At 40.9% G+C, this 543,517-nt stretch overlaps 1 protein-coding gene and 1 long non-coding RNA gene across 21 annotated transcripts; one reads left to right on the top strand and one right to left on the bottom strand.

Annotated features, from left to right (window-relative positions):
- Nucleotides 1-40,749: 40,749 nt before the first annotated feature.
- On the bottom strand, nucleotides 40,750-44,244 carry LOC136793917 (uncharacterized). The gene is made up of 3 exons (XR_010840001.1): nucleotides 44,053-44,244; nucleotides 43,081-43,256; nucleotides 40,750-41,723 (listed from the first exon to the last, which is right to left on the bottom strand). It is a non-coding gene; the product is annotated as an uncharacterized lncRNA (long non-coding RNA).
- A 109,143-nt stretch (nucleotides 44,245-153,387) lies between these two features.
- On the top strand, nucleotides 153,388-542,501 carry SIPA1L1 (signal induced proliferation associated 1 like 1). 20 transcript variants are annotated; one of them, XM_067028218.1, is made up of 25 exons: nucleotides 153,388-153,475; nucleotides 154,028-154,087; nucleotides 241,670-241,736; nucleotides 340,104-340,165; nucleotides 395,771-397,571; nucleotides 417,050-417,180; nucleotides 422,574-422,762; nucleotides 436,721-436,895; nucleotides 446,174-446,277; nucleotides 449,115-449,272; nucleotides 459,990-460,563; nucleotides 461,167-461,441; nucleotides 471,164-471,433; nucleotides 485,823-485,972; nucleotides 490,212-490,336; nucleotides 492,682-492,744; nucleotides 493,184-493,302; nucleotides 496,442-496,884; nucleotides 511,233-511,472; nucleotides 512,267-512,432; nucleotides 517,741-517,987; nucleotides 528,712-528,858; nucleotides 536,886-537,000; nucleotides 539,733-539,817; nucleotides 540,488-542,501. In XM_067028218.1, exons 5-25 carry the CDS (start codon nucleotides 396,074-396,076, stop codon nucleotides 540,629-540,631), a joined length of 5,418 nt encoding a protein of 1,805 aa, XP_066884319.1. In that variant the 5' UTR covers nucleotides 153,388-153,475; nucleotides 154,028-154,087; nucleotides 241,670-241,736; nucleotides 340,104-340,165; nucleotides 395,771-396,073; the 3' UTR covers nucleotides 540,632-542,501. The 20 variants fall into 20 exon arrangements, with proteins under 20 accessions (XP_066884319.1, XP_066884324.1, XP_066884316.1 ...); XM_067028219.1 differs by lacking the exon at nucleotides 153,388-153,475 and adding an exon at nucleotides 189,880-189,975 and having other exon boundaries at nucleotides 154,038-154,087; XM_067028223.1 differs by lacking the exon at nucleotides 153,388-153,475 and having other exon boundaries at nucleotides 153,611-154,504; nucleotides 539,736-539,817.
- The last annotated feature ends 1,016 nt before the right edge of the window (nucleotides 542,502-543,517 follow it).

The raw sequence follows: 543,517 nt of genomic DNA, 5'->3' as shown, positions 1-543,517 counted from the left end.
ACACTTCCCTGTTAAACTATAATCTGTTTCCACTACCTTTTTTTCTCCTCTTGCAGTTCCACTTTTCCCGGAGGCCTGGGTGATTAGCCTAGATTGTTACCTACACCCACTGACAGCCAACCACATTGACACCTGAGGTATGACAGTTCTTTGCCTTGTACCATGTTTCGCAGTATCCCTGATCTCTACCCAGTAGGTGCCAACAGCACCAACCTACAAGTCCCTGGCTTTCCAAACAAAGTGTGAGAATTCCCTTGTGCAAAAGCTAGACCTTAAATTAAAAAGTGTGATCGAGTCATGAGGTGAGACCTGGTGCCTGGGCCTGGCTCCGTTCCAAACTCGCTCTGTGATTTTGCGCCGGGATACCTCGCCTCTTGGTGTCCTCAGCTGTGAAAGGAGGGTCCGACCAGATCAACCTAAGTTCCATTCAGCAACAAAATGTTCTGCTGCTGTGCTTCTTTCCCTCCCATGGGGAAATTCAGCCCGGGCTTTGACCTGTTTCTTGTTTCCTTAAGGCCTGAATTCCCGTCTGTCCGAATGACTTGGCCCCGGCTCTTCCCTTTCACAGAGTGAGGTCTGCAGGTCCCTGATGGCGGCTCTGCGTGGGGCACAGGTGGCTGCCGACAACCTGAGGAGGAGCTACCATGTGACTCTGGAGTTAACTGCAGTTAAGGAGTCTCGTGGGCTGAGAAATAGCACCCTCCCCCCGAGCCTTCCTTCCCTGAGAGCCCAGCCCAGAATGGTGCCTTTGCAGGCAAGGCAGGGGTGTGTGTGTGTGTGTAGAGGGGGGTAATGTGGGAACCCAGAGGGACCACCAGTGGACACCCAGGCAGGGATCGGAAGCCTGGCCTCGCTAACTGCACATTCCCTGTAGGGTCGATAGCCCTCACAGTCCAGCCTGCTCTGGGCTGAACACATTCCGGAGCCAGCGGTCACCAGCTGCTCACCCTTCCGGGGTTCTGTCCTTGGGAGAGAGGCGTCTATCCTTTTTTTTTTTTTTTTTTTAATTAATTAATTAATTTATTTATTTATTTTTACTGTTTTGGCTGCATCAGGTCTTAGCTGCGGCACGTGGGATCTTCGTTGAGGCATGAGGGATCTTTTGTTGCGGCGCGCAGGCTTCTCTCTAGTTGTGGCATGCAGGCTCCAGAGCACGTGAGCTCTGTAGTTTGCGGCACGCGGGCTCTCTCTAGCTGAGGCGCCCAAGCTCAGTAGTTGTGGCGCGTGGGCTTAGTTGCCCCACGGCATGTGGGATCTTAGTTCCTGGACCAGGGATTGAACCCAGGTCCCCTGCATTGGAAGGCGGATTCTTTACCACTGGACCACCAGGGAAGTCCCGTCTATCCTTTTCAAAGATAGAAAACCTGTGCTCAGCAGGCAAGAATAACATTGCGAGGAAATTCCATTCTCTAAGTAACACAACACAGAAAGTAGAAGGAATTAAAGTCCATTGCAGCAGTAACTTGTGCCACCTGTAATGAGGGTAATAAGGATGGTAACACTTATTAAGAACTTACTCGGTGTTCAGAACTAGGCTCAGCACTTTATTTATTTTTTTTGTTTTGTTTTTTTTGCGGTACGCGGGCCTCTCACTGTTGTGGCCTCTCCCGTTGCGGAGCACAGGCTCCAGACGCGCAGGCTCAGCGGCCATGGCTCACGGGCCCAGCCGCTCCGCGTCACGTGGGACCTTCCCGGACCGGGGCACGAACCCGGGTCCCCTGCATCAGCAGGCGAACTCTCAACCACTGCGCCACCAGGGAAGCCCTAGGCTCAGCACTCTAAGTGAAATATTTCATTTAATTCAGGAGATAGTTGTAATTTTTACCCCCATTTTACAGATTGGGACATTGAGGTTGTAGAGTTGGAACATCTTTCCCAAACGAATAAGCTGTCATGATTTCATCCTCCCAGGCCTGCCCACGCTCCCCGATAGACTCCCCCACCTCTTGGAGGGGAGCCCCTTCCTTCGGCGGCAGGCTCACTGCGGGAGCGTGAAGGTAGCTTTGTTCCCCTGAGTTGGGCCCTTGCACCCCCGTTCCTAGTTCCTCCTTTATCTAGAGACTAAGCTAGACCAGGCCCAGGTACGCAGATAAATCAGACACATCCCTGCCCTCGAGGAGCTCTCAGGGCTGGTGGTGGGGTTGGCAGGGGTCGGGAATACCTGCCATAGAGCTGGGAGTTGAGAAGACTTGGAGGAGGGTGGCCAGGAGAGGGTGACGCTGGATGCAGGCGGGCAGGGCAGGTGACAAGGACGTCCTCCACAGAGAGGAACACCTGGGACAGCCACTTACGGTGGTGACAGCCTGCCGAGCCTGGAGGAGACAAAGGAAGTTCCCCCAGCCTGCCGGGGTTCGAGGCCCGCCTCTGCTGCTCACCGCCTCTCGGGGGGGCTGCTCAGTAGCCCCTCTGAACTCAGACCCCCCCCCCCCACTGTACAGTGGGGAGCCTATGGCTTAGGGCTGTGATTATGAGATGAAGTCAGAGGACAGAACAGCGCTGGCCCAGAGTAAGCATTATGCTTGTGTTCCTAACGTTGTGAATGTTATTCCCTGGCATGTCCAAAGAGGCCAAGACTGGGCAACAAATATTAATATTTTCTGAATGAATGACTCTGTGAGGCTGGAAAATAGGATAAATATACCTGCGTATATGTCACAGGCTTGTGAGCTGCAAGGGTGTATGGGATGGAGTGGAACCCCAAAAATAAAAACATGGGTACAGTTTATGGAGTTTCTACTATATGCCAAGGATTTTACATTTATTATTTCTCCTCTCCTCTCTTTTACACACACCTCCCCAAAGATAAGAAGCTGTAATTATTCTCAACATAAAGACGAGGTACCTCTTCTATTGGTCAGGACGCTGTTCTCTTTGCCTAGACTATAGGGTACTAATGAAGATGATACAAAGTTTACTTGCAAAGACAATTATCTCCTCCAGGGTCAGACAAAATAAACAAAACCAAAGGAAAAAATTTTTCTTTTGAAGATGCTTATGAGACAGTCAGGCGTGGGTGCTCCAGAGGGCCCAGCTGGACCTGGCTGTGGAGGCTGGTTTGCCTATCTGGGCCCCTGAGTACTTGCTCAGTAAATATGCAGGTAGTGAGTGGGGAGGTGGAAGCTTCGTCAAGGCCAAAGGTATGATGCAGGAAAAAGTGTCCGGTTTCTTGTCTAGAGTGAGTCCAGCCTGAATTCAAGGCTGGCTCCATCACTTACCAGCCGTGCCATCTTGGACAAGTTGCTTAACATTTCAGAGGTAAACTAAATGGGGATAATGCTAACATGCCCTAGAATTCTGATAAAGATTGAAGACAATGTATAAAAAGGATAATGAACGTAGGCAAAGCCGACTTTCCATCATTGTTAAATTAATGCAGACTTCTGAATTATGAAGTTTATAAACTCATGGGCAAATATTTTAAGTTTGATAATGGACAGTGTTGGCAAGGGTGTGATAAAGCAGGCACCTTCACATACTGTTGGTAGGAGTATAATTAGTACAATAGCTGCGGAAGGCAATTTGGCGTTAAAAATCGGTTTTTTAATTTTAAATCAGTTTTTTATTAACATCTTTATTGGAGTATAATTGCTTTACAATGGTGTGTTAGTTTCTGCTTTATAACAAAGTGAATCACCTATACAGATACATATATATCCCTGTATCTCCTCCCTCTTATGTCTCCCTCCCTTCCTCCCTATCCCACCATCAGCTCGGTGATTTTTGGTCACAAAGCACCGAGCTGATCTCCCTGTGCTATGCAGCTGCTTCCCACTAGCTATCTATTTTACATTTGGTAGTATATATAAGTCCATGCCACTCTCTCACATCGTCCCAGCTTACCCTTCCCTCTCCCCGTGTCCTCAAGTCCATTCTGTACGTTGGCGTCTTTATTCTGTCCTGCCCCTAGGTTCTTCATAACCATTTTTTTTTAGATTCCATATATATGTGTTAGCATATGGTATTTGTTTTCCTCTTTCTGACTTACTTCACTCTGTATGAAAGACTCTAGGTCCATCCACCTCACTACAAATTACTCAATTTCGTTTCTTTTTATGGCTGAGGAATATTCCATTGTATATATGTGCCACGTCTTCTTTATCCGTTCATCTGTCTATGGACACTTAGGTTGCTTCCATGTCCTGGCTATTGTAAATAGAGCTGCAATGAACATTGTGGCACATGACTCTTTTTGAATTATGGTTTTCTCAGGGTATAGGCCCAGTATTGGGATTGCTGGTCGTATAGTAGTTCTATTTTTAGTTTTTTAAGGAACTTCCATACTGTTCTCCATAGTGGCTGTATCAATTTACATTCCCACCAACAGTGCAAGAGGGTTCCCTTTTTTCCACACCCTCGCCAGCATTTATTGTTTGTAGATTTTTTGATGATGGTCACCATCTGACCGGTGTGAGGTGATACCTCATTGTAGTTTTGATTTGCATTTCGCTAATGATTAGTGATGTTGAGCAACTTTTCATGTGTTTGTTGGCAATCTGTATATGTTCTTTGGAGAAATGTCTTTTTAGGTCTTCTGCCCACTTTTGGATTGGGTTGTTTGTTATTTTGATATTGAGCTGCATGAGCTTCTTGTAAATTTTGGAGATTACTCCTTTGTCAGTTGTTTCATTTGCAAATATTTTCTCCCATTCTGAGGGTTGTCTTTTCATCTTGTTTATGGTTTCCTTTGCTGTGCAAAAGCTTTTAAGTTTCATTAGGTCCCATTTGATTATTTTTGTTTTTATTTCCATTTCTCTAGGAGTTGGGTCAAAAAAGGATCTTTCTGTGATTTATGTCATAGAGTGTTCTGCCTATGTTTTCCTCTAAGGGTTTTATAGTGTCTGGCCTTGCATTTAGGTCTTTAATCCATTGTGAGTTTATTTTTGTGTACGGTGTTAGGGAGTGTTCTAATTTCATACTTTTACATGTACCTGTCCAGTTTCCTCAGCACCACTTATTGAAGAGACTGTCTTTTCTCCATTGTATATTCTTGCCTCCTTTGTCAAAAATAAGGTGACCATATGTGTGTGGGTTTATCTCTGGGCTTCCTATCCTTTTCCATTGATCTATATTTCTATTTTTGTGCCAGTACCATACTGTCTTGATTACTGTAGCTTTGTAGTATAGTCCGAAGTCAGGGAGCCTGATTCCTCCAGCTCAATTTTTCTTTCTCTTGATTGCTTTGGCTATTCAGGGTCTTTTGTGTTTCCATACAAATTGTGAAATTTTTTGTTCTAGTTCTGTGAAAAATGCCATTGGTAGTTTGATAGGGATTGCGTTGAATCTGTAGATTGCTTTGGGTAGTATAGTCATTTTCACAATGTTGATTCCTCCAATCCGAGAACATGGTATATCTCTCCATCTGTATCATCTTTAATTTCTTTCATCAGTGTTATAGTTTTCTACATATAGGTCTTTTGTCTCCTTTGATAGGGTTATTCCTAGGTATTTTATTCTTTTCGTTGCAATGGTATTGGGAGGGTTTCCTTAATTTCACTTTCAGATTTCTCATCATTATTGTATAGGAATGCCAGAGATTTCTGTGCATTAATTTTGTATCCTGCAACTTTACCAAATTCATTGATTAGCTCTAGTACTTTTCTGGTAGCATCTTTAGGATTCTCTATGTATTGTACCGTGTCATCTGCAAACAGTGACAGCTTTACTTCTTCATTTCCAATTTGGATTCCTTTTATTTCTTTTTCTTCTCTGACTGCTGTGGCTAAAACTTCCAAAACTATGTTGAATAATAGTGGTAACAGTGGGCAACCTTGTCTTGTTCCTGATCTTAGTGGAAATGGTTTCAGTTTTTCACCATTGAGAACAATGTTGGCTGTGGGTTTGTCATATATGGCCTTCATTATGTTGAGATAAGTTCCCTCTGTGCCTGCTTTCTGGAGGGTTTTTATCATAAATGGGTGTTGAATTTTGTCAAAAGCTTCTGCATCCAGTGAGATGATCATATGGTTTTTATTCTTCAGTTAGTTAATATGGTGTATCACATTGATTGATTTGCATATATTGAAGAATCCTTGCATTCCTGGGATAAACCCCACTTCATCATGGTGTATGATCCTTTTAATGTGCTGTTGGATTCTGTTTGCTAGTATTTTGTTGAGGATTTTTGCATCTATGTTCATCAGTGATATTGGCCTGTAGTTTTCTTTCTTTGTGACATCTTTGGTTTTCGTATCATGGTGATGGTGGCCTCGTAAAATGAGTTTGGGAGTGTTCCTCCCTCTGCTATACTTTGGAAGAGTTTGAGAAGGATAGGTCTTAACTCTTCTCTAAATGTTTGATAGAATTCACCTGTGAAGCCATCTGGTCCTGGGCTTTTGTTTGTTGGAAGATTTTTAATCACAGTTTCGATTTCAGTGCTTGTGATTGGTCTGTTTATATTTTCAATTTTTTCCTGGTTCAGTATTGGAAAGTTGTGCTTTTCTAAGAATTTGTCCATTTCTTCCAGGTTGTACATTTTGTGTGTGTGTGTGTGTGTGTGTGTGTGTGTGGTATGCGGGCCTCACTGTTGTGGCCTCTCCCGTTGCGGAGCACAGGCTCCGGATGCGCAGGCTCAGCGGCCATGGCTCATGGGCCCAGCCGCTCCGCGGCATGTGGGATCTTCCCGGACCGGGGCACGAACTCGTGTCCCCTGCATCGGCAGGCGGACTCTCAACCACTGTGCCACCAGGGAAGTCCCAGGTTGTCCATTTTATTGGCATATAGTTGCTTGTAGTAATCTCTCATGATCCTTTGTATTTCTTCAGTGTCAGTTGTTGCTTCTCCTTTTTCATTTCTAATTCTATTGATTTAAGTCTTCTCCCTTTTTTTCTTTCTTTTTTTTTTTTTTTTTTTTTTTTTTTGTTGTACGCGGGCCTGTCACTGTTGTGGCCTCTCCCATTGAGGAGCACAGGCTCCGGAGGTGCAGGCTCAGCGGCCATGGCTCACGGGCCCAGCCGCTCCGCGGCATGTGGGATCTTCCCGGATCGGGGCACGAACCCATGTCCCCTGCATCGGCAGGCGGATTCTCAACCACTGCGCCACCAGGGAAGCCCTCCCCCTTTTTTTCTTGATGAGTCTGGCTAATGGTTCATCAATTTTGTTTATGATCTCAAAGAACCAGTTTTTAGTTTTATTGATCTTTGTCACTGTTTCCTTCATTTCTTTTTCATTTATTTCTAATCTGATTTTTCTTTTTCTTTTTCTTTTTTTTTCGGTACGCAGGCCTCTCTCTGTTGTGGCCTCTCCCGTTGCGGAGCACAGGCTCCAGGAGCGCAGGCTCAGTGGCCATGGCTCACGGGCCCAGCTGCTCTGTGGCACATGGGATCCTCCCAGACTGGGGCACAAACCTGTGTCCCCTGAATCGGCAGGCAGACTCTCAACCACTGCACCACCAGGGAAGCCCTGATTTTTATTATTTCTTTCCTTCTGCTAAATTTGGGGTTTTTTTGTTCTTCTTTCTCTGACGGCTTTAGGTGTAAGGTTAGGTTGTTTATTTGAGATGTTTCTTGCTTTCTGAGGTAGTATTGCATTGCTATAAACTTCCCTCTTAGAACTGCTCTTGCTGCATCCCATGGGTTTTGGGTCATCATGTTTTCATTGTCATTTGTTTCTAGGTATTTTTTGATTTCCTCTTTGATTTCTTCAGTGATCTCTTGGTTATTAAGTACTGTATTGCTTAGCTTCCGTGTGTTTGTATTATTATTATTATTATTTTTTGCGGTACGCGGGCCTCTCACTGTTGTGGCCCCTCCCGTTGTGGAGCACAGGCTCTAGATGCGCAGGCCTAGCAGCCATGGCTCACAGGCCCAGCCGCTCCGCAGCACGTGGGATCCTCCCAGACCGGGGCACGAACCCATGTCCCCTGCATCGGCAGGTGGACTCTCAACCACTGCACCACCAGGGAAGCCCCGTGTGTTTGTATTTTTTACAGATTTTTTTCCTGTAATTGATATCTAGTCTCATAGCATTGTGGTCGGAAAAGATACTTGAAACAATTTCAGTTTTCTGAAATTTACCAAGGCTTGATTTGTGACCCAAGATATGATCTATTCTGGAGAATGTTCCATGAGCACTTGAGAAGAAAGTGTATTCTGTTGTTTTTGTATGGAATGTCCTATAAATATCAATTAAGTCCATCTTGTTTAATGTGTCATTTTAAGCTTGTGTTTCCTTATTTATTTTCATTTTGGATGATCTTTCCCTTGGTGAAAGTGGGGTATTAAAGTCCCCTACTATTATTGTGTTACTGTAGATTTCCCCTTTTATGGCTGTTAGCATTTGCCTTATGTATTGAAGTGCTTCTATGTTGGCTGCATAAATATTTACAATTGTTATATCTTCTTCTTGGATTGATCCCTTGATCATTATGTAGTATCCTTCTTTGTCTCTTGTAATAGTTTTTATTTTAAAGTCTATTTTGTCTGATATGAGAATTGCTACTCCAGCTTTCTTCTGATTTCCATTTGCATGGAATATCTTTTTCCATCCCCTCACTTTCAGTCTGTATATGTCCCTAGGTCTGAAGTGGGTCTCTTGTAGACAACATATGTACAGGTCTTGTTTTTGTATCCATTCAGCCAGTCTATGTCTTTTGGTTGGAGCATTTAATCCATTTACATTTAAGGTAATTATCAATATGTATGTTCCTATTACCATTTTCTTAATTGTTTTGGGTTTGTTATTGTCGGTCTTTTCCTTCTCTTGTGTTTCCTGCGTAGAGAAGTTCCTTTAGCATTTGTTGTAAAGCTGGTTTGGTGGTGCTGAATTCTCTTAGCTTTTGCTTGTCTGTAAAGGTTTTAATTTCTCTGTCGAATCTGCATGAGATCCTTGCTGGGTACAGTAATCTTGGTTGTAGGTCTTTTCTTTTCATCACTTTGATATGTCCTGTCACTCCCTTCTGGCTTGCAGAGTTTATGCTGAAAGATCAGCTGTTAACCTTATGGGGATTCCCTTATATGTTATTTGTTTTATTCCCTTGCTGCTTTTAATATTTTTTCTTTGTATTTAATTTTTGACAGTTTGATTAATATGTGTCTTGGCATGTTTCTCCTTGGATTTATCCCGTATGGGACTCTCTGTGCTTCCTGGACTTGATTGACTATTTCCTTTCCCATATTAGGGAAGTTTTCAACTATAGCCTCTTCAAATATTTTCTCAGTCCCTTTTTCTCCTCTTTTCTAGGACCCCTATTATTCGAATGTTGGTGTGTTTAATGTTGTCCCAGAGGTCTCTGAGACTGTCCTCAATTCTTTTCATTCTTTTTTCTTTATTCTACTCTGCAGTAGTTATTTCCACTATTTTATCTTCCAGGTCACTTATCTGTTCTTCTGCCTCAGTTATTCTGCTATTGATTCTTTCTAGAGAATTTTAAATTTCATTTATTGTGTTGTTCATTGTTTGTTTACTCTTTAGTTCTTCTAGGTCCTTGTTAAGTGTTTCTTGTATTTTCTCCATTCTATTTCCAAGATTTTGGATCATCTTTACTATCATTATTCTGAATTTTTTTTCAGGCAGACTGCCTGTTTCCCCTTCATTTGTTTGGTCTGGTGCGTTTGTTCTTTGCTCCTTCATCTGCTGTGTGTTTCTCTGTCTTCTCATTTTGCTTAACTTACTGTGTTTGGGGTCTCCTTTTCGCAGGCTGCAGGTTCGTAGTTCCCGTTGTTTTTGGTGTCTGCCCCCAGTGGCTAAGGTTGGTTTAGTGGGTTGTGTAGGCTTCCTGGAGGAGGGGACTAGTGCCTGTGTTCTGGTGGATGAGGCTGAATCTTGTCTTTCTGGGGCAGGTCCACATCCAATGGTGTGTTTTGGGGTGTCTGTGACCTTATTATGATTTTAGGCAGCCTCTCTGCTAATGGGTGGGGCTGTGTTCCTGTCTTGCTAGTTGTTTGGCATGGGGTGTCCAGCACTGTAGCTTGCTGGTTATTGATTGGAGCTGGGTCTTATTGTTGAGATCGAGATCTTTGGGAGAGCTTTCGCAGTTTGATATTACATGGAGCTGGGAGGTCTCTGGTGGACCAATGTCCTGAACTCAGCTCTCCCACCTCAGAGGCACAGGCCTGACTCCTGGCCAGAGCACCAAGACCCTGTCAGTGACACAGCTCAGAAGAAAAGGGAGAAAAAAAGAAAGAAAGAAGGAAAAAATAAATAAATAAAATAAAATAAAGTTACTAAAATAATAAATATTAAAAATTTTAAAGTAATAAAAAAGAAAGAAAGAAAGAAGAGAGCAACGAAACCAAAAAACAAATCCATCAATGATAACAAGTGCTAAAAACTATACTAGAAAAAAAAAGTAAAGAGAGACAGAGCCCTGGGACAATGGTAAAAGCAAAACTATACAGACAAAAATCACACACAAAAACATACACACTCACAAAAAGAGAAAAAGGAAAAAAAAAAAAAATATATATATATATATATATCGTTGCTCCCAATGTCCACCTCCTCAATTTGGGATGATTCATTGTCTATTCAGGTATCCCACAGATGCAGGGTACATCAAGTTGATTGTGGAGATTCAATCCGCTGCTCCTGAGGCTGCTGGGAGAGGTTTCCCTTTGTCTTCTTTGTTCACACATCTCCCGGGGTTCAGCTTTGGATGTGGCCCATCTCTGCGTGTAGGTCACCTGAGGGCGTCTGTTCTTCGCTCAGACAGGACGGGGTTAAAGGAGCAGCTGACTGGGGGGCTCTGACTCACTCAGGCTGGGGGGGAGGGAGGGGCACGGAGTGAAGGGCAAGCCTGCAGAGGCAGAGGCCAGCGTGACGTTGCACCAGCCTGAGGCGCGCCGCGCATTCTCCCGGGGCAGTTTTCCCTGGATCACGGGACCCTGGCAGTGGCGGGCTGCACAGGCTCCTGGGAGGGGAGGTGTGGAGAGTGACCTATGCTCGCACACAGGCTTCTTGGTGGCTGCAGTAGCAGCCCTAGCGTCTCATGCCTGTCTCTGGGGTCCACACTGATAGCCGAGGCTCGCACCCGTCTCTGGAGCTCGAGCTCATTTAGGTGGTGCTCTGAATCCCCTCTCCTCGCGCACCCCGAAACAATGGTCTCTTGCCTCTTCGGCAGCTCCAGACGTCTCCCGGACTCCCTCCCGGCTAGCCGTGGTGCACTAACCCCTTCAGGCTGTGTTCACGCCGCCAACCCCATTCCCCTCCCTGGGATCCTACCGAAGCCCGAGCCTCAGCTCCCAGCCCCCGCCCACCCCGGCGGGTGAGCAGACAAACCTCTCGGGCTGGTGAGTGCTGGTCGGTACCGATCCTCTGTGCGGGAAACTCTCCGCTTTGCCCTCCGCACCCTGTTACTGCGCTCTCCTCCGCGGCTCCGAAGCTTTGCCCGCCTCCGCCACCCACAGTCTCCACCCACGAAGGGGCTTCTAGTGTATGGAAACCTTTCCTCCTTCACAGCTCCCTCCCACTGGTGCAGGTCCCGTCCCTATTCTTTTGTCTCTGTTTATTCTTTTTTATTTTACCCTACCCAGGTATGTGGGGAGTTTCTTGCCTTTTGGGAAGTCTGAGGTCTTCTGCCAGCGTTCAGTAGGTGTTCTGTAGGAGTTGTTCCACTTGTAGATGTATTTCTGATGTATTTGTGGGAGGAAGGTGATCTCCACGTCTTACTCTTCCGCCAACTTGAAGGTCTCCTCAATGCATATACTTTTTTTTTTCTTTTTGCGGTACGCAGGGCTCTCACTGCTGTGGCCTCTCGCGTGGCGGAGCACAGGCTCCGGATGCGCAGGCTCAGCGGCCATGGCTCACGGGCCCAGCCACTCCACAGCATGTGGGATTTTTCCCAGACCGGGGCACGAACCCGCGTCCCCTGCATCGACAGGCGGACTCCCAACCACTGCGCCACCAGGGAAGCCCAATGCATATACTTTTTGATATAACAGTTCCACTGCTCTGAATTAATCTTATGAATATATTAATTTTAATTAGGATATTGGGTTGATTGCTTTAATACCCAAAATAACAGTGGCTTAAACAGAACAGAGATATATTTCTTTCTGGAAAATGACAGCTCAGCTTAATCAATCTAGGGCTGGGATGGTGTGTGTGTGTGTGGGGGGTGGTCATGATTCCATGGCATTGAGGGCCTAGGTTCCATATTTTTTGCTCTACTATCTTAGAGTGCTGCCCTCATCTGCATGGCAGAAGGCAGCTTCCCCACCACATGGAGAAAGGGATGGGGGGCACATCCTTTCCCTTTAAGGCCGCAATCCCAGAGTCGCACTCTTCTGCTATATTCCATTGACTAGAATTTAATCCTATATCCATACCTAACTGCAGGGACACTGGGAAATGTAGTCTTTATTTTGGGCAACCATGTGCCCTCAGAAATCCAGAGGCTATATGACTAAAGAAAGCAGAGGAGGTTGGTTAACAGAGACCACTGCACAATCTCCAATATAACACTTATATACATAGGCATAGATGTAGGCATAAGGGTGTTCATTGCAGCATTTTTTTTAATTGGAAAAACCCTAGTAACAATCTAAATGACATCTACAAGTCTGAGACTGACTAAATATAGAATGATACATTTATTCAGTGGAATATTACACAGCAGTTAAAAATGAAAGCAGCAGTTGTTTATCTGCTAATGAGGAAAGAGATCCCAATATATGAAGGGAGTTGCAAAACTATTAAGTAAAAAAATGTGAAAATACATATATGTGAATGAGGTGCTGGCAATTAATGAAAGTATAGACTTCAGAGCAAAATGAAATGGGCAGTCGGGAAATTTACATACCATTTCTCATCCTTCTGATTAAAGTTCTTACCATGTGCACCCACTGCTTTTCTAAAGATAACATGTTGTTTTTAAAGGCAGCATATTTATAAGTAGTGACCTGGGAGACTTTCAAAAACATATTAAGTAAAAAGCAACTTAGAAAAAAAGGTAGAATGTGAACCCATTTTTGTGTTTTAAAAAAAGTGTGAATATGTGTCTGTGTGGAAACTCAGAGTAGTTCCTGGTTCCTAGTAAGCACTTACCCACACTGTCTCATGTATCTGTGAACAGGCCTGGAAGCACACACACCTAACTGTCAACCGTGGGAGAAACACCATCTCTAAGGAGGAACAGGAAATTCTCCAGGAGAGGAGGATGGGACATGTCAAGGGTGATTTACCTTTTGTTCCACACACATTTGCACTGTTTGGATTTTTACAAGCTTGTATTCATGTATTGGTTTTAAATTTTAATGAAAAAACCCTGCAATGTATTTAAAGTTCATGATGCCTAACACATACTTTGCGCTCAGTGCATAGATACAGTCCAGGTTTCCGTAGTTGCCCTGTTCCCAGCCCTTAGGAGCCTCACATCCCTTAGAGAGTTAGATAAGGGTGATTCACACCTGCATTCCGGGGGCAGTTCCAGAAGCCCAGTGTTCTGCAGGCTTCTCTGAGGCTCCCTAGGGATTGTCTGAGTGTCTCTTGTCACCTCAGCACTGAATTGCAGGACCCGGCCTGTCCCATCACCCCCACCTAGCCCATCCACTCTCCTCTAGGCTACTTTTTCTCCACACCCCACTGTCCTTTCCCAGGGCTCGGTGAGCACAGAACTGACCAGCTTGCTGAATGAAGACTCGGGTGTGTGTGCAAAATGGGAATAATAATAATTATTATTATATATCCAAGGCTGTGTCAGGATTAGGGAGAACTAACTGTGTAACTGTTAGTTCTTACACAACCTTGAGATATATTATGCTGATGCTGCTGATGATTTATAACTGTTATGTGTAGCTGTTATGCTCTGTGTCTCCAGTGTGGAATATGCATAAGAACACATTCATTCCCTATTCAAAATAAATGGTTTAAGCACCCAGGTCACTATCATGGCATTAGCCTTCCTCTCCTGGGGGTCCCTCCCTGATAAATCCACTACTGCCAGGGACAGAATCAGTTTAAGCCGTCTGGTCTTGGTTGCAATGTCCTCGTAAAGAGGAGCTTGGCAGCCCTCACCAGGCTGTGCAGTAGGAATCTAGGCCACTGCTGCCACTCTGGGGGCACGGCTGGCCCAACAGCATCCTCTCCTCCCACCCGCAGACTTGCTGGGAACTAGGCACGCCCCCCGCAGCCCTGAAGCCGGGCCTCCGCTGGCTGTTGTAAGTCCCGTCCACCCTGGTCTCAGTCCCCTCGGGGACGGGGGGGGGGGGGGGGCATGACTGCAGGGTGTGCACATCTGCCCGTTTCACTGCCCTGCATCTGCAGGAGCTTGGCTGGGGGCCCTGCTCATAGGTAACATGTAACATGTAAATGGGATTATGATCCAGCGTGTTCTCTAATTACTTGGCAATTTGATCTCTTTATCATTCCTTTCCCCTCCCCACCCCTCCCCCATCTCTCTCTCTCTCACACACACACACACACACACACACACACCACGCTCCTCTTCTACAGCGCCAGTGAATAGGGGGTGTAAAAGCGTTTCTAACCTCAGCCACATGCAGAAACCCTCACCCTCTCCATTTCCTGATCCCTGGCCAGTGACCCTATGGCCCCACATACCCTCCATGGCGGCCACCTTGCTCTCAAAAGGCCCACCAGCTTCTCCGGAGGACCCACTCCTCTTCCAGGGGCAGGTCCATCTCCACCCCGTGCCGAGAGAGCGCCCCGATACTCTCCTGACACGTAATTGGGACTCACGCTCAATAAACAACAGTAACTTCGGTTGAGTCCCCGACTGCCTGACTGTCTGTGTCCTGAGGCCCCAAATCCCGGTCCCCAGTCTAGTCATTAGAATCCTTCTCATCCCCACAAGGGGGAGCGGGGGGCAGTAGAGATCTTATTGCTGATCACAGAGGCCACATGGTAGACACTGGGCCTCTGTGAGGATCCATCTGACAGGCTGCGTGTCCCTGGGATGCCAGCACAGTCATTAAACGGATTGAAAGCACCCCCGCACAATGAGGTAGGAAGGGGACCATTTTAATGAGCTCAAGGAAACAGTTCTGGAATGATTTAAATGTTCACCAGGGTGGTCCAGAGGGGAAGGGGGGGAAAGGAATGCGGGAGAAGACTGTACATTTTGGCGTGACCCATGCCATTGGACTGACCCCCTGCTCCCCCCGGAGACTCGCTGGGCGCGCAGACCTGTGGGCTGGAGGTGGCCCAGCTCTGCTTGCCCAGCCAGAAAGAGGCAGACGCACGGGAGATGGGGGCTCCCAAGGCCATCGGCCTTTCTCGGGGGCAGATCGAATGGCCCCAATCCTTTACCTTTCCCTGCATCCAGACCCTTACCACGGCCTTATCATAGGCAAGGCGCCTACCCCTTGACCTTGACTTTGGCCAGTGATGTGGATGGAAGGAATGGTGTGTGGTTCTGAGCCTAAGAGACCTCCTATGCTTCCGCTTGTTCTCTTGCGAAGGTAACGGCCACCTTCCGCCTGAGCCCGACTGAGTGCGGGGTGCAGCAGAGCAGCCCGCAGACCTGCAGTGAGGAACAGGTCCCGCCAGCTGAGCCCGGCCTGGCCTGATCCATGGCAACAAAGCATTGTTATTTTATGCTGGGGGTGTGGGCTGCTCTGCTAGGTGGCAAAGTGATACACAGCCCCATCCCGGTCTCCACGGTCCACCTCGTACATGGATCTGGGAGATGCTGGCGGCCATGTGTACCCTCTGAGGCCTTCCCTTCCCTCCCCAGAATGGGGGAGCTGGCAGTTCCTTCCATGCTTTCCCACAGCTCGGGAACGGACTTCTCTTCAGCTGTGGACTCTTATTAAAAGGCAATCTCTTACATAACCCCAAGTGTATATAAAGTGGTGTGACCAGTTTGGGGTACAGATAACTATAGTTTTTCATTTCCAATGTGTCATTCAGGTGCCCACCTGCTGGAAGCCCAACACCTTCTTCTTGAGGCGTTGAATTGTCCTTCGGACGTCAGGGGATTCAGTCCGAAGGGCTTGCCTCCTCCCCAATGTCAGGCAGAGACTGTGGCGGAGGTGTCTTCTCAGCCTGCAGCAGGGCCAAGGACTGGATTATTGTTGCTTCTGTTACTGCCGCGTGGCATCATGGTGAAAGCAGGTTCTGTACTGCCCCAGTGACCTGTCCCGGGCCCTGCTGGGCTGACATTCAGCCTGTCCAGGTCCCCAGACATGGAGGCCCCAAGGTTCCGGCCTTTGTATGATACACTCACGTATTTTGCTGTTGTTTCCTAAGCATGAGTGTTACGTCAAGGTTTGTAAGTCTGTGGGAACTTCTAGTGCAAGACACACGTGAGAGAAATGGTCCCAAACCTCACGTAGGAACATACTGATGTAGTCTATATCAGCTCTTCATTCTGATTAACTTCCCCTTGGGATCTGTGATTCCTTCTGTAATGACCATCGTAGCCCACCTGTGATTCCTTTTGTCCACAGGGGACCTGGGTAATGACCATCGTAGCCCATTAGAAAGTTCTAATACTATAGAGCATTATCAATTCACATGTTCTTGTCTCTCATAATACTTGGAGCCCTCCGTTTTTAGATGGGCAAGTATAACGTTCAAAAATTAAAAGCATGTCTTTCTTACAAATATGGAATGAACCCATGTCAAAAACTTTATTCAATTCATTCATTAAGGAGGGAAACAGCAGAACGGTCAGACTGGTTCTAAGAGCATTGGAGGCCTTGGGGTTTACATAATCGTACTAAAGAAAGAATATTGGCTACATAGGTTGGATACAAAACTCATTAATGTCCTCCTGGCAATTAGCCCTCACCTTTGAGCTTATCTTTTCTACTAGACAGGAGTCATTTGCATCTATACAACTCTACAAGACAACATTTAACTTCAGTCTGAGTCCTTAATTAATAGAAAATAGTGTAGTCAAACAATAGTACATTCTCCTAGGAGGTTGATAATCCTTGGGTGAGCCTGTGAAACAATACTTCAGCATGACTTTAAAAGGACACGCAGATAACCCCTTGGCCTTGTTTCCCGGTTCTGGGTAGTTTTTCCTAATTCTTGTCAGGTGACCCTTACAGTCACAGCAGCTGGTCAAGGGCACGGCCTCACCGCAGCGGGGTTCTGAACACATCAGGCTTTGTCAGGCAGGCTGCGGAGAAGTTGCTGAAAGCAGAGGCAGAACGCCAGTGGAAAAGGGCCAAACTTCCCAGTTCTGTGCTTTGACCAGAAGGCCATTCCTGGTTCATCGGACAGTCCACCTGTCGGTCTGCTCTCCAGGCTCCCAAAGTCCTCCCAGCGCAGGGCCCAGAGAAGTGTGTCCCTTGTCTGAACCCCTACATGGCTCTGGATTTTCCTCATGGCCCTTTCTGCCAGTGACTTCTCTATATCTGGAATGCACGAATGTGCTATCATGTAAGAGCATTTGCTTTTTTGTCATTTCCTGAGGCCCCTATAGCACGTAGTAAATGCTTAGTAGACACGATTAACCACACACCTCCGTGCCGCATCAGACACAGCAGATCCATTCTGCAGACGTGCTCTTCCCTCCACCTCCGCCTTTCCTCCCCTCCTGGACCGCCCATCCTTCTTCTTGGCTCTTCTCCGCGCACCACAACTCGACCCAGCCATTGCGACCCCATTCTGATGCCGCGTCCTCCAACGAAGTTTCTTCTCCCTGCTCACAACTGTACTCCTTTCCCCACAGTTTCTCTGTATTGGGGCCTCCTTCTCCCCCTGCGCTGTATCGCAGGTCATTCACACTTCACGCTAACTGCCCCAGGGTCCTGGGCTCCCGGAAACACGGGCCAGGTCTTAATCATCTCTGTGCTCGTTGGCAGTGCTTTTGCACCTAGTGACGCTGAACGAATGTTCCCTGATGACTGAGAGAACAGCCATGTGAGTTCAGCGGTGGCTGTTCCTACCTTTGGCAGCGAATTCTTCCTTGTTTGTTGTTGCCAGTGCTCCAGGGCCCATCCATCACCTGCTGGAGTCGGGCCTCTAAGGTGCTGAGGAGGGGACACATGGCGCCCGTCCTCTCCCAGGAGTCCGTGGCGAATGGCTGATCTTAGGTGGAGCAGGTCCCTTCCTGCTTAATCAGCAGCTCATCACTTTCTCTGTCGGTGGGGGAGGGGCGGGTAAAGCAGCTGCTGCCTTTGCCGTTGTCCCAGCCTGCAGCCTCTCTGGAGCCTCAACCTGGTGCTGAGGCAAGCATCCCCGGGTGCGCTCCCGGAGAGCCTGGTGGCTCCCATGAGCTTTTGCTCAAAAAAAGGCCGGCCTGCCCCTTCCCTTGGAGCTGGATTCTCCAGGAGAAGCAGCAGAGGCTTTGCAGCTCTGGCAGAGAAGCTCTAGGTGCAAGTTGCTCAGCGTGTGGTCCGTGGACCAGTAGCATGAGCATCGCCCAGAGCTGATGAGAGAAGCACAATCTAGGGCAATATCGGACATCCTGAATCAGAACGTGCACTGAGGGTAACACTGGGCTTGGGTGGTATTTTGATTGTTTTATGGCAAGAGACCGGAAATGCTCACATTCTTATTTTTTAAACACACAGAATAGGAATCAATACCCCACTTTATTAATAGCTGAGCCATAACTCAGTAACCTCTTTGCAGAACTGGGGTGAAAACTGGGGAGGAGCCCGTAGCCCTCATCCCACTCCTGAATCCCCGTCTCAGGATGCACAGAAAAACAAAGCTGAGGGCAGAGCTGAACGCCAGGAGGATTCGGATTCAGTGAGCCACGCCCCTCCCTCGGAGGAGTAGGGGAGGGTGTGGCAGAAACAACCGCGCTCACGCCTCTAACAGCAGTGGCCTCCGCGCCTGCTGGCACAGTGCTGAGTCCTTGGTGGGTGTCTTGTCTTTATCTGCTCAAGTGTCCATTAAAAAAACTGTCTTTTGGGATACTTTCATTTTCTGAAACTACTTTACTGAGGTCTAATTTACATACCATAAAATTCACCCGTTTTAAGTGTACAGTTCAGTGACTGTCAGTATCTTTGCAGAGCTGTGCACCATCCCATAATCTCATTTCAGAGCATCCTCACTACTCCAAAGAGGGGCGTGGTGCCCACTGAAGCCACGCCCCGTTTCCACCCCCAGCCCTGGCGCCACTAATTTCCCTTCTCTGTGTCTCTGTCTCTCCCTGTCTCTCTGCCTCTCTCTTCCTCCTTCCCTAAATGTCCACAGCAGCCTGGGTTCAGGCACTTTTCTCACCCAGATTTCCCAGTTCCCCCGACAGGGCTCAGCAACGGATGTTTTCTCCCGTCAGGGCAAGGAGTGATTTTAAAATGCCTGGAGTTTAGATTTCGAAAATGATTTAGAAGTGCTTGGCGCATAGTAGGCATGTGATACATATTTCAGAAGTAAAACAAAAGAGCTGCCGTTGAAGTGTATCTGCCTTTTGTAAGCGGAGGGAGCAGTGAGCTCAAAGGAACGAGCCCTTGAATGGGGGTATTTCAGACCCGGTGGCCCTCACAAACACCCACCCAGTGCGGTGCAGCTGGCGAGCTCCTTGCACACCAGGACGTGGTGGCTTCTAGAACCAGGTGCCTCCTGTCTACAAATCGTCAGAGCTAGACATATTCCACCGAGCTTCCAGTCGCTGACTCTGGGCCAGGGGAATAGAAGGAGCTCCTGCCTTGGCTGTGACTCCTGCTGTCATCAGACTCTCTCTTACTCAACAGTTGCCCTGTTCCCCAGTATTTCCACAACTGAGTTCCTGTCCTACTTCCCTAGCCTCCCTCCCGGGCCCTCTGCTGTGAATGTTTATTGCTCTGATTGCCTGGCATCTCCTTCAGACCTTTTTCAGAAGCCAGAAACCTCCTTCCTTTGGGGAGCACTTACCTCCCTGTGACACTTATTAAGTAATTGCCTTTCTGCTTCACACTCACGCTTTCCTATGATGCTTTGGGATTCCACACCTTCCCTGCTCGGCTCTGCAGAGAAGAGTCCTTAAAGGGGCTCTGAGAAGCAGGAGGAGGGTGAAGGGTTAAAACCTGCCTATGGTTTTCTGTCTACTTTCTTCCCCCCCAGCTTTATTGAGACATAACTGATGTATAACGTTCCATAAATTTAAGGTGTACAATGTGTTGATTTAATACACTTCTATCTTGCAAAATAATTACTACCATAGTGTTGGCTAGCAATGGGGTCATCCTTGCTTATTTTTTTTGAAGATTTTATAGAGGTATAGTTTACATGCCATAAAATTCACCTGTTTAAAGTGTGCCATTCAGTAACTGCTAGTATTATCGACAATTGTGCAACCATATCACAATCTTATCTTACAGCATTTCCATCAGCTCGTAAAGAAACCCAAGCCTGTGAGCAATCCCTCTCCACCCAAGGCAACCACTAGTCTCCTTTCTGTCTCTATGGATTTATCTTTTCTGGACATTCATAAAAACAGAAGCACACAACCTGTGTCCTCTTGTGTCTGGCGTCTTTCACTTAGCATAATATTGTTGATGTTGCTCCCTGTTATCAGCAGGCATGAGGACTTTGTTCCTTTGTGCTGTCGAATAGTACATACTCCATTGGGTGGATATACCACATTTGTTCATCCATCAGCAGCAACGCGGTCCTGTGCAGCAGCTGAATCCAGTTAGCAGTTTTTCCAGCCCGAGTTAAACCAGTTTTACTGCATCCCCCTCAGAGATACCCACCAGCTGGTGCCCCCTCTTCAGAAGTCTGGTTCCCAGCTCCCAGGGTCCCCATCTGTCAATTTCTACATTTAAATAATTCCAACATCTTCCCTTTCTTCCCCAGTCGAGGATTAGTAGCTGTTTCAGGCAGTTGCTAACTCTGTGATCCATTCGAATTCTCTTTTTACCTTCCTAGGTCCTCAGCTAACAACTTGACACATAATTAGAAACTCTGTCTAGAAATTCCTCTCTGTTCCAGGAACTGTCGGTTCCTGACCCGTCTAGAGGTGAGCGCAGCAGGCCAGGTGGACTAATTAGAGTCCTTCCCCATGCTTTCATTTAACTGAAACTTGCTCAGAGGAGAGAAGTGAGTGGTCCCCTCTGTTGGTGACGTGGGGTGACGGTGGGCCTGAGAGCTGACTCTGGACAAAGGAGGTCTGAAAGGACACAGCTGGCAACTGGAGGTGGGGTGCAGATCCGAGAAACCCACAGAAAATGCCTCCTCTCAGCCCTGGAATCCCGGTTCCAAAGGGTTATCCGTGGAGCAGCCCTGATTCTGCTTCTCAAGCCTGATTGTGTGAGCTAACCTCCTTCCCTCGTGCCCCTAACCTAGGTGAGTTGGGTTTCTATCACTTGCAACCCCAAGGATGCAAAATATACCCACTGGGTATTGGGTTTCTGGGTTTGTTCCTCCGTGTCCCGGATTTCTCCAATGCCATCAACTGCCCCCTGGAATCTTCATTGATCTTTCTGGTCTAAGTCTGGATAGCACCCCTTGGGGGAAAGGATTGAATCAAAGCTGTGGGGTCTTAGCCCCAGAGTGACCCATGTCACCTGGTAGGTGTAGATGGTCTCACCTCATGGCAGGTAGCTGGCACGAGGATGGTGGCTGGCATGAGGTATCTCATTGTTGGCTGATCCAAGGGATCAATTAGAGCACAAGATTCAGAGCCTCTGGCCAGGCTCCAAGTTTAATCACAGAGGCAGCGTGCAGCCCCGCAGGGGGAGCCGGTGCCAGCAACCGCTGAAAGCTCTGTAGGGGGACCTCCTTTCCCAGGGGGCGTCGACGTTCACACCTTAGCTCTGATTGGCTGTGTGCAAATCAGGCAGCCATCATCTGTTGTTCCTGGCTCTGATTAGTGCAGCGGCAGGTACTGCTACGCCATGCCCCATCCACTGAGCTATAGGTTTTTACAGCGATGCATATTAAGCAACCCTATTGTGCTGAGATAAGGTGTGACTGTCCTTTCCAGGAGGCCGGCAGCTCCCTGGAGTCGTTGATGAGGTGCTGTGACCACAGCTGGGCGTAGAGTCATAAGTCTTTTTTTAAAAAATTTATTTATTTATTTATTTTTGGCTGCTTTGGGTCTTTGTTGCTGTGAGCCGGCTTTCTCCAGTTGCGACGAGCAGGGGGCTACTCTGTTGCGGTGCGCGGGCTTCTCACTGCTGTGGCTTCTCTTGTTGCGGAGCACGGGCTCTAGGCGCGCGGGCTTCAGTAGTTGTGGCTCGCGGGCTCTAGAGCGCAGGCTCAGTAGTTGTGGCGCACGGGCTTAGTTGCTCCGCGGCATATGGGATCTTCCTCGACCAGGGCTTGAACCTGTGTCCCCTGCATTGGCAGGCAGATTCTTAACCACTGCACCACCAGGGAATTCCGAGTCATAAGTCTTGTATTCATATGCTCTCCAGTGTGTTTCTTCCTCTGCTTTCTGTCCTCTCTGGTACCTGATCATAACCGAGTTGCCATCTGTGGAACACTTACCGTCTACCAGGCACTGTGCTAAGCACTTTTCATGCTTTATCATAATCCTCACAACACTATGAGGCAGACAACAGTTTTTAAGTAAAGTTTTAGTTTTAGAACAGTTTTAGATTTACAGAAAAGTGGTGAAGATTGTTCAGAGAGTTCCCATATAACCCATTCCCAGTTTCCCCTGTTACTAACATTTTACATTAGTATGGTACATTTGTCACAGCTAATGATTCAACATTGATACATTATTATTCACTAAAGTCTGTGCTCGACTCAAATTTCATTTTTATAGAAGGTCCTTTTTCGGTTCAAGGATCTCATCTAGGATATTACATTACTTTTTGCTCCCTCTTGGCCATGATAGTTTCTCAGACTTGCCTTGTTTTTGATGACCTTGACAATTTTGAAGAGGAGGTATTTTGTAGAATAGCCCTCAGCTGTAATTTGATGTTTTTCTTGTCATTAGATCAGACTTCATGTGTTCTGGGAAGAAGAGCACAGAGGCAATGTGCCGTTTTCATCACATCCTATCAAGAGCACATGCTGATAACATGAGGTATCACTGTTGATGTTAATCTTGGTCACCTGGCTTGAGGGAGGCTTTGTCGGTTTCTCTGCTGTAGGCTTACTCTTTTTCCCTTTGCATACTGTCCTCTTTGGAAGGAGGTCACGAGGCACAACTCATGCCTCCTTGAAGGCAGAGCATCTATATAAATTATTTGGAATTCTTCTGCATGGAAGATTTGTCTCTTCCCACTGATTTATTTATGTTTCTAATCATTTCTTTTTTTTTTTTTGGTGTTACTTTGCAGTCTGTTTTTAAAAAGTTATTGAAGTGTAATTGATTTACAATGTTGTATTAGTTTCTGGTATACAGCAAAGTGATTCAGATACACACATTTTTTTTTTCAGATTCTTTTCCATTATGGTTTATCACAGGATATTGAGTCGAGTTCCCTGTGCTATACAGTAGGACCTTGTTGTATAATAGTTGTATAATAGTTTGCATCTGCTAGTCACAAACTACCAATCCATCCCTCCCCCCCACCCCTGCCCACCCCTTGGCAATCAGAGAACAAGTCTGTTCTCTGATCATTTCTTTGTATCAATGTGGGCTCATGGAAATGTATTTTGTACCTTGGGTTATAATATAACGCTATTTATTTCATTGTCAAGTTGTCCCAACTTTGGTCATTGAGAGTTCTTTCAGTTCCCTGCTGTGTCCCTTTCACAGAACTCCCCGTCCCCCACCCTGCCCCATCATTGTGAGTTGGGTAATTTTTTTTTGTTTTATTTGTTTTTTCAGTACTTCCTTATTTTCTGGCACTACAAGGTACGCCAGGCTTATCTTGGAAATTTCCTGCTCTAGTCCTAGAATCAGCCATTTCTCCCAGGAGCCCTGGTTCCTTTCATTGGAGACTAGTACTAGCAACCAAGCTCTGGGAGGCAGGTGTGCTCAGGTAGTTAACATTATCCTTATATTACAGAGAAAGAAAGTGCAGCTTGGAGAGGTTAAATAATTAGCTCAAAGTCCCATGGCTGCTTAACTCCTAATGCTGTGCTCATCTCATTAGAAAGCATCATCTGTCCGCCTCCCCTTCCTAATTATTCTTCTCAAACTCAGCGCATTGTGTCCGGCTGGGTTGCAGAAGAGAGACCCTACCCATGCTGTTTCTGCTCCTTGTAAACTGTAAAGTACTGCACTCATATGAGTTGTGGTTATTGTAATTCCTACCTCATATTGTTCTTTTATGAAAGAAAGTCTGTGTGTGTGCCTCCCAGGCACATGCCGTGTGCTATGAGCAGCTGACTCAAATGGGAATTTCTCCAGCCTCCCCCGCCTTCATCCCCAACTTGACCCAAGGCGCACAGGACTGCCCAGCACGAGGTTCTCGCGGTCTCCACCGGGCACCCAGTATCCCTGGAGTGACAGTGGATCAGCACTGCCACCTGCCATCTGGCCTCCCTCTTCCACCTGGGCTGCCATCAGCAGCCCCCTGCTGGGGCAGAAGGTGGGGCTAACGTCTGGAAATTGCCAGAAGGCTGAGCCCCATAATAAAGTGAGACAGGAGACTTGAGAAATGAGAGGCAAACCAGCCGGAGGAAGTGGGAGAGCTGCAGGCCCACAGGTAGGTCTGGGGTCTCTGCTCCCTGTCGCATGTCTGACGGCCACCCAGGGCAGGCTGCCTACTCAGGGCAGCTTGGACAAACCTAAGTGCAGCCTTGCAGTCCCTGAGCAAATCACTCCTCGCTGGGGCCCCCCATGGCTGGGCAGCCCTTCAGCCCCAGGCGTGACCCTCTCCCGGTAATTCACTCCCTTCCAGCCAGGGCCTTCCTTGGCTTCTGATGGTTTCCATGAAAGAATGGCTGTGGCTGAGCCCTGCAGCCCTTTGAGGGGCCCCCAGACTCGGACCAGCTCTACCCATCCACCCCAGCCATGGCCCTGCCCTTGGCTCAGAAGGTGGCCTGGGGATTGGATATGACAGTGGAGAGCCTGGGGGTGGCAGCAATGGTTCGCCTGCAGGCATTTGGAGCCCAGAGTCCTGGCCTGGCTGCCATGAGCAACGCGAAGACCAAACACAGAGGACGGGCGGGTGTTAGGATGGTAGCGCCATAGAGGTGTCCTTTCTCTATTCCTCAAACTTTCCGTAGTTTGGTACCATATTCCTCTTCATACTAAGGGGAAAACCCAACGAAAAGAGAGCCATGGACTCATCAGACATGGAGGAGACAGAGTAATTTTCAAGTGAAGTTTTGACAAGAAAAGGGGGAGCTGGAGGCTGATGGAAGCAGCAGCTGCAGAAGCCTCTCTGCAGAAGACCACGTGGAATAGTTCAGCCCCTCCCGGCAAGAGGCCCCGACCCCAGTCAGCTGCACATTTGGGCTCAGCGGGGTCTGTGAGGGTGTCCCAGATGCAAGTGGGGGAGGGCCCCAGGGCTCTAGCTGGAGGCAAAGCCCTCCTCCCCTCCCCCTTTGGGAGTGGAGCTGCCTCCTTGGCTGCTTTTCTCCTCTCCCTCAGGGCGGCCTGACGAGCATCTCCTGCAAGCCTGAGGTCAGGATGCAGAAACCACACTGGGATGCAGTCAGGGCACACACCTAGCCCGCCCTCCGGGTTCTCTCTCCTTCTCCAGGGAGGACCGAGCAGGACTTGTATTCTTTCATCCACGCGTTCCTTCGTTCGCCAACCGTTTGCCAAGAGCCTGCTGTGTGCCAGGCGCAAAGTTAGGTGCAAAGGCTTCTTCCTTTCCCAATTACATAGGAATGCAGTTTTCCACTAAAATCAGTGGTCCCCAGGGGTGCTTGGCACGGACTTCCCCATCTTTGAGTTTTGGCTTCTATGGTGGTCCCTGTCCCCCAGGCCTCATCTCGCTGCATCACTCCAAGGACTGACTTCTCAGGTCACAGGATGTAAGCAGCGGTAGAGGAGAGTCCAGATCACAGAGCCTTGCAGCTCTATTCTCGCACGCTGTGTGGTGCCAGTTGCCGCCTTCCAAGTGCCCTGTGTCAGCATGCCACCTGGATGCATCTGGGACAGGGAGGAGGTGTCTTGGGGATGGAGACTGGAATGAAATCCAAGCCAGAGGAGGAGTGGGTTAGGATGGAGGGAGGGATGTCGTCGGTTCCTCAGGTGTCAGGGTGGGAGCAGCCTTCCTGGGCACTGAGCACGGCAGCCTCACGAGCCAGGCCAGCTCCCCTGTCCTCTCAGAGCAGATCAGCAGTGCAGGTGGAACGGGGACCCGGCGAGGGCCTTCTTGGCAGGGGAAAGCTCACACATTCACACACCAGCACTGAGAGTAATACGCTGTCTGGAAGCCTCTACTGTCCACCCTGTTACCCCCGCCCCCCCGCCAAGTGTCACCGCCTTAGAGAAGGTGTCCTAGAGGTGTCATTCCCTTTGTCACACAACTTCAGAGATGGCTCTGTGTCCTTCTCCTCCATGGAACGACTCCGTTTTTAATTATAAACATTTAGTGTGATTATTTGATGGTATTTGACGGCAAGTGCCAAGAGAGCAGACTGTATCTGTGTTTGCTCATCCCTGCACGTAGCACATGGAATTTTTCGGCAGTTAATAAAAGTCAAGCTTCAGGACCCTCCCCTGCATGGCCCCTGTGAGGGCTGGGAGTTACAGAACATTCTAGTGTGGCAGGCTACAATGAGGGAAGCATTTCTATTCAAGCCTGGCACATCATTGCCCAAAGAAACCTCAGAATAAAGGAGCTGAATGTCCAAGACACTAATAATATGTTGTGATTTCCCTTCTCATTCTAAATATTCATTTTTGTACTTCATGTCTTACTGGTAATTTTTCTTACAGAGGGTTCCCAAATAAGTGTCTGGCCCTACAAAAGCTAGATCTGCCCTTGAGAGAGAATTCAATAACATTTTATTGAGTGAATAAAAGAGTGAATCAATCAATCACAAGTAATTAGAAGAAAATACTGGTGTAGGAAAAAACAGTGCCCATGCAAATATTCCCCTCCTATCCTCAGGGCTGCCTGGGCGTTCAAAGGTTAGCCTGACAGCTCAGCTGGAGGGGTCAGCCACCCTGCAGGATGCTCTGAGCTTTGGAATCTTTGGAACTTCAGTCCACGAGGTGCCCATGGATTGGAACCTGGCTCCCCGGCTTGCCCTGCCAGCCCTCTTGAAACACTGCTAGTTGTATGAGGTGGCTTGGAAGAGTGAGTGGAGAGGATCTTCGGACCCTGCAGGAACAGTAACTGACAGTATCCTGGGCAAGTCTCAGTTTTCCTGTCTCTGAAATGGGTCAAGAACCCCACTTTTTATGGGGCAATTATGAGGATCAGAGTCTCTCTCTGAAATCCCCTGCAGCTAATGTGTTGCAAATGCCAAGTAACATTCCCTCCTCTCCCAGTTTCCCTTGGAACCTCTCAATTACCACCTGATTAGAGGGGAAGTTTGATCCCATGGAACAAAAGAACTGGCTCAGCGTGGGGTCACTGCCCAAACTGGGTTACCACTCTGAGAAAACAGCCCTGTCTCCAGACCAGAACTCACTTGCCCACATCCCCGAGGTGAGTCAGTCCATCCACCCCACTCTCTGTCTCCTGCTTGAGATTAAATGATGGAGAAGGAGCTATGTTTCTCACCCAGGGAATTTGTAATAATTAGTGAACGCCACAGGGTTGCAAAAGCCCCAGTTTCTTTTGCTCGGCAAGTTACAGCACAGAGGAATTCTGCTGGTGTTGTTGGCAAGGGCTGGGCTTTTGTTGGAGGCTCATGGTGCTACTTCTGCAGTGCAAAGAACTTGGCCAGCCAGGGTCCTGAAGTGAGTGAAAAGAGAAGGCTGCAGGTCCAGGAGTTTTCTGGGCAGCAGAAGAGACCAAATGTGTTTTATGATATGCCACCGAGTAAAGGATGGATTTTCACTCTTGCAAAAGCATTTTAACGTTGCTGGCTATTTAGGCTGTTTCCAAAGTTTCCTTTTTGTAAATAATGCTGCCACCGATATTCTTATATGTAAATTTTGACTCTGACTGTATCATTGGACTATATTTCTAGAAGTGTCTTTCTGGTTCAAAAGATATGGAGCTTTTGGTAAGCATTGTTACTTCCACATTTTGGGGGCCCATCATGAAGAGAATACCCATTACAATGGCATGCTCACCAACAGGGTAAACCATTGTTTTCTGATCACTGACAGTTCGGTGGGTCCCAAATTCTTTTTTCCAAAATGCCATTTTAGTGAAAGCTTTTAGAATCAGCTTATACTTTCTGTTTTATTATTCCTAATAACATATCCTCAGAAGGCTCACTCCTTTGATTTTCCTGACACCCTGCTCATTTTTCCTGGAAACATACCCCCATTTGAGCTGGAATCCTGTGCTCAGAGATCGCTCCAACATGTTTGTCAGGAGCTAGTTTTTCTGAGAACAGCAATTCCAGCCAGCCAACATTTACTGCATACCCTCAGCCTGAGCAGGGCATCGCTACCCAGTGTTGAGTTGGGCCACGTCCAGGAGAGGCTGGGCATCCTGGCTCTCACAGGAGGCAGGTAGGTGCCCGTGATGGGGGCTAGGCAGGCCAAGACAAGCAGGGTCTGGGAGATGCTTGGTTGAATCGATGATGACAGAAACCAGGAAACTGAAGATCAAAGGCAGGAATATGGATATGAATGAAGTCAGGAAGCCACTTCCCAGAGCAATTAGGCTGTTGCAGAGAATGATGATAATAATGCAATAGCTATGATTTATTGAGTGTTTACCGTTTGCCAGGCATTTAATATGTATTTTAGATGCAATTATTTTCTTTAATTCTTTCAGCAGCTCCAGGGGATATATACTACAGATGGCCCCGACTTAAGATGGTTCGGCTTATGATTTTTCAACTTTACAGTGGTGCAAAAATGATACACATTCAGTAGAAACCATACTTTGAATTTCAGGTTTTGATCTTTTTCTGGTGTTACGTGGTACGATCCTCTCTCCTGATGCTGGGCAGGGCATTGAGCCGCATCTCCCAGGCAGACTTGCGATCACGAGGGTAAACGACGCATACACTTACCACCATTCTGGACCCAGATAACCATTCTCTTTTTCACTTTCAGTACTGTAGTCAGTAAATCACATGAGCTATTCAACACTTTATTATCACATCGGCTTTATGTTAGATGATTTTTGCCCAAGTGTAGGCTCATGTCAGTATTTCGAGCATGTTTAAGGTAGGCTGGGCTGAGCTATGATGTTTAGTATTTTCGTATTTTCAACTTACAATGGGCTTATTGGATGTAGCCCCATCGTTTAAGTAGAGGAAGATCTGTCTTTATATCCCCATTTGACAGAAAACGAGGCCCAGAGAGGTGAGATGATTCCTGACGTCACCCAGTGAGTAAGGGGCCGAGGTGGGGTCTGAGCTTATAGTGACACTCCAGCCCCTCCCGAAACAGGGGCCCTGGCCAGTGGTTGAATGAAGCTGCAGTCAGTGGCAAGAACAGAGGCCACCATTAGGGTCTCCCTGTGACAAGTGTATAGGTCAGAGCCATCCCACAAAACTCTTCAGGGTGGACCCTCTGCGGTTTACAAGGATCAGGTCCTGCTAATTAATGTCTGCCACGTTAAGACATGGCACCCCGTGCTGGGCTGGGTGACAAACATGGGGCCTTTCACTCCAAGGAGTTTGCTATCCAATAGAGGAGAAGAGGTGGCCGACAGACTACCTCGGGTTCAAGGCACGATGCATAAGTACTCTTGGAGATCTGCAAAGAAAGAGCTGAGAGTCAGGGAGGTCCTGGAGGTGGTGGCATTTGGGACCGTGGAGAAGAATGGGGGAGATTTTGACAGGCAGGAAAGGTGTCAAGGACATGCCTGTCTATTCATCTGTGGCCGGGGAAGAGTGAGGAAAGCCAGCAGCCCTTAACTGCTCTGTGGAAAGCCCCGAGGGGGCCTTTTCACCCAACTTCATCTGCAGCCTGGATCTGAACCGGTGACTAGTTAAGCTACCAGTCACGAAGCAGCTGGCACATAGCGTGGCCTGAAAGGCATTCCCAGTTGAGGCCCTTGTGAGCCCAGGGACACGGGCTTTACACAACCTCCCCTACCTGCAGGTCACCAGGCAGACTCTGCTCTCGCGCAACTGGTTCCTGGGAAAACGGTCCTCGCCAGATGGCCCTTTTATCAGGACTAATACTTCAACTGTCAGGCGGGGTTTTTTGTTTGCTTTTCTTTTTAATTTTTTTACTTTGTCGGCTGTGTCGGGTCTTAGTTGCAGCACGAGGGATCTTCCTTGTGGTGCGCGGGCTCTTTGTAGCCGCGCGCGGGCTTCTCTCTAGTTGTGGCGCATGGGGTCCAGGGCGCGCGGGCTCTGTAGTTTGAGGCACACGGGCTCTCTAGCTGAGGTTCGCGAGCTCAGTAGTTGTGGCGCGCTGGCTTAGTTGCACTGCAGCACGTGGGATCTTAGCTCCCCAACGAGGTAGTGAACCCGCCTCCCCTGCATTGGAAGGCGGATTTTTTTACCACTGGACCACCAGGGAAGTCCCAAGCTGGGTTTTTATTTTTTATTTTTTTTTATTTTTTATTTTTTGTGGTATGCGGGCCTCTCACTGTTGTGGCCTCTCCCGTTGCGGAGCACAGGCTCCGGACGCGCAGGCTCAGCGGCCATGGCTCACGGGCCCAGCCGCTCCGCGGCATGTGGGATCTTCCCAGACCGGGGCACGAACCCGTGTCCCCTGCATCGGCAGGCGGACTCTCAACCACTGCGCCACCAGGGAAGCCCCAAGCTGGGTTTTTAAAGTTTATTTTTATTAAAAGCTAGGTGAATCCGTCTGGGAGAGTGCTGTCCAGTAGAACTGTGGTGATGGAAATGTTCTCTAATCTGCTCTGCTCAGTGTGACAGCCACCAGCCCCCTGTAGCTATGGAGCTCCTGACATGTGACCAGTGTGACTGAGAAACTGAATTTTTAATTTCACTTAATTTTTACTTATTTAGATTTCAGTGTCTAGTGGCTACCATATTGAACAAATGGGGGATCTTGGTCAAAATGAAGAGGCTCACAAATTTGCAAACACAAAAACAGTGCCTGAGTCTTTTCTCATATTTACAGAGGACCCTGGTCATAGAGAACGGGAGAATCTTATGCAGTGTTTTGAAAGGGGACAAGCAAGCTAGTGTTCCCCTTTCCAATGAATAGGTGTGCTGTTCTGTAAACGTGTTAGTTATCAGATACGGGGATAACCGGTCAGCTTGAGTGTGGAAAGTATAGAGCAGAAAAAAAATGGAATACTTCTGAGACCCAAAAGTAAAAATTTCAAGATGTTTGCTTTTGATCATTTCTTGTTGTTGTCACCACCCAAAGAACAACCGCGTTTTCCCTTTGATCACAGATCATCACGTTTCATCTTCAATTCCTTTATTTTAGGAGTGGAAATTCCTTAAGTGCCTACTATGGGCCATGTTATCTTTAATCCTCATATCAACATCCTGATGTGGGCATTAGTAAGGCCATTTGCATTTAAGGAAACTGAAGCTAAGAGAAGTCAAGTGACCCTATGAGTGGTAGAGTTCCAAATTACATCTTCTTTGTGTTCTGAGCCCATCTTTTAGAATATAAGTGACACCCTAGACACCCGGGGGTTCAGAAAGGAGCTTGACGTGGACCCCACATGTGATGACAGGCTTGTCAATTATCCAAGCTGGAAGGGCACTCAGATATCCTCTTGTACAAATACCTATTTTACAGCTGTTCACCTGTTTGAGACTCTGAAACCAGTGTTAACGATTTGCCAGGCACTGACTAGCACCACTGCCTAGCAAGTTAGCACCAGGGGGGAGGAGTGGAGTGGGGGAGTTACTTGTAATAATTAGTGTTGAATCTATCATTTGGTTGAGTTCCAGAGTGGAGTCACAATCAACTGTGCAAGCAAAGTCATTCCAAAATCCTCATGACTTTACTTACATTTTTCTAACCCAATGACAAGGACTGTAGCCCCCAGCTCCTGTGCTCTCTCTTCAGAGACCTTGGGAAAACTCCTAACTACGTTCCTAATTGTATTCTCTTTCCCCTTCCTTCTGTCAGACTTTTATGAGGTATAGTGACACACTTTCTCAATAAAGTCTACCTTACTTCCCCCATCTAATTCACTCCTCTTTGCCCATTACAGAATAGTTTTCTTTGCCCAAGAAAATCATTTTGTCTGGGCGGGTTCTTTCTTTGGAGGGCTGGAGCCAGGAGCAGGGGAGGGAGTGAAAATGCACTGGCAGAACTAGAGTCCACTGGAATGCACGGGGGGGTTTGTGTACAGCCTGGGGACATTCACATCCCATCGCATTACAAAATGCAGACTTGACATGTGACAGGGAAATCTGCCCAAAGTCAGCTGCTGCATGCTGTGGCAGGCAGTTAGCAGCCAATCCAATATCCATTCCTTCACCCCTTTTCCTTGCAAATGCAGCCCTGATTTGATTTAACAAAGACACCAGATTCAGATGATAAAACGTGATTAGTCTAAGCCAGTCGTGACCTCCTGCTCCCTTTCACAGACTAATTGATTTACCAATCTCGCTTGCAATTGGTGGAAAGCCACGGGATCTGGTTTGGCCAAGGACGCTATGGTGGGAAGAATAACGACCTCAGAAAGATGTCCGCATCCTACTCCTTGGAAACTGAGACTATGTTACACAGTAAAGGGGACTTCAGGTTGTAGAGGGAATTAAGTTTACTAATCAGCTGACCTGACCTTTACATAGGGAGAATATCCTGGATTATCCAGGTGGGCCCAATACAACCACAAGTGTCCTTTAACAGGGAAGGAGGAAGCAGAAGAGTCAGTGTCAGTGTGATGCAGCATGAGAAAGGCTCAGCCAGGCGTTGCTGGATTTGGAGATGGAAGGGGACCATGAGCCAAGGAACGTGGGCAGCTTTTAGAAGCTGGAAAAGTCAAGGAAATAGATTCTCCCCTGGAGCCTGCAGAAGGAACGCAGTCCTGCTGACACCTTGATTTTAGCCCAGTGAAACCCCTTTCAAACTTCTGGTCTCCAGAACTGGAAGATAAGTAAATATATGTTGTTTTAAGCCACTAAATGTGTGGTAATTTAGTACAGCAGTGTTACGAAACTAATACAGACACATAAGAGAAACTCTACTGGGGGGTTGCTGCAAAAACTTTTGCTTTTCTGATTAAAAAACCAAAACACATGGCTGGTTCCACCCTTTACTCTTTCTGCCTTGAAAATAGACATGATAGCAAGGGGTGTGGCAGCCCTCTTGTGAATATTAGGTCACAGCAAGAGAATGAAAAGCCACATGTCAAGGATAGCTGAGAGAGAAAACAAACGTGGGATGTCGATTACACTGTTGAATTACCAAAATAATCCAAGAACTGTGCACTTCCACACTCCTTGTTATGTGAGAATGATATATCATTTAAGCCCTGTTAGTTGGGTCTTCTGTTACTTACACAGTCCATCAAAATTTTTATTGTAGCAGAAAATGGGCATGAATCAAAAAGAAAAAAGGAAGTACCATTTCCTGAGCACCTACTGTCTGTAAAGCATTATAGAAAGCATTTATTTGATCTCATGTGACTTAAGTGGAGGGGAGACAAGGGGGTGGAGGATATGGAGCCCATTCTCAGCCCCAAGGCTTTAGGAAAAGCTAATCAGGCCCCAGATCTCAGCCCCTCCTTGGACAGCCTGATCCCTACCTTTGGAGTTTGGAGAGGAAGTGCGGGCTTCTAGCAGCTCTCACACCTGAGGAAGCAGCCAGACTTCCCCGGGCAGGTGCTAAAACGTGGACTCCTGCCACCTGACCTCAGCTTGAGCTGTAGACTGATTTCTGAGGGACTCCCTGAACCCCCTGACAATTTAGAGAAGTGGAGCTAGCATGTCTCCCTGACCTTCTCCAAAGCCTGGGGAGCAGGGAGGGAGGGTCTTGTTCCCTCCAGGCTTGGCAGAGAGCTGCGGTTCAAGACAGGGTTATGATGATGGTGACATAGGGCTGCAGCTCCTAAGGCTGCTTCCTCAGATGTCGAGGGGAGCCCGTTCACACCTGTGTCCCTTCCTGGAGGGGGCAGGCAGCTCCCTGCAGTGAGACTGCCCCGGCATTAGCCGGCCAGGAACACCCTTGATGATAACAAAGCAGTCACTCTCCTTTGAGCCCCTGGCAGCTGTGGGTCACAACAAAGTACGTAAATAGAGCCCCAGTGCCCCTTCCTGCCGGGCGGGGTGGGGGCAGGACAGAGATCAGACAACAAACACAACATCCATTTATTTCATACTGTGCTGCTGTGATTTATAAGAAATGTATATTTGTTGTTCGTCCCCATTTCTGGCACAAAGCTCCTAAAACCCTTGGAATTTCCTGTGAAGAGAGAGATATGGGGTGACTTTGAACCCACACCCGTGGATGGCACTGGTTGCCGGAACTAATCACTTTCAGTCCTATCCCCCTGACCTCGGGGGAAGGGAGAGGGGCTAGAGGCTGAATCAGTTGACCTTGGCCAATGATTTCATCAATCATGCCTATGTAATGAAGCCTCCAAAGAAACCCAAAAGGATGGGGTTTGGGGAACTTCCCACTTAGTGAACACATGGAGATGCAGGGAGACTGTCCAGCTTGGAGGGCATGGAAGTTCTGTACCTGCCCCCATACCCTGCCCTATGCATCGCTTCTGTCTGACTGTTCCTGAGTTGTATCCTTTTACAACAAGCAGGTTATACAGTGAGTAAAATCTTCTCTGAGTTCTGTGAGCTGCTCTAGCAAATTAATTGAACCCAAAGAGGGGGTCATTGAAACCTGCAATCTATAGCCAGTCAGTCAGAAACACGGGTGACAACCTGGACTTGTGAAGTGGCGTCTGAAGCGTGTGTGTGGTGAGGTGGGGGGGACAGTCTTATAGGACTGAGCCTTTAACCTGTGGAATCTGACGCTATCGCTGGGTAGACGGTGTCAGAATTGAATTTGACCGTAGGACGCCCAGCTGGTGTGGGAGACTTGCTTGGATGTGTGGGAACACCCCCCTCCCCCCACCAACACACACATTGAAAATTGGTGGCTAGAATCTTTAGTTGGTAATCACAAGTGGGATCAGAGTCAGACCACTTTAAATGCTCTTGTTGAGGGCCTGCTGTGTGCCAAGTACTGAATTACAAAGAAGGATGAAAAAAGTCCTGGCCATGAGAACCGCACAGCCTTGTGGAGAAATGCTGGATGAGAACGACTCCAGCTGGGCAGAAGGTGCACAGCGCCACGAGGGAGGCACAAAGCTCATAAGATGACTTCCACTGAGAGGCCCTGGAGGGCTTCCTGGAGTAAGTGCTATGAAGAGGAGGCCACAGGGAAACCACTCCAGGTGGAAAGGATTGACATAAGGAGAGGAAACATGAAGTGTGGGAACAAAAGTGCAGCCTGACTGAGGCACAAGGCCCAGGTAGGGTGGTAGCTGATTGTTAGGCTGAGGAAATGGCTTGGAGCTGGATGAGTGTCTGGAACACTGTGTGACAAGCCATGGAGGGTCGTTAATAGGGAAATAACCTGACTGTGTTTGGGGGAATTGAACCTGGCTGAAGGAATTGAAGAGGGAGAGAGATCTGAGAGCCATTCCACGAGATAGGAACCCCTAGCAATATTCCAGGCAGGTAAGGAGAGTGCAAACAACAGTAGGGCAAAGGACAGGGCAGAAGATGAGGGCCGATGCCAGCCCTAAGGTGCCCACCCTGCACATCAGATTCTCTGGTCCCAAGTACAACCGAAAGAGCTCATTTTGCTGCACAGAAAAGCATACCTTTGTTCATCACCAAGCAGCACTTTCTTTGATAAAGCAAACCAAAGTTTAAAGTTCTTGAAAGTTAAAGCTAAAACTACATAAAATATAAACGAAAGAATTCTATCATTTAAAAAATAGATAATTTTGCTTTAAACAAACCTAGAATGATCTTCACTAGGATTGAGCATTGAATGCGGGGACAGGGGAGACATAGGGTCGTGTCCCCCCACCCCTCTCTGCTTCAAGCCCGGGGGTTCCTGAGCTCTCTCTTCAGAGAGAGACACCCCACACCAAGCTGGGGAGGTGTCCTTACCCCTGCCCCCGTGGGCATGGGCTCAGCTCTGACACAACCCCCCTCACAGGGCCATCAGTGGAAACACATCCTCTGACGAGGGGGCAGTGCTCTAGGGACCCTGAACAACACCGGGTTGGTGTCATCACCTCTGAGACACCTCCAGCAGGTGCTGTGGTGCATTCACACAGCCTTTGTGCCCTTGGAGGGTGAAGCTGAGCTTCTGCAGGCATCTTTTTTTTTTTTTTTTTTTGCGGTACGCGGGCCTCTCACCGTTGTGGCCTCTCCCTCTGCGGAGCACAGGCTCCGGATGTGCAGACCCAGCGGCCATGGCTCACCGGCCCAGCCGCTCCGCGGGCACGTGGGATCTTCCCGGACCGGGGCACGAACCCGCGTCCCCCACATCGGCAGGCGGGCTCCCAACCACTGCGCCACCAGGGAAGCCCTGCAGGCATCTCTTGTTGAGCTAAATGTCCCAGGGTTACCCAGCCCAAGCTCACACTGCTTGCCACACAACAGGCCAATAAACCGAGAGACGAGCTGTTGGGTCCTCAGAATAGCAACTTATTTGGAAAGCCAGCAGACTGAGAAGCTGGTGGACTAGTGTCCCAAAGAACCATCTTCCTCAAGTTAGAATTCAGGCTTCTTTTATACTAAAAGGGGAAAGGGGAAAGTCCTGGTTCTGGCCAGACTCGGAGGGGATGTGTTAATTTCTTCCTCCCTGCAGCCATTCACAGGTGGGCCTGGTCAGGATGTTTCCCTGTGAGCTAAACAAAGGTATTTTAACTTAATGCTCATTACCTGGGAGGCAGGGTTCCCAGAGATGAGCCATTATGTATAATTTAAGCTTACAGGCAACATCCCTTCCGTGATTAACTTGTACTAGAGTACAAAGTTTCTTCCCTGTTACACTCCCATTTAAAATGTACAACTAAATGGTTTTTAGTATATTCACAGATTTGCACAACCACTACCTCAATCAGCTTTAGAACATTTCATCACCCATATTGAAACTCTGTACCCACTAGCTGTACCCCCTGGCTGTACCCACTCTGTACCCATTCCTCCCTCCCTCCAACTATAGGCAACCAATCTACTTTCTGTCTCCGTAGGTCTATTCTGAACATTTCATATAAATGAAATGGCACAATATCTGGACTTTTGTGACTGGCTTCTTTCAGGTAACAATGTTCTCAAGGTGCATCCACGTTGTAGCACGTGTTGGTCCCCCAGGCCCCTCTATGCCTAATGATATTCCACTGTGTGGACTCATCACATCTTCTTTATCCACTCACCTGTTGATGGACACTTGGGTTGCTTCCACTTTTCAGCAATTGCGAACAGTGCTGCTGTGAACATTTGTGTACAAGTTTTTCAAGCAAAGATGTAAAGGAGATGAAGGAATTAACCACACACAACCGCGTAAAGGCCCTAAGTCGGGAGCCTGCATGGTGTGTGTGAGGAAAAGCGAGGAGGCCTCTGTGAGGCAGAGGCGAAGGGAGATGAGGGCTGAGAGAAATGGGTGGTGAGTCAAGCGAGGCATCAGGAGCCATTGTAAGGGTTTGAGTAACGTGAGGACCACTGCATGGTGTTGAGCAGGGAGACGCGTGAGCTGACATCTGACCCCGTTTTAGGTCAGCGTGTTCTCTGAGGTCATGGGGAGGATGAGAAGACACGGGATAGGGTGGAAGAGAGGGGGGGGGAAAGTGTGGAAAACCGCTAAGGAGCCAGGAACGCCTGGTGAGCAGAGGGGACAGGCCTCGACGCCCCAGGCCCAGGAGGTGCAGCCTGGTTGATGCTGGGAGGAGCTCAAGGCAAGACTGGGCAGGACCGAGTGGGCCAAGCTTCCACACTCCTGTCGTCCCCCCATGAACACTGATGCATCTTTATCCAGAGAGCTCCTCTGAGAAGCACATCCTCTGACATCCTGAGGAGGGCAGGTGACGGGAGGTGGGCAGCTACTGTCACTTGATCAGGAGTCCCACACCCTGTGACATCTGCTCTCCCTCCCCCGGCTGCCACCCCCATCCTCAGCTCTCAGTAACTTGGCTTTCACCCCAGGGACTCTACGGAAGTTCTGTTGATTACCAGAGCTCTTTGAAACGGCCCAAACGCTTCCTCTTTCAGTCCACCCTGTCTTACCCTGTAGAGCTTTTCTCCCAAAGGATGCAAGTACTCAGGCACCAACAGCATCGACCTCGACCAGGAGCAGGTTGGAAATGCAGAATTCCAGGCCTAGCCCCACGGAAGTAATCTGCCCCTTAGCGAGATGCCTGGATTTGAGAAGGACAGTTTTATCTGCCCATGTCGAGGGGGACAGCTCTTTCCTCCACTTTGCCAAATTAAGGAGTGAGGGCTGCTGTCCTTTTACAGGACTTCATCCCCCAGGGCTCAGTGACTGTCAAGCAATGGGCATAGTTAAAGTCAAAACCCTGGGTTTGCCCTCTCTGGTCAGCTTTTGCATCCCCAAGCGGCAGAGGGTAGAGCCTGGGTCTCTCTGTGCCTAAATGATTCGGTAGAATAAGTGCTGCCGTCCAAGGGAGAGAAAGTGAAGCCTAGAGTACCGAGTGCTAGTGCTGTTGCTGGATACTCAGCGGACACTGAATCAGGGCACTGTGCCTTTAAGAAAGATGAAAGCATATCTCGGGGGTGGAGCCTGGCCCAATTATCCAGGTCCTGGGAAGTTGCTAGGGCCTGCCTTTGCTGAGACCAGGCCTTGGCGGTTCTGGTTTGCAGTTCTGGCAGCCCCGGCCCTGCGTCCCTACTTCCTGCCACACGACTGAGCTTTGGCACCGGTGAGCATCCCTCCCACCCACCCACCCACGAGCTCTCTGTGCCGCCGTCTTTCCAAGCCTAGTGTTGACAGCTATCATTTTCAAACTCCTCTTCAGGCCTTTCTTCTTCCTTTCAAGTTCAGGCTCTCCCGTGGTTAAAATCATCTTCTCTACATTTTCCCTCTCCTACCTGTCAGCCTGTGCTGGGTGGGGAGCAGCCAATAAGGAAGAAGCCTGATTTTCTAGGCTGAACTTCAGAGGGTGAAGGTGAGGCCACCCAGTCTGCTGGCTGAGCAGGTGTTTTGAATTGAGTGTGAGTGTGTGTGTGTGTGTGTGTGTGTGTGTGTGTGTGTGTGTGTGTGTACGCGTGTGTACGCGTGTGCGTGCTGAAATCAATGACTCTCTGGGGAGAGGCTCCAGGGATCCCATGCCTCCAACCCTTACCTGGTATTCCAGGTACACACAGTAGGTACTCAACAATAATGGGCAAAGATTAAGAAGTGCAGAGTAATGGCAGGAGAACTGGTCTGGGAAATTCAGGCACTTGGATTGTATCTCCGATTCCACCTGTAGCTCTTTCAAAGCTCCTTAACCTCCCAGGCATGCACTTTCTATAAAAGAGGCCAATAATTCCATCCTCACCTCCTCTGGCTACTGTGAGACCGATTAGATGACTGAGGAGACATTTTCTTCCAAGGACCAGAGAACAGAACCAGGTGGGTGGAAGTCACAAGGGGGCAGATTTTAGGTCAAGATCAAGAAGAAATTTCCATTAACCAAAGTCCCTTCTATAGGCCACCTAATCAAGCAGAGAGCCTTCTGTTCTGGGAAGCACTCAAGACAGGTGGATCAGCTGACTGAAGTCCTGCATGAGGGGGGCTGAACCCTGGGCTGTAAGGTCCCTTTGAAATGCGAGCGGCTACATTTTGGTGGATATCAAAGGGCTCTGGGAAGAATCTATGTGAGGCTGTAAGTGTGTTGGCCGTTCTGAGCATTTCCCAGAAGCCAGGCCAGGTTCAGGGACGGGAGATGGGCCCCAAAAGCCAGGGGAGAGCCAACTGACCCCCTGAGCTCTGGCGTCACAGAGTGACCTTGCTGTTGCCGGCAGCACCTGGAGTCCAGGGCTTCTGTGTCTGGCTAGTGCACCGACAGAGAGCACAGGCGCTTTCAGCTCAGGCCCCCGCAGTGGGCTGACTCTAGCGGGAACCGGCTCTCAGGACCCGTAGAGCCCAGGCTCCTCTGGCTGGGCCGCACGCTCCCAAGGGAGGAGGCCGATGGTGAGACTGGCCCCTCAAGGAGATGCGAGCGCTCAGACAGGGAGGCCAGGTGTCCTCCACCGTGAAATCAGACCCTGCAAATCTGGTACAAGCGGGGCCTCCCCGGGAGACAAGCCCACCCTTCTTTCCTGGTGGTTCTTAGCTATAAACTCTGATCAAAGGAAAAGTTATCTTTCACATCTGTCAAAGCCTACCCGTTAACTCCAAGACTAAGAATCAGACCCTCTCCTTCCACTCCCTAAAGGTCCTTTTGGGAGGATTCTCTCCCATTCCACAAGAATTGACTCAGGGTGACTGAACAGACAACTCCTGCCATCAGCGCCCCTGCAGGAGCCTGGTCCTCTCCACCCCACCGTACGCACCCTCCGGTCTCTGCTGCCTACCCTCCATGCAAGGGAGACTTTCTTCTGTAACTTGGGGAGGATAAAATATTTTTGGTAGGGGAAAGGCCAGAGGAGATAAAGGGGTGATTTGACATCCCTCCTTTTGGCTGGTCCTGTGAGCTGGTGTATCGCCCAATTTGGCAGTGGGGGTTAGGTAGGGAGGACAAAGTTGGAGCTGAAGGAGACCGCTGAGGAAACCTTGAACACAAGTACGGCTGCTCTGGGGCTCAGGAGAAGATGTGCAGCTGAGGGTCGGGAGCCTCCCCCTACTCCCCTGCTTGAAGCCCAGCCCGCTCTGGCACCCCGGGGACTAGGCGTGTTGGGAACATCTGAGACAGCCCCAGGTGTTGATGTGCCCATGGTGGATGCCAGCCAGTGGGGGGAACCGAGCAGGGGAGGAAGCAGAGATGCCAGGCAGCACAGAGAGAAATTTGGACCCCTTGGGTGGTAAGAGAGGAGAGAGAAAAAGTGCTCTTCTGAGAAGAAGCTTTGCAGTTAGGGAAGGAGAGTAACCAGATTGGAACACATGTCTGGTTTAGCTGTTTTTATGTAGGAGAGACAGAAACGTGATTATAGACTGAGGAGGAGGAGCTCACAGAAAAGCCGAAGTTGAATCATTAGGAGAAAGATAATTAATAGAGCAAAGACACAGTGAGGGCACGGAAGGGATCCTCAAGGCAGAAGGGATTTTCCTTAAACAGGACAAGGGAGGAGGAAGGCAGGAAGGAGGTAGAGACCCACCGGGGAGCCTTCACCTCACCCCTGAAATGGAAGGGGAAGGTCCCTCACAGCACCCTCTGCAGGCGAGGGGCTCGAGGAAGCGGAAGGTCTGAAGTGGCTGCAGTGGGGCTGGGGAGATGCTGCACAGGACCTGGGGACCTCAGGGCTTGGAGATGTGCCAAAGCCACCACAGCCAGCTGTGAGCCTCGGCTGGGAATCCATAGAGGGGACAGCTAGGGAAATGGCCCAAGAGTCACCAGGAGGGACTGCTGAGTATAGACACTCACACCCCCCCCACCCCCCAGGGAGGTCTGCCCTGAAAACCCCAGGGGCCCACTTCTGGTTCTGTTCCCATGATGCCATAATGATGGGATATTGGGCGAACCTGGAGACTCTTGGGGTTTCCTCCGTCTGGTTGGCGGAGCCAGTGGAAACTCATCGCCTGGCTCAGGAGTTGATGAAGGTGGGGAAAGCTGACTAAAGACTCACTGTAGCTCTTGGGAAGAGCAGAGTACGTTATTAATGGCACCACCCACTGCCCCAGAGAGCAGATATTGAAGGCAAAGCAAATCCCGCAAGGCCCATCGAATTATTTCCTTGGGATGCGGTGTCTAGTGGCAAATGATGAAGGATTGGTGCTTAGGATATCGGGAGCCCAGCCTGACTGCCTCAGAAAACTGTGGGACTTTGCTTAGGTCATTGGCCTCTGTTTCCTCGTCTTCTTGGGGGTGTATTTGTGGTCACATCATCTGGTTTGGGAGCAACTTCATAGGAGTTGGGTCTTAGCAAATCTGAGAGCAGAAAGAGAGTCAAGAGTCAGTCAGGTTCGCATCTCTTCTCCCCCCACCCACCCCGAATCAGCGCAGACATCCCCCAGATTTAGGAACAGGATCTGCGTGAACTGGTCCATCCAGTGCACAAGGGCCCTCTGTCCCCCACCCCCCCACTCCCCAACCCTGCTGCCCTCATCAGACACAGGCAGCAGGGATGGGGAATCTGTCCACCCCTTGTCACATGCTCTAGTCGCTGCACCAGCTTCTTTGCTGCTGATCCTGACCTGGCTCTCCAGCCAGCTCCGTGAGCAGCACAGCTCGGGCTGTGCTCACCAATTTGGTGTCTGAACCCAGAACACCACCAGAGCAGCCCCAGCTCCCTGGCGGCAGGTGGCTTGTTCTCTGCCCCTGCAGGGATCTGAGATTGATTTAGCCTGTTTCCGTGGCAGCGCTGGTTGCAGTTGCAGCATCTGCTTCCCCACGAGGCTGGGTGAGTCACGGCCGCCCACGCTAACCTGCGGCACAGCACAATCCTGCCGGGAGCATGGATAAATCAGCAGGAGATTGCTAGAGTGCTTTGCTGTGCCTGGTGGCTTCCTGCCCTGGGTCTCAGGCCCAGTACAAATAGTGCAGTGGGCATAGGGCCATGGACTGGGCTTACCCACCCAGAAAACTGGCAGTCTCTGCCCACGAGAGCTGTTAGATCAGCTTTGACTGAATGCAGAGTGGTTTTGTCTTGGCTCTTGCCAGTAGCTGCAAGGCCTTATGGGAGAGAAATGCAGGTTTTCAGACTCCAAATCCAGTGCTCTTTTTCACTACCCAACGATCAGCTCTCAAACTTGCATTTCTCTGGCTACCTCAGCACCCAGGTTCCTTCTGGCTCTCATCCCAGGACCTTCCTTTGTGACACCCATCAGCCCTCCCCTCTGGAGTCCTGAAACTGGATTCTTTCCCAGGCCTTCTCCTCCCTGAAACTTATCTTTTCTTCAACATTTCCTCTCTACTGAACTGGGTAATCTGGAAAAAAAAAAAAAAAAGAGTTCCTTCTGTATCATTAAGGCTAATAGCAGGTTATAGGGCTACTCTCAAAGGTATTGCTTTTATCCTTGACTTTGAGAGGCAGAACATCCATCTAAGGCAATGGTTTCTCAAAACGTATTCCCTGGACCAGCATCAGCATCACTGGGGAGCTTGTTAGAAATGCAAGTTCTCAGGCCCCCCCCCAGGGCACTGCATCACAAACCCTGGGAATGAGGGTTGACAGTCTGTGTTTGAACAAGCGCTCCAGGTGATTCGAATACACTCCAGAGTTTGAGAACCCCTGGTCTGAGGAAGTGGGTCTGTGGCAGTGGAGATGGAGTGTTTTGGTCCTTACCTCTGGCTATGGTCACAGCACAGCTGCAAGTGTCTCTGTTTTGTGTGAGCCATACTGCGGGGCTTGGGTAGGCAAAGACCCCCAACTGCTCCAGCGCTGGGGTCCTGGAGTTTTCCTCAGTTACGTCCTTCCTCCAGATTGTTTGCATCAATGGAAAGAAGCTGGTGCGCTTTTTTCTATGTGGAAAAGGCAGCATTACCTTACCTACCACAGAGAGGGCCTTGGGGGTAAAAGGAAACCCACCTATTGGAAATGAACAATCCAGTCATTGTGTCCCGGGGCCTAGGGCCCACAGAGCACATTTCCTAAGAGCTGAGGAACTCCAGCAGAGGGAAAAGGCACTGATAATACTTATTAATCAATGTACATTCCTCTTCCACATCTCAGTTCTTTTTTTTTAACATTTACTGATCACCTCTGTGCTTGGTCCAATAAACGGCCCCATGACCCAGCTCACAGGAAAGTGAGAGCATTGGTCAGAATAGATCAGTCTATGCCAGGGTATCACAAGACCCCACAGTCTCAGTGGCTTAACATAACAAAGGCTTATTTTATAAATGCTTCTTAGCCAGTGAGGGACTGCTCTGCTCTGCTCCACAGAATCTCTCAGGGGCTCAGGGTGACAGAATCCATCATCTTATAGCTGCCTTGGTCACCGCAGCAGGAAAAGAAACAGCTGGAGGGGGTCAGGCACGGCCCACCCACCCCGCCCTGCCAGCCCAAACAGTGAATCCTGGGCACTTCTGCTGGCATTACACCGGGCAGATTTAGTCACAGAGGCCAGGAGGCGTGTGCAGAAAGAAAAATGGATACAGTCAGACATTAAAAGCCGTCACCACACTGCAGGAGACCCCTCATTTAATCCTCTTTTGCTCTTTAACAAGTCTTTACGGCATCAGGCATCAGGCCAGACCCTGGGAATGTGGTGACACCAGGGCTGCTGTCCTGCACAATCTGAGGAAAATCACTCACTGTGTTCTGTATGAATCCGCCCCCTGGAGTTGTGCGATGCAGGAGCTCTGCCTCTGTTTTTCTTGGTCTGTCCTATTTTATCATGAATATCCATTTTCCCCAGCAGAAGAAACACTCTCAAAGGGCAGGGATGGTACCTGAGTAGCTCAGCACTATCATCTTAGAGTTTAGCACAGTGCCCGGTGGACTCAGTCAAAGCTGGTTAAGAGGATGCTTGAAAATGAATAATTCTTGACTGCGTTTCCCACCAATCCCAGCCTTCAGGGAGCCTATAATCGGCCGAGTCAAGAGCTATACAAACAATTAACTGAAATATCCAAAAAATCTCATGCCAGAGAGAGCAAAATACATGTCACATAAAAATCTGGGCTACGTGGCTTGGAGCACAGAAAGGCACGGGGTCACTTTGACCCAGGTGGGCTCAAGGAAGCTATCCTTGTTCTGTCAGTAAAGCACTCAGGTCCAAAGAGGTTGATGGCCCTGTCTGACACGGGGTGAGCTGCAAAGTAGTGGAAGGACCCTGTTGTGTCTCTTGGTCTGGTGTCATTTTCTTCTCCCCACACTATTAACTAACAAATCGCTCTATTTGCAGAGCAGTTCACAGTTTTCTGACAGCTTTCCTGTGCAGCTAAGACCTAAAATACCCTCAGGCGCCCAGCCTGAGAATTTGGTTAGCTTTTGGTGCTGTGTTCACTTCCCGTAGGGGATGTGGGATGTGTCTTTTGTTGTGAGGCGGGAACGTTTAGTTCTCCCTGCCTGGCTCTACCTCACAGCACTTTCCCCCCACCTGCCCTACTCCCCAGCTACCCAGGACAGCCTCGCAGAGCAGGTAGCATTTCCAAAAGGCATCTGCAGAGAGGATGGGAAGGCTCCACTTCAGCAGTGATGGACAGAGAGGGGTGGAGGATGCCTACCTTCCCCCGCAGGCAGGAACGCGACCCATTATTTTGAGCTCGCAAGGGAACACAATGACATAAGCTTCCCATCTGGCTCCCCAAACACTTTTGAAACGATTCCATCTCAAGTCCATTAATTTTATGGGGACTCTAAAGACAGGGCAAAGTTAGCGTTTATCATCTGGAATCTCCATCATTCAGGCTTTGTCACTCTGTGTCCTTTTCTCTCTCACCTGCCTTCCTTCCCCTTCTGCAAACCTCTCCGTGACTCAGGCCCAGCTAGGGCTCCATTCAGTCTAACAAACATTTCTTGAGTGCCAGCTCTGTACAAGGCCCATGCTGGGTGGTGGAGATTCAAGGACGAGTAGGACAAAGTCAGAACCTCAGGGAGCTTTTTGCTGTCAGTGGGTTTGGCCCTATCGTGACACCTTCCTAAGATACCTGCTTTCATCCTGTTCCACCTTCTACCCTCTCCCTTTCACAGAACACGTGTCCTCCTTAGATTCTTCTGTGTGCCAAGCACTGAGCTAAGGGTTTGCATGCATTCTTTCATTTAAGTTTTCACATCAGGCAGAATTCTATTATGTCCATTTTCCAGATAAGGACATTAAAGCTTAAGAGGTTATATAAATAGTCTAAGCTCACACAGCTAAGAAAGGGCCCAGCTGGGATCCCTCCCAGATGGACTGCCTTCAAGACCCACCTTCTTCCTTCTTCCATTGTAGCCACCAAAACTCGGCAGATGGCTATCTACACTCAGAAGAAAAAGAACAAAGAAATATCTAGGGCTTTAGCATTCTCTCTACCACCCCCTCCTTTTGATATTTAGGGTTTTTTTTGTTGTTGTTGTTGTTGTTTTTAAGTCTAGTGATTCTTTCTAAGACCATGAACTTGGAGATCATTGTCTCGGATTCCTGGAGTTTTAAAAACTGGATGTTTTAAACATGTTTTCACCCTCAAGAGGGTAGGAGAAACCTTTTCTGACACCACCACTTGAGCACTGTGGTTTGGCCTCTGTCTCAGAAGTCATCTCCAGGAGTCCTGGAAACAGCATGGATGCTAGGCTGTCTTTTCACGTCCTCGGAGAGGGAGTTTCAATGGTCCAAGAAGTGGTTCACACTGTCAGTCTACTGAAAAGCTTCATTCATGACCCTCTTTCACCCTGTGATCCCCTTGGAAGAGCAGGAGATGGCACAGACCCCCATGGAGGTTTCTGAAGGGTTCCATCAGGAAAATGGACAGCACTGGAGGGCCGTCTGTTGCTTGTCATGTGATTTGCATGTTGCTTGTAGTTTTCAAGCATTCCCACAAACTAGCCAAATATCTATGGCAGGATCCACAGTATGATTTTGTTATTCTGGTGTTTGAAGCTGTCAAGTCTTGATTTTTTTAAAAATTGGGGTATAATTGTTTTACAATGTTGTGTTGGTTTCTACTGCACAGCAAAGTGAATCAGTCTTATGTATACATATATCCCCTCTTTTTTGAATTTCCTTCCCATTTAGGTCACTACAGAGCACTAAGTAATGTTTCCTGCGCTATACAGCAGGTTCTCATTAGTTATTTATTTTATACATTTATTTAGTGTATATATGTCAGTCCCAGTCTCCCAGTTCATCCCGCCCTCCCTTTCCCCCCTTGGTATCCATATGTTTGTTCTCTATGTCTGTGTCTCTATTTCTGCATTGGAAACAGGTTCATCTGTACCATTTTTCTAGATTCCACATGTATGCGTTAATATACGATATTTGTTTTTCTCTTTCTGACTTACTGCACTCTGTATAACAGCCTCTGGGTCCATCCACATCCCTACAAATGACCCAATAGCGTTTCTTTTTATGGCTGAGTAATATTCCATTGTATATATGTGCCACATCTTCTTTATCCATTCGTCTGTCGATGGACACGTAGGTTGCTTCCATGACCTGGCTATTGTAAACAGTGCTACAATGAACATCAGGGTGCATGTGTCTTTTTGAATTATGGTTTTCTCCGGGTATATGCCCAGTAGTGGAATTGCTGGGTCATATGGTAGTTCTATTTTTAGTTTTTCAAGGACCCTCCATACTGTTCTCCATAGTGGCTGTATGCCTTTACATTCCCACCAACAGTGCAAGAGGGTTCCCTTTCTTCCACACCCTCTCCACCAGCATTTATTGTTTGTAGATTTTTAAAATTATTATTAATTTATTTTATTTTTGGCTGTGTTGGGTCTTTGTTGCTGTGCGTGGGCTCTTCTCTAGTTGTGGAGAGCAGGGGCTACTCTTCATTGTAGTGTGTGGGCTTCTCATTGCGGTGGCTTCTCTTGTTGTGGAGCATGGGCTCTAGGCTTGCAGGCTTCAGTAGTTGTGGTACGTGGGCTCAGTAGTTGTGGCTCACGGGCTCTAGAGTGCAGGATCAGTAGTTATAGCACACGGGCTTAGTTGCTCCGCGGCATGTGGGATCTTCCCGGACCAGGGCTCGAACGCGTGTCCCCTGCATTGGCAGGCGGATTCTTAACCACTGTGCCACCAGGGAAGCCCTGTTTATAGATGTTTTGATGATGGCCATTCTGACTGGTGTGAGGTGATATGTCATTTGTATTTCTCTAGAAATTAGCGATGTTGAGCATCTTTTCATGTGCCCCTTGGCCATCTGTATGTCTTCTTTGGAGAAATGTCTATTTAGGTCTTCTGCTCAGTTTTTGATTGGGTTGCTTGTTTTTCTGATATCAAGCTATAAGAACTGTTTGTATATTTTGGAGTTTAATCCCTTGTCCGTTGCTTCATTTGCAAATATTTTCTCCCATTCTGAGGGTTGTCTTTTCGTCTTGTTTGCTGTGCAGAAGCTTTTAAGTTTCATTAGGTCCCATTTGTTTCCATTACTCTAGGAGGTGGGTCAAAAAAGATTTCTTTTTCGTACTACCCCTCACCCAGCCACTCCAGCCCATTCAAATTCCCTATGCCTCTGTATGAAGAGGCAAGGAAAGCAGGAAAAATGTAAGAACTTCCTCGATGGTCTTTCGGGGCCACCTGCCCTCCCCGACAGTTTTGGCGCCAAACGTCTCCAGGAACACTGACTCAGTCTCATATCGTGTCACCCCCACCAAAGCCTGCAAAGCCCTCACACTGAGCTCAGTCTTGAAAGCAGCCTTGGTTAGGTAGTGATCAAGACTCAGTTAACTGCAGCAGGAAGGGGGCAGACATGGAGCTGAAAGTATGGCTGCTGGGGATCCAGGAAAAGGCAAGAGGTCATGTGTTGACATAAGGAAAGTCTCTCAGCAGAAAGTGAAGCTGGGGTCATAGGTCCAGGTTCTGAATAAGGACCTCTGCCCCAAGAAGTCCAGTCCTAGAAAGACTGAGTTACTGGGGCAGGTTACAAAAGTGGGGACTCACATGGTGCAGGGTGAAGAAACATAATTAGTTTCAACAGTCTGGGTAGGGATTTGTTTTCTCCTCCTCACTCACTTTTTAGAACTGGGGCTTAATATCCGAGTCACAGAGCAACAAGAGTAACTCAGTGCTGAGTGGCAGGACGTTGAAGTTGAGCTACTGAAATCTCTCCAGCTAAAGGCAGGCATACTGAACACATGTTTTTGTCTGTCCTACTTCTCCCCAGCCCCACCCACCCTCTGATAGTACATGATCCACATCGTTACCTTCCCTGCATGGCTACTACAGAATCATCAGCTATTTTATGTGACATACCCCTCCCCCTATGGCCCCAGTTGACTGGTCCAAGGGCAACATCTGACCAGGGTGACTGACCAGGGCCCTTCCCAGAGATGTTTAAACTTGGGACCCAACTCACTGAGACACCTTCTCCGTGGTGACTCTCACCCGCCCTGCCAGTTCTCAGCATGTGTCCCCTCTTTCTTACTCTCTGTTCTGACTTCATATGACACATCTCCTGTAACGGATTCTCTATCCATTGACCAGCGCGTTCTCCAAATGGTTAACATGCCATTGGAAATCTGATGTTCCTGCTTCTTTTCCACATATGCCTTGCTCTAAAGCCAAAAATCAAGAATGATTTAGTTATTTTCTTCATTGGGTTTCACACAGCTTCTTTCAGGGCAGTCAAAAGATTCTGACTTCATTTTGAAGCCAAAGGATTCCTTTCAACACTACAGCTCTCTGTGCAACCTCCGGAATCTTTCCTGGTATTCAGAGCTTCTGAGTGGCCCTTTTTATACCAGATACCTGAGTCAAAACTTAGCTAATTTCAGTTAAACTCCTCAAGCTAGACTTAGGTGAACTTAGTAAGCTGTCTTTTTAAAGAAACAGACTGATTCTGATATAGAATCATATTTAGTTATTTTTGTGCTATGCACTTATTTCATCTAGTAGATTGTAAACTTTTGGAGGAGACTTAAGTGTTAAATACCTTTGTATCCCTTGGCTCACAACCATACACTTATTAAATATTCAATAAATACAAGTTTAATACATAAATGAATCATTCAATCACATTCCTTATGTTAAATATAAAATTAATGCTTTAAGTATCATTAATCAAATAGATAATCCCGCTAGGATACATTTTAAGGTATACTGTTAAATATTAGTGGTTTTATTTATTTATTTTTATTAAAGTATAGTTGATTTACAATGTTGTGTTTCTGGTGTACAGCAAAGCCATTCAGTTATACATACGCTTTTTCATATTATTTTCCATTATGATTTATTACAGGATATTGAATATAGTTCCCTGTGCTATACAGTAGGACCTTGTTGTTTATCTGTTTTATATATAGTACTTTGTATCTGCTGATCCTAAACTCCTAATTTATCCCTCTCTTACCCCCTTTCCCCTTTAGTAACCATAAGTTTGTTTTCTATGTCCGTGAGTCTGTTTCTATTTCGTACATAAGATCATTTGTGTCATATTTTAGATTCAACATGTAAGTGATATATGGTATTTGTCTTTTTCTTTCTGACTTACTTCACTTAGTATGATCATCTCTAGGTCCATTCGTGTTGCTGCAAATGGCATTATTTCATTATTTTTTATGGCTGAGTAATATTCCTTTGTATATGTTTACCACATCTTCTTTATCCATTTATCTGTCTATGGACACTTAGGTTGTCTCCATGTCTTGGCCATTGTAAATAGTGCTGCTATGAACATTGGAGTGCATGTATCTTTTTGAATTATAGTTTTCTCTGGATATATGCCCAGGAGTGGGATTGCTGAATCATATAGCTAACTAAACTAAAACTATTTTTAGTTTTTTGAGGAACCTCCGTCCTTTTTCCCACAGTGGCTGCACCAATTTATATTCTTACCAACAGTGTAGTAGAGTTCCCTTTTCTCCACACTGTCGCCAGCATTTGTTATTTGTAGACTTTTTAATTATGACCATTCGGATTGGTGTGAGGTAGTACCTCATTGTAGTTTTGATGTGCATTTTAGAGTGGTTTTATAATAGACCCTGATATTAATAAAATTGGGCTAAACTAACTGACACTTTGCTTTTGCATATGGCACACCCAAATGCTGAGAGACCAGTTTCCAAATATGTGTCCTATGTAAGGAAGATCTCCTGCCTTCCCCATCAAAAACTGTTTAGCCCTTTGATGGAACAGGAAAATCTCACTGGCAGAGCAGAAATGGAAGCTGTTCAAGGGAGTTGGGGAGGGATCACCTTGAACTGTCAGTGAGTATTTGTTCTGTCTGCCAGAGCTCAGTTAGAAGGAACTTATGAGAGCCCTCTCCCTGCCCCAATCCAGAAAGCAGGGGTCATGGCACCCCTGACAGATGCACAAGGAAATCCCATTAGAAGTGGGCACAGAAAGGTCCTACCAGGTGGCGGGTCTGATAGGTCATGAGTGGGGACAGAGCAACCCCGTGGAGAGAAGCAGTAGCTCCAGGGGCCCCCCAAAGCCTGGGACACAGGCTTACCCAAGCTTCTCCTTTTCTTGCTGCACCCAGACTCCCACACATGGCAGGCCAGGTCTCTGGTGTGAAGTCCTCAAGTGGCCCCAGATTTTCTGTGTATTGAGGGAAGGCAGTCCACTCTCAGAGGAGTACAGGTATAAGAGCACAGAAATTTCTACCACCTTGTAGCCAGGAGAGGAAATTAGAAGGCCCAGGGCAGAGCAGGCATGTGTTATAAATTTACACCTTGACTCTGCTTCTCGGCTGATGACCTGGGTGAAATGCACACACACATACAGATGAACATATAGGATTCTGGTGGCTCAGTGGAAGCACAGAGGTGGAGAGAGAACCCCTGCTCCCAACTGCCTCTCCAGGTCCCAGCTGTTCCCAAATATCCTGCATTAGAATAGGTCAGATGGCTGAGGACATCAGTTGTTCTGGCCTGCCCAGTGTCCATTCCACCCTGTTCTGAAAATAGCATCCTGATTTTCCTTTGGACATCCACCCTTCCCCTCCCCCGCCCCAGTCCTTGTGACCTCATACTCCTGCTCTAGAAGTGGACACCTGCTCCCATCCTGGCCAAACAGTGGGATCCATCCCCCTGGCCATGGTGATGATTTAGGAGAAGGGCATGAGACCCAAGCCCAACCAGTCAGCCCAGGGTAGATGGCTGGAATAGGAGAAAGAGGCACTGTTTTCCCATGGGGCAAGCCCAGGGATTCTGGGTGGGGTGGGGAGGAGAAGGGTGCTGTGTGGGGTGTTGGTGCCTGAGAATAGAACCAACATGGGGAGGTCAAAGGGAGCAGCACAACCCTTATTCAACAGATTCCCAAGCCAAGAAGTTCCCTATCCTTCAGCCAGATTGAGTCAGCTCTTAACGCAACCAAGAGCCCCTTTGGTGAACACAACTGCCAGTGGTCCCATCAATTAGAAAAGGGAACAAAGGGAGTGACCATCACTGAGGTGCCAACCTGGAGGGGCTCCACTTCTGGGCCTTTTCCATTTTCTCCCCTGAGAGGGGTTCCCACAGAGGCAATACTCCTTGAGAGGCCACCTGCAAATCCCAACACCCAGAGGGCCCTCGGCTCCCTCCCCACTTCCCTCCCTCTGTGTCATTGTTGAGGGAGGGGTGGGTTCCTTGTGTGTGCACTTTACCTGCAGAGCCATTTTTGGACCTTGTTTTCTATAGACCAGAAAACTGCTGAAATTAGGAGACATTTGAAGTGGCTCTTCATCAAGCCCAGAAGAGATTTCTGCAGTTGCTATATTTAAAAGCCCAGCAGCAGGTTGTTTGGGCTTATGTCGTGCTGTTATGTAATAAACATAATGTTAAGCTTTGGAAGACTTGAACACCGGTTGGGAAGGAGGAAAACAGTAGCCTCGCAATGATGTGTGCCCTGCAGATGCTTTGTAGAGGTTGGGGAGAAGATAATATAGTTTCTGCGTTAAATAGTGTTAAAATAACAATGTGTACATAGCAGATTTGAATTACTATGTAAATTTCCAAAGGAAACAGTAGGGGGAAAAAAGAAGAAGAAAGAAAGGAGGTTGTGTATTAATATAAGGGAAAATGTAATCAACAACCAAACAGAAGCTGGTTTTAGTAAGATAAAGGGACTTAAGAGATGTGGGCTGATCTCCTGTAGAAAGGAGATTGTATTGCTTTTCTAGGCTGTGTAACAAATTGCCATAAACTTAGTGGCTGAAAACATCATGAATTTATTATAACAGTGTTCTGTAGATCAGAGGTCCAGTCATGGTGTGGCTGGGTTCTCTGCTCACAGTTTCATGACATGAAATCAAGGTGTCAGCCAGGCTGGGGCCTCATCTGAAGTATGGGGTCCTCTTTCAAGCTCACACAGCTTTAGGCAGAATTTAGTTACTTTTGGTTGTAGGACTGAGGGTCCCCTTTACTTTTTGGCTGTCACTGGGAATTGCTCTCAGCTCTTAGAAGCCTCCTACGTTTCCTTACCATGTGATCCCCTCCATAGGCCCTCTTACAACATAGCTCTTAGCTCCTTCAAGGCCCCAGGAAAATCCCTCTCACATTTCCAATCTCTCTGACTTCTCCCATCTCTGACCGCTAGACCCTCTTTAAAGAGCTCACCTGTTTAAGTCAGGCTCACTCACCTCAAGGAAGGAGATTACATGAGTATACATGCTAGGGGGTGAGAATCTTGGGAGCCATCTTAGAATTCTGTCTACCTCAGTGATCAAACTTTCGTACAGAAGCAGGGATCCAAAATATGTAATCTTAATACACTACTGACATGGGCTAAATGTTTATATCCCACCAAAATTGATATGTTGAAGCCTTAACCCCCAGTGTGATGATGTTCAGAGGGGAAGCCTTCGGGAGGTGATTAGGTTTATTTGAGGTCATGAGGGTGGGGGTCTCACAATGGGATTGGTGTCCTTATAAGAAGAGGAAGAGAGACCAAAGCCCTCTGTCTCTGCCATGTGAGGATATAGTGAGAAGGCAGCTGTCTGCAAGCCAGGACGAGGCCCTCACTGGGACCTGAACTAGCTGGCACCTTCATCTTGACTTCCAGCCTCCAGGACTGTGAGAAATAGATGTCAGTCTGTGGTATTTTGTTATAGCAGCCCAAGCTGAGTAAGATGACTACGACACCAAAGGTCCCATTCACCTACCTTCACACGAGCCTTCTGGAAAACAGGGTGTTCAAAGGCTGTGAAAACATTCAGTATCTAGAGATTTCCAATGACTGTCCTTCTTCTCTACCTCATTTGTTTGTGCCTTTATTCATTCAATGACTGAGCTCCTATTCTCCCCTTGGCACTGTGCTTGACCCCAGGCCCATGTCTAGAGTGAGATTAGTGAGACACCTGGGGACAGGTAAGATGTAAGGGGTGCCCATTTGCACAACCCTGAGAATGACTGCCTCCTGAGATTTTTCACACTAGCTTCAGAAGGGCACAAAATTTCTCCTAAAAAACATAGTTGAGTAAAACTAAAAACTGACCCCTTCTGACCTTTGATGAGTCCATAAATAAAGGTGTAGAGTCACTTACAACATTATCAAGATAAAATCTGACCCTAGTATAAACTCGGTGCTCCATTTCATTGAATCATAACTCTGATGAAACCTCCGCCACCAGGTGCTCCACCAAAATGTTTGTGCAGTTTTCTCACATCCTGGGGAGAAACCCATGTGTCCCAGGAGCATCCTCATATCCTCTTCACCTCTTGCTCAAGTTTTCTCTCTTATTGGCCATTTCAGTGCCAGCTGGGTTGCCTGTTGGGAGATTTACATGAATTTCTTTCTTTCTCCTTACTTCCATTCACAATATGGAGCTGAGCCACTCATCAAAATCTGACTTGCCATCCTGTACGTTGCCCAGAATTTCTCTCATCTGACTGAGAAGCCCCTGGCTCTGTTCTGAGTGCCCTGGGGGCCTTGCCGGTCCTCGGGTACAAAGGCAGCTGAACCCTGTGACCTCAGCCCTGAAGCAGAGCCTGGGAAAGGAGACCACACCCAACGCCTCTTGCTCGGGAGCTTTCATGCTCTTTGGTGAAACATCCTCTACTCACTGTTCTCTGCTCCCCCGTTGGGTGAGAAAATGAGCCCCACATGGTTACAGTCTTGGGGCTGAGAGCCCTTCCACGTCCTTGTTTAGGTTAAATTTCCTTAAGAAACCAAGAAGAGCCCTGAGTTAGATTTCCTAGGGTATTTCTCTGTGCTGAGTGCTTCACCGGGAAGAAATTTAAACAGAGTACTGAGCTGATGGCAAATACATGGGACTGATTCCCCAACCTCAGCCATGGAAGGGACTTGAGGGGTTGCACCTTGGGGCTTCTCATGCTGCCACAACCCAGATTTGCATCTTCTAGAATTCTTTGCACAACAGCAAAGGACTGTTGCTATTGTGAGGACTTTCTTTACTCCCACCCTCATGCCCTGAGCAAGGCGGATGTTTACTTCCAGCACTAGAAGAAGGAGGGGGTGAAGGCAGAGATGGGAGGAATGCTAACCCTAGCTAACCTAAGTCAGATCACCAGGCTGGCCGCTAGCCAGGCTCTGCATCGCCCTCTGCAGATAACATAGGCAAAAAGCTGGGTCTTTGCACCCTGCTCTCTAGGTTAAAGTTCTGATTCAAGGCTCAGTCACTCCCCCTTTGATGCTATTATTAATCATCCCTTTGCAGAGGAGGTGACTTGTTTAGACAACAACAGGAACTTGAGATGGACCCTTACCTAGGGGTTCTCAGAACTGAAGGAGGTTCATTAATTTCTCTCCACCTCAGTTTCTTCATTCAAAAAAGTAGGCATAATTATATTTGGCATGCAGAATTTTTTTTTTAATTAGAAATAATATATACCTGGCACAATGCTTGGAAACTGCTACCCCCTTAAGAAAGGGTTGCTACTGCTATTACTGTTATCCTTGCCTCAGGGTATGTGTTATTGATCTGGGCTGTGAGTTTGAGAGCTAAGATTGTGTGCATGGCTGATGGCAATGACAGTGCCTGACACAGAGGAGGTGTGCAATCAATGAATAAGTCTGGAATTTGAGCATGGGACATCAGCCCCACCAGGAAATAAGAGTCTACATGCAATTAATTACCCGCTCTATTTCCTGGGTTGGTAGTTCTCAAATTCTTTGTGTTCTGGACACATCTGATGGGACTGATACATTCAGACAGCTGTGAGTCAGCAGTAATTGCCACTCAATCCCAGCTATGGAAGAACGATGTCTCCCAATAGCTATGAAAGCAACCACTGTGGTCCCACCATGTATTTGGATGCCCTTTGTCATTGTGCTTTGGGGGTAGAATGTTTACTGCCCTGACCTCCCCAACTAACGTACAGAAGAAGAATTCTCACATATCCACTTAACCACTGTATTTCTTGGCCACTGGTTTGATAAAACACACCTTTTCCCTTTTCCCAGCATTTCAGATTGTAGCCATAGTATGTTGGCCTGCAGGTCTCAGGCAGGCACTTCAATTGCCCTTGGAATTCCAGGATTTAGCTTTGCAGTCTCTATTTGTCAACAATCTCAAAGGTCCTTGACATATAGTCATTTGTAATTTTGCAAAGATGTCAATTTTTAGAAATTAGTTTATTATGGACTTCCCTGGTGGTGCAGTGGTTAAGAATCCACCTGCCAATGCAGGGGACACGGGTTCGAGCCCTGCTCTGGGCAGATCCCACATGCTGTGGAGCAACTAATTCTGTGCACCACAACTACAGAGCCTGCACTCTAGAGCCTGCGAGCCACAACTACTGAGCCCACGTGCCACAACTACTGAAGCCCACGCTCCTAGAGCCTGTGCTCCACAACAAGAGAAGCCACTGCAATGAGAAGCCCGTGCACCGCAACGAAGAGTAGCCCCTGCTCATCTCCAACTACAGAAAGCCCGCTCACAGCAACAAAAACCTAATGCAGCCAAAAATGAATAAATAAATAATGTTAAAATAATTAAACTATTAAAAATTAGTTTATTATACAAGTAATATATGAGTGTATATATATATTGCAAAATGCTTATATAGTTGAGAAGTACACAAAGAAAACGTGTAGAAGTCTTCCTTTATTTGTATCAGTCAGAGTAAGCCACATTATACTGCAGTAACAAACACCCCCAAAATCTCAGTGGCTTATAGCAACAAATGTTTATTTCTTGTTCACACTACATGTTTATCACAAGTTGGCTACAAGCTCTGCTTATTGCCTTTTTCACACCAGAACCAAAGCTGATGGAAAAACCTAGCCTCTATCTGGAACACTGTCAATCTAGCAGAAAGAAAAAGACAAGACAAATGAAGCCCTGACTTCTACAACTTAGCACAAAAGTGATCAACATCTCTTCTTTGGCCAAAGCAAGTCACATGGCCATTCCCAAGGTCAACAGTGTGGGGATATATCCTACAGAGAGGAGCGCAGCTGGGAAAGAAACTGGAAAGTTTGGTGAACAAGAAGACATCTCCCACTACCTCCTAGGACAACTTCCCTCCCAGAGGTAACTGCTCTCAGCACTTCGGTCCCCTTTCTTATGTATTTGCCTAAGTGTGTGTGTGTGTGTGTGTGTGTGTGTGTGTGTGTGAATATATATATGCACATAAATGTAGAATATTCACATGTTGTTCTGCAGCTTGCTCTGTTCATTTAATCTACCTCAGAGACCTTTTCATATCCGTACATATAAGCCTACTCCACTCCTGCTAACAACTGTATGGTATTTAATGCCATAATATATTTAAATTCTTGGTGTACTTTTGGATCTTTTCAAAATTTTTTTCTATTACAAATAATGTTGTGATATTTATCCTTATGCACATGTCTGTGCACATGTGTATTTCTGAATAATAGGTTTCTATAAATTGTTAAAGTAGAGCATGTGTGTATTACCATTTCTAATAGATACCACCAATTTGCCTGGAAAAATGCCTCATCAATGTACACAGACATCAGCAATATGCCTGATTTCCCAAATCCTCAGCAACTCTTAATATTATTAAACTTTTTCTTTTTGTTGATCTGATAAGTTTTTTAAATGGTTGTTCATTGTTTTAATGCATATAGTGCATTTTCTTGTTTGTTGTAGAGGTCGAGTGTCATTTGTATTTATTGGCTAATTTCAGTTTTTTCTTTTTTTTTTTTTTTTTTAATTTATTTATTTTTTGCGGTACGTGGGCCTCTCGCTGCTGTGGCCTCTCCCGCCGCGGAGCACAGGCTCCGGACGCGCAGGTCCAGCGGCCATGGCTCACGAGCCCAGCCGCTCCGCGGCATGCAGGATCCTCCCAGACCAGGGCACGAACCCGTGTCCCCTGCATCGGCAGGCGGGCTCTCAACCACTGCGCCACCAGGGAAGCCCCCACGGTTTTTTCTTTTGTGAGTTGTCTGTTTCCCTTCTTCACCCATTCTCTAGTGGTTGTTTATTCTTTCACATTTGAATATGTAGAATTATAGTTTTTCTCAATATTAATCCTTTGTACTACTGCTTGTGAATATGAGTGTCTTTCATTTACCATCAGGAACTTTCCTAAAAGCCAGACGCAGAGTGAAAATATTAACCAGTAGCCCCTTTTTTGCTAATCCATCACTACCAACCAGTTTCCTAAAACAAAGAGAAAGTCAGTAAACGTAACAAATTACTTAGTATGTCAGATGTAGAAAACATTGCTTCCTGTTGACCACACAGTGACTCTGACTTTTAACAGATATTTGCATGTGTGCAGCCGCTCGGCCTCTCAGCACCGTCAACATCTGACTCACATCCCTTTGTTGACATTCTGCCCTCTTCAAAACATCTGCATATGATTCTGAAATTCCTCCAGTTATATTTGGAAAGTAACTAAAGAATTCCTGCCGCCTCCACCATAAATATATTACTTTGTTTAAAATGTTATATTGAGTGTGGGATATGTACAAATAAAGTTTTCTATATAAATCTAGTCCCTAAACGTGTTACATTGGAGAGGTATGTATGCTTTATGAAATCTGAGTGTTGATAAAGAGGGATTCTACTGAGAAAAGATTGCTAGGGAGGCAGCTTGTGAGGTGTATCTCTATTTGCTTCCAGTTTGGCCATTTAGTTTTTAATTTTGTTTTTGGCTTTTTTCCCCCAACTTTATTGAGATATAATTAGCATATAACATTGTGTAGGTTTATGATGTACAATGTGATAATTCAATATGTAATATATTGAAAAATGTTCATCACAATCCTTCACCTCATGAAAATATGTGGTATGTGTGTGGTAAGAACATTTAAGATCTACTCTCTTAGCAGCTTTCAAGTGTACAATACAGTATTGTTACCTATAGTCACCAGGCTGTACATGAGGTCCACAGAACTTATTCCTCTTGTAACTGGAGTTTGTACCCTTTGATCAACATCTCCCCACATCCACATTTGCCCCTGGCAATCACCGTCCCACTGTTTCTATGAGTTTGGCTTTTTAAGATCCTACATATAAGTGAGATCATCCAGTATTTGTCTTTCTCTGTCTGACTTATTTCACTTAGCATAATGCCCTCAAGGTCCACCCATGTTTTCTCAAATGGCAGGATTTCCTTCTTTTTTTATGGCTGAAGAATATATATATATATATATATATATATATATATATATATATATATATATATATATATATATATATATATATACCATATTTTCTGTATGCATTCATCCCTCAAACAAACTTAGGTTATTTCCAAGTCTTAGCTCTTGTGAGTAATGCTGCAGTGACTATGGGAGTGTGGATATCTCTTGGAGATAGTAATTTCATTTCACTTAAATATATACCCAGAGGTGGAATTGCTGGATTATAGGATAGTTCTAGTTTTAATGTTTTGGGGAAACTTCATACTGTTTTCCACTGTGGCTGTGCCATTGTTTTTCATTTTGTTCATGGCATTTTTTTAGTCACACAGTTTGCCATTTTCATGTAATCAAATCTCAGTTATTTTTATTTAATATTTCTGGATTTGAAGTCTTGCTTTAAGAAGGCTTTTCCTAACTCAGAATTTCCTTTTGAAATTATCCTATATATACAGATATTTTTAAGTTGTTAGTTTTGTTTTTTGTTTAGCTCTTTAATCATAAGGAATTAATTATTGAATAAGATGTGAGGTGGGGTAGAGAAGGCTAGGCCACCTTTTCTCTGCCCTGAAGCAGGTAGCATATCAACTCAATACCATTTATTGGGTATTTCCTTCTTTCTCCAACTGGTTTGAAAGGTATCATGAATTAAATCCTCAGCATTAAAAAAAAAGGTATTCTGTATCTTAGGGCATCAGATTTTATGGTGGAGCTGGTGTACAGGTGTGCAAATCTCAGGGAACATGGGCTTAATTACAGCATCCATGGATCAACACAGGCACTCCCTGCACATTGTAATTATTCTCACAAACGTAAAAACTTTCTTATGTGTGACAAGCGATTCTGATAGCCAGACAACTGCTAATGATACATGTCAAGGTGTTATCGACTTGGGCCCTTGGACTCTTTAATCAATAGAAATTGATAACAGGCCAGACTAGGAATTCAGGCAAGGCTTTATTGGAAGTGAAAACAAGTAACAGGTTCCTTTGCTTGCTCTCCGAGGACGAGGACGGCAGGCTGGTTCCTTAAATGGGGTGAGGGTAGGGGTGGATCTGTGGGTCAAGCTGGAGGGGTGGCTTAAGTGATCTGCCCACCTCCTTGGTGGTGCTGTGTGCAGGGATCACGGGCAGTGCCCTGCTTTTGCTCCCCACACCTCAGAAAAATGCAGTTGGTTTGTGGCTTTTTTGTATCTTATTGCTCATAATTTGTCCCAACTGCACATGCATGCAGTTATTTTTAGTCCCTTAGAGTTTCTTTGTATTCTGTTGCTGCAGGAGACATTAGTCCAGGTGTAAGCACTCCGGTAGAGGGTCCCAGGTGCCAGGTCCCAGCCTATCTCAAAGGGATCTAAGAAAGTGAAAGACCATTACAAATAACTAGAGCCCTGTAGTAATAGAATTATTAAAGTTTTTAAGGCGTTGTTTTAATTTCTCAGTTAGCCTTTAATATGTTTTACGCAGGGCCTGTTTGGGTTTGATGGTGTTCAAGAATTCAAGGATTCAATAGTTCTGGGTTGAGTGCCTGGACACATTCAGGTTCTATTGTGCCATGAGCTTTCCTGGTTCTGGAGATTCTCCTGCAACTGGTACCACCTTGGGGGTGGGAGCGGGTGAGACTTTTCCAAGTGTTTCCGTCCCACACGTTGTGTGAGAGAGAAAGCTGTCTTCTGTGTGTCCATTTCTCACCACCAGTGGCTCCTCGTCCCATGGCAATCTGAGTGGCCCTTCTCCACACCTCAGAAGTGCCTCACGCTGGTCTAGTCAGAGGAGTTTAAAGGTGCTGGTGGGGGCGTACAGGAGTGCAGGTAGTATTCAGAGGATGGTTGACATCATACGGCAGATGCTTTGAGCCTACTGTGTCCCAGGGGGTGGACTTAGATAATTAGCAGATGAGTTGACAATTGCCTAAAGAAAGAGAACAGAGTGCAGTAGGAAAGGGGAGTGGGTCAGAGGTCCATCTCCTCTCTTTCTCTCCTCTGCCCCCGACCACATGCCCCACTGGCTCCTCTGTGTCCCAAGACAAACAGTTTCATCTAAACCCTGATGGAAGATTAGATGATAACTTAAAACAAGAGGGCCTTCCTGGGCTGAGGAGACAACACTGAAAGCTTCATGAAGAATTTGGAGAATGCCACAGTAGGTAAAAGAGTTGCTGGCTTTCAATCTGGGCCAGGGATCTCCTGGCCTTGGGCTGCCCCCCAGCCAGCCAGAACGTGTCTTCTCATGTCTTTAGAGGGCTTCACCCCTGGAGCCCAAGCCCACTGTGCCCCAGCCAGGGTTTCTCAAACTCTTCCTACTCAGCCACCCCTTGAGGCTGGAAGCCTCAACACAGAACTCAGGAGAGGACGAGGCATAGCCAGTCCCACTCCAGGCAAATGTGATTTCTCTGCCGTCTCCACCTTTATCTCTAACACTGAAGCAAGTTTGTATTCTACATCATGTATCTATGCTCTTTTTGATATAAAAGCTGTGTTTGCAATTTCACGCCTAACCTCTCCTCTCCCCTTTCCATCAGGTCCCAGTATAAAATCCAGTGCTGCTCTGTATTTCATGGGGTTCATTACAGTGGTACTTATGTTTGCCCATCATATATTTGCTGTCTTTCCCATTAGAGTGTAAGCTCCAGGAGGGTAGTGGCCATGCCTGTCTGGCTCAGTGCATTCTCAGTGGCTGGCCAGTGCCTGTCTGTGGCCTTTAGCCTTGGTAGTTAGAGCCTTCTTACAATTAGGCACCTGCAGGTCAAGAGTGTGTTTTTCCTTTCACCAGAAGAAAGGCCTGATATCTCACAGAGGGGTTATCGTTCTCAAAGGGTCCAGGTGAGAGGAGCCATCCGTCATTGCTGGGCTCCAGCCCTATCACAGTGCCTGGCCCCCTCCCAACGAAAGTGAGACAATGACATCATCTCAGAATATATACAAAGAACAGCCTTTCTGTAAATCTCTCTATGTAGAATTACTTTAAGCTCATTCCTACTGTATGAGGTGCATAATATCATAACTCAGAGTTTCCCAGATTTAGTTCAAGAGCATAGATGATTTGGTTAGGTATAAGATTTTTAGAAATTTTCTTGTCCAAGAAGAATTGGAAGCAAGTCTTGCTGATGGTAGGAAATCAACTCAATTTGGGAGAAGAGCTGATTTTTCAAATAAGTAATTATAAATCATACCAACCTCCCTCACCTGTGGGTCTAGTTCTCCCATCTCTTACATGGATTTTCTGTGACAACCCTTATCATTATCATTCTTGATATCCACAGAGCACTATTCAAAAGATTTATTGGTTAAAAATGCAAATTCCATAAAACAGCAAAGTGCTGGCTCTGAGTTTCATGTAAAGGTGTGCTTAAACAAATGAGTCCGCATTTGAAGACAATGCTAAAGAAAAGTAGTAAGAAATCTGAATTGCAGGATAGTGATTTTTACCATAATTCCTTCCATTTATTGAATTTATATTGTGTCAGATAACTAAACTGAGTTCTTTGCATGAATTGGCTTGTTTAATTCTCACAGAAACCATTTGATATAGGGAGAATTTTATTCCCATTTCATAGATGAGGAAACTGTTACTTGGGAGGGAGTACGTAACTTTCCCAAGATCAGGCCTAGTGGGGAACTGGGCCAGAGCTCTTGTGCTGATTTATACCATTCTGTGGTCCATTCTCTTACCACTGGATGTGAACAAGTGTTACCGAATCAGATCTGGCTGCTCGCCGCTCAAAAATCAATACCCAAGAAAGATATGTTTGTAGAAATGAAAGTTGCTTTTAATCAGAATGCTCGCAATCTGGGGAGATGGTGGACTCAGTGTCCTCGAAAAGCATCTCCGAAGATTCTGCTCGGCCATAAAAGTTTTTAAAGGGAAAAAGGGAAGTAATCTCCGTTAATCCTTGAGATAGGGGATCAGAGTCGTTGCCATTCCCCACTGCGTGCAGGCTCCTCGACTTCTTGTGATTTTTCTTTCTATGCTATCTTGTTCACAGTTTGTTCGCAGGATTTCTGAAGGGGAAACTAGGGAAGAGATCTGGTCATCTGATAATTACATATTCTTCATTTCTATTTCTTTGATCTACAGAAAGAGCCAACAAATTAGGCAAGGTATTGGGTGATCAAAAGATTTGAAAGGGGTGCTAGGGCCGGAGATGAGTGGAGCATGGGGGTGCCTGGTTTAAGGTTAGTGAACAAGACGAGGGGTGCCTCCTGCAAAGGGCTCTTTCCTGCCAAAAGCTGCTTACACAAGCAGTAGACATCTGTGAAAAAGAAAAAGAAAGAAACTTTCACCACTTTAAGTGCTGGTTAGCTTGTGTTGCTTAATCCAGGGCCTTACAGATTTGTTTCAATGAACAAATTCATAATGATCCTTTGTAAGTGGCTCATTGGTTCATTCATTTTTTTAGGTGATAGAAAATCTGTTAAACGTTGCCTGTCCCCTCCAACCTCATTACAATCTCACAAAAACAATTTTCATAAGTGAGTTTGGCCCATTTCTGAATTGCTTCAAGATCCAAATTTCCGTTTGACCAGCCATCAAACAGGAAGTCCTGACTAGTGGTGCACTTTGGAACAATGTGTTGACATTTAAAGTCCCTGTTTGAGTTCCTGCTCCAGGCATTATCTCATTGCATGCGTTATCTCATTTTATTCTTACAGTCACCCTCTTGGTCCCATTTTTCAGACAAGGAAGCTGAGGCTCAGAGTGGATGAGCCCCAGGTCACACAGCTAGTGGACTAAGGATCTAGCTTGATCGCAGGGCTGACATCACAGTCTGAGCTTTTAACCCCTATCCTTTAGTACCTTTTCAGCGAGTGCCAGGGAGTCTGGAGATAGAGGCTGTAGTAGTTCAGGAAGATTCCACAGAGGAAGTGGAAGATGAGTTGGAATTTGAGGATTGCATTGGAAATATGAGAATTGCATTGGGGAGGGAGTAAGTCAGAAAAACAAACAGAGCAGGCTCCCTTGCTTCTGTAGAGAAGGTGAATTAGACCATTTTGTGGTTGACATTGCCAGTTAATTTTCAATTCAACACCTGCCTTGCCATTTGAACTTAATCTTATTATAGCAGATCTCTTTGCATGCCTTTTGTTTGTGCAGATTTTACACACGGGGTTTTTTAAGTCAATCAATGCGCATCCGTGCTGAAAGGAATTATTTTTGTGTGCATAAAAATAATTGGCCCAATTCCTCTGTGAACCAACAAGTAAAACCTATCTAATTCCTGTCTTAGAGGTAAAGAGTGATGCAGTATAGGAAGAAAAGCCTTTACCTACCTACCTCTCTTCTGTTTCTAGTCCATTCCATGATTTCCAGGAAAATGAATTTATCCTGTTTGGAGGAAAGGCTGAGATCAGCAAAAGTAGCCTGAATTTAGCATACAGACAGTGTCCTTGACAGTCATGTTCAATGCGCATAAATGTGCAAGGTATTCCAATAGCAGAGAGGGAACCAGCCAAGAAAGAGATTTGAACTTTAATTTCCCACACATGACATCAAGATATACCGCTGTCCTTTTCTTAAATTCTGTTTTGTACCATCCCACCATGAGAGTGTCTCATATAAAATATTCTTTCTCAAATATCCGGACTTCGTTTCCAAGTCATTTAATTTTCCCCAGGTTGTTGACTCTGTGTCCTTGTCTTTAAATCATCTACTTCTTTCACCATTTCCATCTTTCTTATCTTTTTTGCAGAAAGTAATTTTTCCAAAGATATTTCAATGCATAGAAGGGGGAAATTACTTCACTTTTATTTAGCATCTCCCGAAACTTCCTTTGTTTCAGGGAAAGCTGGAATCAAGTTACTTTCTCCTCTGTATATCTGAGCAACGCAGTTTCTCCATCTCTGTATAAAGGTAAGCACCACTGGTGGCAGCCATCTACCCATTGTTGGGTGGGACCAAACCTACTCTCAGCTCCAGCTAATAGCCCTGATTGGTCTAGGCTACTGGAAATCCAATTGTCATGGTCACAGGGTTTGGTTCAGGGATGAGCCAGTCAGTGCAAAGCTTTGAGCTGCTGTTGGTTGATTGTGAGAGACAAACTCTTCTGTCACGTGAGAACAAGAGAGCGTGAAATCCTTCTACAATCACCAGGAAGTTAGCCCTAGGAGGCAACGAACATTGGGTATAAAAAAGAAGAGAGGTAGAAAGTGAGTCTTCACATCATTGTAGCCATCAGTACAGTCCATTTACCTCTATGCTCCCAGTTAGCTGATAAATCCCTTCTTGTTTGTGAATTCCAATTAGGTTTTCTGTTACTTGCAGCCAAAACCCTTTTATTTGATACACCGACTACCGGGCAGTGGAACTAAAACACAACATTATACCTCAAAATGCAGTTTATCCAGTCTAACCATCTAACAGTAGAGCCCTGGATAATTAAATTGCATTTGATGATGATATATTAGCCAGGACAGACTAGGCTGTTATAAATAGAAATGACAGTCACATAACAATTGGAAACAAGTGCTCCTGGTCAGCAGCTGGCTTTCTTCTGCATGGTTTCATTGGTTTTTCAGGAACCTAGGTTCCTTCCATCTTTTGGCTCCCCCGTCACTTAGGGCCTTGTCATCACCCTTATCAAGCTGGCGGAAGGGAAAGGAGGATGAGGTGGGCACCACTGCTTGAAAAGCCTTGGCCTAGAAATGGGACAAACTCTTTACACCCTCCCTTGGCAAAAACTAGTCACATGGGCACATCTAACTGCAAAGGAACCCAGGAAGAGGAAGTGGATTTTTGGTAACTAGTTCCTAGTCTTGGCCTAGATAGAATACTCGAGGAGACTGTTAAATACATGGGAAAATGCCAGCAGAGCATTGTGCATCGTATGAGCCCAGGTTTCCTAAGGTCCCAATCTCTACAGTTCTAAGGTCTCGCATAGCGTAAGTGATGCCTCTTTCTGTTCCCGCCCTGTGGCAAGGCTCTGCCCTTGCTCTTTTCCAGCCATGTTGGTACATTCATGATGTTCTCTATAGCAAACCCACCCCACCATCCCCTGATGAGCAATATGGATGTCACTGAAGTTCTTGGAGGAAGACAGAAATGTAATCAAATTCCTCCATGGATATCTGTTCTTTGCTCCAAAATTCTCTTCCCTCGTAGCACACTCACCTCACTTGTTCCTCTTCTCGGCCGCATGCTTCCCTTTCGCCATCTCCAGCCCCTAAAAGTGTCCTCATTGAGCAGTTGGCTCTTGCCCTTTGTTATATGTCCACTCAGCAAAACAAAAACTTGATATTAAGCCTAAAACCAAACAAGATATTTTTACCTCCAGCATACCCCTCAGGGAACTTAGCAGATCATTCACTGAAGAAAAAAGTTCTCTTCTTGGGGCAGGGCTGGGTGGGGAGTTGCTAAATAAGGAAATGAAGTTTAGCCATAAAAATTCATTTACATAGAAAGAAAGACTGGAAGGGTATTCTCAAAATGTTAACAGTGTTTATCTCTAGGTAACTGGATTGCAAGTGGTTTTTTTCCTCTTGTGTGTTCCAGTACTTTAATTTCTGTTTCCCTATCTTTCAAATTTTCTAAAGTACACGATGTAGTTCTTTAATCTGAAAGAAAAAAAGTAAAGAAAATTGTCTTTTGCTCAATTTTACTTATCAGTAGGGAAATGCAAATCAAAACCACAATGAGATACCCCTTCATACCCATTAGGAGGGCAATTACGGGGAAAAAAAAAGAACAGAAAATAACAAGTGTTGGCAAGGATGCAGAGAAATTAGAACCCTTGTGCATGTTGGTGGCAATGTAAAATGGTGCTGCCACTCTGGAAAACAGTATGGTGGTTTCTCAAAAAATTAAATATAGGATTATCATATGATCCAGCAATTCCACTTCTGGGTTTATACCCCAAAGAACTGAAAGCAGGGTCTTGAAGAGATAATTGTACAGCCATGTTCATAGCAGCATTATTTGCAATATCCAAGAGATGAAAGCAACCCACATGTCCATCAACGAATAAAAGAAATGCGGCATATACGTATGATGAAATATTCAACTTTAAAAGGAAGGAAATTCTGACACATGCACACGGATGAACCTTGAGGAATTATGCCACGAGAAATAAGGAGTCACAAAAAGACAAACATTGTATAATCCCACTTATATGAGTACGTAGAGTGGTCAAATTCACAGAGACAGAAAGTAAGATGGTGGTTGCCAGGGCTAGGGGAAGCAGGGACGGGGTGTTAGTGTTTAATGGGTATAGAGTTTTAGATGGGAAAGGTGAAAATGTTCTTGAGATGGATAGTGGTGATGGTTGTACAACAATGTAAATGTACTTAATGCCACTGAACTGTACACTTAAAAATGGTTAACATGGTAAATTTTATGTTATGTATATTTTTCATAATTTTTTTTAAAAAGAATGTATCTTTCCATAGGCAATTTTACAAGAATTTATGACTTGGATAGCTTGTGATCTCTTTTGAAAACCAGATATTTCCCTCGTTTGGGCTTTCCACCTACACAGTATGCCTTTTTATATGAATTTGTAAAAAAGAAGAAATACTCATTTTACCAGTATTACATAAGGCTCAGGGGTTTAATAAGATATGGCTTCTCTTCTCCAAGGATTTGCCATCTAATAAGTGGGAAAGACAGGTAAGCAATGAACTACAATCCACATGGAAATGCAATAGTGGCCAAGTGTAGAGATACAAGCTGTGAATTCTGCCTGGGTAGTTAAAGAGGCTTTTCAGAAAAAGAGGTGTTTAAACTGGACTTTGAAAAACCCTTACGAATTTACTAATGGAAAAGATGGGATGAACATGGGGGGCACACTGGAAAGTGACATAGAGACGGGGGACAGCACTGGGACAGGAGGAAATCAGTGACCCCAGTCTTAGGGCATCATAGGACCCTGAACACACCTGGCTGAATGCCAGCAGGGTGGCAAGCCCAGGCCTGGACGTGGCAGCGTTGTCTTTTCCTGGGGAGATGACCCAGGATGTGGGCTGAACTCAGAAAGCAAAGTCCAAGCCAGCCATGTGTCAGCACCAGAGCTGAGACCTTGGCTGGCTCGGTGGTGTGATTCTAGAGGGACATGGACCATGCTGGAGCTTCCTGTGCAAACAGGGGAATGGCTCCCTGCATGTTGGTGCCCGAGTGTGTGCAGCTGTTGGTTTTGCAGTCTGACAAGGAATGGAGTAGAAGGGCTTTTCGTTAACTGCAAAAGCTTATGTAATGTTTCTTGTCGGCATCTTGGACTTGGCCGTTCTGCAGCACGTCTCCCCCCAGTACCCACACATATGGACTTGCGTGGGACAATGGTGTGCAAATGGTGCACAGCTGTACAACCAGAGCCCTGGCCCCGGCGGGGGGAGGACAGAGTGTGCCGGTGAGCTGGAAATCCATGGGTGCTGTGTCAGTCATTCTGAATTGTGGGATTGGTTGGGGGGGGGGATCAGCTTGCGAGGAGGAGACAGAGGGCGTGTAGAATTACGCGTCTTGGACCTGGAAGATCATCAAGATCAACTCATTCACTAGTTTATTGTCGATTGGTGTGGGTCACTCTTGTCACTGCAGCTGTTTCTGCTGTTTGAATCTTCTGCCATGTGCTGGTCCCTGCCTCTGTTGGGCACTTCTATTTCCGGCAACCACAAAGATGGCCTCTATGGCTCCTCTCTGCATCCCCAGGCTCCCCTAAGAGGAACTTTAACCCTGCTCCCAAGGCCACAGAAGTGTCCAGGATCCCTGAGCATCCACAGCCAAATCTCATCTAGCCATGAGAAAGTATAGGGGACGGGCCATGTGGAGAATCCTACAAGTGTACCCTATCTCATTTTCCAAATTCCCAGGATTCTATCACCTACCTGGGGTCAGACCTTGACTCTCTTCCCCAAACAGCACATAAACCTCTACCCTGTTCCCTTCTTGGAAGCCTCCTTAATTCCCCAGGTGGGCCTGACTCACAAAGAGCTGGAAATTCCCTGCCTGGGGTCAGGATACCCAGGTCTGAGAACACAAAGCCCTGGCTGCCTTTCCTGGAAGGGAAAGGGGGAAATTATCTTTCCATTGTTTTTGCTGATAGGTCAGAATAGCACGAAAGATAAGCTATGATTAATTTCTCAATATCTCACCTCGTTGCACATGGATGGTCTCATTCACCTGAACACCTGGAGACAGGTGAGCTGGGCTCACTCATCTGATACCATAATATCAAGTGGAGCCGGTGGCCCCACCACCTGGTAGTCTGTTCATGGGTCTTTCTTGACTCCCCAAGATGTAACTCCTGGACACTTTTGGGTGGGCCACTGATTGCTCCTTCATTTCCTTTAATTTACATTCACAGCTGCTCCTAGGTGACACCTCCCATCTCATCCCAGCTCTGTCTCCTGTTCACTCCTAGACATTCTCCTTCATCCTTAGGCACAAAGCCCCAGGGAATCTGATCTGATTTTAGGGCAGAGTCCCACTGATCTAGCAGGACCTAACCCTAGCAAAAGCAGTGACAGAGGGTTGGGAATCTAAGGTATGAACCCTCCTTACTCTCATACAATTCTAAAACTACTTTGGAACTAGGAATCCTGGCACTTCTGACCCAGAGGAGTACTGCCATTTTTGACAAGCAGCTGTCCCCAGGCCCAGGTCAAGAAACCCTGGGATCAAATGGCCTGAACTCCGCTAAATGGACAAGACCCTTCTTTTCCGGAATTTGAAACGATTAAGTGGCTCAATGGAGGCACTTTTCTTTGTTCACTGAAGGAAGGGCCTTGTTGGTTGGCTTCTTCTAGAGTGTTCTTTAAGGAAATTTCCCACCTTCCAGATTCTATACATTTGATTTTCCACCTTCTCTGGGTTCCTAGGAAAGCTGAAGCCTTCCCTCTGATGTCCAAATGCAGGGAATTGACAAGCTCTTTACGCTGGAAGATTTGCTATCATCGGGGCCACTCCTTAGGCATCCTTTACCAGCCCCTCCCAACAATCTCTGAGCCTGAACTCCACTTCACGTCTGGTGTCTGGGATTGTATGTCAGCATGTTTAAAGCTTCTTCTGCATGTCAGCTCCTGCCCTCCTTTCCCAGGTCTGGAAACTACGTCCTTTTACCTCCTCATGGCTGTAGCCCCCAAAGAGTTGGAGGGCATGTCACCATGCCTGCTGCAGCAGCCAATGTGTACGAACAGATATAGCATCCAACGATCTGATTTATGTTTTCCAGATTTACCGCATCACTCGCATACCCAGGCCGGCTGATATTTTAGGAGCGTGAATCAGAGCGTCTGGCATGGCTCCCTCTACAGCCGAGCTCCGGCTGCAGGCATAATGAAGTTGGGAGGGGGGAAGAACTCTACTTATCGGGGAGGAAATGTGTGTCAGTAACAAGTCTGCCTGGCAACAGCACTAGGAGAGATCCCAGGCCCCAAGATCAGAGCCAGCATCTCCACACTGGTGGAGAAGCACCACGCTGCACAATTTTCCTCCTTGATGGGCTGACTACCCCCTTTAAAAAAAAAAAAAAAAAAAGGAAAATATGTGTTTTGTACATGCATTCTCCAAAAGATATCCCCTAACTTGCCATCAAATAGAGAGACTGCAATAAACTGAAATGTCACTGGGCTGGGTCTGTCCACGGAGATGTTATACATGAATAATAAGAGATGAGTTTCTGCAATGCAGTGAGAGGCAGGAAGATGAAGCTGAAAGAAGCAGAGCTAACTGACTCTCTGCGACTCAGTGTAGGACTCTGCTTAGGGAGTAGGGCTCAAGACTAGGGAGACAGGGAAATATTCCTCTATTTTTTCCTAAGCTTTTAGGCATGTGCTGCTAAATATAGAGTTTCCTATTTCTCAAGGAGTCTATTCAGAATGAGGGAGAAAGTGGAACAAGGACTGATCTAGACATCTGCACATGTGGGGCTACGTCAAGAGCAGTGGTTCTTTTTCACCTCTGGATCTCAATGCCTAGAGCAACAATAGACACCAGGTAGCAGCCTCATACCGGGGTGTTGAGCCAAACCTGGACCTGGCTCTGCTTGTACTTTGAGTGCCCTTGAGTGTATCTCTTTACCCTTCCAGGCATCTTTTTTACCATCTGGAGAATGAACCGATGATCTCTTAGGGATTGTCCCAGGTCCAACATTCTAGGGTCTCAAGGTCAAAAGTGGTCTTACAATTTTTAAAAAGGAGGGAATTAAAAATGTTCCCATAAATGTTTATATCACAAATGCCTGATCTTCAGGTTCTGCTTTATTATCACAGTGTGTGCACACAATTCTTCAGGCTTGAATGTTCCCATGAATACATCATTCAGTGGTATCTGGGATACATTTACATTTTTAGCGTCAGTGTAATTCTATTTGGTTTTATGCCACGGGAAGTTCAAGCCTGATTCAATTATGAGGTTTCACAAAATGAGTTTTTAAAAAGGAAAGACAATGCGTTGCACATGTTATACCATTGTACTTTGCATTGTTATCCAATCAGGCATGTTGGGGGTGGCTCGTGCTTCGGTCCAAGAATCTGTTAGCAATCCGTAAAGTTGAATATTTTACTATCTTATCTGGAAGCATGGAATTTAAGAGCTGGAACGGACCTTCGAGGTAGGCAGGCATCACCTACTAAAATAAGGGCAGGGAACTTTGCGTGCACTTTTGCATACCTCTCACCTCCTAATGTAGCTTTCATATTGTTGGCCTGAAAAACTGAACAGAAAAAGCCCTGGTTGCTAAACCTGGGAATGAGGAGGGGTTTGGGAGCATCTAACAGAACTGCATGCAATCTGAGAGCACTTCCCTTTCTATCAAAAACAGCCATAGCAAGATTGCAATTCCTGTCTGTCAGAGAAGGGGCAGAGGTAACCGTGCAGAACTGCACAGAGGGAGAATTCTTCCCAGGTAACAGCTGCAGCTGGCTTTTTCCATAAAGTACACACTGAAAAGAAGCAGCCCTCCGTGGAAATAGAGTTGAAGTCAACTCAGACTTAATGGGGGAAAATTGAGTCAGTTCAGCACGACTGAGGAGTTATAACAGTTGGATAAAACCTCTGGTCTGAGTAAGCAGACATGGTAGCTGTAGAACCCAGAAGGGAAATTCAAACCAAAAAGGATGAGAAGCAAAAGTCCTGAGATCACCCAAGTGAGGTATGAGATGAGAGGGGAAATCACAGGGACATTTTTCTAAGTCCTACTGAGGCCATGTAGTTGCAGGGAGAGTCTTAACCAGTGAGACGTGTAAGCTGTAATGGAGAAGGCAGGACTCACTCACTGTCAAGCCTGAGGACGAGGAGAAGTTGAATACTGGAGACTGAAAAAAGAAGTCAAAGGCAAGCTGGAAGGACCGAGGGAAGGGAAGGGTCAAAGCAGCAAATTCAGAACAAAGACAGTGAGTCTTAAATTTCTGGAGTTCTTTTATATGATGCTTGATCCATGGCTAGGGTGACCATTTAGAGGAACTACATAGAGGTTTGGACAAATAAGAGGACCCAAACAGGATCATGACAAAATTATTTTCTTTAGACAATGTCCTTAAATATTAGAAGTTAATACCAGAACCACAATCTATATGTATCTATCTTCATTTTATTTTGGCTACAAGCAATGTAACCCCAAAACTGGGTTCATCTTTTGGTGGGTGTCAAGCCAAGAGATAAAACAGAGCAAATGATCTGGAGAAGGCAGTATTTATTACTTGCAGCAAGTAAGGAAAACACCGGGGAAATTTTTTAAGCTAAGGGTACATGCATATTCTTGAAGGTGTTTGGGCAGTATATGCATATTCATGAAGGGGCTTGAGCAAAGGAGAATTCAACATTGAATTGGGGCAAAGGTTGACAGAGTCCAAGCTTTAGTTGATTGAAGTCATAAGGGTCAGAAAAGGTCAATGTCATCATTCCTTAGGTCAGGACCTAAGGAATGAGACCCCCAGACTGGGGTCTCATTAAACAGTTACCATCCTCCACCTAGGTAGGGACCTTAGCTCCTGCAGAACTCAAAGATGTGTATCAGATTGTGATGTATATCCCGTGAGGAGGAACAAGGATTCTGTTTCATTGCTGAACTGTTGTTTCTTGACTGCTTTTCATTCCTTTGTTCCCTAAAGATCATTAATTACTGAGACCTACTCAAGGGCAAGCATTGTGGCCAGGCTCAGATCACAAAATGGCTTCTCTTATGTCAAGAAAGCCATGACTGGTTCTCTTTCTCTGGGCACCCCCCCACCCCCATCTACTAACAGTAACAGAAAACCCGGCAGAAAGGAGTTTGAACCATAAGGAACATTTATTGTCTCATAAAACAGGAAGTTAGGTGAGATAGGGCAATTCCAGGGTTCTTCCAATCAGGGTCCCCATGCCTCCTGCAAGAACCCCATCCTCAAAGTGGTGTCCTCTTAGGATGACTCTCCTCATGGCTTCTGCAGTTTTAGGCATCCATGTAGATAACAATGTTCAAGACAAGAAAAAAAGAAAGTCCCTCACTTGTGTAACTTCTTAACAGCAAAGAATCCCTTCCCAGAAGTGCTTCTCATAATTTTTCTTCACATCTTTTCAACCATAGTTACATTACACTCCCATGCAATTGCTGAAAGCAATCTTTTGGCAAGGTAAGCTAGATAAACAGACCAGCTGAGACTGATAACAGTTCATTCTGTGGGGCCTTCCCCTGTTGCTACTTTGAATGGGATTGTTTTCTTCTCTTTCAGATATTTCATTGTTCATGTATAGAAATGCAACTGATTTTTGTATGTTGATTTCATATCCTGTAGCTTTATTGAATTCATTTATTCTAAGGGTTTTTTTGTGGAGTCTTTGGGGTTTTCTGTATACAAGATCATGTCATCTGCAGATAGAGATAATTTTATGCTATTCTTTCCAGTTTGGATGCCTTTTATTTCTTTTTCTTGTCTAATTGCTTTTGACTAGGACTTCCAGTACTATGTTGAAAAACAATGGTGAGAGTGGTTACCCTTGTCTTGTTCCTGATTTTAGAGGAAAAGCTTTCAGCTTTTCACAGTTGAGTATGATGTTAGCTGTGGATTTTTTCATATATGACCTTTATGTTGAGGTATGTTGCTTCTATACCTAATTTGTTGAGAGCTTTTATCATGAAAGGGTGTTGAATTTTGTCAAGTGCTTTTTCTGCATCTATCGAGAGGATCATATGATTTTTATTCTATTAAAGTAGTGTATAATGTTTATTGATTTATTGATTTGTGTATATTGAACCATCCTTGCATCCCATGGATAAATCCCATTTGATCATGGTACAGGATCCTTTTAATGTGCTGTTGAATTCAGTTTACTAAAATTTCGTTGAGAATTTTTACATCTATATTTATCGAGGATATTGGCCTGTAGTTTTCTTTTCTTATAGTGTCTTTATCTGGCTTTGGTATCAGGGTAATGCTGGCCTCATAAAACGAATTTAGCAGTGGTCCCTTCTCTTCAGTTTTTTGGAAGAATTTGAGAAGATTGACATTAATCCTTCTGTAAATGTTTGGTAGAATTTACCAATGATCATCCGGTACTGGGCTTTTCTTTGTTGGGAGGTTTTGATTACTGATTCAATATCATTAGTCATTATTGGTCTATTCAGATTTTCTGTCTCTTCATGATTCCATCTTGGTACATTGTGTGCTTCTAGGAGTTTATCCATTTCTTCTAGTTATCCAGTTCGTTGATGTATAATTGTTCATAGTGACCTCTATGATCCTTTATATTTTTGTGGTCTCAATTGCAATGCTTCCTCTTTCATTTATAATTTTATTTGAAACCTCTCTCTCTCTCTCTCTCTGTTAGTTTAGCTAAAGGTTTGTCAACTTTGTTTAACTTTTTAAAAAATCAACTCAGTTTCATTGATTTTTTAAATTGTCTTTGTACTTCTATTTTATTTGTGTCTGCTCTAATCTTTATTATTTCCTTCCTTAATTAATTTTGGACTTAGTTTGTTCTCCTGTTTCTAATTCCTGAGTTGTAAAGCTAGGTTGTTTATTTAGATCTTTCTTTTTTTAAATGTAGGCATTTATTGCTAAATACTTCCCTCTTAGAACTTCTTTTGCTGAAACCCATAACTTTTTGTACGTTGTGTTTTCATTTTTGTTTTTTTCTTTTTCCATAGTCTGTGATTAAAAGATTATTTTAATGTTATTGACAGATAGAGAAGTGCTGAAATCACACATGAATTATCACAAAGTGAGCACACCAGTGTAACCAGTGCCAGGGCAAGAAATAGGACTACATCAGGACCCCCAGAAGCCCCTAGTGTGCCCTTCCAATCAGACCCCCTCCCTTCTCCCCAAGATCTCCATTCATCTCATTTCTAATGCCACATATTGTTTTTGAAGCTTACATAAGTGGAACACTACAGGATGTGTTCTTTTATGTCAGGCTTCTTCACTCAAAATTGTATCTGCCAGATTTAGTCCTGCTGGTGACTATAGTGATAGTTTGTTCATGTTCATTGGAGTATAGAGTTCATTGCAATTATTTTCCCATTTGCTGTTGATGGACGTTTAGGGTTTTCCAATTTGGGACTGTTACAAACAATGTTGTAATATTGTTGTGCCTTTTGGTACATATGCACTCATATATCTAGGAGTGGAATTGCTTGGTAATAGGATATACACACATTCAATTTTAATGGATAATACCACACTTTCCCAAAGCACCTATTTAAATTTCTACCAGAAGTGTTCGAGGGCTCTAACAGTTCTTCAACAACACTGGTATGATCTGTCTTTTTAATTTTAGCTTTTCTGGTGGAGTCTATAGTGGAAACCCCTGGTTTTTTTCATTGCATTTCTCTCTTGACAAGTGAGATTCAACATTTTCCCCATGTTTATTTGGATATCCCCTTTTGTGAAATGTCTGTTGATCAATCCTGCCCACTTTTCTATTGGATTGTCTCTTGTTTGTTTATAGGAGTTCCAGATATGAGTGCTTTGTCAGTTATATGTGCTGTAATATCTTCTCCCATCCTGTGGCTTGTGCTTTCACTCTGCCATGATGTCTTTTGATGACTATGAGGATGAATGGCTATCAAGCTCAGGCTCCTTCCTGGTTTTAGTCTTATCTTCTGTTTCTAGTCTTCCTGCTTTTGCTGGAACAAACTTCATCATAAGACAGAGAACTCACCTCTTCCAATCCTGCAAGGTATAGTTTTACCTGGCTCTCAGCTACGAAAGGCAGAAAAGACCTTTTATCAGACATATTTTTCTTCTTTTTCTACTTGTAGAGGACGAACTTTGAGAGAAGCTTATCTCTTTCTCATAAAAACTCACTGAGAGCTTTAAGAAGCAGCAGACACATTCTACAGCCTGAAAAGTTCTGCTAAATAATGATTCGGTCTCAAACAGCACGTGCTCTGAGTCCCAAGAGAGAATGGGCAACAATTTAACCAGCTGCTTTGTTAAAGCATAACAAAACCAGCTAACTTAGCCAGGGATAGACAGATCCTCGCTGACCTTCAATCCTACCTTGGATGGTACCTTTTAAAGTCGATCATTTGTAACACTTCACTGCTAGGTACTGATACCTATCAGGAATCATTCACAATTCAAACTAGCTTATGTGAAAAAAAGGGGGGGGTGAAGATTTATTAGGTCATGTAACTGAATAGTCCTAGTATAAATCTGTCATAGCTGCATATAGGGGCTCAAGCAATTTCATTTGGACCAAGTTTCTCACTATCTTTCCATTTTACTTTCCTCTGTGTTAGCATTGTGTGTCATTCATGGGAATTTCTGGTGGTCCACTGGTTAGGACTCCATGCTTTCACTGCCAGGGGTGCTGGTTTTATCCCTGGTCAGGGAACTAAGATCCCACAAGCCACGCTGTGCAGCTGCCACTGGAAGTGAGTGAGGAGGGCAGTATAGGCATTTCCTGCGACGCGAGAGCCTGGACTCCATTAGGCAGCAGGTGGGGAAGAATCAACACGCCAGGGAGCAGAGCGGAGCGGACCCAAGGACAGAGGCGGCAGCTGCCTCTGCTGCCATCCGCCACCAACACCACCGCCACCGCTGCCGGGGCTCAGCCCAGCGACAGGCCCTATGCCCCCGCAGCCGGCCCGCGGTGCCCGCCCCGTGTTTTCATTTTTGTTTGTCTCAAGATACTTTCTGATTTCCCTTTAGATTTCTTTATTGATCCATTTGTTGTTCAGGAGTGTGTTGTTTAATTTCCATGTATTTGTAAATTTTTCAGTTTTCTTCCTGTTATTGATTACTGGTTTCATACCATTGTGACTGGAAAAGATACTAGATATGATTTCAGTCTTCTTAAATTTGTTAAGGCTTGCTTGGTGGCCCAACGTATAATCTATCCTGCAGAATTTCCCATGTGCACTTAAGAAGGATGTGTGTTCTGTTGGATGGAATGTTCTGTATGTGTCTGTTAGTGCCATTCGTTGTACAATATTATTCAGGTCAGGGAAAACTGATGTTGCCATGAAATTGGAAGACATATCCAACATAGCAATAATGAGATGTAGCCATTTCAGTGAAGAATCAGACAGACTTGGTTTTATTCTTGACTCCATTTTCTAGTTGACAGTCCTTGGGCAGTTACTTAGTTTCTCTAGACCCATTTCCATTGCCACTCTTCCTTTGGCATATGAGTTCTTTCATGGGAGGCAATGTTGTGAGAGATACCACAGCAATGAATGAGGCATTTTATAAGTCCCCCCAAAAGAGTGCTGGCCTAGAGGCTGTAGACAAGGAAGCAGGGGAAACAAATGTCCCCATTTTCTTCTCCTCTCACCTTCTGATCTCTGTTACTGTCCCCCCACCTTGGCCAAACCCAACAAGAAGCCAAAGAGACAAGGGTGGAGAATGGATGGGGGAGGGGCAAAGGAGAATAGCCAGCAAAGTTGTTGTATGCACCTGGTACGTACTGCCAGATGTATGCGGGTAAATGAATATTATTTTTATTTTCATAACCTTGAACTCAAGTTTTGGAAAAAAGAAAAGTCAAATTTCCCATGTATAAGAAACAAGCTTGGTGCCCTAGACTGTATGTTAGGGACCATGGTTCCTGACCTTCCTACTCCTCACTTCTCTCATCCACAGATCAAGGCATGTTAAAAGAAAGTTAGTATCTACTGAGATTCAGCTCTTTGAGGAGAGTTGTGAAAAGTGTGTTTAGAATAGCTTTGTGATCTTCCTGTCCCTGTAAATGCACTGTGGCCCCCCTCTACACAGATTGTCTCTTTGTGCCAAATGAGTTCCTCCCCTCTAACTAAACTGACCTGGCAGTATAGCCAGACACTCGATAAACACGTCTGACAGAAGCTGTGGTAATAACAACAAGGAAGGCCATCTGTCTTCAGCTGTGATGACAGCAGCAATAGTGCATGCATCTTGAATAGTTTTTTCTGAAGTGATGGTGATTCCAGCCAACCATTCACTACAGCAACTCTCTCTTCTCTCTACCCTTCAGTGACCAGTGAGTGATGACAGGTCACTATTCCATTCTAAACTCAAGAGCCAAACTTCTGCAGCCCATGCAGGTTTCTCCTAGCTCAGAGATGATTCCGTGTCAAGGAGGGTCAATGAATTACAAATGGGATCTGATGAGTTTGGACATTTAAAAGTACACCCTTCTCACACCTCCCATACTCACCCACTTCACCTTTCTTCATTTCTCCCCACTGCCTCAGATTTTTGCCTTCCTTATCTCTGCTTTACTCTGTGCCCCCCACCTATGGATTCAGGTAGGATGAACCAGTCAACCAGACTTCCCTGCCTTTGAGGGGTGGAGCACATTTCCCAGCCACAGAAGAAAACCAGCTTAGTTTCCAAAGTAGATCAGTTTTCCTCACTAATTTACCTTGAGGCAGTAACAGATATGGCCTCCAGTTTTGATTATTTATGAACTTGGGTGCCAATCCTGGTTGTTTATTCCACAAATTACACTCTTCTGATGGCTTGACTCCTCACACCAGGATGCCAGATACTCACCAGTTCTGTTCCAAGGGAACTAATGTGTGAATCCCTCCCCTGCTTACCCCTTACTCAACTGCTGAAGGAGCCAGAGAGAAAGTATTTTAAACTGGGTCCTGTTTTGATAAGATTTTAGGTGTTACCTTTAAAATAAACACATAGGGCTTCCCTGGTGGCACAGTGGTTGAGAGTCCGCCTGCCGATGCAGGGGACACGGGTTCGTGCCCCGGTCCGGGAAGATCCCACATGCCACGGAGCGGCTGGGTCCGTGAGCCATGGCCACTGAGCCTGCGCGTCCGGAGCCTGTGCTCTGCAACGGGAGAGGCCACAACAGTGAGAGGCCGGCGTACTGCAAAATAAATAAATAAACAAACAAACAAACCCATAAAAACCTTCCTCTTCTTCCGCTCTTCCAACTGTAGCAAAAGAAATAAAAGAAAATCACACCTGGGGGAGGGAAGAAGATGTTCTCTCAACAGTAGGAAATGTGTCAGCAGCTACAAGTTAATTTAGAAATTTATAGGTAGTTCCAAAGAGGGGAAGATTTAGTACAAATTACATTTCTTGTAAAAGCAGCAGTTACCTTTATTTAATGGATATGTGGAAGAAATTTTTGTCATTTGTGCCTGGAGTTATTTGCTTCAATTATCTTGGTAGTTGTCAATTTCACCTTTTCCTCTTCTCTTGAAAGAGAGAACATTGTTTATTAAAAAGGAGATCCAGTTCCCTTCTAAAGTATCAGGTGCCTGTCATGTCACTAAAGAAAAATGTCTATAAGCAGCCTCCTCTGCAGGGGTGGGCGTAGGATCCTTGCTCAGATAAGATGATTAGACTTTTTTTTCCCAAACAACAGTCATTTATTTCTCACAGTTCTGGATTCTGGGAAATCCAAGGTCAAAACTTTGACAGATTCTGTATCTAGTACAGGACTTCCTCCTAGTTCATAAATGTCTGTCTTCTCTCTGAGTTCTCACAGTGGAAGAGGTTAGGGGGCAAGATAATTAGATCTTAGCATTGCATCTGAAAGGGTACAAGCTTGAGCATCATACCCTTAGAGCAGTACTTCTTAACCGAATTTGCACATTAGAACCACGTGTGTGTGTGTCTGTGTGTGCGTGTGCGCACACATACATACACATACACACTAATTTCCTGGGCATCACCCTGGAGAATCTGATTCAATTGTTCGGAGGTAGGGCCAGGAGCTGGCAGGTTTTTAAAGCTCCTTAGTGATTCTAACGTGCATCTAGGTTGAGAATCACTGGCTCATAGCTTCAGGAAGAAATCTGAGCATTCCCATACCTGGCTTTGTTGCCCTATGAATTAGATAACTGTCTTCTGAAATTCAAAAGGAGAGTCTTGAAACTGGTTGCCTGTCTGCAGCCAATGACAACCAGCAATGAAGGAGAAAGGAAGTGTAACACCTAAAGATAATAAGGGCCAAAGTTCTGAAAAGTCAAATATTAGAATCTGAACGCCAGGCAAACTGTGATGATGCTTCCTTCCCTCCTTCCCTGCTCCTCCCCCATGTGCATGCATGCTTGCATGCATGTGCAACACACATGCATGTGGATGCACCCGCACACACACATACACACAGTGACATACTGTAGCTCTACACACAAAATCCAGCTTTGGCCCACCTGGCACAAAGCAGCGAAGTGGCTGATGTCTCTTTGTCAAAATGGTCTTCCTGCCCTTACTGGGCTGCAGGTGGGCTCAACTTAGTGACAAGCTGTGTTCCATCTTAAGTTACTTGTTTGGAATTCCAACACATGTTCTCATAGAAATGGTGTGATTGTGGTTATAAAGTTCCTAAGTCAGCTCAGTGCAGCCTGTTAACCCATAATACATCTGGACCAAAGCGCACAAAAAATTCTAGGGCAATCGTGGGTTTAGAGCACTAACAGCATGTGTTCACCCTGCTGGATTCCTGATATAGTGAGGTGTTCCCTGAAAGAATAATGGCAGAAGCAGGAAGACTGACATGAAATGGCAATGGTGTAGGGAAAGGGGTAGATCAAGAGCAGAACTTTGAGATCTAAGGGATAGGCTGAGGCAGCTGTGAGTGAGGTGGTATGAGATGGGGGCTGCCTGTTTAGTAGACCATTGACATTCACAAGGAGGTATTTGGAGATCTTAAAAATTCCCAAATACTTGAACAGGGAGCTGTTTATGGAGGGTCTGGCTTTCCTACAAATGACATGCCCATAGAGATTATTCTCTGATTTTTGTGAAGATCGTGGTATACCTTGACCATGTTTTCAATTTACACAGAAATTTTAATCCTGTCTTTATTGCCATTTTTCACAAAGGAGCAAAGTGTTGTGACCTTGAATGGTGGGGACTACAGTAAACTAGAAGCAGATACTCCATCTCAATTCCAGCCAACTTCTTCCAAGATAGGCTGCTTGCCCAGTTCTCTATTTCTTTCAAGAGAAGCCAGAAATATAGATATTTATGTTAAATATCCTAATTTTAGACTAGAAATACTAGTTAATGCAATAAAACAGGGAAAGGAAATAAAAGATATATAGATTTAGGAAAGAAGAAATAAAACAGTCTTTGTTCACGGATGACATGATTTTCTGTGTAGAAAATCCCAAAGAATTGGAACTAATAAGCAATTATAGCAAGTTTGCAGGATACAAAATTAATATACAAAAGTCAGTTGCTTTCTTATATACTAGAAATGAACAATGGGAATTTGAAATTAGAAAAAAACACCACCATTTCCATTAGCACAAAAAATTTTAAAACCTAGGTACAAATATAATAAAATATGTATAAGATCTATATGAGGAAAACTACAAAACTGATGAAAGAAATCAAAGGTGTAAATAAAACAGAGAGGTGTTTCATGTTTATGGCTACAGAGGCTTGACATTGTTGAGATGTATGTTCTTCCCAACTTGACCTGTAGATTCAACACAATCCCAATCAAAATTCCAGTAAGTTAATTTGTGGGCATCAATAAGCTGATTCTCAAGTTTATATGGAAAGGCAAAAGACCAAGAATAGCCAACACAATACTAAAGAAGAACAAAGTCAGAGGAGTGACACAACCCAACTTCAAGACTTAATACAAAGCTACAGTAATCAAGGCAGAGTGGTATAGGTAAAAGAATAGACAAATAGTTCAATGAGACAAAATAGAGAGCACAGAAATAGACCCACATAAATATAGTCAACTGATCTCTGACAAAGGACCAAAGGCAATTCAATGGAGAAAGGATGTCTTTTCAATAAATGATGCTAGAACAACAGCACATTCACGGGCAAAAAAAATTAACATAGATCCGGACCTGAGACCTTTCACAAAATTAACTCAGAATGGATCATCAGAGTCCTAAGTTTAAAATTTAATACTTCTAGAAGGTACCATAGGAGAAAATCCAGGTGAGCTTGGATTTGGTGATGACTTTTTTGATAAGACACCTGAAAGAAAAAGCTAATAAGTTGGGCTTCATTAAAATTTAAAACTTTTGCTCTGTGAAAGACACTGTTAGGAGACTGAAAAGACAAACCACAGACTTGGAGAAAATCTTTACGAAACACATATTTTGTGGGATTGTATCCAAAATACACAAAGAGTGGTTAAAACTCAACAATAAAGCAAATGACACAATTAAAATAGACAAAGGACCAGAACAAACACTTCACCAAAGAAGAAATGCAGATGGCAAATAACATATGAAAAGATGCTCTACATCATATGTCATTAGGGAACTAAAAATTAAAACAATGAGACACCACTACACATCTATTAGAATGGCTAAAATCCAAAGCACTAACAACTCCAAATGCTGATGAGGATGTGGAACAACAGAAAATCTCATTCATTACTGATTTAGAAGACAGGTTAGCAGTTTCTTACAAAGCTAAACACAGTCTTAACATATAATCCATCAGTCGTGCCTCCTTGTTATTTACACAAATTAGTTGAAAACTTGTGTCCACACAAAAACCTGCACACAAGTGTTTATAGCAGAGGAGATTGGTTCAAGATGGCGGAGTAGAAGGACATGCTCTGACTCCCTCTTGCGAGAGCACCAGAATCACAACTAACTGCTGAACAATCATCAACAGGAAGACACTGGAACTCACCAAAAAGATACCCCCCGTCCAAAGACAAAGGAGAAGCCACAATGGGATGGTAGGAGGGGCACAATCACAATAAAATCAAATCCCATAACTGCTGGGTGGGTGACTCACAAACTGGAGAACACTTATACCACAGAAGTTCACCCACTGGAGTGAAGGTTCTGAGCCCCACGTCAGGCTTCCCAACCTGGGGTTCTGGCAATGGGAAGAAGAATTCCCAGAGAATAAGACTTTGAAGCCTAGTGGGATTTGATTGCAGGACTTTGACAGAACTGGGGGAAACAGAGACTCCACTCTTGGAGGGCACACACAAAGTAGTGTGTGCATCGGGACCCAGGGGAAGGAGCAGTGGCCCCATAGGAGACTGAACCAGACCTACCTGCTAGTGTTGGAGGGTCTCCTGCAGAGGCGGGGGGTGGCTGTGTCTCACCATGAGGACAAGGACACTGGCAGCAGAAGTTCTGGGAAGTACTCCTTGGTGTGAGCCCTGCCAGAGTCCACCATTAACCCCACCAAAGAGTATGGGTAGGCTCCAATGTTGGGTTGCCTCAGTCCAAACAACAAACAGGGAGGGAACCCAGCCCCACCTATCATCAGACAAGAAGATTAAAGTTTTACTGAGCTCTGCCCACCAGAGCAACAGTCGGCTTTACCCACCACCAGTCCCTCCCATCAGGAAGCTTGCACAAGCCTCTTAGATAGCCTCACCCACCAGAGGGCAGACAGCAGAAGCAAGAAGAACTACAGTCATGCAGCCTGTGGAACAAAAACCACATTCACAGAGAGTTAGACAAGATGAAAAGGCAGAGGGCTATGTACCAGATGAAGGAACAAGATAAAACCCCAGAAAAACAACTTAATGAAGTGGAGATAGGCAACCTTCCAGAAAAAGAATTCAGAATAATGATAGTGAAGATGATCCAGGACCTCGGAAAAAGAATGGAGTCAAAGATCGAGAAGATGCAAGACATGTTTAACAAAGACCTAGAAGAATTAAAGAGCAAACAAACAGGGATAACCAATACAATAACTGAAATGAAAACTACACTAGAAGGAATCAATAGAAGAATAACTGAGGCAGAAGAACGGATAAGTGACCTGGAAGACCGAATGGTGGAATTCACTGCTGTGGAACAGAATAAAGAAAAAAGAATGAAAAGAAATTAGGACAGCCTAAGAGACCTCTGGGACAACATTAAACGCACCAACATTCACATATATGGGTCCAAGAAGAAGAAGAAAGAGAGAAAGGACCCGAGAAAATATTTGAAGACATTATAGTCGAAAACATCCTTAAGGTGGGAAAGGAAATGGCCACCCAAGTCCAGGAAGTGCAGAGAGTCCCACACAGGATAAACCCAAGGAGAAGCACGCCAAGACACATAGTAATCCAACTGGCAAAAATTAAAGACAAAGAAAAATTATTGAAAGCAGTAAGGGAAAAATGACAACATACAAGGGAACTCCCATAAGGTTAACAGCTAATTTCTCAGCAGAAACTCTACAAACCAGAAGGGAGTGGCATGACATATTTAAAGTGATGAAAGGGAAGAACCTACAACCAAGATTACTCTACCCCGCAAGGATCTCATTCAGATTCAACGGAGAAATCAAAAGCTTTACAGACAAGCAAAAGCTAAGAGAATTCAGCACCACCAAACCAGCTCTACAACAAATGCTAAAGGAACTTCTCTAAATGGGAAACACAAGAGAAGAAAAGGACCTACAAAAACAAACCCAAAACAATTAAGAAAATGGTAATAGGAACATACATATCGATAATTACCTTAAACGTAATGGATTAAATGCTCCAACCAAAAGACACAGGCTTGCTGAATGGATACAAAAATGACCCATATATATGTTGTCTACAAGAGACCCACTTCAGACCTAGGGACACATACAGACTGAAAGTGAGGGGATGGAAAAAGATATTCCATGCAAATGGAAATCAAAAGAAAGCTGGAGTAGCAATACTCATATCAGATAAAATAGACTTTAAAATAAAGAATGTTACGAGAGACAAGGAAGGATACTACATAATGATCAAGGGATCAATCCAAGAAGAAGATATAACAATTATAAATCTATATGCACCCATCATAGGAGCACCTCAATATATAAGGTAACTGCTAACAGTTATAGGAGAGGAAATAGACAGTAACACAATAATAGTGGGGGACTTTAACACCTCACTTACACCAATGGACAGACCATCCAAACATAAAATTCATGAGGAAAAACAAGCTTTAAATGACACAATAGACCAGATAGATTTAATTGATATTTATAAGACATTCCATCCAAAAACAGCAGATTACACTTTCTTCTCAAGTGTGCACAGAACACTCTCCAGGATAGATCACATCTTGGGTCACAGATCAAGCCTCAGTAAATTTAAGAAAATCAAAATCATATCAAGCATCTTTTCTGACCACAACGCTATGAGTTTAGAAATCAATTACAGGGGGAAAAAATGTAAAAAACACAAACACGTGGAGGTTAAACAATATGTTACCTAATAACAAGGAGATCACTGAAGAAATCAAAGAGGAAATTAAAAAATACCTAGAGACAAATGACAATGAAAACACGATGATGCAAAACCTATGGGATGAGCAAAAGCAGTTCTAAGAGGGAAGTTTTGGGGGTTTTTTAAACATCTTTATTGGAGTATAACTGTTTTACAATGGTGTGTTAGTTTCTGCTTTACAGCAAAGTGAATCAGTTATGCTAAGAGGGAATTTTGTAGCAATAAAATCCTACGTCAAGAAGCAACAAACATCTCAAATAAACAATCTAACCTTACACCTAAAGAAACTAGAGAAAGAAGAACAAACAAAACCCAAAGTTACTACAAGGAAAGAAATCATAAATATCAGAGCAGAAATAAATGAAATAGAAACAAAGAAAAGAATAGCAAAGATCAATAAAACTAAAAGCTGGTTCTTTGAGACGATAAACAAAATTGATAAACCCTTAGCCAGACTCATCAAGAAAAATAGGGAGAGGACTCAACTCAATAAAATTAGAAATGAAAAGGAGAAGTGACAATGGACACTGCAGAAATACAAAGCATCCTAAGAGACTACTACAAACAACTCTATGCCAATAAAATAGACAACCTGGCAGAAATGGACAAATTTTTAGAAAGTTATAACCTTCCAAGACTAAAGCAGGAAGAAGTAGAAAATATGAACAGACCATTCACAAGTAATGAAATTGAAACTGTGATTAAAAATCTTCCAACAAACAAAAGTCCAGGACCAGATGGCTTCACAAGTGAATTTATCAAACATTTAGAGAAGAGCTAACACCCATCCTTCTCAAACTCTTCCAAAACATTGCAGAGGAAGGAACACTCCCACACTCATTCTATGAGGCCACCATCAGCCTGATACCAAAACCAGACAAAGATACTACAAAAAAAGAAAATTACAACCAATATCACTCATGAATATAGATGCAGAAATCCTCATCAAAATACTAGCAAACAGAATCCAACAACACATTAAAAGGATCATACACCATGATCACCAACAACACATTAAAAGCATCATACACCATGATCAAGTGGGATTTATCTCAGGGATGCAAGGATTCTTCAATATATGCAAATCAATCAATGTAATACACCATATTAACAAATTGAAGAAGAAAAACCATATGATCATCTCAATAGATACAGAAAAAGCTTTTGACAAAATTCAACACCCATTTATAATAAAAACTCTCCAGAAAGTGGGCATAGTGGGAACCTCCCTCAACATAAGTAGGCCACATATGACAAACCCATCATTCTCAATGGTGAAAAACTGAAAGCATTTCCTCTAAGATCAGGAAGAAGACAAGGATGTCCACTCTTACCATTATTATTCAACATAGTTTTGGAAGTTTTAGCCATAGCAGTCAGAGAAGAAAAAGAAATAAAAGGAATACAAATTGGAAAAGAAGTAGTAAAACTGTCACTGTTTGCAGGTGACATGATACTATCCATAGAGAATCCTAAAGTTGCCACCAGAAAACTACTAGAGTTAATCAATGAATTTGGTAAAGTTACAGGATACAAAATTAATGCACAGAAATCTCTTGCATTCCTATACACTAATGATGAAAAAGCTGAAAGAGAAATTAAGGAAACACTCACATTTACCATTGCAACAAAAAGAATAAAACACCGAGGAATAAACCTACCTAGGGAGACAAAAGACCTGTATGCAGAAAACTATAGGACACTGATGAAAGAAATTAAAGATGATACAAACAGATGGAGAGGTATACCATGTTCTTGGATTGGAAGAATCAATATTGGGAAAATTTCTATACTACCCAAAGCAATCTACAGATTCAGTGCAATCCCTATCAAATTACCAATGGCATTTTTTACAGAACTAGAATAAAATACCTTAAAATTTGTATGGAGGCACAGACGACCCCAAATAGCCAAAGCAGTCTTGAGGGAAAAAAATAGAGCTGGAGGAATCAGACTCCCTGACTTCAGACTGTAATACAAAGCTATAGTAATCAAGACTATATGGTACTGTCACAAAAACAGAAATATAGATCAATGGAACAGAATAGAAAGCCCAGAGACAAACCCACACACATATGGTCAACTAATCTATGCCAAAGGAGGCAAGGATATACAATGAAGAAAAGACAGTCTCTTCAATAAGCAGTGCTGGGAAAACTGGACAGCTACATGTAGAAGAATGAAATTAGAACACTTCCTAACATCATACATAAAAATAAACTCAAAATGGATTCGAGACCTAAATGTAAGGCCATACACTATAAAACTCTTAGAGGAAAACAGGAAGAACAGTCTTTGACATAAATCACAACAAGACCTTTTCTGATCCACTTCCTAGAGTAATGGAAATAAGAACAAAAATAAGTAAATGGGACCTAATGAAACTTAAAAGCTTTTGCACCGCAAAGGAAACTATAAACAGACAAAAAGACAACCTTCAGAATGGGAGAAAATATTTGCAAATGAATCATTGGACAAAGGATTAATCTCCAAAATATATAAACAGCTCATGCAGCTCAATATTAAAAAAACAAACAACCCAATCCAAGAAGACCTAAATAGACATTTCTCCAAAGAAGACATACAGATGGCCAAGAAGCACATGAAAAGCTGCTCAACATCACTAATTATTAGAGAAATGCAAACTGAAACTACAATGAGGTATCACCTCACACCAGTTAGAATGGGCATCATCAGAAAATCTGCAAACAACAGATGCTGGAGAGGGTGTGGAGAAAAGGGAACCCTCTTGCACTGTTGGTGGGAATGTAAATGGATAGAGCTACTATGGAGAACAATATGGAGGTTCCTTACAAAACTAAAAATAGAATTGCCACATGATCCAGCAATCCCACTACTGGGCATATACCCAGAGGAAACCATAATTCAAAAAGACATATGCACCCCAGTGTTCATTGCAGCACTATTTACAATAGCCAGGACATGGTAGCAACCTAAATCTGCATCGACAGACAAATGGATAAAGAAGATGTGGTACATATATACAATGGAGTATTACTCATCCATAAAACAGAACAAAATTGAGTCATTTGTAGAGATGTGGATGGATCTAGAGACTGTCATACAGAGTGAAGTAAGTCAGAAAGAGAAAAACAAATATCATATATTAACGCATACATGTGGAACCTAGAAAAATGGTACAGATGAACCGGTTTGCAGAGCAGAAATTGAGACACAGATGTAAAGAAGAAACGTATGAACACCAAGTGGGGAAAGTGGCGGGGGGGGGTGATGAATTGGGAGATTGGGTTTGACATGTATACACTAATATGCGTAAAATTGATAACTAATAAGAACCTGCTGTATAAAAAAATAAAATTCAAAAGACAAAACAAAAATAAATATTTAGAGCAGCTTTACTCATAATTTCCAAAACCTAGAATAACCAAGGTATCCTACAGCAGGTGAATGGATAAATAAATCGTGATCCGTCCAAACAGTGGAATATTATTCAGCAGTAAAGAGAAGTGAGCTATTAAGCTAAGAAAAGACATGAAGGAACCTGAAATGCAAATTGCTAAGTGAAAGAAGCTGGTCTGAAAACTATACACACTGTATGATCTCAACCATATAACATTTTGGAAAAGACAAAGCTATAGAGACACTAAAAAGATCAGTGGTTGCCAGAGGCTTGGAAGAAGGGAGGGAGGAATGAAAAGGAGGACCATGGGGGATCTTTAGGGTGATGAAACTACTCTGTATGGTATAGTGGAGGATACATGACATTATCCATTTGTCAAAACCCATAGAACTGCACAATGTAAAGAATGAACCCTAATATAAACTCTGGACTTTAATAAGAATATATCAGAACTTTAAAAAATCTTGGTAACCAATGTGTTTTTCTAAATTTGATACATATCAACACTGAGTAGGCCGAACAAACATATCTGAGTCCAGTTACCTCTTTGAGACTCTAGGCTTTCCCCTCCTGAGTCAACAGAATTCTAAAGTGACTAGCAAACAACAAAGCTGTGTTGAAATATGGTGGGTGGTCAGCTGGGTATGTCCATCTTCAAGTGGTTTACACTTTCACACGAGGCAGCTCTTATAAATCCAAGTCCCTGGAAGATCATGAATTATGACACATAATTAACCTCCTAGGCCACTCATGAGTGGTTAAAACTATGGGTGAGAATAGCTTGCTATGTTAGTAATCCAAATTAAATGCATGTTTGAAGATGAGCCATCAGCAGTAGGAGATGGGAGAGGAATTCTCAATGGGACCAAGCTGTCGTTCAGTCAGAAAAAAGAAGACAGATCTGCCTGGCCAAAAAAAGAAAAAAAAATGTATATAATTTTAAACATATATATAGTTTTTAAATAGAGTGAGGGGTAATTTTTTGAGAAGGAAGTCAATCTATCTCCAGGTAAGGTCCAAATCAGTTCACTGCAAATAAACTGAAATCATTTCACTTTACATGCCCAATAGATGCCTTCTGCATTGATCTGCACTGGGCTGTACTCTAGGAGATTGAGAGACAAAATGGTCAATGACATTTGCAGTTGAATAAGAGAAAACAAGTACACAAATAACTGGACTTGAAGATAAAAGTCACAGAAAAGGATTCTCTGCAAGGAGGGAGACTAGGGCATCCATTGGAGAGAATAAAAGAAAGCCTTCAAGGAAGAGGGGCATTTTGGAAGAGCCTTGAAGGATTAGTAGAATTTTTATAGAAGGAAATATAACAAGGGCACAGTCCAGATCAAGAGGGCATTGTGAGCAATGACCCAGATCAACAAGGACAATTATAAGCGACGTAGTTTGGCTGAAGTGGGGCACACACACAGGGATAATGGAAAATGTGGCTGAAGGGAGAGATTTGGATGTTAAGTGGAGAATTCTGAATGTCAGGCTAAAGCATGTGCATTTACTTCAGTGGTCACTTATCAAGCATTAAGCACTAGATGGGATGCTAAAAATTTCCTTCTCTTCTCTGTCCTTGCACCTGTTGCTAATGGAAAATTTCTTTTCTTCCCATATATATTTTTTTCTAATCTTGTCTCCCCCCTTTGCCATCCTCATTCTTCCCTTGCTTCTCCCCTTTCTTACCTATTCCTGATAAATTTCAGGACTCCTTTCATCCTGCTCCTCTCCTCTAGGCAAGGTGCAATGGCTGTGGCCAAATCTAATTCCATTCTCCTTGGGCCTTTTTTTTTTTTTTTTTTTTTTTTTTTTTTTTTCGGTACGCAGGCCTCTCACTGTTGTGGCCTCTCCCGTTGCGGAGCACAGGCTCCGGACATGCAGGCTCAGAGGCCATGGATCACGGGCCCAGCCGCTCCGCGGCATGTGGTATCTTCCCGAACCGGGGCACAAACCCGTGTCCCCTGCATTGTCAGGTGGACTCTCAACCACTGCGCCACCAGGGAAGCCCTCCTTGGGCCTATTTTTAAGCACTTTTTCTGGGATGTTTCTAATATTCTAACCTAACATATGCCACTAAATAAACAGCTCAGTGATCTCTGACTTTTAAAAAATTTTTCTTAAATCCCTAAGTTAACATCTCCATCAAGAGGTGAAAGAACTTTTCCTATGTGATTATGAAATGACAGATAGTGTTGGTGGGCCCAAGGTAGAGTGGGTCCAATTATTTGCTAGAGGGTGATAGTTAAAACAAACCTTGGTAAGAAAGCAGCAGCCAGCATTAGGTGCAGCCCACACCAAAAGCAAACAACTTCTTAGTAGGAGTGTCATTATCCCCATTTTATTCATCCTGTAAGCATTTATTGAACATCCACTCTGTACTAATTGCTGTGTAGGTCTAAGGGATAGAATTATAAAAGATGATATTCTATGTATATTGGTCACATTCTAGCAGGAGATAAAAAGAAAACATCACAATGGTATGATGATGTCTAGAACTGTGCTTCTCAAAATTTAATGTGTATGCAAAATTACCCAAAGATCTTGTTGAAAGTATCTTTTCATTCAGTAGGTCTGGGGTTGGGCCAGCCTGCATTTCTAACCTGAGGCAGTCAAGTGATGACCATTCTACTGGTCCTGTACCACATTTGGAGAAGCAAAGTTGCAGAGAGGTCCCAAGCACTACAAAACCTCTATGTTCTCTCTTGCTTACAGCTGACCACCAAAGATTTAGAAATATTAATGGTAACATTTGAATATACATGTGTGACATAGTTTTTTGTAGCCAAAACGAAAACCAAAAAAACAGTAGCCACTAAAAGAACAGAAATGCAATGATACAATGTATAGCTCCAAATCCAGAAGAAGGGTAAAAAAGAAAAGTATCTTCAATTTTGTCATATTCCACAGAAGGTATAAGAGAAGAAAGAAAGAAGCAAAGGAAAAAATAGCAAACTGAAAATATCAATATAAACTAAAATGATAGAAATTATTCCAAATATATCAAATAACAATAAATGTAAGTTAGTTAACTCTGCAATAAAAATATAGAGATTAACAAATTGCTTGTTTTATTTTTCAGTGGTAAGAACACTTAACATGAGATCTATCCTCTTAAATTTTTAAGTGTATAGAACTCTTCATTTCCATCCTACCCCCACTCCCTGGTAACCACCATTCTACTCTCTGATTCTACGAGTTTGACTATTTTAGATAGCTTATGCAAGTGGAATCATTCAGTATTTGTCCTTCTGTGACTGGCTTATTTCTTAGCATGCTGTCCTCAAGGTTCATCCATATTGTTGCATATTGCAGGATTTCTTTGTTTTTTTTAAGTCTGAATAATATTCCATTGTATGTTTATGACACATTTTCTTTATCCATTCATCTGCCTACAGACATTTAGGTTGTTTCCACATCTTGGGTGTTGTGTGCTACAGTGAATATGGGAGTGCTAATATCTCTTCAAGATCCTGGTTTCAATTCTTTTGGATAAATATATAGAAGTGGGATTACTGGATCATATGGTAGCTCTAGTTGTAATTTTTAATTTTTCAAGCATCTCCATACTGTTCTCCATAGTGGCTGCACCATTTTGCATTCTCACCAACAGTGTACAAGTTTCCAATTTCTCCACATCCTCCCCAACATTTCTGTCTTTTTTTTTTTTTTGATAACAGCTGTCCAAACAGATATGAGATGATACCTCATTGTGGTTTTGGTTTTTGTTTGTTTGTTTTTAAATGTAGGAGGAATTGGATTTTTTTTTTTGGCTGTGTTGGGTCTTCATTGCTGAGCACGGGCTTTCTCTAGTTGCGGTGAGTGGGGGCTACTCTGCATGGCAGTGGGTAGGCTTTTCATTGCAGTAGCTTCTTTTGTTGTGGAGCATGAGCTTTAGGTGTGCAGGCTTCCATAGTTGTGGCACATGGGCTCAGTAGTTGCGGTGCACAGGCTCTAGAGCACAGGCTCAGTAGTTGTGGTGCATGGGTTTTGTTGCTCCACAGCATGTGGGATCTTCCTGGACCAGGGATCAAACCCATGTCCCCTGCATTGGCAGGGGTATTCTTAACCACTGCACCATCAGGGAAGTCCCTGTGCTTTTGATTTGATTTCCCTGATGACTAGTGACACTGAGCATCTTTGCATATACCTGTTGGCCATTTGTGTGTCTTCTTTGGAGAAATATTCAAGCCTTTGGTCCATTTTTAAATTAGGTTATTAGGGTTTTTTTGCTATTGAGTTATAAGAGTTCCTTGGATATTTGGAATTAACCCCTTTCCAGATGTATGGTTTGCAAATATTTTCTCCCATTATGTAGATTGCATTTTCACTATGTTGTTTGCTTTGCTGTGCAAAAGTTTTTTACTTTGATATAGTCCTACTCATCTATTTTTGCTTTTGGTGTCATAGCCATGTAATCATTTCTAAGACCAATGTCCTGAAGGTTTTCTCCCGTGTTTTGTTCTATGAGATTTAAAGTTTTGTTCTTACTTTATAAGTCTTTAATCCATTTTGAGTTGATTTTTGCATATGGCATAAGATAAGGGTCTAATTTCACACTTATGTATGTGTATATCAATTTTCCCAACGTTATTTGTTAAAGAGACTATCCCTTCCTCAATGTGTGTTCTTGGCACCCTCATCAAAGATCATTTGACTACATGCATGGATGTATTCCTGTCCCCTTGGTTTATATGTCTGCCTTTATGCCAGTACCATATCACTTTAATTACTGTAGCTTTGTAATATATTTTGAAATCAAAATATATTACAAAAGTGTGATGCCACCAGGTTTGTCCTTCTTTCTCAAGATTAATTGGCTCTTTGCAGTCCTTCATGGTTCCAAATAAATTCTAGAATTATTGTTCTATTCTGTAAAAAGTACTATTAGGATTTTGAAATAGATTGTATTGAATCTGTAGATTGCTTTTAGTAATATGAACATTTTAACAATATTTAGTCTTCCAGTCCATAAACATGGGATGTTTCAATTTGTTTGTGTCTTCTTTCATTTCTTTTAACAATGTTTTGTAGTTTTCTGTGTATAAGTTTTTCACCTCCTTAGTTAAGTTTATTCCTAAGTATTTTGGTTTTGGTGCTATTCTAAATGGATTGTTTTCCTAATTTCTTTCTCAGATAGTTATTGTTGGTGTAAAACCCAGGTAAACAGCTTATTAGAAACATGCCTAAACAAACTACTTCCCCCCAAAAAAGGTTTGAATTAAAGAAGTGAAAATAAATTACCATGCAAATGCCAATCAAAAGAAAGCCTATACTACGCAGAAACTAACACACCATTGTAAAGCAATTATACTCCAATAAAGATGTAAAAAAAAAAAAAGAAAGCCTATGTGCCAATATTAATAGGAGACAAAATAGAATTTAAGAAAAAAGTGTTTAATAGGCTTAAGAGAGATATTACCTAACGATAAAAAGTCTACCAATAACAATAACGGTGAATATTTAGTTAGGGATGAAGAGGCATGATGTCTGCAACTTGCATTCAAATGGTTCATCAGAAAAAAAAGTTAATGGAGAAAAAAATGTGGCAAAATGTTCATAACATATAAATCTAAGTAAATAGTATAGGGGTGTTCATTTTACCATTATTTCAATTCATTGGGTAAGTATTTCAGTTTTTCTACTCTGGAAATTTTTCAAAATAAAATTTTACAAAGCAAAAAGTTGGGGAAAATTAACTTGAATAACTCATGAGCTAAAGAGGAAATCAGAAGAAACTATAGGGCTTCCCTGGTGATGCAGTGGTTGAGAGTCCGCCTGCCGATGCAGGGGACATGGGTTTGTGCCCCAGTCGGGGAAGATCCCACATGCCGCGAAGTGGCTGGGCCTGTGAGCCATGGCCGCTGAGCCTGTGCGTCTGGAGCCTGTGCTCCGCAACGGGAGAGGCCACAACAGTGAGAGGCCCACATACCACAAAAAAAAAAGAAGAAGAAGAAACTATAAAATATTTAAGATGGAAAACAAAAACATGACATGTTAAAACCTGTGGAAAACAGCTAAAGTAGTATTTAGAGGGAAAATTATAGCTTTAAATAAATTTATTAAAACAAGAAATATTTAAAATAAATAAGTAAATCCTTATGCTCAGATAGCTAAAAAAAATTGAATAATAAAGTTAATCCAAAGAAAGTAATATGAAGAAAAAACTTAAGATATGAAAAAATGTTGATGATATAAAAATGAACAATGGAGAGATTCAACAAAAACAAGAACTTTCACTCTGCAAAATTAAGAGATACAATACCTAGGAAGACTGAAACAAAACCAAAAGAAGTTCAAATAAACAATATTAACAAAAAGGAGGATGTAATAACAGGCACAGTAACTATATTAAAAATCAATAGTACAGTGATACAGATGAATGTGGCCATTAAATTGAAAAACTTTGATAAAATATGTATTTTTTCTCAAAAAATGTGTATTACCAAAATTACCTTAAGAAGCAATTATTAAAATTAACCTAAGAAAAAGTAGAAAATCTGTATAAACCAATACTTACTAGAGAAATTGAATCAATAATTTAAAGTACATGTAAACCCACCACATTCAAAATACCAAATGTATTATTACAGGCAAGTTTTAGGAGACTTTCATGAAACAGATAATTCCTATGTTTAAAATTTTTTGCAGTGAACAGAAAAAGAAGGAAAGCTTCATCAATCTGTCACTTTGCTCCTGTGTAAATGTATTAATAAAGTCCTACCAGTAAAGTTGCTGGATCAAGGGTATATGCACTTGTAATTTTGATAATTATTACCATAAATATCATACCAATTTATACTTCCACCAGCAGTGTATGAATGGAATGCCTGTTTTCACATATCTTTACCAACAATGTCTTCAAATTTTAAAATCTTTGCTAATCAAGTGATGAAAACTGGTATTCCATTGCAGTTTTAATTTGCACTTCTCTTACTATTAATATAGTTTATAATAAATTTTATCTTTTCATTTGTTTAAAAGCCACATGTAACTCTTTTATGCATACTATTTATGTTCTTTGCCCCTTTCTATGTGTTTGTTTTCTTTATTGATGTGTAGAGGCTCTATATGAGATGTGTAGAGGCTCTACATGAGATATATTTAGAGATATATCTAAATATCATATATTTAGATATGTTATAATGTTTTTAACATGGAGAATTCAAAAACATTTACATAATTATATTTAATAGTCTTTCTAAATTGGCTTCTATGTTTTATGTCATATATTCAAAGATTTTCACCACTCCAAGATTATTTTTTAATCCTCCTATTTTTTAATCCACTGGGAAATTATTATGATGTATGGATTGAGGTAGGGATCAAACTTTACTTTTTTTCCCCCAAAGCTGAAAGTCCCCCCCAAGCTTATTCTATGATGCTCATAGTCATGGCCACAGATGATGAGGGTGCTCTGGCTAAGCCATAAGGGAAAATGGGGACATCTTCCTGAAAAAGACCATATCTGAGCTGAGTCTTAAGGACTATATAGGAGTTAATGAGACAAATAATGACTGGAGAATTGAAATAATTCATTCCAGCTAAAGATTGGCATTTCAGAGAGAGAATGACTTAGATATGAGTCTCAAGAGATGAGCAGGATGGTCTTGGATGCCATGGTTAGAAATGTGAACTTTATTTTGAAAATGAAAGGGTACCATTAAATATTATTTTTTAAGAGGGAAAAGGTAACATGCTTAGATTTGCATCTCAGAAAAATTATTGTGGCAGCAACTTTGAAAATGAATTGGAATGGGGCAAACCTGAAGCCAGCAGAGCCCATTTAAGTGAAAGCTGACTTTTTGTGAAAGTCACCTGACCCACATCCCTTGGTTAATAAGTGGTTGGACCAAGCACGAAACCTAAGCATCCTACTTTTAATTAATTCTTCATAGTTTAGGCAAAACCAGCAGACAGTGTGCCAGGAAAAGATATAACCTGCCAATAAGTAGTTTTAACTGTGACTATTTTAAAGCCCAAATCAAGTGTACTTGAACTCCAATAAACTCATCTGAAGCCTGACTGTACAGTGATTTCTAAGTCAGTTCAACTATTGAATCGCATTGTTGGAGTAAGTCAATTGGGCCCTCTCCCACCCAGGACAGGAATCTCTTCCAAAACACGCCCAACAGATAGTCTAAGAGCCCTGTGTGAACACTCTTCACCTTCAAAGAGAGCTCCCCGGCCTCCTGTTCTTCTGTTTCAGATCTAAACTTAGAAAGTTCTTTCTCATGTTGAGCCAAAATTCTTCTTCCCTGTAACTTTCACCCATCAGTCAGCAAGGTCTTCTCCCTGAGTCTTTTTTCCTCAAAGAGAAACTATTAGCCTTAGGAAACACTGTCATAGAGCCATCATAAAGGCTATAATGTTTATACCAATGGCTGCACAACCATGTGAATGTATGTAATGCCACAGAACTGTGCACTTAAAAATAGTTAGGATGATAGATTTTGTGTTATACGTATTTTACCACAATTAAATTTTTTAAAATAATTTTTTAAAGATACTAGCAATACCTGACCAGTTAAAAGGCTTTGAACTTGAAATGTTGATGACTCTTCACAATCGTACTGAATTTTTATTTTGCTTCCTTTTAACTCTCTCTTATTTCCCTCTCATAACATTTTCATGGTGTACCCAATCCCTTCTGTCTTTTAGCCAGGATCTCAGTTTATCTTTGAGAGCCAAGTCATTCTCTCTTTGGTCCTAAATCCTGATGGTTCATTGGATCATGTGAACTTGCTTTAAAAAATAAAATCTAAATTAGGGTCATTAGCTCTGTTTTTTCAGGGCAAAAATTATGATACTTTGAACTCAGTAGTCCCTATGTTGCTATAACACAGCTCTAGAGGAGGAAAGAATTTAAAAACTATTTTCATTCCAGAGTATTAATATCTTAACAGGAGGAGCTTCATTTTTAAAAGAGGAATCTGAGAGAACTCTCATGACCCAAGGGAACCCGTGATAATAGTGGAGTTTTTAACTGGCCCATCTTGCTAATCCATTAACCAGTTATCTGCTTGTAAAACCAGCTTCAATCATGTGACTTAAAATATGTTGATCTGCATGAGATATCTACTATAAAATTTTCTTGCCAAAGAGTAAACCTGAGTTTTTCTGTGGGGACAAAATCTGTCATGACCTCTGCTCATCCAACAGGCCAATCCCTGATGTGCTGCTGTTCCCCACAGCAACTAGGACCTTGAGTCTGTGGGATCACTCTGTGCCCTACCACCGTCAGCCTCACTGGCTCTGTGGCAGCTGCTTTAGTGACAACCTCAGGAATGCTTGTTGTTTGTCATTTATAGCTATAGATATTTTGAGTGTGATGGGATCAACTAGAAGACATCTAACATAGCAATTGACCAGAATTTGAGAGAGTACATTTAAAATTTAAGACTTAGAATGACATGCAGCCAAGCATCAATCTCTTCAATGTTAAACAAAGTCTTCTATGAAAAATACCGATTTTTAAGTTTGGTATAATCATTTGACTGCTTACTCTTTTTTCAGTGTTCTTTCCCTTTTAAAAACTAATGTAAGCACCTCAGAGGGATGAATGTAATTTTCCCATAAAGATGTATATTTCCTTAATTTTTATATTCTTAGTTAATCTTGATTCTTTCCAAAACCACATTCTCATGATCCAACATACCTATAATCCCTTCCCTGTAAGATCTTTGGAAGTGGTATGCTTTTAAAAAAATTGTTTGAAAACAAATTTTGACTTCTGATAATGGCAGAGCAGCTTGGTTGGACTACCTTTCTCATAAACAATAATTATAAAACCTGAACAAAATGTTTTAAAAAAGCAATCTGAATACACTGGAGACCTATCAAAAGTAAACAAAGTGGAGAGCAGTCCACCATTAAAAGCAGAAAGTATACCTGTGAGATTTGCAAGTTTGCAACTTTTTACCTGAGCACACCCACAATCTACTGTCTTGGATTGTCAGGGTAGAGTTCAGGCTGGCAGATCAGCCAGAATTAAGGGGAAAATCCTAGAACAAAATGAACTGCAGGAGGTGTGAAACCCAAAATCTATCTCAAACATCCACCCAACTTCTTGACAAGGAAGGGAGGGAGGGAGAGAGAAAGGGAAAAGAAAAGAATAAAAAGAAAGGACTGGGCTTCCCTGGTGGCGCAGTGGTTGAGAATCCGCCTGCCGATGCAGGAGACACGGGTTCGTGCCCTGGTCCGGGAAGATCCCACATGCCGTGGAGCAACTGAGCCCGTGAGCCATGGCCGCTGAGCCTGCGCGTCCGGAGCCTGTGCTCCGCAACGGGAGAGGCCACAACAGTGAGAGGCCCGCATACCGCAAACAAAAAAAAAAAAAAAAAAAAAAGAAAGGACTTCCCTGGTGGTCCAGTAGTTGGGACTTCACCTTCCAATGTAGGGGGATGCAGGTTCAATCCCTGGTTGGGGAGCTGGGATCCCACACACCTCATGGCCAAAGGACCAAAACATAAAACAGAAGCAATATTGTAACAAATTCAATAAAGACTTTAAAAAAATGGTTCACATCAAAAAAAAATCTTAAAAAAAAGAATAAAAAGAAAGAAGGAAAAGGCATCAACTGGAAGCTGAAAGAACTGAGCAGAAAATTCAACTGTGTTGAGTGCAGGAAAACATAGTTTGGAATTTGAGTCTAGCCAAGTTAATAATGATTACTCTTCAAAGGAACATAGCAGAATCTAGTCTCCACATTGTACATTCCTTTATAACCAACATCCAATTATAAATCACTAGATATGCAAAACAACAGGAAAATGTGACCCACACTCAGGGGGAAAAAAAAAAAGGAACTCTGAGGTTATCTAGATGCTGTTGCAATAAATAGACAGGACTAAGGCAACCACTATAAATACATTCAAGGATTTAAGAAAAAAATAGTCACAGCAAATGAACATAATGGGATAATCACAGCAGAAATATAGAAACTATAAGAACAGAACCAATGGAGTTTTAGAGCTGGAAAGTACAATAACTGAAATAAAAAATTCATTGGATTTTTTTTTTTTTTTTTTTTTTTTTTTTGTGGTACACGGGCCTCTCACTGTTGTGGCCTCTCCCACTGCGGGGCACAGGCTCTGATCGCGCAGGCTCAGCGGCCACGGCTCACGGGCCCGGCTGCTCCGCGGCATGTGGGATCTTCCCGGACCAGGGCACGAACCCGTGTCCCCTGCATCGGCAGGCGGACTCTCAACCACTGCGCCACCAGGGAAGCCCCTTTTGGATGTTTTTAACAGCACTTTGGAGGCAGCTGAAGAAACAGTGAACATGAAGGTAGATCTTAGAGATTATTCAACCTACAGGACATAGACAAAAGTCCCACACATTTGGAAATTAATCAATACATTTATAAAAATCCATGACTTATTTCATAAGGGAAATTTGAAAATATTTTGAATGGAATTATAATGAAAATATAAGATATCAAAGTTCATATGATGCAGCTAAAGGAGTTCTCAGGGGGAATTTTACATCTTTAAATTCATATATTAGGAATGAAGAAAACATTAAAATCAATCATCTATTCATACATTGATTAATGGATACATAAAATGCAGTGAATCCATACAATGAAGTATTATTTGGTGATTAAAAGGAATAAAGTGCTGACACATGCTACAACATGGATGAACCTTGAAAACACGTTTAGTGAAAGAAGCCAGTCACAAAAGACCACATATTGTATGATTCCATTTATAAGAAATGTCCCAAACAGGCAAATTATAAAGACAGAAATTAGGTTAGTGGTTGTTTAGAGCTGAGTGAGGAAGTTAGCAAGGGGTGGGGTGACTGATAAAGGGTATAGGATTTCTTCTGGGTGTGATAAAAATACTGTAAAATGTATTTGATTTTGGTTGCACAACTCTGTGAATATACTAAGAACCATCGTACTGTACACTTTAAATGGGTGAATTGTATAGAATGTGAATTCTATCTCAATAAAGCTGTTACCAAAACAAAATCTAAATATTCAACATAAGAAACTAGAAGCAAAGTGAGCAAATTAAACCCAAAGTAGAGTAAAAATTAGTAAATAAAAGGTAAGAGCACAAGTCAATGTACTAGAAAAGATATGAACAATAGAGAAAATAAAGCCAAAAGTTGGTTCTCTGAAATTAGTCAAAGTGGTAAACACCTAGCAAGACTGATAAAGAAAAAAAGAGAGAAAATATAAATTACCTATGTCAGGAATAGGAGAGAGAAACACAAGTCCTGCAGACATTGGGTGGTTGCATGGCTGTAAGTATATGTGCCAAAATTCAGTAAACTATATGCTTAAAATGGGTGAATTTGATTGTAAGCAAGTTAAACCTCAATAAAGCTGTAGAAGAAACAATCAGTGTAATCTACTTGATTAATAGAATAAAGAAGAAAAGCCATGTGATTATATCAGTTGATGACAATTCTCTAGACTTTGAGATAGAGGACTCTTTTTTTTTTTTTTTTTTTTTTTTTTTTTTTTTTTGCGGTATGCAAAAAAAGGCCACTGTTGTGGCCTCTCCCGTTGCGGAGCACAGGCTCCGGACGCGCAGGCTCAGCGGCCATGGCTCACGGGCCCAGCCGCTCTGCGGCATGTGGGATCTTCCCGGACCGGGGCACGAACCTGTGTCCCCTGCATCGGCAGGCGGACTCTCAACCACTGCGCCACCAGGGAAGCCCTAGAGGACTCTTAAATTAGCTATTTGCACACTGATCTAAGCATCTTTCGCTTTTGTTTTTTTTAAAAAAAATTTATTTATTTACTTATTTATTTTTGGCTGTGCTGGGTCTTCGTTTCTGTGTCTGGGCTTTCTCTAGTTGTGGCGAGCGGGGGCCACCCTTCATCGCGGTGCGCGGGCCTCTCACTGTTGCGGCCTCTCTTGTTGTGGAGCACAAGCTCCAGATGTGCAGGCTCAGTAGTTGTGGCACACGGGCCTAGATGCTCCGCGGCATGTGGGATCCTCCCAGACCAGGGCTCGAACCTGTGTCCCCTGCATCGGCAGGCAGATTCTCAACCACTGCGCCACCAGGGAAGCCCCTAAGAATCCTTCTTGACCTTTGCTTGGTAAGAGTGATCCCCGTCCATCTCCATGATGTGAGACTGTACATATTTCAAAGGCCATGTTATTTCCTCTCATCAAGGTACCCCATGATTTGTAATGACCATTCCCACCCTGCCTCTACCCTTTTTCTTTCTCAGTTGAAAAGGCCCAGGTGAAACTCTGAAGATTTGCTTGTGCTAGCGACTTCTGTCTTAGCAGGATTCCAAGAACAAGTCGCTGACTAACCGCTACTACAGTTTATTGACCTTGTTGTGACAAAACCATTCCATTCAGTGGTTTCTTTTTCCTCCTGTGGTGGTGATGTATTATAACAAAATGAAGTTCAGTGCCTGGTTCTGTGAGTGAACACATATCCAAGGAGGATCAAATAGGCAGAGACGGCCCTGTGGGAACCTCACCTTAGGTCTATGACAAAGAACAGGAAAAGCCTGAGATTGTCTTTAAAAGCATAACCAGAAGTCACAGTTAGTTCCTACTGAGTAAAGGGAAGAAAAGGTGAAAATAAGTTTCCTTTATTCCTATGTTATTCACACTGCTGAAAACCATAAAAGGGAGAGCTCTTTATGTATGATTCTTGAAGATTTTCTTATTGAATAATACTGCTTTGTGGCTTTGTGGTGTCTCGGACTTACTCTGGGTAGTATTGATTTCTACCAAATTCTAGCCTTTGCAATGTTAGGGCTTCTGGACAGAATCCTGAGGCAAGATAGACAAGTCTTTCCATGTTTTTCCATGTAGACTAAAGACCCAGTAGGAAGAAATTATAAGGCAGTAGAGTACAGGGTTTAAGACAATGGACTTGGTGTCAAATAAGCTTAGGTTCCAGTCTCAATTTTGCCAATGATGAAGTGACTGGCCTTGGGCAGCTGTTTAATCTTTCTGAGCCTTAGTTTCTTCATCTCTAGGATGGGTATAATAACACTACCTGCCTCACAGGGTAGCCAGGAGATCACATAAAATAATGATTTTAAGGGCATATGATGGTATCTGACAAAGAATAAAAGAACTCATAATATTTATTTCTTCATGTTTACATATATTTTCTGCTAGGCAAATTGGCATTCTAGAACATTGCTGGAAGGAATATAAATTTGTACAGTCTTTTTGGATGGCCATTTCTGTTAAATTTTTTAAATCTCATGGGCTTCAAGCCTGCAATTGCACTTCTAGGTGTCTATATTAGAGAACTATTCATAAGTGCATATTTAACTGGAAACTTGAATTTTGTACGCTAATAAGCCTTATTAAACATATATATAGGCAACATTTTCCCTGGGTCCTACACTGTGCCCTTCTGAACTAATTTATTGAAGAATCATCAACAGGTTTCTCAGGCTTCCAAGAAAGTCAGTCGTAGTCTCCTGCTATGTTAGAAATAGATGTTATATAGCCCTTAGAATTATAGATTGTACAATTTTTTTAAAACTTAGAAATGATATGGCTTAAGCATCTCCTTTATAGATGAGAAAAATTTAGGCCCCCAGTTACCCAACTAGCTGATGATGGAACCCAGGACAAATTAGTGCTATTAGCAGTTTGTGTTCTCAAAACCCAACTGTGTCCTTTACATGGCCTGAGAATTCATTCTTACTTATTGTCAGTGCAGCAGGCATAGCTAGTTGTTTACCCAATATCTCTTTTCTCCTTCCTAAAAACACTAACTACCCAGCTTCCCTTGCAGCCAGACTTACTTCTGGCCAGTGAGACATAAATGGAAATCCACTGGGTGAGGGCTTTCAGGAAAGCCATTGTCTTCCTGATTTAAAAAGAACAGGCTAGGGCTTCCCTGGTGGCGCAGTGGTTGAGAATCCGCCTGCCGATGCAGGGAACACGGGTTCGTGCCCCGGTCTGGGAAGATCCCACATGCCGCGGAGCGGCTGGGCCCGTGAGCCATGGCCGCTGAGCCTGCGCGTCCGGAGCCTGTGCTCCGCAATGGGAGAGGCCACAACAGTGAGAGGCCCGCGTATCACAAAAAAAAAAAAAAAGAGCAGGCTATATAGCTGGCATGCAATTTCTTTACCCTTCTCCATGTTTCCTCCTGAAATGAAGACACACTATCTGGAATGTCAACTGCCATATTGTCCCTATGGTGACAGAGAAGGACTATAGAAGGAGTCTGGGCATTGGTGACATTTGAGCCCCTGCATCAGCCTCAGACTGGCTCTTCTTGTTGCTTCTTATTATGCTGGAAAAATAAGCCCCTTTTCGGTTAAGTGACTGCAGTCCTATTTTACATTCCTCTCAATTCCCAAGAAGAATAGAGATTAAGATTAAAGATGAAGATTAAACAGCTGCCCATTCTTAGAGGAGGAAGGGACCATCTTTCTTTCCAAATGTAACCATTTCCATCTCTTTCTTTCTCCTTTCATCTCCTTTTCTTTTTTGACATACCAAAATGTTTATTTTGTATTTATGAATACTATTATTGTTACTACATCTTAGTTTGGTAAAGTACTTGGAAGAACAATATTTTATTAAAGAATTTATCATAAGTTTTGTAAGCTGTAAAACACTAAATATTGATTATTAATTTTACTTACTAAAATTTTAACTAATATTAGTTTTACCTCTGCTGCTACTATTACTATTTTTTGTTTGTTTGTTTGTTTTTTTAACATCTTTATTGGAGTATAATTGCTTTACAATGGTGTGTTAGTTTTTGCTTTATAACAAAGTGAATCAGCTGTACATACATACATATCCCCATATCCCCTCCCTCTTGCGTCTCTCTCCCACCTTCCCTATCCCACCCCTCTAGGTGGTCACAAAGCACTGAGCTGATCTCCCTGTGCTATGCAGCTGCTTCCCACTAGCTATCTATTTTACATTTGGTAGTGTATATATGTTCATGCCACTCTCTCACTTCGTCCCAGCTTACCCTTCTCCCTCCCCATGACCTCAAGTCCATTTTCTATGTCTGCGTCTTTATTCCTGTCCTGCCCCTAGGTTCTTCAGAGACTTTTTTTTTTTTAGATTCCATATATATGTGTTAGCATACAGTATTTGTTTGTCTCTTTCTGACTTACTTCACTCTGTATGACAGTCTCTAGGTCCATCCACCTCACTACAAATAACTCAATTTCATTTCTTTTTCTGGCTGAGTAATATTCCATTGTATATATGTGCCACATCTTCTTTATCCATTCATCTGTTGATGGACACTTAGGTTGCATCCATGTCCTGGCTATTGTAAATAGAGCTGCAATGAACATTGTGGCACATGACTCTTTTTGAATTATGTTTTTCGCAGAGTATATGCCCAGTAGTGGGATTGCTGGGTCATATAGTAGTTCTGTTTTTAGTTTTTTAAGGAACCTCCTTACTGTATTCCATAGTGGTTGTATCAATTTATATTCCCACCATCAGTGTAGGAGGGTTCCCTTTTATCACACCCTTTCCAGCATTTATTGTTTCTAGCTTTTTTTGATAATGGCCATTCTGACTGGCATGAGGTGATACCTCATTGTAGTTTTGATTTGCATTTCTCTAACAATTAGTGATGTTGAGCATCTTTTCATGTACCTCTTGGCCATCTGTATGTTGTCCTTGGTGAAATGTCTGTTTAGGTCTTCCACCCATTTTTTAACTGGATTGTTTGTTTTTCTGATATTGAGCTCCATGAGCTGTTTGTATATTTTGGAGATTAATCCTTTGTCTGTTGTTTCACTTGCAAATATTTTCTCCCATTTTGAGGGTTGTCTTTTTGTCTTGTTTATGGTTTCCTTTGCTGTGGAAAAGCTCTTAAGTTTAATTAAGTCCCATTTGTTTATTTTTGGTTTAATTTCTGTTACTCTAGGAGGTGGGTCAAAAAAGATCTTGCGGTGGTTTATGTCAAAGAGTGTTTTTCCTATGTTTTCCTCTAAAAGTTTTATAGTTTTTTGTCTTACATTTAAGTCTTTAATCCATTTAGAGTTTATTTTTGTGTATGGTGTTAGGTAGTGTTCTAATTTCATTCTTTTACATGTAGCTTTCCAGTTTTCCCAGCACCACTTATTGAAGAGGCTGTCTTTTCTCCATTGTATGTTCTTGCCTCCTTTGTCGTAAATTAGGTGCCCATATGTGCTTGGGTTTATCTCTGGGCATTCTATCCTGTACCATTGATCTATGTTTCTGTTTTTGTGCCAGTACCATACTGACTTGATTACTGTAGCTTTGTGGTATTGTTTGAAGTCAGGGAGCCTGATTCCTCCAGCTCTGTTTTTCTTTCTCAAGATTTCTTTGGCTATTTGGGGTCTTTGTGTTTCCATACGAATTTTAAGATTTTTTGTTCTAATTCTGTGAAGAATGCCATTGGTAGTTTGATAGGGATTGCGTTGAATCTACAGATTGCTTTGGGTAGTATAGTCATTTTCACAATATTGATTCTTCCAATCCAAGAACATGGTATATTTCACCATCTGTTTATGTCATCTTTGATTTCTTTCATCAGTGTTTTACAGTTTTCTGAGTACAAGTCTTTCACCTCCTTAGGCAAGTTTATTCCTAGGTATTTTATTCTTTTTGTTGCAATGGTAAATGGGAGTGTTTAAAAACAGCTTTTAAATTTTCCTTCAGCTTTGGCTCCCTTCCAAAATACCATTATTTTGCTTTACTTCACATCTAAAAATCTTGGGAGAAGAGACTCCCAAAGCCTGCCCTCCCTATAGCTAAAAATGAATTACGAATGCCCTGATTCAACCAACACCTTTCACTATTAGTTCTATCTGCACTTTGTAACATTTGACATTGTTGGCCCACCTTTCCCATCTTGGACTCTGACCTCTCTTGACTTCCTGACACCACACTCTCCCACCTTTCTGACCCCATCACTGCCTGGCCTCCTTCCCTGGCCCCTCTTTCCCTGCCTTGTCTTTGGATGCTGGTGTCCTCAGGTGTCCTGCTCGACTCTCTCTGTCCACACCTTTCTCTGGGAAGCCTCTCTCACTTACGTGTCTTCTGTTACTTGCTCTTTGCTAATTGTCTACAAACTACTTACATGTCCCCTAGTTGTTTTTTTCCTGAACTTCAGATCAATATTTTTAGTCAGTTCCAACTGCTGGAACTTCAAACTCAGTATGTCCAAAGCCAAAGCCGCAATTTCCCCTGTCCCCCCCGCCACCAAACCCCCTTTCTATAAAGTGAATAATCATACATCCAGGTATTCGAAGCAGAAACCTTAAACGTGTAGTCAATTCTATTGTAAGCCTAAAAATTTGAAATAAACCTTGAAAATTTTGTTGTACAAAATTGATCGATGTAAACCACAGGGTTCATGGGGAAAATGAGCACAACACTCAAAAACTTAATCAGTGACACTAAAAAAAAAAGAGATACAAACCTATTAAATGGTAGCATGGTCTTACACATGTTCAATAGTTGAGAAATACATAAATAATAGAATAAATGTGGCACTTTCAAAAGACCTGACGTTTGCTTGGGGAAGTGAGCATCAGAAGGGCTGCAGTTTGTGGGTTATTGTGAATGGTGGAAATCAGGCAGAAAGTTATAACCCCAGATGTGGATAAGTGTGACTCGTAACACACATGGTGAACTGAGGAAGCTGGTAAATATCTGAGGGGCGTGTGTGTGTGTGTGTGCATGTGTGTATGCATGTGTATCATGTATTCCTAAACTAGGTGCAGTTTTCTGCCTTCACCTAGTGTTTTTTGAGGGATAGGTATGCTCAAACTGTTCCCTAATATCTCAGTAGGGGTGGAACAAATTTGAATTCTCAAAGCAAAGACTATAGTTGAACTACTGTGTCCTGAAAAACTCCATCTTTTCACCCACACAGCCCCCTGGTCGTGAATTCCCATGCATTTTGCTCCTATTCACATCTGTTCTCTTCTCCTCTTCACTTCGCCGCCGCTGGGCTCCAACCCGGATGCTCATCACCTCCCATGGCAACAGCCGCCCACGGTCTTTCCACTGCAAGGGTCCTGTCCCGCCCCCATCAGAGGCTTGGGAACTGCCACACCTGCAGGCATATCCCTGAGCAAATATCAGCCGGCGAGCGCTTCTGTTACTTGATCAGGATGTGGGCCCTGATCCCCGTACCATTTGTTCATTTTAAGATGGGTCAGTGATAGCTTTCCAGTAGAGTTGTCATGAGGATTAAAGGAGGGAATCTATGTAAAGCATCAACACGGCATCGAGCACATAGAAGGCATTCAATAAGTATTCTTCTTCCCCTTTCCTATTTCTCAATTTTAAAATAGGATTTTAAAATATTAAGAATACATGTAGTGACTCTACACTTCCCATGGGATCTAATGCAATCCTTTGAGAAGGGCTTAGAAGACCCTCTCAACCTGGATCTGGCACAGCTTTCAGCCTTGTATTCTTTATCCCCAGCCCAGCTCCCAAGTCACCTCCTTTCTGAAATCTTCCCAACTGCTTCCCTCAACCAGAAAAATCTTTGTCTTTCCCCATGAACCCCACCATGCAATGTACATACACCTCTGATATAGCATCTCCCTAGTCCTCTGTAGTAGATGCAGTTTGCCACCTGCCAAACACCCAGAGCTCTCACCCAATTCTCCTTTGCTAACAGAACTCAGTTTTACTCAGGTATCTATTCCTGCCCCCATGAGACTTGAGGATGGTGACCTCATTCTCAGCATTAGGAATAGAACCTAACTAGTCTGTGCCCATCAGAGTTATCTCATTCCCTTTGCAGTGATGAAGTTTGGAATGGGCACATGACCTGATTCTGGGAACTAAGACATTAAGGAACATCTGCTGGGAAATTTGTGAGAAGTGTCCTCTTTTCTTAAAAAAAAAAAAAAAAAAAAAAGATACTGGAAGAAATGGTTTTCTTTCTTCCTTTGGCTGTTGTGATATCTGATGCGATGGCTGGAACTGCTGCAGCCATATTATATCTAGCCTGGTTTAGACACCAATGCACATAGAACAGAGCAAATTCAAGAGTATTACAGAGAAGAGGAACTAAAATTTATGTAATGTTCATGGCAACTACCCTACCTCTGGACTATTTGATATTTGAGGCAATAAATGTCTTTGTTGTTCAGGCCATTCTGAGTTAGGTTTTCTGTCACTTGTAGTGGAACACATCTTGATGAAAATTGGCATTAGAGTTATCTGAGTCTCTCTCCCCTGTGATGTTGAGAACCCCAAAGAACGCCTTTGATTTTATACCCCCAGTACTAGGAAGCCCATGCCACTAACTGGGTGCTCAGCAAATTTTTGTTGGATGGACGGATGGATGGATGGATTGACAGACAGACAGATGAATCTTCTGGCATCCTGCCCGTTGTGCTTTCCAGTATCTGCCTCCTTCTCAAATATCCTGCTAATCCTTTTATCCTTGACATTAGATAAAATATCATGGAGAGGTAAGGTGTTTAGTCAGGAAGTCCAGAAAGCCATAAAACAGAAAGGCAGCCAAGATTGGTATCCTAGGAGTGCCTCAAGGTTAGTCAGGATTCTTTCCAATGTCGCACAGCTGCTTTCATTCTCAACTCTGGCAAGAGCCCAGAGAAGATAAGCTATACATAGGAAGGTACTCATGCATTAAATCCAAGAAGCAAGGTGAACATTTTGTAACAAAATTGGAGAATGATGACCTATATTCCCAAACCACTGAAGTACCAACAAGCAGTCAGTGAAGGGCCTGAAACCAGGGCCAAGTTTTCTTTGCAGATAGTAGTGTGCTGTAAACTGGCTCTTTGGAAGGAAAGCTGTAATTTATAATGTTATCCTCATTGTGTAAATTCTCCCCCCAGAGCTGATTTCAAGTAACCAAATGCTGAGCAGCTGGCTTGCAGGTATAACCTGGCTCCAGCACACTCTACCTACAGGGCAGTGCTAGCTCTGCTCAAGAGGCAAGATCAACATTGGCCAAGGCTCTGGAATTCCAAACCACATGGGACTCTGGCTCCCTCTCTCAGGAATGGCACCTCCATCTATCCAGGTGCCCAAGGGCGAAAGTCATGGAGAGCTACTTTATGGCCCCCTCTGCCACTTCTAAACAATGACCACATCTGCTCTCTTCCACCCCCAAAATATCCTTCAAACCCACCTATTTAGCTCCCTCCCCTCTGCTCCTGCCATGTCCAGGCCTTTATCTTCTCTGGCCCAGACATGGTCTCCTAATTGGTCTCCCTTCATCTACTTTCACCCCCTGAGTAAGTGTATTCTTCATATTGTGCCTGAGTCATCCTCTGAAAATGCAAATCTGATTGTGTTAGTCTTTTGAGGAAAACCTTCACTGGCTCCCTGTAGCATTAGGATTATGACCAGTCCTTACCACTCTAGATGCAGCCCTACAGGCATGACCCCTCCTTTACTAGCATTAACCCACTTCCCTGGCCCTGGCTTACTATGCTTCAGCCTCTTTGATGTTGTTTTGGTCCCCCCGATGAGTCCATGCTTTTTCATGCCTAGAGTCTTTATATGTGTCTTCCCCTCCCCTCTTTATCTCTTCTATTCCTACTCATCCCTTAAGTCTCAGCTTAAAATCACTTCCTCCAGAAAGCCTTCCCTTGGATCCTCAGACTAGGTTAGATCCTCCTTTTTTAGATTGCAAAACATCCTGCATTTCTCTTTCCAGTTACCCTTTACCTGCCTTCCCCCCTGGGCCATCAGCTTTCTCACTGCTTATGGTGAGAAATGCTAGGCTCTGGAGGTAGCATTTTCCACATAGCAGCCAGAGTGGTCCTTCTAAAAGGCAAGTCAGTTTTTATCACTCCTCTGTTCAAAATTTTGATTGGCTTTGCATCTTTCTTGGCATAAGCTTCAAGGTCTGTACGAGGGCCTCTAAAGCCCTACAGATCTGGCATCTTCGGTCACTCTCACCCTCTCTTACTCTGCTCTAGCCACACTGGCTTCTTTGCTTTTCCTTGACTATGGCAAACATAATCCTGCCTCAGGACCTTTGCATGTGCTGTTTCTTCTGCAAGAAAACCACAAGGCTCACTCCCTCATTTTCTTCAGATCTCTGCTCAGTTGTTACCTTATCAGAGAAGCCGTCATGGTCCAACCTACCTCACTCTGATATTTGTTTTCCAAATCCACCAAGGAATTCTCTGATTCTCAGTGGACATTGATTGGGTGTCCTACAAATTAAATTAAGTTCTGACACTATGTACCTGGAGATAGTGTTATACTCCACAGGTTAAGAGCTCAGTCCCATAAGACGGCCTCCACTTCAGAGGCCAATCACAAGTCGAGGTTGTTGCCTGTGCTTCTGACTGACTAGCTATAAATGGGAGATTCCTACAACTCCCTCCTCAGGTTTGATTAATTTGCTAGAGTGGCTCAGAGAAAGCAGAGAAACATTTACTTATATTTACCAGTTTATTATAAAGGATATTATAAAGGATAAAAATGAACACCAGATGAAGCAGTACATAGGGCAAGGTCTGGAAGAGTCCCAAGCACAGGAACTTCTGTCCCCATGTAACTGGGGTGTGTAACCCTCTGGCATGTGAATGTATTCACCAACCCCCAAACTCATCAAACCTTTCTCTCTCTCTCTTTCTATATTTTTAGTTGAAGTGTAGTTGATTTGCAATGTTGTGTTAGTTTCAGGTGTACAGCAAAGTGATTCAGCTATATATAAATATATACATATATATGTATATATATGTATGTGTGTGTGTGTATATATATACACACACACATACATACATATATATATATGTATATTCTTTTCCCATATAGGTTATTACAAAATACTGAGTATATTTCCCTGTGCTATACAGTAGGTTCCAAATCTTATTGTTCAAGAATTTTTATAGAGCTTAATCTGTAGCCCCCTCCTTCCCTGTCCCAGAAGTCAGTGGTGGGGCTGAAAGTTACAACCTTCTAATCTCAGGGTCTTTCTGGTGGCCACCCCCATCCTGAGGGCCTATCTATTGGGCCCCATGCTAAGTCATCTCATTAGCATAAATTCAGGTGTGCTCAAAAGGGGCTCATTAATGAATACAAAAGACACTCCTATCACTCAAGACATTCCAAGGGTTTTAGGAGCTTTGTGACAGGAATTGGGAACAAAGACTAAATATATTTCATATTATACCACACCTAGCAAGCCCTCATCTCATCAGTACCTCTCCCCCTTGCCCTGCTTTTTTTTTTTCCTTCTTAGCCTTTATCACATGACAAATTACATACTTATTGGCTCATTTGTTTATTGCCTGTCTCTTGCCCTCTAGAAGATGAGCTCCAGGAGAGCAAGGATTTCATCTATTTTGATCACTCTGTGCCCCTGCCATCCAAAACAGCACCTGGCCTAACAGTACTTCCCTTATAATGATTTATTCAATTGCTGAATCCTGGAAAGTTTTGTGCGAGAAGTTCAGATGGCACTGGTACACTGCTGGTTATTTCTAGTTACATTTGCCCCCAGGTGATCCATTTACTTGTATTTTCTGGTAATATCCTTCCAGCATTGGTCACTCTACTTTTCCACTAATTCACCTTTGTGTGGAGAAAATAGTCTCCTGGGCCATAGTTCTAGCACTTACCATGTACAGTTAGATGCAGCTTTTGAAAAGTAAAAATAGAAGGGTTTGAGGAGAATGTAAAATCTCCCTGAGCTTTGGCACACTCTGAGGAAAAGGAAAGATGCTTTAATACCAAAGGTCGGAGGCACAGTTTATTTTATCCTCTGTCCCTCAGAAGAAATTACTTTTAGTTTAAAGAACAGGTCCAGGTAATTTCTCTCAGTAAACAAAATATTTGCTCAGTACAACCAATCAAAAGAGTTTCTTTTGTTCCTTCTTGTCTTAAGGAAAGGATAGTATCAGAGGGTAGGGAGTCTTCTGGGATTCCTTAGAAAGGACTTGAAAATGATAGATCAGATTTGGAGTGAGGGGTGGTTCATGTCCATTAGAAAGGGAGAGAGCGAGAGAGAGTCAGAGACAGAGAGAAACAGAGATGCATCTGGATTTCTAACGTTGCCATGAGAAATGCCATCTCCTGGTTGGGCTAGAACTGAACCCATGTCCTGCCACGAGGCTGACTAGATGCTTCTTGGGCCATTTCGACTGCCCTCTATCCTTGTCTAACCTTGGTTCTGCCCTGACTTGTTGCTTTGGCTGGAGAAGTTCTTTAACATACTTCAAGCTCTGTTTGTAAAATGCAGCCTGGACCCTGTAGAGCAGGATGCTCAAGTGCACAGGCTCTAGAACTTGATGGCTTGGGTTCTAATCCTGGCTCTGTAAGGTACCAGATTCCTGAATTGGGCAAGTTATTTAACCTCTCTCACATATAAAATGAGGAAGGCATGTACCCACCATTTAAGGTTGTCATAATGATTAAGTGATGGCTTAATCCAGAACAGTGTCTGGACTTCCAGACTCCCTGGGCAGATTTGGGACAGACAGTGTCAGGACAGGCAGCGTCTGTCCTGGATCCGGGAAGCCCTGTGTGTGGTTTTTGTCACCCACTTGTGTGTCCCTGAATGAGTTCCTTATCCAGAATCTTTACTTGCTCTGTTTACAAAATGATGGGCAACCATTGCCAGCACACCTGCTCAGAGGCTTGTCAGTATGCAGATGCATTAGTGGGAGCAGGAAAGGACCTTCCTTGGCAGGTGTGGGGAGTGACATAGAAGCTTGGCAATGGTGTGCAAGCTCGCCCTTGGCCTGACTGTTTAGTCCTAGCGCGGGGACAGCGGCAGTGTTGCCACACAATGATTTCAGGGGCTAGGCACACATGTCAGAGATGAAGATTCAGACTGCAGCTAGGATATGTACACTCTGTAGAGTTGAGAAGGAAAACAGAGCAGACTCCCACACATGCTGTTCTATGGCACCAATACCTATTCTCCAACCACCTGAAGAATTTGCCTGCAGGGATGGCAATGAAAATGTGGCCTTAGTCGTTGGACAAGGTCTGGAAAATGTGAATGAGGGAGAAAAAAAAGCTTACGGGCCATCGGAAAATGCCATATATCTCACGAATGCAGCAGAAGCTCTGGCTGTTGTTAAATGCGAGGGGCTTGTCACAAAGCAGAGGGGAGAGCTCAGAGTCCCTCAGAGCGCCAGCTGTGATCTCAGAGGGCATCACGAACTCAGAGGGCATTCCCGAGGGAATGAGTGATGCTGGGCTGCGTTCCAGGAAGACAGCATCTCCGTTGGAGGAGGAAAACGAGTGCTCTGGCCTCTGCTGCTCCTTATAGCTGGTGGATTACAACCTCCTGCCATGGGCACACGGTAGCTCCCTACTGCCCCTACTATGGGCAGAGCCTATAGAGACAACAGCTGAAGCCATCGTGCTACATACTTGGGGTAGATACCTGGATTTTAATCATTTGGAGATGGTTTAAAGACCCATAAGTAAATGAGAGGAAAAGGACATAGAGCAAAAGTCCAACAAAGGGGAAGAAGAGGGAAAGGATGGGGACCAAGTCTGAAGGAGACTGCACGCAATCCACAGTGGGGACACACTGTGCTGGTCACCGAGGTGGGAGAAACTCAGCCCTCCTGGAATTAGCAACTCAGGAAAGCCAAGGACACAAGTACAAAATAATGCCAGGACAGCTATAAAGCAAAAGTCAACCAGTACAAATAATGAAAAACCCCAAAGAGGGATTGCATAGAAGTAAAGAATATTCTGGGGCAGTTAGTGGAGGCTGCTTAAGAAGTGAGTTCTGAGCCAGACTCAGTTGAGAAGAGGATGAGAGATGTACGCTGAGTAAAGGAGAGAGAAGGAAGCTTAAGGCACCATTTCAAAGGAGGCTGAGTTTTTTTTTTTAATTGAAATATAGTTGATTTACAATGTTGTATTAATTTCTACTATACAGCAAAGTGATTCAGTTATACATATACATACGTTCTTTTTCATATTCTTTTCCATTATGCTTTATCACAAGATATTGAATATAGTTCCCTGTGCTATACAGTAGGATCATGTTGTTTACCTTGTTTGCATCAGCTAACCCCAAACTCCCACTCCATCCCTCCCCTCACACCCCCCCTCCCCCCCCCCCCCCCCCCCCCCCGCAAAGGAGGCTGAGTTCTGCAACATGATGCACTGGAGAGACAAACTTGGATGTAAATCCCAACAGCTTGATTTACAGCTCTGTGACTTTAGGGTTCTTTCAACTTGACTTTCCCATCATTGTAAAGTAAGCATTATAATATCTCCTTCTTGGGTAATTGTGAAGAATAAATAAGATAATGTATATTAGAGGACCCAGCATTGTGCTTAGCATGCAGTAGGCACTTAATATGTGGTAGTTCCCTTTCTCTTTCCAGTCTTTCATATAAACCCATTGCTCAGGCTCCAATCAGCATAAAGTCATGTTCTTTTACATCTGGTAGAGGTCATTACTTGCTCCAGAGTTATCCTGTGCTCTCAGGTTCTAAAAAGAAAGTGGCTCAAAAGAGAGTAAAAATACCAAAAATGGAATTGTGACAAAGTAATCACTGTACTGGAACTTCCTGTTTGTCTATTTCCTCCAGCTTCTTGAGAATGGGAACCATGTGTTATATCCCCAATGCTCAACACAGTGTCTGGCACACAGTTAAACCCTGATAAATTTTTCAAAATGAATGGAAATGGGTGAGGAAAAATGGGGAGATGGCCAAAGAATTAGATGTGATTATACAGAGAGCACTATGAGAAACTGAGTGTAAGAACAAAAAACAGAAGCACACAAACAAGGAAGAGAAGAATGTCTTTAAAACTCAAAGAGGATTAGACAGATCACCACATATACATGGTAAATAATAAAAGAAAAGAGCAAGAATAGAAATGAGAGAGACACAGAGAGAAATTGAGAGAGTCATTCCCAACTTGTAAAAACCATAGGGATTCTACAATGCAGAACAGCTGGGTCCTGTGTCCTGCTAAGACAATACAATGGGCTTTTTCAGTTATAGGAGGAGGAACAAGGAAGACACAGTCTTTTGCTTAGGGCAAGATGTGTAATTATAACAGATGACAGAGAAAACAGAGCTACTGGGTCCAGCAGTGCTCCTGCCTCCCAGGAAGAGGGGAAGTTCTTCATCCTGGAAGAGGAGCTTCAGGAGGTGGTGAGCACGAACGGAAGCCAGGGGTCCAGAGCTCTGAGTATCCCAGGTGGATTTGAGTCTCTCTGCCCAAGTAAGGTATGTCATCTCAGAAGTCAGAAGGAACTTGTTGCAGATAAACTTGCTGTCCTCTTCTCGTGACCTGTGACAGGCCATAAAGACCTGGAATGTTGTTTTTAAACTCAAGGGGAGCAAAGGATAAAAAAGCAAGATCTCAATATAGCTCAGACCAGTTGTTTCCAAATGATGGATCTCAGATCCCTCCTGATGCCCTTTTTAAAAAAATGCAGTCTGAGGCTACAGAACTCAAACATAGAAAACTGGCCAAAGCAGAGATGCTCTGAGTGTCATAGGGAAAGTAGGCTAGGAATGCCCCCATTTTGCCTCCTCCTCTTCCCCTGGAAAGGGGGCATACTCTGAGACACTCTATTGAACCCTAGAGTGAAAACCACCTCTCTAGATCAGGAGAGTTGACATTTGCTGAATAAATCATTCATTAGCTCCTATAAAGGGAAGCAGTGAACCCTGGAGGCCAGCAAGCTAGGGTTGCCTAGGAAAGAACAAGGCCAGACCAACTTCATTTCCTTTTCCATAGGCTATTGGTGGAATGCTATAGCAGAGTTTATCAAGACTTGAGCAACATGTATAACCACATCTTTCATTATAGCATTACAAACAAAATGAAGTTTCTATGATGATGCCACTGGGTGGATGCAACACTATTAAAACCATCCCCAAAAGTTGTTGGTTAAAGGGTTAATGCAAACTTCGGGGGAATTTCTAATGGCCTGCCAAGGAGCTCTTTTCAGCCGGCTCTTTTTTGACATTTTAATCAATAATTCTAGCAATAATTACCTTTCATTAGATGCTTAATATATTTGAGGCACTGTGCTAAGCACTTTATATTCAATCCTAAAGGCAGGTACCATTTTTATCTCCACTTCATAGGCTCAGAATGGACAATTAGTTTATTCAACATCATATAACTAGCAAGTGGAGGAGTGAAGACTATGCCTAATGGATTCCAAAGACTTTGCTATTACCCAGATGAAGACATTGGTGACACTCTTGCGACATGAAACTATCAGGGATAAGTAATGAGTCAGATAATAAAATTATCATCCAGAAAGATCAGCAGTTCAAAATGGTGGCTTACATTTAAAATAATGAATGTAAACAGAAAGAATAACTGAAGGTCTAAAACAAAACAAACAAAAAACAACAGCAACCCCCCCCAAAAAAAAACCCACTACCTACCTCCAAGATAGGACAGATGTGGCTTAACAGCAGCACATGTAAAAGAGTCTTAGAGGTTTTAATTAAAGACAGACTTGTCATGAGTAAATGGTGAAATATAGCTGCCAAAAATGTTAACATGAACTTGAGCCATGTTAATAGGCTTAGAGGGTCCCAAACAAAGGAAGGCCCAAGTCTGCTCAGACCTGCAGTGTCCTTGCAGATATGTCATTGTCATATCTGTAGTGTTCTGTTCTGGGAATCACATTAGAAGAGGGATAGTGATAAAAAGAAATCCAGTCAAGATGGCAAAAGATGTGGAAATGATCTGGGAACACTTATCCTAGAAAGAAGTAGAGACTGGGAAAAGGAGCGCCATTTGCAAACATATGAAGGGCCACTTCTCAGGTTGTTACTTGAGGCAGGAGTGTACTTTGCTCTAGCAGAGAGAACCAGCCTGTAGGGACACTCTGGCTGTGTGTCTTCAATATTTATGACCAATAGAGGCCCCAGGACTTAGCTACCAGATGGAGTTTCCAATACTAATCTTCCAAACAAGTCTTTGGAGAGTTTCAGGTAAAGATGGAAAGGAAAACTGGTTCCCAGATTAATATGCAATAATACGCAAATAATAAAACGTGCATCTCCAAACAAAACAAAAACAACCAACTAAATAAACATACAAACAAGCTTCACGAACAACAATCAAACACGGAGAAAAGTACAACTTCTTCCAGAGGGCAGACAGCAGAAGCAAGAAGAACTATATGCAGCCTGTGGAACGAAAACCACATTCACAGAAAGACAGACAAAATGAAAAGGCAGAGGACCACGTACCAGATGAAGGAACAAGATAAAACCCCAGAAAAACAACTAAATGAAGTGGAGATAGGCAACCTTCCAGAAAAAGAATTCAGAATAATGATAGTGAACATGATCCAGGACCTCAGAAATAGAATGGAGGCAAAGATTGAGAAGATGCAATAAATGTTTAACAAAGACTTAGAAGAATTAAAGAACAAACACCTAGAAGAAATAATGAATAAACAAACAGAGATAAACAATACAATAACTGAAATGAAAAATACACTAGAAGGAATCAATAGCAGAATAACTGAGGCAGAAGAACGGATGAGTGACCTGGAAGACAGAATGGTGGAAATCACTGCCATGGAACACAATAAAGAAAAATGAATGAAAAGAAATGAGGATATCCTAAGAGACCTCTGGGACAACATTAAACACACCAACATTCGCATTATAGGGGTCCCAGAAGGAGAAGAGAGAGAGAAAGGACCCGAGAAAATATTTGAAGAGATTATCGTCAAAAAATACCCTAACATGGGAAAGGAAATAGCTACCCAAGTCCAGGAAGCACAGAGAGTTGCAGGCAGAATAAACCAAAAGAGAAACATGGTGAGACACATAGTAATCAAACTGGCAAAAATTAAAGACAAACAAAAATTATTAAAAGCAACAAGGAAAAAATGACAAATAACATACGTAGGAACTCCCATAAGGTTAACAGCTGATTTCTCAGCAGAAACTCTACAAGCCAGAAGGGATTAGCACGATATATTTAAAGTGATGGAAGGGAAGAACCTACAACCAAGATTACTCTACCCAGTGAGGATCTCATTCAGATTCAACAGAGAAATCAAAAGCTTTACAGACAAGCAAAAGCTAAGAGAATTCAGCACCTCCAAACCAGCTCCACAACAAATGCTAAAGGAACTTCTTTAAATGGGAAACACAAGAGAAGAAAAGGACCTACAAAAGCAAACCCAAAACAATTAAGAAAATGGTAATAGGAACATACACATCAATAATTACCTCAAATGTGAATGGATTAAATGCTCCAACCAAAAGGCACAGGCTTGCTGAATGAATACAAAAACAAGACCCGTATATAAGCTGTCTACAAGAGACCCACCTCAGACCTAGGGACACATAGAGACTGAAAGTGAGGGGATGGAAAAAGATATTCCATGCAAATGGAAATCAAAAGAAAGTTGGAGTAACAATACTCACATCAGATAAAATAGACTTTAAAATAAAGAATGTTACAAGAGACAAGGAAGGACACTACATAATGATCAGGGGTTCAATCCAAGAAGAAGATATAACAATTATATATGCACCCAACATAGGAGCACCTCAATACATTAAGCAACTGCTAACATCTATAAAAGAGGAAGTTGACAGTAACACAATAATAGTGAGTAACTTTAACACCTCACACCAATGGACAGATCATCCAGATGGAAAATTAATAAGGAAAAACAAGCTTTAAATGACACAATTGACCAGATAGATTTAATTGATATTTAGGGGACATTCCAACTGAAAAGACCAGATTATACTTTCTTCTCAAGTGCACAGTGAACATTCTCCAGGATAGATCACATCTTGGGTCACAAATCAAGCCTCAGTAAATTTAAGAAAATTGAAATCATATCAAGCATCTTTTCGAACCACAATGATATGAGATTAGAAATCTATTATAGGGAAAAAAATGTAAAAACCACAAACACATGGAGGCTAAACAATACCTTACTAAATAACCAAGAGATCACTGAAAAAATCAAAGAGGAAATCAAAAAACATCTAGAGACAAATGACAATGAGAACATGATGATCCAAAACCTATGGGATGCAGCAAAAGCACTTCTAAGAGGGAAGTTTATAGAAATAAAATCCTACATCAAGAAACAACAAACATCTCAAATAAACAATCTAACCTTACACCTAACGCAATCAGAGAAAGAAGAACAAACAAAACCCAAAGTTAGTACAAGGAAAGAAATCATAAAAATCCGAGCAGAAATAAATGAAATAGAAACAAAGAAAACAATAGCAAAGATCACTAAAACTAAAAGCTGGTTCTTTGAGAAGATAAACAAAATTGATAAACCCTTAGCCAGACTCATCAAGAAAAAGAGAGAGAGGACTCAAATCAATAAAATTAGAAATAAAGAAGGAGAAGTGACAACGGACACTGCAGAAATACAAAGCATCCTAAGAGACTACTACAAGCAACTCTATGCCAATAAAATGGACAACCTGGAAGAAATGGGCAAATTTTTAGAAAGGTATAACCTTCCAAGACTAAAGCAGGAAGAAATAGAAAATATGAATAGACCAATCACAAGTAATGAAATTGAAACTGTGATTAAAAATCTTCCAACAAACAAAAGTCCAGGACCAGATGGCTTCACAGGTGATTCTAGCAAACATTTAGAGAAGCACTAACGTCTATCCTTCTCAAACTCTTCCAAAAAATTGCAGAGGAAGGAACACTCCCAAACTCATTCTATGAAACCACCATCACCCTAATACCAAAACCAGCCAGAGATACTACAAAAAAAGAATATTACAGACCAATATCACTGATGAATATAGATCCAAAAATTCTCAAGAGAATACTAGCAAACAGAATCCAACAGCATATTAAAAGGATCATACACCATGATCAAGTGGGATTTATCCCAGGGATGCAAGGATTCTTCAATATATGCAAATCAATCAATGTAATACACCATATTAACAAACTGAAGAATAAAAATCATATGATCATCTCAATAGATGCAGAAAAAGCTTTTGACAAAATTCAACATCCATTTATGATAAAAACTTTCCAGAAAGTGAGCATAGAAGGAACCTACCTCAACATAATAAAGGTCATATATGACAAATCCACAGCAGACATCATTCTCAATGGTGAAAATCTGAAAGCATTTCCTCTAAGATCAGGAACAAGACAAGGATGTCCACTCTCACCACTGTATTTCAACATGGTTTTGGAAGTTTTAGCCACAGTAATCAGGGAAGAAAAAGAAATAAAAGGAATGCAAATCAGAAAAGAAGAAGTAAAACTGTCACTGTTTGCAGATGACATGATACTATACATAGAGAATCCTAAAGTTGCCACCAGAAAACTACTAGAGCTAATCAATGAATATGCTAAAGTTGCAGGATGCAAAATTAATGCACAGAAATCTCTTGCATTCCTATACACGAACAACGAAAGATCAGAAAGAGAAATTAAGGAAACAATCCCATTCACCATTGCAACAAAAAGAATAAAATACCTTGGAATAAACCTACCTAGGGAGACAAAAGACCTGTAGTCAGAAAACTATAAGACACTGATGAAAGGAATCAAAGATGACACAAATAGATGGAGAGATATACCATGTTCTTGGATTGGAAGAATCAATATTGTGAAAATGACTATACTACCCAAAGCAATCTACAGATTCAGTGCAATCCCTATCAAATTACCAATGGCATTTTTTTACAGAACTAGAATAAAAAATCTTAAAATTTGTGTGGAGACCGAAAAGACCCCAAATAGCCAAAGCAATCTTGAGGGAAAAAAAAACGGAGCTGGAGGAATCATACTCCCTCATTTCAGACTATACTACAAAGCTACAGTAATCAAGACAATATAGTACTGGGAGAAAAACAGAAATACAGATCAGTGGAACAGGATAGAAAGCCCAGAGATAAACCCATACACCTATGGTCAATGAATCTATGCCAAAGGAGGCAAGGATATACAATGGAGAAAAGACAGTCTCTTCAATAGGTGGTGCTGGGAAAACTGGACAGCTACATGTAAAAGAATGAAATTAGAACACTTCCTAACACCATACACAAAAATAAACTCAAAATGTATTAAAGACCTAAATGTAAGACCAGACACTATAAAACTCTTAGAGGAAAACATGGGAAGAACACTCTTTGACATAAACCACAGCAAGATCTTTTTGACCCACCTCCTAGAGTAATGGAAATAAAAACAAAAATAAACAAATGAGACCTAATGAAACTTAAAAGCTTTTGCACAGCAAAGGAAACTATAAACAAGACAAAAAGACAACCCTCAGAATGGGAGAAAATATTTGCAAACAGATCAAAGGACAAAGGATTAATCTCCAAAATATATAAATAGCTCATGCAGCTCAATATTAAAAAAAACAAACAACCCAATCCAAAAATGGGCAGAAGACCTAAATAGACATTTCTCCAGAGAAGACATACAGATGGCCAAGAGGCACATGGAAATCTGCTCAACATCACTAATTATTAGAGAAATGCAAATCAAAACCTCAATGAGGTATCACCTCACACCAGTTAGAATGGGCATCATCAGAAAATCTACAAACAATAAATGCTGGAGAGGGTGTGGAGAAAAGGAAACCCTCTTGCACTGTTGGTGAAAATGTAAATTGGTACAGCCACTATTGGAGAACAGTATGGAGGTTCCTTACAAAACTAAACATAGAATTACCATATCACCCAGGAATCCCACTACTAGACATATACCCAGAGAAAACCATGAATCAAAAAGATACATGAACCCCAATGTTCATTGCAGCACTATTTACAATAGCCAGGTCATGGAGGCATCCTAAATGCCCATCGACAGATGAAGGATAAAGAAGATGTGGTACATATATACAATGGAGTATCACTCAGTCATAAAAAGGGATGAAATTGGGTCATATGTAGAAACGTGGAGGGACCTAGAGATTGTCATACAGAGTGAAGTAAGTCAGAAAGAGAAAAACAAATATCGTATGTTAACACATATATGTGGAATCTACAAAAATGGTACAGATGAACCAGTTTGCAAGGCAGAAATAGAGACACAGATGTACAGAACAAATGTATGGACACCAAGGGTGGAAAGTGGGGTGATGGGGGGGATGAATTGGGAGATTGGGATTGACATGTATACACTAATATGTATAAAATAGATAACTAATAAGCTGCCATATAAAAAATAAATAAATTTAAAATTTAAAAAAATTTTTTTAAAAGTACAACTTCTTGCCAGAAATTTTTTAAAGGCTTCTGAAATCCAGTGAGACAGGGGATGACTAGGTAAACTTTAGTAAACACAAACAAACCCTGCACAGGGATTTCCCTGGTGGCACAGTGGTTAAGAATCCTCCTGCCGGGGGTGGTGGTGTAATGAATTGGGAGATTGGAATTGACATATACACACTGATATGTATAAAACAGAACTAATAAGAACCTGCTGTATAAAAATAAATAAATTAAATAAAATTCATAATTTGGAAAAAAAAAAAAAGTATCCGCCTGCCAATGCAGGGGACATGGGCTCAAGCCCTGGTCCAGGAAGATCCCACATGACACGGAGCAGCTAAGCCCATGTGCCACAACTACTGAAGCCCACACGCCTAGAGCCCATGCTCCGCAACAAGAGAAGCCAATGCAATGAGAAGCCCACGCACGGCAACAAAGAGTAGCCCCAGCTCGCCGCGACTAGAGAAAGCCTGCGTGCAGCAACAAAGACCCAAGGCAACCAAATATATAAATAAAATAAATAAATAAATTTTTTAAAAATCCAAAAACCCCACCCAACACTCCATGCTAGGTGACAATAAAAGAATGTTTACCGTTTTCTCAGAGAAAATATTTGTGACCTAACAATTTATCCAGTTTATCCTTCAAGAAGAAAGTAAATAGGCACATAGTCTCAAGCATGCAAGAGCTCCGTATATATTACTATGGGTCTTTCTTGAATAAATTACTTATTGTAAAAGTTGAAATGCAAGACCCTAGGAGAGGAATCAAAATAGAGAAGTCAAAAAAGGAAAAAGAATCAGAAATTAGCATTGAATCCTGTGGGATTTATGCTATACATGTCGATGTAAATGGTAAAACCTTGACAAGGTAAATTTAATATAATCAAACTTCAGTTGGATTCAGAGGGGCACTGGAAACGAGCTATGAATGTATACCCGGAAGTCACAATATCTTGTCTTAAATTAAAACAGTTGTTTAAAGGCACTTAACCTGTTGAGTTTTGTTTTGTTTTTAATAATATTTTCATCTTAATTGTAGGGGGCTCTTTGAGGAAGCAGTATCTTGAGTGGTGAAGGTAACATTTATCTGAAATTTGGCACTTTTCACTTCAAGTTCATTTATTTTCTTTTTTTCCTTTGTTTTGAATAATATTAAATTTAATACTTTCCTAAAAATAGCATGGATAGTATGGTAGATGCAATATTTAACATCTCTTCAGTTTCAGTCTACTGTGTCTTCCTGTTCTTCTGGGGCTGGGATGATACAGTGGATCTGTATTTCCACACTCTTGCAGCTCCTGTTCCAGTAGAATTTAGCAGCCACCAGTCAGATGCACTTCTGTGAGATGAATTCAGCACAGAGTTCAGTGAGGGTAAGGTGGTGGCATTGGAGCTTCAGCAGTTACATCATGGCTCTGGAGCCCACAATTCCTTTGGGGCTTCTGACTCCTGTGTTGCAGCTAAGGCAACCCCGTAGTTCCTGAGCCACCACTGAGAACTAAGGTGGTGACTTCCTTGTGGCCAGATCACCTTCGGGTGGTATATTAATTTCCTGTGGCTCCTGTAACAAATTACCACAAACTTGGTGGCTTAAAATAACAGAAAATTATTGTACTATAGTTCTGGAAGCCCAAAGATTGAAATTAGTATCACTGGGCTGAAACTGAGGTGCCAGCAGGGCCAGGCTCCCTCAAGAGGCTCTGGGGAGAAATCTGTTCCTTGCTTCTTCCATCTTCTGCTGGCTGCCAGCATTCCTTGGCTTGTGGCCACATCTCTCTAATCTCTGCCTCTATCTTCGGTTGCCTTCTCCATTTTGTCTGTGTTAAGTCTCCCTCTCTTCTGTCTTATAAGGATTCATTCACTTGTATCCATGCCTTTAGGGTCCACCCCGTTAATCCAGGATAATCCTACCATGATAATCATCTCAAGATCCTCAGTTTAATCACATCTGCAGAGACCCTGTTTCCACATAAGGTAATATTGACAGGTTCCAGGGATTGGGACATGGATATATTTTAGGACTATCTTTTAGTATACCATAAATGGCATGATCCTGGAGCTTGAATTTGGGGCAGTATCTTACTGGTTCTCCAGATTCCTGATTGTGGCAGAAGCAGACACTGCCTGACACACTAGTTCTAAAGCATTGTTCTGGAGATTATACCTAGAAGCCCGAGCCTGAAGCCTGATCCCTGGGTCCTTCCTGAATTCTATTTGCACACAACTCCCTGTTTGCTTAAACTACAAGAGCTTTCTGTTACCTGCAACTGCGTCCTAATGGATACGTACAAACATGGTCACATGTTGGTACAACTGTTTATATTTACCTCTGTATACTTTTATCTGTACATCGATATAGCTGGGCTGCACATTCACTATACTCCTATGTACAAAGAAAAGACACCACTTTGTTTTAAATAAATGCTCTGGTATTGGTTGTAAGCTTCTTCAGCTATGTTGTGGTGGATGGAATACAAAGAAGGAGGGATTGAAATTTTACTCCAATCTGGTAAACTTAATATAATGAAGTGGTTTAAGGAGTTCATTGCAGTAGATTCTCAGTCTCTCAGATTCTCCTTGCTTTTCTCCAAGGTGGAGTCTGTGGATGTTACGGCCTCATGGTGTCATCAGAAGGGAGGGAAAGACAAAGTCCTCAAATCCACGCTCAACCCTCTGATCACCAGTGATCTCTTCTTTGCACTGGCAGTTGTAGGCTCTTTCCCGGCCTGTGGCACCCACCGCTGGCATTTATGGCGCTGGCCTGTTGCCTCTGGTCTTGAAGTCCCACACAAGCAGGCTTCTGCCTGTCCGCTGACCTTGTCAGCTCCTCTGCATTCCTGCCCTCAGTCATGCAGGAACTTCTGGGCCCCTTGCAGGCCACACCAAGCCATGGGGGATGAGGAGCATGACCTCAGGTTGAACTATCCTCCCGAGCCCCATAAAAGTTGCTGTACTATCGCCCTGTGCCCTATCGGAGGCGGGGGCATGCTGTGCCGCTCAAGAGATTGACAACCTCCTTGTAGGATGGGTGGGGAAGCCCTCCAGTTCTTTGACTTCGGTTAGCTATGTGGATGTTTTAAGATTCCCTCTGTGCATACAAGTTTGGTTCTGAGGCAGGTTGAAAACCAGAACTTTGTGTCTGACCTTCTCCATCTCTGTCTGACCCTTCTTCTCCTACCATTCCTGGAGTGAGAATTGGGCAGGTGTGGGGGTTTCTGTCTCATCTGTAGCACATCTGTCTTCTGACATGCTGTTCCTCGGGTAGCCAGCCTCATGACATGACCATCACACACCAGAGAGAGGGCTCCTGTATGCCAGAGAAGAAGCTCTATGATCTAGTACTGATGTTAAAGGGGGAGATGACATAGCTTAAAAATCCTTTTCTCTCTTGATTACATCTGGCTTTCCTGAATATTTTCTTGTTTGAAATCAAGAGGTCAAGGAAGTTAGCTGTGATCCATGCTCCCTGTTCCAGGCCATACTTGTTCTTCCCCAGTAACAATAAGCCTTGTAACTCAACAAGTCAACTCTGATGAGGGAAGGCTGCTGGAGAACCAATTCAGAAGGAAATTAGAATGGATGAGTTTCATATTTTAAAATGTTAGCTGTTAATCTGTGCATGAAGGTATGTCTGGAATGATATCCACTAAATTTTCATCATGGTTACTTTTGGATTCAAGCAATTGGTAATTACTTTATTCTTTGTACTTCCAGTTATTGTTTGGATTTTTTAAAATAAGCAGTAAGTCTAATAAAAATGTCCTTAAAAATTTGGTTTGAATCCTTTCTCTGCAACTTCCTTTTTTTTTTCCTTTTTCAAGAACTAGCATCCATAATTCAATAGTCACTAATTCATTAATTGATTGGGCATCTACTGTGCTCCAGGTCATATGTTAGGCATTAAAAATGAAATAAATAAATATCATGTTGACCTTTTAGGAAACCACAATTTAAAGAAGAATACTAAGCACACAACTCTAACACGTTCTGATACGCGTGATGACACCATTTCCTGACTTAACATGTCAGGAAGAACTGACTCAATTTCACAACACATTTCATTAAACATCCACATATGAGCCAAGCCCTAGGCAAGTGCTGGAGACAGAAACACATCATTTCTTCTGGAGAGCTTTTCACCAAGAGGTCTCAGGGCTTTCAAGTTTCGCCCGAAAGTCTGCAGGACAGAGTTCACAGGCTGGAACTCTCTTCCCCTTCAACCTCCAGCCAGTTGGTCTACCTGAAGGAAGCAAGAGATGTTCTAAGAAGTCAGAAGGAACAGGTTCTGTGTTATGGATCAAAGAAAACACAGGTGCCAGAATGGGCAGCTGCGTATATCCTGGTCTGTCTCACCAGCCACCAGGGAGGAAGTGACTAATACTGGGAGTCAGAGTTCTTCCCTGTCCGACACAAGAGGACTCTCTTCAAACCCGGTCTCCACGTTGAGCTGACTCACTGGCTTCCTTCTCCTACAGTGTCAGTGGACCATGTCTCTCTTCCAACTGCAGTGCTGAGCTAAAGGAGAGAACGCTTGTTTCAAGGTAGATTGTGGGAAACTGGTTTCACTTCTTTCTATTTCTAGGTATGTCACTGACTTGCTGAGTCATATTTGGCAGGCTCAGAACCTCTCTTTTCTCCTGTTTTTTCCATCTAAATAATATGGTTTATAAAGAGCTCTAGGCATTTTGTTTCAAAAAAGGTATAAGCATGTACAAATAATAGTGGTGTTCACCAAAAGGCTTTTTTCTGTACATGGTTCAATTAAAATATGATCTTACTGCAGTAAAAATATTTGTGTCTATTTTATTCTTCACTGGCATGAAAGCTCTTTGAAAACAGGGACCGCGTGTTTAAATATTTCTATTCCAACACTCGGCATAGTACAGTATAACGAAGCCTGGTATTCTCTGCCTGGTCCTTGAACCCAGTGGGAAATCCATGCATGCTGACAGGCAGCCTGGAAGTGTCGTGAAGTTTTGTGATGCATTTCGGCATCTTTTGAGATGTAAGTCTATAGCTTTCATCTGATTTTCGATGGTGTGAGCCAAAAAACAGAAACAAAAACAACAAACAAAAACAGTTAAAAACCATAAAAGAGTGTCTTAATATCTATTTATTGAATGAATGTGCAGCTGCAACTCTTCTCTCTCAACATTATCAGTTAATTCTCGTCATTCCTCAGAAGTGCCAGAGTTCTGGAGGAACCTACCCTGTTTCACAATATCTGCATTGTCCATTTAATACCAAATGCAAAGGGATAAAATAGAAAAGAAAAAGGTGAACACCATGACCATCTTGCTGACACTGAAGTAACAAGGGATAGGAAGACTGTCACTTAATACTATGCTCTCACCCCAGCTCAGTGGCAATGTGCTCAGGTTATCTATTTAATTCACAGCAATCAAACTACTGTAAAACCCTCAACACAGTGTCTTACAAAGTGAAAATACTGCATAAATATTTGATGGTAACAAGAAGGAAGCAAAATGAAATAAAAATAAGATACTGTAAAGATATCACCATAAAAGCTTTGCTAGAACTTAATTTTGTCATAAATATTTTAAGAATATTTGGGGGCTTGGGTTGTAAATGTGATTTCTAAATTTATACTCCTGTAAAGTTTTTTTTAAAACAAATGTATTGAAGAGAGCAACCAAAAGTATAGTCGATGTTTCTAATTTTATGTAGCTTTATTTGTAGCTTTAAAAAATCCACTTCTCCCCAATAGACCAAAAGTGCCTTGAGGTTGGACCCATGTTTTTTGTTTATGTGTTCCTTTCTTGTTCCCAACATTTTATACTGAGCACAGGGTTCAGTATACTGAACTTTCATTGATGCTTTAGAAATATTACTGATAAAGATGAATGAGAAGTATCTAGTTATGAATAAGTTATCAAATGTCTATCATATATGAGATTGTTCCATTTTTCACTGATTTATCTAATTTCTGTAGTAGGGTACATGACAGCTTGTGTTGAGTCATGAATTAGAATATAGACTATGCAATATATGAGACATATATGTCACACCTACTTTTGGAATGTGAGGAAATCACTCAATTGGACTGTGAAAATTGGAAGTCTGTGTTATTTGTTTAATTTTGCACAATTTTAATTTTTTAACCTTATTATTATAAAATAAAACACAGATACAAAAAAGCCACCTAAAACAAATGTATAGTCTAAGGAATTGTTATATGGCTAACATTCCTTTTCTTAAGTATTTATTTATTTATTTGGCTGCACTGGGTCTTAGTTGCGTCTTGCGGGACCTTCACTGCCACCTGTGGGATCTTCGTTGCAGCATGTGGGATATTTAGTTGCAGCATGTGGTATCTTTAGTTGTGGTATGCGGGATCTTTTAGTAGTGGCATGTGGGCTCTTAGTTGCAGCATTCAGGATCTAGTTTGCTGACCAGAGATCGAACCCCAGCCCCCTGCATTGGGAGCATGCAGTCTTAACCACTTGACCACCAGGGAAGTCCCTAAATGGCTAACATTGTTATAACCAACACCAAAATCAAGAAATAGAACTTGACCAGCCACCTCAGAAACCCTTTCATGTATACTGTCCCAATTACAGTTCCCTTCATTCTTTCTCGTTCTCCTATCCCAAGTAACCACTGTCCTGATTTTTATAGCAGTGGTTCTCTAAGAGTGGTCCCTGGACCAGCAGTTTCATCACTACCTGGGAAATTGATAGAAATGCAAATGCTTGGGCTCCATCAGACCTACTAAATCAGAAACTCTGGAGGTGGAGCCCAGCAGTTTGTTTTTCTGAGAAATCTTCCAAGCGATTCTGATGTGTTTTTAAAGTTTGAATTCAGCAAGGTAGCAGGATACAAGATTAACATACAGAAATATGTTGCATTTCTTTACAGTAACAATGAAATATCACAAAAGAAATGTAAAAAAAAAAAAATCCCTTTTAAAATTGCATCAAAAAAAAAAAATACTTAGGGATAAACCTGACCAATGAGGTGAAGACTTATATTCTGAAAACTATAAAACATTAACAAAGGAAATTGAAGACAATTCAAAGAAATGGAAAGATATCCCATGCTCTTGGATTGGAAGAATTTATATTGTTAAAATGGCCATACTACCCAAAGCAATCTACAGATTTAACGTGATCCCTATCAAATAACCCATGACTTTTTTCACAAAACTAGAACAAATAATCCTAAAATTTATATGGAACCATAAAAATACCAGAATTGCCAAAGCAATCCTGAGGAAAAAGAACAATGCAGGAGGCATAACCCTCCCAGACTTCAGGCAATACTACAAAGCTATAGTAATCAAAACAGCTTGGTATTGGCACAAAAAGAGACATGTGAATCAATGGAACAGAATAGAGAACCCAGAAATAAATCCACACACTTACCGTCAGTTAATCTTCAACAAAGGAGGAAAGAATATACAATGGAAAAAGACAGTCTCTTCAGCAAGTGGTGTTGGGAAAGTTGGACAGCCACATGTAAATCAATAAAGTTAGAACAAACCCTCACACCATACACAAAAGTAAACTCAAAATAGCTTAAAGACTTAAATATAAGACGTGACACCATAAAACTCTTAGAAGAGAACATAGGTAAAACATTCTCTGACATAAATCGTACAAATGTTTTCTTAGGTCAGTCTCCCAAAGCAATACAAATAAAAGCAAAAATAAACAAATGGGACCTAATCAAACTTACAAGCTTTTGTACAGCAAAGGAAACCACAAACAAAATGAAAAGACAACCTACAGAGTGGAAGAAAATATTTGCAAACAATGAGACACACAAGGGCTTAATTTCCAAAATATACAAACAGCTCATACAACTCAACAACAACAAAACAAACAACCCAATCAAAAAATGGGCAGAAGACCTACATAGACATTTCTCCAAAGAAGACATCCAGATGGCTAACAAACCCATGAAAAGATGTTCATCTTCATTAGAGAAATGCAAATCAAAACTACAGTGAGGTACCACGTCACACCAGTCAGAATGGCCATCAGTAAAAAGTCTACAAATGGGAATTCCCTGTTGGTCCAGTGGTTAGGACTCTGTGTTTCCACTGCCCAGGGCCGGGTTTGATCCCTGGTCAGGGAAGTAAGATCTCACATGCCACGTGGCACAGCCAAATAAATAAATAAATAAAAATAAAAACTTAGTACCAAAAAAAGAATTTTTAAAAAAGTCTACAAATAATTAATGCTGGAGAGAGTGTGGTGAAAAGAGAACCCTCCTACATTGTTGATGGGAATGTAAACTGGTGCAGGCACTATGAAAACCAGTGTGGAACTTCCTCAAAAAACTAAAAATAGAGTTGCCATATGATCCAGCAATCCCACTCCTGGGCATATATTTGGAGAAAACCATAATTCGAAAGATACATGCACCCCTATGTTCATAGCAGCACTATTCACAATAACTAAGACATGGTAGCAACCTAAATGTCCATCAACAGATGAATGGGTAAAGAAGATGTGGTACATATATACAATGGACAACTACTCAGCCATAAAAAAGAATGAAATAATGCCATTTGCCATTTGCAGCAACATGGATGGACCTAGAGATTATCATACTAAATAAGTCAGAAAGAGACAAATACCATATGATATCACTTATATGTGGAATCTAAAATATGACACAAATGAACTTATGTATGAAACAGAAACAGTCTCACAGACATAGAGAACAGACTCATGGGTGAGGGATGGATTAGGAGTTTGGGATTAGCAGATGCAAACTATTATATATAGAATGGATAAGCAACAAGGTCCTACTGTATAGCACAGGGAACTATATTCAATATCCTGTGATAAACCATAATGGAAAAGGATATGAAAAAGAACATTTACATATATATATGTGTATATATATATATATATATATATATATGACTTAATCACTTTGCTGTACAGCAGAAATTAGCACATTGTAAATCAACTATACTTTAATAAAATAAAATTTTTTAAAAAGTTTGAGAACCACTGCTTTATAGTAATCTCTTCCTTGTTTCTCTTTATAATTTTATCACCAAAATGTGCATCCCTAATACTGTCCTTTATTCTTACCCATTTTTCAGATTTAATATGTTTTTTACATCTCTTTTAACCTAAGTATTTCCCCATCAGCCCTTTCTTTTCCTTACAATGTGTGTGTTAAATAACTCAGGCTATCTGACCTGTAAATTTTCCCATGGTTTGGACTTTGCTGATGGAATACATGAATTTGAATTTAAATACATGAATTTTCTGATGAATACATGAATATTCATGGTGCAGTGCAACATATATTCTGTCCTCTGTACTTCCTGCAAATTGGCAGCTGGATCCAGAAGCTTAATTGGACTTCAGTTTGATCTCATTGGCAAGCCTATAGGTGGTGTTCTGTTCTTTCATCAGGAGATACATAAAGTCTGGTTGTCCCTCCTTTTGTGATGTTAGAAGCTGATGATATTGTGTAGATCCATTAATTTATTATGGGATGAAAAATGGTGATGTACGAATTCTATCATTTCTTTTTTATTTATTAGCTACAATACTTTTACAGAGATGTTTCCCTCATCTATTAAGCTGATAGTACAATTTATATAGAAAAGGCAATAAATGTTTATTTATTTATTTATTGGCTGTGTTGGGCGTTGCTGTGTGTGGGCTTTCTCTAGTTGCTACTCTTTGTTGTGGTGCGCAGGCTTCTCGTTGCGGTGGCTTCTCTTGTTGTGGAGCACGGGCTCTAGACATGCAGGCTTCAGCAGTTGTGGCATGCAGGCTCTAGAGCGCAGGCTCAGTAGTTGTGGCACATGGGCTTGGTTGTTCCGCGGCATGTGGGATCTTCCTCGACCAAGGCTTGAACCCGTGTCCCCTGCATTGGCAGGCAGATTCTTAACCACTGCACCACAGGGAGGCCCCAGCAATAAATGTTTGCTTCTTTCCCATTTTTTTAAACCAGGTTTGAAGATAGTAAATTAGTTCCCCATTATCCTCCAAAGGTGACCAGTTATTTTTTTAGTATCATTATGACTCATGGATTTACACATATTTGATATGTTTCAATCCATTACTAGTATGATCATTTTTGAAGCTCAAACCATTCCATCTTGGGCCAGTGGGAGTCACTTTAAGTTGACTCCTGATTCCTTCTGTGAGGACCCTAGTAGTCTTTTGTAGCTTCCTTGCTATCTGGAATAATAAGATGTTCTGGATCCATTTTGTACCTTTCTTACCCTGGACCTGAAATCACTTTTTAAGAAGCCCTGGCTACTTTTAGAGTAAAATGGTGTCTCACAACCACAGTCTGAGCAATAGAGGAACCCACTAGGGTGAGACATTGTTTTTAGGCCTTTTCAGTAAATGGAGAAAGTTATAAAATATGTGTGTGTGTTTATGTGTGTGTGTGTTAGTTATCTAGTGCTGTGTAACAAATTACCCCCAAACACAGATGCTTAAAACAATAAACATTTCTTGTCTCAAATAGTTTCTGTGGGTCAGGAATCCAAGACAGGCTCACCTGGGTGGGTCTGACTTAGGGTCTCTTATGAGGTTACAGTCAAGATGTTGGCCAGGTCTGCAGTCATCTGAAGGCTTGACTAGACTAGAAGATCCACTTCCAAGGTAGGGCATTCCAAACCTGGCAATTTGGTGCTGCCTGTTGGCAGGAGGGCCAACTGCTCACCACATGGTCCTCTCAAGGGGCTGCTTAAATGTTTTCAAGACATGGCAGCTGGCTTCCCCTAGAGCAAGTGATCTAAGAGAATAAAGCAGAAACCACTATGTCTTTTATGATCTAGCCTTGGAAGTCACATTCTCTCATCCCAAGTGATCTTCCTAGTTACACAGGAAGGGTCAGCAGAGGGGAGGGGATGACAGAAGGTCACGAACATCCAGAGGACAGAATCACTGGGGACCATCCTAGAGGATGGTTGATATTTGAAGATAAAATAACTCACACACATTACTACTGATACTTCCATTTCACATGTAAGACTCAGGGTTTTTATTTATTTATGCTATATTATATTGCCTTTCTTTCATACTGAGAATCCTAGCAATTAGAGTTAGCTCATAATTACCCATTTGTTCTTAGGTTAGTTCAGGTCTTTCAAGTGGCAAGCACCAAGATGGGATTAGACATGCAAAAGATTTTGGAGAGGAAAAGCCTGGAAAGGGTGAATGGGAGGAAACAATAGTAGCAGGGACAGTCTGCAGACTACAATGCAAGTCTAAGACCTGGGAAAGTGACTGGGGAAAGAAGGAGGATGGGTAGGAAGAGCGCCAGGTTACAGCCCAATTCGAAGAAAGTTTGGGCCAGGCAGATGGGGAGCCCTCAAGCCAAAATGTGAGTTCGAGTCCTGCATCCAGCAGGAATAGTCCTGCACTAATGTACCCCGCCCCCCCCATGCTCATTCATCCATTGGGGGGAGGGGGCATGGCAATGGGAGATCCAGAGGGTGGAAGTTGGGGCTGTCAGTCAACTACGCTCCAGGAAGCTGAAGATCTGAAAAAGTGGCTCATTTTCATGGGTGCTATGGTTTCATCCCACCTTGTACACAACAGACTCAGAATAACGATACCAATACTCTCACCACTAATATGATCACTGAAGAGTTAAAATGTTTTAGTATATGCTCATTCCAAAATCCCTCTTGTAAAAATACTTCTGTTTATGATTCAGAATATAGTCGTTGTATACTGTATTCTCTCCTTTCAACCCTCATTTAAGATGTTTATATTTTTACAAATCCTTCCACCAGAATTTGTAAAATTACACACATCCTCTCCCTTTACAATCTCCTCTGTCCTTAACCATAATCAGCAAAACTAAACCTGACTTCGGTGTATCCTTTCATATTTGAGAAAGGATCTGAAATTCTGACTGTAGCACAGTCTGGTTACTTAGATGGCTCTAAGTAAAATGTAATAGGTCTGTGACATTTGGTCACACATGTGACCTCAAAGCCCAAACTGGATAATCCAGAGCTGATCTGATGGCTCAATAGGTAGGTGCCTGACCTGCACCCATTCCCAAGCTGGCGTAACTCACACCCCCAGGGCCAAAGCAGGAATGCAAAACTACATGAATTTTTTAGCTAAAACATGTGATCTTCAGGAGGATGTTCCTTTGAACAGGCTCCTTCCAGGACCCTTAGATATCAGAAGAGTATGGGGGCTGAGGCAGAGCGTGGGTTCAACCCTTCTGCTGTTAGAGGTACTTCAGTTGAAAAGTTTGAGAAGCATTGTTCTATATATAGCTCAGGTATTAGGGGGGATCTTTCAGCTTTGTAACATACATAACAATAAGTGAAGAGTCATAAAGAAGCTGGTGCAGCAGAGCAATTATTCTGGGAGCACAGGTTTTAGTCTGGGTGTCATGTCTTCCCTCCCCTTTCTTATTCATGGCCCCAGAATTTTCACGATTCAAAATGGATTTGTAAATCAGTTAAGTACACAGAGACAAACTCATATCCGTGAGAAAGATTCCACTAAGATTCCCAAGGTGAGAGCTCCTGGTGAGAAACTGCCATTGAACTTTTTGATAGTTCACCCTTGGATGAAAGTGTGGAAGAGTTACAAACGATCTCTTTGGCCTCCAGTATGAGAACTACTGCTTCACATTTTTCTCTTTTTTGATCTTTACCAAAAATTGAATGAGGCTGGCCTTCCAGATGCTGGTGGTCTGGTCCAGTGTGCTCGCTAGGCTGCTGTGGAGTCCACTGTGGGGATTCTTGCTGGGTAAGGCAGCTGCCCCCTGGCATGAAGGCAGCAACTCCCCAGGCAGAGAAATTCACATCCAGGGCAACCATGCCCACTCCTGCTACCTTTGTTTTAAGAAGAAGGATTTAAAAAGCAAATGGGCTCTGGCTTTGGCTCCTGATTTGTCCTCTGGGCTAAATTCTTCCCACTCAAACCCAACACCTCCTACCTGCCAAGAAAAAAAAAAAATTTCAGACTTATAAACTGGAATATGGAGTGATTGTTTTCATTACAAGAAGATTTTTCATTTTCAAGGAGAGCATTTGCCAGTAGATTCCTTCAAATTCCTTCAAATTCCAATTCCCCTGGCATGTTTAAAAGGAGATATGATTGACAATGGCATGATGTATGTGGAGCTCTTGGGCTACACATCCCATACGTGTCATAGTGGTAGCCTTGCCAGACAAGAGCGATGGGGATCCAGGCGACTCAAGGTTGCATTAAAATAGCATTTCTAGGGGCTTCCCTGGTGGCGTAGTGGTTGAGAGTCCGCCTGCCGATGCAGGGGACACGGGTTCGTGCCCCAGTCCGGGAAGATCCCACATGCCGCGGAGCGGCTGGGCCCGTGAGCCATGGCCGCTGAGCCTGCGCGTCCGGAGCCTGTGCTCCGCAATGGGAGAGGCCACAGCAGTGAGAGGCCTGTGTACCGCAAAAAAAAAAAAAAAATAGCATTTCTAGAATCACAGTGGAGAGAAAGAATCTTTGAATACACATTGTCTGACTCCAATATTATGAAACCAGGTTTTGTCCTTGTCCTCGCCCCTTCAGCCAACCCTTCTTTAATTCAATTCCACCTGCAGTTGCAGTCAACTGTAGGAGTTAAAGAGTATAAGCCTTGGAGGTTGACTGCCTGGATTTGAGTCCCAGCTGTGCCCCTCACTCTTTCTGTGACCTTGGGAAAGTTATTTAGCCTCTGTTTTCTCATCTGAAAAATGGTTTACATCAGGATTAAGTGTGATAGTATATTAAATATGATAATATATATATAAAACCCTATCTGCCTGGCACATACTAAGTTATTAAGTCCTGTTAATAACTGTTAGATGAGCAGAATGCCATTTCCTCAAACTCAGCAAGTAAGACAGGTGTCGTGTTCTTTTCTGATTACATGTTCCATGAACCAAGAGAGGGCTCAATATGCAGATTCTCCTGACTTTGAATTAGCACTGAGAGAACAATTCTATGTTAGTTAGATGACACTCCAAACAGCACTATCTTCAGCTAATATCTCCTTAAAGTTCAAATAATCAGTATTAAGCAACTCATCCAGCACATCAATTTCTGCAGGGCACAAAGGGCTGTTAACCCCTCCAAGTGACTTTATGGAGATGTATGTTAATTAAAATTAGAAAATCTTCAAGTGATATATCAAGACACTTCTACGATTAAGACAATTGGAAACAATTGTCGTTTTTTAGATGTCCTGGGTAAAATGATTTATGTTATAACCTAGAGAAGCCATTCTCAAAGAATGGTCCCTAGATCAGCACCATCAGCATCAACTGGGAACTTGTTAGAAATGAACATTTTGGGGCCCCATCCCAGACTTATTAAAACACAGCCATCTGTGGTTTAACAAGCCCTCAGGTGACACTGATCTATATAGCATGGGTGGCATATAGATCCATGCTTCCCACTGCACTCTACCTCCTCCCTGTCCCTGACAGATACCGTTAATGAAACTGAGCATTTCCTTTTTTTTTACAAGATTCTTTTTTTTAATATTAATTAATTGATTGATTGATTTTTATTTATTTGGTTGTGCCGAGTCTTATTTGTGGCAGGCGGGCTCCTTAGTTGTGGCTCCAGGGCTCCTTAGTTGTGGCTCCAGAGCTCCTTAGTTGTGACTCTCAGTCTCCTTAGTTGTGGTAGGCAAAATTAGTTGCAGCAGGCATGTGGGACCTAGTTCCCTGACCAGGTATCAAACCTAGACCCCCTGCATTGGGAGAGTGGAGTCTTATCCACTGTGCCACCAGGGAAGTCCCAAAATGAGCATCTTTCCCACTGAGTCTGGATGAAATCGTAGAACCCTTTTCAATAGTGTCCACAGTCACTACAAATCAATCCACGTTGGCATGGCTTGTCAGGGGATGGTACTCTGAGGTCTCAATTAAGCATTCTTTCTTTCTTTATTTTTCTTTTTCTCTTCTTTTTTTAAACTTAGCCATGCCATGTGGCATGTGGGATCTTAGTTCCCCTACCAGGGATCAAAACTGCACCCCTTGTGTTGGAAGTATGGAGTGTTAACCACTGGACCAGGGAAGTCCAACCATTCTTTCAATTACTTGAATTTCCCTGAAGGAAAATTGTGCCTCTACCTTAAGAGGTCATCAGACCCTTAGGACACCAAGAAAGTACTTGGTGAACTTTCATAATCAACTCTCCTCCCTGACATATGCATGCCCAGTAACCACAGCGTATGAATTTCCCCCAGTTAGCCACACAGGCACAATGTCTGTAGCACAAGCTCCTGCCAGAGAGCTCAACCTTGATGTAATTGCCATTGAAATCCTTTCAGACGGAACTTCCCTAGTGGCTCGGTGGTTAAGAATCTACCTGCCAACGCAGGGGACACGGGATTGAGCCCTGGTCCAGGAAGATCCCACATGCTGCAGAGCAACTAAGCCCGTGCGCGACAACTACTGAGCCTGTGCTCTAGAGCCCATGAGCCACAACTACTGAGCCTGTGCACCTAGAGCCCATGGTCCACAACAAGAGAAGCCACCGCAATGAATAGCCCGTGCACCGCAACAAAGAGTAGCCCGTGTTCACCGCAACTAGAGAAAGCCCACGTGCAGGAACAAAGACCAAACACAGCCAAAAATAGATAAAATTTATTTTTTAAAAAATCCTTTCAGACCATGTTAAATGTCCAACTGACATAGTATGAAAGTCACATGCTATCTACTTATTTATCTGTATCTAATTATTCTAATATGCTGCATTTCATGGGAAATAGATCACAACAAATTTGTATACTGTGACCTGATTAGCTTCGATCCCTTTGGAGTGCCGCCATCCCACCTTAAAAAACCCTATCTTTTGAAAAAAGACTTTGAGATGGCTTTCAATAAGACATATATATGATAAACCAATTAGAGAAAAAAATAGAAAATCAAAAGCTTTGCAGAATTTCAGGGCTGCACATGTACTAGGACTCTAGTATAATTGGTTGTTGTGGTTAAGCTTATTCTTGGCTCTGAGCTATAGAGAAATATGGTAGTTTAAATAATTATCATTATCTGGGTAAAACAAAGTATTTCCACTCTTCAGAGGAGACACTCTACTGGAATATAAGCATCAGGATTCATACATGATGTCACCCTATTTGCTACCCTGTTATTCTTTAAGACTTCTGACTTTCTCTTTTTACTTCTTTAAGGTAAATCTGAAAGCTTAGTCATCAATATTCAGTGTAGATTGGCCATACAGCACAGGATCAACCCATATTAAGATTTGTCCTGTAAATTTTTTTTTTTTTTTTTTGCGGTACGCAGGCCTCTCACTGTTGTGGCCTCTCCCGTTGCGGAGCACAGGCTCCGGACGCTGCAGGCTCAGCGGCCATGGCTCACGGGCCCAGCCGCTCCGCAGCATGTGGGATCCTCCCAGACCGGGGCACGAACCCGTGTCCCCTGCATCGGCAGGCGGACTCTCAACCACTGCGCCACCAGGGAAGCCCTGTCCTGTTTTATCATTGTCTGTTGTTGTGGCATTATTCAGTGTGTGAAACGTCCCAAAGTTTCCTTTTTAAAAATGGAACTTCATTTATCTTTGACCATATTGCCTAATAAATATGAAGTTAACTTCCTACAAATCTTCATTGAGTGAGGTTATTTCCTTAATAGCATTTCTGAAAGATGGTTATTGCTGTTAGTAACAGCCGTTGACATCCTGAGAATTTAAATGTTCAAAGCAATTCAACATGAATTTTTTTAGCAGTCTATTATGTATCATAAATGGTGTGGCTTGAGCTTCAAGGCATGCTGGGGGTTCCCAGCTAGGAAGAGGATTTGAGCTAAAGTCAGCCAAGACCAAAACCCAATCCAGGTCCAAGTCCAAAATCAAGAAGTCTGATTTGGAAAGGTAGAATGGGGCGTGATGCAGACCTTCATCAGTAACAAACAGCTAGTTTTTAGAGGTCAAGTCTGAGTCCAAGACCAGGACATCTGTTCAGATCGCCAGAAATTATAACTGGTACAAGGTTCAGAGAGATTAGCAGGAATTAGCTGAGTTCATGGCTTCTATTCATAGCTGGACTTCAGTTCTAGCAGGAAACTGAAATGGATACTAGCAAGGTAGGGAGGAAGGCTGTAGCTGGATATATATATTGCTGCCCAAAGACTAATTTCATCCCCAAGCAAATTAGACATTGGATATAGGGCCATAGATGACTTTCATGCTCTACCATGGCAGACATGGTTACATGTCTCTCTGGTATCCAGGACCTTTTTCTTCCTTCTTCTTTGTTCTGGGTAGATGTACCCAGCCCAAGGCAATGGATTATGAAAGGTCTAAGAAGCTAGTTACAGCAGTCATGTTCCCTGGCTTCCTAGACTCCCTTGCAGCAGTAAGTGCCATGTGACCCAGTTGTAGCCAATGAGACAGAGGGGGAATTTGTTTAAGTTGCTGTTGGAGAAACTTTTGTTTTTCTTTTAAAAGGAACAGAATTGGCACAGCCCTTCTTCCTGACTTGCCTGCAACTTGTTAACCAGAAAGAAAAGGTAAAGAGGATCATAGGGAGGTCAGCCCTGCCATCCCTGAGCCAATAAACTAACGCCAGCAGCCATTTTTGTCCAGATTGCTGTGATGTAAGAATTATAAACCTCTTTGTTCAAACTATTGAGAGATGTTCTATTATTCACAGTGGAGAGCATTCCTAACTGATACTCCACTCACTGTGAAGATGGAAATGCTGAGCATGCATGTGGCAGAAGATGGAAACAGACATGGCACAATGTGCTTAGGGTTCAGGGCCATGGAAAAGGGAAAAGGAAGTGATTCTGGTTTAAGAGCCTCATACTTTTGTTTGGGAAACCAAACTTGTGCCATGGCCTGATCAGATCCCATCTGAAATATCTGCTCTAGTTCCGAAGACCATTTCTTAAGATGGATGTTATCTAAGGTTAGCCTAGGATAGTCAAGACGTTTGAAAACATGCCATGAAAAGAAAGGTTGAAATAAGGGAATTCTAGCAACAAGGATGTTGATAGATGGAAGGCGTTGTTGCATTAGGTACAGCATTCTATGTACTTCACCTTTACTATACTAGGCAGCAATCTTGTCGTCTCTAGACTCAGTCGTAGCTATTCCCAATCTGGGTTCCAGCCCCTATTAGCCACATGATCTGGACAAAGCTGTTAAAGCTCACTTTCTCTCTAATGTAAAACATGGTGACAGTAGTTGATAATGCTATATTATATAATTGAAATTTGCTGAGAACGTAAATGCTCTCACAAAAACAAAAAAACAAAAACAAACCCCCACTACCTCAAAACCTCAATGTCCTCATCCTTAAAATGGAGACAATAATGGAATCAAGCTCATGGATATGTGTGAAAAATGCATGAAATAGTCCCTGTAATACACTTAACTCAATGCCTGGAACCCAGTAAATATTCAGTAAATGTTATTGGTATTATTTTGAAAAGTAATTAAGTCCATGGACTCTGGAGTCAGAATACCTGGATTGAAACCCTAAATTCATCATTTGCTGGCCATATAACCTCGAGTCCATCTGTTTCCTCACCTGTAAAATGGGGATAATGATAGCACCACCATCAAAGGATAATTATGAGTATTAAATAGTGGAAGTGAAGCTTTTGGCACAGTTAAGTGCCTGATAAATGTTGGCTTTTATTATTATTATTAGCTAGACCTTGAGCAATATAAAAACTTGATCGAATTCTTGTTCTCAAAATGCTTATTATTTTAGTTTCTAAAAACTGAGAGATGGGGATATATGTAGAGCTGATTCACTTTGTTATAAAGCAGAAACTAACACAACATTGTAAAGCAATTATACTCTAATAAAGGCATTTAAAAAATCAGAGAATTCAAAAATGATGTATGTGCAAAAGGAGATCAGGGAGGGAAATAATCAGCTGAGGCTGGAAAGGTTAGGGGGAACGTGGTGGAGGAAGTAAGATTTCAGGTGATGGATAGAATGGATGTGGGGGGAATGGAGAGAGGACAGGGGATTACCAGTATCTTTCATTATCAGGAGACTACTTCATGTATGTCATTTATTTTTCCTTCTCCTGGAATAAACTGAATATTTTAATAATGTGATTTAGAAAAACACAGCGTGTGAAATAGTTTATTCCTTATTTCATAACTGCTCATCTAAGCACTTTCAGTGATATACATGTATATATATATATATATTTTTTTCTTTGCGGTACGCGGGCCTCTCACTGTTGTGGTCTCTCCCGTTGCAGAGCACAGGCTCCGGACGCGCAGGCTCAGCGGCCATGGCTCACGGGCCCGGCCGCCCCGCGGCATGTGGGATCCTCCCGGACCGGGGCACGAACCCGTGTCCCCTGCATCGGCAGGCGGACTCTCAACTGCTGCACCACCAGGGAAGCCCTCAGTGATATTTTTTAAGTCATTGTTCAACACACAGTTCAGATCATGTCTAAACCAAGAAACATAAGAACAAGAAGTCAAAGAGAGCACAGGGATAGGTACCTAACAAGTAGGCATTTGATCCCGTGTGTAAATGATGTTTAACAGTGATGACAGCAAAGATATATGAAGCATACAGGTGCTCTTCTTTCTTCTGTGAAATATGGGTTATACCTTTGGAAAGGAATCTATCAAGAGTTCTTTGAACCCAACAAAGAATAAGGAATACTGGCTGCAAAGACTTCGGCAGAGGTCACAAGTGCTTCCTATCTTGGCCACACCTATCTTGCTAGCCTGATCTCCCAACTTCCTTCAAACACCCATAGAAGCCAGAATGGGCTAGTGTCCTCGAGGCCTCCTGAGTGCGTCCTGGTCCCATGCTTTGCTCATTAGCAGCCAATGCCTACCCTTGAGTAGGTGCCACCGGAACCTGGAATCCTTTTCTTGGACATCTCTATTTAGCTAAAGGGAGAAGCACGTGAGTGTTGGAGAGAACTCGGATGGTACTGTACAGTTGACTCTTGAACAAGGCGAAGGTTAAGTGCGCAGAATAGTTGAAAATTCAAGAATAATTTATAGTCACCCCTTGGTATCTGTAGTTGCTTCTTATCCTCAGATTCAGCCAAACACGGATTGTGCAGTACTGTAGTATTTACTACCGAAAAAAATCCAAGTGGATCCCTGCAATTCAAACCTGTGTTGTTCAAGGGTCAAGGGCCTACCCCTGGGTATCTTGGAATTAGAGTTTTTGGAATAAAGTCCCTGTTTCATTCCAGCTAGTTCTGGAGGCTACGAGGAAGTCTGGAAAGAAAAAAAGGGCAAAAGGGGTTTATGGATGGCTTTTAGGTAGCCAATCCACAGGGTCTAACAAAATGTGCATTATCTCATTTAATCCCCCAAACAATTATGTGGTTTTTAAAAAAATCCATCATTATTACTATTCCTGTTTTAAAGGTAAGAAAATCAAGGCTTAAAGAGGTCACGTAACTTATCCCACTTGACTACTAAGGGCAGAGGCGGAGGTGGAATTGAGGCCAGGTCCTTCTGTCTCCACCACGCTGAACTGCCTTCAGGTGAGGACCAGTGGGTGTGATACTTTCATTCTTGCTCCCATCGTGTCAGTCTGGACTCGGGAGATTTGAATGAATTCTACAAGTCAATCGTGCATCTTTGAGTTGTCCCCAGCTACTTGGCAGGGACTGTGATTTGTGCTGCCCTCTAGAGGAAGTATGGAGCAACGAACTCATAACTGCGCAGCATCCCTAGGAGCCGGAGCTGATTGTCCTGAGAGGTGGAAGCAGCTGCGGGCAGCAGTGCTGAGAGCTCCCCTGCCAGCCAGAGTAGCTCACATGGGCGAGCCGCACCACAGGCAACGACGAAGATCCACTCTAGGAGTGCCAACCACGGCCACCATGAGAGCACAGCAGGAGGTGCCTTTGAGAAGAGTCCACCCTACCAGCATGAGTTAGGGTTGCCCTTGATATCTGAGATGGGCTTGTGCAATGGGGCTGAGGGGAAGGGGCGGGAGAGGTGAGGGGAAGGTAGAGACCATGTTTAAAAGGGAAAAACCAGTGGGGAATGGAGGGAGGTTCAGGAAACTTTTTCAGGAACAAAAGCTTCTTGACCAGGAGCATAGAGACCTCTGAAAGAGGGTAATGCCTCAACACATAAGAGTTTAGTCTAAAGGGATGGGCCCTTGGCCTTCTCCTTTTGCATTTAAAGAAACAGAAGTCCAGGAAAATTAACTAATATTAGAGTTGAGTTTGAATCCAGAAACCCACACCAGAATCCAAGGTCTAGTAGATCTTCCTCCACTTCACAGGGTGATCATTTCTCTGTGTATCTACAGAATAAATTTAAAACTTACATGTATTGTCCTCAGCCATTTCTCATACCTAAGTAAATGTACTCATCACTACCCCCCGGGTAGAAAGAATCAGTGATACAGAAAGAAACTTTTAAAAGTTTCATCCCTAAAAAACAATTTAGGATATTTAGGGTGAGTGCTGAGATGTTTTAAGGTCTTGAATATACTTGAGCCATCATTATTATTCATTCTTACCTCTTTGCTCTTCAATAAAGGCTAGGATGGCTTTAATGATCCAGCTGTGCTCCTTGGTATGCCCACCGAACGACACCCTCGTTACATATGTTCCCTGCCCTCAGGAACACGCCAGGTGTGATTTCTCTTGCAGAATCTTGCTGCGCTCTCCTTGGATGCCTTGAGGCAGCTGCAAACTCAAGTGCCCCTGCAGCTCCTGGGTCCTTGTGAATGTCGCCTCAGCTGTGGCTGGCAAGGGAACAAGCCAGATGGTTCTAGGAGGCCTCAGCCCACAACTTCCAAGTCACGAGCAAGTCTCTTTTCATTTCTAGGGATTTTTAAAAGACAAGGGAGTAGAGAGAGACCTTTTTTTCCCCCCCACCTTCTTTCCCTGACACATCCTCAACCATAAAATCTGATGAAAGGAATAAAGAGACAAGGGCGAGTGGAAGGAAATTTCCACCTCCTAAGAGAATATTCAAGTTGTTTAAAAGAGCAAAGAGCTCCCTGAAAGGAAATATTATTGAAGGGATGAATAAAAATATTTGAAATGATCCATAGATGATTTCTTTTAAAAATGACTGCAGGAGTAGCATGTGCTGATGCCTACATAGAAAAGGATCAAAAGGATGGGTGAACCAGGACTTTCAGTCCTCCTGGAATTTTTATGGAGCCCATGTTAATAAGAAAATCATCATGGGCTTCCCTGGTGGCGCAGTGGTTGGGAATCTGCCCGCCAATGCAGGGGACACGGGTTTGAGCCCTGGTCTGGGAGGATCCCACATGCCGCGGAGCAACTGGGCCTGTGAGCCACAACAACTGAGCCTACGTGTCTGGAGCCTGTGCTCTGCAACAAGAGAGGCTGCGATAGTGAGAGGCCCGCGCACCGCGATGAAGAGTGGCCCCCGCTTGCCACAACTAGAGAAAGCCCTCGCACAGAAACGAAGACCCAACACAGCAAAAATAAATAAATTAATTAATAAACTCCTACCCTCAACATCTTAAAAAAAAAAAAAAGAAAGAAAGAAAATCATCAGAAAGCCAGGAATAGCTTGAACAGCTCAATGGAGTATGTTTCAAAAGAAGATACCTATGAGAAGGACAAGAAAATTTGTGATGGTGCTTTTAATTAAAACGTTATTTAATGTGACGTATCAGCAGCTATAAGCTACTGCCTCTCACACTTATAACTCTAGTTCTGACCTCTTCTCTGACCCACAGATTTCTAAATATCATGCTTTAAGTGTTCTATAACCTCTTAGGTGCAAATTTGAATATGTCTCTACCTTCTGAAAATCCTTCAGTGGCTCCTTATTGCCTACAGAATAAAGCCCAAGCTCCCGAATGTATCACACAAAGCCTCTTGTAACATTCTCTCTAGCTGACATTGGTGCCTAAACCCTGGATTGTCTCCCTGCCCCAGGTCCCCATATCTTCATGGCTTCAGAAGCTCAAGGAGGCTTCCTAGTAGCAAGATGCTTTCTACCCTTTCGAAGATCAGGTAAAGCCAGTTAGCGATTTGGCCACTCCATTAGGATGGAGGCTTAATTCTCCTTTGCTATTAAACTTTGTTCATTTATTACACAAACATTTATTGAGTGCCTTGCTTGTGTTAGGAACTATGCTAGAAAGTGAGATTTAAGAGGAAACAAGACACATATCATGACTAAAAGTTTATATACTGAGAAAACTCTGTGTATTCGTTTCCTATGACTGCTATACCAAATTACCACAAATTTAGTGGCTTAAAACAGCACAGATCGATTGTTATAGAGGTCAGAAGTCCAAAGTGGGTTTCACTGAGCTAAAATCAAGAAGTCAGCAGGGGGGCTTCCCTAGTGGCACAGTGGTTAAGAATCCGCCTGCCAATGCAGGGGACACGGGTTCGAGCCCTGGTCTGGGAAGATCCCACATGCCGCGGAGCACCTGGGCCTGTGAGCCACAATTACTGAGCCTGCGCTCTGCAACAAGAGAGGCCGCGATAGTGAGAGGCCCGCGCACCGCGATGAAGTGTGGCCCCCGCTTGCCACAACTAGAGAAAGCCCTCGCACAGAAATGAAGACCCAACACAGCCATAAATAAATAAATTAATTAATTTTAAAGAAACCAAAACACCACTGTTTGCTCACCTGGCAAGCATGTATTGAGTGTCTACTATGTGACAGGCACTGTTCTAGGTGCTGGAAATACAGCAGTAATAAAGCAGACATTCCAGATGAGAGATAGACAGTAAACCGGCAAACAAGTAAACACTATGTCTGGGGGGGACAAGGACTCCAGAGAAGAATAAAGTTGGGTGAGGCACCTGGGGAGTATGAGATCGGGGGGGGGGCTGCTATTTCATAAAGGGTGACTGTAACAATCAAGGTCCAGTTAGGAGAATAGAAACCAGTGTTGGTAATTCAAAAAGAGGGCATTTAACACAGGGGAACTCTTACATAGGTGATGGAAGGGCTGAGAAGCTAACCAGGATGATGAGGCAACCCAGAGATTCTTAACACTAGAAAGTTCTATCACCCTTAGGCTAAAGAGATGACCAGAGCCTGGGGAAGGTTCTTACCCAGTACAACCTGGGGCCAAAGAGGAGATGTATCTGCTGCTAACACACTGCCTGAGGCACACAGAGAGGAGGAGAAAGGTCTGCCCCTTTATCTGGCCACATTCCTCTCCTGCTTCTCAGTGGCTGAACCCTACCGGCTAGAGGCACCAGACAAGGAAGTCTGGGAAACACAACCAATGGGGGGGTCCACTCCCAGTAAGATATCACAGGAGGAAAGACAGTAGCCAAGAGCAAGACAACAAATGACCAACACGGTTGCCTTGGAACAGACACCTAAAGGAACTCAGAGAGTGAGGCATGTAGACACTTGGGGAACCAGTTTTCCAGGCAGAGGGAACAGCAAAAGCAAGGCCTGGAGGCAGGGGAGTGCCTTGTGAATTCAAAGAACAGAGAGATGCGGGTATGGCTGGGAAGGAGAGAGGGAGGGTGGGGGGAGGGAGATGAGGCCAGAGCTCCAGACTGGAGTCAGAGAATGAACAGCTTTCCAGGCCAGAATGGGGACTTTGGCTTTTTCTCTGAGTGCAATGAGAAGACCTGGAAGGCTTTTGAGCAGAGAAGTGACCTGATCAGAGTTGCTTATGCTCCACACTCTGGTTCTGTGTGTAGAATAAAATATTGAGGGAAAGGGCTGGAATCAGGGGACCAGATAGGGAAACTCTTGTGATAATCCAAGTGAGAAATGGCTTGAATCAGAGAGGGAGAGTCGTGGTGGGTAGAAAATGACTGCATTCTGCACATATTTTGAAGGAAGAGCCAACAGAATTCATTGCTGGTCTGATGTGTGATCTGAGAGACATAGAAGAATCAAGGACAACGCTAAGACTTTTGCTCTTAACAAAAACCTCTGAATCTCTGGAAGGGTACCCTTAACTGAGGCAGGGAAAACTTCAGGAGGGCACTGGTTTGGGAGGATTATCTGGAGCTTTCCAGTTTTAGACATGGGAAGTTGGAGATACCAACTACACAACTAGTTAGAAATGTTGAGTCAGAGATGGATGTGTAAGTCTGGAGTTTGGGGAGGCATCTGGACTGGAGATGTACATTTGGGAGTTGTCAGTATATGGATGGCATTTAAGCTATAGGACTGGTGAAACTGCCATGGACTAAAAGGAGACCACAAAGAGAAGGTGTCTAAGGACTGAGTTCTGGGGACTTATATGTTTAGAGATTCGATACTGAGAAGGCCAGAAAGGTAGGAAAAGAATCAAGACAAACTCTTTTTTTTCCTTAAACTTAAATTTATTTATTTATTATATAGAAAAGACAATTAAAAAAAAATTTTATTGGAGCATAGTTGATTTACAATGTTGTGTTAATTTTTGGTGTACAGCAAAGTGATTCAGTTATACATATACATGTATTCATTCTTTTTCAGATTCTTTACCCATATAGGTTATTACAGAATACTGAGTAGAGCTCCCTGTGCTGTACAGTAGGTCCTTGCTGGTTATCTAGTTTATATATAGTAGTGTGTGTATGTTAATCCCAAGCTCCTAATTTATCCCTCACCCCCACGTTATTTATTTTTTAAATTTAAGTATAGTTAATTTACAATGTTGGGTTAGTTTCAGGTGTACAGCAAAGTGATTCAGTTATATGTACATATAGTGGGTTGGCCAAAAAGTTCGTTCGGATTTTTCTGTACGATCTTACCCCAGTGAACTTTTTGGCCAACCGAATATATGTATATGTATGTATATATGCATATTCTTTTTCAGATTCTTTGCCCATATGGGTTATTACAGAGTACTGAGTAGAGCTCCCTGTGCTATACAGTAGGTCCTTGCTGTTTATCTATTTTATATGTAGTAGTGAGTATAGGTTACTCAAGACAGACTCTTAATCCAGAAGCCATGTGAAGAAATTGTTTCAAGGATAAGAGTGATCAACCTCTCCCCAGTGGCTGAGAAGTTGGGTGAGGTGAGGATGGGAATTGCCTACTGGATTTAGCAATGAGGCATTCACTAGGGACCCTGAGAAGACCTGTTTCTTCTGGAGTGGTGGGCGAGAATGGCTGCTCAGAGAGGATTCAAGACAATGGAAGGGGAGAAATTGAAGATAGCAAGTGTGGAAAAACCTTTCAAAGAATCCAGTGGCTAATTGAAGCAGAGGGAGATATGGACTCTATGAAATGTTTGATTTTTACTAAGCAGATATTACAGCATGCTTGTAAGCACTCAGAAACAATTCCATAGAGAGGGAAATTTTCCTGATGCAAGAGAGAGAAGTGACAGTTGCTGAATCAATGTCCTGGAGTCAGAGGGGATGGGACGGGTACACAGGTGGAGAGGTTAATCTTGGCTAAGAGCAATGAGAGTTTATCCTAAGTGCCGGGAGGACAGAAGAGGACATGCAGACAGATGCAGGTGGGTTAGTAGATAGAGACGTAGGGATGGAGTGTGTGCTAAGTTCTCTTCTGGTTGCCTCTATTTTACCAATGAAAGATGCATGGCGGTTACCTGTGAGTAATAAGCAGGAGGTTTGATGGAGGAGGAGAAGGTATGAAATAGTCCTTTAGAAGAGTGAGAGGGTGGACAGGAAGTGTAGTAGCTTTACTGAGGAATGTTCATTGATTATACAGTAGTTGATGTTTTAAACATGTAATAAATACTGTAATATAAATGGGAGGATGAGGTGTTCTAAGAAATCTAGTGTTCAGGTCCATAGAATTATATCACCTAGGGCTGAAACAATCAAATCCTAAAAGTGAAACAGCACTGGATATAATTTAATCTTGGATGATTTGAGGAGCACTTTGGTCCTTCTTTATGGTTGAGTCATTTCTCTGAATATTAGTTAGTAATGCCCTGTAGCTGTATAGCCAGTAACAGGAAGTTCTGAACTGATGATAATAGGCTCTGAACTGATGATAATAGGCTGGATACACCAGATTTTTATTTTTATTTTTATTTTTGCGGTACGCGGGCCTCTCACTGCTGTGGCCTCTCCCGTCGCGGAGCACAGGCTCTGGACGCGCAGGCTCAGCGGCCATGGCTCACGGGCCTAGCCGCTCTGGGGCATGTGGGATCTTCCCGGACCGGGGCACGAACCCGTGTCCCCTGCATCGGCAGGCGGACTCTCAACCACTGTGCCACCAGGAAAGCCCGATAGACCAGATTTTAACTGTAAAACATGCAAATGTGAATCGATGTTTATAATATTAATAAAAACATATTTTCCTTGCTTGGTAGGCCTTTGTGTCAAAATTCATTCCATATTTGATATGTTAGGGTGCATTGTTGAGTAGAAGCGAATAACCAGAGGAAAGTGAATTCACCTGTGCTTTAACAAATTGAGAAGTTAATAGGGAGGGAGTTCGTATCAGAGAAAAGGTTACATGTCCCTTGAGCGAGTCGGGGAGGGGGCTGGGCAGGAGTGGATAGACAGCCAACAGATGGAGTGGGCAGGAAGTGGTTGAGATCTAATCTGTGCTTGACAAACTCACTTTCCCTCTTCTGCTGCTTCTTGTCTGCTATTTTCAAACCCCAGGAAGGTCAAGGAAGATGAAGACAGAGTGCCTGACCCAGAGAACCAGGTAGTTGAAAGCTCAGCTTTGGTGGATTTTGCCTTTTATTTCCTTCAGACATACTGGTGAAAGTTCTGCCAGCAGTGAGGGGTAAATAGTAGCCAAGGGTCTTGAAAGAGCAGTTTTAGAGCCCTAGGACAGTCTTTACTCTTCCACTATGCCTGAAGGTTAGGGAAATTATCTTTGTAATTTGAGGCCAATACCCATCTCTTGAGCCTCATAAGAAACACTGAAAAAAGTTAATAGATTTGGCTAGCACTTGGGTCAGTTATTTCAAATGTATCAAATGGCTATCTGGGAGTCATAAAACAGGTGGTTCTGAAATTGTACTGTGTCGGTGGATACAGATTGGCAGCCATACTTTAAGGGCAAAACTATGTTAAAAGCTGAGCCAGGGCAAATGAACAACTGATTTACAATAGTGTGCTATGTTATGAAAGCTAGCTCCTGAAAACAGATCGACAGGATTGATGGTGATGCTCCAATGTGTTTCTTTGTAAAAATTTGATACTAAAAATACCAGTCTGTGAATTTAAGACTCACCCTTCTTCTCCTCCTTCCTTCCTTCCTTCCTCCCTCCCTCCCTCCCTTCGTTTCTTCTTTCTTCCCTTCCTTCCCTCCCTCCTTCCTTCTTGTAGTTATTTTGGTGGGGGTGTGGATGTATTTAGCTTGGGTCTTTGAGTTAGCATATTTATTAAATAACAAGAAATCTGTATTGAGTTAGTGTAAAAGTAAATAAAGAACAATGGATTCCCTTTGAAATTACTGTAACATGGTCAATTTTAATTAATTAATTAATTAATTTTTGGCTGCGTTGGGTCATCATTGCTGCGTGCTGGCTTTCCCTAGCTGCGGTGAGTGGGGGCGACTGTTCATGGGGGTGGCTTCTCTTGTTGTGGAGCACGGGCTCTAGGTGCGCGGGCTTCAGTAGTTGTGGCATGTGGGCTCAGTAGTTGTGGCTCGTGGGCTCAGTAGTTGTGGCTCGTGGGCTCTAGAGTGCAGGCTAGTAGTTGTGGCTCACAGGCTTAGCTGCTCCGCGGCATGTGGGATCTTCCCGGAGCAGGGATCGAACCCATGCCACCTGCATTGGCAGGTGGATTCCTAACCACTGCGCCACCAGGGAAGTCCCTGTTGTTTTTACAGTTGAGACAAGAGAACTTTATTTTTTGTTTTGTTTTGTTTTGTTTTTTTTGCGGTATGCAGGCCTCTCAATGCTGTGGCCTCTCCCGTTGCAGAGCACAGGCTCCGGGCGCGCAGGCTCAGCGGCCATGGCTCACGGGCCCAGACGCTCTGCGGCATGTGGGATCCTCCAGGACCGGGGCACGAACCCGTATCCCCTGCAGGCGGACTCTCAACCGCTGCGCCACCAGGGAAGCCCAAGAGAACTTTAAAAGCAACTTGTGAACATGTAGCTGAACTTTGTGAAACTGACCTACTGTAAAATGAAACACTCATTTTTAAAATTCTGTTTGATGTAAAAGGAAAATATCTGTTATTTACTGGAAATTTGTATAGGTCTAAGAACCACAGAATTTTAAAGCTGTAATGACCTAACATGTGGGCCACCCCTCATTTTAGAGATAAAGAATCAGAAAGATTAAATAACTTCTCAAGGAGACTCAATTATTAGCAACACAGAAAAACTCAGATCCTAGTTTCCTGACTTTGTCCAGTGTTTTGTATCACTGTATCACTATATCACTAGGTTTCTAACATAAAAACTTTCACCGACATGACATTTAAATTTGCATGTAACCTAAAAGAATCTTTATGTACTTTTTGGGTTTCTAGTTCCTAGGGATTGATTTAAATAATGGTTTCCCCATATTTATGTAAATAGAGATGGAATTTTTAAAAATTGAGATATAATTCACATACCATGGAATCTATTTTTACTCATTCATTTTGATATCAAAAGTTTAAGCTTAACTTCTATTAACAGTATCCATTTTATTTAGGCAGTGAGTATATAAAACCCCCAAAGAAAAGTTTCTACAATCAAAAGAAGAAACAGGGGATGAGAAAATGTCATCTTCATCCTCAACAGCATTTTGGAGTAGGTAGGATGGTATCTGAAGAAGCTTAATGATTACCGGGTCCCCCATGGTGAATAGGGTTTTTATGAGACAAAGATGGAGAAAGAGAAAGGAGGGATTATAACTTTTGAAAAATAGGTAATTCTGTGTGAACAGAAAGGGAAGGATAGTTTAGCAAAGTCAAAAGCCAAACTGGAGCAGAAATTCATAGTCTAAGCCTAAGTACTTTCCAGGGTACGGTGAGAGTACTGAGGACACGTACAGCGTGTGGCGTTCATTTCCTCCCATAGACATTAAGTAAATACCTACTATGTATCAAGCCTGTGGAGGCGCTGAGAATACAAAGATGGGTAAGGCAGGTCCTTGAGCTCAGTCTGGTGGTGGTGGTGGTGAAGGCGGGGGGCCGGGGAGGAGAGAGGGAGCGTATGGAGTGGGTGAGGGGTGGGGGATGAGATTAGACAGGAAGGTCGAAAAACTGAATATATGGTAGGAAATTGGGGGTTCAGATATATGCTGACTTCTATGGCAGAAATCTGTCCCAGAATCTCTTAAATAAATAGCCTCATTTGCCAAATTTAGCCAGATATCATGACGCTGGTCTTCTCCAGATGCCCTCTCAAATAGGTTCTAGCTTCTAGCCCTTGCTTTCCCCACCATTAGGGCGTCGGGCAAGGGAGGGGGCAGGTTGCAAACGGCACCCACGTTTGCTGCCTGGGCTCCCTGCAGGAGACAGGAATCCAGGGCTTTGCCGTCGTCATAGCAACTAGGAGTTCCGCGGTCCCCCACCTTCCTCTAATTCCACTTCCCCCGCCGTCTGGGCTGAGCTGCCTCTTCTCTCGCGAGATTTGAGCGCAGAGCTGAGCTGCACAGCAGTGATCTCACCCGAGAGTTGGGGAGGGAGTGAAGCAGGGGAAGGAATGGGGCGGGGAGGGGAAGGGCGAGGGAGGCGCTGCCACCGCCGGCAACTTTGTGAGCGAGTTCACTGTGTGCGTGAGCGAGTGAGCGAAAAGTCAGAGCGGCGCTGAGTCTCCGGGAGGAGGGTCCCCGGGGAGGGCCAGGTCTGGGCTTCAGAGGCTGCCCCCCCCAGCCACTCCACCCTCTCCTGCCTCCCTCCCCATTTCCTCCTCCCACCAATCCTCCCGGGCCTTCCCGCCCCCTCCGCAGTTACCTGTCCCCTCCCCCACTCGGCACGCACCTCCCCTTTCCCCGGCGTCCACCTCGGATTTTGGCCCCCGGCCGCTCAGCCACCCTGCGTTCGCTTCCCGCGCCGGCCGCCCCCTCAGCTTTTTCTCTTGGAGGCAGGCGGGTGGGATGGGGAGCGCTGAGCTTCGGAGGCGGCGCGAGTGGGGACCCGAGCGCCCAGACAATAGTTGATGCCCGGGGACGGGGGCACCTCCGCCCCCACTCTGCCGGGAGCGTGGCCCCAGCCGGCTGCTCTCCAGCCTGCATTCCGCGCCCCCTTCGGAGCCAGGCTCGGGAGTTGGGCTGATTCCGCCCCCGGGTCCCCCTCCGCTCGGCGCCCGCCCCTGCCTCGCCGCCTGCCGTTCTCCGCAGAGCAGGCGGCGAGTGAGCGCGCGCCGACCGTCTGTAAGGTTTCTCTTTTACCCCAGGGAGAGCGCGCGGCGGACGCGCCCCGGACGTGCGGCGGCACCGGGAGGCCGGGCCGAGCGGTAAGTGGCTCCCGCGCCCCGGGTCCGGGCAGGGGAGCGGGGGTGCAAGACTGTTGACAGCCCGCACCCCATTTCTGGCCGGGGCGCAGGTCCAGGGCACGGAGCAGGACGCCGAGAGGCCGGTCAAAGTTTTATTTCCGATTTGGTGGCGTGCTGATAGCGCAGCCCGGCGGGGGGCGAGTCCGAGCTGCACTGCGCCCGGCGCGCGCGCGCGCGCGCACCTCGGAATCCGAATCTGCACAACTCTCAGCCAGGCGTCTGTTCGAGAGGCCAGGAGACCCGCGACCCCTTGGGGTGGCTGCGCCCACCAGGCTGCTCTCGTCTGCACCGAGAGACTCTTCCAGTTCAGTCACCTGGGTGAGCGCTTTGCAGGCTATGCCGGAGGGACAGGCCGAGAGGTTTGATCGTGAGAAAGGGGTAAGAGCAGCTCGTTGCCCTCGGGTGGTTCGTTTCTCTCCCGGGGTCTGGGGGGGAGTGAAAGCCGGAGCAGCTCTAACCTGCTTTTCTTGGAGTAAGTAAACCACAAGAGGGCTGGGGAGGCGAGAAGGTACTGCAAAAAAAGAAGTTTTTCTCCTTCGCCCCGTCTGTTTCCAACTTCTATCCTGACCTTAAAGGGTATTTGCCAAGCTCCCTGTCGTTCCACTGCATTTCTGGTGGACAAGTAATCTTGTTGGACAGGTTGAAATTTCATCGGGTTCACCGTTTGGAAAACATATAGGCAAGGGAAATGGCTCACTTTCAAGGAAGATGTTTGAGTTGTTGATGCTTGTTTTGAAGAAAAGCATTTGGGGACTGATGGATCCTAGACTGAATTTACTTTACAGATTTTATTTATCATGACGGGTATTTTAGAGGCAGCACTTACTGAAATTCTTACTACCTGCTAAACGATTGCATTTCTAAACTGGGAGCCAGTGACGCGATGCAAATTTTAGAGTAAAGGTGTTGACTTTAATCAGGTTCCAGGTTTATCTGGATGGACTGGGGTTGGCGTTTCCACGGTAAAGCAAACCTTTCATGTTGAAACTCTGACTCAGACTCTTAAAGACATTGTTTTTATACTGGTACTCTGTGGGAGTTAAGTGTCAGCTTTCTCTCGTTTTCTCATATGGAATATTCATCCAAGGCAAAGATTCTCTGACTTAATCTTTTGGAAAAGTACAAGATGAAGTCCTATACAATCATTCTCTGCACTCAGTTTAGTAACAGTATTAATTTTCTCTAAAATCCTGATTTAATGACCTTCACTTTCCCCCTTTTCAGTTTTTGAAAGCTACAATTAAGCCACCTTTACCAAGATGAAAGAAAAGCCGATGGAAATAATATAGAACAGTAGAAACAGCAGTAGTCTCAAATAAAAGGTTTTCATAAAGAAGTTTATGGTCACTGAAGTGTCCGACTATTAGATAACATGCCAGTTATTAACGAGAATATTAATATTAAAACATACTTTTCCTATGGAATAAATTACTTATACTCAGGCATTAGCAATTAACAGTGCATTCAGAATGATTTGGGTAATGACTTGCACGTAAATGGTTAGGGGCAAAATGAGAGATTTTGCCAGGTGAATGGTATTATGTGGCTGACAACTTATTTTCTTATCTCTTTATGCTTAAGTAAAGGAGTCCTGAAGTTGACTGTATCATTAGATTTCTCTAGTTGACGGAGAGAACAAGTCTGGCAAGTGGCTCAAGACAGTCAGTAGGTGTTGCTGTTAGCTTCTCTGCGGTTCCTGGTACAGCTGCTCGAGTTTGAAATTGCAGTTCTGGTGCAGTGAACTTTTCAGAGCTGAAGTGTCAGTATTAGTTGTGAGTTCATCATAGGATCCTGTGACAAGGTTGACTTGAACTCCTGGTAATAATTGCAATAATAATTGCAAAGCAGCTCACTGAAATTTTATATTAAGAATCTTTTAACTCTACCCTTTCGCTGTTGTTTCCTGACTTTCTTAGTTACTTTGCTTTTGCGTTGAATTAGGTGTGTAATTTTGGTGTAGGTCTCTCCACCCCCACCCGCCAGCCACATCTTGATTTTTTTTAACAACTTTAAAAATACACCTTCTAGTAACTTTATTTTTTAAAATTTATTTATTTATTTATTGGCTGCATTGGGTCTCCGTTGCTGTACGCTGGCTTCCTCCACTTGCAGTGAGCGGGGGCTACTCATTGTTGTGGTGCGCGGGCTTCTCATTGTGGTGGCTTCTCTCGTTGAGGAGCACGGGCTCTAGGTGTGCCGGCTTCAGTAGTTGTGGCTCGCGGGCTCTAGAGCGCAGGCTCAGTAGTTGTGGCACTCGCGCTTTGTTGCTCCGCGGCATGTGGGATCTTCCCGGACCAGGGCTCGAACCCGTGTCCCCAGCATTGGCAAGTGGATTCTTAATCACTGTGCCACCAGGGAAGACCCTCTAGTAACTTTATTGAAGTCATGATTTTGCTTGAGATGAGCGATTCTGTAAACTTTGGAGGATCTTGGTTGACTATGAGTTGGCACGTGTGTCCATTCTATCTTACTTTTGCAGTTCGAGTTTTTCAATCGATGGCTGTTTTCTGTCTCTTTGAGCTGTGAAACAGAAGCATGAGAAGAGGCAGAGGAGTGTAAGAGTATGGATTCTTTGACTCTTTCCAGTTTAGGGGAAAGTATGTAGTGATTGATGATAACATGGTTATGTGCTTCTACTGGTCCTCACTGCCCTGCTGTCATTCCTGTTGGTCCACTTCAGTGTGCATATGAAGTGTGCCTAGCCTGAAGATTTTCAGGTGATGTGGCAGATTTGAGCCTTTTGATCCACTGACCAAACTGGGCTTTCTCTAAGGAACACAAATAGACTCATCCCCTACATGTAGAGCTAGTGCTCTGATATAGAATGCGTCTTTCTTCCTTTGGACTCAGATCGCAGAAGTTCATATCTCAAATTCAGAAAAAAAATTTTCCTTCATAATGTCACCATATTCCTAATCTTTTGAGATTTTTATTAAGTCAAAAGGTAGTTATTGAGTGCCTCTGTCTGGGAGGCATGCTGTTGAGTTCTGTGATTCCAGTGGTGGGTAAAAGTGTGTTCCTTGCCTCAAGGAACATACAGTGCAATGGGGCCATTTGTAGTGACCTTCCCTGGTTTGGTGTTCTGATACGCTGAAGCCCCCATAAAAAGTTTTGCAGAGCAGGCAATTATTTCTGAGTTGTAACTTATTTAAATTATTTTTTTAAATTTATAATAAATTTATTTATTTATTTTTGGCTGCATTGGGTCTTTGCTGCGTGCGGGTGTTCTCTAGTTGCGGCAAGCGGGGGGCCACTCTTCGTTGTGGTGCGTGGGCTTCTCATTGGGGTGGCTCCTCTTGTTGAGCACGGGTTCTAGGCGTACAAGCTTCAGTAGTTGTAGCCTGTGGGCTAAGTAGTTGTGGCTTGTGGGCTCAGTAGTTGTGGCTCGTGGACCTTAGAACGCAGGCTCAGTAGTTAATGGCGCATGGGCTTAGTTGCTCCGTGGCCTGTGGGATATTCCTGGACTAGGGCTCGAACCTCTGTCCCTTCATTGGCAGGCGGATTCTTAACCACTGCGCCACCAGGGAAGTCCTAAATTAATTTTTTAAATAAGGGGGCCCAGTATTTGTCCTCAGAAGGCCTGGGTTTCAAATTTTCCAGCTATGGGATCTTAAAAAGTAATTGAACCTCTTCCTGAACTTTCTGAAACAGTGTCTTTTTTTTGCAGCAATGGGCACAATGCTTGCTTCACTGCTTTGCTGCAAAAATTATTGAGAATATATGTATGAAAGTAATTTGTAAACCATAGTCTTATTTGCAATTGCATTTTCTTGCTTCCTGATGAACAGATTCTTAGATGTTGGGTTTAGAAGGGATTTTGAGTATAAATCATTTGACCCTTCTTCCCCATTTTTACAGATGAGGAAACTGAAGCCCAGAAAGTTGAAGTGATTTTTTTAAAGGGTGTGGAAGAACTAGTCAGTGATCATGCAGTGATTGGAAGGCAGGTTTTCAGATTTAACTGTACTCTTTTGCTTCCTGTTTTTTTTTTTTCCCCCTACCTTAGAGTCTATTATGTTAAAATTTATTTACTACTTTCTCCCCCCACTCAAGTGTTCAGTATTTATTATATGTCTAAAATGAGAAGAAGAAAAACTTAATGAAACAAAATGTACATGAAGGTTGAAAAGCCAGGAAAACCACACGGATGTAGTGTTTGGTAACTCAGGTTTAGAGTTACTCAAATTACAAAGTTATGGCGAAAGAAATTATGAGTTAAAGTATTTACATGGTAGAGTCTGTAGGGTTTTTTTTTTTTTTTTAAAGGAATCTTTGTTAACTCAGAGCAGAATATACTTATATGCTCTTTAGAGAAGCCAGACTTAATTTGTTGTAGTTGACCATCTTTTTTTTTCTCTTCTTAAACTCATTTTTCATTTGTAAAAGGAAGTGGTGTGCCTCCCTTATTTTTGGAACAGTGGCTACATGTACGGGTTACTGGGGGCAGGGGTAGGGGCTAGGGAGGATGTGTTAGGTGGAGGTATAATTGCACATTAAACAGGACAGTGTTGTAGGAGCTTCCTGTTAAAAACGTGAGTGATTTCTATAGCACCACCCAACTTCGGCTGGAGTAATCTGAGCCAGGAGAGAGAAACATCCCTGTCACTTGGGTGACTGCCCTTTAGATGAGGGACTCTCCCTTTCCCGAGGAGGGTAAAGCATTATGTTATTCCTTCAGCACTCACAAAAGTTTGTGTCTGTTCCACATACAGTGCTATTTAAAATCGGGGTTTTCCACTATCACTTTAGATTGACAGTCCAACCTTATATCCAGTGCGCTTTTACTGGTTTGGTGTGGGAAATAAATTGGCCTCATTGGGTTTTTGTTTTTAGTTTTTTGCTGTGCTTAGCTAATAAAGAAAAAAAAAAGCAAAGCAGAGCCCACACTCTTCGATGGCACTTTGTTTTCCAAAGGTTTAATACAAATTAAGTTACTTATTCTCAGATGATAGCTCATTTTTTCTTTCGGTGGGTTTCTGATGAGCTGTGGAGCGAGTCATAGAAACGTGGGAAAGAGCCCCTTTTCTTTGGATCTCTTAAAGGCAGGTGATTTGAGTAAGGGTTAGAATAGCACAAGTGTGATTGGGTTTGTGATCAAGTGGGTAAGAAAATCCATTGGGTGTATCTTTCGAGGGTAAGGACTGGTCCACATCCATTTTCTCCTTTTATTCTGGCCTGGGAGGAGTGAGGTAACCCCAGTTGCAAAGGTAACATGAAAGCTTTTCTTGAAAATCTAGAGAGATGACATCACAGTGACACAGAGGAATGTTAGGGGCTTCTTTCATTGGACGTTAGTCGACAGTAGTGCATTGGGGGTGTGCCACAGAGGCAGGCACAGCTGTTTCTCTTGGCCTCCGGAGGGGTGGGATGAGAATTTTCAGCCTTTAGATTTCTAATTTGTTACTTGTCATGTTGCACTAAGTTCTCCCTCTAATTAGGATTGTAGTATGTCTAACTTTAAATTGTGGGAAGCGGGCAATTACATAATGTTAGATTTCCATTTTTTTCAGTTACGGAGAGGCAAGAGGAGAATGTATGCTTGCTGGAGAACGTTGGCCTGGAGAGGGAGAGTTACTGATTTGTACACATACAGGGGTCACTCAGAGGCAACTTGAGCCGACTGGCCATCCAACCGTGGCGACCACTGGATTCCTTTATTCCTCTCTCCTCCTCCGAAGCAGATCTTAGGTTAAATGAATTTCGCTGACACCAGAGTGAATTTTGTGTTGTGTGTTTTTTTTTTTTTTTTTTTTTTTTTTTGCGGTATGCGGGCCTCTCACTGTTGTGGCCTCTCCCGTTGCGGAGCATAGGCTCCGGACGCGCAGGCTCAGCGGCCATGCCTCACGGGCCCAGCCACCCCGCGGCATGTGGGATCCTCCCGGACCGGGGCACGAACCCGTGTCCCCTGCATTGGCAGGCGGACTCTCGACCACTGCTCCACCAGGGAAGCCCCAGAGTGAATTTTGGTTATTCCTCTTTTCTCTTTCTGTTTTTTCCAGGAAGACTTTTACCAAAGCTACAAGTATGGTCATTGATTGTTTTTTTGTGGCTTCATGTCTTGCTTCCTTTTAGAATGAGTTCTAAACTTCTCAAAATAAAGCTATTTAGAAGTAAAAAGCAAAGGACCATGTGCTGAATGACCACGTTCCTATAATCGAGACTTAACTATGATCAGTATCATTTACGTTGGCTTCTATATTATCTTTTTCTAATTCCTTTTTTTCATATTCTCAATTATTTGCCTAGATAGGGGTTCTAGTGTGATATCTTCTAAGCTCCTTGCATTTCCTTTAACATCTTAATTCTCAGAATTGATTGACTATTTGTTTTTACAAGTTTCTTTTCATTTCTTGATGCTTTCAGCAAAGCAACTGATAACTGAACTGTAGTATCTCATGCCTTCAAGAAGAGAGGGTACTTATAAGGAGATATCTATAGGATATATAGAATGTTCTAAAACTTTCACCCAGTTTGACTAACTTTTATTCCTTGCTTCACCTATACATAGGGAAAAAAATGAAAGAAGTATTTTCCCATATTTTTGCAAGAAATATAAGTATGTGACTTTTGGGAACCATATTGCCTTTTCTTTCAAAGACTTAGAAAACAAATGTTCTTACTCTTGAAATGAGGGTTAGTGTGTAGTTGATTTAACTTCTCCCTTTTCCCTAACCATACTTCTGGCTGCCCCAGCGAAGACCTCAGAAGCTTCTGCCAATATATTTTGCCAGAGTCTAACTTCTGAGCAGCTGGAATTTCATGTGTAAAGAGAGGGTGCTCTGTGTGTGTATATATGTTTGGGGTGGGGTTTGACTCCTGGCTCAGAATGTGCCCTTGGGAAACCTGTTAGGAGGCTTGAGACTGAATGTGGTTCCTGACCCTCATCTCTTTTCCACTTTGAGAAATGCCTGTGATTCTTCCAAGAGTCTGTGTTACTTATTTTTTTTTTTCAAATTAGGATCTTAGTGCTGATCCTTTGTAATAGGAAATGAGGCATAATAATTGCATGACATGGGCTTCCCTGGTGGCGCAGTGGTTGAGAGTCCACCTGCCGATGCAGGGGACCCCGGTCCGGGAAGATCCCACATGCCGCGGAGTGGGTGGGCCCGTGAGCCATGGCCGCTGAGCCTGCGCGTCCGGAGCCTGTGCTCTGCAACGGGAGAGGCCACAACAGTGAGAGGCCTGTGTACCGAAAAAAAAAAGAAAAAAATTGCATGACAAAATAATGTTTCAGTAGATATATGATAGGTTATGGAGAGCTATAGGATTCACAGAAAAGGCTTATGAAAAGTTAGAGCCTCAGCCTAATAATCGCTTTCAGTGGGATTGTTCTGAATGTCATTTTCAAGGGAGCACTTTAAAATAGTGGTTTTCAGTGGGTTGGGCCAGGTGTGTGTTTGGGGGAGGGTGGAGGATCTCAGTGAACTCTGGGGTATTACTCTGGGTGGATGGGTTGGGTGGTTTGAAGAAACTCAATAGGTGATTCTGTTATGCTTCTCTCCCACCCAGTTGAGAACACAGTGGCTTTTATGTCATTTTTGGATTTATGCTTGACAGTAAGGTAAAGGGAGGGCCTTCAACCATGTGTCCAGTTCCCTTGATTAAAAAAGACAACTTGGGGGCTTCCCTGGTGGCGCAGTGGTTGAGAGTCCGCCTGCCAATGCAGGAGACACGGGTTCGTGCCCCAGTCCGGGAAGATCCCACGTGCCGAGGAGCGGCTGGGCCCGTGAGCCGTGGCCGCTGGGCCTGTGCGTCCGGAGCCTGTGCTCCGCAACGGGAGAGGCCACAACAGTGAGAGGCCCGCGTACCACAAAAAAAAAAAAAAAAAAAAAAAAAGACAACTTGGAAGAAATTTGGAAATGACTGCCAGCAGATAAAAGGGTCAGGCTGCTTAGACTCCGGCAGTGGAGGTAGAACAAGTAAATCCAACTTGGTGTTTGCATGTTGGCATTTACTTTTTTTATTGGGATAAAAAACACATAGTGTAAAATTTACCATCTTAACCATTTTAAGTATACAGTTTAGTTGTGTTAAGTATATTCATATTGTTGTGAAACAGAAGTCCAGACTGTTTTCATCTTGCAAATTGGAAACTATACCCATTAAACAACTTCTCCTTTCCCCTCTCCCCATCCCTGGGACTCACCATTCTACTTTCTGTTTGTATGAATTTGTCCTCTTTAGATACCTCATATAAGTGAAATCATGTAGTATTTGTCTTTTTGTGACTGGCTTATCCTACTTAGCATAGTGTCCTCAAGGTTCATACATGTTGGCATGTGGTAGGATTTTCTTCCCTTTTAAGACTGAATAATATTACATTGTATGTATATATCCCATTTTATTTATCCATTCATCCATAGATGGACATTTGGGTTGCTTCTACCTCTTGGCTATTGTGGATAGTGTGGTATGAACATGGGTTTTCACATAGCTCTTTGAGACCCTGCTGTCAATTCCTTTGGATATATACTCAAAGGTGGGATTTCTGTATTGTATGGTAGCTCTATTTTTAATTTTTTTGAGTAACCTCCATTCTGTTTTTCATAGAGGTTATATACCCCACCAGCAGTGTACCAGTGTTATTCCTCATCCTTGCCAACACTTGTTTTGTTTCTTTGTTAGTGCCATTTAATGGGTGTGAAGTAATATCTCATTGTGGTTCTGATTTTCATTCCTCTGTTGATAAGTTATATTGAGCATCTTTCATATGCTTGTTGGCCATTTGCATATCATCTTTGGAGAAATGGCTTTTCAAGCCTGCTCATTTTTTGATCAGGTTATTTGATTTTTTGTTGTTGAATTGTAGGAGTTCTTTATATATTCTGGATACTAACACCTTATCAGATGCATGATTTGCACGTATTTTCTCCCATTTTGTATGTTTTCTTTTTGCTCTTTTGTGTCCTTTGATGCATGAAAGTTTTAAATTTTGTTGTAATCCCATTTGTCTGTTTTTGCTTTTGTTGCCTGTGCTTTTAGCATTGTATCCAAGAAATCATTGCCAAGTCCAGTGTCATGAAGCTTTCTGTGTTTTCTTCTAGAAGTTTTATAGTTTTAGTTCTTACATTTAGGTCTTTAATCCATTTTGAGTTAATTTTTGTCTGTGTTGTAAGACGAGGATCCAGCTTCATTCTTTTGTGTGTGGATATCCAGTTTTCTCAGCCCCATTCATTGAAGAGACTGTGCTTTCCCCTTCCAGTGGTCTTGGCATCCTTGTTGAAGACCAGCTGGACATATACCTGATGGTTTATTTCTGGGCTTTCTGTTCTAGTCCATTGATCTATTTGTCTGTCTTTATGCCAGTACCACCTTTAGCTTTTTATATTACTTTAGCTTTGTAATACATTTTGAAATCAGGAAGTTTGACACTTATTTTTTTTTTTTTTTTTTTGCGGTACACGGACATCTCAGTGTTGTGGCCTCTCCCGTTGCAGAGCACGGGCTCCGGACGCACAGGCTCAGCGGCCATGGCTCACGGGCCCAGCCGCTCCGCACCACGTGGGATCTTCCCAGACCGGGGCACGAACCCATGTCCCCTGCATCGGCAGGCAGACTCTCAAGCACTGCGCCACCGGGGAAGCCCGACACTTATTTTTAACTTATGCTATTATAGATGCTGAGAAATAGAGAAGTAATAGAGAAATTAACAATTGAGAAAACAATTCAAAGAAGTTTTCATTTTTTGGAGGGGGCTAGACCCACTTAAAAGAATGAAGTAAGGTGATTATTTATTTATTTATTTTAAAATTTATTTATTTATTTATTTTTGGCTGTGTCAGGTCTTCGTTTCTGTGAGAGAGCTTTCTCTAGTTGCGGTGAGCGGGGTCCCGCTCACTGTTGCTGCCTCTCTTGTTGTGGAGCACAAACTCTAGATGCACAGGCTCAGTAGTTGTGGCTTACGGGCCTAGTTGCTCCGTGGCATGTGGGATCTTCCCAGACCAGGGCTCGAACCCTTGTCCCCTGCATTATCAGGCAGATTCTCAACGACTGATCCATCAGGGAAGCCTCCATAAGGTGATTTAAATGGCAGAATGTATGTGAGGCTGTCAATGCGCAGCTAGTATAGTAAGAGCTATAGTCTAGCACTTCATTGGGTATTGAATCCAAGGGCTTGCAAAAGCTTCAAAAAGGTGATGGGCCTTGAATTGGTCTTGAAGATTGGATGTGTACCTCAATGGGTATAAATACCTCAAACCATCTGTGTCAGTTCTATTACTGCACTAAAAGGGGGTCTTTAATGAAAGCCTCTGATAGTAATCTCAAGATTTTCAATGGGGATCAGTTATAAGACCTGTCACTATTTTTTTCCTTGACACTCTATTGTCTTCCCCATTCCAGTCCAGTAGTTGTTGATTTGCCATTTCTGCTCATTGAATAGCAGTGGGCCATATACAGAGATAGAATACTTAGCCCCAGTACGGTTTTATTTTCTAGGATGTGCAGAGAACACAAAATTAACCTGGCTGGGTTGTATAGGATGAGTTGAAGGAGAGAGATTGAACCCAGAACAGCAAACTTAGTGGCTGCTTTAGTAAGTAATTTAAACTACTTAAGACATACTTTCTCGCCTTCTTGATGAAACTATAAGGATATTTTGGTTGGGTGTATTACTTGAGGGGACAATTGGTAGAATTTCTATGGAGGAAAATTGTAGTGTGCTTGTATACAGTAGGCCTGTAGTAAAGCGTTGTTTAGTAGTGACCAAATGAATTTAAGTCTACATGGGTGGGTCCGTAAGGAGTAATTTACTCATTTATTTCATGAGTATTTATTGACTCTCATTATACGCCAGGGGCTAGTGGCTGCTTCAAGTGGCAAAAGGAAGCATGGCTCCTGCCCTCATGTGGCTGATATTCTTTTAGTGATTGATGTGGTCCTTCTCAGCGTTCCATTCCTGTCAGCTGGTTGGATTTTTCTTTTTTTGCCAAAGGCCACCTGTTTTACTTTTGATGCAAAACAATTGTAGTTGTTTATTATGAAAATAGTTCTACATTAAATATTCTTTGTGTGGAGGAAGAAAGAAACACTAGACAATTCTGCCTTTTGGTTTCCAAGGAGATCTGTCTTGGCTAAATTTACTTTATCAAGTGCTTTTCTAAGTAACAGAACTGAAGGAAACTGGCTTTAATGAATTTTGCTTAAGGTTTTCCTGAGGACCCAGATATGGTTTTCAAATCTTTGTTTCCTCTACTTCCAAGCCCACTCCAAGAGAGTCTAAACACCTAGTTTTGGCTGATCCTGGATTTTTCCATTAATCGTGAGATCTTAAAAGTCATACACACCCCTTTTGGATCTTCATTGATTTGTTCATTCATTTAACAAGTCTTCATTGTTCATTTATTACATACCAGGTAACCTTTTCATCTGTAATAGGAAGGTTGAGGGTTGAATTAAGTTTCCTTTAAGGCCAACTGTTAAGATTCTGTGAATTTATTATTATGGTTTAGTGAGATTTAGGGCTTTTTTTGCAGATAGTATAAGTGTTTTTGAAAGAGCTTTAAAAAAGAGAAATTTAGAGTTTTTGTTTTTAACTCAAACATTTCAGTGGGAAAATTCCTCATTGGTGGATAATTTTAGTATTAATTTCACTCTGATCTGAAAATAATCAACATTTTAACTCAGCTGAAAGTCTTTCCTTGTAATTTTGGCAGGAGACAATTTTAAAGCTAGCCTTTCTGACGTTACTTGTAACACGCTAGAAACTTAATTCCTGTTTCAGATGATTGGCGTAGTGCCAGTGTGTAGAGATTTAGAAATGCTTAGCACCTCTTCTCCTAGGTGCTCAGTTCTGTGTCTTTTAGAGCCCTTGTCATTTATGTGTGAGGTGGTCTTGAAGTATGGTGACATCATGTCACACGGAAGATCTGCGTACCAGTGATGTGATAATAAGTTGGCAGTTGTCCATGCTGCCAGATCTGTAATACTCAGATACCTAGTGTGAGATTTCATGGCTTTTTTCTTTTTTAAATATTTATTTACTTATTTGGCTGCGGCGGGTCTTAGTTGTGGCATGGGGGCTCATAGGTGCAGCATTCATGTGGGATCTAGTACCCTGACCAGGGATCAAATGCGGGCCCCTGCATTGGGAGCTTGGAGTCTTAGTTACTGGACCACCAGGGAAGTCCCTTCATGGCTTTATAAAATGATAGTTTTATTTTAATTTGTTGTTAGAAATTTGACATAGTATTATGTGTTATGTGTTATAAGGTTCAGTTACGCAGAGTAAAATTTAAGAATTTTCTCTCATGTGGATTGTTGGCTGTTATAAATCTGGTCTCCTGTTACCAAAAGAACATTGGAAGATTTTGTGTAGCCCTGGCTCCGTGACTGTGGCCATTTTTCCTTCACTTACTAATCAGCAATATTCAGTAAACACCTTCTAGATGGCAGATACTGTTCTCATCCTGGATATACAGCAGTGAAAGCTCTGAGTGATAAGGGAAGCCACTAGAGGGTTTTGTTTAAAGGGTTTTGATCTGACATATTTGAGAATAGAATGAGGGTTTTGATCTGACATATTTGTAAAGGACAGAACTCCATTGTTTGTGGGGGCAGAGGTGGAGACAGGGAGATATTAAGGGTTCTAACAGTGACCTAGGTGGGATATGGTGATAGCAGTGATGGAGGAGATGAGAAGTGCCTGGATTCTGGACTCATCTCAAGTGAGGCTAGCATGGCTCACAGAAGGGTGAATGATATGCAGTGAAAGAAAGAGTGGAGTTAAGGGGAACACCAAGGTTTTTGGCCTGAGCAACTGGAATACTGGTGGTGCCAGGTATTGAAATGGGGAAGGCTGGAGGAGCAGGTTTGGGTGGAGAATTGAGCTGATTGGTACGTGTTGGGTATGCGGTATCCGTGGATGAGGTCAAGTTGGCAGCTAGGCAGGTCCGTTCATCCTCACGAGCTTCAGTTTTCTCATCTGTGTGAAATGGGGAAAGTGTTTGCCCTTCTCAGAATTCTTGAGATCAGATGAGAGAAAAAAAGTTCAGACTTCTAATGTAATGTCCCGTTGTGATGGTATTATTTCTGGAAAGTAGACTGGTTTCCATCTTATATACTTGGTGGAACTGCTTAACTCATAGGCCAGAATGTATTGTGGAAAGTTGGCATTTTCCCTCCAAAGGCTGGTTTTCTCTCTGGATAGATGGAAAAGCTTTCTCTTTGATCCATTTTGTGATTCCTGAGCAGCTTTTGGGAGAACTTGGTATTTTGGTTCCCCCTGGGGTGTCAGAGGGCTTCACTTTGTGTGGAGCCATTGGGGCAGTGCGTGGTGTGTGGTACCAGACTCGCCCCTTCATAAACGTGGCTTCAGGCCAGAGTGATTTTATTTACGTGGGAGGATGTTGTAGTAGGAAAAAACCCTGGCTCTTTCCTTTCTCAAAGTCTCTATTATTTTATGCTTTCCATAACTTGGATCAGTTAACAAATAGGGTCTTATAGACCATATTTATTAGGGAGACCATTCTCCTTGTTCCTGATTCAGAATGCCTATTTACATATTCCTAGGTTTTTTGATTGCTTAAAATTTTCTTCTGGGCAGGTGAATGAAATATGTTAAGTATATATTTGAATCCACCGAATTAAAATTCATTTAAGATTCAAGTAAAAAAGTGTTGAAAGCATCAGTCCTATTTCAATCAGTGGTATTTTGAAGTTATGACACGTCTTTCCTTTGAGGTAGTAGTAAATGGTTTTATCTTTGAAATGCAGTATTTGCTGATAATTGATACCTTCTCAACAGTTAGATGTTGCTTTAGGAACATCTTCTGTCAAGAGGTAGGATGGTGGTTCTTGGTTCTTCTGATCCATAAGGCAGTTTGAACAGAAACACTGCTGCTCTTTCTTCACTGCCCTCCTGGTTTCGTCCTTGGTTCACACGATTCAATTGGCATCGGTCGTGTGTGTTCATTGCAGGTTATGTGACGCAGAAAGAGAAGGTAAAGCCATTTTAAAAGGGTGCCTTTGAGAGCCCGACACATGTAGCGAATGTAACGTTTGATGAATAACTGACAATCTTTGGGAACTTGGTCTAAAAAATATTCTGGGTGTTCAGTGGAAAGAGCAGTAATGGCTTTAACACTGAAGCAAGGCGTCGGGGGAACGGGAACTGTGTTTTTCAGTAGATATTGTGGAGGAGGAATTGCTTGGGTAGTTCTCTGGTATCTTTCAAGTAAGAGGACATCTCTTTATGTTTGAGCTTTTCTCAGGTCCTCAAATTTATAAAATAAGTTGACCCATCTGCTCAATAATTGTTGAGTTACATAATCTTTTTGCTTTTCATTGAATCGGCTTACTATATGCTATTTTATTTCAGCTTCTAAGAAACTAAACTATAGGTATTCAGTACAGTATCACTTGACATAATTGTCTGATAAAACCGTAAGTCTTTGTCTTTCCTTTTGAAGTACGTTTTAGAAAACTTACATCAATTGTACAGAATAATTTGAAAGGTATCTATATATTTAATTCTGTATCTTTTCCATGCCTAATTTTTTTCTCCTAGGAGGAATACAACTAACTAGACTTTCTAAAATCTTTTAGGATTAACAAATTGCCTAATGGCTTTTTATTTGAACTCTAGTCTAATAATCATTTTTACTGGGGAGGTAATCTCTAAGGTTCTGAAGTCATAGTACCCATTTATTGCACTCCTAAGGTTTTTTTAAAAAAATAACCTATATTGAGTTTTAATTCACTTACTGTATAGTTTTCCAACTTGAAGTGTACAGGTCAGTAGTTCATAGAGTAGTGTAACCAGCACCATAAACAATTTTAGAACATTTTCGTCACCCTGAAAGAAGCTCCAGCCCCATTTGCAGTCACCCCCCATTTCTCCCCAATCCCACCCCACTTCCCTGCCCCCAGCCCTAGGCCACCACTAACCTACTGTCCATCTTTATAGATTTGCCTCTTCTGGACGTTTCCTATAAATGGGAACATACGATATGTGTTCTCTTGTGTCTGGCTCATTTCACCAAGCTCTATCAAAGCACTTTAACTTTGGTGGTAATGTTACATATTTCAGAGTCAAAAGCAGACATTCCCTGTCTGCTGACACGGAAACTACAGCCTGTGCTGGGACCAGAGAAAATAGCAAAACCACCTGTTGCCGGGTGTGTTTGTGGAACCGGGATTGAACTTTGAAGCTTTTGTAAACAAAGCCACCCTGGCCCCAATCCACCAATGCGCTCACTGTTCTCCATTGCATGGTTGCTTGACTCTCTCTGCCTGACCACTGCCTGCTTCTTCTTTGACCATTTCAGATACCTCTGAGAAGTCGTCTCTGATTCTTGCCTTTCTTTTACCTAGGGTCTGGTCCGGGAGTAAGCCTCGCCTTTTTTTCTTCCTTTTGAATTGACCATTTTCAACTTGTCCTCTTTGTTTTATCGCCACCATCTGATACAGACCCTTGACCTTTATACCTGGGTGGCTCCTTTCTGACCAGCTTGACTCTTGCTGCCCCAGGCTCTGGGAGTCTTGCCTGAATATTCTTTCTGATGGGTCGTTTAGGTACGTGTGCCACCTGGAGGAATTTAAGTGGTTCCAGCACATCAAAAGGTGCGCTTTCCTGCCTGCTTCGTGACCTTTCTCTTGGGTCTCTCCTTTCCTGTTCATCTGATTTCTTTGGCCTCCTCAGGACTGTAGGACTGTGTTTCTGCCTTCATGTGCAAGGCCTCTGTTCTCTCCTCTTCCCAAGTATTTCTGACTTCCTTTGAGCCTTTGTTCATTTTCGATTTTAGTTCCATTCAATTCAAAACGTAGGTGAAATCAATATACTTAGTTCTTTATCTCTCTTATCCCCCTTCCTGCGTATCTTGGTCCTCACCATTATCTTGTCTCCCTTGTCCCTGCTGAGGCAATGCCAGACCCTGAACTCTAGTTTTATCTGTAACTTTCTCAACCTTCAAGGCTCACCTCCTTCATTGCTGTCTTTCTGGTTGCTGTAACTCACCTCGATTTCTCCTTTGTTTGGAATGCTGTTGTACTGTGTTGTATACTTAAAGAGCTTACAGTTTAATAATTAATGCATAGTTCATCAAGGATGTTTAACCTGGAGAAGACTCAGAAGGAACGTCATCCCTTGTCACAGGAATTGAAAATCAGTCATAGGGGAAGGCATCAGTCATAAATTGCCATTAGGCAATTTGGAAATCCTTTGTCTTCTCAGAGCCCACAGGGTAGAACGATGAGTAAATACAGGTGTTTGAACGAACATCAGAAAGGACTTTTCTAGAGCTGCATGCAGGTGTGCCAGGCTATGTTCTGTTCCCCATCCCATGCATAGGCAGGATCATTTAGGACCGGGTCATTGTAAAGGCCATTCATACATACAGTTCACGGGGGCTCAGTGAGATGCCATGGTTCTCAGTCTCCCTGGAGTATCAGAATCACCTGGGCGGCATTTTAAGTGCTCAGATTCTCAGTCTCTGGAAAGTTCAGATTGAGTAGTGAAGCCAGGCTTGGAAACTTTTGAGTTAGATAACACTTTTAGGCCCAAGATCCAATGAGTGTCACATTTGTTTGCCAAACTTTTATTGAATGCATGCATCGTGTGGCAGTGTAAAATTGTGGGTTTTGCTTTCGTAGGACCTCTCGTCAAGGGAGGCATGCAGACAGACCGTGAAACACCCTGTGATTTTTCCTCAGGCAGATGTAGATTCTTTGAGGATAGGAACCATTTCTCATTTTGTTTATTTGACCCAGAGGGATGGGCCCATTGACATTCATTCTTGGGTGGTAAACTGATGAACCGGGTTACTGATTTACTCCCCCTCGTAAGGCTTGTTACTGTGTTCTTTAACCAGTCGTTTTCATGCAGCTTAACTTGGTTGAAAAGGAACAACTGTATTCCCAATTGGATCATGACAGGTTCATCCTTTTGATTTTGTTGCTTTCTAGTAATAAAATTTACATTGGCTACCATTTATTGAGTACCCGCTGTGCCAGGCACTTCGTGTCACATTATTGCGAATCTTTATAATAAGCCTGCAAGATAGATATTAGGACTCTGAGTGGGAGGCAAGACGTTGAGTTCTTTTTATAGAATTTCTTCTTATACATATTAACAGACATTGCAATAGCCACTGAACTGAGGAATTGTCTAGTACAGTCTTCCGTTGGGACCAGATGGTTGAAATCATGATTTGGCTGTGTGCATAGGATGTGTTTTCTTGTTGGAATGCTACAAAGCCTGTCTACATATAATAGGGCTGCTATGACCATCACCCTTAAACACTATACCATGCTGATGATGGAAGCTCCCCACCCATTTCTCCAGTGAAAGGCTGGTTTTGCTGGTATAATTTTTAAGTGTGGTGGCCGTGTTGTACCACGGTGGAGAGTCAGGGACAGTGCTGTGTATCTTAGGCGATGATTTGGATTTCCCAGAACTGGCATGTGACCCATTTGGTGGTCTCTTTCCCTGTATCTGTTGTAGGGCTTTGGCCTGTCAACGTGGCCTCCACAGTGCTCCGTTAACAATGGTCATAAATATCTTCCACTGAACTTCACCCATGCATTGGTTTTCTGGTAGGTTGTTTACTTATAGAATCTCATTTTTATCCTCATGGAATTTCTATGAGGTAGGTATTATCAATATTTAACAGATGATGAAGCTGGAGCTTGGAAAGGTTCAGTAACTTGTGTTGTTTTGAGACTCTATTTGCACTTTTCCAGGGGACTGGGGCATGGTTTACACAGGAGTTAACATCATTTCTTTCCATTTCTCTTACTTCCTCCTATTGCTTCACCAAGAAAACTTGGGTGGTGCCTGAGTGAACTTTTAGGAGTTGAAGAAGATTGAGTATGTCTGATCCCTATCCAAATTTTTGGATAATGTATTTTTCTCCCTTCCAGTGGAGTCAAAATAATAGTTGTCATTGAATGTTCTCTTTGGTCAGTTTTCTGAGATGTGGGAAACAACCTGACAAGGGGCTCCCACCTGTCAGAGAAGTTCCAGGCTCAGGGTTCCTACTATGTCTAGTACAAATAGCTAGAGGAAATGTAAATATTTATAATTGTGGTGAAATAAATAGAAATCTGCACAGAGTTTGGAATAACCACAGATTTTTTTTTTTTCTAGTAAGAACACTTTCATTTTACTTCCCAACTGAAGGCATGACCAAAAAACGCGAGAAATGTATTTTCTGGGTGAAATGCTTGCTTTCTCATCTTGCAGCATGAATTCTGCTGTGAAGTTATCATCTTGTCATTGATTTCTGCCTGTTGTCCTAAAATTATCGTGCTTTCATCACGTCAGCATCTTCATTGTTTTGAAATAAGTGTCTTTTAAGAGGTTGGAGGCATGTTAGAAATATATAGATTTTTAAAGAGAGGTTAATGGAACTGAAGTTAATTGCAAAAACAAAAAACAGGTGTAAGATGAGTCCTGGCAATCAAGTGTGCTTCTAGGAAACACACGTTCAATTGATCAAACAGAAGTGAAGTCACTAGTAAAAGTTAATTAGTTAACTTAGGTCATGGTGAAAAGGGGGAACATTTTTACTGCCCTGATTTTTCTATTGAGTTGTGGGCTTTGTATGATTATTGAATCCAGCATACAGTTCTTTAAACTTTGTGTTTAGGTCATTCCTCCAAACCAAATATTTGAGACTTCTCTTTCACGTTAAATCAACCCTGTAGAGTTTGCTTTAGTATTTAGGCTTATTTAATCTTAAGGACAAAGATTAATTTTAAAGTGTGTTGTTGGGACTTCCCTGGCGGTCCAGTGGTTGGGACTTTGCCTTCCAGTGCAGGGGTTGCGGGTTCGATCCCTGGTGGGGCAGCTGGGATCCCACATGCCTCACGGCCAAAAATCCAAAACAAAAAACAGAAGCAATATTGTAACAAATTTAATAAAGACTTTTAAATAAATGGCCCACATCAAAAAAATCTTTAAAAAATTAGATAAGTTCTATCTAAAAAATAAATAAATAAATAAAGTGTGTTGTTGAACTTTGGTGGCTGACCAGGGCCATGATGTGCCTTCTCAGTAGGGCACAGAGCCCCGAGGTTATTTAATGAACTCAGTTTGTGCTGCCCTCATTCATAGCAAGGTGCACAAGGATCTTACATCTGTCACCATCCTGGTCTTGGTTGACCACTGCAGCAGTGAATCACCTTGAGTAGTTCACCTTGTCTTCAGGTTGCAGACTTTTCATGTTTAACTGCATTGACTGTTTGAAAGCTACCTTGTAAATAATGACACACAACTGCAATAATCCAAGTCCACTAAGGACATGCCACATGCACACCTTGGTCTGCCCACCATCAGTTGACAAAGTCCATTTCTAAATATTACCCGAATATTCATCATTCACTCCACAGCTACCGACTGAGCTGTTTCGTGCCAGGCACCTGCTGTGCATCAGATACTGTGCTGAGTGTTTGGTTTTTTAAAAAAATTTATTTATTTTTGGCTGCATTGGGTGTACGTTGCGGTGCACGGGCTTCTCATTGCCGTGGCTTCTCGTGTTGTGGAGCATGGGCTCTAGGCGTGTGGGCTTCAGTAGTTGTGGCATGTGGGCTCAGTAGTTGTAGCTCGTGGGCTCTAGAGCGCGGGCTCAGTAGTTGTGGCGCACGGGCTTAGTTACTCCCCAGCATGTGGGATCTTCCCGGACCAGGGATCAAACCGGTGTCCCCTGCATTGGCAGGCGGGTTCTTAACCACTGCACCACCAGGGAAGTCCCCTGTGCTGAGTGTTTTGCAGATAATTTAGCAGGAGACTAAGGAAGTTATTTCAATGTATAGTCTTTCTTTATTATGAAAGCATTGCATAAGGCTTTGTGGAAAATTGGGAAACTACAAGAAAGTTGTTTTTTTTTTAAACTCACTGCTCTTTTTTTAAAAAAAATTATTTATTTTATTTATTTATTTTTGGCTGTGTTGGGTCTTCATTGCTGCGGGCGGGCTTTCTCTAGTTGCGGCAAGCAGGGGCTACTCTTCGTTGCAGTGCGCGGGCTTCTCATTGCGGTGGCTTCTCTCGTTGTGGAGCACGGGCCCTAGGTGCGTGGGCTTCAGTAGTTGCGGCACGCAGGCTCAGTAGTTGTGGCTCACGGGCTCTAGAGCACAAGCTCAGTAGTTGTGGCTCACGGGTCTAGTTGCTCAGTGGCATGTGGGATCTTCCCGGACCGGGGCACGAACCCGTGTCCCCTGCATTGGCAGGCGTGTTCTCTACCACTGCGCCACCAGGGAAGCCCTACAAGAAAGTTTGAAGAAGAAAAAAGTCATCCACCATTCTGTCACGCAGGGATAACCACCATTGTTTTCATGTTCCCTGTCTTTTAAAAATGGCTTCTAAAAACAAGCAAAACAGAGAGATCTGTCCAGTAAAAGAGGGCTTTCAGGTGCAGTTTGATGGGGAGAAGGAAAAGAGGCCCCAGGAAAAGCGCAGCGTTTCTATCGCTGGGGCTGTGACGTGGAGCTCAGCAGCCTTAGGGAGGGGTGTTTGCGATTCCTCAGGAAGGAAGCACTGGGAGTAAAACCAGAGCTGCTTTGACCATAGATTTCTCTCTGAATAGTTTCCGGGTACAAGTGTGGTGGGTTCTGACCGTGTGTAGGGCGGTAGTTGGCATCCCAGATTTTCTCAGCTTAATTTGCTACCTGCCAGCCTCAGCAAGGACTGTACTATAGCCAGGTGTGGCTAGGATTTGTAACAGTGAGCTGAGGTTAAGAGGGCAGAACAGGAACTTGTGTGGGACACATTTGATTCTCCTTGCATACTCATGCTTCTTCATTCACATGTTCAGTCAACAAACAGTTTGCTGAAACTGTCCTGTGTTCAGGGCACTCTCAGTCCTTGGGATTCAAAGGGAACATCTGTTTTCATGAGCGCAAGCCAGGTTGACAGATGAGTAACAGAAAATTACAAGTCAAGTTTTAAGTGCCAGGATAGAGGGAAGCTGGGGGACCTTGTCAAAACATCTTAAAATTATTTTTCTGTGTTTGCTTCTTCTGTTAAACCTTGAAGGCCAGGGCTGTGTCTTTTGTGATTTTGCAGTCCCAGAACCTAATCTGAAGTGCATCCCTGAATAAATATGTGTAAGTTCAAAGCTGGCACAGGGATAAAATAGTTTATAAATGGTGTGTTTCAACTATCTGTATATTCATGGAAATCTCAACCCTATAAATGGAGACATCTGGTGAGTCCTTGACTTATTGGTAGTTCTTTTCTTAGAAGGCAGAAGATGGAAATTGTGACTAACTGATTCATCCCGAGAACTTCGGGTGAAAATGGCTGTTTCGTCTTGGGGTTTTGCCATGATGGAAGAGAATCTTTTGGCCTGGATTTTTAGGAAGAGATTTCACAAAGTTCAGAGGACAGATAGTGTACCTCCAAGGCAGGCAGAACTATAAAAAGGAGTATGGTTTCATCCAGATGGGTAGGGAGCTCCAAGAAACAAAAGTTGTGATTGTAGGATTTCAAATCCCGCTGATAAGGAAAAATGAGGCCCGCTTCTGAAGAAGTCAGCACAGCTGTTAAAGGCCATTGCAGAAAAAGGCAGATTTTAAAAAAGTAACAGCTTTATTGATGTATAATTCACATATCATATAATTAGCCCATTTAAAGTATACGATTCAATGGTTTTTAGTGTATTCACAGCTATGTGCAACCGTCACCACAATTTTAGAACATTTTCATCACCCAAAAAGAAACCTCATGCCCTTTAGCTCTCACTCCTCCCATCCCCCCCAGACCTAAGCAACCACTAATCTACTTTGTTTCTACAGATCTGCCTATTTTGCATGTTTTATATAAATGGAATCATGTAGTATGTGGTCTTTTATGACTGACTTCTTTCACTTGCCATAATGTTTTCAAGGTTCATCCACATTGTAGCATGAATCAGTACTTTATTTTTATTGCTGAGTAATATTCCATTGTATGGATATATAACACTTTGTTTGTCTATCAGTTGATGGACATTTGGGTTGTTTTCACTTTCTGGGTATTAAGAATAATGCTGCTGGGCTTCCCTGGTGGCGCAGTGGTTGAGAGTCCGCCTGCTGATGCGGGGGACGTGGGTTCGTGCCCCGGTCCCGGAAGATCCCACATGCCGCGGAGCAGCTGGGCCCGTGAGCCATGGCCGCTGATCCTGCAGCGTCCGGAGCCGCCTGTGCTCCGCAACGGGAGAGGCCACAACAAGTGAGAGGCCCGTGTACCGCAAAAAAAAAAAAAAAAGAATAATTTTGCTATTCATGTGTAAGCTTCTGTGTGCACATGTGTTTTCATTTCCTTTGGGTCAGTACCTAGGAGTGGAATTTCTGGTCATATGGTAACTATGTTTAACCTTTTGAGGAATTGCCAGACTGTTTTCCAAAGTAGCTGTACCCTTTTACATTCCCACCACCAGTGTATGAAGGTTCCAGTTTGCCCATAGCCTTTCCAACACTTGTTTCTGTACTGTTCGGCTTTTTGTTTTTTTTTCTTAAGCCCCATATTTATTTATTTTTGGCTGTGTTGGGTCTTCGTTTCTTTGCGAGGACTTTCTCTAGTTGTGGCAAGCGGGGGCCACTCTTCATCGCGGTGCGCGGTCCTCTCACTCTCGCAGCCTCTCTCGTTGCAGAGCACAGGCTCCAGACGCGCAGGCTCAGTAGTTGTGGCGCACAGGCTTAGTTGCTCCGCGGCATGTGGGATCTTCCCAGAACAGGGCTCGAACCCTTGTCCCCTGCATTAGCAGGCAGATTCTCAACCACTGCGCCACCAGGGAAGCCCTGTTTGGCTTTTTTATTGTGGTGATCCTAATGGGTGTGCAGTGGTATCTCACTGTGGATTTGATTTACATTTCTTTAATGACATGATGTTGAGAATCATTCATGTTTTTATTGGTCATTTGTATATCTTCTTTGGAGAAATGTCTATTCAGATCCTTGGCCCATTTTATAATTGATTTGTCCTTTTATTATTGAGTTGTAAGAGTTCTTTATATACTCTAGACACACATCTTCTATCAGGTATATGATTTGCAAAATTTTTCTCCTATTCTGTGATGTCTTTTTACTTTCATAGGAAGCCAGGTTTTAAGTGGTGGATAAAAGAGAAAAGGGGACATAATAAGCATGAAAACAAAATAGGCTGAATGGCTACAAGTGTTTTAGAAAGGTTATAACTAGGAAGACCTGTGGCTTGTAGGAAAAATTTTTAAATTACCACAATGATTTAAAAAAGCTTTTTGGAAGTAGAATACACATCAAATGCACAGATCGTAAAGATACAGGCCAATAAGTTATCAGAAAATGAATACATGTGTGTAACCACTATGCAGGGTCAAGAAAGAGAGCATTACCAGACCCCCAGAAGCCTTCTCATAGGTCTTTGCAATCACTAGCCCTCTTTCTTCCTCAAAGGTAATTGCTCTTTTGACTTCTAACACCATAGATTGGTTTTTACATATTTTTGAAATTTGTACAAATGGCATTATACAGCATGTTTTCATACATACTGGGTTTCTTTTGCTTAACATGTAAAATTTATCCATATGTTGCTTGTAGCTGTAGTTCATTTTCATTGCTCTATAGTTTTCAATTATATGAATGTACAACTATATATTCTACTTTTTTATTGAGGTATAGTTGATTTACAAGGTTGTGTTAGTTTCAGGTGTACGGCAAAGTAATTCACTTATACACACACACACACACACACACACACATATTCTTTTCTAATGTAGGTTATTACATGATATTGAGTATAGTTCCCTGTGCTATGCAGTAGGTCCTTGTTTTTTATTTTATATTTTGTTTATGGTTTCTGTACTTCCAAAAATACATATTGGGCTAACAGTTCCCATAGGGTCCTGGCATTCCTGGTGCTGGGGGCACAAAGGTTAGTGTCAAGTTCACATTTAGATGATCAGCTTGAAGGAAGTATTCTTAGTGCATTTCTTTGCCCATATATATATTTTTAAATTAACTTTTTATTGAAGTATAGTTCATTTATAATGTTGTGTTAGTTTCAGGTGTACAGCAAAGTGATTCAGCCATCTACCTGTATATATGTTCTTTTTCAGATTCTTTTCCATTGTAGGTTATTACAAGGTAGTGAATATACTGTGCTATACAGTAGGTTCTTCTTGTTTAATCTATGTTATATACAGTAGTGTATATATGTTAATCCCAAGTTTCACCCCCTTTCCCCTTCGGTAACCATAAGTTTATGTCTGTGAGTCTGTTTCTGTTTTGTAAATAAGTTCATTTGTATCATTTTTTTAGATTCCACATATAAGTTATGTCATATGATATTTGTTTCTCTGTCTGACTTACTTCATTTAGTATGATAATCTCTAGGTCCATCCACGTTGCTGCAGATTTTGCGCATAATTTTTGAATGGCTCAATTGTGGGAGAAACAGACTGATAAGTAATTGCCAGATGTAGGCAGAGTGCTTGTCAAACTGGTTGTGAAATGCTTTGTGACGCTAGGTTGGTGAGTGAGGAAGACTTCTCTGAGGAGGTGGTGTTGCTTCTCAAATCTGCACAGACTAAGGGGAAGTGGATAGGTTGGGGAGGGCAGGTAGGTGCTGGGGCTTGGGTGTAAGAACATTTCTACTCTATAGAGTAAAATGATTATGAAAAAGCTTTCTAGAAGTGGCAAGATGTTGCCACTGTTTGGCCTCATAATGGAAAGCTTTGCGTATCATGCTGAGGAGTTGGGACTTTATCTTACAGGTAGGAGGAGCTCTGGAAGGATTTTAAATATCCAGGAAGCAGAATGGTCAGATTTGCATTTAAAACATTTGCTAATACATAATGTGGAAAATAAAAAATACTAATCTGAATTTAGGGAAACAGGAAATTCTTAGAAGAGTGAAGGTAGGGATTACCTGGACCAGAAGGCCAAGAAAAGTAACAGATTTTAGAGAGATTTAGGAGAGACTAAAACAGGTCATTCTGTGCTAATCTTGTTTTCTTTTCAAAATAGATTTCAAGAACGTTCGGTAGGTATTAGTCAAGGGACTGCTGTCTTTTGATTTCAACAGTGTTTAGTTTAACAAAATGCTGTCCTTATGAAGAAGATGGAAAATACTGAGTGGGTATTTGGTGGGTTTGTAGCTCATTGAATAAGTATACTTAAAAAATGGTAGATTTAGTGGATTTGCATCATCTGGGAAGGGAGCTTTTCCTCCTGTGCTGTTGGACTCTGTACTTGACCTTCTGTTAGTTACAACTTTCATCTTTGACTGAAATGGTTTTCTTGTTGACAAATTTACTTGTGAAGTAAAATGAGAAAGGTAAGGTAATGTAGTAGTTGACAGAATCAAGGGTTTAAAGTATGCATGTCCAAAGAAGTGAAATTACTGGGAGGAGGGTAGAAATTTTATCTTTTAATGTTTCAAGCACAATATACATAAGTATATAAACAGATATACAGTTTAAGTACATAGACATATACAGTATATCTGTGGTGTTACAGTTTCATGGAGAATTATTAAGAAAAATGTCTAAAAAGTCTCTTTTGGGAATGATAGTGAAGAAAGGTTGAGAAACAACACTGCTTTATTTTTTTATTTTTTTAACATCTTTATTTGAGTATAACTGTTTTACAATAGTGTGTTAGTTTCTCCTTTACAACAAAGTGAATCAGTTATACATATACATATGTTCCCATAACTCTTCCCTCTTGTGTCACCCTCCCTCCCATCCTCCCTATCCCACCCCTCTAGGTGGTCACAAAGCACAGAGGTGAACTCCCTGTGCTATGCTGCAGCTTCCCACTAGCTATCTAATTTACATTTGGTAGTGTGTATATGTCCCTGCCACTCTCTCACATCGTCACAGCTTACCCTTCCCCCTCCCCATATCCTCAAGTCCATGCTCTAGTAGGTCTGTGTTTTATTCCCATCCTACCACTAATCTCTTCATGACATTTTTTTTTTTTTTTTTAGATTCCATATATATGTGTTAGCATACGGTATTTGTTTTTATCCTTCTGACTTACTTCACTCTGTATGACAGATTCCAGGTCTATCCACCTCATTACAAATAACTCAGTTTCATTTCTTTTTATGGCTGAGTAATATTCCATTGTATATATGGAGAAACAACACTGCTTTAAAAAGCACTTGAGGTTTGGAATGGTGAGCCGAATCTTACAGTGTTGGATGCGTAGATGAAAGAGCTTGCAGTTTTTAGAGAATCATTGTTTATAACTTTGATAACATCTATGCCAAATTAATACAATGCAATCTCTTTTTTTACTTTTGGTATTGGGGAGAAAGGCAGATACCAAAAAAAAACCCCCATCTTACAGTGAGGTAGAGATACGAGAAAATTTCTGCATTTAGGATCAGAAACCAAAGACCTCACTAGAGGATGGGAATATTTCTTGATTTATATGTTTATGTGAAGGGAGAAAAATTAGAGTTAAGTTTCTTTGTTAATTTTATTTGACCCTAAACTCAGTATAAGTTGAGTCCACAGGGTAGGTATGGTAAGAGAATAGTTGATGCCAGCCTTATGCTTCATTTGTAAAAAAACAGATGTTATGAGTTCAGAGTGTTCTGTTGTACTCCAGACTGGCCAGAGCCTAATCTGGAAATGGGAAAAACTTGAGCGTCCAGAGGGTGACCAGGAAGATGAGAGGTCTCGAAACCAGGTTGAGAAATGTACAACCAGAACAGCAACTGGCTTATTGCTTAAATATACCACGATGACTGCAAGAATACATGGCATGAATCCACAAACATAATTAAGTTGGTCAAGGCTGTATCATTAATAAATTAATTAAATCAGAGTTTATTGAGTGCCTGTTCTCTGCCAGGCATTGTTTCAGGCATTGGGGACCCAGCACCCGGGAAAATGGACAAAATACCTGCACTTGTGGAATTTGTAGTGTAATGAGTGGAGAGGGACAGTAAACAAGATATGCTTGTAAAATAGACCTAGTATGTAAGATAGTGTGTTAGATATTGACAAGTGCTAAAGTAGAAAAGTAAGAGAGAAAGAAGAATATGAAATATTGGGGAGTGGTAGAAATTTTAGATAGAGAAGTCAGGCTAGAGAAGGCCTTATTGGGAAGGTGATTAAAAAGAAAAGCTTTAGGGGCTTCCCTGGTGGCGCAGTGGTTGAGAGTCCACCTGCCGATGCAGGGGACACGGGTTCGTGCCCCGGTCCGGGAAGATCCCACACGCCGCGGAGCGGCTGGGCCCGTGAGCCATGGCCGCTGAGCCTGCAGCGTCCGGAGCTTGTGCTCCGCAACGGGAGAGGCCACAACAGTGAGAGGCCCGCGTACCACAAAAAAAAAAAAAAGAAAAAAAAAAAAAAGAAAAACTTTATATATCATAGTATAACAAGCATACAGAAAAGGGCAGAAAGCGCAAGTATATGGTGAGATGAATTTTTACAAAGTGACTACACTGGTGTAGTCAATGCTCAGATTAAGAGCAGACTATTATATTACTGGCCCATCAGAAGGCCTGGTTACCCCTTCCCAGTCAAAGCACTACCCACTGACTACTAACACCATGGCTTAGTTTTTTTTTGGCCAGTTTCTGAGCTTGATTTTACTGTGATCATGCATAATCTATTCTTTTGTTTCTGGCTTCTTTCACTCAACGTTGTGTTTGTGAGACAGACACATCCTTGGTCTTACAGGTATTTGCAGTTCATTCATTTTGATTGCTATAGAGCATTCCATTGTATGATGATACCACAGTTGTTTCCTGTCTTTGGCTAGTGAATCGTGCTGCCATGAATATTCCCATGTATGTCTTTTGTCAAGACATCTATGGGGGATATAATTAGGAGTAGAATTGTTGGGTCATGGGGTATGTGTATATTCACTTTAGTGGATACTGAGAAGCAGTTTTTCCAAAGTTTATATGTCTATCAGCAGCATAGGAGAGCTCCACATTCTTGACAACACGGGGTATTTCCTGCCATTTAATTTGAGCTGTTCTGGTGGGTGTGTAGAAGTATTCTATTGTGGCTTTAATTTGCATTTCCCTGAAGGCTGATGCAGTTGAGGACTTTTTCATGTGTTTATTGGCCATTTTGATATCCCTCTTGGGGGTGATGGAAACAATCTGTGTCTTCCTCATGCTGGTGAGAAGTGGTTGAATAGGGACACATTTTAAGAGTAAGGCTGACAGGTTTTGCTCATGGTCTAGAAGTGGGGTGTGAGAGAGGAGTCGAGAATGCCATTAGGTTTTACTTTTTTACTTTTTGCCTGAGCTGCTGGAAGGAGGGGAGTTGGAATGTTGGAGATGGGGAAGCCAAAGAAGATCTGGAGCAGTGGTACCTAGACTGGCATTTTACACATGTAATTATGATCTTAAAAAAAATTTTTTTTTTTAACGTTTTGTAAAGAAAGGCCACTTGTATACCAAAAGAATAGGAAGGACATAATTTCAGAATAAAGGGCAACCCTTTAAATGAGCTAAATTTAGCTTTATGTAAGACTCATGAGCAAGTTTTTTCCCTCATTTCTCTGAGGACCTACAGATGCAGGTATTGTTTTGCAGACCAGCTTTGGGAATCACTGATCTGTGGTATTATGTACGCATCCCATGATTTTGACACTGTTAATAAATGAGCATCATATCTGCCCTTAAACTTGCAGTAAGATTGACTGAAGTTAGAGTCTAAATATGAGAAACCATAAAAAACATCATAGTAGGCCACGTGTCATTTCTAGCCCAGAAAGACTTCACTTCTTAAAAAAAAAAAACACCAGATGCATCCAAAGGACACATATGGCACATGCGTAATCATAGTAAAGCTCCGTACTCATCTTAGTAACTTCTTTGCCAATAGGCTCTAAGAAATGATTGTTTCAAAGATTTTGTTTCGAAGTAGCCAAGCTCCAAGTTTCCTAGTTTTTTTTTTTTATTTTTTTATTTTAAGCAAATTGATTTGCCTGTTCTTAGGGAATCATAGAGTTATGTTTTAACTTTCCTGTATTCCCCTTCTTCCCACCACCAGTGTTAAAGCTAAGTGGGCTGTAAAGTATTTGATGAAAGCAGTTCGGGGCAGCAGGAGGGGAAGTAGTGGTCCTGCAGTAACAGAGGTGAAGTTATGGCCTCTGTGCCTGCGCCCCAGAGCTAGGTTGGCACGAACTTTAGTAGGCTGTCTCAAATCTCATGCTTTCCTTTGAATTGAATACCCACTTTCTATTTGGCGGAGCATTGAGACGCCTTGTGAATAGTATCAGTGTCATTAATTGGCTTCAGAAGTGTGTAAGTGATCTCTTATATGAAAGTTTTGCCTTTGAGTATTACCTGAGAAAGATTTTGTGCCGTCTGATATACAGCGTAATTTGATTATTCAAAGATATCGAATGTCCTTTGTGAGATCCTGCGGCCATCTTAAAGAACAGTATTAATAACAACTGATTACATTTCCCCTCTTTGCTAATTGATTTTATGGGTCGTAATGTCTTTCTACCAAGAAGAGAATTTTAACGTGCATAATCACTTCTCACCATTTCCAGTCTGCTTTGGGCGTTAGGTAATAGTGTCATATTTTAGTTAACTGAGGTGGCTGTGGTTTTAATGTGGTTATCTTGCCCTGAGGGATGGGAGAACATAAGTGAAAAGTTCATTGCCGCCTTGTGAATTTAGCTGTGCCTTGGCACAGAGTGCTGATTGCTTTGGCATTCAAACACAGCATTAGATCACCTTGTCTGCAGCTTGGAAATGTTCTCAAAGTGCTACCTAACCCTGCAGGATTCTTCATAAACTTGAGCTGCTATAGGAAGTGATGTTTATTGTGTCTCGTTCTCTACCTTGCCAAGTTACTGCCATCAGACTCTTTATTGATAGAAAATTAGGCAAAAATCATTTTCTTCTTTTTGTGTGGCCGAGGTGATGAAATTTAGGAGAAAATACATATAAGGAAAGGTTGGAGGTGTTGATTGTGGATTTGAGCCCTGGCTCAAAACAGAGAACTTTTGACCTATAGTGGAATGTTCTGTGGATTACTCTTGTCTTTCAGTCTCAGCTCTGGTATGGGGAAATAACGAAAGGAATATGTGCCACGTGAATTGGTCAGGGTTTTTAGTTACAGATACTAAGATGTATTCTAGTTAGTATAAGCAGAAAGGGATTGATTAAGGCTGCTAGGTAACTCAGAAAATCATCAGGAGAGCTGAAGAAAGAGACTGGGAGTGGTTGGCTGTCAGTACTGCACTGTGGAAGCTGCCCTCCCAGGAACTGCAGCCCCTGCTTGGGTCAGGATGCTTCAGAGGGGAAGCCAGAGCCAAGATCACTCTGCTTTTGTCTGTGAGCAAAGTGGATGCTGCACACACCGCCACCCACCTTGCTTCTTTCCCCACATAACTCTGAGACTCCACTCTGAAGGAGTCCCGTGTGGTGTGTCTGGTTGGTGGTACTGTTACTGACTTGAGTCCTTGGACTCTTTAATCAGTAGAAGTTGAAAAGAGGACAGATGAGAAGTTCAGGCAAGGCTTTATTGGGACTCTTGCTGTGAGGGAGCACAAACAAGTAACAGGTTCCCTTGGTCACTCTCCAAGGAGGGCAGGCTGTTTCCTTAAATGGGGTGAGGGTGGGGGGATGAGTGTAGGGGTGGAGCCGTGGGTCGGGCCAGAGGTGATCTGCCCACCCCCTTGGTGGTGCTGTGTGCAGGGATCACGGGCAGTGCCCTGCTTTTGCTCCCAAATCCTCAGAAATGGCAGCTGGTTGGTAGCCTTATTGTGTCTTACTGTTCATGATTTCCCCAACTGTAGTGTGTGTAGTTATTTTCAGTCCCTTAGTCCCCTATAGTTTCTTTGTGTTTTGTTGCTGGAGGAGAGGTTTGTCCAGGTGTAAGTACATCCCAGAGGAAGGCAGGAAACAATGCTCCCAGCCCCCGTTTGTTTATTTGCTTTTAAAAATTCTACTGTGAGAAGGTGGGCTTTACACAGCAGGGAACTCTTAATTAAACTGTGATGAGAATGGACCAAGGATTTTCAGCCCTCCTGAATAAACAGCTGCTCATTACAGCACCTATTTTTTTAAATACATTTATTTATTTATTTAATTTATGGCTGTGTTGGGTCTTCTCTGCTTTGTGCAGGCTTTCTCTAGTTGTGGAGAGCCGGGTCTACTCTTTGTTGTGGTACGTGGCTTCTTACTGCGGTGACTTCTCTTGTAGCAGAGCATGGGCTCTGGGCGCACAGGCTTCAGTAGTTGTGGCACGTGGGCTCAGTAGTTGTGGCTTGCCGGCTCCAGAGTGCAGGCTCAGTAGTTGTGACTCATGGGCTTAGTTTCTCCGCGGCATGTGGGATCTTCCCGGACCAGGATTTGAACCCGTGTTCCCTGCATTGGCAGGCGGATTCTTAACCACTGTGCCACCAGGGAAGCCCTACAGCACCTATATGAAATAATGTCATAGCAGCTACACTAATGGGTTACAGGTAACTTTTAAGGAAGCCTACTATTTAAAAACATACTTAAAAAAATTGGGGGTAGTGGTGCATAAAGAATATTTAAAACTCTGGCAGTTTCATGCTTGTGTTACTTTAGAATTTCTATATTAGTCTGGTCTAATAAGAGTATGTAGATAATAAAGTTGAGATGAGAATATCATCTTTTTGCACATTCTTTTGCCCTTGGTGAGCTAGTCAAGGCCCATTCTTGTGGATCTTTTGATCAGAGAGGGAGAGTGGTAATTTTATGCATGGGTTGATATGAATTGATACTGTTCCTAGAGGAACAAATTAAAGTGTATGGATCTGTGATGATGGGTTAGCAGAATCACAAAGGGTATATAGGGTTTCGTATAACCCTATGTCAAAAAGTATTATACTTTTTGACATAGGGTTATTTACCAAAAGTTTTTTCCTGAAGTGGACTTATCCCCAGAAGGGACTTAGAAATCATTTGGTTCAAACCCTAGTCTTATAGTTGAGAAGATCGTGTGATGTGTTTTGCTCGAAGTTACAGGGCTGGTTGGTGGTGAGGCCTCCTGATTTCACAGTCCAGTCTCTTCCCATTAAACCCTGTAGAAGAGCAGAGGTTTCACCACAGTGGGAAAAGCTCAGTGCCTCTTGAGTTCCTGTCCTGAGATTTAAGTCCTGACTTGTAGTTGGGCCATCTCAGTGGGGTTGTTGGTTGGATAACACTGGTGCTTTTTTTATGTGTCAAATGAATACTTGGAAATTTCTTCTTGAGGTTTGAGGAGTATGAATCATAGAAGTAAGAATTTTGTTAGAACAACCCTTGTGGGTGTGGAGGGGAACGCACAATGAGCATGCCTAATTGAAGATGTAAGTTTCACTTGGTAGAATAAGCTGCAAAAATGAAGGGGATTTACTCATAGCTCTCTTTTATTTACTCTTCTGGGCTGTTCATATGTTTGCTCATGCACAGAACTTTTTCTGTTAAGGCATGTGTTATTACATGCATAATCAGTATGAGGTAAAAATTACTAGGAAAATTAAATCTGGTTCACTTCTCACCTCCTTCAAGTCTTGGCTCAGAGCTGTCTTTGTAGTGAGTCCTACCCTGACCCATTGTATTTAAGAGTGCAACCCATCTTCCCTCCATTCATTCCTGAATCCCCTTATTCCTCCATCCTGGCCTTTTTCTTTTTAATAGCACAGATCCCCTCTAATATTATATGTGTATATTCCATATAATTTGTCTATATATTATGTTTATTGCCTATTATCTATCTTCTCCATTAGACTACAGCCTCCACAAAGCAGACTTTTGTCAGTTTGTTTGTACATCCCCAGCAAGAAGAATAAATAGTTCCTGGTCCATAGTACGTATTCAATATATATATGTTGAATAAATGAACTTGGCAAAAGCAGCTACTCTTTAGGATTCCTCCTAGTAAAATGACAGATTCTCAATCCCAGTGATTATTTTATTTGTGAACTTGTTGGGGATGGCAACATCTTCAGTTGGCATATAAAGAAAATAAATTGTTTTAAGTGTGTGAGTTGTGTTACATACAGTGTTCTGGAACCTCCTTGCTTATTTGGCAATAAACAAGGAGTTTGCACTCAGATGAAAAAAATCATTACATTTTCAGCATGAATCAGTGGAACAAATTCTTTAGATATTAGAATCTCGATAACTAAATGATAAAAACGCACAAAGAGCTTCTCAAATATAGACTTGGACAGTAGCTGGTTTTAAATGTAATTGACTTAAAAGGTTTTCATTTTCAACATTGAGGCCAAAAAAAAAAAAAGGGCAGGTTTCAGAGTCTTGGGGTACTGAGGCAATAGGGGAGGGAAGAGGAGGGAATTAGAAGTCTCTGCAGAGTGGAAGATGCTTCGGTAGAGTCTTCCAGATGTGGAAGTACATTTCTCAACCTTTTTGGGAAAGCTAAAACACGAGACAAGGAGATACATTTCTTGCAGATAAAGTCTAGACTGTTCTGAAGTTGTCACTTCGCTATGCTGCTGGTAGCCTCCTAGGAAGTTATAGGACATAATGTAGTTTATAAATACTCATTTTTATAATTTAAAGAGATATTTGACTTTAGAAATTCAACGGAAATAAAGATGATGCTTAATGTATTAGGAAGATGTTAATTAAGAGACCTAGAAAATACCTTAGAAATCAAGTATTTCTGACTTTTTATATAAGCTTAAGCCCAAAGCTTAAATGATTTGCACAATATCACACAACTAATGAATGGCAGAATTGTTACTAATTTTTGTCACAAATTTTCACTGAAGTATCCTTAATAGGAGAGGAGTATATAAACCTGTCTTTGGAGGTAACCCAGGGAGCAATTATGAATTTGTTTAGAGATTTATATTTTATCTTAAAAATTTCAAAAATTTATGCAGATATTTTATCTTATTCAGATTATTTATGTCCCCTTTTTATGTGTGTAGGCTTTTTTTTTTTTTTGCAAAAAATGTGCTTATTTGAGGAATCGTCATTTGGAATTTGAGGAAATGAACAGAATGAAAGAACACCTTAGGTTATTATTATCTTAGAAGTGTTAAAAAAAAAATCAGAGTTTTAAAGAAAACTACAACAGGGAAATAGCTCTACTTGATCTGTTCTGAAGGTAAATATATTGGGGAAACTAATTATGGTGCAGTGAAAATATTTAGAAAATATTTTAAACCTCAACTTGAGAAGATAGCATTGCTATTTTTGTCATTTCAACATTCTGTGTGAATGAAGTAAGATACGATTTGTATCTTTTTGCTAAAGATACTGGGTTGGAAGGGATCAGTTTTAAAAAAGAGAGAGAGATGATTTGTATATATAATTTGTACATATTTTTTCCTGACCATAAAATTAGACTATACTTATATGGAGAAAGACAATCAACCCCACCCTGTCCTTCCCCAGCAGGGAATACTCTGAAGGTTTTTACTTATTGATCTTTTATGTTAATTGTTTCTTTTGTAACACATGGTTAAATGAGATACTATGCGGTCGGTCGAGTCATAACTTGATTTTAATATGTTCCAAAATATTGTTTCCACAACTAATTAGAGAGTAGGATGTAAAAGGAAGAGCACTAGACTGGTGGTCAGGAGATTGTGATTTAATCTTACTGGTGAAGTGAGAGTTTCACAGTGATAATGGAGTATTGAGGTCTCTTCCAGCTCTAAGAGCTTATGAATCTATATTTGCTCATAATATGCTTAGTGCCTCCAAACACACATTTTCTAAAATTTAAATGTACAAAGAGTGTGCATATTTCAAGTTGTTCATTGTCTCCACACAAAAGTTTCCTCAAGATGAATCCTTTGGGAGCCAGTGCCCATTGGTTTAGTCTGGTCAGTGGGTTTTCCTGTGTTACTCCAGAGGGCATCATTGTGCAAAAACTTGCTGAATGGTCACTGGTGGCTCATAGCAAGCTCTTCTCTGCTAAGCAGGGTGGCTTCTGTGAGCCTCTTGGCAATTTTCAGACCACCTCCTAAGACACGAGGAACTTTCAAATTGGGCCTGCAATCTTAAGGAACTGGAACTTGGAGTCTGTCTGAATTTTTATTGTCTGGTGTTCACAGATTTTCCTTTGATTGCAGGTGTCAAGGTCAGGAGGCCCTTGTACTTGTCTTGCCATGCTAGTATCACCTTGAAGGTGTGCTGTTGTGTGTGGTTTCAGTTGTCTTTGTCACACTAGCTAGTTTACTAGTGCTGGGTGGAGAGGGTATTTCTATACCCTACAGAATTACTGGATTCATATCCCAGTCTGGCAGAGTTATATGTTTAGAAGTTCAAGAATGGTATCTGTTGGCAGGCATGACTTGGCAGATAGTGAGTGGTGAAGAAGTGCAGCTATGGTGAAGATAACCAGGCCAGAGCCCCAGCTCCTCAAATAGCTACTATAGCGTAGTACCCAAGAGAGTCATTTTTCAGAAATCATAGCTCTGAAGTGAGAGATAGCTTTACTATGGCCCCTGAATTATTTTGTGATTTAGCTCTCGTTTTTTACATCTTCTGGATTTGAAGTTTTGAAGAACTTGGCAGTGTGCTCAAATATGTTCTAGACAGAATAAGCCCAAGGTACCCCGTTAAAGACTGAGGCTGAAGAAAGCCTTTATGCCTCTTTCATCTTACTAAGGTATGACAGTATTAGAGCAGATGGGAGGCTAGTGTTTGAGCTTAAGTTGTGTGAAAACTTCAGCAGCCAATTGGCTGACTCTTAATGGTAAGTCAGGAAGAACCACCCACGTTTTCCATTTTGGATTTGAGTCACAGAGAACAGGTTTCCTGCAGAAACCATTTGGCTTTAACAAGTGTACGGAAATTTCGTCTTTGATTAAATTGATGTTTTTATCTTCATTATACATGTGGTTCACATTAATTATTTCCCCTTTTCAATCCATAGGTTCAGTTTCAAATTTGAATCTCCTGTAGGACTGACTGTAAACTAATTTCCCAAGATTTTTGTATAAGAGATAGATGAAAAGGACTGTACTTTCGGGTAAGGATCGAGTTTTACTTTCTCTTAGTAATACACGGCTCCCTTGGCCGAAGTTTGGGGTTCCCCTACCCCCTTTCACATGAATAGGAGTATAGGTGGATTTTTTAAAAGGTGGCAAATTGAATTCTCCAGACAAGTTTCCACCTGTTCAGGATGACCTAAGAGGTGTCAAAGGGCTGGCTACTTAAAACAATTAGAGAAGCAATATGTGATGATGATTGAAACACACACACGTGTTCATTCAAAATGACTTATAAAACTGTAAGGTTTTTTTTAGGGGAAGGAAGTCATCTTTCTGACACCTACTAGTTCCTGCCTATGATGGATTGATCATTCTGTCATCTGTTTGTCTGTTTTCTATTTTAAAGCTTAAAGACATGGATGGTTTTAAGATTAATTTTTCTATCTCTGTGGCATCCTGAAGTACTATAAGAGTTTTGGGCGTGAGAAGATTATAGAAAAAAGATCTGTACTCAAAATAATTTGGATAGGGCTAGTATTTAGAAATGAGTTTTCTCTAGGAAGAAAGGGAACTGTGCAGACCAAAACCAAAACCAAACCCAAAAGCAAAACCAAACACACAACCCATCCCCCAACACAAATTCGAAAAAACCACATGGCATAGGAAAAATTGTGCTGAGTTGGGATTGCCATAGTGTTTCTGGTTACAAATGAAAGTACATTTCCGAGAAGTAATAAATTGGCTTTTTAATCAGTTGCCTAATTTTCCTAATTGATTTTGAGCTACTGAACCACTTCTAAGTTAATTTTTGTACCTCTTTAGGATGGTTACTTCTCAAGTTTAAAATATGTAAAACTCAGCTTTAAGTTGTTGGCATGGTTTGAAGAGGGACAACGGCAATTAAGTGAATAATGCAAAAATCACTTAGTAATGCATTGTAGGATGGCTCTTAGTGAAGATTTAGTTTCCTAACTATATTACTAGTTAAAGGAATTATTTGGCAAAACAGTAACACACCAACAAAGAGGCAGCTCAGTAGAGAGAAGCTGGCTTGGGATTTAAAAAATTTTTTTTGCGTTACACGGGCCTCTCACTGTTGTGGCCTCTCCTGTTGCAGAGCACAGTCTCCGGACACGCAGGCTCAGCGGCCATAGCTCACTGGCCTATCCGCTCCGCGGCATGTGGGATCCTCCCAGACTGGGGCACGAACCCGTATCCCCTGCATCGGCAGGCGGACTCTCAACCACTGAGCCACCAGGGAAGCCCTGGCTTGGGATTTATAACTAGCTACAGATGATGTGTGGACATAATTTCTTTCCAGTGCATCCTGGGATCAGCCTTACTCAGACCTTTGTAGTAACTTAGTAACTAATTTCCCTGCACCATTCTTTGTAAAGTTGGATCCCATTACTTTCTGCTTGAACACTTTAGGGCCTCCCTATTACCTATGGCAGTGGTTCTCAAACTTTTGGTCTCAGACACCTTTTCTGCTGTTAAACTTTATTAAAGCCCCAAGGGAACTTTTGTTTTTGTTGATTATATCTATCACTATTTATTCGAAGTTAAAATGGAGAAAAGTTTAAAATTCAAGCATATACAAGCTTACGTTCCCTTCGTGCAGAGTGATAACATCATCAAGTCATGCAGCTTCTGGAAAACAGTTATGAGAGAATGAGAGTGAAAAAGGCAAACAGCAGCATGGTATTATTTTTAAAAGTTCAAATTATTGAGGTATAACTTATATACAGTGTAGTCCACCCTTTTTGTTTTTGTTTTGTTTTGTTTGTGTGTCATATGTGGGCCTCTCACTGCTGTGGCCTCTCCCGTTGCGGAGCACAGGCTCTGGACGCGCAGGCTCAGCGGCCATGGCTCACGGGCCCAGCCGCTCCGCGGCATGTGGGATCTTCCCGGACCGGGGCACGAATCCGTGTCCCCTGCATCGGCAGGCGGACTCTCAACCACTGCGCCACCAGGGAAGCCCTAGTCCACCCTTTTTAATGTATAGTTCTCTGGGTTTTGACAAACGCATATGGCTGTGTAACCACAATGAAGATAAAGAACATTTCCATCACCCCAAAATGTTCCCCTACCCCTAGCCTCAGCACCCTCTGACCTGTTTTCTAGCTCTGTGGTTTTGCTTTTGCTCGGATGTCATGTAAATGGAATTGTACAGTCTGTAATCTTTTGAATTTGGCTTCTTTCATTTAACACAGGGCATTTGAGATATGTCCATGCTATTGTGTGTATCACTAATTTGTTCCTTTTAATGGCTATCTTACTCCAATGTATGAATATTTATATTCATACATAGATAAACAGATGAATATGTTTGTCTCTTTAAAAGTTGGAAGACATTTAAATTGTTTCTAGTGTTTTGGTGGTAATGTGTCTTAGTATTACTATTAAAAGAGTTTTAACCTTACAGATTCCCTGAAAGGGTCTCAAGGATTCCCAGGGTCCTGAGACCTCTCTCTGAGGACCTCTGGCCATCCTGAATCCCTTGCCTGGGTGTGATGTGCCCCCTGTCTAGAATGTCAAGGTCTAGCTCAAGGGTCTCCTCTGCACTGTCCTTTCTAAGCCCTCTTCTCACAATTACCCCTACACACCTTCATACCCCAAGGCTGGGCTGGTCACCACCACCTGCTTGGCTGTAATTTGAGGACATGGCAGCTTCCCAGCTTCTTGAGGATGATGCCTTTCCTCTCCATCCCAGTACATGCCTGGTACACAGAAGATGTTGCTACCTGTTGGAAGGAATAAATAGCAATCTGTTACATGTGTTAAGGCATTTTATTATTTACATGAGGCTTTCCCATATGTGATAACTTTCATTCCTCATTTCAACTCTGGGGAAGTACGTAGCATGTTAATTTTTAAAAAAATTACTTAATTTACTTTTTGGCTGTGTTGGGTCTTTGTTTCTGTGTGAGGGCTTTCTCCAGTTGAGGCGAGTGGGGGTCACTCTTCATCACGGTTCACGGGCCTCTCACTGTCACGGCTTCTCCCGTTGTGGAGCGCAGGCTCAGTAGTTGTGGAGCGCAGGCTCAGTAGTTGTGGCTCACGGGCTTAGTTGCCCCGCAGCATGTGGGATCTTCCCAGACCAGGGCTCGAACCCGTGTCCCCTGCATCGGCAGGCGGACTCTCAACCACTGTACCACCAGGGAAGCCCAGCATGTGAATTTTTAATTCACTAGTTTTATTTTATTTATTTTTATTATTTATTTAGTTTTGACTGTGTTGTGTCTTCGTTGCCACGCACGGGCTTTCTCTAGTTGCAGCAGGCGGGGGCTACTCTTCGTTGCAGTGCATGGGCTCCTCATTGCAGTGGCTTCTCTTGTTGCGGAGCACGGGCTCTAGGTGTGCAGGCTCAGTCGTTGTGGCTTGCAGGCTCTAGAGCACAGGCTCAGCAGTTGTGGCGTGTGGACTTAGATGCTCCGCAGCATGTGGGATGCTCCTGGACCAGGGCTCCAAGCCATGTCCTCTGCATTGACAGGCGGATTCTTAACCACTGCGTCACCAGGGAAGCCCCATAGCATGTGATTTTTAATATCTTTTATTTTTATCAGATAATAACATTTAAGTCTTAAAGCTCTGGTCTTAACCAAGCTGCACCTTAGAATAACCAGGGGAGCTTTTAATAAAGGTACTAATGCCCTAGACCAATTAAGTCCTATCTCTGGAGGTTAGGCCTGGGTATTAGTATTTTTTAAAAGTATCACTGTTGAATATCTCGTGCGGCCACAAGAATCATGGTTGAAGGTTTGACTTACTGTGATGTCTTAGTGGTGGTGTAGTCGAGACTGGAACCCAGGATGACTCCTACTCTAATGCCTTTACCTCCACACTGTGAATTTTCATGAGAAGGGAAGCACTACAGCGGTTTAGAGAGCCTCGGTATAGATGTCAGCATTTCAATTTATGGAGGAACTGTAGCACAAGAAACTCAACACTGAATTTAGAGCCAGGAGACCATGTTTCCGTTTTGGCTCTGCATTTACTAACTGTGGATTAATAAATACTTGAGTCTGTTCTCACTTGTAAAGGAAGGATACTACCTTAAATTCTAGAAGCTATTGTGGGGATCAAATTAGATGATGTGTTAAAGGATTTATTGAAAGGATTACAAAATCCTTTTGTAAACTAAGAAGTGCTGTCTAAAACTTATTTTTACTTGATTTTAGCCTAGTGTATTGGCTAGGTTTCCTGGGGGTTCATAGATTACACAAGTAATGTATAAATAGAGTCTCACTGAAATAGTCAAATAACAGGATTATGCAGAGTAAAACCAAGAGGTTACTATTGGTCACATACTTTGAATCCTTGGTGTATGCGTTTAAGTGCATAAATATGTATGTATGTAACATAAGTTATTTTTTCGGTTGTCTTAACATAGAGTCTTTCTTTATATGTTGTTTTTAAAAAAAACTTGACATGTCTTAGATCATTCCATATTAGGATATGTAAGTCCCTCTCATTCTTTTTATAGCTGCATATTTTTTCATACATTTTCAAGTTGGACATTTAGCCTGTTTTCCACTTTTTTACTTTTATAAAAAATGCTAATTAACATTCTGAGCTCTTATTAAAACATTAGTTTATTCTTATTAAAAGATTTATTCTGTTTTCAAGATACCGGGAGGTGAAGTAGTAAGTGATTCATGTATGAAATCTTAGACATTGTCTACTCAAGTCAGAATACAACTAAGAGTTTATAAAAAAAAAAAAAATCATGGTAAAGTACACTAGACCTTGGATAACTTTTTCATATGTCCTTGTATATTTTGTTTTATTTTTGTGGTATTCTTATTTCACTATTTGGATAGACTTTTAAAGACTAGTATGTGTATTGCTTAAGTTTAACTCTTTTGGGTGTGATTACTACATACTTTCCCTCCAGTAAAAAACAATGCAACAACAATGGCCAGTACTTACTTATGTGGGTACTGTCCTGAGAGCTTATTATATCCATGGTCTCACTTCTTTCTCTCAGTAAGTGGGTGGTGTTCTCCAGGGAAAGCATATAGAAATGGAGAATCAAAGGGGTCAACTCACTTGTCCAAGGTTATTTATGGATATAGGATTCAGAGGTCCTGCTTCCAGCTTTGATGTCAGGTTTTCGCTGAATCAGAGATGGTACTTTGTATCTATGACATCACAGTTTACTTTCTAAATTAGTGATATTTGTATATTTTATTGTTTAATACCAGTAATAATTTAACATATACAGAAATGGTTCATGCTCTGGAGTATCCATTTTGTAGAAAGAAGCAGTCTATCAATGTACCATTATAAAGGCAAATGCTTGCTTATTGAATTTGATAGTAAGAATGGTGTTTTGGAGTGAAAAAGGCTACTAAATGGGAAAGTGATCTTGAATTCTATTTATTATCCAACAGTGGCCTTGATAAAATAATGCTTTTTCCTCACTGGTAAAATAGTTCACTTTATACTTAATCAGCCATCAATCCCGGGAAACATTAGTGCGAATAAGATATACTTTTTTTTTTTTTTTTTTTGTGGTATGCGGGCCTCTCACTGTTGTGGCCTCTCCCGTTGCGGGGCACAGGCTCCGGATGCGCAGGCTCAGCGGCCATGGCTCACGGGCCCAGCCGCTCCGCGGCATGTGGGATCTTCCCGGACCGGGGCACGAACCCGTATCCCCTGCATCGGCAGGCGGATTCTCAACCACTGCGCCACCAGGGAAGCCCTAAGATATACTTTTGAGAACATTTGTCAGTGGTGGTCTAGATGACTTGCAAAATGGAATTCTAGTAATACTTCCTTTACTTTGAGTAATAAGGAGAACATTTCTGGAAGGGTTTGTTTATTCATGACAAATGAAAGATTAAAATGATCTGTCTCTATTGATGAAAGTACCAGAAGGCAGCCTCCGAGTTTTTTAAACACACTGAAATACACGTTCTTATAAATTTATTCTAGGCATAATTGAGTGTTAATTTAAGGGGCCATGAGTGGTTATTTCTCAATAATGATCATTATAAATGGACTTGTAGCAGACATACAGTTTCACAGATAGTCTTTGTGTACTCTTGTGTTACATCTTGCTTGAACGATAAAGTGAAACTGAGGTCTACGTGCATCACCTGAGGCCACTGATGGTGAGTGTTAGCTCCTTATCCCTTCCTCTGTCTCCTTAGTGTGACTCTCCTGTTCACGTATGACATATGGTGGCTGAACAGTTGAAATAGATCTTTTGGTGGACTCTTGGCCTTACAGGCTGAAGTCTGTATTTTATTAGGAAGTCAGAAAACATGATAAATCACAGTTAAGACATTATCATACTGTCTCATTCCTAGTTTTTAATTTATAAGCGTTTTTCTGAAGGAAGTATTTTGGGCCAACACATATTTGGTGATTGACTGAATGAGTGCATTGGCTCACCTTCCTGTGAGAACTTGTTCACTAAGAAGTAGTCTGGCATCCCAAAGTGGGTTTAGATCACAGGAAGCGATTGGGTGGTGTTGACTTTTGGTTGCTATTGATAATGCAAGTGGATTCAAAGCAATAATCTAATGTAATCTGCTCTGAACAATACCTTTAAAAAATGTTCTCAGATTCATTTTTTTCTTCTGTTTCTAGACTTACTGATTTGCTTGGATAGATCCAGAGGCAACATTGTCCTTTATTGCCACCTACTTAGAGTTGCTTTCTGAGATAACATACTCCACCCTTCAGAGGAATTCATTTCTTTTTCCAAAATTAAGAATTTGTTATTTTTATCCATGTTCTATATTTAGATTTCCAGCTTTTAGAATTTAAATACTCATGTACATTCTGCCCTAGAGACTGAAGCATTAATTATATAAGGATTTCCCTCTTTTTTCAATATGTGAACATCACATTCCTTAGCCTAATATTTGTTTTGCATCTGTATTGCAGTGTGATCCTAGCAAGTTCATTCAAGCAGTGGTTGAACTGAGGTTAAGTGTATTATGGTTGTTTGGCAGGATATGGCCGTAAACACATCTCTTTAAATGTGGAATGGCCTGGGGTGACTGTAATGTTAAGTTGTATAATCACAGATTACAAACATAGGAGTGAGCACATGGGCTGCATATATCTTTAGTGAGGAACTACCCCACAGGATGGAATCTACTTTAGAAACTATCTGTAGAGTTCCCTTAAGTGTTTTCTTAGACAGTTATATTAATATTATGTATTTAATTAGAATGCTTCTGATTGAGTAGAACTATGAATAGTTTATCAGAGTTTCCAGAAAGTCTCCCACTTAACAGCTCAAAGAATGAGTTAAAATGTTACGAGTGTTTTAGAAATATATTGTACGTATTTTTCAAAATTTTATCATTTTTTCTCCTGTCTGCTTTTTTCCTTCCCCTCCTGGTATTTTTGTGACTTAAAAGCTGTTTTGCAAAATATACTCTCAGAAATAATTCACTCTCTAGAGACTGGATGGTGAGGGATCCTTCTCAAATATTCGTAATGTATCCATTCAGTGCGTCTCTGCTATGAATGTCACTGGTCTTTGGAGGTCTTAAGGAGTATTCAAAAATACTCCAGGTACTGTGGGCAGCTGAAGAACTGAAAGTGGGTAGCAAGGCCTTTTGGGCATATTATATATTTTTTGAGGTTGATGTGAGTATATTTGAAAAAAAATTTTTTACTTCCTTAATTACCACTTGCAGTATTTATTAGGAAACTGGATATATTTGATATGGACTCAGTGTTTCTATAGTCTTAACTTTTACTAAATGTTTTTATTGAACTACTTGTTCTTCAGTTTACAAATAGTTTTAATTTTTTGCAACTGTTTATATACATTTCTAATCTGTTTTACTCAAACTGATTTTTGTCTGTAAACTTGTTTAGAGAAACCAAATTCATTTAAAAATATTTCCTTGACAGTGGCCCCAAGGTTGGACACTATAGATTTTTATTTGAAGTGTTTATTTATTTTAATTTAATTTTAACTTTTAGCAAAGCAATAATATGCCTGGTTTAAATAGTAAGTAAAATAGTTAATACTAATACAGCCTTGAAAAGAAAAAATTCTGTGCTCCAACGTTTCTACCTCTCTTCAGAGGCAATCATTTTCAAGGATTTTTTTTTTTTTTTAAAGCTAGTTCTTTTGTCATTTATTGTTCCATATCTAAATAATTTATTTTTACTCTTTCAGCTTGAGTTTTCAATTCTAAACATTATGTTTTGACATCTTCCTACAGAAGGTGATGATTTAGCTCCCCTACTACCCTTTCCCCATTCTCCCAGTGACAGTTTTGTCTAATTTTTGGTTAGGCCATCATTCAGTACTTACAGTATTATCATTTGAATATTGATGACCTTGGCCAGAGAGTATTCAGTGAGTACTTATTCTTTCTTCAGCTTTTTCCCCTCAGAGATAGTGGTTACTTTGTTTTTAATTTGCTTAGCTTTCTATTGATTAAGTGCTAATTTTGCTCTAAGCATTCTGATGGAACTGTAGACTTAAATGTTAAAACTTGTTACGGCATCCGTCGGTTCCAGTTTTCTCTTGGCTCTGTCTCTCCCAGACCTCTGTGTCCTGCTGGCTCTGAACTGCTTATTGTTGAGCCTCCAAAGAGCTGCCATTTTGGATTTACTGCCATCTTGGGGATTCCCTTCAGTTTTCTCCTTTGAGGATCTTTTATTTTCTGGATTCTGTGTTGTCATCTTTCTTTGTTTATTCCCTGACTTTGTGGAGAGATATATGCATATGTTTGTGTGTGTGTGTGTGTGTGTGTGTGTGTATTTTGCAATATATACCACTATTTGTTTGCCCATGAGTAGGATTTAAAAATAAAAGTTCGTTTTCTAATTGCTGCTAGTAAGAACATACTTGATTTTTTACATCAACTATGTATTCTGCAATCTTGCTAAATTCATATATTAGTTCTAGTAGTTGTTTTGTGGATTCCTTGGAATTTTCTACAAGAATGATCATAGGATTTTCAAATAAGTTTTACTTTTTCCTTTTTGATCTTTATGGCTTTTATTTATTTTTCTTGCCTTATTTCAGTGGCTGGAACCTCCAGTATAGCATTGAATAGAAAGTGGTAAATGTGAGCATTCTTGCCTTATTCTTTTTTTTTTTTTTTTTGTGGTATGCGGGCCTCTCACCGCCGTGGCCTCTCCCGTCGCGGAGCAGAGGCTCCGGACGCGCAGGCCCAGCAGCCATGGCCCACGGGCCCAGCCGCTCCGCGGCACGTGGGATCCTCCCGGACCGGGGCACGAACCCGCGTCCCCTGCATCGGCAGGCGGACTCTCAACCACTGCGCCACCAGGGAAGCCTCTTGCCTTATTCTTTATCCCAGGCAAAAACAATTCAGTCTTTCACCTTTGAGTGTGATGTTGGTTTTAGGTTTTGGGGGTAGTTGTCCTTTATCAGTTTGAGGAGATTCTCTTTTAGTTGCAGCATGCAGACTTCTTAGTTGTGGCATGCAAACTCTTAGTTGTGGCATGCATTCAGGATCTAGTTCCCCTACCATGGATTGAACCTGGGCCCCCCTGAATTGGGAGTGTGGAGTCTTACTCACTGGACCACCAGCGAAGTCCCTGAGGAGATTCTCTACTCTTCCTAGTTTGTAGAGAGTTTTTGTCATGATGGTTTTTGGATTTTGTCAATACCTTTTCTGTATCTATTGAACTGATCCTGAGGTTTTCTTCTTTATTTGTTACATTGATTGATTTTCAAATGTTAAAAGTCTTGCATTCTTGGGATAAACTGTATTTGCTCATATGTACCTTTTTAAATATATTGTTGAATTTGCTAAAACTTTGTTAAAAATTTTTGTGTCTATCAGAAGGGACTGAATCTGTAATTTTTGTTTTTTGTTATATCTTTGTCAGGTTTTAGTATTAGTGTTATGCTAGTCTTGTAAAATGAGTTGGGCAGTGATCTCTATTTTCTGAAAAAGTTAAATTTCTTTCTTGAATGTATAATAGAATTCATCAGTGAAATGATCTGGAATTGGAGTGGGTTTTTTTGGAATTTTTTTTTTTTTTTTTTTTTTTTTTGCGTTGCGTGGGCCTCTCACTGCTGTGGCCTCTCCCTTTGCGGGGCACAGGCTCCGGACGCGCAGGCCCAGCGGCCATGGCTCACAGGCCCAGCCACTCCGCGGCATGTGGGATCCTCCCGGACCGGGGCACGAACCCGTGTCCCCTGCATCGGCAGGCGGACTCTCAACCACTGCGCCACCAGGGAAGCCCTTTTTGGAATATTTTTGATAACAGATTCAGTTTCTTGAAAAGAGATAGGACTAATTAGATTTTCTGTTTCTTCTTGTGTCAATTTTGATAGGTTTTATTTTTTTAAGAAATGTGTCCATTTCATGTAAGTTGTTTAATTAGTTGTCATAAAGTAATACATCATATTATCTTATCCTCTTAAATGTCTGTAACATCTCTGGTAATATATGTTTTTTTCATTTCTGATATTGGTGATTTGAGTTTTGTCTCTTTTTTTTCTTAACTGGTATAACTAGAAGTTTGTCAGTTTTGATGATAATTTTAAAACCCAGGCTTTGACTTTATTAATTTTATCTCTTGTCTGTATGTTTTCTATTTCATTATCTTGTTATTATTATTTCCTTTCTTCTGTTTTTAGTTTGCTCTTCTTTTTATTGTTTCTCAGGTCATTTTGGTAGATCTTTCTTATTTTCTTATATTAAGCACTTAGAGTTTTAAGTTTTCCTCTAAGTACTGTTTTAGCTGTATTCCACAAATTTTAAGTTTTGTTATTGTTGTCATTCAGTTCAAAATATTTTCTAGTTTCCTTTTTAATTTCATCTTTGATCCATGAACTCTTTAGAGCTGTGTTGCTCAATTTCCTTATATTTGGAATTTTCCTAGATATCTTCTTGTTGATTTCTAATTTAATTCCATTGTAGTCAGAGAATATGCTCTGTGTGATTTCAATCCTTTTAAATTTATCAAGACTTATTTTATAGCACACCATATGGTCTATGTTGATAATGTAATATGCATTTGAAAGGAATGTGTATTCTTCAGTTGTTAGATTTTCTATGAATGTCAATTAGGTCAAGGTAGTTGATAGTGCTTTTTAGATTTTCTGTGTCTTTCCTGATTTTTTTTTTTTTTTTTGGTTTAATTATTGTGTCAGTTACTGAGATGGGATGTGAAAATCTCCTCTAATCATGCATTGTCTTTTTCTTTCTGTAATTCTATTTTTGCTTAATGTATTTTGAGGTGCATATACATTCATAACTGCCATGTCTTCATGATAAATTGTCCCTTTTGTAATTACGATGTTCTTTTTTTTTTGTGGTAATACTGTTTGTCTTACAGTTGATTAAAAGTTCTGTGTGCATGGTGGTGAAACCGCTGAAATGTGTTTTGGGGTGCTCCGAGGAGCTTCTGGTTCTTTATGTCTCAGTGCAGAAAGAATTCAGAGAGGCAGAGTGATAGATATAAGAAGTGACTTATTACAGTAGGACGCGTGTGAGGCTTACAAGTGGGTGGGCAAGAGGGTGCCGCGCTGAGAACTTAGTGGGCTAGAGTTTTATAATCAAGGGAAAAGTAGGGAGGGAGAGAAGACCACCTTCTTCTTCATTCTTCAGTAGACGTCAACCTTCCATCATCAATTCCTCCTCCATGTTGGATGGGGGAGTTTTCTTGTCCCTACGTGGTCAAACCAAGACTGTCACAGTGCACTGGAAATGAGCAAAAAGGTGGTAACATATACTAAAATATGGTAAATCATCTCAGGTTTCAGTACAGTGTCACCTTTTCCTTGTGCTTTTGTCTTTAGTGTGTGCAGAGGAGCATGTCCTAGGAATCATTAACGTACTGAGCTCGCTGGGTGGGATGTGGGTCTCATGCCACCATTGTTTTCTTGTTTTGGGCCTTGTCTCACATTTCTGTTTCATGGTTTAGTTGCTGAGCAGGCCTGCTTGGTTTTCTCATTAAGTGAACCTACTTTCTTGAGTGTTCATTAACTTGCAGGGGTCTCCCATTCTTTTTTCTTTACTTACAATCCCCTTGTGGGATTAACTGTTTAATCACCTACTTTGTCATTTACTCTGTCCCTATCATTGGGGCTGGTGTTTCTGGTGTTCTTCTCCTATGGATGGTGAGCTTGGCTTGTGACATCTCCTTGAGAGTTCTCAAATGTCAGTTTCTATTGATCTTTACTTTCATTTGGTCAGTTTCTCCAGTAAAGAATCTTCTAGTCTGTAATTCTGAAGGGGGCTGGCAGTCTACTATTAACTTGATGGACCCATATTTTTAGTATAGAGATTCATTCCTGTTCTCAGTTATGCCTGGTCAAATCCTCTCATTTAATAAACTCCAGACTTATGCTGGTAAAATGCCCAGTTGTTGGGTTAGGGAATCGGTTGTTTAGACAGACTCTAAAACCAATTCCTTTTGTTTTCAGCTTCATCCTTTATGTAGAAATCCTTTCTGGAATTCTGCTCCATGAATAGACTTACTTCTTCTTAGCCTATCCCTGGGTTTTCTCCTTATCCCTGCCAGTTAGGTTTCAGCTTTCTCCAGTTTGCTAAATCAGTTTTTAGTTATGCATTGGTTTTCCATCTTTCAGAATTTTGTTGGCATCTCCCATATATTATTGTTTCTTCTTCCATTTTTCTTTTATTGTTATTTCTTGAGGGAATGGAGATAGGCATGTATTTGGTCATTCATTTTTATCCTTTAGGGACTTTTAAATTTTATGACAATAAGCCTTTTGATTGGCATACGTTATTGTTATGTTATGTTTACAACCTGATCTTTAGGTTGTAAAACAAATTCTGCATTATCTGTTGATGTATATGGAAAAAAGAAAGTGTGTGTAGGTGGGGTCCATTGTGCATGGGTTAGTGATTTGAAAACCTAATGTATTTGCTGCTAAGGATTTCGTTTACATTAGAAAGTCTTAATGATGTTTACTTTCTTTGTGCTTGGTTTGGTAGGCACTGAGTAGTAATTTGTACATTTTCCTTTTTCCAGTTTTCATAGTAGTCATTTTTTGTTAAGGGGCTAACAATTGCATGAAATGTTTTTATAAATGATTTTCTTTTGTTTTTTGAGAATCTTTAATTGTTGCCATATTCTTTCAAGTGCCTTCTTTTTGAAAATGAACACATTAGGTCTGTTATGTAAAACAGAGATTTCCTAGATTTAGGATTCAGAAGTCACTGAGTTACCGGTTTAATCTGGGTAAATCATTTAAATACATTTTCAGTTTCTTCCCCTGTACATGGGAAATGTATACTTCATACGGTTGTTAACAGTATCTTACTTGTTAGATAACAGACAAGAAAATATTTTTTAAAAATTATAAAGCAGGACATCTGTGTAAAGCGGTGTATTGAGTGTAATTAATGTGTTCTTGGGTAGTCATGGATTAAACTGTTTGTGTTTATGCTCTGGTAATTGAATGCTTCCTGCAGTTAACTTTTAGTAGAATATTTTTCATGGTGTAGAACTTGTCCTATGTTTTCATAATGCTCATTTCGTAATATCTTCATGCCCAGTTCCAGTCTTACATGAAAACAGGATAGACTGCTACCTAAATGCTGTTTTTGCTGTTACTTATAGAATGCTCAGGAACTCAACAGACCTCTACATTGCTCCATGGTTCAACCTGGTATTTTGGGATGCTTTCCAAAGACTGCTGTTAAGTTGCTGGTATTATCACTGAAGAAATTATGTCTTGAGATGATGTTTGCCTGTGGCATGCCAGCTTACTGTAGTTTATCTGGGAGACAGGACCTTAAGGGAATAGGATATAGGTCTGTTAAGTTTCTTGGAAGGGGGGAGGGTAGAACAAACCTAAAATCTAAAGCAGTGTCAGGAATTGTAGGCCTCGATAGAGAGCTGTAGCTGTTAAGCTTGGGAAGCATGGAAATGATCTCAAGTGGAGTAGGGATAATATGACTATTTTGTAGAAGTTTATGATCCAACCCTGTCTGATCTCTCTTTTTTTAAAAAAAATTTTTAAATTTTATTTTTTTATACAGCAGGTTCTTATTAGTCATCAATTTTATACACATCAGTGTATACATGTCAATCCCAATCACCCAATTCATCACACACACACCCACCCCCCTGCCACTTTCCCCCCTTGGTGTCCATACGTTTGTTCTCTACATCTGTGTCTCAATTTCTGCCCTGCAGACCGGTTCATCGGTACCATTTTTCTAGGTTCCACATATATGCGTTAATATACGATATCTGTTTTACTCTTTCTGACTTACTTCACTCTGTATGACAGTCTCTGGATCCATCCACGTCTCAACAAATGACCCAATTTCGTTCCTTTTTATGGCTGAGTGATATTCCATTGTATATATGTACCACATCTTCTTTATCCATTTGTCTGTCGATGGGCATTTAAGTTGCTTCCGTGACCTGGCTATTGTAAATAGTGCTGCAATGAACATTGGGGTGTGTGTGTCTTTTTGAATTATGGTTTTCTCTGGGTATATGCACAGTAGTGGGATTGCTGGATCATATGGTAATTCTATTTTTAGTTTTTTAAGGAACCTCCATACTGTTCTCCATAGTGGCTGTATCAATTTACATTCCCTCCCACCAACAGTGCAAGAGGGTTCCCTTTTCTCCACACCCTCTCCAGCATTTGTTGTTTGTAGATTTTCTGATGATGCCATTCCATTCTAACTGGTGTGACGTGATAGATACCTCACTGTAGTTTTCATTTGCATTTCTCTAATAATTAGTGATGTTGAGCAGCTTTTCATGTTCTTCTTGGCCATCTGTATGTCTTCTTAGGAGAAATGTCTATTTAGGTCTTCTGCCCAGTTTTGTATTGGGTTGTTTGTTTTTTTAATATTGAGCTGCATGAGCTGTTTATATATTTTGGAGAGTAATCCTTTGTCCATTGATTCATTTGCAAATATTTTCTCCCGTTCTGAGGGTTGTTTTTTCGTCTTGTTTATGGTTTCCTTTGCTGTGCAAAACTTTGATGTTTTATTAAGTCCCATTTGTTTATTTTTGTTTTTATTTACTCTAGGAGGTGGATCAAAACAGATCTTGCTGTGATTTATATCAAAGAGTGTTTTTCCTGTGGTTTCCTCTAAGAGTTTTATAGTGTTCAGTCTTACATTTAGGTCTCAAATCCATTTTGAGTTTATTTTTGTGTATGGTGTTAGGGAGTGTTCTAATTTCATTCTTTTACATGTAACTGTCAGGTTTTCCCAGCAACATTTATTGAAGAGACTGTCTTTTCTCCATTGTATATCCTTGCCTACTTTGTCATAGATTAGTTGACCATAGGTGCGTGAGATTATCTCTGGGCTTTCTATCTTGTTCCATTGATCTGTGGTTTGGTTTTTGTGCCAGTACCATATTGTCTTGATTACTATAACTTCGTAGTATAGTCTGAAGTCAGAGAGTCTGATTCCTCCAGCTCCGTTTTTTTCCCTCAAGACTGCTTTGACTATTCAGGGTCTTTTGTGTCTCCATACAAATTTTAAGATTTTTTGTTCTAGTTCCGTAAAAAATGCCACTGGTAATTTGATAGGGATTGCATTGAATCTGTAGATTGCTTTGGGTAGTATAGTCATTTTCACAGTATTGATTCTTCCAATCCAAGAACGTGGTATATCTCTCCATCTGTTGGTATCATCTTTAATTTCTTTCATCAGTGTCTTATAGTTTTCTGCATACAGGTCTTTTGTCTCCCTAGGTAGGTTTATTCCAAGGTATTTTATTCTTTTTGTTGCAATGGTGAATGGGATTGTTTCCTTAATTTCTCTTTCAGCTTTTTCATCATTAGTGTATAGGAATGCAAGAGATTTCTGTTTATTAATTTTGTATCCTGCAACTTTAGCAAATTCATTGATTAGCTCTAGTAGTTTTCTGGTGGCATCTTTAGGATTCTCTATGTATAGTATCATGTCATCTGCAAACAGTGACAGTTTTACTTCTTCTTTTCTGATTTGCATTCCTTTTATTTCTTTTTCTTCCCTGATTACTGTGGCTAAAACTTCCAAAACTATGTTGAAATACAGTGGCGAGAGTGGACATTCTTGTCTTGTTCCTGATCTTAGAGGAAATGCTTTCAGATTTTCACTATTGAAAATGATGTCTGCTGTGGATTTGTCATATATGGCTTTTATTATGTTGAGGTAGGTTCCTTCTATGCTCACTTTCTGGAAAGTTTTTATCATAAATGGATGTTGAAGTTTGTCAAAACCTTTTTCTGCATCTATTGAGAGGATCATATGGTTTTTCTTCTTCAATTTGTTAATATGGTGTATCACATTGGTTGATTTGCATATATTGAAGAATCCTTGCATCCCTGGTATAAATCCCACTTGATTGTGGTGTATGATCCTTTTAATGTGTTGTTGGATTCTGTTTGCTAGTAGTTTGTTGAGGATTTTTGCATCTATATTCATCAGTGATATTGGTCTGTAATTTTCTTTTTTTGTAGTATCTTTGTCTGGTTTTGGTATCAGGGTGATGGTGGCCTCAGAATGAGTTTGGGAGTGTTCCTTCCTGTGCAGTGTTTTGGAAGAGTTTGAGAAGGATGTGTGTTAGCTCTTCTCTAAATGTTTGATAAATTCACTTGTGAAGCCATCTGGTCCTTGACTTTTGTTTGTTGGAAGATTTTTTTTTTTTTTTTTTTTTTTTTTTTGTGGTACGCGGGCCTCTCACTGTTGTGGCCTCTCCCATTGCGGAGCGCAGGCTCCGGACACACAGGCTCAGCGGCCATGGCTCACGGGCCCAGCCGCTCTGCGGCATGTGGGATCTTCCCGGACCGGGGCACGAACCCGTGTCCCCCGCATCGGCAGGCGGATTCTCAACCACTGCGCCACCAGGGAAGCCCATGTTGGAAGATTTTTAATCACAGTTTCAATTTCATTACTTGTGATTGGTCTGTTCATATTTTCTACTTCTTCCTGGTCCAGTCTTGGAAGGTTATACCTTTAAAAAATCTGTCCATTTCTTCCAGGTTGTCCATTTTATTGGCATAGAGTTGCTTGTAGTAGTCTCTTAGGATGCTTTGTATTTCTGCAGTTGTGACTTTTCCTTATTCATTTCTCATTTTATTGATTTGAGTCCTCTCCCTCTTTTTCTTGATGAGTCTGGCTCTTCTCAAAGAACCAGCTTTTAGTTTTATTGATCTTTGCTATTGTTTTGTTTCTATTTCATTTATTTCTGCTCTGATCTTTATGATTTCTTTCCTTCTACTACCTTTGGGTTGTGTTGGTTCTTCTCTCTCTAGTTCCTTTAGGTGTAAGTTTCGATTGTTTATTTGAGATTTTTCTTGTTTCTTGAGGTAGGCTTGTATAGCTATAAACTTCCCTCTTAGAACTGCTTTTGCTGCATCCCATAGGTTTTGGATCATCATGTTCTCATTGTCATTGTCTCTAGGTATTTCTTGATTTCCTCTTTGATTTCTTCAGTGATCTCTTGGTTATTTAGTAACGTATTGTTTAGCTTCCATGTGTTTGTGTTTTTCACATTTTTTTCCCCTGTAATTGATTTCTAATCTCATAGTGTTGTGGTCAGAAAAGATGCTTGATATGATTTCAGTTTTCTTAAATTTACTGAGGCTTGATTTGTGAACCAGGGTGTGGTCTATCCTGGAGAATGTTCTATGAGCACTTGAGAAGAAAGTGTATTCTGTTGTTTTTGGATGGAATGTCCTATAAATATCAATTAAATCTATCTGGTCTATTGTGTCATTTAAAGCTTCTGTTTCCTTATTTATTTTCATTTTGGATAATCTGTCCATTGGTGTTAAAGTCCCCCACTATTATTGTGTTACTGTCGATTTCCTCTTTTATAGCTGTTAGCAGTTGCCTTATGCATTGAGGTGCTCCTATGTTGGGTGCATATATAATTATAATTGTTATATCTTCTTGGATTGATCCCTTGATCATTATGTCATGTCCTTCTTTGTCCCTTTTAACATTCTTTATTTTAAAGTCTATTTTATCTGAAATGAGTATTGCTACTCCAGCTTTCTTTTGATTTCCATTTGCATAGAATATCTTTTTCCATCCCCTCACTTTCAGTCTGTATGTGTCCCTAGGTCTGAAGTGGGTCTCTTGTAGACAGCATATATATGAGTCTTGTTTTTGTATCCATTCAGCTAGCCTGTGGGAAAAAAAAAACAAACCACAAGGCTGTGTCTTTTAATCCATTCACATTTAAGGTAATTATTGATATGAATGTTCCTATGACCATTTTCTTAATTGTTTTGGGTTTGTTTTTTGTAGGTCTTTTTCTTCTCTTGTGTTTCCCACTTAGAGAATTTCCTTTAGCATGTGTTGTAGAGCTGGTTTGGTATTGCTGAATTCTCTTAGCTTTTGCTTGTCTGTAAAACTTTTGATTTCTCCATAGAATCTGAATGAGATCCTTGCCAGGTAGAGTAATCTTGGTTGTAGTTTCTTCCCTTTCAATCCTTTAAGTATATCATGCCACTCCCTTCTGACTTGTAGAGTTTCTGCTGAGAAATCAGCTGTTAACCTTATGGGAGTTCCCTTGTATGTTATTTGTCATTTTTCCCTTGCTTTTTTCAATAATTTTTCTTTGTCTTTAATTTTTGCCAGTTTGATTACTATGTGTCTCGGCGTGTTTCTCCTTGAGTTTATCCTGTATGGGACTCTCTGTGCTTCCTGGACTTGGGTGGCCATTTCCTTTCCCATGTTAGGCAAGTTTCCGACTATAATCTCTTCAAGTATTTTCTCTGGTCTTTTCTCTCTCTCTTCTCCTTTGGGACTTCTATAATGTGAATGTTGTTGCGTTTAATGTTGTCCCGGAGGTCTCTTAGGCTGTCTTCATTTCTTTTCATTCTGTTTCCTTTATTCTGTTCTGCAGCAGTGAATTCCATCATTCTGTCTTCCAGGTAGGTCACTTATCTGTTCTTCTGCCTCAATTATTCTGCTTTTGATTCCTTTTAGTGCAGTTTCCATTTCAGTTATTGTATTGTTCATCTCTGTTTTTTTGTTCTTTAATTCTTCTAGGTCTTTGTTAAACATATATTGCATCTTCTCGATCTTTGCCTCCATTCTTTTTCCGAGGTCCTGGATCATCTTCGCTATCATTATTCTGAATTCTTTTTCTGGAAGGTTGCCTATCTCCACTTCATTTAGTTGTTTTTCTCGGGTTTTATCTTGTTCCTTCATCTGGTGCATAGCCCTCTGCCTTTTCATCTTGTCTATGTTTCTGTGAATGTGGTTTTTTGTTCCACAGGCTGCAGGATTGTAGTTCTTGTTGCTTCTGCTGTCTGCCTTCTGGTGGAAGAGGCTGTCTAAGAGGCTTGTGCAAGTTTCCTCAAGAGGCTTGTGCAAGTTTCCTCTGATCTCTTAGTCATCATCATATTTCTATGGTTATGGTCATACTTGAACATAAGATCTATGGCACTTGAGGACCAAAGATGTAAGTACTAGTGGCTTAGCAATACTTATATGCTGCTCATGTAAGCAGGCCTCTTTGGGCATGTTTCACATGTGAGGAAAAAAATGGAAGTTTTCCCAGTCTTAATTAGGAGAACTGGGGAAAAAAAAAAAAGGAATGTTAATAATTGGCTATTACTATAGTGCAGTTGGCCTTTGGACAAAGTATAAAATATCCATCCATTTAATGAGTTTGGACCACCCCCATGCCACCCCCCCTCCCCCAAGCACTCTTGTGTACTGTATTTAGAAGCAGCTAGATTATAGAGGAAATGGGAAATTTATAGTGATTTTGACAATTTTGGGATCATGGTGATCAATACATTAGAAATAGTTTTTTTTTTAAGTAGAAAATGTAGTCGTATAGCTATGAACTTTTTATGTTTGTTGACATAAGGTGTAAATAGCTTTACTGCTTGAAAAGTCATGGAGATACTGGTTTTAGAAGCTTTCTAGTGCTTTGCCTTTGCTTATGACCCTTTTGGTCCTAGAATCATTCAGAATAACCTTTATTATAAAGTAGCATTACTACTGTCTTTCACTTGCTTCAATGTGCTTGAGTGTCAGAATGTTCCTTTTCTAAGAGGAAGTCCATTCTAGTTAACATTTTTCTGTTAATTAAAGTTTGGGATTTTAGTCAAGTAACAGTTAGCAATAATTATGTTTTTGAGTTAGGTGGGTTGTTGGAGAAGAGTGGTGGTTCTGTCTTCCTAGGGGACTGTCACTGGAGATAAGGGACACCAGAGATAAGAGTTGTGCATAGTATTCTGACACTGTTATTGTGTAAGCCAAGGGTTCTGGACGGTTCCAGGCTAGCCTTCCTTTGCATGGGTGGAAGAAAGCAGCAAAATCCAGGCAGAATAGGCTTTAGAATCTGGATAATCAATGAAAATGACATTGCTATGGAGACTTTGTCCCACCTTTTGTCAACATGTAACAGAAAAGCAATGGCTTAAACAAATTTACATTAGAACTTGTTCAGAGAATGAAGAAAGGAGGGTGACTCAGTTGTGTTGTCAGTCACTCTAAGAATGCCATCTTTATTGACTTTTCTTTAGGATTCACTAATAAAGGAGCTGTGTAGAATTGCATCAGGTTTCTCTCTGGGTGAGGGTTTTTATTAGGAAGAATAACTTGGTAGATGTTTTAGCAGTTTCAAAAGCTTTTGTCCGTTCTTGACTTAATTAAAGGGGAGAGTATTTTAATTTGTTCGACAGCAAACATTGAGTGCCCAGATGTGAAAAGGACTGTGTCATTTCTCTGGGGAAGGTGAGGATCCGTGAGATGCAGTATGGGTTCTTAAAGAGTTATAGCCTTGTAGGGGAATCAGGCATGGGCACCATGGTGGTAGAGTGATGAATGCCCCAAGAGAGGCCGTCAGAATACTGTGGGAGTTCAGAGGAGGGAGAGAGAGACACTTATTTCCCCAGTGAGTGAGGGGAGCAGGCTCAGTTAAACTTCATGTAGGCCATGGTATTTAAGCAGTGTCTTGCTAGGTGGGATTGGGACATATGAAGAATTCTTTAGTTTGAGGCATGGGCAAGTGTTGAGGATAGGAATTTCAGATTTGCTACAATGTCTAGCATGGAAAAGTAAATAATAATAATAGTAGTAGAAATGGTAATAATAATATAATAATACTAGCATTTATTGAATGCCTAATTTGTGATAATAACTTGTTTTAATTTATTTCCTCTTAACAATAACATATTAACCCTAGGAGGAAGGTACTATTGTCATCCCCATTTTACAGATGGAGAAACTGAGGTATAGATAGGTTTAGAAACTTGGGTAAGGCTACGCAGTTAGTAGAATATGACCCCAGACTAGTTCTGGAGAGCCCACCCTTCCTTGCTGTGTTATACTGTGAGAAATGTAGCAGAAGGGGACTGGGGTCTGTTTATGTAGAGCCTTGAATGCCCACATGAATCATTTAATATATTGGAAGGTATTATTTTTTTTCTCAGTGGTTCTGTCATTTCTTTTAATATTCTGTGCTTTAATGCCTTTGACATGCCTTTCCCACTTTACCTACTCATTTTTCCTACTCATCAATTCCTACTCATTTTTCGATTCTTTGCTCATATAGTACCATTTCTGTGAGGCTTTTCTCAATCATTCAGGAAGAAGAGCCCTCCTGTGACTCCCAGGCTGTTTGTTTGCACCTTTAATACAGCGTTCTTCATTTACTTTTTTTTTCCTCAGCTAGGCTGACTTCCTTGAGGATTGGGACTACTGTCCTTTTTGTATCCCGGATGTTAGGCTCATCTTTGTTGTTGAATAAAGCTCAGGTAAATGACTGATTGAAAGGGAGGGTGATAACATTTTCAGATGTCATGCGGACTTTTTTTCATCACTCTTCTTCTGAGTTACAGGTGTTAGAAATACCTAGAAAAGAGAGAAAGGAATATATGAGATAATGCTTTGGTTGATTGGGTTTCTGTGAAAATGAAGGTGAGAGATTATTTTGGATTTGGGGTTACTGGGGATGATTTCTGTGAGGGCTGGGCTTTGGGCTTGGCCCTTCTGGAGGTGTAACATTTAAGTTGGCCGAGGGGACAGGGCACGCCGGCTGAAAGAGCAGCATGAGTTGAGGACACACATGGGGTCAGATGGGAAATAACACTGTCAGCTGTGAAATGTGAGCCCCTCGGCTTCCTGCTGTACCCAGTAGAGCATTTTACAGTGTACAGAATCTCTTGAAAGCCCTGGTTTTCTTTACAGTCTGCCAGAAGGATGTATGGGCAAGCAAAACATTTGCTGTATTGTGGTTTGAATTTAAGGTAAGTTCCTAACACATGGAATAGGAAATTCAAATGTTCTGGATACCTTTTTGGTAGGAAAAGTGCTGTTGGAGGACAGACCCATTTGGTCTAAATTAAACTTATACTCCAGAAATTCTTTAAAATCTTAAAACAAGGAACCTTACATTTAATGGGCAGGTAGTCAGCCTGACTTGAGTTTCCTTTGCCAGTCTCCTTAGACCAGTAGAGACTTTCAGGTTGCTGTCATGGACTTGTATTGTTGAATTGAGCTTCTTGCTCTTCATCTAGCAGCACTCTTGCCTGTGATGTGGGGAACTAAAGTTATTGAGGAGAGGCAGGGTTAACTGGACGTGTAGAGAGGAACATGCTAAAGAACTCTCATAATAAAGGAGGGCATTGGCATCCAGAGAGAGGGGCTGTTTGTTAAGAAATATCTTCCAACAATTGGAAGCCTTTTATAGTACGTTTGAGGCCCAACCCAGAGTACTAAAAATGATGCCTTGAAACTGCTGATGCCCAAGATTGAAAGCTTTTCTCCCTCACTAAGGTCGGATTAAAAGCGGTCATGTTCTCAGAAGCATCTCAGAAGGGAAGGGACAGGCTTCCCTAAGATGGTAAAGGTCATAGCTTACCATTTTACTGACTGATTATTCTGGGGACCAGAGGCCCTACCTTTGGTAGAAGGAAAGGCTAAAGGGAAGGTGTGTCTCGCTCTCGTGCATGTGGCCTCTATCCCAGAGTCTTTCTATGCAAAAGTTTTCCTTTTCTGCTGATTACTGAAAATTTTAGGGCTATAGCTGTTTAAACATAAGCTCCATGAGGTTAGGGACATGGTCTTTTTCCCTAATATATCTGCAGACTCTAGAATAGTGCTGTCAAATAGAAATATAATGTGAGTCCCCATACATTTAAATTTTCTAATTGCCACACTAAAAGAAAGAGATGGAATTAATTTTTTTGAATTTTATTTTATTTATTCATTTTTTATACAGCAGGTTCTTATTAGTTATCTATTTTATACACATCAGTGTATACGTGTCAATCCCAATCTCCCAATTCATCACACCACCACCACCACCCACCCCTGCCGCTTTCCCCCCCTTGGTGTCCATACGTTTGTTCTCTACATCTGTGTCTCTATTTCTGCCTTGCAAACTGGTTCATCTGTACCATTTTTCTAGATTTCACATACATGCGTTAATACATGATATTTGTTTTTCTCTTTCTGACTTAACTTCACTCTGTATGACAATCTCTAGGTCCATCCATGTCTCTTAAAATGACCCAGGTTTGTTCCTTTTTGTGGTTAATAGAGATGGAATTAATTTTAATAATGTATCTAACGTGAATATCCAAAATATTATCATCTTAACATGTAATCAACATAAAAAATTGAGCTATTTTACATTCTTTTGATCACAGAGTCTTCAAAATCTAGTGTCTGTTTCATGATTACAGCACGTATTAATTTGAACTAGAAGTGTTTTGAATGTTTAGTAGCCACATGTGACTACTGCCTGCCATATAGGACAGTGCAGGTCTGAACTATACCTGGTATATGGTAGAAGCACAGTAAATATCAGTTAAATGAAGAAAGGAAGGGAGAGAGGGAAGGAGGAAGGAAATGGTAAAACTTCAAAGATGTGTCAGTGGAGGAACACTATTTTACATATTTTGGGGTGTCTGAGCAGTTTCTTACTAGACCAGCAGCTGAATGATCCTTATTAGATTAAAAAAATCATTTGCAAATGTATTGTCTCATTGATACGTAACTTCAACAGCATTGTTTAGATAGGTCAAGTTTTACTGTCTTTAATTTAAAGGTGGCCTACCTGAGGTGAGGTTGAATGAGTGTGTGGCTTAACCAAGATTCATACTCGGGTCTTTTGAGTCCTAGTTCGGTGCTTTCTCCTCTCTACTGTGTACCTTCCCATGGGTTTGTTTTACATATGCTCATCCTCCTATGAACACTAGTGGGTTCTCAATATGGATAGATACTAAAAGATAGACTGAATGAATGTTGTTAATACAGAGCTATTTAAAAGTAGTGATTGGGAGTTTGGGATTAACAGATGCAAACTATTATATATTGAATGGATAAACAACAAGGTCCTACTGTATAGAGCAGGGAACTATATTCCGAATTCTGGGATAAGCCATAATGGAAAAGAATATGAAAAAGAATATATGTATATATAACTGAATCACTTTGCTGTACAGCAGAAATTAACACAACATTGTAGATCAACTATACTTCGATAAAATTTAAAAAGTTATTAAAGGCCACACTTAGAATTTGTTTTTAATGCAATAATCAAAGACGTGTGGGTACAAAGCTGAGAAGGTTGCGTGTGTAGGCTTCTCTAGATGTCAGGACCTTCTGAATTATAGAGGCACATAAAAATTTGGTGAGTAAAAAGAGTGTTTATGACAAGGTGTGTGTACATATGTTTGAAACGATCCCTTGGTATATAACCATTTTCCCTCTACAGACATTATTCTGTAGTAGGAATGGGTCATGATTTGCTGTTCTAGTGCGTGGAGAAGTGTCTTATCTCTTACACAGAGGAAAAGAGACTTAACCAGCATAATAACCCTCCAGTGCTTAAGTTATTGGAATTAGCGGCTTTCTTGTTGCTCGAGCCGTTAAAATGGTTGGTTTTATTGTGCTTAACATTGAAATAAAACCCTAAAGCAGATACTTTTGGTATGATTCAATTTGTCATGGTTAAAATGATGAAGAGGAATTGAAGTTAATTTCTAGGGTATCAGTATGATTTTATGGAAACTTTGCATTTCAGCATCCTTTTGGAGAGAGGCCAACGCTGATCACTTTTGGACCCAAATCCTACTGTGCAAAGTGTGTTAATGAGATATCAGTGCACAGTACATACTTTATACAAAGTGTTCAAATATTTGAATTTGTGAGAAATAATTCTAGTTTGCAGAAAATGGCATTTCTTGAGAAAAAGACAGGCCTAAAATATATACAGCTTTTCCCAAAGTCAAAAGATATTTGCAAAACATTTTGTTCACTGTTACTCAATTTAGGATAATGTACCACGAATTTGTAAAAAGTAATGCCAAAGTTATTCAGTAAAAAAAAAATGTCTTTTGCAGGTCTTTGTCACAGCAAAATCCACTGCCTCGATTTTAATTGACCCAACCTGTGAGCAAAGAAATGAATTCTAATTTATCTTGCATATTTGGGAGATTATTCACAAGGAATTTTGTACAAAACCACATGAATATCATTATCTACCCTATACACTAAGGATTTGAGAGTAGGTAGCTCCTACACATACTTTCCCTTCTCTTTTCATAGCCTGGGGAAATGCTGTGAATTCACATAAGTGGACTTTTAAAGTGACTGAAGCTTACCCTTTCTGTGCCACCATCCAGACTCCAGAGGCACTTTGGTGGCCTGCAGTCATAGCTGCTTTTCTTTCCTAGTAGGATGACTTAGAACCTGAATGGGTGGGGAACCTGGAAGTCCTCCGTTAAGAAGGTAGTGGGCTCTTGATGACACTCGAGTGCGTGGATGGCAGGTGACTGAGGATCTGGGACAGCAGCCAGCGCCAAGTCCTGGGTGAACATCAGAATCCCCTGAGGCGCTTTAGGACCTTGCAGCTGCCCAGACCCATCTGTTTCACATCAGTGTCTCCTTGGTACTACCTACATTTCAGCCAGGATTTTAATTTCTCATTGAAGAGCTTTCTTGAATCAGTAATCATGGGGCGTCATATATATTTTTTTACCACCTCATTTGTTTATTAGTAGTGATTTCTCATGACTCTCCAAACTATTCAGGAAGGTTGGTTGGTTGGTTTTTTTTTTTTTTTTTTTTTTTTTTGCGCGGTATGCGGGCCTCTCACTGTTGTGGCCTCTCCCGTTGCAGAGCACAGGCTCCGGACGCGCAGGCCCAGCGGCCATGGCTCACGGGCCCAGCCGCTCCGCGGCATGTGGGATCTTCCCGGACCGGGGCACGAACCCGTGTCTCCTGCATCGGCAGGCGGATTCTCAACCACTGCGCCACCAGGGAAGCCCGGTTGGTTGGTTTCTGAGACAGAGATAGTCAGTAAAGGATGAAATAGAGCTAGCTCCTCTGCAAGAAGTCTTGAGGCAAACAGGCCCCGAGGAGGTGGGTAGGTGGTGGCAGTTGGAAAGGAGAGGGCCAAGTAGGCCAGAGCTTAGAGGCTGTCAGTGCACAGAAAGAGATGGGTTGTACAAAGGGTCTTTCTGAGTGGGCTATGTATGGGTTTAAACCATCTGGAAACTGTGCACTTCTTCATAATTTGTTTCCCTTTTGCCATTCTTTGAATAAGGAAGAGACATGATTAATGACCATTGCTCAGAGAACCTTTTACTTCTATTTGGACTGCTTTTAAGATAGTACTATTTGTGGGAGGTCTGACATCTATTTAAAGTGGTAGTTTCTTCCACCACTGTTTTATGTAGCCTTACATACAGAAGGGTACTTTAAAACTCCCATTTCAGATTTCCAGTAGATGGCAGGGCATAAGCTAGACACCTCATGTTTCAGAGTACTTAATGTACTTTCCTTCTTTTATTTAGTAAAAACAGTATTTTGTGGCATTCTTCTAACTTGTTAACCATAGGCGAAGGTATCTATTAATTCAAATAGGGACTTTTGTTTATGTTCTGAATGTTTAACTGAGATCTGTTATCAGAAGCCCTTCTGTCCCTCAGTTTGATGTGCAGTGAGGTGGTGTTGACGCGTGTAGTTCGAAGGGCCCAGCTGATGTTGTGGAAGGGAATTGATGTTCTGTGGACCAGTGTGGTCACTGATGCTAGCTTCTGGTTTTTAGTATTACCTGTAAATATAAGTCCAAAAAGTCCTTTGACACTAATTGTTAAGACTCAAAAAAGTAGATTAGAACAATCTGGGGGTTGTGGAGGGATTATTTGTAATATTTCTTGGGGACTGATATTTCTTATCCAGCATTCCTTCTGCTTTACAATGTTCCCATAAAGTACGACATAGAAAAAACAGTCCACAAACCTTTTGCGATAAAGCCTGAAGACTTAAAATGTTTTAGCACTTTCATCCGAATGAGTTAAAAAATCTAGCTATTTCCCCCCAGATGATGAAGATCTTTATTATGGAAAATATGGCAACTGCAATAAAGTGTAAAGAAGAAAATAAAGATTCACCAGTAATCCCATAACTCAGCGGTAGCTACTATTTCCTTTTATGTGTGTGTGTGTGGAGGGGGGGAGGCACATACTGTTTTATGTCCTGTTTATTACTTCCCATATAAATAACTGTTCTTTAAAAACATAGTTTTCATTGGTTGTTTTCGTGCCCAAATATTTTCCTTATTTTCAATATTTAGCTGAAACACCATTAAGAGATCAGCTTGGATGCCTTTTGATGCCTTTTTTTCCTCCATGATTACTTTCATTCATAGAGGAAGTTGAAAGAATCTCCACTGGGCTTCCATGGAATGTTGATTTAACACTCCTATCACACTGACCATAACTTGCCTCATGTAATATTTTGTCTACATCTAATTCTTCATCTACCATTTACTGAACCTTTCCTTTGGAATAGTTACTATGCTAAGACCTCACGATACAATGGTAATACGAAGGAAATAGAAAGCAAAACACCAAAACCCAGTTTTGTACCTGCATTCAGGTTCCTTAGTTCATGGGCTGGGGAGATGCAGACATTCCTACGATAATCCCACAAATAAACGTTATCTTATAATTGTGATACGTAATGTGAATGGTGCTTATGAGAACAGTTCAAATGAATAAGGACACATATTTTTTTGGACCACAGATTTAATATGATCCAGGTCCTGTGCTTTTGTAAAGGTCAGTGCAACCAAGAGCTACCTTGTTCCCTCGAAAACCCTCATGTGCTTACTTACAGCGCTCTGCTGTGGGTGGAGGGCGTGCGGGCTCTTTGTGCCCAGCTCTGGCCAAGTGGGCTACATTCTAAGAGGGACCCATGCTGGAGAAGATTTTAGAAAGGATTTTAACGATGCCTGGCTAGAAGAACTGTAGCAAGTGTTCTGGGGAAATGAAGACACAGGGCAGACATTGTAGCTGTGGTCCAGTGTGTAACCATTTATCAAGGTGTGTAGAAGGGATTCTGATAGTTGATGGGAAGTGAGACTCTTCTGCTGGTTTCCTTTTCGTTTTAAGATTATCTGAAGTCATTCAATATCTGCTGGGTACCAAGAGGACCCTGAGGGTGGTGTACAGCTGATGTCCACTCCTCTCCCTACCCAGTGACACCACTCCCGTCTCCAGGCAAGAGGAAGCCACAGAGGCTTGGCGACCTCAGGGAAAGCTGGGACTCCCAGTAGACAGTATCTGCCAAGGATAGGCTCCTGCAGGCAGGCGCTTCAGGAATTCCTCAGAACCCATAGGCTGCCCATAGGTTAAGGCAACCCTGAATGCCTTAATATGGCAGAAGACCATTTTGCTTCCTCTCTGACTCCTGTCCTCACTCTCTGTCCCTGAGCCTTGTTTGTTCCAGTGATGTAGAAATTCCTTGTGTGACGTGAATTCTTGTCCTTTGCTGCCCTTTTTGTTTTTTCTTAACACACTTTGTCTTTTTCTTAAACACCCCTCTCTACTGCTGAATAAATTCTTTTTTAGGACCAGCTTAAAAGTTAGCATCTGTAGTATTTTTCTTGCTTCCTAGAGTTAGTTACTTTATAGCATGTACCTCTGTTACAGTATTTCTGAGATTAAAAAATATATATATTTAATTTATTTTTGGCTGTGTTGGGTCTTAGTTGCTGTGTGCGGGCTTTCTCTAGTTGCAGCGAGTGGGGGCTACTGTTCGTTGTGGTGCATGGGCTTCTCATTGCGGTGGCTTCTCTTGTTGCGGAGCACGGGCTTCAGTCGTTGTGGCACGTGGGCTCAGTTGTTGTGGCTTGTGGGCTCTAGAGCGCAGGCTCAGTAGTTGTGGCGCATGGGCTTAGTTGCTTTGCGGCATGTGGGATCTTCCCAGACCAGGGCTCAAACCTGTGCCCCCCAGCATTGGCAGGTGGATTCTTAACCACTGCACCACCACCACCACTGAAATTTTATGTATGTATGTATGTGTGTATGTATGTATTTATTTATTTATTTTTGGCTGTGTTGGGTCTTTGTTGCTGCGCGTGGGCTTTGGTGACACAGTGGTTTTCTTGAATCCTTTATTAAAGATGCTAGTAGAGAGGATATTATTATATGGTGAGGCATTCCTAGTTTCCACAAGACCACTTTGTGTTTTGGGTGACCTTCTTTTTAAGCTCCTTCAGAGTTATCAAATTGTTGCAATCATATTTTCAAGAAGGACCACATCTTAATCAGGACTGAAAAAGGGTGAAATGAGGCTAAGACAAAATTGAAAATCACCATTTTTTTAAGGTAATCATAGTAAAAAAAAGTGATAGGTATTTATAGAAAGGTACTAGCATTTGGGGATGAAGGAAAGCTCTAGTAAGAAAGGTTCCAAATTAAATCAGGTGTACACTGTGGGCAGTTAAATCACAGATTGTGTTCTCATATGGTGTAGAGCTCAAGAGTTTGCAAAAGCTAATTTTAAAATGTTATCAGACCACACTTATGCTTGCAGGACTTGCTTTAAAAAGAACTTTGTAGTTTAACAACAGTGGTCTGGTTATCTAGGGTTGATCAGACTCTGGAAAATCTGATATGCTTAAACAGAAATTTTTGAACATTGATGTCTACTAGAAAATCAGTCGTTAAATGCAATGAGAAATATATTTCCAAGCAGACAGGAATTTTATAGTATAATAAGTGGATACTGTTCCCAGATGGCAGATTTCTAGGGCAGTGTTATTATCTTCAAAAAGCTTCCTGGTACATGTGTGGCATCAAGACTGGCAAGGGTGAAACTGATTGGATACTCCCACAGGAGAAGCTTAAGACTTGCTACCCAAGTTTTCTTCATTCCCTGCCAGCATACCATCCTAAATTTCTTCAGGGAGCTGTTCTGCTGGGCATTAATCCTTTTTTCTCATAGCTTCTGGCTGATTCTAATCAAAATAGGGTGTACCTCTCCTGCTACCCTATATAGTTTCAGTTCCTCTGTTCACCAAATTACATCATATTCATTTCTAAATGTTGATTCATTAACTGGAACCCTCTGTAAGGGACTATTATTTTGTATGTGGAGACGTTGTATATTGGTTTAAGTTCTTAGCGTATTACATTATTGATCTCTTGTTCCATTAATACACTCTGTGAACTTTAAGATGGACACCCAGATTTTTTTTTTTTTTTTTTTTTTTTTTTTTTTAATGAGGTACGCGGGCCTCTCACCGCTACGGCCTGTCCCGTTGCGGAGCACAGGCTCCGGACGCGCAGGCCCAGTGGCCATGGCTCACGGGCCCAGCCGCTCTGCGGCACATGGGATCTTCCCAGACCGGGGCATGAACCCGTGTTCCCTGCATCGGCAGGCGGACTCTCAACCACTGCGCCACCAGGGAAGCCCGATACCCAGATTTTTGTTTATAAGGAAGAACTTTTACTTGAGAAACTGTCTGTGGTGTAATGGTCCCTCTTTATACAAATCTGTTCTCCAGCTATTTACCTCCTTTGTAAAATGTTCATCTAAAATCAGCAGTGAATAAAATGACCTTCATCCAGAAGCAAATTATTTAGCTGTGTATTTGAGTTTAATATTTAGATTCATGTTTGAATTAGGTGATGTGGATTCGTATTGCAAAAAAACAAACATTTTAGATATTCCTGAAGCTTATAGTTGAATAAGATGCTCAAGGCACCTTCTGAAGTTAAGGTACATTCCTTGCTGGCTGATTAAGAGGAAAGGTAACCTGCTGTTGACTTCACCTGATGGATAAGCAATAACTAGAAAGTTAGTTAAGAAAATTTGTGTGATTTATTTTGCTACTGACTCAAAAGAGGAAACTTATATTAGAATTTGTTAAAATATTATTTTCACCTTTTTGGTTATGGATAAGAGGTTTGGGACTTTTAGTCATGTTTTATAATTGGGCTGCATTGTATGATATGGTGCTATAAAAGTAGGAAAGAGAAAACACATGAGGGCATAATTATAGCCAAATCTGTAATTGTCTTGGTTTCTTAGAGGTGGGGCCTGGATAGGACCCTTAGGAAATTTTTCTCAGGAAGAATCCTTAATGATGCATACTTTCATCAAATTAACAAAATATACTTAAGATATTATCAATAAAGCAGCTTTGACAGTAGAGCAGAGAGAAGTATGCCTGATTTTGGCAAGTGTGAAATTGTCAAGCACAGAGCATATGCTAGTTGTTTCATTTTATATTTCCTTGCACTGTCAGAGTCCTGTTCTCTTTTTGAATCCTGTGAAGGCTCATGCTATGATTGTTAATTCCTCTAACGTGATATGATGAGCTGGGCCTTCGGATTGATAGTTTACAATGACTCCAGAGCTGTCCTCCTGTGGACTGCACTAGGATTCCTTTCACTGAGACCCCTCCTTTGGACTTTATCCTTAAGACCAAAACTGTGTCAGCACTAGGGGACATTTCTCTTGGCCCAGGACATGGAGAGATTTATATTTATTAAGTACTACTTATGTGCTAGGTACTTGCTAGGTACTCTATATATGTTATTTCATTAAAGCCTTTGTACAACTTCAAGATTAAGGAATTAGTCTATGCATTTCTGTCATGGAGTAGTCATCTGTCCAGGGACACAATAAAGGTAAGCCTGAAACTTGGCTTCCTATCCAGGTTTGATGAGGAAGCCCACTCTCCTGTGGCCTCCTGTATTTGGAGAAGGGAGCGGAGTGGCTTGGAGACCATTTCTTCCTCTCTCCTAAGCTGCCAGGATCTCTTTGGGTCTCTGTGGGTAGACCAACCTTGTTATTAAAAATGTCTATTCATTCATCCACCAGCCCTCCATACATTGATCCATGCACCTAATAAATATTTATGGGGTGCTTATTGTGTGCCAGGTGCTGATTGGGAACCTGGAGATCTACTGGTTGCCAAGCCCCCTCTACCTTCATGAAGCTTACACGAATTATCTAAAGACTCATTATATAGTGGGTTTGGGGTGGGGTTGAGTGTCTGCACTTCTTAGCCCCGTGCCAGACTTAGAGGAGGCTCTCAGTGAGTGTTCATTTCTTTCGCCCCATCCCTTTTAACTTAATTTTTATGCCTTCGGCCAACCATTGTGCCTTGTTCATTTATAGTTGTACTTTGAATTATTGACTTGGGTCTGTATGTTTTTTTTTTCTCAGTTCAAGATCAGTCTATTAATCTTGAGAAACTAGCATGTTCCACAAAGACATTTGGTCTAAGTGGTCAGTTACTCTGATTTTGAATATGAAAAATGTGGTATGGGCTACAAACTTTCAGTTATAAGGTGAATAAGGTCTGAGGATATAAAGTATAATGTGGTGACTAGTTGATAACACTGTATGGTATCATTGACATTTCAGTTCAATAATTGAATTTTTTTTTTTTTTTTTTTTTTTTTTTTTTGCGGTATGCGGGCCTCTCACTGCCGTGGCCTCTCCCATTGCGGAGCACAGGCTCCGGACGCGCAGGCTCAGCGGCCATGGCTCACGGGCCCAGCCGCTCCGCGGCATGTGGGATCTTCCCGGACCGGGGCATGAACCCGCGTCTCCTGCATCGGCAGGCGGACTCCCAACCACTGCGCCACCAGGGAAGCCCAATAATTGAATTTTTTAAAAAGTTCTACTTTCAGGAAGAAAAGAGATAAATATGGGAAGTGATGGATTTACTACTTAACTCAGTGGAAAGTATCAAATCATCACATTGTACACTTTAAATATCTTACAATTTTATTTGTTGATTATACCTCAAAGTTGGACAGGAAAGAAGGTGGTATGATAAAAATGGAGTAATTTTTTGCTAAAAAGTTGTCTTTTAGCTTGTATTAGGCATTAATCCTAATTATATTGTGTAGGTATACCTTACACCCCCCCCCCCGGCCCCCCAGTACGCGGGCCTCTCACTGTTGTGGCCTCTCCCGTTGCAGAGCACAGGCTCTGGACGCACAGGCTCAGCGGCCATGGCTCACCGGCCCAGCCCCTCCGCAGCGGGGCACAAACCCGTGTCCCCTGCATCGGCAGGCGGACTCTCAACCACTGCGCCACCAGGGAAGCCCCTTTGTATTGTTTTGAGTAGCATTGTTAATAGTTTACCATATATTAAATTGTATGTTTTTTAAAAGGTTTACTATATTTTAAAATGTGATGAGGTAATGCTAAATGTTAATGAGTTAATGCTAAAAACTCGTAAACGAGAGCGTCAACCTTAGATTCTATTATGAAATTCATTGAGCAAATGTTTTTCCTTATGGAGAATCTTGAGTTAGTCCTATTTTTGGAATGTTTCTTCTTTAGGGTATCTTATGTCTTTTTGATAAATTTAAACTATTTCCCAGCAGATTTTCAAGATAAACTCAATTGACAAATTTCATGATGCCATTTAGAGCTGAGTCTGTTTCTTGGACCAGTCTCTGTGTGGTTAATGGATCATTTCAGACCGTGTTGGAGAGAAATATTAATAACGTCAAAGATCAGTTAAGCATCACCTTGATAGAAATATGAATTTTGAGAGATGTGTAGGGATTCATTTTCTGGCGATGCAGTTTCTTACTTGGGCAACAGCACCACTGTCCTCTCTGGTCCCTCAAGACAGAGATTTTAGTTGACTTTGGTTCCATTTTTCTCAGTTACCCCATCTGATTGCTTTGCATGTGTTGTCAGTGTTCCCTCTAAGTCTTCCTTAAATTCCTTCCTTTCTCTCTTCCCACTCTCCTAGTTCAGGTCCCAGGCATCTCTCACCTAGAAAATAGCGACAACTTTTGTAGTAGCATTTCTGTATTCAGTGTCTGTCCTCTTGCAGGCTGTCTTCCACAGCACTGTAGAAATTTTTTGGGGGGAAAATAAAAAAATATATATGCATGTGTGTTTGCACACATATATATGTGCACATTTGATTCTCATGGTGACAGTCTCCAGTAAACCTTTGGTAGTTTCTCATTGCCTCTAGGGTAATCTTAAACTCTGTAGCACGTTGTTTAAAAACTTTGTGGAATGGTTCTAGGCTTCCATCACAAATCCCTCAGTCCTTCTCCTGCCCCTTCCAGTTGGTTCCAGCGAATGGACTACTTTCTTTGCAATTTGTCATTATTGGCGCTTTGTTGGCATTATTTGCCAGGTGTGGTACTCAGACTTTCTTTGATCTAGGCAGCCTTTTAAATGTGTAAGCCACTGTTTTGTCTTGTTTGAACATCTCATGTAAATAAATGATGAATCAGTTCTACTGTCTAAGGTAGCAAAGTTTGTTTTCTGCTTTACAAGGTGTGAAAAAGTCCCACAGAGAGTATTTTTTTTCTTGAAAGGCTTTTGGCCTAAATGAAATTAAATAACTAAAATTTAATTGCAGTTCTTTAGACTAATTTGTTGAAGGTTATTATTTGCCAATTTAGGCCCTATTTGAAAATTCTGAACTATTTTTGTACATTAAAGTAAGTTTTCAAATTCATCATTAGAATTGTAGCCTTCTCTTTTGCTATGATAAATACTTATTTATTTGTAACTATGCAAGGTGATGGATGGTAACTAAACTTATTGTGGTAATCATTTCATAATATGTAGATACATCAAATCATTATGTTGTATACCTTAAACTTATACAATATTATATGTCAACTAATTTCAATAAAACTGGAGGGGGACTCTCCCACACACACACTCACTGTGCTAGCCTACGTCTCCCTGTACAACGAACACCATCACAAAGCTTCATAAGCCATTAACACTACCATAGGTTAAAAAAAATAGTCATTTATGTTTCAGCTGCCTGATAGAATTACAAGTCCTCCAAGTTTCATCTGAATGCTTCTCTGTATTTAAAAGTAAATGTCCACAGCACAACAGTAACTCTGAATGACATGCCGTGTGCTGATAACTAGCACAGTTAGAATGATGAGATTCGATGGTCATCTCTGTAATCATGTGATGATGGATTCCACACAAGTTCACGGGTGCCAGAAACGATGTTGAAGTAGGCAACGTGAAGGATGAGGCCAAAGCTAGAAGACAGCCACTGAGTGGACAGTAAAGCCAATTCATCTCCTGTGGCTCTCAGAAAATTTCCATGCAACCTTTAGAGTTTAAGTGTTTCTTTGTATGTTTGATATTTAAAATGTGTTTCCATGGTTTATACTTTCTGTTTACTTAAACACCATATGCGTGGCAGCCTTTTCTGTCCTTATTCTGTTTTCTCCCCCTAATTGCTTTTCCTCTGCCTCTTGTTTGCCCATTGGAAACTTACTATTCTTGCCATTGAGTTGACCTTCTGACCTTTATGTTCTTTTGCCATCCTTAAAGTTGTACCTACCAACACTTCTGTGTTTTTGCTGTTTTTACGTATCCTCCCCCATGAGTTAGATTGTAAACTTTTTGCAAGGAAAGTCTGTGCCACTGTGATCTTTGGAGCACTACAGCTTTTTGCAAGTTGATGTGAAGTAAATACTTGTTTTAATAAAGTAAATACTTACATCTCAGTTAAGATCTGACTTGCTTGGCTGGTGGGTGAGGTTGTACAGATGGACCCCAGTTTTTTTTTTTTTTAAAGTAAATTTATTTATTTATTTTTGGCTGTGTTGGGTCTTCATTGCTGCACGTGGTGAGCTGGGGCTACTCTTCATTGTGGTGCACAGGCTTATTGTGGTGGCTTCTCTTGTTGCAGAGCACAGGCTCTAGGTGCACAGGCTTCAATAGGTGTGGCACATGGGCTCAGTAGTTGTGGCTTGCGGGCTCTAGAGCTGAGGCTCAGTAGTTGTGGCGCACGGGCTTAGTTGCTCCGCGGCATGTGGGATCTTCCCGGACCAGGGCTCGAACCCGTGTCTCCTGCATTGGCAGGTGGATGCTTAACCACTGCACCACCAGGGAAGCCCTGGACCCCAGTTTTAAGTGAGACTGTGGCAAGTATAATGCTCGTTTTTGAGAACAAGGAAACAATTTGAAATGTTCTTTGTCCTTTAGGTCTAACCACTCCTTGATGCTCATAACAAGTTCTTCTAGTTTGTTTCATTATTAACTGAGTGTTTCTTAAATTCTCGTGGAGGGAAGAGGGTGGCAGGTGGCAGTTGATTATCTCGTTGCATTATGTACCCCATCTCTTTCCTGAATATGACAGCAGTTTCCAAGTAGTGCCTTTGCCCATGGAGTCAAAAGCTCCATACAAATGTGGATTCTGGTTCTTTCAAGTGAGAGGAAAGTTAAAAACTCACTTTCTAAAGATCTGTTTAGTTTTTTTCAGGTCACAAGCTTGCCCTTAATAGAGATCTTCTTGTCACTTTAATACCAAAAGTGACTTTTCTGGTGTAGGTGGCACATTTTGTAAGATGTCTTGAGCCTGTGCTTTCCCGTGGGGGATTAGGACTGTCTGTTCTGGAAAAGTGCATTTCGAGAAGTAAACTTATTTTTTTTCAATTTAGAAATGGATTCAGTACATACACACAGAACTTCTCAGGTGCTTTATGACTATTCTGACATTACTACATAAAGAATTTTAAATTTTATTTACCTATTTACTTTTAATTGATTTTTTAATTGACATATAGTTGATTTGCAATGCTGTGTTAGTTTCAAGTGTACAGCAAAGTGATTCCGTTATACATATATATATTCTTTTTTAGATTCTTTTCCCATATAGGTTATTATAATACACTGAGTGTAGGTTCCTGTGCTCTACAGTAGGTCCTTGTTGTAAGAATTTTTAATTTTTTTATTCTGTCACATGGCAGTTTTTCTGAACTCATGCTTTGCAAAGGAGCAAACTAAATATTGGGGAATGTTTGGTATTCATGGCAAAAATGGCTTCCACAGGGGTGTAAGATGCCACAGGTTGGGCTGGAGGGATGTAGATATGGTGTGTGTGTGTTTTTATCAATACAGGAGTGCTGAGAGGAGTGAGAGTTGTATTGACCTACGCAAACATTATTTTTTTAACTTAAAAATATTTCAGATGGACTGGAAAAGGTACGGACTTATATGTAATACCTTCCAGCTTCACCAGGTCTTAACATTTTGCTATGTTTGTTTTAGATCGTAAAACATTTTGGAAAAAGTTGAAGCTCTGCTTTTCTCCCTCCTGATCCCATGGTGTTTTTTTTCTATTGGAATACATTTTATTTGATGGCTTTGAAGACAAATTACATAGTGAGTAGTTGAGTGGTGGTTTCCTGTAGGGAAATGAAGTTTATGTACCTCCCATTTTCAGGTTATGGTTACAGTGCTTCTGAAGAGGTTGTGTGAACATGACATAGGGACATTGAACAAGATGAGAAATGTATATATTTTGAAAGGTAAACTTGGTTGAACATGGGCATTCATATTCCAGTTAGTTGTTTGGCTTAAACGACATTCCAGAGCCACTAAGTAGTTTCTTCAAATTAACTGTTAATCTGTTAAAATGCCTGGACAGATCACGAAAACTGACTCTTTTCCATGAAGACTTTGTACCGTGCTCTCCAAGGGTGTTTTCCTAAAATTGAATTGACTTTTGTTGGTTTTGGTAATTTTCCTCTAAGCATTTCCTTCAAGTTATGGAATTCTGACTACCTCTCTATTTTACTTACTTTTTTTTTTTTTGGTTAAGTATAATACAAAACCCGAAAGGCTATTTAGTTTTCCTTAGTGCTACCAAGTTTCTCTGTGATTTTAATGCTGTGCCATATTTTTCATTGTTGTTCACCTTTTGTTCAACTCCGAGTGTCTGTTAAACTTATATTGTGTTTTATAATCTAAATTTAGTTTTGATAGGTTCCAGAGAACAGGGGGAAGAATGTCTGTACTAAAATGTAGTTTTTTGGTGTGTGCTCTACTTTTTGTAAGTTATATATCATAATTAAGGAAAAACAGAAAAATAGAAATTGAGAAGATTCACTAGCGATCCTATCACGCATAAATATCATAATTTTTTTTGCCATGTATTTTTCCAAAAATATATTTATAAAATACATATTTTAACATAGGCTGTAGTTTATAATGTGCATTTTCGTGTAATATTGTGAACAATAAACTAGTAATGTATAAATAATTCCTAAATTACAATTATCCTATCTTGTATACTGTAAGGTGGAGGTTGTATAATACAGTAGTAGAAACACAGGCTTTGTATCAAATAGACTTGTGTTTGGATTCTTGCTTGTCTGATTACTCAGTTTGTGGTTTGACCTTGGCCAAGGGCCTTTATCTTGGGTAAGATTTAAAACTTCACCGATTCCTAGATTCCTACATGTACTCCTTTGTACAACGGGGATAATAATACCCATCTCCCTGGATTGTTATATTGATTACATGAGATAGAGAATATAATGTGCCTGGTGTATTGTAGGTACTCAGATAGTAACTATCATTATTATTTATAAGGGAGATTACTTAATCAAAAGACAAGATTAGACACTGGCTATTTAAAGCAGTATCAAGGAAGAAGTTTCTAGATGCCTATATTGTATTTGTATTTACTATTGTAAAAGTGTGGTTAATGAGGCCTGTGTGAATAGTTTGGTAACTGCTCCTGTCCCCTTCCTCCCAGATTTGGAATAGGTAGCCATCTTTAAAATACATAATATGTATGGAGGCATTTTTTGAGAGACCTTCACATGTGTAATGAAATGCTACTGAATGTAATTGTGTGTGTGTATGTGTGTATGTATAGATGCATGTGTTTCTATTTTAATGTTTCTCGTACGTACGTTGTGGATCATCTGTCTCCGTCCCTCTTAACCCGGATGTCTTTTTTTTAGCTCCAAAGAGCCTTTCCATGTACTTCTCTCCCCCATTTTCATACTTTCTTCTTCTTTTTTTTGAATTTTATTTATTTGTTTATTTATTTTGGCTGCGTTAGGTCTTCGTTGCTGCGCGCAGGCTTTCTCTAGTTGCAGCGAGCGGGGGCTACTCTTCATTGCAGTGCGCAGGCTTCTCATTGCGGTGACTTCTCTTGTCGCGGAGCACAGGCTCTAGGCGTGCGGGCTTCAGTAGTTGCAGCACGCGGGCTCAGTAGTTGTGGCGTGTGGGCTCTAGAGTGTAGGCTCAGTAGTTGTGGCTCACCGGCTTAGTTGCTCTGCTGCACGTGGGATCTTCCCGGACCAGGGCTCGAACCCGTGTTCCCTGCATTGGCAGATGGATTCCTAACCACTGCACCATGAGGGAAGTCCCTCATATTTTCTTCTTGATTTTAACTTTTAACTTCGTGCTAACATGAATTAGCACCAATTTGTGTTATTCCTTCTGTTTACCAGCACTGTGTACCTGTTGTTAGTTATTTATGTATAGGTATATTGAATTTGAAAAGTGTTATCTAAAAGGAATCTTAGTCATATGGTTCTCACATTCCACTTTACGTCCTTTCTAAAGAATGTTGCGTAAACTCTCATCTTTGTCAGTTTATGCTTCATTTTGTATCATAGAAGCAATACCCTTTTAAATTAATTTGGAGTAATTTTATTGTGAAGTCATAAAAGGTGAGTTCATTGGTGAACTCACGCCAGCTGTGTGGTGTGTCTGCCTTGACTGTGCCTGTTTGCAGTCAAGTTGCCCGTCCTCTGCTCACAACGTCAGCGTTTTCTCCTGTTGGCCACCTGGTGCGATGACTCTGAAGCTGCTGCTGCTCTTTTTAATCTAAGATGAAGCTTACTTTCCCTTCATTTTACACACACACACACACACACACACACACACACACACACACACACACACACCATGTTGCAGTGAAGAGACTGTGTTTGGTTTCACATGAAGTCAGTAAAAGGAGACAAAATTAATAAATTCCTAACTTTGTCAGAAGGCTAAAAATTTCTGTTTTGGAGATTGGCATTCAGGGATGTAAATATAGTCTAAAATTTTTCTAAATTGGCATTTGAATGGCTTGCTTAAAAATCACTTAAGCTCACTGCAGTGCTGTTTACAATAGCCAAGACATGGAAGCAACCTACATGTCCATCAACAGATGAATGGGTAAAGAAGATGTGGTACATATATACAATGGAATATTACTCAGCGATAAAAAAGAATGAAACCACACCCATTTGCAGCAACATGGATAGACCCTAGAGATTGTCATATTGACTGAAGTAAGACAGAGAAAGACAGATATCGTATGATATCACTTATATGTGGAATCTGAAAAAAAAATAATACAAATGAACTTACATACAAAACAGAAATAGACCCACAGACATAGAAAACAAACTTATGGTTACCAAAGGGGAAAGAGGGGAGGGATAAAGTTGGAGGTTGGGATTAACATATACACACTATTATATATAAAATAGATAACCAGCAAGGACCTACTGTATAGCCCAGGGAATTATACTTGATATTTTACAATAACCTGTAAGGGAAAATAATCTGAAAAAGAATATATATACGTATGTATATATATATATCACTTAAGTAACCAAAAAAACATGATATTCTGGGATCGGGGCAGATAAAGGTGACTCACCTTTTATCTGAAAGTTTTTAAGGTATGTCCATAGGATATTTAAAGGGGAAAAATGACTCCCCTTCAAGTTTATTAAAGAACAAAACGTTTTCTAATTTCATTTTAAGTTATATGTTTTTATTATAAATTCCCATAAAAAGGTCAGCCTCATGGTAGGGGCCTAGTATATTCTTGTTGAATGAATAACTATCTCATCACTGTTAACTATCAATTTGTTACTTGTTTTAAATTATATTTAGCATTGCAAGGGCTTCCAAATAGATTCCATCATTTGATCCTCACATAATCTTGTGAGTTAGGCAGGAGAGGGATTTTCTTCATTTTACAGGGAGCTTAGTAGAATTGCTCACGTATTATCAAAAGATGACTCCAGGGTTTGACTTTAGGACTTTGGCTTCTTATTCCATCCTTTGGTGCAGTGCTCTGCTGTTTTCCCTTATTGACCTGGAAATATTTCAGTACTTCATATTGTAATAGTTGTTCATTTATTCAGTAGAATTTTATTGAGGGCATGATATTAAGTTCTAGGCCTTTGTGGCTGAATGTAAAGACAAGGTTTCTACTCTCAAAAGGAAGACTGTCAGTAGATAAATAAACAGTAATAATAATGATTAGCACATAGTAGGTGCTCAATAAATGGTTATTGAATGAGTGATCAAAGTGATAAAAAGGAAATGAGGGCTTCCCTGGTGGCACAGTGAGTAAGAATCTGTCTGCCAGTGCAGGGGACATGGGTTCGAGCCCTGGTCCAGGAAGATCCCACATGCTGCGGAGCAGCTAAGCCTGTGCGCTACAACTACTGAGCCTGTGCTCTAGAGCCTGCAAGTCACAACTACTGAAGCCTGCGTGCCACAACTACTGAAGCCCGCCCACCTAGAGCCCGTGCTCCACAGCAAGAGAAGTCACTGCAGTGAGAAGCCTGCATACCGCAACGAAGAGTAGCACTCGCTCGCTGCATCAAGAGAAAGCCCGTGTGCAGCAACAAAGAGCCAATGTGCAACTAAAAAAAAAAAAAGTCTTTAAAGTTATTTAAAAAAAAAAAAAAAAAAGGAAATGAATAGTGAGTGTGGGGTTGTAAATGGATAGATTGATGAAGGAAGGTCTTCCTGAGGAAGTGACATCTAAGCCAGGGAAAGAGCATTTCAGATAAAAGGACCAGTACAGGCAAAGGCCCTGAGGAAGCAAAGAGCTTGGTATATTTAAGAGGACACTAAAGATGGCCAATGGAGCTAGAGCATACTAAGCTGGGGAGACAGGGGGTTCCACATGAAAGTGAAGAGGAAGGGATCAATTTTTTAGGGCCTTGTAGACCACGTTGAGAAATTTGACTTTCATTCTAGTGTTGAAAGCGTTTTCCATTTGTCTTATGTTTCTGCACTGTCTACCTTTGTTCTGGACTGCCTTTTCAAGGATGATTTGTATGGTCAGCAGCCTTGGAAGATAGAGTGTCTCCCTCTAGAGCCAAGATCAGGCACACTGTTGTCTAGTGTAATAAAGACAATGTCTCCTTCTGGGGAAAAGGTCAGACGGGCTTACTGCCCATTGTAAAAGACTTGGGTTCATTAAGCTCCGGGTTCCTCTCCTCTTACACAACCCCCTGCTGTGCAGGTGTCATCTGGCCTTCTTTGTGTTAACCTCATGGGAATTGGGACTGAAGGGACTGGCACCAAAAGTGCTGATACTCTGGTTGTTGCTATTGCTGTGAGTAATGATACCCTGGTTGTTGCTGTTGCTGTGAGTAATGATACTCTGGTTGTTGCTGTTGCTGTGAGTAATGATACTCTGGTTGTTGCTATTGCTGTGAGTAATGAAGTCCTTTGTCTTTGACCCAAGAATCTCATGTCTTCTGCCAGCATCCATACAACTGTGGCAGCTAGCTTGTTAGCGTGAAATTAGGGTAAAATCTTACATCCTTCACATTCTTGGCATCTCAGGACATGGAAAGCATTGGGGGATTTTCAGCAGGGGGATAATACATAGTTTAGCCTTTTAAAAAGTCAGTGTGACCACTCTGTGAAAATTGATCAGGGGTAGAAAGATGAATGAGGAATGTGGCTCAGCTGTCTAGTTGAGAGATAACAGTGGCTGTGGGACCAGTGTGGTGACTGGAGGTGGGGAGGCGTGAGGAATTCAAGGTGGTCTTCAGGAGGTGGAAGTTATAGGTCTCAACCGCCTGGATACGGGCTGTGAAAGAAAGGAATGGAGAACGAATCCCAGGTTTTTGGTTTGAGCAAATGAATAGATAGAGATGGAGAAGCCTTACGATGATAATAAGCCTGTAAAAGGACTTGTTTCTCTTGTCATCACCACTTTAGCCTTTTTCCAGTCAGTTTATTTGCTTGACTCTGTCTGTGTAGAACTTTTATGCTTAGAATTACAGGGAAAGGAGGAATAAGAAGTAGGTTGTACAACTCGGGATCAAAGAACCACTGGTATGTACTTTTCTGGGAAGAACATTTTTCCTGTGTCTTCACGAATTGTTAAATCCATTAACGTCAAGAAATGCATCTCCTGCAGTCCCTTGATGAGTGGGTTGTCTCAGTAACAATAAATTAGATTAGCTTGGGAGGATTTATTTTTCAAATAGCCATATTGATTTTTACCCAGAATTCATTATCTGGGAATTTATAATGAAACTCTTTAATGTGTTTCCAGGTTTTGTCTTTTTTGATGTTAAAGAAATACATTTTTTCTTATGTATGTTTCAGTTTTAAAATTTCTTTTAAAGCTGGGCTATTCTCCCTTAATTCTCAAGGATAATTACTGCTCATCTTGTGGTCATGGAAGCTTAATACAATAGGATGAAAGAAACAAGTGCCTATGGACTAATTTATTCAGTTTGTCATCTTCACTGAGAAATTCCTCAGGATAACTTCTTGTCTCTGTAATGCCTGATTCTGATTTCAACAGCACCTGATTGCTGTTCATAAAGAAAGTAACGAAAAAGCTTAAAAAAAAAAAAAAAAAAAAAAAGGCTTGGCCCTGAAAAGTTCTTTTAAATGCCTTCCCTTTTTTATCTAGTGAGATTTATTTTTGTGTGTGTGCTTTGTGTGTGCTTATTATATTTACAGGATGATTTTACGTTTCTTAACCTTTATATATTGTAGATGATTTTAGGCTACCATATAAAGCTTGAGTGAGTTTTGATTGATCTTTGCACCATCTTGCACATGTCCTTTTATTTCATTTGTTCTGTAGCATTTTCTTTAGTCACTCGCCAAGGTCTAGATTTTTCCTCTTCAGAAAGAGAAGGTTGATAGAGAGGGAAGATAGAGCTTCGTGAATTTGGGGGGGAGGGTTTGGGAGGGAGGCTAGGCTTACAATTATTTCTGATTCAATTTATACTCTGCTCCCTGGAAATCAACAATGGAAAAACTTACTCCATTTTAAAGATTAACTTAGAAAGCGTGAACTGAGATGGCAAAATCATTAGTGCGGGTCATAAGACTTTGCAGGTGGTGTGAGTTGTTATTAATCACTTCAGTAGACTCTGGAGATTTTTCTACCAGAAATGCAGTTAGAATGTGTTTATTTCTGAGTCTTTGAGAAGATAAATATACTACCTTTTTGCTTTTTTTTTTTTTTTTTCTTTTCTTTTTACAGAGATCCATCTTTTGGGGTTTTAGCAGTTTTAAACCCCCTCAGGTGGGGGGTTTGAGTGGTATCTAAGCTTCCCAGGATGTCCCAGTCTTTCCTTCGGAGTAGTATTGTTGTTCTGCCTTCCTATCTCATTGTATAAATTCTTCAAAAGGGCGCAACATCGTGTCACTGATTTCATGTTTCAAGCTGTGCACTACGTCATGTACAGATGCACCATATTTAGGCTGTGGTTGGAATTTCATGAATGGGTTGCTGGTCTTCTCTCCCTTGTCCCCTGATTTCAAAAAACCAAGCAACAATTAGTAGGATTTTACCAGGGCCCTCTAAAGAGAGATCTTATTAGTGACTGAATTGAACTAGAATTTGTAGCCTATGGAATGTGATAGAAACTATCCCTAAAGGATTGTGTCCCTGCCTTCAGAAAGATTTTTACCCCCCTGGTTTTGGCCTAGACTCTCCCATACCCTGAAAACCATTCTGGAAATGGTTCAGAGGCACAGAAGGAGTCTTACCCTCAGAATCGTAACTTCACTTCTCCTGCCCGTCTTCTTTCCTCTGTTGGAGGAATAGTAGAGGGCACAGTAGAAAGAGGATTTGAGTCAGACCTGGGTTTTCATCTGAGCTCTTGTTTATTAGTTGCGTGACCACAGGCATCATGCTTGACCTCTTTAAGCCTCAAATCTCAAAGGTAGCATTGAGACCGTGCTAGACTTTGTGGTTTGGTGAAGCACTTGTTGTGTCTGTCAAGGAACTGGTGTTCAGCACGTGCAGGTTCTCACTAAGAACTGGAACAGGGTCAGGACTTGAACTTGCTGTGTGTTCCTCCAGGATCCCACACTCCTGCCTCCCTCTGGAGGGGAGATCTGTCCTGAATTTTATGTTCAGCACTCCCTTGCTTTTTAAAATGAGTGTTATCTGTAGACAATATGGTAGTCCCCCCTTATCCGAGGTTTCTCTTTTTGTGGTTTCAGTTACCTGTGATCAGCTGTGGGCTGAAAATATTAAATGGAAAATTCCAGAAATGAACAATTCATGTTTTAAATCATGTGCTGTTTTGAGTAATGTGATGAAATCTCGCACCATCCCAGGCCGTCCCTCCCCTGATGTGAACCATCCCTTTGTCCCGCGTATCTCCGCTGGTTAGTCACTTTGTAGCCGGCTCAGTTTATCAGATTGACTGTTGTGGAATCGCACTGCTTGTGTTAAAGGGATCCTTATCTTACTTAATAATGGCCCCAAAGCACAAGAATAGTGATGCTGGCAATTCACATGTGCCAAAGAGAAGCGGCAAAGTGCTTCCTTTAAGTAAAAAGGTGAAAGTTCTTGATGTAATAAGGAAAGAAAAAAAAATCATATGTTGTTGGTGAGGTAAGAATGAATCTTCTACCCATGAAATTGTGAAGAAGGAAAAAGAAATTTGTGCTAGTTTGCTGCCACATATCAGACCGCAAAAGTTATGGCCACAGTGTGTGGTAAGTGCTTAGTTAAAACACAAAAGGCATTACATTTGTACAATAAGGTATTTTGAAAGAGACTGCATTCACATAACTTTTATTACAGTGTATTGTTAAAATTGTTCTGGTTTATTATTGTTGTTGTTAATCGCGTACTGTGCCTAATTTATAAATTAAACTTTATTATGTATGCATGCATGATATGTATGTAGGAAAAAACATGGTATGTATAGGCATACCTCATTTTATTAGACTTCGCTTTATTGTGCTTCGCAGATATTGTGTTTTTTACAAATTGAAGTTTTGTGGCAACCCCGTGTCAGGTGTTTGCTCACTTCGTGTCTCTGTGTCACATTTTGTTAATCCTCAAAATATTTCAAGCCCTCCACCAGCAAAAAGATTATGATTCCCTGAAGGCTCAGATGATGGTTAGTATTCTCTAGCAATATTTGTAAATTAAGGTATGTATCTTGTTTTTTTAGACAAAGTGCTATTGCACACTTAGTAGACTACAGTATAGTGTAAACATGACTTTTATACTCAGTGGGAAACCAAAATTTGTGTGACTTGCTGCATTGCAATATTTGCTTTATTGCAGTGGTCTGGAACTGAACCTGCAGCATCTCCGAGATGTACCTGTTATAGGAGTCAACATTATCTGTGGCTTCAGGCATCCGCTGGGGAGCTCGGAACGTGTCCTTTGAGAATAGGAAGGGACTGCTGTGTGTTTTTAGCTTTGCTTATTTGGGCCCTGTAAAAATGGCATCCTGTTATATGTAGTCTCTAATAAGAGGGCTTCATCACTGCCAGGGAGTGTAGAACTCTTGGTTCTCCACGTGGCCTTTGCTGATGGTCATGGATGTGAGGTTGCAGTTTTTTCTGTGGTGTTTGGTGTAGAGTGGTTTTTACCTAAGACGTTTTTGTCTGTCTAGGCTTCCCTGTTACTGATCCTTTAGAACAGGCTGTTTCTGATACTGGGTCAGAGGTAGGGACAGCATTGCGCGACACAGGGGTGGGGGTGAATCCAGTAAGGAAATAGAGGTTAATGGGAACTATATACACCACTCTTATAGGAAGGGGAAGGGAAAAACTAGAATGAATCTTGCAGTATTGGACTGGAATTCAGGCTAACTATGAACTCACGGTTTTCAGTATACATGGATAGATACAGAAAGAAATGAAGAAGTAAGTGTGTGCATATCTGTGTGTGCTTCTGTTCACCTAGATGTCCTAGGAATAGTGATAATCCAGTTGCAATATGCACACCCAGATGTTGGTTTCTAAATACCATTTTTCCCCACTAAAATGGTTGTAATTATCAGACTAAAAAATTACTTTAAAAAAATTATCAATGGACATAAAGTATTGGGTGAAAGTTGGTTGAGAAATAGGATATTTATATAGTCTGAAAGTATCACCTCGCAAAATACTTATTAATAACAAAGAGGAAAAGGGTCACTTTACAGTGGGGAAATCTGGCAGATACCACCCTAATCAAGTGATATAAGTTCACACTACCAGTCAGGGAAAAAAATCAAATTAGCATACTACCTGATAGGGTAACAATGAGAGGAAGGAACTTTTCTGTGGTATTCCTGCTGAAAAGTCATAACTTGAATCTAATCAACAATTAAGTATCAACAAACCCAAAGTAAGGAGCATTTCAATATAAAACTGGCCTGAAATCCTCAAAATTGTCAAGTTCATGAAAGTCAAGGACAGTCTGAGGAGTTCTAGTTTGAAATAGACTAATGAGCTGTGAAAGGTCAGTGCCAGTGTGAGATCCTGGATTGGATCCTTTTACTAAAATGGACACTATTGGGATCATTGGAGAAGGTCAAACCTGGACACTGTTGGAACCATTAGATGACCATACTATGTCCGTGTTAATTTCTGGGTGTTGATGGTCATAGTTTTTGCCGTTTCGGAGGAGAATGCCCTTGTTTATAGAAATGACTCACCAAACTCTGTAGGGGTGATAGGCCGTGATGTTAGCTACTTACTCTCAAGTGGTTCAGGGAAATTATTTGTTCTAGTCTTGCAGCTCTTTTTTTTTTTTTTCTGGTATGTTGGTCTGAGATTATTAAAGAAAACAAAAACGACCCCTCCTGTGAGCTGACTTTTTCAAAATCATTAGCTTATCAAACCAATCATTTGAAAGGATTAAGAGGTTTGCTTTCCTGTGATGTCTTGCCTGGCAACTGCCCTTTCTGTGTGGCTTCCTGTTATATCTTTTTTTTTTTTTTTTTTTAATTTATTTATTTTATTTATTTATTTTTGGCTGCACTGGGTCCCTGCTGCTGTGCACAGGCTTTCTCTAGTTGCAGCGAGCGGGGGCCACTCCTCATTGCGGTGCGCAGGCCTCTCACTGCGGTGGCCTCTCTCGCTGCGGAGCACAGGCTCCAGGCACGCGGGCTTCAGCAGCCGCGGCTCGCGGGCTCCAGAGCGCAGGCTCAGCAGCCGTGGCGCACGGGCCCAGCCGCTCCACAGCACGCGGGATCCTCCCAGACCAGGGCTCGAACCCATGTCCCCTGCATTGGCAGGCGGACTCCCAACCACTGTGCCACCAGGGAAGCCCATTCCTGTTATATCTTGATTTGTCTTTTGGTATTCTGGTTTTAAAATACTCACCATCATTTCCTTACTATGTTCTTTTCCCTGCTCTATTTATTTCCCTTCAACTATGTTTTGTTTTTGTGACAAACTTCTTTCGAGGGAAAGTATGATTTACAGAAATCTGGCACTTTACCGTGTTTCAATTCAATGATATTGTATTTAGTTTCAACTTACTTTGTGCTATTCTTTTCTCAGTTTTCTGGTGAGCTGTTTAAGCTTTCTTTCTTTTTCTTTCTCTCTCTTTTTTTTTTCCTTTTACCATACTGCCTCTGCCTTAGTACTGAGCATGTTTCAGTAGACTTTTAGTAAAAAGTATTGGGCTGGTTGATTACTGTCTTAGAATTTAGAGTTTTCAGAAAGTATAAGCAGGGTAAGGGGAAATGATGAGTGGCGAATTCAATGCTGTACTAATCCACGGTCTAGTCGTCTCGTTACTGTGTGTATGAATGGTTAGCCCCTAAAGGTTTAGGTTAAGCGTATTAGGACCACGCTGGCCCTAGTCTAAAAATTTGCGTGGTTTGAGATGGGAGTGTAGGGTGTTATGGGGTTACGGTTAATTGTCAGAGCAGCCTTCCCTTTCTGCGAACGTTAAGTGTAAGTTATCTGTTTGGTAGAATGTACCCTTTCCTTTTAGTACAGAAAATCACGGGGTAAGGCCTTGAATTGCCCACCCCCTCCTGTCTTTCGTGGAACTAAAATCCATCATAGGGCTTGTTTTCCTTAGATAGGTTAGAGGACAAACTTCTCTTCAGCAGTTACACTCATTTTTATATTTCTCGGAACGATCGAGGAAAAAAAGCTTTTAAAATCCAGAGTGGTAGTTACATTTCACTTAGAACACTCCCACACATACAGGCTTTTCTTCAGCACTTTTTTTTTTCTTTTTCTTGCTGCTTTTACAGTGTAGGTGGCCTTCTCTGGATTGCTTTTGACAGGAAATTGAGCAAGCTTTCTTTTTTGGAACAGAATATATTTTACTGCTGAGAGAGAGAGAGAAAAAAGAAGTGTTTATGTTTTGAAATTTAATGATGAATTTTTATTTGAAGGCTGATTTAAATCTAGAAAAATAGAGGTGGGGCTTAAGTTTCAGATTGTGCACTAATATTTCTGAACCTTCCTATTCATTTTTGGGCTTTCTTTTTTCTTCCTTTCTTGGAGGAAGAAAGGAAGGGCCCCCACATTACTTTGCTTCGTAAAGCCACAGCCATGGATGGATATTAAGAAGTTTGTCTTTGTCATTGTTTTTCTGCTTTTGTCTGAGGCTGCCTTCCCCGGTTGTCTTCTTTTTGTAGTGGAGGTATGTTGGCTCTACACTGAGTTAATGGGCATCTTGAATCTAGAATGTGTGTTAGCCCTACCTTTGGAAAAATGTGTCACTCAGCAAAGCTTCCTAATGATACGGCTTGTGCACAGGTCTCCAGGGCTGGGTAGAGAGCTCTAGATTGGAACCCTGCCTCTGCCACAGAATCTACCTGGACTCCTGAACCCCCTGGTGCTTTGAGATAGGAATACCAGTCAACCTGCCAACCATCCAGGTGCTTGCTGCCTGGGATGATTGTGGGTGAGTTTGATTTGTGTAGTTTCTTTATAGCACTGGAGATTCAGGGGAAGAAATCAGAATAATTAGAATATAAGTCCATATGCCACATCATGGAAATGTTATCCAGTTGGAATAGAGTAATTTTGGTGGAATCTTTCTAAGTATGTTTATAAATCATATCCTTTCACTTGAGTTTGACATTGGCATGTTTGTTCATGTCTCTAAGTAGACTACTAGTGCAAATCAACTGTCAGGTATGTTTTGTTTATATAATTAGCTGGTTATAGCTTATTAATTAAGATGAACAAAACAAAGTATATATTTCAAGTGTTCCAGGCTTCCTTACCCATTCTGTAGGTGCAGTTTGTAGGACAATCATGTGAAAACTGCAAGTTTCATCATCTGGGGTATCCAATGCTCAGAATATCCTTTTTAGGTTTCTTGTCCCCACAGTTTTCATCTGATGTTTATACCATTTTTTTTTTTTTTTTTTTGCGGTACGCGGGCCTCTCACTGTTGTGGCCTCTCCCGTTGCGGAGCACAGGCTCCGGACGTGCAGGCTCAGCGGCCACAGCTCACGGGCCCAGCTGCTCCGCGGCATGTGGGATCCTCCCGGACTGGGGCACAAACTCGCGTCTCCTGCATCGGCAGGTGGACTCTCAACCACTGCGCCACCAGGGAAGCCCATATACCATTGATTATGGTAGGGTAGGAAAGACCTGTGGCAGGGTCTTCTGGAACTCTGTTCTGCTGTATTATGTAAGATCATAGTGCCAGGGACATGGTAGGCCCTCAGTGAGTCTCATTTTGAATGCAGGTAATGTAAGTTTTGAAGTAACTTTATATTTGGCTGAATGAAAGATGTCCTACTATCCAAGGTGGCAGGCTAGGAAATTTTTCCCCTTTGTCCTCACCAGGAATTGGGAATATCTGTGAGTGAAACGAAGTTCTGGTTCTTCTTACACCTCTAAGCTTCCATTTTATATGTTTGGGAACAGGGTTTGGGAATTAACCCAGTCTGAAATAGCGTTTCATCTCAACTTGGTTTCTTGGAAGCCCTTTTGCACATGTATAGTCTGACTTATTTTAATATTGTTAGAAATAGGTACATGTACTGCAAATTTTAATGTTGGGCATGTATGTGTCTTCTTTTAACTAATAGTATGCCTGCAGTCACAGGAAATGTTTTATGGTTATAGTAGAGTTTTTATATATAGCCTATCTGAAATGACCAGTGTGAGAATTTCTAAATAGTCAGAATGTTTGGTTGCTTTGGAACAGGCTTTCTCGGTCTCACTGCTGTTGACATTTTGGGCTGGAGAAGTCTTTGTACTGTCCTGTGCCTTGTAGGATATTTAGCACCATCCCTGGCTTCTACCCATTAAATTCCAGTAGTATAACCCCTTCCTCTGTTGTGACAACCAAAAATATCTTCAGACATTGCAGGATGTCCCCCTGGGGTACAGAATTGCCCCCCGTGGAGAACCACTGGTTGGGAACAGTGGTTCCCACAGGCAGGTGATAGACCAGCTACATGAAAATCACCTTATTGGGGCACTTCTTACTCATATTGGTTCCTGGGTTTCTCCCCAGACTTTCTGATCAGATCATGTGGAGAGAAACGTGATCTTCCAGACTGAACAGTCACGTTCAGGAATTTGTTGTATAAGTGGGAGTGGCTGTTGGTTGGCTTAAATTTAAGTGTGTGTTGAACTGCACATAAAGAGATTACAAATTAAGAGGGTTTTAGAGGTAAAGTATAACATTTCACAATTATGATTTGATTTGTAGCTGTGATTTTTTTCCCCTTTATTACTATTTTCAGAATTTGAGAATAATCTTATACTAAAGTTCATAATTATTTTACTCTAGGTTTTGCGAGAATACCTCAAGTTGGACTCAGAAGCAAGATTTACCACCAACTTGGAAGTGGAATCCGGTGAGTTGGTAGATAAGTCACAAAGGCTCGTCGAACTCCTGTGTTCATTCCTAGAAGACCCGCCACTCACAGCAGACTTCTGATTTAGTAAATTTGAATTCTATATTTTTTCCTCACTGGTATTTCCTCCTTTGTTGTTCTACTGCTGAGAGGCAGAAATGGGGAAGAGGGGAGACTCCTGTGCAGTTTTTAGTCATTGATTTCTGAATTCAGCATTTTCATTGTTACAGTAAATACTTCAGATATTTTTCTGGCAACTTAATAATCAAAATATTTTTGTTACATACATCTATTTTCATTCCATAATAATTGCATTTCAGAACATCTTCTATGTGTTTCTTAAAATTTGCTGGGAGGTTGTACCCCAGCCCATGTTCTGAATAAGAGCCTTGTTAACCCTGATGCATTAATGTATAATTTGGAATACCAAGTGTTTCCTGAAAAATTGAGAGATGGCTGGACGATCTGATTGATGGACATTTGCTCTTGGTTACTGCTAGGTAGAGACCCAGTTATATCCTGTGCCTATCCCAGCGTTTTAGTGGATATTTCTCAAACATTTTACTCAGTTGTCCAATGACATTCTCATTGAACAAAATAACAGTTTAATTCGATTGAAAGAGACTTTTCTACAGGCTGAAATGCTATAATATGCTAAGCTCCTAAATTCAGATGAAAAAGTGGTTTGGGGTTATGTAGGTTTCTTTGGTTTTGGTACTTTGTACTTAACCTTCTTTTCAGCCAGATGCTGAAACAAAGAGTTGGGAATTTTTTATCGCCTGCTTTGTCAGAAGCAGAAACAATAAGGAGCCAGCTCTTCCGGAGAGCTGCATTCTATAAAGGATGGTCAAGGTTATCTGAGCTTCTCACCTCTGTAAACCTGTGTGCAGAGCTAAGGGCTTCTTTTCAGACGCCCGCTGGGTAATTGGAGCACTGATTTCAAAGTGGCTTGCTATTTCTGACCTTCCTTGAATTTCAGTAAGAGAAATTGGGGAATGATTATCTCTGAAAATGTTTTTAAAGTACATTAGGACACTTTCCTGTTAGCGTTGATTTGACCATTCCCAGAGTCATTCTTTAAAAGAGGTAGGAATCCAAGAAAGATTTTTAGATCTCTGTAATCTTTAGCCATTTGAAGAGCCTAAGTTTTTTTTTATTAGCAACACAACTGAAAAACTACCTTTGAGAATGCAGCACTTTGCAACCATCAAAAAATTGCTGAGTGGTGAAGCAAACAGCCTGCAGGGTTGCTCACTGTAGGTAGCTGTAGCTCAGGTACTTGGTGAAGGACGAAAAAATCAGTGTATGTTATTGAGTGCCCTCTGGGTTTCACCTCTATCTTGGAAGTTGTTTTCCAAGATTTACTTTTTTTTTTTCTCCTCAGTACCTGTATACTACTGAAATGTGCGCCTTCAGTGCACTCTCTGTATGTCTTAAGGTATTTTTAAACACTCTTAAATAAGGATCATCTCCTGGTTGGTACACTTGAATATGACAGTTCTAGGGTTACTCTGAGGGCCAAGCCTGTTTAGCTTTTATGTTGGAGCAGCTACATTTTGTCTTTTAAATTGAGTTTAATAACCTGAACGCCTGGGCACTTAGATCACTTCTTTTAATGGTGGTAATATCTGATGATGCTGGTACAGTACATCTGTTAGGTGAGGTGATAGAGTCTTCTCTTATGCATTCATGCACGCTGGCTCCACTCGGCAACAGAGAGGAAGGAGCCATGAATGCAACAGCTCTCCTCCACACCTGCTGGTGGCATGACTCTTGGCTTTTCTAAATCGATTCTTCTTTCCTAACTTCTCTCTATTTAAGGAATATCCAAAACAATTCCCTTCCTTCAAAAGAAAACAAAAATCCAAAAAGACAAAAAAAACCCCATAAAGCCACAACCCACAAAACCTTGTATTTTATATGTAGTCCTATGTGTATCTTATTGAATGCATCATTCTTATACTTTTTAATTTATTTATGTTTTGAGTAGTGTTGTTCTAGAATATAAAATTGAACTGAGACAGTATACTTTTTTCCTTCCCTTAACAATTTTTAAAAAATTGCTATATTCTTTCTAAACACCCAGCGAGAAGCAGTGATATTAATTGAAAATGATCACTGACTAAATTATGTGCTTTAGCTTTAAGACATTTGAATAATTTTCTCAAGTATATTTTTCTTTGGATTTTCCCATTCTTGTATAGACTATTAGGTATTCATAGGTGAGTGAGATATTACTTAAATTTTTCCCTTGTTTCAGTTTGGTTATTGCATTCCAGGCTTCTGTTTTTCATGGGAGAGTAACTGAGGAAATTTTAAAAAGCTCTTCACTTCTTTTTTTTCTTGAAAATAAAATAAAAAAGAATAAAACTAGTCACATTTACTTAAGACTAATAGCTTGCGCGTATAATACACAAAAGTAAAGACACCCTTTTTGTTGTTTTATGGGAAGTCCCAACCATTTAGTAAGTGTAAAAAGAGAAAAAAAATGTATGTCATTGCATTCTCCTAGACTTTTCTTGGTGTTATATGGAGTGGTAGCAAGAAAACTAATAATCTTAATGCCTTACATTGACCATCCAGATGATAGAATGTCTATAGCAGATTCACAAATCAGTTAAGAAATGGAAGCTTGGAAAACATTTTCTCCCTGGCTGTCCATCCTGTAGAACTCTCTCTTATCCACTGATGTACTTTACACCTTTTCTCATTTTTCTTACAAATTATGTCTTCCATAAAACGTGAGAGAACAGCTGTTTATATCCAATGGTTTCCTTTAAACATAGCCCAGTGACAAAGACAGTAGATTAACCAATAACAGGAGTTTGAATATATTAACTCTTAGAAGAAAAAAGCTCAAATGTTGACCTTAAGTAGACTTGTTAGATTTTCTGGGTCAACCTGAGTTAGAGTTTCACAGTGGCACTGAGGGTACAAAAGGGAGGCAACTTTTTCAGATAAATAATAGCTGAAATTTTATATTTTGTTTTTTTCTAAACTTTTACTTTATATTATAGTTGATTTACAATGTTGTGTTAGCTTCAGGTGTACAGCAAGGTGATTCAGTTACGCATATACATATATCTGTTCTTTTTCAAATTCTTTTCCCATTTAGGTTATTGCAGAATATTGAGTTCCCTGTGTTATACAGTAGGTCCTTGTTGGTTATCTATTTTAAATATGGTAGCGTGTATATGTCAATCCCAAACTCCCAAGGTATCTCTCCCCCACACCTTTCCCCTTTGGTCACCATAAGTTTGTTTTCTAAGTCTGTGAGTCTGTTTGCATTTGGTAAATGAGTTCATTTGTATCATTTTTAAGATTTTTTCAGATAAATACAAATTGAAATTTTATTAACTGAAAGCTGACTGTAATGTAATATGAAAATATTAAAAATTTAGAGTAGCAAACGGATGATTGCAGAGTTTTCCTTTTATCTTTGGCCATGACTTAATTTGACTTGAATTTGGCATGACCTGGGGGTCACTTCAGCATTATTTCATTATGCTTATTTATTATTCAAAGCTGCTTCTTTGTTCTTAAAAAAAAACATTTTAACAGACTGTAGAACTGTACTGTGACCCCTGCACATTTGCTAATGCTATCATCACCTTTCTCTTTTCAGTGAGAACAACTTCTTCTCACCGAATTCTTACCTTTATCTTCTTCAGAACCTAAGAGTACAGCTGTCCCCATCAAATAGAGCTTTGCCACTTCTAAATTCATTCGGTGACAAATAGAATACATGGGAATAGGAATTAAGTTGTCTTTGGAGGAGTGCCTTGTTTCTTAGTACCTGCTCATATTTGGGGGGCCCTGGATTTGTATGAATATGATTCTTTCTTTCTTTTTTTTTTTTTTTTGAGGCACGCGGGCGTCTCACTGCTGTGGCCTCTCCCATTGTGGAGCACAGGCTCCGAATGCGCAGGCTCAGCGGCCATGGCTCACAGGCCCAGCCGCTCCGCGGCATGTGGGATCTTCCCAGACCGGGGCACGAACCCGCGTCCCCTGCATTGGCAGGAGGACTCTCAACCACTGCGCCACCAGGGAAGCCCTGGATATGATTCTTTCTAACGATACCATGTTACCCACTTTCTTGACCGTCCCATAAATTTAAAATTTGCTGTTAGGAGTAGATTTGAACTTCTAAAGTAAGGAATCAGAAAATAGAGAAGCAAGAACACGAACTGTGTTTGAGTGTGGGTGGAGGGCAGGGTGGGAATTGTGCACCGCTCTGCCTCCTCTACCCGCCTTGAAAACTTGGGCGGGTAAAAGCATTTTTGAACACCTGGCTTCTGGGAGCAGATCACGGGATGGAATGAGAGGTGGAACTTGGGGAGGGCTTAGCACCTGCCAGTTCTTCATGATACACTGATGTTTCTCAAAGGCCTTGGGAAACTCTTAGTGTTGGGGGTTTTGCTTTAAAACCTGAGCTTTGTTTTAATGTTTGTCAATACCTAAGAATATTTTAGGTATAAAAGGAACTTGTAAATGTCTTCACTAGTATTTGAGTGGCTTTCGTCAAAATCATGCAAGCAAAATTCAGGTCATATGGTGGGTGAAGTCTCATGTGTAGAGGCATCCAGTATGCCGTGTTTTGGGGGTTTTGGTCCTCCTCCTCCTGGGAGGAGGGCTTTATTGTGTCTTTTTGGAAAAGACTTTCTTTTTTAGTTGACATGTTTGTTTGTTTATTTATTTTTGGCTGCATTGGGTCTTTGTTGCTGTGCACGGGCTTTCTGTAGATGCAGCGAGCTGGGGCTACTCTTTGTTGCGGTGCGTGGGCTTCTCATTGCAGTGGCTTCTCTTGTTGCGGAACACGGGCTCTAGGTGCGCGGGCTTCAGTAGTTGTGGCATGTGGGCTCAGTAGTTGTGGCTCATGGGCTCTAGGGTGCAGGCTCAGTAGTTGTGGCACATGGGCCCCAGAGAGTGTGGGCTTCAGTAGTTGTGACGCACGGGCTTAGTTGCTCCGTGGCATGTGGTATCTTCCCAGACCAGGGATCGAACCCATGTCCCCTGCATTTGCAGGCAGATTCTTAACCACTGTGCCACCAGGGCAGTCCCTGGAAATGACTTTTAAGCAAGGCCCTAGGCTTGAGGAAAGCTACTGTTCACATCTGCACAGAACATGCCAGAGTTTCTAGTGAGTCTATGAGAGGTGTGGATGTACAGCCCTTCCATATAACATCAGCCTTTCAGTGCAGGGGATGTTTCTCAAACCATCATTTGTCTCCGCACATGGCTTGCTCTGTGTTCTTCCTGTAATGGTTTTCTTAATGAAAATGGACTGATCAGTGCTCTGGAGGAGTCTTCAGTAGCTAAATAATGAATGGTTGCTCAAGAACGAATAGACTGATTTTTTTTTTTTTCAAGGAGTCATTAAAAAAAAAGTCTAACTCATTTCAGTAACTGACCCCTTTATGCTACTGACTGATGGTTTTTTTCCCCAGTCAATTGGAAAATAAATGGTTTGAGAAATTGTCTAGGTAACATTTGATGGGTATAGGGACCTCTGGGCATGTTCTAACCATAAAGCTTTTGTAGTTACAAGCAGTAGGACATTCTGCTGCTATTGCTGCTTGTTTCTTCCCTGGATTTATTAGTGGAAAAGTTAATTCAATTAAGTATATAACTATTTAATTCCAGTTACTTACAGAGCTTTTTGCTTAGTGTTGACAGGGATGGAAATACAAAAAAGAAATGCCCCTTATTTTTCTAAGGGGAGAAATAAGGCATAATTTAAAATTGTCATACTAAGTGATCAAATGTAATTAGGCCTTTAGTGGAAGTACAAGTAAAATGTGTTGAGGTGTCTGTAGAGGGGGAATTAAATCCATGGAGGTGGGCTTCCCTGGTGGCGCAGTGGTTGAGAGTCTGCCTGCCGATGCTGGGGACACGGGTTCGTGTCCCGGTCCGGGAAGATCCCACATGCCGCGGAGCGGCTGGGCCCGTGAGCCATGGCCGCTGGGCCTGCGCGTCTGGAGCCTGTGCTCCGCAACGGGAGAGGCCACAACGGTCAGAGGCCTGCGTACTGCAAAAAAAAAAAAAAAAAAAAAAAGTAAATCCATGGAGGTGGCATCATTGGAACTGGGCATCGAAAGACCCATCCATCCATCCATCCATCCATCCACTAAAATAGTAGCATTTGTTTCTTCAAACAACCAAAGTAATTCATATTTATTGTGTAAAATGTGGATGTTCCTAAAGGGCACAGACGTCAAAGTAAAAATTACCAAATTCCTACAAGATCACCCAGTCTCTACCACCCAGGGATGACTATCCCTACAACCATTTTCACTTTTTATTTGTGAGATTTTTCAAACTTGCACAAAAATAGAATAGCACAGCGCTCCCCCATGTCCCCGTCAGTCTAGCTTCAACAAGTACAGACATCTTGCCTTTCTTGTTCCACCTATCTTCTTCCTGTTTTGATTGTTTAAAAAATTTTTTTTGAGTTTTAAAGCACAGCCCAGATATTATACCATTTAACCAAAATACTTCAGTAAGAATTTTAAACAGGTAATGACTTAAAAAATAGTCACAATGTCATTACCCTTAATGAAATTAATGATTATTGTCTAATGTTATTCTAGTTTGTCCTGGTCTCCATGTTCACTTCCTTTGTCTCAAAATTGTCGTTTTACAGTTTGTTGGAATCAGGACCCAAGCCTGAGGAACGCATTGCGTTTGTCTCTTTCAAGACTTTTAAAATATGTAACATTTTCCCTTTTCTCCTTTTTTTCATGTAATTTATCGTAGGGGAAATTGGGTCATTTGCTTTTTAGGATTGCTAGTATTTTAATAGTTTTCTTTCATTTTTGTCCTACATGACCATGTATATGTTTTAAAAGCAAAATTGGGATCGTACTTTGCATGCTGTTTTATAAGATATTTTTAACACAATGATATAAGGAGGACAGTTTGTTATCATTTACTCTTCTATGATTAGTTTTTCTTTTCTGTTAAATCTCATGACATTATAGTAACTAAAGATGAGAAGGATGCGTTTGATTGTATTTAAAGTAAATCTTACATTGATTATATGTAGTATTACAACAACAAATTGGTTATTTTTCCCCTCTCTCCCTCCCTCCCTCGCTTCCTTCCTTTCTTCCTTCTTCACTCTAGGACTCCTTACAGATAGACATAGTATTGGCAATGCAGTTGCCTGAATCGAGAGCCATTTTATTTTTCCTGAAGAATGGAGATATGGATGGGTGTATAAATGAGAGCCAGGCTGATGGTTCACTCCTCGCTGAGGAGGTAAATGGTGCCCATGCAAGGCCCTGATTTTTCTGGAGAGTCCCTGCAAGAAGGGAACCCTGCTTGTTATTGTTGCTGTAAGCTGACCTTTATTAAAAAGTTAAGTTTGCATTCTCCCATAAACATTGACCACTGGTGGGAGAGGATTCTTAGTGGTTTCAAGGGAGCGTTAACTGTTTTAATTTAGTGATGTTAACATCATCTTGACATTTCTATATTAGGTCCTCTTTCAGTTGCTGTCAAGTTTTTAGCCTGGAAAAAAGAATATGTGTGCAACCTCCCGCCAATAATAGTTCGTTATACCTGCTTGAAGCTTCATGTGTCCATTTAAGTCGACAGTCTTCTGTTCTTCATCAGATAAAACCCCAGCTTCATTTGTGATCTGGTTGCTCCTGGTAGTTTGTCTTCTTTTACATTTGATTAGATTTTACTTTAGCAGTGGTTGCAGGGATATCTGTATTTCGCCTTATTCTGTAATCCTGTCATTTAATAACCCAGTAACATCCTTGCAAGATGTCTTCATTAATGAATTTTTTAATAAAAGTAATAAATGAGTTTATAAGATTTACTTCCTGTCTCCTCTTGCTGGTTCCCCTGTTCTCCAGAGGCAAACACTTCGTTGATTTGGTATTTATAATATAAACGTATTGTATTTCTTTTTTTTTTTTTTTCCCCGGTACGCGGGCCTCTCACTGTTGTGGCCTCTCCCGTTGCGGAGCACAGGCTCCGGACGTGCAGGCTCAGCGGCCATGGCTCACGGGCCCAGCCGCTCCGCGGCATGTGGGATCTTCCGGGACCGGGGCACGAACCTGTGTCCCCTGCATTGGTAGGCGGACTCTCAACCATGTGCCACCAGGGAAGCCCAAACGTATTGTATTTTGTGTTTAAAACTTCACGTAATTGGTGTTGTATTGAATATCACTAACTATTTTTTTGTCATTCAGGAACATGGTTTGGAGGTCTGTCCATGCTAGTTGATATAAATCTAGTTCATCCTTTTTAACTGCTGCCTAATGTTATGTAGACTAGTCATGGGACTATACCATAGTTTTTCTGCCATTTTCCTATTGCTGATCTTCTGGGTTGTTTCCGATAGCTTCCGATTACAAAGAATGCTGCAAAGAATATCCTTGTCCTTGGTTCTGTGTACGTGGGCATATGTTTCTCTAGGCAGTTGTCAGGTCATGGGATATTGTAATAGATACTCCCAAATTGTTTTACCAGAGTGACTCCCATCAACAGAGAGAATTTAATAGATAGAAGTGTTCTTTAATTCCACATATTTATCTAGAGAAATGGAATGGAGCCGGGGCTAAATTTGAAGGACTGACTTCTTTACAAATAAGTAGACCTCATTAACTTCTAATATTTGTCTATGAAGTTTTTTTTTTTTTTTTAGGCTAGTTTTATTTATTGGACTCTGTTTTGCTACCAGATGTGAATTTATTTATACGTATGGAATTCTGCAGTTAAATAATGACAAGTACATTGTCATAATTGCTATTGAGCTTTTGTATAGAAATAACAGCTTCTTTTAGAATCTGTGCATTGGAGGTGAAGCTGGGTGTGAGGGCTGTCTTCTGTGCTTCTGAGGATGGAAGGCCCCTTCAGCTAACTGCGCACCTCTGTTCTAACGGCTCAGGAATGTGCTGAATGTTCAGTGTAACACCTGCCTCATGGACACCACAGGCAGAGAGAATGCATAATTAAACGAGAGCCACTGCTGTCACAGGAAGACATACCATGCTTTGTCCTTTGGTTTCCCTTAAAGGATTTCTTAGAGGACACTCTTCAAAGTAAAGGATGGTCTCTGCCCCCTTGCTTTCCTTTGTCTAGCATGACAGGGAAGACAGATACAGTTCCTTATTCCTTTGCTCTCTTAAGAAAAGAATATAACCATTATTTTATCGGTTGATTATGTTCAGGAGCTCGGATTTTTGAAGTCAGTCAATATTATGCCCCTTCTTTCTCCACAGTAGTTATCGTGCAATTGTTTTTTAAAATTTTTTGGCTGCATTGGGTCTTCGTTGCTGCGTGCAGGCTTTCTCTAGTTGCAGTGAGCGGGGGCTACTCTTCGTTGCGGTGCGCGGGCTTCTCGTTGCGGTGGCTTCTCTTGCTGCAGAGCACGGGCTCCAGGCACGCGGCCTTCAGTAGTTGCGGCACCTGGGCTCAGTAGTTGCAGCACGTGGGCCCTAGAGCACACAGGCTTCAGTAATTGCAGTGCGTGGGCCCCGTAGTTGTGGCTTGCGGGCTCTAGAGTGCAGGCTCAGTAGTTGTGGCGCACAGGCTTAGCTGCTCTACGGCATGTGGGATCTTTCTGGACCAGGGATTGAACCTGTGTCCCCTGCATTGGCAGGCGGATTCTTAACTACTGTGCCACCAGGGAAATCCTCGTGCATTTTCTTTTTAACATCTAAAATCCTCTACCTGGAGGCCTCATCGGGATGCTGAGCCTTGCTGTTTTCATCTGTCAGTGGGCTCCCAAGCCATGAACCTCACAGGGTTGTAAGGTGTTCATTGCCTGTGTGGTGCCTCCCAGGAAGCGAGCTGTCCAAGTCATGTGGGCCATCCTTCCCCTGTAACAGATGAGGAAACCGAGGTTCAGAGTGTGAAGTGACATGTATTCTCCACTTTTGATTTGTCTTAATGACTAAAATAAATCTCTGCCACACATTATGTCACATTGCATCTCTGCTTCTCGAGAAAGCACAGTGGTAGCTTCTGTGCATATCTTTCTCCTTGCCTGGCATTTCCTTTTCTTCTCTCTACCTGTCAGTCACCTCTCCCTCCTTTGAAACATGTTCAAGTTCCTTTCCTCAGGGAGGCTGTTCTGGCTAATCCGGCAGATGGATATTATTTCATATCCTCATCCCCTCAGATGTGTCTTTTCACTGTGGACATTTGAACTCATTTGTATGTTTCTTGGAAAACGCTTCTCGGTCCCCATATTATTTAGAAAGAACCTATACCATAACATGCTGGTTATTTAGGGGACAAGAACTACGTTAGAAGAAAACCATATTTGTTAGCAACGCAATGTTATTTCTGTGTTTTGAAAGGGAAAATTTCAATGGACAGAGATAAGCTCTTAATATGCACTGTACCATGCTTTTAGCATGTTCGCTGCTACTCACAGACCTCTGTTCTGCCTTTTACACAATCACCTTTCAACCCAGTAGGTTCGAACTAAGGTTTGTGTTAAATAAATGAGAACAAAACTCTCCACTGATCATTCATGTATCTTTGCCTGTGGATGAGTTTGCCTGTGACTTTCCCCCAATGTTCCCTTCTTTTTTCTGTGCTGTGAAAAGTGGTAAACAAAATAAAAATATCAAGTAGCAATATGCACTCCTAAAGATAGCTTGCAGAAGAAGTTATATGTGGACTAACCAGTACATAGAAGATCACATGAAAACCAAGTTAGAAGCTTTTATAATCTTAAACATGAACAAATGCACAATTCAGTGAATGTTTCACCGTACAGCGTACACATTTCAATTTCATTTCAACATGCAGTTGGATGACTCATTTTCTCATTCACTTGAGAACTGCTTATGTATGGCACCAGTTTGTAATCAAATATCATTTTGGTTTTGTGTTATGCCACTCTGGAAATAGGGTAGTAATGTGGGGACCAAGTGCGTGTGCTGATGTGTATGTCTGTGTAAAAAGACTGCAGGGTCTTAGTTTATATTTGGGGTGTGAAGGAAAAGAAGTCTGATAGATCTGGAAGGAGCCTTAACTGTCATCTGTACATTTTGTAGATGAAAAGTAGGTATTCACAGAGATGAGTCTTGGTCCCAGGTTATATTGCTTTAGGGTGTTGGTGCTAGGGCTTAGAGCTCTGAGCTGGTGGAAATGGGACGGCACTATTAATGCTTTTGCGACAAATTAAGTGGTATTTCTTTACCCATTCAGGGACCTCAGAATATTTCCTAAGTCATTTGTCTTTTGAATATGTTTTAAATTAATTTTTATTGGAGTATAGTTGCTTTACAATGTTGTGTTAGTTTCTACTGTACAGCAAAGTGAATCAGCTGTACGTATACATATATCCCCTCTTTTTTTTTTTGGATTTCCTTCCCATTCAGGTCACCACAGAGCATTGAGTAGAGTTCCCTGAGCTATACAGTAGGTTCCATTCGTTATCTATTTTATACATAGTATCAGTAGTGTATATATGTCAATCCCAATCTCCCAGTTCATTCCACCTCCCCCTTCTCCCCTTGGTGTCCATACGTTGGTTCTCTACATCTGTGTCTCTGTTTCTGCTTTGCAAATAAGTTCATCTATACTATTTTTCTAGATTCCACATATATCCGTTAATATATGATACTTGTTTTTCTCCGTCTGGCTTAACTTCACTCTGTATGACAATCTCTAGGTCCATCCATGTCTCTACAAATGACCCAATATTGTTCCTTTTTATAGCTGAGTAATATTCCATTGTATATATGTATGTGTGTGTGTGTGTGTATATATATATATATATATATATATATATCACATCTTCTTTATCCATTCATCTGTCAATGGATATTTAGGTTGTTTCTATGTCTTGGCCGTTGTAAATAGTGCTGCTGTGAACATAGGGGTGCATGTATCTTTTCAAATTATAGTTTTGTCTGGATATATGCCCAGGAAGGGGATTGCTGAAACATATAGCAACTCTATTTTTAGTTTTTTGAGGAACCTCCATACTGTTTTCCATAGTGGCTGTACCAATTTACATTCTTATCAGCAGTGTAAGAGGGTTCCCTTTTTTTCCACACCCTCTCCACCATTTGTAGTTTGTAGACTTTTTAATGATGGCCATTCTGACTGTTGTGAGGTGGTACCTCATTGTGGTTTTGATTTGCATTTCTCTAATAATTAGTGAAGTTGAGCATCTTTTCATGTGCCTATTGGCCATCTGTATGTCTTCTTTGGTGAAATGTCTATTTAGGTCTTCAGCTCTTTGGACATTCTTTTTTTTTTTTTTTTGCGGTATGCGGGCCTCTCACTGCTGTGGCCTCTCCCGTTGCGGAGCACAGGCTCCGGACGCGCAGGCGCAGCAGCCATGGCTCACGGGCCCAGCCGCTCCGCGGCATGTGGGATCTTCCCGGACCGGGGCACGAACCCGTGTCCCCTGCATCGGCAGGCGGACTCTCAACCACTGCGCCACCAGGGAAGCCTGGACGTTCTTAAGCATGCTGCCCACAAGTTTTTTTCCTGAAGAGACATCATAGAAAACCAAAACTTTGTCTAAATTGGAGTTTTAGCATTTTCTATTGCTAAATAAGTGATTTTTCTTTGAAAAGCATTTTAATGGCCTTTGTGGAAAAAATTTTTGAAAATCCAAGGCAGTTGCACAATGTCACCTTTTCAAGTGTTGACCTTAAGTTAATTATGCCTAACTTCTACCATAAGGACTTCATCTTACTTGTCTTTATAGTCCTTACAGCTGTAGCATAGAGCAAAATGTTTAGGAAGTGAGGTTGGAGGGTCATTTATCTAAAATACTTCTATGTTCCTACTCAAATCCTCAGTGAGAAGTACTTCACCCATCTCTGCCCCTTGCTTCTCTCTTCCGTGTCGTTGTGAACTCAGGATCAGAGGAAACCCCTAGAAGAATTGTTTGGCTATTTGAAATACAAAATTTCGTACTAATCAAAAATTGGATCACTGGACCAGAACATAATAATTTTGGCTCTCATTTGTTAAACTCTTACCATGTGGCAAATGTTCTCCACATTCTTTGAGAACAGAGCTAAGTTGGCATGGCCTCTATCTTTAAGTACCTAAAACCTAGCGGGTGAGGCAGGTGTGTGTTTAGGTGCAATAATGGAAGTATATTAGAAGTGTTGAAGCAATACACGTACCCTTGGTGTTTCTCGTTAGCAGTATGTGGAATGATATGAATACCATGAACGATGGAAGTAATTAGGTTTTTTAAAATTAAATCTTATGTTTTGAATAGCTAATATATAACCATAGAGTAAAATCCAAAAGGTTATGCGGTGAAACTAAACTGTTTAGATTTTATTTGGATTTCACCGTTTTTCTGCTGATGCCCTTTTTCTCTTCAAGGATCCAATCCAGAAATGTCAGATTACGTTTAATATATATACTTTTAAAAATTTATTTTTACACAAATTGTAGCATACTGTACTGTGCTTTCACTCTTTCATTCCAGTTTATGATTGTACTTTATTATCCAGTCTCTTAATAGTGGACTTTATGTTGTTTCTGATCTTTTGATATTATTAACAGTGTCTCTATGGCTTGTTCTTGAACTTTTAAGTGTGCAGGTTTATATAGAGGAGTTTCTGGGTTAAAGAATATGTATCCTAAAACTGGTGTAGCCACTGTGGAAAACAGTATGGAGGTTCCTCAAAAAGTTGAAAATAGAACTAGCATATGATCCAGCAATTCCACTTAGGGATATCTATCAGAAGAAAGCAAAAACACTAATTTGAAAAGATATGTATGCACCGCTGTGTTCACTGCAACATTATTTTCATTAGCTAAGATATGGAAATAACCAAGTGTCCATCCGTAGATGAATGGATAAAGAAGATATGGTGTAGATACACAACGGACTATTTGCCATAAAAAAGATGAAATGCTGCCATTTTCCCTAACATGGATGGGCCTGGAGGGCATTGTGCTAAGTGAAATAATTCAGACAGAGAAAGACAAGTACCCCATGATTTCACTTATATGTGGAATCTAAAAAACAAAACAAACAGAAAAACCAAAACAAAGTCCAGACTCATAGATACAGAGAACAGATTAGATTGGTAGTTGCCAGAGGGGAGGGGATTTGGGTTGGCTAAATTGGGTGAAGGAGATCAAGAGGTAAAACTTCTATGTATAAAATAAGTCACGGGGATATAATGTACAGCATGGGGATGCAGTCAGTAATACCGTATTAACTTTGTATGGTGACAGATGGTAACTAAACCCATTGTGGGTATCATTTCACAGTATATACAAGTGTCGAACGACTGTATTGTACATATGCAGCTAATATAATATTGTATGTCAAATATATGCTTCAATTAAAAGAAAAAAAGAAGCAAAAGCCATTCAGCTAAAAAGGGACTCTGCCAAGAATAGAAAAAAAAAAAAGCATGACCATCTGCCATACATTTATGCTCTTCTGGTATGGTAATTGTTTCTCCCACTAAAAACCCCCACACCAAGAATATGTATCTTCACATCTTTGCTAAGTATTGTTAAACTGTCCTCCACAGATATTGTACAGATTTACACTCCCACCAGCAACGTATGCCTTTCTCTCTCCACTTGCCAGTAGTGTGTGAATAAACCTTTGATCCTTGTCCTTTCATAGCTGAAGAAAAGAATCTTCTTGTGGCTTTCCTGTGTGTTTCTCTCATAAATGAGGTTGCACATACTGTTGGGTGTTTAAGAGCAGTTTTTCTTTCTGTGAATTGACTCTTGTGATCTTTTGCCCATTTATTTAATGAGATAAGAGGTTAGCACTTTGTGATAGGAGCTGCTGATTTCTTTTCCTGGGTTCATATTTTGTCATTTATGGTAACTTTTGCCATGTGTAATTTGTTACTTTTGGATAATCAAATTTATTTATCTTTTATTTTATGGGTTTTGGATTTTATGTCCTACTTAGAAAGGTTTTACACTCTCAAAGAGGATGAACGATATCTCCTGGTTTCTTTTAATATTGGGTGGGCCAAAAAGTGCCTTCGGGTTTGTAAGTAAAAATAAAATTCACGTTTTTCATTTTTACCGAGAACTTTATTGAACAACATATTCACCCTTTTGTTCCACTACCTTCTGCCATTTTTCAGGCAACTCCATAATTCCATCTTCCTAAAACTTTTTATATTTCTGAGCAAAGAACTGTTCCAGGTACCTTTTACAGTCTTCCAGGGAACTGAAATTTTTTCCATTAAGAGAATTTTGTGAAGACCTAAATAAATGGAAACCCGAAGGTGCAGTGTCTGGTGAGTGTGGCGGATGAATCAGAACTTCCCAGCCAAGCTGTAATAGTTTTTGCCTGGTCATCAAAGAAACATGGCACTTTGCACTATCCTGATGGAAGATTATACGTTTTCTGTTGATTAATTCTGGACGCTTTTCGTCAAGCGCTGCTTTCAGTGGGTCTAATTGGGAGCAGTACTTATTGGAATTAATCGTTTGGTTTTCCGGAAGGAGCCCATGTAACAGAGGACTCCCTTCCAGTCCCACCATATACACATCACCTTCCTTGGATGAAGACCAGCCTTTCGTGTGGTTGGTGGTGGTTCATTTCACTTGCCCCACCATCTCTTCCATTCCACATTCTCATACAGTATCCACTTTTCATCACCCGTCACAATTTGTTTTAAAAACAGAATGTTTTCATTATGTTTCAGTAGAGAATTGCATGTGGAAATATGGTCAAGGAGGTTTTTTTCGCTTAACTTATGTGCAACCCAAACATCAAAGCAATTAACACAACCAAGCTGATGCAAATGATTTTCAATGCTTGATTTGGATATTTCGAGTATGTTGGCTATCTCCTGCGTGGTATAACATTGATTGTTCTCAGTTAATGTCTCGATTTGATGGCTGTCAACTTAACTGGTCTCCCTGACTATGGAGCATTGCCCAGCAAGAAATCTCCAGCGTGAAACTTTGCAAACCACTTTTGACACGTTCGATCAGTCATAGCACCTTCTCCATACATTGCACAAATCTTTTTTTGTGTTTCGGTTGCGTTTTTACCTTTGAAATAATAAAGCATAATATGCCAAAAATGTTGCTTTTTTTTCCTTCCATCTTCAATATTAAAATGACTACACAAAAATTCACCAATTTGATAAATCTTTCCCTTTTTTTTGGCTGCATTGGGTCTTCATTGCTGCAAGCAGGCTTTCTCTAGTTGCGGCGAGCCGGGGCTACTCTTTGTTGTGGTGCTTGGGCTTCTCATTGCGGTGGCTTCTCTTGTTGCAGAGCATGGGCTGTAGGTACACGGACCTCAGTAGTTGCAGCACGTGGTCTCAGTAGCTGTGGCACGTGGGCTTTAGGGCGTGTGGGCCTCAGTAGTTGTGGCACGTGGGCTGAGTGGTTGTGTTCACGGGCTTAGTTGCTCCGCAGCACATGGGATCTTCCCGGACCAGGGATAGAACCCGTGTCCCCTGCATTGTCAGGCAGATTCTTAACCACCGTGCCTCTAGGGAAGTCCCAGGTCTTTTTTTAAATGCATGCTGATAGGACAGCTATCACATACAATCTAACAAAATTGTTTTGAATGAAGTTAAAGACAGCTAAGTGCTACTAGAGCCATCTTATGGAAAAAAACGAACGAACCTTTTGGCTCACCTAGTACTTTTGTAGTTTCTTTTTTTTTTAAACGTTTAAATTGTTTGATCCGTTTGTAATTTGTTGTTGTGAGTTGATATCCCATTTTCTTTTCCATATGGCTGTATAGTTGTGCCTGTACCATTTATTGAGGAATTTATCTTTTCTGCACTGATTTTAAGTGTTACGTTTTATCCTATATCAAACTCTCTGAAGTATTTTTAGCATTTTTATTTTATCCTTGGTTTGATGGTCTATTCATGAACCAGTTTCACACTTTTAAATTGTTGTATATTTATAACACATCTTACTATCTGGCAAGTATTCAAGCTAGTTTCCTTTATTACTCTTCTTTTTCATAATTACTCTTACTATTATTGCTCATTTATTTTCCCATATGAACTTTAGACTCAGATTCTGAACTTTCATTCGTGATAAACTGGCACATTCATTTAGATTTTTTTAAAAGCATTGATCCTCTAGGAATTTGTTTGGTATAGCTCAAATATTTCTCAACTTCTGCATTTTTTCAGTTGAGTTGTAATTGACATATAACATTATATTAATTTCAGGTGTACAACATAATGATTGGACACTTATATACATTGCACAATGATCACCACAGTATGTTGTTAATACCTGTCACCATACCTATGGATGGTTACAAACTTTTTTTCTCTTGTGATGAGAACTTTTAAGATCTACTCTCTTAGCAACTTTCAGATGTGCAATGCAGTATTATTAACTGTAGTTGCCATGGTATACATTACATCCCCCTGACCTATTTATTTTATAAATGGAAGTTTTTACCTTCTGACCGCCTTTACCCATATCACGCACCCCTTACCCTCTTCCTCTGGCAACCGCCAATCTGTTCTCTATCTATGAGCTTTGTTTGTTTGTTTTGATTTTGTTTTAGATTCCACATATAAGTGAGATCATGTGTTATTTTTCTTTCTCTGTGACTTATTTCACTTAGCATAATGCCCTCAAGGTCCATCCATATTGTTGCAAATGGCAATATTTTATTTTTATGGCTGATATATATTCTGTCTCTCTCTGTATATATATGTATACACACACACACACACGTATATATATATATATTCTAAAGCTTCTTTATCCATTCATGTACTGATGGGCAGTTTGGTTGCTTCCATATCTTGGCTATTGTAAATAATGTTGCAGTGAACATAGAGGTGTATATATCTTTTTGAACTAGTGTTTTTATTTTCCTCAAGTAAATACCCAGATGTGGAATTGCTGGATCATATGGTAGTTCTCTTTTCAGTTTTTTTGAGGAACCTCCATACTGTTTTTCCATAGTGGCTGCACCAATTTACAATCCCACCAACAGTGCACAAGGGTTCCCTTTTCTCCACATTCTCGCCAACACTTATTATTTGTCTTTTTGTTGATAGCCGTTCTAACAGGTGTGAGGTGATATCTCGTTGTGTTTTTGATTTTCATTTCTGTGATGATTAGTGATGTTTAGTATTTTTTCATGTGTCTGTTGGCCATCTGTATGTCTTCTTTGGAAAAATGTCTATTCAGATCCTCTGCCCACTTTTTAATCATGTCTGTTTTTTTCATGTTGAGTTGTATGAGTTCTTTGTATATTTTGGATATTAGCCCCTTATCGGATATATTCTTTGCAAATATCCTCTCCCATTCAGTAGGGTGCCTTTTTGTTTTGTTGGTAGTTTCCTTTACTGTGCAGAAGCTTGTTAGTTTGATGTAGTCCCATTCTGCCTTTTGTTAAAGCTTATTTTAAAAAGATTTATTACTGATAATATAAAGAGCACTTACCCATAATCTTACCTTCTTATCAGGACAGACTACTGTTTTCATGTATTTCCTTCCATTTCCCCTACAGTCTTTGTGATGATGAGTCATGTTGAAAGGTCTTTCTTTTATTACTTTACATTCTGTAATTAGCACAGTGTCGTGCAAACAGTAGGTAAACGTTTAAAGAACTCATCCATACTGCTGTGGGATCCTCGATAGAGAGTAATTGGGGAGTGCCTATTAAAATTTAAAATGTATGCGTGCATACACGTTAGAACCCCACAGCTGAATTACTCAGCATCTCCCCTAAGGAAAACAAGTGCATCCTATCAGTGAGGTATAGACTCCAGGGGCAATGACAAGTACTACTTTTTGCAGCACCTCCTGTCACCCTCATTATTTCTTTCCCTTTAAGTCATTAAATTCTGTTGACAATGTGAAATCTTTCAGGACTGGTTCATAGCCCATGCTGAGCACTTTCAATTTGCTTCTCCACCTTACTTATTAATTAAAAAAAAAAAATCACTGCGACATAGTAATTCTTTAGATGAACATGTTAGAATTGATCGATGCCCCTTTCTGTGTTGAAAATCACCATCATGAGTCACTGTTGCTGACTGCAGGGCCCTTGATGTGTGTCAGGGACAGAAATGCTCTCAGCCTTTGTGGTCCTCCTCCTCCTGTTCCCGTCCTGCTCAGTCAGCATAAGGAATCCTCTTCTTCACAAAAACAAGGTCACCTCCATCCACTTAAGCTCCCTTTTTTCTGCTTTTCATTCCTTTTGGGAATACAGCTTCTTCACCCTATCCTGGATCTCACATCTGTACCCCCGAATCTTTGAAATCTTTATTTCTGTACCAGAGGAGTCCTTCATTAAGCAGACATTCACGCACAGCGTGGTTGGGGGGACACGATTGCTCTAGCACCAAATAGACTTGAATCAGGATCGCAGCGGAACACGGAAAATGGTTTTGTGCAGAGTCCTAGAAAAAAAAGAGTCCCCTTCATTATTTTAGCATCAAGTCGAAAGGAGAAAGGAGAGAACCACCTGGTAACCTGGAGATTAAGGGAAGCAGGAAGGTAGAATTCGAATGTTTAAGCCACTCAGCAGTGATTGGATTGGGCCATGCTCTCAAGCGCTTCATGCGTGCCTCCCTTTTGGACCAGTTGGAAAGCTGTGGGCCGGTTACTGTGGGAATTGATGGGTGCTGCTGGCAGTGGGGGATGGAAAGTTCTTGGAATTGATCCAAAAATCCCAAGAGAGTGGGGTTTTTCCCCCTCTGGCTTCCCTGCTGTTCTTTCAACTCACTTGCGTTTAGCTTGGGGAGGATATTTCCAATAGCTCGCGGTCCCTGGTGTCCCAGGAAGTGGTTGAGCAGGGCTCTCCCAGGCAGACTTCACAGAGAAGAGGGCTACACAAAGGACTGCTGGGTTTCCGATGAATTTCTGTTTTAGCAATTAGCTCTTTGGGCTTCAGTGGACTCAGAATTAAATGGAAGCTTCTGTTTCTTTTTACACTGTCAAGGAAAGTGCTCCAGACAAGGAGAGGGGAAAGTCAGTATTTAATTCTGGAATCACAACCTTTTCCTCTTATTTACTGCCACCACCCCTCACTCAAAAAGGGGGTGGGATGGGGAGCTTTGTGTTTTTGTTATAGGTTTGCTGATTCTGAAATGTTGGAGATGGAAAACAGATGTTTTATTGAGGTGATATCCACATTGGAAAAGAGTGAGTTCAAAATGTATGTCAGCTTTCATTAATTTGATTAATCAATAACTTTAAAAAGGCTCGAACAGAGTGTATGCTAGTTTGTTTTTATAACTACTCATGAATATGGAATGTAAAGCATTGATTTATTTTTCTAAGAAAAGTATTTGGCTTGAGGAGAGAAGAATGTTCAAGTATCGGGGCGGGGGGGCATTATGAAGTTCGAAAGGACAGAGTTGTTTCCCCTGACATTTTGGGTTTCAGTTCACTGTTTTCTGTTGTTTCTGCTTCTTTTACCACCAATGAAAACCTTATTCAGGGAAGATTTTTTCTTTTGATTTTAGGAGATTTTGTTGAATTCCTTCCCGAAAGATAAGAAAGAGGTCTAGGTCTTTTCAAACCTTGACTTCGGGGTCTTAGAGGTGAAGAACCACCTGGCAGAGCAACCATGTGATGTCGAATTAACTCGTGATTTGGATGATATATTTCTAGTGGCTTTGACACTCCCATTTAGTTCGTTCAATTCCTGTTCTTTGGAGTGGAGGAGGGACTGGAAAGAAAGGCCAGTCACACACAAGGCTTGCCCTCCTCAAGCTTTTTTTTTTTTTTTTTTAAATAAATTTATTTATTTCATTTTATTTTTGGCTGTGTTGGGTCTTCGTTGCGGTGTGCGGGCTTCTCATTGCGGTGGCTTCTCTTGTTGCGGAGCACAGGCTCTAGGTACGCAGCCTCAGTAGTTGTGTTACATGGGCTCAGTAGTTGTGGAACGCAGGCTCAGTAGTTGTGGCGCACGGGCTTAGTTGCTCCGCAGCATGTGGGATCTTCCTGAACTAGGGCTCAAACCTGTGTCCCCTGCATTGGCAGGCAGATTCTTAACCACTGAGCCACCAGGGAAGCACCCCCTCCTCAAGCTTTTGATCGGGGAGGTAAGATGATGGGAAAAATTAAAGTGCAGGGAAGGGTGTGGAGAGTTGTACGAGAAGTGAATTGATGGAGTGGGTGTGCCCCCAAAGTTAAGCACCTTCCTTGGGAAAGTATAGAAGTCATCTTAGAGGAGGTAGCAGTCGAGGGCCAGGGCTGTACTCCATCTCCAGGAATTCGGGAAGTCGCAGCTATTACGATTTGAACTGGAGCTTAAAGAACAAGCAGCATTTCAACAGGTGTTTTCCTTTGTTTCTCAGCCTCGGAATCTCTCAATTCAGCCTCGGAATCTCTCAACACCTTGATGTTTTTATTTGTGTTCTTTGATTTATACCGATGAAGCACTTCATACTAAAAATACTAGGCAGTCTAGGCTCAGGCTGTAAAGCTGCCATGGGAAGGGAGCATCTGTTGGAGGAGACAGGTGATACTGTGACAGAGGGGAGCGCAGGTGCGGTGGGAGCCCGGAGAGAGGAAGGGCCGTTGATCCTGAGGAAGGGATATGGGGACTCAGGGGCCCAGGGTGTGGGAGGCAGGGTTGTGCAGTAACTCCCATACATTTGTTATCCTGCTGTGAAATTCGTGTAGCACCTCCCCCATTGACGAGTGAGAAAGCTGAGGCTCGTGGTGTGTCAGTTCCTTTCCCAAGGTCAGAGCATCCCCATTTGTTAGCATTGAGATTAAAACCCATTGCAGCGGGTGTTGCTCAGAACCCCAAACCTTGTGGAGTAGTTATTATGGCCCCTTGCTGTTCAGATTGAGCTTAGTGAGGCAGGTACCTTGCTCGAGGCCTGACTTGTACATGGCAGAGTTGAGATTTCAATGATGTTTGATTTCCAAAGCACATATCTGGCCACATAGAGAGCCCACCTGTGGAAATTTAGCGGAGGGGCACTAACAGAGTCTCAAAGAAGAGGCCGCCCTTCAACTAGGCATAGTAGGGTGGATGCAATTTGCAATTATAGACAAGTATCAATGGGCACTTAATGCAGATGGAATATATGAGAAAAAGCATGGTGAAAGGTAAAGTGGAGAGTGTGTTTAGTAAGAGAATAGTTCAATTTGCCTGGAGTGATGGCTGTGTGAAGAGGTATAGAGGGAAGTAAGTTGGAAAATTAGCTTGGAACCAATTTGTCTAGGACTTGGAATCCCTAGATAAAGAATTTAGACTCTATTTATGTAGGTATTGAGAAACCATTGATGAATTTGGGGCAGGTGAAGATGGCTGCCCCAGAGGTGAAGGGTATGATTTCTTTTTCATACTGAATTTGATCTTTAACTATATCTTTGAATGAAATAAATTTTTTTCTAAATTCTTTAAAAGATAGAGCTAAGGAAAGTTAGGATTTAGTAGGGAAAGAATGTAAGGTTAACTGTCTAGGGAAGATTGTGAAACCTAGTTGTTTGTTTTATGGGCTCTAATTCTGATTGTATAAACTTTCAGAATCTTGTCAGCTTCGTGGGTTCATGGCTATGAGATGACCGTAAGCATGGTATTATCATAAATCTATTTGAAATAGTGGTGTTTCTGTGACTTGACTTTACATACATACCCACTAAGTCTGCTGCAGGTGAAGGTTGTTTATGGGTCTGTTTCAGATTCAAAGTCTTGCATAGGGAGTCTTTCTACCGGGTGTAAGGCTGGCCAAGCGTTTAAATGGGACCCCTGTATGGCTTTCCCTGGGCAGGCTTTCTTAGTCCCAGAAAAGAGTCAGTTCCAGCCAGAACTCTGGTGGCCGCTGTGCTTGTATTATTGCCCAGAAGTTCCGAAAGGGTTCTGGTTAAACCTTTTTTTAAAAAAAAATTTATTTATTTTAATTTATTTATTTTTGGCCGCATTGGGTCTTCGTTGCTGCACGTGGGCTTTTTCTAGTTGCGAAAAGCTGGGGCTACTCTTTTTTGCAGCGTGCGGGCTTCTCATTGCAGTGTCTTCTCTTGTTGTGGAGCATGGGCTGTGGGTGCACGGGCTTCAGTCGTTACAGCACGTGGGCTCTGGGGCGGGTGGGCTTTGGTAGTTGTGGCGCACGGGCTTAGTTGCTCTGCAGCATGTGGGATCTTCCTGGACCAGGGATTGAACCCATGTCCCCTGCACTGGCAGGCGGATTCTTTTTTTTTTTTTTTTTCAGTCTACAATCCTTGAGTTTATTCAGATGCTTAAATTAGAGATCTTTTTAAAAAACCTGAATTTCCCAGTTGAGTTCCTATGGGATTCTTTTTTTTTTTACATCTTTATTGGAGTATAATTGCTTTACAATGGTGTGTTAGTTTCTGCTTTACAACAAAGTGAATTAGTTATAAATATACATATGTTCCCATATCTCTGACCTCTTGCGTCTTCCTCCCTATCCCACCCCTCTAGGTGGTCACAAACCACCTAGCTGATCTCCCTGTGCCATGTGGCTGGCAGGCGGATTCTTAACCACTGCGCCACCAGGGAAGTCCCTGGTTAAACCTTTAGCCAGCTAGATTATTTATAAAGATAGAGCCATCATACTGCTGTTTGGAGAGGTTATACTTTTATACTTCTTAGTAAACATTTTCTCATTTTTTAGTGTTAGTGTCAGGAGAAAATTTGTTCAAAGCTACTTAAGACTGATTGTGAAGCACAGTTTTTCATTGAACCTAGAGGTGGTGGCACAGAAGGGTGCAGTCCGTGAGATTCCTCCAATCAGGTACTTTGTTTTGTTCATCATTGTCTCTCCATGACTCAGTAGATATAGTGTGTGAGATACAGTTAAGTCCTAAATCGGTGCCTGTTGAATGAATGTTGGATGAATCTTGGGCAGTTGTTCCTAAGGAGTAACTATTGTAATTGATGGGAAAACTAGTTAACTTTTTAATTAAGACCCCTTTCTCTTGGGTTCTACAGGTTTTGCTAGTGATAAAGATTTTTAAATGCTCTTTTGGTATGTTGCTTCAAAATGCGAATAACACTTTACAGTTCTTTTTAGATAAAATAACCAAATAGAATCAAAGTTACTAAAAATGTAAAATCTTTTAGACTAATTTAAAAAAAACATAGAATATTTAGTATTGGCGTTCTCTTCCATTCTCTTTAGAAAGGGTCACTACCCTAAATTAAAATATCTCCATTCTAGCCAAGATTTCATTGATTTGACTCAAAGCCCAGAGTATAGATGGAAATGCAAGAAGGTTTGCCAAATCCCATGGAACAGTACTGGGATTTTTTTTTTTGCCTCTGGCAACTTGGAATTTATTTTTGTAATTCTAGTAATTAATTATGAAAAAGTGTTAACTTTGTTAACATTTAATAATGAGAAAGTTGAAATAAATGTGTATAAATATTAAATATGATTTGTTTTTCTGATAGAGCAGTGATAGCAAGATATGAGGGAAATGTGGTTACTTGAGGATTCGGTCATCCTAATAGAGCCTGTTTCTGACTTTTGACATTTTCTTCAAGATAATGTATCATCGTAATGTGGCAGTTTGCATATTGAGGGGATTATTGCGATATTCTTTGGAAGCTTCTGGCCATCATTCATCTGGGAGCCAGTTTACAGTAGCAGGTGGGGAGATAAATTTTGTACTTACAGCTCTGGAGTTCAAAAAGTCCTGAGATTTGATTTTTATACTATAAGAAATTTCACAGTGTCATTCTGTCTGAAAATATGTAGCCTTTCATAATTCCATTTTATAATTCTTTGGCCCAGTATGTAGTGTGAGGGCGTTGATTGAGATATTAAATATAAGACCTCAGTAGTATTCTGGGTCCTGTCTGTTGTTTTTAGTATTTTTCATAAGGAAATAATCTTTTAGGCTAATCAATATATTGGTTTCGAAATCTGGTTAAATTTAACCATTGATAAAGAATTTTACCTTTTAATACTTGTTGTTGTTCCTTGTAATCCTCCTGATGGGCTTTTGAAAGGGTAAAAATGAAATGGATTTTCAAATGGAAGCTCCTCATCACATTGAAGCAGAGGGTGTTGCAGATATTAAATGTACCTGAGATGCAACAGAACCTTTGGAAAACCAACAACTATGCTTGCAGAATTCCTTCCTGGACATTTTCTGCCATGACCAGATGATTTTTCTTGATGGTTACAATCTTGTTATGCTAAGCAGGTGAAGGCAGAATAATTTCTACTAAGTAGAATTTAGACTTTTAAGACCAAAGTAAACTCAGAATCTTGAATGGTGTTTGTATATATCTGTAGCCATAGTTGCAACGACCCTTTTCTTAGAAAGAAAGGAAGTCAATAGGAACAGCGCCCATGCAGCGGTGCCACCCTCTCCCATCAGAGACCCACTGTTGTCCTCCTGAGGCTGAAAAGTACTTGCACAGGGACCCCTTTCTTCATAAGCTCCATGGAGTCTTTTGGCATCTGCCTAGGTGGGAGGAGCAAGAACAGCCTAGAGTTACAGTTTTTATCTCTTGGACCCATAGGTGATAAGTAACATGTGAAATCCAGACAATCTTGGAAATGTTTTTCTTTGGTTAACAGTTTCTGTACAGGCAATCCTACACTGATCGTTAAAACAAAACAGAACAAGACATTTTTTGAAGGTTGGACGTCAGTGGTGTTAGAACGTTTCATGTTTCTGCATTCATGTACTCTGAACCAGGGGTCTAGTTTCTGTGTATACTTAGCCAGGTGCATTAGGGACAGAGCCAGGCAATTCATGTCCCAGAAAGTAATACCCATGACTACCTCTTAGGTACCCAGAGCCTTTACAAATAGTGTGGAGCCACAGCCCTTCCCATCTCGCTGTGGACACAAAAAAAGCCTTCATTCACTTCAAGGGGACCAGTATAAAATTCTCAATCAAATTAGCATTCATCCTGAAAAAAATGAAAGTATGCCATTCACTACTTGTCCTTGGGGTTATAGGAGAATGGCCTGAAATCAGAGCAACTTCAGAAGACAGAAGTTTAAAAAATTCCCAGACTCTCCTGATTCACGATTCTTAGGACAGGGAATGAATATGCATCAGACTTTTTCAATGCCTGATACTGTTTCCCACTCACGGTTCCCCGGTTAGTATTTCTTTTTCTCACCCTGGAAGATCAGGAGATGTGATTTATTTTTTTGAAAATAGTTCATGTACTTAGCAGAACTGTGAGAAACAAGAGTGACCTCTTTTCCTTTGGTTCCTGGAGAATGGTGTTGACATTAGGCCCCATTGAGCCAGGCCCAGGGAGTGTGCTGCTCACTCCTTTGTTTGCACCAAGAGGACAGGGTTGGACCCTTTAGACTTTACCCTGACACGCTGACGAGTTGTAGTTTTTGTATTACGTGAAGGAATCGTGAATGATAACTGGAGGCTTTGGGACATTTAAATTGATGATGTGGTCCTCCCCACTACAGCCTGGAATGGGGAGCTACTGGCACTTGTTCTGTGCCCATAACAGCCAGAGGTGCCCTAAACATGGGGGCACCTCTACCCTAGCCCGGGCCTGTTGGCGTCCAGAGTTATAAGGCTGAGTGAAAGCTAGCAGACACCAAGTTAAACATATTTATGATACGAACTTTAAAAAAGGGCTTGTATTCTAGTTGGGGAGAGAAAACTTGTTCATAATTGCAATTACTGGAAGACAACGTACAATCTAATTGCTTCATTGACAGTTTTTCCTTATCCCAAGGTTAGAAAGAAAATCCATTTAGCAAGCTGAAAATACGAGTATATTGACTTCTGAAGTGTGAACAAGTGGAGAGAAGGTAAATTAGAGAAACTCTGTTCTCCGAAAAGTGTGATCTCCATGTTCCCTGGTGTGTAGAAGGTTCTCTGTTGTCTGAGGGCTTGATGAGACTCTTGGATTAGAATCAAGGTACAATTTTTTTCCCCTTTGTTGATGTCTACCCCATATTTGGGGAATATTTGATGGAGTGTCCACCCCATGTCTTAAGGAATGTAAGCAGTTTTCCTCTACTTCCTGTTGTCTTGAGATGAGAGAAGTTATTAGCCAGAGTCTCTCTCTGATTGATTGTACTGGTGGTTGACTATTTAAATGCATATGTGCTGTATGGAGATAGAATTTGATATTAATATTGCTTAGCATAATTATCTCTTACTTAAATGTAAAACACTCGGGTTGGTGTAAAAAATCTTTAACATCTGTTGATCATTAACAGTTGGATGACAAATATTTCTTAACTGAATTGCTATTGCAAAATACCTTTTCCTTTCCTGTTATTGTAGTTGTTGCACCAAACAAAGTAAGTCCTGTAGATATTAGATAAACATAACAGAATTTTTAATTAAAATCAGATAGTTTTCCATACCTTTTTATTTATTTTAAAAAGGATTCCTTTTTGCTAAGTAGGAAATAGATGCTAATTTTAGCTCATTTGGAAAATAAAAAGGGACAAAAAGAAAACCTCATTTGTGTTTCTAATATTAAGATTTTCTTAATTAAAATTATTAAAATATGCAAACCGTATTTGAAAGTACATTGCCTGTTAATGAGTTGATCCTTCCGATAAAGAGGGATGGCGTCTATTCAAGAAAACTTCACAGGACAGGAGATGTCTGTTTGGTATCTGTGATCTCACAACACTTACCACAAGATGAAAATAGTGCCAGAAGCTTTTGTGTTTGTGCGTTTGAAGTTGTAGAAGCCTGAATTAGAAACTGTACCTTCTATTAACTTTTACATTAGTATCATAAGTGAAAGGGAACTTTGTAAAACATTTATTTATAATAAAGAGTAATGCTTGAAAATTGCTTTGTTCCAATGTTCAGAGTTGAAATAAAATGCAGTTTAGATCTGCTATACTCTGTTTGCTTGTTGTGCCCAAAACGAGCCTGTGGTACCTTGATGCAGTTGGGTGTTTGTTTGTTGTTGTTGTTTTTAGCACTTCGTGGTTGCCTTTAAAATGATGTCAGGTACTTCCCTCAAAGTTTTGATGATTCTGCAGTGCAAGGCTCCAGGTATGATATTTGGTGTCACTAGGTAGTGGGACAGTTTACTGTGCTTTTTGACTTTTCATCCAGCTATTGTGGGATTAAAAAAATTAAAAAAAAAAAAACTCATGATTTTTTTTGTTGTTAGTTTTGTCATTTAATGTCCAGTTATTTGACTTACGGCTCACTGCGAAAGTTCATTGTTTTCCAAGGTTTGTGGAGGCCCTCTGGCCAATGACAACATATGGTATTTAGCTTTGTGTTCTGTGGTTAAAGATGCTTTCGTGTGGCCTCCAGGACAGTCTTGTGAGGAGGAGGATGGAGCAGGTGGTGTCATCCCATTTTACAGATGAGGAAACTAAAGGAGCTTGTCTAATGCCCTTTGACTGTTAGATGGTGGCTGCCATTCTTCTTTCTCTTAGTGCTCTTCCCTTTGCTTTATTTTTATTTTGTTTTTCTTGGTGGTAGTTTTTCCAGTGGTAGTAACACCAACCACACCAATGATTATAAAAATAGTAAGAGCTGACCTTTATTGGTCAGTTGCCATGTGGCAGGCAGTGTTCTAAGTGCTTTGTGTGATTTGGCGCTTACCTTAATCCTGTGGAGTAGGTATTACCCTCTTTTTAGAGATGAAGAAACTGAGGCACATACAGGAGACGTAACTTGCCCAAGGGTTGTAACACTTGTGTCATAGGGTAACTGAGGATCTTAAATGAAAATATGTACAATTCTAAGCAGGTACTAAGCTCTCAGTAAATGATAGTAGTTATGATTAAACTGTGTATCCAGTTGTAACGTCTGCCTATATGTCATCATTTATTAGTCATTGAGCTCATTGAGGGCAGTGGACATGTCTTGCTGGTTGCCATAGCCCCAGGGCCTGGTCCACAGTTGGAGCTGTGTTACTGTTACTGCTGAGTGATCTACTGAATGTATGTGTGGCTGTATTCTGGGTTTTAGGATTTGATATCAGTTATGCTCTTCAGCTTCTGGTTAAACACTTGATTAATCAGTCGTCATGCTTCATCTGTATAGATTAGAGATACATTGAACCCTGTAAGACTGGTTGTGTTCTGAGACACACTTAAAGTGGCCTTTGTGCTACTGTAGCCACTGGAATTCTGTATTCTGAAGATCCTGACATTTAACGACAAGTATAGCATGAACTTTCAAGTTGAAATAGAGAACTTTTCTGAAATTGGCTGAAGTGGAATTTGGGAAAGCTGAAAATGTTTTTGCATTAGGATGTTCTTTTCCCCTTGAACTGCAGTCAGGAGACTCTTCATAATAACCTGCATTTCAAATTCAGTTGTAAAATAGAAAAATAATAATGACAACAGTATAAATAAATGTAGGTGTTTACTCTCTTAGTTTTCTCTAGTCTGAAGTTAGCCTGGGAGAATATGGCCTTTACTATCAGTGGGATGTTTACTGTTTGAGTCAGCCTGTTTCTTGCAAAGTGGGAGAGTTCCTGGTTGATTCAAGATTGAACAACCTTCACAGAGGTTGAATTCAAAGGGACACCAGAAAGGCTGCTGCTGTTTTGATCCTAGGGTTTTGATCTTTGGTTTGCCACAGCTCTGTTTTTAATTACTGTTAATAAGCAAGACATTCCTAGAAGGAAGGGATCAGGAAATTTAGATTCTAATTTTGGCTTGATTTCTGTAGCTCAGTGTGGATATGATTGGCTGGGAGAGTAAACTCCACTTGGCTTTTGTGTTTTTCTCCGAACAAATGAAGTGACATCAGTTCTCTTGGGAAAGGTGGTTGAGATAATGGGTAAAATCCACCTGGTGAGTAACTTACTCCTGTGTCTCTAGGGAGCTGAATCAACCATTGCGGGTCTCTAGGACATAACTGACGTTAGACCTGAGGCTGCACTTCTGGCAGCAGGAAGTCTTTTGCTCAGATATAGGGTACTTGGAGGTTATGGTGATTTTAATAGATAGCCATGAAATGTCGATATACTTAATTCTATCTTAGGAACTAAGAAGGACTTTACTAGCAGAAAATGACCACCCATGGATGTCAAGTCACAACCACTGGCTCCGGTTTGAAGGTGGGGTGGGGTGCCAGTTTCCTGCTACTGCTGTTTCCTTATTTCTTCTGCTATATGTTTTTTGTTGGTATTTGCCAGCAGAAACCTTGTGGCAGATGCTGGAAGATTGATGAAAAATATATGGGAGAGAAATCTCATCAATTTAATTTGTTCTGTGAACAGGGAAGAAAATGTCTATTATCCTATTTTTTAACAGGAGACTCTCTCTCTCATATCTTCTAATTAACTTTTTAATCTTAAAAAGGATATATGTTTACTATAATACCAGCAATAAAAGAAAACTTAAAAGATTAAAAATTACCCAAATCCTAAACCTAGCAATATATTTTAACTTTTTGTTAAAAATCCTTATATATTTTTTCTGTACACATATAAAAATACATATACATATATAAAAAACTTTTTATTCGGTTTTATATTCTGTTATATTTCTGTTTTGAGGCTTGATGGATTTTTGATCACTCCTATACTGATGTCATAGATTTAATTTATTTCTCAGGGTGTCCTTTTCTACCTATATAATATTTTCTCTAAGACTCTGTACCCATTTATATAAAATGCTCTAAAATTTTTGTAAGAAGAGGAAGCTATTAAGCAAAACTTCAGAGAAATTATTTATTCTGGGTAGCTAAGTTTTCCAGGTAGTTAATGATGATTACTAAGATTTCTTAAGCAATGTTGATGAAAAAATTCCCAGAGTTTATGGCACACTTCTAGCATTGTTAAGTGTATGTTTTGGCCCTGGGAATTTATTTCTACGAATGTATCTTAATGACATAGAGACATGCAGAGATTTGCCTGTACCATGGTGCTGGTTCATTGAGCATTGCTAATGAAGGCAGAAATTTGGGAATAAATTTGGGGGTAATGTGCAGTGATTTATGGCTGTATCCAATACTGTACCCAACAGCTCAGCCGTAAAAACTTTCATTCTAAAATACTTGAGAGAAAGGAAAATAGTTATAGTGTAATAAGGGAAAAATACCTCTTAGGAGTTGTATACTGTCCCAATTATATGAAGAAAAATCACTCTATTCTTTCAAATATATTTGTGTATTTTTATACTTAATGTAAAATATATAGGCACATGCACTCATAAGTACCTTGATGTTTTTTCCTATAAATAAAAAAATAAGTTATAACATGAATATGGAAAAGCACACAGATCCTAAATTTTTATCTTTGATAAGTTTTTGTAAACAATACACCTGTAAATATCACCTAAATTAAAAATGAGAATATTACCAACATTCCATAAGCTCCTTTTGTTTTCTCCCATTTCCCTACCCTTCCCCAACCACCAGTACTACCAAAGGTAATCATTATCCTGACTTACATCACCATAGATTAGTTTATAGTATGTACCCCTTGGTCTGGCTTCCTTTGCTTAATATTATGTTTGTGAGTATGACAGGTCCCTTCTTCACCAGGTAGTATTCCATCGTGTAACTATACCGTGAGTTATTTGTTTACTACTGGACATTTGGAGGGGTTTTCTTGCAGTTTTTGGCCATTAAAACTAATGCTGCTGTGAGTATCCTTGTATTTGTGTTTTGGGTACATATGTATACATTTCTGTTGGGTGTCTATACCTAGGAATGGGGTTACTGAGGTTGGCTATGTGTTTGTTCAGCTTTAGTAGATAATGCAGAACCTTTTACTGAAGTAGTTGTACCAGTTCACTGTCACTAACAGTGTTTGAGAGTTCCAGTGGCTCCACATCTTCATCAACACTAGTTTTTAGTCCTTAGTTTTAGCCATTCTAGTGGGTATGGAGTCGTATCCATTGTCATTTAGATTGTGTTTTCCTGATGACTAGAGCGAATTTGAGCTTTGACCTGAAGACCTTCCCTTCTGAGGAAATTTTATGTTATTAGACCTTGTACTGATTCAATGTTATTTCAGTATTAACAGAAACTATTATCTTCTGGCATTGAGGATGTGTTGCGCTCCAAGTTCCAAGTTCTCAAATCACAATACTGAACCCTGATTCTAATGTCATTTAAGTGGGGCAGTCACTAATAGACACACCTTGTCATGATCCAAATTTTCCTGCTTGATGATGTAATGTAACTTTCTGTTCTATCTTAAGTGAATGTTTGAAATTGTGTAATATTTCACATTATCTATTCATTTTACCTTGTGACCAATTAAAATGTTGGTCAATTTAAGAAATCCAAAGGAAAAAAACTTGCTGGCTTTAGTGCAGTGATTTTCTTTTGACCAGTATATCAAGAATGACTCATCTCCTGCCTTATTCACAGTAACTTTGAAAAGAATCTCACTCTACAATAGAAAATTCGAAGTAAATTTAATGCTGGTGGAGAGTGCATATGAGACTTAAGTGTGAGTCTAATCACCACATGGAATATTTATAGGAGAATTGTAATCCTAGAGTGCAGTTCCTAGGTTTTAATATGAAATTTTCTTTGACCATGAAATGAAACTAAGAGATCCTTGAGTTATCAAATTGTTAGTCTTACAATAGGGAAGCTTTATGGAGGAATTTCCGTCTACCATCTTGAAATATGGAGACGGAGCAAGTCCTGTGTACCTGTGCTTGGGGCTGGGCATTGTCATACAGGTTTTCTCATTTAATTCTCATCAGTACTGTGAGGTAATGTCATACCCATTTTATGTATGAGCAAATTAAGGTTAAAAAAGGCTAAAGGAGGCTACATAGTGAGTAAGGGTAGGTGGAAATGCCCTTAATTCTGATTTTGTGATTATACTGCTGGAAGCTTTTAGTATTTAGGACCTTTGGTTTAAACTCAACAACCCTCTGTCAACTCTTTAGATGTCCTGGGGCACGAGTAATATATAAAAATTGAGTGGTAGTGGTTGAATCTCAGATGAAGGCCAAGTAGGGTATTTTATGGAGAGAATTGTTCTTCAAGCTTCATCATTTCCTCATACTATTGTGTAAAGGTTTTCAAGCAAGCATCCTGATTAAAGATGAGTATATCAGTAAATGTAGATACTGCCAGCAGCATGATGAAGTTAGAGAAATTTATGGCTGAACTTCAATATTAAAAGAAAAAAAAGCATGCATTTATTAACATTTATTTTGAGCCCTGAAGCTCCTCTCAGGTTCTGTCTTAGGTAAGTCATATATGAACCTGCTCTCAAGGGACCTGAATTGTTATGGAGATCTAAGATATATAGGAGGATAACCTTAATACGAGATAGAAAGGGAAACTGGTGAGGGGTAGGTGCAGGCAAAGTGCTGCAGGAATTCATGGCATCAAGATACAACTTTCAGCTCAAGCCTATCAAGAAATACTTTCTGGAGAAGGTGGTCTTGGAACTCTCCTCGAAGGATGGATAGAATATGGATACTTAGAAATTGGTATCTGGGACTTCCCTGGTGGCACAGTGGTTAAGAATCTGCCTGCCAATGCAGGGGACATGGGTTCCAGCCGTGGTCCGGGAAGATCCCACATGCCGCGGAGCAACTAATCCAGCGAGCCACAAATACCGAGCCCGCATGCCACAGCTACTGAAGCCCGCACGCCTAGAGCCCATGGTCCGCAACAAGAGAAGCCACCGCAGTGAGAAGCCCGCGCACCGCAACGAAGAGTAGCCCTCACTCACTGCAACTAGAGAAAGCCCGCGTGCAGCAACGAAGACCCAATGCAGCTATAATTAATTAATTAATTAATCAAAAAAGAAGAAATCGGTATCTGGTTGGGACAAAACCACTACAGACTTTATGTTTTTATAACTCTAAATAAATATGCTGATCAAATGAATACCATAAATAAAATTTAAACAGAAACTTACCTATCAACAATAAAATGGTATTTATTGTAAAGCCACAATGTATTGGGTGAAGATCAGGCAAGTCCCTTTTAGCTCTGGCCTCATCTATTTGGTGTCACTTGTCTTTTACTCCCTTTATCTGTTCTTTTACTCTGGAGGTTCAGAACCATGCGCTGTGAGAAACAGGACACCTATGCCGCATCTTCACACTTTTCAAGGATGCTTTTCTCCTTGCAAGATTAATCTTGTTACCATTTTGATATTTGACTGAGTTTGATGGGGAGTAAGAACTAGATGGATACTTGATGAGTGAATGCACAAATGAAGAACTGCATGAAATAGAATGTCGTGCCTTTTTATTAAGTTCATGTTTTTGTCATACACAGGTACTTGTTTGGTTAGTTGCAGCCTGCCCCAGATAATCATTACAGTGTGACTACAACAAGTTGATTTAGAGCTGAGAGGAGCTGAGTGTGCAGATTTGTGACTTCACATGGAAATTTTATCTTTAACTATGATTGTATGTGTGCCATTGTTTAAGTGAATGATTGCTTGCAATGGTTGATCCTGAATGATTGTTCATGGTTTTTTAAATTATTTATTTATTTATTTATGGCTGCATTGGGTCTTCATTGCTGCACGCGGGCTTTCTCTAGTTGCGGCGAGCAGGCTGCGTGGACTTCTTATTTCGGTGGCTTCTCTTATTGCAGAGCACAGGCTCTAGGCACGTGGGCTCAGTAGTTGTGGCGCACAGGCTTAGTTGCTCCGCGGCATGTGGGATCTTCCCAGACCAGCTCTTGAACCCGTGTCCCTTGCACTGGCAGGCGGATTCTTAACCACTGTGCCGGCAGGTAAGTCCCTGTTCTTGTTTTTTTTCCCCTCGTTCCTTTTCTCAGATTATTTGGACCAGGAAAAAGGAGGGAGAAGGGCTTATTCCCACTGCCTATACTGCTAGTTTAAAATTTAAAGTTCTGTTGGTTTCCACAACGTTGTTGGGATCATGAGTTAAAATGCCGAAACTAGAAATCTTTAATTGGTATATTTTTGTGATTAAATTTGTTGTTTTACATTATGGGTTTTTAGTAATTCCAAATCTTTACTGAAGAAATTTTAAATTAACTATAATAATAATAATTACCATTATTGAGTGTTTAATTTGTACCCAGAACTTTGCTAAAGATTTTTGCTTCCATTATTTCTTTTAATCTTCATATTCATTCTGTGAGATGTTGACAGATATCCTCATGTTACTAACAAGACTAAATGATTTCTGTAGGTCATGTAACTTGTAGGTGGCTGAGGTGAGATGGACCCAGATCTGTCTGTCTTTGGTGCCTGAGCCACTATTTTGAATTGTACTTCCCTGTTTTATCTAGCTATTTACATTTCTCCCCTCACATATTATGGTGGTAGGATGCACTCTTGTTTTAGCTTAAAAAAACCATACTTTTGGTTGTCACAAAGTCCTTTATGTAACAGTTTTTGTTGGTTTGACATCTTAGCGATCATGATCAAAACTCTTTCATTTACTATTCTGTTAATGATACTTAGAAATCGTTTTTGTTTTTTAACAGCTAAAAGGAAAAACGTAAATTATTTTGTTTTCTGATTGGCAGTTCAGTCTAAACAGGTTCTAACAATCCTCTGAGACAAAACCCTGCCATTTAGTTATTTCTCTTACTGATTTGTGCAGAAGAACCCTGGTGTTTAGATATTTCTCTTGCTGACTTGTGCAGAAGAGCATCTCAAGTTGTTGCGTGGTGTAACTGCAAGGGCGTAGTGTATGGATAGCAACAAAGCAACCTGCTTACACATAAGGTCAAATAGCAAAGAGAAGAGTAAATAAATGAGAAAATATGAGTACACATTAACTGATCTGTCATTTATCTTCTGTTTAGACTTGCACCTGAAAAACTTGCAATAAATGTCAAAAAGCTCTTTTTGTTATAAGTAATTAACATCTACATGTTAAAAACAAAACTGTCAATTTTCATGTCCTGTAATACTACAGTGGATAATTGTTTATTATATATTGGTCTGCCAGAACTTGTGGGGTTGGGTGGTGTGCTTTATGAATCCAACTGAATAACATGTCTAGACGGAACCAAATGCATAATTGTATAAAATCACAGCTCAGGAATTATGGCTGAAAAACTTTAATAATTATTGGCAACCTTGTGCCATTTTAGATCACTCTGTATCCTTATTTTCTTGGTATATTGTAGAAGAATTAAAGTTTATCTTTAGACAAAGCAAAATGTCTAAAATTTGATATGATACGAATCTAATTTTTTAACTAAAATATATTTTCAATGCAAATATATCGTTCTTGATCTGGAGAATTGAATAAACCCAAATAAGAGTAACGCTTCTAGTATTAAATTTTGGTGGAAGCTTTTTGAAAACAACTTAATAGGACAACAAAACTGCCACTTTAAATCCATATTTCTTTTATTGATTTTTTAAAAAATATTTGGATTTTTAATATAATGTTGGCATTTTATTTTGTTTATTTTTAAAAATTTTTAAATTTTATTGGAGTATAGTTGATTTACGTTGTGTTAGTTTCAGGTGTAAAGTAAAGTGATTTGGTTATATACATACACACACATATATATATTCTTTTTCAGATTCTTTTCCCATATAGGTTATTATAGAATATTGAGTAGAGTTCCTTGTGCTATACGGTAGGTCCTTGTTGATTATCTCTATTATATATAGTAGTGTGGATATGTTAATCCTAAACTCCTAATTTATCCCTCCTCCCAAATCCATATTTCTTTTAAACGCAGACTTACTGGCACTGTGAAAGGTATATTTTTAAATAGCTCAAACTGCCCTGGTGTCTATCTAATTAATTTGTTTTTTCTGTCTTCTTCCTCAAGCAGTGTGTTAGGCAGTCTACTCTTCTCCAGCTACCAACCCTTAATTCTTTTTAAAAATTTTTAATTAGTTAATTTATTTTTTGGCCGCACCGCACAGCATGTGAGATCTTAGTTCCCCAACCAGGGATCGAACCTGCACACCCTGCATTGGAAGTGCGGAGTCCTAACCACTGGACCGCCAGGAAGTCCCCCTTAATTCTTCACAGGAGAGAGATTGCCAGCATCTCCTCTTCCTCTGTTGAATTGTCCCCTCCAAAACAGGCAATTGTATGTAAGCTGCAGTGAACATTTTATTACTGAGTTGTAGGAGTTCCTTATATAGCCTAGATGTCAGTCCTCTTTGTTTTAGATTTATATTCTACATTGATTTCTCCCCAGGTTTTTTTTTTAACAGTGTCACCTCATAATCAGGTTTTTACTATGATTAAACCTACTTTATCAATTTTTTCTTTTATGGTTATTACTTTAAGTGTCTTAGAAAGCCTTTCCCTACCCTCCAATCCTGAAAATATTGTCCTGTGTTTTCTTCTGAAAGCTGTGATCCATCTTGAATTAATTTTTCCACATGGTATATTATTGGCATTCAATCCTGAAAAGATATCACCTCCATTTTGTAAATGAGGCTTTTGGCACTGAGAATTTGGCACTCCAGATACTATATGTAATAGTAAATGTGAGTTAGAATTTTGGAGCATTTTGAGTATGATCACGGCGAAAATAGGTTAAGTCATATATATAGCATTTTGGTCAAAACCTTTTTTTGAGATATACCGCCATTGTTGTCACAAAAATATTGTTGTTGACAAATGAACAGCCCACTCTAGAGCTCACGGGCCCTAGAGTGCAGGCTCAGTAGTTGTGGCATACGGACTTAGTTGCTCCGCGGCATGTGGGATCTTCCCAGACCAGGGCTTGAACCCGTGTCCCCTGCATTGGCAGGAAGACTCTTAACCACTGCATCACCAGGGTTTATCCCCATAATGGAACCAGTGGTGTTAAATGCAGATTAAGACTGAAACCTTGGTGTGCATATATTTTATCAGCTAGAGCTGTTGTATTTATGTACAGATGTTCTATGAAGCTGGCCTGGTGGGCTTTGTCTGTTGATTCAAGATACTTAATCATATTGCAACAAGAAAGAATCAAACTGATTTAACTATTTAACCTGGCCTAATTCATTGTTTTTAGTAGACACGGTATGGGGCTCAAAATCGCTGTCAGTTCTTCCAGGGTCATCCCTTAGTCCTAGGCTGTAAAGTCTCTCCCTGACATTGCAGTAATATCACCAGTACCAGCATCTAAGGCTAAAGGGAATTCTCAGCAATAGATGTTTTTTTGGTATATATTTTCGGTGTTTACTATGTGCTAGCCGCGCTGCAAGCATTGTATTTCTCACAACAGTCTCATTTTAAGGAGGAAGTTAAGAAAGATTTTCACAGCCACAGACTTGGAGGTGGTATGTGGGGAAATATACTGAGGCGCTCTAGTAAATTTTCTGAATGGTGGCTTCTCATAAGTCCTTACAAGTGTGTTGAGTCCAAATAGGTAACATGACAATATACTGGTAATTCAGTCAGTACTGAGATGTGTGTGGAGTCCTTCGCTTTGGGGGAAGAGGAGCGGTTTCATGTATTGGATGTATGTCCAAGACAGTGTACTATAGGGGTGTTCAAAGATGAGCAGGATAGGAAGAAGCTAATGTTACCCCTAAAGGGAGCTCCACTCTGGGCTGCCATCATCAGTATGCACAATTAAACTCATTTAAAACTTGCTATTTATTGGGGGAGGGGAGGAAGCCTGCCCTTCATTTTTAGCTGAACAAATGAACACAGTGAGGACTATTGAGAGACACCACTTGAGGATACGAAGATTCCATCACAAAGCTAGTGTTGCCGTGCTGCACGTTGGCTTGTGTCCATGTAAATAGCAGAGGAAACTGGCCAGGTTCATAGTACCCTTCTCACTAAGGAAACATTAGCTTCAGTTGATAACTCTCAAAGAAACTAGGACAGTTCCCAGGCTTCTCTTTATTTATATAGATAAACAACGGGCATTAATAGAACTGTGATGAAAGCCACGGTAATAAAATTCACTGTGTCCTAATTGTATCCTCTTAGCAAGATTATATTAATTTTAAAATCCAAACATTGTGCCTAAAGTGGAGATTTGTATGCATTATGAACTAAATTAGATGTTTTTTTCTTAAAAAGTAATTGTTTTGCCTAGTGTTTACTACTATTTCTGGTTAAAATGGATTAAAATGGGTGTTTATAGTCTCAAGCATGTTTACCAGTTAGTTTTTATGAACTGTTTCATATTGTGCACAGGAATCCAGTTTAATGGCCTTAGTTGTTTGTTCTCTCAGTATATTTTGATAACTATTTTCTCTTTCATATTTATTCTCTCCATTTTAATCAATGTAGTTACGCTATATGCATGCTTTCAATCTATAAATCCATTATGAATACATGTAGTCGTTAATAATTTGAGATATAAGTCAAACTGGCTTTGTCTTAACAACTCATAGGCAAGGTTTCAGAACATTTCTACAGAAAAATTTTCCTTTTGGAACAGCACTTAATTGTCATGTGAAATCAGCCATTCCTGTCATTGCCATCTCAGTGTCCTGATTTGTGTCAGCATTGACTACTATCGGTGGGGGGTTCTTTGAGTCAACATTGTGTGTAGATATTTACAGATATACCATCAGATGCTGCCTTGTCCAAGTGAGTGTTGACTCTTGTTTATAGGTAAAGAACTCTCTTGTCTTTGTAGGTAGCAGGTTATTTGCATCCAGTAATATTTGCTTAGCTATTTATACATTAATAGGTTTAAAAAGAAATCTAAGGAGAAGCATTAATCATTCACTGTTCGATCAGATGATGGCACTGACATTCTTATTGTGTAATCAGTCATAAAATAGCTAATTTTGTTGTGTTCGATGCCAAGAGCAGATGTACTTCCTGGAATAAAGAGCATGCAAAACCCAAATCTAAATGCATTATTTAGAAGCATATTAAAATCTTTGTATTTTTTGTGATTTTAAAGAAGTAATTGCAATTTGCATTGTGTCAAATTTTCAAAAAAATATATGTGATTACTGCCACAGCTCAAAAACTGAAGAAACAAAACTTGGCCCATAAGTTTTCAAGTATAATGTGTTATTTTGAGAGAGGTTTTTTCCTATACAGAGGTTCAGTGCATTAATTCTGGAGCCAGACTGTCTGGATTTAGATCTTGCCTCTACCACTTAGCAGCTTTGTGATGTTGGACAAATTACTTAACCTCTCGTTAAGGTTCTTGCTTCAGTTTCCTCTTTTGTAAAGTGGTAATAATAGTGATAATAGCATGCGCCTCATAGGATTGTTGGGAGGATGGTATAAGTTAATGTGCTTAGAACAGTGCCTGACTCATAGTAAGGAAAAATGAATAGGTGTATAAAGGGTGAAACAGGTAGGTGTGTGTGCTACAGGGGCTTCTCCTATAATCAGTTCTAATTCTTTTAAAATAGAATTATTAAAAGATGATTTTCTGATCAATGATATTTGTAGGGTGACTTTCATGACAAGTATTATTCTGGATTCTACAGGGCATATAAAAGGAATAAAAGGCATGGTCCCACTTGGAAAGCTTGCACTATATTTAAATAGGTTCCCCAATGCAGATATATACAAATGAAAGTGTAACGTAGCAATGCATAAGTAAAAAGGTTTGAATCTTTTTCCAATGAAAACAGAGGGAATGAAGAAGTGTAAAAGGTGAGTTTGAGTCTTGGAGGACAGGAACTCTAAAATCCCATTCAGAAAAGTCTCAGCTTTGTGGCTCTGAGAGCCATGCATCTTTGTGAAAAAAACAAAAACCGAAAAACAAAACAAACTCATTGTGTTCATTGTTCTCTTGGAGAACTAGTCATTCGTTTTAGTTGAGTTCCCCTGTTTTTTCTTTTTAGAAGACTCCTTATTTATTTATAAAAACAAAAGTAAAAATAGTTGGTCTAGGAACTCTGTGTTACTCTAGCAATAACTAGTATCCATTGTGGACACAGGAGCTAAATGGAAAAAAAAAAAAGAATACCCCAATTTTACTCATTAAATAACTCATTTCTGGAAATGTTTACTTTATTTTGTTTTGACCTATTATATAATAAAACTAATTTTAGTGATAACTGAATCTGAAAGAACATATTAACATTTACAAGGGTTTTTTTGGGTCACAGAAAATTCTTATTTCAGTTTATTAACATATTTTGGAGAGAACTATAAATGGTCAATTAAATATCTTTAACATAAAACTATGATACTTAAATAAAAATTTCTGTGAAAAAATGAAATAGAAACACAAGTTTCAAGAGGAAAAGAATAACATACAGTATCCCAACCTAATGTAAATTGTGTTCATGAATTTTTAATATATTCTCCCAATTTCTTTTTTACTTTAAACATCTTTATTGGAGTATAATTGCTTCACAATGGTGTGGCAGTTTCTGCTTTATAACAGAGTGAATCAGCTATACATATACATATATCCCCATATCTCCTCCCTCTTGTGTCTCCCTCCAACCCTCCCTATCCGACCCCTCTAGGTGGTCACAAAGCACCAAGCTGATCACATACTATGCGGCTGCTTCCCACTAGCTATCTATTGTACATTTCGTAGTGTATGTATGTCCATGCCCGCTTCATTCCAGCTTACCCTTCCCCCTCCCCATGCCCTCAAGTCCATTCTCTACATCTGCATCTTTATTCCTGTCCTGCCTCTAGGCTCTACAGAGCCATTTTTTTTAAGATGCCATATATATGTGTTAGCATACGGTATTTATTCTTTCTGACTTACTTCACTCTGATGACAGTCTCTAGGTCCATCCACCTCACTACAAATAACTCAATTTCGTTTCTTTTTCTGGCTGAGTAATATTCCATTGGATATATTTTCCACATCTTCTTTATCCATTCCTCTGTCGATGGACATTTAGGTTGCTTCAATGTCTTGGCTATTGTAAATAGAGCTGCAGTGAACATTGTGGTACATGACTTTTTTTTTTTTTTTAACATCTTTATTGGAGTATAATTGCTTTACAATGGTGTGTTAGTTTCTGCTTTACAACAAAGTGAATCAGTTATACATATACATATGTTACCATATCTCTTCCCTCTTGCATCTCCCTCCCTCCCACCCTTCCTATCCCACCCCTCTAGGTCGTCACAAACCACCTAGCTGATCTCCCTGTGCCATGTGGCTGCTTCCCACTAGCTATCCACTCTGTGTTTGGTAGTGTATATATGTCCATACCACTCTGTCACTTCGTCGCAGCTTACCCTTCTCCCTCCCCATATCCTCAGGTCTATGCTCTAGTAGGTCTGTGTTTTATTCCTGTCCTACCCTTAGTCTCTTCATGACATCTTTTTTCCCTTAGATTCCATATATATGTGTTAGCATACAGTATTTGTTTTTCTCCTTGTGACTTACTTCACTCTGTATGACAGACTCCAGGTCCATCCACCTCACTACAAATAACTCAGTTTCATTTCTTTTTATGGCTGAGTAATATTCCATTGTATGTATGTGCCACATCTTCTTTACCATTCATCTGTTGATGGACACTTAGGTTGCTTCCATGTCCTGGCTATTGTAAATAGAGCTGCAGTGAACATTTTGGTACATGACTCTTTTTGAATTATGGTTTTCTCAGGGTATATGCCCAGTAGTGGGATTGCCGGGTCGTATGGTAGTTTTATTTGTAGTTTTTGAAGGAACCTCCATACTGTTCTCCATAGTGGCTGTATCGATTTACATTCCCACCAGCAGTGCAACAGTGTTCCCTTTTCTCCACACCCTCTCCAGCATTTATTGTTTCTAGATTTTTTTGATGACGGCCATTCTGACCAGTGTGAGATGATAGCTCATTGTAGTTTTTTTGTTGTTGTTGTTTTTGTTTTTGTGGTACACGGACCTCTCACTGTTGTGGCCTCTCCCGTTGCGGAGCACAGGCTCCGGACGCTGCAGGCTCAGCGGCCATGGCTCACGGGCCCAGCCGCTCCGCGGCATGTGGGATCTTCCCGGACCAGGGCATGAACCCGTGTCCCCTGCATCAGCAGGCGGATTCTCAACCACTGCGCCACCAGGGAAGCCCCAGCTCATTGTAGTTTTGATTTGCATTTCTCTAATGATTAACGATGTTGAGCATTCTTTCATGTGTTTGTTGGCAATCTGTATATCTTCTTTGGAGAAATGTCTATTTAGGTCTCCTGCCCATTTTTGGATTGGGTGGGTTGTATTTTTTTTGTTCTTATTGAGCTGCATGAGCTGCTTGTAATTTTTGGAGATTAATCCTTTTTCAGTTGCTTCATTTGCAACTATTTTCTCACATTCTGAGGGTTGTCTTTTGGTCTTGTTTATGGTATCCTTTGCTGTGCAAAAGCTTTTAAGTTTCATTAGGTCCCATTTGTTTATTTTTGTTTTTATTTCCATTTCTCTAGGAGATGGGTCCAAAAGGATCTTGCTGTGATTTATGTCATAGAGTGTTCCTGCCTGTGTTTTCCTCTAAGGGTTTAAGTGTGTCTGGCCTTACATTTAGGTCTTTAATCCATTTTGAGTTTATTTTTGTGTATGGTGTTAGGGAGTGTTCTAATTTCATTCTTTTACATGTAGCTGTCCAGTTTTCCCAGCACCAATTATTGAAGAGCCTGTCTTTTCTCCACTGTATATTCTTGCCTCCTTTATCAAAAATAAAGTGACGATATGTGTGTGGGTTTATCTCTGGGCTTTCTATCCTGTTCCATTGATTTATATTTCTGTTTTTGTGCCAGTACCATACTGTCTTGATTACTGTCACTTTGTAGTATAGTCTGAAGTCAGGGAGCCTGATTCCTCTAGCTCCGTTTTTCGTTCTCAAGATTGCTTTGGCTATTCGGGGTCTTTTGTGTTTCCATACAAATTGTGAAATTTTTTGTTCTAGTTCCCTGGTAATAGGGATCGCATTGAATCTGTAGATTGCTTTGGGTAGTATAGTCATTTTCACAATGTTAATTCTTGCAATCCAAGAACATGGTATATCTCTCCATCTGTTGGTATCATCTTTAATTTCTTTCATCGGTGTCTTACAGTTTTCTGCATATAGGTCTTTTGTCTTATTAGGTAGGTTTATTCCTAGGTATTCTATTCTTTTTGTTGCAGTGGTAAGTGGGAGTGTTTCCTTAACTTCTCTTTCAGATTTTTCATCATTAGTGTATAGGAATGCAAGAGATATCTGTGCATTGATTTTGTATCCTGCTACTTTACCAAATTCATTGATTAACTCTAGGAGTTTTCTGGTAGCATCTTTAGGATTCTCTATGTATAGTATCATGTCATCTGCAAACAGTGACAGCTTTACTTCTTTTCTGATTTGTATTCCTTTTATTTCTTTTTCTTTTCTGATTGCTGTGGCTAAAACTTCCAAAACTATGTTGAATAATAGTGGTGGGAGTGGACAATCTTCTTTTGGTCCTGATCTTAGAGGAAATGCTTTCAGTTTTTCACCATTGAGAATGATGTTGGCTGTGGGTTTGTCATATATGGCCTTTATTATGTTGAGGTAGTTCCCTCTATGTCTGCTTTCTGAAGGGTTTTTTATCCTAAATCGGTGTTGAATTTTGTCGAAAGCTTTCTCTGCATCTACTGAGATGATCATATGGTTTTTCTCCTTCACTTTGTTAATGTGGTTTATCACATTGATTGATTTGCATATATTGAAGAATCCTTGCATTCCTGGGATAAACCCCATTTGATCATGATGTATGATCCCTTTAATGTGCTGTTGGATTCTGTTTGCTAGTATTTTGTTGAGGATTTTTGCATCTGTGTTCATCAGTGATTTTGGCCTGTAGTTTTCTTTCTTTGTGATGTCTTTGTCTGGTTTTGGTATCAGGCTGATGGTGGCCTCATAGAATTAGTTTGGGAGTGTTCCTCCCTCTGCTGTATTTTGGAAGAGTTTGAGAAGGATAGGTGTTAGCTCTTTTCTAAATGTTTGATAGAATCGCCTGTGAAGCCATCTGGTCCTGGGCTTTTGTTTGTTGGAAAATTTTTAATCACAGTCTCAATTTTAGCGCTTGTGATTGGTCTGTTTATATTTTCTCTTTCTTCCTAGTTCAGTCTCGGAAGGTTGTGCTTCTCTAAGGATTTGTCTATTTCTTCCAGGTTGTCCATTTTATTGGGATACAGTTGCTTGTAGTAATTTCTCATGATCCTTTGTATTTCTGCAGTGTCAGTTGTTACTTCTCCTTTTTCATTTCAAATTCTGTTTATTTGAGTCTTCTCCCTTTTTTCTTGAAGAGTCTGGCTAATGGTTGATCAATTTGGTTTATCTTCTCAAAAAACCAGCTTTTAGTTTTATTGATCTTTGCTATTGTTTCCTTCATTTCTTTTTCATTTATTTCTGATGTGATCTTTATGATTTCTTTCCTTCTGCTAACTTTGGGGTTTTTTTGTTCTTCTTTCTCTGATTGCGTTAGGTGTAAGGTTAGGTTGTTTATTTGAGGTGTTTCTTGTTTCTTGAGATAGGATTGTATTTCTATAAACCTCCCTCTTAGAACTGCTTTTGCTGCATCCCATAGGTTTTGGGTCATCGTGTTTTCATTGTCATTTGTTTCTAGGTAGTTTTTGATTTCCTCTGTGATCTGTTGGTTATTTAGTAGTGTATTTTTTAGTTTCATGTGTTTGTATTTCTTATAGATTTTTTTCCTGTAATTGCTATCTAGTTTCATTAGTGTTGTGGTCGGAAAAGATACTTGGTATGATTTCGATTTTTAAAAATTTACCAAGGCTTGATTGTGACCCAAGATATGATCTATCCTGGAGAATGTTCTATGAGCACTTGAGAAGAAAGTGTATTCTGTTGTTTTTGGATGCAATGTCCTATAAATATCAATTAAGTCCATCCTGTTTAATGTATCATTTTAAGCTTATGTTTCCTTATTTATGTTCACCTTGGATGATCTGTCCACTGGTGAAAGTAGGGTGTTCAAGTCCCCTACTATGATTGTGTTACTGTCGATTTCCCCTTTTATGGCTGTTAGCATTTGCCTTATGTATTGAGGTGCTCCTATGTTGGGTGCATAAGTATTTACAGCCGTTTTATCTTCTTCTTGGATTGATCCCTTGATCATTATGTAGTGTCCTTCTTCGTGTCTTGTAATAGTCTTTATTCTAAAGTCTTTGTTATCTGATATGAGTATTGCTATTCCAGCTTTCTTTTGATTTCCACTTGCATGGGATATCTTCTTCCATCCCCTCACTTTCAGTCTGTATGTGTCCCTAGGTCTGAAGTGGGTCTGTTGTAGACAGCATATGTACAGTTGTTGTTTTTGTATGCTTTTGGCCAGTCTGTGTCTTTTTTTTTTTTTTTTTTTTTTTTTTTTGCGGTACATGGGCCTCTCACTGTGTGGTCTCTCCCATTGCGGAGCACAGGCTCCGGACACGCAGGCTCAGCAGCCATGGCTCACGGGCCCTGCCGCTCCACGGCATGTGGGATCTTACCGGACCGGGGCATGAACCCATGTCCCCTGCATCAGCAGGCGGACTCTGAACCACTGTGCCACCACGGAAGCCCCAGTCTGTGTCTTCTTGTTGGAACATTTAAACCATTTACATTTAAGGTAATTATTGATATGTATATTCTTATTACCATTTTCTTAATTGTTTTGGGTTTGTTATTGTAGTTTTTTCCTTCTCTTGTTTTTCCTGCCTAGAGAAGTTCCTTTAGCATTTGTTGTAAAGCTTGTTTGGTGGTGCTGAATTCTCTTAGCTTTTGCTTGTCTGTAAAGGTTTTAATATCTCTGTCGAATCTGAATGAGATCCCTGATGAGTAGAGTAATCTTGGCTGTAGGTCCTTCCCTTTCATGCCTTTAAATATGTCCTACCACTCTCTTCTGGCTTGCAGAGTGTCTGCTGAAAGATCATCTGTTACCCTTCTGGGGATTCCCTTGTATGTTTTTTGTTGTTTTTCCCTTGCTGCTTTTAATATTTTTTCTTTGTATTTAATTTTGTTAGTTTGATTAATATGTGTCTTGGTGTGTTTCTCCTTGTATTTATCCTATATGGGAATCTCTGCGCTTCCTGGACTGGATTGACTATCTCCTTTCCCATATTAGGGAAGTTTTCAACTATAATCTCTTCAAATATTTTCTCAGTCCCTTTCTTTTTCTCTTCTTCTGGCACCCCTATAATTTGAATGTTGGTGTGTTTAATGTTGTCCCAGAGGTCTCTGAGACTGTCCTGAATTCTTTTCATTCTTTTTTCTTTATTCTGCTCTGCAGTAGTTATTTCTACTGTTTTATCTTCCAGGTTAGTTATCTGTTCCTCTGCCTCAGTTATTCTGATTTTGATTCCTTCTAGAGGATTTTAAATTTCATTTATTGTGTTGTTCATCATTGTTTGTTTGCTCTTTAGTTCTTCTAGGTCCTTTTTAAATGTTTCTTGTATTTTCTCTGTTCTATTTCCAAGATTTTGAATCGTCTTTAGTATCATTACTCTGAATTATTTTTCAGGTAGAGTGCCTATTTCCTCTTCATTTGTTTGGTCTGGTGCATTTGTACTTTGCTCCTTCATCTGCTGTATGTTTGTCTATCTTCTCATTTTGCTTAACTTACTGTGTTTTGGGTCTCCTTTTCTCAGGATGCAGGTTCATAGTTCCTATTGTTTTTGGTGTCTGCCCCCAGTGGCTAAGGTTGGTTCAATGGCTTGTGTAGGCTTCCTGGTGGAGGGTACTAGTGCCTGTGTTCTGATGGGTGAGGCTGGATCTTGTCTTTCTGGTGGGCCGGACCACATCTGGTGGTGTGTTTTGTGGTGTCTGTGACCTCATTATGATTTTAGGTAGCTTCTCTGCTAATGGGGGGGGTTGTGTTCCTGTCTTGCTAGCTGTTTGGCATAGGGTGTCCAGCACTGTAGCTTGCTGGTTGTTGAGTCAAGCTATATCTTAGTGTTGAGATGGAGATCTCTGGGAGAGCTTTTGCCATTTGATATTATGTGGAGCTGGGAGGTCTCTGGTGGACCAGTGTCCTGAACTCGGCTCTCCCACCTCAGAGGCACAGGCCTGACACCTGGCCAGAGCACCAAGACCCTGTCAGCCACGTGGCTTTTGGGAAGTCTGAGGTCTTTTGCCAGCGTTCAGTAGGTGTTCTGTAGGAGTTGTTCCACATGTAGATGTATTTCTCATGTATTTGTGGGGAGGAAGGTTATGTCCATGTCTTACTCCTCTGCCTTCTTGAAGGTCTCCCCTCGAGTCCCCCTGTTTTTGTTTAAACATTTGCCTGGTTTTCATCTGTAGCTCTTGTTCCTCCATGGTGAAAACCAGACACTGCATTCTACAGTCCTGACTCTTCAGGTCTTTTCCCATTTTCAGCCCTTGTGGAATGCCCTGGAATGCCCATCTCTGTCACCCCAACCTCCCTGAGGCCTTACCCCATCCTTTAAAGTCTCAACTCCAAGTTGCATCTTCCAGCCACCTGAACTGAGTCCCAGCTTCACCAGCTTCATCTTTAGTGCTTATGTATTATTCTGGTAGGCAGTGATTCTGTGTGAAACTCTTCGCAAACTATGAAGTGCAGCGCAGGTGGAGGGAGCAACATTGCTATCTTTTTCTTGCATTATTTTTTTACCTGTTCTGTGTTTATTCTGTCATACACACCTCTGTACACAGTCCTTGACATTAACTGAGAGGTCATAGAAGTCAAAAAAATTTTACGTGAATCCATCTTAGCCTGCAAAACAGACAAACAAAGAAACAACAAACAATGACAACAACCCAATCAAGGCAGTAGGGAGCTGTAGTGAGTGAGTGAGGGAACTGAAGGGTGCTCTGTCAGGGTGGGTAGCATGGACACGGGTGCAGCTCTCTGAAGAGGCCATGTGGTGAGGGCAGCCAAAAGAGCAAGGGCTTTCTATGTGAAGGACTTCATTGTAGGTGTGGACTGTACATTGGTTGCCTTTCTGAACCCCTTTGATCATCTACATTCTCATGTGAAAAATGAGGAAGGTGATATTGCTGTATACTTTATGGGGTGGTGTTTATGAGGAGTAGATGAAGAGATACTTGTGGGAAACCTGTCATGTTATTTACTAGTTGTTAATGTTGAATAAAAACAAACGTCAGGGAGAACTTGGGGCCACACACTGGATAACCTTCATGTGTCATGACCAGCCCCGGACAGGAAGTTGATGTGGTTAGGTGAGTAGGCACAGGAGTTGAGGGGGGACCTGGCTGACCTTAACAGCTGCAGGGTCTGGTGGCAGCAGTGGGGGGGTGCCTGGCAGCCCCCTTACAGCATGCGGAGGGAGCTTAATGAAGTGATACCTGGATCTTTGTAAGCACTAGGGTATTCAGATTGGGGCAGATCAGTGATAAAATCGGTAAGGTAACATTACTTCACTCATGTAGGAAGTTTACCTTGGGGAGCTTTCTGGGTGGTGGTTTCCATGAGTGCATTTTATGATGAACCATTGAACAGTAAATTTGAAACCAGGTGACGGTTACCAAATTACAGACACTCAGCTACTCTCTCTCTCTCTGTCCTGGAAATGTACAGCAGCTTCTGATAGGGAAGCGTTGGTAAAAGGAGGAAGCCACATTTGCAGCAATAGCTTCCTGGAGTGACTTTGGGATTTTGAATCTGGGCAACTAGACTTTGAGTTTCTGTCTGCTGGGGATTGTTTTGACACTTCAGCAGCCTCCAAACTAGTTGTGGGCTTTTCGAGAGACTGTGCAATTGGGGACATTGCGGGAAGCCTTTTGCTGAATGTTTTCTTATATACACCAAATGAAAAAAGTGCACATCTCTGATATTAACTCAGTCGAGTTCTGCAAACACTTGCAAGAGATGCGTTGTATATAAACAAAAGGAGAAGGGATGGGCTTCCCTGGTGGCGCAGTGTTTGAGAGTCTGCCTGCCGTTGCGGGGGACACGCGTTCGTGCCCCGGTCCGGGAAGATCCCACATGCCGCGGAGCGGCTGGGCCCGTGAGCCATGGCCGCTGACCCTGCGTGTCCGGAGCCTGTGCTCCGCAACGGGAGAGGCCACAACAGTGAGAGGCCCGCGTACCACAAAAAAAAAAAAAGGAGAAAGGATGCTGGGGTGATTGTTTGGTGGGGCTGCTTGTGCATCATTAGACATTTACCTTAGGGGTTGTGTTCTCATGGTCTTGGTTAAATTATGTAAACTTTCTGGACTTTGAGGTTCACATCTGTGAAATGAGAGCGTTGGGGTAGTGGCCTATTGTCACTCCCCACCTGTGAGTATTGTATATTTTAAAAGGTGTTGGAAAATGTTCTCCTGGTCTTCTAATTATACATGGAACACTTCTTAGAGGAATCTGAAATTTTTTAGGCGCTCTTTTCACTCGTGTTTAGTAAGGACTTACTTTGTACTTGGGACTGCTTTGGGGGCTGGAAATACAGCCGTGAACAAAGCAGGTCCCCTGCTTTCTAGATGCTTATATTTTAAGAAGCAGATACTGGGACTAAATTCACATACACGTGAAGAGGTGACAGCAACTACTATTACATTGCATGTGGAGTTACAAATGGGAGAAGTCGAGAACAACTGAGCCTTTTGCCCTGAGCGGATGGTGGTGGTGTTACCAGTCTGGTGAATGGAGCGGGTCTGGGAGGTAGGGAAACCATATGCTGCTAAGTTTGACATGCTGGGGAGACAGGTTGTCTAGTGTTTTAAATTTGAGGGTCTTCACTACATACACTGTATTTGAAGCTTTGAGACTGGATGAGATCAACTGTTGGCTGAATTTAGATAGAAAAGGGGGCAGGAGTGGGGACCAAGCCTGGACTCCAACATTTGGACTTGGGTCGAGGAGGGGAATAGGAGAGAGACATTGGCTGGTTGTCCTCAGCCTCCATTCAGCAAGTTGGTGTCTGTGCGCTGCCCTTCCTTTAAGTTCCGGGACGGCCCGTGTCTGTGTGAGTTTATACTGCACCTACATGTATACTTAATACTCAGTCCTTGCAAGGTGCTGAGAGATGAGAGCTGTCTTTGGTGACCTCCACTTCCCTATTCCTTCTGCAGCCAAGCTCATGGGTGCCTGGAACACCAACACCGACAAGTGGCAGCCACCCTCTAGATGCCCATGTCCTTTGGGGTAGGCTGGTTGTGTTGAATGTTGATCATGAGGCAGTTTTGTGTATAACAAGAATCTGTTTTTGTCTGTGGTACTTGTTATTGTAATTGCATAATTAAAATTTTATGTAATCTGATTAAATGTGAGCGTTATTTTTCTACAGAAATATGCTAAATACTGTGGAAAGCCTCCGAAGGCAAGCCTCCAGGAAGAATGCTGCTAAGTTAAGAATGGTCATGCAACTAAAAAGGATTGGAGGAATAATTAAACTTCTCTTAGTATTCTCATCTTGCGTCTTGAGAGCCTTTTGAGTTTGTACTCCAGTCTAATATAATGATATATATATATATAATGATATTTTCTTGGGTGTGGTTTGTGTAAGAATGAGTAGCCTAACAGTCTGGAGACTGATTGTTCATGAAAAAGACATTGACTCTACATCAGGAAATTGATAAAAGAATATAGATCGTGTTAATGTCAAATAAAATGATGAAATGGCTAAGGTAGGGGAGTGTGTGTGTGTGTGTGTGTGTGTGTGTGTGTGTGTGTTTATGGGCCTCTGCTTACTTAAATCAGCCTTTTTAATTTCTAAGCCAATTATCATCCTGTTACCTTGTAAAGTGGGGTTTTACTGCAGGAGCTTTATAAACAACAGTTTTATAGTATATGCCAAAGAACTTCAAACTGGTTATGTCCTACTTTACCACTTCTAGGACCTGATTCTATGAAAAAACAGTTTTTAAAAAATACATAAAAATTTCAAGCATGTTTATCGCTTTTGTAACATGAAAATTGGGTGCGATCTACATGTCAGGTAGCACAAAAGTGATTAAATTGTGACACATACACATAGAAGACTATCATACTGTGATTAAGCATCCGAATGACACCAAATGGCATGGAGAAGTGTGCGTAGGATAATGTTAAATTACAAAGGATAGAAAGCACTTTATATAATATGATCTCAATTTTAAAAACGACTACAGTATTAGCAGTTTATCTCTGGGTGATAGGATTGTGGGTGACTTTGAGTTTATATTTTATGCTTATTTTGAATTTTGTAATTTTCCACTTAAAGAGGTGTTTTTTTTGTAATTACATAATAACTTTATTACAGTAATGGATGACTTAAAACTACAAAGAGGTCTTTTGAATTTCTTGCTGTTGAGAGTTGGTGCTTCATAGAATGACTTACTAAGGAGGGAACATGAGTAAAAACTACTTGTAGTCTTTAAAATAATTATTAACTATCTACAATTAAATATATAAAAAAGTAAAATAACCTTTATTTCTAAAATTAAGTACACACATATATATAAAATTATCTGTATAATAAAGTTTATAATATATATGTTAATATTTATAGAAATAGAAATAAAATTGCTTTTATCTTCATAATCACTATTAATCTTTTATAATAATTATCAATCTTTACAATAATCAAGACAGTTGAGCAAAATAGAATTTTCCTCATTTTGGAAATAATGAAACAGTCTCAGAAATGGTTGTTTCCCTTGCCCCAAGTTACGCTGTTGGTAATGGCAGATTTTGAACCCAGATTTTCTCTGAATCTCTTGGTCTTTCTGCTCCTGACACTGTTTTCTGGTCTTTTCTTCAGTCAACTTAGGTTAGAAAGAAGGAGAGGTGGGAATCTGGCTTTAAAGTCCTTAATTGAGGATCTGCTTGTGGGTAGAAGGTTAGATAAACTGGGTGAGGTTCAGGTCTCTCTTTGAAACAGGAACTTGAAAGCAGAAATGCCGTCACAAGGAACCTAAAACTGTGTTTTCCCAAATGGGTGCATATGTCGGAGTGCAGGAAATAAATATTAGAGCTCTTAATAAGCTATTAAGAAATAAACTAAAATTTGCTAATATTAAACATTGGAATTGAAACCAAGACCCTTGCTTGGGTCCTGGGTCAGAGGATGTGTCCCGTTTGGAACACAGCCCTCCTGGGAATTGTGGGGGGACTTCCGCAGCCCAGAATGTGGGGAGGGGCCCTCACTCCTGTTTGCTTTTCACCTATTGTGACATGCTGCGTTTACTCAGTAGACTTACAGATTCGGTTAACCAGTTTTCATTAAAGCACCAGCTACAAAATTGACACTTGGCTTATGAAGATTCCTACTAAGAATCGTGGTTTGAAGTTGATGTTGGTAAGGCAAACACAAATGAGCTGTAAAGAATTGGCAGAGCGGAGACTTCTCTCTGTACACGCTACTATTATTAACCAAGCAATTCAATGAAAAGTGAATTTGTCTAAGAAAATTCAGTTATCTTTTTGGGGACTCACTAAGCAGTTGTACAAGCCCTCCGAAGTGGAGGAGACGGTGCCCACGGCCAGCACCAGGAGTGTTCTACGTACCTCAGGGGACCAGTGGATAGTGTCCACTGGGAGTTATGGTCATTTTCATGCAATTCAATTTCTTTTTAAATTCTATTCAGCAGTTATTTATAGAGTATCTCTTAGGTACCAGGCGTCATGCTAGTGTGATGAAGAAGATAATTCCTTTAAGGAGCTCACTGTCTAAAAACATCTCAGTCTTGTACTAAAATTATAGAATGAGAATTTTTTAGTTGTCAGAGATTCGTGGAGTACCTCTTGCAACCCTATCACTGTTCAAGTGAGGACTCCTCTGCCATGCACTCCACTGTCAGTACCTAGGAATCGGAATCCCTCCCTTGACTTGGTATCACCAGGCTACACGTATGGCATCCAAGTTTTCCTTTCTTCATTTGTCTCTTTACAATTACCTTCTCAAGCCTGATTTTCTAACTTGCATTTTTGCCAGTAGGCATTGCTAATATAGTCCAGCCTGAAAAAAAACTTTCCACTTTAGGCTTCAAATCATGTAAAATGAATGAGTTTTCTTTAAAAAAAATTGTGAGTGTGGATGAAATTCTGTGTATTGATTTTATTTTGAATGCAGACGATCTTTGCTGGCTACTGAGACTAATAGAAATCGTAACATCGTAGGCAACAGAAAGGAGCTACTGTGATGGCGTTATGGACATCACCTTTCACTTTTTTTTTTTTTTTTTTGCGGTATGTGGGCCTCTCACTGTTGTGGCGTCTCCGGAGTAGAAGAAAGGGAGTTCAGCTGTTTTCATGTTTCAGTATAGGGAACCTTCAAGAAGTAAAGAGAAATAGAAAAAAATAAAAATTATCCAAAGCTTCATCATTTAAAAAAAAAAAATTCTGTTTTAAGAATACTATTTAAAGTAACATTGATACTTATTTTATACAATCAAACGGCCAGCGCTAAATCATATAGAGCATATTGAAAAGGAGCATCAAGGCAAGTGGGGTGGGGTGACATGTGCATTACCCTTTTAGTGGTTGTTATCATTTTTCTTTGAAATAGGCAAAAAGGACTCCATAAAAAAATGCTTTGAGGAAATGGAAGACTAACACAGTTTGACAGAAATAGTGCAGAGACGTGTGTTAGAAAATGTTTTATCATAGCGTTTTGGAGTTTCTTTCGGTTTAGTAGTGCAGTTGAGAGCTGGTCCTCCCCTCCGTTCACTCCGTTGAGTAGAGCCTCAGTTCTAACATTAGGCTTATAGAAATTAGGCTCAGCTGCTGGCACATTGTGGCGGCATCAACCACTTGTGGTCATGGTGACAGAGTCCAGATGTTCTCAATGAAACTGGTTTCCTTGACCTTTTCCTTTTGTATACATGCTCTTCATGTTTTTAAACAAACTGTATGTGCATTGAGTGCTTCCTGTCGAGGAAATGGAGGAGGTATGGAAAGCCCTGTGGGGATAGAGATGGGACCGGATTGTAATGGACAAACTTCAGATGTCTCCAGGTTCATGCATCTGTGTCCCTGTTGATTCACCTGCTTTGTAACATCAACATCTCAAAAGCCAGATGCTTAGATGTCTAGCTGTGTTGGGCTCTACTGAATATTGGCTTTCTTTCATTAAGCAGTCATACTTCTTGTGGTTGAGCAGTTAACTTTGGAAAGAGATGATTTTATGGGGTCTTTTGAATACTTTATAAATAAACTTGGTTTAAGTCATACTTAATACTACATTGCTCCATTGTCTTTAAAACCCGTTTCTGTGGCAATATGCAGTACAATATTTACATAATTTAGTTATACAAGATGTTATTGTAAATTTGAGGTATTTTTATGTTGGTTAAAAAAATCAACATGAAATAAAAGTTAAATTGCCTTTTTTTATGTCGTACAATTCTATGGGTTTTAACACATATGTAGATTTGTGTAACTATTCCCACAACCATTCCATCCCCTCAAAATGTTCCATCATTCTCTCTCCACCCCTAAATCCTGGCAACCATTGATGTGTTCTCCATCCTTGTAGTTCTGCCTATGCAAAGATGTCATTTAAATGGAAGCATACCGCATGTCTTTTGATGCTGACTTCTTTCACTCAATAGAATGCCTTTGAAATTCATCCAAGTTGTTGGGGGTATTGATAGTATGTTCCTTTTAATAGCTGAGTGGGATCCCACTGTGTGAGTGTATTCCAGTTTATTTATCCATTAACCCACTGAAGAACATTAGGGTTATTCTCGTTTTTTAGGTTTTACAAATAAAGCTACTCTGAACTTTTGTGTAGCAGTCTTTGCATGTACGTATGCTTTCCTTTCTCTTTGGTAAATACCTAGCAGTAGAGTGGCTGGAGAATATTGAAGGTGTACGTTTAACTTTTTAAGGAAATTTAAAACCATTTTACAGAGTTAACTGTATCAGTTTACATTCCTGCCAGTAGTGCATGAGAATTTCAGGTGCTTGGCGTATTTGTTAGTACTTGGTATTGTCAGTGCTTTTTACTTTAGCCATTCTAGTAGATGTGTAGTGATTATCTCTGGTTTTACTTTGCATTTCCGTAATGTCTAGTAATGTTGAAGATTTCTTCATGTGCTTACTTGAAGCTTCTTTGCAGCCATTTTGATGTGCTTACTTGAAGCCATTTATATATCCTGTTTGGTGAAGGGTCTATTCAAGTCTTTTGCCCATTTTTAAATTGGGTTGTTTCTTTTCTTGGTTTAGTTTTTGGAGTTTTTTTGGTTTTTAACATATTCTGTACACAAATCCTTCCTTGCATATGTGATTTGCAAATATTTTTCTCAGTCTGTACCTTATTTCTTCATTCTTTATTAATAGTGTCTTTTTCAGAGCAAGAATTTTTAATTTTGAAGAAGTGCAATTTACCTTTTTAAATTTTAATGGATCGTGCTTTCTGTGTAGTTTCCAAGAACTCTTTGCCTAGCTCCAGGTCGTAAAGATTGTTTGTTTTGTTTGTTTGTTTTTGCGGCACGCGGGTCTCTCACTGTTGTGGCCGTGGCCTCTCCCGTTGCGGAGCACAGGCTCCGGACGCGCAGGCTCAGCGGCCATGGCTCACGGGCCCAGCCGCTCCGCAGCATGTGGGATTCGCCCGGACCAGGGCACGAACCCGCGTCCCCTGCATCGGCAGGCGGACTCTCAACCGCTGCGCCACCAGGGAAGCCCGTAAAGATTGTTTTTTATGCTTTGTTCTAAATGTTTTATAGTTTCACATTTTATATTTAGATCTATTTTGAATTAATAGTTGTATAAGGTCTGAGGCTTCAGTCAAGGTTCCTTTTTTTGCATATGGATATCTAATTGTTCTAACACCATTTGTCGAAAAGACAGTCTTTTCTCCTTTGAATTACCTTTGCATCTTGGCCAAAAATCAGTTGGCTATATTAGTAAGGGTCAGTTTCTCCCGAACTTCCTGTGCCCCTGAGGTTCTCCTTTTTTAAGTCCTCCAGACACAAAGGTAGGGCTTTAGAATGGAGCAGTGCACTTCCCATTGTTGCAGGAAGGGGGACTCCTTCCAGGGCCTGAGAGTGGGCTCTGGTCTAACACTCGGAAATGAATTGTCTGAGGAGACACACGTGCTGCCAAAGCAAGAGACTTTATTGGGGAGGGGTGCCCTGGGCAGAGAGCAGCAGGGTAAGGGAACCCAGGAAAACTGCTCTGCAATGTGGCTTGCAGTTTCGGGTTTTAGGGTAATGGGGTTAGTTTCCAGGTTGTTTCTGGCCAGTCATTCTGACTCAGTACCATGTGCAAATTTACATTTAGTATCATTTGACTTTTGTTGCGGAAAGGCACCTGGATGCACCTGGGAAGCCTGCAGTGATTCACTGTTCTGTTTACCTTGTAGTTCTTATCTTTATTACATCAAGAATTGTCTGATTTTAAGCCCTTAGTATCCAGCTACTGAGAGGCCTCCGAGATGTGAGTTGATTCATCTTCACTCTGAACTTCTTGCAAAAGCTTTAAGAGGAATTGGAGGATTTAGGGAAGTCTGAAAAAGAGGGGCTAATTATTAACATATTCATTCTCTACCGCCTTTGAAAAAGTGTGGACTAAATATAATTATCCAAACAGCTGGTGAAAAACAAATATAGCTCAGTAGATTCCTAGTGGAAAAACTACATGGTCTAGAAATTAGCTAATTTATTTTAAGTAATTATTTATCTGTAGAAATTCATTAAAAATTAGGGAGGAATCAACTGTAGGTGATCATAAATCTCTTCAAACCAACCTCAGGAGACCATTAATGGGATCACAGCGGGCTATAGGAGTAGACAATTAGAATGGCCAAGTTGAAGGTAATTAAGGATAACGTGGCGTTTAAATGATAGAAAGTGACAGTAGTATATGAAGATGGAAGATAGTTGAAAAATCTTATGTTATCCCTTTACAGCTATATCACATTTGTTATTATAGTTGTTTTTATGCTTTTAGCATCTGTTTTCCACAAAAGGGTCAAGTCTTGAGGGCTTGGATCTTGCCTCCCTTAGTGCTTGCCATGTTTTTACTATTTAAGGCTAATAACAATTTGGGAGTATTTATGGAGCTCTGTGCCAGACCCCGTGCTGAGCAACCTTATGTGGATTATCCCATGTTATCCTCACAAGAACCCTGAGGGGTTGGTCCTGATGGACAGGGAAGGAGACAGGCACAGAGGAGATAAGTGCATAGGACCGAATTCACATGGCCTAGCTCTGGAGCCTTGCTTTGCTCTTACCCTTTCAGCTGTGAGATTGCTTCATTGAATGGGGCAAAATTCTCGGAAGGGAAGGATTAAGTCCAAATTAAATACTAAAAATTAACTATACATTTTATAAATGTAAAGGGCATTTTGACTAGGTGTGTTGGAGCTTTAAAAATTATGGGCTGGGTTTATTGATTATCCAGCTTAAACCAAAGTAAGAATCGGAACAGTCTCGGTTTTATGATTCATTATGTCATCAGAATATTTCTTCTGCCAGTTTTCCCCATGTCAGCTAGGTGTAAGTAACCACTTTTTATCACCACCCTTTTCCTGAGTGCATGCCTTCAGTAGAATTGTGCCATTAATCCAGTGCCAGGGGACTGAATCCAAAGGAAGATTTAGACAAGTTGAGGTTCAAGGAAATAAGAATTTGGTACTTTTTTTCATGTGGATAATTTGGGGTCCTAGTTGCTTAATCTTTTAAACTTCTCGAATGATCTTATGGAGATGGGTCCTTATTGTGTTCAGAAGAGATGATTCCTTCTCTCCGTCCTCCTTCCCTCTCACCCAAATTAATTAAAGTGCACTTAAACCAGTTGGTTGATTTTTATACTTCTGAGAGAATAAGACCCTTAAGGAATCGAGGAATGGGTTAATATCCTGTCCAGATGGATACTGGTGCCTGAATGTTCATGTTTATAGACATTTTTCTTTGTGAATGTACAGGCAGCAGCCAACTCAGTCAGCCAGACAACTTGTGTGGTATTCTTCCTTTTTACAAACAGTTTCAGCTGATAACTAAGCACAGATAAGAGCCTTTTTCAATGCCCATGGAATTGTTTTGCTCTTTTTGATAAGTGACTTCACAGTTATAGGCCAAGGGCATGATATAAAGTCATTGGGGGGAAAAGTCTTAAAAGTGGTCAAAATTTGGGTGCTATCAGAATTTCCTTCTTTACCTAAATCTAAACCCTTATTTAGATAGTAGATTATCTACATCACATAGGCAAATGATAAATGTTTGAGATTCAGTTTTTATTTCTGTTAGTAACAGTTGATCATAAGTAGAGGCATCTGGCTGTGGAACTGAGAGAGGGGAATGTTTTCTGGTATCTTTCAGTGAAGTTGAAAATGTCTCTACATTCACCTTTCGTCCACATTGTACCATACCTAGTGAGAATTTCAAACCAGGCCACTTGATCCTATTCTTCTGGAGCCATTGATATTGTTGGGAGATTACATATATACAAAATCTCTACAGAAACCAGAGAAGACCCAGCTTAATTGTAATTCCTTAGAAAATCTTGTAACAGCTTAGCCGAGCTTAAAATGTGAATTCTAACTCGGTAGCCTTATTGTTGCTCACCTGGATTACTGGTTTACCATCCCATTCTGCCCCTGCCGCATGCAGTTCATTTTACACGTTGCCACCATGATTTCTGTACAAAAAAAGCATGCGTAACCCTGTCACTTCCCTGCTTGAAACATTTCCAAGGCTCCTCACAGCCTGTGGGAGAAAGTCCAGCGTTATTCTGTGGTCTTCCAGCCCTCTGATGGGAAGCTGGGCAACCACATCATCTACTGCTCCCTGCTTTGAACCTGGTATTTCTGATACGCTGGGCTCTCTCTCACCTCAGGGTGCTGCTCCCTTTCAGCACTTCTCTTTCTACCTCCTTGTTCTGTAAGATTTTACTCAAGGGATTCCTTCCTTCTGACACCCTAGGTTGGGTGGTGTGCCCCGCCTCTGCCCTCCTACGGAACTCCGTTGCTTCCTTCCCTCATTGCCTGTCACATATTATATTCATGAGAGGGAGCTATGAATTCTTTGAGAGCAGGGGACCATGTCTTAATTATCTGTTTCCTCAAGCCTGATACAGAAACTGACGCATGGTAGATACCATCCTCCGTGTGTGTTAAGGCAACATTGCAGGAATATGATGGAGTTGCCTTTTGAGGTATTGAGTTCCCATCACTGGAAGTGTTCCAGGCAGGAGCTAAGAGGGGCTCTGTTACTCAGAAGGTACTCTGTCTCTCATTTTGCTTTTTATTTTAGTTGATACTTTTAGTTATCTTTTTTAATTTAATTTTTTCATCTCTCATTTTATCTTTGATAGTTAAATAAATAAAACCTTTCTAGTAATTGGCATCATATTAACAGCTACAAAATGCTAGGAGGAGAATGGTAGCATTACTTTCATTTTATAGTTGCAGGAATTGACATCAGAGTGAAGGAAATTAATCTGCCCAAGGTTAATTCTAGTAATTTTTTTTTTTTTTTTTTTTTGCGATATGCGGGCCTCTCACTGTTGTGGCCTCTCCCGTTGCGGAGCACAGGCTCTGGACGCGCAGGCTCAGCGGCCATGGCTCACGGGCCCAGCCGCTCCGCGGCATGTGGGATCTTCCCGGACCGGGACACGAACCTGTGTCCCCTGCATCGGCAGGCAGACTCTCAACCACTGCGCCACCAGGGAAGCCCTCTAGTAATTCTTAGAGCCAGGATTCAAATCCAGGTTCGAATCTAGACATTATATACATTTCAGTATGCCATTTTGCCCATAAAGAAAACCAATGTTTGGGGACTTCCCTGGTGATCCAGTGGTCAAGACTCCGTGCTTCCAATGCAGGGGGCACGGGTTGATCCCTGGTTGGGGAACTAAGATCCCACATGCTGCACGATGCGGCAAAAAAAAAAAAAGAAAAAAAAAAAGAGGCAAAGAAAATGGATGTTTGTGTAATGATCCAGCATAGAGCAGGGATTCAGCAGTTGTCTGGTGGAGTTGATTTGACAGGCTTGTTGTTAGTTTGGCTAAATATTTGAAATAGAAAGGAATATTCTTTTTTAAAGAACAGAGATAAAAGGGGAAATAGATTATATTCTGTTTAGTTTCTTCATTTGGATTTTGTTTCTAGCTTCAAACAAAAGCTGTACATCGAGTTACAATGGAGGTGATCCTGGCTTTTCTACAGTCAGTAAATTTCTGATTCTGCCCCAAGACAGGAGTCCCCTCCCCTCCCCCATCCCAGCCCTGTGGAATTATTCTGTTTTTGTCGAGTATAATCCTAGCTATTTTGATGGTAGGTGATGGAGGAAGGGGTGCAATACTGTTTCCACAAAAATACAAGAATGTGTCTCACCGATGTGAAGGAAGTTGCTGTGAAGCAACTATACCTTTAAAAAAATAAAATGACTGGGGTATCAAGTAGAATAAGACTGCCATTACATTTAAATCTCAATGTGATTCTATGAGTTTAGGCCGTGACTGCCAGAGATTAGTTTCGATCAAAGGCCTCCAAAGTGAATCTTCCCTAATAATTCACCTGGCTTGCAAAACACAATGAAGCTTTTTGTAAAGAGCTTGTGTTGTGCCTGTTATTGATGTGTAACTTCCCAGTCCCCCCTGCACACTGCCCCCCACGCCTGCTCTCCAGAGATTGTTCCGCCGGCCCCCCTCACTCTCCCCATTCAGCTCCCAAAGTAGGTCAGATATTTATTTCAAGAACCAGATGTCTTGTGTCCAAAGAAAAAAATTAGAAAAGATTTATTTTGATTTAAAAAGATTATTTAATAAGGATGTAGAATGTGTGATTTTGATGAAAAAAGACAGGGACTCATGAAATACGTTTTAATACTGTAACTCTGGTTGAAACTGCTTCTTGCCAAATCTTACTGTGTATAGTTTAAATATTCACTTGCATCTGCAGTGAAATTTGTGTTTGTCTAGTAGGAACAGGAATCTAATTAGACAGGGTTTGATTTGCTCACATAAAATGTCTGTAGGGGAGGTGCTTGGGTCAGGGGGTTCTCCCGCATCATTGAGAGGGTCTTAGCTTCTTCGGGCTTTCAGCATCCTGAGGATAAGGCCTCCGTCCACATAACCACAGGCCTCTCTTGGAGCTCCAGCCAAGATGCCTGCAAGAGGAGGGGAAAGAACAGCAGCAGAGGGGCTTTCTGGAATCTTCTGCCTGACTTGTACTTGAAACTCCTTGGCCACCGCTGTCTTCAAGGAGGCTCCAGTGTGGTGTTTAAGTGGGCACATTGCCAGCCCAAATAAAACCAGATTTCTATGACTGAAACAGAAGGGGAGGGGAGGGGAAATCAGGTTTGAAAGAGTTGACTCTGCTGCCAAATGCAAACTGTATTTTTAAGTCATGAATCTGCTTAACGGTCTTTTCAAAGTTGAAAGGGAAATGCATTATGTAGGGGCATTTTAAAGAAATATTTCAGTTTTGGGAAAAAATTTTTTCCAGTCCATTGCCATGCTTTTGTAAAATTCTTAATGTCCTTTTATTACTCTCCAATAAGTAATCTTTTAAAATTATAAATATTAATAACCTGGGCTTAAAAACAGAGCAGGATCGATACTGTGTGCTTCAGGTTAAGAGAGTCTTTCATGCCTTTCCTGAAGGCACATGATTTAGAAATATTTATGAAAAATCATCAGGCTTTTCTCTCTGAGCCTCTCCTTTAGATAGAAGTCATGAAAGCTCAGTCCCTCAGGTGTTAAAAACTGCTTTGGGTGGTTGTGTTCACTGATCCAGCAGCAACTTCTGCCATGCTGTTCTGATGAACTATAGTCTTTACTTGCCTCTGGATGTTTCTGCCTGGTTAATTCTCTGTGTGAAACCTTCTGCATGCACCTTTCAACCCCGGGAAAATTCTGTTGATTGTTCAACATTCACTTCACCGCTCAGCCTTTCCTGTCTTCCATGCCGTCACCTCCTGACTCGTGTGGTGGCTTGGTCTCTGCTGCCCCTATCACAGAGAGGAAGTCCAGCAGTGATGGTGTGGAATAAACGAGATTGTCAGAGTAAAGCACTCCAAACTGTGCCCAGCCTCCCCAAAGGAAGCTCACATTATGTATATTCGTCATTTTTTCACGTTACATTGTAATTGCTTCTTTGCTTTTCTCTTACTTTTTGTGGATGATAGATTCCTTGAGGATGGTTCTTTCGGTCATTACAGTTATTCCTGGCATTCCTACATAGTGTGTGGTGCATGGTGGGTGCTCGGGAGACTTGTAATGGATGAGCAAGGGTGAGTGGGCCAGAAGGAGGGGCAGACAGGGAGACCGGAGCTCTCCAGTGCCCAGTTCCCTGACTCAGCCTGCGGAGACATGAGGGAGTGAGGTCTGTACACCCCGGAGGTAAAGAGCAGGGCTCTTAGCTGGCCAGGGAGTGGCAGTTTTTCCGCTGTGCTGTGCTTTGTGTCACTGAATGAGTTGGCCCTCCGGCGGATACCGGCATCATTCAGAACTATAGAATTATCTGTCACTGGAGGACTCTTGATTGACGAGCTCTGCATTCATTCACTTCAAGTTGTTCGTTTAACATTTATTGATTATCTCCTATATGCTGGGTTCTCGGGCTGCGAAACTGAACCACCGTAAGTTCTTTAAGTTCTTCTTTAAGTTCTTTAAGAACCTTTAAGTTCTTCTAGGAGGAGTGGGGGAGACAGACAGACACACTCACCGCATCCTCAGTATGTAGACGCTTAAGTGAAAGGTTAAAGGTGTAAACAGAGAAAGGACTTGTGGTTCTTATGTTTCGTTTCTTCTTTAAGAACATTAAGTTCTTGTTAAAGAAAGTTAAGTGCTGTTCCTTAAGCCCTGTTTTTTCAGAGATTTTATAAGCTTCTTTGTATTTCTATATATGTGACACCAGACTGTTGGTAGCAATAATGAGGCAAAACAGCATCAGAGATGATCCTGTAGCCTCTGCAGTTACCAGTATCTTTGACCATGACTTCCCTGAACATGACAGCGCTAAAGAAATACTGCTTAGACCTTCTCTTTAAATTCTTAGCATGCATGCATCCTTAAGGCCTAAGGTGGCTACTGGAAGCATCATGTTCATATTCTAAAACGTGGAGGAAGGAAAGAAAAAAGGTGAAATTCTGAACAGAGTCAGCTCCCTTTACGTAACTTTTCTTTGCCTACTTTTCTCAAAACATGTGCATGTGTCTCATTGGCCCGAACTTAGTCCTGTGGACTCATCTAGCTGTAAGGAGGCTATGAAAGGTAGTCTTTCAATTAGTTGTCTTGCTTTCCCCAGATAAATTAGGGATTCTGTTAGGAGCAAGGAGAGAGTGGACACTGGGTAGCAACAAGCAGCCTCAGGTATATTGCTCAGTAAAATGTTCTTTGAATGAATGAATGCAAGTGAAGGAGGCATGATGGAATCAAGGCTTTTGGTTCCTATACTGTGCTTTTAGTTTTCATGGCCTATATTTTTTGAACCTTGAAATCAGATTGATTATCCACATATCTAGAAAATCAAATACTTAGATTTGCTTTGCCCTCTAAATCGTAATGTTAGTTTATCTTTAGGTACGGTGGACTGGGCCAGAATTGTAGGCTAGTGAGAGGAGGTAGGTTTTGGGTGTGACATATATATATGGACACGTTTGGTATTTTAATTTCATTCTTGATTAGCAATAGTTTACTGAATTCTTGTGATTTTGGTTTATAGAAATAGCTATATAACTTACATAGGTTTATATTTATAGTGTTTTTTCAGAGATTTATTTGTTTTATTTTTTCACCTCTGCCCTGGCAGTGATTTTCCTAATGTGGATACTAAAATTGATAGGACATAATTTCCTAAGTGATACATGTACATATGCTAGTGTCAACCTTTACCACTGTAATACTCTTGAAATGTAAGTTTTTAAAATTGTAGAAGTTCTGTTTGAAGTTTTCTTAAAATTGAGAATGATACCAATTTCCAGAATTATCAATTGGTACTATAATTATTTAACTGATAACTATGATAGGATATTCATGGTTTTCTTTTATTTTCCAGTTTCTGAGCCCAAAATTTAAAAGAAAACTCTTTCTTCATTGTCAATGAGGCTATTTTGGACAGGATTGCCCTGTGAACTTTCTGAAGAGAAGTGTACTGTGAGGAACCTTAAAAATAGGTTTCTGTTGGCTTCTTTGGGACGATATTCATGTACTCTGCGTGCTGTTGAAAATATGCTCTATTCCGTCATTCTGTTGTGCAGAGCAATCAGAAATTGGTTTTCCCAAACCATCTCATTGCAGAGAATGGCCTGCTTTTATTAGTTATGTGAAGAAGTAAATTCCAGGGACCCTCAGCTGCAGGATTTGCTCTTTCTTCACAGCTGCTGCTCTTCCTTTGCGGAGGATGCCAATTGCTAAGAGAAGGCTTTGTCTGTCGCGCATAAAATGAATTTTGTTTGGACCTCCTCGAGCAACTTAAAGTGTGGAAGAGTCCAGCTGGACATTCCTCACCAGATGATAATTTAAATGCAGGTCAAATTTAGAACCCAACTTATAGTAGTTCAAAAATAGATGTTGCCTTTAGAAAGCTGACCTCTGGTACATTTGGGGCTCGGGGATCTGCTAGGCCATTTCTTGTGATCCACACAGCTGTTTTAGACTCTGAAAGGGAGGGCACATTTAGAGTAGATGGAGCCAGTGTCCTTGTAACTGGGACCCCAGTCTTCTGCCACGCCAGTTTCTTCAGCCCATGTGCATTATTTCCAGTGAATTCATGGCAAGCCAAGAATATGTATGGTAGAATAGAATCAGATTTCTGTACATTAATTTTACTGGAGGTTTTCCACTTTGACAATGAATGCCTCAAGAACACAGAAGGAAAATCTAACAGGTTAATTTTAAGGTGATAAGACTATTCATTATATGATGTATTCTTCAGTTTTATTTAGATGAGTCAGAAATTTCCCTCAGGGGACGGGGTAAATGTTGGTAACCCTGAAGATGAGAAAGATATGACTACTGGCAGCTTTCACCTGGGGCTGGAAGTCAAACAAATGATTTTATGTACCATTTATAATATGCAGATGAGTTATTGGTTATCAGAATATGGAGTCATTCTTTCATGTCTTCATTTGTCACCCCCAAGTCCAAAGTTTACATGGAAGGTGTTCAGCAGAAAAGTTAATAGGGTAAGGTTGGGATTGGGGAGGCTTTTATTGCTAGCTTTTTTAATTATCAGAGAAGCAAACATATCGCGTAGATGTATTTGAATTATTGCCTAAAATTTTGTCCAAAATTGAAACAAAGTGGTAAGCTTAAAGTTTTAAATACTTGACTATAAAAATAACCCTTAAGGGCAGTTTTTTTCTTTATGATTTAAAAAGGTAAAATAAACATTTTTTAATGCAGTGAGATTTATCTTTATTTCTGGACATCACTTTTCATATAGTCTTAATAGTTATCCTCTTTACTGACACTTTTGTATGTTAAAATGCACTTTGAAAAAAAAAAAAAATGCACTTTGTTTGGACCTCCCTCAAGCAGATTAAAGTAAGAGCCCAACCGGACATTGCTCACCAGATGATAATTTAAGTGTTTCTTTGAGGCCAATACCTTTAAACAGAATTAGTTTAACATCGAGTCTTTTTGGTCCATTTAGGAGCACAAAATTATATATTATTTTGTGATCTACCTGTGTTAGTAATGTTTTTTTAAAATCAAAACAAATATCTTTTAAAAAGAAGAAATATGGGTTTTTTGCTTGCTTTTTGTTTATAAAAGGTCAGAGTATATTGCATATACTGTGTGTGTGTGTGTGTGTGTGTGTGTGTGTGTGGTCCATGTTATTGTAGTAATTGACATGTTTCTGACAGGGGGCTACTGTGAATTTTTTTTTTTTTTTTTTTTTTTTTTTTTCGGTATGCGGGCCTCTCACTGCTGTGGCCTCTCCCGTTGCGGAGCACAGGCTCCGGACGCGCAGGCCTAGCGGCCATGGCTCACGGGCTTAGTTGCTCCGCAGCATGTGGGATCTTCCCGGACCAGGGCACGAACCCGTGTCCCCTGCATCGGCAGGCGGATTCTCAACCACTGCGCCACCAGGGAAGCCCTACTGTGAATATTTTTGCATTGCACAAGTAATGTTTGGACATCTCTAAGATTACCATGCCAACTAGCTAGTATAGAAATGTCATCCAGTGACATTGTTCTGACACATCTGTGGAGGCCTTTATAATTTTTTCTTTGCTGTGTACATATTTGGACAAAAGCAAAACACTTGTTTTCATTATAACTTAAAAGCTGAAACTAAAAAAAATAGTATTTCCTTCAAATAGGCAACATTAGTTATGAGTAGCTACCTAATAATACATTATAGGGAACATTTTCAAAGTTAGTGTTTTAATAGGAATCAAGATGCCTGTTCTCATACTAGGAAGTTGGTTCATTTAAATTAGTAACAATAATATTTATAATGTCTTATTTTTTAATAATGCTCTGAGTGCTGAAGTAATAAACACTCCTTTTGATCCTCAAAGTCTTCCTTTTAAATAGACAGGGTATCCACATTTAAAAATAAAAAGAGGGCTTCCCTGGTGGCACAGTGTTTGAGAATCTGCCTGCCAACGCAGGGAACGCGGGTTCGAGCCCTGGTCTGGGAAGATCCCACGTGCCGCGGAGCAGCTGGGCCCGTGAGCCACAACTACTGACCCTGTGCGTCTGGAGCTTGTGCTCGGCAACAAGAGAGGCCGCGGCAGTGAGAGGCCCGCGCACCACGATGAAGAGTGGCCCCCCGCTCGCCGCAACTGGAGAAAGCCCCCGCACAGAAATGAAGACTCAACACAGCCAAAAATAAATGCATAAATAAATAAATAAAAATTTAAAAAAAAATAGAAACCAAATCCACACATTAGATACATTTCTAACCGATTGGAAAGGAAGTGTCAGCTACAAGTAGATTTTCAGCAGTCTCTTAATCAGTCTGGCTTTCATTTTCCTAGTAAAGTCTTTATTACAGCAGGAACTCAAGCAAAACAAAATGTGGCTCTTGGAGCTGAGCTCTCTTTGGGAGCAGTTCTCTGAAGTTTAAATTACAGTTATTCCCATTGGTGGTGATCATAATTCATTTGCTTTTCTCCTTGAGTACCTCCTTTGTGTCAGGCATCATCCTGCTAGGCTCTGGGGACATTGTATTTCCACAGACTGACACCTTACTTGTCTTCATGGAACTTAGGGCTTAGTGGAAGAGACGTGAACAAAATAGTATGGTCATATAAGTAAATATATACATATAAACCAGTAAGTGCTCTGGAAGCAATATAGCCATGTATTTCCAATAGTATAAAGGAAACTTGATATTTTATTTAAACACACACACACGGAGCAAGAGCTGGGGTTTGCAGGTTACATTTTCAGCAAATAGTACATGAAAGCAAATTATTTGGAAATTTGAAAATGTACCTGACATCCTCATTTAGTTCAGGGTGTGTATGGGGTGAAGGTGGGAGAGGAGGAGGATAGGGGCAGGGGAGAAAGTGCTTCCAACAAAGATGAGTAGGGATTATCCAAATTGGGACTTGGGAGGTAGGAAAATATTTCAGACAAAACCCCACCCCTGACAGGAGAGCTGAGTGTGTTTGACAAGTTTAAAGATTGGTGTGGCTGGATCATAGTAATTGGGGACATGGTGCCTTCGAAGTTGGAAAGATTTGCTGGAATATCACGCAGGGGCTTTTAGACCACGTCAAGGATTTTTAGCCTTATGCCCAGTGTAGTGAGAAGCCATGAAATGGCCTTAGGCAAGGGTGTATTATGTTTTGCAAAGGCCACTTGGTTGCTGTGTTGAGAGTATGTTAGAAGGTGGCAAGGGTAGAGGTGGGGAAATCAGTTATGCAACTAAAAAAAATTATTGAAATATAGTTGATTTACAATGTTGTATTAATTTCTACTATACAGCAAAGTGACTTATTTATACATATATATACATTCTTTTTCATATTTTTCTATTATGGTTTATCGCAGAATATTGAATATAGTTCCCTGTGCTATACAGTAGGACCTTGTTGTTTATTCATTCTATATATAATAGTTTGCATCCGATGCAATTTTTTTTTTACTAATGTTATCCTGGGACATAAAGGAGTTGACTACTTTATTTTCTTCCCCTAACTAGAGCTGGAATGTTTGCTTTTTGCATTTTGGATGACCTTTAGTGCTCTTCCTGAGTAGAGCATGGGCTCCTTGAGGTCCTGCGGTTTGGTCTTATTCCCTGTGATGTGCCCGTAACCTTGAGCAGAGCCTGACACAGAGAAAGTGCTCAATAAATATTTCTGAACTGACTGTTTGATGGCCTGAGAAAAATGAACTTCTGTTTTTTGCTCATCCAAGTCTGTCAGCACCTTCTCCTCTGCCACCTAGCGGTTCAGGCTGTATTTAAATCTACTTAATGGCCGCGGGGCCAGGTCCACATAGACTCTTGTCCTTGACAACAGGCCTTTGTTTGGATACTTTGGGAAATACTGGCTACCACCAGGGCTGAAAGTGCAAAGAAAATGGTTTATTAGTTTAATTTTGGGGGCTAGCAGCCTGATGGCACAGCAACAAAAAGGACTTGGCAGTAAGGAGCAAGTGTGGATTGGTGGAAGTTTCAGGGGAGGTCAGGCACACCAGAATACAGGAACATGGTGTTGGGTTTATTAGTTCAGAAGTTTTAAATTTCAGTATAACCATGTTTTTCCAACAGTATAAAGGATGGACTTGATGTTTTATTAAGTAAGAATAAGCAGCAGCAGCAACAAGTGGGGTTGGAAGCTACATTGTAACATGTAAGTGAGAGTTCCTTTTATTTAGGATAAATCTTTGAAACAGCTTGACAGATAAAACTATTTAATGTTGTGAACATCAGTTGAGGCAGATAGAAGTTTTGTTTTTAGATATAGATCATGTATATCAGCTCTGAGTAGAAAATATTTTTGTTCTCTGGTTCAGACTTGTAGACCGTGTGACAGGGCCAGGCTCATGCATTTGCTCTTTCTTGAACTAAAAGGTTGTATGTGAAAGCTCGCCTTCTAAGGGAAGCATTCGAAGGAACCAACGCGGTCTCTGCCCTAGTGGCCAGGGATTGTGGGTAAATCCTGAAGTGTGCTTTTCCTTTGCCTTTGGTTACAGAGCTTCACCAAGGTGGTTACTTCCTCCATAGAAGGGTCTGGAGTGGCCTCAATTGTACTTGTAAAGCTTGAGATAAATGTCTTCATTTTCTCTCTGATGAAAGTAAATGGCATTTTCATACATCTATCTCTGTATTTGTTGTCCCAGAAGGCAGGATCTTCCTCTGTACTATTCTCCAGTTGCCAACTTAATTCACTTAATTCCCGTACAAGGAGCACGTCTGTGATGTGTGCCCCGCTAACCCTCCCTGCAAAAATAGTCACTGAACAACTACTTGTGTGGGTGCCAGGTATTGTTCTAGTTCTGTGTTTCAAACAATACAAAATTATATATTTTTTGTGTATGCGACTATGGACTTGTGAAATTAAATTGATCGACCAGGGTAACTGAGGAGACCTTTATTTTATTTCATCATAAGTATCACCGTGAAAGGAACCCTCACCAGAATATAGTTTGAGTTCATATTGGTAACTTAGATTATTGCTTCCTTTCTAAAACAAACAGTGGAAAAAAAAGTTATGCATGTTATGTCAGGAGAGAAGCTGATATTATGAAGCCTATATAATTTAATTCCAAAGGATTAAGATACAATTAAAATGTATTGACACTTGGAAAATGTGTCAGCTATTTTAAAATGAATACATTTTAGTTCAGCAAAATTTTTTTTCTGTTAGTCTTTAAATTGATATATTCAGTTCCTTGCTTGTGTTTGTTAATTTCAATGAAGAACTTTCATACTCCTGATGACTGATGATGTTGACAAGCTAGGCTAAGGGAAATCCATGGTTTAATATTTACCACACAAAAAGCACATTGGCTCTTGTTTTTAAACATAAGTTGTCTTCTTTGGTACTATGTGTGTGTGGGTACTGAAAATCTAGAAAATTGAGGCTTTGAAAGCTATCAGTTTTAATTCTTTCTAATTTGGATACCGTTTTTGTTGGTTGGTTGGGTTTTTTGCCTTATTGTACTAGCTAAAACCTCCAGTAGAATGGTAAATAGAAATGGTGAGAGTGGACATCCTTATCTTGTTCTTGATGTTGGGAGAATGCTTTCAGTCTTTTAACATTAAGTATGTTAGCTGTAGGTTTTGTACAAATAACCTTTATAGGCTGAGGATGTTCCCTTCTGTTCCCTTAGTTTGCTGAATTTTTTTTTTAATCATGCGTGGGTGTTGTATATATTGATATGATCATGTGGCTTTTTGTCCTTTATTAACATATTGTATTAAATTAATTTGTTTTCACATGTTGTATTATGTTAATTGATTTTCAGATGTTAAACTTGCCTTCGTGGGATGAATCCCATTTGGTGATAGTATCTAATCTTTTTTATTTGTTGCTGGATTTGGTTTACTAATTGAATTTTATATATATATTCATGAGGGATATTGATCTGTTGTTTTCTATTTTTGTAATATCTTTGGCTTTGGTATCAGGATACTATTGAATTTATAGAAAAGGAGTTGGGAAGTGTTCTCTTTTTCTCTGTTTTCTGGAAGAGTTTGTGAAGAACTGGATTTATTCTTTAAATATGTGATAGAATTCAGCAGTGAAGCATCTGGGCCTGGGATTTTCTTTGTGGGAAGATTTGTAATTGCTAGTTGAATTTCTTGTTACAGGTCTGTTCAGATCTTCTGTTTCTTCTTGAATCAGTTTTACTACTTTATATCTTTCTAAGATTGTGTCTATTTCACCTAAATTAGGTTGGTATTCAGTTTCTCATAATATTCCCTTATAATCTTTTTCTATAGGGTCAATAGTGATGCCTCCTCTTTCATTCCTGATTTTGGTAATTGGTGTCTTTTTCATGTTTTCTTGGTCAGTCTAAATAAAAGTTTGTCAGTTTTATTGCCCTTTAAAAAAAATCAACTGTGGTTTTGTTGTTTTTTTCTTTACTATTTTTCTGTTTTCAGATTTGTGCTCTAAACTTTTAATATCCTTCCTTTTTCTTGCTGTGGGATTTAGTTTACTCTTTATCTAGTTTAAAGTGGAAGTGAATTGAAATTTTTATTTTCTAGCATAGGCTTAAGTTTATAGCTATAAAATTTTAGTAACTGCTTTAGCTACAACCTATAAATTTTCACGTACACTATTTAACTTTCTAAGACTTGCTTACTTCACATAGTATGCCTTTGAGATTCATCTGAGCTGTTGCAAATATCAGTAGTTCCTTCTTTTTTACTGCTGAGTCTTCCACTGTGCAGATGTACCAGTTTGTTTATACATTCCACCCATTGCAGGACACTTGGGTTGTTTCCAGTTTGGATGATCATGAGTAGAGCTGCTATAAACAATTGTGTTCACGTTTTTCTGTTAATGTTAAGTTTTCATTTCTCTTGGGTAGATACCTAGGTGTGTGATTTCTGGATCATAGGGTAAGTGTATGTTTAACTTTAAAAGAAACTGTCAAACCGTTTTCAAGAGTGGTTGTATCGGGCTTCCCTGGTGGCGCAGTGGTTGAGAATCCGCCTGCCGATGCGGGGGATACGGGTTCGTGCCCCGGTCCGGGAAGGTCCCACATGATGCGGAGCGGCTGGGCCTGTGAGCCATGGCCGCTGAGCCTGCGCGTCCGGAGCCTGTGCTCCGCAACGGGAGAGGCCACAGCAGTGAGAGGCCCGCGTACCACCAAAAAAAAAAAAAGAGTGGTTGTATCATTTTGCATCCCCACCAGCAATGTTTGAGAGTTCTCCTTGCTTCCCATCCTCACCACCACTTACTGCCAGTAGTTTTCATTTTAGCTGTTCTAACAGGTGTGTAGTCATACCTCGTCATGGCTTTGATTTGTATTTCCCTAACGGCGAATAATTTTAAACATCTTTCGTGTGTCTGCCATCTTTATATCCTCTTTGGTGAAGTGTCCTCTTTAAGGTTTAAAGTCTCTATGTTAAGGATTTCTGAGAAAAATTGTGTTAAGTACACTGAATATAATCTTTTCTCGATACCGGAGGTCACTGTTATGGACTATAATTACAAGATGGGTTTGGAATTACTGGGAAGCTTTTGAGGACTGTTGAGTGGTGGTGTACTACTTACGTCTCTTTCAGGCTTTGCTTTTCTGCTGTTGGTGTGCCTGATTCTGGCAGCAGTCCCATTTCCCGTCCCCTTTCTGGTTTACTGCTTTTATGAAATGATCATGAATAAGCCTGTTAGAATTGTGTTTGAGAAAGAATAGTGGAGTGCCTCTCAGTAAATGCTGCAGGAGCTCTTCTCTAAGTACAGTACATAAACTCTGTAACATCTGTTTTAGTGCCTTTCCAACTGGGGCCATGAAATTGAGATGAGGGGTCTGTGAATGTGACTCTGTATAGGCACCAAGCGTTGTTTATAAACTGAATAAACAATATAACGTGCAATATCTATTCTGTTTTTCAGAAATATGGTTGCTGCTGGGCAACCCTGGATTCATTATAATCTTTTCTTTCTTCCCCAGTGTAGTTTCTCTCCCAGTTCTTTTGCTTCTTTCCTTTTTATTGGCCATTGTGAGGGTAGGTATTGATATTCATGACTGGCCAGGACAGGATAAAGTATGCTTTTTAGTTTGTGCAGTTTAACCATAGGTGGATGGTTAACCAAATGTTCCTTACAAGGCTTATATCAATTTTTGATGATGGAGTATAGCATATTCTTGTTGAAAGGCTTCTTATACAAAGTTAGAATACTGGCAAGCTCTTTGAATTCTTCAAATGAGAGGGCCTATATGAGTTGTTATTAACACCAACCTAAACTAAACTAAAAAGTGGCAAGAAAAAAATGTATTCTTCGAGTGATTGTTGCATAAATGAGATGTTTATATCATGGGTTCCACGGCTGATTCTTTTCCCATATTCATCATGTCATTTTGATGTACTTGTTATAAATAAAACTTGATTAGTGGCATGGTGGCTCAATACAAAGATTATAAAAATAGAAAAGAAAGCTGTTCCTATGTGTGTAATTTATATAAACACGACATCTTGCGTATTCTTGATCAGATTCTTACTTAAGTCTCTAAAGTACTTTGCTGCTTTGCATGCCTCATACTGTCAAGCAAGTTCTTGTTCAAAGAATATGTAATTATGTCATAATATGATAATTTGTTATGCAGGTATTATATCTTAAATTATCAGTCTTAACACCTTTATCTTCCTAAGTTATTTTTAGTTCTCATTTCAGGATACAAAGTAAGAGTAATTCCTTCTATATTACTAGAGATTATCTAAGCAAAACTACCAAGAAAAAGTTGCTGATGTACTAAGTTATCGGCACCCTCATTTTAATTATGAGATATTCAGGGATGTGTAATATTCACTTTATTTTATAAACAGGCTAGTATGTTAATTGAAAGTAGTCTAAGTGTCTCTTTTTTACATTTAGGGAATAGTATTTGAATTCCATTGAGATTAACCATAAAGGAAGAAATTGATAAATTGAACTACATTAAAGTTAAGAATTTCTCTTCGTCAAAAAAACATTGTTTTTGTTTGTTTGTTTGTTTGTTTTTGCGGTACGCGGGGCTCTCACTGTTGTGGCCTCTCCCGTTGCAGAGCACAGGCTCCGGACGCGCAGGCTCAGTGGCCATGGCTCACGGGCCCAGCCGCTCCGCGGCATGTGGGATCCTCCCGGACCGGGGCACGAAGCTGTGCCCCCTGCATAGGCAGGCGGACTCTCAACCACTGCGCCACCAGGGAAGCCCAAAAAACATTGTTAAAGGAGTGAAAAGACAAGCCACACAGTGACGGGGAGATATCCGCAGTATACTGCATATATACTGAACGGAGGACTCATATCCAGAATACATAAAGAACTGTAAATCAATAAAGGCCAGACCCTCCATTCCCTCTTACCCTCTCTTTGGCCAAAGATGTAAGTTGTGAACATGCAGCTCACAAAAGAAGATACTAAATCATTTCTTATAAGAATAAATCATTTCTTATAAGGAATTAGAATGAGGAATTAGAATTCTTTAGATATGGCATTATAGTCCTTAAAAATCTTTTTACCTTTAAGGGCTGATGCTCTTATTTGCCAATTTTGGTTTTAACTGCTCTAAGGATCTTTGTGAAATCTGAATAGTTTGAAGGGTCAGAAACAAAGTTTCTTGGTTATTAGGTTAGGAATAAACTATAGTGAGTTTATTAAATATGAAAACATCAGTTTTTAAAAATTTTTACAGAGAACTAAAATAAGCTACTGATAAGGTATTTAGTCCAGAGAGATATCTGTTAGTCCAGAAAAAATATTTTTCACTTGCAATAATGCAAATCCAGTTATGGTCTAATACACTTCTCAGTTAATGGTATGTTTTTATCATCCTTGTATTCTCATAAAACTCCTCTGACGCTTACCATGTTATGCCCTATGTTATAGGTCTTTATATTTCTTTCCCCTGTATACTGTAATTTTCTTGAGGGCAGAAACTGTTTCGTTTTTTCTTCTAACTAATGTTTTGCTTATATTAAATAGAAAATGTTGATTGTCTTCACATTTTATAGAAGAGTGATAAAGTACTAGAGGTTTTGAATTCTACTGCATATTCCCCTTTTCTTATTTCAAATGAAATTAGTTGCAGTTTCTTACATGATGATGATGTAACATCTATCCTGGTTGATGGTCTTGAAATTTTAATAGCCATCATAACCTCTGACCTTTAATGAAAAAAATGTGCTTAATATATATATCAGTGTGATGAACTTTGCCAAAGTTTAGCCACAAACAATGTAAATAATAGTATTTAAAAATTGGAAGATCGTATAGCTCATTTTATCCTAAGAACAATGCTGTGTGAAAGTGCTTTGTAAGTTAACAAAGTTATTAGAACCAGAAGGTCGTGAAGGAATTTTCTGGCACGGTCCCTATTTTAGATTTGATACAGAGCCCATATTTATATTCAGAATCACTTTAAAATGTTTTATGAGTAAATCTGGCCCAACGTAAGTTGATTATGCTGGAGAAACATTTTAAGATGCTGATTTCATTGATTTGGTTATCTTGTGCATTTCCAGTAGAATAGGTAGGGGTATAATAAATGTATTAGGTGGTGAGTTTGGTTTCCTTGTAAAATATTTAAAAATTTGTAATGCATGCCAGTTTGGAGTTGCTCATTGTTGTGATTATGGTAATTGCCAAAGAAACTTGATACTGTAGGGGCTTCCCTGGTGGCGCAGTGGTTGAGAATCCGCCTGCCGATGCAGGGGACACGGGTTCGTGCCCCGGTCCGGGAAGATCCCACATGCCGCGGAGCGGCTGGGCCCGTGAGCCATGGCCGTTGAGCTTGCGCGTCCGGAGCCTGTGCTCCGCAACGGGAGAGGCCACAACAGTGAGAGGCCCGCGTACCGCAAAAAAAAAAAAAAACAAACAAACAAAAAAAAACTTGATACTGTAAATGTTTCATTAAGTATTTTTCTTAAGCTTTTATCTTTTCAGGTAACCTATTTGTTGAGGTTAAAACACCAATGAAACTGCCAGTAAAAATTGTTAATATGTATGTCTACTTGTTTATTTTAGTAAAGTCTTTATTTTAGAATAATTTTAGATTTACAGAAAAGTTGCAAAGATGTGAATATTTTAAAATGCCTAACTGATAGTTCCTTTAAATGGCATTTCTATTAAAAATTTTAAATCTTTAATAAAATGTTCTTGCCTCTGATTTTTTTTTAAAATTAATTAATTTATTTATTTATTGGCTGCATTGGGTCTTCATTGCTGTGCGCGGGCTTTCTCTAGTTGCGGCGAGCAGGAGCTACTCTTCGTTGTGGTGCGAGGGCTTCTCATTGCGGTGGCTTCTTTTGTTGCAGAGCACAGGCTCTAGGCGCGCAGGCTTCAGTAGTTGTGGCACATGGGCTTCAGTAGTTGTGGCTCGTGGGCTCTAGAGCACATTGTCTCTGATTTTTGTTCATTAGGAAATTATTTTGTTTTAATGTATGTATAAGTGAAAGTATGCTATTTTAGTTGTCCTTTTTCCTTAAATATCACTTTTCCTGTGCTGTAAAATGGCTATCGATTACATGGAGAGCTGTGAAACATAAATGTATATATATGTGATTTATGTTCCACATTTATGAGCAGGAATAAACCTTATTGAATCAGGACCATGGGGATCATTTAATTATAGAAACAGAAATCTGCCTGGTAAAATGTTCACAATTTTATATTTTTGTAAAAGAAAAGTAGTTTAAAATTGCATATGCCAAGTTTCTCTTCCCTTCTCCTCTTTTCTGTTTTAGTTATATAATAACGTGAGAGAGTGGTTTGTAAGGACAGAGAGAAACCACATTTTATTGAATTTAAGATGCCTTCAATTGTAAGACATATCATTATTCTGTGTATCATTAAGGAGAAGACCATAGCTTTTTAAACTATGGCACAGTGCTAAGATGCCAGTGATTATAAGATGCATCCTGATTTTAGTGATACTAAAATGAAGAAAAATGTGAATTTTAGATCCATGCAAAACATTCATCACACTGACACAGTTTTTATTTGGGGTTTAACTTAGGACCTCTAGCATTTTTAGAAGTCAGTGTGAGAATCATTTATTTGAATTGTGTTGCTTGCTTTTATGCTCAGATACTGTTGGTGACATGTTCTAAACAGTGTCTCTTATTTTAAGAAGATATCAAAATTTTCATTGAAGTATTATTTCGGTAGACAAATTTGAGTCCTTTACAGGAACAGAGAATAAAAAACCAAGTTCCGTTCCATATAAGTTGAGTACTTGTACCATGTGGCCTCCAAGAGCTATTTCATCGTGTTCCTTCCTTCTCTTCTGAATTTTCAATTTTTCTCTTTACTGATTAGTCACTCTCTTTCTATTTTATAGCCTAAAAAATTGTTCTCAATCCTAATTCTTCCCCAAGCTACTATCATGTTTCTTTTTTCCTCCAGATTACTGCTTGTTTCTTTTTTCCCAGCATTGCCTGAGTCACACACTTCCTCACCTCCAATATTTAGTAAACAGTTCTCTGCGTAAGATTTATGTCTCTACCATTTTGTTGAAGCTCTTCTCCCTGAGGTCCCTGGTAGCTTTCTCATTTTCTAAAGCTGGTTACCTCTTTTTAGTTCAGTTGTTAAAACCCATCTCTCTCTGTGCTCTCTCTTTAGAACTATGGCTACAGTTTTTGTCCCTGTGCCACTTTTATAAAATGATGCCAGATTTTCTTCCTGTTTCACCTATTCTATTATTAAAAGAATATTGAAACATTAAAAAAAATACTCCATGCATCTGCCATTCCAGTATATATATAAACATATATTCTAGCTGTGGATGCATTATAATTTTCTATACAATGTGTCTCATTCAACAATTTGCTTGTTTCCAGATTCTTTATTTTTTTTTAACAAACATTGTAGCAGAGAGTATTTTCATTCATATAACCTTTTGCCTCTCTTGTATTATTTACATAAGATCCATGTCTAGGAGCACCACTGATGACTTAGCCATCAATTACAAGGGTTATGAGCATTTTGCTGAACATTAACTACGATTATAGGTGCCACCCCAATATACAGGGCCACAAGGAGTTTTAATTCAGGCTTATTAGTGTCAATGTACCAAAATTATTTTGCTAATTTAATAGTTATAAATGTATAAAATATTACCATGCTAATTTAATAGTTATATGATGGCTATTTCATTTTTGTTTTAATGTTTATTTCTTGATAATTAATGAGGGTGAGCATTTTCACATGTGTTTTATACTGAATTTCTATTTCCTTATGAATTCTACCCTTATACTGCATCCTGTTTATCTATCTAGTAATCTAGTACAAAAGCTGTTACAGGGTTTCCCTGGTAGCACAGTGGTTGAGAATCCGCCTGCCGATGCAGGGGACACGGGTTCGTGCCCCGGTCCGGGAAGATCCCACGTGCCGCGGAGCGGCTGGGCCCGTGAGCCATGGCCGCTGAGCCTGCGTGTCCGGAGCCTGTGCTCTGCTACGGGAGAGGCCACAGCAGTGAGAGGCCTGCGTACCGAAAAAAAAAAAAAAAAAAAAAAAAAGCTGTTACAGAGAAACTTGTCTTAGTTTGCAGGATTTCTAAATTACCCTCTTTTTAAACCAAATATACAGAAATATTCCTACTTATTCACAGTCTGATGGCTTTTGCCAATGTGATGCTTTAAATTCATGTATATCTTTTAATGTTTTTTGTTTTTTGTTTTTGTTTTTTTTTTGGTGGTACGCGGGCCTCTCACTGCTGTGGCCTCTCCCGCGCAGGCTCAGCGGCCATGGCTCACGGGCCCAGCCGCTCCGCGGCATGTGGGATCTTCCCGGACCGGGGCACAAACCCGTGTCCCCTGCATCGGCAGGCAGATTCTCAACCACTGTGCCGCCAGGGAAGACCTCTTTTAATGTTAAATGGACTTTTCCCCTCTACTCATTACATAGAAATCTGGAGGAAAACCTGGTGACTTTTTCCATTTGTTAGCTGACCAGTTTTATTATGATAATAAAAATTATTCTCTGACAACAGTTTGTTGTTGAACTGTACCTAATGTATTTTTCTGCCTCTGCTCTTTATTTGAAAATGCTTTTAACATGTAAAATGCGACTTAATTTAGATATCATATGATAATTCTGATGAATGAAAAAAGTCTTTCAGAGAGAACTTGGTATAACATTTATATTGACAGAAATTAAAAGATACATCTTCCCGTATTAACCTTAACTAACTGATACGTAGTACAGTATCATGGATAGTTTAGATTTGGTTTGCTGTTGCTGTTGATAAATAGATTACTCTACAGTGGACCCTCATCTCTCTGTATAGCACTGGTCTCACAACTGAATGAATTTTTGCTGTAATCTGTGCACCATCAACTTAATTCATTTTGAACTCTTGAACCTCTCACTCTTTGAACTTGCCCTTTACTTATTGTTACTGTTACCCTGTCTTTTACTGACTTGAATTATTGGCATTTCCTAAAGATCCATCCGCAGTTGCCACCTCCTTTTATACATTCTCTTTTGTAAGCTCAGTCTCCTTCCACGTTAACCTATTTCAAACCTACCTTACACCCCAGCTCTAGCCCTCTCTTCTCTTACCAGCCAGAGACCCACATTTTCAACTCCTTTCTTGACTCTGTTGTTCTACAGCAGATCCACAAGCTTAAGAGCCTGGCTAACAACGTAAGTGAGTAAAAAGCAGGCCTTTGGGTAAGAAAAAAATATTTTTATACACTAAGAAAAACAACAGGGTAAGTGGGGTGATAAGTGGCTGTTGACATAGATTCAGGGTCAGGAAGACAGTCATGGGAGGAGAGAGTGCAGGCCCCATGCAGGCTGTTTGGCTCTGGCCTTTGTTGCTATTTGGGAATGTTGGCCCAAAGTTACCAGATCTCCCAGTTTCTCAAGAGAAGCTGTAAATCAGGATTTGCATGTTAAATACCTTGAATTTTAAAGGATGGGTTGAATTTTTGTAAAATACTGCATGGGCAGAAGAAAACATGCCCATGGACCAAGTTGAGTACACAGGCTCTCAGTTTATAACCTTTTTCTGTTAAAGACACTTTAAATTTTGTATGTCATCATCAAGTTCTCCCCCATTTCCCACCCTTCCCTTTAGTTTTATTGTTCATCTAGTGAGAGAACCATCTGCCCAGTTATTTAAGCCAGGAACTTCCAAATCATCACTGACATCTTCTTACCGCATTACTTCTTTATTTTGGAGGAGTGTTTGGGTCAAGGGACAAGCTTTTTATGAATTAAAGGAGATTAGAACATGTTTCTAGGAAGAAAGGAAGAGGCCAAAGCAAGAGGATAATGGACAGATCCCAGGATGTCCACTGGAGATGGGATCCAAAGTGTAAAATCCGACTACAGACCTCCATGATCAGATGCTAATCACCCTTCGTACTTATATTTCCCAGTAATCTTATTTTAACCAAAAATAATCATTTTCTCTTTTCTTTTCTTGTGGATATCATATTTCCTTGCATTTCTTGTGGAAATTCATTTTACTTTTAAAAACATGTTCTTTGTTTTGTCATGTTAATACTCTTTTTCCTTGGGCATTCTTGAATTTGATATTTTTTTCCATATTGCTGGTTTTCTTAGAATGGTGATTGGGTTGGGGAGGTAAAACTTTTCCTTTTCCCTCCTAGGGTCTCTTGCTGGGCCTGTGAATTCAGTTCACATAAGACAGCTTAACAGTGAAAAAGCATATAGATATATATTTTTTAACGTGTACATGGGATCTTTCACGGGAAAATGAAGACCCAAAGAACCAGTTAGGCCTAAGTGTTTATATATCAGGTTGAACAAAGAGTAGGGATTGTGAAAAAATAACTAAGATACAGGCAGAGGCTATCAGGTTGAACAAAGAGTAGTGATTGTGAAAAAATAACTAAGATACAGTCAGAGGCTAAAGGAAAATAACAGGGTTATTTTAAAAAGGTTTGTTCATGCAGGTTCTTCTCAACCTTGACTCCCTGTCTCTGGTGATGAAAATGTTCTTTTCTTCCAGGTGCAGGGAGGGTCTCTTTCACATGGGAGTGTTTTTTTATCTCCTGTCTTCAGGAAGAAAAGGGGAGGTTAGAGTGCCTTTCTCTCACCTGTTGTTTTTAAGTGCCTTTGCTCAAAATAGTTAGTATGCCAAATCAGCATGTTTTGGAGTAGCATGTTCTAAACGCCTTCAGTTGTTTATCATAGATTTATTTGTAGTAAATGATAGGACCAAAAGGTTGAATTCAGCGTTGTGGAGACTCTATCCATCTGTGCCCCTGGGCTCTGATTTATGGGTGCCATGGCGGGAGGGCCAACCACATGGGGTAGGGTTGACTTCCCCAGAAGATGTGTGGGTTCTTTTCCTTCTGGGTGCGGGTAAACTATAAGTTATCTGGAATGTGGCCCAGCTTCTCTAGTCCTCAGGATCACTGTGGGTGTTTCTCTAGTCCCAAGGATCCGTGTGCAATAGATGTTAAGCCATAGATGTTGATGTCATCAGACATCCAATTGAATACTCCCACTTCAGGTTCTTAGCAACAGTTCTGCTTTTAGTGACAGTGGAGCATGTATGGTGATGGTGAGGTCTGTGCATGTTTATCCAACTTGTCCGAGAAGGCTGTTCTCCTCCATTTTGAGTAGCTAAATATGACAGTTATGATTTGAGCCTGTTTCCTTCTTGCTTATTTTGAGTGAAAAGATCTGTATATTGGCTGAATTTCAAGAATTTCATAAAGAACCTGATTATTTAGAGTTCAGGCCAAATGCACAGTTGCTGCTGTAGAGAGGAAAGCAAACATTGCCTTCTGATTATCCAGTGTGCTCTGAAGGAAAGAATGGAGAATTTGTGTAGCAAAATTATGGCTTAATCAATTTGGTGACCGTTAGACCTATTCACTCACTTAGTACATACCCTTGAGAATGAAACGAATGGTTTCCCCTGACTTATCTCTAGTGTATTCCATTACAGTTCATGTCTTTTGCTAACCTGTATAACTGCTTCTTACATAAGTAAAGATTGTCACCTCTGCTTAAAATAGAGATCTTTTCTGTGGGCTACAGAATTGCTCTTTTTCAAATAGTATCGTTAGAAAGAAAACAATGAATTAGAGCTGAATCAGCTAGAACTGTCACTAGATGTTTCCATGGAAGTTACCATCTGTTTTAAAGATTTGTACATACACCCACTGATATAAAATAGGGACCATAATATTCTAAATTCTGAACACTATTATATAACATTTTAAATCAAGGAAAATAGATTATATCTCTGATGCCAAATTTAAGTACATAGCTTATGCTTTTTCCAAATTGTTACAACTGGTTTGGTTTGAGGGTACTTACGAGGTTCGTGGGACACACTTCACTCTAACCTCAGCTGGGTCAGCTTAGCACATGGTGTCATCAGAGCTCATTGCTGTCAGAAGATTGCAGATACAGTTCAGAGCATTTTGCTCATATGAGTGTTTTGTTTTCAATCCTGTTGCATTGATTTAAAAACATGGTTTTTTGGGGGGTGAGCGGTGGAAAGTTATACTGGTCTAATATAGATTTTTAAATGAATTGCTGGTCTAATTGGTATAAGTTCTTAGGAGCAGTCTCCCATGTCTCAGTAGCTGACTAGCAAAACAACATGTTTTTCAGTCTTTAAACACTTAAAAAAAAAAAATTGGAAAATCACAATGTAGATGGTGCCTTCGCAAGTATATTCAATAGACCGTGGGAATTTAAGCACCCTCTTCTTTAAAAAACTAAATGAGACCTATGATTTTGTTAGTTTAATCTAGTGTTTGCCATGGGCTCAGTGTTGTGTTTAGAGCTATAGGAAGTTATGCTGTGTTATCTCTTGGAGGACTTAATTGTCTGTATCTTGGAAACATTCAACAGTTCTGAGCACAAAACTGTGGAAGGCTTTTAATGACTATTAAGGGGTATTGACCAGGCTTCAGTGAGCTTGGTATCTAATTTTTAAAAATTTAGTTTATCACTAATCTTTTTCTGAAAAAGTATTTAGGGATATTGTTCCCTTGACTTTTTCCACACTGATGCATTTAGCATCAGAGTTCACTGATATTACTGCAAACAAAGGCATATTTTGTTTTCCTATTCATTCTACTGTTGGAATTTGGGTTTGCAGTTTTCTGTGGTTGTGAATAATGTATTTGTCTCTGAGTGACAGTTCTGGAGACCATAAACTCAGGAGTGAAATTGCTGGCTGGTAGGGTATCCTCATGCTGGACAGTTTTCAAAATGGTTGTTTCAGTGGATGAGCCCCACTGGAGTCTGAATGTTTCCATTGCTCCTCATCTTTGCCACACACTTGACATTGTCTGACTTTTAAAATTTAGTCAACCTGATAGATGTGTAAAGGTGCTTTTTATTTGTAATCCCCTAATTACTAAAGAAACAAAGCATCATTTCATGTGTTTAAGGAGCTTTTGTATTTCCTTTTATAATTTTTGTCCACTTTTCTGTTGGATTGTCTGTCTTTCTTACAAATTTATGAGAGATATATTCTAGATAATTATATTTTGCTGGTTATGTGTTTTCTAATTTGTGGTTTATCCTTTTCTTTTTTCTTTTTTTTTTTTAAACATCTTTGTTGGAGTATAATTGCTTTACAATGGTGTGTTAGTATCTGCTGTATAACATGGTGAATCAGCTATACACATACGTATATCCCCATATCTCCTCCCTCTTGTTTCTCCCTCCCACCCTCCCTATCCCAACCCTCTAGGTGGACACAAAGCATGGAGCTGATCTCCCTGTGCCATGTGGCTGCTTCCCACTAGCTAGCTATTTTACATTTGGTAGTGTATATATGTCAGTGTTACTCGCTCACTTCATCCCAGCTTACCCTTCCCCCTCCCCGTGTCCTCAAGTCCATTCTCTACATCTGCGTCTTTATTCCTGTCCTGCCCCTAGGCTCTTCAGAACCATTTTTTTTTTAGATTCCATATACATGTGTTAGCATACGGTATTTGTTTTTCTCTTTCTGACTTACTTCACTCTGTATGACAGTCTCTAGGTCCATCCACCTCACTGCAAATAGCTCAATTTCATTTCTTTTTATGGCTGAGTAATATTCCATTGGATATATGTGCTACATACTCTTTATCCATTCATCTGTCAATGGATACTTAGGTTGCTTCCTGGCTTTTGTATATAGAGCTGCAGTGAACATTGTGGTACATGACTCTTTTAGTGAACAGAAGTTCTTTGTTTTAATACAGAACAAATTTATTATTTTTCTTTATGGTTTTTCTTTCTTATGTTGTTAACATATTCTGAGGCCATAAAATCTACTTCTATTGTCTACTAAAAGTTTTATAATCTTGCCTTTTACATACAAGTGTTCAGTTAAATTGGAAATGAATTTAATATAAAAAGTGGAATAAGGATTCAAATTAATTTTTCTCCCACATGGGTAAACATATGTGTAAGTACCACTATTAAATAATTCAACCTTTCTGTGTTAATCTACAATTACAGCTATGTTGTAATTGATCATTGGTAGGGCAAGTCCCTCACTACTGTCTTCTTATGGAGGATCTTGATTCTTCTTGGGCCTTTGACTTTTCATGTAAACTTTATATATAATCACTTTATTGAGTTCCTTGAAAAATCCTGTGGATGTAGATGTAGATGTGTGTGTATGTATATATGTATAAGCACATATATACATCTGTCACTTGGTATCTGTGGGGGATTGGTTCCAGGACCCCTGCAGATATAAAATCTGAGAATTTTCAAGTCCCTTATGTAAAAATGGCATAATATTTGCACATAACCTTCGCACATCCTCCCTTATACTTTAAATAATCTCTAGATTACTTATAATACCTAATGTGATGTAAATGCTATGTAAATAGTTGTAAATAACATGTAAATGCTATGTAAATAATTACCAGTGGAGGGCAAATTCACATTTTGCTTTTTGGAACTTTGTGGAATTCCCCCTCCCCCCCGATATTTTCCATCCATGTTTGGTTGAATCTGTGGATGTGGAACCCATGGATATGGAGGGCCCACTGTATTCCCTAGCTCTTTCACTAAGAGTGCCTGAGGGTAGCCCCCAATAACAATAAGCACATCTAACACCTGGATCTTGAATTCTTTCTTTCTTTTAATTGAAGTGTGATTAATATACAGTTATTATAATTGTTTCATGTGTACAACATAGTGATACATTTACATAGTTCATGAATGATAAAGTTCACCATGATAAGTTACCATCTGTCACCATTTAAAGTTATTACAGTATTATTGACTATATTCCCTATTCTGTACATTGCATCCCCATGACTGACTTATTTTATAATTGGACATTTGTGCTTCTTGATTCCCTTCACTGATTTTGCCCACCTTCCCACCCCCCATCCTCTCTGGCAACCACCAGTGTGTGTCTGTATCTGTGAATCTGTGTCTGTTTTGTTTCATTTGTTCATTTATTTTGTTTTTTAGATTCTATAGATAAATGAAATAATACGGTATTTGTCTTTCTCTGGCTGACTTATTTCACTTTGCATAATACCCTCTAGGTCTATCTATGTTGTTACAAATGGCAAGATTTCATATTTATGGCTGATTAATATTCCATTGTGTGTGTGTGTGTATATACCACTTCTTCTTTATCCATTCATCTATTGATGGACAGATGCTTTGGTTGCTTCTATATTTTGGCTATTGTAAATAATGCTGCAGTGAACATAGGGGTGTATATATCTTTTCAAATTAGTACTTTTATTTTCTTCAGGTAAATACACAGAAGTGGAATTGCTGACTCATGTGATAGTTCTATTTTTAACTTTTTGAGGGCCCTCCATATTGTTTTCCATAGTGGCTGTACCAATTTACATTTCCACCAACAGTGAATGAGGGTTTCTTTTTCTCCACATTCTTGCCAACGTTTGTTATCTTTTCAACAATAGCCATTCTGACAGGTGTGGGGTGCTATCTCATTGTAAATTTCATCTTTTCATGTGTCTATTGGCCATTTGTATGTCTTCTTTGGAAAAATGTCTGTTCAGGTCTGCTGACCATTTTTAATTGGATTGTTTGTTTTTTGATATTGGGTTATATGAATTCTCTCTATATTCTGGATATTAACCCCTTATCAGATATATGATTTGCTAATATCTTCTCTCATTCAGTTGTTGCTGATTTCATTCACTGCAAAAGCTTTTCAGTTTGATGTAGTACATTTGTTTATTTTTGCTTTTGTTGTCCTTGCCCAAGGAGACAGATCCAAAAAAAATATCTTGAAGACTGATGTCAAAGGGCTGACTGCCCATGCTTTCTTATAGGAGTTTTATGGTTTCAGGTCCTACATTCAAATCTTTAATCCATTTTGAGTTTATTTTCGTATATGGTATAATAGGGTGATCCAGACTCATTCTTTTGCATGTCCAGTTTTCTCAGTATCATTTATTGAAGCAAAGCTGTCTTTTCCCCACGTGTATTCTTGCCTTTTTGTCATAGATTTATTGATCATATGTGTATGGGTTTACTTCTGGGCTCTCTCTTCTGTTCCATTGATCTATGTGTCTTATTTTATGCTAATACCTTACTGTTTTGATTACTGTAGATTTGTATTATAGTTTGAAATCAGAGAGCATGATACCTCCAGCTTTGTTCTTCTTTCTCCAGGTCACTTTGACTAATTGGTGTCCCTTATGGTTCCATACAAATTTTAGGATTACTTGTTCTAATTCTGTGAAAAATGCTATTGATATTTTGATAGGGATTGCATTGAATCTGTATGTTGCTTTTGGTAGTTTGGACATTTTTTCTAATACTGATTGTAATACATTTTTTCAGTACTAGTTCTTTCATTCTGTGAGAACAGTATATCGTTCTGTTTATTTGTGACATCTTTAATTTCTTTCATCAATATCTTATAGTTTTCAGAGGATAGGTCTTTCACTTCCTTGATTAAATTTATTCCAAGTTATTTTATTCTTTTTGGTGCAGTTGTAAATGGGATTGTTTTCTTAATTTCTCTTTTTGATAGTTTGTTATTAGTCTATAGAAATGCAAGAGATTTCTACATATTAATTTTGAGTCCTGCAATTTGCTGAATTCATTTATTCCAATAGTTCTTGGAGTTTTTAGGGTTTCCTATATATAGTATCATGTCATCTGCAAATAGCGACAGTTTTACTTCTTTCTTTCTGATTTGGTTGACTTTTATTTCTTTTTCTTATCTAATTGCCGTAGCTGCAACATCCAATACTTTGTTGAATAAAAGTGGTGAGAGTGGGCATTCTTGTCTTGTTCCTGATTTTAGAGGAAACCTTTCAGCTTTTCACTATTGAATAGGATGTTAGCTGTGAGTTTGTCATATATAGCCTTTGTTATATTAAAGTGTGTTCACTCTGTACCTACTTTGTTGAGAGCTTTTATTATAAATGGGTGTTGAATTTTGTGAAAATGACTTTTTCTGCATCTACTGAGATGATCATATGATTTTTATCCTTTGTTTTGTTAATGTGGTATATCATGTTGATTGATTTGTGGATGTTGAATCATTTTTGCATCCTGGAATAAATACCACTTGATCATGGGGTATGATCCTTTTAATGTATTGTTGAATTTGCTTTGCTAATGTTTTGTTGAACATTTTTACATCCTGTTCATCAAGGGTATTGTGTAATTTTTTTTTTTTTTTTTGCAGTGTCTTTGGTTTTGTTATCAGGGTAATGCTCATCTTGTAGAATGAGTTTGGAAGCTTGCCTTCCTCCTCAATTTTTGGAAAAGTTTGAGAAGGACAGGTTTTAACTCTTCTTTAAATGTTTGGTAGAATTCAGCTGTGAAGCCATGGGCTTCTATTTATTGGGAGTTTTTTTTTTTTTTTTTTTTTTTTGGGAGTTTTTAAAATTACTGATTCGATCTCATTGCTAGTAACTTGGTCTATTCAGGTTTTCTATTTCTTCCTGGTTTTTGGAAGATTGTAGTTTTAAAAATTTTATCCATTTCTTCTCGGTTTTCTAATTTGATGGCATATAATTGTTTATAGTAGTCTCTTATGATCGTTCGTATTTTTGTGGTATCAGTTGTAACATCTCTTTCCTTTCTGATTTTATTTATTTGGGGCCTTTCTCTTTTTTTCTTGATGAGTCTGATTAAAGGGTTGGCCATTTTTTATATTTTCCAGGCTTCAGCTCTTGCTTTCATTGATCTTTTCTGTTGTTTTTTGGTCTCTATTTTATTTATTTCCACTCTGATCTTTATTATTTCCTTCATTTTACAAACTTTGGGCTTTGTTATTTTTTTTTCTAGGTCATTTAGGTGTAAGGTTAGATTGTTTATTTGAGACATTTTTCTTGTTTCTTTAGGTAGGCCTATATCACTGTAAACTTCCCTCTTAGAACTGCTTTTGTGGTATCCCATAGATTTTGGAAGTTTAAACACAACCTTCCAACCTTTCATTTGTCTCAGGGTATTTTCTTATTTCTTCATTGCCCCATTGATTGTTTAGTAGCATGTTGTTTAGTCGCCATGTGTTTGTGTCTTTTCCAGTTTTTTTCTTGTAGTCTATTTCTAGTTTCCCACTGTTGTGGTTGGAAAATATGCTTGATATGATTTCTTCTTAAATTCTTCTTAAATTTATTGAGACTTCTTTTGTGATCTTTTTCAGATTCTTTTCCCGTATAGGTTATTATAAAATGTCTTTCATATATTTTCATTTCTAGTTATGGCCTTTTCTTTTCTTCTTAAATAAGTCTCTTTAACATTTCTTATAAGGCATATTAAGTGCCTTAGCTTGTGCTTATCTGAGAAACTTTTTATCTGTCCTTGAGTTCTGAATGATAATTGCCAGGTAGAGTATTCTTTGTTGTAAGTATTTTTCTTTCAGGACTTTGAATATATCATGCCGCTTTGTTCTGGCTTGTAAAGTTTCTGCTGAAAAATTGGCCGATAGTCTTACAGGGATTCCCTTATATATAATTAGTTGCTTTTTTTCTTGCTGCCTTTAAAATTCTCTCTTTATCTTTAACTTTTGACATTTGAATTATAATGTGTCTTGGTGTTGGTCTGTTTAGGTTCATCTTTTTGAGAACTCTCTTTGCTTCTTGGACTTTGATGTCTGTTTCCTTTGCCAGGTTAGGGAAGTTTTCAGCCATTACTTCTTCAGATAAGTTTTTTGTACGTTTCTCTCTTTCTTCTGCTTCTGGGACCTATATAATATGAATGTTAATATGTTTGATGTTGTCCCAGAGAGCCCTTAAACTATCCTCATTTTAAAAAATTCTTTTCTCTTCTTACTCTTCCATTTGGGTGATTTCTACTACCCTCTTTTCCAGATCACTGATTCATTGTTTTGCATCATCTAATCTGCTGTTGATTTCATCTAGTGTAGTTTCATTTCAGTCACTGTACTCTTCAGCTCTGATTGGTTCTTTTTTATTTTTTCTGTCTCTTTGTTGAAGTTCTTAACTGTGTTCATACATTCTCCGGAATTCAGTGAGCATTTTTATGACCACTTCCTTGAACTCTTTATCAGATAGGTATCTCCATTTCATTTAGTTCACTTTCTGAGGTTTGTTTTGTTCTTTTGATTGGAGCATACTCCTCTGTCTCCTCATTTTGCCTAACTCTTAGCATATATATATATATTTTTAACGTATTAGGTAGATCAGCTGTGTCTCCTCATCTTGAAGGAGAGTTCTTATGTAGAGGGTTTCCTGTGGGACCCAGATGAGCAATGCCTCTTGGTCACCAGAGCCAGGTGCCCCAGAAGACTCCCCCATGTGGGGTGCATGCACCCTCCTATTGTGGTGGTCTTCCAGTTCCTGCAGATGCGCTGTGGGGTGGGTTGGCCCCTAGGCTGGCTTGTTATAAGGCTTGGCTCTGACTGCTGCAATTGTGCTGGTGGGCAGGGCTGGCCTCCAGGGGTAGGAGCCACTTTGTTGGGGAGGGGTTGCGATCTGGACCAAGGCCACCCACCAGTGTAGAGGGACAGGATCTGCTTTGGGGGGTTCCCATCCCAACAGAGGCTGCCTATTGGTGTGGTGGGAGAAGAGCCACTTTGGGAGGGTGCTGGCTGGAGCAGGTCCACAGGGGAAAGCTGGGACTGGGTGAGGGGCACAAGCAAGATACCTGGCAGATGTCACAAACAGCATCCACCAGTGCCAGGCCAGCTCAGTAGAGAGAGGATAAAATATATATTTTTTTAATGGCACCCACCAGAACTTCATTCTGGGAGAAAGTTTCAACAGATCCCTGCCCCTTTGGCACTTGCCATAACATTGGTCATTCAATCTCCTTTATGTATGGCCCAGATGCTTTTCAAACTGCCGCCTCTGCACTGGGACTTGGAGTGAGTGAGTATGTGCACAAGCCCTTTAAAAGCATCTTGGTTTCTCATAGCCCTCCAGCTCTCCTGGACATGACCCTGCTGGCTTTCACACCCAGACATTGTGGGGGCTCATCTCACTGGTGCAGGGCCCACCTGCTCTTTAGGGAGGACTTCCACATTAGTGATATCCCCTCTTGCTTGTGGGTTGTCACACTGGGGGTGTGGGTTCTGACTAGACTGTGTCTCTGCCCCTCCTGCCCATCTTGATGTGTTTTTTTCTTAATTTCCTTAGTTGTAGATGAGCTATTCTGCTAGTCTTCAGGTGGTTCTCAGAGAAAGTTGTTCTATATGTAGTTGTAGTTTTGATGTGTCCATGGGAGGAGGTGAGCTCAGGATCTTCCTACTCTGCCATCTTGATCCCACCTTGGATCTTGATTTCTAAATACCACTCTCTAATAAAAGGAACCAGGGCTCCTTGTAGAAATGGTAAGAAAGTACAAAATGAGACTGAAACATCTAGTTTTAGAAAGTAAGGGGATGCTCAGAAAATGATGAGGTCATGTCAAAATGACCTAGAAGCCATCTTGAAGGGGTTTCCACCAGCCTAATCTTGGGCTGATTGGGCTATGAAACATATAACGGTAATAATGGATTGATTATAAGAAACCATAATAATAATGTACTATAACCCACTGAATACATGGATGAATAATATAAATGTAAGAATGAATGGATTGATTAATTGAAATCTTGATGAGGAACAGTATATGTACATAGCTTCAAAGTACCTCCCTAAGAAATACTTACTAACTACCAAGAGGAAAAGTGTAAGTAGCTCTACAGTGGAGAAGACTAGCAGATACCACCTTAATCAGTTCATCAATGTGAACATCATCAGTAATAATACAAATGAAAATTGTGTGCCACCTGGTGGGTTGCAATGAGAAGAACACAGCGTTTTTTTCTGTAATATTCCTGCCAGTATCTTTGCTCATCATTCATTCTGCTTCTAAATAAATTTGTGCTGAAGTATGACATACATACGGAAAGGTGACAAATCATATGTGGACAGATCAATAAATTTCAAAAATTGAACTTGTCTATGTAACCAGCACTCAGATCAAGAAATTGAACAGTCTATCACTCTAAAAGCACCTGTTCTGACTTCAAATTATAATCATTGACGATTAATTTTGCTTGATTTCGTACTTTATATAAAAGGAATCATATAGCATGTATTTTTGTGTATGGCTTCTTTCTCTCAGCATTATATATTCATGTTGTTGCAGGTAGCAAATATTTTCTTCTTTTTCTAACTGCAGCATTCCATTATATGAATTCATCAGTTATTTTTTCTTTCTGTTATGGATACACACTGGAGTTGTTTTCAGTTTGGGGCTGTTATGAATTGCACTGCTGTGAACATCCTTGTTCATGTCTTTTGCCACACATGTGTCTGTTTATGTTGGGTATATACCTAGGAATTGAATTGCAGAGTTATAATGTATGCATACATTCATCTTTAGTAGATACCGCCAAACAGTTTTTCAAGTGGGCAGTTAACACTCCTACCAAAGGTATAAGGGAAGTGCCGTTTGCTCCACATCCTTGTCAACATGGCTTTTAATTTTAGCTATTCCAGTGGGTATGTAGTGGTACCACACTGGGGATTTTAACTTGTGTATCTCTGATGACTAATGAAGTTGAGCATCTTTCATCTATTTGTTAACTGTTGTCTTTTGTGAAGTCATCATTCATTCTTGCCTTTCAGGTCTTCTATCCGGTATCATTTTACTTCTGTGCAAAGGTCATTTCCTTTATAATTTAGTGTGTCAGCTGATGGTAAACTCTTGGTTTTGTTTGGCTGAAAATGTTTATTGTTCTAGAAGGAATTGTCTTTAGTTATAGAATTCCAGGTTGATTATTATCTCTGTTAGGTCACTGAAGATAGTAGTCCTTTTCTGGGCTCCATTGTTGCTGCTGAGAAATCAAGAGTCATCTTAATTGGTGTTCATTTGTAGGTGATTCTCTTTTCTCTTTGCTGCTCTTAGGATTGCTTTTTATTTAGTGTTCTGCAGTTTTACTCTGATGTCCCTCAGTATTGCTTTTCCCCTCTGCTTGTTGTTTGTTGGCCTTTCTGGATTCTAGGATTGGTGTCATTTACAGTATTGATTCTCTCCATTATCTTTCTCTAGTATTCCTCTTAGGTGAATGTTAGACCTATTCATTCTACCATCCGTGTCTCTTAATGTCACTTTTATGGTTGCATCTCTCTATTTGGGAAGCATTCTAGATGGTTTTTTTTTTTTAGATCTGTCTTCCAGCTCCTGATCCATTATTCATCTGTGTCCAAATCTAATTTATTCACCTAATGAATTTTTTTAAGTGTAGGGATCTTTTTAAAAAATATTTATTTATTTATTTGGTTGCACTGGGTCTTAGTTGCGGCTCGTGGGCTCCTTAGTTGTGGCATGTGAACTCTTAGTTGCGGCAAGCATGTGGGATCTAGTTCCCTGACCAGGGATCGAACCTGGGCCCCCTGCATTGGGAGCACAGTCTTTTGTTTGTTTTGTTTTGTTTTGTTTTGTTTTTTGTTTTTTTTTGCGGTACGCGGGCCTCTCACTATTGTGGCCTCTCTCGTAGCGGAAAACAGGCTCTGGACACGCAGGATCAGCAACCATGGCTCACGGGCACAGCCGCTCCGCGGCATGTGGGATCTTCCCGGACGGGGACACGAACCTGTGTCCCCTGCATCGGCAGGTGGACTCTCAACCACTGCGCCACCAGGGAAGCCCGGGAGCTCAGTCTTATCCACTGTATAACCAGGGAGGTCCCATTAATTTTTTCTAAACTTCTATTATCGTATTTTTAGTTCTAAAATTCTGTTCAGTTCTTTTATCAGTTCTGTTTAGTTATTTACAATATTCTATTCATTACTTTCAAGCTTCTCATTTATACATTTATGTGTATATATATATATATATATATCTTAAAAAAAAACTCTTAGCTTTAATATTTGGCACAGAGAGAAGAGGGACTGAAGCTAGGTTTTATTTTTTTTATTATTTTTTATTTTTTTGGTACGTGGGCTTCTCAACTGTTGTGGCCTCTCCCGTTGCGGAGCACAGGCTCCGGACGCGCAGGCTCAGCGGCCATGGCTCACGGGCCTAGCAGCTCTGCGGCATGTGGGATCTTCCCGGACCGGGGCACGAACCCGTGTCCCCTGCATCGGCAGGCAGACTCTCAACCACTGCGCCACCAGGGAAGCCCTGAAGCTAGGTTTTAGATTAAGATGATTGTAACTCACAGTCTCTCATCTTTTGCTTCTTTTCTTTTTTCTCTTTTTCTTTCTTTCTTTTTATTTTTTACTTTTCATTTTGAAATAATTTTAGACTTAAAAAGTTGCAAAAATAGGTCAATTTCTACATACCCTTCACCCACCTCACCAAAATGCTAATGTCTTATATACCTATAGTAAACTTATCAAAATCAGGAAATTCACGTTCATACAGTAATGTTAATTGAGCTACAGACCTTATTTTGTCACTTATCTCAGTAATATTTATGTCTGGACCATGATCCAGTCTAGGATCCAACATTGCATTTAGTTGTTTTATTTCCTTTGTCTTCTTTAATATGTGCTGTTTGTCAAATGGTGGTTTTTCTATTTCCATCATTCTTCTCTACACTTATTAATTGAAATTCTCTTACAAGAAAGAGCTTGGCCTTCTTGCCCATTTATTTGTGTATTCAGTTACTTATTTTTTATCGATATAGACTCCTGGGTATTTGTTTTATCCTATAAGTTATAATGTATTAATATAATTGTTTAATTTTTTTGCTCAGATTGTCCCAGATTTGGCCCCTTCAGGTTAGTTCCAGCCCTTTTGATAAATCCATATCTTTTTTTGAGCACTCCTTACTTTGTTGTACCACAAAATGTTCTAGGTTCATCTGGTACTTTCCCTTTCCTAGCTTTGCAGCCAGACATTTCTCTAAGTAGTCCTGGTTCCCCTTATTGGAGGATGGTGTTTAGAAGCCAGTATTTGGGTGCTACATGTGCTCATTGCTCCAGGGGTATCATTGCTCCTAGTCTTTGTCAGAGGACAGAGCTACACATATCTGCCTCTACCAATATCTATTATCTACTGAAGTATGTATTAAAAACCATGATATCTCTGATTCCAGTCTGATGCCATACAGTTCATTCTGGTCTTTCCCATTCCTTTCTTTGTTTTTTCTCTAGTCTCAGAGTATATAGTCAAGATACTGGCTTCCACAGCGGTTAGGTTAGTTCTTTTCTTCTGTACTCAGTTAAGTGTGGTTACTTATACCTTTGTAATGCAGTTCCCTTATTACTGAATGTGTTTCATTTTGAGTTACCTTCACATTCTGTTTGATTTTGATTGTTTACCTTTTTCTTTTGTTTAACAGTACTGTGGTTATAAATGTCAAAACTATGCAAAAAGATATATCTGGAGACCTATCACTCCCCCTCTATTCTTTGTATTCCATTCTCATTCCCCCAGTTCCCACCTGAATGGTTCCATAATGCCTGTAAGATAAAATTTGAACTTAGTATAATTGACAAGTCCCTCCATCATCTCAGTCTTAGCTTGTCCTTATACACCATGTTCTGGAAGCCTCAGATTTCCTCTTATTCCTCAAGCATGACTGACTCATTCATGCCTCCATGCCTTTGCATATTCTCTCCCTCTGCCTGGAATAATGCTCTGTTCCTCTTCTTGTCTTACCCGTCTTTAATCATTCAAAACCCATTTCAACTCTTATCTACTAGGTAAAGACTTCCTTTCCTCACCCATCTCTCCCCATTTGCATTTCACTCCTCCATTTAGTAATTCTCTTCTGTTAATTCATAGCTCTATAGCACTTGTAAATATTGTGTAAATTTTGTGACATTTGATTTAAATTATTGATGCATAGGCTTTTCATCTTCTTTATAACTGTGAGCTTCTTAAAGACAGGAACTTTGTCCTTGGATTTCTAGCGTCTACTTCAGTTTCTTGCACTTACCAGTTATACAGTGAATACAGTATAGTGAGTGGATGTCAGTTCTTTTCACTTTTTCTTTACTCTTTCTCTCTTTATTTCACTCATGATATAAGCCCATATTAATAGAATGTGATGCCCGTGATCTTGTTATCTTAGGCATTTTTGTATTTTCTGCCTCTCCTCATATATTTGGGCACAACCTTGGTAATTTAATGGCTTCCTGTGATCCCTGGGAAGTCACAATATCTAATTAAATTTTCAGACACAGTATAGAGGGATGAGGTGAAACCAGGGTATAGAAATTGTTTAAAATATGCAGACCTAAAAAGTCAAGACTGTATTATCTGTCCAATTTGCGTTTTCATTTGAAAAGCTGAAGCTTGCTGCCTGTTTAACCTGTTAGATTGGAAGAAATTGTTGTACTGGAAACAAAATCCCTTCAACGGTCTGTCAGGAGCACTAGTCAGCTTTTAAAATGTCATTATTATTGTCCAAAAGACAAGTTTAGTAACCTTCCACATTGTGTTTCTAAGCTGCTTACTTTACTTTCTATTCTGTATAGATTATTCAGCAGATTATGTTAAAATGTAGGGGCTTATTTCTACCAGTCTCTTCATGCACCATCTGTTACTTCCCTCTCTCCCTCTGTATTGCATTCTCTTCCTGCCACTCTTGTGTGTTCTATTTAATCGTAGCTCATTCTCCAAAGTCCTACCTGCTACTCAGCACAGAGGTTTAGTTGTAATGTAGACATCACACTAAGCAAAGGGGCGGGGGTGTTGTTTCTGGACCGCGTTTAGCAAGGGTACAAAGCTACAGCTACTGCATCGAGTGTCTGATGTCCGGGGCTAGTGAGCTTTGAGAAATCATTCACTTATATTACTAGCCCGTATTCTTTATTTATAAAAATTGAAAATATATCACTTTTTTATTCAAGTGTTACACATATAGAGACAAATGTGTCATAAAGGAGCGCTTTGATGGATTTTCCTAATTGAGTATAACCAGAAAACCACCATTCAAACCAGGGAAACCAGTATTACTAACCTGCCAGAATTCTTCCTTCCCCCTAGGCTTTACTGCCCCCTCTAAAAGGTAACTACTATCCTGATTTACATAGTTTTACCTAATTTTGAACTTTATAAAATAAAATCATACAGTACATTCTGTCATGTGTCTGGCTTCTTTGTCTCAACATTAAGTTTGTGAGATTCATCTGTGTTGTTGAGTCACTTATGGTTCATTTATGTTCATTACTGTGTAGCATGCAAACTGCCTGTTTTTGTAAATAAAGTTTTATTGGAGCACAGCCACACCCATTCATATTGTCTGTGGTTACTTTTGCACTCCAAAGGCAGAGTTGAGTAGTTGTAACAGGGCACAGAGACCATTTGGCCTGCAAACCCTAAAATACTTACTGTCTGGCCCTTTGCAGAAAAAATTGATTGACCCCCTGCTGTATAGTGTTCATTATATGAATATTCCACAATTTATTTGTTACTGAGTTTTGGCTATTGCAATTAATGCTTCATTAAATCTATGTGTCTTTAGGATCTACGTATATGCATTCCTAGAAGGTATTTCCCCAGGAGTGGAATTGCTAGGCCACAGTTTATATTCTGCTTTATTAGATATTGCTGAACAGTTTTCTAGTTCACACTCTCACAGCAGCATATGAGAGTTGAATTGCTCCACATCCTAAGACCTGGTATTGTCAGATATTTGCATATGAGCCATTTGGATGAGTATGTAATTCTATCTCATTTGTGGTTTTTAATTTGTATTTCCATGGTAATGAATGACGTTGAACACCTTTTCATGTGCTTGTTGGCCATTTTTGATATCCTTTTTGGGTGACCTGTCTTTTTCTTATTTTGTCGGAGTTTTTTATATTCTAATGAGTCCTTTGCTGGATTTATATATTGCAAATATCATCTTCTTTTCTGAGACTTGCACTTCTATTCTTTTAATAGTGCTTTTGTTTTATTTTATTTTTATTTTTATGAACATGAAGGGGATCAGAATATGCCACCCCAAAATATGCCACTTTGGCATGAAAATTAGTTTGGACTGAAGGGAGTCTAAAAACATCACACACAGGAAGAGCTTTTTGCCCTCCCCCTTTCTTCCAGAAAGCAGGGCATAAATTTCCATTTGTAAATTTTCCATTTGTAAGTTTCCATTTGTAAAGCAGGGCATAAATTTGGGGTGTAAGCAGGGCACCCCATCTGCCATACCAGGAAGAAGAGAATGACACTTGAGTCTGTGTAACAAATCTTACTAAACACTTCTTATCCACCATACATTTCCTAGTCACCTTCCCACAATTTATCATCCTTAGGAGCCTAACCCCCTTTTTTCCTTTGTTTAGTCACTTCTCCACTATTTATTGCCCTTTGTTAAAATGGCTATAAGCCCCTGGATCTAACTGCCACTTTAGGTTTTCATTGTTCCATGGCATCTCCACGCATGTAAAAACTTTAACATCAATAAAGAAACATATGCCTTTTCTCTTAGAGTCCCCAGTTCTTTGGCTGTGTTTCTTTAGCATTTCAAGGTATGCTGAATATTCAAATATTTTATTAAGATGCAGTGTCAAATATTTGAATCAGATATGTGCATTTTTTTCTGAGGACTGTTTCCTCAGATCTTTGAGTTTAGGAATTTAGAAATTGAAGCTGATTTATTTAGCTTTAAGTTGCGTTGAACTCAGTAGGTTGGATGTGTGTTGTAGGGGTTAGATGACATGGTTTTTGAGGTCCGTTTAGTAATTGCTTTTGTTTCTGTTTTATAAATGGCAGTCCAGGGCAATTTTACTTGCTTAAAATGTATTTTCTTTGTTTGGTGGTAGTCAGATCTACAAAAGACGCAGATAATTTTAACTTGAAGATAGAAGAATTTTTATACTACAGATATTTTTCTCATTTTTAATTTAAGTTCAGCTGCTTACTTTAAAAAGTCTGGTTTACTTCTTTCAGGGAAAAAAATAAGACTTGTCAAAGTTATGCAGCTGTTTTTAATGAAATTTCTTCTGTACTTAACTATTTTTATTCTTTTTTTTTTTCAGGTTATACATTGTTAATGTGGATGCTGTTATCTAAATTTCTGTAGCTATGGCACAAGAATATAGTAAGTACTATACCATACTTCCTATGACCTACGTGCTTTATAAAGTGTTAATTTTCTGTCTTTAAATTTCTCATTGGAGCAGTGGAGGTATAGGAACAAAGTTTTTAAAAATCTGCTTTTCTCGGGAGTTCCCTGGCAGTCCAGTGGTTAGGACTCAGCGTTTTCACTGCCGTGGACCTGGGTTCAATTCCTGGTTGGGAAACCAAGGTCCTGTAAGGAGCGTGGTGTGGCCAAAATAAATCTGCTTTTCTCAAAGGAAGTCATTCATTTGGTCATCTGATTTTTGCGTCTCTAGCTTTATATATGTACAAATATATCACACTTATGATTTATTTAATCTTCTGATAAACACAGAATGGCTCAGGCCTTTCCCTGTAAATGCTAGTGAGTAGACATTAGGATTGAATCCATATTATGCATCTCATCTACCCCACCGCAACAAGCCCCCCACCATGTTATGGGGCTGAGGAGCTGACCACAGCTCCAGGGTGGGCCCTGATGAGGGACAGTCCCATCCCTGCTGTGTCCACGCATGATTAACTCATCGGGGAGGAGGCATCAGCCAGTGTTGGGCATTAACTGGCCAGCGGCCTGGCTTCAAGAATGGTTCTCTAATCCTCCTCTAGCCAAGGAGACTCCAAAGTAGGTTTGCCAGGAGCTTCTGGCAGAAGTCTTCTCGTACTTCAAACAGAGCTACCGGAAGAGCCTGCCTCTGCCTCTGTTCTTCTGGATGTTGTTTTGCACTGGTGTGGGGTCTGGTGTGGCTCCAGGCCGAGCAGGAAGTCACACAGAGTGGAGAGGAACCAGCCTTGAAGGCAGTTTCTCCTCCAGAAGTCCAAGCATGTGAGCCAGTAACATTTCCTTTTTGTTTAAGCCAGTTTGAGTTGGGAGCCAAAACATCCTAGGTGATTCACTTCATCTCCATTTGCTTTTTTTTTTTTTTTTTTTAAGTAGTCATGTATTCAGTATTTTATTTATGTATTTTTGGCTGTGTTGGGTCTTCATTTCTGTGTGAGGGCTTTCTCTAGTTGCGGCAAGCCGGGGGCCCTCTTCATCGCGGTGCGCGGGCCTCTCACTATCCCGGCCTCTCTTGTTGCGGAGCACAGGCTCCGGACGGACAGGCTCAGTAGTTGTGGCTCACGGGACTGGTTGCTCTGTGGCATGCGGGATCTTCCCAGACCAGGGCCTGAACCTGTGTCCCCTGCACTGGCAGCCAGACTCTCAACCACTGCGCCACCAGGGAAGCCCTCCATTTGATTTTAGTACTCCATTAGTTTCTCCCTGGGGAATGTGGGAGCAATTGCAAAGGGAGGCAGACTCATACTGTTAAACTAATCTGACAGGGTGTGTTGCTGTTGACGGCACCCTCTTCATTCTGAACAATTCACAGGCAGTGATTTCATATTCAAAGACATGAGAATGAAATACATTGCTTTTGGATTCTCTCTTTTCTTTCCCTGGAGGTTTTGCCTTTTAATCAACCCACTTGGGCTGTGAGTGCTGAAAAGGTTCTTAGACTGCTGACCTGAAAACCATCCCCTTGTATAGGTATATATTTAACAGTGTGGAGCTGTCCCTTGTGTTTTCTTAGAACACTCTATACCAGACTTCTAGTTCCTTGTTTGCTTTTGTTCTTCAAAAGTTACTGTGAATACTCATACAGAAACTGCATAAGGGATGATATAACAGATATTTATTATGTGTCCTGCTACAACACTCTAGACAAATAGAATGTTTACCAATTCTGTGGAACAGTTAAAACCCTACAGCCATCTTCCCTCATAGCAGTATCCTTTCTCCACCTCTGAGGAACCTGTCCTGGCTTTTTTTTTTTTTTTTTTTTTTTTTTTTTGGCGGTACGCAGGCCTCTCACTGTTGTGGCCTCTCCCGTTGCGGAGCACAGGCTCCGGACGCGCAGGCTCAGTAGTTGTGACTCACGGGCCCAGCCGCTCTGCGGCATGTGGGATCCTCCCGGACTGGGGCACGAACCTGTGTCCCCTGCATCGGCAGGCGGACTCTCAACCACTGCGCCACCAGGGAAGCCCCACTATCCTGGTTTTGATCTTTGTTCTTTTCATGCATTTCTTTGTGCTGTTACCACGTACGTGTAGGATGATTTCTGTATGCTTTTTCACTTCAGGTAAACGTAGATACTGTGTGTGTCTTTGTTGCTTAAAATCACAAAGAAGTTGAGAAGAAATTCAGGATCACAGAAAGAAGCTATAAATGTGTCCTCAGATACTTGTCCGAAGATCTGTTACTAGGCATCTTGGTGATCCGTAATGAAATGTGTTAGATTTTCAATGGCTGATGAGTTTAATCAACATGCTTATCTTCTGGAGTCTGGCGCTTGGTCTGCTGCTGAGTTCACAACCGCGTGTGAATTCACAGAGCCTGCACTTCTGTGAAGGTTTGGCATGTGCAGGACCTACTGTGTCATCAGTGAGCTTTTCAGAGTGTGTTGGTTACTTTTTCATATAAATAGCTCCATTCATCCTGTGGTCATAATGCGTGCTTTTGTCAAACTTGGGTAAAACTATGCATTCTTCTGCACTCTGACAGTTAGCCATCATACTGACAAAGTTGACTTATGTGCTTTCTAAATTTGTTTCCGCCTTGTACTGGTGGCAGCAGTAATAGAGGAGGCATCCACTCCTATGAACAGGTTATGAAGCATGGTACTTTGAATTGTAGTATCTCATTATTTCCTTTTGTGCCCCAGCATGAGTCTTGGAGACAATTTTGTAGCATCCTTGTCTGAAACATTTCTTAGGTCATTTAACTTCTGCATTCAAAACACTCATTCTTTGCCGTTTGAGGAGTCGTATCCCCTGGTTCTTGTTTGGGATGTTGCCTCCACAGACTGAATAGTCATTTCCACTCAGAGATCATTAATCCTCTCAACTTGGGAGCGTAAATACCGATAAAATGTCAGAGAAAGATTTATGACAATCAGAAGAGGATTTCCATTTTTTTCAGGGTGTTATTTTCGCTTAAATTTTCTTTTTAAAAATTTTGTTTATTTTTGGCTGTGTTGGGTCTCCGTTGCTGCACATGGGCTTTCTCTAGTTGCGGCGAGCGGGGGCTACTCTTCGTTGTGGTGTGCGACCTTCTCATTGCAGTGGCTTCTCTTGTTGCGGAGCACGGGCTCTAGGCGCGTGGGCTTCGGTAGTTGCAGCACGGGCTTCGTTGCTCTGCAGCACATGGGATCTTCCTGGACCAGGGCTCAAACCCGTGTCCCCTGCCTTGGCAGGAGGATTCTTAACCACTGCACCACCAGGGTAGTCCCATCGCTTAAATGTTTAACGTGTGAAAAAAAAAGTAAACCCAAAAGGTTTTTTTTCCCCTTAATTCATATAGATTGTATCCACACTACAGACTCAATAACATCTTTTGTAGAAATCCAGTTTTAGGTTTTTGTGCTTTGTGCATGCATTTTCCTGTTGTTAAAAAAAATGGATCCTTCTTTTAATTTTATTTAAATGTAACTGTCTTTAGCTTTTTTCCTTCATTGTGGGCCCAGGATCATAAATTAAAATGTTGCCAATGCTAGAAGATTATAACCATCAAATGGAAACACCCAATCAATGAGGCCCCTATGAAAAGAGCTAGTAAATCTCTTCCATTGGGAGATGACCAGCCTTCAAATGGAATGCCATTTGTACAGCAGGCCAAATATAGACAAGAAATGCAAGATATTTAAGCTTTAATCCTGTAATGAATTTTATTTCCATATTCTTGTTTCAAAAACTTTAGTGTTATCATTGTTTTTTAAGGGAAAAAGACTACTGACGTTTTTCTCTGAAAGATTAATTCAGTGAACTAATATTTTTATTTCTTGTGGAAGGATGTCCTCTTATTTATTTCCTATGTAAAGGGATCTGTAGACTTGGCTTGTTTTTAATGCCTCAAAATGAAATGTTGACCTTTGGGGGGGATGCTCCACTGGGCTGAGGGAACTTCTAGACAGTGACTCAGATCTGTAATTAGGTCTTGCTTTCTGCACCCTTGTTGACTTGAAATCACTAGCCATAGACCATCTAGTCTGGGGAAGCAATACATGAATCATCTAAATTGGTGCGAATTATCCAGAATGCTACTAAATGTTTTCCACTCTTTATTCTGATTGAAGGAACTAGAAAGGGAGACTTGTTCTTTGAGTTTGAAGATATTCCTGTGGGTATGTACCCGTTTGTGAAAGCAGATTTCTTCCCTAGAGTGAAAAGCAGTGGAACATTTGACATTTGTAAGCAATTTGGGTTTTGCGGGTCAGTTTTAGAACATTCCTCCGCGCTTTCTAGCCTTTCCTTTGTGAAGGGGTAGTAGTGGTTGCCTATCTTCAGCTCCAGTTTGGTCTCCCATCCATGTCTTTCAGGAAGGGGAGGCCCAGGGGCTGTCTTGCTGCGGAGAGTCTCAGCTTAACTCCTGCAGCATGGTTGACGCAGGAGGGAATCCTGGAAGTTTACATTGTGTGCGTTTTGCATCTTCTAACTTGAACCACTCATCAGTGTCTCTCTTATTTAGGATGGAATTTGATATCCTTTTCTTCTCTGACTTATTGACACCTGTCATTTACCTGGCAATGAAGTGGGTGAAAGTCTTTTTTTGGTCTTCACTGAATCATAAGTTCACTTTGTTCCAGTGTATTTTAGTGCAAAACATTAAAATAATCATATTCATTCTAAAGCGGAGGACATTTGTAAGTCATTTGGGGATAAAGATAAAATGAAGACTTTTCTTAGATAGAAAGTAAACCTTTTAATTAGGTTTTTGGGGTTTTTTTTCCTTATATGGGTTTTCTCTGCTGGTGCATTAGGGATCTTGCCCAGCGCTTAACATCTTATTGTTTCTGCTCTAAAGAGAAAAAGACAAGCAGATGTAGCCAGTCAGTAGCCAAAAGACCAGATTTTCCACTTGTAACGTGAGTTGACTTTTTACTACATGGATAAATGTTTGTTTTCACATTGGAATATCTGTGAGTGGGCCTCTCAGAGGAATGCATCTTTTGACGGGAAGTAGAAGAAAGCCATAGCTCGCTGTGTAATTTTGTGTTTTGCAGGCGTGACTACTGTTTTGCGTCTGGGTGTATGTGCACAAGCACATGCGTTGGGTTGTCTTTGTTGGTCTGGGTCATTGCTATTTGTTATATGCTGTTATGTTCATTTTGGAAAATCAGGTGTTCAAATTATAAAATTATGGTTAGCACATCTGCTGAATTAAGTTGAAAGATTTTACAGTGAGTTTCTAAGAAACTGATTGATAAAGTATTTCATGTCAGTGAACACCCTTGATAAAATTCCTTATTACACGGTTAGGTAAGCTCTTTTCCCTGATATAAATCTTAGAGACCTTCATGTTAGCAATTTAGGCTGTGTTTAAAAAGGGTGCCTGTTTACGAAGAACTTCGCTCCTGTTTGTCATAAGGACTTGTTTAATACCCATTTAACCTCTCACTTAATCTCTTTTTGCAATTAGGAGCCAAGAGATCATGCTTCAGTACCAAATACAAATCACGCAACCTTTGGCCCTTAGTTTGCGTATTGTGTAAATAATTGGGTCATTAGCCAACACCTAAACAGACTGGGCGTGAAAGGTTTAAGTCTAGTGGGAATTTAACATCACTTTATGGCTTCTAGATTGCGTTGTGTGAATTATTTCTTCCATGGCAGTCAATATCTCTCGTCAGTGGGTGTAGTGACAGGCCAGGTCAAGAATTCCAAAGTTCTGAATGAGTGTAGAAATATCTGGAGTTTTATGCTTGATGATATCTTATCCCCTCAGTAGCAGATGCCTTCTAACTTTGTGGAAATGAAATCTCAATTTTCTAAATGAATGCTAATCCCTGGCGAAAGCTTCCCTCCCTCTTTGTTTTTTTAAATTTTCTTCTCAAATCAATTAAATAGAATTAGTCTGATCTGTACCGGTAGGTGCCCCCTCTGTACTCTGGAAAACTCTGCTAGACAGTGTGTGAAGACAGACCAGCTGTCTCTTCTTCTGTCTGAATATTTGGCCCCATCCTGAAAATTTGGTGGTATTCCCATTTTATTACTGCATGGTGGCCTCATTTTTAAAAAAATTAATTTATTTTATTCATTTATTTTTGGCTGCATTGGGTCTTCGTTGCTGCAAGCAGGCTTTCTCTAGTTGCGGCAAGCGGGGGCTACTCTTCGTTGTGGTGCGCGGGCTTCTCGTTGCCGTGCCTTCTCTTGTTGAGGAGCGTGGGTGCTAGGGGCATGGGCTTCAGTAGCTGTGGCGTGCAGGCTCAGTAGTTGTGGCGCACGGGCTTAGTTGCTCCGCGGCACATGGGATCTTCCCGGACCAGGGCTCGAACCTGTGTGCCCTGCCTTGACAGGCAAATTCTTAACCACTGTGCCACCAGGGAAGCCCAGTGTCCTCATTTTAAAGATGGAGACGTCAGTGTACATCCATTCACTGTGCAGATGCATGGAGCTTTTTGGTTATAAAGATTCAAGCCAAGGCCCAGCATTCATTGTGGCTAAAATTCTGTTCTTTTGTTGTATTTTGCTAATCATTTGGAGTAATATCCATTTGGTTGTATTTGTTTGAAGTATCCAGAAAACCTCTGTTCCTCCCAAATTTAAAAAATAACTTTTCCAAAAACAATACATACCTACGAAAATGTGGAAAGTACAGCCAAACGTAAAATGAAGATGAAAATGAAAAGCATCTGTGATTTTACCACCCAGAAGTAGCTGTGGTTAACATGAGCTAATAATGTATTCTCACAGAACACAGAGCACACCATTAAAAGGGTGGTGCAGGGGGACCCACACCAATAATTAAGGAAGGACTAACCTGGGTGGTGGCACCCAGAAGTTCTTAAATACCTGTATATGGAATGTGTTGAACATAATATCATCGGAACTTCAAGTATTTATATCAAGAGGTTGTTGCCATTTCATCATAGGATAAAGAGGGAGCCTTTTTAAAGGGAAGCTGGGCTCTGGCCTATTCTGGTTAGCTTTTGTTTTTAACGATTTTAGGGAGAGATTTTTGGTGTGGGGTATATTTCTCTATGTAGGCCTGTGGTTTTGTTTTGTTTGTTTTTAAGTGAAGGAGTCTTATAAAGTAAGCCGTTATATAGGAAGAGGAATACTATATCTTTAAAAGAAATGTCTCCGTTCCCCTGATAAAAAGATAGGAGAAAAAAGGCAAGTGACCGAAGGCTGCATACGGTAATTCTCCAAGGGTAATTGAATTCAGAGTCTCTCCTGGACTTGTTTTTGATTTGGTATATCTGTCCCCTGCCTCATTCTGTCTGATGTACCCCTCCTCTCTGCTCCCTCCCCTGTCCCATAACTTAAACAATGCAACGTTGCAAAGCACAGGGAACTCTGCACTGACTCACATCTCCATCATCCCACTTCATGCTTCAATTTACAGTAAGTCCGGTTATTGTCTGGTTTTCAAATCATCACACCACAAGGAAGCAACAGACATCTCCCTGGATCTGAAACTATTTGCCCTTTGTGGTGTTTTGATTGTTTCTGAGGATTTGTTTGCTGGCCTCTTTCTCTGAGGCTCAAAATAACTTGGTATGTATGCCACAGCCCTCTTAGCTTCCAGAGGGCTTCTTTTAAGTGTCTGTCCATAATAACAGAAACATTCTCTATGAGCAGGGATGCACTTCAACCAATTGGCCAGTAATCACCCCCAGAGTTTCTTGTTCAGAAGCCTTTGTGGTGTAAACAGAGCAAATGATGAGAGCTTTGTCCTTTGTCCTCTCTTCCAAGGAAAGAGTGTAAAAGTTTTAAATGAAGTCTGAATTTTGTGGTATCACTTGGTTTTGGTCCTGTGTCCATTTAGATTTTAGCCTGGGTTTCTTTGGCAAACTGCACCCCTGGAAGAAAATGAGGATTTCTAAAAGAATAGTTGTTTCAGCAGCTGTTAATGTTAATAAGAACACAGCACTGTCTTTGAAGATTCTTTAGACAGCAACAGCATGCGGGATTTCACTTTTGCGATGTTAGTCTCTTCCACTGAGAGACTGATTTGAATTATATTAGTCAAATAGCGTCCAGTTTTAAATTGTTTTATAATTTTGTATTGTTGGAAAATACTCAAACTTTGATTCCTGGGTGTTATATTGTGTTTTTAGTTTTAGGCATCAAATTAAGATCTCTGCATTTAAATGGTTGAAGAAAGCAAATTTTAATTTGTTTTCAAAATATTATCATTAATAAATAGTGATCCTGTCTTTTCTGCCTGTTTTACTTATGGGTGGCTTCATGGGACTTTTAGACTTTGCATGATTGTGTTTAATATTCTGAACTGTTGTCTTTGTATTCACAATGCTGGGGGTGTGTATCAGTTGATTTTCGTGCATAACACTCATTAGATTTATTTCAGATTTATTTCAAATTTATTTATTTTATTTTCAGACCCAATGCTAAAGTTATAAATAAGGAAACCTCCCTATTTTTTAATTTGCTACTTGGACTCTTAACACTATAACACTGTCTCTTTATCAGTGGGTTCCTGATTCTGTTAAGTTCACTACTCCTTCACAAAGATAGCTTGGTAGGGTTTTGTTTGTTTGTTTGTTTCAGATAAGATTCCAATGTAATCTCTTCTCCAAAAGGATTTGGATTAAGTCACTTACAGTTGGTCTCCCAATCCTCATTCTCATTCCTTCAAAATGGGTTAACTTTATGGGGCTTCCCTGGTGGCGCCCCTGGTGGCGCAGTGGTTGAGAGTCCGCCTGCTGATGCAGAGAACACAGGTTCGTGCCCCGGTCTGGGAAGATCCCATATGCCGCGGAGCGGCTGGGCCCGTGAGCCATGGCCGCTAAGCCTGTGCTCCGCAACGGGAGAGGCCACAGCAGTGAGAGGCCCGCGCACCACACACACACAAAAAAACCCAAAATGGGTTATCTTTTTACCTCTCCTTCCCCATTTCCTTCCCTTTTTTTTTTTTTTTTTTTTTTTGATATGAAAGACATGAGGGGCAGCTGGTAGGAAGAGGGGGGAGGAGTTTGACTTTGTTCTAAGTGGAGGATGGGAATAAAGTTAAGTTCAGGTAAAGAATGAAGGGGTCAACCTGATGTGGGAAGAAAATTAGAGAGAAAAGAGTTCAGGTGAGGAATTTGTAGTCTTAAAAAGGAACCCACCACAGAGGAATTGCTGACTCTGCCATTGCTTCTTTTTTGACCTGAAATAACACCAGGTAGCTACCATTTTCTAAGCAAGGTCTGAGGGCATCTTTAAGCAGTAGCTAATTTGTCCATGTTTTGTTTTGCTTTTCATAGTAGATGCTCAGTTAATAGAAAGTTTGATTGACTTGGCTGACATGTTAACTGCAAGGAAAAATATAGGCTCACTCTATTTTTTTAAAACAGCCATTCTAATTTCTGACCAGATGGATTCCTCCTTCATTAATTCTGTGAGGAGGCTGTGATATAAGTTGAATACCCTTTTTTAAAAATCAGATCTTCTTCCCTAATGTTATATAGTAGGATCTCTTTTTCTCTAAGGGGAGTGAGAAATGTGAGAAGTTACTTTCTCTTCATGTTTCAAAGTAAAAGGCTGTACTGTTGCCTAGTTCCCAGAGAGGTGATTTCCAACCATTCCTACACTCAGTTTTTGGGGTACATTAGTCCTCCATAAATTGGTGGGATTAAAATTATGTTCTGAAATTTTGCCATATTCTTTGAGATTCTTGGAGTCCCCTAGTGGCTGTCTGAAACCACAGTTGGGAATCACTGCGTGAGGGATAATCCTTTCACCTGTTAGGTGGGGGTATCGTCCTTGGCAGGGAAGGTGGTCGTCTGGCAGAATGGGATCTGGACTTGAGCGTTTCTTTTCTGCCTTCTCTTGTTGCTACTTCAGATCTCTCTTTCTTCATTACTAGGGCTCTAAATTTCATTGTCAAGTTCATTTTCTTCCAAATGTTATAAAATAGAGGCAGGGTCATGATGCTTTTTGGAGTTTGTGTCTGTTTTTGGTATTTCTGGATACAAAAGGACAAAGTAGGCCCCTTCCTATACGTTTCAATGCTTGAAGAACAATCAAAAATAAAGGGGAAAAAAAGTCTGGTTTCTTAGTAAGTAGTTACTATCTTTCTTTTCCAGACTCCCCTTTTTTTGGTTGTGTTTATTGCATGTAGCTCACCACTAACTGTGGTCATGGGATGTTGCTTTCAAATTGGGTCTGCAAGATAGTTTTTTAGTTACTGTTTTTCAGCACAAGAGAAGATGCAGTTATTTTGATTTTGTGAGTATTTTCCCTCTAAGGGCGGAGGGCCACATGCTCTTTGGTGCTGGGATACTTCCTACAGTTCTGAGTGGACTTGGCCTATTTTTCCAAATGAGATAATGAATACAAAAATGCTCTCTAGTAAACTGTAAAGTGTCATAAATGGGAGAGGATGTTGTTGTTACAGTTATTTTCTGCTTGAGTGGCCAACTATAAATATTCTCTGTTCATTTCTTGACCTCCATCTGAGAACTGGCTGCTTTTGACATTCCTGTTTCCAGGCAATAGCTGTTTCTTGATTAGGCCAGCTTCTACCTACTTGGACCTTTTGCAGAAGAAAAAGCTTCACACATTGAACAAATGTAGTTTATATTACATTCAAGCTAGTGGTTGGTATTTCATAATATTTACAAAGAGAGGAGTCACTGCCTTTTATATATGGCAATAAGTTTCTATTGGCAATGACCATGAAGTTCCCCACGAAAAATAACTGGCTCTTGGAATTACTCTTTCAGGTCTCCATCTCACTTCCTATTCAGCTAGAGGATGCTTTCTCTGACAGATGGACTTGTAGTTTTTGTTGAGCTTTCATACAGAATACAGCTTGTGTGTGTGTGTGTGTGTGTGTGTGTGTGTGTGTGTGTGTGTGTGTGTGTGTGATTTAACTCTTCACCCTCAGGCTTTTCAATTTGTGTACAGTGATGTTCTTGTGGAGAGCTATATGACCTGGACTACAGAAAGAGAACTTGCAAGAATTAAAGGTGGAGAGAGACATTTCTTTCCTCTGTCTTCCAGAGTAGCTGCAGGAACTGTTGTGAAGTCCCTAACCTCCTGTGGGTGAAGAGATGCTGCTTCTGCCACAGATATCATCTGAGCGGGTGCTTCATCCCTGGGGCGATGGAACTTAAATTCTGTGAAAGACTGTGATAAAGTTGATTCCTAGAATTTGCTTTCCAGAATTTTGGATTTTTGTAAAGTACAGTGTTAGCTAGGGAAGACAAAAAAGTTGTGTCCGTTATCTTGGAAGTAATATCTTTGTTGAATAAGAAAAAGAAGGATACACTAGCAGTGGAAACACTTGATCTGCCCCCGAGGAAAACATATTAGCTCTTGTTAGGTTAGAATTCTCCTCCTTCAAAAGAGAGACGATATTAAACTCATCAGATCTTTAGACATTTTAAATTGTTTGAAATTAGGGGTAAAATCATGTAGTGTACAAAAAGGGGACTCAAATGTACAGAGAAAAGGAAGTCTAAGTCGTAGCTTCTACAGAAACCAGAACTTGTTCATGTTATGTGTAATTTTTTATCTCCACCTCTAGTGAGAGTAATTCATACTCCATATGAGGTCAGTTAGCTTCTTTATTGGCCCATTTGTTAAGTTCCACCTATTGGTGAGTAAATTAACCTAGAGAGCATGTTCTGTATTTAGAATGTTTGGCTAACACAAGGATTCTAATGTTTATTAGTCTGTGACAAACATTTGAAGTATAAGTAAATAAAGGCCCAAATGCATAGTTGTTTGTTAAAGATAACAAAACAAGTCATTTAAAGAGCAGGAAACAGATGGACTCTTGCAGACTTCTTTCTTTAAAAGTTAATCCATGTTGACACAATGCATATTATCATTCAAAAGAGAAGTTCCAGTCTTTTGCCAGATAGTCTCTCCTTATTTTAGGCAAGTATTATAGTGGTCACACAGTACCAACTCAAGGCTGTCCATTCAATACATTTTCCATCAGATGGCACAAAAGAATAGACTGACTGTTGGGTTAAGGGAGAGGAAGGAGTTCAAGGCAGCTTTGTTGCAAGCCCATGGATCCGCCACGCTGGAGAATAAACTTACTTCTCAGCACCCAGCTCTTCCTTTCCTCTGTCCTCCATGCAGAATGAGGTCCTGTGCCTTCCCACAGTTGAACTCTTCACCCTGTCTGTGGGTGCTGGGACACCGTGGTCCCCTCTCCTTCTCCAGATGTGAATTCTCTAGTCCTGGCACCTCCTCCTTCATCTCTTCAGGCTTTTTCTTTGCCTATAAACGTCCTTCAGCTCTTCTCTCCCCAGCAGAAATCTTTCTCACCCCCTCTCAGATCTCTCATTCTGTCTTTCTTGTTTCCAGTGTAGGAGAAACAAAAAGTAGGGGAGGGAGAGGATTAGTCCATCACTCTTATATACCTTAATTCTTCTAGAGTTTCGAGGATTTTATGGGGGGGGGCTCATTTATAATATACATGAAATAACATGCATAGGTCTTAAGTGTTCTAAGATTGGGTTGTTTCTAGTTATGATTGTCTGTTGTGAATAAGGCTGCTATAAGCATTTTTATAAAGTCACTTTGTAGACATATTATTTTCATACCTCTTGGGTAAATACCTAGGAATAGAATTGGTGGGTCATAGAGTAGATGTATGTTTGACAGTATAAGAAACTGCCAAACTGTTTTTCCAAACTGGTTGTGCCATTTTATACTTGAGCAAGGAATTATGTGTGAGGGTTCCAGTTGCTTCATGTTCTTACTAGTGTTTAGTATTGTCAGCTTTGTGTGTGTGTGTGTGTGTGTGTGTGTGTGTGTGTTGGAAGGCAGAAATATTGAGTAGTATCCTCCGAACTGAGAAGAAACTTTAAGACTGAAAAATGAAACAGGCAGCTCTGTAAAATGCAGTTATGAAGTTTATTGTAGGTAACTTACCCACAAGCAGGATTGGGCAGATGATGATCCAGAGGCATTCGCAGCTGCATATGATGCTGCCAAAAGAGGTACAGGGGGATGTAAGGGGGGGGGGCAGAGCTAAAAATAGAAGCTGACTACCAAGGGAGAAGAAGTCCACACCTACGGGAACCAGGGATTCCCCCCTCCCCACCGACCCCAGGGGTCTCATGACCATCTGTGTCAGCAAAAGGCATTCTTCAGTTTTCATATCAGATGAAGGCAAGGGTAAAGTTGATAGGGCACCTACCTGCCTTGGGTGCATTCCTTGTGAGTAGGCAAAAGCTCGGTCACACAAAGGGGAGGGTGGGTAGGACTTCAGGCCTAGGATGGAGCTGGTGAGATGGAGTCTGTGTGGTTCAGCCACACAGTTTGTTTGTTTTTTTTAATTTTAGCTGTTCTGGTGGGGTGAGTGTGAAATAGTATCTCATTGTGATTTTAATTTGTGTTTTCCTGATGTGTAATGATTTTGTGGATCTTTTCATGTGCTTATTGGCCATTCATCTTTTTTTGCAGTATCTTCAAGTCTTGATTGTTTTTCTAAAATATTATTGAATTATCTTTTTTGAATTTTAAGATTTTAAATATATATTACCTCTATATTTAAATAACATATAAATGTGTACCCATATAGAATGTATACATATGTACATATGTGTATGTGTATATATACATATATATTTATATTTTCTGTTTTGGATTTTTAGAAATTGAACTATAGTTGATATACAGTATTATATAAGTTTTAGGTATATAACATAATGATTCATAATTTTAAAAGATTATACTCCTTTTATGGTTATTATAAAATATTGACTATATTCCCTGTGCTGTATAATATATCCTTGTAGCTTATTTATTTTATACATAGTAGTTTTTACCTCTTAAGCCCCTACCTCTACCTCCCCCCTCCCCCCTTCCCTCTCCCCACTGGTAACCACTAGTTTGTTCTCTGTATCTGTGAGTCTGCTTCTTTTTTTGTTATATTTACTAGTTTGTTGTATTTTTTTAGATTCCACATATAAGTGATATCATACAGTATTTGTCTTTCTCTGTCTGACTGACTTCACTCAGTATAATCTCTTGTTCCATCCATCCATGGTGCTGCAAATGGCATCATTTCATTCTTTTTTATGGCTGAGTAATATCCCTCTGTGTGTGTGTGTGTACATATATACATATATATATATATATATATACACACACACATATATATACACACACACCATGTCTTCTTTATCCATTCCTCTGTTGATGGACATCCAGATTGCTTCCATGGCCTGGCAATTGTAAATAGTGCTGCTATGAACATTGAGGCTCATGTATCTTTTCACATTAGTGTTTTTGGTTTTTTTTTTATATATATATATACCCAGGAGTGGAATTGCTGGGTCATATGATAGTTCTGTTTTTAGTTTTTTGAGAAATCTCCATACAGTTTTCCACAGTGGCTGCACCAATTTACGTTCCTACCAACAGTGTACAAGCGTTCCCACTTCTCCACATTCTTGCCAACATTTGTTACTGTGTTCTTTTTGATGATAGCCACAAAATGACGTGATACCTCATTGTGGTTTTAATTTGTGTTTCTCTGATGACTAATGATATTTATTTAGCATCTTTTCATGTGCCTGTTGGCCATCTGCAGTTCTTCTTTGGAAAAATGGCTGTTCAGGTCTTATGCCCATTTTTTAATTGGGTTATTTGTTTTTTTGATATTGGGTTGTATGAGCTGTTTATATATTTTGGATATTAACCCCTTATTGGTCATGTCATTTGCAAATATTTTCTCCCATTCAGTAGGTTGTCTTTTCATTTTGTTGATGATTTCCTTTGCTGTGCAAAAGTTTTTAAGTTTAATTAGGTCCCATTTGTTTATTTTTGCTTTTATTTCCTTTGCTTTGAGAGAGAGATTTATATTCTTAATGGTGTCTCTTGATAAGGAGAATTTAAGTCCAGTTTATAATTTTTCATGGTTAGTGCTTTACTATGTGTTATCCAAGAAATCCTTGCCTATCTAATATTGGGAAGATGTTTTTCTGTATTTACTTGAAGATGCTTTAGGGTTTTATCTTTTACATTTAGATTGATAACCTATCTTTAATTTTTTGTGTATGAAATAAGGTAATTGTCGAGGTGGTTTTTTTTTTCCCCCATCTGTATATCCATTACCATTTGTTTGCTTAAAAAGATTTTTTTCTGCTTGAAGTGAGTTGGTGTCTTGGTTGAAAATCAACTGACCATACATGTATACGTCTATTCCTGGACTGTTTTCTACCTCTGTTTTCTGTCTCATTTCCCAAGGAGTTACTCTTTTTCATTTTGGTTCTCCTGCTTCCATGAAAATAGCTTCTTGTCTTTTACTGTTTTTTCTTCTCATTCATTTATTTTTATATCGAACTTTTAATGAGCAGGTACTTTGTGACTGTGCTGGTATCTGGGACTGTACAGGTTGATGCGAGCTGATCTCTGCCCCAAAAGAACTCACTGTAAAGTGTGGAAAGTGCTTTGAAAGAATGGGATCCTTGAATTCCCTGGAAAGGATGGACATCTCACCTGGTCTGGTGGTCAGAGAGAAGACCTGCTGGGGGAGAGGACGGTGCTGCCTCCTGTTCCCCTTCGTGGGCAAAGGCCCCAGATTAGGGGCTGGTTCTTTTTTATTCCTCCTCTGCAAGTGCTCGCACCTGTTCTCAGTTGTTTCTGTGTCATCTCTCTGGGCACAGTTTCCACATCCAGCCAGAGGAATAGTTGTCAGAATTATACTGTGGTGCTTATTGCTTTGTTCCTTATGTGGTTTTATGTAAAGAGCTCCCCTAATAGCTCGTTAGCACTGGACAGTAGTAATTTGTCTTAATCTTTAGAGACTCAGTAGAATTTTATATGCATCAGAAACTTAAAGATATTTTTGCAAAAAGGAGCTCATTGAAAACTTTTTTGTGGGTTCATGTGTATCTTACATTTCATTACTGGATAGGTGTTTTTTTTGTTTGTTTGTTTTTTTTGTTTGTTTGTTTTTTTTTTTTTTTTTTTTTTTTTTTGTGGTATGCGGGCCTCTCACTGTTGTGGCCTCTCCCGTTGCGGGGCACAGGCTCCGGATGCACAGGCTCAGCGGCCATGGCTCACGGGCCCAGCCGCTCCGCGGCACGTGGGATCTTCCCGGACCGGGGCACGAACCCGTATCCCCTGCATCGGCAGGCGGACTCTCAACCACTGCGCCACCAGGGAAGCCCCCTAGGTTTTTTAAATTAACTTAATTATGAAAATGCTTTCAGAGTACGTTACTTTTCCCGCATAATTCTTTTTGTTGAAATATTCCTGCAGAGATCTCCTTTCCCTCCAGCTGCTGGGCAGTAGGATGGCTCTCTGGCTTGTGAGTGTGGACACAGCAGACTCTTTCTTCGGAGAGCACATGTCCTTGAGCGCCCTGTCTTCAAGACTCCTACCTGGAGTTTTTCATTTCATTTTTTCACCTAAACGGTGTCTGCTTTTCTCTGTTTGTCAGAATGCCTCAGTAGAAGGCTCTGCGTATCCTTTTAAAGCCATAATGACATCATAGAACACATTTTTTAAAAGGATTACTGTATTTTCAGAACATTAAATTCTACAGCTATAAATAGTGTCTTAATGCTAATGGAATAGATATGTGAAGCATCCTTTAGTGATTTCACTGGAATGAAGGTGAAGCAATTAAATGCATTTAAAAATATATAAATTAAAATATGTATTTTTGCTTCAGGCAATTATATGCAACTTAGTATCCATTAAATGTGTCTGTATAGCTTTACTGTGCTTAAGCATAATGTCAGAAGTCTGTAAACCCAATTATGTTATGAAGTTTGCTATCACCATTTTTTTCATTGAATTTCTATCATTTACAAAGTTTAAATTACTTTGAAAGATAAAGAAATGATCTTTTATTACCAATGGATTTTAAAATTTACATCCTTACAGAGAGGAATGTGGTGATTATAGAAGGTATTTACATAGCAGATAAAATTATTGTATATGAGTATTTTTTACATACATAAAAATATGATATTTTTTGAGTGCCCTGAAAATGTAGTTACCGGCTGTCAATCAACAGGAGAATCAATGTTTTAAGGGTGATTTACATTAGGATGTTTAAATTTCTAATATTGTTAGTTAAAAATAAAACAAATTTGGTGTTCAGTATAAAAGTAAAATGAAAAGGCATAATGATATAATAAGACATTGCTTAAGCTGTTTGATCAGAAACCTTTGACCCTTGAGGGTCTTGAGGTTTTTATTATTGTTTTTATTTTTAAACTTAAGCCGGCCTTTTCTGTTTCTTTTTCTTTACATATGATTAAAAATGCTTCACGTTTATTAAACTTAGTAAGAGTTCAAAGTGATCCAGCATGTGAGTGTTTTTAAGTGCTAGAGAAGAATTTGGGAAGTCCTTTTGAAGAGTGACTATGCCTCTACAAGAGGGACCCACAATGGGGGTGGTCCATTTATCAATAGAGTAGGGTTTACTAGGTATAATTTATTCTCATTAATTGCTTCTCTCTGAAATTCTACTGTTTCAATTATCTTTTAGACAGAGTCCTTTTTTGGTGAGAAAGCATCCTTTTTTTTTTTTTTTTTTTTTTTAACTTTTTAATGTATTTTTTGAAATGCCCAAGTCTTCTTGTTCTCTCTAGCCAGGATGCTTACCTCATAGGGATGAAGATGTCCCACAGGGGAGCCAGGTAACTCTGCTGTGGCCATTCCAAGCCCTAGACCTCTTTTGCTTATTTCTCAGGTTTCATTCTCTTACTTTCTCTGCCCAGATTGGCCAGATAGAGTTAGATTTTACAAGGTCTGCTGCAAACATTTGATATTTTCCATCACAAGTTGGCCAATTGGGAGGCTTCTATTTAGTTACTTGAACTAGGTCACCAGACACATTGTATTAATCCCATAGTTTAAATGGGCCATCTGTTGAGTCACTCTGGTAATTGTTCCTTTTTTGAATACCAATGTACCCAAGTTAGGTTGCAGCCAAGGGCGTTAGCAGTTTTTTCAAAGAGACTAATGCGCTGAAGTGCGGGCCTCTCTCAAGTGAAACTTGCCCTTGGAGAGTTTTTATTGTCAACTTATTTTTTTCTGTGTTCCTTTTCCTCATTGTGACTTTTTGATTGTGGTAGTTGAGGGTCATTCTTCTTAAAGATACTTAGAAAAGGAGGGAACTAGGATTGGAAGTAGGGAAAAGAGGCCACACATTTGTCAGTAGTAGTCGTGGGATTTCTTTGCAGTGAAGCTTTGGGAAAGAGAAGGGAAAGGATGGACAATAAACAAACCTATTCTGTATATTTGGGCTCTTCTGTGACTGTTGGGAAGGATCTGACAAGGGGCCCTCAAAGCTGATGCTTTAAGCAAAGTATCAGTAGCTTAAATAAGTCACCCAAAGCATCTGAAATGTGCATTTTACTTTGTGTTTCTATAATAATTTTCTGGCAAGATCTGGAAAGTAAGAGTCAAAAACATGGAGTCTTAAGTCTGAAAGGCTGTGTAGATGGGGAACTGTACTGATGCAGACATCTTTATATTATCTGTGAAAAAGAGAAATGCCAATTCTGTTCTAGGACCTCTTCTCTTCCCTCCCGAGATGATGTCATCCAGTTCTGGGAGTTTAAATGCCACCTATATGCCTCTGTGATTCCCAGTTCTGTGTCTCCAGCTCAGAGTTGATTTCACACCTGTATTTCAAACTGTGAGTCTGATAGCTCCACAAAGATGTCCAGGAGACATGCTCAGCAGAGAATTCTTGATTTATATCTGGGGTGATCAAGTCATGCTGCTTTCCCAGGACTTCCTTGGTTTTAACACTGAAAGTCCCACATTCTAGGAAACCTCTCAGTCCAGGACAAACCAGGATGGTTGGTCATCCTGTTGATAAACCTGCTTCTCGCCCACTCTGAATTCCTCAGGAGAATCATCCAACCAGTTGCTCAAGCTAGACATTCAAGAGTTATCCTTCTTGATTCATCTCTTTATAGATCCATCAACATGTCAAGTTTCTAAACCATATATGATCCATCAGCATGCCTTGTTGTCTGTACCTCCAGAAGTACCCAACTCTGTCCATTTCTCTCCATCTCTGCTTATCCCACCTTAGAGCAAGCCATATGCATCTTCTGCTGGGTCATGCACAAGACAAGGCCATGGAGCCCTGCAGCTGCTTCACATTGCTTTTACTAAGGCCTCTGAGCTTCTTTACAGTCCGAAGCTATCTGTCTCTCTTACCCTGTGTCATCTCCCTGCCCTCCAGCCACACCTGCTCTCTTTACCTTGGACGTGCTAAGTTTGTTCAGGTTTTAGGGTCTTTCTACTTGCTCTTCCTTCTGCCTAGAACGCCCTTCCTTTGTGTAGCCGGTTCCTTCTGGACATTTAGGTCTTTTATCTCAAATCACTTCTTCACAGAGAGGCCTTCCTTGACTGACCAATTGATGAGAGTATCCAATCAGCCATCTTAGCCATATTACTTTTTTTGTTTTTAAGTTTAATAATGTTTCTAAGATTCATTATGTAATGTTATTCATTATGTTATTTCTCGTTGCTTTAATTCATTTATTTTCACTGCTGCCTAATATTCTGTTGTGTGAATATACAGTTTATCCATTATTTCCTCAATGCAGATTTAGGTAGGTTCCAGATATTGCTGTTATAAACAATGTTACTATGAACATTTTTTGTACCTGTTTCCTCTTATGTGTAGGATTGCCAGATAAAATAAATGAGACCAAATTAAATTTGAATTTCAGACTGTTTCTGGGGTTACTGTTGACTTCCAAAGGTCAATTTAGATTTTGATACACTAATATCATACTCTAATTACTACAGCTTCTTTTTTCTTTTCCAGAATCTTACCTAGGAAGGAAAGTCCTTTCATCTTATTCTTCTTCAGGAGTGTATATATATATATATATATATATATATATATATATATATATATATATATATATATAGAGAGAGAGAGAGAGAGAGAGAGAGAGAGAGAGAGAGAGGTCTGCTTTTCTTTTTTTTTAACATCTTTATTGGAGTATAATTGCTTTACAATGTTGTGTTAGTTTCTGCTGTATAACAAAGTGAGTCAGCTATACATATACATATATCACCATATCTCCACCCTCTTGCGTCTCCCTCCCATCCTCCCTATCCCACCCCTCTAGGTGGTCACAAAGCTGATCTAGCTGACCTAGCTGATCTCCCTGTGCTATGCGGCTGCTTCCCACTAGCTATCTGTTTTACATTTGGTAGTGTATATATGTCCATGCCACTCTCTCACTTCGTCCCAGCTTACCCTTCCCCCCTCCCTGTGTCCTCAAGTCCATTCTGTACGTCTGTGTCTTTATTCCTGTCCTGCCCTCAGTTTCTTCAGAACCATTTCTTTTTCTTTCTTTTTTTTTTTTTTAGATTCCATATATATGTGTTAGCATACAGTATTTGTTTTTCTCTTTCTGACTTACGTCACTCTGTATGACAGACTCTAGATCCATCCACCTCACTACAAATAACTCAATTTCGTTTCTTTTTATGGCTGAATAATATTCCGTTGTATATATGTGCCACATCTTCTTTATCCATTCATCTGTCAGTGGGCACTTAGGCTGCTTCCATGTCCTGTTAGCCATATCACTTTTTAATTTTATTTTTCCGGAGGGCACTTTTCACTTCTTATCTTTGCATTATTTATTGATTTCCTTGTTCTTGCACTCCCCTACTAGAATGTAAGCTCTTTAAGAATGAGAGTTTTTCTGCTCTGTTCACCATCCTAGCCCCAGGGTTTAGAACAGTTCACAGAGTAGGTGTTCAGGAAATATTCTTAATTGAAGTAAAGAATAAATTTAATTACCTTAAGCCACGTAATTAAAACTCTGAGGGAAGGAAGACTGTGAAAGATTTTTAGCAAGCAAGGATCAGTCAGTGGAAGTGAACATTATCAATATTGCTACTACTAAAAGCGTAGTATCATTGATGTTTTCTTCATCTAATGGGTTGTCATCATAATTTTACATTGGTTAACATTTTTAAAGTACCTTTTCAGGTTTATTTGTAAAGGTATTTTACTGTACTCTGCATTTCTTATAAGTCCATAAGTTATTCAACAGTGAAATCTCTTTCTATAGCAGTTTTCAGCACTGTATCCCGTGTGAAAGTAGAACCATTGCAAACATCAGCCTGTAGGGAGTACAGAGAGCCTGGGAGACTTCCCTACTTGCTTTGACCTAAGGTTTGGAACTTGGATGATTATAAATCTCTGCAATTCACTGTTACAGATACTTCTAAATCAGAATCTCAGCCTTAGAACTGTGCCATCTGAGGCCAGAGAATTCTTTGTTGTGGAGGCTGTGTCATTGTAGGGTGTTTAGCGGTGTCCCTGGCCTCAACTCACTAGACGCCAGTAGCGCTCCTTACCAAGTTGTGACCACCAGATACTGCCAAGTGTCCCCTTGGGGGCAAAGTCGAAACCCATTTCTCTAAACAATGATTATGGTTTCTTCTATATTCTTTACATTGGGGAAATTACTAATGTGAAAAAGTCAAGTAGAAGGCTGGGGTTTTTTGGGGGGGTGGGGGGAGGAATGTATCAGCTCTTTTAAAAGCTATTATAAAGACTGTTCATCTTACATCATTACTAAGTTATAAGAATCTATTTTCAACTTGAATGCCTCTGTAATTCCATTTAAGCTTTGTGTTGCAAACCCCAAAATATTCTGAGGGAATTTGTTCTTTCAGTGTTTCTGTGTTTTTCTCCTGCTCTCATCACCATGGAGCTAAACACTTGGAAAGACATGTTAGGTTAAAAACAGTAATGACAGAAGAGGAAAAAATGTTTTTCTTCTGCTTTTTTCTTTTTCTCTCTTCAGTTCTTCCTTACCCCACAGTCAACCAAGTGGGATGTTCAGTTTGAATGTTTTTAAATTGGGTATCAGGGTAGGAAAGGCATGCTTTTCAGAATATTTTCTTTTCCCCTGGAAAATGTCAACATAATTTGACCCGTGAATTGATATTTTAAGGTAATGAAAAGTATACCAGAACTGGGTAGGGAGCAAGCCTTTTTCCTTGGCCTGCACCCATTTTATAGACTTATGTGCTTAGATCTCCTCTACATCATATAGAAATTTTTTCTCATATGGAAGGCAAGTATCAAAATGTGTATGTACGAGTTTTTAGTGTAGAACTGATTGATTCTATGAATAAATACAATTCTTATTTTAAATTTTTAAATTTTATTTACTTTTTTATAGCAGGTTCTTATTAGTCATCAATTTTATACACATCAGTGTATATATGTCAATCCCAATTGCCCAATTCATCACACCACCATCCCCACCCCCGCATGGCGTTCCCCCCTTGGTGCCCACACGTTTGTTCTCTACATCTGTGTCTCAGCTTCTGCCCTGCAAACTGGTTCATCTGTACCATTTTTCTAGGTTCCACATATATGCGTTAATATACGATATTTGTTTTTCTCTTTCTGACTTAATTCACCCTGTATGACAGTCTCTAGATCCATCCACATCTCTACAAATGACCCAATTTCGTTCCTTTTTATGGCTGAGTAATATTCCATTTTATATATGTACCACAACTTTTTTATCCATTCGTCTGTCGATGGGCATTTAGGTTACTTCCATGACCTGGCTATTGTAAATAGTGCTGCAATGAGCATTGGGGTGCATGTGTCTTTTTGAATTATGGTTTTCTCTGGGTATATGCCCAGTAGTGGGATTGCTGGATTATATGGTAATTCTATTTTTAGTTTTTTAAGGAACCTCCATACTGTTCTCCACAGTGGCTGTATCAATTTACATTCCTACCACACCCTCTCCAGCATTTGTTGTTTGTAGATTTTCTGATGATGCCATTCCATTCTAACTGGTGTGACGTGATAGATACCTCACTGTAGTTTTCATTTGCATTTCTCTAATAATTAGTGATGTTGCTCATCTTTTCATTTGCTTCTTGGCCATCAGTATGTCTTCTTTGGAGAAATGTCTATTTAGGTCTTCTGCCCATTTTTGGATTGGGTTTTTTGCTTCTTTAATATTGAGCTGCATGAGCTGTTTATATATTTTGGAGATTAAGCCTTTGTCTGTTGATTCATTTGCAAATATTTTCTCCCATTCTGAGGGTTGTCTTTTCGTCTTGTTTATGGTTACCTTTGCTGTCAAAAGCTTTGAAGTTTTATTACGTCCCGTTTGTTTATTTTTGTTTTTATTTCCATTACTCTAGGAGGTAGATCAAAAAAGACCTTGCTGTGATTTATGTCATAGACTGTTAGGCCTATGTTTTACTCTACAAGTTTTATAGTGTCTGGTCTTACATTTAGGTCTCGAATCCATTTTGAGTTTATTTCTGTGTATGGTGTTAGGGAGTGTTCTAATTTCATTCTTTTACATGTAGCTGTCCAGTTTTCTCAGTACCACTTATTGAAGAGGCTGTCTTTTCTCCATTGTATATCCTTGCCTCCTTTGTCATAGATTAGTTGACCATAGGCGTGTGGGATTATCTCTGGGCTTTCTATCTTGTTCCATTGATCTCTGTTTCTGTTTTTCTGCCAGTGCCATATTGTCTTGATTACTGTAACTTTGTAGTATAGTCTGAAGTCTGGGAGCCTGATACTTCCAGCTCCGTTTCTTTCCCTCAAGACTGCTTTGGCTATTCAGGGTCTTTTGTGTCTCCATACAAATTTTAATATTTTTGGTTCTAGTTCTGTAAAAAATGCCATTGGTAATTTGATAGGGATTGCATTGAATCTGTAGATTGCTTTGGGTAGTATAGTCCTTTTCACATTATTGATTCTTACAATCCAAGAACAGGGTATATCACTCCATCTGTTGGTATCGCCTTTAATTTCTTTCATCATTGTCTTATAGTTTTCTGCATACAGGTCTTTTGTCTCCCTAGGTAGGTTTATTCCTAGGTATTTTATTCTTTTTGTCGCAGTGGTAAATGGGAGTGTTTCCTTAATTTCTCTTTCAGATTTTTCATCATTAGTGTATAGGAATGCAAGAGATTTCTGTGCATTAATTTTGTATCCTGCAACTTTACCAAATTCACTGATTAGCTCTAGTAGTTTTCTGGTGGCATCTTTAGGATTCTCTATGTATAGTATCATGTCATCTGCAAACAGTGACAGTTTTACTTCTCCTTTTCCGGTTTGTATTCCTTTTATTGCTTTTTCTTCTCTGATTGCCGTGACAAGGACTTCCGAAAGTATGTTGAATAATAGTGGTGAGAGTGGACATCCTTGTCTTGTTCCTGATCTTAGAGGAAATGCTTTCAGTTTTTCACCATTGAGAATGATGTTTGCTGTGGGTTTGTTGTATATGGCCTTTATTATGTTGAGGTAGTTTCCCCCTATGCCCACTTTGTAGAGAGTTTTTATCATAAATGGGTGTTGACTTTCGTCAGAAGCTTTTTCTGCATCTATTGAGATGATCATATGGTTTTTATTCTTCAATTTGTTAATATGGTGTATCACATTGATTGCTTTGTGTATATTAAAGAATCCTTGCATCCCTGGGATAAATCCCACTTGATCATGGTGTATGATCCTTTTAATGTGTTGTTGGATTCTGTTTGCTAGTATTTTGTTTAGGATTTTCGCATCTATATTCATCAGTGATATTGGTCTGTAATTTTCTTTTATTGTAGTATCTTTGTCTGGTTTTGGTGTCAGGGTGATGGTGGCCTCATAGAATGAGTTTGGGAGTATTCCTTCCTCTGCAATTTTTGGAAGAGTTTGAGAAGGATGGGTGTTAGCTCTTCTCTAAGTGTTTGATAGAATTCACCTGTGAAGCCATCTGGTCCTGGACTTTTGTTTGTTGGAAGATTTTTAATCACAGTTTCAATTTCATTACTTGTGATTGGTCTGTTCATATTTTCTATTTCTTCCTGGTTCAGCACTGGAAGGATATACCTTTCTAAGAATTTGTCCATTTCTTCCAGGTTGTCCATTTTATTGGCATAGAGTTGCTTGTAGTAGTCTCTTAGGATGCTTTGTATATCTGTGGTGTCTGTTGTAACTTCTCCTTCTTCATTTCTAATTTTATTGATTTGAGTCCTCTCCCTCTTTTTCTTGATGAGTCTGGCTAATGGTTGATCAATTTTGTTTCTCTTCTCAAAGAACCAGCTTTTAGTTTTATTGATCTTTGCTATTGTTTTCTTTGTTTCTGTTTCATTTATTTCTGGTCTGATCTTTATGATTTCTTTCCTTCCGCTAACTTTGGGTTTTGTTTGTTCTTCTTTCTCTAATTCCTTTAGGTGTAAGGTTAAATTTTTTCTTGAGATTTTTCTTGTTTCTTGAGGTAGGCTTGTATAGCTATAAACTTCCCTCTTAGAACTGCTTTTGCTGCATCCCATAGGTTTTGGATTGTCGTGTTTTCATTGTCATTTGTCTCTAGGTATTTTTTGATTTCCTCTTTGATTTCTTCAATGATCTCTTGGTTGTTCAGTAACATATTCTTTAGCCTCCATGTGTTTGTGGTTTTTTCCCCTTTTTTCCCCTGTAATTTATTTCTAATCTCATAGTTTTGTGGTCAGAAAAGATGCTTGATATGATTTCAATTTTCTTAAATTTACTGAGGCTTGATTTGTGACCCAAGATGTGATCTATCCTGGAGAATATTCTGTGCTCACTTGAGAAGAAAGTGTAATCTGCTGTTTCTGGATGGAATGTCCTATAAATATCAATTAAATCTATCTGGTCTATTATGTTATTTAAAGCTTCTGTTTCCTTATTTATTTTCATTTTGGATAATCTGTCCATTCGTGTAAGTGAGGTGTTAAAGTCCCCCACTATTATTGTGTTACTGTCAATTTCCTCTTTTATAGCTGTTACCAGTTGCCTTATGTATTGAGGTGCTCCTATGTTGGGTGCATATATATTTATAATTATATCTTCTTCTTGGATTGATCCCTTGATCATTATGTAGTGTCCTTCCTTGTCTCTTGTAACAGCCTTTATTTTAAAGTCTATTTTATCTGATATGAATATTGCTACTCCAGCTTTCTTTTGATTTCCATTTGCATGGAATATCTTTTCCCATCCCCTCACTTTCCGTCTGTATGTGTCCCTAGGTCTGAAGTGGGTTTCTTGTAGACAGCATATAGATGGGTCTTGTCTTTGCATCCATTCAGCAAGCCTGTGTCTTTTGGTTGGAGCATTTAATCCATTCACGTTGAAGGTAATTATTGATATGTATGTTCCTATGACCATTTTCTTAATTGTTTTAGGTTTGTTTTTGTAGGTCCTTTTCTTCTCTTGTGTTTCCCACTTAGAGAAGTTCCTTTAGCATTTGTTGTAGAGCTGGTTTGGTGGTGCTGAATTCTCTTAGCTTTTGTTTGTCTGTAAAGCTTTTGTTTCTCCATCGAATCTGAATGAGATCCTTGCTGGGTAGAGTAATCTTGGTTGTAGGTCCTTGCTGGGTAGAGTAATCTTGGTTGTAGGTTCTTCCGTTTCATCACTTCAGGTATATCATGCCACTCCCTTCTGGCTTGTAGATTTTCTGCTGAGAAATCAGCTGTTAATCTTATGGAAGTTCCCTTGTATGTTATTTGTCATTTTTCCTTTGCAGCTTTCAGTAATTTTTCTTTGTCTTTAATTTTTGCCAGTTTGATTACTATGTGTCTCGGCGTGTTTCTCCTTGGGTTTATCCTGTACGGGACTTGCTGCACTTCCTGGACTTGGTGGCTATTTCCTTTCCCATGTTAGGGAAGTTTTCTATTATAATCTCTTTAAATATTTTCTCTGGTCCTTTCTCTCTCTCTCTTCTCCTTCTGGGACCCCTATAATGCGAATGTTGTTGCGTTTAATGTTGTCCCAGAGGTCTCTTAGGCTGTCTTCATTTCTTTTCATTCTTTTTTCCTTATTCTGTTCTGCAGTAGTGAATTCCACCATTCTGTCTTCCAGGTCACTTATCTGTTCTTCTGCCTCTGTTATTCTGCTATTGATTCCTTCTAGTATAGTTTTCATTTCAATTATTGTCTCTGTTTGTTCTTTAATTCTTCTAGGTCTTTTTTAAACATTTATTGCATCTTCTCGATCTTTGCCTCCATTCTTTTTCCGAGGTACTGGATCATCTTCACTATCATTATTCTGAATTCTTCTGGAAGGTTGCCTATGTCCACTTCATTTAGTTGTTTTCCTGGGGTTTTATCTTGTTCCTTCATCTGGCACATAGCCCTCTGCCTTTTCATCTTGTCTATCTCTCTGTGAATGTGTTTTTTGTTCCACAGGCTGCAGGCTTGTAGTTCTTCTTGCTTCTGCTGTCTGCCCTCTGGTTGATGAGGCTATCTAAGAGGCTTGTGTACTTATCAGCTTTCTTAAACTGTGAACTTAGCACAGGATTGTGAATGAAATATTAAGTAATCAGAGATAGTCTGTTAATTGAAAGATTTGAGTTTCTAATCTCCTTAGTGGAGATCTTGGAGATTGACAGATGTAGCAATCCTGAACTAGTCATTTAATATCCATAGGAAATGCACAGGATGGCTCTGGTTGCCCTTTATATATTTCAGGTTGGGTTTTTTATTTGAAATGTATTGCCTCACCCAGTTATAGACTTTGAGCCATGGCCTGTCTCAGTGGAACATTCTACTCAGTACTTTCACATGTACCAAGGATTAATATCAAATTGGTGAGAGAAGTTTTTCACCCTCATATTTATGAATGGTAGCATCTTCTGTTAGTTTATAGCAATATGCACTAGTGTGTTATTTCTTTTTTTTTTTTTTAAGATTTTTAGAAATTTCATGTAATTCGTATGTTATTTCTGTTCAGCAAGGGTGGTTTGGAGAGTTCTTCTATTTAAAATGCTGCATTGTTCTAAACAAATTAATATCTTTTGATATTAATTATCAATCCAATTGTGGTTGCACTGTGCTGAAACCTTCAAACAATTTCAGAAAGTTTACATGGCTCATTTCTTTTTAAACAATATTACTGCTTCTTTTTGCATGAATGAAAACATGGTACTGAATTTAAAAGTGGATGACCTTAAAGTAAACTATGGAATTTAACATCAGAGACTTAAAAATAATTGTGAAGTGTAAAAGCAGAAAATTTAAAAACACAACTGCTTTTGTGATATGGGCTAATGAGAAAAGATGGTGTTTTTCTGTTGCATTACTTCTTTTTTTTTTTTTTTTTTTTTTTTTTTTGCGGTATGCGGGCCTCTCACTGTTGTGGCCTCTCCCTTTGCGGAGCACAGGCTCCGGACGCGCAGGCCTAGCGGCCATGGCTCACGGACTCAGTTGCTCCGCGGCATGTGGGATCTTCCCGGACCGGGGCACGAACCCGTGTCTCCTGCATCGGCAGGCGGATTCTCAACCACTGCGCCACCAGGGAAGCCCTGCATTAATTCTTTAGCTCATTGTCAATTACCGCCAGTTTATAACCTAAGGAGACAGTCTTTGCGTTCTTGAGTAAAACTCCCCACAGGTGACCTTCAGTATAAAGAGCTAGAGTGTGCTTTTCTCTGTTCATTAACAAATATAACAGTTCAAAATTACAACATCCTCTGATTTTATTCTTACAAAACTTTTCAAGCAACTTTTTGGATGTTTTCTTTCTTCTTTCCCTTACTTGCTGTACGCAGATTACCCTGCTTTTTACAATATTAAGAATATAAACATAGATGATGATAAGTTACCTCCTCCCTTTCTAAGTTTTGATATTGGTACTCTGGATGTGTATATATATATGTGTACACATCCACACACATACATGTTTATTTACGTGTGTGTATATATGTATGTGTTTGTTAATTTTTCTATAAAATATTTATTTTTTTCCCTTTGGCTTTAAATTTATTCAACATATATTTCTAAGTATGTACTGTGTGAAAGGCGCAATGCTGGGAGCACAGTGATCACTGGGCAGAGACCCCATCTTCTTAGAATGTGTAGAAAGCCTGGCATTTACAGTAGAGTGGAAAGAGAAAGGTAACCAACACTATCAACATTACCAACCCTAAAATACTACTTGCTGGTGGTATTCTCCCCATCTGTGTATGTGCTCATTATTAGCTTTTTTCCCTCTTTACATTGTTGAGGTCACATTGCACACGTAGTTTTTTAAATTTAAACTTAACATTATATTGTGTTCTCTCATAATTAAAAGCACTAATTTTTGTGAGTATATAATATTTTTGGACATTCCATAATTTATATAGTTTGGGGGCATTTAGGTAGTTTACAGTTCTTTTTTATTATAAATAATGCCGTGATGAACATCTTCTGCATAAAATTTTGTCTTTTGGAATATTTCCTTAAGATATTTTCAGGAATAAAATGACTGGGTAATAGTTTATAAACCTTATAGAGGCCCTTGATGCATATTCCTAAAAGTTCTTTTTTTAAAACTAGTTTTCACTCCTCCCAGTAGCCAATGAGCACATTTTATGAAAAACAAAAACAACCCCTCCCCCAAAGACTCTTTTCATTTGTTTATTTATTGAATAGAAACATTTTTCAAATGTTTAGCCAGTTATCTATTATTTTCTTTTGTGAATTGCCTATTAATGTTTTCTTTTCCCATCTTCCTTTTGGAGTCTTAAAATTTTATCTTGATTTACAGTGACTCTGTGAATTCAGTATTTTATAGAGTGTTATGTATATAATTATCATGTAAAGTCAGTACATTAAACCTATGTTGTAGTGTAGTTTTCTTACTAGTTTTTGGTTTGCCTTTTAATATATAAATGTTTTAAAGTTTCATGTTACCAAATCTATTAACTTTTTCATTTGTAATTTCTTTCATTTCTTTTACACATGGAAAAACTTCCTTCATTTATATATCATATTTCCTCTGACATTTTATTAAATTTTTAGCTAAGTCCTTTTCACTCATTAATTCCATAAGAAAGGAAGTCTGCTCTTGGCGAACCAGGAGGACTTTGCTGCTAAAGATGGCTACTACAGGTTGTGTTTTTTTACTTCTCTGCACAAAGGGGCTACTTAACGCTATTTGTTCTTCTGACTTCGCTCTGGCACTCAGTACTGGAGTAACTCATATGACTATGGTTCTGTTCAACTTGGGTCCTTGTGAAAGTACTTCATTAAATATAAAGGATGGAAGTGAACAAAGTAAAATTAAATTAAACCAAAGTCATTATTGACTCCTACTGGAGTTCATACTGTGTTTAATAGGCCCAGAAATGAAAGTTGACTCTTTCCAGGTTGTAACTGATATAAAGAAAGCTACCTCACTTTTCTATGGTAGGAATATTATGGATTGTAATACTAGGCTAGAATTGACTGCCAAAAAAGAATGTAAAATATTTTTAGCTTATTTTATGATGATAACTACTAATTTTCTAATTTGTACAAGTTCAGTTTTTAAAAAATATGCAATTCAGTTGAAATGAAAATACTTCCAACTTTCTGGAAAATGAATACTGCTAAACTGTCGTAGGTAATTCTTAAAAGTATTGGTTTGTGATATGTAAATAAGTTGTCTTTTAGGATTTTTAAGCCCAAATCCCACTTTTAGAATTAATATTCTTGATGGCATTCCAGGTGGAATAGGTTAAAAAATATTTTGTTGAATTCAAAGCCTGAGTACTGTATGCTGCTCTTAAATCATGTTTATTTGTTCATTTTCTCTCCCACTAAATGTAAACATTTTTAGGGTAGTAACTTCAACATGTAGAACAACGCCTCAAATATTTGTTGAGTAATAGATATTTGTTGAGCAAATATCAGGGTACAGACTGAAAAATAGAGGAAAAAGCAGTGCTTTTGCTTGAGTGCCCAGAATGTACCAGGCATTGTACTAGATACTGTTTTTATGACCATATAGATAGCCTTGCTTTTGTAAAGATGAACCTGGTTTTTACCTTTTCTGTTAATTTTCTGGAGACATTATGGGCAATAGATTATTAGGAGACTGCAGAGAACTCCCCACCCAGACATGTGTGGAGCTCCAACATGTTTGAAGGTAGATTTCTGTTCTGAGAGAAGGTACATCAAGAGCCTCAGTGAACCATTCCCCATGCTTTCATTTAACCAAGTAATCAGAAGTGGCGTGGATGGCTGGTGAAAGCTGCGGATGAAGTCACGTAGGTGATTTCCTTGTGAAGGTTTAGTTTGTGAATTCAGATGATCTAAGTCACCTCTCTGTTGAATTTTCTGAAGCATTTTGAATGCATGCAAACTAGCAGCAGACATAAATATTTCATTTTCTATTCAATCTTAACTGCAACTTCACTTTTTGTAGAGAAAGGCATAGTAAGACAAAAAAGTTTTTATCGTTTTTTTTAAATAATATACACCATTTATAGGTTTTTTTCCCCCATGGCAGTGGACTCCCCATGAAAAATTTTATACCAACATTTAAAACATTATAAAAGAGTCAAGGTTTTATCAAATAGGGCAGTAATGATCTTATAGAAATATCTGTGCGAAATACTGTGACCTTTTAATTTACGTGATGGGTAAACATAGAGTAATAAAGAGATTTTTTTTTTTTTTAACCAAAGAATTTGGACCTAGTTGCTGATTCATTCCTAGAACACTTTGAATCTGATTCATCTTGACAAACAGAATAAAGAGTTTTCTGCACTTTTTCCTACCAAATGTAAAATTAAATTTTGAATTTCCAAAAGCAAGTTTTCCAACTGTTGAAAAAACAAGAAGCCAACTCCCATTTAAAGTGGGAAAACTATGTAAATTTATTTTTTGTGTGAAGATTCACTTCATTTTCCTGAGCCAGATTTGATGTGGAGAACTTTTTCTTGAATAGTCATTAAAATATGAGCTGAGAGAATGAGACTTCTTCATTAAAACCCAAAATTTATACTTCATATATATGCTTTTAAAATATTTTTTAGTGGACTTGTTTCTATAGGAACTACATTTAGAGATACATCTTAAACATCCTCTTGTCATCTCACATTTATTTATTAATTTGTTTCTTCATCCCTTATTCTACTTACAACCTCTTGTTTAAATATCTTTGATCAAAATATTGTCTACTTTTGGTAAAAATTAAATAGCAAGTATTCGTGAATAAAAATCTCATTTACCTATTCAGATTTATTTGCTGTATATGTTAGGAATGTTATCAGCTTCAGACATTAGAAACCCAGTCTAGTGACTTAAGCAAATGGAAAGAAGCAGCCCCAGAAGTCAACACTCCGGGGCTGGTGCATGCGCTACTCAGGAATGCCACGAGGGACCCTGGATTTTGCCCTTCATTTCCTTGGTATCTTCCCTCAGGCTGGCCTTGGCAATGCAAGGTACCATTGCTCTTCCAGGCTTCCTGTACTCCAAGAGGAAGGAGGGGGAGACAGAAGGTGGGAGGCCAAGGGCTTGCTAGCCTACCTAGTCTGTTGCTTTTTATCAAGAGAGCTTAAGTTACCCAGCAAGTTGCATGCTGCAGACATCTACTTCCTTCTCTTTGGTAAGAACTACATTAGGTAGTTACCCCTAGACCAGTCACTGGCCAAGGGGCATGAGAGTCCATGACTGCTGTGGAGAATTCCTGATTTCTCCCCTGGGGTAGGGGAAAGAATACCTGCCAAGGTGCTCCATGGCTACCCAAACAAATTGAGAATCTCCTGTTTGGGAAGAATTGGGAGGGAGAAATATGGGGTAGGTAATGGATAGTGCCTGCCTGCCACACCTGCTGGAATGAGTACAGTATGTACCACATGAGTTTAGAAGCCCTGTGCATCCTCAATTCCCTCAGCTCCTCAGATTTCCTGGAATAAATTACAGATTTTTTTTTTCAAAAATTTATTTCAAATATTCTTATTTAGTCATAGCCCATCATTTTCATGAATGACTTAGATGTTAGAACAGCAAATGCTGTGTTTTAGAGTCTTCCTTAATATTATGTTCAGAAAAATGGGAATTTAGTCATAATACTCTAAAATTGGATTTTGGAATTAATTTGAAGAATTTGTACTTTTTGAAGTTCTTTTCAGCAAGTAGCCATCTAGAAGATTAAATTTATTTATGAGTAAAATACCTTGAAGGTGATTCATTTTTAAAATGCATGGACAGTGATCATTTATATATGTATGTGTTTTCTTCTTTTTAAGCGTAACATTGCATTATAAAATGTTTCCCATGTAGTATATGCCGTTTAAAAAAATTGCTTTGGTGTCTTAATTTACTTAACCATTTTCCAGTTACACATTTGGTTTACTTCCATTTTGTGCTGCTGTTAAAAATGCTGAAATGTATATCTTTATTTATATGGATTAATTTTAATGTTATAGATTATTTTTTTAGAACCCTCACATTTTAATGGATTTTAGAAGCATTTAACTAATTGCATCCCAGTAGCATTGTACTAAAGAATTAGTGTGACCTTTTTTTAAGGTAGTAAGGTGAAACATTTTCTTTAGTATTTCTTTCTCTTGTGAGCCAGCTCTTCCTGTTCTTTTCCAGTTTGTTACTTTTCTAAATAACAAAATACATTTTTTACATTGTAAAATGATACATTCTCACTGTACAACATTTGTTAGCCATAGTTGTCACTTCACAAAGAACAAGTTTATTAATATTTTCTTGAACAATTTGCGTAAGCTCTTTATGTAAGTAATTATATATTTTATTCCTAATATATATACTATTGATTTTTCTCAATCTATGTGCCTGATAATGTACTAGACCCTGGGAATACTATTGTCAGTATAACAGCCATCATGTCCATGATATCAGAAAAAATAATTGTACTTTGTCTCATTTTTTTCTAATATTACTGTCATTTCATTTTAGATCATAGAGAATTATCTCATCTTTAATAATAATCGGTTGTTTTTCTTTTTGGTTGTTTGAAATATGTACCAAAAATAGAAACCATTCTTATAGAAATTTGTATAGAACTTTAAATGCCTACCTTGTATCTATTAAGTGATCTTATACTTTTGTTCTTATTTATTTATGTAGAATACTAATTGTATTGCCCAAAGTTTCATTTGTATCTGCTGATAACATACGTAAAGTTATTATTATAGTGCTTGGCAAATAATCTCTCAATATGTAAAATACAATAGTTTAGTTTTCTTAAATATCTTGAGTGTTGAGACTGAAACCCAATTTAACTTAGGTGTAATTGGATTGGATAACCTGCTGGTTTTTCCTTCACGTTTTGTTTATTATGTGTGTTTCTTCATATACATGTAGAACACACTGTGATTTCTTAGTTTAATTAAGAAATTAAAATTTCTTCAAGTTGGAAAGAATTACCAGCAATCTCTGTATCTCCTATATTTGGGATGTATTTTATTGATAATTTTTCATTTCTTCTTTAGTTTTATTGGTCTTTTCTAGTATTCTACTTAGGCTATTGTGTTTTTAATAGGAAATCATTTATGTCCTTGTTTATCTTTCATTTTCAGATTTTTAAAAATATTCTCTGGTTTATATATCTAATCTCCATTTTTTTTCTCATTTCTAAGATAGTGTGATTTCTGGGGATGAAGATTTTATTGTTTTTATCAAAGGATTATGTTTGAGATATATTTATTCTATTAGTATGTTTATTAAATTTTACTTTTTTCTTTATTTTATTAACATTTTTCTGTACTTTTCTGAGGTTTTGAGTTGAATTCTGTTTATAGTTTATATTAAAAGCCACGTATTTACCTCAGTGTATGATTTTGGCTTAATCCACTAGGTGAGAAAGTTTGCTGTTCTGTTTTTCAGGATTGTAAGTGACTTCTTGTGTTTCAATATGCGCTCATACATGTAGTTGTTTTGGGAGTTTTTTGTGTTTTTTTGTTTTTTGCGTTACCCGGGCCTCTCACTGTTGTGGCCTCTCGGGTTGCGGAGCACAGGCTCCGGACGCGCAGGCTCAGCGCGCCATGGCTCACGGGCCCAGCCGCTCTGCGGCATGTGGGATCTTCCTGGAACGGGGCACGAACCCTCAACCACTGCGCCACCAGGGAAAACCTGGTTTTTTTTTTTTTTTTTTTTGGTATGCGGGCCTCTCACTGTTGTGGCCTCTCCCGTTGCGGAGCACAGGCTCCGCGGCCATGGCTCACGGGCTTAGTTGCTCTGCGGCATGTGGGATCTTCCCGGACCAGGGCACGAACCCGTGTCTCCTGCATCCGCAGGCAGATTCTCAACCACTGCGCCACCAGGGAAGCCCGTACCTGGTTTTTTAAAAGTACAGTTTTATTACTATCTCCTTTAAAATTTTTTCTATCTTTTGGTTTATACATCTTTAGAGTAACATGTTGGATTTTGTTTTTTTGTTGTGTTAACAACTGAGGGTCTTTTAGTAAGTTGAGGTAATTAGCTTTTGCTTTCATACGTATATTACTAAGTTTTCTTTTTTTTTTCAAATCTGAGAACCTGTGTGATGGTTTTAAAGCTGTGAATCCTTAAGCATTATAATCAGTTCTTTCTGACGTTTTGATCATGATTTGTTTCCTTTTGTATCTTTATATGGTTTGGAGTGTAGTCCCTGGACCAAACTATTTCTTGTGACCTGTTTATATATTGCATCCACATTCTTAATCCCATTGTTACTATTCTTTATGCTTCCATAGTGTGTTTTGATTCATTTCTCTCTGCAGTAGAACATGTTCCTTTTTTACTCAACTACTGTCTCCAAGCTCTGCATCCAGTTCCATCCTGTTTTACCCTCCAGATTCAGCTCAACTGTTTTCTCTGTGAAGCCTTCCTTAACTCCCCAGCAAATCTTAGGTATTTGTCTTATATTCTCTTACTGCACTCCGTGTACATTTCTAGTCACTTTCTTCTTGTAATTGTGATTTTCAGTCTCTTGACATACAGTCAGTGCTCAATAAATATTGCTATCTATATTCTTTTCTTCCCTTCTTCTTCCTAAATACTATTTTCTTTTATAACTTACAATGTAGTTGCACACTTTTCTTCTCTGTACTGCAGACCCACTTTTCTTTGGTTTCACATGAATAAATGATTTAATTTTTTATGAGTTTTTAAAAAAATACACAGAGGCCTGCTTTGTTTTAGCATGTACTCCACACAGAAATATCAGCAGTATTTCTTCCCCTTCCTTGTTGTCATCAATTCTTGGCCTTAGTTTTTCTGTCCTCTTCCTCACCCCTTTCTCCACTCAATGTAGCTGTTTACTTTAACTCTAAAATTAGTACTAGTTAACTTTTACAGGTTTTTATCAGTACTTTAACATGCTTTATTTCCTCGGTTAAAGGTACCTTTGTTGTTTCCTTTCATCCCCTGAATCATGCCCTCCATTTCTCATTGTAGAAAGAGTACTTGGATTTCACATCAGCAAATTGGCAAAAATGAAAGGTTGTTGGATGGATGTGGAGAAATGGACCCTCTCATGGAGAACATTGATTCTTTTCTACTTATTGATATTTTCTCTTTTGGAGTTTCTATTTGGAAATTTTCAATTTTATTCTGTTGTCTTTCACTTTCACAGTAACCCTAATGTCTTTCATTTTTATTTTTCTGACAGTTTTCCTTTCATTTTATTTCTCAGTTTTTGTTTCACTTGTACCACACAACTTTCTAAGTTGGGTCAGGTTGTTATTTTTGTCTGTTTTCTTATTAACTCGCTAGGCATCAGGGATCTAGTCTTAAAGGAGACTTTTTGAAGTCATTTCCTATATGTGCTCTTAATTATAGAGATACTGAATTTGGTTTTGGGAAGGTGGTGGGTAGGCCTGCCTTATGGTTTTACTGAAAGTTCCATCATTCATTCATTTTGTAACCAAGTCCAAACTAACAGCATTTAAAAAATGCTCTTGAAAGTGTAATCCATCTCTTTTTCCTCCTAAAATCATTCCATAGGGAATACAAGAACACACTCCAAAGTGGACTTCTCCCCATTTGCTTTAGCGAATATGGTGGACTGCAGGGAGTAGAGCCATTTGGGTGGCTAGCTGGCAAGGCCTTTATCATATCCCAAATAAATTACCACATGTGGTTAAGAATTATTCCTCCTTTAAATATTCTGGAGTATTTTCATGACTTTCTAACTGATCTGTCAGTACTTTTAATAAAAATTATGTAGAGTGTATTTTCTTGCATAGTACTTCCAAAGTCCTATGTGGGTTTTTTGAAAACTACTAGGTAACAAATATTTATAAAGAAGAAAATCCTGCCTCCTAAAAAATCAACTATTTTCATTTTCTCAAAGTCCCTGTGCTTCTGCAGGTATATAAATATGTTTACAAAGTAGAATATAGCCTTTTTTTTTTTAACTTAACATTACATTTTAAAATTAAGCCATGTTAACTACTAGCCAACTTGATAAGGCAACAAAAGGAAAAAGTTGTTTTGCAAATGATATGATTGTCTAACTAAAAAAAATAAAAAGAACCATCAAACTGGTATTAATGCTAATAAGAGTTCAGCAAGATTACTGGATATGAAATATACAAAAAAATCAGTGATTTCTTTTTAGTACACTAGCAACAGCTTATTAGAAAATGTGATTACATAAATGATCCTAGTCAGAATAATAAAATATTAAAATGTACCTCATAATAAGTATAACAGAAGGTATGCAATGACCATTTTCTCATTAGTTTATGAATTTGATGCAATTCAAAAATAGAACAAAGCAACAAAGCCAAGAGAGTTTGCCATGAAACATGGCAGAATGATACTAAAATTAATTGAAGAAGTAGAATTAATGTGGTCAGTAGGATTTATTATAATGCTGTGATATTTGAATTGGTGCTGCATTGGCATACAGATAGAGAATAGACCATTCAAACCGAAGAGACTATAAAAAGAGACCTTCATGGTGTGGGAACTTGTTTTTGACCTTGTATTACAAATTCGTATGGAAAAAGCAGGCTATTCAAAAAGCAATGGTGGGACAGTGTGGTAAAAATTAAAATTATATTCCTGTAAACAAATTCTGAATGAACTAAAGACATGCATTTTAAAGAGAGACATTTAAACTCTTAAAAGAAAATATAGGAAAACGTCTGTATAATATTAGAGATTGGGAGGATTTTTTTTAACAAGATACAAAAAGCCCAAACTATGAAGGAGAGGAGAGATAAATTTGACTATGTTAAAAATTATAAATGCGTGTATAAGAAAGTATACCTTAAACAAAGGTAAAAGACAACCTATAGTATATTCAGACACATGTCTAATGAAAGATTAATATCCATAGTATATAATGAAATCCTACAAATCAGTAACAAAGAAAACAGGGACCTAGTAGAAAAATGGACAAAACAGAAGTAGATAAGACCAATAAATGGATTAAAATTCTCACTGATTATCAGGTAAATGCCAGTAGAAGCAACAAGGTAACATTTTATGCGATCCTGATAATTAAAAAATATGGCAGCAAATGTTGTTTTATATGTGACTGTTGGATTGTAAAATTGTTACAACCGCTTTGGAGTGTAGTTTGATAGTATCCAATAATGTTGAAGAATGCTGCAACTCAAGGTTTCAGCACTTCCCATTATAGAGTCCTCTAGAGAGACTGACCCATGTTCACAAAGAAGGTGTGAAAGGAATGGCCATTCTGTCTTTGTAATAGCAAAGAAGTGGAAATAATCTAGATTTCAAGCAACAAACCCAAGTATATACATGGAATGTAAAGCATACAGAGGTTGTCATAAAGGATCTGTATCTTTTTGTATCACCGTGAATAAATCTAGAAGACAGTTTTGTGTGAAAAAAACAAAGTTGTGAAAGGATGTGTTCTCAATGATACTGTTTAGATTTCATAAATATACAAATACTTGTGGGAAGGGTGCCTAGCATCTTAGGAGAGAAGTTTCTCTGGAGAGGCTGAGAGAAGAATGGGGTTGGAAGTTGATATTTTCTCTATAGTTATGACATTTTATTTCTTTGTGATCTGAAGCAAATCTGGCAGAACACTGACATTTATTAAATCCAGATGAGGGATACTACGTATCTCTAAGTTTTTGCATGTTTCAGATATTTCATACTTGAAAGTTTTCGGTTCACACTAATAACATTGCAGTCCCTAGTTAAATGTGCCAGATTGAACACATGCTGCAGTTTTTTCTTCCCCTCCCAAACCCTTCACCAGTGTTACTAAAGGAATAGAAAAAGATACAAATATGCAAGGTCAAATATGAGGAAAAGAAATAGGAGCAGATTAGCATTATCAGCACTGTTTCGGTCAGCAGAGAGAGATGGATGTATTGTAACTAATTTAGTGATGAGGAGAGAGCTGCATGTGAAGGCCTTTACAGAGAAATTCTAGAAAATTTTGACCCTATACAGTCCAAGAGTTGGAGGCCCCAAGTAGCTGGGAAGATTGCCCTGAGAGGTTGGTTGTAGGTACATAGTCGGGTCCCTTTCCAAACCGGTGTAATTGTAAAGGCTCTGGAAGCTGGGAGGAATTATTTGAAACATTTTTGGCTGAGCTTGGTTCCCAGAATGCTGGAAGCCAGGCAGGAAATGGAACCATTCTTCTCTAGAGAAAGTGAAGTGTATTCTAAAAATGACCTCTGAGTACTAGCATTTTTGGGTCCCCAGTATAGGGGGGAAACTGTCAGTCTGATTTCAGCAGGAAAGGAATTTATGGAAATAGAGTTTAGTGACTTGCTGAATCACTGGAAAGGCTGTAGAACTAGGTTTGGAAATGGGCAAGAACAAGGGAGGCTAGCGGGCCGAAACAACACTCAGATCACTCAAGAAAGCTGGCATGGTGCTGCCTCTGAGCACGGGATGTCCAATTTTGCATTGTCACCACCAACACTTTTTATTTATTTTTGGCTGCGTTGGGTCTTCATTGTTGCATGTGGGCTTTCTCTAGTGGCAGCGAGCAGGGGCTACGCTTCGCTGAGGTGTGTGGGCTTTTCATTGTGGTGGCTTCTCTTGTTGTGGAGCATGGGCTCTAGGTGCACGGGCCCAGTAGTTGTGGCTCGCGGGCTCTGTGGTGCAGGCTCAGTTGTGGCTCACGGGCTTAGTTGCTCCGTGGCATGTGGGATCTTCCCAGACCAGGGCTTGAACCCATGTACCCTGCATTGGCAGGCAGATTCTTAACCACTGTGCCACCAGGGAAGTCCCACCACCAGCATTTAAATGAGGGAGCTACTACACCGTCGCCACTACTGATGCCACCAGCTTCCATGTAAATGTATTTGCTTCCTCCTTGCTCTTTCCAGATGCTGCCTTCCAATTCAGAGTCCAGGATGTGCACATCTCATTGGCTGAGGGGCAGGTAATGTCTGTGCCCTATCTGTAAGAATAGCTGGTTAATTGACAGTGTGGCACTTTTAGGCTTCTGTTGTGGAAGGCAGGCTCTGTATAAGGCAAGGACTTCCCCCGGATATATGAAGAGACTACACAGATGCTAGGCAGTGATGATTATATTTTCCCCTATGTCCAGTTTCCCCAGGTAAACCAGTGGGTCACCACCCAGTCCCCTTCAGGAAAGTCTACTTAGTAGTCACCAGGCCCTGCCCCCACCCAGGTACTAAATGTAAAAGGAAGGCCAGTGATAGCAGACATGAGAAAAAGCCTTCCATGTGAGAAGGACAGTGCTCAAAACAAACGGAAGAAAAGTAAATTGAGAAACTTTTTCATTTCGTTTCATTCATTTTCATTGAATATGAAAAGAACACTTTTAGGACTTCCCTGGTGGTCCAGGGGTTAAGACTCCATGCTCCCAGTGCAGGGGGCCCAGGTTTGAACCCTGGTAAGGGAACCAGATCCCGCATGCCACAACTAAGAGCCTGCATGCTGCAGCTAAAGAGCCTACATGCCACAACTAAAGATTCTGCGTGTGGCAACAAAGATCCCATGTGCCACAACTAAGATCCAGCGCAGCCAAATAATTTTTAAAAACATAACAATGAAAGTAGTATTAAAAAAGAACACTTTCAAATTAGTTTAATAATAGCAAGGATAAGACAAAATGTAGTCATGAAACAAGAACAGATTTTTTTTAATGGAAGAAACAATCAGAGGACACAAAATTTTTTCAAAATTGAGTTCAAGAATAAATAGGAAAAATTAAATAGTCTGGTTGGAAAATGAAGTTCAAAAAATTTCCCAAGTACCTAAATGGAAAAGAAATGGGAGGTGTGAGAGAAGAGATAAGAAACTATTGAGGGAGTACAGTATCCAATAAATAAAACATTTACAAAATGAAAGAAGGGTCTTCCCTGGTGGCACAGTGGTTGAGAGTCCGCCTGCCAATGCAGGGGACACAGGTTCGTGCCCCGGTCTGGGAAGATCCCACATGCCATGGAGCGGCTGGGCCCGTGAGCCATGGCCGCTGAGCCTGAGTGTCCGGAGCCTGTGCTCTGCAATGGGAGAGGCCACAATAGTGAGAGGCCTGCGTACTGCAAAAAAAAAAAAAAGAAGAAAAGGAAATAGCAAAACAAATAATGAAATAACATTTCATTTAACTGAAAGAGGTATGTTTTCACATTGAAAAGGCCTATTGGGTGTCCAATACAAGGACTATAAAAAGACTCACACGAGGCCACTTCAGTATTGAAAAGATGATCCTAAAAAATTACTGGAAAATAACTTGTATAAAAGATCAGGAATCATAATATCATTGGACCTTTCAATTCCAACAGTAGAAGCTAGAAGATAATGAAATAATACCTTAAAAATTCTAATGGTAAATGTCTTACTACCTAGAGTTTTATACCCAGCCAAACCATCAGTCATATTAAGGCTAGATGTGCCAAGACTCAAAACATTAACAAGTAGGTACTTTTCTTAGGCAGTTGCTGGATGAGGATAGTGGTCAATTAAAATGAGGGAATAAACTAAGAAAGAGAAAGATAATGAGATCTGGGAAGCATGGAATTCATCCCAGGAGAGGAGGGAAGGAAATGTCAGGATGATGGTGGTGATGATGTCTTTCTAGAGGTGCCTGTGCAGTAGATCTGGAGATCAGCAGGGCTGGATTGGAGCATGAAGATGGAGAGAAGTCTCCAGGAGAGAGAAATGGAATGGGCACCTGTTACTTTTGACCATGTGAGAAACAGGAATGAGAAAAGTGTTTTTGTTTGTTTGTTTGCTTCTCTTGTTGAATTTAGAAAGAATTAAGTGTAGGTATATAGAAACTAAGCAATTGAAAAAAAGCAATTATTAACTCCAGGAAAAATAAAAGTAAGCAACTGAGCAAATATAGCCATAGTAATATAAATCCTGATGTATATATGCGATATAACTGTGACATACACATATACATCTATCCATGCATAGGTACATAAAATAAGGCAAGGGAAGTGGGGAGACACTTACTGGAAGCATGCTTACTTCTCATCTTCCAAAACAGAACTTCAACAGAGAATATCTAAGATTGATAAATCAAGAAGTAGCACATAAGCATGTTATTTAGGAACATGGAAATACTGGAGGAAACAGTGCTATAAATTAAAAGTGATTGCTCCTGGGAATGGAGAAGATGAAATAAAGCACTACTGTTTGGTTTTGTTTTTTCCCTAAATGCCTGAAATACTATTTGCTTTCACGAGTGTATGCATTTCTTTGGTAAAAAAAAAAAAAACATAAGTGAAAAGCTAAATAAATAGCAGAGTAGTGAGTATCTTCGTACCACAGGTTTTCCTTCTTACAGATGGTAAAAATCACTTCTCAGTGTTTCTTGTACCACTTGTTTTCCTGTTCAGATGTAGTTGACATTCTCTATTAAAGACTAAGGATCATAAAGTTAAATAATGTGCAGTCCCTGGCCTGAAACACCTGTGGCTTAGTGGGTGGTGTATCAGGAGACTTCAAAAAATCAAGATGTTCTTTATGATTGCCTTTTGGGGACTAAGAATGTCGGGGGAGTGTTAGGGACTGTAAGAGAAAGAGTGGATGCCCATAGCTCACAGGAATGGGAAATTCATGGGGCTTGCTTGAAGGAACAATGATTAGAGAGGGCTGGTGTAAGTGTGAGGAGGAGTCCTGGGGCTCAAAAGAGGAAAATCCCTTGGGGCTTCCCTGGTGGCGCAGTGGTTGAGAGTCCGCCTGCCAATGCAGGGGACGTGGGATCATGCCCCAGTCTGGGAAGATCCCACATGCCACAGAGTGGCTGGGGCCTGTGAGCCATGGCCGCTGAGCCTGTGCGTCCAGAGCCTGTTGCTCCGCAGAGGGAGAGGCCACAACAGTGAGAGGCCCCGCGTAACGCAAAAAAAAAAAAAAAAAAAAGAAAGAAAAGAGGAAAATCCCTTCTGCTGCTGGACAGCCATCCATTTGCAAATGTTGAAAGAGAGAATATGGAGCCCAACAGTATGAATATTTTCTGGTTTACCCAGCATTTTTTTTTCCCTGAAACTGGTTCTACCAGTTTCCATTGCTTCTACCAACACAAGGATGTCTGTTTTAACCGTAGCACCATTAACAGTGGGAGGACTGACATCCTTAGAATTTTTCCTAATAGGTATAAAATGATGCAGTGTTGTTTTGATTGTATGTCTTTTGTTGCTTATTATACCCATGATTGTTGTGACACTAGTTAGGCTTTTTCTTGCATTTGTGCTCCGTTGAAACTTTTTTTTTTTTTTTACTCCAACATATCCTTTCTTTTAAACCTATTTTAACTAAAGTTTCATCAAAAAAATTTCAAAATCAGTTATTTTGTCAGAAAACTTCAAACTGACAGTCCCTCGCTTTTTATTCCCAGCAGAGCTGGTGTTAGAAGGTAATAATGCAAAGTGAAATCAATTTCTTTAAAGTGGAGAATCCCTCTCTTGTTTTTTAATCACCATAAATTACCTGCAGTCCTCTCAAGGGATGCTGTAAAAAAGGTAATGTGTCAGGGGATGGGGCGGAGTGTGGACAACTTCCTGGAAAAGGCAATACCCAAATGCAGTCTTGAAGGAAAAGAAAGAGTTCAGCAGGAGAAAGAGGGACGGGTAGGACAAGCACAGAGAAGGAGGGAAGAGAATTGTGTGGGGTAATGTTTCAGCAGAAGTTGCCACCCTGTTTCTCCTGAAGGCTCCAGAGTGCATTCAAGTACTTGCAGCTGGTTCCCCTTTCCCTTTTACTGGAGCTTCAGGTTCAGAGAGTGCAGAGAGGCTGTGCTGTTAACCAGGGAGATGCATTTGGGAAATTCTCTTGCCTTGAGAACAGAGGCAAGTTATTGTGAGGTTTCGAGCAAGAGAGTGTAAGTGTTGTGCTTCCCTGCACGCACTTTATAGAAACACCTGCACAGGCAAAGTGATCACATTTTAAAGCGAGTGAAAATGCAAACAGGACTACATTTTAAGATCAAACTTACTATGTCCAGTTAGGAGATTTATTTCACTTTGCCACAAAAATTAAAAGGGGGACCAAGAAACAAAAGAAGACTTCCTGCCACATTATCTTTGAACACTTGTTTAGTTTGCATTTTACTTAACTTTTTTCCCCCTAGTTTGTAAATGAACATTTTAGTGATAAAGTTAATAGATTTGTAAAATCTCATTTAGAAATGTTTTTTTTTTTAATTTTTTAAGCAGAGGTCTTCTTAGAAGACCATATTATTTAAATATGTTTATTTATGGCTGTGTTGGGTCTTTGTTTCTGTGCAAGGGCTTTCTCTAGTTTTGGCAAGCGGGAGCCACTCTTCATCGCGGTGCGCGGGCCTCTCACTATTGCAGCCCCTCTTGTTGCGGAGCACAGGCTCCAGACGCGCAGGCTCAGTAGTTGTGGCACACAGACCCAGTTGCTCGGCGGTATGTGGGATCTTCCCAGACCAGGGCTCGAACCCGTGTCCCCTGCATTAGCAGGCAGACTCTCAACCACTGCGCCACCAGGGAAGCCCGAAATCAGAGGTTTTTACGTTTGGAGGCATAGATAAATATAACTTCATTTGAAGGTTATAATGTTTATGTATATTTGTATATGTACATAATTAGTAAAACAAAAAAACCAAAAATTTTATATAATGAGTAAAAAATTCACATAGTGTAAAAAAAAAACCTTGGAGGGTTGTGGTGTGCATTGGCTTAAAGTTCTTTCATTTGCTTTTGTCTTAATTTTTGTTGATAAGTTGCCAGAAACATTTGTATAGGGCTCCTGTTTTCAGAACCAGGATAAGTATATTAAAGATTCAAAATGTGTCAGTTGTGAAGTGTTTCATCAAGTGCTTTATGTCAGGTTGGCAAGGGAGGTCCCCTGCCTCTCCTGAATATAAGTAGATTGTTTCACGCTTCATCACCCACCCTCCACCTTTTTTTTTTTTTTTTTTTTTTTTTTGTGGTACGCAGGCCTCTCACTGTCATGGCCTCTCCCGTTGCAGAGCACAGGCTCTGGACGCGCAGGCTCAGCGGCCGTGGCTCACTCCACGGCATGTGGGATCTTCCCAGACTGGAGCACGAACCTGCGTCCCCTGCATCGGCAGGCGGACTCTCAACCACTGCGCCACCAGGGAAGCCCTCTTTTCTTTTTTTTCTGGTTCTGTAAGCACTGGAGTCAAGTCTCTTCAGATGCAAGCTGCTCCCTGCACTGCATCCTTTCCCTCCCTCCTTCTTATTCAGTGCCTGTCTTACTGTGTTTGTGCTCCCAGCCCCTCACAGAGTCTGGAAGAATTCATGAACCAGTGCGGGGGCTACCATTGGGGTTGGGATTGGGATATCTTGAAGGAAAGATGTATTTTTCACTTTTTTAACACTATTTCAGTTTTTTTTTTAACAAAGCATATTTATTTTTAAAAAACGACTGAAAAGGGGGGCAGCAAAGTGGAGACTTTTGTATGGGAGAAAAATTATTTGAGGGTAAAAGATAAAATTTATTTTGACCATTATTAATTTGCTGGCAGTGGTTTTTAATTTCTGTTTTCTCTGCCACCTGTGCTGTACTAACCACCCCTCCTTCCCTTTTCCTGTGAATGTGTTTACTTACTTTGCTAGGATTCTTAACAGCAGATTCTATTGTGCATTAGTTATCTCAGTAATGGTGCCTTATCCAGTTCTGATTCACTTCTTGTTGCTCTTTTAAGAGATTTTCTCGTTATTGTGGCTATTTTTCATGTACTTTGATGATGAGTGGATTGAAGAGAGGAGGGTCAAGCCGCTCTTAGTTTTCATTCACGACTGTTGTGAAGACTCCTTAAGAGAGAACAGTGAAGCTGAAATCTATATTAAATTTCAGTGATGGTGACTTTTTTTTGACATGTCTCCCTCAACACAGTTTTTTTTTTGTGTGTGTGTGTGTGTGTTACGCGGGCCTCTCACTGTTGTGGCCTCTCCCGTTGCGGGGCACAGGCTCCGGACGCGCAGGCTCAGCGGCCATGGCTCACGGGCCCAGCCGCTCCGCGGCATGTGGGATCTTCCCAGACCGGGGCACGAACCCGTATCCCCTGCATCGGCAGGCGGACTCTCAACCACTGCGCCACCAGGGAAGCCCTCAACACAGTTTTTATGAGATAACCATAATTACTTTTTAGATTACAATATAAATTCTATCAATGTATCAGTTAATTTCTAGTTCATCTTAGCTGGGACCACATGGCTTTTGTTGCAGAGGATTCCATTTCCAGGATACTGACCTTAGGTGCTTTGAGGGTAAGGATTGGATGGATCTCTGTCCTCCAGAACCTAAAATCTAATTGAGGAGGAAAGGCCCAACCATGTGTAGAGTTAATTTCAGAAAGTAGGAGAAGGAGAGGCATTTTATGGAGGGTGGGTCCTCCGGCGCCAGGAACATGGCTTAGGGATCAGACCCAGCAGTGACCCAGTCTTTTCTGAGTGGCAGGGTCTTAATACGAACTGCGTGGGATGATACCTGCCTGGAGATAGATGTGGGGAGTAAATGAGGTAGTTGGTGCACAGTAGGTGGTACCGATGGATGCTCAGACTGTAGTTACAGCTGGTGGCAGCAGATGGCTGAAAAAGCATGTTCTTGAAGGACAGCCTGGTGAAGCAGACAGGGTAGGAGTCCGGGAATGAGGAAGTCTGGCTTCACATGTGGGCTCAGCTCAGGCCGTTTAACCTTGGTGGACTTACGGTGGCCCTGAGACACCCCATGTGGAAAATGAAGGGATCATACAAGGTATTCATTCTAATAGCTCACAGTTTTAAAATTCTGAATTTAAGGTCAAGAGGGACACCCTCAATTCCGGTTCAGTCATTATGGAGCCTTAGGAAAAGGTGCTGGTTTGTGGAGGGCAGAGTATTTATTCCCTGCTATTACAGGAAGAAGGAAGGCTTTTAGGGGTGGGTACCACTTAATTCTGAGCTCCAGGCCCAAGTCACACAATAATGGGGTTGCAATTGAGGGGCCTCTGAAGTTTCACGAAAGACAAGTGACATGACCACTGCAGCATTTTAAGGAAGTTAATTATCAATATTTTTCCCCGCTGGGTGTAGAGATTCATGTCTGGATTGGGCTTCAGAAGTGATCCTCAGGCTACCAAATGGAGGCCTTTTTTTCTTTTATAATGTATTTTCAAAATAGCTTTTCTGCCATAAATCCTCTAACTGCTCTCCCAGTATTTATTGAGAGAGAGCCCTCCACACAGTGAGCGCTTTGTCAGACACAGTGTGCTTACCTCTCCAAAGGGGAGATACTCACCTTCCGGGGTGCTTGTGAGGGCTGAGAGGATGCACAAGGGTCCGAGAGTGGAAAGCATGGCAGAGTCCCACGTTTTCTGAGCTCTGTGGGGAGAGAGTTTATCCTCAGAAATAAGAGTACAGTGAAACAACCCATCTGCAATCTGTATTTAAGGAAACACTAAGGCAATGTGGAATGATTTTATGTTTTAATTTTTTCCTTTTAAGCTCTTGGTTCTTGGGTGGTATTTTATTTTATTTTATTTTTTTATTTTTTTTTTTGCTTGTTTGTTTTTTTGGGGGGTATGTGAGCCTCTCACTGTTGTGGCCTCTCCCGTTGCGGAGCACAGGCTCCGGACGCGCAGGCTCAGCGGCCATGGCTCACGGGCCCAGCTGCTCCGCGGCATGTGGGATCTTCCCGGACTGGGGCACGAACCCGTGTCCCCTGCATCGGCAGGCGGACTCTCAACCACCGCGCCACCAGGGAAGCCCTTGGGTGGTATTTTAAAAGCTGCTATATGAAATATGATTACTGTTGATATCAATCGTGATTAATAATGTTTAGGATATTAGAGTGTCGTGTAGAAGGAACTTTCTGTTCACCTGTCGTTCTTACTGATGTGGCTTTCTACTATTTTCCTAAGCCAAAGTTAAATATGCCTCAAAGTGCCCTTTCTTAAATTCTTTTTGGAATATAAATACTCAAATGAGAAAACCATGATGTCTTTGACAAAGCCAGTTGTTCTGTCTTACTGAACCCTCTGGTTTCCTACACTACTCTTTTCCTCTTCCAGTTAGATTTTAGGAGCTTGAGAGTGGAAATGTTCCTTCTTTGCCTCCCCCTCTGATAGTGACTAGCTCAGTGCATGCAAAGCATTGAACAGTGCTCGAATAGCCCACGCTGGCAGCCTGAAAAGCTGTCTTTAGTGATGCAGATTCTCAGCTGTGGTTCATCATGTGTGGATCAAAGGCAATTTTTCATGGCTTGTATAGTTTAAATCTGACTTAATACAGTTCAGACCATCTCTTTCCTTCCTGCCCTCAGAGAAAGTCAGTACTACTAGATTCTTCCTTTCCGGGTTAAATAAACAGTTTAAATTCCTTGAGCCATCGATACCTCATAGCACTGTTATAATGCTCTCCAGAGTGTTGGTCTGCAGTCCAAATGGTGACCTTCTTCCAATTTATCCCGAATCTCTGCAGAAGGAGGGTTGTGAGGACAAAAGGTGAGAAGTACGTGTACATCGGAAAGTAGATGTGTTCCAGGAAAGGACAATGAGTGATGATGAGTCAGTCTGTGCTTCGTTTAGGCAGCCTCACCTGACTGCCCACATCACTGCAACCTTGTGAAAGGGTGAAATGGAGACTCTTGGGTATGTCAGTATTAAATATTTAAAAAGCAATATTAAATACGAAGAAATGAGGAAATATAAGCCATTGTGTTAAACATCTGTATGGAGTAATTATTCAAATCCTGTAAATACTGCTAATCTTACAATCTTTAGTAATCTATACTCTATGTAGCCCTCTTTGATTCCATTTTAATCAGGGGATTTAGCATAAGATCATCTTATTGGAAGGACCTGATATCTGTTGAGTTTTGACTTGTTTGGTAATTTCAATGGTTGGAGGTTTAACATGGTGCAGTCTTTAATAATTAGTATTCAAAATCATACTACATACCCAGATCATATTTTATTTTATTTTTTTTTAGTACAGGATGATGTTTCTTTTTTTTCTCCTAAGTTTTTTCTTCTGATTATAAAAGTTATAATGCTCATTTTAGAAAATAAATAATATAGACAAATACCAAAAAGAAAGAAAAAAAGAAATTATTCGTAATTAACTATGTAACAACAAGCATTATAAATCCTTTGGTGAGCTTCCTTTGGCTTGTTTATATATCTTTACATAACTTTAAAAAGCATAGCTAAATTTATAATGTATATACCATTTTGTTTGTATCCTGAATTCTTCTGAAACTAGACCTGTTTGTGCCCAGTTACATTCAATAGGATGCACTGTATAAAAATGTTTTTTTTTTTTAAGTTCATGGTCAAATCAGTTAAGAAATATCTTAATTTAATAGTAAGTGTTGGGTTTTTGTTTTTCTTGTGTTTTTTTTTTAACTGTAGATTTCATGGAGCCTGAATATACTAACAGGTATTATCATGTCGTAACAGAGGTGATAGTCTGTCCCTGCCTTATTTACTTATGGAACCCTTTCTTGTGAATTAATAACTTGGATTTGAAGCACAATTCAGGGAAAGTTGATAAGCCTTTCCCCCTGTATAGTAGACATTTGTTGGCTGTCTCCCCTGACATCCATTTCTCACATGCCCTTCCCCAGATCCTATTTGGTAATAGGATGATCAGTACTAGGTCACAGTTTGTAGGATTGATGAATAACTTTTTAATGGATTTTAAATGAATATTAATGTACAAATTAGTATTTTCAAAATACTCACTACCTTCGTGGATCTAGTCTGCTCTCTTGATATCCTGGGTGCTGGCCATGGAAACTCCATGCCCCTGATGAGTTGGTGAGCTCTGATTTCTTTTCCTTGAAAGTGTTCATTTGCTGCACCTCACACACTATCTTTACCCTAATAATCCTGGTTCACTGTTACCTTCTACTTATTACCTTTTATCCTGCTTTTTACCTTTTACCTCCCTACTTCAAGCTCCTCACACCTAGCTCTTTGGCATTATGTTAATTGCTTATTGCATAAATTTTGTGATTTTTAAATATAAGTGTTCGAATTTATTCTATTCTCCTTTACTTTGCCAGCTATGGAATCGTTTCCCCACCCATCAGTAATTCTACCATGTATCTTGCTCCATACGTTTTTAATTTTATCACCCCTCTTCTGCCATCAAGCTCACTGCCAAATTTTCATGTTGTTTCCTTCACCTGCAACTATGCAAAGTATCTTCAAGCCTTACTAGGCCTTTGAAATGGAACTTTCTTTATTGAACTTTTTTAGTTTGGAGGGTGGGTGGAAGGCAAATGTTATTATCTCTTTTGGTCTTCACTCTGTCCAAACAAGCACTTTAAAAAAATATATTTATTTATTTTCCTTATTTTTTTTTTTTTTTTTTTTTTTTTTTTTGGCTGCATCGGGTCTTAGTTGCAGCACATAGGATCTTCGTTGAGGCAGGCAGGATCTTTTCGTTATGGTGCACGTTATCTTTGTTGCGGCTCTCGGGTTTCTCTACTTGTGGCGCTTGGGCTTCTCTGTAGTTGTAGCGTGCAGGTTTTCTCTCTCTGGCTGTGGCACGCAGGCTCCAGAGTGCGTGGGCTCTCTCATTGAGGTGCGCCAGCTCAGTAGTTGTGGCGAGTGGGCTTAGTTGCCCCGTGGCATGTTGGATGTTAGTTCTTCCACCAGGGATCGAACCCGCATCCCCTGCGTTAGAAGGTGGATTCTTTACCGCTGGACCACCAGGGAAGTCTCCAAACAAACACATTTTAAATTGCTTTCTTATCTCTAAACTCAAATGTAACTTTATCCTGTTATGTATGTTTTGTATCCATAACTTCTTTTTTCACTTTGGTAATTCCAGGGCAAGTTATCTGAATCTACTTTGTCTCCATCAGTGCTGTCTTTTTTAGATAGTGAACATTTGGAGAGCAGGAACTAGATTTATCAACTTCTGTCTTCCCAATCCTTCCTGCTTTTTGTGGAAGGGATAGAACAGAAATGAAAGAAGGGGGAAAGTCCAGTCTAAAAAGTTATGTGCTGATTCATAAAGCTTAAATTATCCAGGACATTGCACGGAGTCGTTTGTATGTGTTTCAAGGCTAACTTGAAAGAGTGAGACGTCCCTTCTACCTGAGATGTTACTTTTATGTAACGTGAGTGAAATTCAGGAAAGCCAAGAAGGGATGTAAAGAGAATTGTTGGCCTTATTTGGTTATCTTAGCTAATCTAATGTTCAAGCACTGTGGTGTGATATTTCTGTTTTAAAATAAAGTTTCCTGTTAACAATCCAAAGCAAGAATATTTATGGGTATTTTAAGTCTGTGTATACAACTTCATAAACTATTTACATTGACATTTTCATAAATACTGATGTTGTATATCTGTGGAATCTCGGGGTATTTGTATAGTCATTCATCATCAAAGTTCCTTCGATTGCCTGGAAGCATGGAGCGTTGGCCCTGTATTTGAGGCTGTACCAGTTAAGGAATCTAACAACATCCCATTTTGGAATATGGAAGTAATTGATGAGGAATGCTACATCTTTTTAGTGAATGTAACATCATATTGCAGATTATTTCAGGGCAAGGAACTGTAAGTTGTTGTTGATTTTTTCTTTCCTTCCCGCGTCTTCTTGTGTAACCTTTCAACTATTCTTTACGCCCTTGGCACAAAGAAAGTTTCCCATGTTGTTCCTTTCGTTTGGTTCCTTCAATTATTTATTGTTCTCACTTCCTTATCACCCGTTTATTTCTTGGAAAAATTTTATTTTCCCATTTTTTCTGCATGTTAATTCATTGTTGAAAATAGATAAAAAGGGAAGATATCAAATGAGCACGTGCATATATTTTATCTGGAGTTTGGGGGAGAGGGTCATGAGAAGAAATTTGGAGGTAACTGCATAGAGATCATATTGAAAGCTGTGGGTACCTATGACATCCATCACCAGACAGTCGTGGCTACCATGCAGATATCTCCCGAAGTAATTTCATTGTTCTGCTTCATTCAGTTGCACAGGCAGCTGATCCAATGAAGTCAACACCCTGCTCTCCAGAGTAATATTTTTACTCTAGTGTACCCAGGCCTCCGATCTCATCCTAATGAACTCAGTGCTCAAATGCATCCTAATGCTGATACCCTTTACAGCCCCTTCCAAAACTCTGAAGACTGGTAAGAGAAGTAAGCCAAGCATACCACCCTGGAATCACTAGCTTATGAATGGAGCCCACCAGTGATCCTGAGGAATGAGCCAAAAGAAAGAGGCACCAGAAATTAAGGAGAAGATGTTCATCATGGAGGCCTAGAGGAGACAGAGTTTCAGGAAGGAGGCGGAGAGGTCAAGAATGTAAATGTCTCAGTGAGCCAGAATGACAGGGACTGTTTTTACACCTGTAGCTTCCCTTGGAGGGAGGGATTGTTTCCCCAGATATCCCTAGCACCAAGTGTGTGGTCTGTGTTCAGAAGAGAATGCAGAAAGGCTCAGGGTGATTTAGAGGAGAGGGGGAGGTACTTCTTCTGGAAGAATGGTGTTATCAGAAAAAGCTGATAGGTTACCTGGTGATCGACCTTGAGTGATGGAAAGACTTTCATCTACTAGACGTTGAACACATCTTCTCCTTTTCTGATTGTTTCCAGGACCTCACAGAACTAGACTGGTATTGGTATTCTAGGTAAATGGATCTACCATGGACTCAAATAGTACTTAGAGCTGTAAAATTAAACATATAACAAGGATATTTCTTAAATAGTTTACTCTTTCAACAGATGGAGGTGACATGCTGTAAATTAGTATTGCTCTTCTGTTGTTTTTTTTTTTTTTTTTTACCATATTTAATGATGCTTAGGCAGGTTTGCTGATAATTAGGAGAATTGCTAATAACTGTTAGCATACGTTTGCTCTTTCCATCAACCCTGAAGAATAGGTTTTAGGTGTTATTGATGTGTCATCATATTACACACATGGATGGCATCTTTATTTTTGAACTAGTATTAGAATAAATGCAAAGCATATATGTTTGTATAGATGCTACTCCATGTCTGAAGTTTCATATTGTGCCCAAAGGGGTTTGTTGCTATAAATAAGGACGGGAAAGAGGAAGGGGAAGAGAAAAGGAAAAAAGGTCCTCATGACAAGAAAAGAAAATCTGTTATTTAACTTAGTTGTCCATCTTGAAACTCCTAGGTTTTTACAGGTCATTAAACTGTGGGTACTCTCTCCCCTATGTGCCCATCTATATTTTGAAATTAAAAGATAACACTGAGTTATTATAATCAAGATGTAATAGGAGTCTTGGCATTTCTTTTAAATTACAAAGAAATATAGTTGTATCTATATAAGATTTTTTAAAACCCATCAAAAAACACAGGAAGCATATGAGATGGTTCTGAAAAGGTGTCCTGTAGTAGTGACGACCAAGAGTGGAGATTTTTCAAGTCAGTGCTATTTACTGTATTTTGGTGCTGGCCTTCAGTTTCCTCCTACAATGGATATAAGTTCACATATCGTAAAAAAGACAGTCCTGCAGTGAGCTCTATTCTAAGGGAAAGGAAATGTGGAAAGAAAGAGTTTTTACCCCGGTGGGATTGGTGTATTGGCCTTTTAGAGAATGTCTGTTCTGGGAATGGTAGGTGATTTATTTGCATTTCTGTGAGCTTGTGAGAAGCATTGCAAACATCTGATTTTTCATAAGAATCTATTGAGAATTATTTTGTATGTCAGTGTATTCTTTCTTTGAAAGCTATTTCACTGAAATAAACAGCTTCTTTTTCCCTAGTTCGTTACAAAATAACTCATAAATTGTGGTTTGGGGTTGTCAGTTGTTTTTTTTTTTAATTTGAAATGGGCTAGTGTTTATTTTGCATCTTACTTCAGTTGCCCAGTTTCCTTCCATTTTATAAGGAACACTTCTTGAACCTTGGCTGTGGCCACATGGGCTGCCTTCAGATTCAGCAGTTAGCACATTATTCCACTTGAAGGTTTACAGTTCAAAAGGAGCCTGGACAGTTCCCAGATGTAAAATCAAATCATAGCAATCTGAGGATAGAAGTATCTAGAAAGCTCAAAAGCCAGGTTTAATGGGTAGCTGTGCAAAACCATTATCCCTTTCACAAAAGATGGTGAAGAGCAGCGCGAGGGAAAACAATCGGCGTTTCTGTGCCGGGCTGGTCTGAGCAGTTCGTGCGAGCCCGACTGGAGTTCAGCTGGCTGGCCCTGCATTCTGCAGGCGGCCGTACGTTTTGAAACACCCCTAAATGTTCCAGCCTTTAAATAGCAGCGAGTCTTCTAAAATGATGCTGCATAGCGCAGGAGAAATTAAAGCGGCTTCCTGGCAGGCAGGAAGCCGACTAGCGAGATGCTTAATTATCGTGGAAGTAAGTGCTTGTTGCCGGGGAGCGGAGCTCAGCGAGCGCTGGTCGGCCTGGGTGTCAGCCGTGATTTGTAGACAATGCGGCCCCGGCAGCGCAGTGCTGGTTCAGCAGCATCTTCCCAAACATGCATTTGGCAGGAATTTAAAGGCCACCTCTTGTGTAATTTGTGGAACCTTGGAAAAGGGTGCTCTGCCTTTATTTTCAAGACGAACGCAACCATGCAGGATTTTGTGCTCAGAATTTGTGCCTCTCTCCTTCTGATTGACGTGCTCCTGAGGAAGTTGGTTTTCTTCACCTGTCACCTGGAAGGATGTTAGCAGTTCTCTGTCGTCGGCTGGGGGATATGGAAAGGTCTGTCCACAGCAGCATTTGGTTTCTGCTGTCTTCATAAATTAGTGCCAAAGGGTGGGGTGGGTTGCAGTGTGGAAGGAAATGAAGGCATTTTGCTAATGAGCGAAATGTTCCTAGCTTTAAGGGTAGATGGATCTCAGAGCTTGGGAAAATGCTGGATGCATTCTGAAATACTCCTCTTTGGCATAAGTAATAAAGTAGAGGGAAATATAGAAGCGTACTAATGGGTAGAATGGCTCCGGGAAAACCCTGTTTATTGTCTCTCTATTGTATTTGCTCTTGCCAACTCTGTTAAGCCTTTGTAAAGAAACAAAAAAACAAGTTTGGATTTTGAAATACAGAAGAGGTTAAAAATTGAGTGTTGCGACATATTCAGTAAAATAATTTTTCAATTTTTAGTCTTGTTAAAAAACTGTACATTGCTCTAATTACCAGACTCTGTTGGTTATGCCTTGAACTTCTGGTCAGCACAGTGGTTCATGATATTCTACATTATCAGAGGTCATTGGAGTCTGTACGTGGTCTTTACTTGGGCTAGGAGCCTCGATATCCTGGAACAAGATCCCTCACCCCCCTTCATAGTGATATGAAACAGTTCAATTAATCTGAAGTGTCATAGTCTTTTAAAATATATATAATTTAAATGATGGATATTATTAAATGCTTTCACTTCCCTCCTTCCTTTCAAGCCTGCTTTACTAAAAAGATGGGTTGTGAACTGTGAACCAGAGTCCATTAGTGAGTCTTTTATTTGCATGTGTCTGGTTTTGGCAACTGCATGTTTATTTTTAGATGTATTTATCAGATGCTAATTCCAATTGTCCTTCTCTCTTTTAGAGAAAGAATGGGATTATGGCAATCACAGAGTCCCAGAGATACAAGTTCCATTCAGTTTTTTTCTGAAAGAAAGCCATCTATCAAAGTGAAGCAGAGGAACTCTTGTGGATTATAATGTTTTGAAGGTCTGGATTTTCAGAGGTTTGAAAATAAGGCATTGTTTAACCTTTTAATTGAAAAAGATTAAGATCTCATGCAACTGATGTATTTTCTGGAAGCCATTCTCCAAAAGGGAAGTGCACATTTAAAACTTAGGTATGATGGTCCTTTCTGCAGGTATTTAAGTCTGATTGCTTTTACATCATGACCAGCTTGAAACGGTCTCAGACAGAAAGGCCGGTTGCCACTGAAAGGGCGTCTGTTGTGGGCACAGATGGCACCCCCAAAGTCCACACGGACGACTTCTACATGCGACGCTTTAGGTCCCAAAACGGCAGCTTAGGGTCATCAGTCATGGCTCCTGTAGGCCCCCCCCGAAGTGAAGGTTCTCATCATATAACCTCGACCCCTGGAGTCCCAAAGATGGGGGTTCGGGCAAGAATTGCGGATTGGCCCCCAAGAAAGGAAAATGTAAAAGAATCTAGCCGTTCAAGCCAGGAAATAGAAACCTCAAGTTGCCTTGAGAGCATGTCCTCCAAAAGCAGTCCTGTGAGTCAGGGAAGTTCTGTAAGCCTCAATTCCAGTGACTCAGCCATGTTAAAAAGCATACAGAACACACTGAAAAACAAGACGAGGCCGTCGGAGAGCATGGACTCCAGATTTCTCATGCCTGAAGCCTACCCCAGCTCCCCCAGGAAAGCTCTGCGCCGGATACGGCAGCGCAGCAACAGCGACATCACCATAAGTGAACTTGACGTAGATAGCTTTGATGAATGTATCTCGCCCACCTACAAGACGGGGCCGTCACTGCACAGGGAATACGGTAGCACATCTTCTATCGATAAGCAGGGAACGTCCGGAGACAGCTTCTTTGACTTGTTAAAGGGCTACAAAGATGACAAGTCTGATCGAGGTCCCACTCCGACCAAGCTCAGTGACTTTCTCATCGCCAGTGGGGGCAAGGGCTCTGGTTTCTCCTTGGATGTCATAGACGGGCCTATCTCACAAAGGGAGAACCTCAGGCTCTTTAAGGAAAGGGAAAAACCACTCAAGCGGCGTTCCAAGTCTGAAACCGGAGACTCGTCCATTTTTCGTAAATTACGCAATACCAAAGGTGAAGAACTTGGGAAATCGTCGGATCTTGAAGATAATCGATCGGAAGACTCCGTCAGGCCCTGGACGTGCCCAAAGTGCTTTGCCCACTACGACGTCCAGAGTATATTATTTGACTTGAACGAGGCGGTTATGAACAGGCACAGTGTAATTAAGAGGAGAAACACCACCACGGGGGCTTCGGCAGCTGCGGTGGCATCCTTGGTCTCGGGGCCTTTGTCCCACTCGGCCAGTTTTAGCTCCCCGATGGGCAGCACAGAGGACCTGAACTCCAAAGGAAGCCTCAGCATGGACCAGGGAGACGATAAAAGCAATGAACTTGTAATGAGCTGTCCGTATTTTCGGAACGAGATCGGTGGAGAAGGGGAAAGGAAAATCAGCCTGTCCAAATCAAATTCTGGTTCCTTTAGTGGATGTGAAAGTGCCTCCTTTGAGTCTACCCTCAGCTCCCATTGTACAAACGCAGGAGTGGCAGTACTTGAAGTGCCCAAGGAAAACCTGGTGTTGCACCTGGATCGAGTGAAAAGATACATCGTGGAACACGTGGATCTCGGCGCGTACTACTACAGGAAGTTTTTCTATCAGAAGGGTGAGTCGAGATCTTTTACTATTTTAATTTTCTTTTGCCATACTTTCTGAAAAAGAGTACTGTCTATTAGGATTTTTAAGCAGCGTGATGTAAGATTTTCATGAATGCCTTCTCCTGATGGTGAAAGAGTTAAATAGTTATTTGCTGCATTGTATTTCCTTTTGCATTTTTGAGTTAATTCCTCCCTTGAGATACATTAAATATCTTGTATTGACTAGCTTACGAAATATTAAATTTTTTAAAACCTTTGATTTAATGGATGAAATTGTAATCTTTGTGTAGAAGACTTGCCGTCACCTTTAGCGATAAATGTCATATAAAGTTAAAAATGTTATAAATACAGCTTTTTTTTTTTTAAGGGTTACTAAAGCAATCTTAATGCTGTTGTTCATTTATTTAGCACTTTTACAGTTAGGACGGGACCATTTCTTTTCTGCCTCAATGTTCTCATCAGTAAATGGGAATTGTAATACATTCCTATTCGTTTCACAGGAATTTTAGTGAGAATTAATTTTACCATTTGACAAAAGTGTCAGAGCCAGGAATCAAATCTAGATCTTCTAGATTTGAGTATAAAAGTCACTGGAGTGAAAAGTACTGTTAACATGTTGGTGACTTCCTTTTCCGTTTTTTTATGGGGGAAAATATATACCTATATTGTTGGATTGTACTGTATGTGAACTGTATTTGTATACAGTTTTATCTCATGCTTGTAAGAAAACTCTGTGATTCATTGAAAAGTAGTTTAAATGAACTCTTAAGAGCTTTCTAACAGTGTTTTTGAGCAGCATTATTAATTGAAGAATGAGTTTGTCACGCAAGCTCCCAAGCTAGGACACAGGATGCTTGCCGAGGAAGGACATACACCTGTGGTCCACTAGCTAGCTCAGTAATTTCTGCATTGAGCCCAAGTGAGAGGCCCCCTGTATGCAAGCTACTAGAGCAGTTTTTGTTTTCCCACCTACCGTTTGGGGGTTTTGAGTCCTGCTTAAGTCCTTTTGAGATTTATTCTTCCGAATGAAGTTTAATTTCTAGTACTTCATTCTGGTACTCTAGCTTTATGACAGTGCTCACTTTAAAATAAAATTTATTGTAAGGTTATTACATGGTCAGCCCCATTCACGAGAGTTCATTGACCAAAAGAATCTTGTCTTGGTGTCTGTATCCATGTCTCTTAAACATCTATGGCATAGGTCCTGAAACCAATATGATAATGAAAATCCCAAATTCATTTGGAAGCCGTCTTTATTTTCTCAGCATAACCTTCTGGAGTTCAGATTTAAGAAATCACTTCTTTCTCATTCTGTCCGTTGGGCTACAGGGTTTCTCGACCTTGCCATCTTGGCATTTGGGGCCAGATAATTCTTTGTTTGGGGGGATGTGTCATATGCGTTGTAGGATATAAGATGTTTAGCAGCGTCCCTGGCCTCTACACCCCAGATGCCAATAGGTGCCCCCAGTTGTGATGACCTAAAAAGTCTCCAGTCGTTGCCATATGTCCTCTAGAAAGTAAAATTGCCCCTAGCTGAAAAGCCCTGTTTTGCTGTACCTGGGGAAGTTTTCCACAGGTGTTTGTGAGCTGTCTATAGGTGAGGCCACCTTGCTAAAGAACTGACACTCCAACATGAGAAAGAACATGTTACTTACAGTCTTTATTTATGTAGTAGTTGGCTCTTTTCCTATTAGGCAATGTGATCACATTAGTGATGAACATTTTGAGTACTTACTGTGTACCAGGAACTTAGCAGTTGGTATGACATGCATTTTCTCATTTCACCCTCTCCATGCCCACTGGGGTATAGGTATCATTATCGATGGCATTTTCCAGATGAGAAAACTGGGGTGTAAGTCGCTGGTTTTAAGCTGTTAAGCTGTCACGAAGCTAGTCATATTGGAGCCAGGATTTCACCGTTGGGGTGGCTGACCAGAGTCATGTTCTTGACTGCTTTGCCTTGCTCTCTATTATATTAGACTAAAGGGAAGGAGTATATTTTTATCTTTAAACCTGGTAAAATTTTGTTCAATGTACTTTGTCTTTCAAAAGTAAGGAATAGGGCTTCCCGGGTGGCGCAGTGGTTGAGAGTCCGCCTGCTGATGCAGGGGGCGCGGGTTCGTGCCCCGGTCTGGGAAGATCCCAGCGCGAGCCGTGGCCGCTGAGCCTGCGCGTCCGGAGCCTGTGCCCCGCGGCGGGGGAGGCCACAGCGGTGAGAGGCCCGCGTACCGCAAAAAAAAAAAAAAAAAAAAAAAAAAAAAAGTAAGGAATAAAAATTTGAACCCCTATATTCCAGAGTAATCCAGCTTAGATCATAACACTTCATAAATTTAAGAGCAGTTAATTGAAAGTGGTTTCTAATTTAAGCCATAGAAAATACCCTCTTAGCTAACATAATTGGAACAAGTTAACTGAAAAAAATCGTTAAGACAGGGAATCTTTCAGAAGTATACATACTCAAAGTATTTTATTTTCATTAAAATTTATAATAATAACTATATATTTGCTAAACTCTTGAGAGAGGCCGAGGGCGTTTCTTTGACAGTGATTCTACTATTTTGAATTCTACATTGTGTGAATAGTATAAACCATAAGAGCAAAAATATAGACACTAGCAAAGCAATCTGAATCTTACAGAATCTGAGGTTTCGGAATTTTTTCTCATTTTTTATAGGTCTCGCCCACATCTAATCCAACAGCTTTCCTTTAGTGATTGCTTTTATGAAGTCTTTCCAAAGCCTTCAGTTTAGTTTTTAATAGAAACAAGATTTATCTCTTGTACTCATATTCCATCAGCTTTCATAATATTTAATTAAATTTCATAATTACAATAACAAGTCAACTGGCATAAACAGGTTTGGGAAGAGACAGCCGATTCTTTGTCAGCATGGAGTCCCAACTGGTGGGAGCAGAAAGTGTGTGTGGCACTAGAGATTGTCTGCTAGTGCCATTGGGCATTTATCATTGTGGTTTACAGAGGGGACACAGAGCAGTAGTTAATACATGCAGCTGGTCCAGTGGAAGGCAATATCAGAGAGCGCCTGCTGTGTTTTCTTAAGCTATACAACTTAGAAGTTTCAAATTAGGCAGGTCATTTGTCACAATATGATAAGATACAACAAATTATGGCCCTGAATGACATCACTTGAAGCTGAAATTAACACCCCTAAAGCATAACTGTGTATTAAAAAATTTATATAGTATCTTAACCTTTCTTAAATTTTATTTTCTTGAAGGATAGTTTATTTATAATGTTGTATTTAATTTCTGCTGTACAGCAAAGTGCTTCAGTTATACATATATATGCATTCTTTTTCATATTTTTTTCATTATGGTTTATCACAGGATGTTGAATATAGTTTCCTGTGGCATACAGTAGGACCCTGTTGTTTATCCATTCTACATATAGTAGTTTGCATCTGCTAATCTCAAACTCCCACTCCATCCTTCCCCCATTCCCCTTCCCTCTTGGCAACTACAAGTCTGTTCTCTATGTCTACGAGTCTGTTTCTGTTTCATAGATAAGTTCATTTGTGTCATATTTTAGATTCCATATATAAATGGTATCTGTACTTTTCATCACAGTATAAAATAGTTAGACAAGTAATTTTGTCTGATGATTTTTAATATACAACTTGATTCAGTGAAATTAGTGCACTAACTCATTTTTCCTAATCAGAACCTGGAAGCGAGTCATCTTGTTTTGTTTGTTTGTTTGTTTATTTTTTTATTTTTTTGCGGTACGCGGGCCTCTCACTGCTGTGGCCTCTCCCATTGCGGAGCACAGGCTCCGGACGCGCAGGCTCAGCGGCCATGGCTCACGGGCCCAGCCGCTCCGCGGCATATGGGATCTTCCCGGACCGGGGCACGAACCCGTGTCCCCTGCATTGGCAGGCGGATTCTCAACCACTGCGCCACCAGGGAAGCCCACGAGTCATCTTGTTGAAGGAGTACGTCAATGTCAGATGTAATTTATCTTCCAGCAACATAGAGTAGCTCTACTGACCTGGTTATTACTACAACCTCTTCATCCCCAGATATTTTCCATTCCGCCATTTAATGAATTCCTGACTTCACTGTGGCTAAGTCTCTGGGGGGGAAATATTCAGTTTACTGAAGTGTATATTGTTGACATTATATGTAAAATTTAATTGTATTAGGCTGATGAAGCTGCCATCACTTTTTAATACTACATTGTTTTTATGAACATCATTATTTTGCAAATTTAGACTTGAGAGATATTTGGCTGTATCACATAAGTCAAGTCCATTGCTGGAAAGATGCTGACCCAGTAGAGGAATCCCACTGTTTGCATTTATTGAAATAAACAACACACCATCAATGTTCTTTCTGGTCCTTCCTCCTGCCCACGTCTCTTTGCTGTTTTGCCAATGTGTGTGGTGTTTTTATTGAGACTCACCTAGGATTAAATGACAGTAATAATGTAGCTAACATGTATTGTGTTATTACTTTGTGCTTTATGCAGACCTCCTCACATAATGCTTGTAAGACCCCAAGGCAAAGCTGTCATTCTGTTAAGTCCAAGTGATACAACCCATCCTTCTTAGGCACAAACTAGGCAGTAGGATAGCATCAGCATTAATCTGGTCATCTCCCTTTGAGTACATATATATTTTGTGTTTAGTTTTTACTTAGACAGTCACCGTGATTAAAGTAGAAGTACAGGACTTTTTCAGTTTTGCACTGAGCGTACAAGTGTCTGAGGCATATCCTCGCTGAATCCCATTCAGAGGATGTACTGATGGAAAAGAGAGGAGCCCATGGGTTGCCTTGGCAGTGGTGTTCGTTGCTCCGTTGATCAAAAGTGTTGATAGGCTTATCTGATGCCAGACAGGGTGTCACTCTCAAAGTCAAGTTCTTGAAGATGCTGTGATAGGAAAGGGCCTCTTACCCCTGCCCAGTGGCCAGGAGCAGCTGCCATTATCTGGTCTGAAGCTCATGTGCAAATATTTTCCCACTCCTGAAAAGAAGAAACACTAATGCTCTGCACCTGATTATTCTTGTGATAACTTTGAACCACCAGATTCGGTTGTTCTTTTCCGGTTTACCTTCCTCCTCCTACACCTCCACCCTGCCCTACCCCACCATACATGAGTGTTTGTACACCCCACACCCACACCCACAAAAGTCAGGTTCAGCAGTCCGCTGGGCTCCAGGATTATCAGTTTGAGGACACAAACAAGTTGGATTTCAGTTGGTCTTGCAGTGTCCCATTTTCTGTATTTACCTCTCACCCTCTTCTAATCAGCTGTCTTTAACATTTCTTTAGAATGTATGCACTGAACTTCACTTGTACTTGAAGTGACAGCTTTAGTGCTCTGATATATTCTCCAGTTGTGTTATCAGGAGCTATTCTGCTAGTTCAGTTTGTTAAATGAGCATCGTTAGGTACCTATTGTAAGTTTTAGTGGATTATCGTAGGGTACGTATAGAACATCAGAGGACATCATACAGCCAAACTCGTTTGCAAAACCCTGGCTTATTTTGTTTGTTTAATTCTTCTGTAAGTTTAGCAACATTAAGCTTGAGGAAAGTGCTATGGGATGCCTTATAGCTCAGAGTTCTTTAAGGATAGCTATTCTGTGGTTAGTTTTTTTGTGGGCAGTCGTATTTCAAGGAAGTGGTAAAACTCCAGAGTCAGCACGTCTGCTCTCCTGAACCATGTTGTGTTCTTGAACTGAACAGTTTATTTCTGCCAAAACTAATAAGGAAAGATTTTATACATGTATAATAACTTATTGTCTTAATGCCCTTGTCTTTTTTTTTTTCTTGAGAGCATATCAACTGTATTTAATTTGTACGAAGGTAGCTCTCTAGTTATTTAACCCTTTTCAGGGAGACCTGGGGCACTAAATCACTTCTTGAGAAACTCACCTAGGAGTGTTTTGCTGGTGTCTCTTTACCTGTTCAGGGTTTCTGGTAGCAAGAAGGCCATTCAGTAGGAAGGTTTGCATGTCTGCTCTTTGGAAAACAAGCATCCTCTCCTTTCTTGGCCGTGATCTCTCGAGTCCCATCCCTGATCATCTGAACTCTGATCTGTGAGGCGTTTGGGATTTCATATTACCTGAGCCATCTCCGTGCAGAGGTTTGTGAAAGCTCGTTAAAAGGGCATGGGCCTCAACTGCTCCTCTCTGTTTTGTTTTTAAAATCAAGCTAGACCGGCCGAAGGCCACATTTGCTCAAACACTTGGCTTTACTCCAAGTCATCTTGTAAAGATCCAATCATATAGAAACAGAATGTGCTTTTGCAGTAAAACTGATGATGGAGACATTGGCCATTTGGTCATCCTTCAGCCCTTTAGGAAGTTCCACGTGAGAAATTTACTTTAGAATTTGATGCCAGGAATTGTTTTCTGGTAGCTACCAAATGCCTGCCTTTCTAATGACAGATGTGTTTTATTTGTTTGCTTGTTTTATTTATTTATTTATTTATTTTTATTTATTTATTTTTACTGTATCTCCTGTTTTACCTCAACTCCCAGAAGCAAATTTGATGCTCCAGTTGTATAACCTTCGTTAAGAACACATTTGTTTCCACTTTTGCCTTTTATTTTCCAATTTCTGTTTCATTAGCACAACTTACATATTTCCCTTATAATGAATGACCTCAAAGCATTCTTTTTAGAAAAGGTAATTAGTATACATTTATATCCAAATAAAAGACCTCTGTTCCCAGGCTATGTCTGTCTTCAGTTCTAGCTACGTTTCTCACTCTCCATTACCTGCTTCCACCTGGTTGGTTATCTAGTTGGCAACTGGAACCCTGGGACACACATTTTGAGTTCATTTTTCTCCCTGAACAAGCCTCCCACATCCTTGCCCTCGTGCTGTAAATGCCACCATTATTATCAGTCACTTGGATTTGAAACACCAAAGCCTCTTTGTTGCCTCTCTTCGTTGTTCTCAACCTCCAGTCCGTTGGGAAGGCCTCTTGAGTCTACCTTCGAATTGCTGCTAACTTCTGTTCTCTGTGTCCCAATCCCAGTTCTTTCACTTCAAGCCCGCGTTACCTCTTGCCCCAATTCTTGGCCATTGTCTTAGTCTCTTCATCTCTAGTCCGTCCTACTCAAAATGCAACGTCTTGTCTTTGCCAAATACAGTCTAATCACATAGCAGTTTCCATTTAAAAAAATTTTTTTTTTAGTTTTTATACAACAGGTTCTTATTAGCTATCTATTTTATACATATTAGTGTATACATGTCCATCCCAGTCTCCCAGTTCATTCCCCACCCCCTGCTGTCCTCCCTTGGTCCATACATTTGTTCTCTAATCTGTGTCTCTATTTCTGCCCTGCAAACCAGTTCATCTGTACCATTTTTCTAGATTCCACATATATGCGTTAATATATGATATTTGTTTTTCTGACTTACTTAGCGGTTTACATTTTACATGATTGCATTTATGATTTAATCATGTAACAAATACATTATCGGGCAAGTCCTCTGAGAAGCAGGTGTTGAAACAGTATAGGCGTGCAAGTGGTTTGCTAGGGACCTGGGGGTAACGCCTGTGAAAGAAGAGGGCAGAGGAAGCAGAATTTAGCAGGGAAGGTCTTCAGTCCACAATGCAGGTCTGACACCATGAAAGTAAAAGGGAAAAGAAGCCAAAGTGGGTAGGGGGAGCCTCAGCCCACCGTGCACATCTGACAAAGTGTCTCAGCCAACGCCATGGAACGAAAGAGAGCATTAGAGAAGTCATTTGTTGGGCAGTAACAGCCAGGCCCTGTCACCCCTGGCATGCTCAGTCCTGGGGCTGCCCAAGAAGATTGTGGCTGGGCTGGAAAACTGTAGAAGATCCAAAGATGCTACAGCCAGAGACTTTCAGCTAATTGCATTTCTTGTGGCTGAAGTGGGTTGTGAGCCCTTTCTGGAAGGGGAGACGTCAAGTGTTGTGCCTCTGTGGCTGCCACATGTGCATGAGTGCCTTCATCCTGCTCGGCATGATTTTGGACACTTGGAGTGAGAAACAAAACGTAGCACCTTCATGAGCTTACATTCTGGTGGAGGGAAACAGACAGTAAACAAATCAAACAAAAGTATATACATGCTTACTGTGAAAATTCATAATGCAGAGTTGGAGAAAGTAATCCCTCTCCTAATTCTAATAGTTTGATTTGTAATCTTCTCTATCTTTTCTTTTTTTTTTTAAATTGAAGTATAGTTAATTTACAATGTTGTGTTAGTTTCAGGTGTACAGCAAAATGATTCAGTTACACATACATATAGAAAGATTGATACTTTTTCAGATTCTTTTCCATTACAGGTTATTACAAGATATTGAGGATAGTTCCCTGTGCTCTACAGTAGGTCCTTGTTGTTTACCTATTTATATATAGCAGTTTTTATACGTTTCTAAATCTTTTCTTACTCAAAAATTTATTATCCAATTTACTATTAATGAGTGCCCTTCATATTTTTTAAGTAGTTTTAAAAATTAACTGCACATGCATACATTTATTTATTTGTTCATGACATAATGTTTATTAAGCATCTACTCCGTGCCAGCTACAGTGCTCAGGGGAGGAACAAAAGCAAATAATTTTTTTTTCTAATTTCTTTCCCTTACGTGATCTGTGTCTTCTGAGTTGTATTTTCTGTTTGTCTTTCACGCTGTTGGTTTTCCTAAGTTGTCCAGTAATCTTTGCCACATTTATGAACAAAGGCCAAGGAGGATTGGTGTAGGTGGCAGGCTTCCCCTGCAGCGCTGTGGCTCTCTTTCCCTAGCTGACCTCACATTACATGGGGGAAGTGAGGGCTAGCACTGGAAAAGTAGTGAGACACCCTAACCGGGGCAGGGAGTGTGTAGACTGAGAGGGTAGTGAACCCAGTGCAGATAGAAACCCACATGGGTGCCGGAGTTGGGAGGGCTCCGTTGTGCCCCCCTCCTGCCTTTCCTCCTGCCCGTGCATCAGAGTGGGTTGTTCTCCCTGTGTCTCCTGGGATTCTGAATAACCTGCTCCTTCCCAAAGGTGCAAGTGCTTTCCCACCACTGTTCCAAGTCACCCTATGCCCTGGTTTCTGCCCAGGGCTTTCTATGGAGACCTGGTTCATAACCAGTCTAAACACTCCTTGAAGGCAAGGACCACAGGTTAGGCAGGCTCAGCAAACCTTTCACAACTGAACGAATGTTTGGTGCTGATGCAAAGTATAAAATGTATTGAATTGAGGAACCAGTGAATCTTATATTTACAGCATCAGGTAGAGGCAGGGAGGGCCCACTGGGTACATGCCCTTATGTTGTACTCTGGACACCAAATAATATGTTACAGTTCCTTTTCCTCTCTTTTCAGGAAATGAGACCACAGATAAGTCTGTGTGTGGTCATGGTGGTTTTGTGGAAATTAACCAAGACCACCCGTAGATCCCCATAGACCCAAAGCACAATTATGGAGACTGATTTTTAATATCGTAAACCTTCTTAGACACAAATGATGGATGCTAAAGTCAGTGGATGACAGTTTGAGGAGAAACAGGAGAAGAATCAGGATTTACATAATCTCAAAGTATCTCCCCAAAGATACTTGTAAACCACGAGGAGAAAAATAGTAACTTTTCAGTGAAGAAACCTGTCACATGCCACCTTAATGGAATGAATCAGGTCTCTATCATGAACTCCATGAAATGATGCACTGAGGTTACATCATTTCTGTGGTTCTCTTGCGCAAAATGCACAATCATGTGAAACCACCAGACAAACCCAAATTGAGTGATAAATACTGTTCAAAGGTGTCACGGTCATGAAAGACTGTTACAGACTGAGGAACTGTAACAGACTGCAGGGGACTAAGGAGAAATAATAACAATTAAGTACAACATGGGATAATGAATGAGATTTCAGAACGAAAAAGGACAGTGGAAAAACTAGTGAAATTTGAGTGAGATCTTTAGTAAATGTTAATTTACTGATTCTGATTAATGACGACTGTACTGTATGTAGTTACATAAGATGTTAACATTGGGGAAGACTGGGTTAAGGATATATGTACTGAAACTCTCTGTACTATATTTGCAACTTCTCTGTAAGTCCAAAAGCAGTCAAGATAAAATGTAAAAAAAACAAAAACCTTCAGGTACAGTCAATAACAGCAGCTGACATATGAACCATCCACATGAAAATGGGAATGCTTCCTCAACTTTGTGTGTCAACATGCATCAAGGCGAATGCGATGCTTACTAATTCCTATACCCAAAGAATTTCTATGCTCTTTGTTTTGCAGTTTCGAGGACATAAGGGCCCTCTATATCTGTTATTTCAGTACAAGTTAACATATAATAAATCCTGCCACCTATTTTTCAAATGCACACCTCATTATTAACTTCAGACACCAGTGAGCCACCAAAATTAGGTGCTCAAAACATACTTGCTTTATTGTACCACTTCCTTCACTTATCTTCTCTTGGAGCTCCCTGCTGTGTACGGGGAGGCCATGCATCTGAACTTCAGGGCAGCAAGAGGAGAGACCTCTCCCTAACTGCATTTGAGTCAGGTAGAAGCATTCAGTGATGTAGAAGCATCCGCAGAAAAGCAACCTCAGCAACCCATATCGACACAAGTGTATGGGCTGTGCTGAGTTTTTGAGACACATTGCATGGGCTTCACCGTCATGAGGGGCAGTGACTGAATTTCTGACTGTTTCTGAGGGACTTCCTTTCAAACCCTTCAGAAGCATTTTACACAGACATCTTGCTGCAATATCCCTAGTAAGGAGATACAAAAGATTTTTTTTAATATAAAGACATTGAGTTAGAGACAGGTATTTCATTATAATTTCTTTCATTTGGATGTTAAATTTTTTTTTTTTTTCTGAGCTGGCATCTGTAACTAACATTAAACTTAAAGAGTTACATTAATATGCAGCCTTGTAAACTATGCTTTATATACTCTTTGACCATTTGCAAACCAAATATATTTTTTATACTTTTAAAAATCTTCGGGCTTCCCTGGTGGCGCAGTGGTTGGGAGCCCGCCTGCCGATGCAGGGGACGCGGGTTCGTGCCCCGATCCGGGAGGATCCCACGTGCCGCTGAGCGGCTGGGCCGGTGAGCCATGGCCGGAGAGCCTGCGCGTCCGTAGCCTGCGCTCCGCAACGGGAGGGGCCGCAGCAGTGAGAGGCCCGCGTACCGCAAAAAAAAAAAAAAAAAAATCTTCCTATTGTAAAAGTCACATATATTCATTACTGAAAAATGAGCAACTATAGCAAGTTAATCATGTGATTACTACTGATTTTATTTCTCATCTTTTTTAATACATATTCACTTTTTAAATAAAATAAAGATCATTAAATATAGTTTTATGTATATTTTTCATGGTTCCATAATTGGCTATGCCATCATTTATTTAAAGTTTTCCAGCTATTCTATATTAAGGCGTTCCAGTTTCTTACTATAAATCATTCTTACATTAGATCTTCCTAAGTGTCTTTTGATTGTTTGTTTGTTTGTTTTTCCCCCATTGACCCCTTTGGCAGTTTGGTGAAATCTGTGGACTCTCCTTAGAAAAATGTTTTTAAGTGCATAAAATAAACGTACAAAGCAAACCAAGCATATTAAAATACAATTGCAAGAGTGTTAAAAATTTTGTGACATACTATATAGATGCTTCTTATTGCATTAACAAAAAGATCTAGCATCAGATCTGATAACTACCATAATTTCAAAGTTGTGATGAGCATAATTGACATTTTGATATGTCTGTAACAACTGTAATGTGATATGAAAATGTCTATGATTTCTATTGGCATCAAAGTCACATGTACAGCTAATATTACTTTAGTTGGTTGGCTCATTTACAACAGAAATGCTACGTTTCATTTAGAAGTTAGTGAAAATAAAGGTATACTTTTTTTCCTTCAAGTTCACGGACCCCCTAATTTCTATCCATAGACAAGTTTAAAAACCTTGACCTTACATAAATGATCTTGTTATGTAACTTTTTTTCCACATGTCCAATTATTTACGTAAGGTAGAGCCCTGGTGTGAACTTTATAGGAACCTTGAATTTTACTGCCAAATTTTTCTTAAGAAAGCTTAGACCAGGAAGGTCCTACCGATATTTTAAGACTGTATGGTGTTTAACATTTTCTTGACTACTTTGAATATTTACAGTTTTTATTTTAGACCATTTATTATAGGTCCAAAACATTTTCATTTCTTCGATCACTAATGAGATTGAATTTTGAAAAATATAATTTTTGGCTATTTGTCATAGATAATGGCCAATTAAAAATCTCCCGTTTTGACACTGATACTTTTTATTTTCCCTTTGTTTCAATTAGAGCTTTATTTGTACTTTTTTTTCTTTAACCATTTGTATGCAATTTATTAATGTCGGTCTTAGCCTACTTTTTATTGGCAAGTTAGGGGGCTACTGGGGGCTGCTTAGTCACGTGAGACTTTTTAAGACTTTAAGCCTAACAATGTCATGTAATTTTGGCAAATAGACCACCTTACCTTTTAAGAGTTACCTATGGATAGAAGAATCAGAACTTCAGAGTACTGTGCACTTTGTAAATGTGGGCAGTTACTCTTAAGCAACCATAATTACAAGCTTAGTGGAGTGCTTTGGGACAGAATTCTGGCCTGTGGCCAGTCCTGTGTAAATGTTCCCATCCATTACTCTGACCTGCTTTTGATTATGATGCAAAGTCCTAGGCTATTTAGTTCTAGTGGAACCTCCACCCTTATAATTAGGATGAGCCCTTTGGGGACCAGAGACAGAACCTCTGAGTAGTGCTCTTCTCGGAAAGAGCCATTCATTCATTTAAATTTTTAAAAACTTTAAAAAATTAATTTATTTACTTATTTTTGGCTACGTTGGGTCTTCGTTGCTGTGCGCGGACTTTTCTCTGGTTGCGGCGAGTGGGGACTGCTCTTCGTTGCAGTGCACGGGCTTCTCGTTGGGGTGGCTTCTCTTGTTGCAGAGCACGGGCTCTAGGCACGTGGGCTTCAGTAGTTGTGGCGCACGGGCTCAGTAGCTGTGGCTCGCGGGCTCTAGAGTGCAGGCTCAGTAGTTGTGAAACACGGGCTTACTTGCTCCGCACCATGTGAGATCTTCCCGGACCAGGGCTCGAACCTGTGTCCCCTGCATTGGCAGGCAGATTTGTAACCACTGCCACCAGGGAAGTCCTCGGAAAGAGCCATTTAAACAGTTGGATTCTTATTACCTCCACTTTGGCAAACCTGTGTTTTCATTTTTAAAGCAGAATATGCTGTTGCCGCTTTGTTTTTTCTTTTTTGTTTTTTTGTGATTTTATTTTCCTTTCCTTGTTTACAATTAAAATGCCAGGCTTTTAACCTTTTTTTGCCTTGTTGCACACATGCTTATCCGCAGCTTGAAACTGGGTGATGTGACTGTACTTGATCTAATTACTTGGGGCTTTGAACTATTTACTATGTCCCCTCTCTAAAAATGTGAAACATTTATTATTTCTTATTGTGACTGTGTCAGCCAGAAATATGGCTATTTGTGTGGAATGTTCTAGTGATAGCAGAACTAGGCATGGTGCTCTTTGTACCATCCTTGTTAAAACTCAAGAACTAGAACTAATAAGAAAACTTCAGGCTGAAAATTTTTTTAGGTGCTAAAGATGAGAAATGAAGGCAGCAGAGAATCAGCCATGTAAGGATAAAACATGAATATTGCTCCCTTTAAACCCAGTGACAGGGGCTTCCCTGGTGGTGCAGTGGTTAAGAATCCACCTACCAATGCAGGGGACACGGGTTTGATCCCTGGGCCGGGAAGATCCCACATTGCTGCGGAGCAGCTAAGCCCGTGCGCCACAACTACTGAGCCTGCACTCTAGAGCCCACGAGCCACAACTACTGAAGCCGGCACGCCTAGAGCCCGCGCTCCTCAACGAGAGAAGCCACTGCAATGAGAAGCCTGTGCACCTCAACGAAGAGTAGCCCCCGCTTGCCGCAACTAGAGAAAGCCTGCGTGCAGCAGCGAAGACCCAACGCCGCATAAATAAATAAATAAGTAAATAAATGTGTTTGTTTATTTATTTATTTATTAAAAAACAAACCCCCAAAAACCCACAGTGACACCTTGGCAATATAGCACATCAAGGAATAAAGCTTTATGTGTCACCTGGCTAGTTAATCCCTTTAGGCATCACATTTTATTTAATTATTTTTCATTCACAATACAGTTTTAGAAACATTTGGGAAGATAATGTTAGATGTAATGGCTAAGAAAATGAGCTTTGGAATTGGTACTTAAAATAATATGTTTGAGTTCTGGTGTTGCTGTTTACTAGTTGTGACTGGGAAGTGACTTATTCTCTCTAAATCATATTTGCCACATCTGTGAAAAAGAAGGCAAAGCTTGTATTTTCATGGTTGATGTATTAGAGTGCTTGGCAAAGTTCCTCGCTTTGCTGCATTATATCATTCTAATGGAGTGATTGCAATACTGGTTTTTGGCCTTCCAGTAGGCTGGCACAAAAATATCATTATTTTTGGTGGTGTAATCCCTGTATTTCAGTTCATCCATCAGCAGATTTAACCACCCTTCTTGAGTCTCCAACTCCTCTTTCCTTTCCCTTTCCTCCTCCTGACTTTCATCATCAAAGGCTTCCTGGCCTTTCTTTAACACTTATCATCTGCATCTGCATCTCCCCTGTCTTTGTACCCCTTCTCTCCCTTCTGTCCCGCCACCCCCAAAAAGACAAAGCTGATTGTAGGTATGGCTAGAAGAGCTCTCTGCAGTTGTTGGATAGCACTGCCAGCAAAAGGTGGAGGTACATGGCTGGTGGGAAGAAATAAAACATGCTGCAGCGGGGAGCAAGTGCAGAAGTGCTGCCCCAAGGCTGTGGCCCCAAGAGGAAAGTACCGCAGTCCAGTGAACTTGAAGGACAGGCAGCGGCAAGAGTGGCCAGAAGGACTGGACACAGGATATCCCTAAAAGGCTGGGTTTTAAGTTAAAAAAAAAAAAAAAAAAAAAAGTCATTTGTCTTGAGATCAAAGTTTAAAGACTCAAAAATTCAATTTAAGGTAATTTGCTGAGCCAGACTCCTCTATTGGCAAATTATACATTGCATTCGGATTTTGACCTGAAAAAGTTGTGTTCATGTAGAAAGGATTTTTGTCTATACTTCTGTAATCCTCAGGAGCAGAAAAATGGATGGTGGACCAAAAAGCAAGGCTTTTATTGTAAGAATAATTCTTACTCAACTTGAAAGACTTTTTGAACAAGTAGAGTCTGAACATGATATTAGTGAATTTAACACAGGAAGCCAGACCAGAATCTCCATCTCTACTGACGAAACTGAAATAAAGATCAAATGGAAATGCTGTCTTGGAAATAATAGCTAGAGCTCTTTTTCAGTAAAAAAAGATTGATGTTTCTGCACAAATGCACAAATAAGTTTTTAAAAGATCTTCCTGGAGTTATCAAACCAGAGATGGGTGTGTTTGAACATAGAGTCTGAAGAAGGTGTTAGAAGTTAGTTTATAATGATCTCATCCGTATTCCCCCAACTAAGAAATGTACTTCTTCCGTAGCTGGGAAAAATCTGTTGAGGATGACACACACAAAAAAGTTTAAATGATCTTTAATTTTTTTTTTCATTTTTAAATCAATATTCTTCATTTTTATGTAGGATTTAGTTTCTTTTAAAAATAATGCTATTATTTTATCTGCCAATTTATACTCAAATGATTGTGTTTAATATTTGTATTTTTATATATTTACATTTTCCTGTTGTAACATTTCTAAATTTTTGTAGTTGAAATATATTAAATATTTGGTTTCCCTAATTTGTATTTTTATGAATTCTTAAAGTATTATTGTTACTATACAAAGTACACACTTTCATTTTGCTCCAGTGTTCAATCACTCTTTGAGAGGATGTCTAAATAATATTTCAGATGCAACCTGAAGGATGAGAGGGCTTAGTCAGATAAAGAGGAGTTGTGGGAAGAATGTTCCAGGTAGGGTGTCTCAGGTGAGAAGGGGCATAGTGAGTTGAGAAGTTCAGTATGATTGGTTCTCAGAGTTCAGAAGGATGATAGAAATGTCCAAGTTGAAACTGGACTGATAGGCTGGTGACAGACTGTGAGAGCCTTTGGGAAGCCACGAGAAGTATCCAAGGACCGGTGGGAAACCAGAGGAGGGTTTTAAACTTAATAGTGACGGTCACGTTTGCATCTTAGAAGCCAATCAGGAAAAGCCAATCAGTCAGAAGACTCACAAACATCCAGGCACATGATGATGAGGGTAAATCAGTGGCAGTGAGACGGAGGAAAAGTAGGTGGATTTGAGAGCTATTTAGGAACTAGAATTCACAAGGCATGACATTGGGTCTGGCATGAGCAACTAGAGGAATGTGGTAGCAGTCGCTGAAATTGGGGTTGCAGGGGGAGCTGTATAGGTTTGCATGGAAGGTGATGGGTTCACTTTTACAGATGCCATGGGACAGACAAACAGTGAGTTCCGTTAGGTAGATGCAAAGATCCAGGGCTCACAGACGTCTGGAGTGGGTAGGTGGACTCTTGAAAGGCATCAGCATTGAGATGGCAGTGAAAGTTCTGAGAGTGGATGGAAGATTCCAGATGGGAAGAGGAAGGGAAACTGAGTAAGAAGAGCCAGAGTGGTGGAAGGAAAATCAGGAGAGGGTAGTGTCTGAGAAGCCAGGATGAGTGTTTCTAGAAAACAAGTGAAATGGCCAGCTGTGCCATTGGCGAGTTGTTGTGGCGAATTTGAGCAAGATAAGGGCCAAAAGTTTCCATTTTGTTTTAACTTTAAGGCTGACATTGGTGACTGTGCAATGGTGTCAGATGATAGGAATCCTAAAGTGAAGAATTAGGCATCTCTTTCAAGAAGTTTCCAGTAGAAGGAAAGAAAAAGGAGATAACCTGGAGGTGGGTAAAGAGTGGAGGGTGTTATGGTTAAAGATGAAGGAGGCTTGAGCCTGATTAAATGATGATGGGAATGAGCAGGCCGAGAGGGGAAGTTGAAGATACAGGGAGGGTGATCGGGCATCAGTGTCCCTGGGAAGGTGGAATGAGTGGAGACCAGAATTTCGGGGGAGATTGGGTTTTAGATTGTAAAGGAAAGGAAGCAAAAGTCTGGACCTAGGTGAGTGTGTGTGATAGTGGAAAGTGAGGACAGTTGCTTCTGAAATGGGTCTTTATCTTCTTTGTGATGTATGTAGACAGCATTATCTGCTAAGATTGAGAGAAGGTAGATGGGGGGAGTTTGAGGGAGAACAGAGAATATTTGAGACATCTTCTCTGGAGAAGGAGAGCCAGAGCAGACCAGGGACAGCTTGAGGACGAGTTGAGGTTATTGACACTAATTGAGAGCGACCAGCGTCTTTGTGAATTTCTCCAGCAGCAGAGAATAGCAGCTCTCACCTGCCCTTCCTGAGGTTTGTTGGGGGCGGGGGGGAGTTTCTGGAGAGTCGAGTTTCAGTAGAATCCATGAAGTGCAAGAAACAGGATATAATGAATGTGACGCTCATCTTTGACACATTCGTGTTCTCTGCTGCCGGGTTAAAATATGCTCTGAAGTTGTTGAAGTTTGTTAAGCTCTTTGCTCCTTCAGTGAATGGGCCCAGACTGCTGTCTTGTTTCTCTTTCAGTTCTTGTCCGCTTTTTTATACTATTTCTGTCTCCTCCCTTTCTGTTTTCTTCCTTGTTGTCAGTTGTTCTGTCCCATTGCTGTCTGCATGAAAGTCTCTATCAGCCCTACTCCCTGGACTTTGTCAACATCTGGAATTACCACACCTCTGAAATCAAGCTGTGGGCTTGAAGATCAGACAACCACGCTTATTAAAATTATGTGCAAAGTAAGAGTAAATAACCTCTGAGTGTGATTCTCACGTGCTGTGCTTTGAGGGTGTACATAAGTGTTTGTACATGAATTTTATGATGTTTATTGGGTTGTTTCTCAACTGTCCTTATATGAAATGTTTGTTGCTTGTATTCCCATTGTGTTTCCCTTATTTTGAATTTCCAGGGATTATGATAATATTCTAAGAGAGCCCGTGATATTAATGAGTACATCTTTTATAATTGTTCTTTAGTACTTGCAAAGCATTTTCATACGTATTACCTAAATTTTAAAATTACATGATTAGGGCTTCCCTGGTGGCGCAGTGGTTGGGAGTCCGCCTGCCGATGCAGGGGACACGGGTTCGTGACCCAGTCCGGGAAGATCCCACATGCCGCGGAGCGGCTGGGCCCGTGAGCCATGGCCGCTGAGCCTGCGCATCCAGAGCCTGTGCTCCGCAATGGGAGAGGCCACAACAGTGAGAGGCCCGCATACCAAAAAAAATAAAAAATAAAATAAAGTAAAATTACATGATTAGATATTTTATGCTGCTGTTCTTATTATTCTCATGGATTTTCAAATGCATGTTTTATATGCAAATAACATGTATTTTCAAATATCGATGCATTTTGTATGAGAATAACCTACCGTGTCACAACTCAGTCATTTAACCGTGTCACATGTAAATGAAATAGGACAATGTAAAGTAAGTGTTTTGGAGGTTCGAAAAGTAAGTTATCTGTTCTGGCTTTTCATATATTTGTTTTATTTGCTTTCTCATCTGTAAACGTGTCATGTCTGTATCAACGATTTAAATTTTTTTTAAGAAGTAGATATTTAGGTGTACAGTAAATATCACTTTTTACATTTTCTGTGAATTAATTTAATTTTGATTGCAACCTTCCTTCTTGTCAGGAGGAAGGTAAAGTCAACACCAGTCATTTGGACACTTTCCCCCAAGCCCCAAGGTTGTGCTAAGGTTTGGAGTCCGGAGCAATGTCAGACATTGAGGAGAGAGGCCCGTGAGCCGCCATTAGTCACACGGCCACACTGCTTGCCTAGGAGAGATCCGTTATCCCAGCCCTCACTTCCCTTCAGGTTCAGTGGCTCCATGGGATGCTTTTTATGCTTACTATGTGGGAACCATTGGTGAGGCCCAGAGCCCTGGGTCTGGGCTTCTGCCTCCCAGGGGCACTTTGAAGCTCTTACCTCTGAGCTGAGACTCCATCTTACTTGGGAAACGTGGGAGGAAAGCTGCTGAATAACTCTCCAGTCCAGGGAATCTTTTTTAATCTGCAGGAAATCCCTCTGTACGCAAACTTTGTTCTCAATAGGTTTGGGGGGAGTTTGTTGTTGTTGTTTTTATGAAAGCTAAGAAGGCTTGACACAATATAGCCTGTTTATAAGGAGAAAACACAAGTGTCTTTTAAAAAAAAAATAGCAGAGCAGTAAGTTGCCAAGTAGTAAAAACCGGAACAGGCCACCTCTGTTGTCTTACCTCCTCTGAGACTAAACCTGCATAACGAAGTCTTTACTTTTATAACTCATTGAAGAATACTAATTTTGTTAAATGTGTTTACATTTTATTGGTATAGAGTAATTTCTGAGTGATCTAAATAGCAAGCAGCATATAACACTTTTAAGCGTTCTGTAAATATTCTAATTTTGTTCTGTCTCATTGTACCTAAGAACACTGGAACTATTTTGGGGCAGATGAGAATCTTGGTCCGGTGGCTGTGAGCATTCGAAGGGAAAAACCAGAAGAAACGAAAGAAAATGGATCTCCATACAACTACCGAATAATTTTTAGAACTAGTGAGGTAAGTCACACATGAGAAAGACTTGAGGCTTAATTTAATTGAGGAAAAAAAAATAGAGTAGTAGCAGTAGCAAAGCAATTAAATTTAATAGCTCATGGTTACAAATGTCGTTAGAATAAACAAAGACCCCTTTCATTCATTCCGGTGGTGATAGGGCTGGACATAATGGTTAGATCTGGACCCTTTCTTCCCATCTAGCTCTGGATAGATACAATAGATGAATGGGAGTTTTGATTCACAGAAAGATACGTCCATTAAGTGTGACCCAAGGAAATTGGAGTCCTCAGAATCCCAAACTGGATATTACATATCCTGCTTGGGCAGCCGGAAGGCACCGAGCCAGCTTGAGGAGGCAGAGAGGGTCAGCCAAGACTTAACTCACTTTTCCAAACTATTGCTGAGGACATTTCTTGACCCAAGAAAACTCTTTTCTTCTTGCATTTTCACTTTGCCATCTTGGACCTGTTCTCGGAGGCCTAAAATGCAGACTGTTTGAACCAGAGGCTGTCTAATTGTGGGTAAGACAGGTTCTTGGAGCCCTTTAGGGATCTAAGTATACATAATACGTGAGTTTTTATTTTAAAATGAAATTCAGGTCAAAAAAAAGAAAAGGAAACATAAAATAGCCAACAAAGCATTTAAAAAAAACACAACTCGTGAACAAGTTCGGGACTGTGAGTTTTTTTTCCTTTGTTTTCTTTCTAAACATATGTTTAGTTGTGCCAGCTATCAATTTATTGCCTCTTTGAACCAGATCACTTTAGAATTGTTGTTATGCATTAATGCCTAATGCTCCCTTGAGGTATCTAGAAAATAATGGTTTTGAAACTAGTTTAAATAGGGCATTTGGCTTCATTTCCCCCATTGAATACAAGGCAAGTTGCAGGGGTTGGCTTCACTTAGTAATTGTTCCTCGGCTTGAACTCTGGGGAAATTAAATATAGGACTTTTAAAGGCACGGCTTTAATATCTAATGTGTTGTGTCGAGTGGCGCGAGAGAAACGAAGAATTCACATGCTGTAGGTTCCTTTTTCTCCATGCCAGAGCTGATCGTTAAGCAGGGTCCGTACTTTTGTTGAACGTGAAACGCACAGAGAACACACTGTGTTTTTGAAGTTGGGTGTCGATAGTTGGTCCTCTGACCCCACCGGATTTCTGAGAGCCACACTTACCTCCTCCCACCTGTTTTTGTCCTTCCTGTCCTTATCTTTCCCCCTCCCCAAGGCCACTCTGATTTAAGTCCTCATCATACTTTTTCTTTTCTATGTTTTTTATCCATTTCAATTTCTCTTCTTGCCACTGTCCTATCATTCTTCATGCCGGACGTTGAAGCTTTCTAAATCAGTACTTTCGTTCTCAGATCCTGTCTCCGGTGTCTACGATTGTCCCTTCCAGCTTGCCTTGCAGGCACGCCACGGCTGGTCACAACCCCTCTCTCTCCAGGTCAACTCCTATCCTAAGTGAATGTGGTCTGCTTCTCCCTGCCTCAGCCTCTAATGCTCCACCTGTACCTTCCTCCTGCAGTTACAATTAAACCACACTTAAGGATTCTCTAGTCCTGTAGTTCAGTCCTTTTCCTGCCAACCCATTCGACGGTCCATGGGGCCACTTCCTTACCCTTTGATTGAAGCATCCAAGTCAAATGTTGTTCATGGTTCAAAAAACCATTACCACCGGTTTTCATGTTCAAATTAATGTTTAACCAGTGACAACCCTGTTTGTTAACAATTGTTCAAGCCGGAGACCTCGAGGTCACTTTTGACTCCTCTCTTCTCCTTCCTCCTGCTCCCCACATCAGGTCTGTCCACAAAACTGGTTGACTTTGTCTTCAAAATGTATCCAGAATTCTACCGCTTCTCCAATCCCACTGTCTCTGCCTGAGCCAAGGCACCATCATCTTTCTCCAAGAACCATTCTTGCTGCTTGTGCCCTTAAGCCCTGCATCCTTTCCAGCCCAGCAGGAGTCCTTTAGAAATGTAATCCACGTCTTGTCATTCCTCAGTTCAGAATCCTTTCATGGTTTCCCATCTTCCAAGTTAAAGTCATTCTCCTTGCTAGCCTAGGAGTCCAGACGCATCTGCTTCTGACCTTGACCTCATCTCCGAAAACTCCCCCTCACTTAGTCTTTTCCAGCCACACTGGCCTCCTTCCGTCTGGGCAATCTCAGGACACCTCTGTCTCAGGGCTCCGATAGCCCCTATTCCTCTGTGGTCAGTGTTCTCCCCAGGCATCCTCGTGGCCGCAGGCTCTCTCTTTTCCTTCTGGCCTTTACTCTTAAGTGACAGGGGCCTTCCTTGGCCACTGCATCTAAAATTTCTACTCCCTCATATCTCATTTCATGTCCAATTCCAGGCTTTCTTTTTTTCATGAACACTTAACCACTATCTCATGCACTGTTCTTACTTACTTGGTTCATTTTGTGACTCTCGCACTCAAATATAAGGTCAGGGAAGATGAGGGCTCTGAGTTGTTCGTGACTACATGCCTAATGCCTAAGACAGCCCTGCCCCGTCATTCCTTCCTTCCTCTCTAATGTTTGTTTAATTAATTGCCACTAGCCTTTGTGTAATTTTTTTTCATTCCGATAGAAATAATCCTTAAGTGCGGTTTCATTGTAATATTGTTAACACAAATTCGTGTGCCTGACGCACAGTGAGGACAAACAAACTGAAACGTCTGCGTTTGGAGCAGAGAGAGGTTTATCGCAAGCCCATGCAAGGAGACAAGGTGGCTCATGCCCTGAAAAGCCTCGGGCTCCTCGAAGGGTTTCGGCAAAGCATTTTTAAAGGCCAGGAGTGGGGGTGGGTTGCGGGGTACGTGATCAGGTTGTGCACAGTTCTCTGATTGGCTGATGGTGAGGCAGCAGGGTGGTGTCACAGGGGTTAACATTATGAGTCCTTAGGCTCCAGCAAGCCTGAGAAGAACTTCTCAGGGTAATCAAGTGGTTCTTCCATTTAGTGGGGGGTTTTCACATCTGCAAAACAAACTCAGGAAATTTGCATCAAATCTAAGTGCTTCAGAGAGGAGGGAAAGCAGAGGATATGGGGGAAGGCCCGTCCCGGGAAGGCCCCCATAGGGTCCTGCTTGGTTACAGTATCTTTATGAGAGTTTTCATAGAAATAGACTAATGAAAGTCCTTTGATAGAAATATCTCTAGATGCTGGTTCGGCTCCAGAGCTGCACATTGTAGGATGGGCAGTTCACTCTTTCCCATGAAGGCAGTTCACTGAGTATATAATAAAGTAAGACTTAATTCTTATGCCTTTGTAGGGGCTTCTCATGCTATTGATTTCTCCTGTTAATAAATCCATTGAGAAAAAAGAAAACATAGTCACCACAGTGATACTGCTGTTGCTTCAGTAAATGGCATCAAGATAACAGAAATACAAACAAATCTCTTTCAGTAGAAATAGGTATTGCACAACAAAGAAACAAAAAAGGAATTTACATGTATTTGGAAGCATGACAGTTTGTTTATGAACAAAATCTGCGGTGTGAGTGCTTTTAAGCATGGGTGCACAGGGATGTAGGAGGATTCTCTTCCTGTTTCTGGAAGTCATTAACAAAAATATCAGTAACACTAGTGATTCAGGTATAAAAAGGAATCATTCCTTTTTGGTTTTCTGCTCCGGCTTTCTTGAGGTGGGCTGCTGTCTTCCTGTGGTGCAGGATTAGCAATGATTAGCGTTCCTCGTCTGGCGTTCTCAGTTGGAAACATGTCCAGCCTTTGCAGCCTCCTGTCCCCAGGAGCACGAGAGTTGCTTGCTCAGCCGTTTCCCGTGATTTGAAAAACGAAACAAAAATTATTTCTGTCCAATTAGATATTAAGTCACAGGAAAAAGGTATTTTTTACACAACTGTCACTTGAAAGCAAACTATTTATAAATGAAAGAAAAGATACTAATCAAATGAACAGACTGCAGATACCCCAAGCACCTTTTTCTTGTCTTGAGAGTCGGAGGTTGGTAACCTTGGCTTTTCCTACCCCCATCTCTCTTCTCCATCAGTTGGCACAGTTACAGATTTTACTTCCCTGGTGATTCTTCCTTTGGTTTCCATTTTTCCCTGCTAATCCTCTGTCACACCCTCTGCCTGTTACTTGAAGACGGTTTACAGCTTGTTTCTGTTTTCCCTACCTGTAGTTTCTTCCTCGGGCAGTTCATCTTATTTGCCAGCTGAATTTTCTTACATCTTCATCCCTATGCAAACAAGTTCTGATATGGCCGGTTGGAGCCGGATGAGGTGCATGCCCGTCAGGGCTCACTCGGCTCTGGGCTCCGGCCTGCCTGTAGCTTCAGAACCACCCACTGTCCCTTTGGGCTCGCTTAGATCCAGCTAAGCTACAGCAGTTGCTCTTTCCCGCTCACACCCCGATCTTTCTCATCTCCACACCTTTGCTCTCTGACATTGTCTTTTTGTATAATTTTTCCTAGATTTCGAGGCCCCTTTTCAGTGCCACCCTTTTCCATGAGGGCCTTTCCTTATGCCCTGAGCCACGGTGATCCCTTTTCTGCCTTTGGACTCTTGTAGAACCTGACCTTGTTAAACTTTTCTTAGTAGATATATCCTCCTGAATGGGTATTTCTTACCTCTCACCCTCTTGCTCCTGTTGCAGTACAGCGCCTTGTACACACTTAACGGAAATTCGTTCGACTTAATGGGTTTTTTCTTTAGGTCGCCGTACCGTGTTTCAATTATACTGACAACTTTGCCACGTGGAAGTGTCTGAAAATTAAGACTAGTTTACTTCGACAGATCATCATTACTTAAGGAAATTTCTTTGCGTATGTTTTTATTTCATGGTAATAGAAGGGATCTCAAGACATAAGCGTAAAGCAAAAGTCATTTTAAATGCTGTTGATGGTGCTGCTCTACTACCTATAATCACTGTCCTATTGTCACAGCATTTGGGGATGGGAGTAGTTTAAGCTAGTCAACAGTACATTATGAAATTTAAAACTTCCTCTCCCCCTACCCTTACCTTTTATAATTCAAAAAGGTGTAACATCTAAATTCTCAGCATTTAGTCTTCAGATATTCTCAGGGATAGCTCCTTCTTAATTTCCTGGTGAGTGTGTGAGTGGCATAGTATAGCTATATGGAGACCTTGATCTTTCTGAGCTCTCTAGGGAAATACGCACTCTATTTGGTATTTAAGGAAATGTCCTCAGAAGGCTTGATTATGAGTTCCGTTGGACTTGCCGGCGTCTTCTTGAAAGTGTTGGTCTCATTTTTCATATATAAAGTATCTTACATCACTTCCCTCATCCTTTCTCCCTCACTAGCTCAACCAATCAAATGTCATTTCCAGCTCCCTAGGGGGACCTCAGACTGGGCTTGCAGTGCATTTGATGTATTTGCTCATCTCACCGGAGCACATGTCTCTCTTTCAGCTCATGACACTGAGAGGGTCAGTGCTGGAGGATGCCGTACCCTCAACGGCAAAGCACTCGACGGCCCGGGGACTGCCCCTGAAGGAAGTGCTGGAGCACGTGATTCCCGAGCTCAACGTCCAGTGCCTGCGGTTGGCCTTCAACACCCCCAAAGTCACAGAGCAACTCATGAAACTGGATGAACAGGGGGTAAGTGTGGCTTCCAGGGGAGAACATTCTTGCTGCTCAGGTTTCCACTAGGCATCTGGAATACAGACCTGAATGGTTCTTTTTTTGGTGGGGAAAACTGATATTATTTATTGTGAAGGATCTTCTCTTTGCAATTATTCACTTTCTTTTTTCTGAACTCTGAACATTTCTCATCTGTTGAAATTCTCTTTGTCAGGACTGACTGATACAGGACTTAAACAATGTTCCACTCTTTTGGTAATCTTCCATAAATGCAATGAAGTTTTCAAATACTCCAGGAATAAGTAGTAGCAATAACAGTAATAACAATGGCTAACACTAATGAACATATTCACCAGGCTCTGTTTTAAGTACCTTACTGTGTTATCCCAACTATTGTCCCAGCCCCAAGAGAATGATACCATTTTTATCCCCATTTTAGAGATGAGGAATCTGAGACAGAGAGAGGTTCAGTAGTAAGTCCAGATTCACACAATTAAGTTCAAAGCCTGTACTGGGAGCCACGACTCCACACCATTCTTAAAAGCTTTAATTTTTAATCTATTAATACCACCAAAAATGTATTTTAGCCGAGGTGTTTAAATAAAAAATTCAAAATTTAAAAAATCTGGGTCCTAATTTGTAACAAAATGAAAGTGCTCAAGATTTTCTCACTTCCATATTTCCTATACCTTAATGTGGAGCCATTGATCCAGATACAAATGAGTGATAGGATAATCCATATAGAGGAGGCAGAAGAGTAGAGAATGCAAAACTGTAATCTGGAAAATCCACTAACCAGAGAGTTTATCCACATTCTACTTGGAATCATTTGAGCATATGGGCTAGTTTTATTAGATGTTGTGTCTATATACTCTTAATTCTTTCTTTGAATATTTTAGCCATATTGCATCCTGGCAGTGAGTAGTAGTAGCTTTCCCATTGTACTTTAAAAAAATTCTTCCAAAAGTAAAATTGGTCCAGTTATTGAATTCCATTTTATAAACAGGTTTCAATGGTATTTTTTTAATTAGGAAAAAATTGAATTTTATTAAAATGAATGGTAGTTCAAAAAATTCATTTTCAAGGAATATTCAGTCTTTTAAATCAACTGATAGGAATATATTATTAGGAACCAATATTTGGATGTAACTTTTCTAATCACTGCTCCTTTTGTCCATTCATCTCACTTATTGTAAAGCATAGCTAATGTCTATTTCATATGTATATTTCAAATAGTCTGTGAGTATCCATGTTTATAACATGTAAATTTGAGCACTTTGAATGCTTCAGAAGACTACTGATACATAAACTTAACTATTTTGGGTGCTGTTTTTCCGATAAATATTTTGAGCATTTATTCTAACAAAGGAAGAGTAGAAAAATAATGATTAGGTTCAACTTTATGGATTCAGTCTTTTCAGTTACTACACTTTTCAAGGAAAACAACAACATTTAGATATTGATAATATAATCATATACTGCACATTCTAAATTCAACAGATTATTTTGTGTAAAGGAGGTATTTTCTTCCTTTTTCCCTTTGTTTTATTTATATTAAATTTAAAAATGGGTTACCCCATTGTAGACATTGTATGGGCTCTCTGTCACATTTTGTGCCCTCTCCTCGTGTTTACAAAATGTTGGAGATATAGCTGCTCTGTGATAAACACTATATGGTCCCATCCACACAGGAAAGATGAGAGTAGTATAATGACTTTAACTTAAAGGTACATTTGTTTAATTCACAAAACTGCCCATTATTCTGAAATGATGGGTTTCTTATTCTTGGGGATATTAAACTATCCTTTCCTTCATAAATTATTGATGATAATATGTGTTAGTTGTTTTCTTTAATGCCTTCTGGCGAAATTAAAATTTGGCAGTCCAGGTGAGTCTCCCCAGTTTTATTTTGGAAATTTTACTAAATTCTAGGCAGTAGAATCTAGACGTTTAAAACCTGCTATTCTGTATGAGCAGCTCTTTATCTGAACTAAGGGACACCATCCATCGCTTGGCCTCTCTTTCCGTTTATATATTCATAGCATTTAAAGCCCAGAATTAGCCTGATAAAAAACAGAGGACACACGTACTTAGGTGTTTAGTCTGGAGAGTCATATTTTGGTAGGAAATTTTATTAACGCCTTGAAATCCTTGTGAGAAACTAATTATTTTGGTGCCTTTACAAATAAAGATTTTGAAAAAGCAATGCTTGTAAGTGCAGTACATTATGCATTTGAATCTTTGCAAAGCATTTTTAGTTTCCATTTATGTCATCATTTTTTGAAATTTCATGCTTTGTACATCCTTATATTTAAAGATATTGATAGTATGAATACCAAAACCTGGACTCACTAGAAGGACCTTCTACATCTATCTCCCTTTAAGTTTTATTTAAATGATTCCTTTAAAACCTTTTCTACTTTAACAGCTCACGTAATTATGCTTGGATAAAGAAAACACTGTTTGCTTGCTATATTGTGGCATTTTGCCTTTCCGATCTTTGGTGCTTTTTTCTTTCTTTCTTTCTTTTTTTTTTTTCCATCTTACCATTTAAAAATGAACAGAAAAGCAGATGTAAGTTATATCTATATACTATAAAAGATAGTATTTCACAAAAATATAAAAATTCGTTTTTCGTTTGACTAGACTCCGATATTTATGTGGGAACTGAAGTAGGCATTTTAATTCCCAAAGTTTTAGGAAATGATTATATGCTTTGTGACTTACCCATGCTTTCACATTCACCTTCCTGATACCTTCCTGGGTCTTTCACTATTGATTGATGTCCATTTCCGTTATCATCTAAAGGTCAATAAGAAGATGAAATAACCTGCCAATGATTTCACTTTGTCAAGAATTTAGAGCAGTTTGTGACCCAGCAAATTTAGATCAACTCTGGATTTAGTTTTTCCATCATGGTCCTACATCTTCACGTATTAGATAATTGAGAGCATCTCTTATGATGAAAACACATTAGATAAATATATATGTTTACTTATTACACTGTTCTGAGCTCTTTACCAGCATCATCTGATTTAATCCTCACGGCACCCGTGGGCAGTAGGTTCTAGTTATTGGCCTATTTTACGATTGAGAGGATCGAGGCTTTCAGAAGCAGTGCCATTTTCCCTTAGGAGTCCTGAACATTGGATACGCGTTTGCACGATACTACCCTTTGTTTTTCACATTTGCAAGTTTTCATCTCTTTTTGCACGTCTCAAATTATTTTGGTCCTCCAAACTACACTGTGAAATATCAGGAATTTCATTTTCCATTCAGGCCAACTTTTAAATAATATGGCTAATTCAGTTACTTTTAAATTTGCCGTATTAATGCCGTTTTTCTTCATCAGTCATTAAAAGACACCTTTATCTCATCTACCTAGTGCAAGAGAAATGAAAGGTCATTATACCAGGCTCTGTTTCAAGGAGTAAAGCACACGTGTAAAGCACTTACTACGCATGAATAATGATAAAATAATAAGTCATTAGTCCTTTACATGCATTATTTCATCTTTATCAGCATCCTGTGAGAAAGCTGCTGTTAACAGATAGTATAATATACTGTGCTTAACTTTCAGAAGTAAGCGTAACTTTTCAAATTCAATAAATGCTAATTGAGTAACTACTCTTTGCAGATTGTTAAATACTGTAGAAAATAAATAGGCTAGTAGGACACAGTCCTTACCTATGAAGGAGACAAAGTCATAAATTACTGTAATGAAAGGTAGGGTTAATATAATGAGTATAATAAGAGAACTGCAAACAGACAAGCCAGTGGGGCCAAGTCGTGATTGGTTAGATGGGTCAGGACGAAACGGACCTTTCATCAGACTAGAGAATAAGCTGTACGGTGGTCTAGACTCAAAACAATGAAAACAAAGCGCAGCACGACAGAAGCACAGAATGTGGTTATGGGACAGCAAGCAGTCCTGCTGAGCAGGAGTGTAAGGCAATAATAAAAACAGATTACTGGGCTTCCCTGGTGGCGCAGTGCTTGAGAGTCCGCCTGCCGATGTAAGGGACACGGGTTCATGCCCCGGTCCGGGAAGATCCCACGTGCTGCGGAGCGGCTGGGCCCGTGAGCCATGGCCTCTGAGCCTGCGCGTCTGGAGCCTGTACTCCACAATGGGAGAGGCCACAACAGTGAGAGGCCTGCATACCGCAAAAAAACACAGATTACTAAACTAGGAACTGAGCAGTGACTAAGCCAGGAACTGTGTGAAGCAATTTACGTGAATTATTTTAATTAACCCTTAGAATCCTTTGATATAGGTGCTATTATTGTTCTTGCTTTGCCAACAAGAGCATGGAGGCACAGAGAGGTGGAAGGACCGCCGCCCCCCCCCCCCCCCCCCAGATCACAATTAGGATCTGGTGGTGGCAAGTCTTGCATCCAGGCATTTGGACTCCAGAGTCCACTTTCTTACCCAATACACTGTACACCCCATCCTCCCCTCCCCTCCCCTTGAGTGGGAGAAGGAACTGGAAATATGGATCCAAGTTTTATTGCTACAGGCTACAGTGCCCAATATTAAGTATAACATGTAAAACCCAAATAGGATCAGAATAGAGCTTAAAAGTAACGTGCAATTGCCAGTTTGCAGAAGAGAAAATTGGAAGACCTGTTTTCATTAGGAAATGTCAAGGTTCATGTACACAGTAGTGATTTTACCTAAATGAGTATCTCCACTGTTTTTCTAGATACTTATTAAAAATACAAAGAAATGAAAATATTTGTTGGATTCTCTATTCTTTAAAATGTTGCCCTTCAAGTTATTGAAGTTAAAGGGGAAAAGTAATCAGATCTAATTAGGTCTGTAATATATATCTCAAGAATAGATATAAGGAAAGAAACAGTGTTTATTTGATAATGAATAGCACTGTTCCTTTGATTAAGGGCATGGGTGAAATTCTCTGCTGACTTAGCCTGTTCATTGCCCTGGTGCATTATTCTATTGAAGATAAATGAGTTTGACTAGCCACTTTCCTCTTTGATTCAGGCAGCTGGATTTAAAGAATGAACCATAGGGAAAACAATTTTTCCAAAACCCATTTTCTAGGAATGAAGCTTTGGTAGAACAATGACCATTTCTGAAATTTCAATCTTCTTCTAGATTATGGTATCAGCTAATGCATGTTGAAAGTTCGGATGGCCACCAGATGGGTTCCATATGTACATTATCAGGAAGACATATACGTGACTGCCCTCAGGTCAGAGAAAGGAGACAGTGGCATTGGTTGCTTTGTCTCGTCTGTTCACAAGTCATGATTACTCGGGCTCATCCATGGTCTTTTGCCTGGCTGAGGCTGTGGTGGGTGACTGGATGGAGTCCTTTCCAGTAGTAAGATTTATGATTAACATGACTGATAGCAGTAGCATTTGGAGGACATTTGGCTGGGTAGGACTGCAGTTTGCAGTTGAAGGAGCTCAGCATGGCTACGACTTGCAGTGAGGATTCTTTGGTTCACAATCCAAAAAGACAGAGGAACTCTTTGCAGATATTTCAGTCTTCTTGATTTTAAATTCAGCTTTAAAATAAAAAGTTAAACTAGTTTCCTTTGTACAAGACTTTAATTAGCTAATATCTTCAAATGATCCAAAAATCAAAGTATTTACACTGAGGGATCCCATTTCCACCCTGTTCCTATCCCTCACCTCTCTTCTCCTCTATATTACCACTTTTATTAGTTTCTTATGTATTCCTATGTTTCTTTATACAGATATACCAGATATGCATATGTAGTCTTAGTTCCCTTTTTCTTTTTCTTTTTTTCTTTCTTTTTTTTTTTTTTTTTTTTTTTTGGTGGTACACGGGCCTCTCACTGTTGTGGCCTCTCCCGTTGCGGAGCACAGGCTCCGGACGCGCAGGCTTAGCGGCCATGGCTCATGGGCCCAGCTGCTCCACGGCATGTGGGATCTTCCCGGACCGGGGCACGAACCCGTGTCCCCTGCATCGGCAGGCGGACTCTCAACCACTGCGCCACCAGTGAAGCCCATCCCTTTTTCTTATACAAAATATAGCACGCTGTAAACATTTGCTTTTTCACGTAGTAATATATTTTGGAGATCTTTCTATGTCAGTACACAGAAAGTTTTCCCATTGTTTTTATGGCTGCATAATATTCTGTTTTGTTGCTGTACCATAGTTTACTTCATTAGTTCCTCTATTAATGGACGTTTAGATGGATAACAGTCTTTTCCTGTTACAGACAATGCTGCAATGAAGAGCCTTTTCCTATGTAATTGAAATTCATCATAATGTCAAATCAATACAAGTACATAAATCATCATTTTAATACCCAATATGAAGCTTTCTATTTTTGTGAGAACTTTTGCACAGCATGTTATTAGATAAGATTATTGTGTGTGTGTATAGAGTATTTCCTTTATATTATGCCAAAGATAAAAATAGATTAGAATCTGTCTGTACACATGTATATAAATAATTTTGACAGCATCTCTGTCAGATTTTTTTCAAATGATCTTTCTACCCAGTATCCATATGTCATTTTTTAAAGCAATTTGATTTTTGTTAGTAAATTCCAGTGAAGATAAATTTTCTAACTAGCATTTTTTGCCCCCAACACTGAATTTTTCCAGTCTCTTTATCATTCTTTTTGGAGGACAGTACAGTGATAAATCTTTAGGAAGTAGTTAAGACAGTTATCATGGTTATGAAGAACAAGCCAAAGTAAATGCTATCAGTGTGAATCATGAGGATTTGAAAAAATGACTAAGGTCTTCATGTCCAGTAATGGCAGAGTAGCTTGTCTCAGACCAGCCCACCCACTGAGAATAACCAGAAACACCGGACAAAGTGTTTTTTAAAAATAAATTTGGACTTTTGCTTTTGGAAGTATGGGGTAGATGTAATTTTCCCCTATTCTTCCTGCTAAGTACAGCTAAAAACCTTGTACACTGTATATAAAGCAAACATGAATCTGAAAGGTGGAACGAAGGAAGCAGATTGGCTGGGGAACTTGGGATAAGGAATGACATAGTGGTCACTCATGATAAGAACGGAAATAGAGAGGAACTTCCTCAACTTGATTAAAAACAGCTACAAAAACCCTACAGCTTACATCATAGTTGATGAAAGACTTAATGAGAACAAGTCAAGGATGTACACAGTCTCTATTGCTATTCAACACAGTACTAGAAGTTCTAGTCAGTACAATAAGGCAAGAAAAGGAAATGAAGTCAGGTGGATAAAGGAAAGGAAAATATAAAATTGTCCCCATGTCAAACTTCATGATAGTCTATGTACAAAACCCCAAGGAATCTACAAAAACTTTCTAGAATTGCAAGGTGTGTCCAGCAAGGTTGTATGATTCAACATCAACTCACAAAAATCAGGTGGATCTCTTTTAATGAACATGTGGAAACTGAAAATAAAATACAATACCATTTACAATCCTTCAATAAAAAATGAAATAGTTGGGTATATACCTAACAAAACATGTTTAGGACTTGTATGCTGAAAACTATAAAACACTGATGAAAGAACTCACAGAAGACTTAAATAAAATAAAGAGACATACCATGTACTTGGATTGAAAGACTCAACCTATTAAATGTCAATTCTCCCCTAATTGATATTAGTTTAACACAATCGGTATCAAAATCCCAGCAAGATTTTTGAAATTATAGACAAGATTATTCTGAGGTTTAAATTGAAAGGCGGGCTTCCCTGGTGGCGCAGTGGTTGAGAGTCTGCCTGCCGATGCAGGGGACGCGGGTTCGTGCCCCGGTCCGGGAAGGTCCCACATGCCGCGGAGCGGCTGGGCCCGTGAGCCGTGGCCGCTGAGCCTGCGCGTCTGGAGCCTGTGCTCCGCAATGGGAGAGGCCACAGCAGAGAGAGGCCCGTGTACTGCAAAAAAAAAAAAAAAAAAAAAAACAGAAATTGAAAGGCAAAGGAACTAGAATAGCCAAAACAATTTTGAAAAAGAATAAAGTGGGAGAAATCATTCTATGTGATTTCAAGACATTATGTTATATTGGTATAACTACAGTAATCAAGACTGTGTCTTATTGGAAGGACAGATGCATGGATCAGTGAAACAGAATAGAGAAACCAGAAGTAGCTCCACACAAATATATCCAACTAGTCTTTTTGACAAAGGTGGAGGAAGGATAGGCTTTTCAAACAAGGGTGCCAGAACAATTACATAGACAAAATAATGAACTTGACCTAAATCTCACACATTATACAGAAGTTGATTCAAATGAGTCATAGTTTGAGATGTAAAACTATAAAAATTTTTGACAAAAACATAGGAGAAAATTGGGGGGACCTGAGGATTGTTGAAGAGTTCTTAGATATAACACCAAAAAATATTTCTTCTCTAGACTTAGTCTAGAAAAGAAATAATTGAGAAATTTGGGTTCATCAAAATTAAATCATCCTGCAGCACATTTTTCCTTGGACATTTGCTGATTTGTAAGAGGCTTGGGGCTTAAGTATAGCATAAAGCTGCAGATTAAAAGTTAGGTGACAGTTCAGAGTTTTCATTAATTTCATGGGGGCTGCAGAAATAAAAAATAGAGATCAAGGGTCAGTGGAGAACTTGGGATTTGTTTTTAAAAAATCAAATTGAAATTCTAGAACTGAAAAAACAAAAACAAAAAGTCAAAATCTCAGCAGATGGGTTAAAACACATTAGACACAGCAAAAAATTGATGAATTGAAGTTACCAGCAAATTTTTAACTGAAGAATGTAGACAAGAAAACATGTGAAGTACAGAAAAGTGCCTAAAAGACATGTGGGCCATAGTGAAATACATGTATGTAATGGAATTCCCAGGAGGAGAAGAGAAATTAAAGCAATATTGGCGGACAGAATTGATGTCTGAAGAAATACCAGTAAAGAAGTTTCGAAAACTGATGAAACACATGAATTGAGACAGAATCAAGGAGCTCTGCCTACTGTAAGCAGGATAAATACAAAGAAAATCAGATGGAGGCCCATCATAGTAAAAAATGCTGAAATTAAAAGAAAAAGTAAAAATCTTAAAAATAGCCAGAGGAAAAAATACCTTCAAAGAACAGTGAGACAGACAATTGGATTAAAATTAACCATTTCCTGAGCTATAAAGCATAAAGAAAAAGTGGAAGCCACATTTCTAGAATGCTGAAAGAGGAGAACTCTCACTAGGAATTTTACCCAGCAAAAATATTCTTTTAAAATGTAGGCAAACCTATTTACAGTGGAAAAAAAAAAGAACAGTGATTGTCTGAGGCTGTTAGTTGATGCAGGGATGTCCAGCAAATGGGAACCAGGAAACTTGGCGTGCTAGAAATGTTCTGTGTTTTGATTGGGTTGGAGGTTTATTAGAAATCATTAAACTGTGTATGCCTCAAATGGATGCAGTTTACTGTTCAGAAATTATATACCAGTAGTTGACCTTAAAATGGAGTCAGATTTCTGTTTCCAGCCAAGATTAAAAGAGAGGGACTAGATTTACTTTCCCATCTGAAACAACTTTTAAAAGCTAGGCAAGGGCTTCCCTGGTGGCGCAGTGGTTGAGAATCCGCCTGCTGATGCAGGGGACGCGGGTTCGTGCCCCGGTCCGGGAAGATCCCACATGCCGCGGAGCAGCTGGGCCCGTGAGCCATGGCCGCTGAGCCTGTGCATCCGGAGCCTGTGCTCCGCAATGGGAGAGACCACAACAGTGAGAGGCCCGCGTATCGCAAAAAAAAAAAATAATAATAATAAATAAAAGCTAGGCAAAACAACGAAACATTGGTTTTTATGACATTGGGCGTCAAGCAACAAAGGACAGTGATCTCTGGGAGGTGGGAACCAAATGAACAGTAAGATTGTACCAACTTTCTGCCTGAAGAGAGTTTCCAGGATGTGGAGCTGGGAGGGGCACCACTTGAAGCCCAGGAGTCTTCCTGAGTAGAGATTGAGATGTGAGTCCAGGGAGATAAAAGATTTGCAGAGCTGAGCACTGGTAAGTGCATGCATTTGAGGAAACTATTTGCGGCCAGGGTAAGAACCGCCCTAAGATTGAAGGGGGCAAATCCTCAGACCTCTGCCTGGCTGAGAATAGTTCCTGCTCCCACCAGGCAATCTGGAAAACCTCATACATAGTTCACATGGCATTGGGTGAAGTCTCAAAATGACTTTGCCTCAATAATGGGGCAAAATTAACCTCAAATTAAATGCTGCGCTGTTAAGACCTGTCAGAGCTTAAAAGGAAGAACTGAAAGGATCAAACTATTTCCAATTAACTGTGTCCCAGAACAAAGCTCGAGCGTCTCTCAAGGGTTCATGACCCACATTTTGAGAACTGCTGGACAATGAAATACCTCATAGTGACTGTTTTAAATCTCTGGATTAAATCAGACAATTTAAAAGATTTTGTAAGAAGGGAAGAACTGGGTTGTTCTCATGATCTGTGCTGCCCCCAGTGGCCTTCCTCTGGCTGTGACATCAGGAAAGAAGAGGTGAAAATACGGAAGTTCTTAAGAGATCTCTGAGAACTTGGTTATTCAAACCTGTTTCTACTGGTAGAGGGCTCTGACTTTATCATACATCTTTCCAGGAACTCAGGGCTGCATAAGTCAGATTTTGCAGTACGTGTTTCTTTGATTCTTTGTTAGAGTGCCTATTGTATGAGAGGAAGAGCAATTTTTGTACTGTTGGTTCCCAGCTGTGGGAGCCCAGCGTCACTTTTGGTGGGTGTTGAAAGACACTTTCTTTATTGAGATTCAAGACTTTCATCTCAAACAGAACCTTGGTCCTGTTGGATTGACCATCATCACTTTTTACAATGCAAACATTTGTTGAGTGTCCAAACACTTCCATCAGTGCTCCATATGAACAATAGATATGCAAGGATGGAACTGTACAGCATGACTTCACAGTCATCCAAAAGCAAAATCCTAAACTGTGGATAAACCGAACCTGTTTCCAAGATGGCTTCTGGTGTCATCATAACTCTATTTTGAGCATTACAGGAAAGTATTATATATTCATATACATAAACCCATACAGATGTGTTTGTCTCAAAAAAAAATGTTTTATATAACCTCAGAGCAATTCAAAACCCCCAAACCATAGCTCTAAACTCCATTTCCATTTGCTCTTTCTCTTGAAATATTCCTTATTATAACTCCTCTTTAACAACTTTCATATTCTGGACAGGGAACAAGGTTGCTAACTGAAGATTCTAGGAGCCTGAGTTTACAGAATACCCACCTACCTCGACTTCACTGCAGCAGAAACAAGGATACAGTCATAGTGTCACCTTCGAGGATAGAGCACTGAGATTTGGCACTGTTGAGAGGAAATTTGACATTCCAACAAATTTCCTCATCCTCTTAAAGGAGACTTCCTTTCACAACCAGCAAATACCAGTCTGTTCTCCTGTCTGCAGGTGGAGCTCACTAGAGTGTGAGAAACCCTTCAAAAGAAGGCAGTGCTCTGTCTCATTGTCCTTGCATTCTGCTTCTGCAGTGGTTTGGGGGAAGTTCCGTCACTTATCTTCTCTCCGAACTCTTTTTTCGTATATGTAAATGAATCCTCTTGAATATTGCACAGTGAAATCTTAGGCCTTTATCTAAGAAGTTTAAAAAGCCATCCACAAATCCAATATCACTGCGATGCTTTCCACGGAACAGGGTGACTTTTGTTTTGCATTGTTGCATGAGAAGGCTGATCTGGGAGGCACAGAGCCAAAGAGCAAATAACTCCAAGCTCCAGTTTGCTTCCTTTCTTTGACAGTTCTCCCTGCAGGGGGAGAGTAAGAATCTGGCTTCATTAAGGAGTTCTTTTGTAACAGACATAGAGCCTACCACTACTTTTTTATTTGTTGAGACCTAATAGGATGCTCAGCTGAATTCTAAAGCCAAGATGAAATCGCTACCTGTGGGAGTTCCCCTCTAAGTATTAGTAACATTCAGACCTTTGAAGGAGGCCAGCTGCCAGTGGTATGTGGTAGGTTTTTCTTTCTTTTTCTTTGCTGCATGTGGCATACCAAAGAAATGAACTAAATCCTAAATGTGTTTCTGTTAATAACTAAAATGAAGTAGCAAGAATGCAAGGTTGGATGCTATTTTTAAAAGATTCCGACTTTGGTATATCCAGTTATTTGCAAGTTTCAAATTTGGAACTTTGCCTTCCACTTGTGGAAGTAGGCAGAGTAAAATCAATTCTGCACAATTATAGAAGTCCTAAGGAGCTCTCATGTCTATAGGTCATGTAAAAGCTGCTGAACCTTCCTTGTCAACTAGTTAGCATGCAGTGGAGAGGGGAGAAAGCAAGCAGGAGTTCCTTCATGACATTTTCTAGTTACCACCATTCTGAACCATTTGGTTTAGAAAGTTGAAAAAAGAGTTGCTTAGGTTCACAGTCTCTTGTGTAAAACAATAGGAGCTGGATATGTTTCAGAATTAAGAAAGGTCCAGCTTTAGAAGGATAATAAAATGCATGCAGCATGGAGTAATAGTCCCCAGGATCTGGAGCAGCACCCCACAATCAAACACATTAATATTTCCAAAAAATATGAATAGTCACAGAAAGAGGAATAAATTAAAAAGTATTACTGTCAGCTCATATCAAGTTTTACTGCCAAATGTATTTGCTTACATTTGGTTTTCACCTTTCAACTTTGGAATTGCTAATAAGGGGCCATGGACATACATTGCAGTGACAGAAATAGAGCACGACAAGCCTGGTTGAGCCCTGGTAATATTTAATAGAGCCGAATCACAGGGCTCATAATTTATGATCTCTCCCTACTGGGCCAGTTACTTGCTTTTCCCTTTTCTGACCTTCTCTTTGCATATCTGTCAAACAGGGGTAATATTTGCTTTGTAGGCTTTTATGAGGATAAGATAATGTAAGTTAAACACTAAACAGTGATTGGCAGACAGTGGCTGTTCAATAAATGTTAGCTATTAAAATTTTGCCTCTTCTCTTCCCCCTTCCCTTTTATGAGATAAAAATTTACTGATACAGTGGTTGCGGTGCCACTCTGGAAACAGGCCTAAGTGATATGGATCGCCCTGATTTTACTGGAGAATTAAAAGTCTAAATTTTAAGACTGAAAACTCATTTAGTGTTAAATGACTAATACAACTCTAAAATTTGTTTATAGAACGACTAAACTTTTCAGTGATGAATGAGTGTTTCTATTAGTGTTACATCATATTTAAATTTCTTGAATGCTTTGTTTTAACTGTATTTGAGAAAGGAATATTTACCCCTAGCTGATTTCCCATTATGAGGCCCCTCTTAAAGTTTCTATCCAGGTACTCATCTTTTAGAAAAATATTTGAAAAGCATAGTGTCGATGATGCTAGTGTTATCACAAAGATATAACCAAGGTTTATAATTTAATATATTGGAAAAATGGCATTAGGAGATAAGTCTTTTCCAATTTCACCCCCCCCCCCAAATTTTATAAGAACTTTTAATGGGCTTTTAGTACAAATCAGTTTAAAGTAACTTTTGTAAACAGAAATAGACCCACAGACATAGAAAATAAACTTATGGTTACCAAAGGGAGAAGCAGGGGAGTGATTAATTAGGAGTGTGAGATTAAAATATACACACAACTATATATAAAATAGATAACCAACAAGGACCTACTGTATATAGCACAGTGAACTACACTCAATATTTTGTAATAACCTATAAGGGAAAGGAATCTGAAAACGAGTGTGTGTGAGTGTGTGTGTGCGTGTGTAACTGAATCACTTTGCTGTTCGCTGAAACTAACACAACGTTGTAAATCAACTATACTTCAATTCAAAAATAAAGTATCTGTTGTAAAGTAGACCTTTACTTTTAAATTCTTAAGGCCTCCCTTTTTAAAAGGGGAAGAACGAAAGCAGAAGGATTTCAAGAGAAGAAAGAGGTTAGCTTACCTGATGGGCATATGGCCTACAAGACGTATTAGCATTTAAGCGGACAGAGTGGCTCTGCCTATATTTATACGCATTGTATCACCTGCCTTCACAGCTGAACTATCAGCAGAAAGTAGGCATCATGTACTGCAAAGCTGGACAGAGCACGGAAGAAGAGATGTACAACAATGAATCAGCCGGCCCAGCCTTTGAGGAATTCCTCCAGCTATTGGGAGAACGCGTTCGGCTCAAAGGATTTGAGAAGTATCGTGCGCAGCTTGACACCAAAAGTAAGAAATACTTATACCCTCCTACTAGGCTTATTGTCCTCCTGCTGTGTTGATGTTCACCCGATAAGTTGCCTGTAAAACAACATTGCCACTTACTGTAGAAAACTGCTGGTGATGGGGTGAGAGGAAGCCAGGGAGGGAAGATGTGGCTCGAAAACAATTGAAGACCATAGTCAAAGTAGCTAGGATTGGACTTTAAAAAAAATAGTGTTATCAGAAATGCGGAAGGTAGAAAGCAGTGGATGGAGATCATGCAGAATTGCCCCTGGATAGTGTTGCATAAATTTCACTATATGTAGCTGAAAAACTCCTGCAACTTAAAGCCATCTGGTTGCAAGCCCTAGAATTTTTGACTTTCTTTAACTCATTTCATAATCCTTGTGCATATCTGTGTAGTCAGTCATTGTATGGTTTTCTTAATCATTTCTATATTTTAATATCTAGAGGTATTTTTGTTTATTTATTTCCTGTTATCATTGTCCATAGTCTAACTCAATCTCTAAGCAAATAGGCTTAGCTTTGGTATTAGTTTGGCTCATAAAATGTGTTGATTCAAAGCACAATAGTGCAGCAGTCTGTTTAGCTACAGCTCATGAACATAGAGGCTTGTCCCTTCCCATTCCCAGGTGGTTAATAAGAGTCATGTTCTCAAGTATCTAGAGTATGTTGACTTCTGCTATGTGTCTGTGTGAAGGCAATTTTAAATTTTATCTCAAAATCCATCCATAGACACCTGTGACCTGTTTTTCTTTGAGAGGGTCTTTGGATTAGCACATCTGTATTGTAGTCTATAGTAATCACTCTGATTTTCTGTACAGGAAATTAAATAAGGAGTTGAGTCATGAAAACAGAAAAGCATTCATAAACTCTACTGCAGGGAAGAATTTCCTGTTGCCATGGTTTTGCTGTTGCCAACTTGGAAACGACATGTAGCAGAACCTATGAAAAACCATAAATAGCCTGGACTCTTAAATATTATTTTAACGTTCCGTACTCTGCTTGCAGCTGCATAATATGTTAAATCTCAGTATGCCCTTAAACTCTTTTTATCAAGATATTTTGACATTTCCTTTGTAATTCCTTCACATTGTCCCGATCTGTTGTGTTATGTAAATTATCACCACAAAGAGCTATTAAAAGGGTCTGGGAAGAAAATGTAATAAGTGCCTTGATTCTGTCAGTGAATGGCCAGATTGGGAGTTGGTAAGATTATTTATTATTTGTGTGTTTACATGGTTCCAGCCATCTCTTGATGATGAAAGGCAATCTGAGAAATGTGTAGCAAGGGCAGACTTAAGCTACGTGGCACTGAGTAAGGCAGTGGAATAAGCAACATAAGCACTTTGCACGTTTTGCCCCAATATCCCAGTAACTGCAAAGGCCTGGATCAGCAAACTGCCTCTAATGGCACATTTTTCAGTTATGTAATACATTCATCTGGGAAGGGTTCCTTTTCACTGAACTACTCTCCTTTAAGGCTCCTTGTAACCTTCTGAGGCATAGCTCCTGAGAAAGAGGGATCAGTTTCCTTTTCTATCCTTTCAGAGGGTCAAGTTTCCTAAAGTGAATGAAAAGTAGGAAAGTGTTTCCATTCTAAAGCCTGAAAGAAGACAGTATGCATATTTATCTCTCTTACTGCAAGCTAGAAGAGACCAGTAGCCTCATCACTTAATTGAGTATTGAACAATAACAGACCACAGAAATAGGGATCAACCAGCCTCTGCACTCTCCCCAGCATGGCCTCCTACTGGCCATGACACACCCAGAGGTGAGACTTTGTTCTGTGTACTGTGAGATAAGCTCACCACATCTTACCTAACTTTATGTTGTGTTAAGAAACTCTTTCAATATGATCTTTAAAAAGGGAAAATGCTTTCCAGAACATGTGTTCCTAAAGGATCAGTCCATCTCCATATGACAGTGTAGTTGTCATTTGGATCTGTGGATTTGTAGTCTTCATCAAATTAAAATATTATTTGCCAAACTCATTTTCCAAATTTTTCTGCACCCTCCACCTTCTGAATATTTAATTACACCTATATTAGGTCACTTACTAGTTGTGATTTGATTTTTAAACTTTTTTCCCCTCCGTGCTTGTGTTTGGATAATTCCAGTTAATGCATTTAAGGCACTGTATTTTTCTTTTCTTGCATAGTGTCTTAATCTGCTATTATCTAATCTAGTGAATTTTTCATTTCAGGTATTGTGATTTTCAGGTCCAGAAGTTGCATTTGGGTTTTCTTTTCTTTTCCTTTTTTTGGGGGGAAGTTCTCTTTTCTTATATTTTCCATATTATTCTCATTAGGTTCATGTCCTCCTTTAAAGCCTTGAATGTATTTATAATAGCTGTTTTAAAGTCTTTGTGTGCTAATTCCATTGTCCCTGTCATTTGGGGTCTCCCTTTAACAGATTTTCTCCTGTTTTTTGTTGTTGCTGTTTGTTTTTTTTTTTTTGCGGTACGCGGGCCTCTCACTGCTGTGGCCTCTTGCGTTGTGGAGCACAGGCTCCGGATGCGCAGGCTCAGCGGCCATGGCTCACAGGCCCAGCCGCTCCGCGGCATGTGAGATCCTCCCGGACCGGGGCACGAACCCGTGTCCCCTGCATCGGCAAGCGGACTCTCAACCACTGCGCCACCAGGGAAGCCCTCTCCTGTTTTTCAGTTACATTTTATTGCTTCATCTGTCTGGGGGTTTTTTTGTTTGTTTTTGGGGTGGTTTTTTTTTGCAGTACGAGGGCCTCTTACTGTTGTGGCCTCTCCCGTTGCGGAGCACAGGCTCCGGACGTGCAGGCTCAGCGGCCATGGCTCACGGGCCTAACCGCTCCGCGGCATGTGGGATCTTCCCGGACCGGGGCACGAACCCGTGTCCCCTGCATCGGCAGGCGGACTCTCAACCACTGCACCACCAGGGAAGCCCCTGTCTGATTGTTTTTGATTAGATAATGGACATTGTGAATGTTTTATCATTGAGGATCTGGATTTTGTTGTCTTCTTTAAAGAGTGTCGTTTTATTTTGGTGGGCAATTAATTTAGTTATTAGAACAGCTTGATCTTTATGAATCTTGTTCTTAGGCTTTTTAAAAGCATACCTAGAGTAGCCTTTGCTCTCTTGCTAATTTAGCCCTCCTGCTAAGGCACCTGAATACCAGCATATTCAGTGAGGTATCTCTGCTGTGGTCAGTCAGAAGTTGAATGACTTCTACCCCTGTGTGAACTATGAGAATTGTTTGGCTGACAAATCTCTGGTAGTTGTTATTTCCCCAATAGGTTTTTTTTTCTTTTTTTTAAAATTGAGATATGATTGACATACAACACTGTATTAGTTTTGGGTGTACAACATAATGATTCAGTATTTGTATATATCCCGAAATGATCACCAAAATAAGTCTAGTTAACATCTGTCACCATACCTAGTTACACAATTTTATTTTCTTACGATGAGAACCTTTAAGATATACTCTCTCAGCAACTTTCATTTATGAAATATACTGTTATTAACTGTAGTCACCATGATGTACATTACCTTAATGTTTTTTCTTTCCCTGGCTTTTGGAACCTCACTCTATGCTTGTGCAGCTTAATATTCAGCCCAAGACTCAAGGGAACCCCTGTGTAGATTTATGAGCCTCTTTCACCGTGTGGTTTCCTCTTCTTTGGTATTCTGCCCAGCAAATATCAGCCACCTCAACCTTCCAAACCTCCAGCATGTTTTAGCTCCCCTCTTCAAATCCCTGCTCTGTGCCATTGTTTTGAAAGTACTTCCATGGAGAAAGCTGGGTGGGGATCATAGGGCTCACCTTCTTTGATACTTTTTTCTCAGGGAACACTATCCAATGCTGCCTATTGTAAAATGTCTGAAAAAAAAGTTGTTTCGGATATTTTGTCCATTTTTCTATTTATTTACAACGGGAGAGCAGGTCCTATACCGAGTGCTGTTATGGCCAGAAGTAGAAGTCTTAGATACTTGTTATATGTCATCTCATTTAATCCCCACAAACTCTGCTAGATGCCAGTTATCCCCATTTTACAGAATTGGCTTCTTTAGATTAACTAACGTGCCCAAGGTTAGGCAGCTAGTAAGCATTAAGGAGGGAGAACAGGTCCTAGTGTTATGGTTAACAACGTGTTCAGAGAAAGCATAAATGTAGAATTAGGTACAGTGAAGCCCACAGAGCTCTGCTGTGTGGCTGTATCTTCCCCTCTCTCGAGCCCTTGAGCTAAAAATACCCAAGCCATTTCATGAGACGGCTCCACTTGTCATGTATTATAATTATATTCAGATTTTAGTACTTTGGTAAAGGAGGAAGAGGCTCAGGAAAGGAAGGATTGATGGAACTGTCAAACCATTTCTTCTTTTTTCCCGATGTTCCATACAAAGTCCAGTTTCCATCTCAGAAATAAGGACTTCTAGCAAAAAAGCTACAGATGTGTCAGGGGTTGGGACAGTTCTGCAATGAAGAAACTTTCAGGAGTAAATTTTTTTCTCCTTTTTTTGTTTCATTATTTGGATGGCATAACCTCTAGATAATTACCATCCCCTCACACTATGGTAAATACGAAAATAAGCTTCCCACCAAGCAGTTTATTATTTGAAAGCTGGAGACCACCCTCATTTTAAGCTGTGTGTATGGATTATTATTTGGGAAATTATTTCCCAAATGAAGCACGTTTGTCAAGTCAGCACATAAGAGACTTAGAAACCCTTTGAAAAGCATTCCTTCAAAGCTCTGCCTTCTTTGATTTGCCACAATATTAGTGAATGCTTGTTGCTTCCCCCATTTTTCAGCAGTATTATAAAGATCATTGAGATTCACGGTCTTAGAGGAGGTGGAAGACTTTTCATAAAGAAAATAAATCCTTTATTTGGAATATTTAACCTTTGATAAAGAAAGGAGTAAAACTAGCATTATTTAAATGTTTCACACATGCAAAGGACTATTTGGAGTTCTAGAGACTGATGAATGAAGAAAAGTTTTCTTTTTTCACCTCCTAAACTTTAAACTGTGTTATAGTGTAAGGTTTTTTCCTTTGAGTGTTACTGAGATGCAGTTGGCAAAGAAATTAAAATATGTAAAAGGCCCTATTTAAGGCAGCTACACTTTTTATCTCAACTGCACAAAATTCTAAGTTCTGATCAACACATTTCTTGAGCATCTTTTATGGGCTAGTACTTTCATATGCATTGTTTCAATCCTCACAACAGTGAGAAGAATATTGAGGGGGGAGGGGTGGAGAAGTGAAGTGACTTGTTTGTGGTCATTTAGTAAATGATGCTGGAGGTATTGGAATTCAGGTTTTCTTACTTCCAGGTGGGAATCCAGGTAATTGCAGGTATCTTGCAAAGTGCTCAGTAGGTAGAAGATAGTAGTGACTGATTCCTAAGTACCTGTCCCACATCATCGCTTATCCTTTTCTTACCATATATTAGTGATTTTAAGAAGCCTTCAGGGCTTCCCTGGTGGCGCAGTGGTTGAGAGTCTGCCTGCCGATGCAGGGGACACGGGTTCGTGCCCCGGTCCGGGAGGATCCCACATGCTGCGGAGCGGCTGAGCCTGCGCGTCTGGAGCCTGCGCTCTGCAGCGGGAGAGGCCACAACAGTGACAGGCCCGCGTACCGCAAAACAAACAAACAAACAAACAAAAAAAAAAAGAAGCCTTCAGTCCCGGGCACATACACATGCATACTTGCACGTTCCCTGAACTGACACAGTATGAATTCTCCTGTCATGGCAAAGGGTGGTATTACAAACTCTCCTTGATCCCTTCCTCAGTGAAGTAAAGTAACCTACCTCCTGACCATGGTTAAAGGTACATTGAAAAATCATGAGTAAATATGGTAGAGGCCAGAGAAGGTGGGATTCTTGACTTCCCCGAATACTTCGTTACTGAGTGGGTGAAATAGTACTACAAGGAGGAGTGAACAGTACTACAAGAGGTGTGCCATCCAGTGTTCCAGATGTTAATACTTGTCCCCGGCTGTGCTTCTGAGCATTGACCTCTGCATCCCCATACCTGGAGGCAGGCTTTCATAGAAGGGCGATCTGGGGTCTTAAATGGATCGCCCTCAGCAGCCAGCTGACTATTGTACGATTTCAAACTATGGATAATAATCATCCACACCCTGTCTGCGATTTTGTTCTGCGTTTGATGTGTTCTATAGTGGTGAGGACGTTCATAAACTGAGCTTAAGCTTTTCTTCATTCTGTTGACTTTATTAGTCTACATGAAATGAGATCATGAGATTGCTTTTCTCCTTGTATTCATAACTATTTAAAACTAGGAACTTCCCCAAAATCAAATTGCTTTGGCTTGATCCTTTATCTAGCTTTTCTGAAGTCAGGTATATCTGTTAGTGACCAGGAAGTGGTTACATAAAAATCGAATTACTTTTTCCTGATTCCGATTCCTACACATCCACCTTTATCATCCAAGTTTTAGTCCCCTTAAAGCAAAAGAGTTGAGCCAAGAGAAGTCAAGGATGAATATGACATTGACCGTATCTGGAACTGCTTCTACAAACTTATTAACCTATTCATATCATCTTCAAATAGAAGTGCCTAATGTAGGGTATTATCACTTATCGACACCTTTTCAAAGCAGCTGACAAGAATATTCTTATCATTCCTCAATTATTCAGTGTCTTCTTATCATCTAGTTTGAATATTAGAAATTTTATTTTCTATGACTTAGTGTAGAGGGCCGACCTTATTAGTGGATATACACCATTCGCTGGTAGTATAATTTGGAGGCAAATCACATGATTATCAAGATGACCTATAAGATGCCCAAATTTATTTTTTAACTTTTAAAGCTCCATACAAATATGAAGGGGCATTATCTTCTTTTTATCCCTCTTCTATAAACATATTTTTCCCCTTAGAAATCACTCAATATATATTCTTTCAATGAGAGGAAAAAAAGATTTTTGTCATTTTCCCAATGGTCATCTTCCTGATTTTCATTCTGTTAAGTATTTCATGGTCTCAAGGTCACTAAAATAATAATAATAACAACATTAAATGCCTTATTCTTTAGGGAATATAACAAACATTCACTTTCTATTCTCTCTGGTAAAGTTTAGCAATTCTATTATGTACACAGTAATTTCAGGATTTTGGAATTCCTTTCTTCTCAGACCAGAAAATTTCATTGTTTGGGCCCTAGTTTCATTTCTGAAACTTTTGAAACTGTTTCCAGACTGTTTAAAATTATCAGCAAAGCTGGGATTTTCAGAGGTCCCTAGAAGAAGACTGGTCATGCAGCATCCATTGTATAAAATGAGGCAAGTGTCGGAAAGAGAGAAAGGACAAGAAATAGAAAAAAAAATCATCTTCAGGGTTGTCTTCATTTTTCTTTCCTGGTAGTAATGCCTTTAGAATTAGAAAGACATATAAAGCAAAATGTAGTAAATGAACACTGGATGGTAATTTGTTTTCTAGTTCATTAACTTTGCTTTAAATTGACTTGAAACACATGTAAGTACTCATCACAACTGATACATTGACTTGAAAGTTGTAAAATGTGCGAAACCGTTTTAGAGCTATTTATAGCAAGAGTCCTTAACAATAGAAACCTTCATACTCAAGATCTGTCTTAAGTAGCTCAATGATTTATTGCAGTTGTATTTTTTTGTGGTAGTGATCATTAACATTTAGAAGATATTTTTCTTGCGGCGTTACGTGTTGGTTCGTATCTTTGCGGTTTTTCAAAAGTAGTCTTTGCTTTATTCTACAATTATCTTGTTTTTAAAACCCTTTGTGGGGCTTCCCTGGTGGCACAGTGGTTGAGAGTCCGCCTGCCGATGCAGGGGACGCGGGCTCGTGCCCCGGTCCGGGAAGATCGCACAGGCCGCGGAGCGGCTGGGCCTGTGAGCCTGCGCGTCCAGAGCCTGTGCTCCGCGACGGGAGAGGCCACAACAGTGAGAGGCCCGCGTACCGCAAAAAAACAAACAAAAAACCTTTATGTTTTATACCCTCTTCAAAATTAAGATCCAAGGTTGAAACTCAGGGCTCTGGAACATCTTAACAAGTCTCTGCAAACCTCCCTTATGGTCTATTCTTGGAGCAGCGCCTAAGGGCAGCGCAGCTACTGCACTAGAGTCCCCTGGGGGTGTTTATTAAAATAGATTCTTCTGCCCAGCCCCACACCTACGGAGCAGTATTTCTGGGAGTGGAGAATGGGAAGCTGCCTTTTAAGCGGCTCCCTAGCCGACTCCATGCACACTCCAGTTTGAGAACTACTGCCTTTCGGTACATGCCAGAGGCTGTCTTGCAGCGTCAGTTATTCTCTAAAATGCAGTAAAGTGTTTGCTCCTTAGCAATATGGTTGGTGGAAGATTGAGTTTACCCAAAATGAATGCATTTCTGTTCATTTTGCCGCCTGTAAGTCCAGGTCCTAATCTAAAGATATTCCCCTTCAATTGGACACTTAATAATTCTCTTTGGTTTCCAGATATTTATGAGCAAGTTGATTTGTTAATGATTATAAGGGGGTCGAGGTTGTTTTTTTCCTTAAGGAAGATGAGAACAGAACACACTCAGTCTTAAATTGTTGGACATTGCTCTAATATCTTTGTTATTCAGTGTTACAGTCTTGTTAAGTTTCCATCTATTTGTTAAGAACAAAATGGTTCTCTTGCTTGAGTCAGAAGTATTGGAAAAGATGTTCTGCACTTGAAGTCTGTGGACAAAATTCAGGGGTCTGTGAACTTGGATGGGAAGTAATTTTACATTCACCTTCATTGACCCCTAATTGAAATTTAGCATTTCCTTCAGTTATGAATGTAGGAAACACACCACAGTAGTATAAGCTCTACCTGTGATTTTATCGCCAGTAGAAAGCATAGGTATTTTCATACTGTATTGTTTGTTCTTGGAAGTATGTCAAGATACTGCTTATGCACTTCACTATGTCAGAATTATAGTAGTTATTAGACCAACTGCTTAAACTTATTATATAAATCTTATGCTATTATAGCATTCTAAAATTATTTTGATAGTGGTATTTTTCAATCTATTGATTTCTGTTGAAATCTTATGTATTTTATGTTATGCATTTACACATATTATTCTCAGAAGGAATCCAAAGGCTTCACTAGACTGGCAAGGGGGGATTGGGTACAAAAAATGGGTAAGAACTCCTATACTGTGTCTTGTCTTAGGATGTCTTCAACCTAAACCATTTCCCTTTTTTTTTTTTTTTTTTGAGATCCATTTCTTAAATGAACTATTTTTCCTATTGTTACAGTTGTCTCATTTTTTTTTTTTTTTTTTTTACTGTAGCTGACTCCACTGGAACCCATTCTCTGTACACAACATACAAAGACTATGAGATCATGTTCCATGTTTCTACCATGCTGCCATACACACCTAACAACAAGCAGCAGGTAAGAGATCCTTGTGTTATCTGTGGGGTTTTTTGCCCTTGTTTCATTTCCCCCAGAAGCCTAAGTAGCAAGTTTATAAAATCTTAAACCAGAATTTAATGTTGCACCTGTCACAGCAGCAGGAAGCTTTGTACTTTGTGGAAGTAAGGAATAGCAAATGAGCTGCAAACAAATGAAGAGACACAAATTCTAGGTTAACAGCCAGCTGGATGGCTTTGTGAATTAATCATTTGCTTTTCACCCACAAGAATTGAGGTTTTCCTGAAATCTGAAAAGAACAAGTTGAAATCATGGTGATTAGATGACTGCAGGGTTGCAAAGAACACATATGAGTGGGTGAAATTTCATCTCAAGAGGCCAGTTCACCAAGCAGGAAAGTACTGATGTTTCATTTCAAATTTCAAAGGAGGTTTCCTCCACTAGGTTGGAGAAAAATCTAAATGTCGATGGGAGCTCAGGAAATTGTTTTTTCTTGCTGTGTTCTTCAGGGGACAGCATAAGTAACAATTGCATTTGTGTACCTCTTGTGGACCTCATACACAGAGTTTCTTTTAAAAAGATCTAAAAGCACAAGGCCTAGTACTAAAATGTAATCTGTGAGATGATAAAATGTGAAAACTAAGAAATGGCAGATGGTTACAGAGCAAGATGGAAATGGTACTGTTTTAAAGAGTATATGGTAGTTGTTGTTTTTAAAAAATATTTTAAAACAAATGATACCAAACTGAAACTTAAAAGAACCAGAGAACCAACAGACTCTCCTTTCAGTAGCTGTTATAAACACAGCAGTCTAGTATCACTTCTGACCTTAAAACGGACATAGATTTTGTTATTGTCAATTGTTGTACTAACAGAACACAGGGCCAGCTGCAGAATGAATCACATCCTCTTTCACAGAATTTAACAAAACATGGGTCGAATCTAACACGTCGTCACTTTTCGTCACTTTAGGTTTGATTACATCACACATCTCAGTAACAAAGTCTTGCCTCTTACGATTACCAAAGCAATCAAAACGTAGGAAGCAAAGCAATGAATCAGCTATAGATCTGAAATAAACCTATTTTAAAATAAATACCCCTATCTGGAGTTTGTTGACAGTTTGTTTTATGCAAATTCCAAGTTCTAGATTTTTGAGAGGAAAACACCATGCTAAGAAAAATATACTAAACTCATTCTGACCAGACAGTAGAGAGAATTTAAGAACATCAACAAATGATCTTTAAAGGGGAGATGAAGGCTTATTCTACCTGATTGCTCAGCAGAGAAAGGTAACATGTCGGGGAATGGGGGTAAAAAATTTAGTAACAAGACTCAATTGTATATCCAGCTAAATGAGTCAAAGGGCTGAGCTGAGTGAGTTGGCATTTAAGTGGACATCTATCCAAATTATTTAATTTGGGGTCCAATCAAGGCAAAAGTATTATGATCCTGAATCAGAGTGAAAGAATAATTGGTATTCTACACATTAAGAAATTTTAAATTCTCTAGCTAAAGAATTTATTTCTTCTACATAGATTATGTTATGCTTGGAAAAACCAAGCATGTGAGATGGATAGGTTTATTTCTATTTGGGTCCTTTAGTAAGACAGTAACGTTACATATCAGGCCATATTTTGAAGGAAGAATGACATTGTATCAAAAAGACAATGGCATCTATGCAGGGATGACATATACATAGATTGTATTTGAGCTTGATAGGTTCAAGATCCTGAGGAGATTAATAATCTTTGATGATGGGTATATTTTATATAGCAGTCAATACAGAGCAGCCTTTATTTCTGTAACATCTGATAATATAGCATGTTTAGAAATGAAGTACACAGCCTCATTAGAAGATCATTTGGGATGCTTTAAAATTCCTAAGGTTAAAAGTACATTTCCCGAACATTCTAACTCCCAATTCTCAACCCTAATCTAATAGGCTATTGTTTCTCCCAACTGACAGCCAATACTCAATCATTGATTTTACTGATACATAATCTGTGTAAGTTAAAGTCACTGGAGAATTTTTTTTTAAAGGTTTATAAATACAAGCTTATGTCTGATGGATAGTTTATATAAATGTCATGTTTAGTTTTTTTCCTCCTGGTAGGAGCCTCCATGTAATAAATATGACTAATACAAATTTTGTTCAGTTTTTCTTCACATGATTGAGTTAAACTCCCTAATAACCCCTTCCTAGAGAGGCGCTGAGCTAGGATGATTTGGAGTGCCTGAATTTGAAAGCCACCTTTCCAAAACACCATTTAATGTGAAACAGAAGGTGGTCTTAAGCAGCTTTTACTGTAATTAAAGAAGCTATTTAAACCTGAAATTTAACCTGCTTTAAAACTGTTAGAATATTTTGGAATATTATTAATTTCTGTATTCCCAGCTTGTGCCACAAAAAGTATTATCAGAAAACCCCTTAGCCACATTTCTTTAAATGAAGCTAATTAAATCAGAACATAAATTGCGTTGTAATTACTTTAGCCGTTCTCATCTTTAAAAAATATTCCCTATGGCAAGTTTCTTTCTTACATGAAAATGGAACAAAACTGTTGTTATGGAAACTGAAGATTTGGAGATGCTGGGACTTGGCATAATATGCTAGAGATTAGTTAGATCTATTTGAATGGACTGTGTGTTTTATGCAAATTTCTGAATATTCATTTCCATATTCTTCCTTGGAGGGAGTGATAAGACCGGCTAAAATATTGACAATAACTGTGTAGATTACCTCCCCTAATATGTACTGATTAATAATGAATGTTTTAAATAGAGTTACATAAGGGAATCGGGGAGGAACAAGCAGAGCGTTGTCATTTATGTCTCTTGTTTATGTTTTCTTTTAGCTCCTACGGAAGCGGCACATTGGAAACGATATCGTAACAATTGTTTTCCAAGAGCCTGGAGCACAGCCATTCAGCCCGAAAAACATCCGATCCCACTTTCAGCACGTTTTCGTCATTGTCAGGGTTCACAACCCCTGCACTGATAGTGTCTGTTACAGGTACTGGCTCCAGAGGTGGCTGGGTGGGCTTTGGTGCGTGGTCACATCGAAGGCCCCCTCCAGCTCTGCTTTCTGAAGTGGCAGTGGGAAGTCTATTGCTATTTATTTCTGTCTTTAAACTATGCTTGCGGATGGCTGAATTCACAGGATGACGTAACCTGATGGCATTGACGTTCCCCAGACATGTTGGTTAGACACCTGCCGTTTCCATTTGCACCTCCTTCTTAGGTGGCATCCTTCATCCACGCCATCTGTACACCAGCTAATTACTCATGCTGCTAATTATATTTTGCTTTTGCCATGCCAAAAGCAGAGAAGAATGATCATAACAAGTAGGGAAGAGAGGTTTAATTTTTTTAAATTATTATTATTATTTTTAAAAAGCCAAAACCCTTGCTTAGGGCTGACTTGATTACCTCTAACATTTCTGACTGCAATCTTAGGGGTATTTCTATGCTTTGTTAAGCATTTGGTAGAATGGTTTCAGTGTCCCTTGTTGATCTAGTCTCATGAGTATCAGAATTCAAGTATCTGCCTGCAGAGGCCTCTGCAAGAATCCTGGGGAGGGTTGGTGTTGAAGAGGGTACGAACCTGTGATGCTGGGTCGACGTGAGTGTAGTGCCAAGAAGATGTGCGAGGATGTTGTAGCTTTAGTAAGATGTCCTAATAGGAATCTGTCCTTTCAAACCTATGAAAGTTTATCGTATCTTTCCATCCCTAAAATTTAGAAGACAAGGCTTTGTTAATTTTGGATTTTTGTTCTTAAATTAACAGAGCCACCTACACAGAAAGTGGCCAGTGCAGGCTGATAATTGGTTTGTTGTGATATCTACAACTGTCTAATCCTAGGTGTAATGCAGGTTAAATATAGGAGAACAAGCAAGTTCAGGGAACAAAACAAGTCAAGGTTACATTGGACTCCTGCTGACTGCCATCATCCTTGCCCATTCCACAGTAACTACGTATGATGAGCTCTAATTAGAAGCCCAGCTCTGATCTAGGCACGCTATATGTGTTACCTCATTTAATTTTTTTATTATTATTTTATTTATTTATTTTTGGCTGTGTTGGGTCTTCGTTGCTGCACGCGGGCTTTCTCTGGTTGCGGCGAGTGGGCGCTACTCTTCATTGCGGTGCGTGGGCTTCTCATTGCGGTGGCTTCTCACTTGTTGCGGAGCACAGACTCTAGGCACACGGGCTCAGTAGTTGTGGCTCGTGGGCTGTAGAGCGCAGGCTCAGTAGTTACGATGCACAGGCTTAGTTGCTCTGCGGCATGTGGGATCTTCCTGGACCAGGGCTCGAACCCGTGTCCCCAGCATTGGCAGGCGGATTCTTAACCGCTGCGCCACCAGGGAAGCCCTCATTTAATTTTTAAAACCTCTGAGGTAGGTGCTGTTTTAATCCCTGTTTTCAGATGAGGAAATTTAAGCGCGTGCGGGTAACGTAACTTACACGAGGTCGGCTGGTACTGGGTGGAGTTTAGGTTTGAATGTACCAAGTCTGATTTTAGAGCCTAGTCTCTTAATGGCTCTGCCATGCTGTCTCCCTCCATGCTATGTGCAATAGGGGTCTTTGCTGCCCCTGCTGCTGACGTACTAGCTATTCCTGAACTTCTTGTGTGCCAATATGAAAACCCCAGACCAGGGAGTTCTGTAGCTTCTTAGACTCAGTGAGTGGAAACTCAAACAAAGGAAACCTAGATCTGAAGCTTTTTCTCAAGAATCTGGTCTCCAAAAGCTGCTTTATTTAGGTGTAGAAGGAAAGAATTAGTGCAGAAGATTTGACTGTAATTGGGATGGGTAACTATTTGCATTTAGAAAATACCCCAAGCAATTGAAATGTTCTGTGTATTGGATTCGTGCAAAGGATTTCATACTACTTTGTAGATAGAAAACTAAATCCTTTTTGCAGTGGTCACTAGGAAGTTTGGGGAGTGGAAAGCTATGTACTTTCTTTTAAAAAGAGATTCTTCTTTTAAAGGTGTTTGTCTAAATAAAGTGCTGTCCAATAGAAATATAATGCAAGTCACATATTAATTTTATATTTTCCAATAGCCATATTTTTAAAGTAACAAGAAATAGGTAAAATTAATTTTAACAATATGTGTTTTGACCCAATAGTATATTTTATTTACCTGATATATCCAAATATTATTATTTCAACACGTAATTTTTAAATTTTAAAAATTATTGAGATATCTTGCGTATTTTTGGACTAAGACTTTGAAATCTGGAGTGCATTTTTGACTTACAGCTCATCTCAGGATGCTCAATTTTCATTGGAAATAATCTGTATTTAGATTTCATAAAATTTGCAGTTGGAGAAGTAGATTCATAATAGCTTATTGCAAACATACTTTTTAAGTATGTCTCCCTCTCCTTCAAAGACTTTTGAAAAACTGAATCGAGTGTCAGTTTTTAAAATTTAATGTGATTTAATACTCTCCGGTCACACTAGCCACATTTCCAGTACTCACTAGCCACTGGAAGTATGGCCAGTGCAAGTCTAAGCAGACTGATACGGAGCAAAGTTGTCTGAACCTTCCTCATTACTTGGCTGGATGAGTAAGTGATGTCTGTTTTATTCTTTTCAAACCCTCCTTCCCAGCCTGAAACTCTTGATTTTTGCTCTCTCTCTTTCTTATTTTTAATCTCTTACCTGGAGAGCCCATCTTCTTAAGCCCACCTTGTGATTCTGGGAGGCTTTGCGGGAGGACACTGGACACCCCTGCTCACAAGACATGGGCTAGTCTGGAATTTCCCTAGTTGCCAAGCTTTCTTGAAGACCCAGTGCATTGTGATTTTTGGAACTAAAGTAGTGATCTTTTCCTATTATAAACTTTGGGTACATGAATTTTTCTCAGTCCTTCTCAAACTCAAGTAGGTGTGTTTCCTGGGGTATGGGGTGACGCCAGGAGATGTTTAAAGGCCCAGAATAACAAGGGTACCTCTCTTGTAGTCTTTAATGCTTGGGGGAAGGGATGTTTATTTTCATGAGAAAATAAATGTATTATGAAGTAGAATGGAAAATTTGTATCATTTTTAAGATCCAATGTGGGTCTTCAAAGAGTTTTCATACCTGTGGGTTATTCTCATACAGTGGCCCCTCCCCACACTACTAGAGATGTGAATTTATAGGCCTCTTTCATTAGGGATACTCTGGTGGGAAAGCTTAGAGATGCATTTAATTTGTACAAATTTTATTTAAATCGAATTTATCTCTAAGAGGTGTAGTTAGAATAATTCAAAGCCTTTTCATCATTTAAAATCTCTTGTTCCCACTTTCTCCACTGTGAACACTCACTTTTATTTACTGATACCTACTTGGTGCCCAAAGTGTGGAAAGTTATTTCCTCAAAGGAATGTCTTGCTCTAATTGTGTAGAGAATTGTGGGGTCACTACAGGCTAAAGATATAAAGAACATTTAACTGAGAAAATGGGATTCGGTGTGTGTTTTGAAGCACAGATGGTGGAATTCAGTGGCAATGTGAGAATAATTCTGTGAGTCTAGGGGTGGAAAGTGGTATAGATGAACACGTAGACACAGGAAGGAAAGTGGAAAGTACAGTAAGAAGGCTGTGCTGTCAGAAAGATTAGCGGGCAATGGAAGCCCTTGGAATGCTCGGCCAGCAATTAACACTGTATAAATAGTTCTAGGAAACTTTACTCACCGTCGCCATGGGAGGTAATTTATATACAGAAACACAAATTTAGGCTTTATTGTTATTCATTTATTTTTCACTAGTTCTTTACAGTCCTTATCAAAATATACTAGGCACTATTCTAGGCTCTGGGTTTCAACGGGGGAACAAAGTGACACAAATCCCTATAGTGAATATGGAAATGAGGCTCTGAAATAATGTGTTTTGTGTCACCCTCGGAACTAGAAAGTTTATACAGGAAAAACTGACTAGTTTAAGTTAATTCCAGAGGCCAGTTAACCTTGAATAGTAGACGTAGCCAAGAACTCAGAAATTAATCACTAAGTCTGTGTACAAAAGCTTATTATGCCCATACCTGATAAGAGGACCCTCTGGTCTCTATTATTTTACTTGTATCATTACTAAGAGCTTAATTGTCTGGTTTCAGTTGATAGAGCAGATTAGAAGCAAGAGATCAAAAAGATGAGCCTTTAGTGGCAAGGATGTACTGAAAGCATCAATAAGTGATTACCAATAAGGGAGATGTAGAAAAACAATTCGCATTAAATGTACAAATTCAATCAGCATAGCAGTCTGGGGTCACTTGGTTTGGGACCAAACAACCAAATATACATCACTCACCCCGAGGCCCTCACTTTGTAAAAACATGGTGCAAAAACTGTGTCACCATTTTTTTTTAACAAGTAATAAATTAATGGATCTGGGCATTGATCATCGAAGGCTTGCAAACATCATAAAAAGAGACAATTGCGTGTCTCATAATGGAAGAATACAACCCCATCTAGGAATTAGTCTTATCCTCTCTTCCCAAAATTGAATGTGAATCCAATCAAACCTCTAGAGAGGCCAGGAAATACAAAAGACCAAAGAACATATTTGTATTCAGCAAAATTCAGGCTCTGGACTATGTGACACATAGCCCAGTTTCTTCAACAAATAAATTGCAAGAAATAAAAGAGAAGCGAAGTAAGAGAAGTGGAGGGGCATTAACAGAATATAAAAATTTAAGATAAAATTAATTAATTGTAACGTATGGGCCTTATTTGGATTCATTTCAGAGAGACAATTTAAAAATCTTAGGGCTTCCCTGGTAGCGCAGTGGTTGACAGTCCGCCTGCCGATGCAGGGGACACGGGTTCGTGCCCCGTTCCGGGAAGATCTCACATGTCGCGGAGCGGCTGGGCCCGTGAGCCATGGCCGCTGAGCCTGCGCGTCTGGAGCCTGTGCTCCGCAACGGGAGAGGCCACAACAGGGAGAGGCCCGCGTACCACCAAAAAGAAAAAAAAAAAAAAAAAAATCTTAGGACATCTTAAACAATTGAAAGGTAGAACTTTGATTCACTCAATGATGAAATTAAAGAATTATTGTTCATTTCAAAACTAGTATAGTAGTAAGTGGTTTTTATAAAGACTGTCTTCAAAAACAGATGTTAAATTGTGGTCAGTAACTATTTTGGGGAAGGTAGATATATATGTTACTCCTCTCAGAAAGATTTCTGTATTCAGTGGTTAAGATGTAATAAATGTTGAAGGGAATTAGTGTGATGTAGTATAAAAAGCACCTGGAATCAGACCAGACAGTTAAACATATCAGATTTTAAAATTTCCCTTTCTGTTCAATGGAAGGTGGCTTGACATCTACCTGAAATCCCATAAGTAAAGTATCTGGTGTAGGCAGGGAGTGTTGTGTATGCACATTAAATGACCATATGCCTTTTTCTTCTTTTCTCCTCTTGAATAAAAATAAATAAATATGCAAGCTTCAACCAGGAAGAAAAATAACGAAGGTGGAAATTGCTTTCAGAAAGTCTATTCCAAGCCATCATTAATCAGCATCCCTATTGTCCCATGTAGCTGACCCTTCTAAGACAAAACTCTGAATATGTCACTCTTTGTGCTTAAAACCATTTAGGGCAACTTTGAGACTCCCCAGCAGAGCCTGCTTCATGGAGCCCTTCAGGTCTGGCCTCTCTTGTCCCTCAGTGTCCACTGGCACCTCTCCCAGCCCTCCCCCCAGCATAGAGCTACTTACAGCCCCTCCACTCTGCACATGACGCTCTCTGGGCAAGAATGCCTCTTCTCACACACTCCTGCCACTTTCATCCAGTGAACGCCTGCTCTTCTTTTCTCTGGGAGTGCTCCCCTGACCTCCCAGGACTGGATAAAGTGCCGTTCCGAAGTGTTTCCAGTAGCGTGCTACACCTCCTAGGAGAGCACTCAGACCACGAGCAGTAGCCCCACCAGGCTTTGAGCTTCTGGAGCGCTGAGCTTGTGACATCTCATCCTTGGTCCTGGCGCACAGTCGGTGCCCAGTGAGTGCTGGTGATTGAAGACTATTAGAAGTGGAGAGGCCCCAAGAGGGAACAGTGGGCACACATTTCTTCTGCCACTTATCTTTCCTGTCCTTTGCCTAGGTCTGCTTTCTTGGAAAGCTCCCCAAGCTGGCAGTCTGATCTAAGCTTCAAGGGGAAACTTCCCTCTACTGTTTTGATGCTAAGTTCCCTTCCTTTTAAACTTCGTTACTTATTGCTGTTTCCATGGTGCTTCAGAAGTTCAAGTGTCTTATTCTTCTCACTCTTTTTCATTGAGACCTCTGTTCAGATGTCTCTGGAACATTCCCATGTATCAACTTGCTACTTCATCCAAGGTCTTTTTTTTTTTTTTTTTTTTTTAATTTTTTTTTTGTGTGTGTGTGTGGTATGCGGGCCTCTCACTGCTGCGGCCTCTCCCGTTGCGGAGCACAGGCTCCGGACACGCAGGCCCAGCGGCCATAGCTCACGGGCTCAGTCGCTCCGCGGCATGTGGGATCCTCCCGGACCAGGGCATGAACCCGTGTCTCCAGCATCGACAGGCAGACTCTCAAACAATGCACCACCAGGGAAGCCCCATCCAAGGTCTTTGATGCCAACAAAGGCTGAGGCCCACTGGAAACAGCCTATAATGGTGGTCTCTTCGGCCATGTGACTCTTGTGGATGGTCCCTTTTGCAAGCACCTCAAGAGTGGAAGATTCCACACTCAGGGAATAAGTGTGGTCTCGTCACACTGCTGGCCATCCAGAAGCTCAGATTCCAGTCCTGGCTTTCTCTAATAAGCTCTGGGCAAATCATTTCACTTCTCTGGGTCTGTTTCCTAGAGCAGTGAAGAATGTCTACCAGCTGTTCAAAAGGAGGTTCAGGGATGTGTCAAATGAGAGTGAAACAGAACACCTTCCTGCTCCCTCAGTTGTACTCCGAGATTTGGGGAACAGAACAGATTTTTGTGTTAAAATGAATACAGATATTCTTCAGTGGAATGCAAAATCAAGATGAAACTCAAGATTGTATTGGCAGAGTTTGAGGAACCCTGACTTCTCTAAGTCCCCCACCCCCCAGTGCTAACTTTCCATAACTGTTTCAGCCTCTGATCTTCTGTCTGTTCTGTCATCTAGATAACCCTCTTGAGTAGAACATCCTAGTCCTTGACAATACTGAGCAAATAAGGCATGGCTGTAATTTTTTTTTTAACATCTTTATTGGAGTATAACTGCTTTACAATGGTGTGTTAGTTTCTGCTTTACAACAAAGTGAATCAGTTATACATATACATATGTTCCCATATCTCCTCCCTCTTGCGTCACCCTCCCTCCCACCCTCCGTATCCCATCCCTGTAGGTGGTCACAAAGCACAGAGGTGATTTCCCTGTGCTACGCGGCTGCTTCCCACTAGCTATCTATTTTACGTTTGGTAGTATATATATGTCCATGCCACTCTCTAGTTGGTCACAGCTTACCCTTCCCCCTCCCCATATCCTCAAGTCCATGCTCTAGTAGGTCTGTGTTTTATTCCCATCCTATCACTAATCTCTTCATGACATTTTTTTTTCTTAGATTCCATATATATATGTTAGCATACGGTATTTGTTTTTCTCCTTCTGACTTATTTCACTCTGTATGACAGACTCCAGGTCTATCCACCTCATTACAAATAACTCAGTTTCATTTCTTTTTATGGCTGAGTAATATTCCATTGTATATATGTGCCACATCTTCTTTATCCATTCATCTGTTGATGGACACTTAGGTTGCTTCCATGTCCTGGCTACTGTAAATAGAGCTGCAGTGAACATTGTGGTACATGTCTCTTTTTGAATTATGGTTTTCTCAGGGTATGTGCCCAGTAGTGGGATTGCAGGGTCGTATGATAGTTCTATTTGTAGTTTTTTAAGGAACCTCCATACTGTTCTCCATAGTGGCTGTATCAATTTACATTTCCACCAGCCGTGCAAGAGGGTTCCCTTTTCTCCACACCCTCTCCAGCATTTATTGTTTCTAGATTTTTTGATGATGGCCATTCTGACTGATGGGAGATGATATCTCTTTGTAGTTTTGATTTGCATTTCTCTAATGATTAATGATGTTGAAGGCATGGCTATAATTTTAAAGAATGTATTATTTCTAAGGAGGTACAATATTGCATACTAGGTGAACATAAGTGTAGACAAGAAGCACTTTGGAATCTGCTTTTAAAAATAGCAAAAAACATTTATAATTAATATACCTCAAGTATCTATATATAGCACACTGAAATTCTAGAAAGGCTTCTTTTCCTAGGAAGGCAAAAATATTCTCCCTACTTAAAACAGGCCTTATTAAGAGTTCAGAATTGGGGGCATCTAAATTTATGAGCTTTTAACCTTGTAGAAAACCTTGAAAGTTAAATTTACCCAAAAAAAACTCTTTATTTGAAAAGAACATTCTAGGGTATCATCTTCCTCATCTTCTTCTGTGAGGATTCTATTTCTAATGATGCAAAGCTAATTTTAGTGTCTGTATCATTTACCTCCTTATGTTAAGGGTTCAGTCTTTTCCCTCATAGGTCATTCTAGAGGCTTCTAATTATTGGTGGGTTTTCAGTATATGTTTGTCTAAAGTCCTATTAATTAATAAATAGATCTATAGATAACCAGTGAATTTAAGGGGCAAGTGGATGGATGGTCCTCATATCAACACCTTCTGCTAAGCATTTTCTTCTCCTTATTTAAAATAAAATCACAGCTGTTTCTTGAGAAAGAGTAATGATGCAAAATTAGCAAGAGAAGAAATGGCCAATTTAAAAATGAAAGATATTAAATATTTCTGGATCCTTATGGGATTCCTCTTAGAAAAGCTAGCAAATCTGGATATTAGCGTCATCTGCTTGACTTGAAAAAAAATAACATAATCAATTTAAAATTATATAGCTGTCAGCATTCAAGCCAGACAGTTCACATTAGACAAGAAAAATTGCCTGTCTAATACTGATGTAATTAGGCTATCACGCATGTGGAGGTTTCTGTGAATTCTCATCTCCAGTTAGAAAATGGGATGTTGCTTGCCACCTTTCTTTGTTGTGAAGTGAACTAGGTAGTCTTTTTCTTTTTTTTTTTTAATGAATTTATGAAAAGCCATTTTCAGAAATAGGCCATCTCATGGCATTTTCTAACAAAATATATAATTTGTCTTCTGAGGTTGCTGATTTTTATTTATCCTATTTTCACAAGCAGCAATCGTTTTTTTGTTGTTTTGTTTTGTTTTGTTTTGTTTTGTTTGCGGTATGCGGGCCTCTCACTGTTGTGGCCTCTCCCATTGTGGAGCACAGGCTCCGGACGCGCAGGCCTAGCGGCCATGGCTCACGGGCTTAGTTGCTCCGCGGCATGTGGGATCTTCCCGGACCAGGGCACGAACCCGTGTCTCCTGCATCGGCAGGCGGATTCTCAACCACTGCGCCACCAGGGAAGCCCAGCAATTGTTTTTTGAAAAGCAAAACTGAATATCTTCAAGCAAACCCTTGAAATAAAGAAAAAATAGTGCAACAGAGCTCTTCAGTTTAATTTGAAAGATGCACACTCTCTGATTATGTCCTTTCCATTCTGGGAGTTCTGGAGAAACACATTTTGTGTTGCTCTGCTAATACTTAGTACAGTTGCATAATTGACTCACTTTTAAATAATTAGACAATTTGAAAAGGGGATGTTTGATCTGTTAGAATCTTCATTTCCAGCCCTCTCAAACTTTGCTGAGGTCCTGGAAGGAGATCTTGAAATATGATATAAAACACACAACCTATCTCCATTTAATTTCTGTTATTGTTGTTATTATTGTTTTAGGAAAAACTTAGTCTTTTTCCTTTTGAGATTAAAAATAATAGGTTCTTACAGATGCTTGTATGATCCTTTTCTTAGTCCCAATTGTAGCAGTGTAGATGCAGAGGAAATGACTGGAACAGGCTTTCTTTTTTTTTTTTAACATCTTTATTGGAGTATAATTGCTTTACAGTGGTGTGTTAGTTTCTGCTTTATAACAAAGTGAATCAGTTATACATATACAGGGCTTCCCTGGTGGTGCAGTGGTTGAGAGTCCGCCTGCCGATGCAGGGGATACGGGTTCGTGCCCCCGTCCGGGAAGATCCCATATGCCGCAGAGCGGCTGGGCCCGTGAGCCATGGCCGCCGAGCCTGCGCGTCCAGAACCTGTGCTCTGCAACGGGAGAGGCCACAACAGTGAGAGGCCCGCGTACAGCAAAAAAAAAAAAAAAAAAAAAAATTTAATCCATTTCTCTTATGTCATGCATCTCTGGATATTTTCATTATAAGCTGACTGCTATGGGCATCATACCTAAAATGGGGATAACATTTATGTTCTTACATAATCTGTGCTTGTTCTGAAAGGTTATATGGTTATAGTAGCCAACCCCCTCCCCCCTTTGGAAATAATCACTAGGGATTTAAAATGTTATCTACTGTGAAGAATATTACAATAAATCTTTTTTTTTCATGGTGTTATGGTTGGTTTAAATTTTAAGTTTAAGCTTTTTGGGTATTTTGACCTAGAAAAAATTTTGTTCTATAAATCCTAAATATGAATGAATGAAAAGTGTGCACATGTTAACTAGAAGTGTGTGTTGTTTCTTGTGGGATGATGACAGTTATTTTCCTTCTGAAAGGCATCTTTGTCTGAGAAAGTGTATCTTATTCTCCTGCTGTGAGTCTAAGAAGTATTGACAAGCCTCCTTCTCATTGATCTTTGCTTTGTCTCTTAGTGTGGCCGTCACCAGGTCCAGAGATGTGCCTTCCTTTGGACCTCCCATCCCCAAAGGGGTCACTTTCCCTAAGTCAAATGTGTTCAGGGACTTCCTTTTGGCCAAAGTGATTAATGCAGAAAATGCTGCTCATAAGTCAGAGAAGTTCCGGGCCATGGCAACCCGGACACGTCAAGAATACCTGAAAGATCTGGCAGAAAAGAATGTCACCAACACCCCTATTGACCCGTCCGGCAAGTTTCCGTTCATCTCTCTGGCCTCCAAGAAGAAAGAAAAGTCTAAGCCATACCCAGGAGCTGAGCTCAGTAGCATGGGGGCCATTGTGTGGGCTGTCCGGGCCAAAGATTACAACAAGGCTATGGAGATAGACTGCCTCCTCGGGGTCTCCAATGAGTTCATCGTCCTCATCGAACAGGAAACAAAGAGTGTGGTTTTCAACTGTTCCTGCAGAGATGTGATAGGGTGGACCTCAACCGACACCAGCCTCAAAATCTTCTACGAGCGAGGTGAATGTGTGTCAGTGGAGAGTTTCATTAACAATGAGGACATCAAAGAGATTGTCAAAAGGCTTCAGGTCAGTGTTTTCCTCCCACTTAATCTACATGCATGTGCCTTTCATAAAGCTTTCAGTACAGGCTAGAGCTAAGATACAGAAGCTTGTTCTGTTTTATTAGCTCCTCTGAAAACTCCCTTAACAATGCGAAGGAACACAGAGTTTATGTCACACTTGCTTCCCATCATTTTTTTCAGAAGGAAAAGTAGTAGAACAAGTGGGGGAAGACACATTGAACATTGACTGTGCATTTTTGTTGGAAACTCATTTGCATGTGACCCGATCCCATTGCCTTGTGACTGATGATGTAGCCCAACCAACCTGCTTTAGTTGGTGAAAAGAATTGTTGGATCGGGTATCTGCTGCTTTGAATGTCTGTCTTAAGGGCAAAATGAGTAGCAGAATACCGTTTTTCTTTGCTGCCAGCTCCCTGTAGGTCTCTGAGAAGCCGTTGAGACAAGTGTGTTCTTTTTGGCCTAATGAATGGAGATTAGTGAAGGCAAAATAACCAGGCTGCTCTTCAGCTGTCATTAGGGTATTCAGAAATAACCCTGCTTGCCATGCTAACCACTGAAGACCCTATTGCATTTATGAAACTGTGTATCTTTTTGTTTCTTTGTCTAGTTCGTGTCAAAAGGCTGTGAATCGGTGGAGATGACTCTACGAAGGAATGGGCTGGGACAGCTTGGCTTCCACGTCAACTACGAGGGCATTGTGGCAGATGTGGAGCCCTACGGCTATGCCTGGCAGGCAGGGCTGAGGCAGGGCAGCCGGCTGGTGGAGATCTGCAAGGTGGCGGTGGCCACCCTGAGCCACGAGCAGATGATCGATCTCCTGAGAACGTCTGTCACGGTGAAAGTTGTCATTATCCCCCCACATGATGACTGCACCCCACGGAGGTAGGTCTGAGAGTCCAGGGCCGTCTGTGTACCGTGGAGAACATCCCCAACTGGGTCAGAGTGTAGGAGGTTATGAAGAGCACTAGGTTACAATGCAATGCTGAAAGTTCCCTCCATGGAAAGTCTGACTCAGGACAGAGCTCCCTTTCAGCATGTGGCAGCAGCAGCTGGAAAGAATCACTAACTTGGACCATTCACGGGATTTACATCTCTGAGTATATAAAGTCACCATTACACATAGAGATATCTGGTAATATCCATTTTAAACATCTTGCACCAGTAGCTGAGAAACAGTGAACACTTAATGTTAAAAAGAGACTCCGTGTGACACACTGTTAGACTTTTTTCTTTTATGTTCCGTGACACTCTCATTCCCCCAAATCTCCCATTTGTAGCCAATTGCTGTCCAAAACTCAAAGTGCTGTTTTTGACCCCTGCTCTCTCAGCCTGGAGGGCTGAATGTGACTTACCAAGCTTTTTCTTAACTGCATCTGCATGTGTCAGAAATTGGCTTCAAATGAGCTGGTCCTGCTTGTGATGCTTGGGCAGTTTGGTTCCCGGACTTTCCCAAAGGGAAGCCCAGGAGCTCCCCGCCCCTCCCAGCTCGTGCCAAGCCAGCAGCACTGTTGAAAATTTAATTTCTCTGTCTCTGGGGAGGTTTCCTGATGGAACAAATTTAATCAACTGTTTCTTTTCTCCTTTGGGCATGCACGTGCTGGGGTTTTTTTTTTCAATCTGTTAATTTACTTTGAACCCATTATTTTCTAAGAGTTTCTGTTAAGCTTCAGCAATTAATTCTTAGGCTTTCTAAAGCCAAGACAATATTCTTTATACTAAAACATGACCAGTCCTACATCTGAGCTCTCATAGATTCATGAACATCAGATGGCAGAATATGTAAACAGTTATGAGGGGTTATTTGTGCCCTTTAAAAAGTAAGTGCAGGGTTTCCCTGGTGGCGCAGTGGTTGAGAGTCCGCCTGCCGATGCAGGGGACGCGGGTTCGTGCCCCGGTCCGGGAGGATCCCACGTGCCGCGGAGCGGCTGTGCCCGTGAGCCATGGCCGCTGGGCCTGCGCGTCCGGAGCCTGTGCTCCGCAACGGGAGGGGCCCCAACAGTGAGAGCGTCACATACTGCAAAAAGAAAAAAAAAAAAAATAAGTGCAATGACAATATCAATGTACTTCAGTTCTTTTTTTTTTTTTTTTTTTTTTTTTTGCGGTATGCGGGCCTCTCACTGTTGTGGCCTCTCCCGCTGCGGAGCACAGGCTCCGGACGCACAGGCTCAGCGGCCACGGCTCACGGGCTTAGTTGCTCCGCGGCATGTGGGATCTTCCCGGACCAGGGCACGAACCCGTGTCTCCTGCATCGGCAGGCGGACTCCCAACCACTGCGCCACCAGGGAAGCCCTGTACTTCAGTTCTTGAAACCAAGTGTTATAGACCAGCCTGTGCTTGGGATGGTATTTAATACTGCTTACCTCCTAGATGTCCCAGAGATTATGTGCTGATGTCAGAATGCATTGAAAATGCCTTTGTCTGATAGTTTTAAGAAATGCTCCCATTCGGATGACTGGTTTTCCCTGGAAACCAGAATTTATATCCAGAACTTTTTGTTTTAGCTGTCTTGAGGGCAGGGAGGGTATATTCTGAAAGTGCTGCCTTCGTTTCCTCAACCACATCATATTAATATTAAGTATTTTGAGGACTTCCCTGGTGGTGCAGGGGTTAAGAATCCACCTGCCAATGCAGGGAACACGGGTTCGAGCCCTGGTCCAGGAAGATCCCACATGCCGCGCGGAGCAACTAAGCCCGTGCACTACAGCTACTGAACCTGCGCTCTAGAGCTTGTGAGCCACAACTACTGAGCCCGTGTGCCATGACTACTGAAGCCCGCGTGCCTAGAGCCTGTGCTCTGCAACAAGAGAAGCCACCGCAATGAGAAGCCTGCACACCGCAACGAAGAGTAGCCCCCGCTCGCCGCAACTAGAGAAAAGCCTGTGCTCAGCAACAAAGACCCAATGCAGCCAAAAATAAAAATAAGTGAATAAATAAATTTTTTTTAAAAATTAAGTATTTTGCTGAACCACAATTCAAGAATGACTCTTGCGGGTGATCAGAGAGGCAGCTGGGTCCTTACAACACTCTCCAGATGCTCTGTGCTCCTCTTCCTCTTGTCTGTTTTCCATCCCGAGGTCTTCCCTGCAAATTGTCTCCTTTATAGTTTATATGTCTAAACAGGCATCTATAAATTGGAGAAGATAACCAAGCTGTGTAACTTGTCACCCTTAGACAGTACAGAGTTACAGATGCTGGTCTAAGGACTAATCCACTCAAGAGGAAACCTGTAGATCTTGAGACACCATCTTGTCTGCTCAGGGGTCTTTCCTCGTGTTTCTAAGCTCTTCAGTTCATATGGGGGAGAGGGAAATAGGTGTGTGTGAGTGTGTGAGGAGATAGGATGGAAAGGGCAACATTACTGACATTGAATTGTGAATAGCAGTTACTAGAAAGATGGGTCCAAAGGCCTGGCCCTGGATAGATGATAGGTCTGTGACAGGAGGTGGTTTGTCTACAGCAAAATACTAGGCTAGATACGTCTTCTGCGGTGTATTGGTAACAACAACTAATATTTGCTGAGTATTACTTTAATGTGCCAGACCCTAGAAGAAACACTTTTATATGGATTAGCACATCTAATCCTTATAACAACCCTATGAAGTAGTAGTATTAATATTACTCCTAATGAAAGGAAACCAACACTCAGAAAGGTTAGTAACTCCCCAGCCTCATCTGGCAAATTCAGGTCTAACTTCAGATTCCAGGCTCTTAACTTTGTCTGCTTGGGACACAAATCCTTTCCTCTGTACCAGCATAAGCAGAGATCTGATGGTAGACTGGCTTTCTATTGGGGAAAAGAACCTTGATTTGTAGTATTGGCTGCATTTGTCTTCATCTCCCAGCACCGCTTCTGGGGCACCATTGTCATCCTCTCGTAGCCAGGGAGCTGGCAGTGACGGGACAGAAGAGTGCTGGGAACCTGCCCCCATCAGAGCGTGGGATGGGGGGGCTAGGCTGAAGGTGCAGAGCACCACACAGCCCCTCAGGCCTCGGAGACACACTCTGCCCCTTGCTCTAGAGTTTCCACCCGAAAAGCCACCATCAGACCTTCTAGGTGGGTCTGAAATGATGCCCTTGATACCTCTGGAGGACTAGAAGCCTGCTTTCCCCCTCCCTCCTTTAGAAACAACTTAAAAGGAATAGTTGAAGCATTAACACCTTGGTACAATTTTCAACAAAATAAGATAATGCTCTTCTGTCACTTTTTTCCTCTCCTCCGCACTTCACACTCCCACGGCTGTTGTCCTTGCAGCTAATTGCTCTGCTCTTTGACTAGTCACTCGCCTGTCAGCTGGCGCTGCCGCTCCAGCGCCAGGAAGAGCAGGCCTCCTGGAAACACGCTGCCCTCTGTCCCCAGCCGTGTGCTTCTCAGGGTCACCAGGATCCGAGGGTCCCAGGACACAGACACTGGTGTGGGGATCATATGTAATCACAGACATTCCACGTATGTTCACATGGAAGAGTCACTAGTTTTGAAAAGGCAGGTGGTTTTTGTTTTGTTAACATCTTTATTGGGGTATAATTGCTTTACAATGGTGTGTTAGTTTCTGCTTTATAACAAAGTGAATCAGCTATACATATGCACATATCCCTATATCTCCTCCCTCTTGCGTCTCCCGCCCACCCTCCCTATCGCACCCCTCTAGGTGGTCACAAAGCACCGAGCTGATCTCCCTGTGCCATGCGGCTGCTTCCCACTAGCTATCTATTTTACATTTGGTAGTGTATATATGATACCACTCTCTCACTTTGTTCCACCTTACCCTTCCCCCTCCCCGTGTCCTCAAGTCCATTCTGTATGTCTGTGTCTTTATTCCTGTCCTGCCCCTAGGTTCTTCATAACCTTTTTTTTTTAGATTCCATATATAGTGTACAGTATTTGTTTTTCTCTTTCTGACTTACTTCACTCTTTATGACAGACTCTGGGTCCATCCACCTCACTACGAATTACTCAATTTCGTTTCTTTTTATGGCTGAGTAATATTCCATTGTATTTATGTGTCACATCTTCTTTATCCATTCATCTGTCAGTGGACACTTAGGTTGCTTCCATGTCCTGGCTATTGTAAATAGAGCTGCAATGAACATTTTGGTACATGACTCTTTTTTAAAATAATTAATTAATTAATTTATATTTATTTTTGGCTGTGTTGGATCTTCGTTTCTGTGCGAGGGCTTTCTCCAGTTGCGGCGAGCGGGGGCCACTCTTCATCACGGTGCGCGGGCCTCTCACTGTCGCGGCCTCTCCCGTTGCGGAGCACAGGCTCCAGACGCACAGTCTCAGTAGCTGCGGCTCACGGGCTCAGTTGCTCCGTGGCGTGTGGGATCTTCCCAGACCAGGGCTCAAACCCGTGTCCCCCGCATTGGCAGTCAGATTCTTAACCACTGCGCCGCCAGGGAAGCCCCATGACTCTTTTTGAATTATGGTTTTCTCAGGGTATGTGCCCAGTAGTGGGATTTCTGGGTCGTATGGTAGTTCTAGTTTTAGTTTTTTGAGGAACCTCCATACTGTTCTCCATAGTGGCTGTATCAATTTACATTCCCACCAGCAGCCCAAGAGGGTTCCCTTTTCTCCTCACCCTCTCCAGCATTTATTGTTTGTAGATTTTTTGATGATGGCTATTCTGACTGGTGTGAAGTGATACCTCATTGTAGTTTTGTTTTGCATTTCTCTAATTCTTTCATGTGTTTGTTGGTAATCTGTATATCTTCTTTGGAGAAATGTCTACTTAGGTCTTCTGCCCATTTTTGGATTAGGTTGTTTGTTTTTTTGATATTGAGCTGCATAAGCTGCTTATAAGTGAAAAAGCCAGTTTAACAACAACAAATGGGGCTTTAGTAATACCTGTTAAATCAAGCTCTTTTCCCTATTCGCAGGACATAAGCAGACTCTCTATGAATTGTCTCCAAAGGCACCTGTTTTAAAGAGAAGAGAGGACAGGGAAAGTAAAGCAAAATTCCTGAGCCCCTGCTGTGTACTGGGCTTTAAAAAAAATCTTCATGGCAGCCTCATTTCCATTGAAACAATGAGAAGAATGAGGGTTAGAGAGGTTTAGTAGCTGCCTAGAGAGTGAATAGGGCCAACTAGGATGACAGCATGATGGGAGCAGTCTTGGCAGAAACAGGTTTGGGATTTGGCTGCAGATGTCACCAGAAGGCTCCCCCCAGGGAGTAAGATGTTGCACTGCAGGAGGGACCCCCACCGCCTCCATCGCCAATCAGAGTGTATGACCAGGTGTACATCTTGGTGTATGTGACCTCTGACTCTTGAGCAAGTACCCAGATAGCAGATTCAGTCGTGATGCTCTGAATGGTATTGCATGGGAGTGGCAGGCCATCATTCTGTTGAGGGCCACCAGCCTATGGGTTTGTTTTTTTAATTGAAGTATAGTTAATTTACATTGTTGTGTTAATTTCAGGTGTACAGCACAGTGATCCAGTTATGTGTTTACATATATGTGTATATATTCTTTTTCAGATTCTTTTCCCTTATAGGTTATTACAAAATATTGAATGTAGCTCCCTAAAGAAAGCAATCAAGGGCCATTCAAGAGGAAGAGCTAAAAACCCATTACCTAAAAGGACCAGATTACCTTTTAAGTAAGAATGGGTTGCAAAGTTTTTTCTTCATTTTAAAAAACAATTATTTCAAAGTGCAAAAGCATCCTGCTTTAGAGCTGGAAGGGCTTTGAGAAATCATCTGGTTCAAGTCTCATTTTTTTTAGATGAGGAACTTTGGTTCAAAGAGATTAAGTTTTTTTTTTTCTCAAGCCAAAGTCGCATGAATGATTAGGGACACAGCTGTCCCCAGACATGCAACTTTTCTGATTCAGGAGTCCAGGTGTTGTGATGTTTTGTTCAATATACCGCTCGGCTGATTTTTCTATCTGTATTTCTTAGTGTCTTAGGAATAATTTCTTTAATAAGAAATTAAAGGAAAAAGTTAGAATGGAAAGAGTGAAAAAGAGAAAGAAGATGGAGTGACTTTTCAATTAAGTTGTGGTTTCAGCTTGTCACCATGTGTCACTTTTAGCACCGAAATTGTAATTCCTTTTGACCATAACTCTTTAAGAATTGTTGACATTTTGTCATAGTCCATGCCCGAATGAAATGCAATAGTCAGTATACGATGAAGTCTGGGAACCTGGAGTAGAAATGTTCTTTAGTTAGTGACTAAAATAAGTCTACTCTATAAGTAGACTTTTTCTGTGGGTTCAAATCCTGGCTCTGCCACTTCTTCTTGACTGTGTAGTCTTTGCAAATTAATCTCTCTAGGCCTCTATTTCCCCATCGGATAAACGGGGATAATGATACTTGTACTTCAGAGAGTTGGTGTAGGGCAGCCAGATTAGTGCTGGCCCATCGTGAGCTCTAGGTGCCTGAGTTTTTGTTGTTCAACACCAGACTTGACTTGGAGTAATACAATATAAATCCTTTTATGAACTTCCATGCATGTCATTAAAAGCCAGCTTTTATCTTTGTTCTTCAGTGTACTGCCCACTTCTGGATTCCATGCATCATTCTCATAGGGATAAGTAAAGGAGCAGAAGCTAGTGGTGTGTTCCCCCTCCCCACCCCCCCAGAGAAGGCAATCTAGAAGCAGCGGGATGGCAAAGGTTCAGCACTGTGGAATCTTTGCTTTTCATTCTCTGTAAATGAATCTTCTCTCCCTGCTTTGGCCTTATCGTACTTCATTCTATGATTATGGCATATGCAGAAGGTCTCTAATAATATGCTAAGGGTGGTGGGGATGAAATACAGACTAGAGAGAAGACAAAATCTTTGGCTAATAGGATCTTTTAACCAGTTTTAGTATTAAACATTATGCAGCTTAAAAGACTCTTTCAAAGAGTGCTTGAACTAGAAGAAAGTTTAGTAATTATCAATTACAAGTCTTTCATTTTACAAAGAAACTAAGGCCCCAAAGCTGATATTGTCTATTTGATATTACATTATTATTGTTTCTATTTTAATTATTTACAAATTCTCTACCCTGATGCAGTATGGGCTTGAATCAGCCTATGGAGGTACAGAATTAAAATTCAGTGAGGGAATCTCTGTGTATGTGTGGTAGGGAAATGGGGAATGGGGGGAGGTAAATGGAAAACGTGGCCAAGGGGGAAATTTTTGAAAAGTTAATGCCCTGGAATACATGATAAAGGTCTGTACATGTTCTGTACATGTGGTTGGTTCCTAGCAGCCAACAGAAAGGGACATGGATGATATGATCCACTGAGTTTACAAGTTAAACAGACCATTGCTGAGGAGAAGCAAAGCTAGTGCTGATTTTGAGGTAGAAAGAAATTTTTCCATGCATTTTTATAAATTTTTATTAATATTCCTTTGGCAAGCTACAACATTCTTGCATTTTGCATTCTTGCAACATTCTTGTATTTCCAGATCCAGAGCTCTAGATACTGCATGATCAGAAATGAAAGACTTCAGATATACTGCAGTAACACCTGTGTTAACAACCAAAAAAGTATGGTAATGGCATATTTTTGTCAGAAATATTGATTCAAAGCTAGAAATTATATCAAGGCCTAAGGTGATAATCCTTCATTTCAGAGAAAACCGTTTATTATATAAGAAGTCAATAACTGCTGAAACTAATGTCAAGTAGGCCATACAGTGTTTTGCGAACTACAGATCGTAATTCTTCAGTAGATCATGAAATCAGTTTAGGAGGTTGTACCCAATGTATTTTTTTTAATGAAATGGATTAACACAGAATATAGCAGAATGGAAGCTGACAGAGGAAGGGTGTATGTGTGTGTGTATTTGTGGTTGTGCTGTATCACAGTGTAAAATGTACTTGTCACCAGGATTGTGGTCCAAAACATTTGAAAGCCATTGTCATCAAACCATTAAAAGGGGCACAGGAGCGTCTTGGGCATCGGGTCAGATTAAGGTTGACCTAGGCTTTTGAGGAGTCGGAGGGAGAGGTTAAGGAAACTCCAAGCAAAGGTGCCCATTGGAGACTTGGGCTAAGACTGAGGAGGGCAAGGACCCCAGCAAATGCACATGCTCCAAAAGCAGCACTTTTCAAATCCTGTGGCTGTCATGGAGACGTGGGAGAGGACGCATGGTGGGGTACATTTAAAATGTCATGAGTCATACCCTGAGATACACGGACAAGGTCATAGAGGGCGGCCCGTTCCATTGTGTTCATTCTCCCACCAACATAAGCACCTTCCCCAAATCAAGACCAGGCCTTTGGACCTATATGCCCTTTGGACCTACACTGTCCAGTACAGGAGCCATGAGTCACCTGTGGCTACAGAGCCATTGTAACGTGGCTGGTCCCAAGTGAGATGTGCTCCAAGTATAAAATACACTCCAAATTTACAAGAATGTAAAATGTCTCGTAATTTTTTTAATACTGATTTATTGATTACATGTTGAATTGATAGCATTTTGGATATATTGAGTTAAATAAAATGTATTATTAATTTCACCTGTTTCGTTTTATTTTTGTAGTATGGCTGCTAGACATTTAAAACTTACATACATGGCTCCTATTTGTGGCTTATATTGTATTTCTCTTGGGTACTACTGGTCTGGACTCTCCTTATGCTATCTCTCAAGTACCTCTTAAAGGACTATTTTGTAATTACTCTTAATCTTTTCTCTCCAGATCTTCCCACCTGCTTCTCAATCTTTGAAATGTCTTTAAGAAAGAAAGTCATTTTTTCTCTTAGTGATAAAATTCAAATGCACAGTTTGAGTTAAATGTTTCAGTGGGGGTAGGTTTTTTCAGTAATTTTTCTATCAATCAAGTCAATAATTGGTCGAACCTTCCTTGGTTGTTTGGGTAAAGGTAATGGAAAGTGGGTTCCTTGTTTCCTAAGTTTGGGGAGATGGAATGATGGCACAAAAAGAGGGTAAAGTGATGGAAGACATTTGTGCCTGCCATTAATTTCACTCAGACTGCTGCCTGGGGACAGCGCTGCTATGGGAGATTTCTAGCTTTCAAGGGGAAAAAAGAGGCCTGATTTCAGATTATGCTTTGTTCCTTGGTGATTTGATAATTGCTGATTTCAATAACTGGCTTTTTTTTTTTCCTCCTCCTGAGCTAAATTTGGCTCTCAGTTTGGATTTCAAGAATTCTCCCCACTTATTTTTGACTATCGGGATCCCAACGAATTCAAAACTATATACCCTTTTAGATCCTTAATCGTAAGGGAAGGATCTAAAGCTTCCCTTACGATTAAGGATATAAAGCTGACTCTTCTTCCGAGGGCCCATCCTAGGGGTCTGTTCCCACCATGCTGTCTGGGCACCTTCCCTCCCCAGGTCTCAGTGCTGAGTCTACCCCCTACTCCACCCCCACCCCCACCAGGGTGACCATAGGTCTCACTGAATTTTCAAGACTCCATATCTCAGACTCAACATTTAGGATTGAGCAAAGGAAAATACTAGTAGAATACTTCCTGGGATTCTGGTTTTTGAAAGGAAAATAATTATAGGCTTAATGATTGAAAGATGGTTTGAAACTGAGAATGAAGTGTTTGATGCATTTTAACTGTTAATGAGAATCAGTGTGGTTCCACCAACAAGAAAAAGCAATATTGATTTTTCTTCTCTCTGTGCCCTCCCCCTAGGAGTTGCTCTGAGACCTACCGCATGCCAGTGATGGAGTACAAAATGAACGAAGGGGTTTCCTACGAATTCAAGTTTCCCTTTCGAAATAATAACAAGTGGCAGAGGAATGCCAACAAGGGGCCTCATTCACCTCAAGTCCCGTCCCAGGTGCAGAGTCCCATGACCTCGAGACTGAATGCCGGGAAAGGAGACGGGAAGATGCCTCCTCCGGAAAGAGCCGCCAACATCCCTCGAAGCATCTCCAGTGACGGGCGCCCGCTGGAGAGGCGGTGAGTGTGCCTCCCAAGCTTTTCTCTAAATCTCTGCCCCAAATTTAAATAGCACCAGGCCCATAAGCACTAGCTTTAGGTCCTCCCATATTTTACTAAAAATCAGAACTTAAAACTGAGATGCATGCACTAGTGGTTTTCAAAGCATGGCTGCATTCCAAAGCCATCAGGATAAGTGAAGACGTATTCCAGCAAAGCATTCAGCTCTGTACAATGGTATTTGGGCTTTGCTCTTTCATTTTCATGTGATATCAACAGAAATCATCACTGCACGCTCAGTAGCCGTGTGAACTAGAATTTGGCAGACTCTTTGAGAAGACATTGACCGTATCATCATCTTTGACAGTCTTTGTCTTTTGGAGATGAGTGATACAACAGTGGCAAGAGAATGCAGCTTTTTGGTTGAGTGTCTGTGTTTGTGTCACTTTGTTAATAAAGAATTGTGAGAAGGGAAAGCCACTGGTATAGCACAAACATATTTTTCCACTGCTCTGAATGTAAAAGAAAATAATGGGTATGTTAAAACAGTCCTGAGTAAAGTAAGCAAAAGGAGAGGGATTGAGGGATCCCAGAAAGTAGCAAAACGAGGTTTGCTGTTAAATTGAAAGTCACTGTGGATTCCCTCACAGGCGATAACTGGTGCACTCTTCCTTAACCAGGACGCCCTAGCACTTTTGTCTCGAATTCACTGTAAAATGCAGCATTGTGAACTAAGAACCTTGGCCAAAAATTCAACTCGATGAAGTACTCTTAAAATGTGAATACAAATGGACTACATAATTCTAAATCATTGCACTATAAACTCAGTTACCCCAAATTACCTAGGCTAATGAAGGAGACGGTTTAACTCAATAACCTGCTAGTGCCCTCCTAGAAGAAGCCACCTTCTTTCTGTCCATGCACTGTCCTTTCCCCATCACCGTGCTTGTCTTGGTCACATCTCTGAGTGTTTTTGTGGCCCCCGCACTGCAGAAGGATCAAGAACCCTCAGAGCTGGTGGGGAGAAGTCTCTGTTCCAGGAGCTGCTATGGGTAGAAAGAAGGTCTCTGGAGCAAACATGTGAGCCTGACTCATCTGATCAGGTCCGGCAAGAACAGGGCGCCAAGGAAAACAGATCCCAGCTATGCTTCAAGAGTCATTGGTTCAAGTTGAGAGCAGAAAGTTGGAGATTTTTAAAACCACACAATTATGTCTTTCGTCTTAAAAGACATAAAACATGGTCCCTTAACTACTTCAGAAATTTGAGAATACCATGTAGAAATAGTTTAATCACAACAGACAACCAAAAAAAAAAAACCTAGTTGTCTTTCTAAAATTCCTCATGTAATACTGGGGATTTATTTACAGAGCCTTGCTATTTATCTCAATAAAGGATCCCTCTCCCAAAGTGGCTGCATTCCCATCTGGACTCCTCTTGCTTTCATTATTTTCGAGAAGGAAAAACATCCAAGTGGTCGCTGAATAAATTCTTTGTTCTGCACATTCCGAACTTGGCTCCCTCTGAGGTGTGTGTTGACTGGAATTCATGATTTGGGCCACATTTGGAAGGATGAACCTAGGAAGCTATTGTTTAGAGAAGGACCTTTTGTTCCTCTCAATGCTATTTTTTTTCTCTCCAGGGCAGGCATCAGGCTTTCATGAGTGAAATTGGATTCGTGTTATTTTCTTTATACAATAGTCCCTATAATAAAATAGCAGAGGGCTTCCCTGGTGGCACAGTGGTTGAGAGTCCGCCTGCCGATGCAGGGGACACGGGTTCGTGCCCCAGTCTGGGAGGATCCCACATGCCGCGGAGCGGCTGGGCCCATGAGCCATGGCCACTGAGCCTGTGCGTCTGGAGCCTGTGCTCCGCTGCGGGAGAGGCCACAGCAGTGAGAGGCCCGCGTACAGCAAAAAAATAAATAAATAAAATAAAATAGCAGAATATATTTTGATTCCACGTTGAATTTAATTTCTGCAACAGAAACTAAAGCTTATTGCTGAACATACTGACTTCTGAAAGTGAAAATAGTTTTTGTAGCTAATTATCCTCTTATGATGCAGGCAACTTTTCGTGCGAAAGAAGGCATCAACTCCATTTTTTTCCAGATGGAGATCTTTGAGTTCTGGGGGTTCTTTTTGTGGGTACTTGTGTCTGCCTTTCATCGTAACTCCACCCAGAGGAAAGGGAATCTGCGTGCTCTCTCTATAAGACTAATAATAGCCCCGTGGCTCTCCAAGCTATAAGATGAAAGTGACAGAAGTGAGGCTGCCAGTGGTTTTTTAACCTCTACTCACTTCCCTCTAAGGCCTCTTGGTTTCAGATATCCTTGAGGACATTGGACTAGGATTTAAGATCTTACGACGGAGGGCTTGTAAAATCTGAGCTTTACATTTTCAGGTTATTTGTCTCCTCTTCATTTTGAAAGGTGTGGTAATTAGACGGCTATTCTTTCATGAAAATTTAAGAGTTCGCTGTCCTATCCCATCATTCTTAACTTTTAGTAAAGCAATATTTCTTAGTTAAGTTTCACCTTTGAGTCATAAATAGAAGGTACTATTTGAGAAACTTTGTATTGCTACTGTCTGCAGAATATTTGAGTATAGAATAGACTCGTGACCTTCATCGGGAATACTTCCAGATTCCTCACATTCATACAGTGTACCTGGGAATATAATTTCCTCCATGAAACGTAGTAAAATATAACTGAAAAACGTAAGCATTCCCTTCATAGTCTTACTGAGAACAAACCACCTTTTACTGTGATGTGGAATTGAGGCCCCTGGCTGGGCGCACCTCCTCCATCTGACTCTCCCCTTCATACCAGCCCTGCCCTGGGTGCCATTTGCATTTGGACCTGGGCCATCTAGAGAGTGTGATATGGGCCATTCAGATGAATCACAAATAGTCAAAAACAAATGCCCAGGTCTGCCATTCCTTGAATCTTGCCTTACCAATAGTGGCATGAGCCTGATACTGAGACTAAAGGATAGTCCCTCGGTATCCGCGAAGATTGGTTCCAGAGCCCTCCATGGATATAAAAATCTGCACCTGCTCAAGTCCCGTAGTTGACCCTCACATCCTCGGATTCAACCAATTGCAGATCGTAAACGTAGTAGTGTATGTATTGAAAAAAATCCCCGTAGAAGTGAACCCACGCAGTTCAAACCCATGTTGTTCAAGGGTCAGCTGTATTGCCTTTTACATGGTTGGTTTCTTCCATTTATTTTTCTCCTCCAGGTTAGGCAAGCTGCGTTTAACTGTAGAGAAACCAGCTGTATTTAAGCTTAAGTTAGCAGCCACCTCAAGCCTACTCTGCACGTGCTACACAAATCTGCCTACTTCATTCGCCATGGTTGGACCAGCACGGTTCATTTTAGGTGAAAACTGAATATACTGCTTGTAGAAACTTAATCTACTGCTTGTAGAAGCATAGATTTTCTTAAATTGTGTGCAAGATCCCAGAGTTAAAGGCCATTAGAAATAATTTTTTTAAAAAACACTTGTGGAACAGATTATCCTTTTTCCTTTAGTACCAAGGTCACGATTTTGACATACTAAAAGGTATTGGTATTTGGAGTTTCTAACAAGAATTATTTCACTGAATTGTGCTCTCTATACATTGTTGAGAGAAACTGATGCAGTAAGAACAGATGACGCATTTGCCATCTAAGTAGAAAAAAGTCTGATTTGATTGGGTTTAAATACCGGAGCTTTATGCTCTCTAGGTGGCCTTTCAAATACAGAATTTTATGGTATTTGTGGGAATAGTTTTTACTGACATTATTAATATGTAACAAAAATAGGTAATATGATGCAATCGCTCTTCTGGCCTCAAATTTATCTAGAGTGTAAGGGTAGGACTGAAATAAAAATAGCTGGCTAGGGCTTCCCTGGTGGCGCAGTGGTTAAGAATCTGCCTGCCAATGCAGGGGACACGGGTTTGAGCCCCAGTCCAGGAAGATCCCACATGCCGTGGAGCAACTAAACCCACGTGCCACAACTACTGAGCCTGCGCTCTAGAGCCCACAAGCCACAACTACTGAACTACTGAGCCCGCGTACCAGAGCCCATGCTACGCAACAAAAAAGCCACTATAATGAGAAGCCCGCACATCGCCCCCACTTGCCACAACTAGAGAAAGCCTGTGCACAGCAATGAAGACCCAACACATAAATAAATAAATAAATAAATAAATAGCTATAGTACATTGAACTTAACACATTACTGTGTTTAAACATGATGTGGGATCAGTAATAAAACTCTGATCTGGGTTAATATGTCCAGAAAAGCTTAACTATTTCCGAGGCTTTGCATAAACAACAGGCATGTTGGCACACAAAGGAATTTTCCTTTCTCTTTTTTGTAGATGTAGTATTTCCAGGCTTTATATAAATATTTAATGTCGGATCTTACTGAACCATTGATACTTTTGCATTTTACCTGGATACCATACTATTCCCCTCTCCCTGCTGTATTTGGCGCTCAGCAGCTGGATGGAGTGTTGGTTCCTTTACGTAGTTACATGAAGTTTGTGCTGGAGGATACTGTTGAAACAAACTACAAGAGTTCTCCTCTCAGCATAATTAGTTGCATGTCTATTCTTTTTTTTTGGGCGGGGGGGGGGAGCTGTGCCGTGTTGCATGCAGGATCTTTTAACCACTGAACTTCCAGGGAAGTCCCTCAGTCTTTATTTTCAAGGAAATGTTTTCTAGGTTTATTTCGAACAGCTTCTGTGTTAATAATCCTCACGGTGTCATTTTCTGTTTTCAGACAAAGCCAGCACGCATTTATTCTTTACTCTTCCTTTGTTTGGAGTATTAGCTGTGGCTAGAAGTTGCATGACTTGTTCTTTCAAATACTGCCTTCCTGGATCATAGTTGTTTGAGTTGACATGAGGACCTTGACTCATGGAATTCTTGAGTTTCATTGGGGTTGCTCAGGCTGCATCCCCATGGACTGCTGTATTTCCAGAGCCACTGGATGTTGTGGCCTTCGGCGTATCCAATACCATTTGCCATTCCCTCCTCCTTCAAACTCCTCTTCCTTGTCTTCCAGAACTTTCCTCCTGATTTTTTTTTGGGGGGGTCAGTTCTTTGCATTTGTCTAATCCCTCCCAAATGCTGTGTCCCCTATGACTCCTTCCTCATTTTTCTTTTAATCCCCTGCTGTGCAATATCTCTGAATAGTTTATTTGTTTTAGTAACCTCAGCCATCATCTGTATGTGGGCAGTTCCTGGATAGTACACATTTGGTCTTGACCTCTTCTTTACTTTTCGTATTCATATGCCCATCTCCCTACTGAATATCTGCACTTGAATGTCACACCAGTGTCCCAGACTCACCAGTCCAGACTGACTTCAGCCATACTCCTGCCTGTCCTCCACCTCTTCTCACGTGTTGCCCATCTTGCTGAAGGGCTTTGCATTCTGCCCAAGTAGCCAGAGCAGAGCTAGAATTCATAATCACCCTCATCCCCATCTCCACACCCATTTAGTTATCAAGTTTGACCCTTCGGTGGAGTCCCTCATGTAAGCAGCCTCCTTGTCATTGCCTTAGGGGCTCTCGTTTCACACTAAGATTTTTCTGGCCAGAACAGCCTCCCACTTTCTCCCTGTTCGCCTGCGGCCTACCACAAAGGGAATTGCTCCTCAGGCCCTGCCTTTCATCTTAGCCTTCTGCACAGCCTTCAGTATCAACTCCACCTCCCGCTGTGGATTTAATGACTTGGCTTTGTCTTTCCCAGGCTCTAGGCTTGTAAGTGACTCTCTGCTGCCATGTTTTCTCTTGATGACCTTTATACCTGCAGCTCCGCTTGATCTGCCTTCTACCCCATCCTTCAGCAGCTTAACAACTGCTGGTATTTTAACACCAAGCCCAAGCCTCACCTCTGAAACGTCTCCTGCCATCTCTGCTTTCATTGCCCATCCTGGGAATTTTCATATTGCTGCCTGTCTGCTTCCTAAACAGAATTTATTATACTTCATTTTAATCTTATTGGTCCATTTTTCCAATTTAAGGTAGCCTGTCTTATTCATCATTGTATCCCAAGGACCAGCCACTGATTCTGGCATCTTAATAGGCTTGCAGTGAATTTTTTTAAAACTTCATTAGTTAAACCAGTAAGCAAAAAAACTTAAAGAAGTAGGAACAGAAGTAAATCAATGTGGGAGAAAATAAATCAGTTGGTTTTTTTTTTCAACTTTTTTTTACTGTTGTAAAATATACATAACATAAAACTTACCATTTGGACCACAGTTCTGTGGCATTATGTACGTTTCCATCGTTGTGCAACCACCACCAACATCCATCTCCAGAACTGAAACTCTGTGTCCATTAAACAGTAACTTCCCCTCTCCCCAGCTCCTGGCTGTTACCATTCTACTTTCTGTCTCTGTGAATTTGACTATTCTTGGTACCTCACATAAGTAGAAACAATATGTAAGTGGAATCATACGACATTTGTCCTTTTGTGACTAGTTTATTTCACGTCAGTGTAATGTATCCAAGGTTCATTCATGTTGTAGCATATGTCCAATTTTCCTTCTTGCCTATTAGCTCAAGCTGCTATAACAAAATACCATAGATTCAGTGACTTAAACAACGGACGTTTACTTCTTACAGTTCTGGAGTCTGGGAATTCCAAGATCAAGGTTCCAGGATGTGTGTGGTTCTTGGTGAGAACCATCTTCTTGACTTGTAGAAAGGGCCTTCTTGTTGTGTCCTCACACAGCAGAGAGCTCTGATTTCTTCCTCCTCTTATAAGGGTGCTAATCCCATCATGGGAGCTCCACCCTTATGACCTTATCTTAACCTAATTACTTCCCAAAGGCCCCACCTCCTAATGTCATTACATTGGGGGTTAGGACTTCAAGATATGAATTTGGGGGTGGGGAGAGTCATTAAGTCCATAACCTTTCCCTTTTTTTTAAGACTGAATAGTATTCCATTGTATGTATGTACCACATTTTGTTATCCATTCATCCATCAATGGACAGTCAGGTAAATCAATTTATTTATTTATTTATTTATTTTTAAATTTTTATTTATTTATGGCTGTGTTGGGTGTTCGTTTCTGTGCATGGGCTTTCTCTAGTTGGGGCAAGCGGGGGCCACTCTTCATCGCGGTGCGCAGGCCTCTCATTATCGCGGCCTTCCTTGTTGTGGAGCACAGGCTCCAGACGCGCAGGCTCAGTAGCTGTGGCTCACGGGCTTAGTTGCTCCGCGGCATGTGGGATCTTCCCGGACCAGGGCTTGAACCCTTGTCCCCTGCATTAGCAGGCAGATTCCCAACCACTGCGCCACCAGGGAAGCCCAAATCAGTTTATTTTTATAAAATTAAATGACACATAAAAGTGAAACACTCTATAATCCGATAAAGCCATAGAATTGAAGCTTAGATTTAAGTAGAATTCTTTGCTTTTTGTTGACTAAGTTTAGAATGCTCCTATTTTAAAAGTATATTGTGGGTAAAGCTGTCTAAAATTCAAAGTGAAAAGTGAGTTGTTCTTGATTGAATTTCCTCCATTTGGTTTCAGTTAGGTTGGAACTGAATTATGGCATATTATTTGTCAGCCAAGTTAAGGTAGAAAAGCAGAGGGTTGTACTTGACTTAAACTCACCGAGCTCTTAAGCCTCCTTTTTCCCAGCTCATCAAAGGAGTGAGTGTTCTCTGGCATCTACATTGGAGTCAGAGTTCAGATAATTTGCAAGTTCACACTTTTAGATTAGAGAACAAAGGTGTTTCCTTTTTAAGCATTCAGGAAGTGGGCACAGTGGCCTGAGCCTGGCACACCTCCCAGCTCCCTTTCTTTTATAAACTCTAGAGTGAGCCAGGGAATGAGACCAGGGAGCTCCCATGTAGTCCCCAGCTTAGGCTCCTGAATTGCTTCCTCATTCCTTGGGCCTTGAAAGTAGCTGCTTTGCACTCCGCCCAGGGAAATGTTCCAGGGGGCTCCTCCTTGCAGAGCCACCAGTGTTTTACTGTAACCCGCCCAGAAACTCCCAGATGTGCCAGGAGTGCAGGCTCTGCCGTCCAGGGGCCTTGACTTGCATCCTGGACCCCCACCCCTTGGCAGTGATGTGATGGTGGGAAGTTCCTGATCCCCTCTACACTTCAGCATCGCCAGTAATCAAACAGGCCACTAGCCCCACCTCTCAGAGTCAGCATGATGATTAACTAAGGTAATATAGTGAACTCTGTGTTCAACCTGAGCTCTTAGGACAGGCCTGGCACACAGTGAGGCTTAGAAAATGGTAGCCCCTGTTTGTCTTTGATGTCATCTTGAAGGTGATCTTCTACACACGGCTACACGGAAGTCAAAGAGAGCTAGTTGCAATTGGGTACTTAAGGATATGGGTAGAGCTGGCCAGACTGGACGGATGAGTCAGTTTGCAGCCTAATGCAGGTCACACATGTGGTGAGTCAGCGTGTTTCCAAGGAGCAAGTTGTGCTGTCTTCGGCGCCAGCGTCCTGGTTAACCTCGGTGAGATGAAGAGGCTGAGTTCAGGAGGGCTGCTGTGCTGGGAACAGTCATGATGAGCAGGTGTAGGAAATACTGCAAAAACCACCCATTGAATTAGAATAGACTGAGAGGTGATCCTGTAGAAAGTGGTCATGTTATGGGAAGAGAATGAGGTGGCAGCTGGGCATGCCCTCTTAGCCCTTTTTTTAAGGGAGTGCTGCATTAGGACCACCCAGGGAGGCCTGGCCTGGTCCCACCTTATGGGAAGGGTCTAAAGGCCCACAGTGGCCCTGGGGCTTCCTCCAAAAGGACCCCCCTTGTGCACCCCCAGACACCTGACACGGGGAAGGCCTTCCCAGAAGCCAGATCTACTGTGGGTCCTGCTGTAGCCCTCCCCTCATGGAGGAGGCAACAGGAGTCTTAGGCCCTTTGCCTGATGAGGGCACATCAGCCATATGGACACGTTTATCATTAGGAATGTAAATAATTCTCAGGGGTAAAAAGGGATATCCCGCTGCCTTATATTTGAAACCACTGACATTTTTCTTTAAGATTTGTTGATTGCACAACACCTGTGTGAACATGCGAGGATGAGTGATAATGAGACAGATGAGCTACCTAGACCCACCCCCCCGTCAGCAGTGTGAAGTCTCCCCATAAGCCTCTTGTTCAGAGCCCGGGACAGTGACTGATCTGACCAAGGTCTACTTCCACCCATGCAACTCCCTCAGTATGGTGACAGAGTGGCAGTCTGGGATCCACCTATCATTGAAATGCTTGCCGGGAAAAGCGGGTTGAGTCTCCTTTTTACCTGCAGGAACGATTGTTGTGAAATAATGAGATTGGCAGAGTGTCCTTGAGGGGGTGGTCAGCAGACTTGAACTGATCTCTTCACCCGAGGGTGTATGTGTGTCTCTGGCCACTGGGCTCTCGGCTGGTGACTTGTACCACCAGAGGGCTTGCTGGACACTGCTTCAGGCCACATGAAGATGGCCCTGGACCAATTACTCTGGACCCACCTCTTTAGGATCTGCAGGCTCCTTTTAAGGAGCAAGCACCAATATAAAAGGAGGCATGGCAGGGGGAGGTGTTTGACTCATATACTGCGGCCCTGCTAGCAAGTTCACTGCTGTCTCCCCACCAGTCCCCACCCCTGGGGAGAATAGGAATCCAGCCTGATTAAATAGCCTAGAGTCTCCCAATCTCTGGCTTTTTGTTTGACTCTTCTAGTTTCCCATTATATTTAGAAAATGACAAATGACGATGGCAGCTAAATGGCACATATGCCAGGCTCTGTTCAGAGTCCCCTATGTGAATTTTCTCAGTTAATCCACCCAACAGCCCAGTAAGTTGGTGGCTCTTTCCCCCTTTTACAGATAAGGACGCCCGGGGATTGAGAGATGAAATTGTTTGTGCAGAGTCCTGGCTGGTTAGTGGTGGAGCTGAAATTGGCACCAAGGCCACCAGACTGCGGAACCCCTACCTTAGCCGCCATGCTGCAGGGATGGATCCTAACCACCATATACAGATGGTGCTCAAGAAATACTTGCCAGATGAACGCATGCATATTTGTATGCTAAGGGGGCCCAGCCACGTGTACTGCAATCAGCAGTGGGCCAGCTTCAGGTGTGTAGCCTGTGTAGCTGCACAGGGCCACACGCTTAGCAGGGTTCAGCATTCCGCTTGAAATTTGTCATACGTTTGAACAAGGAGACCCAGAGTTTCATGTTGCACTGAGTCCCACAAATGATGTAGCTGGTCCTGTCTGCAATCCATTTTTATGTTCTGTTCTGTAGAGTCACCCTTGGATATAAAATTGACTCTTCTCAAGAGGCACCCGTGATGTGTGCCAGGCTTTGAACCTCCAACAGCTTGCCAGCAGCTGGGAGATGATGATTCGTTATCTCGGTGTGATGAGTTGCTGTATTTCCCTAACTATGCAAGAGTTATTCTTTGTTGTAGATTGATCTTGTCACAGGAGGTTCATCAGAACAGGACTTCCACGGTCCATTTGGAATAGCTGATAGGGATTGTATGGTCAGAAAGCCAGGAATGGCTCTGGTTCACAAAGTCAGGAAGAGATGAAACAACGGGGGGGGGGGGTGATCGAATTTGAATACAACTTGTTCAAACTCTAGTCTGGATACAGCACCCAAATGACATTACCTTGAGTAATTTTAGAGAATTTTTTTAAAACAGTTCTGGAAGAATCGTGGTTGATAGGCATTGCTAAAAACAGACTTTGACTGGATCCTATTCCCTGGGTGAATAGTGTTTTAATTGCTAAGTTGTGGTAAAATGCTGTGCTTAATTATGGACTCGGATATCTCATTCGTCAGTCATTGCTGCTATTTGAAATCCTCTCTGTTGTTCTTGCCGTCATTCTGCTGTCTACACTTGAGTTACAGAGGGCCTTATCTCCTTGGACACATCCAAGCAGTGCTGTCGCTTTGGAATAAAAAGCAGGAGACAGAGGCATAATTCAACCCATACATAAATACTCAGGAAAGAAAAATTTAGCATCAGTTACTCAGATACGGAGAGTTCCTTATCCATAAATTGATGTCACAGTCTCAAGAGATCAATTTAATAAGAGTCTATCAATGTTAACATCGTACGTGTAGTTCTGTGAGTTGAGTCATGGGAAGTGTATGGTGGGGGAGCAGGGGTTATTTTATTAGAAATCTGGGGGGGTTTTGGCGCTTGTCTTCTCTCTTTTATCCTGAGGAGGCTTCTGGAAAAAGGAAGAACTGATATTGATCTTGGACCATCTCTTCCTAATCCATCCCATTCAACTCTTTGTTTTCATTGCAGTGAAATGTGCTGCATATAAATGGAAAGCTGTTGAGTGCAGTCCTGCAGACTGTGGGAGTATTGTCTGTCGAGCTGATGATCAAGACTTTTTCAATTGCTGCTCCTTTGTACAGTCCAAAAGCCCTGGTGTTTTATTTCTGCAGAGGGAAGTCATAGCCCTAGAGAACATCATTTAAGATCAGTTACTTTAAAAAACATTTAGTTATTTCTCAGCTAAACTGATAAAAATGGAGGGAAGAGAATCTACTGAAATTAAGGCTACAAGATTTTTTAGACATTTCCTTTCTGACAGTGACCATAGCATTCTTGAAGGAGATTATTTCTTATATTCCACAGCATCAAAAGATCTCACAGCGAGTGAAAGATGTATTCATCTTAGTCCTGTAAACCTATTGAGGCATTAACATCCAGATGCCTGGGCTCATTAAGACTGAGAGAAAGTAGAAAGATCTGGGTTTATCTCAAAAGAGAATAAAAGACTTGTGCTCCATTAAGGTAGAGTAGGCGGGAGGTCAGAGATTCAAGAGGTTAGCATGCTGGCTTCCCATGTGAGCCAATGCAGTGGTTATTCTTTTTCAAAGTAGCAAGACAGCAACCAGCCCAACTTCCAGAAATGATCAGCCGCAGCCTCTGGCAGAAGTAGACAGCCAGTGCCAGGCAGGTGGGTAGGGTACCTTCCACTCCCTGACCCTAGATCTGTTCTCAAATAATATTTGTGGGATGGTATCAAATTCAGAGTATTTGGAAAGAATAGTAAGTCATCAGAATAAGGGCTAATTCTGAATTTTTTTTGCCTACCATACATACATCTAGAGTCATAAAAACATTTGGGTGGCATTTCCATCAGTTGCTCTATGTGTGTTCTGTGTGTGTGGACAGCCTGAAAACAAAGCCACTATTGAGTTATATAAATTCTGAAAAGGCATTGGAATGAAGGCTGGCCTTCTGCAAATGCTATTTTTTCACTTTGGGATAACTCCAGCAACCAAATAGAATTTTTTCTGATACATTTGCCAAATAAAAGAGCTGAGGTTGAGAACTAGGATGAGATTTCTAGCTTAAGGTACGTTTTGGAGAGCAGGGTAAGGAAAGCAAGCTCTAAATATAAATACAATTTTTTTTTTTTTTTTTTTTCTGTGGTACGCAGGCCTCTTACTATTGTGGCCTCTCCCGCCGCGGAGCGCAGGCTCAGCGGCCATGGCTCACGGGCCCAGCCACTCCATGGCATGTGGGATCTTCCCAGACTGGGGAATGAACCCATGTCCCCTGCATCGTCAGGCGGACTCTCAACTGCTGCGCCACCAGGGAAGCCCAAAAGTCACGTCTTGACTTTGGCTATGGAATCATGTTTTGACTTCTTTGTAGATGCAAAAACATTTTAACATTCACCGTGAATATAATTCACTGGCTATTACTTGTTTACCCCAAAGAGAGCTAAAAAGTCATCAGGCCCCCAGACGTGACATTGGCCCCAACCCCGTTCACATTTCTGCTGCCGTCTCCTTTCTTTCCATCTTTCTGTAGCACTTCCTCCTCTTCGCAGTAAGAAAATCAAAGCGCTGCAAAATGAACTGTTTTTTAAAGTTTCTCTGTATTAGGTGCATCTAAAAGCCAAACTCTGAAAGCAGAAAGGAGTGATTCATGTCATTCCTTAATCCTTACCTCGTTTTCTTTGTAATCTACTCCTCCCATTCTTCCCCCACTCCAGTCCCCTTCCAAGTACTTCAGAATAAGCAGTGAGAAGTTTGGGAGATGTTTTAATAGAAAAGAAGGGATAACAGAATCACAGCTGATAACAAGTTTGTCGCTGAGGAAAGAACTGAGGCTCCCAAGTCAGATCTGCCACGTGGGCATAGACAGATTTGGAGGGGGTTCATATTTTTCGGTGCCTGTCCTTATTCTTTTTCTGATAGAAAAGCTTCTCGGCGTGATTTTATTTTGCCTTCTGTCAGTTTCTGTACCTGAAGCCCCATCCTGCCCTGCTTCAGAAGGTATGTAGGTTCGCTGTAAAAAAAAAACTGCCATGTTTCAGTGAATCAGGTTCAGTCCCAAGCCTTCAAAACTTTGGCTTCAGTGTAAGACTTTGTGTGCAAAATCGTCTGACCCTGCAGACCGCTTGCTAATTGTCTTATTAAGCACGGAAAACCCAGCCTTCTGTAGGGGGCAGAGGACAGTGGACTCAGAATCAAGAAGCCTGGCTTTTTGCAAAAGTGACTTTGATTCCCCTCCCTCAGCTATAAAATGGAAATGACCTGCCCTGCTACAAGAGCCAGTGATCTGTGCCAGCATTCACTTCGGAAATAAAATATCATTGTTATCAAGATTTAGCTGATGTCTCCTCACAGTCTTCAGGTTCACTTGTTAATATCCCAGCAGTTACCCCAAAGCCTATTTGAGTGGAGAAGGTAGAGGGCAGAAAATCACGTCTCTCCTAACTCCAAAGCTCTGGTTTCTGTGTCGAGCCAGTCCACAGGGTGAGGGATCCCTAATTTTAGAAAGAGATGTATTGTGGGCCACGTGGAGCACATCTCTGCTGTGTTATTATATAAACTCAGTCATTTCAGTGAAATCCAACAACTGCAGTTCTAGGCATGTTTCCATGGAAGTTTTTATATGGTGATGCTACTATCAACCAAATGTATACACACTAAATAGCAGTATATGACTATTCATTCCAGACTTTGAGTAATAAAATTGGAAAAAAAAAAAAGAAGCATACAAAGAATGTACTGGTCTCACTGTGGTCATATACTCTGAGAGAGCCTGTGGGGAAATCAGAATTAATTGCCATATTAATGTCACTGGGGCTCATTTATACTTTGCCCTGCCATACTACGAAATTGCATAAGCAGTTCAGCCCTTGAATTCTGACAGCTTTTGGAAACATACATGTTTTCTTTTTTTCCCCTATTATTTTTTCACGCCCCCACCCCCTTCAAGGCCGTTTTCCAGCTGTCCCCTTAAGGAGTAGTTTTATGGGGAAGTTTCTTTTGTGAGCTTCCAGCTGGCTTTATTTTTATTATCTCCACGAAGTGGCTGCGTTTGTCGCATTTATATGTTATCCATCATGCATTGCCTTGGGATTTTCCCTTTAAATCGTTGACTTCACGTTTCTGGTTTGCACACACAGGCTGTCTCCTGGCTCAGACATCTATGTGACGGTCTCATCCATGGCTTTAGCAAGATCCCAGCCATGTCGCAATTCCCCGAGCAATTTGTCTTCATCCAGCGAGACTGGCTCTGGCGGGGGCACTTACCGGCAAAAGTCCATGCCCGAAGGGTAGGTGTGCCGGAGTTGGCATCGCTCTCTCTCATACGTGATTCAGACGTGTAAAAGAACTTCCATTCAGCCAGACTGGATCAGTTCACAAAAGAGCAAAAGGGAAAATGTGGTTAATACTCCAGATTAAAAAATGTTCTCACGGCTGGTTCAAACCACTTCTTAGGAAGTTTATCATTCTTTAGTCTCAAGGACTCAATGGCAGAGAAATCAAATTACATCAGTTCCTCCATTATATGTATTGTCTAGTTTCATAGTGCAAAGTTTGCCACTTCTTAAAATTTCCTCCAAAGTGAACTCAGTCGTATACTGCTTGCACTGGGTGGAGTTTGTATTGATGTTAAAGTAGGGGAAATGTTCATCATACTCAAAACTAAAAGTGATTTTTCTCACACTTTAGAAATCTGTGATTTCAGCCTGTGGGTTGTTTGGGGGTTTTTCTCCCCATCTTTTTTGAAAACACTAAACACCCAAAAGTATCTGTTTGCTTCTGACCAGACTCACAAAGTAAAAAGCTAAGTGTACACGATTGAAGAGGCTACTAAAAGGTAAAAAAATTGGAATGTCTGAAGCTGGGAAGTAATTAGCAGCAAAACATCACATGACACACATAAGGTGACTTTGCTCAGAGGGAGAGTAAAAGAACCATCACCAGCTTCCTGCTGGGATACCTCTGGCGAACTTGATAAAGAACTTGAAACCACTGGAAAATCAAAAATGGGGTGTTTAAAAAAAGGATGTTTCTATGCCAAGTTTTCCCTGAATTATTTTTAAACAAATGCACATGATTTGTTTACTTTCTTGAGATTTTACCATATTACAAAATAATTATGCTTATGAGAATACTTTCATAATGGATTTTTTTTTATCCTATAGTAGTGTGTTGGTTTTTACAGCTAAGTATAATTTTATTCATGTTTTTGCTAAATGTTTATGTTAGCAGAAAGTAAATAACAAAAACCACTATAAGGGCTTCCCTGGTGGCGCAGTGGTTGAGAATCCGCCTGCCGATGCAGGAGACATGGGTTCGTGCCCTGGCCCGGGAAGATCCCACATGCCGCGGAGCAACTAAGCCCGTGAGCCATGGCCGCTGAGCCTGTGCGTCCGGAGCCTGTGCTCCGCAACGGGAGAGGCCACAACAGTGAGAGGCCCGCATACCGCAAAAAAAAAAAAAAAAAAAAACACTATAAAATATACTTCCCTCCCCACCCTACCACCAAAGATTCCCTTGGTAGCGTATCTAAAATGCACATTTCTTATTTCAATTACTTCAGTGACAATTAGTAAAAAAAAATTCTAGCTCTTATTTATGAGCCCCTGCAAGAAGTTTTATGAATTATGTATTATCATTATCCCACACCACAAGCCCAACTAATTATTTCTCTCTTTTTTGAAACATCTTTATTGGAGTATAATTGCTTTACAATGGTGTGTTAGTTTCTGCTTTATAACACAGTGAATCAGCTATACATATACACATGTTCCCATATCTCTTCCCTCTTGCTATTTCTTGTTTTTAATTAGTAGACTTTAAATGGCCCGGTTTGACTTCAAAAGTAAGAATTCACTGCAATTTCAGTGTTAATACAGCAATAAAATATAAATGAGCTAATAACCACAACAAAATCATTGTTTGCTTCTTCTGTCCATTTTGGTATACACTCTCGAGGCATGCCAAAATGTACTTTGAAACATTAATTTTTGGTGAATATTCATGTTAGAAACGTGGTTCCCAGTGTTCGTGCTACATACACTATTTTTTTCATGCAGTGGTAATTATTGGACTTGATATTTAATACTAAACCTGCCATAGGTGGTATTGAGGGTTTTCCCCATTGCTTTTGAGGTTACCTGGTGATTATATACTGTACTGTATAGCATCAGTTTTACCTGGGGTGAAACTTTACAAGAAGATACTGATACAGTGTCTTCCTTTAGATCCCAAGCAATTGTTGTCTGTATCAGTGATGCAAGAGACATTGGTGTTCACTGTCTGATTCACATGCCTTACTCATGGGCCAGGTTTGATCCTAAAGTTCACACTTACCAAGGCAACAATCATTACATCTACTCTGTAACTTAGCCCAGTAAAAATAAATAGGTACAGGGTGGGCTTCCCTGGTGGCGCAGTGGTTGAGAATCCGCCTGCCGATGCAGGAGACACGGGTTCGTGCCCCGGTCCGGGAAGATCCCACATGCCGCGGAGCGGCTGGGCCCATGAGCCATGGCCGCTGAGCCTGCGCGTCCGGAGCCTGTGCTCCGCAACGGGAGAGGCCACAACAGTGAGAGGCCCGCGAACCACATAAAACAAATAAAAGGGCATAAAGAAATATATTTAAAAAAAAAAAAAAACAAAAAAAACAAAAAAACTCCTTCAAGTCTGAACCGTGACTCCTGTAGTATGAAGTGCTCCTCCAAACAAAGGCACAATGAAGCTCTTCAAAAAGAGGTACAGTGTCAAATTAGAACAGGTTTTGTCTGAGCTCCTCAAGGATGGAGGAGCTTCATAGCTTCATAGCCCTGATGTCCTGGCATTTACTAAACTAGGAGTGTGTGAGAGAACTGAAATTAAAAATTCATTGGATGAAAATGTTTTTCAAGGCAAAGTTGAAAGACAGCCTTACTTTATCATTTCTTTAAAAGCAGAGAGCCAAAAAAGCATTTGACTTTAAATTCAGACGTTTAAAAAGTTGTCTTTGGTTTCCACTGTTACCAAAAAGTAAAAGCAAGATTCCGATCCACTTCTCTGATCTCTGTGGCTTTTGGAAAAGTCTTAATTTAGTTAGTGCACATAGCTAAATAACTCAATAGGATATTTAATAAATAGATTTAATCAATCTATTAAATTATTAAATTTAATTAATCTATTTAATAAATAGATATTTAACTAAATAGAATAGGATCATAGGACCAGTTTGAGGATATTCATTCTCCTAACCTAAACAAGGACCCCACTTAGGGAAGAAGTGGCAAAGATCATAATTAGTGAATCCTTTTTTTAAAATGAGCCCTTTCACTGAAGTTTTCATAAATCAAGGGTTTTGTTTGTTTGTAATAATGGAGGTAACTTTGTTTAGTGAGGCGTATGAGTCGTTTGTAAATGACAGTCATTTGTGCAAAAAGTAATGAGGGAGATGTTGTAGTAGGAGTTTTACTAAAATATTTTATAGTTTCCCTGCTCTCCAAATGCTTTTATATAGATTTTTCTCCCTGGATCCATATAAGAGTTGCCATGACTCTGGGTGGAGAAGCTGAACTTGGCTTCCAGCCTTCCTCCTCCTAATCTCCTGTTCTTTCCAATACACCCCTTGGTGGTTTTGCCCACACATTTATAATCAATTTGTAGCAAAGAAGACACCTGTCACATGCATCAGTTACATTCAGGCCCTTTTGTGTTTTATTGTGGAGATTACTCATAAATTCATTAGTAACCACACTCAGATTTGTACATTTCCACATGAATCTTTGAATTTTATACTCTGGCCCTTTTTCCTGGGCTCAGTCAGTATTTCCTTTGCTGATGTTACTAATCAAGGCATATGCTTTAATTAAGCCTATATCATATTGTGAGTCTACACAGGGAAAATTAAAATGGGCTCATTAAATAGCTGAACATTCTTTCCAGAAATAGACATTTGCCTTTATATATGCCAGTTTACCCATTTCCAAATTGCCTTCCTAAAGGCGATTTAAAATTTATACATTTTGGAAGTGGTCCCTATGTAATGTAAATGACAGCGATCTTTGTTTTTCAGACCTTAGAGTAAGTGCTCAGAAAATACTTGTTCCAAGAATGAGTGCCTTAGTGATTTAGCAGATAACCGAGTTAAGAGAAACCCCTGGAATGTGCCAATTGGACGACACAAGCGGAACACTAGGATGGTGACATCTTTCTTTTGGGTGCGAATGACAGTCTGAGCTTAGCTACTCAAGGGCCAGAAGATTTTTGATTTCTTACTGCATATCTCTTAGGTTGGCTCGGTCCTAATGGCCCCTGCCCTTGTTGACAGTTTACATACTTAGCATACATACCTTCCTGAACAGAGGGGTGTATACTGACCATAACATCCACAGTTCCAGCATCCATGTACACATGCACGAGGATGAGTACGCAAGGAAAGAAATGTAAGCAAAACTAGTCGTACCTGTCGTTAGAGTTCAGTTCATTACTCCCGGGACTACCTTCCCTTATGGGTGAGGTCCCTGACGTTGTCTTTGCCTTTGGGGAAATCACCACAGGTTTGGAATAAGCCGCAGATCCCCAGCCCCCATCGACAGGCAGAACACCCAGTCAGACATTGGTGGCAGCGGGAAATCCACACCCAGCTGGCAAAGAAGTGAGGATAGCATTGCCGACCAGATGGGTAAGTAACTAATTCCTACAAAAAGCAAGTTGCTTTGATACTAAGGTGACTTTGGTTACCTTTGGATGATGTCATCAAGGCATTCTGTTCTATAATACAGCCCTGGGTCATAAATGGGAATGAGCCTTAAGTCTCAGTTAGCTTATGTGTAAGTGAAAGCAGCAATTAAGACCTGAGAGAAAAGTCAAGGAATTCTAAGTAACCCAGACTTTAAAGACAGAAAGGACATAGGAATTATTTTCAAGGTTAAAATGCCAGAGTACCAAGCCACATGTGTCCTAAGTATCTCCCTCCCCCCCTTGTTTGTTTGTTTATTTGTTTGTTTTTGCCCCGGTATAAGTGCCCTCGGAGATTAGTTGGTATTCTTAATGTTGAGTTAAAAAAAATTTTTTTTAAACTATGTGCAGAGAAGGAAAGAAATATAATTGTTCTTTAGTCGCTTCTGTAGCTTGGTGAGAATGTCTTTCCTCCCTTTATATGCTTTTTCCCCTGGCTCTGCTATTAAGCTGTCAGCTAAGGAAATGTCTTAGGATAAAACAGCTGGAAGGGAAAGATTTGCATGAGTGAGCCTTCCTTTGGGTTTCTGGCACATAGCCCTTCCCCCTCTCTCTAAGCAGTTCTACAAGATAGCAAAACACTAGTTGATACAATAAAATTTTGCCATGAGCAAGATTAAGTTTCAACACAGTAGCACCAACACAATTGATACATCAGGGACTTGAATCTGGACTGTTAGGGTTTTTTTCCCTTTATCTTATCTCTAGTAGCTTTCCCATCAGAGTACCATAAAAAGAAGTAAGTTTCAGGGCTGAAAAAAAGATCAGCGTGTAAGGCAAAGACCGCATCATTTTCTCTTCTCTGCAAATGCATCCTTTTGTTCTGTTTTAACGACTGTGCCCACGTTCCATGCCTGGGAAGGGCATCCTCAGTGCAGAGGTCAGAGCCAAGATGGGGTTCCCAGCTGCTCAACAGGGGATCAGCAGAAAAAAACATCCCATGAACATGGAAGGGAGTGGAGATGCCTTCAGCTAAGACAGGAGTTGAGGAAGAGAAACGAAATTCTTAGGTTCTGAAGATAGGCTTTGTTCCATCACTTCGGTGAGATGTGCCTCGTTGTGGAAGCCATCTGTCATTCCCCACTCTCATCCCGTATCCCCGCCCGCCACCGAAAACCTGAGCATATTCCGGTCCACTGTTCTGCTCTTGACAGAATGCTTCAAATCCCGTGTGTTTTGATACTGTTGAGAGGGTAACGGCATGTGAACAGGATCCCTTCTTCCATATGACTTTAGCAGCTTTTTTTGGCTCCTAGTTGCAAGCTTTGAGCAAAGCTGCCCTCGACCCTTTGTGCACTGTTCAGGGCCCCTCTTCCCACTCATGTGAAGTCATGCGGGGAATGAAGAGGTATCTTGGGACTGGAAAGGGTAATTACAAGGTTTGTCCTAGACCCGTATTCATTCTTTCACATGAGCCTTCCTCTAGTCTTTTTTTTTTCCTTGCATCCACTTTAGTTTAGTGGCATCCACGTTGCATAGATGAGTCTGAAATGAATATCGGTGAACCTTTTTAACACATTCATTCATCCTTTTGGTAAGGTATACCTTTTTTTAAAAAAACTAAGATACTCCTAGAGCCTTCCAGAGAAGCCTTTTTTTTTTTTTTTTTTTTTAACCAAGGCCTTTCTCCATCCAGAATCTAAGGCTTCAAAGAAAATCTTCAAATAAATTTTTATAACTTTTGATATTCCAGCATGCCAGAAGGATAACCCAGCCCTTTCTGCCTGGCACGTCAGATGGAATCCGGGGCTTTGCTGGTATAAGCCATGCTAGGAAGGAATGAAGACAAAATAAGTGTTATGTTCTCATTCCTCAATACACTGTATTGAGTGTATAAAGGGCTGACCTTCCTACACTCAATTTGTAGGAACACAATTCTCTAATGACCTTCAGGTCACTGGTTGAAAATATCAAGCAGATTCTTATTTGTTAGCCAGACCCCACCTGTCTTTGTCCATAAGTGTATGATAAACTGATGCCCAGGGGAGATGTGGAGCTGAGCTTGCTTAATTAGCTCACTCATCTCAGTGCAGTTTGTTTTTCTGCCTCTCTGCTTTTGGATATGGTTGAGAGTCAGAGTCAAAGAGTACACTGCCCAGTCCTGTATGACACCGTTAGGAACGGTGTCGCAGAAGTGCAGAATTGTTGCCGTGAGCTCTTAGGTGTGTTAAAGAGGCTAAATCACTTACCTTTCACCTTTTGAACCCCATCTTGAATGCCAGTGGAGTCCAAAAGGAAGCAATTGTTTTAAGTAAACTAGTTGCTGTGTGTCTTTTCTGTTGTGCTTAGCTTACAGTTATAGAGGACCTCAGGATTTCAATTCTTTTGTCCTCGAGCAGCATGAATATACAGGTAAAATATTTCCAAAGTGTCATGGTAAGTAACACGTGATTGCATCCATGCCTGTCTAGGTAATGTAGACCAAGCGAGGTTAGCCACACTTTGCAATGAATGACTTTCATAAATTTAATCCATGTATTTGAGACTTTCCCCCCAAACCGAAAGCTGATTCCTAACTTTGCCGCATTGTTCATGGCCTCTGGTTTGGTGGTACTTGGCTATGCTAATGTGTATGATGTGACACACTGTCACCAGCTGCAAGCTTTATCCATCAGCCACACTTAGTTTTTGACATGCTGTCTATCGTGTAAACTTTCAACAAGCTTCTTGCTGAAATTCCGAGTTTGCTGGCCAGTGAACTGAGAGGTGCAATGGCAAGCCGTCTTCATTTGTCAACCTGTGCCAGTATCTGTTTAGTGCCTGCACCAGCATGTCCCGTTCTGTATTCCAGAGCCAACGTGCCACCTCCCAGCAGTATCAAAGGTACTGCCAGCTTTCCGAGAGAGCCCCGGTGGGAGATTAATGCGTCAGGATCCGGTGGTTCATTTGTCTCCAAACAAACAAGGGCACGTAAGTTCACTGTAAAATAATAAAAATGATAGATTCCTAGCCATGTACCTTTCTTGCAAGGTGAAAATGGTACCGGTCTGCTCTCTCTTTCTTCCACAATGTCGGAGAGGAAGTCATCCTAGTAGAAGGTGGACATTGGCTGCCACGGCCCTGGAATTTCTACTGCCAATGGCCTTAAGCTTGCTTTGAGATAAATTGAAATTCCTCATTGGTATGCACCTGCAGATTTGGATAGAAGGCCGTGTGATCCAATCACAAACAGTCCTAATGTCTGGAATAGAAATGTGCTAGATATAGATTTTGTTTGCTTACACAGTTGCCAGCATGAGGTATGTATGGCTGGAGCACCAGTCAAGGAGACAGACAGCTTCCTGACAAGCCCCCCTACTGCTTCTCTTATCTTCCAGGGCTACATACATTTTTGTCCCATTACCATAGTTATAAACAGTTTCTTATCACTTACAGGTGGAATTGGGAAGAAGAGGCTATCGTTTCCTCCCTCTTTAAATTCAGTTGATTTCCTTGGTCTGTCTCTTCACTGGAATGTGTACTTATATTTATGTCATTCTATAGGATGAGGAAATAACTGTATTTCATATTCACTAATTTATAAGATACTCAGAACTTTAATGAGAGGGCCCAGTTTTGCTTCAGTGAAATGAATGTTGAAGCTTAAAGAGAGCACAGGACGTTCATGAGCGTGCTAGGCTGTGGGAGAGAGAGTTATTGATGAAATGTGACGCTGTCACAGTTCCACTTGTAAGTGCTAGATTACCCTAGTCCACCTGTCAAATTTCCCCTCCTTCATTAACAATTTTTATATGGAATACATGGTGAAATAATACTTTGGAAAGATTGGGTTTGATAAAATACATTCTTAAAGTTAATCTCACCTGTTTCTTCTTACTTTTTAAAATTTGGCTAGAACACTTCAAATTTCAGATGTGGTTCGAGTTGTATCTCCATATACATCTGTCCTGTACTTTACACACTCAGCACATCCGAATGCAGACGGGTCACGTTGAAAATGCCCAGTAACCACGCGTGGCCAGGGCCAGCAACTTCTACAGCCCAGGTCCAGCGCTAAAGAGGAAATAGGAAAAATAAATGATGGCCTTATAATGCAGAAGTTGTTATTGAGAAAAACTAGAGTAGCACCAGTAAAGTAACTGGGATTGATCCTTTTTCAAGGGGAGATCTTTCACTTTGAAGTGAGACAAGATGGTCCTCCTGTGGCCCTCTCCCCACAGCTGGTAAAGACACACACACAAGTCTTTTCTCTCCTTTCCTCTCCATCTCCACCAAGTATCTGAACTTCTGGCCCCCCTCTCATTTAAATTTTATTTTACTCAGATATCTTTTGAAATTGTAGTTCTTTGGTTAGCCATAAAATGTTCTTTCTAAGCAACTGAGCCACTGTGCAACAGGGGTTCTGCCCACATTTTTTAAATTGAGAGATGATTCATATACCACATATTCACATATCATAACATTCCCACATTTAAAGTGTACTGTTTAGTGGTGTTTAGTACGGTCACAGAGTTTTGCAACCAGCACCACGATCTAACTCCAGAACATTTTCATCACCCCAGGAAGAAACCTGTATCCTTAGGGAGTCATCCAACCTCTTCCCTCCCCTCCAAGCCCTCGACAACTGCGAATCTACTTTCTATCTCTATGGATGTGCCTATTTGACATTTCATATGAATGGAATCATACAATATGTGGCCTTTTGTGTCTAACTTTTTTCACATAGCCTGTTTTCAAGGTTCATCCATGTTGTAGCACGTATTAGTACTTCATGTCTTTTTATGACTGAATAATTGTGTGGATGTACCACATTTTTTTAATCCATTGATCAGTTGATGGACATGTGGATTGTTTCTACTTTTTGGCTATTATGAATAATGCTGCTATAAAATTCATGTAGAAGTTTTTGTGTAAACATAGGTTTTCATTTCTCTTGAGTAGGATTGAAACGGTTTTTCCACAGCAACCGCCGCATTTTACATTCGTACCAACAATGCCCACCATCTTTATTTTGTCTGCTTTTCTTATTAGAGCCATCCTAGTGTGTGTGAAGTGTTATTTCATTGTGGTTTTGATTTGCATTTCCCTAATGACTAATGATATTGAGCATCCTTTCATGTGCTTGTTGGCCATTTGTATATCTTCTTTGGATAAATGACTATTCAAATCCCTTGCCCATTTTTTTATTGGGTTATTTGAAACACAGAGGTTTTTAATTTTGATGAAGTCCAGTTTATTGTTTTTTTCTTATCATTTTTGTGCTTTGGTGTCATATCTAAGAAACCATTGCATAATCCAAGGTCATGAAGATGTATACCTATGTTTTCCTCTAAGAGTTTTATAGTTTTAGCCCTTACACTTAGGTCTTTGACTTTTTGAGGGTTTTTTTCTATGTGGTAAGGACCCAGCTTCATTCTCTTTTGCATGTGGATATCTAGTTACCCTAACACTGTTTGTTAAAAAGATTACTTTACCCCATTGAATTCTCTTGGCACCTCTGTGTACGTTTACCTCTAAGCATTCCTTAGAAAGCTGTCTCCTAAATAGATGCTATATGGGGAAAGAAAAGATGTCTTTAAGAGAAAGTCTTATATTCTGCCTTCTCTTTACTCTGATCAGTAGGGTCTTTCTAATTATAAGCCCTTTGGAAGTATTACTTTCTATTTTAAGATAAAGATATTAAAGACTTTAATGACAGTTTAGGTGTTCTTTTTTCTGATTAAAATTCTCTCAATACTATCAGTACTTTAGCATCTAATTATAAGCCCTTTGGAAGTATCACTTTCTATTTTAAGATTAAGATATTGAAGACTTTAATGACAGTTTAGGTGTTCTTTTTTCTGGTTAAAATTCTCTCAATACAATACTTTAGCATAAGCCAAATAATGAAAAATGGATTCTAAAAATCTAAGTTTCCAGCACTATCTGCCATGGAATCTTCTGAGTAGGTTTTTCCAGATACCTCCTGCCTTATTTTTGTGTTCACAGGAGTTTTTGTGTCTTGAGAACCCCCTATTTAGACACATTTCACAGGGTCATTCCCCCGTTATTTTTCCCTGCTGTTCAAGAAGCCAAGCCTGTAGTTATGGAAAGCCTGCTTCCCTTGCAGTCTGAGAGCCACTACTCAAGCCACTCCAGCAGCAATACCCTCTCCAGCAACGCATCAAGTGCCCACAGCGACGAGAAGTGGTATGACGGGGACCGCACCGAATCCGAGCTGAACAGCTACAACTACTTGCAAGGCACCTCCGCGGACAGCGGCATCGACACCACTTCCTACGGCCCTAGCCACGGCAGCACGGCCTCCCTGGGGGCGGCCACGTCGTCACCACGCTCGGGGCCGGGCAAGGAGAAGGTGGCCCCCCTGTGGCATAGTTCCAGTGAAGTCATCTCCATGGCAGATCGGACTTTAGATTCAGAGAGCCACGGCATGGACCGGAAAACCGAGTCTTCCCTGAGCTTGGACATCCATGCCAAGAGCCAGGCCGGCTCCAACCCTCTGACCAGGGAGAACAGCACGTTCAGTATCAATGACGCTGCTTCCCACACCAGGTAACTGGCCCTCCCTGCTGCCTCTCCCACTCTTGGCCTCCCTGCGGCCAGTTTCCGGCCTCATCCCATTTCCCTTTGCTCAAGAGTGTATAAAGAAAGGGTTTTTAAATTTTAGTGGTTTTTTTTTTTTTGCACAGTGACAGTTATTTTTATATATTTAATGCCTGTTATTTACCACCCAAATCCTTTATTCCTACCATCCTAGTGCATTATTTTAAACTGTGGGAAAGGTTTGCAGATTTGTTCTTCATAGCTGTATTTGATTTTATAAAAACGTTCCTAGCTGCATACCAGCATGAGAGAAGAATTTGGGCATGTGGCTTCCAGCTAGTGATAGAGAATATAGAAGGGGACAGTCTTTTGAAGACATTAAAAGAAAATCTTGACCATATTTTTAAAAGGAAGGGGTCTTTTCCAAGACTATTATGGCATCATTTACAATGCTGAACGCATCTTTCACACTGCCTCTCTGTCAGAGAACGGTCGCTTACCCAGTGTTCGCAGGGCAGTTTGTTTTCAGTAATTGGCTCCTGGCAGTCACGTGGTGGGGGCGTGTCAACAAGAAAGTGTAGCTAAAATTAGACACAGCCCGTCTACCTTTCAGAAGAGAAAAATACACATTCCCCCGTATCCTTGGAGATCACGGTGATAGGCAAAGTAAATACTATTTTTCATTTCCTCTTTTGGATTTGAGCCTACAATCCAAAGTATAAGATACTTTCTTTTAGGGAGGAAACATTCCATCACTGTCTTTTGAGGCCTGTTGATCTCTGTGGTGGTTTCTCCTTTTACCTTTTTTTTTTTTTTTTTTTTTTTTTTTTTGCGGTATGCGGGCCTCTCACTGCTGTGGCCTCTCCCGTTGCGGGGCACAGGCTCCGGACGCGCAGGCCCAGCGGCCATGGCTCACGGGCTTAGTCGCTCCGCGGCATGTGGGATCTTCCCGGACCAGGGCACGAACCCGTGACCCCTGCATCGGCAGGCGGATTCTCAACCACTGCGCCACCAGGGAAGCCCTCTCCTTTTACCTTTTATTGTTGTCAGTTGATCAGCTTGTATGATAGCATCCAACCAATCTTCCAGGCTTCTTTTACCATCATGCCCTCAAGAAAAGTAGCAGAGAAGTTGAGTTTCGTTTTACTTTCCAAACAGGAATCCAGGCACATAATCTGTCAGTAAACCCCAGATAATCTTAATGAGAGAGGACATCCTTGACTTAATTTGGATTTAACTTGATAAGTTAAATATTCACTTCTCCCATTGTCTGTATTGTTACTGATAAGATTCTCAAGCTTCCCGTTGTGTTTCCCTGAGGTTTATCTCTGTTTACCACTACCACATTGCAGTAATAAAAAGTGATGGCCACAGGTCTGGAAACCACATGGCCTCCAAGCAGAAAGGCAACTGGGAAAGTCATCTTCAGGATTCTTGGGTACCAGGTATCCAGTTACCTTTCCATAATTCAGAAAATAGAATGTTTGGTTCAAGTGGATTAAGGAAGTGTTTGGAAGACAGAAAGCCGGGCGTCAAATACCGTAATAATATAATATAGACGTAGAATCACTTGACACAGAGTTGTGCCACTGGCTTGCTATTTCTGGCACACCCACCATCTCATTAAGTATGGCCTGTGCATTGACCCCAGAACATTTTTCAGTTCACAGTGGTTCCTCTGTGGTTTTCAGGTTTACCTTGACTCCTAGATTTGGTTTTCCGTTCTTCATTTCGAAAGGAGAATGTCGTTTTCGAAATGATACCCCATCTGGGGATGTATCTCTGGTTTAATCTGATGGCAGAAGAAAGTCAGTCATAGAAGCGTTGTCTCAAATGACATCACCACGGAGTGAAGTTGAAAAAAGAGCTGGGCCTCTGAAACCAAAGCACAAAACATGGGCTGTGCCATCTCACAAATCTACCAAATCCCAGGGGATGTACAAAGTGCCCTCTCAAAAGTCAGCACCTGGGCTTGCATTATCTGAATATGCTGACTGAGGCTGCCTGAAGGTCTTAAAGGATTATCCACATTTTCTGCTTCCAACTGACCATGCAGAAGTCATTTAAATCATCATTTAGAAATATCTCTTCTGTTGAAAATCAAAGTTGCTAAGGAAGAATGTGGCCTTTCAGGGAGGATGGCCAGGCTTCCCACCCACTGATAGGTTTTGTCACATTCGTTCGTGACTCTGGTGACGGGGATGCTTTGTGACTTCAATCTGTTGATCTTGGAAGAGTGAGCTGGATAATCAGAGCTTTAGCAGACTTCCTTTTCTGGAGGAAAAGGGGGACTTAGCCACCAAATGCACATTGCTAGAGAAACTAAAATCACTGCAAATTAGAGCATTTGTTTCCTCGGAAGACAGGAACAACAATTAATGTGGAGATCTCTTGACAGTGCATGAAAGAGCTTGTACCTGGGACTTGGTGACAAAATCTAAATTACAGTGATTAAGTTCCACTGTGTATTTCTGCCTGGGCTGTGTTCCTACTTCCTCTGTCCTCCAGTCTCCCTGTTGATGATTGTGCAGGTTTTTTTGTGGCCCCCCCATGAGAATTGCTTAATGTAGGTTGGTAGTTATATAGGGTTGTTATATTCAGATGTCATTAAGAGGAACCATACACACTGAAAGCTTTCTACAGTTAAAAAGTCTATTAATTGCTCTAAAGTGTTACTCCCTAGAATGTATTTTCTATGAAGCTTGGGAATTTAGGGAGAGATTTTTTAAAAATTTGTGTGTGTGTGTAATGGCTGTTCCACTTTCAGGTCTTAAACCGCTCAAAAAAATGATCTGTGGTGGACATAGGAGAGGTGAGGATAGTTCCAATTTTAGTATACTGTTGCCAGCTGGGTTCATTTTTGTCTTAAGAGTTCTGGCCTCGGAAGTAGGCAGTGTGTCCGTTTGTGTGGTGACCAAAGACTTCCTTAGCTTACAGAACTCCAGTCCTGCTGACCAGTGGCCATTGCTAATGGCAGTACTAGATTCAAGATCACACATTATAAAGCTAAAGGGAATTCCCTGGCGGTCCAGTGGTTAAGACTCCACACTTCCACTGCAGGGGGCATGGGTTCCATCCCTGGTTGGGGAACTAAGGTCCCACATGCCACACAGTGCTGCCAAAAAAAAAAAAGAAAGCAAACAACCCACCTCAGGCTTCCACATATACATTTTGTCTGTAACATCCTGACCTGGCCTGTTCAGATGTCCAGACTTCTGCACGCACTCGTTACCAGCCGTTCTGCTGCTTCCTCTTGCTTCCTGTAGTCTCCCTCAGAGCTCTGGTGCCAATTAGTACCCACTTATGTGATCACATACACGTTTTTACTACCCTCCAATACAAAAGGACTTCTCATCCAACGTGTTCATCCTAAGCACCTGGGCATAGTATGCACCACTGTAAGCATAACAGATAGGTGCTCAATACACCAGCATTATAGGTGTTCAGTACATTTTGATGAACAAATAGGAATAATTTCTTCCTTTCTGTTCCCACTTTTTTGCCTGATGACTCAAGGTGCCTACTAATAAACCAGTTTGAAAACAGCATAAATCCTTAACTCCTGACTGCTCTGGAAAACTACCACTACATTTCAAAGCTTAGTGTATAGACCTGTCAGTATTTGCACAGAGCTCTAGTGCTTTTATATACAAGTGTATGTATAAGAGTATACCTAAAGTCCTTGTATGGCATGAGTCTTTAGTTAAGTCACTTCTATATAAGATTTTTTAATCTGTACAGTATAACAGGGAGAGACTTTATAACAGCTTATCTACACATATCAATCAATATCTGGGTATAAGTTGGTCAGTGTCTGACAGTCACTAGAGGGGATGATTAAAGGCCAGGAAAAATGCCTGCCCACAGATGTTAGTACAGTTCAGTTTCATGAATGTGCTTTTTCTGGTTGACTAATAGTTAACTATTTTCTGGTTGACCTAATAGTTAACTATTCATGCCAGAAAAGCTGTACGTTTCTTGAGAGTAGGGGGTGAAGAAGGACTTCTTATATTCAGTTTACATGGAACAGTAAGGAATGCCTCAGGCTACTCTAGTGTACTGACTATGTATGAGTGTGTGTGTCTGTGTCTGTGTCTGTGTGTGTGTGTGTGTGTGTGTGTGTGTGTGTGTGTGTGTGTTAGAGCTTGTGAGTTTAAATTTTGTTCTCTACCCTCTTTGGCACGCTGGGTGAAAAATAGGCCTTCCTTCTTTGTTTAGAAATTATTCTGTTGTCTTTATCTGTAATGTTTCCCTCTTAAATCTCTTCTGCCTGGGATCTTTTTAAATTGCTAATGATTAATTACCTCTCTTCTACATTTTTTTCTTAGGGTGAGACTGTTATTTTTCTATGTTTTATGGACTAAGTCAGACTTTAAAGTGAAGCCTCTACAGTTCCCCGGGACTTCTGTCCAACATGTGGTTGGCTCCACTTGTCATATGTTTATGAATTGTTTTCATTGGTAATTTTTGCTTTGTTGTCCTGGACACCGTGAACATTTGGGGTTCTATTTTATTTTGCTTTTACACATCAGGACTCCAGGTGATCTGGCCTAAGCTCTCTTGCCCCATTTCCATTTCTTCCAGCTTATGAAAGTGGGTGATGATTTTAGCCAGAGCTTCGGTGATGTTCAACTTACCTCAAAGAATGAATAATACAACGCCTATGGTTGAAATTTCAACATTGAGAAAATGAGAGCTCTGTCAAGCCCCAGATGTCAGATTTCTTGATGCAGAGGTCACTGACAAAAAAGTTTCTCATTACTTGGTTCTGGGAAGCAACTAAAACATTCATCCAGTCCATATAGAAAACCCAGATTCTCCAAATGCCATTAAATCGAAGACCAACAGGAATTCTGCAAGGACAGAGTCTCTATTCTTTGCCATATTTAAACCATCCTACTGTACTACTAGGGTGAGAATTTATCCAATTGCTAAAAGAAAAGAAATAATCTCAAGAAGAGAGAGATTCCATAATCTTTCTGAGTAATCTCAGTACTTAAGTCCCCTCCCTCTTCAAAATTTTGTCCTGTACCTACCTATCTGAAATTCCTCTAGCTGTAGCTTAAATCTATGATTAAGAGAGAGAATAGTTTTTCTGAGCTGAGTCTTTTCTAAAGACTGAAGATTTTTGAAGTCTAAGATTATGAAATTTGTAGATACCAACAAGTGGTGATTTTAAAATACTTTAACTATATATATGTGTGTGTGTATATATATATATACATATATATATATATATATATATATATATACATATATACATATATATAGTAACAGCCCTTCACCTCCAGGCATATCGAGAGAGAAATGTAGGGAAAATAGATTTGTCTCCTGAGATCCAGGTTCAAATCTCAGTTCTGTTGTGGACCAGCCATGTGGCCTTTGGCCAGTTCTGCCATTTCGCTGAGCTTCTCCCTTATCTGTAACTTAATAATACCTAGTCCCCTTACTAAATGGTTGTTTTTATATGTTTGTTGAGAATTTTTTTAAAAATGTTATCAAAGGTATTGCAAACTGTAAATGTCCTTTTTCTGTCATTTCCTTTTATAAGCACTCCATCACTTAGTGTAGTTATCTAGCTACTTTCCCTTCAACAAACATGTATCTCCCAAGAAACTTTGCTTCTCGAGTTTCCTGCTTTGTTTTCTTTAACCTTTTTAGATGCCACATCTGGACATGACACTTTTCTCAGCTATGCCTAATAGAATGATAATATTCGTAGTTATCTTGTTAGCTCCCTATTAACTCACTCAGCATTGCAGACTCGTTCAGCTTGAGGTCCGCAGTGACCCCTGAGGTCTCTTCTGCCGGGTAGGCCTAGCCACTCATTTCCCTATGCTTTATGCATTCGTGTGCCCTTGTACTTATTAACTATCTCCCTCTTACAGATGAACTGTCTTCTTTACTGCAGTCACTTGGATATCCCGTTTGCCAGCTTCATCATTCCTACCTCACTTCTTTTTCCCCCAGTCCTTTAGAATTAGTATCTTCTGAAGCTCTCCTAAATTGTAGAGCCAGTATTGGACATAATTGGCTAGTGCTGAACACAGTGGGAGGAGTTGACCTTAATCATTATCCTCCACCCGAAGGCTTATTTGTTTTTTGTTTTTTGGGGGGTTTTTTGTGGTACATGGGCCTCTCACTGCTGTGGCCTCTCCCGTTGCGGAGCACAGGCTCCGGACGCACAGGCTCAGCGGCCATGGCTCACAGGCCCAGCCGCTCCGCGGCATGTGGGATCCTCCCGGACCGGGGCACGAACCCGCGCCCCCTGCATCGGCAGGCGGACTCTCAACCACTGCGCCACCAGGGAAGCCCTCGAAGGCTTACTTGTTATCTCTGCAAGTAATCACAGGAAACCCATCAGTTCCCCTCCCCTTGGTGTCAGGCCAGCATTCAGCCTTTGGGCAGATTTTGCCACAGTCATTTGACACGTGACTAATTGCTGCTCTCCCCCTCCTGAAAATACCATCCCAGCCAGTTTAAAATCCGCCCCTCTGTGTCGTGCCTGAATAGTGGTGACTCCAGGTGTTTCCTTCAGCAGCTCTCGGTGGCACGGAGAGTGGCTGGCAGATGTTTTCGGTAGGAGGCGGTGGCTTCATTGATGATGAAGAAATTGCAGAACAGTTTCCCGGGCCCTCACTGCTTCAGCACTTGGGGCTTTGACTCTTAACATGCAGGCTGCCCTGTCCTGTGGGGTTCATCCCTTTGCAAGGTCGGCAAGCAGATGTAGCTCCTTCTCTGCAAAGTGGCCCCCGCTGTGACTGGCTTCCTCTTTGGAAACTAGTCATCTAGCATCGTCTCCTATAAAGTTTTACCACAGCTGGGAATGTAAATAACCAGGTTGCAGCACATTTGGTTCATGGTTTCATTTGAGCAACAGGTCAGGATGAGAAGTTTGGACGGATTCAGACTGTCCCAAATTCTCAAGATGCCCCGTTGCCTCTTCTCTGTTTATAGGACGAATCATGCATATGTGTGTGTGCCCTCTCTTCCTTTTCAAAATTCATGTCCTGTAAACCCTCGTGTTCAGAGCAGCACTGTTTTTAACCGTAGCCAAGACATGAAGCAACCTAAGTGTCCATTGACAGAGGAATGGACAGAGAAGATGTGTATCACACAATTGAATATTACTCAGCCATAAAAAAGAATGCAGCAACATGGATGGACCTAGAGATTATCATACTAAGTGAAGTAGGTCAAAGACAAATACCATATGATATCACTTATATGTGGAATCTTATAAAATGATACAAGTGAACTTATTTACAAAACAGGAAGAGACTCACAGACAAAGAAAACAATTTTACGGTTACCAAAGGGGAAAGGGTAGAGAGGGATAAATTAGGAGTTTGGGATTAACAGATACACACTACTATATATAAACTAGATAAATGACAAGGACCTACTGTATAGCACAGGGAACTATATTCAATATCTTGTAATAACCTGAAATGGAAAAGAATCTGAAAGGGGATATATATATATATATATATATATATATATATATATATATATATATAACTGAATCACTTTGCTGTACACTTGAAACTAACACAGCATTGTAAATCAACTCTACTTCGATTAAAAAAATTTTTTTTTAATTCATGTCCTGGAATGACCAAACGAATCAAAGGTTGGTCCATTTTTAGGAAAGGGGAAATGCCCTATACTTCATATAAGAAAGAAAGCTAGTGTCTCTTCGTGTGGAATCCAGGAACACTCTGATTAAATTCTTAGTGCTTCCAGTTTAGCTAAACTCACTTTTTTCTACAGATAGAAAAGTAGCAGATACTGCACTTGTCATTTCCTAACATATCGATTGCTCGTCTCTTTTTGTTCCGTATTATTGGCTTCTTACACAATTCCTGGGGAGAGATTTAATTTGCCATGTGTACAGCTAAATTGCAGGCTATTGAATTAACATGAAATCTCCAGGATAATGAAACAGCTCAGCCACACAGTTCCCCTTTGAAAGTATGAAGCTGACAACTTCATTTCAGTTGTTTTGTAATTAAAGCCACTCAGAGATTATTTGGGGACGTGTGTATGTGCAGGTCCCTCCAAGTGGTTCAAGGCCAGCAGGTGGGTCAGCTTCAGGGAGCCCCACCCTCCTGCACCCCCAACACACACACACACACACACACACACACACAGACACACACACAGCTGGGCCAGGGGAGGGGGCTACAGAGGAAGGAGGAGACAACTCATTTCTGGGGCTCTAGGAGATGGGACGTGAGCCAAGGAATCATTATTTATATCAACACTTGCAGGTGACCAACGTTCATGGCTGCAGAAACACTGCTCTGATGCCTTCCCCTTCTTGATCTTGACTGTGAAGCTGGATTTTGATGGTGTCGTAACAATGATAATTCACCTAGATTCGAGCAGTTCTCAATGGATGTGCACCCTTGGGGGAGATTTTTGTCAACATACACAACTCAGGCACCACCCCAACTCTGTTAAATTAAAATCTCTGGAATTAGGGCCTAGGGATGTGTATTTTTAAAGCTCCCAGGTGATCCTCCTGTGACAGTTGAATTAGGGGACAGGTGAACAAATTGAGTACTCACCTTCCTGCTGTGAGTTGTGCACAGTGAAGAAGGAAGAACCACCAATGGATTAGTCATTTGTTTTTGCTTTTACCGTTGTTCCCAAATCTAATCAATTGTTTAGTAGGGCTGTCCTTGATTATAACCATTCGTGAACAAAAGTGTGCTGGCATTTCACACCTGGAAGCTAGTGTCAGCTGCCCTGTTCACAGGTAAGAACCAATAATCAGGGTCTGTGGTCACAGATAAAACCAATAATTGGGGTCTATGGATAATTAAGCATTTATCCTTTTAAGAATACACTTGTAAACAGAAGCATACTCTGTAGATTTAATTATTTCTTGCAGTGAAAATAAAGCAACATCCAGTTTTAAATAGAGTATGAGTAAAATGCACTATCTTTGTGCATAACGCTCCCTTGCATTTAAAACAGATGGCTAATTTGTCATTTATTTGACAGTTTCCTTCATCAAATATTGCATGCCTACAATGGCCAGGGACTATTCTAAGCAGGGAGAATATAGTAGTGAACAAAACAGACAAAAATTTCAGCCCTCATGGAGCTTACATTTAAACTGGGGGAGACAGATGATAAACAAGATAAAGAAATTAAATATATAGTGTGCTTTGTAAATACTAAAGAGAATCCCTCTGTGCAATAAATATCTTACTGAGAGTCTGCTGTATTCTGGCATTGTTAAATATACAAAGATATCCCTGCCTTCAAAGAGTTTTATCATCTAGTACAAAACCTATTAAATGCCTCTCAGGGAAATAATGGTAGTAATTTAATTTACATAGGAAGGAAAGAGCTCCAGAAACTGTATATGCTGTATATTTTACTCTTGCCTTTGATGTTTCTAAGCCTTCTCCATAATGCTCCCTTTTATGCAGTACATACATTATGACTAAAAGCAGCATAGCGGGCTTCTCTGGTGGCGCAGTGGTTGAGGGTCCGCCTGCCGATGCAGGGGACGCGGGTTCGTGCCCCGGTCCGGGAAGATCCCACATGCCGCGGAGCGGCTGGGCCCGTGAGCCATGGCCGCTGAGCCTGTGTGTCCTGAGCCTGTGCTCCGCAGCGGGAGAAGCCACAACAGTGAGAGGCCCGCGTACCGCAAAAAAAAAAAAAAAAAAAGCAGCATAGCTGTTTCGTAAAACATGGAAGAAAGATTTGTAAATTAACAGACTGTGCAATTTACTTTGTTTTCTCATGGTTAATTATTTCTATTTTGACCAAACATTCAGTCTTTGAAAGCCCCAGGGTTTTGAATACCGATGTTATCACATCAAGATACTTATTGATGAGAATTGTAAAATATGAGCAGTCAGATGTACCTCTGGTACCGTAGTTTTTAGGGTCTGAGTCAGGGCCACAGCATCACCTGGGAACAAGTTAGAAGTGCAAATTCTCATGTACCCCACCCCACCCAAGCTCCTGAATCAATCTCTGGGTTGAAGCCCCACAATCTATATCTTAACATGCTGATGAGGAAGAATGGCTTGAGTCATTCAAACACACGTTACTCACTTGTGGATACCAATCAAGGCAGGTGAAGCAAGCACGTGATTATCCAAGATGAGAGGTGAGTACATTAGACCTTAATTTGTTGTCTTTCACTTAATTGGCATCTGCTTCAAACACTAACCAGGGTTGAGGCTTGAGACATCTCCACATCTGGGCTACAAATGTGTATGAGGTAGATATAGCTGGGTGAAAAAAATCTGCAAACTAAAGATTAGGTCTTGTTGCTAAGTAACAAATAGCTGCAAACCTGTCATATGCTTTTAAAGTATCCCAAAGGCCGCACTCTTAGTATTTCAGAAGCTTCTCTGGGTTGATGCTCTCCCTGTGCTGATAATGCATTTGCTGTTAACCTGGGTCTCTGGTGTTACTGTCTGTGGGCTTGTCTGCCTCTATCTTTATGTGTCTTTCTCTGCTGTTTTCTTTTTGGTTCACCTTTCCACTTTTAGTCTCTTTTCCATAACAGAGACCTACTATTATTTTGTTCTTATTGATTTATCAATAATATACTACACTTATGGAAGAGTTTTGCATTCCCTTAATTTTATTTTATTTTATTTTTTGGCATCACCCCACGGCAGGTGGGATCCTAGTTCCCCAACCAGGGATTGCACCCGCGTACCCTGCAGTGGAAGCAGGGAGTCTTAACCACTGGACCACCAGGGAAGTCCCCCATTCCTTTAATTTTCAAAGCAAACAAATGGGATATCTGTTATCAAGAGGTAAAAACTAAATGAGATAGCATTGCTTTTAAAGTTATGTTGCCCCTTTGAGATTTTGTGAGGGGTCTTTTCTTTCCCCTTCTCCCTAGAGAGAAAAATCTTTGGGGGAAAATTGTTAGAGGGATTATTAGGGTATGGCTAGTCATTTTTTAAGTTATATTTTCTATGAAGTTTGAACCTGTTTCCTCCTTCTTAGTTACAGAAATAAAGGAGATGGTTATATTTAATCTGAAGTGTTAAGACCCAGTTAGTGTGGAAAACCCTCGAGATCACCTTTGCCCTGTGTCCTATCCCTCCCCCGACACTCTGTCCCCCACTCTCAGTCTTTGCAAAGCCTCAGGGACTGATATGGCCTTCTTTCAGTTCATCTATTTTTGCTTGTTTTTGTGGGTGTGTTTTCGTTAAAGTATAATATGAGTACAAAAAAAAGGCACAGGTCATAAATATACATTGGGTTGGGTTTTCCCAAAGTGAACTTCCCATGTCATCGCTACCCAGATCAAGAACTGAAACTTGACCAGCATCCAGACACCACTCCTTCTATATGCCCGCCCACCCAGTCACCTCCCCCTCCTCCACAAGTGAACATAATCCTGAATCCTAAGTCATACACTCATTTTGCCTATTTGGGGGCTTTGTGTAAGTGGAATCATCCCATATGTATTACTCTGTGTCTGGTGTCTTTAAGTCGACATTATGTTGGGGAGATTCATCTGTGTGTTGCAAGTAGCATTCGTTTATTTTCATTGCTGTATTATATTTCCATTGTGAGAACACACCACAATTTGTTTATCCACTCTACTGTTGATGAGCATTGGAGTGTTTCCAGTTTGGAGATAATACAGGTTCTTGTACATGTCCTTTGGTACATGTATATATGCACTTCTTTTCACTATATACCTAGGAGTGAAATTGCTTGCATAGGATTTACACATATTCAACTTTAGCAGAGACTGAACCAGTTTGCCAAAGTGTTTGTAACAAGTACCCACCTGCAGTGTATGAGTTGCTTCCCATCCTTTCTAGCACTTGATATTGTCTTTTTAATTTTAGCTGTTCTGGTAGGCGTATAGTGGTCCCTCTTTATTTGCATTTTCTTGATAACTGATAATGTTGACCACCAGTGTTTAATGGTTTTTAGATCTATCCTCTTTTGTGAAATTCCTTTCCAGATCTTTGCCCATTTTTCTGTTGGGTTGTCTGTCTTGTTAATTTGTAGATGTTAGTATGGAGAGGAGCTCCTTGTTGGATATATGTTTTACATATATTCTCTTTGTCTTTGGATGAATGGTTCTTAATTTTAATGGGGTTCAATCATTTCCTTTACGATCTTATTAAAGAAACCTCTGCCTCTATCATAAAGATGTTCTTCCATGTTACACTCCAGAATCTTTAGATCTACATTTAAATATACAGCCCATCTGGAATTGATTTTTATGTAAGGTTTGAGGTGGAGTTCAAGATTCATTTTCAGATGTGTGTATATGTGTGTGTGTGTATGTATGTATGTATGTGTGTGTATATATATTGTACATGTATGTATGCACATACACATATAAAATCTCTGGACCACTAGGGTTTTATTTTTTGTTGTATTTTGTTTTGGTTTTTTGCTTAGTTTTTTATAATGAACTTTTCTATTTTAGAATAGTTTTTGATTTGCAGAAAAGTTGCAAAGATAGTACAGAGAGTTTCCATGTACCCTTTACCCATTTTTTTCCTGTTCTCATTGTCTTATGTCACTATAATACATTTGTCATAGCTAAGGAATCAATGTTGATGCATTCTTATTAACTAAAGTCCATACTTTATTCAGAGCAGGACCATTAGATTTTGACCAGTGGAAGTGCTAGTGAGGCATGCTTTGAGACCAGATCCTGTTAACTAAACTTTCAGTAACAAAAAGTCCCCTGGAGTGAGCTGTCTTTGGTCTCAGCCTAAGCTGGAAAACTCAGCAGGGCTCAAGTGGTGTGACCATAGGTCCCATGAGATCACTAGGAAGGAAGTATGGAAATCCTGCAGTTAAAGGCCCTCTAGGTTTGTTGTTAGCTTAAACTCTCAGCTCTAGTTTATTTAAAATTCTGCCTGAGTTTTAAAGGTACAATGAGTGGTCTTCTCCTTGAGTCAGTCCTACAGGACTTTAGTTTTGTAATTTCTAACCAAAGTTTAAAATGCATTGGTGATGAACAGTTTTTTATTTTTAATCAACATGCCTAATATCACATCCCCAGGACTTATTTATCTTATAACTAGAAGTTTGTACCTTTTGAACCCTCTTTAGCCATTTCACCCACCCTCCAGCCTCCACCTTTGACAACTACTCTGTATCTAGGAGTTTGGTTTTCTAATTTTTGAGGAGCCTCCATACTCTTTTCCACAGTGGCTGCACCAATTTACATTCCCACCAACAGTGCACAAGGGTTTGTTCCCTTTTCTCCACATCTTCACTCACACTTGTTATTTCTTTATCTTTTTGATAATAGCTATTCTAACAGGTGTGAGGTCTCATTATAGTTTAGATTTGCATTTCCTTGATGATTAGTCATGTTGAGCATCTTTTCATATACCTGTTGGCCATCTGTATGTCTTCTTTGGGAAAATGTCTATTCAAATTTTCTACCCAATTTTTAAATTCGGATTCTTTGCTTTTTTTGTTACTAAGTTGTATGAGTTCTTTATATATTTTGGATATTAACCCCTTATCAGATACATGATTTGCACATATTTTCTCCTGTTCAGTAGGTTGCCTTTTTATTTTGTTGATGGTTTCCTTTGCTACACAGAAGCTTTTTGGTTTGATGTAGTCCTTCTTGTTTATTTTTGCTTCTGTTGCCTTTCCTTTAGGTGTCAAATCCAAAAAAATCACTGTCGAGGAGCTTACTTGCCTATGTTTTCTTCTAGCTAGGAGTTTTATGGTTTCAGGTCTTACATTCAAGTCTTTAATCCATTATCAGTTAACTTTTGTGTATGTTGTAAGGTAATGGTCCAGGTTAATCTGATAAACAGCTTTGTAGAGAGTCAGTGTTACTGATAGATGCCATGGGGAAGGAGACCTCAAGGTGCCCCTTTGGCCTTGGACGTGAGTGTGTAGAGAGCTCTATGGCTGATCCAATCTTGTCTCTCCTCTTCAGCTCGGGCCTGGGGAATGTCACCGTGACCCTTAGTTCTGAGGAAGGGAGGACAGAGAGTCGTTGATACCTCCAGACCTTTTACTGCCGGCTCCCCCACTACCACTTGCCTCTGCTAGACCTCACCGTCACAAACTTCAGCGGGGCTAGCATACTTCAAAGTGTCCCTGACTGTCTTAACTATTTTTACTTTTCAACTTAAAGTGCAGAATAAGCCCCAGTCACCATCTTTCACTTTGACAGCAGGCATTTAAATTAAAGCGAGAAAGCAAGGAAGGCCAGCCAGCCCCATTCATATTTTACGAAATATTCATTGTTCTTTAACCTGGCCATAACCCCTGTCCTGGACGACGCTTTTATAGCTGACATACTGACCCCAGGGATGCACGCACACACACGCGCCGTCTTGTCTCTGTCCTGCTTCCCTCCTCAGTACTCTGAGCTCCCGACTCTCTGCCAGCCCAGTTGTCTTCACCAGTGCCAGAAGTTCACCAAAAGAAGAACTGCATCCTGCCACCTCCTCTCAGCTCGTTCCTTCCTTCTCATCCTCCTCCTCCTCCTCCTCCGGTCCTAGGACTTTCTACCCCCGCCAGGGCGCTACTAGCAAGTACCTAATTGGATGGAAGAAACCCGAAGGAACCATAAACTCTGTGGGATTTATGGACACAAGAAAGTAAGGATTCTTTTGCTTCTCTTGCTGGGTATTTTGCTTTTAACATGACAGAGAACAGAAAAGCTTGGGGCAATTTCCTGCAAGAGAGGAGGCCGGGCTAGGGGCTGGGAAGAGGGTGGTTTGGTAGGGGAGATTTTTTTTTTTTTTTTTTTTTCTTAGTGAAACTTGTCTTAAATTGTTTCTCTGACACATTCCTTAAATAAGATACATTGCAAAACATTCAGATTTGAGAATCTTAAGTCTCCTAGGAAAGAGTATGTCTGATGAACAAACTTCAGAATAACCGCCCCTCTGGTGCTAAGACCACACTTGTCCCTTTGATGCTATTAATCACAGCCTTCCCATGTAATTCCTAAATGGGCCAGGAGGCACCAGAGGGACTATTAGAGAGTAACTGACCACCTCTGAACATAAAGAACTTTTTGACAAAGTAGTACAGCAAAAAATAAATGATTCAGTCAATGACTTTGTTTTTGTTTGTACAAAGATTGCATTTGGGATTCATACCCTGTGGGCTTTTATTAATAAGTCTGTTGCTAATTTTGGCTTAGTGGAGTTATTAGTTTCCTATGAGAGAGTGATTTATTCTTCAGGCTTTTTATTGTGTATTTCACGTTGGTCTTGTTTCTCTAACAAGCATTTATCTGAGTAGATTCAAATGTAATTGAACAGAAGTGATTCTCCCTTTCTCTCCTTTAATAGCTCTCCATTGACTTACCTCTTTCAGAGCCCCGTCGTGCACTTGAGTCAACCTTGTCGACTTAATTTCTACCCTCTCTTCCCCTTCTTCCAAGGCGTCATCAGAGTGATGGCAATGAAATAGCCCACGCCAGGCTGCGTGCCTCAACCAGGGACCTCCGGGCATCCCCAAAGCCAACCTCCAAGTCCACCATTGAGGAGGATCTCAAGAAACTCATCAATCTGGAAAGCCCAACTCCTGAATCTCAGAAGAACTTTAAGGTACAGGGTAGAACTTGGGGTAAATAGCAATTAGAGAGAGACCGAATAGGGGAGTTGCACCCTCCAGGAAGTGGTGATTCCCGGCTCCTCTTCATCAGACCTCACTTCCCGCCGTCACCTAACTGTCCCAGTAATTGGTTCACATGTTTTCCAGATGCTCTGTCCCTGCAGCCACATCTCTTGAGTTGGGTTTATAATTAACCTGTCCCTACCCCCATGGCTTTTTTTTCTTCCAGTGTATCCTACTTAGCGTGCACAGGCTACACTTTCTTGACATTATTACTCAGATGACATTGCTTCTCCGAACTCTGCAGACACCCATGGCTCCCTTGTCAGACAGAACGTTTTCTGAAAGGGCTTTAGTGCCTTCTGTCCGAAGGGTCCTCGTCCTCCTTCCACAGTAGCCCCCCGTGTGTCCATGGCACCCTGCACTCTGGCCTTGCCTCTGCCCCCTGCCCCTGGCCAGGCAGACCTATCAGCCATACACTGCATGCTGTTTAATCCAGCAGTCTAAGTCTGCATGTTTACCTTCAGAACTTTCCAGATTCTCTTCACTTCATAAAGCCTTCCCTCCACTCTCAGAATTCCAGACTAGAAATGCCTTCTCTGGAACCCAGCCACCCTCCCCATCAAGGCCCGAGAACTTGCTCAGAGTTGATGGGTATGTCGGTGGCGAGACTTGCGTGACCGTGAGGAAGGGTTTGTCCTGCTCACCTCAGCTTGGAGGACCCTTGAAGCCCCCACCTAAGGCTCTCTGCTTTCTTGTCCTCTAAACTGTGCAGTCTCACGCTCCCAGGCTCAGAGCTATTGTTGGCTTAGCTGGGCCCAAAGGTATTTCACGCCAAGCGTTAGGTATTCCAGTCTGCAGTGTACCGGGTGGCCCCAAGAGAAGGGAGTCCACCCCCCAGAAGGTCCTGGCTACAAACTTTAATGTTTTCTGTTCTCTGTGTTCTTAGTTAAATGATTTGTAGTCTCTTTGAAGTGACTAGAAAGCTTAATTTAAGAAGACCTTTGAGAACTGATTGAAAATGGAAGCTGACATATTTCCTTAACCACTCACCATCCTCGGTCTGTGATCAGAGGGTGAGAGACATGCCCAGCTGGTTGAGCTGTGTGGTCTTGTCTCATCCAGGCTTTCTCGTCACCATTCTAGTTTATGTGCATATATACATGCCTCTGTATGTATGCACATACATGTATGTATGTGTGTGGCACACGCGTGTGCCACACGTGTGTATGCGTCTTCCTTCAGACAGGTCAGATATACCTCCTAAACTTACAAATCAACATTTACAGAGATCAAATGTGCTCCAAAGACCATTCTGGAGTTTTGCTGAGAAATCAGTGAGTTATTAACATAAACATTAACATCATAAATCATTTTAAAGACTTGCCATTCTGGATTTCTGTAATTTCTATTTTATAAAGCCAGCACTTAACAGTTCTGACTCATCACCCAGGGCACAAATGGTTTCCTTAGCAACCTTGCAAAAGATAGTACTTGAAACTTCTTTCTTTATCCGTCAAAAACCAAAGAGGTATATTAAAATTTTTAACTACAAGTTTCAAAATAAAAATTATTTCAGATTTTTCCTTTGAGGTTAGAGGAAAATAAAACCTGCCCTGAAAGGAATCTTTCCACCAATTCTTAGTTTAACATTTTTGGAAAGGAGCAAGCTCAGAGCTTTCATCCTTTTGATTTACTCATGCAGTGGAAATAATTGAAAGCAAATGTCTGTCTTGCCCTTATTCAGGCCTTGGCTTTTATTTCCAAAGTGAATTACTTTAACATTCCTTTTTGAAATAGGAATGCACATTCTTTATGTTGTGACTATATTACCGTGAGACCCTCTGCAAAGAAAATGCTTCTGCTGGCTAAACAATTATGATGAAAAGGCTAGAAGCAGGAGCTGGAAATATGCTCTGTTTTCTCTCTCTCGTTTCAACCTTTTTGGTTTGTTTTCAGATGAGGTCAGCTAAGTAGCTCTGCGTGTCTTGTGAGACTCATTATCTGAATGGCCGTGCCACTGCTGTGTCAGTAAGGCTAACATGCCCTTGAGAGGTCTTCCAGGCCATACCTGGCTCAAGGCTCCAAGCCACTGCATCAGGCTTCAGAGTATAAGGAGTAGCCTGCTTTGGACTGTGATACTTGGAACCCACTCACGCCACATTGGCTTTCTCAGATAGCAAGTGCTACCAGTGAGCCATCATGAATATCAAATGACGGGGTCATTCCCTGGCTTGTTTGCCAGCAGAGTGAGATATCTGCTGCAGGACGTGGCAGGGCTCTGCTGGGCAGGCTGGAGCTGAGAGGTGGGTAGCTGCAGGGCCCCGCGCAGCTGCTGTGGAACTCGGATCTCAAGGAAAAGGGCAGAGCTGTTAACATTCTAAGAAACCTCATTGGCAGGTAGAGCTGGGATCACTGTATTCTCCCCGAGGGCTGCATGAGTCTGGCAAGTGAACAGACAGTAAGTAGTGCAAACTGAGAGCCTTGCTCTCCAGCCAGTACTCTCAGATACAGACCAAAGGAAGAGGCTTCATGCGGCTCTGGTGTTTAAGAAGAGCCGATACTTGCTTATTGCAAGTGCGGGTAACCCGTTTCACTGAGAGCCGGGAGGAGTGAAAAGAGTGAGGAGGGGAAGGAGACAGACCCGAAGCAAGATGCCCCCTCTCTAGGCCTTGCTTCTCAGCTTTGAGACAAAAGACCAGACTAGATCAATGGTGCCCAAATGATTTTCAAGTTCAGCAACGCTTGTTTTCCTAATACAGTTATTTACACATGGCAGCCCAACATGTAGAACTAAGAAAGCAGAACTTCCCCGTTGGGAGGAGTGGGGTGCCTTGAGCTCTTGGGTCCCACCTGAACATCTCCTCTCCCCAAGGCAGTGATGCTGGGAGGAACCCTTAGGGCTCCTTGGAACACAGTTGAGATCCCCCTTCCTGATGCTCTCTAAAATCCCTTCCAAGTCTGCCACCCACTGTATTGTGGTTCTTTCCCAGGGTCTGGCAGCACAGGGCAGCACCACTCAGCGATCTCAGGTATGACCTGCAAGGAAGACAGAGGTGCCCTAGGGGACTGGATAGGTGCACATACCTTTAAGACTGGAGTTGAAGAGGGCTGGGGTCAGGAGCCATCCCAATGTGCTTGGCCCAGGCTAGGTCCTGCTATTTTTTTAACAGATAGAAAGCATCTAGGCAGATTGCTTCCTTCCATCTCCTCCCCTGCCTCCCTTTAGTGCAGGGTGTTATAACTTTGAATAAATCTCACTGCTCAAAGGATCTCTTCAAGGTAGCTGTTTACTACCTTGAAGTATATTAACATTTCCCAAAGAGGCTGAAACTAGAGCTGGTGGAAAATCTCTCTCCTGTAAAACCATCAGGGTGGGGATAGTCACTGGAAAAGGAGATAGATCCCTTTGCCAAACCCAGATGTGCTAATAAAAATGAGAGCAGTTTTTGAATAGAGAGATCTGAAGTCTGGTCTAGTAGGCAGGAGCTTTATGTGACAGTTCTAGAACCTTGCAGGTGGAGGGAGATGATCTGCTTTTTTTTTTTTTTTTTTTTTTTTTTTTAATTTACAATTAGCAAGCCATTTAACCTCTCTAATGCCCACTCTTCTGTGTGAAGTGAGAAGGGAAGTCATTTCCATACTAAGTCCCCTCCCACTTAAAGACTCACCAAAGCATTTATCACAGCAGCTTAGTTTTCAAGGTAAGCACATATGTACTTTGGGCTTAACTCATTGTGAATTTTAAAAAGTAGGGCTTCCAGGCTTCCCTGGTGGCACAGTGGTTGGGAGTCCGCCTGCCGATGCAGGGGACATGGGTTCGTGCCCCGGTCCGGGAGGATCCCACATGCCGCGGAGCGGCTGGGCCCGTGAGCCATGGCCGCTGAGCCTGTGCATCCGGAGCCTGTGCTCCGCAACGGGAGAGGCCACAACAGTGAGAGGCCCGTGTACCACCAAAACAAACAACAAAAAAAGTGAACACAGTTGGCTACACCTGGAGCTCATTTACAATGCATTTGATTAATAATTTTTTCATATTTATGCTGCAGCTGTGCATACCACACTGTGGGTAGCTTTGACTTGATTAACCCTTGGCTTGTTGGAACGGAAGCATGTTAGACCTCAGAGCCCATGAATGAGTCTGAGCATCAGCTCTCTTCTCAGCCTCCTCGATGGAGGCATTGCCATATCATTATCTCTCTATCACTTCAAAGTGTCATGGAGAGTTTCACAGTGGCTTCCTACCAGCAGTGACTCAGCCCTCCTCCTACTCACATCCTCACCTGTTCTCCACCTTGTTCTCCCTGCCAAGGTGAACCGTTAACTAAGAGGAACTGAATAAGGATAACTGTTAATGGACCACATACTCTGTTGGCTTGCAGGATGCTGGATGTTTCAATATTGTTGACGTGTCTGTCTGTTCCCCATGAATGGAATTCTCAGAAGCTTGCCATTTGTAGAAAAATCTCAAATAAAAATCAAATCTGGTCACAAAGGCAAAAGACATTAACAAGAGATACAGCTATCTGGAGCTTTTGTCATTTATATATAACTGTATAAATACTTGTCACTTATAAAGATGACTTCCCTGTTTTTATTTCACGAATAGAAATCCATCTAAAAAAACAATCTCCCAAGCTCATTAAATATAATATTAGTAGTTAATGCTTTCAAAAGCCACCAATTATTTGAGTGAATATATTGTGATGATCAAAGGCTCTTGTTGCCTGGCAAACATGCAATCGCTTGACAGGCTTCTGAGGATACCTTCCTGGCACCATGGCTGTTTCACTGGGGACCATAACATTATTTCGTAACACCGCTGATAACATACTGTTGTGCTCAGTCCAGTGTTTCATGGAATCCTCATAATAATACTGAGAGGTGGCCCCACTTCATAGACGAGGAATTGGGCTCAGAGCAATAACATGATTTGGTCAGAGACACGGGATTCAAATAAAACCCATAGGGGACTGGATAGGACTTTAATTCTAAAGTCTTGTTGTTAGCCATGACACGATAGTGATGAATCCTCTTAATCCCACATCTGAATTTTGTACTGAGCACTGATCAGCTGCAGCCAGCATGCTGGGCTGTGCGGATGCGGCGCCCAGAACTCCTATTTTAGCCCTTAAGGATGTAGACAATGATGGTGGACCTTGAGGCTTCCTTGTTGGGCTCTAGGATTTGAAAGGTTGTGTCTTAGCAGAGTGATTTTGTTAACGCACCCATCCTCCGCCCCCGGTCTTGGGTGTGTGACCCAGAAGATTGACTTTCTGTCATCTTGACGCTGTGTTTCAGTTCCACGCGCTCTCCTCTCCTCAGTCTCCCTTTCCCACCGCTCCCACCTCAAGGCGGGCCTTGCACAGAACGCTGTCCGATGAGAGTATTTACAGCGGCCAGAGGGAGCACTTTTTCACCTCAAGGGCTTCGCTTCTGGACCAAGCCCTGCCCAACGATGTCCTCTTCAGTAGCACGTACCCTTCTCTCCCCAAGTCTCTTCCGTTGCGGAGGCCTTCTTACACCTTGGGAATGAAGTCGTTGCACGGTAAGTGTGTCTTCAGCTGCAGCTGAACAGCCCTGCTGATGATGGCAGTGTCCCCAGACACGTGCCACTCAGTTTGCTCAAGAATGAGAATTAGAGGAAGTCCTGCTTGCTTGCTCAGATTATCTGGGCTCACCACCCCTCCCTCATTCAGCCTCTCACCTGGAATCCCAGACCACAGGGATTGAGCCTCACCAGACTGCAAGAATCGTCTAGGATGCTTGGTTTATTTTTTTCCAGTTGAGGCATAATTGACATATAACATTATATTAGTTTCAGATTAAGATTTACTTTTGTAGCAGCTTTCACATATGCAGTACAGTATTAACAATAGTCACCATGCTGTATATCCCCATGACTCATTTATCTTATAACTGGAAATTTGTGCCTTTGACTCCCTCCGGCATCTTTCACTACCCCCACCCTCCTTCTGGCAACCACCAGTCTGTTCTCTGTATCTATGAGCTCAAACTTTTTTTTTTAGATTTCACATATGAGTGAGATAGAGCACACAGTATTTGTCTTTCTCGGACATTTTTCAGTTAGCACAGTGCCCTCAAGGTCCAGCCGTGTTGTTGCAAATGGCAACATTTCATTCTTTTTTTTAATTAATTTGTATTGGAGCATAGTTAATTTACAATGTTGGGTTAGTTTCTGCTGTACAGCAAAGTGAATCAGTTCTGCATATACATATAGTCACTCTTTTTTAGATTATTTTCCCATATAGGCCATTACAGAGTATTGGATAGAGTTCCCCATGCCATACGGTAGGTTCTTAGTAGTTATCTATTTTATATATAGTAGTGTGTATATGTCAATCCCAATCTCCCAATTTATCCCTCCTCCTCCTTTCCCCCCTGGTAATCATAAGTTTGTTTTCTACATCTATGACTCTAAATTTTCATTCCTTTTTTATGGCAGAATAATATTCCATTGTGTGTGTGTGTCCACATTTTCTTTATCCATTCATCCATCAGTGGACACTAAGGTGGCTCCCATGTCTTGGCTATTGAAAATATGCTGCAGTGAACACGGGGGTGCACTATCTTTTTGAGTTAGTGTTTTCTATTTCCTTGGTTAAATACCTAGAAGTAGAATTGGTGGATCATATGGTAATTCTATTTTTAATTTTTTGAGGACCCTCCATATTGTTTTCCATAGTGGTTGCACCAATTTACATTCCCATGAACAGTGCACAAGGGCTCCCTTTTCTCTACATTCTCACCAACAATGGTTCTCACCAACAATTGTTATTTGTTGTCTTTTTGATAATAGCCATTCAACAGTTATGAGATAACATCTCCATAGGTTTCGATTTGCATTTCCTAGATGATGAGTGATGTTGACCATCTTTTCACATACCTGTTGGCCATCTGTATGTCTTCTTTGGGAACACATCTATTCAAATCTTATACCCATTTTTTACTCGGATTGTTTGCTTTTTTGCTATTGAGTTGTATGAGTTCCTTACATATTTTGGATATTAACCCCTTATCAGATATGTGATTTGCAAATATCTTCTCCCATTCGGTAGGTAGGCTTTTCATTTTTTTGATGGTTTCCTTTGCTGCACAGAAGCTTTCTAGTTTGATGTAGTACCACTTGTTTATTTTTCCTTTTCTTGCTTTTGGTGTCAGAACCAAAAAATCATCACCGAGACTGATGTCAAGGAGCTTACCATGTATGTTTTCTTCTAGGATTTTTATGGTTTCAGGTCTTACATTCAAGTCTTTAATCCATTATGAGTTAACTTGTGCATATGGTGTAAAATAGTGGTCCACATTCATTCTTTTGCATGTAGCTGTCCAGTTTTCCCAACACCATTTATTAAAAAGATTGTCCTTTCCCCATTGTATATTCTTGCCTCCTTTGTCATAAATTTATTGATCATATATGTGTGGGTTTATTTCTGGGCTCTATTCTGTTCCATTCATCTATGTGTCTCTTTTTATGCCAATACCATACTGTTTTATTGTACCTCTGTAATAAAATTTGAAATCAGGAAGCATGATGCCCCCAGTTTTTTGGTTCTCAACACTGATTTGGCTATTCAGGGTCTCTTTTGGTTCCATACAAATTTTAGGATTGTTTATTCTATTTCTGTAAAATATGCCATGGGAATTTTGATAGGGATTGCTTTGAATATGTTGATTGCTTCGGTGGTATGGACATTTTAACAGTATTCTTCTAATCCGTGAGCATTGAATGTCTTTTCATTTATTTGTGTCTTCGTCAGTTTTTTCATTAATGTCTTGTATTTTTCAGTGTACAGGTCTTTTACCTCCTTGGTTAAATTTATTCCTAGGTGTTTTATTCTTTTTTGTATATGGGATTTTCTTAATATATCCTTTTGCTAGCTTGTTGTTAGTGAATAGAAACAACAGGTTTTTTGTATTGATTGTGTGTCTTACAACTTTCCTGAATTCTTTGGTTATTTCTAATATTTTTTTGGTGGAGTCTTTAAGGTTTTCTATATATGACATGTTCTGCAAATAGTGACAGTTTTACTCCCTTTCTGATTTGGATGCCTTTTATTTATTTTTCTTGCCTAACTGCTCTGGGTAGGACTTCCAATACTATGTTGAATAAAAGTGATGAGAGTGGGCATCCTGTCTTGTTCCTGACCTTAGAGCTTTCAGCTTTTCAAAGTTGAGTACGGCATCACCTGTGGGCTTGTGATATATGGTTTTTATTATGATGAGGTATGTTCCCTCTATACCCACTTTTTCAGAGTTTTTATCATAAATGGATGTTGAAAATATAAAATGCTTTTTCTGCATATATTGAGATGATCATATGATTTTTATATTTCATTTTGTTAATGTGGTTGATCACATTGATAAACCATCCTAACATCCCTGGAATAAAACCCACTTGAACATGGTATATGATCCTCTTAACATATTGTTGAATTAGGTTTGCTAATATTTTGTTGAGGAGTTTTGCATCCATGTTTTTAGGGATATTGGCCTATAATTGTCTTTTCTAGTGGCATCCTTGTCTGGTTTCCATATCCGGGTAATGCTGGCCTCGTAAAATGTGTTTGGAAGTGGTCCCTCCTCTTCTATTTTTTTGGAAGGGTTTGAGAAGGAATGGTATTAAATCTCCTTTGAATGTTTGGTAGAATTCATCAGTAAAGCTGTCTGAGTCCTGACTTTCATTGTTGGGAGATTTATGATTACTGATTCCATCTCCTTACAAGTAATTTGTCTGTTCAGATCTTCTATTTCTTCATGAATCAGTCTTGGTAGGTTATGTGTTCCATTTCTTTGAAGTTGTCCAGTTTGTTGGCATATGACTGTTTATAATAGTATCTTACGATCCCTTGTATTTCTGTGGTATCAGATGTAACATCTCCTCTTTGATTTCTGATTTTGAGTCCTCTCTTTTTTTCCTGAGTGTAGCTAAAGGTTTATCAATTTCGTTTATTTTTTTTCAAAGAACCAGCTCTTAGTTTCAATGACCTTTTCAGTTCTCTTTTTAGTCTTTCATTTATTTTGCTCTGATCTTTGTTATTTCCTTCCTTCTACTAACTGTGAGCTTCAATTCTTCTTCTTTTCCTAGTTTCTTGAGAGGTAAAATTTGGTTTTTTGAGATCATTCTCATTTCTTGATGTAGGCATTTATTGTTATGAACTTCCCTCTTAGAATTGCTTTTGCTGCATCCCATAATTTGGTATGTTGTATTTCCATTTTCAGTTGTCTCAAAGTATTTTTTAAGTTTCTCTTGCTTTCTCCTTAGATCCGTCAGTTGTTCAGTAGCATGTTGTTTGTTTAATCTCTACCTATTTGTGAATTTTCCAGTTTTCTCCTGTAATCAATTTCTGGTACATACCACTGTGGTCAGAAGAGATGTTTGATATGGTTTTAATCTTTTTAAGTTTAGTAAGACTTGCTGTGGCCTAACATATGGTCTATCCTGGAGAATATTCCATATGCACCTGAGAAGAATGTGCATTCTGTTGCTTTTGAATGGAATGTTCTGTATTTCTGTTAAGACCATCAGTCTAATGTGTCATTTAAGGCCAGTGTTTCTTTATTGTTTTTTTTGTCTGGGTGATCTATCATTTGTTGAAAGTGGTGTATTAAAGTCCCCTGTTGTTGTTGTATTCCTGTCTATTCTCCCTTGAGGTCTATTAATATTTGCTTTATATAATTAGGTGCTCCTAGGTTATGTGCACAAATATTTACAAATGTTATATTCTGTTGTTGAATGACCACTTTAGTATTGTGTCATGATCTTTGTCTCTTACTACAGTCTTTGTCTTAAAGTCTATTTCATCTGATGTAAGTATAGCTACCCCAGCTTTCTTCTGGTTTCCTTTTGCGTGGAATATCTTTTTCCATCCCTTTGTGTGTGTCCTTACATGTGAAGTGAATCTCTTGAAGCAGCAATTAGATATATATTTTTTATCCAATCACTCTGTGTCTTTTAATTGAAGAAGTTAGTTCATTTACATTTAAAGTAATTATCAATAACTATGTACTTTTACCATTTTGTTTTCAGGCTGCCTGTAGTTCCTCTGATCCTTTCTTCTTCTTTACTGTCTTCCTTTGTGGTTTGATGACTTTCTTTAGTGGCATGCTTTGGTTTCTTTATCTTTTGTGTATATACTATAGAGTTTTGCTTTGTGGTTACCATGAGGCTTACTTAAAACAACTTATAACAGTCTGTTTTAAGTTGAGAACAACTTAAATTTGAATACATTCTAAAGCTGTAACTTTTACTCCCCACCCCATTTCATGTTTTTATGTAAAATTTACATCTTTTTATCTTGCGTATCCCTTAACTTATTATATAGTTATTTTTACTACTTTTGTCTTTTAACCTTCATATTAGCTTTACAAGTGGTCAGTTCACCACCTTTACTATATATTTACCTTTTCCAGTGAGATACATACTTTAATGTTTTCTTATTACTAATTAGCACTCTTTCTCTCTGCTTAAAGAAGTCCCTTTAACAATTCTTATAAGACCAGTGTAGTAATGAACTTCCTTAGCTTTTGCTTATCTGAAAAACTCTTATTTCTCCTTCAATTCTGAATTGACAGCTTTACCAGGCAGAGTATTCTTTGTTGGCAGTTTTTTCCTTTCAGCACTTTGAATATATCATGCCGCTCCCCTCTGGCTTGCAAAGTTCCTCCTGAAAAATGTGCTGATAGTCTAATGGGGGGTTCCCTTCTATGTAACAAGTTGTTCTTTTCTTCCTGCTTTTAATATTCTCTCCTTTTTTATAAATTTATTTATTTATTTATTTTTGGTTAGGTTGGGTTTTTGTTGCTGCGCGCGGGCTTTTTCTAGTTGCAGTGCATGGGCTTCTCATTGTGGTGGCTTCTCTTGCTGCAGAGCATGGCCTCTAGGCACATGGGCTTCAGTGGTTGTGGCTCACGGGCTCAGTAGTTGTGGCTTGCGGGCTCTAGAGTGCAGGTGCAGTAGCTGTGGGGCATGGGCTTATTTGCTCCGTGGCATGTGGGATCTTCCCAGACCAGGGCTCAAACCCGTGTCCCCTGCATTGGCAGGCAGATTCTTAACCACTGTACCACCAGGGAAGTCCCTCTCCTTCTCTTTAACTGTTGACATTTTAATTATGTGTTTTGGTGTGGTTTTCTTTGGGTTCATCTTTTTTGGAACTCTATGGACTTCATGGATCTAGATATCTGTTTCCTTCCCCTGGTTAGGGAAGTTTTCAGCCATTACTTCTTCAAATAAGTTTTCTGCCCTTTCTCTCTTCTCCTCCTGGGACCCCTGTAATGTGAATGTTGGTCTGCTTGATGTTGCCCCATATGTCCCTTAAGCTTTCTTCACTGTTTTTCATTCTTTTTTCTTTTTGCCTCTCTGATTGACTGAATTCCTCTACCCTATGTTAAACTTCACCGATCCTTTCTTCTGCTTCATCTAGTCTGCTGTTGAGCCCCTCTAGTGTATTTTTCAGTTCAGTTACTATATTCTTCAGCTCTGTGACCTCTGTTTGGTACTCTCTTTTACATTCTGTGTCTTTGTTGAAGTTCTCACTGTGTTCATCCTTTCTTCTCTCAAGCTTCATGAACATCTTTATGGCCATCATTTTTAACTCTTTATCTGATAAGTTACTTATCTTCATTTCATTGAGAATTTTTCCTGAGATTTTTCTTGTGTTTTTCATTTGGAACATTTTCCTTTGTTCCTTCATCTTCCTTGATGCTGTGTTTGTTTCTACATATTAGGTAAAACAGCCACCTCTCCCAGCTTTGATGGAGTGGCCTCATGTAGAAGATGAACCGTATCTTCCTACCCTGCCCTAGCTCTTGGTTGTCTCTCAAACTTTTGTGATTGTCCAAGCAGCCTAGTTTATTTTTAAGAGCCTCCAGTAGCTGAGGGTGTGACAAGACCTGTCAGTGTCTCCAAGGGATGGATCTCAGTCATCACTTAGATTGGAAACCGGAATTTCAGGCAGCAGCTTTTAAAGTATGCACTTGTGGTCCTATGGGACCACAAGTATAAGCACCACCCCACCACCACCACCACCAGTGACCTGGAGGTGTCTGCCGGCTGGCAGTCGTAAGTACTGGGACACCAGATATATGTATAAGCGCCTTTCTGGAGATGCCTATGAGCTGGAGTGAGGCAGATGGAGAACACAAAGATTGCGTCCACTGGCCTCTGTTCCCTGAGAGCACCTTGTAGGCCTCTAAATGTGCCAAAACAGAAGACTATGCCTGTGGCCAAAGCTCCAGGACAAGCAAATAGGACTCTTTCACAGAAAGACTGGGGTGTGTTTCAGTCTGCTGCCTGGCAGTGCCCTGGGGGGGTGGTAGCCTGCCCAAAACTGCCTCTTCAGGTGTTAAGAGTCCCGTGGGACCCAGAAACAGGAGCTCCTTTGGGGCTCCAGAGCCAGACAATCAAGGGGCAACCACTGTGCAGCAGCCACAAAACTGGGGCACCTGATGTGGTAAAAGCTCTCCTTTGGGATGCTTGTTAAAAGTAGAGATTTCCAGACCTCACCCAAGACCTGCTGAATTTGAATACAAAAGTGTAGTTTGTATTGTATTTTTACCAAACATCCCAGCTGCTGTTAGGATTGGGCAAATTTGGCTAACACCAGATTGGTTATTTCTTAGAGAGTTTTATCCACTGGCTTCCCTGAGCCACACCATTGTTCTGTCTTTCTCAGCTGTGAGAATATTAGCTGTGCTGTCGGCCACTTACTTGTTGACTCATTCATTCATTGAGTGAGTGAGTATTATTTAGGAAAAGGCTTATTGATGACGGGCACCTCCGTATTCTTCCCTTTGATTCATAAAGGCCTTGTTCCTCCAGCACCTTACTTGATCCCAGTTTTATTAAGGGCCATATTCGGGGACCAAAAAAAAATTGCTTTTTTCTTTCTCCTCTATCCAACTCCATTCCAGGGTTCTGCACCTACCCTCCCACTATTGCCCAGCACAGCAGATACCTATTATGGAACCTGTGTGCCTGCTTATTATACATATGGCTGTAACCCCACCTCCCTTCTGCCCTTTTTCCTTCAGGGAATTCTGCAGCTTTATCTCTCTATGTCTCTCTATGTCCATTTATACCCAATTTCTTTTCCTTCTGCTTTCTCTCTGAAGCAGTGTTTTCTTTAAATCTCCTTCCTTCCTAGTTTGCTTTCTCCCTGCATCTTTTCTGAGCTTTCAGCCCACTCCCATGACTGTTCCTCCATCATCTCCATCCTGCCTCCTACACAGTTCCCTTCTCCCGTGGCAGACATCACTCAAGAATCACATCAGCTTCCCCCTCCTCCCTCTTTATAAGAGGTCCAACTATGGCTTGAACCTCATTTCTCTTTGCTGTGAAAGGTCACCGTCTATGAACCAAAGCTGACACATGAAATGACCACTTTTTACCATCTGGACTCTAGAAACCACCTCCCAGTTGTGCCCTAAATAGTAGCCTTTTTTTCTCCCCTTCTCTCCCTGCATTAGGACCACTCTCCCTGCACTCCATTCCTCTTACAACTTCCTGCCTACCTTGAATGTTTCCTTCACATCCCCCTTTTTTTTTTAACCTTTATAGGGATAAAAATAAACCCTCTGTGAAAGCCTGTCTGCATGTGTCATGTCACAGTAGTCCCTGCCTTCTGGAAGCTCGCACACTAAGAGGACAGCCTGGAAATCTGATCCCCTCACACCTTCCCTGTGAAGCCTGGGGCTGAAGGCCTGGCACTGAGGAAGGGAAGGAGTGGGCCACCCTCTCCCAGCTCCTTCCCATCACCTCTTCTTGCTTTCCTAAAAGTCAGGCAGCAGCCACAGTGATCCCACACCCTAAACTGAGCAGTCCTTGGTGGGCTGATCCCTATGCCTTGGCCGCGTTGGTGTGACCACCACCGAGATACTGAGATGTGTTTGGGGAATGGGCGACTTCTTTTTTTTCCAAGTGGAAATTTGGGCCCCAGAGATAAAAGGGCAGAAGGGTTGTGTGTGACACATAAAATTGTCTGTTCCAAAGAATCTGAAAAAGAAAAAGAAAAAAAAAAAAAAAAATATATATATATATATATATATATATATATATATATGTACTGAATCACTTTGCTGTACATCAGAAACTAACACAACATTGTAAATCATTCCAGCTACTTACCCTTGGTGGGAGCAAGTGTAAATACAACAGAGCCTTTAATATCAGGCAACATTTGTTGATTTCCGTTTACTCATAATTTTGCTAATGTTAAGCACATTAATAACTAGTGGCTGCACTTCAGACCAGTTCTTTATGTAATTTGAAAGGGAAAGCAAGCACTAAATGTACTCTGGTTTATAGGCTATCATAATTGACAGAACTTTTAAATTCATTGTACACAGTTATTTCCAGAGTCGCTTAGAGATTTTAACTGAGAAGTTCACTTTCAGCTTTGTGTTTGCATGAGTTTTAGTGTTACAGTCACATTGTGCAGGTGACCCTTCTCATGGAGGCACATGCTCTGCTCTCGTTTCTGCGCCAGCCGCTGCCCCATTGAGACCATTTCCTGAGCTACGTTTCCCTCTCTCCTCCACCTATAGGAACCTGAGCGGTGACAGCACACCTTCCACTGCACAGAGAGGCTCATTTCACCCATTCCTCCCGTCCCCGGGATAAGCAGAGATTAGCTGTTACTGTAGTTTAATATTTGTATTTTAAAAAATTGTCACCTTAGAAGGGGCTTGGGGTGTTGGGCTGCTGTAAATCGAAAACTGTACAGGTTGCTGGTAACTGACGACACTGCTGAACTGAATGAATAAGCATTTTCAGAACTCTAATGGAAAACTGATGAATTCATAAAGTTGCTAACAAAAGATCAAGATGAAAAAAAAATTACATGGGACTGAGTGAACTGACGAGGATGATTATAATTTTTGTGACTTTCTGTTTGAATTGAAAAAAAAAAAACACCAAAATGATCTTCCCAATGAACAAAGTTTACTACATCACATCCCAGCTGAGTATCTCTCAGTGTCTTTTTGTCCTCATTGGAAGTATGATTCTTGTTGTGCTGGTAAACGTTTAACAATCAGCTCCTGGAAGGAGGCAAAGGCCCTGACTTGCAGCACTTGCCAGTTTTTGTGGTGTAGATATACTCCTACGACAGCTGCTTTCAGGTTACCAAAGTGATGTCACTGAAAGCAAACTGGGAAGAGATGTATACAAATACACTACTGTATAGAGTTTCCACCATATAGATACCTCCACAACATGGCAAATAGCAAAAAAATGTAATCAACCAGTGATGAGTCTTGAGTACCATCTTTTAAAAATATGATTTATTTAGTCGTGTTTACATAATTGAATTTTTTTAAGTTTTTTTGAGGTGGACCATTTTTTTTTGTCTTTCTACATTTTTACTCTTAAGATTATAACCCTATAAACTCATTTATCAACTATCTTCCTTTTCTATATTATTCTTGGCACTCAGCTAAGACTGCTGATTGAAGTCTATCGTACCTTGTATTTTTACATTCTCAAGTAAGAACTTAAGATTATAAAATGTGCAGTAAAAAAAAAACAGAAAAAAGAAAACTGATGCCAAGAGTTGCTTAGCGTGTCCTTGGGAAGGAGAAGGATGCCAACACCCATTAACCTATGTTAACTCTGCTGGGTGACCCAGCACTCACTTTCACGTGCTCTGATTTGGTTCTCACACCATCCTGGATACATCCAACTGCAGAAACCAGTGGGCCGTTCCTGGCATACAGGACAGACATGGGCCAGGGATGTCCCTCTCCAGTCCCAGGGATGCAGGGAGTCCACATGGAGGGCAGTCAGATCCCAGGTTCCAGTGCAGATATAAATAAGCTTTACTATCCCCTCAAACAAGCATCACCAAGCCTCCCTGGCCTGGCTGCAAAACCCACCTCTCTTGAAGTAGGTCCCTTCACCCCAGCCTGAATCTCTCGACTCTGCGAGGAAACGTGAGGAGCTGCCTTGGGTCCCACTGTAGACAAGCAGCTCCTGCCAAAGCAGACACATTGCCTCGGTGCAGGACTGACTTTTCCAAGACTCACCCCACTAGAAGTGGGACAGTGGGAGGTTATACAAAAGTGAACTAAGGTTGGAGGAAGTCAATTCCTAGTTCCACTCAGCTTTAGAATGACCACTAATGGCCCGTTAGACTAGAAACTGATTCCAGGTAACAAATGACTTACAAATATATTGTACCAGAAAATGGGTAAAACTTTGAGTGGTTCTCCTGTGGGCATGAGAAGCATCTTATCCCTTGTCCCTTCCTGTAGGAGAGTTCTCAGCCTCGGACAGCTCCCTTAATGACATCCAGGATACCCAAAGGCCGCCCATGCCCGACCCCGGCCTGATGCCCCTGCCCGACGCTGCTGCGGATTTGGATTGGTCCAACCTGGTGGATGCTGCCAAGGCATATGAGGGTGAGTCTGCTGATGATCCAGGCTGGGCCACACTGAGGTCGTGGGCAGCCTGAGTGCTCTGGACACACTGACAACACACACATTTTACCAGCACAGCCAGAAACCAGTTGAGCTAACAGTTCTTGAGCACTTGGTAGGGGCCCCCACTGTCAGATTTAATCAGGTGGAACCCAGTGTTTCCTCTACATAGGAATTCATCACACGGATGCCTCGCCTCCCCGTATCTGAGAAGGGCAGAGTGCAGGGGAATCCTAGCTGTCACTTGACTGAAAACAGCACGTGTCCGGGAGAGCTTTTCATCACGTCGCAAAGACGTCATTGTTCAATGCAGAGTTGGATCTGTTAGGATGCTTGTCCTGCTTGGCCCGGCCCCAGGCTCCTGCCTTTGCTCTTCTCACTCATCTCTCGGGTGTGTGGTAGCAGGTGTGCTTCTGCCTGCCTCGTTCCTACGTCAACCCACTGGCTGTGTGCTTGCGTTAAGCCAGTGGTCCTTAAATGCAGGCCCTTCGACTAGTGCTGACCTGCTCTGCTGAAATAGAAAGAAACTAAAAGTATTGCTGTGTGTGTTGACCTGAGGTTGTCATAGGTCTTTTTTTTGATAGACTGACTCTGAGGTTGCCCTTCCCGATTTTTTGATGCTAAAATGGTCTTTGTAGAATGATGGTGCTAGCAGATGATTGGTTTTGAGTTTTTGTTTTATTGCCCTTACTTGGAAGGATTGAAAGTTGCTCTTCAGTCAAGCTCCAGTTTGAGGGAGCCAATTGCCTAGGCCATGGAATTCAGAAGTCAGACAACCACAGAGCAGTGAACAGTGAATCCCCATTTTAGCTGATGGCAATTCCCCAGGACTAACTTGATTGTAAATTTCAGTGTGTTGGTCACTCTCCTTCACATAAAATCACAGTTTTTTTTTTTTTTTAACATCTTTATTTGAGTATAACTGTTTTACAATAGTGTGTTAGTTTCTCCTTTACAACAAAGTGAATCAGTTATACATATACATATGTCCCCATAACTCTTCCCTCTTGTGTCACCCTCCCTCCCACCCTCCCTATCCCACCCCTCTAGGTGGTCACAAAGCACAGAGGTGAACTCCCTGTGCTATGCTGCAGCTTCCCACTAGCTATCTAATTTACATTTGGTAGTGTGTATATGTCCCTGCCACTCTCTCACATCGTCACAGCTTATCCTTCCCCCTCCCCATATCCTCAAGTCCATGCTCTAGTAGGTCTGTGTTTTATTCCCATCCTACCACTAATCTCTTCATGACATTTTTTTTTTTTTTTTTAGATTCCATATATATGTGTTAGCATACGGTATTTGTTTTTCTCCTTCTGACTTACTTCACTCTGTATGACAGATTCCAGGTCTATCCACCTCATTACAAATAACTCAGTTTCATTTCTTTTTATGGCTGAGTAATATTCCATTGTATATATGTGCCACATCTTCCTTATCCATTCATCTGTTGATGGACGCTTAGGTTGCTTCCATGTCCTGGCTATCGTAAATAGAGCTGCAATAAACATTTTGGTACATGACTCTTTTTGAATTATGGTTTTCTCAGGGTATATGCCCAGTAGTGGGATTGCTGGGTCATATGGTAGTTCTATTTGTAGTTTTTTAAGGAACCTCCATACTGTTCTCCATAGTGGCTGTATCAATTTACATTCCCACCAACAGTGCAAGAGTGTTCCCTTTTCTCCACACCCTCTCCAGCATTTATTGTTTCTAGAGTTTTTGATGATGGCCAATCTGGCCGGTGTGAGATGATATCTCATTGTAGTTTTTTTTGTTTGTTTGTTTGTTTGTTTGTTTTTTCTTTTGTGGTACACGGGCCTCTCACCGTTGTGGCCTCTCCCGTTGCGGAGCACAGGCTCCAGACGCGCAGGCTCAGTGGCCATGGCTCACGGGCCCAGCTGCTCTGCAGCACGTGGGATCTTCCCAGACCGGGGCACGAACCCGTGTCCCCTGCATTGGCAGGCGGACTCTCAACCACTGCGCCACCAGGGAAGGCCCTCATTGTAGTTTTGATTTGCATTTCTCTAATGATTAATGATGTTGAGCATTCTTTGATGTGTTTGTTGGCTATCTGTATATCTTCTGTCTATTTAGTTCTTCTGCCCATTTTTGGATTGGGTTGTTTGTTTTTTTGTTATTGAGCTGCATGAGTTGCTTATAAATTTTGGATATTAATCCTTTGTCAGTTGCTTCATTTGCAAATATTTTCTCCCATTCTGAGGGTTGTCTTTTGGTCTTGTTTATGGTATCCTTTGCTGTGATTGATGTCATAGAGTGTTCTGCCTATGTTTTCCTCTAAGAGTTTGATAGTGTCTGGCCTTACATTTAGGTCTTTAACCCATTTTGAGTTTATTTTTGTGTATGGTGTTAGGGAGTGTTCTAATTTCATACTTCTACAGGTAGCTGTCCAGTTTTCCCAGCACCACTTATTGAAGAGGCTGTCTTTTCTCCACTGTACATCCTTCCCTCCTTTATCAAAGATAAGGTGACCATATGTGTGTGGTTTTATCTCTGGGCTTTCTATCCTGTTCCATTGATCTATATTTCTGTTTTTGTGCCAGTACCATACTGTCTTGATTACTGTGGCTTTGTAGTAGAGTCTGAAGTCAGGGAGCCTGATTCCTCCAGCTCCATTTTTTGTTCTCAAGATTGCTTTGGCTATTCGGGGTCTTTTGTGTTTCCATACAAATTGTGAAATTCTTTGTTCTAGTTCTGTAAAAAATGCCAGTGGTAATTTGATAGGGATTGCATTGAATCTGTAGATTGCTTTGGGTAATAGAGTCATTTTCACTGTGTTGATTCTTCCAATCCAAGAACATGGTATATTTCTCCACCTATTTGTATCATCTTTAATTTCTTTCATCAGTGTCTTATAGTTTTCTGCATACAAGTCTTTTGTCTCCTTAGGTAGGTTTATTCCTAGATATTTTATTCTTTTTGTTGCAATGGTAAATGGGAGTGTTTTCTTAACTTCATTCTCAGATTTTTCATCATTAGTGTATAAGAATGCCAGAGATTTCTGTGCATTAATTTTGTATCCTGCTACTTTACCAAATTCATTGATTAGTTCTAGTAGTTTTCTGGTAGCATCCTTAGTATTCTCTATGTATAGTATCATGTCATCTGCAAACAGTGACAGCTTTACTTCTTCTTTTCCTATTTGGATTCCTTTTATTTCTTTATTTTCTCTAATTGCTGTGGCTAGAACTTCCAAAACTAGGTTGAATAAGAGTGGTGAGAGTGGGCAACCTTGTCTTGTTCCTGATCTTAGTGGAAATGGTTTCAGTTTTTCACCATTGAGAACAATGCTGGCTGTGGGTTTGTCATATATTGCCTTTATTACATTGAGGAAAGTTCCCTCTATGCCTACTTTCTGCAGGGTTTTTATCATAAATGGGTGTTGAATTTTGTCAAAAGCTTTCTCTGCATCTATTGAGATGATCATATGGTTTTTCTCCTTCAGTTTGTTGATATGGTGTATCACGTTGACTGATTTGCATATATTGAAGAATCCTTGCATTCCTGGAATAAACCCCACTTGATCATGGTGTATGATCCTTTTAATGTGCTGTTGGATTCTGTTTGCTAGTATTTTGTTGAGGATTTTTGCATCTATGTTCATCAGTGATATTGGCCTATAGTTTTCTTTCTTTGTGACGTCTTTGTCTGGTTTTGGTATCGGTGATGGTGGCCTCATAGAATGAGTTTGGGAGTGTTCCTCCCTCTGCTATCTGTTGGAAGAGTTTGAGAAGGATAGGTGTTAGCTCTTCTCTAAATGTTTGATAGAATTCGCCTGTGAAGCATCTGGTCCTGGGCTTTTGTTTGTTGGAAGATTTTTAATCACAGTTTCAATTTCAGTGCTTGTGATTGGTCTGTTCATATTTTCTATTTCTTCCTGGTTCAGTCTTGGCAGGTTGTGCATTTCTAAGAATTTGTCCATTTCTTCCAGGTTGTCCATTTTATTGGCATACAGTTGCTTGTAGTAATCTCTAATAATCTTTTGTATTTCTGCATAGTCAGTTATTACATCTCCTTTTTCATTTCTAATTCTATTGATTTGAGTCTTCTCCCTTTTTTTCTTGATGAGTCTGGCTAATGGTTTATCAATTTTATTTATCTTCTCAAAGAACCAGCTTTTACTTTTATTGATCTTTGCTATTGTTTCCTTCATTTCTTTTTCATTAATTTCTGATCTGATCTTTATGATTTCTTTCCTTCTGCTAAATTTGGGGTTTTTTTGTTCTTCCTTCTCTAATTGCTTTAGGTGCAAAGTTAAGTTGTTTATTCGAGATGCTTCCTGTTTCTTAAGGTATGATTGTATTGCTATAAACATCCCTTTTAGAACTGCTTTTGCTGTATCCCATAGGTTTTGGGTCGTCGTGTCTCCATTGTCATTTGTTTCTAAGTACTTTTTGATTTCCTCTTTGATTTCTTCAGTGATCACTTCGTTATTAAGTAGCGTATTGTTTAGCCTCCATGTGTTTGTATTTTTTACAGATCTTTTCTTGTAATTGATACCTAGTCTCATAGCATTGTGGTCAGAAAAGATACTTGATACGATTTCAATTTTCTTAAATTTGCCAAGGCTAGATTTGTGACCCAATATATGATCTATCCTGGAGAATGTTCCATGGGCACTTGAGAAAAATGTGTATTCTGTTGTATTTGGATGGAATGTCCTATAAATATCAAGTAAATCCATCTTGTATAATGTATCATTTAAAGCTTGTGTTTCCTTAATTATTTTCATTTTGGATGATCTGTCCATTGGTGACAGTGGGGTGTTAAAGTCCCCTACTATGATTGTGTTACTGTCGATTTCCCCTTTTATGGCTGTTAGTATTTGCCTTATGTATTGAGGTGCGCCTATGTTGGGTGCATAAATATTTACAATTGTTATATCTTCTTCATGGATCGATCCCTTGATCATTATGTAGTGTCCTTCTTTGTCTCTTGTAATAGTTTTTATTTTAAAGTCTATTTTGTCTGATATGAGAATTGCTACTCCAGCTTTCTTCTGATTTCCATTTGCATGGAATATCTTTTTCCATCCCCTCACTTTCAGCCTGTAAGTGTCCCTAGGTCTGAAGTGGGTCTCTTGTAGACAGCATATATATGGGTCCTGTTTTTGTATCCATTCAGCCAGTCTGTGTCTTTTGGTTGTGGCATTTAATCCATTTACATTTAAGGTAATTATCAATATGTATGTTCCTATTACCATTTTCTTAATTGTTTGGAGTTTGTTATTGTAGGTCTTTTCCATCTCTTGCATTTCCTGCCTAGAGAAGTTCCTTTAGCATTTGTTGTAAAGCTGGTTTGGTGGTGCTGAACTCTCTCAGCTTTTGCTTGTCTGTAAAGGTTTTAATTTCTCCATCAAATCTGAATGAGATCCTTGCTGGGTAGAGTAATCTTGGTTGTAGGTTTTTTTCCTTCATCACTTTAAATATGTCCTGCCACTCCCTTCTGGCTTGTAGAGTTTCTGCTGAAAGATCAGATGTTAGCCTTATGGGGATTCCCTTGTGTGTTATTTGTTGTTTTTCCCTTGCTGTTTTTAATATGTTTTCTTTGTATTTAATTTTTGACAGTTTGATTATTATGTGTCTCGGCGTGTTTATCCTTGGGTTTATCCTGTATGGGACTCTCTGTGCTTCCTGGACTTGGTTGACTATTTCCTTTCCTATATTAGGGAAGTTTTCAACTATAATCTCTTCAAATATTTTCTCAGTCCCTTTCTTTTTCTCTTCTTCTTCTGGGACCCCTATGATTCGAATGTTGGTGCATTTAATGTTGTCCCAGAGATCTCTGAGACTGTCCTCAGTTCTTTTCATTCTTTTTTCTTTCTTCTGCTCTGCAGTAGTTATTTCCACTATTTTATCTTCCAGGTCACTTATCCGTCCTTCTGCCTCAGTTATTCTGCTACTGATCCCGTCTAGAGTATTTTTCATTTCATTTATTGTGTTGCTCATCGTTACTTGCTTCCTCTTTATTTCTTCTAGGTCCTTGTTAACTGTTTCTTGCAATTTGTCTATTCTATTTCCAAGATTTTGCATCATCTTCACCATCATTATTCTAAATTCTCTTTCAGGTAGACTGGCTATTACCTCTTCATTTGTTAGGTCTGGTGTGTTTTTATCTTATTCCTTCATCTGCTGTGTGTTTTTCTGTCTTCTCATTTTGCTTATCTTACTGTGTTTGGGGTCTCCCTTTTGCAGGCTGCAGGTTCGTAGTTCTATCATTTTTTTTGGTGGCTGTCCCCAGTGGCTGAGGTTGGTTCAGTGGGTTGAGCAGGTTTCCTGGTTGGGGGGACCAGTGCCCCTGTTCTGGTGGATGAGGCTGGATCCCATCTCCCTGGTGGACAGGTCCACGTCTGGTGGCATGTATGGGGATGTCGGTAGCCTTACTGTGATTCTAGGCAGCCTCTCTGCTAATGGATGGGGCTATAGACCTGTCTCGCTCTTTGTTGGGTATAGGGTGTCCAGCACTGTTCGTTGCTGGTCCTTGAGTGAAGCTGGGTCTTGGTGTTGAGATGGAGATCTCTGGGAGATTTTCGCCGTTTGATATTACGTGGAGCTGAGAGGTCTCTTGTGGACCAGTGTCCTGAGGTTAGTTCTTCCACCTCAGAGACACAGTCTTGACACCTGGCTGGAGTGCCAAGAGCCTTTAATCCACACGGCTTTGGGGAGGTCTGAGGTCTTCTGCCAGCGTTCGGTGGGTGTTCTATAGGAGAAGTTCCACGTGTAGATGTATTTCTGATGTCTCTGTGAGGAGGAAGGTGATCCCCGCGTCTTACTCTTCCGCCATCTTCCTGCTCCTCCGCTTCATGAAGTTTATCTAAGGTTGTAGCTGCTGCAAACACCCTCCTGGTCAGGTCCAGCGTGTCCTTCTGTTATTGAGTCCGCGCTCGTTCTGCCCGCTGCACGACAGGTCAACAAAATCGCAGATGAGGTGTCGAGGCAGGGAGTATGACTTTATTTGGAAAGCCAGAAGACGGCAGACTAGTGTCTCTAAATAACCATCTTCCACAGTTTTGTTTTTTGTTTTAATTTTTACTGGAGTATAGTTGATTTACAATGTTGTGTTAGTTTCAGGTGTACAGCAAAATGAATCAGTTCTACATATACATATACCCATTCTTTTTTTGATTCTGTTCCCATATAGGCCATTACAGAGTGTTGAGTTCCCTGTGTATACAGTAGGTCCTTATTAGTTTTGTTTTATATATAGTAGTGTATACATGTCAATCCCAATCTCCCAATTTATCCCTCCCCCCCTTACCCCCTGGTAACGATGTTTGTTTTCTATATCTGTAACTCTACTTCTATTTTGTAGATAAGTTTATTAGTACCCTTTTTTTAGATTCCACATATAAGTGATATCACATGATATTTGTCTTTCTCTGTCTGACTTACTTCACTCAGTAGGACAATCTCTAGGTCCATCTATGTTGCTGCAAAGAAGTTTTGGTTTTTCAGTGGGAGATTTTTTTTTTTTAATTTGATTTCGTTTCTTGGCTCAAGCCTGAAGTCTGTGTATTTTGAAACAGAGGTGGTGTGGACCTAGGCTAAAGCCCACCAAGGTGGCCAGGAGTTAGGGAAAACATACTTCAGGAGGCCTCAAGAAGCTTAGTACTAGCTCTTTACTGGCTCTTTAATGCGTTTTATGTTGTCCCTGAGTGGAAAGCATCGGTCTGGAAATTTGGCACGAGGCCTGTTTCCAGGGAAACAATAGAACGGTACTTTTATGAGCAAGGGAAAAGCTGGAATAGAAGTTGAGTCACAACAACTGTTTTTAAAAGAGAAATGACAATGTTACTATCCTCTTCCAGCTAAAACAGTAAAAAAAAATTTTCCTACAAGGGTTGGGAGATAAGGTTTCCGATGCATTCCTGCCCCTTGAGTAGATCTGACTGTGCGTGTAGGCCATTTCTTTTAGAAATGGAGGGCCCCCATGGAGGGGGCCCAGGATCCAGTTCCAAAATACTGAATGGTTTCTTCTCTCCGCTTCAGTCCAGAGAGCCTCGTTCTTTGCTGCTAGTGATGAAAACCATCGCCCTCTGAGTGCTGCATCCAACAATGACCAGCTTGAAGACCAGGCTCTGGCCCAGATGAAGTCTTACAGCCGGTTAGTCACCCAGTGGCGAGGGTACCACCCCACCCCACCCATCACCTCCACTAGTGACAGACAGCGGGTGTGGGGAAGAGGGAGGCCACATGGATCAGCTGAATGAAGCTCATCACTCCAGTGCCAGACACTTCACTTTTTGTTCGAACGCTTTGTAACCAAATACTGTAAACACCATGAAACTGTTCTTGATGGCTTAAAGGTCGTCATTATGAATATTCATTATTATTTAATGCCGTAGTACATTTATGCCCTCAGGGTTTATTAGGTAAGGTAAGAGAAATCATTTGTGCTGAATATCCTCGGACTCCTATGCATTTAGTCCTTGAGTCTGGTTTTTGAGTCTGTCGGTTTTGAAGCTGTCAGTTGGTCATGCTTGTAAATGTTCCTGCATCTTAGCAGCTCCCAACGTTCTGCTTCAGACCTACATTAGAACTGGGTCACCAGGATAGGTAAGATTTATATAAAATAAGTAGAAGTCAGAGTCCATACCCTTAACTCAGCTACTGCTTTTTTTTTTTTTTAACTTCTTAACTATGTAGAGGCTGACTTTTTATTTCCCCCTCAGTTTCAAATGGTGAGGTTGTTGGATAAATGTGTGATGTTCTTATATATTAAAGCATCCCAAAAGTCAGCCGTGGACACATAGTAAGCCCTCCTTAATGGAGAATAATTTCATCAATTTGAAATCTCTTAAAACCTTTTGATGACGGATAAGAATCCAGGTATCTAGAAAACTTGGTCACAAACGGCCAATAACAGGAAGAGTGAGGTTGGCATAGGTTTGCACAGATACCGGCGACTTGTGCTTGAAGACTTCTGAAGCAAGTCTGTAAGGAAACCTTCTTCAAGAGGAAGTATAAGAGCAATGGATCGTTTGTTGTGAGTGTAACACAGATGCTGCATTTATCCTATTGTTGGGACAGTTGGGGAAGGAAAGAGGCAGTTAGTTTGGCTGTTGAGAACTTTTTTAAAAATTGCAGAGTCAGGGGCTTCCCTGGTGGCGCAGTGGTTGAGAGTCCGCCTGCCGATGCAGGGGACGGAGCCGTGGCCGCTGGGCCTGCACGTCCGGAGCCTGTGCTCCGCGGCGGGAGAGGCCCGCGTACCGCAAAAAAATAAATAAAAATTGCAGAGTCGAGGGGAGAGCCCCAAATGTCCCTTTTTAGGATGAAGAGAAGTCTGAGTGAGCAAAGACTGTTCCCCTGAGAAAGGATTATTAAGCAGTTCCTAAATCTTTGCAGAACCTGTAGAGCAAATGCAAATGGAGTTAAACATGTTCTTAAAGATTATCAGTGCACTCACAGTCACAGAATTCATTTTGCAGACCTTCAGAAATCAAGATACGCCACTGAGAGCTACCGACAGCCAGCAGTGGCTGCGTCAGCCCTGTCAGGCGTGGGGACTGTGCACTCAGCGGCTTGTGATGGACAGCCCTGCCCCCACCCCCAGTGTCTTCTGTTCAACACCACTCTTATTCTGTCACATCTTTGGCCTTCAACCCATCCAAACCTGACCCGCTTGTGAGGTGACGCGGATTGCAGCTGACCACTTCCCTTTTAAAATCCATTCACTGTCAGCTTTTAATTGGTCGTCCTGTCTTTCTTAGAACTGAGGAGGTCATTATCGTTCCATTTTATTTACAGCCCTGTGGCACTCCATGCCACTGTGGGCTTGCTGTAGACCTAGAATGAGCCGAAGACGTTGACACAGCTTATTTTAGGTCAGGAATTCCAACTTGAACTTTGATTTTTAAAGTGAAGAATACCTTTTGTTTCATGATGCCAAGAGTTCAGAGTCACCACCTCTTCCCTTTGACCTCTGGAAAGAGGCAGCTGCCAGCTGGCTCCATGGAAGCCTTCAGAGTCTTGGTTGTGTGAGGCTGAGGTTGTGTTTCTGGCTAGAACTCACCTGGAAACTTTTTGGAGCTTGAATTCAAGTAGAGGAGAGTCGGGGAAGGAGAGTTGACAGGTCTTCAGCCCCTGCCTAGCTATGTCATCTGTCCAGCTGGTTACATGGCCTTCTCATCCTCTAACGAAGGCCCCCTCCTTTTGGTGTTCCGCTGGCGTGGTATTTTTAGCACTTAAATGAAATGGGAGAAAATAAGAAAATTGTGGGGCTTAGAGTTTGCTGATCATAATGGCGCAAGAGCTTAAGACATTAAGGTTAGACTGACAAGCTTCTGAAAGATGTAGCCTTATTTTTTTAATATTTGCAGGTATTGAAACTAGTCTAAGTTAAGACGTGGGCCCGATGACTTAGTCGCCACTGGGTGAGTGGCCACGGGCTTTACTTACTTGGGATGCCCCAAGGTAGAGCCTGCCCTAACCCTCCCCCAGCCAACATGCACACACAGAGGAGTATAACTCCTCCTCTTAAAGCCTCTAAAGAGATACTCATTTCACTGTTGGACAGTTGTGTCTGCCAGAAAGTTCTTCTTGTGCCGCCAAAGAGACCATTTTCACTTATTGTCCTATATTCTTTTGTCACAAAGATGCAGCATCTTTAACAAAGGAAGCCATTGATTAGCCGTAGTTCATACTTGTGTTACCTTTTGTTAAGACTGTCATTTTCTTTTTTAAAATGAAAATGCACGGTTGTGTCACCATACTGAGCAATTGGACATTGAAAGCCATATTGTAAATTCAGGCGCCTCCTTAAAAAAAAAAAAAAATGCCAAACAAAGCCAGCCATGGAGGCTCCTGCCAGCAAGGTCTTTTGTTTCTTGTTCCCAGCAGTAAAAATTCCTCTCCCACTCTGGCTTCTAAAGTGGACCAGCTGGAAGGTATGCTGAAGTTGCTTCGAGAAGATCTGAAGAAGGTAAACCATATTCTCAAAGCAGGTTACCCAGTCCACGCAAGCTGCCCTTGAACTGTGAGAGCCCTTTGTCAGCAGTGTGTGTGAGTGGAATAAGATGTGAGCGTTTTCCCTACCTTCTCCATGCACGTTTAGGGAGCTGCTTAGAGCTTGGTTCCCACTGACACACATAGTGCAGGAAAGCTTTCATTGTCACACGCACAGAAAAAGCGTTCCCTTTTTTGTGAACGTCTTTAGACCTCAGTCAGCCCCTCTCCCAGCCTCCCCGCCCCTGGTCCACAGCCCAGACCCACGTGTCCTCACTGCTATTCGGGCTCTTACACCAAAAGAATTAGATGCTGTTTGTTTCTTGAGTGGCTTTATATTAAGACAGGAGCCCCCAGAACAATCGTCTAAAATGGAAGACAGCCCTCATTCCTTACAACTTAACAAAGACATTAAACTACGCAGCCACGTATTTACATTCCAAAGTCAACCTGTAGCGGATGCCTCTGGAAGTCCCATTCCCTGGGTTGAGAGCATCTGAAGGCCCAGCACCAGGCCACACAGACGGCTGTTGAGTGGCATGAAGGAGGGAAGTGGGTGAAGGGCGCACACAGATCCACAGCCACTGCTAGCGGCCGGGCAGGGCGAGGCCGCCCTTAGTTCTTTCCTGCTCTGCTCGCCCTCCCAGGAAAAAGAAGACAAAGCTCACCTTCAGGCGGAGGTTCAGCACTTGCGAGAGGATAACCTGAGGCTGCAGGAGGAATCCCAGAATGCCTCCGACAAGCTAAAGAAGTTCACAGAGTGGGTCTTCAACACCATCGACATGAGCTAGGCCGGGAGGGGGCCGCAGGGGCGCGCGTCCTTCAGTGCCGCCCGCGAAGGAAGGCATCCTCCGAGCTCCCGCCCCAGCTCCCAACTTCGCCCCCTTTAGGGGAGTGCACAACACAACAATTGCAGATCAACAATCATTATCTGCCTTTTGTAGAAAAGAAAAAGAAAAAGGTAAATAAAAATTTTAAAAAGTAAAATAAAAGTTTAACTGCTAAAATGTGAATGTCTTTATTTTTTTGCACAATATCTTTATCTGTTATGTATTTAAAAAGAAACTGGGCCTAGGACCGGGGTTTCCCCCACTGGCCCACCTGCCTCTATCTCCATCAGCTCTTTCTTATCTATTTCAGGTAACCCAAGCTTTCCCTCAGTATCCTGACAAATGTCGTTATTCCTAGGAAGACAATAAAGTTTTTAAAAACTGTTTTATTTGGGGAGGGGGATTTCCTTACCTTTGTTCCTAAAATGCCTGGGGAGGGAGGTGCTTTGAGAAAATGCCTACCTCCCTCGAGTGGCTTGTGCATGAGCTAGTGATGTCTGTCCCTATCTTACAGAGATCAGCAGGATCGGGGTTACTTGACAATAACAAATCAGTGAACCAGAGAGAGGCAGAGACGGAGGCTGTGGGCCACACCCCTTTTCCATCCTGCATTATGACATCACTACTTCCTCCTTCCTTTCCCTGGGAAAATGGTCCCAGGTACTGTGTGCTCCTCTGAGCTGGAGCCCTTTTTGTTTGGCTGAAGTCAGTCCCTCTAAAGTGGGATCAGCCTCTCTGTAGCCTCCTGGCTCCAAACAGTAATTGGTTTCAGAATTCCTCCAAACTAAAAATCATATGATTGGTATGCATTTTGGTCAAAAGCAGAGTTTTTGTTTGAGATTTTTAAAGATAACGTGTGGCAAAATTGTATTTTTAGCTTTGCTCAAAATGATCTTATTATTAAATTAGTAAATCCTTCTCTCCAAAGCAAGACTTCACCGGTGTTTGTAACTAGGAAAAGTAAATGTTAAATTGTGAACTTTAATACTTACTTGTTAGGAGCAAATGACTGTGATAATGGAATGGCCTTTTGAGACCTGCATGTCCCAATGTACAATTTCAGCCCAGCATTTTCTGCATCCTTGTGTGGCCATCCAAAGGATTCTGCTGCAGAAATGATTGATGTGCTATTTTTCCTGTCTAGTGATGCAGCTGCTTTGGGCCCCTGGCCATTGTTCCAAGGCTCTCAGTCCTGCACAGAACAGAGAAACTGGGTCACTAGTGTTGAGAGGCCCCAGGGGAGCTCCTGGTGGCCTTGTTTTTTGCCTTCACAATTGTCACTAAATTGCCACCTGTGCCCCTTCAGCGGTAACTCTGGTCTAAGGGAACGTTCAGCTATCCAGTGGCACCTGCTCAGAAGTTCCCTGCCCCAAGTAATCTCAGCCCATTCCTCTCTCCATCCCTGAAAGAAACGGGATGGATTTTCCTCTCTTCTCCCCCGCACCCCCATCACTAGACTTTTATGCCACCGTTTCGTTCACTATTGTGATTTCTCCATGGGTTTTTTTTTTTTTTTTCTGGTGACATTTCTGTCATGGAAATAGGAAGGTTTCGGAGTGCTCTGTAAAGATCTCAATTGTCTGTCTCTTTCTCTCTTTGACTTGTATGAAGGAGATTGTACATTGCCTGATATCTCTTTGTAAATGAGAAATACTGCTAACATCCAAGCATTCTGAAGTCTTGCTTATCCTTCTGAGTTTAGTTTTTATTTTGTTTGGGGACTTGGGGCAAGCTATTTATTAGAGTTTTGCAACAGAGTTCTTGTTTGAAGCCTTTAAAGACTACTTGTAAAATTCAAATAATAAAATTCATTTTAAACACTCTTTTAAAACACTTTGGTGTTATTGCTTGAGGTTTTCTTATTTATTTTTCTTTTCTTTTCCTTTCTTCTCTTTTCTTTTCTTAACATCTTTACTGGAGCACAACCGCTCCACAATGGTCTGTTAGCCTACGCTACACAGCAAAGCAAATCAGCTATACACACACATACACCCCCATATCTCCTCCCTCCTGCGCCCCGCACCCCCCACCCTTCCCATCCCACCCCTCCAGGTGGACACAGAGCACCGAGCTGATCTCCCTGTGCTATGCGGCTGCTTCCCACTGGCTATCTGCTTTACATTTGGTAATGTATCTATGTCCATGCCACTCTCTCACTTCATCCCAGTTTACCCTTCCCCCTCCCCGTGTCAAGTCCATTCTCTTTCTTATTTGAAAGACCACCCAGTAACTCACTGACCCTCCTTGTATCCTTATTGTTCCATCAGACTCCATTAACACCCAAGATGATCCTTGAAACTTTGTCCCTTTTAGAATTTTAATAAGCTTTTATACTGTCTGTTCACATGTCCATAGAGAATTCCTAATTTGCCCTCTCTGCTTACGATTTACTATTTGCAGAGCACTTTATAATTAGTTCCCTCTTCATTACCCGTGTGTGGATTGTCCGTAACAACACTCATTCCCTGAGACCAGCACATTTTGGACTCCTCTACGGCATCTCCCCAACTCTCAATGTTAGATGTCATATGCTCAGGGAATACAAATGCCTGTTAATATTAGACTGTGCAAAATGTAATTAGGAAAGTTAATCTACTGAAAAAAATCACAGTGCATTCCAAAGCCAAATGGAACCAAATTTTTTAAATCTACCATGTCACTGTTCCTCTCCAGTGGTGCAGCTAATTGAGAGCTGACAGTATAGTTTCTTCCTTTTATTTGGTTCAGCAATTCTACAAATTCTAGAATTACAAGACAGGCTAAGACTGGATGCCACAAGATACTCTGATTAGCAAGCTAAAAAGTCTGTTTAGACCATGATTTTTACCTGGTTTAGAGGGTTTCCGA

This window comes from Kogia breviceps, chromosome 3 (genome assembly GCF_026419965.1).
Source record: "Kogia breviceps isolate mKogBre1 chromosome 3, mKogBre1 haplotype 1, whole genome shotgun sequence".
NCBI classification, from domain to species: Eukaryota; Metazoa; Chordata; class Mammalia; order Artiodactyla; family Physeteridae; genus Kogia; species Kogia breviceps.
Note: the sequence above shows the minus strand (reverse complement) of the source record. Positions and strands in the feature narration are given on the sequence as shown.

Coding starts and splice junctions, on each gene's coding strand:
- SIPA1L1 (XM_067028218.1), top strand. CDS start 396,074: ATGACCAGCTTGAAACGGTCTCAGACAGAAAGGCCGGTTGCCACTGAA. Junction 493,303..496,441: donor CTCCAAACAAACAAGGGCAC/GTAAGTTCACTG, acceptor CTTCCCTTGCAG/TCTGAGAGCCACTACTCAAG. Junction 528,859..536,885: donor TGCTGCCAAGGCATATGAGG/GTGAGTCTGCTG, acceptor TCTCCGCTTCAG/TCCAGAGAGCCTCGTTCTTT.